At 42.9% G+C, this 561,953-nt stretch overlaps 12 protein-coding genes, 2 long non-coding RNA genes, 2 other non-coding genes and 1 pseudogene across 37 annotated transcripts; 5 read left to right on the forward strand and 12 right to left on the reverse strand.

Moving 5' to 3' along the window:
• The first annotated feature begins 1,813 nt into the window (after nucleotides 1-1,813).
• LOC117401702 (UDP-glucuronosyltransferase 1-2-like) lies at nucleotides 1,814-14,648 on the forward strand. The gene is made up of 5 exons (XM_034002505.3): nucleotides 1,814-2,813; nucleotides 3,657-3,788; nucleotides 9,012-9,099; nucleotides 9,912-10,131; nucleotides 13,746-14,648. Exons 1-5 carry the CDS (start codon nucleotides 1,959-1,961, stop codon nucleotides 14,026-14,028), a joined length of 1,578 nt encoding a protein of 525 aa, XP_033858396.2. The 5' UTR covers nucleotides 1,814-1,958; the 3' UTR covers nucleotides 14,029-14,648.
• Nucleotides 14,649-16,013: 1,365 nt separating this feature from the next.
• LOC117400935 (zinc finger protein 501-like) lies at nucleotides 16,014-23,788 on the reverse strand. Its single transcript, XM_034001299.3, has 2 exons — nucleotides 23,493-23,788; nucleotides 16,014-20,605 (listed from the first exon to the last, which is right to left on the reverse strand). The coding sequence occupies exon 2, from the start codon at nucleotides 20,359-20,361 to the stop codon at nucleotides 19,159-19,161; it is 1,203 nt and encodes a 400-aa protein (XP_033857190.2). The 5' UTR covers nucleotides 20,362-20,605; nucleotides 23,493-23,788; the 3' UTR covers nucleotides 16,014-19,158.
• A 17,195-nt stretch (nucleotides 23,789-40,983) lies between these two features.
• Nucleotides 40,984-41,090, forward strand: LOC117414822 (U6 spliceosomal RNA). The gene has a single exon (XR_004546300.1). It is a non-coding gene; the product is annotated as a U6 spliceosomal RNA (small nuclear RNA).
• An 8,932-nt stretch (nucleotides 41,091-50,022) lies between these two features.
• Nucleotides 50,023-56,395, reverse strand: LOC117405910 (uncharacterized). The gene is made up of 12 exons (XM_034924537.2): nucleotides 56,168-56,395; nucleotides 55,982-56,071; nucleotides 55,846-55,875; nucleotides 55,410-55,501; nucleotides 54,818-55,272; nucleotides 54,380-54,704; nucleotides 53,457-54,261; nucleotides 53,132-53,341; nucleotides 52,645-53,036; nucleotides 52,280-52,533; nucleotides 51,892-52,140; nucleotides 50,023-51,675 (listed from the first exon to the last, which is right to left on the reverse strand). Exons 5-12 carry the CDS (start codon nucleotides 55,063-55,065, stop codon nucleotides 51,129-51,131), a joined length of 3,030 nt encoding a protein of 1,009 aa, XP_034780428.2. The 5' UTR covers nucleotides 55,066-55,272; nucleotides 55,410-55,501; nucleotides 55,846-55,875; nucleotides 55,982-56,071; nucleotides 56,168-56,395; the 3' UTR covers nucleotides 50,023-51,128.
• A 13,976-nt stretch (nucleotides 56,396-70,371) lies between these two features.
• Nucleotides 70,372-70,478, reverse strand: LOC117414826 (U6 spliceosomal RNA). Its single transcript, XR_004546301.2, has one exon. It is a non-coding gene; the product is annotated as a U6 spliceosomal RNA (small nuclear RNA).
• Nucleotides 70,479-92,673: 22,195 nt separating this feature from the next.
• On the reverse strand, nucleotides 92,674-225,917 carry LOC117406140 (disco-interacting protein 2 homolog A-like). Of its 8 annotated transcripts, none has more exons than XM_034009995.3 (39): nucleotides 225,199-225,856; nucleotides 163,044-163,115; nucleotides 156,870-156,989; nucleotides 156,066-156,185; nucleotides 143,978-144,190; nucleotides 142,808-142,942; nucleotides 141,566-141,610; nucleotides 138,898-139,017; nucleotides 138,028-138,225; nucleotides 136,670-136,761; nucleotides 135,066-135,176; nucleotides 133,356-133,479; nucleotides 132,266-132,375; nucleotides 127,611-127,713; nucleotides 126,865-126,929; nucleotides 126,299-126,392; nucleotides 125,807-125,926; nucleotides 125,229-125,343; nucleotides 124,488-124,627; nucleotides 121,935-122,071; nucleotides 121,273-121,353; nucleotides 120,766-120,893; nucleotides 110,959-111,073; nucleotides 110,499-110,700; nucleotides 109,639-109,748; nucleotides 108,936-109,016; nucleotides 108,228-108,351; nucleotides 105,634-105,755; nucleotides 104,881-104,992; nucleotides 104,414-104,523; nucleotides 103,821-103,951; nucleotides 103,293-103,461; nucleotides 102,925-103,095; nucleotides 100,305-100,366; nucleotides 99,522-99,579; nucleotides 99,018-99,092; nucleotides 98,600-98,774; nucleotides 95,589-95,712; nucleotides 92,674-93,949 (listed from the first exon to the last, which is right to left on the reverse strand). In XM_034009995.3, exons 1-39 carry the CDS (start codon nucleotides 225,314-225,316, stop codon nucleotides 93,697-93,699), a joined length of 4,755 nt encoding a protein of 1,584 aa, XP_033865886.3. In that variant the 5' UTR covers nucleotides 225,317-225,856; the 3' UTR covers nucleotides 92,674-93,696. The 8 variants fall into 8 exon arrangements, with proteins under 8 accessions (XP_033865886.3, XP_058888015.1, XP_058888018.1 ...); XM_059032032.1 differs by lacking the exon at nucleotides 225,199-225,856 and adding an exon at nucleotides 195,149-195,302; XM_059032035.1 differs by lacking the exon at nucleotides 225,199-225,856 and adding an exon at nucleotides 185,584-185,865.
• Nucleotides 225,918-230,496: 4,579 nt separating this feature from the next.
• Nucleotides 230,497-258,395, reverse strand: usp40 (ubiquitin specific peptidase 40). 4 transcript variants are annotated; one of them, XM_034017355.3, is made up of 32 exons: nucleotides 257,985-258,395; nucleotides 257,145-257,346; nucleotides 256,808-256,875; nucleotides 255,718-255,831; nucleotides 254,673-254,837; nucleotides 253,746-253,892; nucleotides 253,079-253,222; nucleotides 250,973-251,104; nucleotides 248,307-248,411; nucleotides 247,881-247,988; nucleotides 246,347-246,641; nucleotides 245,478-245,559; nucleotides 244,289-244,460; nucleotides 244,056-244,140; nucleotides 243,836-243,906; nucleotides 243,144-243,472; nucleotides 242,438-242,567; nucleotides 242,172-242,229; nucleotides 241,406-241,459; nucleotides 240,908-240,996; nucleotides 239,648-239,734; nucleotides 239,255-239,291; nucleotides 238,971-239,035; nucleotides 238,523-238,597; nucleotides 236,946-237,084; nucleotides 236,612-236,691; nucleotides 236,167-236,285; nucleotides 235,462-235,527; nucleotides 234,795-235,005; nucleotides 234,197-234,295; nucleotides 233,291-233,385; nucleotides 230,497-232,578 (listed from the first exon to the last, which is right to left on the reverse strand). In XM_034017355.3, the coding sequence occupies exons 1-32, from the start codon at nucleotides 258,009-258,011 to the stop codon at nucleotides 232,467-232,469; spliced, it is 3,762 nt and encodes a 1,253-aa protein (XP_033873246.1). In that variant the 5' UTR covers nucleotides 258,012-258,395; the 3' UTR covers nucleotides 230,497-232,466. The 4 variants fall into 4 exon arrangements, with proteins under 4 accessions (XP_033873246.1, XP_033873238.1, XP_033873262.1 ...); XM_034017347.3 differs by having other exon boundaries at nucleotides 230,497-232,581; nucleotides 257,985-258,394; XM_034017371.3 differs by having other exon boundaries at nucleotides 230,497-232,581; nucleotides 257,899-258,394.
• Nucleotides 258,396-263,954: 5,559 nt separating this feature from the next.
• si:dkey-230p4.1 (centrosome-associated protein CEP250) lies at nucleotides 263,955-297,945 on the reverse strand. 4 transcript variants are annotated; one of them, XM_059032030.1, is made up of 23 exons: nucleotides 297,707-297,943; nucleotides 296,117-296,258; nucleotides 295,345-295,473; nucleotides 294,055-294,132; nucleotides 293,712-293,782; nucleotides 293,145-293,310; nucleotides 292,645-292,751; nucleotides 291,784-291,993; nucleotides 291,245-291,416; nucleotides 290,623-290,769; nucleotides 288,379-288,539; nucleotides 287,375-287,545; nucleotides 286,885-287,029; nucleotides 286,512-286,658; nucleotides 285,086-285,316; nucleotides 284,023-284,216; nucleotides 282,779-282,906; nucleotides 279,059-282,072; nucleotides 276,596-278,974; nucleotides 275,494-275,682; nucleotides 273,689-273,775; nucleotides 265,159-265,239; nucleotides 263,955-264,760 (listed from the first exon to the last, which is right to left on the reverse strand). In XM_059032030.1, the coding sequence occupies exons 2-23, from the start codon at nucleotides 296,255-296,257 to the stop codon at nucleotides 264,503-264,505; spliced, it is 8,406 nt and encodes a 2,801-aa protein (XP_058888013.1). In that variant the 5' UTR covers nucleotide 296,258; nucleotides 297,707-297,943; the 3' UTR covers nucleotides 263,955-264,502. The 4 variants fall into 4 exon arrangements, with proteins under 4 accessions (XP_058888013.1, XP_058888012.1, XP_058888010.1 ...); XM_059032029.1 differs by having other exon boundaries at nucleotides 265,159-265,236; nucleotides 276,596-282,072; nucleotides 297,707-297,945; XM_059032027.1 differs by having other exon boundaries at nucleotides 276,596-282,072; nucleotides 297,707-297,944.
• A 720-nt stretch (nucleotides 297,946-298,665) lies between these two features.
• Nucleotides 298,666-308,430, reverse strand: LOC117414233 (transcriptional repressor CTCF-like). Of its 4 annotated transcripts, XM_034924100.2 has the most exons (5): nucleotides 307,751-308,430; nucleotides 305,856-305,904; nucleotides 305,138-305,336; nucleotides 304,760-304,792; nucleotides 298,666-300,758 (listed from the first exon to the last, which is right to left on the reverse strand). In XM_034924100.2, the coding sequence occupies exons 2-5, from the start codon at nucleotides 305,878-305,880 to the stop codon at nucleotides 300,527-300,529; spliced, it is 489 nt and encodes a 162-aa protein (XP_034779991.2). In that variant the 5' UTR covers nucleotides 305,881-305,904; nucleotides 307,751-308,430; the 3' UTR covers nucleotides 298,666-300,526. The 4 variants fall into 4 exon arrangements, 2 of the variants coding, with proteins under 2 accessions (XP_034779991.2, XP_034779992.2); XM_034924101.2 differs by lacking the exon at nucleotides 307,751-308,430 and having other exon boundaries at nucleotides 305,856-307,683; XR_009329705.1 differs by lacking the exons at nucleotides 305,856-305,904; nucleotides 307,751-308,430 and adding an exon at nucleotides 303,454-303,606 and having other exon boundaries at nucleotides 300,619-300,758; nucleotides 304,623-304,792; nucleotides 305,138-305,253.
• Nucleotides 308,431-311,391: 2,961 nt separating this feature from the next.
• On the reverse strand, nucleotides 311,392-321,099 carry zgc:162816 (uncharacterized protein LOC571260 homolog). Its single transcript, XM_034024039.3, has 8 exons — nucleotides 320,459-321,099; nucleotides 319,573-319,762; nucleotides 318,218-318,498; nucleotides 316,112-316,292; nucleotides 315,083-315,204; nucleotides 313,415-313,604; nucleotides 312,417-312,522; nucleotides 311,392-311,788 (listed from the first exon to the last, which is right to left on the reverse strand). Exons 2-8 carry the CDS (start codon nucleotides 319,725-319,727, stop codon nucleotides 311,699-311,701), a joined length of 1,125 nt encoding a protein of 374 aa, XP_033879930.2. The 5' UTR covers nucleotides 319,728-319,762; nucleotides 320,459-321,099; the 3' UTR covers nucleotides 311,392-311,698.
• A 1,376-nt stretch (nucleotides 321,100-322,475) lies between these two features.
• LOC117412703 (uncharacterized) lies at nucleotides 322,476-337,621 on the reverse strand. Of its 5 annotated transcripts, none has more exons than XM_034021253.3 (14): nucleotides 337,499-337,587; nucleotides 335,268-335,286; nucleotides 334,888-334,981; nucleotides 334,115-334,324; nucleotides 331,919-331,996; nucleotides 329,446-329,613; nucleotides 329,012-329,092; nucleotides 328,010-328,171; nucleotides 327,444-327,677; nucleotides 327,281-327,358; nucleotides 325,899-326,204; nucleotides 323,846-324,064; nucleotides 323,209-323,286; nucleotides 322,476-323,109 (listed from the first exon to the last, which is right to left on the reverse strand). In XM_034021253.3, the coding sequence occupies exons 3-14, from the start codon at nucleotides 334,898-334,900 to the stop codon at nucleotides 322,940-322,942; spliced, it is 1,797 nt and encodes a 598-aa protein (XP_033877144.3). In that variant the 5' UTR covers nucleotides 334,901-334,981; nucleotides 335,268-335,286; nucleotides 337,499-337,587; the 3' UTR covers nucleotides 322,476-322,939. The 5 variants fall into 5 exon arrangements, with proteins under 5 accessions (XP_033877144.3, XP_033877142.3, XP_058888021.1 ...); XM_034021251.3 differs by having other exon boundaries at nucleotides 328,010-328,174; XM_059032038.1 differs by lacking the exon at nucleotides 337,499-337,587 and adding an exon at nucleotides 336,443-336,556 and having other exon boundaries at nucleotides 328,010-328,174.
• On the forward strand, nucleotides 330,249-340,085 carry LOC131738167 (uncharacterized). Its single transcript, XR_009329706.1, has 3 exons — nucleotides 330,249-330,493; nucleotides 339,475-339,594; nucleotides 339,846-340,085. It is a non-coding gene; the product is annotated as an uncharacterized LOC131738167 (long non-coding RNA).
• An 8,553-nt stretch (nucleotides 340,086-348,638) lies between these two features.
• LOC117410099 (collagen alpha-2(VI) chain-like) lies at nucleotides 348,639-379,490 on the reverse strand. 2 transcript variants are annotated; one of them, XM_034016502.3, is made up of 29 exons: nucleotides 379,284-379,486; nucleotides 376,229-376,330; nucleotides 374,866-375,467; nucleotides 373,818-373,838; nucleotides 373,257-373,322; nucleotides 372,796-372,849; nucleotides 371,031-371,075; nucleotides 370,517-370,543; nucleotides 370,225-370,251; nucleotides 369,571-369,615; nucleotides 369,045-369,098; nucleotides 367,949-368,011; nucleotides 367,220-367,282; nucleotides 367,034-367,087; nucleotides 366,426-366,461; nucleotides 365,748-365,810; nucleotides 365,454-365,516; nucleotides 364,912-364,974; nucleotides 362,703-362,765; nucleotides 361,882-361,932; nucleotides 361,498-361,533; nucleotides 361,131-361,193; nucleotides 360,803-360,865; nucleotides 360,165-360,200; nucleotides 359,216-359,261; nucleotides 358,012-358,164; nucleotides 357,446-357,898; nucleotides 357,021-357,059; nucleotides 348,639-350,638 (listed from the first exon to the last, which is right to left on the reverse strand). In XM_034016502.3, the coding sequence occupies exons 2-29, from the start codon at nucleotides 376,308-376,310 to the stop codon at nucleotides 350,031-350,033; spliced, it is 3,039 nt and encodes a 1,012-aa protein (XP_033872393.2). In that variant the 5' UTR covers nucleotides 376,311-376,330; nucleotides 379,284-379,486; the 3' UTR covers nucleotides 348,639-350,030. The 2 variants fall into 2 exon arrangements, with proteins under 2 accessions (XP_033872393.2, XP_058888019.1); XM_059032036.1 differs by lacking the exon at nucleotides 348,639-350,638 and adding an exon at nucleotides 350,672-353,281 and having other exon boundaries at nucleotides 379,284-379,490.
• A 65,384-nt stretch (nucleotides 379,491-444,874) lies between these two features.
• LOC117410999 (collagen alpha-1(VI) chain-like) lies at nucleotides 444,875-491,362 on the reverse strand. Its single transcript, XM_034017998.3, has 35 exons — nucleotides 491,094-491,362; nucleotides 489,285-489,414; nucleotides 485,273-485,473; nucleotides 480,631-480,790; nucleotides 480,018-480,131; nucleotides 479,172-479,192; nucleotides 479,051-479,071; nucleotides 478,020-478,064; nucleotides 477,718-477,771; nucleotides 476,922-476,966; nucleotides 476,469-476,495; nucleotides 476,072-476,098; nucleotides 475,909-475,953; nucleotides 475,482-475,535; nucleotides 474,661-474,723; nucleotides 473,874-473,936; nucleotides 472,190-472,243; nucleotides 471,886-471,921; nucleotides 471,432-471,494; nucleotides 469,330-469,392; nucleotides 462,803-462,865; nucleotides 462,210-462,272; nucleotides 461,782-461,832; nucleotides 461,639-461,674; nucleotides 461,321-461,383; nucleotides 453,924-453,989; nucleotides 452,449-452,484; nucleotides 451,456-451,492; nucleotides 450,456-450,464; nucleotides 449,869-450,002; nucleotides 449,368-449,477; nucleotides 448,200-448,386; nucleotides 447,831-447,990; nucleotides 447,473-447,502; nucleotides 444,875-447,211 (listed from the first exon to the last, which is right to left on the reverse strand). The coding sequence occupies exons 1-35, from the start codon at nucleotides 491,188-491,190 to the stop codon at nucleotides 446,601-446,603; spliced, it is 3,039 nt and encodes a 1,012-aa protein (XP_033873889.1). The 5' UTR covers nucleotides 491,191-491,362; the 3' UTR covers nucleotides 444,875-446,600.
• Nucleotides 491,363-512,299: 20,937 nt separating this feature from the next.
• On the forward strand, nucleotides 512,300-513,336 carry LOC117407128 (epidermal differentiation-specific protein-like; annotated as a pseudogene).
• A 925-nt stretch (nucleotides 513,337-514,261) lies between these two features.
• LOC117400925 (villin-1-like) lies at nucleotides 514,262-549,102 on the reverse strand. The gene is made up of 21 exons (XM_034001288.3): nucleotides 548,958-549,102; nucleotides 544,368-544,540; nucleotides 538,771-538,867; nucleotides 537,380-537,454; nucleotides 534,966-535,162; nucleotides 533,972-534,080; nucleotides 533,630-533,740; nucleotides 532,908-533,110; nucleotides 531,640-531,718; nucleotides 531,157-531,255; nucleotides 530,379-530,532; nucleotides 529,868-529,968; nucleotides 528,417-528,554; nucleotides 527,422-527,580; nucleotides 522,748-522,927; nucleotides 522,218-522,363; nucleotides 521,179-521,323; nucleotides 519,143-519,331; nucleotides 518,179-518,247; nucleotides 517,223-517,357; nucleotides 514,262-515,452 (listed from the first exon to the last, which is right to left on the reverse strand). Exons 3-21 carry the CDS (start codon nucleotides 538,843-538,845, stop codon nucleotides 515,339-515,341), a joined length of 2,478 nt encoding a protein of 825 aa, XP_033857179.3. The 5' UTR covers nucleotides 538,846-538,867; nucleotides 544,368-544,540; nucleotides 548,958-549,102; the 3' UTR covers nucleotides 514,262-515,338.
• Nucleotides 522,902-526,895, forward strand: LOC131738168 (uncharacterized). Its single transcript, XR_009329707.1, has 2 exons — nucleotides 522,902-523,750; nucleotides 524,353-526,895. It is a non-coding gene; the product is annotated as an uncharacterized LOC131738168 (long non-coding RNA).
• Nucleotides 549,103-561,953: the final 12,851 nt, after the last annotated feature.

Raw genomic sequence — 561,953 nt, forward strand, 5'->3', positions numbered from 1 at the left:
AAGAGAAGAACTACACAACAACAGGTCATCAACAAATCATCGTCTTCTTCACCCCCCTTTGCTCCAATCGAGGCCACCGCATGTCACTCCCCTATCTTATGCATTCACTATAATCTCCTTCCGGTTCTTCCGCTGTTTCAGACTTTCCTGTAGTCTACTGCCACTTCACCAACAAGTTATCTTTAAATATCAATACGACTACAAGCATTGCTTCAAATTTTATTAATTCAAAAACTCATTCTGAGTTGTGTCGTGACCTTACAGCTGTGAGATGTGCCTCCAATATCTACTATTAACATTTCTCTGCTGCTGGACAACTGCCCAGGCATCTTATCTACATATTTGCCTGTCCTCTGGCAACACGCCCAGAATCTTATCTTTTGCTGCTTCTTTGAGCTAAACTTCTAGCTCCCAGTCCTATTGCATCGCCATTGCGATCCATATTTTATTTTAATCCACTCCATTATATCAATTCCTGAACTGAAGCTGGTTTCTGTTCTCAAACTGTGACAGATCTCGTGAACACAGTTAACGTACTCCACTCTTACTTATGTAAAGTCTAAAATGTTGCTTTAACTTTTTGCTTAAGCAAAACCCTAACCCTGACCCAAGAAATTATTAATAAAATTACCATTCTAAACTGCCTTTTTACCAATATAATTCTCCAATATAACACAAAGAAAATGGAACGTAACTCTACTTTGTGGGTTTTATTAATGGTTTGTTTTCCTTTGCACCTTAAATGTACATGTTTGTTGGTGCACTAATGGACTTTAACTCGGGTGTTATGCCAACACCCTCATCCGTCCTACTTTTGTGACAGTTTGTGTAACAGGTTTTACCTGTTAATAGGTTATCCTAACTCACAAATAGGTCAACATGTAATAGTCAACAGACAAACATATATTACATACATATGTAACACCCACTTCAGAGACTCTGTATTACGCTCAACTGTTGTTACCTAAACTATAGTCTTACGTGTATGGTATAATCATCACAACCATACAGCTTGTTAACACGGCCGGCCACAAACACAACACAATATAAACACAATACAACTGTCCTTTACAAGACACACACAAGTATCTCAGTCACAAAAATATTTTTAATATTCTCATCTAGATGCCTTAGTTTGTTTCAGATTTAGTCTGTCTCACCACACCCTGACTTATCCTACAGTTGCAATATCTGCAGTTCACCACTGCACCATCGATAATCACGTGTCATTTACGATTTATTACTGTTTCAGTTACTATATTCATCTAGTTATCATCACCAAATATGCTCAGCTTTGGCAAAACAATTACTATCCCTGTGTCCCAGCTTGCTGCAATTTAAACACTTACACTTACTTTCTTCACATCCACTTACTTTCTTCACATAACCTTTTCCTTCTTTATTCTCCTTTCTCCAATTCTCATCCATTCCTCCCCAGGCCATTCACTTCTCTAATCAGTACTTTCTGTTTTCTACATGTTAATCACGCCCTAATCCATGTGCATGCATTTCCTTGAATCCCTACTGCGTTCAGTTTGAGAATTAATCTTTTATGCTGGACTTTGTCACTTTTTCTAAATTTCTGTTATTTAAAGAAAAAAAAAACACCAAAAGTACTTAAGTCTCAGTTCCTGGTTAAAATATGTTTGCACTCTACTTGATCTAAACTGCAAAACTTTCTTTGAAACAAATCATCCACGAGGCCTTCCCCTCTAACCCAGTAATTTCGTCAATCATCATGAGGCCTTTTTACCCAATTACCTTTAATCTTGGTAAAAGGTTACCCCTTTATTGCAGTGTGCAGCCTTTGTACTCTGGTAAGATAACCGTCTCACTCAGTTACACACATACATATATCAGACAAGCAGTGGTGGAAAAGGCAGTACTCGCACTCCTGTGCTTTCCTGTGCTTTCATGCTCCAAGAGTTTTCAAATCCTTCAGCACATTCCCCTGCAGCATGGGGCGAGCAGTCTGCTATCCAGCACGGGGGTTGCTGCTGTTACTCGCTGTGCTGTGGTCTGCCGAAGGAGGCAAGCTTCTAGTAGTGCCCGCGGATGGCAGTCACTGGCTCAGCATGAAGATCCTAGCAGAGGAATTGGGCCAGAGGGGGCACGAGGTGGTGGTCCTCGTGCCAGAAGCCAGCATTCTGATCAAGGGCTCAGATTTGTACAAGACTGTGATGTTTGCAGTGCCATACAGCAAGGAAGAGGTAGCGGGCAATATCGGAATGCTGAGGGACAGCGTCTTTCACAATGGATCACACCAGGAAGGGCTCCTGATTAACATGGAGAGGATTCAAATGTTCCAGGTCTTCCAGGCCAGGGGCTGCGAGAGTCTCCTGTATAACGCAAAGCTGATGGCGCAGCTGGAGCGGGAGGAGTTTGATGCCTTACTGACGGACCCCTTCCTGCCTTGCGGGGTGATCATCGCAGAGAAGCTGGCTGTCCCGGCTGTGTTCTTCCTGCGAGGGGTGCCATGCGGGATGGACAAAATGGCAGCTCAGTGCCCCTCACCCCCATCGTTTGTCCCCAGGGACTTCACCGATAACACGGACCACATGACGTTTCCCCAGAGGGTGCAGAACCTCCTCTCAGCCTTGTTGCAGCCGATGCTCTGCAGAATAATCTACTCCAGCTTCGACGAGTTGGCCAGCCGCTACCTGCAGAGAGACATCTCCTTCCAAGAGCTCATGAGCCACGGCGCAGTTTGGCTGCTGAGATATGACTTCACCTTTGAGTACCCCAGGCCGCTGATGCCCAACATGGTCCTCATCGGCGGCATCAACTGTGGAGTCAAGAAGGGCTTACCTGTGGTGAGTCTTTGCGGTGCCAGTGGAGACCAACAGCCATCCAACAGCCGTCCTATTTGGCATTGTATTTAGTAATGTGCAAATCACATAGAAGGGTGTGCCACTCTTCAGAGTAATGCGGCTATCTAATGAACCACTTGGCTAATTGTGATGAAAAAAAAATCATTTAGCACAAGTTATTGATAGTATCAGAATATAGGTGTATGTCTGTCTGACTGCCTGTTTAAATGCCACACTTTTGTTATATATATTATAAAGCACTTGTCCAATTTTTATTAACTTGCTAAGGACATTCTCTAGCATAGGTTATTGATAGTATCGGAATCTGGGGGTAAATGGAAGCGCTCCGTCTGTCTGTCTGTCTGAAACTTGGTATGAACAATCTTTATCACAAACTATTGAGGGTATTGTTTAATGACTTCTATTTTTTAATGAACGAAAAGATAAAGCCATTTTGCAGGGCTGAACATTGGTACAAATGATTTAGGAATCAATGAAAGTCTTTGAAGAATGGTCTTCTTACACCCTATTGGTACTGTTAGGGCATGCATTTATAATTTCATACATTTCTAACTATCCACATTCTTTAGCATGTGCAGTAAACAGGTAGAAGCAAGGAGCCCTGTGTAAGGCAATTGTTATGCTAAGAGAGCTGTAACAAGGCTTATCTAATGTGCTTCCCTGTCTCAAGCTCAACACTGTGAATTGTTTACTGCTCCACAAAACTCAACAGGACTCTTACTTGTATTCTAGTCTGTTTAGTATTTTTTAGATTTTAGATCAGCTTGGTCCCAGTGGCAAATGGAAACATTGCATCACTAATCTGGGTTGTGTTCCGGTCCACAGGAGCTGGAGGAGTTTGTGAACAGCTCCGGAGAGCACGGCTTTGTGGTCTTCACCCTGGGTTCCCTGATTTCAGAGATGCCGCTGGAGAAGGTCAAACAGTTTGCAGAGGCCCTGGGCAAGATCCCACAGAAGGTAGGAAAGTTCAATGTTCAACTGTCCCTTGTAAAGGATTATCACTGTATTTTTTGCACTAGTGCCATGCTTTTCCCATTGTTATACTATGCATTTACCATAATTTACCTGGTTTGCTATGTTTGTTAATGTTTACCCAACCTCACTGGTCTTCAGAACCAATATTAGAGGGGAGTGGAGCCAAGGCAACAAGTTCAGGTTAATAAGCTCTGACAATGAATTATATTACCTAGAATACCTTATTAAACCATGTTAAATGAAGAACAAAACATATTTGGTGTGTCATGCTTAAGATTATTCACTGTGCAAAATTGTATATGAACTTTTGCTCAACATTCCAGTTACAACAAAATAATGTATTGAGAGTTTAAAAAAAAACAAACAAACAAAAAAAAAAAAAAAAACAGGAAACTCCCTGATTAACTTAAAGGTGCCTACAGACTTTATGAGTGTTGAGTGACAAGACTTAATTTAAAAACGATTGGGTGTGGGCTCTTGTAACAGGGCTGGCTGAGTGGTGACACGTCAGACCCGGAAGAAACAGACAGACAGAGACAGCGAGGTTGGTGAAGCTGAGCACTTGGTTGTGCTCAGCATTTAATAAACAAAACAAGAGAACACAAAAACACAGGACACGGCACTTGAGCCAAAACAAAAAAGACAAACAAAACGGACTAGACAGACAAACACGATGAGCAGAAACTTTATCTATTCTTTTTAACTTTAACTTTACCTTCGTCTCCAATCCCGTTCTCCACTCACCGAACACCCAACCCCGAGTGAGTGCTACGTGTCTCTATATATACTGTTGTGCTGGGATTCAATTACTAATTAATTATTCACTTGAATCCCAGCGTGTGAATTCATTACGTGCAACCCCGTGCTCACATATTATACTTTAAATGCACATGCAGTGATGTGCAATCCCATGCCTAAATATAATTATACAATTTAAATCCTCGTGCTGCACACACCCATTTATATCCCGTGTACCAACTACAATACACCAACATTTACACACAACACGCAACATACAACACAGAAACGCACACAAGGGCAGGGCACATTGCCACATATACCCCCCCTTGTGCGCAGCACACATGGCCTCAACAGCTACCTCCCCCCTTAAAATCCCAAAAGTCTTGCTTAAAGTCCCGAGCCAAAAACAGGGACTTCAAGGGGTTCACAGGCGGCAATGCTGCCAGTAGCCAGGCTGCTGCTACTGGCAGGGCTGTCAGCGTAACTGCTGACAGCTCCCAGGCTGACTCCTTCAGCTGGGGCAGTCCTGGCAGCGGAAAAGCTGCAGGGGCAGGTGGTCCCCCGACCTCCCCCTTCTTCGTAACCGGCAGCTCCCCATGGTGGGGCTCCGGCCACAGTACTTCCTGCAGCGAAAGTGCAGCAGTGGGAGCAGGTCTCCTGACCTCCCCCATGAGCTCCGGCAGCGAAACTGCTGCTGGGGTTGGTGGTCTCCAGACCTCCTCCCCCTTCTTCGTGGCTGGCAGCTCCCCCTTGGTGGGGTTCTGGCCACCGTACTCCCTGCGGTGGAGGTGCGGGAAGCAGAGACAGCTCCTGCTGTTCTGCTCCTGGCAGTGGCGGAGGCAGAGGCAGCTCCTGCTCCTCTGCTCCTGGCAGTGGTGGAGGCAGAGGCAGCTCCTGCTCCTCTGCTCCTGGTGGAGGCGGAGGCAGAGGAAGCTCCTGCTCCTCTGCTCCTGGAGGTGGTGGAGGCAGAGGCAGCTCCTGCTGCTCTGCTCCTAGTGGTGGAAGCGGTGGAGGTGGCGGAGGCAGAGGCAGCTCCGGCTGCTCTGCTCCTGCCGGTGAAGGCAGAGGCAGCTCCTGCTGCTCTGCTCCTGCCGGTGGAGGTGGCGGAGGCAGAGGCAGCTCCTGCTGCTCTGCTCCTGCCAGTGAAGGTGGGAGCAGCGTGTAGTCTCCTGGCGACGAAGGTGGGAGCAGCGTGTAGTCTCCTGGCGACGGAGGTGGGAGCAGCGTGTAGTCTCCCCCTTTTGCAGGGGACTGGTGCTGCTCTGCCTCTCTTGCAGGGGACTGGTGCGGCTCTGCCTTTCTTGCAGGGCACTGGTGCGGCTCTGCCTCAGAAGGGGAAACCAGCAGGCATTCTTCCTCTGCTGGTGGAGATGGGGACAGCAGGCATTTTCCCTCTGCTGGTGGAGATGGGGACAGCAGGCATTCTCCCTCTGCTGGTGGACATGGGGACAGCAGGCATTCTACCTCTTCTGGTGGAGGTGGGACCAGCAGGCATTCTCCCTCTGCTGGCAGCTTGGGTCCTAGGGCTATGGAAGCCCCGACTTCCCTCTCTTTGGGCTGTGGACGCACCGACTCCTCCCTTTTGGGCTGTGGACGCACCAACTCCCCCCGCTCAGGCATAGGACGTTCGGGCTCCTCCCACTCAGGCGTAGGACGTTCGGGCTCCTCCCACTCAGACGTAGGACGTTCGAGCTCCTCCCCCATCTCTAGGAAGGTGCAGCTGGCCATGAATCCTCCTGCTGGAGACCCTGCTACCTGGGCTGCTGTTCCACTTATAGCTGCCTCCAGGTAGCTGAGGACCAACTCCACACCTTCCTCCCAGGTGCTTAGGGTGTGTTCCCTCCCATAGGCCTCCCATCGCTCCCTGTCTATCAGCCACAGGATCTTCCTGGCGTCTTCTGCCATTGTCATTTTTTTTTTCAAAGTCTGGGGGGCGCTGTTATCCCACTACTGACACCATATGTCACAAGGCTGGCTGAGTGGTGACACGTCAGACCCGGAAGAAACAGACAGACAGAGACAGCGAGGTTGGTGAAGCTGAGCACTTGGTTGTGCTCAGCATTTAATAAACAAGAGAACACAAAAACACAGGACACGGCACTTGAGCCAAAACAAAAAAGACAAACAAAACGGACTAGACAGACAAACACAGTGAGCAGATACTTTATCTATTCTTTTTAACTTTAACTTTACCTCCGTCTCCAATCCCGTTCTCCACTCACCGAACACCCAACCCCGAGTGAGAGCTACGTGTCTCTATATATACTGTTGTGCTGGGATTCAATTACTAATTAATTATTCACTTGAATCCCAGCACGTGAATTCATTACGTGCAACCCCGTGCTCACATATTATACTTTAAATGCATGTGCAGTGATGTGCAATCCCGTGCCTAAATATAATTATACAATTTAAATCCTCGTGCTGCACACACCCATTTATATCCTGTGTACCAACTACAATACACCAACATTTACACACAACACGCAACATACAACACAGAAACACACACAAGGGCAGGGCACATTGCCACAGCTCTGCAGAACATTAATAAGCTTTGGGTAAAGCTATCATATATCACATCCATACTAATGATCAGTTTTCAGAACATGAATCATACTGCAGTAAATGTCCACTAATACTGCCAAAAACGAGTTACTCAACCCTAGGATAATGAAATAACCAGTTTCCATATAGAAAAAAAAAACCCCATAGATATACACATTAGTAAATGAGATCAGTTTACTGCTATGTTGTTTTGAATACTGTAGTTATTTTTCCTACATCTGTATACAAGTCTGCAGTGTTGAAATAGTTCAAACAAAATAATGCACTGCCTACACATCTAGAAACTGCTTGAGCAACTGTTACCTCTGCCTTAGGCTCTTATCTACATAGTTCAAAAACATCTATCTGCCACAGTTACACAATGTAAATTAAAAAGTGGTTCAATAACTAACCATATGTATGCTACTGCTGCTTAAAAAATGTATATTCATAACAAAATACCTGTCTAAAATTGTCCTTTGTATTCAGTATCCAACAAATATCATTAGTACAATGCATTGCACTGTACATTTAAACAAAATGTAAATGAATACCCACCTCAGGATGTGGATCAACACACTTTGACCCGGGGTGAGCGAGACAAAATGCATGACAGCCGTTCCTGAGCCAACACACTAACAAACAGCCACGCCTGCGTGAAGGTTTCACTTCCGCAAGGAACATTTCTGTTTATTCTGTTTAGCCATATTTTTGTTGATTGAGACACAGCATGAGATGTAGAAACATTTGCTTTAATCAACATTGGATGGAAGCATCAGTAACAAGCTGCTTCCGGGGGCATTGATACGCGCATTGTGTGTTTGAGTCAAAAGCAGTGTGAAATCACGTACCCGACCTGCATGGCACCAGGTCCTGACCTGGGTAGGTTCTGACCTGGGTAGAGCCTGCCAGTGTGAAAGGGGCTTAGGATGACATCAGAACATTTACCATTGTTACAAATTACCAGAGAGAAAAAAAAGACTGGTCCCTCTTGCTAGGCTGTAAACTGCAACTAAAAATAAATCTGTGTGCAAAAACGAGTTGATTATACGATTGTCACATGGATTGTGCCAATGTATTTGCAAGATCCCCACGATGGGCTTAAAAAAACTAATGCCAAGCCTTATGTCAGACCCATCCCTGCTGTTCTTTACAATGCTTACCTATGCTTGCTTTCATCAGTCTTTATTACACATTGCTATGCTACGGGACAATTGTACATTAATACATTGTTAATCCTCTGTAACATGATCCACAACTATTAAACATGCAATAGTGCTAGATTTTGAAATACTAAAATAAACTTTCGACAGCAATCTCTCCAGTGTCACAATTAAGGTGATTAACAAAGATTTTGTTACGATGCCCGGAACTGGTGGGGAGATATTTTCTATATGTATTAACTAAAAAGGGTATTGGGGGCGACGTTCAAATGAAAATCAAAAGAAGATGATAACCCAACAGCAGCAATGCTCTGGGTCGCCCCAGCTTAGCCCTTCATATTTCCCTGGGTCAGAGTTCAGAGCCTTTTGTTTCGACCTCCGGCAAAACTGTCAGACAAAGTTAAGAAAACTCTCTCCTGCACAACAAAGTTAATTTATAATGAGTTTTAATCTAATTTTGGGAACAAACACTTCAATGGCAATGTTTCAATGTCATTTTTTAAATCAGTTTGGGTGCACTCTATGGTTTCACAAGTTGCGCTGGTGTCTGATACAGTTATGAACGTAGGGACCGAAGGGGTCGCTGTTTTTTTCTTTTTACTCATGGACCCCTCTGATCTGCACACTCCAAGGTGCAGCCCAATCAACGGGGTCAGGAGCTTGGTTAGCACTTCTCTTCAGGGGGCAGTAAAGAGGGACCGGATTTTCAACCTGTAATCGGGGTGCTTGCCTGCCTGTCTGTTTGTTCCTGCAGGTTATATGGCGCTTCACTGGACCCACACCTGAAAACCTCTCTGCAAACATCAAACTCATGAAGTGGATGCCACAGAATGATCTTCTGGGTAAGTGTCCTGTCAGCCTTCCCACTCTGTAACACAGCGCTGAAAGAGATGCAGATCAGGGAAGATTTACTGGAATTATTTTGCTAGCTCTGTGTACTCTATTAACTCCAGTACTGAAATCTATTCAGCAAAACGTAAAAAGTTAAATGGGCAGACATACAGAATATCATAAGTATCTTATATGCAGATGTTTACCATATATGTGTCCTTACATATCCTTGCAATGTTTTATAATAGTCAGTCAAAATCTTATATGAAACATATAGATTTTTTCCATATGGGTTTCTCCTCATCACGCTACAGCAAACCCTACCAGCCAGGCGCCTAGTGAGCTCAGAGCGGACACCTGCAGGGCTGGCCCTTGCTCTCTAGAGGTCGGTAGCTCGCTGACATCCGCTCCTGGGTGTAAAAAAGGAAACAGGCTTGGTTGTGGGATCAGGAACCTTCAGTTCTCCTGAGCTGTGTGGGGAATTGCTACGGCAAAGGAACATCATTGGACATTCTAAATTGGGAAGGAAATCAGGGGTGAAATAACTGACCACTCTAAACGTGTAAGGGAATTTACACCTCTGCCTTTCTAGAAAGTTGCTGCCCATTTCAAGACCGCTTCAGTTGTGGTTAATATTACTATTGCAAAATGCACAAGTCAAATATGACCATCATTCAACATTAGAAGCAAACTTTTAATAAAAGTGGTTTAACCTTGGTGCCTCAACCCCACTTAATGACAACAAAGAAAGAAGTTGAAAATTTTAGCCCCGACCCTTCTCTCTGGTATCCTCACACCCCTCCTTGTGCTCCCCCGTCTCCAGCACACCCCAAGGCTCGTGTCTTCATGACACACGGTGGGACACACGGAATCTACGAAGGAATTTGCAACAGCGTTCCCATGGTGATGCTGCCTCTGTTTGGAGACCAGGCTGATAATGTGCAGCGCGTAGCGTCCCGGGGAGTGGGTGTGGTCCTCAACATCCACGACATGACATCACAGAGCCTGCTAGACGCACTTAACACTGTCATCAACGACAAGAGGTAAGACACCTTTGGAAAACCAGTGCTAAAAAAGAAGCACTAAAGTACTACATGCAATGACAAAATAGAAGTCTTGAAAACACTGAGAAAGACTTCTACTCAAAATGTTTGTGTCACAAAGACGGCCGGAGTGGGTGGCGTCAGACCAGAAGCAGGAAGGAATACAGAGAGACTTGGGGTTTGGTATAAGCTGGGCGCGTGATCGCGCTCAGCATTTAATAAACAGAACAGAAAATAAAAGGTTTGAACAGACAAAAACACGGGACACGGCACTACACGCCAAAATAAACAGACGAACAAAACGGACTAGACAGTGCACAGACAGACGAACAAAACACGGTGAGCAGATAACACTAATATTTACGTTCTTTTATATTTCCTTTACTCCTTCTCTCTCTCCCGTTCCCCACTCACCGAACACCTAACCACGAGTGACTAAAAATGTGCCTATTTATACTGTTGTGCTGGGATTCAATTACTAATTAATTATTCACTTGAATCCCAGCACGTGAATTAATTCTGTGCAACCCCGTGCTCACATATTACATTTAACCAGCACGTGAAGTGATTTGTGCCCTCCTCGTGCCTAAATACAAATCTACACTTTTTAAATACACGTGAAACACAGACCCGTTTATATCCCGTGTACCAATCTATACACCAACATTAACATACGCACGCATATATACAACACAGAACACACAAATGCACACAGGGGCGGGGCACTTTGCCACATATACCCCCCCTTGTGCGCAGCACACATGGCCTCAACGGCCACCTCCCCCCTTAAAAACCCAGCAGTCCAGGACAAAGTCTCGGGCTGGGAAGGGAGGCTTCCGTGGGCCCATGGCTGGAAATGCTGTCAGCTCCCCTGCCGGTAGTGGCACGGCTGACAGCATGCTGGTCCCGTCTTGCAGCGAAAAAGCTGCGGGGGCAGGTGGTCCCCCGACCCCCTTCTTCGTAGCCGGCAGCTCCCTCCTGTGGGGCTCCGGCCACAAGAACTCCTGCAGCGAAACTGCTGCTGGGGAAAGTGGTCTCCAGACCTCGTCCCCCTTCTCCGTGGCCGGCAGCTCCCCTTTCTGGGGCTCTGGCCACCGTACTCCCTGTGGAGGTACGGGCAGCAGAGGCAGCTCCTGCTCCTCTGCTCCGGGTGGTGGCGGAAGCAGAGGCAGCTCCAGCTCCTCTGCTCCTGGTGGTGGCGGAAGCAGAGGCAGCTCCAGCTCCTCTGCTCCTGGCGGTGGTGGAGGCAGAGGCAGCTCCAGCTCCTCTGCTCCTAGTGGAGGAAGCGGTGGAGGTGGCGGAGGCAGCTCCTCTGCTCCTGGCGGCTGGGCTGGTGCGCGCCGTGCTGCCTTCAGCAGCATGAATAGAGGCTGCTGGGGGACACCAGCCTCCTGCCCCTCTCCCCCCCAAAAATTTTCAGGGGGTTGGGCCTGTAACTCCTCCCCTTCCGGCTCTTGGGGCTGAACCAGCAGGCATTTTCCCTCTGCTGGTGGCTTGGGTCCCAGAGCTGTGGAAGCCCCGACTTGCCTCCCTTTGGGCTGTGGACGCACCGACTCCTCCCTTTTGGGCTGTGGACGCACCGACTCCTCCCTTTTGGGCTGCGGACGCACCGACTCCCCCCTCTTGGGCTGTGGACGTTCGGGCTCCCCCCACTCAGGCATAGGACGTTCGGGCTCCTCCCACTCAGGCGTAGGACGTTCGCGCTCCTCCCACTCAGACGTAGGACGTTCGGGCTCCTCCCACTCAGGCGTAGGATGTTCGGGCTCCTCCCACTCAGGCGTAGGATGTTCGGGCTCCTTCCACTCAGGCGTAGGACGTTCAGGCTCCTTCCGCTTGGGCTGTGGACGCTCAGGCTCCTCCCGTTTGGGCTGTGGACGCTCAGGCTCCTCCCATTTGGGCTGTGGACGCTCAGGCTCCTCCCATTTGGGCTGTGGACGCTCAGGCTCCTCCCATTTGGGCTGTGGACGCTCAGGCTCCTCCCGCTCGAGCTGTGGACGCTCAGGCTCCTCCCCATAACTGCGGAAGGGACAGTGGGCGAACAGGTGATCCTGGTCGCAGAGGAGGCACCCCGGCGATGGCTTGTTACATCGCCGTGGATGCCTGGCCCTTAGGCGGCACTCCTCCTCCCTGTCCTTCACCTCTTTATCTGTCTCTGCCTCCCGCTTGGGCTGTGGAGGCAAAATCAGCAGGCATTCACCCTCTGCTGGTGGAGATGGGGACAGCAGGTACTCACCCTCTGCTGGTGGAGATGGGGACAGCAGGTACTCCTCTGCTGGTGGTCCTGCTACCTGGGCTGCTGTTCCGTTTATGATTGCCTCCAGGTAGCTGAGGACCAACCCCACACCTTCCTCCCAGGTGCTTACGGTCTGTTCCCTTGTATAAGCCTCCCATCGTTCCCTATCCATAAACTGCAGGAACTGGACGACTACTGGTATAGACTGGGCCTCCAGCCCAGCATTTTCCAGCATCCAGTCCCGCACTTTGATGGCGTCTTCTGCCATTTTTTTTTTTTATTTATATATTTTTTTAAATCCAAAACTGCGGTTCCTGCTCTGGCCTGAGTCCTGGAGGCGCTGTCGATCCCACGCAGGACACCACGTGTCACAAAGACGGCCGGAGTGGGTGGCGTCAGACCAGAAGCAGGAAGGAATACAGAGAGACTTGGGGTTTGGTATAAGCTGGGCGCGTGATCGCGCTCAGCATTTAATAAACAGAACAGAAAATAAAAGGTTTGAACAGACAAAAACACGGGACACGGCACTACACGCCAAAATAAACAGACGAACAAAACGGACTAGACAGTGCACAGACAGACGAACAAAACACGGTGAGCAGATAACACTAATATTTACGTTCTTTTATATTTCCTTTACTCCTTCTCTCTCTCCCGTTCCCCACTCACCGAACACCTAACCACGAGTGACTAAAAATGTGCCTATTTATACTGTTGTGCTGGGATTCAATTACTAATTAATTATTCACTTGAATCCCAGCACGTGAATTAATTCTGTGCAACCCCGTGCTCACATATTACATTTAACCAGCACGTGAAGTGATTTGTGCCCTCCTCGTGCCTAAATACAAATCTACACTTTTTAAATACACGTGAAACACAGACCCGTTTATATCCCGTGTACCAATCTATACACCAACATTAACATACGCACGCATATATACAACACAGAACACACAAATGCACACAGGGGCGGGGCACTTTGCCACAGTTTGTCATTTATTTATTTATTTATTTGTATGTATATATCAATCTACATAGATAAAGTACTCCCATTTTTTACCGTTTTTGTCACCTTGTGAGATTTCCATGTGTTACGGAATAAAAGTATTTGCTTTCATGAATACATTAATTTTATTGATTTCTCCAAGTCATTCATGGAATATAGAGATTAATAATAATTTAAAAAAAACATATGGCCCCCTTTTTGCTTTTTTTTGATGAAATATATGAAATACCATAAACAATGAAGGTTCATGACTGGTTTGAAAAAATCCCACTGATTCTGTGTGAAATATCCATGGTCTGATGGTTAACCATGGTACAGTACATGAGGGCCAAGTCAAGACTGACCGCGTTGATAATTTTTCTCCTCTTGTAGCTACAAAGAGAACACGATGAGACTGTCTACAGTGCACAAGGACCGCCCCATAGAACCCATCGACCTGGCAGTTCATTGGACAGAGTTTGTGATGAGACACAAGGGGGCGGAGCATCTGAGACCGGCGGCTCATGACCTCAACTGGATCCAGTACCACTGCCTGGACGTGATCTGCCTTTTGGTTGTCATAGTGATTGCTGTTACCTTAGTTACGGTTAAAAGTTGCGTATTTTGCTTTAGAAAATGCTGCAGAAGATCCGAGAAGAAGAGGAAGTCTGACTAAGTAATAACAAGGGACAGGGGTTGATTAACATGAGATAATCACACCCCTAAAGGTGTTCAGGGTGTAAAGATCTGTGGCAATGCGCCCCGCCCCTGTGTGCATTTGTGTGTTGTGTGTTGCGTGCGTGTGTTAATGTTGGTGTATAGATTGGTACACGGGATATAAACGGGTCTGTGTTTCACGTGTATTTAAAAAGTGTAGATTTGTATTTAGGCACGAGGAGAGCACAAATCACTTCACGTGCTGGTTAAATGTAATATGTGAGCACGGGGTTGCACAGAATTAATTCACGTGCTGGGATTCAAGTGAATAATTAATTAGTAATTGAATCCCAGCACAACAGTATATATAGATGCACGTTTCTTTCACTCAGGGTTAGGTGTTCAGAGAGTGGAGAACGGGTGAGAGAGGAGTAAATCATTAAGAGCGTAAATATAGTAAGTGTTTTGTTTGTACTCACCGCGTTTGTTCGTCTGTCCTGCACCGTCTATTTAGTGTTTAGTCCGTTTTGTCTGTCTGTTTATTTTGGCTATAGTGCCGTGTCCTGTTTTTGTGCTGTTTGAAACCTTTTATTTTGTTAATAAACGCTGAGTGCAGCCATTGCACTCAGCTCATCACAACCACTGTCTGTGTATTCCTTTCTGGTCTGACGCCACCCACTCTGGCCGTCTTTGTGACAGATCTCATCTTAATCACAGCCCTGGAGTTGCTGGTTTTAATCCCAAAGCATCATTTTATAATGTTATTGTCTCAATGTGCAAATGGGCCTCAATTCCATCAATGCTGTTTACCTTTCATTGCTAGCACAGTGGTGGAGAAACTCGAGCTGCTACCAAGAACAGATATTTTTGTGTGTCTGTGTTTTGTTTTTTTTAATTTAGTGGTCACTAATTATTTTTATTGTTTTCTGCCCAATTTAGTAATGTCCAATTATTTTTAGGTTCAGCCCACCGCTTCCACCCCTGCGCTGACTCGGGAGGAGCGAAGACCAACACACGCATCAGTGCTGTCAGCCGCCCGCTTCTTTACACGCTGCAGACTTACCATGCAGCCACCCAGAGCTACAGCGTCGGAGGACAACGCAGCCCTGGGTGACATTTCAAAATCTAACATGAAATACTGTACTACTATTATGGTTTCCGGTAGACGTTTGTAATATCATTTTATAGTTTCTTTGAAGATGTTTCTTTAGATGTTAAATAAAACATCTAAATTGTCTTCATATATATATATATATATATATATATATATATATATATATATATATAGTGTATATATATTTTTTTTAATTATGTCTCAATCCTAAAATTCTAGGTGATGCAAAACTGTTGGCTATAGCTGTACAATAAATAGGTGTCAGTACTCATCATCCAAAACTTGAACTATCAGAAAGCAATGTCATCTAAGGCTGGTTTCAAAAACAGTCAGGGTCTGTGAAACCAGTCGTATAAGAAGTATTTCATTAACTTGTAACATAATGTCAATTGATCCAAAAACACATTGTGTTTATACTAACAGACACAATATGAAGACAAGCCATATCTGCCACTGTATTAAAAAGAAAAAAAGTTTTTCTGCATTGGTTGTAAGTAGATTATTTGGGGTGCCATTGCACTTTGGGGGTCTTGCTTATTGAAATCCTTTGTCTATTTTCAAATAGGGGATGGTTATCTACTCAAGATACATTACAGTCTGGGTTAACTGCTCGTAAAGCAATTTGCTCATTAATATCACCATGTACTTGAAGAGTGGGTTGATTTATCAAGTCAGGGAGACCAAGATGTTCAATAAGCAAGCCATCTGTGCTAAAACAGGCAACACATTCTTGAGTAACGTAGGGTCCAGTTTTGGTCTGGTTGGTAACTGCTATCCTGCGGGATTTCAGTTGTACAGTATATGCAGGTATGTTTGGTTTCAGCGATATGAGATTTGGGGAGAGTGCTGACAGTAAGCAATACCTTTAAAAAATGTACACAATACAGAAATCCTTTATTATCATAGCATTTATTATACATGTGTTTGTTTCTGAAACTGACAAGTGCTACTGGTTCCATCTGAGATCTGTTTTTCTCCAGGGTAGCGATTCTTTTATTGACCAATATATGATATTGATATTTGAACGTTATTTGAATAGAATGTAAAGTTTCAATTTTTAATTGCGCAAAAGGGGTATAGTTTTCACTGACCGAGACTGTAAAAAATGATTATTTCTTATATATTGTTATTCGATAACGACCCCATAGATTAACATTTATTGTGAAGCCCTCAATGTTCCAGTGATACCTCCAGTCACACTGTGGTCAGTGAGATGACATTTAGGTTGTGTCAAGCATTGATATCGTCTAACAAGGTGATCGATCAATGGCTTATCATTTTACAATGTAGCAATGGATAAAAAAAACAAAAAAACAATGTGGGAGACTTGGCAGTTTTTGTTGTTGTTGTTGTTGTTGAAAACCCCTTAAAATAATACAAAGAAAACAACAATCATCAAAGTGGGCATTTCAATGACACATTTTCACCACGTGGGTACACAAGCTCCCCAGATCTTCCCCAGCATGCACTCTCCTACCCTGGGTACTGTTTCTCAAGGACTCTGGTGGTGAAATGCCATTTACAATCCTTTACAAGTTAGCAAAGTTTCTCCATGGAGTCATTATCCATGTTTTATCAGTCGTCTCTGGAGGTTCCCCTTATGTATTAGTGTTCACAGAATGGAGAGGAAACGAACTATTTCCATATAGCTGAATTTGATTTTTACATGATTGAGGTAAATGCTTATGACCTGTTTAAGTCATTTTACTCTCTCAGCATCCTCCCTTATAATTCAGAACAGTGCTGAAAACCATTCATTAATTACGTCCCAGGTTTACCATACAGTAGATTTGAGCATTAACAGTTTAAACTACAGATTGCTTTTCAAATTTAAGTCATAAACTCAGCATGGTAATATTTAAGAGTACACATGAGGGTTATCCTTGTTGTTCTGGTAACAGGTGATCACAGAAACCAACCTCCAGTGTGTATCTGTTTCCCACTTTTTCAGTTTGAGTTTCATGTTGAGATAAGTGTTGTGATTGGTTGATTTGGTGACTCTTCTTTGCAAACTAGTCACATTTGGTTAGATTCTCAAAGCTACAGTATTTACTCCAAATCATTATCAGTGCACTTTTTTAAAATGGAAACACGCCAATTAAACATCTTAAACAAGTAAGAAACAACTTAATACTCAAGTATTACAAGTATATTTCTGGTTTGGTTACTTTATTGGGCGCGTTTCTCCCTTCTGAAAAAAAAAATGTCCTAATGATGAATTGGAGTAAAATGCTTTGAGAATTTAGCCCATTGTTTTTTACACAGAAAAAATGAATTTCTCACATATGAGGTAACAATATTCATAAATACACAGTACAAGGTATACAATCAGAACATTGATCCACCCCTAACAGGATTATTTCCAGACAGTTGCTTGCTGTTTTATGGAAGTTCTCAGCACTGTTGTTAGAAAATCTAACCCATTTCATACAGCTAATTTTACAATAAGATAGATAGATAGATAGATAGATAGATAGATTGATCCCACAATTGCGAGTTGGTTATTGGCTTCTGATTCTGCAGCAGGATCAGACTTCCCTAGGGTTATACAAGGCAGTTTTTTTTTTTGAGACTCCATCGTTGGTTTCTGGTGCAGCAATAATTGTATAAACTTAAAAAAAACGGTGTGTATTACTCATACTTTGTTGTTGTTGTTCAAGTACATTCACAGCAAAAGCCTTTTAATACCATTTAGTCATTTAAGATGATTAATTGCATTAAGCAATCAATTTTACGTTATTAGTTTTGAAGAGTTCCAATATGAAGTGGTAACATAACCTATTTTTTGTTTTATAGAGAGAGAGAGAGAGAGAGAGAGAGAGAGAGAGAGAGAGAGAGAGAGAGAGAGAGAGAGAGAGCGAGCGAGCGAGAGTGCATCCTGGTCCTACAATATTTTAAAAGTCTGACACTTGTTTTTTCTTGTGTGTGTGTGTGTGCCTGCGTGTCTGTGTCAGCATCTTCAGGTCTATTATCATACCTGATTTAAGAGCAGTTCTGCACAAACTAGCAGCACAACTGGGTTATTTAGTTTTTTTTTTTTTTAAAGTTGCAAGAAATTAAAACAGACTGAATGTAGGAAACATACAATAAAATAACAAAAAAACTAGATGCACTACCAGGCACATCACACAAAAAGGTCACTTTACTAACTCTGATCATTTCATGGATATATAGAATAACACCACCATTTATTTACTGCATCTTCCATTATTGTGAGGACTGATCACCAACTTCCAAGATAGGAATTGGTTCCAAGCTGTGGAAAGATCAGTCTCTTCACAGCCCTTCTCACTTCACAGACATTGGAGCTGTGTGTAGTTAATTAATTTTGATAAATATTTTGCAAATAGATTGTCTAGCTCTAAGCTATATTTAAAACAAATTAACCTTAAAAACATTCATGTTCTCAATAGCCCTTATCTGTATTACACTACAATGTTGGGGCATGTAAAATCTGGGTTGGGAGAGATAGACATTTTGGGGGGGGGGGGGGGGGGGGGTACGACGAACCTTCCTAGTGCAGCTTTCAACACTGCAGACCTATAGAGGTCTAGGAAACTGCAGACCATTACTGTAGTATAGGAAATACAACTTATTTTGCAGTACATGAAACTAAAACATGTTAGTTATCCTAGGGTTGTCTATCTGTAAGGTGCTGAAACCTTTGAAAACTAGGGAAAATTCTGAAATGAATCACATACATACGTATTTTTAAAGGAGTCTTTTTAGATCATCTGTAAGCTCAGATCAGTCATGTATGGAATGTAAAATTCAAAGTGCTAAGGAATGGGAGATCGGTTTCATTTCAATCTCTGCAAGGTTATGTGCACCTGAACACTTTCTGTCCCCCTGGATACCACTGCAGCTGTGCTATAGCAGCTGCCGTTATCTGAGAAACTACTCCATTCCTGCTGTGATTCCTCTCTTGTGGTGGCCCCAACTCTAATAAAGATGAGTCTGGTGTTCTCTATCAGGTATACAATGATTTTGTATTAAGGATATTGCCCCTGCTGCCGTCAGGGTATGTAGCCGTGTTCACTTGCCCTTCTTGCCTTTCCCCTTGGCCCTGGCCCTGGTCTTGGCCCTGGTCTTGACAGACTGGGGTGGTGAGGGCAGTGGTGGTGGCTTCACATCCTCCTCCTCCTCCTCCTCCTCCTCATCCTCATCCTCTTCCTGGTCCTGCTGCTGATGCCTCTTGCAGTGGCGCTCGAAGGTGGCCATCTTGGCGTAAGTCTTGTTGCAGACCATGCAGTGGTAGGGCCGCTCGCCACTGTGGGTGCGCATGTGGAGCTGCAGGTAGGAGGAGCGCGCGAAGGAGCGCTGGCACACCCCGCAGCGGAACGGCTCACGGCTCTCGTGGGTCTTCAGGTGCTGCTTGAGGGAGGAGGCCGACTTGAAGGCCTTCTCGCACTGGGCGCACTTGAAGTTGCGCTCGCTGGACTCCAGGACCTGGTGGGAAAGCAGGTGGCCGGATGAGCGGAAGGTCTTGCCACACCTGTCGCACTTGAAGGGCCTCTCGCCCGTGTGCAGGCGCTGGTGCATGATGAGACCCGCCTTCTGCGTGAAGGCCTTGTCGCACTGCGTGCACCGGAAGGGCTTCTCACCCGTGTGCAGGCGCCGGTGCGTCTTGAGGTGGGACGCCCGGCCAAAGCTCTTCCCGCACTCCGGGCACCGGAAAGGCTTCTCCCCTGTGTGGATGGCCCGGTGCCGCACCAGGTGGGAGGACTGCAGGAAGAGCTTGCCGCACACGCTGCACTTGTACTTGCGCTCGCCGGTGTGGGAGCGCAGGTGCAGGGCCAGGTGGGAGGAGGAGATGAAGGTCTTGCTGCAGACGGGGCAGGTGTGGGGCCGCTCACCTGTGTGGATCCTTTTGTGCAGCACCAGCCCTGAGGACAGGGCGAAGCACTTGCCACACACGGGGCAGCGGTAGGGCTTCTCGCCGGTGTGCACGCGCTGGTGCTTGGTGAGCGCCGAGGTCTGGGCAAAGGTCTTGCCGCACAGCTCGCAAGGGTATGGCCGCTCCGCCGCGTGTGACATCTCGTGCAGCTCCAGCCCGGTCAGCTGGGTGAAGGAGCGGCCGCACTCAGAGCACTTGAAGGGCTTGCTGATCAGCAGCGCCTTCCCGTCACCCCCGCTGCTGCTCCCCCCTGCGCTGTGAGAGACTGACATGCTGTCCAGCAACGAGCTGTTGGGCACCATCGTGGGGAGGGAGTAGCTGCTGCTGCTGCTGCTGTTCATTTTGATTGTGTCTAAAGAGTGTTTACTGGGTGTTTAAAGTCATACAGCCATCCAGTTTCACTTTCATCCGCTGTGGGATTTTAGCATGTAATCGAGAGAATCGCTTGTCCAATTGTTACAAAACTTGCTCATTGAGAATCTTCAACACAAGTGGACGCTGCTCTTATTTTACAGGATTTAGATTTTTTTTTAACCCTTCCACGCAGTAAGGTTTCCTTTCCATTGAAAACTTCTTTTTCTGTATCTACAAGAAACCAAATGAAGAATTTAGGGACCTGCAGATAGAAAGAGGGTTACAGGTGGCAATGGTGTGATATGGTGTAGTGTGCATTAATGCAGCCACAACACAGAGCTGTTCTCTCTAAACTGTGAACCCTTTAAAGACTCTATTGTGTGTACACCATGTAACACAAGCAAGACCCTATGTGGACATGTTTGTGTGCATTTCGATTTAACAATTAAAGGGTACATAAGGACCTTTTTATTTTATTGTGTTACATGTTCCCATGTGTTCCTACAACTTTTTATGTAAGGTGTGTGCATTGTTTTAATTTTTTTTTTTTTTTTTTTTACATTTTGACCACTCAGAACTACATTTCCCATCATCCTCCTGCTCACTCATAAATCCATCTGTTACATGTAAGCAGGAGGATGATGGGAAATGTAGTTCTGGGAGGCCCATGATGGTACATGGGAAGCCATCTTGAGGCAAGTTTAAAAAAGTGGTCAAAAGTAAAAAAATAAATAATTAAAACAACACACACATCTTATCTAAACAGTTGTAGCAACACATGGGAACATGTAACACAATAAAATAAAAAGGTCCTTATATACCCTTTAAGTACATAACATAACAGTTTATGTGTTTATATCCTCTACAATGGAAATGCTATTTCAAATCGTTCTTGCAAAGCCAGGTGAAGGTTATTGTCACTGCCCACTGTGATATACATGCATGAGAAATAAAAGGTTTGTTGTTGTTGTTGTTACGAACACACAGAGCACCATTTTCAAAACCTGACAAGTTACTCAGGGTAAGGGTTATGTTGAAATGTGGTCTTTTCTATGCAGTGTTCCTAAGACTTCACACCTGGGTAGCAGAACTTGCATTTGATTATGGACTGCTTCTTTAATAAAAACCTGTACCCAAACCCCAATTAATATGTACTCTATAATTAAACTTGAATTTAGAGTGAATTTACTCCCCAAAAAAAAAAAAAAACCACAATAATTTATGTATAGAAAATGTATTCAGATTAGAATAGTGGTGTTATACATTTACCAAAAAACTAGGATTAATAGTTTAGAGTGTAAACATTGAAACTGTATTATGTGCAGTGTGAGGTTATAGATTTAATATTTATTCAGTCTTTTCCAAAAACATGTGTTAAACACAAGTAGTCTCATCCACTTTAATGTTTTAGTGCATCATACAAAAGTATCATAATCTGGATTTACTTTAGCACCCAAGCTAGTGAAAGCATGGGAACGTCTTGTTTATCTGCCTGTATGTCACACTTACATTTTGCCAAGTGCACACAGTGAATGCAGGATGTGGTGATCTACTTTTTCGTATTTCTGATGGCTCTAATTTGTCATATACCGCTGTGGCAATAGGGGATGAATGTCACTTGTTTGTTTTTTGGGTTTTTTTTGTGGCCAATTTACACTGAATGTACCTCATTTCCCAAGTCTACGTTTCCTAATAATTACATCCAATACTACATAAAAACTAAACTTAGCTCATCTACTTTCAGTTCAGCTAAATATACAAAAGTTAACAGTGCCCCAGCTGTGGCTTCTGCGCAGTCTACTTTATCAGACAAGATCTCTTTTGACAGACCAGTTGGTTTACAATGCACAAAAGCCCTCAGCCCCACAATCATGGTCAAATGTATAGTGATTCCTGAGTGCCTGTTCACTGCTTTTGTGTTACAGTTCACCCTTCAATTCGCCATACTGCATCCGAAGACGAGCTGTGTTGGGTGTCCAGTTTGTTTGCATGCTCTAAAGGTAGTTTGCAAGAACACAAGCAAATTCCTCCCTCCTTGAAGCCTCTCTGCCACTCTTAACTGAAAGGGGGTGCTACTACCTGCAGCAGCGGGAGGTTATGAATGCACATGCTGTAACACAGAAACATGCAATGCTGAGTCTTTTAATATTTACATGAAACAGCCCTGGAGATGATATTTTCAACACAGGCTTAGAAGTTTTAATAATAATAATAATAATAATTTTAATATATATATATATATATATATATATATATATATATATATATATATATATATATATATAACAATTATCTGCCACACACCTTTTAAATGCAAAAAAACTGAAAACTGTATTATTTTATAATGGCCTATACTCGTTGCGAGTTAATTTTACAGATTCCACTGCCTGTTTTCTCTACGAGCCGCACAAACAGCGAAGTGTGCTCACAAACTCTTAAAACTGCATTTTGATTTTTCACAATGCAAACAAGTAACTGTGGTGTGCTAAAGACACGCAAAGCACTTCGGTTTGTTTTGTGGTACAAATAAAACGAGGAATAGTACATTTCCGCTGTACAGTCAGAGTGCGGCTGCTTCTGGCGCTTGGTTAAAACAACAAACCTCTTCCAAAGTAAACCACAAGACGTCGTTTAATAGCGAAACTTCAACGGCTAACAAGCAAAATAAAATACAAGAATTAGAACGTTTATTTTCCTTTTACAGTACTTAAATGAAACATATTGTGCGTGTGCGATACAGACTGTACACAGTATGAGCTGTCTTTGGAGGAAGATGGTAGCCATTGCCGCATTCCCTTTTTCGTAATAATAGTATTTACTCCCGGCCGGAGATACTTTTCCGATTCCTTAATCACAACAACTGTTTAAAACTCGGTGCATGTCAAAATGCAGTCTAGAATAAACATGAACACCGTGTTTCCGACTGTGTTAATAGCCGGGATTATGAGTCTAGATAAGAGTGCATGGTTTAGGTATAACTATAAGGAGAGACTGCATCTTATGAAATGGCTGCCCTGTTCCTTTTAAAAAAAAGAATCTCCTTTTAAAGAAAGGCGTTTCGGCCATACAGCGTTTAAACGTGTTAAAACACCTTGTGAACATTGAAAGAGCCACTTACTTTGATGCGTTTTCGTTTTAACGAATGCAGAAAGTAACCAGGAGTTTTGTATAGATCGTACGGGAGACTGAGGCAAAAGCGAACAAGGTGTTCTCTAGAAAAGGGAGATGGCAATGAAATGGCTGCTGCACGATGCTAGCTTGCCTCACACTCGTGGACTTGAACTACAGGTACCGGCGCGGTATTCTCTTCTCGATAAAGGTTTCATTTTCATTTTGGGACGTCGCTAAATCACCACCAAGTACTTCAGGAATCTTATAGTTAACAGTTTATCTCAGTTTTATTTAGTTTATATTTGCATAGATTACGGCACCGTCTCCGCCTACCCGTCAACACATTCAACATGAAAAGCAGTTTTGCGACAAATTGATTTCCGCCATCTTAGTTGCAGTACATAGTGTTTATATTTTACTGTACTGGTGGCTTGCGTTTTATGTGTTTGTCTTGCAATGGTTTTGCACGCAAATAAATAATCCTTTGATGGCTGTTTCCTAAATGTGTTCACTGTTTCACAGTGCTATGTACTTAAAATAAATAAATAAATAAATAAATAAATAATTATGCTGACCTTGTTGATAGTCCAGTTTGTGTGTTTACATAAACTCATGACCCTCCAAATAGGCAGGATGCTATCTTAGTTGCCCAGGAAGGAAAATTGAAATCAAGGCAGATTGTCTTTTATTCCATATGATTTTTTTTTAAAGACTGCTGTTTTTTATATAACATACAACAATCAGACTGACCTTTGTAAACTATTATAGATTATCGTATAGGGTACAGTGCGATACAAGCTGACATCCACTCCACGACAGGCCAGAGCAGCTACCAACCACTCAGTGGCCACTCTGATCTTGAGCATCTCACACAACACCCTGGACCATATTACAATATACTGTTAAATAACTATAGAATAATAATAAAACAGTATAGTTAATTTTATTGTGATGTTGTTGCTATCTGATACAAACTGATAAAAAATAAATTTCAGACAGCTGTATCACATCAGTATCAGGGTGTACTATATATTATAAAGAAATGTCAGATGGCTGTATCACATCATTATCAGGGTGTATTATATATGCTAACTTTATATGAAATACCTTTACAAGCTGTCAGTGTCATTTGGAGGAGGGTTATTTCATTTGAAAACATATCCTACAAAAATATAACGTTGGTGTTTAGTCATTATACAACCTTAGGCAGATGCTATATAAACAAGCTGTAGGTCGGGTCAGTGCAACATTGATTATTGTCATTAGGAAACTGGCACACAGTTGATCTTTTTTTAATTAATATTTTATTGATTCTAATAAAGAATTATATTTCATATTTGAAATTAGTTACAATAATTTTGTATGGGCTTTATGAATGTATTTTAAGTACACTTTTTATATACAGTACTCAATTCTCCCCGTTGATTTTCTTTTATTCTTATTTCTCATTGTTTTGACAATGAATATCAATATAAACAGCAGCATTTGCTTGAAATAGAAAATAGCATGCAATTTAAACAAGATGTACAGGAAGACACAGATATAGTACTGTGTTATACAATGAAACATGTACATTAACTGTACAGTACTTAAAATGTAATCAATCTGCAAATGCTACTAATGTTGTGTTAGTACATTTTGAGTACCCAGGGCTGATTCAAGCGCTCAAGTGAATGAAGTCGTTGCTTAAATTGCCATAACCTGAAATCATTGAATTGTTGCTCTGTTGAAAGCTGATTGTAATGCCTTATTTACAATAACTGAAATCAGACTGTTTGCTTTATAGTATAATTTTAGGTATAACGTCTTTAAAGTAAAGATAGTGATACTGTAGCCTAACTAGAAAAGTAATCATTGATTTTATTATTTTAAAAGCATCGTTGTTTACAAGAACTTGAATATACTTTCTCCATCTACAGAAATACTATTGTGAAAATGTGATGATTGCTTTAATAACCAATATAAATAGGTCCAAGAATGTCCAAGACTCCAGTCTTTATACTTATTTGTATTTAATGCTAAATATTTAATACTAATGAGTTTTCCTTGCTTTATGAATAGAATGAATCACTTGATGGCACGTAAAGAGAAAGCTGATGATAGTAGTATGTAGTGACAAAATATATTTTTGTAACGTAGTGTGTAGTTACATACTTATAATAATTATTATTATTATTAATCCAGCTGCATGTACAGTTTCTTTGGGAAATATCTTGACACAATCATCAGCTGAAATTATTATTATTATTGTTATTTATTTCTTAACAGACGCCCTTATCCAGGGCGACTTACAATCAAAAGAATGCAGCACTGACTTTGTCCCACCCACTACTGTACAGAGTAAAGGTCACAGAAAAGCTAGTACAGACGCACTGATAGGCTGATTAAACATCGGTCATTTGAAAAGTAAACAAGAACGTTAACCGCTTTGGAGTATGTTATTTGTCTAAGGACGTTTTTTTGTTTGTTTGTTTTTTTGTTTTTTGCTTAAGTGCAATGCACACAGGACGGCGAAGGAATAAAAAAAAAAAAGCCTATCTACAGAAGGAAGATACGTAGTTTGCGTCGCTTGCATTGTGCAGTTCATTTAAATGGTTTATTTTTTTTTCTCTCCGTATTTGTCTGGTATGCATTGGCCCCTAAAAGAGGTGAATTTCGTGGTGACCCCTCAATTTCACGATATCCGCGAAATCGCGATTAAGGTAGACCCCAATATATAGTTTATGGGCAATGTGAATGGGTGTGGGGGTGCAGAAACAAATACAGAGTCCAACATTTTGGTGAATTACACGTGAAGTGTATACAATGATGTGAGAAAGCATGGTGAAGGCTGGTGCTGGTTCTGGTGCTCTCATAATGAAAAGACACCCTTAAGAAGTATGGTCCTGTCCTTTACTGTCCAACAGGCTTCTTCTTTCAGTCTGTAAAACACAAGTCTGTTTGCACACACAGTTCACAGTAATTACAGCACTTTTTTACCATCTCCCCCTTCAGTCCATCACAGGGTAAATTTTGTGTGAAAAATACATTCAAGAAGTAAAACAACTTACCTCAACTGACTCTCTGAGGGGTGAGACTTGTGCCTTACAAGCTGCTGATGAATGTGGGTCTTTGAAAAAAGTTGAAAAAGTTTTGTATTTTCATATTTTGATAAAGCTAGCAACAGATGTAACATGAGAAGTAAAGACTTTGCAGCTTCCCTTTTCCTCTCTGCAAAAGCTAGACATATGCAGCTTCCCGAACCCTGATGTCTGGGCAGACAGCCAAAGTCAATGCAAGCCTATGTCTGCAGCATAAGTGTAAAAACTGATTACTGCAAAAAACAAACCAGTTTAAACTAGCTTTTTCAGCTACAGAATGAGTGCATTAGGTTATCTTAAGTTCATAAATGTATAATTGTGATGTGTTCGAACATTCTAGAAGTTTTGGGCAGAATCCCCCCCTGAACAGAAGGTGTGCTGAAGGTGTGTGTTAACAGGGTGGTTCAATACTTACTGGAAAAGAGTAAGGGTATTTAACATAACGCTTCTGTTTGAATCACCAGTCACTTCCTTGAATTGATTCCACATGACATATGTGTTGTAATGCAAAAATATCAATCAATCAATTTATTTAATATAGCGCTTTTCATAGTGGACCACCATCAAAAAGCGCTTTACAAGATGCAGTAACAAGAAAATCTATAATACTTTAAAATACAGAAACAATGAATAATACATGCCATACAGAAAAAAAACAGTGCATAATACATGATAGTAGCATAATACATGAAATAGTAACAGCAACACAGCAAGTAACAGCAGATATCAGGCTTAAAGAGCATGGAAAGCAAGAGAGAACAGGTGGGGCTTGAGAGTTGATTTAAAGCGAGCGACGGTGGGAGCATCACGCACCAAAGCTGGGAGAGCGTTCCAAAGAGTCGGAGCCATGAAGCTAAACCGATCACAGAATAGAATGTGAAACTTGAGGTACGCAGGTACGGCATGGTACTGTAAGTGGGTTTTCATTTGACGTACGTGCGTACGTCATGGTGTTGAAGTGGTTAAAAATATATAAACATACATAAAATAATAGAAACTATGCAGTGAAATAACCCAATATACAGTGCCTATAGAAAGTCTACACCCCCTTTCAAAATGTTCACCTTTTGTTGCCTTATAGCCTGAAATTAAAATGCATTCAAATATTTTTTTTTTCATTGATCTACACATCCTACCCCACAACTTCCAAGTGAAAAAAATATTCTAGAAATTTGTAGAAAATTATAAAAAAGAAAAACTGAAATAGCTTTGTTAGATAAGTGTCCACCCCCCTTGTAAAAGCAATCCTAAATTAGCTCAGGTGTAACCAATCGCCTTCAAAATCACACACCAAGTTAAGCGGCCTCCACCGGTGTTAAATTGTAGTGATTCACATGATTGCAGGATAAATTCAGCAGTTCCTGTAGGTTCCCTGTGCTGGGTAGTGCATTTCAAAGCAAAGACTCAACCATGAGCGCCAAGGAGCTTTCAAAAGAACTCTGGGACAAAGTTGTTGAAAGGCACAGATCAGGGGATGGGTATAAAAAAAAATATCAAAGGCCTTGAATATCCCTTGGAGCACAGTTAAGATGATTATTAAGAAGTGGAAGGTGTATAGCACCACCAAGACCCTGCCTAGATCAGGCCGTCCCTCCAGACTGGATGACCAAGCAAGAAGGAGATTGATCAGAGAGGTTACCAAGAATTCAATGGCAACTTTTCAAGAGCTACAGCCTTTTATGGCCAAGACTGGTCAAAGTGTGCATGTGACAACAATATCCCAAGCACTCCACAAATATGGCCTGTATTTTACTCAAGAAAGACCACCTTAAACAAACACAGCGCATCACCCAAAGAACACCATCCCTACTGTGAAGCATGGTGGTGGCAGCATCATGTTATGGGGATGTTTCTCATCGGCAGGCACTTGTCAGGATAGAAGGGAAAAATGAATGGAGCAAAGTGCAGTGAAGTCCTTGAGGAAAACCTGCTGCCCTCTGCAAGAAAGCTGAAACTGGGATGGAAGTTCACATTTCAGCATGACAACAACCCAAAGCACACAGCCAAATCTACACTGGAGTGGCTAAGGAACAAGAAGGTAAATGTCCTTGAGTGGCCAAGTCAGAGCCCCAATCTAATTTGTGGCATTACTTGAAGATTGCTGTCCATCAACACTCCCCAAGGAACTTGACAGAGCTTTAACAGTTTTGTAAAGAAGAATGGTCAAATATTGCCAAATCTAGATGTGCAAGTTATGAGAGCTATCCCAACAGACTCACAGCTGTAATTGCTGCCAAAGGTGCTTCCACCAAGTGTTAACTCAGGGGGGTGGAGACTTATCCAATTATGATCTTTCAGTTTTGTATTTAATATATAGTCTTTTTTCCCCCTTAACCCTTTGCGGTCCTATGTCGGACCTGGTCCGACATTGCAATTATTCCTATCCGGTCCAATGTCGGACCCTGTCCAACATCATCAAAAAGACGCAAAAACGGGTTTCTAGTCCTTTTTTTCTCTGGAAAAAGCCTAGAAAACCATTCAGTGGCCGAGTGGGAGCGACAGGAGCCGAGACAAGCCGAAAAAAAAGGGCGTATCTCATGAATAGTCATACTTGCCCCTGGCATCAGATAATGGCGGCCATAAGGAAACAAGCTGGCTGCTGCTGCATCAGCGCTCAGAGAATATCACAGACATTTGCAGAGCTTTTTTGAGATGTTATAGTAATAAAATAATAAACTTGGATCGCATTATTGAGGCGTTTGGTGATAAAACGAGTGATCAGGAGATGATTGATCGGTATGTACGACTATTATTATTATTATTCTTAGCATATGTGAAAGCTATAGCGAACGAAAGGGTGGGGTGGGGCTGGAGATGCTAAAATTGTGTGAAAATAAATTGGACCTGACGCGCCTGACACGCACATAATAAATGGACTGCAGAGGGTTACACAGGTGGAGGCCACTTAACTTGGTGTGTGATTTTGAAGGCGATTGGTTACACCTGAGACAATTTAGGATTGCTATTACAAGGGGGGTGTACACTTATCCAACCAAGCTATTTCAGTTTTTATTTTTAATTAATTTTCTACAAATTTCTAGAATATTTTTTTCATTTGGAAGTTGTGGGGTAGGATGCGTAGATAAATGAAAAAAATATATATTTTAATGCATTTTAATTCCAGGCTATAAGGCAACAAAAGGTGAGAATTTTAAAAGGGGGTGCAGACTTTCTATACGCACTGTACTTGTAAAAGATGAATGGCTTCCTGCAATATATCTCCGCCTTCTAAATGACCACAGCTAGATTGGAATCGCTACATGACACACAATTGGATACAAATGTCACCTGACCCTCCCCCGACTTTCATTGCACATGCCACAGTACTGGCACTGCCTTAGAGAATGAAACCTGAAATGCTAGACTGAGAAACCGATCACAGAATAGAATGGGAAACTTCACGTATGCAGGTACGGCATGGTACTGTAAGTGGGTTTTCATCTGACTTACGTGTGAACGTCATGGTGTTGAAGTAGTTAAAATACATAAACATACATAAAATAGAAACTATGCAGTGCAGTAACCCAATATATATACACTGAACAAAAATATAAACGCAACATTTAAATTGTTGGTCCCATGTAAAAGATCCCAGAAATTTTCCATACGCACAAAAAGCTTATTTCTCTCAAATTTTGTGCACACATTTGTTTACATCCCTGTTAGTGAGCATTTCTCCTTTGCCAAGATAATCCATCCACCTGACAGGTGTAGCATATCAAGAAGCTGATTAAACAGCATGATCATTACACAGGTGCACCTTGTGCTGGGGACAATAAAAGGCCACTAAAAAATGTGCAGTTTTGTCACACAACACAATGCCACAGATGTCTCAAGTTTTGAGGGAGCGTGCAATTGGCATGCTGACTGCTGCAATGTCCACCAGAGCTGTTGCCAGAGAATTGAATGTTCATTTCTCTACCATAAGCTGCCTCCAACATCGTTTTAGAGAATTTGGCAATGCGTCAAACCGGCCTCACAACCGCAGACCACGTGTAACCACGCCAGCCCAGGACCTCCTCATCCGGCTTCTTCACCTGCAGGATCGTCCGAGACCAGCCACTCCGAAAGCTGATGAAACTGTGGGTTTGCACAACCAAAGAATTTCTGCACAAACTGTCAGAAACCGTCTCAGGGAAGCTCATCTGCGTGCTCGTCGTCCTCACCAGGGTCTTGACCTGTGCAGTTCAGCCTCGTAACCGACTTCAGTGGGCAAATGCTCACCTTCGATGGCCACTGGCACACTGGAGAAGTGTGCTCTTCACGGATGAATCCCGGTTTCAACTGTACCGGGCAGATGGCAGACAGCGTGTATGGCTTCGTGTGGGCGAGCGCTTTGCTGATGTCAACGTTGTGAACAGAGTGCCCCATGGTGGCGGTGGGGTTATGGTATGGGCAGGCATAAGCTACGGACAACGAACACAATTGCATTTTGTCAGGCCTCTAGGTGGCGTCTGATGGAATAGAAGAATGAAAAGGGAGCTCCTTACTATTATAGAATAATCTCTTGCAATCCTCCATATTTAGCTGAAAACTAATTTCCAGTCCAAATCAATATAGATCAGTTTATATTTTATTTGATAGTTTTGACATATTTGTTTGTTTGCTTTATCGTTTTCATAGTTTTTTTTTTCTTTTTTTTTACGCATGATGCCGAGGCCTCCGAGTAAGAAGCCAGTCACAGAAGGTGAGTCTGATGATAGGGATAGTGCCTCCCCACGCCCTGACCAGTGTGATGCGAATCCTGTAACATTGGAGAGCATTCGACTAGTTTTCAGAGGGAAGATTGCGATATTGCGAGCTGAAATTAAATCGGACATTGCTCCATTGCAATCTGCATTGTCATCCTACTGCGAGAGAGTAGACGAGGTTGAGGCAGCAGTTACAAACATAGACACCCGTCTTAACGCCATGGAAACAAACTACGCAAATCTACTGGCTATGAATGAGAAAATGCAAGCGAAAATTGATGATCTGGAAAATCGTTCAAGACGTGACAACCTTCGTGTCGTCGGGATCCCAGAGGGCGTGGAAAAGGGCAATCCAACCGAGTTCATGTCCAATTTCTTCTTCGAGGTCCTTGGCCCGCTGGGCCTGGAATCCCCGCCCTCTTTGGAAAGGGCCCACCACGCAGCTGGAGCGAAGCCCGGGGCGGATGAGCGTCCGAGAGCCATGATTTTAAAAGTCCACAGGTTCCAGGTAAAGGAGCGGATACTCCGTCTGGCAAAGGCAGCAAGACAAACTCATCTTTCATGGGAGCAGAGTTCACATCTTTCCAGATTTCAGCGTGGACATCATGAAACGGAGAGCCTCATACAACACCATGAAAAATCAACTGAGGGCCGCCGGGGTTCGGTATGGCCTGCTCTACCCTGCCCGACTGCGTGTATCTTTCAATGGAACAGACCAGGTATTCCTCACGCCGCAAGCCGCGGAGAACTTTTTCTCGAACGTGATCCAGCCAAGGCTTAATAAATAGCTAAATGTTGTTATTTAATGGGGCCGAAAGTTCGCAATAAGGTACTGTGAATTATCGGTGGATGTGTGTTTGATTTAAAGCAGACGTTTTATGCTTTTGAGGGAGTGGGAGATAAGGAAAGATAATAATAATAATAAATCACCGGTTTATTCTCTGGGGTTTCTGTTCCACCCCCCTCCCCTCTGATTACTACACCTTAAAATGTTTGTATATTATTCACGTACTATGTTGTGAATTGCTATATAGATAGAGGCGAAGGAACAGACTACAGTTCCCAGTAGCACTTGCTTACTTAGCCAGAGCTGCATCACGTGCTGAGAGACTGGCGTGGTCTTGAGAACAGTGCTTGCAGCTCGGGTTATTTTGCGGTGCCTGGTCCACTTTGCTGGGCATTGTTCACATATTCCTTAACCTATCTGTCAAAATTGAATACGTATTTACATATAATAACATGTTTGCAAATCGTGTTATAGATGGTGAGGCTCATTCATTCACATTCATGATTGCTCTATAGTACGTATGTGATAGACAAGGTGCGTTTTTTTTTTTTTTTTTTTTTAACATGCAAAATTGAGTGGGTTTCATACATTGCAAGTTATTATTATTATTATTATTATTATTTAACATGCAAAATTGAGTGGGTTTCATACATTGCAAATTATTATTTATTATTTTTTATTTTTTTATTTTTAACATGCAAAATTGAGTGGGTTTCATACATTGCAATTTATTTACTTGTTTTATTAATGTTTGAAGGGATGGCAATACATTCTTATGGATTCATTACTAATAAGGATTGCATTTGTTCATAGATATAGTTCAGCTAGGGTTCTCCTACTAGATTGTCCACAGAAGACTAAGTGTATCTTAGGTTAACCTAGTACTCTTACAATGTGGGTAAGCTGCCACCTTGTTTTAGGTGGTATTGGGGGGTGGGGGGTTAGGGTTCTGTTCTTTGTGTCTTTCTACTTATCTCTGTTTTCTTTTTCCTCTTTTCTGTCTCTTCTCTTTTCAGAATGCTTGCCAGCTGCTGTAGTGCAGAGGCATTCTGAATATGGGACTCTACATGGGAGGTTAATTAATATTTCGCCACTGATAATTACAGTGTACAATTTATGGCTGCCACTAAGACTTTAAACACCAATGGTTCTCCTATCAATTTCATTAGTTGGAATGTTAAAGGGCTCAATCATCCTGTGAAGCGCAAGAGAGTAATGGCCCACCTCCAGAAACTTAATGTGGGTATTGTATTTCTCCAGGAGTCTCATCTTAGACCCTCAGATCATTTTCGGATGCGCAGGGGGTTGGTAGGGCAGCTTTTTCATTCCACTTTCACTGCCAAGGCTAGAGGTGCAGCAATTTTGATACATAAATCTATCCCTCTAATCGTTTCTGAGGTGATGGCAGACCCGAGAGGCCGCTTTGTAGTAGTCAAGGGCAAGCTCTTTGATGCACCTTTAATCCTGGCTAATGTCTATGCGCCCAACTTCGATGACAGTCAATTTTTTAAGAATTTCCTATCCTCTCTCCCTGACATGCATTCCCATCACTTAATTCTCGGGGGCGACTTTAATTGCACTCAAGGCGAACCCCCCCCCCCCCTCAAAATCAGTTCAAGTAATTCGTAACTTCCTTGATACGTACAAAGTTTCAGATGTTTGGCGCTTCTTGTTCCCTACTGGTAGGCAGTATTCATTCTTTTCGCCTGTACATCAGTCATACTCACGTATTGACTATTTTTTTCTAGATAGCAGACTGCTTCCTTCTGTTTGTTCATGCTCTTATCAGAGCATCGTGATATCTGATCATGCACCCCTAGTCCTGGAGCTCTTTTTTCCCAATAAGCCAATTTCACTGCGATCTTGGCGCTTTAACACCCTGTTGCTCTCAGACCAAGAGTTTGTTCAGTTCATATCCTCGGAAATAGATTTTTTCCTTGAAACTAATGCCACCCCAAACGTCTCCCCATCCACCCTATGGGAAACACTGAAAGCCTATCTGAGGGGCCAAATTATATCTTACTCTGCTCAATCTAATAAACGCCACAATAAGAGAATTGCTGAGCTAACTGACCAAATTTTACAAACAGACCAGCAATATGCCAGCTCCGCCACTCCTGCTCTTTATAAACAGCGATTAATGCTTCAAAGTGAATTTGATCTTCTCTCTTCGAGGCAGGCTGAACAGCTTTTGGTTAAATCCCGACATGCAGTGTATGAATATGGAGATAAAGCCAGTAAACTACTAGCACACCAACTTCGCCAATCAGCAGCCTCTCACCTTATTACGCAAATTAATACCATAACAGGAATCCCCACTGTAGATCAGGTGGAGATAAATGACCAGTTTGAATCATTCTATTCCTCGCTATACACATCAGAGTCACCTGCCGACTCCCCTCTAATAGATTCCTTCTTTGAAAATCTCAGTATTCCCACGGTAGATCCAGTTTCCAAGGCTGGTTTAGAGGAACCTCTAACATTGGAAGAAATAACTCTAGCAGTTCTCTGCAGAGTGGCAAATCGCCCGGCCCAGATGGTTTCCCCATAGAGTTTTTTAAAAGATTTAGCACCAAACTGTCTCCACTTCTGAACTCTATGTTCTCAAACTCCCTGTCGTGCAATTTTGCCTCCGACACTACGTGAAGCATGTATTACACTACTGTTAAAAAAGAACAAGGACCCTCTGGACTGTGGCTCATACCGTCCTATCTCCCTCCTAAATGTGGATGTCAAGATCCTTGCCAAGGCTCTTGCCCGTCGCCTCGAGACTGTTCTCCCCTCTGTAATATCATCTGATCAGACAGGGTTTATAAAAGGAAGACACTCATTTTTTAACATTCAGAGACTTTTCAATGTTATTTACACATATTCTCCTTCTCCACTCCCGGCAGTCTTAGTCTCTCTCAATGCTGAGAAGGCATTTGACCGTGTTGAGTGGGACTACCTGTTTGCTACACTCCACAGATTTGGCTTTGGTCCAAATTTTATTTCATGGATTAAACTGCTATATTCCTCCCCCCTGGCCTCTGTAAGAACAAACAGTACTCTCTCAAATATGGTTATATCTAGAAGAAGCCTCGTGTAAAGCATCCTCAGTGTCTGCACTATTGTGTTCTTCTATCCCATTTTCTCCATCTCAGTATAGCACTAACCCACTTGTTATTCACTGTCTCCGAACCTGGATTCAATTCCGAAGGCGCTTTGGTCTGTCATCACTCTCAACATTTACTCCAACTAAAGCCAATCACTGATTTCCTCCCTCACTTGTAGATAAGGCCTTTAATATTTGGCATCGCAATGGGATTTGCTGTCTTAAGGACCTTTACATTGAAGGCAGCTTTGCTTCATTTGAACAACTCCGGCAAAAATGTAATTTACCACTGTGATGGGGTGCAGCCTATTTTGTGGTGGTTTTGTGTTTTTTGTATTGTTTAGAGTGAGTTTGGGGTGTGGTTCAGTGAGATTGTGTGAGGAATGTGTGGAATGTGCCTGGGCTAATGAGGCACCTGTATAAACGGGAGTGGTTGGGTATGTTAGTTGGTGAGTGTTTGTGAGAGTGAGAAGACCTGTATGAGAGAGTGAGTGGTTATTTTTGGTATAGTTTGTTTAGAGCCTGTTTTTGTGTTTGTCTTTTTGGTTGGCCATTGTGCCTTTTGTTTTGTGTATTTTGTTTAATTAAAAGTCTTTTATTTTCCCTGCATATCCTGACTCTGAGTCTCCTTACCTTGGTCAACCTGTCACAACCACAAACACATTTTTTCCGCTACCTTCAAATCCGTGACTTCGCGCAAAATAAGACCTCCACTTTTCCTCACCTTCCACCTGAATCCCATATTGATTCTATATTTAATCACAATCCCGTAGTAGAATCATGTCAAAAATTTATGGCACTATCCTCTCCTTGCATTGCCCGTCTCTATCATCAATAAAAAACGCATGGGAACAGGATCTGGATCTTGAGCTTCCAGATGAAGTGTGGGAGTCCGTCCTGGGGACAATACATTCCTCATCAATCTGTGCCCATCATGGGCTAATACAATTCAAAATTGTACACCGGTTACATCTGTCAAAAACCAAATTAGCTAAAATTTACCCGGACATGGACCCCATCTGTGACCAGTGCAATCGAGAACCTGCTTCTCTGATACATCTGTTGTGGGCCTGTGACAGATTGGTTCCATTTTGGTCTTCTATTTTTGAGACGCTTTCCACAATTTTGGAAATACCATGTGTGCCTTCCCCAATAACAGCTCTTTTTGGAGTTGTGCCCAGTGACAGCCTCTTAACGAAACTACAAGCTGACACCCTAGCCTTTGCCACCTTGTTGGCAAGATGCCTGATTTTACTATCTTGGAGGCAGGTTGCCCCGCCCTCTCATGCACACTGGATTAAGGATCTTCTATATTATTTAAAATTAGAAAAACTGAAATACACTCTTAGGGGTTCCAGGGAGAAGTTCTTCCAGGCTTGGCAGCCTTTTCTACTATATGTTGATCAGCTTAAGCTGACTCCAGGCTCATAGCTATGCAAGGTATTGTAACCTGAAGTGCTGTGGTTGGAAAGCATGCCTCTCTCTCTCTTCCTTCTCTCTCTATCCTTTTCTCTGTTTATTTCTTTTTTCTTTTTTTTTTTTATTATTTTCTCTCCTGGTTTGTGCTCTGATCTTGTTCTTGTTTTTTGCAGTCTGTGTTTAAAACGAAAAAAAAGGAAAATGAATATGTATTTGAGAATTACTTGAGTAGTCACAGGTACGAGCTGTGTTGTTCACATGTACTTCTGCTTGTGTCTCTGTAAACCAATATTTTTTCCAATAAACAAAATTGTTAAAAAAAACAAACAATTGCATTTTATCAATGGCAATTTGAATGCACACAGATACCGTGACGAGATCCTGAGGCCCATTGTCGTGCCATTCATCCGCCGCCATCACCTCATGTTTCAGCATGATAATGCACGGCCCCATGTCGCAAGGATCTGTACACAATTCCTGGAAGCTGAAAATGTCCCAGTTCTTCCATGGCCTGCATACTCACCAGACATGTCACCCATTGAGCATGTTTGGGATGCTCTGGATCGACGTGTACGACAGCGTTCCAGTTCCCGCCAATATCCACCAACTTCGCACAGCCATTGAAGAGGAGTGGGACATTCCACAGGCCACAATCAACAGCCTGATCAACTCTATGCGAAGGAGATGTGTCGCGCTGCATGAGGCAAATGGTGGTCTGTCACAAAGACGGCTACAGTGGGTGACGTCAGACCAGAAACAGGAAGTAACACAGACAGACAGTAGTGGTGAGTGAAACTGAAATGCAATGGTAGCATTCAGAAGGTTTATTGCAAAATAAAAAGGGTTTAAACACAAAACAGGACACAGCACTTACGCCAAAATAAATAGACAAACAAAACAAACAGACACTGACACACAGGGACGAACACTAAACAAACACGTACCACATAGCAATTGCTTCACTATTGATTATCTCCTCACTCTCTCCCGTTCCTTCGCCCTGAACACACAACCCCGAGTGAAAGAAATGTGCATCTATATATACTGTTGTGCTGGGATTCAATTACTAATTAATTATTCACTTGAATCCCAGCACGTGAATTAATTATGTGCAACCCCGTGCTCACATACTATACTTTAAATGCACGTGAAATCCCGTGCCTAAATATAATTATACAATTTAAATACTCGTGTTGCACACACCCATTTATATCCCGTGTACCAATGACTATACACCAACATTAACACACGCGACATACAACACATAACACACAAATGCACACAGGGGCGGGGCACATTGCCACATGGTCACACCAGATACTGACTGGTTTTCTGATCCATACCCCTACCTATTTTTTTTTTAAAGTATCTGTGACCAACAGATGCATATCTGTATTCCCAGTCATGTGAAATCCATAGATTAGGGCCTAATGAATTTATTTCAATTGACTGATTTCCTTATATGAACTGTAAATCAGTAAAATCTTTGAAATTGTTGCATGTTGCGTTTATATTTTTGTTCAGTGTATATATAAATGAGTCTTGAGGCGCAATTTAAACAGACACAGACTCTGAGTCCCTGATAGACCTTAGAAGGGAGTTCTAGAGATGAGGGGCCAAAGAGCAAAAGGCACGATCTCCCATAGTTCGTAATCTTGTTCTTGGCACGGAAAGGAGATCATTTTTAGCTGACCGCAAGTTGCGTTGGGGAATGTAGCAGCAAAGCAGATCCTTGATGCAAGATGGACCTAGGCTATTCAAGGCCTTGAAGGTCAGCAGAAAGATAAAGTCAATTCTATATTTAACTGGTAACCAGTGGAGAGATGCTAAAACTGCTGTTTCATGGTCATGCTTTCGTTTTTTTTGGTAAAACTCGAGCAGCAGAATTTTGAATGCATTGCAACCTATTAAGAACATTAGTGGAAACACCCGCAAACAAGGCATAACAGTAGTCAATTCTCGATGAAATAAAAGCATGTATCAGTTTTACCACAAGTATTGCTCCAAATCTTTGACTCGCCTTCCATGTGGGATAGACCCAATGCCAGATCCACTGGTAGCCTAGGAATGAAGAAAACCCTGTTGACTCATGCCTGGTGCAGTTGTATGCGTTGGTCATTGGTTCCACATACTCCTTCCAGTTCAGCTTCTAGGCTGGCTTCAAGGTACAGAGCCTGTATATCAGGGTTCTATTGAATCTTAGTTGTTCTATTTCCCTGTGGATGATACGGGGTGGTCCAACTCTTAGATATGTCAATTCACTTCCAAAGATGCCGCAACAAGTTACTCTCCATGATGGCAGATGACCCTCTTTCATATCACCGTGGTGATAGTAGATGCCTTCTTATCTGCTGTTGGGTAGGACTGGGCAAACTGTCTTCACCCAGTGGTGTCGGGAGCACGCCTGAGAACACAGGTAGGCATTTGTATCGACTCCCATCCACTGTGGGTTGATCCACTTGGGCCATGGCCTCGCCAATCGCCTGGATCATACAGAATATATGGGCTGCAGTGCATTACGAGACAAGATTTCATCCAGGGGTCATGCAACATTGGGACCAATGCCAGCCTCTTTGGACAGCTGGCACAGTTGTGTAAGGCGCAGAAGCCCAAGACGATCAGCTTTTGTGTATAAAATTGTCCAATTCCTAAGGAAAAGAAAATTATTCATAATGATAGTGACGGCTCATCACAATATATTGCTCAAAAGAGTCAATTTCCCAACGTTTAGGAATGTTTAACATCTAAAAAAGTAAGTTTTCAATTTTGACTCAACGTCATCAACTGATGTAGCACTCCGATATGAGGTGGCAGTGTATTCCTCAATCTGGGAGTATAGTGACTAAAAGCTCTCTCTCCCCTCCCTTTTTGTGTACACTTGTGGGAGGCACAAAAGGCCTGCATCAGCTGATCTTCAATCACAAGAAGGTATATATGTGGCTAGAAGCTTTGTTATATAATCTGGTGCCATACCTTTAAGTGCTTTATAAGTCAGAGGTGCAATTTTAAAATCAACTCAGTCTCTTTTTTTTCCATTCTGCTGAAAAGACTAGCAGCTGCATTCTGTATAAGCTGCAGGCAATTTATGGCATGACCCAGAAGCCCAGCGAATAGAGCATTGCAATAGTCAAGTCAGGAAGACACAAAAACATGATTTTGTTTCTCAGCATCAGACAAAGCGAGAAATTACCTAATTTTAGCAGTGTTTTGCAAATGGTAAAATGACACTTTGGTGACATCAAAAGATAAATGAGAGTCAAATAAGACCCCTAGATTTTTCACTTCTTTTTTATGTTTGATCAAATTGCCCAGATCTATTTTTAGAGATTTTGCTGCTTCTAGTTGCTGCTGAGAACCTAATAAAAGAACCCCTATCTTATTAGATTTTAACTGTACAAAATGTTGGAATCTCCAGCTCTTCAGTAAAGCATTCAACTAAGGCTGATACAGCCAGGGTATCATCAGGTTTTACAGAGATGTACAGCTGTGTGTCATCGGCAGAGCAGTGAAAGTTAACACCATGCTCCACTGTGCTCGTCAGCTACCTCAGCTTGGACGTGTTCACGCCACCTCAAACTCAACCACTCTAAATCTGAACTCCTACTTTCCTTTTGCTTCCTCTCCCTTCTCTAACCTCTCCACCTCAGTCTCCCTTGACTATCACTCTCTTTCTGCTAAAAACATACTGCAACTATGTAGTGCCACCTGGCGGTCATTGGTGGAAGGTTCTCATCAACTTTTAAAATGCAAGTCAGTCATTCTCAGGAAGTGTGTTGTGCCCGTAGGAAAGCTAACAGTTTCCTGGGGTCTCAGGCTGAGACTCTGCTCTTTGCTGTGGGTTAATATTGTGTTCAGAAGTGAAGAGTGGGTTAGCATGCAACAGTTGATAGGTTTACATATTGAAGACGAGCTGCGAGCCAGAAATTCAGCCCTCCTGATAAAGTAAAGCTCATTGCCCTGTTTGATAAGTACTGGAACAGGTGATCTACAGATAAAAACAGAAGGACCTGCTGCTGCTTGCAATGCAAGGGCATGTCTGGTGTACTTAGTGATACGACACAGTATTAGGAAAGCTGGCACTTCATGGTCCTGTTTTCAGCATTGCGACTCTCTAGTGCCACCTTTGGTCATTGGTGGAACATCATCTCATTGTTCAAAATCAGCATAACTCCCAGCAGCCATCTGTGTACAAGGGGCCATTTTTGTTCTTTTAAGAAAAATAAAATGTAGGCACATTTTAAGCAAACTTAAAAATTAAAGAAGATGTATTTTTTTGTATTTATCTATTTAAAAATATGACACATTCAGAACAAATCTGGCCTCCTACCTTCCTTTTGCTTTTTTAATAAAACAAAATTCCTCCACCACTTCCTTAGGCAATCACAGTACTTGAACATGTATAACACTGTTGATCGCAGAGTATAATCGTGCTCGCTTCGGCAGCACATATACTAAAATTGGAACGATACAGAGAAGATTAGCATGGCCCCTGCGCAAGGATGACACGCAAATTCGTGAAGCGTTCCATATTTTTACTTACGTTATTCAATAAAACGAATTATACATATATATTTTTTTAAAAAAACATACTTTAAAGTCGTCACTGGTCAATTTTCTGGGTCTAAAAGGCCCATCTGAAGACGCTTTGTCCACTCAGTGCTGGACAGCCCAGTCTTCGGCATGAGGACATCTCTGCAGAAGGGTGACTTTTTATCGCTCATTTATTTGAAATGAACACAAAGGGTGAGTATGTGTTAATTCTAAATAAATGAGTGATACAAATACAAAACAAAAACCACTGCACAATGAGGGCTAGAAACCCATACTAAAGAGAAAAGGTAGACTTTAGGACCCAGGGGAAGCCAAAACTGAGAAATCACTGCCCTCAACAATATGGGGAATTGTCACAGCAGGGCAGCCATTTTGATAAGGTCAGAGAGCTTAATTGGAAGACAAAGACCAACACCTGTCGGCCCTTGTCTACCAAGCCAGGACTTGGGAGTGTGATTGAACAACTAAGCAAGAAGCTTGGAGAAGAGAAAACAAAAGAAAGCAACTGCACCCGTCACTGTAGTGTCTTGAACAGTCAAGAGATGCTGACTGCTTAGCAAAAAAACTTCAGATTGACAACTGCTTCGTCATATTGTCAGACACTGGTCCGGCGCCAGAAACGTCTAAAAGTAAATATCCTTCTTAATATTGCTGCGTAAGCCAAATACGAGGCTTACTGCTGCCACCTACAGGACTGGAGTGCACCTTAATCAAGGCTGTTATATTCCAGAACAGGTTTTTTAAACAAGCAAGTATGTTACAGTCATTTTGCTGCAGTGCAATAGATTACCACAAATATGCATGTCTGCTTCCCTTTCCCATTCTGTGCGTCATGTGAACGCAAGACAAAATATTTTTCCGTCCAATGGATATTTTATTATAAATTTTGCGTTAAATGCAACCTCTGTGTGTATGTATATAATTCTCCAATAATACTGACTACAAAAATATTCTCTTTGATAAAACCAGAGATTGAGAGTGGTAAGCCATTATTCAAACAGCAGTAACATCATAACCCTTGTGCACGAGATAAAGCAAACCTTGCTTTAATGAATAATGCATTAACAATCATAGCCATACATTCCCCAACCAGAAAAGTCCATAGATTGCCCCACAATTCAAGTTAATAAATTAAAACCCCAGCTCACTCACCGTTCCCTTTCTGATCCCAAGCCGTTTCCCATTCATGTTCATAAAAGATTCCAATCAGAAGGCTGACACAAAAGTTCTCTAGAACCGCTTTCCACAGCAATTGTAATCCACAGGTGTATCTTCACTCACTGCATGCAGCAGGACAAAACTCAGCAGAACAGCTAGGTGATTCTGAAATGCAACTTTTCATGAATGGGAATATCTCTATAAATGACTGCTAAAAAAATAACCAATTATTTTAAAAGCAGAGATAGTGACAATGAATTCAGGGGGTCAAAATAAGCCGGCGATCGACGCAATCCCCCGCCTAATACTATATTTGCGTCGGCTACTTTATTCAAAATATTAAGATTGTTTTCGGGTATTATCATTCAGTCCATTTTTTTTCATTATTGTACTGCAAGGCGATATATAGTACATAACAGCTATACATACACATAAAAAGAGCGTATTCCTTTTGTTGTGATATCGTAACAATATGTACCTAGTTGCTTGAAAGATATTGGGGGTTCATATATAGAGGCTGTACGCCTTTAAGAAGAAAGTCGTGATGGGATATCAGCTGAACATTGTCTGCTGACACACAAATGCTTAAGTGCAGCGGTGCTGGATTATTACACTCTATATATATTAGACACACAAACACATTTAAATGCAAAGTGCACTACAATATTAAACATAAACTTTAATGTAATAGTAAAGGTGCACAAAGTACAACAGTCAAAAGTATTTAGGACGTTTCGGAAATACAAGTCCTTCATCAGCTAAAATGCCATATCCAGTGAGTTGTTTGTTTTTAAGAATGAATTTCAAATAAAGCGAAGTGGGGCTTCATAGTAAAATGTTTCTCCCAATATATATTATCATATTGTAATATTTGTGCAAAATAAACATCTACTTAATGCATCTAACATTTTGAGTACCTTTGCAAATAATGTAACAGGAAACAGGAATATGCTTACCTTAACACGTATTGCTTGTCAGATGTAAAAAATAATCTGAACACAATAAATGCTCTGGTTGTAAATCGACAATTTTACATCAGTATTATTTTCGTTAATGTCTAGTTAAACACGGCTGTGGTTTTAGTATTGCAAGATGTACTTTAACGGTTAACTTTTGATGCGACGTGTGTCACCCCTGAGCACACTGCTAAGATTAGAAAGATCACACTGTACTCTAGTGTCGGTACTGTTGTTAAGCACCGCACAATGCAACTGCTAACCCGGGTTTCGTGCATCTCAAACTGTAAACCGTCCTCCCTTTTTTAGGTTTTGCAAATATTAAGGGTATGTAGAGGAACGCGTTCTGCACAAAAAAGCCTTCGGTTTGAAAAGTTTGTTTCCCTTAGCTGCCCCCTCCCTTTCGCTTGTTTGGTATATTGTTCTGCTTAACATCATTTCAACACTTTACTTTTTTGTAGTTCTGTGCAAGTATTAATTGCTTGACGTTTGCTAACCGCTTTAAATGTGCACAACACAACACAGCGTGATCGTGTTCATTTCCTATGGGAAGGACTGTGTCCTGCAGCAGTTTTGAAATCGATGTAAAATTCTCAGTAATCAATCGAAAAACATACATACATTAATATAACTTTTTGACCATTACACGTCTGTTTAAGTAGTTTTACGTTTACATAGCTCTAAAGTCACTACATAACACAACAGACAATGAAACCTGTCGTCTTAATCGGAATAATAATTTCTGAAAATATTATATAAAGCTCACAAAATATAGTTCTTAGAATTTTACAATTCACCTAGATTACATTCGGTACAAAAGCATACTTTTCTAAATGGGTTTTTATTGTATAACAGTTTGTTTTTAAGACAAGCGGCAATAGCATTTCCAGACATAGCCGCGGCGCCAAAAAAAAAAAAAAAAAAAAAAAAAAGCATTTTAAAACGTTTTAAAACTTTTTGTAATTTGATATGTTTAAGTTAAGTAAAAACTATTAATAATAACCGATTTGGTGTTTTGTTTGTTGCCCAGCCTACGAGTGGAAACAAAAACGCAACATTCACGTTCCATGAAAGCGCTGATCACCGCGTGATATCATCGTATGTATCCTTAGGCATGACTCAGCAAAGTCGAAGTGTAAATGGCGTCGCAAACTCGCCTTTTTAATAGGATTGAACACTGTCCCCATCCTCAGTTTTTCAATTTTAATATTCACAATGACATATCGTATAGTATTTATGAATACAGTTTACACTTACGAGTCTGAGCCCGAATATGTCGGGTCCCACGTCCTCCCCGTTTCAGAGCGCAGGCTAAACTGTTTTTCACGGGCACTGTTTAAAATGGCGATGTGTGTACGGAGAGCAGTCACGTGGATGATACTGTAGACAGCGCATTTTGTGAGGAGAGAAGTGATCGCTGTGACGGGTTTTACCGACCCAAGCAAGTAACCTTTATTATTACCAGCATTATTATTTAGGGTACATAGTCGTGACCACCCACGCCACTGGAGCTGTCTTGTCCCATAAATAGTTAACCGATACCTCTAAATTACTTTTTTTTTTTTTTTTTAGTTTACATATAAAAAAAAAATTTTATTATTAATTTAGTCTGTATAAAATGTATACACTGCACTTAATGTATCCATTTGAAGGACATATTGATTGTCACACACACACACACACACACACACACACACACACACACACACACACACACACACACACACACACACACACACGGTGATTTTCAATACTAGGTGAAGAAAGGGTTAGCATGCAACAGCTGATAGGTTTACATATTGAAGAACACTGTGATGAGTTAAGAGCCAGAAATTCATCCCTCCTGATACAGAAGTAAAGCTCATTGCCCTGTTTGCTAAATATCGGAAAAAAGATCGCTGGTCGAGCGCAAAACCCTTGTATCTCTGCTTCTTGAGAAAAAAATAGTTAATGGTTTATGTTGATGTTTAAACCTCATCTACATATATATGACCTTTTCATCTCATTGGAGGGGAAGTATCTCTGCTTCACCTTTTAGGGAAGCATTTACGAGTTTTCTGTGCTGCCATTCGGCCTCTCCCTGGCTCCTCGTACGTTCTCAAAGTGCGTGGACGCTATCCTGGTCCCCCTGCGGCTGCCGGGGAGCAGAGTAATAAACTACCTCGACAACTGGTTGATCTGTTCCCAGTCGCAAGAGGGAGCAGTAGCCCACACGGCAGTTGTGACAAAGCATCTGGCAAGGCTGGGCCTCGCCATCAATGATGCAAAGAGTCAGCTTACACCGATGCAGTGCACAACGTAATTGGGGCTCCGGCTGGACTCCAGTACAATGCGTGCATACCTGTCGGATGACAGAGTAGCAGCTATACAAGGTCTCCTCTCCCTGTTTCAGCAGGGATCGAAGGTCATCCTCATATTGTGCCAGAAACGGTTGGGTCTGATGGCCGCAGACATATCAGCCATTCAACTGGGTCTACTTCGCATGCGCCCGCTACAAGCGTGGCTCAATGCGTTCCACCTACATCCCAAGCGTGACAGACACCGTCGGCTGATGGTGTCTCATACGTGCTCGGAAGCCCTAAATTGGTGGGGGACGACCTCTCACCTGCGCTAGGGTGTGAGCATGGGAGTGGTGTTGAACCGCCAAGTGGTGATGACAAACGCCTCCAACTTGGGTTGGGGGGCGGTCTGGGAAGGCCGAGGAGTCTGCGGATCCTGGTTGGACTGCTGGATGTCCCTGCATATAAACATGCTGAAGCTGCAGGCGGTCTCCCTTGCTCTCCACCATTTCCACCCAGTGTTAAGAGGTACACATGTGCTGGTCCGGAGGGACAACACAACAGTGGTGGTGTATGTCAACCACCAGGGTGGCCTATGGTCCCGGGGTTGCATTGCATTGCCATCAGGCTTTTGCTGTGGGCTCAGAGGAACTTGCTGTCCCTGCGGGTGACACACATTCCTGGAGCGGTGAAATGGGCAGCAGACCTCCTCTCGAGGGAGGGTCCCCTTCCGTCAGAGTGGTGACTCCACCCTCAGGTAGTGGAGCACATTTGGGAATGATTCGGAAGGGCGCAGGTCTATCTCTTCGCCTCAGCGGAGACGACACACTGCCCCCTGTGTTACTCCCTCCACAGCATTGTCGGTGAACTCGGCGTCGATGCCCTAGCTTATGAATGGCCCAAATCGCGCTTTCTTGCCTATACCGCTGCTCCTGGCCTTTCTCAAAAGGGTCCGGTTGAAGAAGGCATCTCTTCTCCTAGTGGCCCCCAGGTGGCCCAGGAGAATCTGGTTCTCGACCATGTGCCAGCTGTTACAAGGCCAGCCCTGGGAGATTCCACTTTGCATGGATCTTCTCAGTCAGTCGAGAGGTACTCTTTGGCACCCGGAACCAGGCAGGTTCCAGCTATGGGTCTGTCAGATGCGGTTGTGGGTACCTTGCAGAATGCTAGGGCAGACTCCACTAGGTCTTTGTACGCCTACAAGTGGAATTATCTCCAAGCTTGGTGTCAGGCTAGAAGCCCCATGCCACTTATGTTACAGTTTCTGCAAGAACTGCTTGATTCTGGAAGGTCACCTTTCACTTTGAAAGTGTATTTAACGGCTATTTCTGCATGCCATGCCCCCGGTAGATTCGGTGTCTCTGGGTGCGCATTTTTTGGCTACCCAGTTTCTTTAAGACGCTCTGCAATTATGCCCTCCCAGGAGGGCTGTTCTCCCCGAATGGAGCCTTAATATTGTACTGGAGGCTCTCACAAAGGCCCCGTTTGAGCCCATAAACTCCATAGAGTTGAAGTACTTGTCCATGAAGAGGGTTATCTACATCTTGGGCCCTCTTTAGAGGGGCCTCACTGTCTGAGATCTGCACTGCGGCTAGCTGGGCTACGCTGCATACTTTCTCCTGGTTCTACCGCCTCAATGTGGTAGATCCTTCGTTGCCTTCAATAGGCACAAGTGTCTTAGAGGTTGCACGCTCACACTGCTAACCTTCGGTTATTACCTTCGGTTATTACCCTCGGTTAGGCGATTTATGAAGTATCCCTCATATGCTGCCATTCCTTCTCCCTCACGACGGCTCTGGTATACTATCCCATAGTCATGTTGGTGGTCGTCTTCAAATTGAAAGGGAACGTTAGGTTACTTACCGTAACCCTGGTTCCCTGAAAGAGAAGACGACCACCAACCACAAGGTTGCATCGATTGCCCTCACGGGTTTAATAGAAAAAGAGAAATGGCTTCCCCAGGATGACGGTTTTAACCCCTCGGTGGGCGGGACCAAGTGCGTCATCCCAGGAAGGGGCCTATCGGCAGCTCTGATATAGAGAGCTCAGAATACGTACCCAATGAGCAGGGATATCCCATAGTCATGTTGGTGGCCGTCTTCTATTTCAGGGAACCAGGGTTACAGTAGGTAACCTAACGATCTATGCAGAGGCGTGTATTCACATCTTTATTGGCGCAGAAATCATCAGCTCTATGTAGAAGCGTGTATTCGCAGGCTTTATTAGTGCAGAAATCAGCGTATCTGTGTGGAAGCAGGAGATCATCATTTAATTTAATTCAATTAATTTGAGTACAGTATAGTGCAAGCCAATGGAGAGTGCTGTATTGTAGTTACTGAAACCAGTTACAAGCAAGCAGAAAGCAGACTTAAGATGCTCTCAGACTGGCAGTCTGTGTATAAAGAGCAGTTATAACAATTCAAGACTCAGAGCAAGATCAGTGACTTTTTTAAACCAGCTCTCTCTGCTTCTGATTCATGCTGATTATGTTATAGTATATATTTTTTTGACCATTGTTGGGACATTATATTTAATTTGTATTATTGCATTTTTTGATTAATAGTGCAGGGATTTCCCAAACAGTAAACTCAATTTCCGCATTGCAACTATATAGTGCCACCTGGCGGTCATTGGATAGTTAGAAGAGAGAGACAAATGGTGAGTAGTTCATATATAGCATAACTCCCAGCAGCCTTTAGTGTACAAGCGTTCCTTTTTGTGTGTTATTTAAAAAAAACTAAACTATTTAGGTTTTACGCAAACTGTGTAGCTACAGGGACATGTCATTATTATTTACCTTGATTTAAAAGATGACACATCAAGAGCATGCATTATTATTTTTCTTCACCACATTTAGTATTTCGTTGTATATAAACATCAATTTGTGTCAATAGGATATATAGTGTAGTAAAGCAGGGGCCCGCAAAGCACACATTTCACCACAAGAGGAGAAAAAGTGGAAAGAAATACCAATTGCAAAATTATATATATATATATATATATATATATATATATATATATATATATATATATATATATATATATATATATATATATATATATATATATATAACGAAATAGAGCAATTATGTAAATATGTCGTGGAGAAAAATAATAATCCTTGCTCTTGAGTTGTCATATTTTAAACCAAGATACACAATAATTACCTGCAGCTACACAGTAAAACCTAAATAGTTTTTTATGTTATATTTGAACGACTCACCATTTGTCTTTCTCTTGCTGATCCATCCAATAACCGCCAGGTGGCACTAGATAGTTGCAATGCGAAAATTGTAGCATGAAGGCTTGACTTTCCTAACACCGTGTACGATGTTTTATACACATGCATTTACATATCCTTCGTTTTTATCTGTCGTTGTCTGAGCGCAAAAAAAACTAGTAACTCCCATTCAACCTACTTTTGAGATATGAAACATCAACGATTTGAATGTTTCCATAAAATCACTAATTTCCAGAATGTTGAACTAATATGTCATAGGAAATAGCTTTTAAAAGACCACAAGTTTCCTACAATGGTTCCTACAATGTTTTTGCACTAAAAGACATCACACTCTGATACACAACATTTCTCACATAGTTATGTGTCTATAAACAACTGAATGAAGATGTAGAACTATTTTATGTGACATATCTGTGAGTAAAATAATAGGCCACAATGCACCTTTACTAATTCACTTTTCCAATTGGAAAGATTATTCTTAATGTAATGCTGTTATTCTTTTAACTTGATACATGTACAACTGTGACATTCAGGGCAGTGGCAAAGCTGGGCCCCCCAGGAGTCAGCTGTGAAGGAATCGGCTGATGCTGTCATTGGCTGGGGGGTGGCTACGGGGTGAATGGCTAAATAAAAAAGCACTGTTTTGTATCCTCTCTGACTCATACAGGAATCCTCATCTACAGCGCGCGGGCGCCCCGTCTCGATTGCTTTCAATTTTTTTTTAAAAAAAAAGCAGCAGCATCGACAGTGTCTGCCTTGCAAAAAACAAAACAAAAAAATCCACATGAATCAGTGTGTCACGTGACCCGGTGCGCAAATGCGCTCTTAATACAATAATAATAATAATAATAATAAAAAGTATCGGCGCTCCAAATAAGCAAACGTCCAGGTCACATCCAAACCTTCTCTTTCCTACAGCCCCTGTACTCTTTTTAAATGCATTTACTTTTAATGCAGATTGTGTAATGTTTTGTTTTTATTCTAGTATGTTCTAGTTTCTTTTTTTTATTCTACTATGTAGTGTTCATGCTATATAATATAAAATTGATAGAATAATGTACTATGCATACTACTATGACTACTACTACTAATAATAATGATGATGATGATATATTAATGATGTCAACAGTAAGGAAAACCCCCAGAGAAGATTTTTTTAAAATCAAATACTATGTATTGCTAATTATTTTCTATTACAGGCATTTTAAAATGAAATGAAGCAATACAATGTACTTAAAAATAAGAATGTATTTTATTTATAAATATTAACATGTGTACAAAAAAAAAAAAAAAAAAAGATAAAACCACAGATGAAAAATGCATTAAATCCACACCAGGCAATTACATACAATTTACTACAGGACATTGTTCTGTTACATTGCATGAATTTAAAGGCATATCTCGTGCAATAGGTATACAACTTTTATTTCAATGTTCAGTGCAGGTGTTTATGAGAAAAGTGATGTCCAGAGATACCGATACTTTTTAAACAGTGGAGCAGGTAGTATGAAATATGAATACCACACTTGTTGTAAACTAGAAATATTTAATTGCATTGAAACACAATATAGTTTTCAACATAGTAAACAAAACAGGTACATCTGGAACAAAACTGATTAGAATATATGCATTTCAGTGTTTAAATCCACACCAAACAATTACATATATATGTATTAGAGGAAATTATTCTGTTACATTGAATGCATACAAATTATTACATACATGTATATTACAGGAAATTATTTTGTTACATTGAATGAATAGAAATTAAAGGCATCTCTCATGCAACCAGCAAGATGATCTTTTGTTTCAGTGTTCAGTGTTTCACCCCCACCTGTCTGGCTGTCTTGATTACATCAGGCTAACATCCAAGGACATAGTGGTAAACCCAACGTGTTTATGAGAAAAGTGATGTCCACAGATACTGATACTTTTTAAACAGTGGACCAGGTAGTGCAATATATGAATAACATACTAGAAATATTTAATTGCATTGAAAGACAAATTCAACAATACAGCTTTCAACATAGCAAACAAAACAGATTATAATATATGCATTTTAGCGTTTACATTAACTTGTGGTTCAATATTGCAATCAGCTTTACACGTAGGAGCTTTGACCAGAGGAAAGTCCAACTTGTGCTGAATGAAATGCTATATAGGTTTGATGGGGTACATTAGAACACAAAACAGAAAAAAAACAATGAACCACCATAAAAAATATTTTTAAAAAAAGGGAGTGCTTGCCTTCATCTCTCCTGAGTCAATATGGGCAAGTTGCAGTTGTGAGACAAAAAAAATAATTCTTAAAATAATTATGAATAATTTACAATAATGAGAAACTGTAAAAACTGGGAGAAAATAAAAAAGGGGGGGGGGGGGAGGACTTATTTCTTCTTGGCACGCATTTCAGCCAACCACTGCTCCACAGTTTTGCCCGAGGAAGCAGAGCAGAAGGCAACGTTGCCAAAGCGGCTGTGGCCGAACTCCTTCCGCTTTGGCTGTCCGCACAGAGAACACAAGTTCTCTGCTCTCTTCCGCTCATACTTTCTCTTCCTGGTGTTGGAGCACCCCTCCTCCTCCTCTGCCCTCTTCTTGTGTCGCCAGCTGGTGGTCCTGGGCACGGGAGGAGCAGCAGCAGCAGCACCAGCAGCTGAAGAGGTGCAAGGAGATGAAGTGGGATGTGGTGCAGGGGTGGCCGAGTGGCCCAGGACTGCGGTCTGCGCCGTGGCCCCAGGGCGTTTCCGCTGCTTTGCCTGACCCGCAGTGTTTGGGGGGCATGGAAAGACATACGGCTGGTGTCCGTATGTCATGCCCTCCTGTAGCAGCGGGCGCGGCTGCGGTTGAGGCTCTGGGTCCACTGCGCTGGCGCTAGGAGGTACCACCCCCTGTTGAAGAACAGCCTGCTCCTGCCCCTTCTGCCGTTTGTTGTGCCTAAAACACAGCAAATGCATGACATTGTCAGTTTAACGTTTCAACAAAAACACAGTCACTTGTTTGTGGTAGTTGTGTAGATTATGTGCGTTTTTCTTTCAGCCTTTAACCTCAAACTGTATAGCGATTGAGATGTTGTCATTCTTAAAGGACATCTCAACACTATGCTTTTTGAGGTGTAATGTCATCAGTGTCCAGTCAAGAGACGAAACTTACCATTGAGAAAGGGTGTGCTGATTCAACTCGAACAGCTGGAGGGTGGTCTTCTCCATGAGCCTCGGGCTGCCCAGCACCAGCTCTCGGACTTTGGAGTAGTCATCGAGGATAGCCGCCCACCGGGAAGTCCTCACACCTTTGGACTTGGTGGGAGATGGGTGGAGGCGGCAGAGCTGGATGCAGATGGCCTTGACGAGTCTGCTCGTCTGTGGCCACTGGGACGGTCCCGAGCCCTGTCCAAACAGGCACCTGCAACCAAGCAACAGGAGTAAAAGTTTTAGTATCAATGGGTACATGTTTATTTTAGGGTTTTGTGTGTGTGTGCACATTTTTTTTTCTTTCTTTATTTTTGTACTACTGTAATGACATTACACATGAACTAACTCACCGTTTCAGGCTGTCCGTGCCCGGGGTGACAGAGGTGGCCTTCGTTGCCTTGAATCGCCCCTGAATCAGCCTGTCCTGGTGACGGGCAGGGTAGGTGAGACGCTGCTTATCTCCCTCGGGGAGGAGACTCCACAGCTGAATCAGCTCATCTACCTTCTGCTCCGTCAGACAGGCCAAGCCACGCAGGCTCACCAGACTGCTGGCCAGGCGCTGGACGTGCTGGTAACCGGGGGCACCATCAGGTCCATATGACTCCTGGAAACAGAGAAATAAATTTGTACTTAGATGTGTATTAGCGTAAATTATGGTTTTTGTGTAACAGCATGCAAAAAACAAATATGTTTAACATCCATGCATTAGTCTCACCTCAGGATCTCTCACAGGTGAACCAGCAGGAGTGAGAGCTCGAGGAGACGCCTGAGGAGACGTCCGGGGAGACGCCCGAGGAGACGTCCGGGGAGACGCCTGGCGCTGGCGTTTCCGGGGCAACGAAGGCCACAAAACGTCGACTTGACCGGACCGGACTGCCGACAGGACCGGAACGACTGAGACTTGGGGCGCGGATGGCACTGCCAGCGGGTGAACGAGGCCAGGGATGGTGGGGTCCTCGACCTCGTCGTCCACGTCATCCTCAAACTCCTCATCCTCAACGTCTAGATCCTCATCTGCAGCCTCGTCCGGAGCGTCCGGGTCCAAGTCGACGGCCTGCAGCACGCTGCCTGTCTGCGAGTACAGGTACTCAACTCCAATGAGCTCGCCTGGAAAGAAAAAAAAAAAAAAAAAAAAGTGTAACAGCTTTATTGTTTTCGTAGTCACAGTTACAAGCAGTTGACAAGTAAATGCTGGTACATACCTGTGTACTCGCCAGGCTTGGTGAAATCCTCAACCAGACAGCAGCCAAGAAGTTTCTGGCTCAATCTGTTGAGGGCGTGCTGCAGGGAGCCACTGTAGCTGTGCAGGATCTGTCTTGGTCCCTCCACTGCAGCTGCGGCGCGGTCCTCATTCCACCTCACCAGCCCCTCCAGCAGGTACGTCTGAAAGTGCATGGCACTTGCACTGGTACCTGAAAAACACAAGAGAAACGCCCACTGTAATACTGAAAACTCACATAATGACGGAAATTTGCTCTCACGACACAGCTTCCCAAAACACAGTACGCGTCAATATTGTTTATTTACCTGGGATGAAGTGGTTGAGGTGGAGATGGAAAGACTTCAAGGAAGTCGACCCGCGCGCGCAGCGATAGACCGGCAGCGTCACGCCTCCCTTCTTGAGCTGCCCAATCTTGGTGTACAGCTGTACACCTGGGGGGTCCTGGATGCAGTGGAGGTGACGTCTCTGCACCAGCCAGATGGCCTGGATGCGGTCGTGGTCCAGCAGCGGGATGCCCATCGTGTCCAGACCCTTTTCGTCGTCGAAGGTCTCAATCAGCTCCTCCAAGAGCCGTGCAGTCTCCTCCGCTCCCCGAGTCCGGCGGCGACAGTGGAGAGCCAGCTCCTTCTTGGAGATGCGGCTCGAGACCTCGGCGTCCGTCAGGCCGAACACCCGCTGCTTCCCCTCGAGCTCCGACCGCTTGGCCTCCATCAGCAGGGCAACGTCCTCCTCGGCCCACTGAAAGATGGAGGCAGACAGCCGCCCCATGAAGGTGCCGTACAGCTGGTGGCTCTCCGTGGTGCAGCCTGCTGCGAACCGGCGCATCAGGTGCCACACGTCGAGCCGGACGACCAGCTGGTCCCACTCCGGGAACATGGCAGCAGCCTTCGACACCCCGCCGAGGGAGCAGCAGTCGCGGTCCACGTAGAGGAGCTTAGGGGGAGCCTCGTCGGCTTTCTGGTACCGCTGCATCAGCCCGCTAGCCATGGGGAGCAGGCCCTCACCCTTGTGCGAGGTCAGCACGGACATGAGGACCTGCCCAAACTCGTTCCCCACGTTGGTGGACCAGGCAGCCGTGCCGGCAGCAGCACCCGCGAGCTTCTTTGTCACCTGAAAACGCATACAAAATCAACAGAATTTAGTTTTTTTTTTAGTTTTTTTTTTAAAACAATAATTTGGTGTGCAAATGTTCTGTATAAATATGATGGGGTTAACAAATCATTTTTACCTTCTTGGTCGAGTCCATTTTCAGGATGGACCCGAACGTGGAGGTGACCCTGGCCTTGACCTCTTCAAGCCGCGAGAGGACATCGTAGCCGTACACTCTCAGCAGCCATCGGGGTCTGGGCACCGGCAGCATGGGAGGGGGTGCGATGATGTTGGGCTGCACAATGCCCTGGGCCAGGAAGGGCTCGAACTCGGCGAGGTACTGCAGGGACCGCTGCATCCAGGCCTCGCTGTGCTGTTCGCACAGCGTATTGTACAGCTGGGTGGCACTATTTCCCAGAGTGCGCTCCCGCATCAGCCTCAGCACCCTCATGTCGCAAGACAGCCTGCAAGACACGGTTATTAAATGTGCATCATTTAACAGAAGTAACTAAATGTTTTCTTTTTTTTTTAATGAAAAAATAAAAAATAAAAAATAAAAAAAACACTTTACACTTACCGGTACGTGAGAATCGCCGGGAAGAGGCTCCGATGAGCTGGATCCAGCTGATTCAGCACATGACCGGACCAGCCAGCCACCTTCTTCTTGCACTGACGGCACTCCAGGTACTCCGTGGCCATGTCGTACCAACCGTCAATGCTCAAGACCCTCCGGACGGTCTTGTACAGCCCGGCGCCAGTCAGCTTGTGGCCGAGGCACTCGGGCTGGGTGCACGTCAGCTTGAATGCCCACATGCTGTCGGGCATCCAGAGAAACAGAGGACGGCAGAAGAAGGGGCCTGGCGATGCTGGAGGCTGATTGTGGATCAGCCGGGGCTGGGGAGGGAACCACCACAGACGCAGGTCCGAGGTCAGCTCCAGCTTCCCAATCCTGTTCCTGATGAACAGTGCCCTGGCGATCCACTCGTGCTGCTCCTTGGGCAGCGACTGCTTCCATGCTTCAAGAAGAAGCACCTGCAGGAAAAATAAAAACAAACATATATGCACATTATAACTGCACACATTTACAATGCAATATAGGGCACAAAGTTTGCGTTTACTTTTTCACACTTAGTTTGTGTAAAGAGAAGAAAAAAAAAACGACATCTCACCTCAGCACTCTGTGCTGGTTGCGAAGGCTGCTTTGCCGGTTCAGCCGTCGGTTGGGAGCGCTGTTGGACATGAGGGAACTGTACAGGACCGGCTTGTAGAGCACACACACAAACACACACACACACATAGATTTGACATGTTACTAATGATATACATGCACTATACACTAAAATGATCGAAGCAAGCAAGCAAGCAAGCAAGCAAGCATGCTGTAGTGATTTGCATTAAAATCTACTGTGCCACAAACTACAACACCACTAAAAACATGCAAGCAATCCACGAGTGCGTAATGTGAGAAAGGATGGAGGGGCAATCCGAGGTGGGAGAGGAGTCATTCGCATTGTGCAGGGCAGTCAGCCAGGAGAGTGAAAAAGGGCAGAGAGTGATGCGATTTTAATGTACAGTGAAGACACAGGGTCTGTCACCAAGACCTACCTTACCACGTTCAAGGAACTCAGTCGTTAGCTAATAAACACAGCAACACAAAACAGTCATAAAATCATCTAAAAAATGAGAGTCTCAATACTGTACAATATGTGATTCTGACATTAAAATTGAGTATTATACTTACTGGGAGGGGCTACGTCGCAGATGGCAACCAGCTCCGTATCTGTGACCTCCTCCCAGAAGGCAGGCGAAGCTGGCTGGCGCTTGGACACCCCTGGAAAGTAGAAAAAAATAAATAATAATAATAATAATAATAAGCCATGTACATGATGAATGAGGAAATAATAGTGAAATTAAGTACAACACCTACCTTGAGCTGAAGGTGCACGAGGCACGACCTTCGGCGTCCTCGGACGCAAATGGAGGCTGCTCGCCAGTGGCGACCGCGCAGGGGTCGGGGACGGCTGCGAGGTCCCAGGCCGAGGGGAAGCAGGCCGAGAGGGCGCAAGTTGCGTGGGGACAGCCTGCGAAGACCCAGCCTGTGACGACGCTGGGGACCGGGACTCCTGGTCTCGCCGCAGGATGTATTTCTGCAACGCCTCCATTAATAATAATGATGGCTGTAAACAGACACACACACACACACACACATTAGCTACAATTCCTTTTACACCGAGATAGGCTTAGAGACGAGGCACTTATCTTTACCGTTGACTGTTAGATTTAAATTTGAAAGTACATTGGCCGCTGCGTGGCAGGGAATGACAGTAGTTAATATTATCATACCCTTGAGCAGTGTGAGTTTCACTTGGGATACCTGGATAGATACATACAACAATACACATAGCCCAATACACACTTTAATACTAGCACAACAAAAGCTATACATTAATGAATGATGAATATTTTAATAGACACAATAATAGTATGCATAACTAAACACACTAAGCCAAATACACACACTCATAACACTGAGTGTATGCAGCATTAATAATAATAATAATAATAATAATAATAATAATAATAATAAACACATGCAGTAGAATTAATTTTACATGGAGATATAAAGAGATAGCACTTTACCTTTCAAATAGTTAACAATCACTCTGTGAAGGCAAGAACAAATAAGTAGTTAATATTATAAAACGTTGCAATAGATCAAAAGCAAAAACTTACAAATACTAAACACTTGATCTCCACGAAATAGTATGCATAGCTAAATATGCAAAGCCCAATACACACGGTAATACTAGTACAACAAAAGCAATACATTAATGAATGATAAACGCTTGATCTCGACGAAATGCTAATAGCGCATAGCTAAACACAAAGCCGAATACTCGTGTTTTGCTGATGTTGTTGTTTACTTTTTAAAATATTAACAATAATAATAATAATAATACAAGCTGTCATGGAAAAAATATGAATAAAATACAAAAAACAAACGCACAAAAGTCTACAGACCAGCGAAAACAATACAGCGTTATCATTCGGCGAAAAAAACCACACGACTAAATTAAAAGATTATACGGTCGACATACGTCGTGACAGTTTTTTAAAAAAAAATAGAAAAACAGCATTTAAATATGAATAAAAGACTCCAAACTGACCTCTCTCCGTCTGCAGGCAGCTGAGAATTAGTTGGGTTTTTTTTAAACGCCGCCCTTCCAAAGTTGGAACAAGCTCCGCGCGATTCGATTGGCCGCCCAATGTTGGAACAGCCCGTTCCCATTGGCCCAATGTTGGAACAGCCCGTTTCTATTGGCCAAATGTTGAAAAAGACCGTTTCTATTGGCCGAATGTTGGAACGGCCCGCTCCGATTGGCCGAAAGTCGGAACGGGCCGCTCCGATTGGCCGCCAAAGTCGGCGCACTCCGGCTCCCTCCGCTCCGATTGGCCCAGAATGTTGGAACGCTCTGTTCCAACATTGCCCCGAAGATCGCGAGTCGGAGGGCGCCAGGGTGGCCATGCTAAGATTAGAAAGATCACACTGTACCCTAGTGTCGGTACTGTTGTTAAGCACCGCACAATGCAACTGCTAACCCGGGTTTCGTGCATCTCAAACTGTAAACCGTCCTCCCTTTTTTAGGTTTTGCAAATATTAAGGGTATGTAGAGGAACGCGTTCTGCACAAAAAAGCCTTCGGTTTGAAAAGTTTGTTTCCCTTAGCTGCCCCCTCCCTTTCGCTTGTTTGGTATATTGTTCTGCTAGAACGTCATTTCAACACTTTACTTTTTTGTAGTTCTGTGCAAGTATTAATTGCTTGACGTTTGCTAACCGCTTTAAATGTGCACAACACAACACAGCGTGATCGTGTTCATTTCCTATGGGAAGGACTGTGTCCTGCAGCAGTTTTGAAATCGATGTAAAATTCTCAGTAATCAATCGAAAAACATACATACATTAATATAACTTTTTGACCATTACACGTCTGTTTAAGTAGTTTTACGTTTACATAGCTCTAAAGTCACTACATACCGCAACAGACAATGAAACCTGTCGTCTTAATCGGAATAATAATTTCTGAAAATATTATATAAAGCTCACAAAATATAGTTCTTAGAATTTTACAATTCACCTAGATTACATTCGGTACAAAAGCATACTTTTCTAAATGGGTTTTATTGTATAACAGTTTGTTTTTAAGACAAGCGGCAATAGCATTTCCAGACTTAGCCACGGCGCCAAAATAAAAAAAAAAAAAAAAAGCATTTTAAAACTTTTTGTAATTTGATATGTTTAAGTTAAGTAAAAACTATTAATAATAACCGATTTGGTGTTTTGTTTGTTGCCCAGCCTACGAGTGGAAACAAAAACGCAACATTCACGTTCCATGAAAGCGCTGATCACCGCGTGATATCATCGTATGTATCCTTAGGCATGACTCAGCAAAGTCGAAGTGTAAATGGCGCCGCAAACTCGCCTTTTTAATAGGATTGAACACTGTCCCCATCCTCAGTTTTTCAATTTTAATATTCACAATGACATATCGTATAGTATTTATGAATACAGTTTACACTTACGAGTCTGAGCCCGAATATGTCGGGTCCCAAGTCCTCCCCGTTTCAGAGCGCAGGCTAAACTGTTTTTCACGGGCACTGTTTAAAATGGCGATGTGTGTACGGAGAGCAGTCACGTGGATGATTCTGTAGACAGCGCATTTTGTGAGGAGAGAAGTGGTCGCTGTGACGGGTTTTACCGACCCAAGCAAGTAACCTTTATTATTACCAGCATTATTATTTAGGGTACATAGTCGTGACCACCCACGCCACTGGAGCTGTCTTGTCCCATAAATAGTTAACCGATACCTCTAAATTACTTTTTTTTTTTTTTTTTAGTTTACATATAAAATATTTTTCTTTTTATTAATTTAGTCTGTATTAAATGTATACACTGCACTTAATGTATCCATTTGAAGGACATATTGATTGTCACACACACACACACACACACACACACACACACACACACACACACACACACACACACACACACACACACGGTGATTCCGTGGTTTTCAATACTAGGTGAAGAAAGGGTTAGCATGCAACAGCTGATAGGTTTACATATTGAAGAACACTGTGATGAGTTCCGAGCCAGAAATTCATCCCTCCTGATACAGAAGTAAAGCTCATTGCCCTGTTTGCTAAATATCGGAAAAAAGATCGCTGGTCGAGCGCAAAACCCTTGTATCTCTGCTTCTTGAGAAAAAAATAGTTAATGGTTTATGTTGATGTTTAAACCTCATCTACATATATATGACCTTTTCATCTCATTGGAGGGGAAGTATCTCTGCTTCACCTTTTAGGGAAGCATTTACGAGTTTGCTGTGCTGCCATTCGGCCTCTCCCTGGCTGCGGCTGCCGGGGAGCAGAGTAATAAACTACCTCGACAACTGGTTGATCTGTTCCCAGTCGCAAGAGGGAGCAGTAGCCCACACGGCAGTTGTGACAAAGCATCTGGCAAGGCTGGGCCTCGCCATCAATGATGCAAAGAGTCAGCTTACACCGATGCAGTGCACAACGTAATTGGGGCTCCGGCTGGACTCCAGTACAATGCGTGCATACCTGTCGGATGACAGAGTAGCAGCTATACAAGGTCTCCTCTCCCTGTTTCAACAGGGATCGCAGGTCATCCTCATATTGTGCCAGAAACGGTTGGGTCTGATGGCCGCAGCCATATCAGCCATTCAACTGGGTCTACTTCGCATGCGCCGCTACAAGCGTGGCTCAATGCGTTCCACCTACATCCCAAGCGTGACAGACACCGTCGGCTGATGGTGTCTCATACGTGCTCGGAAGCCCTAAGTTGGTGGGGGACGACCTCTCACCTGCGCTAGGGTGTAAGCATGGGAGTGGTGTTGAACCGCCAAGTGGTGATGACAAACGCCTCCAACTTGGGTTGGGGGGCGGTCTGGGAAGGCCGAGGAGTCTGCGGATCCTGGTTGGACTGCTGGACGTCCCTGCATATAAACATGCTGAAGCTGCAGGCGGTCTCCCTTGCTCTCCACCATTTCCACCCAGTGTTAAGAGGTACACATGTGCTGGTCCGGAGGGACAACACAACAGTGGTGGTGTATGTCAACCACCAGGGTGGCCTATGGTCCCGGGGTTGCATTGCATTGCCATCAGGCTTTTGTTGTGGGCTCAGAGGAACTTGCTGTCCCTGCAGTCCTGCGGGAAACGATGTGGCAGTCGCAAATTGGAGGGGCGGCTGCACTCGTTTACCAAGGGGTCATGTGTGATGGCATAAAAGGGGATGGAGAGACGCAATCTGTTCCTTCACTTTGGTTTAAGAATAGAACCCGGAAGGACCTGTGAGAGTACCTGAGATAACGTATCGTGAGAGTTTGTTTGTTTGTTTTGTCTTTAATTGTTATCGTTTGTGATTATTAGACGGCTAACACATTCCAGAGCTGTCGCCAAGGGCCAGCACAAACCCGGAACAACACTGCACTATTGTCACGTATGAACCTGTATCACCCACCACGAGCACTACTGCATGCAGCCAGGACTGGTGACCATGTTAGTACATTGTGGGAAGGATATGCAACCCCGTTATTATTTACCCCGTGCACTACACATTGTTGTGTATTGCCGGGGATTATTATTTGGTTACCAGACCTGGATTAAAAATAAACGTTTGTTCCAACTGGATTATAACCTCTCTGTCTGTTGATTACACACCACATCACTCTTGCACCTGTACATAGTAAACCACTTTGCCACAGTCAGTTAACCCAAATGCATTGAAATTTGTTTATTAACATATATGGCTTTATTATATCATTGTGGAAGGGTGAGGGAAAACACAAGGCAGACAAAAAGTTTGAATATAAAATGCCAGCACACACTCCCAGATTTATTTTTCCATGCTCAGTTGGCAGGTGCTTCTGTTACAGTTCGGTAATAAATAACACACGCAGGTGTGTAAACAAAAAAGAATAAGCAAAAGGCAAAAGAAAAAAGGAAAACAAAACAATTGAAGGAAAAACTACAAAATTAAGTGTGCAGGTTTTTTACCGTGGCTCGTTGCTTCTTCTAGTGGTGGAAGCCCCAAGAAACAGGCACTGCTCTGTATCCTCTTTATATACTGTGGGATGGCTCAGTCTGGCTAAGCTAACTATCCAAGATAGTGATAAGAAAATAACCGGTGCGTGGCTTTGCTTGCATCACCGGGCCCTGTCTCACGCTGGAGTTGCCGCACTGCCTCCCCGACTCGCTGCTCCAGAGTTTCCAGTTTCCCTTCAGAGTATCAGGATTCCACCGTGAAGTCACGCTCCACTATACTTCCTGTATGAGTCAGAGAGGATACAAAACAGTACCTTTTTATTTAGCCATTCACCCCATAGCCACCCCCCAGCCAATGACAGAGCGTCAGCTGATTCCTTCACAGCTGACTCCTGGGGGGCCCAGCTTTGCCACTGCCCTGAATGTCACAGTTGTACATGTATCAAGTTAAAAGAATAACAGCATTACATTAAGAATAATCTTTCCAATTGGAAAAGTGAATTAGTAAAGGTGCATTGTGGCCTATTATTTTACTCACAGATATGTCACATAAAATAGAACAGCTGGCACCTAATACAAGGCAGTCAGTGTCAAAAATGGTGTTCAGAATATATTAATTCAATAGATTGTATTTAGCAACTGCTGCTTGATTCTTAACAGACACCCTTATCCAGGGCGACTTACAATTATTACATACAATTACCCATTTATACAGTTGGGTTTTTACTGGAGCAATCTAGTTAAAGTACCTTGCTCAAGGGTACAGCAGCAGTATCCCCAACCTGGGATTGAACCCACAACCCTCCAGTCAAGAGTCCAGAGCCCTAACCACTACTCCACACTGCTGCCCTAATGAAGGTTGATACAGGTTACCAACATTGTATTAACTTCAGGTCTGTTGAACTAATTCTATTAACATGTTTGTGTTCTTGGTCCTTAAAGGGTTAAAGACTGCATGTGTAAAAATATGACTAATGTTTAATAGTGCAGGTCCACATGACTTCAACCACTGACAGTGAGATATATATAGAAAATCAAAGTTCTACATCTTCATTCAGTTGTTTATAGACACATAACTATGTGAGAAATGTTGTGTATCAGAGTGTGATGTCTTTTAGTGCAAAAACATTGTAGGAACCATTGTAGGAAACTTGTGGTCTTTTAAAAGCTATTTCCTATGACATATTAGTTTAACATTCTGGAAATTAGTGATTTTATGGAAACATTCAAATCGTTGATGTTTCATATCTCAAAAGTAGGTTGAATGGGAGTTACTAGTTTTTTTGCGCTCAGACAACGACAGATAAAAACGAAGGATATGTAAATGCATGTGTATAAAACATCGTACACGGTGTTAGGAAAGTCAAGCCTTCATGCTACAATTTTCGCATTGCAACTATCTAGTGCCACCTGGCGGTTATTGGATGGACCAGCAAGAGAAAGACAAATGGTGAGTCGTTCAAATATAACATAAAAAACTATTTAGGTTTTACTGTGTAGCTGCAGGTAATTATTGTGTATCTTGGTTTAAAATATGACAACTCAAGAGCAAGGATTATTATTTTTTCTCCACGACATATTTACATAATTGCTCTATTTCGTTATATATATATATATATATATATATATATATATATATATATATATATATATATATATATATATATATATATAATTTTGCAATTGGTATTTCTTTCCACTTTTTCTCCTCTTGTGGTGAAATGTGTGCTTTGCGGGCCCCTGCTTTACTACACTATATATCCTATTGACACAAATTGATGTTTATATACAACGAAATACTAAATGTGGTGAAGAAAAATAATAATGCATGCTCTTGATGTGTCATCTTTTAAATCAAGGTAAATAATAATGACATGTCCCTGTAGCTACACAGTTTGCGTAAAACCTAAATAGTTTTGTTTTTTTAAATAACACACAAAAAGGAACGCTTGTACACTAAAGGCTGCTGGGAGTTATGCTATATATGAACTACTCACCATTTGTAACTCTCTTCTAATCTATCCAATGACCGCCAGGTGGCACTATATAGTTGCAATGCGGAAATTGAGTTTACTGTTTGGGAAATCCCTGCACTATTAATCAAAAAATGCAATAATACAAATTAAATATAATGTCCCAACAATGGTCAAAAAAATATATACTATAACATAATCAGCATGAATCAGAAGCAGAGAGAGCTGGTTTAAAAAAGTCACTGATCTTGCTCTGAGTCTTGAATTGTTATAACTGCTCTTTATACACAGACTGCCAGGCTAAGAGCGTCTTAAGTCTGCTTTCTGCTTGCTTGTAACTGGTTTCAGTAACTACAATACTCTCCATTGGCTTGCACTATACTGTACTCAAATTAATTGAATTAAATTAAATGATGATCGCCTGCTTCCACACAGATACGCTGATTTCTGCACTAATAAAGCCTGCGAATACACGCTTCTACATAGAGCTGATGATTTCTGCGCCAATAAAGATGTGAATACACGCCTCTGCATAGATCGTTAGGTTACCTACTGTAACCCTGGTTCCCTGAAATAGAAGACGGCCACCAACATGACTATGGGATATCCCTGCTCATTGGGTACGTATTCTGAGCTCTCTATATCAGAGCTGCCGATAGGCCCCTTCCTGGGATGACGCACTTGGTCCCGCCCACCGAGGGGTTAAAACCGTCATCCTGGGGAAGCCATTTCTCTTTTTCTATTAAACCCGTGAGGGCAATCGATGCAACCTTGTGGTTGGTGGTCGTCTTCTCTTTCAGGGAACCAGGGTTACGGTAAGTAACCTAACGTTCCCTTTCAATTTGAAGACGACCACCAACATGACTATGGGATAGTATACCAGAGCCGTCGTGAGGGAGAAGGAATGGCAGCATATGAGGGACACTTCATAAATCGCCTAACCGAGGGTAATAACCGAAGGTTAGCAGTGTGAGCGTGCAACCTCTAAGACACTTGTGCCTATTGAAGGCAACGAAGGATCTACCACATTGAGGCGGTAGAACCAGGAGAAAGTATGCAGCGTAGCCCAGCTAGCCGCAGTGCAGATCTCAGACAGTGAGGCCCCTCTAAAGAGGGCCCAAGATGTAGATAACCCTCTTCATGGACAAGTACTTCAACTCTATGGAGTTTATGGGCTCAAACGGGGCCTTCGTGAGAGCCTCCAGTACAATATTAAGGCTCCATTCGGGGAGAACAGCCCTCCTGGGAGGGCATAATTGCAGAGCGTCTTAAAGAAACTGGGTAGCCAAAAAATGCGCACCCAGAGACACCGAATCTACCGGGGGCATGGCATGCAGAAATAGCCGTTAAATACACTTTCAAAGTGAAAGGTGACCTTCCAGAATCAAGCAGTTCTTGCAGAAACTGTAACATAAGTGGCATGGGGCTTCTAGCCTGACACCAAGCTTGGAGATAATTCCACTTGTAGGCGTACAAAGACTTAGTGGAGTCTGCCCTAGCATTCTGCAAGGTACCCACAACCGCATCTGACAGACCCATAGCTGGAACCTGCCTGGTTCCGGGTGCCAAAGAGTACCTCTCGACTGACTGAGAAGATCCATGCAAAGTGGAATCTCCCAGGGCTGGCCTTGTAACAGCTGGCACATGGTCGAGAACCAGATTCTCCTGGGCCACCTGGGGGCCACTAGGAGAAGAGATGCCTTCTTCAACCGGACCCTTTTGAGAAAGGCCAGGAGCAGCGGTATAGGCAAGAAAGCACGATTTGGGCCATTCATAAGCTAGGGCATCGACGCAGAGTTCACCGACAATGCTGTGGAGGGAGTAACACAGGGGGCAGTGTGTCGTCTCCGCTGAGGCGAAGAGATAGACCTGCGCCCTTCCGAATCATTCCCAAATGTGCTCCACTACCTGAGGGTGGAGTCACCACTCTGACGGAAGGGGACCCTCCCTCGAGAGGAGGTCTGCTGCCCATTTCACCGCTCCAGGAATGTGTGTCACCCGCAGGGACAGCAAGTTCCTCTGAGCCCACAGCAAAAGCCTGATGGCAATGCAATGCAACCCCGGGACCATAGGCCACCCTGGTGGTTGACATACACCACCACTGTTGTGTTGTCCCTCCGGACCAGCACATGTGTACCTCTTAACACTGGGTGGAAATGGTGGAGAGCAAGGGAGACCGCTTGCAGCTTCAGCATGTTTATATGCAGGGATGTCCAGCAGTCCAACCAGGATCCGCAGACTCCTCGGCCTTCCCAGACCGCCCCCCAACCCAAGTTGGAGGCGTTTGTCATCACCACTTGGCGGTTCAACACCACTCCCATGCTCACACCCTAGCACAGGTGAGAGGTCATCCCCCACCAATTTAGGGCTTCCGAGCACGTATGAGACACCATCAGCCGACGGTGTCTGTCACGCTTGGGATGTAGGTGGAACGCATTGAGCCACGCTTGTAGCGGGCGCATGCGAAGTAGACCCAGTTGAATGGCTGATATGGCTGCGGCCATCAGACCCAACCGTTTCTGGCACAATATGAGGATGACCTGCGATCCCTGTTGAAACAGGGAGAGGAGACCTTGTATAGCTGCTACTCTGTTATCCGACAGGTATGCACGCATTGTACTGGAGTCCAGCCGGAGCCCCAATTACGTTGTGCACTGCATCGGTGTAAGCTGACACTTTGCATCATTGATGGCGAGGCCCAGCCTTGCCAGATGCTTTGTCACAACTGCCGTGTGGGCTACTGCTCCCTCTTGCGACTGGGAACAGATCAACCAGTCGTCGAGGTAGTTTATTACTCTGCTCCCCGGCAGCCGCAGGGGGACCAGGATAGCGTCCACGCACTTTGAGAATGTACGAGGAGCCAGGGAGAGGCCGAATGGCAGCACAGCAAACTCGTAAATGCTTCCCTAAAAGGTGAAGCAGAGATACTTCCCCTCCAATGAGATGAAAAGGTCATATATATGTAGATGAGGTTTAAACATCAACATAAACCATTAACTATTTTTTTCTCAAGAAGCGGAGATACAAGGGTTTTGCGCTCGACCAGCGATCTTTTTTCCGATATTTAGCAAACAGGGCAATGAGCTTTACTTCTGTATCAGGAGGGATGAATTTCTGGCTCGGAACTCATCACAGTGTTCTTCAATATGTAAACCTATCAGCTGTTGCATGCTAACCCTTTCTTCACCTAGTATTGAAAACCACGGAATCACCCTGTGTGTGTGTGTGTGTGTGTGTGTGTGTGTGTGTGTGTGTGTGTGTGTGTGTGTGTGTGTGTGTGTGTGTGTGTGTGTGTGTGTGTGTGTGTGTGTGTGTGTGTGACAATCAATATGTCCTTCAAATGGATACATTAAGTGCAGTGTATACATTTTATACAGACTAAATTAATAAAAAGAAAAATATTTTATATGTAAACTAAAAAAAAAAAAAAAAGTAATTTAGAGGTATCGGTTAACTATTTATGGGACAAGACAGCTCCAGTGGCGTGGGTGGTCACGACTATGTACCCTAAATAATAATGCTGGTAATAATAAAGGTTACTTGCTTGGGTCGGCGTCACAGCGATCACTTCTCTCCTCACAAAATGCGCTGTCTACAGTATCATCCACGTGACTGCTCTACACACATCGCCATTTTAAACAGTGCCCGTGAAAAACAGTTTAGCCTGCGCTCTGAAACGGGGAGGACGTGGGACCCGACATATTCGGGCTCAGACTCGTAAGTGTAAACTGTATTCATAAATACTATACGATATGTCATTGTGAATATTAAAATTGAAAAACTGAGGATGGGGACAGTGTTCAATCCTATTAAAAAGGCGAGTTTGCGGCGCCATTTACACTTCGACTTTGCTGAGTCATGCCTAAGGATACATACGATGATATCACGCGGTGATCAGCGCTTTCATGGAACGTGAATGTTGCGTTTTTGTTTCCACTCGTAGGCTGGGCATCAAACAAAACACCAAATCGGTTATTATTAATAGTTTTTACTTAACTTAAACATATCAAATTACAAAAAGTTTTAAAACGTTTTGAAATGCTTTTTATTTGGCGCCGTGGGTAAGTCTGGAAATGCTATTGCCGCTTGTCTTAAAAACAAACTGTTATACAATAAAACCCATTTAGAAAAGTATGCTTTTGTACCGAATGTAATCTAGGTGAATTGTAAAATTCTAAGAACTATATTTTGTGAGCTTTATATAATATTTTCAGAAATTATTATTCCGATTAAGACGACAGGTTTCATTGTCTCTTGCGGTATGTAGTGACTTTAGAGCTATGTAAACGTAAAACTACTTAAACAGACGTGTAATGGTCAAAAAGTTATATTAATGTATGTATGTTTTTCGATTGATTACTGAGAATTTTACATCGATTTCAAAACTGCTGCAGGACACAGTCCTTCCCATAGGAAATGAACACGATCACGCTGTGTTGTGTTGTGCACATTTAAAGCGGTTAGCAAACGTCAAGCAATTAATACTTGCACAGAACTACAAAAAAGTAAAGTGTTGAAATGACGTTCTAAGCAGAACAATATACCAAACAAGCGAAAGGGAGGGGGGCAGCTAAGGGAAACAAACTTTTCAAACCGAAGCCTTTTTTGTGCAGAACGCGTTCCTCTACATACCCTTAATATTTGCAAAACCTAAAAAAGGGAGGACGGTTTACAGTTTGAGATGCACGAAACCCGGGTTAGCAGTTGCATTGTGCGGTGCTTAACAACAGTACCGACACTAGGGTACAGTGTGATCTTTCTAATCTTAGCAGTGTGCTCAGGGGTGACACACGTCGCATCAGAAGTTAACCGTTAAAGTACATCTTGCAATACTAAAACCACAGCCGTGTTTAACTAGACATTAACGAAAATAATACTGATGTAAAATTGTCGATTTACAACCAGAGCATTTATTGTGTTCAGATTATTTTTTACATCTGACAAGCAATACGTGTTAAGGTAAGCATATTCCTATTTCCTTTTACATTATTTGCAAAGGTACTCAAAATGTTAGATGCATTAAATAGATGTTTATTTTGCACAAATATTACAATATGATAATATATATTGGGAGAAACATTTTACTATGAAGCCCCAGTTTGCTTTATTTGAAATTCATTCTTAAAAACAAACAACTCACTGGACTTTATGGCATTTTAGCTGATGAAGGACTTGTATTTCCGAAACGTCCTAAATACTTCTGAATGTTGTACTTTGTGCACCTTTACTATTACATTAAAGTTTATGTTTAATATTGTAGTGCACTTTGCATTTAAATGTGTTTGTGTGTCTAATATATATAGAGTGTAATAATCCAGCACCGCTGCACTTAAGCATTTGTGTGTCAGCAGACAATGTTCAGCTGATATCCCATCACGACTTTCTTCTTAAAGGCGTACAGCCTCTATATATGAACCCCAATATCTTTCAAGCAACTAGGTACATATTGTTACGATATCACAACAAAAGGAATACGCTCTTTTTATGTGTATGTATAGCTGTTATGTACTATATATCGCCTTACAGTACAATAATGAAAAAAATGGACTGAATGATAATACCCGAAAATAATCTTAATATTTTGAATAAAGTAGCCGACGCAAATATAGTATTAGGCGGGGGATTGCGTCGATCGCCGGCTTATTTTGACCCCCTGAATTCATTGTCACTATCTCTGCTTTTAAAATAATTGGTTATTTTTTTAGCAGTCATTTATAGAGATATTCCCATTCATGAAAAGTTGCATTTCAGAATCACCTAGCTGTTCTGCTGAGTTTTGTCCTGCTGCATGCAGTGAGTGAAGATACACCTGTGGATTACAATTGCTGTGGAAAGCGGTTCTAGAGAACTTTTGTGTCAGCCTTCTGATTGGAATCTTTTATGAACACGAATGGGAAACGGCTTGGGATCAGAAAGGGAACGGTGAGTGAGCTGGGGTTTTAATTTATTAACTTGAATTGTGGGGCAATCTATGGACTTTGCTGGTTGGGGAATGTATGGCTATGATTGTTAATGCATTATTCATTAAAGCAAGGTTTGCTTTATCTCGTGCACAAGGGTTATGATGTTACTGCTGTTTGAATAACGGCTTACCACTCTCAATCTCTGGTTTTATCAAAGAGAATATTTTTGTAGTCAGTATTATTGGAGAATTATATACATACACACAGAGGTTGCATTTAACGCAAAATTTATAATAAAATATCCATTGGACGGAAGAATATTTTGTCTTGCGTTGACATGACGCACAGAATGGGAAAGGGAAGCAGACATGCATATTTGTGGTAATCTATTGCACTGCAGCAAAATGCCTGTAACATACTTGCTTGTTTAAAAAACTTGTTCTGGAATATAACAGCCTTGATTAAGGTGCACTCCAGTCCTGTAGGTGGCAGCAGTAAGCCTCATATTTGGCTTACGCAGCAATATTAAGAAGGATATTTACTTTTAGACGTTTCTGGCGCCGGACCAGTGTCTGACAATATGACGAAGCAGTTGTCAATCTGAAGTTTTTTTGCTAAGCAGTCAGCATCTTCTGACTGTACAAGACACTACAGTGACGGGTGCAGTTGCTTTCTTTTGTTTTCTCTTCTCCAAGCTTCTTGCTTAGTTGTTCAATCACACTCCCAAGTCCTGGCTTGGTAGACAAGGGCCGACAGGTGTTGGTCTTTGTCTTCCAATTAAGCTCTCTGACCTTATCAAAATGGCTGCCCTGCTGTGACAATTCCCCATATTGTTGAGGGCAGTGATTTCTCAGTTTTGGCTTCCCCTGGGTCCTAAAGTCTACCTTTTCTCTTTAGTATGGGTTTCTAGCCCTCATTGTGCAGTGGTTTTTGTTTTGTATTTGTATCACTCATTTATTTAGAATTAACACATACTCACCCTTTGTGTTCATTTCAAATAAATGAGCGATAAAAAGTCACCCTTCTGCAGAGATGTCCTCATGCCGAAGACTGGGCTGTCCAGCACTGAGTGGACAAAGCGTCTTCAGATGGGCCTTTTAGACCCAGAAAATTGACCAGTGACGACTTTAAAGTATGTTTTTTTAAAAAAATATATATGTATAATTGGTTTTATTGAATAACGTAAGTAAAAATATGGAACGCTTCACGAATTTGCGTGTCATCCTTGCGCAGGGGCCATGCTAATCTTCTCTGTATCGTTCCAATTTTAGTATATGTGCTGCCGAAGCGAGCACGATTATACTCTGCGATCAACAGCGTTATACATGTTCAAGTACTGTGATTGCCTAAGGAAGTGGTGGAGGAATTTTGTTTTATTAAAAAAGCAAAAGGAAGGTAGGAGGCCAGATTTGTTCTGAATGTGTCATATTTTTAAATATATAAATACAAAAAAATACATCTTCTTTAATTTTTAAGTTTGCTTAAAATGTGCCTACATTTTATTTTTCTTAAAAGAACAAAAATGGCCCCTTGTACACAGATGGCTGCTGGGAGTTATGCTGATTTTGAACAATGAGATGATGTTCCACCAATGACCAAAGGTGGCACTAGAGAGTCGCAATGCTGAAAACAGGACCATGAAGTGCCAGCTTTCCTAATACTGTGTCGTATCACTAAGTACACCAGACATGCCCTTGCATTGCAAGCAGCAGCAGGTCCTTCTGTTTTTATCTGTAGACCACCTGTTCCAGTACTTAGCAAACAGGGCAATGAGCTTTACTTTATCAGGAGGGCTGAATTTCTGGCTCGCAGCTCGTCTTTAATATGTAAACCTATCAACTGTTGCATGCTAACCCACTCTTCACCTCTGAACACAATATTAACCCACAGCAAAGAGCAGAGTCTCAGCCTGAGACCCCAGGAAACTGTTAGCTTTCCTACGGGCACAACACACTTCCTGAGAATGACTGACTTGCATTTTAAAAGTTGATGAGAACCTTCCACCAATGACCGCCAGGTGGCACTACATAGTTGCAGTATGTTTTTAGCAGAAAGAGAGTGATAGTCAAAGGAGACTGAGGTGGAGAGGTCAGAGAAGGGAGAGGAAGCAAAAGGAAAGTAGGAGTTCAGATTTAGAGTGATTGAGTTTGAGGTGGCGTGAACACGTCCAAGCTGAGGTAGCTGACAGGCATTCTGAGATGTGGGAGTCGAAGGATGTAAAGGAGAGGAAGATCTGGGCATCATCAGCGTAGAGGTGGTAGGAGAAGTCGTAAGAGATGAGAAGAGTAGAGTGAGAACAAGAGCTGTCCCAGGACAGATCCCTGTGGTACACCTGTAGAGAGGGGGGCGAGGAGAAGAGAGAGCCATGCCAGGAAACCTGGAAGGAACGGTTCGAGAGATAAGAGGAAAACCAGGTAAGAGGAGTGCCTGATATCCCCAGGTCAGAGAGAGAGGGAAAAGCATGATCGGCAGTGTCAAAGGCAGAGGAGAGGTCAAGGAGAATTAGAATGGAGGAGAGGGAGGCAGTCCGAGCAGAGAGGAGAGTCCATCACAGACAGGAGTGCAGGATGGAACCTGGATTGAAATGGGTCAGTCACAGAGTGCTTGGTGAGGAGGGATGCTAGCTGGCTGTGGACAGCTCACTCAGGAGTTTCAGAGAGGAACGGGAGGAGAGAGACAGGGCGATAGCTCTGGGTGGAAAAAGGGTCAAGACAAGGTTTCTTAAAAATGGGGGGGAAGGTGATCGGTTTTGAAGGCTGAGGGGAAAATGGCCACAGAAAAGAGGTGTTAACTAGCGTGGAAGTTTCTGGAGAAACTTCATCTGCGTTGTAAAATGCGAGAGGTCAAGGTCATTTTTAGATCGGGCATATTTGGTTTCCTATATGTGTTCTAAAGTAAGAATGAGTCTATCAGCATTCTGTAAGGAGATATAAGCTGTCAAACATTACCAAAGGTCAATGTCCAATATATTTTTGGAAAAGGCATAGTTGGTTTCCTAAATAGGTTCAATAGTAAATATGAGTCCATCTGCAGTCTTAAGAGATATAGGCTGTCAAAACAGGGAATTGTCCAGTTTGACCATGAACAAGCGGTCAAAGGTCAAGGTGCAGTACATTTTTGGAAAGGGATTAGTTGGTTTCCTATAGGTGTTCAATAGTAAACATGAGTCTATAAGGAGATATAAGCTGTCAAACATTTCCAGTGGTCAATAGTCAAGGTCCAGGACATTTTTGGAAAGCTCTTAGTTGGTTTCCTATACGTGTTCAGTATCTGCAGTCTGTAAGGAGATATACGCAGTCGAACATTTTGTGACCCCCCCCCCCACACAAAAGAGGTCAAAGTTCAAAATAAAGGTTTTACATGAAATATACACAGTATTTCACTTAGTCATTTGACACGTGGGAAGAAAGGAGAGAGCTGAGGAAGTAGAGATGTTTGGAAAGGGAGCAGAGATTTGCAGCAAAGAGAGGGGGGTAGAAATGGATGGGAGAGATGGTAGAAGAAGTGAGAAGGAGATGAGGAAGTGGTTCGAGAAGGAGAGCGGGTGATAGTAGAGGAAGGAGGAGAGCAGTTTCTGGAGAAAATCCGGTCCAGTTGGCGGCCAGCTTTGTGAGTAGGACGGGAGGGGCAGAGTTGGGGAGGGAGGATGCACTAACCGACCTCGGTCCTATATTTCAGACCACTCTGCCTAAAGAAATCCCCAAATCACGACAACACGATACAGCTGGAATCAGGGCAGCAGAGAAAAATACCAACAAGCCCTAAGCACCCCAGAAATAAGACATGATTAATAATTGCCTCAGCAAAAACTACAATCCAACCCAAACTTATACCAATTTTACAGTTACTGATGTAGACACCATTTTTAAAGCAACTGCAGAAAAACATCGAACATAAAAACATCAGAAAAGCCTAAGAAAAATGAAAAGCCAAACAAGTGGATGGGTGTAAAATTAAGGGCAGATCTGTGGAACTTGTATCATCAGACACTGAAAAAGTACAAAGTCACTGTGACACCAACAGGCCTGCTACATACAACACACACTGGCCCAGATCAAAGAGGCCATAGAGAACAACTCATTCTGGCAAATGTGGAACAAACTGAACACCAACAAACAGAATGCCCTCCCAGCAATCCAGAATAGTCAGATCTGGACAGAACATTGCCAGTGCCTGTATAAAGGAATCCAAACTGACACCCTTCCATCCCAACAAATGAATGTTCTAAACAAACAAAGCTCCCTGGAGGCGGCGATTAAACAATACCAATCCCCCTAGACACCCCCCCCCCATTACCATTGATGAGATCAGAGAAAACATTTCCAAATTGAAACCCAGAAAAGCAAGTAGCCCCGATCAGATCCTCAATGAGGTGCTGAAGCACAGTGACTCTGACCTGCAGGCTGCTCTGCTGAGGCTGTTTAACCTCGCCCTGCTCTCTGCACACTTCCCTAAGCAGTGGGCAGAGGGGCTCATCACTCCCATCTATAAGAGTGGAGACTCTCTCAAACCGCACAACTACAGAGGGATCTGTGTGGAGAGTAAGCTCTGCAAACTATTCTGTAGCATCCTAAATCACAGAATATCCCAATTCCTAATGAGTCAAGATATAAATTAGAGCCAGATTGGATTCCTTCCAAAACACTGCACTACTGACCACATCTTTACTCTAAACGCACTGATCAACAAACACGTACACAACACAGGCAAGATATCTGCCTGTTTGACAGCAAAATACAGCCATTCCTGCTCTATGAGAGTGAAGTCTGAGGTACAACCATGAGCACAGATTCCTCAAAGTGGGATCAAACTCCCACAGAAATCACACACCTTCTGTTCTGTGTGCACACAGAGACAAAAAAAATCAATTAAAAATAAAAACCTGAAAAGTCTTCATTAGATAAGTATTCACCCCCTATGACACTCCTAAATAAGGTCAGGTGCAACCAATTGCCTTCAGAATTCACACAATAAGTTAAATGGAGTCCATCTGTGTGCAATAAAAGTGGTTCACATGATTTCAGATTAAATACACCTGTCTCTGTAAGGTGCATTAAAAGCAAAGATACTACCATGAAGACCAAGGAGCTTTCAAAACAACTCCTTGATAAAGTTGTGGAAAGGCACAGATCAGGGGAGGGGTATAAAAAAAGATTTCAAAAGCATGGAATAACCCTTGGAGCACAGTCAAGTTGATTATTAAGAAGTGGAAGGTATACAGCAGGCCGTCCTCCCAAACTGAGCAGCCGGGTAAGAAGGGCATTGGTCAGAGAAGCCAGCAAGAGGCCAATGACAACTCTGAAAGACCTACAGCGTTCCATGGCTGAGATGGAAGAAACTGTCCACATGTCAACAATAGCTCAGGTACTCCACAAATCTGGCCTGTAGGGAAGAGTGGCAAGAAGGAAGCCATTTCTGAAAAAATCCCATGTAAAATCCCACATGGAATTTGCAAAAAGGCATGTGGGAGACTCTGAAAAGATTGAAAAGATTCTGTGGTCTGATGAAACAAAAATTGAACTATTTGGCCTAAATGCAAAGCGTTATGTCTGGTGCAAACCCAACACAGCACATCACCCAGGTAACACCATCCCTACTGTGAAGCATGTTGGTGGCAGCATCATGCTACGGGGATGCTTTTCATCGGCAGGGACTGGGAAGCTTGTCAGGGTAGAGGGCAAAATGGATGGAGCTATATACAGGCAAATCCTTGAGGAAAACCTGCTTCAGTCTGCAAAAGACCTAAGACTGGGACGGAGATTCACCTTTCAGCAGGACAATGACCCCAAGCACACAGCCAAAGTGACACTGGAGTGGCTTAAAAACAAGAAAGTGAGTGTCCTAGAGTGGCCCAGTCAAAGCCCGGACTTGAATCTGATTGAGAATCTGTGGCAAGACTTGAAACTTGCTGTCCACCAACGATCCTCATCCAACTTGACAGAGCTTGAACAATTTTGCCAAGAAGAATGGGCGAATATTGCACGATCCAGATGTGCAAACCTGGTAGAGACTTACCCCAAAAGACTCACAGTTGTAATTGCTGCCAAAGGTGGTTCTACCAAGTATTGACTCAGGGGGGTGAGTACTTACCTAACCAAGACATTTCAGTTTTTTTTATTTTTCATAAACTGTTGTTTCACAATAAAAATTCTCTTGCCTCTTCAAAGTGTTGAGTAGGTTGTGTAAATCAAAGGAAAAAAAATCTAAATGTAAATTTAAATGCATCAAGATTTCAGGTTGTAACACAACAAACTGAAAATGTCAGTGACCACAAATTGGCTATCTAAACGGGCAGCACAGAGCACAGTGGAGCATGGTGTTAACGTTCACTGCTCTGCCGATGACACACAGCTGTACATCTCTGTAAAACCTGATGATACACTGGCTGTATCAGCCTTAGTTGAATGCTTTACTGAAGAGCTGGAGATTCCAACATTTTGTACAGTTAAAATCTAATAAGATAGGGGTTCTTTTATTAGGTTCTCAGCAGCAACTAGAAGCAGCAAAATCTCTAAAAATAGATCTGGGCAATTTGATCAAACATAAAAAAGAAGTGAAAAATCTAGGGGTCTTATTTGACTCAGATTTATCTTTTGAGTCACATATCCTCAATGTCACCAAAGTGTCATTTTACCATTTGCAAAACACTGCTAAAATTAGGTCATTTCTTGCTTTGTCTGATGCTGAGAAACAAACTCATGTTTTTGTGTCTTCCTGACTTGACTATTGCAATGCTTTATTCGCTGGGTCTGGGTCATGCCATAAATTGCCTGCAGCTTATACAGAATGCAGCTGCTAGTCTTCTCAGCAGAATGGAAAAAAAAGAGACTGTATAACACCTGTGCTGGCTTCACTGCACTGGATCCCAGTGAAGTTTAGAGTTGATTTTAAAATTGCACCTCTGACTTATAAAGCACTTAAAGGTATGGCACCAGATTATATAACAAATATACATTCTCGTGATTGAAGATCAGCTGATGCAGGCATTTTGTGCCTCCCACAAGTGTACACAAAAAGGGAGGGGAGAGAGAGCCTTGTAGTCACTATGCTCCCAGATTGTGGAATACACTGCCACCTCATATCGGAGTGCTACATCAGTTGATGACGTTAAGTCAAAATTGAAAACTTACTTTTTTAGATGTTTAACATTCCTAAACATTGGGAAGTTGACTCTTTTGAGCAATATATTGTGATGAGCCATCACTATCATTATGAATAATTTTCTTTTCCTTAGGAATTGGACAATTTTATACCCAAAAGCTGATCGTCTTGGGCTTCTGCGCCTTACACAACTGCGCCAACTGTCCAAAGAGGCTGGCATTGGTCCCAATGTTGCATGACCCCTGGATGAAATCTTCTCTCGTAATGCACTGCAGCCCATGTATTCTATATGATCCAGGCGATTGGCGAGGCCATGGCCCAAGTGGATCAACCCACAGTGGATGGGAGTCGATACAAATGCCTACCTGTGTTCTCAGGCGTGCTCCCGACACCACTGGGTGAAGACAGTTTGCCCAGTCCTACCCAACAGCAGATCAGAAGGCATCAACTGTCACCACGGTGATATGAAAGAGGTTCATCTGCCATCATGGAGAGTAACTTGTTGCGGCATCTTTGGAAGTTAATTGACATATCTAAGAGTTGGACCACCCCGTATCATCCACAGGGAAATAGAACAACTAAGATTCAATAGAACCCTGATATACAGGCTTTGTACCTTGAAGCCAGCCTAGAAGCTGAACTGGAAGGAGTATGTGGAACCAATGAGCCACGCATACAACTGCACCAGGCATGTCAACAGGCTTTTCTTCATTCCTAGGCTACCACTAATGTTCTTAATAGGTTGCAATGCATTCAAAATTCTGCTGCTCGAGTTTTAACAAGAAAAAGAAAGCATGACCATGTGTGGAAGGGTGTGGGTATTCACTGACACGGGAGACAGAAGTTGTAATTGAAACACCACACAGGTGCTCGGTTTTATTTTGTTTTACTCTTGTGAGTTGCACTGATTTGTTTTAGCCCGCAGAGGGCGCTGTGGTCCGTGGTCTGGCTACCACCTATGGTATCCAGAACCTACGGGCATACCATGTCAGGGTACACAGTTCAGTTGCAGGGGCACTCGCAGGTGCTCGAAAATAATGAAAACGAGAAGGCAAAAAGAAAAAGGGAAAGTAAAACACAATAATCAAAACTACAAAGTAAAGGTGCTGCACTTTGCAGCGTGAACTTCCCCAGTCGCCGCTACCCGTACGACTCGGGTCTCCGTCCTACTCTCCGTTGTTCCTCAGCCATGTTTCTTTTAAAACACACTAAGGGGGTCTGCCCACAGATTCCCCACTCTCTCTCTATCTCTCCAGATTCTCTGTGGATGGTTTTTCTCCCGTCCGTCAGCTGGTCTGGCCGAGCAGCGTAACCGCTTGCTCGTTGTACAGGTCTAAAGGGGCAGATCTGAGGAAACAGCAGAGTATTTATTTATAGGATCAGCAATCCCACTAAAACCTGCCCAATTGCCACTCAGAGAGGGGGAAAGTGCACACACCCTCTTCCCCACCTCTCTGTGTCACCGTTATGACTGGCAGGCAGATCCCACGGGACTGCCGCCCCCCTTCCTGCAGCATCGTGCATGCGTCAGACGGCCAGGCCAGATCTCTCCCTGTTACACTATGAAACACCAGTTTTAGCATCTCTCCACTAGTTACCAGTTAAATATAGAATTGACTTTAAGGTCTTTCTTAATAGCCTAGGTCCATCTTGCATCAAGGATCTGCTTTGCTGCTACATTCCCCAACGCAACTTGCGGTCAGCTAAAAATGATCTCCTTTCCGTGCCAAGAACAAGATTACGAACTATCTGGGAGATCGTGCCTTTTGCTCTTTGGCCCCTCATCTCTAGAACTCCCTTCTAAGGTCTATCAGGGACTCAGAGTCTGTGTCTGTTTAAATTGCGCCTCAAGACTCATTTATATATACACTGAACAAAAATATAAACGCAACATGTAACAATTTCAAAGATTTACTGATTTACAGTTCATATAAGGAAATCAGTCAATTGAAATAAATTCATTAGGCCCTAATCTATGGATTTCACATGACTGGGAATACAGATATGCATCTGTTGGTCACAGATACAGAAAAAATAGGTAGGGGCATGGATCAGAAAACCAGTCAGTACCTGGTGTGACCACCATTTGCCTCATGCAGCGCGACACATCTCCTTCGCATAGAGTTGATCAGGCTGTTGATTGTGGCCTGTGGAATGTTGTCCCACTCCTCTTCAATGGCTGTGCGAAGTTGCTGGATATTGGCGGGAACTGGGACGCTGTCGTACACGTTGATCCAGAGCATCCCAAACATGCTCAATGGGTGACATGTCTGGTGAGTATGCAGGCCATGGCATTTTCAGCTTCCAGGAATTGTGTACAGATCCTTGCGACATGGGGCCGTGCATTATCATGCTGAAACATGAGGTGATGGCGGCGGATGAATGGCACGACAATGGGCCTCAGGATCTCGTCACGGTATCTGTGTGCATTCAAATTGCCATTGATAAAATGTAATTGTGTTTGTTGTCCGTAGCTTATGCCTGCCCATACCATAACCCCACCACCACCATGGGGCACTCTGTTCACAACGTTGACATCAGCAAAGCGCTCGCCCACACGACGCCATACACGCTGTCTGCCATCTGCCCGGTACAGTTGAAACCGGGATTCATGCGTGAAGAGCACACTTGTTCAGCGTGCCAGTGGCCATCGAAGGTGAGCTTTTGCCCACTGAAGTTGGTTACGAGGCTGAACTGCACAGGTCAAGACCCTGGTGAGGACGACGAGCACGCAGATGAGCTTCCCTGAGACGGTTTCTGACAGTTTGTGCAGAAATTCTTCGGTTGTGCAAACCCACAGTTTCATCAGCTTTTGGAGTGTCTGGTCTTGGACGATCCCGCAGGTGAAGAAGCCGGATGAGGAGGTCCTGGGCTGGCGTGGTTACACGTGGTCTGCGGTTGTGAGGCCGGTTTGACGTATTGCCAAATTCTCTAAAACGATGTTGGAGGCAGCTTATGGTAGAGAAATGAACATTCAATTCTCTGGCAACAGCTCTGGTGGACATTGCAGCAGTCAGCATGCCAATTGCACGCTCCCTCAAAACTTGAGACATCTGTGGCATTGTGTTGTGTGACAAAACTGCACATTTTTTAGTGGCCTTTTATTGTCCCCAGCACAAGGTGCACCTGTGTAATGATCATGCTGTTTAATCAGCTTCTTGATATGCTACACCTGTCGGGTGGATGGATTATCTTGGCAAAGGAGAAATGCTCACTAACAGGGATGTAAACAAATGTGTGCACAAAATTTGAGAGAAATAAGCTTTTTGTGCGTATGGAACATTTCTGGGATCTTTTATTTCAGCTCACGAAACATGGGACCAACAATTTAAATGTTGCGTTTATATTTTTACATATTGGGTTACTGCACTGCATAGTTTCTATTTTATTTTCTATTTTCCCATTCTATTCTGTGATCGGTTTCTCAGTCTAGCATTTCAGGTTTCATTCTCTAAGGCAGTGCCAGTACTGTGGCATGTACAATGAAAGTCGGGGGAGGGTCAGGTGACATTTGTATCCAATTGTGTGTCATGTAGCGATTCCAATCTAGCTGTGGTCATTTAGAAGGCGGAGATATATTGCAGGAAGCCATTCAGCTTTTACAAGTACAGTGCCTATAGAAAGTCTACACCCCCTTTCAAAATTCTCACCTTTTGTTGCCTTATAGCCTGGAATTAAAATGCATTAAAATATATATTTTTTTCATTTATCTACGCATCCTACCCCACAACTTCCAAGTGAAAAAAATATTCTAGAAATTTGTAGAAAATTAATTAAAAATAAAAACTGAAATAGCGTGGTTGGATAAGTGTACACCCCCCTTGTAATAGCAATCCTAAATTAGCTCAGGTGTAACCAATCGCCTTCAAAATCACACACCAAGTGGCCTCCACCTGTGTAACCCTCTGCAGTCCATTTATTAAGTGCGTGTCAGGCGAGTCAGGTTCAATTTATTTTCACACACGCAGTTAATTATAGACGCGCTGTTTAAAAGTATTTTTTTTCCACAGTCAAACGGGTTTAAAAGGCCCTGCATATCAACAAAGCACTCACTAGGCATCTCCAGCTCCGCCCCACCCTTTCGTTCGCAATAGCTTTCACATATGCTAATAAATAAATAATAATAATAATAATAATAATAGTCGTACATACCGATCAGTCATCTTCTGATCACTCGTTTTATCACCAAATGCCTCAATAATGCGATCCAAGTGATTATTTTATTACTATAACATCTGAAAAAAGCTCTGCAAATGTCCGTGATATTCTCTGAGCGCTGATGCAGTCACATGCAACTTGTTGCCTTATGGCCGCCCCTATCTGATCCCAGGGGCAAGTATGACTATTCATGAGATACGCCCTTATTTTTTTTTTTTTCGGCTTGTCTCGGCTCCTGTTGCTCCCACTCGGCCATTGAATGGTTTTCTCAGCTTTTTCCGTAGAAAAAACGACTAGAAACCCGTTTTTGGTGTCTTTTTGATGATGTTGGACAGGGTCCGACATTGGACCGGATAGGAATAATTGCAATGTCAGACCAGGTCCGACATAGGACCGCAAAGGGTTAAATTGTAGTGATTCACATGATTTCAGGATAAATACAGCAGTTTGTGTAGGTTTCCTCTGCTGGGTAGTGCATTTCAAAGCAAAGAGTCAACCATGAGCACCAAGGCGCTTTCAAAAGAACTCTGGGACAAAGTTGTTGAAAGGTACAGATCAGGAGATGGGTATAAAAAAATATCAAAGGCCTTGAATATCCCTTGGAGCATGGTCAAGATGATTATTAAGAAGTGGAAGGTGTATGGCACCACCAAGAGCCTGCCTAGATCGGGCCGTCCTTCCAAACTGGATGACCGAGCAAGAAGGAGACTGATCAGAGAGGCTACCAAGAGGCCAATGTCAACTTTGGAAGAACTACAAGCTTTTATGGCCAAGACTGGCCAAAGTGTGCATGTGACAGCAATATTATTATTATTATTATTTGTTTATTTAGCAGACACCTTTATCCAAGGTGACTTACAGAGACTAGGGTGTGTGAAGTATGCATCACCTGCAGAGTCACTTACAACTATGTGTCACCTGAAAGACGGCGCACGAGAAGGTTAAGTGACTTGCTCAGGGTCACACAATGAGTCAGTGCCTGAGGTGAGATTTGAACCGGGGACCTCCTGGTTACAAGCCCTTTTCTTTAACCACTGGATCACACAGCCTCCTATATCCCACAATATCCCAAGCACTCCACATATCTGGCCTGTATGGTAGGGTGGCAAGATGGAAGCCATTACTCAAGAAAGCCCACCTTGAATCCCATTTTGAAGTATGCAAAAAAGGTAAGGAACAAAAAGGTACTTACCCAATTATGATCTTTCAGTTTTGTATTTTTAATATATAATTTTTTTCTCAATGAAACCTTTTTTTCTCTTAACAGTGTGGCGTATGGTGTGTAGATAAGTGGAAAAAAAGCCTTATTTAAATGCATGAAACTCAGGTACTGACACAACAAAATGTGAAAAAAGTTCAAGGGGGTGTAGACCTTCTATAGGCACTGTATGGGTTACTCTATGTGTTCTATAGTAACCATGACCCTATCTGCATTCTATAAGGAATTATTAGCCAGTTTTGTATGTTGATAATGTCACCCAATTTGGCCACCATGTTTTTTTTATTGTAGCAACTTCCCTTGAAATCCCTTTAAAGACAACCACACATACACTACTGGTCAAAAGTTTTAGAACACCCCCATTTTTCCAGTTTTTATTGAAATTTAAGCAGTTCAAGTCCAGTGAATAACCTGAAATGGTACAAAGGTAAGCGGTAAACTGCCAGAGGTTTTAAAAAAAAAAGTTTAGGTTACCAAAAACTGAAAAATAATGTAAATTTCGAGTTATACAAAAATGCCTTTTTCAGGGAACAAGTAATGGGTTAACAACTTACAGCTGTTCTGCAGCAATGGAAGTAAATTAAGCCTTGAAAGTTGATGCTAACAATTCGTACAGGTGTCCCAACTTTTGTTGATTACTTACAAACCCTCTGTCTGTATAAAAAGCAGTGTTGGAACAGACTGTGTTACTACACCCTCTTAAGCATTATTTGGACAGTATGGTACTGCAGGAAGTAGTATATTGCTCTCATAATGGCGAGAAAAAGGCAATTAACAAAGGAAGACAGACAGACCATTATAACCCTTAAAAGTGTAGGTCTTTCCTTTAGAGACATTGCAAAGAAAGCCAAGGTGTCAGTGAGTACGGTTTCCTACACCATCAAAAGGCAATTGGAAACTGGAGGAAACTCTGACAGGAAGAGGTCTGGCAGACCCAAAGCCACAACAGAATCAGAAGACAAGTTTCTGAGAGTCAACAGCTTGCGTGATAGGCGGCTCACAGGACAACAGCTTCAAGCACAGCTTAACACTGGTCGAAGTAAGCAAGTCTCAGTTTCAACTGTGAAGAGAAGACTTCGAGCTGCAGGTTTGACAGGTCGAGTGGCAGTAAGAAAGCCATTGCTAAGATGGCAAAATAAGAAAAAGAGGCTTGCCTGGGCCATGAAGCACCACCAGTGAACTACTGAAGACTGGAAGAAGATCTTATGGACCGATGAATCAAAATTTGAAATCTTCGGTTCATCACGCAGGGTTTTTGTACGCTGCCGAGTAGGCGAAAGGATGGTTCCTCGGTGTGTGACACCAACTGTTAAACATGGAGGAGGAAGCGTGATGGTCTGGGGCTCTTTTGCTGGATCCAGAGTTGGCGACTTGCACAGAGTGAGTGGCACCCTGAACCAAAACTGCTACCACAGCATTTTGCAGCGCCATGCAATACCCTCTGGTAATCGCCTAGTTGGTCAGGGGTTCATCCTACAGCAAGATAATGACCCAAAACATACCTCTAGGCTTTGTCAGAACTACCTTAGAAGAAAAGAACAAGACGGTAGGCTTCAAATCATGGAATGGCCAGCACAGTCTCCAGACTTAAACCCATCGAGCTGGTTTGGGATGAACTGGACAGAAGGGTGAAAGCAAAGCAACCTACAAGTGCAATACATTTGTGGGAACTTCTGCAACAGTGTTGGGAAGAACTTTCCGAATATTTGATTTCCATTGTAGAAAGAATGCCACAAGTGTGTTCGGCTGTTATATCTGCAAAAGGTGGCTACTTTGATGAGTCAAAAATTTAGATTAAATTTTGTTAAACAAAACGATTCCATGACTTCATTGAGACATTAAACTGCGTAAATTTCAATAAAAACTGGAAAAATGGAGGTGTTCTAAAACTTTTGACCGGTAGTGTATGTTTTTTCTTCCTCGACACTTTCCCATAGGCATCTACCAACCTTACGATTTTCATGAGTTTTCAAGCAACTCTGGTAGAAAGTAAAATAATAAGAATAACCCCAGCAATAGCAATAGGCTTCCCAGCCTAGGGCCTGGAAGCCTAATAAATGAGTGTAGTTATCGTGGCATCAGAAGCCTACAAGTACCTCCACTGCTTGTTATCAAACACACTTTTCCTTGACAAAGGTATGTTAAACATTCCGAAACACTGGTAAGTTGGCTCTTTTGAGCAATAAAACCCTCGAGCGGGTAGTACACCGCCAGCTCTCTGCTTTCCTGTCCAACCACTCTGTCTTCAACCCTCTCCAATCTGGCTTCTGCTCTGCTCACTCCACTGAAACCGCCCTCCTGTCTGTCACTAACTCACTAAACTCTGCCCGAGCTGCCTCTCTCCCCTCTGTCCTAATTCTCCTCGACCTCACTGCTGCCTTTGACACTGTCGATCACTCTATTCTACTATCCTCTCTTGCTGACCTGGAAATCTCTGACACTGCTCTGGCCTGGTTCTCCTCCGACCTCTCCAACCACACTTACAAGGTAACCTGACGTGGAGCAACCTCCACACCTTGTCCTCTCTCAACAGGAGTCCCCCAAGGGGCAGTCTTGTCTGTCTGTTCTCTCTCTACACCCACTCCCTGGGCCCCCTCATCGCATCTTATGGTTTCTCATACCATTTCTATGCTGATGATGCTCAGATTTTCCTCTCCTTCCCCACCTCTGACTCCACCATCACCTCCCGTATCTTTACCTGTCTGTCAGTTATCTCCTCCTGGATGCACTCGCATCACCTCAAACTCAATCTCTCTAAATCTGACCTCCTTTTCTTTCCCTCCTTCCCCCTCCTCTGATCTCTCTATCTCCATTCCTCTGGAATCTACCACACTCCCTCCTCCTCAGCTAAGAACCTCGGAGTCACCCTGGACCCCTGCCACTCGTATTCCCAGCACATCTCCACTCTGGCACGCGCTTACCGATTCTCCCTGAGCAACATACGAAGAATCCGACCCTTCCTCACCAACTACGCCACCCAGCTCCTTGTCCAGGTCCTGGTACTTTCCCACTTAGACTACTGCAACTCCCTCCTGGTTGGCCTCCCTGCGTCCGCCACCCGTCCGCTCCAGATCTTCCAGAACTCCGCTGCTCGCCTGGTGTTCTCTCTGCCTCGCTTCTCCCACGCAACTCCACTGTTCTGCTCACTCCACTGGCTCCTGATCACCGCTCGCATCCAGTTAAAGACTCTTTTACTCGTCTACAGATGCCTTGACCAAACAGCACCCAGCTACCTCCAGACCCTCATCTCTCCCTACACACCCACTCGACCTCTCAGCTCCTCCTGCACTAGAAGACTGGCTGTACCTCCTTTACGCTCACCTGCCTCCAGAGCCCGCTCCTTCTCCACCTGCGCCCCGCAGTGGTGGAATGACCTTCGTACAGATGTCAGGACTGCCCAGTCCCTGACCACCTTCTTGCTCCTCAAGACTCACCTCTTAAGACAGCACCTGTAGAACTCCTCTTTTCCCTCTGGACACTTTATCACTCTTCCTTAAAGCGCTTGCACTTATCTGCTCCATGTTTTTCTGCATTTAATCCTGTACTTTACAGAGTACTGTAATCTGCCACAAGTGTTATTCAATCTCTAGTATTTTGCATTTAATCGTATCCTGATGTAACTATCACCGACACTGTTATCTGCTCCAATATTGAATCATATTTTGTCATATACTTGTACTTACTAGAACTGAAGTCATTGTATTTTATCTTGCTCTTAATTGTATTAATACTTGTACTGTGATTCTTGAAATGTATTTTTTGTTTACGACTGTAAGTCGCCCTGGGTAAGGGCGTCTGCTAAAAAATAAATAATAATAATAATAATAATAATATTGTAATGATGAGCCGTCACTATCATTATGGATAATTTTCTTTTCCTTATGAGTTGAACAATTTTATACACAAAAGCTGATCGTCTTGGGGTTCTGCACCTTACACAACTGAGCCAACTGTCAGAAGAGGCTGACATTGGTCCCAATGTTGCATAACCCCTGGATGAAATCTTTTCTCTTAATGCACTGCAGCCCATGTATTCTATACGATTCAGGCGATTGGCGAGGCCATGGCCCAAGTGGATCAACCTACGGGATGGGAGTCGACACAAATGCCTACCTGTATTCTCTGGCATGCTCCTACCGGGTGAAGACAGTTTTGTCCAGGCCACGCAGATGGTCAATGAATATGATTGTTCGGACAGTGAAAAATGGAAATGCATAGGGGAAAGTCTAAAAGGCCCTGCCCTGGAGAATAAACAGGCCGTTTTAGAGGCTTGCCTATTTGATTATTTACGCACGCTAGACGTGCCCGTCCGACTCGTACATCCCGCTCATACAACTACTTCTGATCTGCAGACACGTCGTTGGATACTGCCCTTGGTTCATCAAGGGCTACTCAAGATTGGCAGTACCACCGTTGTGGCTAACTGGGGGGTTTCCAAAAAGGGAGTTAAGCTACCACCTTTCACATGGACAGGTGAGTGTAATCAGGCCTTCAACACCTTAGAAGGAAAATTGACCACAGCACTTGTACTGGTATATGCTGATTTATAGCTTAGCATTTCTCCTACAGACTGACACTTCCACTGAAGGTTTGGGGGCAGTTCTGGCTCAGGTTCAATCCGGAGTGGAACAGGTAATAGCATGTGCCAGTCGAGGTCTGTCCCCAACTGAGAAAAGATACCCCACGCACAAGTTTGAGTTCCTGGCTTTAAAGTGGGCTTTTCATAGTGTGATGGTGGTCCACTATGAAAGGCGATATATAAAATAAAGATTGATTGATTTAAATTAACACAAAGTCACCCTTCTGCAGAGTTGTCATCATGCTGAAGACTGGGCTGTCCAGTACTGAGTGGATAAAGGGTCTTCAGATGGCCTTTGGAGACCCAGAAGATTGACCAGTGACGACTTCAAAGTATGTTTTTAAAATAATATATAATTTGTTTTATTTAATAACGTCAGTAAAAATATGGAACGTTTCCCGAATTTGTGTGTCATCCTTGTCGCACGGATGACACTTGTTTCTAAGAAGCTGATTGTTCAGGTTGTGTGATATGGCAGCCATGCTGCATGACATCAAAGTTGCACGGTACAGACTTCATAATCACAAACCCAATGCACATATGATTGTAGTGTGGTTGTCTTTAAAGGAAAGTTGCTACAATAAAAAACAGGGCTTACATAAACTGTGAAACCGGTAGTCCAATTTAACCACAAATTGGCACACATGATCCTAGTGTGGTTGTCTTTTATTTATTTTTTATTTATTTATTTTTTTATTTTTTTATTTTTTATAAATTTAGTCGTCGCCAATTATTTTTACCCCGGTTTTCACCCCAATTTAGCAAACGGAGGCTGAAACACGCGTCCTCCGAAACGTGCTCCTTCCAAGCCGTCATTTTTCGCATTGCAGATCCACAGCAATGCTACCAGACCTATAGTGCCGGAGGACAACACAGATCTGGCGGCTCCGCTGCAGAGCCACAGGCGCCCTATCGGCCACAGGGGTCGCTGATGCGCGGTGAGCCGTGGATTCCCCTGCCGACCTAAGCCCTCCCTACCCGGGCAGCGCTCAGCCAATTGTGCACCGCCCCCTAGGAACTCTCGGTCACGGTCAGCTGTGACATAGCCTGGATTCGAACCAGCGATCTCCAGGCTATAGGGCACATCCTGCGAGGAGCGCCTTTACTGGATGCGCCACTCGGGAGCCCCTGTGTGGTTGTCTTTTAAAGGTTGTTCAAGGGAAGTTGCTACAATAAAAAACACAGTGGCCATGTTTGATGACATCATCAACTTACAAAACTGTCTAATAACTCCTTGTAGAGTGCAGATCGGGCCATGGTTACTACGGAACACATATAGTAACCGATGTATGCATTCTGCACTATTTGCTAAAGTGTTTGGTACTGGTACTGCTACTGGAAGCCGTAAAATTGCTGGCAACTCTAGTTATTATTATTATTATTATTATTATTATTATTATTATTATTATTATTTTTCCTTTTTACAGCTTATCAGTGTCAAACGGTGTGTTATTCACACATTTATTTCTAAATCGCAGAGAGAACGGTAGATCTCCCCATTGCAATGTGTACTCGACTTTTTATTGAATTGATAAACTTAATTTATAAAAATTAGTTGAGAGAAAATGTTTATTCATGAGTTTGCTTCTGTTGTATTGCATTGTGCATTTATTTACTACTTCGTCGAGAGGCTTATCTTTCATTAATATGCTTTTGTTGTATTGCAATGTTTAGCATTAATTAACGTATTGTTTCTGTAGTATTGTAATGTGTACTTGACTTTTGAATTAGCAATAATTTTTTTAAAAAGCATTGATGTAGCTACCAAATAGCTAAGAGATAAGCTTAATCATCTTCTATTATGTGCATTGCAAGCTGCCAGACTCTGCTATAGCACCATTCAAAGTTTTTCTTTCTTCTGTCATTGCTGTTTTGATACACATACTTATTGTAGTTAAACATACTTTTAAATCCTGCAAAACTTCTCTTCTGCCATTTTTACTGTCATTTCTGTATTGTCCTATTTAATCTATTATTTATTTACTCTGTAATTTAATGTTCACTGTTGTCTCACTGAATCTGTTATATTGAAGTTACACTGTAATGTTGTTTTTATAGTAGATTGTATTTTTTGCTTGATAAACCTTAAGTCGCCTTGGATAAAGGTGTCTGCAATAATAATAATAATAATATACGCGTTACTCATACCTAAATTCCAGTTATCCACCCTTGAAGCAACCTTAAAGTTCCAATGTGTCCCAGAGTCCAAGATCCTGCTCCTCCAGGCCTCGCCCGAAGCCACTAGTGTCTCCGCCACCATAAAGGGGTCCACTGAGCACTTTGTGGTGAAGAGACCGGAGGAGGTGTGGAGGGATGCCGTGGCCCGTGTCGTTTCAAAGGGAGGTGACCCTGGGAACGCCATGCTGGTACTCAGCCAGAGTACCATGCAGTTTGGCAAGTACCGGGGTCAGACATTCCGATGGCTCCTGATGAACGACGTGGGCTACGCTGTGTCGCTGGTGGCCAGTCACCAGAGGACTTGTGAGGGTGACAGCTCTGACATGTCCAACAAGGACGCGCTGACTAACTACGCCTGTGCATTCCCTGACTTTGCTACTGCTGTCAAGGACTGCTGAGCACAGGACGCAGTGCGGGTCCGGTCCTCCCAGCCTGGCCTGAAGGACTTGCGCCTTGTTGCATTTGGGGCACACAAGGACGTCACCTGGAGGGATCTGTGCGACACAAACATGTTAAGTAATAGATTTAAACAGTCCAACAGACCTGAAGTTAATACAATGTTGGTAACCTGTATCAAACTTCATTAGACTAGAACATACACACCCACTGGTCAACCTTAAATCACTGGAATTCAAATATCACCATACAACTAATCAAGCATCACTGCAGCAGTTGCTAAATACAATCTATTTAATTAATATATTTTGAACACCATCTTTGACACTGACTGCATTGTATTAGGTGCCAGTTGTTCTGTTTTATGTGACATATCTGAACATGTGAGTAAAATGATAGGCCACAATGCACCTTTACTAATTCACTTTTCCACTTGGAAAGATTATTCTTAATATAACGCTGTTATTCTTTTAACTTAATACATGTACAACTGTAACATCCCGAAATTCATTATTCAGCGACATGGGAGCGAAAAGAATGTCTAGCCGCCTGGGACAGTGTAAACCTCCGTCCCAATCAATGTAAGCTGCACATGTCAAAAAAAAAATATGTCAAACACATTGTCCTGTCATTTTTACACACGATCCAGCCTTCAACTGATTGGACAATGTGCATGTACTGTTCAAAATCAGGTGCTTCAGAGGGAAGAGAGCGGAGCTAGCCCCTGAAATTTAGAGAAAGGGGAGGAGATATAAACGGTGTTTGGATAAAAATATCTTTCTCATCTTAGTTCATTACAGTTAGTTATTTATATTGTTATAGTTAGTGGTGCTGATATTACTACTATTGTTGTTGTTATGATTTTATTTGGCTGTCGCTTTTAACCAAACCAACTTACAAGGGTTACAATTACTTAAGAAGAAAGATCGCACAGTCTCAGTCTCTTTATATTCTACTTTTTAAATGGAACCACACACGTATTACTCAGAAAACCAACAATTTTATTGAACACACAAATAAATAATGATATTTTATATAAACAAATAAAACAGTATATACATATTTACAAAGCAGGTTGGTCTTTGCCAGTCTGACCGCATGTCAACCAGCCACTGCTGAGCAGGTTTTGTGGAGAATGCAGCGCACAATGTTTCTTTGCCAAAGCGGCTGTGCCCAAAATCCTTCCGCTTCGGCTGTTCACATTTGGAGCACTTGTTCTCCTGACACGTTCGCTGGTACTTCCTCCTCGAAATGTGAACTATCCTCCTTGGCCCTATTCTTGCAGTTACAAGCAGTGGTTCTGGGCACGGGGCCAGCAGGAGAAGGCGTGGGAGGAAGCGGAGGGGCAGGAAGCAGAGGGGGAGGAAGCGGAGAGGGAGGCAGAGATGCCAACTTATGAAAGTAGAAAGTGTTAGCATAGTAGCAGAAATATAGTAGCCTCAAAACCCATTTGCAGTGTCAGATTTTGCTTATTGCTGGTGTTTCTTCTTACCTACGTGAGTGATACAGTCTTGATGTCCACCATGTTTCACAGAAGTCTGTCTGACAATATTCACAGCAGATGTGAAATTCAGACACTCGACGACTTTTAATGAATGACCATTCTGTGGTAAATTCCTCTCGATCTTTTAGATGGAATACAGTGACATGGTGTGTGAAGTCACAGGGATGAAAATTCAATTATTTTATTTTTTTTAATACAATATACAGTTCCTGCATTTTGGTACACCGCATTTACTGTGATCTTGCTGTAAAACTGACCATCTTTACTGTTATGTAGAAATGTCAAAGTACCTATCAATGGAAATATAAATGGTCTGTATTGGTTTGACGTGTAATGTTATGTCTGGAACTTATAAAGGATTACATGAGGAATTTATTACCAGGAGTATACTGTGTCAATCAATATCAAACAAGAAGATTGAAAATAAAAATAAAATAAACATCATACAAAAGTCCAGTTCATATTTGTTATAAAATGTGCTCATGTAAGGTCTGTGTACATTCCGGCCAATTGTTTTTGCATTTTATGGGTATCCAAACCCAATTTGTTTCACTTGGTGGGGTGGGGTGGGGTGGGGTGGGGGTGGGTGGGGCATCGGGGGGCATCCATGGATATAGATATCAATGTATTGATGCAGAAAACGTCTTTATTGTTTATTTCTTAGCAGACGCTCCTATCCAGGGCGACTTACAATTGTTACAAGATATCACATTATTTTACATACAATTAACCATTTATACATTTGGGTTTTTACTGGAGCAATCTAGGTAAAGTACCTTGCTCAAGGGTACAGCAGCAGTGTCCCCCACCTGGGAATGAACCCACAACCCTCTGGTCAAGAGTCCAGAGCCCTAACCACTACTCCACACTACTGTGATAACAAGACACATTCGATAGGAGTAGAGCATGCATCAGTACTTTTCCGATTTCCGATTTAGAATGCAAAAACGATTGGCCAGAATGTACACAAAACACTGTTTTTAAAATACTAATGAAAATCAGTTCTATGGTGAAGAGCTGGTTGAGGCTTCCAGCTCTGCAAAGAGGAATGATGTGTCTAACATGCTCTTTGATGCTTCTGTTCAGACACTCAATGTGAATCCTCAATCGGGCTCAAATGACTGGGTCTCCAGGACTTCCAGCTCTGGCATTGTGTGGATCACTGGCTGTGTCAAAATATGGTCTCCAGTAGCAGCATTGACACAATGCCTTTCATTTCCTTTTTAAAAGGCGTTACTGAAGAACGCACAGTATGTACTCTATATAAATCTCTGATCCCCACTTCTATAGTAAAATCCCCATTCCCCAGTATTGAAAATTACCATTTCGGAGCTTCTAAAAAATTCCCTTTCTGATTTCCATGTGGTGTGGACACATGACGAGGGCTCAGTGTGCAGCTGAAATACGGTGGCTCATGAAGACAATTTTGTTAGCGGTTCACTTTCCAACAGCGGATGGCTGGAAGATGCATCATTTTCTACAGCCTTGGAGGAGTGCATGACCTAATCCACAGCATGGGCAATGTTTTTATGGCCTTGGTTTGGATGCTATCACTGGTTCTCTACAAGTTTAAATGCAATTGAAATGTTTCAAGATCTAAACCACTCAGGATGTTAATCTGGGAGCTCAGTTACACTCTCACCCGCAACTCCAGCTTCACACTGTGTCACAGACTCAGACGTTGGGACATCCCAGCCAGTTGATCAACAGCCCCCACCTCACCTCATCGGAGGCTCCCTGGTATTTTAATTAGAAACCTTATTAACAGATCACTTTTAGTCACAGGCTCACAGATGATAGAGTGCTTATGACAATGTGTGTTTGTATTTTTGCTGTGTGCTGTATGCATATTGCTGTGTGGTCCAGTGGTTAAAGAAAAGGGCTTGTAACCAGGAGGTCCCCGGTTCAAATCCCACCTCAGCCACTGACTCACTGTGTGACCCTGAGCAAGTCACTTCACCTCCTTGTGCTCCGTCTTTCGGGTGAGACGTAATTGTAAGTGACTCTGCAGCTGATGCATAGTTCACACACACTTGTCTCTGTAAGTCACCTTGGATAAAGGCGTCTGCTAAATAAACAAATAATAATAATAATAATAATATCGACGAGTCATGTTTTGTTTTTATGAATAAAAATAAGCATCCCTGTGTAAGGGGAACGGCATCTCTGATACAACGGTTTGTTAACGTGAAGAAATGGTGGCTGTAGTATTTATTTTTTAAATTTTTTTACTGGACAATGACCATTATGAAATGTCCAGAAAATAGAAAGTAAGCAGCGTTTGTTTACTACAACAGGAATCAGATATTTTCAGGGAATACTTACAGGAAAGTAAATAGTTTACAGGAAACCAAGTTTTCATTTTAAAATGCTTTAATGTGCTTTCTGTTTTACAAGGCAACCAGTCCAGTCTCACTGTCACCAATTTCTTAATACAAAATCTTACAAGGCTTTTTTTGTCTTTTTTTGTTTGTTTTAAGCTATAAAACAAAAACTACAACATTTAAACTGTAGGTGAGTCAGAATGTCTGTCAGTCCAGCGGCTGCCACGCCCACTTCCACAATCACAGTCATAAGTTACGCAAGGTCTGTACATAATTACAAGACGAGTCCAAGACTGGTCTACAAGCACACAAGCTAACAGCACAGCTACAGCATGGAGTCAGGGAGCCAGCGGGTTGTATTGTGTGTGTTGCTTCCACAGTCCATCTTAAACTCGAACAGTTTCTGAAATCTTTTTATCGTTCGTCCGGCTTAGCTTAATATTAAAAAAAAAAAAAAAAAGCAGTAAATTAATTAAAATATAGAACTATAGCATCTCGTGGGAGATGGGCAATGTTAAATAAAATGCATCATGGATAAACTATTCTCGTTCATAAAAAGCGAACACTTTTTTGTGCAAAAAAAAGAATAAAATTCACATTCTTCATATTGTTGCAAGCTGTTTTTAAAACAAAGTTCTGATTTGGCCCTCATTCACTGTGTTGATCTTGGTACCAATCTTGAAAAAATCCTGGTCAGCAGAGGTCCCAGGGCTGACAAATGAAATTGTGCCAAAAAATACCCACGATTGTTGAGGGGAGAGGGGGGATCCTCTTGTCTGGAAAAACAACTCATGGAACGCAAGGGGAGCGAAGCGGGGAAGTGACTTAGTCTGGAGTCTGACTCCACTGGGCTCCAAATGGAGGGCAGTGCATCTGGGAAACAATACTGACATTCAAAATAAAATGTTAAAAAAAAAGGTCTGTCCACAGTCTAAAATGGAAATTCTGTACACCAAAGCAAAAGCTGCACATCCTAAGGTGTGGGTGAAGAAGCAGGGAGACTCCTTTGCTGTCAGTAGTCCTGGTGTGTGTCTCGGTGCTGCTTTCTGCTCCCTCACATGTTGTAAGCCACGTAGATGGGGTCGAGCTGGTCCGCGAGGAAGCCGTCCCGCAGGTGCATGCGCTGCTTCTCCCCCCGCGAGTTAATGGGGATCACGCCGGGGTCCACCACCACCACCACACCCACGATGAGGTAGTGCTCCTCCAGGACCACGTTGGTGACCAGCGGCACCAGGTCCAGAGCCTCCTGCTCCGAGCCGTCCAGCTCCACCACCACCACAAGCAGGTTCGTCCATGTGAACACCGCGCTGAGAGGGGGAGAGAGATGCAGAGAAAGAAAAACACTTAGAGCACTCATTCTGTCAAAGCATTTTTAGAAGCATGCAACGTCTGGATTTTAAACCCACTTCCATTAAACCCAGCAGGCTACAAGATCTGTACTAGATCAATGCAGGAGCCCATGCGGCCAGATGGAGGCAGTGTGTTTTTAAAGAGACCACACTGTTGAAACCTTTAAATTTAACTTTTTTGTGCCTTTTAACCCTTAGCGGTCCATTTATTCAGCGCGTGTCAGGTCCAATTTATTTTCACACAGCAGGTTATTTTAGATGCGCCGTTTAAAAGTTTTTTTTTTCACAGTAAAACAGGTTTAAAAGGCACTGCATATGAACAGGACACAGTTCTGTTCATATGAACAGTACTGCATCTCCAGCCCCGCCCCACCCCTTGTTCGCTATATTTTTCAAATGCCTTTTAATAATAGTACATACCGATAAATCATCTCTTGATCACTCGTTTTATCACCAAACTCCTCAATAATGCGATCCAAGTCGTTATTTTATTGCTAAAACATCTAAAAAAAGCTCTGCAAGTGTCTGTGATGAGCGCTGGATGCGGAAGCAGCTATCTTAGAACATAAGAAGAACATAAGAAAGTTTACAAACGAGAGGAGGTCATTCAGCCCACCTTGCTCGTTTGGTTGTTAGTAGCTTATTGATCCCAGAATCTCATCAAGCAGCTTCTTGAAGGATCCCAGGGTGTCAGCTTCAACAACATTACTGGGGAGTTGGTTCCAGACCCTCACAATTCTCTGTGTAAAAAAGTGCCTCCTATTTTCTGTTCTGAATGCCCCTTTATCTAATCTCCATTTGTGACCCCTGGTCCTTGTTTCTTTTTTCAGGTCAAAAAAGTCCTCTGGGTTGACATTGTCTATACCTTTTAGGATTTTGAATGTTTGAATCAGATCGCCGCGTAGTCTTCTTTGTTCAAGACTGAATAGATTCAGTTCTTTAGGCCTGTCTGCATACGACATGCCTTTTAAACCCGGGATAATTCTGGTTGCTCTTCTTTGCACTCTTTCTAGAGCAGCAATATCCTTTTTGTAACGAGGTGACCAGAACTGAACACAGTATTCTAGGTGAGGTCTTACTAATGCATTGTAGAGTTTTAACATTACTTCCCTTGATTTAAATTCAACACTTCTCACAATATATCCGAGCATCTTGTTGGCCTTTTTTATAGCTTCCCCACATTGTCTAGATCAGGGGTGCACAATTCCGGTCCTGGAGGGCCAGTGTCCCTCCTGGCTTTTGTTCCAACCTTGCCCTAAATTACTTAATTGGACCAATTATTACCAATTATTGGTCTAATTAAGTAATTTAGAACACAGTTATCAGTATTCACGAGATACGCCTTTTTTTTTTTTTTTTGGCTTCTCTCGTCTCCTATCGGTCTCACTCGGCCATTGAATGGTTCTCGGCTTTTGGACCGGACATTGGACCGGAAAGGGAAAATTGCGATGTCGGACCTGGTCCGACATAGGACCGCAAGGGGTTAATATTCTTTTTTTAAACATTTACTCTGTTATACACAACCTTTTAGCGTCAAGCTGCTCTTAGTGAGCGTGTGTGCCCACGTGTGCCTGTCTTGAGTGTCTGCAGCCCTTACCACTCTGCGATGCTCTTGTGTGCTCTGATCACGGATGTCTCTATGTCGATGGGGTGGTACCTCATCCCCCGCAACTCCAGCGTCTCATTCAGGGAGCCCACCACGTACAGGGCATCGTGCCTCTCTGCAGAACAAAAAAGAACCAGACGAATCAGCACCAGCTCCCAGCGCCATAACAACACAACACCACAGCACCCAGCGCCACAGCAACACAGCCCCCAGGCACCACAGCAACACAATACTACAGCACCCAGCGCCATAACAACACAACACGCAGCGCCATAGCAACACAACAGCACCAGCACCCATGCATCACAGCAACACAACAGCACCAGCACCCAGGCGCCATAGCAACACAACACCAGCATCACAGCACCCAGGCGCCATAGCAACACAACACCACAGCACAGCACCATAGCAACACAACACCACAGCACCCAGGCGCCATGGCAACACCACACAAGAGCAAAACACCACCACAGTACACAGGCGCCACATTGATTGAACCTTGTTATCTTTAAAAGGGCTATTAAGATAATTGATAGCTGTTTAAAAGGAAGTTTGTCTTTGTGATTCTTTGAGGGTGCAGAGGAGAAGCGGAAGCGTGTTCATTGCTGAAGCCAACTGTGTGAGTTATCAATTACAACGTTACAACGTTTACTATCTCCGTTCTAAAACCAGTATTTATTGTGTGTTGTTCCATCTGTTATGGTTACTGTGTGTGCGCCACAACATTTATCTGTGTGTTTATTTCCTGTGTGGAATTAAAAACAACTATTACAGCATGTTTTCTTATCAGGGAAACAGCGTAGACATCCTGACCTCAGTCAGGGACAAGAAGATATTGTGTAGTTAACGCTCGAGTACAAGCTAGGGCTATTTTGGTTATTTTTTTGTGTTTGTAATTGCCAATTATCCCTTTGTGGGAAATTAATAAAATAATTACCTGTGTTGCAACTGCATATCCTGTCTCCAGCCTGTTTATACGGTATACCTCGGTCACACTGCCACAGTATGTAATTCTATATACACACACACACACACACACATATATATATATATATATATATATATATATATATATATATATATATATATATATATATATATATACAGTACTGTGAAAGTTTTAGGCAGGTGTGAAAAAATGCTGTAAAGTAAGAATGCTTTCAAAAATAGACATGGTAATAGATTATATTTAACAATTAACTAAATGCAAAGTGAGTGAACAGAAGAAAAATCTAAATCAAATCCATATTTGGTGTGACCACCCTTTGCCTTCAAAATAGCATCAATTCTTCTAGGTACACTTGCACAAAGTCAGGGATCTTGTAGGCATATAGTCAGGTGTATGATTAAACAATTATACCAAACAGGTGCTAATGATCATCAATTCAATATGTAGGTTGAAACACAATCATTAACTGAAACAGAAACAGCTGTGTAGGAGGAATAAAACTGGGTGAGGAACAGCCAAACTCAGCTAACAAGGTGAGGTTGCTGAAGACAGTTTACTGTCAAAAGTCATATACCATGGCAAGACTGAGCACAGCAACAAGACACAAGGTAGTTATACTGCATCAGCAAGGTCTCTCCCAGGCAGAAATTTCAAGGCAGACAGGGGTTTCCAGATGTGCTGTCCAAGCTCTTTTGAAGAAGCACAAAGAAACGGGCAACGTTGAGGACCGTAGACGCAGTGGTCGGCCAAGGAAACTTACTGCAGCAGATGAAAGACACATCATGCTTACTTCCCTTCGCAATCGGAAGATGTCCAGCAGTGCCATCAGCTCAGAATTGGCAGAAAACAGTGGGACCCTGGTACACCCATCTACTGGCCGGAGAAGTCTGGTCAGAAGTGGCCTTCATGGAAGACTTGCGGCCAAAAAGCCATACCTCCGACGTGGAAACAAGGCCAAGCGACTCAACTATGCACGAAAACACAGGAACTGGGGTGCAGAAAAATGGCAGCAGGTGCTCTGGACTGATGAGTCAAAATTTGAAATATTTGGCTGTAGCAGAAGGCAGTTTGTTCGCCGAAGGGCTGGAGAGCGATACACAAATGAGTGTCTGCGGGCAACAGTGAAGCAAGGTGGAGGTTCCTTGCAAGTTTGGGGCTGCATTTCTGCAAATGGAGTTGGGGATTTGGACAGAATTAATGGTCTCCTCAATACTGAGAAGTACAGGCAGATACTTATCCATCATGCAATACCATCAGGGAGGCATCTGATTGGCCCCAAATTTATTCTGCAGCGTGACAACAACCCCAAACATACAGAGAAAGTCATTAAGAACTATCTTCAGCGTAAAGAAGAACAAGGAGTCCTGGAAGTGATGGTATGTCCCCCACAGAGCCCTGATCTCAACATCATCGAGTCTGTCTGGGATTACATGAAGAGAGAGAAGCAACTGAGGCTGCCTAAATCCACAGAAGAACTGTGGTTAGTTCTCCAAGATGTTTGGGCCAACCTACCTGCCGAGTTCCTTCAAAAACTGTGTGCAAGTGTACCTAGAAGAATTGATGCTGTTTTGAAGGCAAAGGGTGGTCACACCAAATATTGATTTGATGTAGATTTTTCTTCTGTTCACTCACTTTGCATTTTGTTAATTGATAAATATAAACTATTAACATGTCTATTTTCGAAAGCACTCTTACTTTACAGCATTTTTTCACACCTGCCTAAAACCTTTGCACAGTACTGTATATATATATATATATATATATATATATATATATATATATATATATATATATATATATATATATATATATATATATATATATATATATATATAAATTGTCTTGAACTATACACATACCTTAATAATTGACTGAAGTTACATTTAAGTTGAGTAACATTTACGAACACATTTGCCTCATTTGTTCACTATCACTCATCACTATCACGATCAGCAGTTTTTTTTATCAACAAACTATCACTCAGTTTGGGAAGTGTGCTCTGCTGCATGGAAACCCTCGCTGTGCTGGCCGTATTTCCAGGGGGTGCTCTTACCCCCGCTGGCGTCGGTGAGGTCGGTGCGGCGCAGGAAGCCCAGGTAGCCGCTGCGTGCCCACACTGTGGCCGTGTCTCCGAAGCTCAGCTTGGTGCTGAAGTGATCGGCGTGCAGAGCCTCCTCCCCGTACACGGTGTAGTAGCCGGTGGCGTTGTGAGGGCTGCTCACCCAGATCTACACACAGAGGAGACAGCGTGAGGAGCACAACACCTGCAGAGTACTGGAGCTCCCGTTGCAGAGCAGTTTAATCCATTACTGTGAGCTGGAATGTGGAATAAGGAATCTGGAATGAACAGACTCAGATGGTTCAGAATAGAAAACGCTCCGTCGTTGATATACAGGGAGAGGACGTTTGGTCTGGATAAGCACGGTGTGGTACATACAGCACAGTCACGCTGCCTGCAGTTTCGCTCTTACCTCTCCTAAGTGCGAGTCTCCCAGCGGTCCTTTAGTCTCTGTGTTCGCAATGATAACCCTCACACCGGGCAGGATCTGCATTACAGGGGTGGAACAGACAGGCTTCATTTAACAACATCATAAAACAAAAGAGGCAGGAGAAAACAAAAGACGATCACCATGCACACAGGGGTGTGACACACACAGATCTGTGCTAAGGAATGTCCTCACCAATTTCCATCACAATGTGACTTCTATACAGACACAGGGATGGAAATAAGGCTCTCATTGCAAAGCAGTTTGATAAGACACACTGTGGCTAATCAAGTTCATATTAAAACCTGGAATGGGTGAAACTGCAATGCACTAGGAGACTTATTTCAATCCTTGCAGACAGACACCAGATTACTAAATAAAAGAATGTCCGGATCAAGTTCTCCCACTAAGACGAGCAGTTCTCTAGATAGAAGTGTAATGCTCAGTGTGAACAGGTCTGCAAGAGGAAGGTGCCGTCGCTGTGCTTACCTTTCCTGACTCCATCAGTGGCAGGCTGTGTGGGGAGCCTCTCTCAACCAATCGAACCCTAAACACAAACACACATACCAACATTACTCTATCTGCAGAATAAGTGAATACAGTGCAGAGTTACTGTACACACAAGAGGCTGAGATCACAGTGCTGGATAACCACATTTTTCTCTTTATTCAATTCGATTTCACATGCCCAGCTACCTCAGCTTTATACAGCAACCGGTTATGCATATGAACACCACCTGGGCTGGAGCATGCTCTAGCATAAGACTTTGGGAGAGTCTAGCCGATGAAAAAACATGGTGCTTAGTTTTTTTTTTTTAGCATTCAAATGAACAAGGATGATTTCTTATGGAAAAGTTTTTTTTTGTTTTGTTTTTTATCAGTGCTATCAAAGATCATGGCATTAAACATGATGATGTAATTACTGTCGCATTTAATGTATCACACAGGGCTGCTCTGCCCTTATAAAAGTTCACCACTGTATTTTTGCAGTTTCACCCCCATGTTTTTCCTATGGTTATACTATGCATTTACTATAATTCATCTTGGCTTGACATGTTAATTAACATGCTTTACCATACCTCTCTGTGCTTCACACTGCTTATCAATGCTTTACCATGTGTGCACTGTGCTCTGTTACACTTTGCTGTAGCTTTACTGTGGTAAACATTTACAAGGGGGCAGAGACGTCTCAAATGTTCAGATTTCTAGAACCTGTTTTCCATCAGCTATTAATAGCGATGCCCGTGTCTGAACTTCAGGTGGGGCGCAGTACCTGTCGTGGCGCAGAGCTCTCATGTCCAGGTACACTGTGGTGGGGTCCGGACCCGCTGTACCCTGGAAAACACACAGAGAAGACAAACTGCTCAGAGACGGGCAGCTAGGGTGTCTCCATTCACACATGAAGAGTGCTGAATGAGATGCAGGGACAGCATTAGTGGGCTAGGGAGGCAAACTCTCAGCACTCACAATAGGAGCTTGACCTCCTTTTCCAAAGCGGTCTAGAACAAGGAACCTAGCCAAAAACATACTACCCAAAGACCAAACGGGACTGCAGTCAAACTAAACACTCCTTACCGACAGCAAATAAAATATCTAAACCATCTAACAGATATAATATGGGGGGATTATACGATATATAATAGATTTCCTAGATGAGACCTCATATAACACACTGTTTCTATCTGCCACTGGGACCAGTTGAAAGGCATTTCAAATCAGAACTCTTCAGCTGAACCTCGTGTCTTTGAGGCGTACTAAAACAAACAGGATAGGAGGGTCGTCTGAATGCTCTGGTTTGTGGCGAGTTTCTAGAACCTCGTGTTCAGTTTCTCTCCACACCCGATTAATGACCCAGGATCCAGTGTGTGGGTAATAATGAAGCTGCTTTCTTTTGATGGATCCCTTTCAACTCAACACTTGTCATAAAAAAAAATAAATAATAGCAGACAAGACTGTAAGGCACTGTAAACCCCCTTGTATTCGAGTGATGCTCAGCTCATCTAATTCTGCAACGTACCTGTTCCTCATATTGTACTTATGTTTTTGGATAATTTGCAAACTTCTAGATAGTCAGAAAGTTAACAGCAGTACTTTAGCAGTGGATGTTTTGCATGTTGTTTTTCAGAATTCCCTTATTTCTCATGATGCAAAGATAAATCTTAAAATCAGTTGCCCAAGGCACTCCCCAGGGGTGAATTCAACGAAGACGACCATGCAGGATTAAAGAGAGGAGATGAGCGTGCTGTTAAGGTGTCAGCTGTGAAATGTACATCACAATAAGGAGCAGGGAGTTTAAAAGAGCTGCTAGTATTCTAAGCAATACTCCAGTATAACTGCTTGCCTGTTCAGTCGTGAATATTTATTTCATTTTAGTTTGGGGTTGCTTGACAAATCACTGAAAGAGCGCGCAGGTTGTAAGGGGGTTACAGCACCGCTGATTGACTGCGTCAGTGAAAGGGGGAACAAGGAGATGGAAGCTGTGCATATCAGAGCAGAGCGGTATAGTACAGGGCTCCCTCTGTTTCACTGTCTGACTTCACTAATAACCTGTGATTAACAGTGAATAAGTAAAGGGGCACTTATACAGTACAATGTGGTGCATGTTCAATTCACCGTCCACACGGCCTAACCCGTGAAGTCTCGAGGGAACGCTGTACTTCAAAACAGCAGGCGCAGTCAAACATGCGGCACTCTACCTGCTCTGCCAGCTTGCTCAGCCTGTTCGGCTGACAAAAGGAGCAGACCCCGAGGTGAGGCAGGCCAGCCGTGACAGAGAGAGAGAGGGGGGGGGGGGGGGGCAGGGAAAAAGAGGGGGTGGAGGCAGGAAGAAAGAGAGGGAAGGGGAGGATGAGGGGGAGAGAGAGAGAGGAGGTGGGGATAGAGAGGGAGGGGAAGGAGGCAGGGAGAGACAGACATGGAGACAGGAGGACACAAAGAGAAAAAAATACAATAAAAGAAAGGAGTGTGAGAGAAAACCAACAGGAGGAGGAGGAGAGAAATAGAACAGTTACTATATTGCCTTCTCATCCAGACATTTCCACATCGACATACTGGACTGGGACCCAGTTCACTGGGCTCTTTGGTAAGAGACTGAAGTTCATGTACTAGAAATTGAGTAAATGTGGGATGATATTTGCACAGCATGGGCTCTGTTCACAAACCATTAAGGACTGTTTTCAGGAATTTTGCATCACTGCATCACCAGCGGAGTGCTCATTCAGTCAAGATGATGTTACGAATATTGCACAACTTACACAATGTATTTGATGACAGAAAGCGGGCATGTTTGATAAGTAACTTTGCAATAAATAAAACTAATTTGCCAAGGGCGGGGGTGGAGGCATATTTAATTAGACTTGTGTTTATTATATATTGCAACACCACCATTGTCAGGGTCTGTATATTGTAATACAGATAACAAAATGTACTCTGCTTATTATGCAGCTCGCTAAACATTAATTCACAGATGACCTGCATTGTACTATTTACAAAACTCTGCAGCAGTGAAATACAGTGCCGTAAGAAACGCAACACACTGAATCTACAGTAAAAACGTCTGTCCCGATGTGCAACAGTACATGGTCTGATGCAGCAACCAACAGCAACAAGCACTTTGTATTAATTCCTTAATTCCATTTTGAATGATGATGTAACAAAACACAGACGGTGTGGGTGAATTACATTCTAGGTGAGAATACAGCAGCAGGATCCAGGGGAGGGAAGTGAGAACAGAGCAGCAGGATCCAGGGGAGGGAGGTGAGAACAGAGCAGCAGGCTTTTCTAAATGTTACACATACGTTTAGTCCATATTTAGGGACCCAGGGCCTGAAGGGAGCAGTGTTATGACCCTGTATGTGTATTTGGATATGAGACTGGCTCGCTGGCCTACTCACCTGCAGACACACAGCCACGTTGATCCGGCAGCCGAAGGTGGTGCTGACCGCTCGGGCGGACAGGCCCAGGTCTTTGAAGAGCTTGGAGAAGGACTGAGTGAGAGCGATGCGGGGCCTCTCCTCTGCTACCACCATGCAGGTGCGCACACAGGAGAGGTTCACCCCCTTCACCTGGAGAGAGACAGAGAGGGGGGGGTCAGTACTGAACACAGGGCTGGGTCAGCCCCTTCACCTGGAGAGAGACAGACACACACAATCAATAAAACACTGACTTCAACAATAAACAAAACAATGAATTCCTGAGAATATACACTTTCTTGAAATGAAGTAGCGGTAAAAAAGAAAGCAGCCCAGTAAGTGTGACTCACCCGCAGCGCGTCGGTCTGCGTGCCCAGCCCCTTGGTGCACATCTCCATGACAGAGTAGGAGCAGAACGTGACGCGCACCTTGAACTGACTGACTGCAGACAGCCACAGAGACACGTTACTCTCCAACTCAAGAGGGGGCACCAGGATAGACTGGTGACCAGAGTACACGCTGTGAGTGAGAGGGGGAGAGAGAGAGAGAGTCAGTGAGGAGAACATGCGGAGAGAGACGGAGAGATTGAGAGACAGTCAGTGAGAAGTAAGAGAGACAGACTGTGAATGGAATATGCTGAGAGAGAGAGAGAAAGAAAGAAAGAAAGAAAGAGACATTCAGTGTAGAGTACACAGAATAAGAAAGGGAGAGATTGAGAGATAGTATCACAGAGTACACACTGCAACAGAAACATAACCAGAGCACATTCACTCCACAGCAAACAAATTAAACAGAGCTTTCATCAGAGGGTACCAAGGATTCAGATTTGCTCATAACACACACATTGTAGAGCAGGCAGCTCCTGCACCGCATCGTACCTGCAGAGGCACCAGAGAGCAAAGCCTAGGCCGCAGTAGGGGTCCAGGCAGATAGCGATCTGTCGAGAGGGGTACAGCTCACATTGTAGCTTGATGGAGCGACACAAGGCACTGGTGGCAGCGTGGGACATCTGGAGAGGAGAGAGGGAGAGGAAGGAAAAGGATGAGTGGGGGGAGAGTGTCAGTCCACTACCATTATAAATGATCATGAGCACAGGAGATCACTGTGTCCACATCCACTGCACAGTCTATAAGGCAATGCCAATAACACACATTCACCTCACCAAACCAAGTTCATCTCTGTATAAGAATAAAACCAGAAACTACTGTATGGTGTAAGAAAACATCCACTACCTCATTGTGAATAGGAGCTTTTAAAAACTCAGTGGAGCTATATTCCATATTATTTTGAAAGCTATGTAGTCATTGTGTTATAGATTGAAGCTGAATAACAAAGAATCCACTTTGTATGGTTTCCATTTGCAGTAGAACCCTCACTAGTGCCACCTGCGGGTCTAAACGGGTACTGCACCTTCCCCTGCTCCGTGCTGCACAGAGGGAGTGTGCAGCACTCACTCTCTCTCACTCCATACCTTCACTCCTGCAAGGATCCCTGTTGTGGAGACACTGAAGTCCAAGTACGCCAGCATCTCCGGAGTCGGTGGCTTGTAAATCTGAAGGGGCTTCTTTCTTGGCAAGTCATCTGAACGTTTAAAAAAAAAAAAAAAACAACAAAAACAAATGCATGAAACACAAACAAAAAATGTTACAGACAGGCAGCAAATGACTTCACTAGCCTCTTGTCTGCCTTTCACCTCTGGGGGCCTGGGTTCCAATCTGGAGGGGCTAGGTGGTGCAGAGAGTTAAGGTTAAAGAACTAGACCAGCCTTTCACCTTTCTCTGGAGGCCTGGGTTCCACAATGGCTGCTCAGATCCCTAGTGAAATGAGTTTGGTCAGTGGTCTCAACTGCTCAGCCTCCAGACCGCGGTCTCAGTGTAATGCAGATGACAATACAACCCCCCCCCACCCCACCCCTCCCTCAGTGAGCGGCAGGGTCACCTGTGTCCAGTATAATCGGCCAGCTCTTCACATCGACGGCTGCAGATGCCTCTTTGGATTTCAGCAGCTTCATTATTGCCTGTGTGGTGAGGATGCATACGGATTTGCTGACCTGAGAGGGAGAGGGGAGGCAAGATGAGCATACTGATCCACAAGGCAAGCCCTCTGCACATAAAAAAGTGGAAACAAAACTTCTTCACTGTCATAGTTTGAGCAACCCCTGTGAGACATATTATTCCTTCCCTTATCGCTGCATTAGCTCCTAACAGTCAACCTAGAGGCAGGCAAGACTCATTCAAGTCTGATCTGTTCAGAGCAGATTTAGCAGGGGCCTGATTGTTCAAACTCCTGGCACCTTTTGATTTCAATAATATACCTGATCAAGGGAAGTTCAGAAACCCAAGACTGGGTGCATGGCTAGTGGAAGTTTCTGCCTCCTTGATTCACACAAACACAGCTTCTTCTAAAAACTCCTGTCTAATTTTAGAACCGAGTTTCTGTTTAGAATTATGGAATATCTCTTGAATTATTTTTTTTAGTTAGGTTTAAAACAATTACTGAAAAAGGTGGACCTCAGCTTCATTCAGCCCACCTGTACAGGGATAAAAATAAGACTCCCATTGCATAGCAGTTTAATCCTTTACTGGTTTTACTATGAGGTTAAGACACACTTGAGCTTGTTACCTATACACTGTGGCTAATCGAGCTTGTAGTAAAACCTGGAATGGGTGACACTGCTCTAAATGCACCCACCTCTACAATCATCCGGACAGTGGGCAGGGTGGTGGCCAGGTTTTGAGGGTGGGGGGGGCGTACAGTGACTGGCACGCAGCCCGCATACAGACACCCGTAGAACGTGGCTATAAGGTCCACACCTAGAGAGGGGGAGAGGGAGGGAGGGAGGGAGGGTGAGGAAGAAGAGAAAGGCAGGAGAGGAGAGAAGGAAGCGAAATAAATCAGGGGGCTGAATTAAGCAGTCATAACCAAGGCTTTCAGATCCATTTTCTTATCTCCCCCAATTAGGTATCAGAAAGGTCAGTCATTCGTGCAGGTATTCGTGCACGTTAAGGGAGGCATATGAATAGCATTTTTGAGGGACAGTTAGTTTATATATTTCAATTACATCAGGCTCTAACAGAACAGTGTTCAGAACAGCAGTGCTGTGTCAGTGTCCCTGGTTCAGTACAGCAGTGTGTGTCAGTGTCCCTGGTTCAGTACAGCTGGGCTGTGTCAGTGTCCCTGGTTCAGTACAGCTGGGCTGTGTCAGTGTCCCTGGTTCAGTACAGCAGTGTGTGTCAGTGTCCCTGGTTCAGTACAGCTGGGCTGTGTCAGTGTCCCTGGTTCAGTACAGCTGAGCTGTGTCAGTGTCCCTGGTTCAGTACAGCAGGGCTGTGTCAGTGTCCCTGGTTCAGTACAGTAGGGCTGTGTCAGTGTCCCTGGTTCAGTAGAGCAGTGTGTGTCAGTGTCCCTAGTTCAGTACAGCTGGGCTGTGTCAGTGTCCCTGGTTCAGTACAGCTGAGCTGTGTCAGTGTCCCTGGTTCAGTACAGCAGGGCTGTGTCAGTGTCCCTGGTTCAGTACAGTAGGGCTGTGTCAGTGTCCCTGGTTCAGTAGAGCAGTGTGTGTCAGTGTCCCTAGTTCAGTACAGCTGGGCTGTGTCACTGTCCCTGGTTCAGAACAGCAGTGCTGTGTCAGTGTCCCTGGTTCAGTACAGCAGTGTGTGTCAGTGTCCCTGGTTCAGTACAGCTGGGCTGTGTCAGTGTCCCTGGTTCAGTACAGCTGGGCTGTGTCAGTGTCCCTGGTTCAGTACAGCAGTGTGTGTCAGGGTCCCTGGTTCAGTACAGCTGGGCTGTGTCAGTGTCCCTGGTTCAGTACAGCTGAGCTGTGTCAGTGTCCCTGGTTCAGTACAGCAGGGCTGTGTCAGTGTCCCTGGTTCAGTACAGTAGGGCTGTGTCAGTGTCCCTGGTTCAGTAGAGCAGTGTGTGTCAGTGTCCCTAGTTCAGTACAGCAGGGCTGTGTCAGTGTCCCTGGTTCAGTACAGCTGGGCTGTGTCAGTGTCCCTGGTTCAGTACAGCTGGGCTGTGTCACTGTCCCTGGTTCAGTACAGCTGGGCTGTGTCAGTGTCCCTGGTTCAGTACAGCTGGGCTGTGTCACTGTCCCTGGTTCAGTACAGCTGGGCTGTGTCACTGTCCCTGGTTCAGTACAGCAGGGCTGTGTCAGTGTCCCTGGTTCAGTACAGCTGGGCTGTGTCAGTGTCCCTGGTTCAGTACAGCTGGGCTGTGTCAGTGTCCCTGGTTCAGTACAGCTGGGCTGTGTCACTGTCCCTGGTTCAGTACAGCTGGGCTGTGTCACTGTCCCTGGTTCAGTACAGCAGGGCTGTGTTACTGTCCCTGGTTCAGTACAGCAGGGCTGTGTCAGTGTCCCTGGTTCAGTACAGTAGGGCTGTGTCAGTGTCCCTGGTTCAGTAGAGCAGTGTGTGTCAGTGTCCCTGGTTCAGTACAGCTGGGCTGTGTCAGTGTCCCTGGTTGAGTACAGCAGTGTGTGTCAGTGTCCCTGGTTGAGTACAGCAGTGTGTGTCAGTGTCCCTGGTTGAGTACAGCTGGGCTGTGTCAGTGTCTCTGGTTGAGTACAGCTGGGCTGTGTCAGTGTCCCTGGTTCAGTACAGCTGGGCTGTGTCAGTGTCCCTGGTTCAGTACAGTAGTGTGTGTCAGTGTCCCTGGTTCAGTACAGCAGTGTGTGTCAGTGTCCCTGGTTCAGTACAGCTGGGCTGTGTCAGTGTTTCTGGTTCAGTACAGCTGGGCTGTGTCAGTGTCCCTGGTTCAGTACAGCTGGGCTGTGTCAGTGTCCCTGGTTCAGTACAGCTGAGCTGTGTCAGTGTCCCTGGTTCAGTACAGCAGTGTGTGTCAGTGTCCCTGGTTCAGTACAGCTGGGCTGTGTCAGTGTTTCTGGTTCAGTACAGCTGGGCTGTGTCAGTGTCCCTGGTTCAGTACAGCAGGGCTGTGTCAGTGTCCCTGGTTCAGTACAGCAGGGCTGTGTCAGTGTCCCTGGTTCAGTACAGCAGGGCTGTGTCAGTGTCCCTGGTTCAGTACAGCTGGGCTGTGTCAGTGTCCCTGGTTCAGTACAGCAGTGTGTGTCAGTGTCCCTGGTTCAGTACAGCTGGGCTGTGTCAGTGTCCCTGGTTCAGTACAGCTGGGCTGTGTCAATGTCCCTGGTTCAGTACAGCTGGGCTGTGTCAGTGTCCCTGGTTCAGTACAGCAGGGCTGTGTCAGTGTCCCTGGTTCAGTACAGCAGTGTGTGTCAGAGTCCATTTATCTTGGTGAGCGGGGAGGCAGGCTGTGCTGCTGCTTACCTGGCGGGTACACTAGAGCCACGTGGTCCCCCGTATTGAGACGCCCCTTCTCCATCAGCCCCAAGGCTACCCTCTCTGCTCGCTTGTGAAGCTGCAGGCAGGTGGCTGTGCTGGCGACTGTGCCCTGTACCAAACACGAGACAAGACACAGGACAGGGCTTCAAATCACACAGGAGGCAGGGCCTTTCACAAGGACCGAAACACATCATCCAAAACTGGTTAAGAAATTCTAAAAGAAACGTAACAAGTTCAATGACTCGACAGAAGTCATTTAGAAATAAACAAATTACGTTTCTTTTAGGATTTCAGATCTGAAATAAAGAGAGAGGGGACATGATCACTGAGTGAAGGATGAGGCCAGAGGAGTTTATCTCTCTACTCACGAATTGATTATTTTTTTAGTCACCCACTTAGAAGAATCATTGTGTAACTAACCAGTCACTCATTATGATAGATTAAATTAAGGCAAAGAGTAGGTTCTCCAGCCCTGCAGCGCAGGCGGGGCTCCAAATACCTGCTGCACAGGAAGGAAGTAGATCTGTAGTGTGGGGCTGAGAGAACTGAACATCTACAGCACAATGATGGGTTCCTCTGACGAGAGAGAAGTCTTGGCCTTGACCCTAGAAGTGCTATTAGCTACTCATGCACACGGCTGCGGTTCTTTATTGCAGTGCCATTTGAAGCCGACAGGGCGGCGCTCTCAGTTACCTTGGCGTTGAGTAGGAGGAAGAGAGGGTGGTCCGGCGTAGCCTGGGCCCTCCACTGCAGCACGTCCTGCATGTACAGGAACTGAGGACAAGAGAAGAGAAACCCGTCACCATACCGCAGTCTTCATGCTTGGAAAGAACTCCAGAGGGTGCTCACCAAGGCTCTGAACATCTTACTGCCTCCTGATTAGAACCAGCAACACAATCACAGCTCCCACTGACAAGCTGGGCATCTTCTGGGTCTTTGCTTGTTTTTTTATTTTTGTGTTCTTCATATACAACAGATTTGGCAATTCTAAACTGCGGCTTCCTGGCCTTTTTAAAACGCACAAGAAAGTCCTGAGAGGAGGAAAACAAGCTTGTACAGCTAGCAACAACTTTGATGCAGGAGGCTGCAGTTCAGATATCGCTGTTGGTGTGATTCTGTTCAAATATTGTTATCCCATGACAACAAAATCTCCCTAGAAAAACTGTGGGGGAAAAAAAAAAGTTTCAGTGGATTTCACCTGGTTTGTATATAAAATAAACAATGACAATAACTGTCAGTGCCACAGTATGAGGCAGCGTTGCAGGAGGACTGCCAGGTACACAGCAGTGCTGTGAGAGTACAGTGCAGTGCAGTGAGAGTACAGTGCAGGTACAGTAATTAGTGGAGTGCAGTGGTGTAGGGACAGTGTGGAGTGCAGGTACAGTACAGTCAGTACCTTGCGTGCCTGGTCATTGTCCTCCAGCGCGGCCACATCCCTCCCACAGGCCTGAGCGATCCTCTTCCCAGCCACCAGGTTCCCCACCACCACCGACGCAGGGCCCACTTCTATAGACACAGACACACAGACAGACAGGATCAGAGCTGAATCATTCAACTGACTTTCAGGTGGAAAAAAGTGTCAGCATATTCAGTGTTTTCACAGATATAAAATGGCAATACAAACCTCAACAGAGAATCAGAAAAGTATTCAATCACCCTGCTGGGACAGGTGATGTTTCACCTCACTATTCAAACACCTGCTTACTGTCTTTTAGTATCTTTGAATAGATAATTGTCTGCTCCAGAAGAGTAGTCAAAAGTGTTTAATAAGCACAAGTGCTGTGGTACCCAAAATATAATTTATTAAAAAATAGCAATAGGGGGAGCAATCTCATTGGCTAACAAGCGTTCCAGCCTGTGCAGACATGTCACCATTGCAGCACAGCTTGGAACTTTCAGAACTTTCTGCCTGATTCACTTGACAACCGATTCACTGGTTCGGGGGTAGGGAGGAGGGTAGACATTCTCCAAGTGCAGTAACACACTCCAGAGTGTTCAAAGGCCAGGGCTGTTTAACTCGGCTTCACTTTGTGCCCAACAACATCCCTTTAGGTGTGCGGATATTGGACCATATTTGATCAAAATATATTTGTTTAACAATGCATTTCAGTTTTTTATTTTATTTATTTCATGTACAGCACTTCGAGGTGCTTCAAGGAGGGCACTTTATAAATTCCAATTGTATTGTACTGTACTGTACTGTACTGTCTTGTGTAAAGTCACTATGATGTCTGCCTGTGACCTGCGCTCTCGTACCGGGCTGTTTCTGCCTGGGCTTGGGCAGGTTCGTGACGCAGGTGTGGGGGCACATAAGCACGTTGCAGGGGTGCAGCGCCCCCTCCAGGAAGCGCTGCTTGGTCTCCGAGATGTGGATCCCCCCCAGCGGGGCTTTGGGCAGCGTGTTGGCAGGAACCAGCGCCAGGCAGTATACCCCCACCTGGTGGATACTGTCAATGGCCTGAAATACAGAGACAGAGGGTACAGGTCAGAACAGTGATCACAGCACACACAGAGACAGACAGACAGGGTACAGGTCAGAATACAGCGTTCACAGCACACACAGAGACAGACAGACAGGGTACAGGTCAGAATACAGTGATCACAGCACACACAGAGACAGACAGACAGACAGGGACAGGTCAGAACAAACATAAACACATGCTCTAAACCAAATGCAGACAGGACAAAACTGGCCTCGTGTTCAGGATAGCTGTACCTGCAAGATTCGGCTCATCCACTGGAAACTGTCCTCCTCCGAGGCGTCGGGACGCTGCTCTGCAACCACCACAACCCTCTCATCATGGAGCACTGCCAGCGAGAACACTGCAATCCTGAGACAGAGAGACAGAGACAGAGTGTGAACAAGAACACTGTGATCCTGAGAGAGAGACAGTGAACAAGAACACTGTGATCCTGAGAGAGAGACAGAGTGTGAACAAGAACACTGTGATCCTGAGAGAGACAGAGTGTAACAAGAACACTGTGATCCTGAGAGAGACAGAGTGTGAACAAGAACACTGTGATCCTGAGAGAGAGACCGTGAACAAGAACACTGTGATCCTGAGAGAGAGACTGTGAACAAGAACACGGTGATCCTGAGAGAGAGACTGAACAAGAACCTGTGATCCTGAGAGAGAGACAGTATGAACAAGGACACTGTGATCCTGAGAGAGAGAGAGAGACTGTGAACAACACTGTGATCCTGACAGAGAGACTGTGAACAAGAACACTGTGATCCTGAGAGAGACTGTGAACAAGAACACTGTGATCCTGAGAGACAGAGTGTGAACAAGAACACTGTGATCCTGAGAGAGAGAGAGACTGTGAACAAGAACACTGTGATCCTGAGAGAGACAGAGTGTGAACAGGAACACTGTGATCCTGAGAGAGAGACAGAGTGTGAACAAGAACACTGTGATCCTGACAGAGACTGTGAACAAGAACACTGTGATCCTGAGAGAGAGTCTGTGAACAAGAACACGGTGATCCTGAGAGAGAGACTGAACAAGAACACTGTGATCCTGAGAGAGAGAGACAGTATGAACAAGGACACTGTGATCCTGAGAGAGAGAGAGACTGTGAACAACACTGTGATCCTGACAGAGAGACTGTGAACAAGAACACTGTGATCCTGAGAGAGATTGTGAACAAGAACACTGTGATCCTGAGAGACAGAGTGTGAACAAGAACACTGTGATCCTGAGAGAGAGAGACTGTGAACAAGAACACTGTGATCCTGAGAGAGAGAGACTGTGAACAAGAACACTGTGATCCTGAGAGAGACAGAGTGTGAACAAGAACACTGTGATCCTGAGAGAGACAGCGTGTGAACAAGAACACTGTGATCCTGAGAGAGACAGAGTGTGAACAAGAACACTGTGATCCTGAGAGAGAGTCTGTGAACAAGAACACGGTGATCCTGAGAGAGAGACTGAACAAGAACACTGTGATCCTGAGAGAGAGAGACAGTATGAACAAGGACACTGTGATCCTGAGAGAGAGAGAGACTGTGAACAACACTGTGATCCTGACAGAGAGACTGTGAACAAGAACACTGTGATCCTGAGAGAGATTGTGAACAAGAACACTGTGATCCTGAGAGAGATTGTGAACAAGAACACTGTGATCCTGAGAGACAGAGTGTGAACAAGAACACTGTGATCCTGAGAGAGAGAGACTGTGAACAAGAACACTGTGATCCTGAGAGAGAGAGACTGTGAACAAGAACACTGTGATCCTGAGAGAGACAGAGTGTGAACAAGAACACTGTGATCCTGAGAGAGACAGCGTGTGAACAAGAACACTGTGATCCTGAGAGAGACAGAGTGTGAACAAGAACACTGTGATCCTGAGAGAGACAGAGTGTAAACAAGAACACTGTGATCCTAAGAGAGACAGAGTGTGAACAAGAACGCTGTGATCCTGAGAGAGACAGAGTGTGAACAAGAACACTGTGATCCTGAGAGAGACAGAGTGTGAACAAGAACACTGTGATCCTGAGAGAGAGAATTTTAGAGTGAGCAGTCACAGAAAATATAAGCGCCTGAAAATTTAAAAATGTATATGTTTGTTAGTGAAATAAAATGCCAATTTAATAACATAAACATATGTAAAGTAGTACTTAAAGTAGTATTTAACGTAATATGAAAAAATAAGGGAAAACATTTGGTTAAATATTATAAAAACACCAAAAGAAGATCAAGACCAAAAGAAACAAGAACACAGAGAGGAAAGGGAAGGAAGGAAAGAATAGAGAATTAAAGGAAGAGAAGACAAATTAAAAGAAAAGGAAAGAAAGGGAAAAAAGAAAGAAAGAGAAAGAAAAGATAGAAGTAAATAAGAGGAAAATTAAGAAAGGAAGAAAATTACAGCGGTAGAGGTAAGCGTTTTACACTACCATCATTTTATTTTATAATTTTATAGTAATACAAAAAATACTACAACAATTAAAAGTTCAGTTTACTTTCAAAAAAGCAGCCGTTGGCAGAGACAGTTGGAAATTGCAACAAAGTGTAGCAGATTCTCCCAGTTGCCATGGAGACGAGTCAGAGTGCAGAGAGCAGGGAGTTCCAGTACCCGGCTGAACTGCGCAGTGCACAGGCCAGGAAGCATCATAAACTGAGCGTGCTGAGAGAGAACCCGGAGTGTGTCTGTACACAGACTACTCTGGGACAGGAGACAAGAAGATGAGAAGCAACCTCATCTTCTACACTCAACACCTCAATGCCTGGCACACTGCTGTGTGTAAGACGTACAGCAACGTCACAAAAAGAGGGATCTGCCAAGGTAGACAGATCCTGTTAAGAGAAGACTCTGACCCGGACAGCACAGTCTTGAGTATTAATGTCTACCACAGCGGAACTGGGCAGTGAGGCTAGCCTGACCTCCTTTGAAAAAACATATAAACAACTAAAAGAGGCAGCAGAGATTGAAAAAACACACACTACAGCCAACGACCCCGAGAACACCGACCCTGAAGACCCTGAAGATCCTACCTCAGACAGCACAACACCCAACACCAACCTGCCCACCCCCATGACCCCCAGCGACACCCAGCACATGCGGGAGCCAGCATCACCCAGCAGCTCAGAGATGAGGTGAGCCAGCTCAAGAGAGAGAACAGGGTGGCCATCACCGAGCTGACCAGTGAGATGAAGGACCTGCAGCAGGAGAACGCGAACTTAAGGACCCAGCTGACCAGCGTCAAGGAGGAAATGCAGCGCAGAGAGAAAACCACCAACAAGGAGCTGCAGGGATTGAGGGAGCAGCTCCACAGATACACAGCCCCCCCACCCCTGCTCCCCGTGCTACCACCCCCGCTACACTCCTCCCCCCGCTGCCCCCCACACTCCCACCCCGGTCCCATCCCCCCCCCCCGGTCCCCCTCCCACCCCGCTCCCATCCCCACCCCCGCTCCCCCTCCCACCCCGCTCCCATCCCCACCCCCGCTTCCCCCCCGCTCCCACTCCCATCCTGCTCCCACCCCCATCCCCACCCTTGCTGCCACCCACACCCACAGCATGCTGGCCAAAAAGAAGACGAACGCAGAAGTGGCCCTCCTCATTGACAGCAACGGGAAATACCTGGACATGAGGAGACTGTTTCCCAGCCGGCGTGTCAACAACATCCGCTGCACAAACACGGAGCGAGCCCTGCAGCTGCTGAATCGGGACACACTGGGGAGCCCGAGCTGCATCGTCATCCACACCGGCACCAACGACCTGGGCTCCCTGCGCCACGACACCGCCAAGGCCGTGAGGAGGGTGGCTGAGAGAGCCACGCAGGAGTTCCCCGACTCCAGAGTGGTCATCTCCACGCTGCTGCCCCGAGCCGACACCCACCCACACACCATCAACGCTATGAACGCAGAGATCACCAGAGGCTGCGCTGCGCTGCCTAACGTGCACCTGGCACACCACCCCACAGTGGGCCCCTGGCACCTCTACGACAAGGTGCACCTCAACCAGGAGGGGGTCAAAGTCTTTGCCAAGACCCTGAAGGATGCAGCCATGGGCCGTAGCCCAGCCAGCCCCCCCCCCCCCGCAGCAGTGCCAGCATAGCATGCAGCCCCCCCGCACTGCAGCGCACACATCCCGCCCACGCAGCACCGTACAGCCGCCCGCCATCCGGCCCCCCACTCGTCCCACTACCGCCAGGCTCAGCGACCACCAGCAGCAACTCAGCTATGCTGCAACTCTGTCCCAGCCCCTACTATATATATATAGTAGTACTACTAAATTAATTACTATATTTGTACTTTACTGTTTAAAGGAAACTTAAAATGATAAAAGGTAGTGTTATTGTTAGACATTTTATTTCATTAAGAATAATATTGGTTGGATTACATGAGTTCATGTACTGTTAGCTGTTGGAACATTCAGGGCCTGTATTCCTCTGCTTTTGGGCTGAAGAGCATAGACCCTGAATTTTAAATACAAAAGATGTAGATGTGATAGTTCTGTTGGAGACATGGTGCCGTGCAGACGCACTCACACACTGCCCCTCAGGCTACAGGGAGGCGATAGTGCCCTCTATTAAACTGAGCACAGTCCGGCGCGGCAGGGACTCAGGGGGGATTATAGTGTGGTACAGAGAGGAGCTGGCCAGCTACATCAGCCCAGTCAAACAGGGCCAAACACACACATGGATCAAAATTAACAAGGGAATAGCCCAATGTCAAAATGACATATACCTGTGTGCAGCATACACCCCCCCTTCTGAATCCCCCTATTACAACGAAGAGTATTTTAACACCCTCCACACAGAGATCGGCCATTTCCAGGCCCAGGGGAATGTGCTGCTCTGTGGGGATTTCAATGCCAGGACAGGCTCAGAGCCTGACTGTATAAACACCCAGGGAAACAGCCATGTATTTGGACAGACCCCTCTGTACCTCACACCCACCACAATCCAGAGAAACAACCCTGACTGTGCCGTGAACAAAAATGGGAGAGAATTAGTGCATCTCTGTCAAGCCCTAGGTCTGTACATCATTAATGGCAGGATCAGAGGGGACTCTTTAGGGAGGTTCACATATTGCTCAGCTCTTGGGACTAGTGTAGTTGACTATGCCATCACTGACATGGACCCCTCCTTTCTAAGTGCATTCACTGTCAGGCAACAAACTCCCCTGTCGGACCACAATCAAATCACTGTGTTCCTGAAAAGAGGAAGTCAGGCAAGCAACACACAGACACAGACCAGTAAGCTGTACAATCTGAATCAAACATACAGATGGGCTCCAAACAGCACAGAGGAATATATCAAAGCAATCAGTTCCACTGAAATAACTAACACCATTAACACTTTCCTCAACACTCTGTACCAACCTAATATGACAGGACTAAATCTGTCTGTTAATGACATCAATCAGATATTTGAAAAAGCAGCCATAATGGCAGATATTAAAAAGACCAAAAAGAAGATCAATCGGAAACAAAAACACACACAGTCATGGTTTGATGATGAATGTAAATCAATACGAACAAATCTAAGAAAATTATCTAATCAAAAACACCATCAACCACAAGACACAGACTTACGTCTGAGGTACTGTGAGACTCTAAAACACTACAAACACACCCTCAAACAGAAAAAACAAAAACACACAAACAAAACCCTCACAGACATTGAAAAATCTGTTGACCAAAATCAGTTCTGGGAAATGTGGAACAATTAAACCCAACATAACAACAAGAATTGACGATACAAAATGGAACAGTTTGGAAAAATTATTTTGAAAACCTTTATAAAGATATTCAACAAAAAGATCTAACAGATAAACAAAATGAAACTAGAGAAAAACTGAAATTACTTGAACAATCAATTAAAGATAACCAAAACACAACTGATGTTCCAATCACCCTACAAGAATTAACTAAGAAGCTGCAGGCACTGAAAACCAGAAAAGCCTGCGGCCCTGACAGCATCAGCACTGAGATGCTCAAACACAGCAGCCCTAAATTACAGGAGGCAATGCTTAAATTGTTCAACATGGTACTAAGTACTGGTTACTTCCCTGACATCTGGAACCAAGGGCTTATATCCCCAATTCACAAGAGTGGAGACAAATTCGACCCCAACAACTACCGAGGCATCTGTGTGAGCAGTAACCTGGGGAAGGTATTCTGCAGTATCTGGCCTTCCTTAACGAACACAATGTCAAATTGGATTCCTACCAAATCACCGCACAACAGATCATATTTACACCCTACACACCCTAATAAACAAACACGTACACCAAAAAAATAAAGGAAAATTTTCGCCTGCTTCATTGACTTTAAAAAAGCATTTGATTCTATTTGGCATGAAGGTTTATATTACAGAATTCTTCAAAGTGGTGTAGGGGGTAAAATCTATGATATAATAAAATCAATGTACACAGAAAACAAATGTGCAGTCAAAATTGGCAACAAAAGAACTGATTTCTTCACTCAGGGGCGGGGGGTGAGGCAGGGCTGCAGTCTGAGTCCAACACAGTTCAATATTTATATTAACGAGTTGGCTACGATGTTGGAGCAGTCTGCAGACCCCGGCCTTACTCTACACGACACAGAAGTCAAGTTCCTGCTCTGTGCAGATGACCTGGTCCTGCTGTCACCCACAGAGCAGGGGCTGCAGCGGAACCTGGCACTGCTGGAGCAGTACTGTCAGACCTGGGCCCTGGCAGTAAACTTTAAAAAGACCAAAATAATGATTTTTCAAAAAAAGGCCAGAACTCAGGGAAACAGATACCACTTCACCCTAAACAACACTACACTAGAACACACCTCAGACTACACTTACCTGGGCCTGACTATCAGTGCGTAAGGGCGCTTTAACCTAGCAGTGAATGCACTAAAGGAAAAAGCCAGAAGATTCTATAAAATAAATGTTCCTATCAAAATATGGCTAAAATTAATTGACAGTGTCATCCAGCCCATTGCGCTGTATGGTAGTGAGTTATGGGGTCCACTCAGTCAACAGGACTACACTAAATGGGACAAACACCCAATCGAAACCCTGCATGCTGAACTCTACAAAAACATCCTACAGGTGCAAAGAAAAACACCAAATCATGCATGAAGCCCTGAAAAGAGTCCTCTAAGCCAGCTGGCCCTGAAGCTCACTGCACTGAACCCAACTAATAATACTAAAACAAACCAGCTTCAGGTCAGCACTGCTTACCAGCCCCCAATCAGAGTCAACCAAATTATAAAACTAACCAAAAACTGCTATTTGAAACATTGGGACACAGAAACAAAATCTCAAAATAAACTGGATTGTTATCGGGCCCTAAAAAGAGATTACACTCTGGCAGAGTATCTCTCTACTGTCAGAAATACAAAGCAGAGACAGATCCTGACCAAGTACAGGCTCAGTGACCACAGCCTGGCCATTGAGAAAGGCCATCACCGGCAGACCTGGCTTCCTAAAGAAGAAAGGCTCTGTGGTCACTGTGAAACAGGAGAGGTCGAGACAGAGATGCACTTCCTTCTTCAATGTAAGAAATACTCAGAAAATAGACAAACTTATTTTAAAAAAAATTGCAAATTCCCTCCCAAATTTCCCAAACATGACCAACCCTGAAAAAGTCCCAATCCTCCTGGGAGAGGAGGGAAGCACAGCCCAACTAGCAGCCCAGTATGTGTCTGCATGTCACAGACTGAGGGACACACAATGAGAGCTCTGCACAGGAGACACACACACTTATGTATATACAGTATGTATGTTGTTGTGTATGTAGGCATGTATGTATTATGTAAATACTTATTGTCCTGATACATGTTTATTGTTAGTAGTGATATGTGTTTTTTTTTTTTTTTTTTTTTTACTGTATTTTATAAATCAGTTTAAACACGGTGATCCTGAGAGAGAGATTGTGAACAAGAACACAGTGATCCTGAGAGAGAGTGATAATGTTTTGTGATAATTTTCATTGTTGAATTGCTTTGTCAAAACTCAATTTCATTTTGTCATGCCAATAAAGCATTTTTTGAACTTGAATTTGAGAGACAGACTGTGAACAAGAACACTGTGATCCTGAGAGAGACAGACTGTGAACAAGAACACTGTGATCCTGAGAGTCTGTGAACAAAAACACTGTGATCCTAAGAGAGAGAGATAATGTTTTGTGATAATTTTGATTGTTGAATTGCTTTGTCAAAACTCAATTTCATTTTGTCATGCCAATAAAGCATTTTTTTAATTTGAATTTGAGAGACAGCATGTGAACAAGAACACAGTGATCCTGAGAGAGAGAGAGTGAGAACAAGAACACTGTGATCCTGAGAGAGAGAGAGTGTGAACAAGAACACTGTGATCCTGAGAGAGAGAGAGTGTGAACAAGAACACTGTGATCCTGAGAGAGAGAGAGTATGAACAAGAACACTGTGATCCTGAGAGAGAGACAGAGTGTGAACAAGAACACTGTGATCCTGAGAGAGAGAGAGTGTGAACAAGAACACTGTGATCCTGAGAGAGAGACAGAGTGTGAACAAGAACACTGTGATCCTGAGAGAGAGAGTGTGAACAAGAACACTGTGATCCTGAGAGAGAGAGAGTGTGAACAAGAACACTGTGATCCTGAGAGAGAGAGAGTGTGAACAAGAACACTGTGATCCTGAGAGAGAGACAGAGTGTGAACAAGAACACTGTGATCCTGAGAGAGAGAGAGTGTGAACAAGAACACTGTGATCCTGAGAGAGAGAGAGTGTGAACAAGAACACTGTGATCCTGAGAGAGAGAGAGTGTGAACAAGAACACTGTGATCCTGAGAGAGAGAGTGTGAACAAGAACACTGTGATCCTGAGAGAGAGAGAGTGTGAACAAGAACACTGTGATCCTGAGAGAGAGACAGAGTGTGAACAAGAACACTGTGATCCTGAGAGAGAGAGAGTGTGAACAAGAACACTGTGATCCTGAGAGAGAGAGAGTGTGAACAAGAACACTGTGATCCTGAGAGAGAGAGAGTGAACAAGAACACTGTGATCCTGAGAGAGAGAGAGTGTGAACAAGAACACTGTGATCCTGAGAGAGAGACAGAGTGTGAACAAGAACACTGTGATCCTGAGAGAGAGAGAGTGTGAACAAGAACACTGTGATCCTGAGAGAGACAGAGTGTGAACAAGAACACTGTGATCCTGAGAGAGAGAGAGTGTGAACAAGAACACTGTGATCCTGAGAGAGAGACAGAGTGTGAACAAGAACACTGTCATCCTGAGAGAGACAGAGTGAGAACAAGAACACTGTGATCCTGAGAGAGAGACAGAGTGTGAACAAGAACACTGTGATCCTGAGAGAGAGAGAGTGTGAACAAGAACACTGTGATCCTGAGAGAGAGAGAGAGTGTGAACAAGAACACTGTGATCCTGAGAGAGAGACAGAGTGTGAACAAGAACACTGTGATCCTGAGAGAGAGACAGAGTGTGAACAAGAACACTGTGATCCTGAGAGAGACAGAGTGTGAACAAGAACACTGTGATCCTGAGAGAGAGACAGAGTGTGAACAAGAACACAGAGAGAGAGAGAGAGAGAGAGAGAGAGAGAGAGAGAGAGAGAGAGAGAGAGAGAGAGAGAGAGAGAGAGAACAACAGCAACAACATCCACAGCACAAAGTAGTTTCATGTTGGATTGTGGTAAAGCTATGCCCCTATATCCTATAACCAGTGATATGTTGCTAGTGCTAACCAGGTATATGGGAAAATGTAAGTGTGACATGCAGACAGATAGATGTACAGACAGATAAACACTCCCTATATGCCCAGAACCTGATTCTAAATAATGTCAAAATCAAGTTTCATGACAATTGGATAAATGGTTCTCTAGATGTATGGAAAATGTGTGTCATATATATGGACAGCTGAACAGACACCCCATATACCCCCTGGATCTGATATTATCAATAACTTTCCCTACATTCAATGTTACTGTTGACCGCCTCCACTATATCACCTTTGGGTTAATAAAGGTTTTGAGATTGATTTTTAAAACTCGATTAGCGCCCCTGCAGGACCAAGTGGGATTAATAAAACCGGTCGCTCACCTTCCTCTGTAAACAAATTTCATTGGCTCCACTGCCAGCGCTGTGGCGACGATGTCATCAGCGTTGTGTCTCCGCCCACTAACCACCATCAAACCATCCATCTTCCCCACCACAAAAACCAGCTTATCCTTCAGATGGGGAGGGAGAGAGGGACAGAGAGAGAGAAAGAAAGGAAGAGGGACAAAAAGAGAGGGGAGTAAAGAAAGAGTGAGGAGGAAGATTTTAAAGACAAGAGCATCTCTGTCATGCCAAAGCTTATTTCAATTGAATTGAAACATAATTCGTCAATACATTTGTCCAAGAATTTTCTTTTAAATTTATTTTCTTTCAGTATTACTAAATTGTTTTGCTAATAGAACAGACATAGCAAGACATAACTAAGGGCCACGTACAGTAGGAGCTCTTTCATTAAAAAAAATAAATAAATAAAAAAAGACAGATTTAAACTTGGGGTACATGTTTTGTTAATGTCCCTTGACTCTGTGGTCACTCTAGTTACTTACTCACCGGCCCCACGAAGCCTAGCAGGCCAGTCCTGGTGAAGTGCCGGTCAGTGAGGGGAACCCCTGCAGCGGTCAGAGGAATGGTCTGGAGGACAAAATAACAAGCAGGTCACCCAAGAGCACAGAGGTTTCACAATGCAAGGAGGCTGGGGGGGGGGGGGGGGGGGGCGGGGACAAATCTGAACTGTAGCATCTACTCAATATGTTTTTATTCCCCTCTTCTGCATATTTAAGTGCTTCACTGCACAGCGCTAGAATCTCCGAGGCTGGTTTCAATACTCTTGGACAATTAAGGCAACATTAAACAAGATTAGTGCTAATCCGGGTCTGTGAAACTAATTAAGCATAATTGTTATTTATTTATTTAACACATTTATAGTGTCAAATTCACAGTTTAGAGTGTCCAATTCCGTTCCCTCCCTCACTGCAGAAACTCCCTACAATCTCACGACCAAGCCAGTCCTTACAGGGATGGGAATAAGACTCCCACTGCACAGCAGTTTGATCCATTCCTGGTTTTACGTAGTTTAATAAGCCCCAGCTTATTACCGATACACTGTGACTAATCAAGCTTGTAGTAAAACCTGGAATGGGTGAAACTGCTATGCAATCGGAGTCTGCCTGCCATCCCTGCATTTCCTCCTGCCCTGGGGTTCCTGCTCTCACCTCGAAGATGTTCTTGGTGATGCCCGGCAGCCCATAGTAGGCGATGCCAGTGGTGTTGGAGCCGACGCAGATCTCTCCTACCTCGTCCGTCTTGCACAGGTATGGGGTGCCCTCCACCCTCACCACGCACACCAGAGCTAGGGGGCAACAGGGCACAGTGAGAAACCACTCCCCTAACGGAGCACAGGGAGACAGTAAGAAACCACTCCCCTAACGGAGCACGGGGGCAGTGAGAAACCACGCCCCTAACGGAGCACAGGGAGGCAGTAAGAAACCACTCCCCTAACGGAGCACAGGGAGGCAGTAAGAAACCACTCCCCTAACGGAGCACAGGGAGGCAGTAAGAAACCACTCCCCTAACGGAGCACAGGGAGGCAGTAAGAAACCACTCCCCTAACGGAGCACGGGGGCAGTGAGAAACCACTCCCCTAACGGAGCACGGGGGCAGTGAGAAACCACGCCCCTAACGGAGCACAGGGAGGCAGTAAGAAACCACTCCCCTAACGGAGCACGGGGGCAGTGAGAAACCACGCCCCTAACGGAGCACGGGGGCAGTGAGAAACCACGCCCCTAACGGAGCACGGGGGCAGTGAGAAACCACGCCCCTAACGGAGCATTGGCGAGGGCCGGGGCACTGGGAACACTTTGTTATTCAAGCAAGGAGCCCAAAAACAAACAAACACCTCTTCACAACAAACAGCAGGAATGGAAATAAGATTTCCATTGCATAGAAGTTTGATCCATTTCTGGTTTTACCATGTCTAATAAGACACACCTAAGCTTGTTACCTAGCTAATCATGCTCGTTGCAAAATCTGCAATGGGTGAAACTGCAATGGTATGGGTCTTATTTCCATCCCTGTATAATGCAATATGCACCGAGAAAAAAAAAAAGCTATTAATTATAGGATTAAAAGAAGACATCTGTGTTTATCATTATATGGGGTCAATTGCAACTGCAAATAATAATTCATAATTAATTGCAATATATACATAATTGATTGATTACAGTTCAATTTATTTGTCATGCAATCACTATTCTTGTATTTTCAAATACTTTTAGTGACTCCATTTGTTGGAAAAAAATAAGAGTTATTTAGAATAAAAACATGTTAATGTGTCTAGTTGTTTTTGTTACTTTTTAGTGTAATTGTAATTTTAATTGTAATTACTGCAGCAGAGCATGTAACCAGGAGGACCCCGGTTTAAATCCTGGCTCACTCACTGACTCACTGACTCATTGTGTGACCTTGAGCAAGTCACTTAACCTCCTTGTGCTCCAACTTTCTGGTGAGACATAGTTGTAAGTGACTCTGCAGCTGATGCATAGTTCACACACCCTAGTCTCTGTAAGTTGCCTTGGATAAAGGCGTCTGCTAAATTAACAAATAATAATAAATAATTATAATAATAATTGAGCCCATGTCTGCTAGCAATGCGCAAGGATGGCACCTGTTACTGTGTAGCTAACTCTGTGAGGCTCTGAACTTGACCACGTAGACTAATCAATGAAATCATGTTGAACTGAATCAAGATTAAGCACTCCTGAATTGTCTGTTTACGTCTTTATTGAAGACTGGAGTAAATCCATCGGGCTTATATAGCTTCTGATTGAGCTGTACCCAGTCAACACAGTACAGCTACAGCAGTGTTCCAGTAGTGTTGTCCGATCAGTTATTCTACAACAACGCTCCTTCCTTGTGGCTCCAGGACCCTGATCCAGCCATTTCAGCTCACCGTACAATTAAAAACAGTCCAGAGCCCTCCTGCTAGCACGTCTTTTTAATTAAATCCACTTGAGAGACACAGCTTTAAACACTACAATGAGAAGATAAAGAAGTACTAAAAACTAGGTGTGTAACAAGTCATTGCGTATCGATGAATCGGGATACTTTCTTTACATGATATATCATCTCATAATAGAGGTATGTATTGTTTGTAAGACCTAAAGTACACAACATAACTCACTGGATAAAGAATAAGTGGGTTTTACAATTGATAGATATGAATACATACTCTCCCTATCTCATTTAATTAGTGTCTTAACAAAATGGTCCATCCTTAAATGACCATTTGATCTTATTATCCATCATATAAGTAGCCAGAGAGGACAATGTCTCGTGATACACATTGTGTCGTGACAGGACAACCACATGTCTCGTGACAGTCAGGACAATCACATGTCTCGTGATACACATCGTGTCGTGACAGTCAGGACAATCACATGTCTCGTGATGCACATCGTGTCGTGACAGTCAGGACAATCACATGTCTCGTGATACACATCGTGTTGCGACAGTCAGGACAATCACGTCTCGTGATACACATCGTGTCGTGACAGTCAGGACAATCACGTCTCGTGATACACATCGTGTCGTGACAGTCAGGACAATCACATGTCTCGTGATACACATCGTGTTGCGACAGTCAGGACAATCACGTCTCGTGATACACATCGTGTCGTGACAGTCAGGACAACCACATGTCTCGTGATATACATTGTGTCGTGACAGGTGTTGTATTGTTAGTGTTGTGCAAAGAGTGGCTCACTGACCCCCTGGCATGACCTGACCCACGTCCTGCACGGTCAGCACGGAGAGCTTCTCCTCACTGTCCACACGGATCACGCTGTGACTCAGCCCAGTCATCGAGAGCACTGCCTTCCCAGGGGGGGGTACGCCCATCTCCGGGGGTCTGCGTGACACAGAGAGGCAGTGTTACAAAACTATCAACCAGCAACTGAAGCACATCTTTACTTTATTTTCCTTTCACAGAAATGCAACCTCAATGTGGAATAAAGACAAATCTGACCCTTAACTAGTGCTGCACAAAACGATTATTCGGATCAGCTCTCCACAATCAGATGAGGGTCATTGGTGTTGATTGGACTAATTTACCATTCCAAATGAAACATGTGAAGGAACACCAATCCAAGAAGCTGCCTCTTCACTTTGGATGGTAAAATTAGCCCGATCAACACCAATTACCCTCACCTGTAGAGAGAATAAATTGGTTTGTGCAACACGACCCTTAACATAAAAAAAAAAAGAATTACATAACCACGTGGACGGAAATACGATGAGAAACGGTTTAGAAATGACATTTATTTGCATAACCAGAATTTTGTTTTTGCATCTAGGAAAGCTGCCCAAGTACAGTAATAAACTGCTCAGGTGCACCTTTCCTGTCCTGGTCCTCTAGACTGAACCTCTCTGTGGAGCTACAGTGTGTCTCTGCTGGCCTGCATCTCCAGCGTGGCTCTGGTAACGTTGGAACCTGCAGTGTGGCACCGTACCTGCGGATGGCGACAGTGAGGGCCTCGGAGGAGGTGGCGCAGGGGCAGATGACCTCGGGGCGCAGCCCGCGCGCCTGGAAGACGTTCAGGAAGGCGTCACACGACGAGATCGACCCTGCGGACGAGAGGGCACAAGACAGAGGGCAGTTAGACATGACACACAAGACAAGTTCTTTCATTTTCTTCTGAAAAGGACAAAAACACCTGCTTATTTAACCCTTTCATGTATTGCTTTTTCAATAAGTATTTGGGGTATAAAGCATATAAAGCAGATCCATAATGCATAGATTCAAAAAAATAAATGAAAACAAATGGTGTGACCGATTGCCAAGAAGCAACAATCATTTTTAACCTGAAGGGACCCAGCCTTGGTCAGCACTCCATTAAAAAGGACGTTGTCAATGTTGCATGCAATCATGCTATACAGGGTGCTGACAGCTAACTTTTCTAAATGAAGAAATGTTTTAAAGTATATAGTGACACGCTGACCCCAATGCGTGTGGTTTTATGCAGTAAGCATTTCTACATTGCTGTCTCTGAACGAGTGCGAGTGGAGACTCAGTCAGAGTGGCACTCACAGGGGTTGGCCCCGTCGGCTACGATCAGCATGCGCAGGGAGCTGAGGCTGATGTCCCGCTGGTCTCTCTGTGACAGGAGGGACCAGTGCATGTCCCGTGACTTCACCACCGCCACGCGCGCTGAGGAAGAAACACAGTCAGCAGGGGGCACACTCTCACAGCTCACACAGATCATTTCGCAGTTTTCCCCCCATTGCTTTTCCCAATGCATTTACCATAGAAGTTCAAACAGATAACTTGAGAATAAGGCATAGAAACAGAGCTTCCTTTAACCTAAAGCAGAACCAGACGTCATGTTTTAAAATAAAAGTGCTAGAACATGTGTTTCTTTAAAAACTGCACAATTTAGCCCCTTATAAGTTTCCCATTGCACAGATGGGAAATGTTTAAGCATGCTTTACCAAGATAGGTATGGCAAACTGTGATAAATGCAAGGTAAAACTACAGAGAGAATAACTTTTCAAGGTAAGTAGTGCATGTGAGGAGGCTTACCTTTGTAGGAGTGCACTTTCTGTATCCAGGACAAGGGATTGACCTTCATCAGGGAGTAGGGGATACTGATCACATGCATCCTGTTCATAACACTCTGTCACAGCGAGAGAACGACAAGAGACTGAGACACCCTGTACTATCAACCAGTACTGTACAAACTGAGATAACAGCTGCATTTATTTATCATTTATTAAATGCAATCGGATATGCCTATAGGAGGGTAGAAGTGGATAATAAACTTGGTGCAAATTCAAAGCAGTCATGTTCCTCATGTAGAGTGCGACAGACAGGTCCGAGCAGTGCAAACAAATCCCCCTTTTATTGAATAAAGACCCTAAAAACCGAAGAACAAAATTAGAAAACTTATTTAAAAATGTGGAATACGCAAGCCAGATATTTGAAAATGAAAATGCTGCAACATGTGCTTCTTTCAAAACTACATGTTTCTGACCCACAGTATAGAGTGAATGGAAGAATAATGGAACCACTGCATTAGCTCGGACCCCTTTAACAAATCCAAACCCATTCCCAGAGCTGCATATCCCCGGTGAAGCCCCCCTGCTCACCGTCAGAACCCCGTGCCACAAACCCGCATCCCTCTTGAAGTCCAGCACGTTGGTGATGGTTTCAGCTGAAATCGGGGGAACAAGAGAAAGACTCTGGTTACAGAGGCAGTGTGTGCTCAAATTGTGCAGACTCAGCTCTCCAAAGAAATCAGGTGAGGGTTCACACAAACCCAAGCAGCTGTTTCTTACCTTGTTTCACTTGGAATGGTAATTTAGCCCAATCAATACCAGTGACCCACCTGATTTCTGTGGAGAACTCCATCTGAATAATTGGTTCGTGCAGTTCTACTTCAAGCATTCTTAAAAAGGGCAGCTGTATACCATCTATATTTTTACTTAATATTTAATTTCTCTGGCAAATCTGAGTTAGCAAATGGAAAATCTCTTTATAAAAAACAGTTTCAGAGAGGACAGAAATGCACAGCCCTGGTGTTTTTTTTTTTTCTAGATCAAACCTCAGAAATTCATCTTTTCCTCTCTTCCTGAAAAGGGACATTATAGAGTAAGACTAGTAAACAGGATCCAAGCCTAAACAGCAACAGAGAACTAGAAACAAAAACAAAAGCCACCCTGGCAGCTAAGGGGTACATCATCATATCAGATAGCATGTGTACCAAACATTAAGACTAACATATATTAAAATTGTCAAAGTGTACAGTCTCTATACAGAAGAAACTTAAAGTCACGTGACCTCGGCCATGTCAGGTGACCGGTGAACGGAATGGACTTGTTTGCGAGTGACTCACCCTCTGCATAGCCGCAGGCCTGCGTCAGGGCGTGGCAGTGTGCCAGCATGGCGGAGTGAGACACGGCGATGCCCATGGTACTGTCCTCCTTGCTGGTCTTGTACTGAACGAGCAAAAACAAAATCACGCTGTCAGGAACATTCACCCCACTTCCACACCACCTCGAAACCCACAACTAGCCAGCAGCATTCACTGAGAGTCACATCTCCATTGGAACCTACTGGCTGCAACTACACTTAGAATTTCACCGGGAGTGTAGATCTCTCACTCAGAATGTAAATGACAAAGCATTCAAAATGTTTAAAACACAATAGGTTCTATAAAAAAACAGATTAAGAATGCTAATATATCGGGGTTTTGTCTGTTTTTTATTTCGATTTAACAACTTATAATATGTGTCTAAGTATTTGGTGGCTACCACTAATCAAATAAAGAGTGTATCTTTGTATGACACACCCCCCGACACAGCAAAGAATGTGTGAGAAATACACTCTGAACTTGATTAGAGGCAGCCACCGAACACTTTGAAACATACATGAGAACACAGGAAGATCACAATGACCTACAACAAAACCAATATATTCATTTTATATATAGCGCATTTCAATCCTTTCCGCCAACAACGCTGTACAAACATGAAACAGACCAAGGCTTTCTTTCTAGTGGAGGTTTGCCAAATGAATAAAATACGCTTTTAAACAAGTTTTTAAAAACACCAATCATTTCAGAATAATTTTTTGTAACAAACTCAATGAGTGCAAAGCCTTGCCCTGGGGACTTGCAGCAGGCCCGCGTTGAAAATACGTAAATGTGATTTGGAGTCCACTCCAATGAAGGGTAACTCAAGACTGTTGGTTTTACGGACGTTCGGAAGGTGTGCTCTGAATAAAGACTTCCTCAGCAAAGCGGCGCCTGCCCAGCTGCTGCTGCAGATTCCCCAGCACATCTGCCAGAGCAATGCAGTTCATCATCATCCACAACCCCAAACACTGACCCGGGGGGCGTTCACCCCAGTCTTTAATTAACTCGTATTCTTTTGAAGAGAAAAAAAAGAAGGAAAAAAAAAAAACGCTTTGTAATTTGGCAAAACCAGACAGCGAAGTGATATATCCCAAGGTCTCACTGGCACTCGCAAGGTGTTTGTTTCTGTTTTGTAATGTTATACAGCGCCATTTTAACTGTTCTTTCACATTCCTCCACTTATTATTTGATGGCCTCTGCAATCCTTCGGAGCTATTCTGGGTTACGGACATGTTGGAAATCCACCCCCCGCCGCCTCACAGCCGGGTCTCAGCTCTACCTCTAAGTAGTGATGTCAGTCTCAGCTCTACCTCTATGCAGTGATGCCAGTCCCAGCTCTACCTCTATGTAGTGATGCCAGTCCTACCTCTATGTAGTGATGTCAGTCTCAGCTCTACCTCTAAGTAGTGATGTCAGTCCCAGCTCTACCTCTATGCAGTGATGCCAGTCCCAGCTCTACCTCTATGTAGTGATGCCAGTCCTACCTCTATGTAATGATGTCAGTCCCAGCTCTACCTCTATGTAGTGATGCCAGTCCTACCTCTATGTAGTGATGTCAGTCTCAGCTCTACGTCTATGTAGTGATGCCAGTCCCAGCTCTACCTCTATGTAGTGATGCCAGTCCTACCTCTATGTAGTGATGCCAGTCTCAGCTCTACCTCTATGTAGTGATGCCAGTCCCAGCTCTACCTCTATGTAGTGATGCCAGTCCTACCTCTATGTAATGATGTCAGTCCCAGCTCTACCTCTATGTAGTGATGCCAGTCCTACCTCATGTAATGATGTCAGTCTCAGCTCTACCTCTATGTAGTTGATGTCAGTCCCAGCTCTACCTCTATGTAGTGATTCCAGTCCTACCTCTATGTAGTGATGTCTGTCTCAGCTCTACCTCTATGTAGTGATGTCAGTCTCAGCTCTACCTCTATGTAGTGATGTCAGTCTCAGCTCTACCTCTATGTAGTTGATGTCAGTCCCAGCTCTACCTCTATGTAGTGATTCCAGTCCTACCTCTATGTAGTGATGTCTGTCCCAGCTCTACCTCTATGTAGTTGATGTCAGTCCTAGCTCTACCTCTATGTAGTGATTCCAGTCCTACCTCTATGTAGTGATGTCAGTCTCAGCTCTACCTCTATGTAGTGATGTCAGTCTCAGCTCTACCTCTATGTAGTGATGTCTGTCCCAGCTCTACCTCTATGTAGTTGATGTCAGTCCCAGCTCTACCTCTATGTAGTGATTCCAGTCCTACCTATAGACATTGTCATCTCAAATATATTGCAAATGCCATGGACTTTCTTATGTTATGTTCTTATGATACTGTATCAGGAATCTACATTGAATGAACTCTAATCTAATTTGTCTAGCTTTGCCTAGAGATAACGATCAACCTAACACCTTGAATGCACCAGGCACTCAGGAAACAAAAGGCTAATCAAACCCGTCTCTGTGATTTAATTAACCCGTCTAGTGAGAGAGAGGTGGTTTAGCAGAGGAGTCTGAAAGAGAGAAAAGTAGCTTAAAGATTTAGAGATTTAAGACAAATTTCACATCATATTGATTTAATACCACCATGAGTACAAGATGGAAGCGTTTTTATTCTTAAAAATTGCCTAACAAGTATAGATTAACCCAGGTAATAAATCCCTAAGAAAATTAAACTGTTGGCAATGTCCAACCAAAGTCGCAACCAGACATGTTTGGTGTCTAAAGAAATGTAATTTCTTATGGTAAAAATAACGGGAATTCAGAATAAAATCTGAATTATTTAGCAAAAGTTATGCATGTTTTAAAAGTTTCCCCTTTCAAGATTATGATAAAGAACTAATCAGACAGAGGAAGGGGGGGAGCAATCAATCAAGATTGCAAGCCCATTCGCTACAAAATAGCCAATCGGAGCATGCAGCGGGAAATTCAAATAATCTTTGTTTGAAAAGTATAAAACCCCCTGCTTTAGCCCCAGCTCCTTGTCCCCAGCTCTACCCCCCTACGCTTGCCCTCTAATCTGAGTCCCCAGCTCTACCCCCCTACGCTAGCCTCTGCGTTAGTCCCCAGCTCTACCCCCCTACTCTAGCCTCTGCGTTAGTCCCCAGCTCTACCCCGCTATGCTTGCCCCAGACCTGCGTTGGCCCTCTAATCTGAGTCCCCAGCGCTATCCAGACCTGCTTTAGCCCCAGACTGGCTGCTGATCCCTGCTTGCTCAGACTCTAAGAAACTACAAGACTGCACCTGGAGCCCTCAGCTCTCAGTATTTATCCAACAAGGTTGGGGGCCCTGACACTCGGAGAAACACAAGGTAACAGAAAGCTGAAAGTGACTGCTTGGCAGGCTAGGTAACAATACAATACTAAAATATCTATTCAGGTATTGTGCGATCCCTTGTTGTTGTGTCAGTATGTACTAATATTTCTTTGGTAAATTGTTGTTTTAAACCTTAGTTCTCATTGTAATGCTTTTAATGTGACATTAATTGTGTAACTGTTTTGTGTGATTTTCAAACTTATTTTGTTGCATGCTTAATAAATACCATCTATTCGAAGAAGAGATTCCCAGTATTGAGTCATTCGCTCATGTTGAACAAACACGATTTATGAACTTTGAACAGTCTGGAATGTGGTCTATTTTTGGCTTGTTGTAACGTGTAAATCCGCCATCGTTTTCAGAGAGCGATATTAAAAACGGGTTTGTACATTATAATAGGACACCGTTTATTGTAGAGGTCCCACCAAGATCTTGACAATCGAAGGTATCTCTTTATCCCCTACAGTTTTTGGAGGTCCTTTAATTTATTGCTATTAAGAATATATTAACTGCCTACAATAGTACCCCCAAGCTCTACCTCTATGTAGTGATTCCACTCCCAGCTCTACCTCTATGTAGTGATGTCAGTCCCAGCTCTACCTCTATGTAATGATGTCAGTCCCAGCTCTACCTCTATGTAGTGATTCCACTCCCAGCTCTACCTCGAAGTAGTGATGTCAGTCCCAGCTCTACCTCTATGTAGTGATGTCAATCTCAGCTCTACCTCTATGTAGTGATGCCAGTCCCAGCTCTACCTCTATGTAGTGATGCCAGTCCTACCTCTATGTAATGATGTCAGTCTCAGCTCTACCTCTATGTAGTGATGCCAGTCCCAGCTCTACCTATATGTAGTGATGCCAGTCCTACCTCTATGTAGTGTGTCAGTCTCAGCTCTACCTCTATGTAGTGATGCCAGTCCCAGCTCTACCTATATGTAGTGATGCCAGTCCTACCTCTATGTAGTGTGTCAGTCTCAGCTCTACCTCTATGTAGTTGATGTCAGTCCCAGCTCTACCTCTATGTAGTGATTCCAGTCCTACCTCTATGTAGTGTGTCAGTCTCAGCTCTACCTCTATGTAGTTGATGTCAGTCTCAGCTCTACCTCTATGTAGTGATGCCAGTCCCAGCTCTACCTATATGTAGTGATGCCAGTCCTACCTCTATGTAGTGTGTCAGTCTCAGCTCTACCTCTATGTAGTTGATGTCAGTCTCAGCTCTACCTCTATGTAGTGATGTCTGTCCCAGCTCTACCTCTATGTAGTTGATGTCAGTCCCAGCTCTACCTCTATGTAGTTGATGTCAGTCCTACCTCTATGTAATGATGCCGGTTCCAGCCCTACCTCTATGTAGGCGATGTCGTTGCTGGCATCTCGAACTAGGGGGTGCCAGTCTTTTGGGGGCTTCGCCAAGTGCTTCCCATCCGTCACAAACCAGAGCAAACGAGGCCAACCTGGAATCAAACAAGCAGGAGCAGAGTGAGGGACTCTCCTCTCCATTCCTAATTCAGGGGAGGAAACAAGCAGGAGCAGAGTGAGGGACTCTCCTCTCCATTCCTAATGCAGGGGAGGAAACAAGCAGGAGCAGAGTGAGGGACTCTCCTCTCCATTCCTAATGCAGGGGAGGAAACAAGCAGGAGCAGAGTGAGGGACTCTCCTCTCCATTCCTAATGCAGGGGAGGAAACAAGCAGGAGCAGAGTGAGGGACTCTCCTCTCCATTCCTAATTCAGGGGAGGAAACAAGCAGGAGCAGAGTGAGGGACTCTCCTCTCCATTCCTAATGCAGGGGAGGAAACAAGCATGAGCAGAGTGAGGGACTCTCCTCTCCATTCCTAATTCAGGGGAGGAAACAAGCAGGAGCAGAGTGAGGGACTCTCCTCTCCATTCCTAATGCAGGGGAGGAAACAAGCAGGAGCAGAGTGAGGGACTCTCCTCTCCATTCCTAATGCAGGGGAGGAAACAAGCAGGAGCAGAGTGAGGGACTCTCCTCTCCATTCCTAATGCAGGGGTGGAAACAAGCAGGAGCAGAGTGAGGGACTCTCCTCTCCATTCCTAATTCAGGGGAGGAAACAAGCAGGAGCAGAGTGAGGGACTCTCCTCTCCATTCCTAATGCAGGGGAGGAAACAAGCAGGAGCAGAGTGAGGGACTCTCCTCTCCATTCCTAATGCAGGGGAGGAAACAAGCAGGAGCAGAGTGAGGGACTCTCCTCTCCATTCCTAATGCAGGGGAGGAAACAAGCAGGAGCAGAGTGAGGGACTCTCCTCTCCATTCCTAATGCAGGGGTGGAAATGAAACTCCCATTGCCGTTTGATCCATTTCTGGTTTTACAAGGAGTTTAATAAGACATACGCAAGCTTGTTACCTATACACTGCCTATTAGTCTGTGTTTACCTTACCTCTCTCCAGTCTCCTGTTAGTCTGTGATTCTCTCACCTTTGAACGTCACCACCTCCCCAGTCTGTGCTTTGGGCAGGCCCTTCTGGCAGGCGTCAGTGGTGAGAGCCAGGGTGACCCCGCAGCTGCCCAGCAGGAATCCGATCTGCTGGCTCCCCGCGTCCTGCAAACAAACACACTGCAGGTAACACCTCGCGATACAGCTCAGTAACAAGTCTCTCGACAGTCTGTACCCTTCCTTTTCACAGAGGAACTTGTGAACATCATGAAAACATGTTACCTAACGTATTATTAGGCTTTCTACATTTTCAACGTTTATTTCTCAGGGAGTCACAACATACTGCAATAAATCACTCACTTTTAAGAATACATATTTGACTGGGGTTCTTCATTGGAGCACCATGAAACCTGTTAATTATACAACAGGTTTTGCCACTTTCTGTTTCTGACCAGCTGGGCAGAGGAAAACGCTGTGATTGAGTGGAGCAGAAAGATCCATAGTCAACAATCATCAGGTATGATTGACAGCCATTTACAGTATCTCCGACCCAGCCGCATTTGGTCAGTTGCTGGTTAGAAGCAAAGAATGAATTGAAAATGATCACACTGAGTAGCAAAGACCCTGCAACAACTTTTTCACTATTAACATGTTTCATGATGTTTCAGTAAAGGACAGTGAAATGGTATCTGATTTACCATGGTACTGTATTTCATTACCCCTGTAAAACATGCAGCAGAGCTAGAGATAGTTTCTAACCCTGCTCAAACTCCTGGCTCCTGATCATTTCAATAATGGACTTCATTGAGGGGGAGTTCTGAAACCCAGGACTGGGTGCAGCAGGGCTAGTGTGAGCTTCAAAACGCTCTTTTTGGTTTCTTTTCAATCAGTTGCACAACTCAAGCTTGATACTTCACAAAAGCATTTCTGTCATGAACTTACAAACATGCAAAGTGAGCCTGACAGTAATTCAGGAAGGTTACTGTAGCTGGGCTGAGCTGCAGTGGAGGACAGGGAGAGGTTTTTCAGACTGTGAGGCTGCTGCGATTTCTCAGAGCACTCCCTGCTGCAGGGTCGATAGCTGAAACGCGTTCCACACCGCTCAGCTGTGCTGCAACGATGATGAAACACAATACTGTGTACACACCAGCGCAGTACAGCACTGAGCAGGGACTGCAGGACTGTGATAAGTCAGTAGAGCAAGAGCACAACTGACAATGATGCACACGTGGCAGATCACTTCCTTCCAGTGCAGCAGGTATTATTATCCCACTTTCTACGTGGAGCAGACAGAAAATGTGAGGGACAGATGGGCTCCTAATATCTGCTGCACAGGAAGGGAACTTACAGAACTATAGTCCATGAGGCAGGCATTGAGTCTTTAAAAGCCTTTAGTTTCTGAGTTTTGAGGTGAAAGTTTTATATTTTTTTTTTTTGGGGGGGGGGGGGGGGGGGGGGGGGGGGGGTAGGGTAGATCGTATAGAAAGAAAATATGATTGAACTCCCTATGTCTCACTCAAAATGTTTAGGTGGTAAGGGAGGGTGAAGTCATACCACGGCTGTTACTGCCACTTTCAGACACTTTTACGCTTCGAAACTTGAAATTGCGGACTACTAATAATGTACTATAAAAGGTAGCACCAATCCAATGTATTATAGGTTCAATTCAAAAAGGTCATCAATTGAAACTCTCTCTGCCCTGCCGAACTGTGTATGAAACAGTGTAGAACACAGAAAGAGAGGCGGATTACCTTCCGAGTCAGCGGCACTTCAATGGGAACTGGGACCAGCTCCACCAGCAGACAGCCATAGAACGCAACCATGAACATGACTGGGTCATTGTTTGGGAACACGAGCGCAACCTGGAGAGAGAAACACATATAGCACAATCAGGCAGACCGGCCCATGGGCTCCACTTGTGTGCTCGCTGTTACTGCTCTTCATAGAGAAGCCTGTGCACCCATCTCCGAGTATAAGCATCCCTCTGGTTGAACAGGAGTGCAAAGTTAAGGAGTGGGGGCTCAGGTTAAGATGTTGTTCATTACTATCCACCAGCATGGTATCCAGTGAAAGAAACACTGATAAAAAAAGACACGTCGTCTGGTAATTGGATTTAAAATAGATTCTCTTCAACTCTTTCCTGAAACAGTGGCTCTGAATTCATTCATCAATCCAAATGCTTCGGTTTGAATATAGCCAAAATAATACATTGCCCCTATATCTGCGTTCCAATCAAATGCTTTTCAACCTAATTTCTGTCATGTGTGTGACTTGCTAGCCTTTGAAGAGATTTCAGGACATTACCTGAACAAGGCTTTCTTTGAATTGCACCCCACTTGAGTTGAAAACCTGTCTTAATAATAAATACAGACCTGTGAGGTGAGGAAATTGATTTTTAAAAGCTTGTACTAAACAAGCAGCCTGGGATGACAGCCTAACTGCATCACTGTCTCGTCTGCGCTTGCCGCCTTCTGCTTTCTGTGAGATGGTGTGAATCAGTTGTCAAGTAGAGAATGCAGATTTGCTGTTTTCTGATTAGAGATTTTGGGTGCCTAATGGCTTCAAATGACACTTCAACAGGCTTTTTATTTTGGCTGTCTCCTTCCCTGTTTATGAAGTGTGCAATCATTCGGTCCCTGTTTTCTCAAATGCTGAGTTAATTTGGTCTATTCAATTGATCTAAAGTGTGGACCTAACTACTACTGTCATTAAAACTACTAAATCTTCCCCAGTTTTTTTATTTTTTTATTTAACATTTTACAGAGAAATAAAGAGCCTAATGTGTTCTGCTGATGTCTGCTTTTGAAACAGCTGATGTATGTACTGTAGATTCATCATCTTCAGCTGTACCCGCATAAAAGTTTACCGCAGTATTTTTGCAGTTTTCCCATGCTTTTCCCCATTATTATTCTATGCATTTACCAGTTTACTAATATGCTTTACCACGCTTTTACTATTACACTTTGCTATGCTGTTATAAGGTCAATAGACCCCAGTGTGGAGTAGTGGTTAGGGCTCTGGACTCTTGACTGGAGGGTCGTGGGTTCAATCCCCAGTGGGGGACACTGCTGCTGTACCCTTGAGCAAGGTACTTTACCTAGATTGCTCCAGTAAAAACCCAACTGTATAAATGGGTAATTGTATGTAAAAAAAAATAATGTGATATCTTGTGTAACAACTGTAAGTCGCCCTGGATAAGGGCGTCTGCTAAGAAATAAATAATAATAATAATAATAATAATAATAATAATAATAATAATAATAATATTTTCTAGGTAGGGCTCTCCTCCTGTATCACGATACACACCTCAATACTATATATACTGTGAGAGGGGGCAGAGCTGCCCTGTACCTACCCGGTCTCCTGGCCTCAGGAGGGGCTCATTCTTGGTGCTCAGCTTGTTCAGTAGAGTGTACGCCAGCTTCACACTGCGGCTCCACAGCTTACCTGCGCAGAGACAGAGAGAGAGAGAGAGAGAGAGACAGAGAGAGAGAGAGAGAGACAGAGAGCGCGAGAGAGTGAGATACAGGGAGAGACGGAGAGAGACGGAGAGAGACGGAGAGAGACAGAGCGCGCGAGAGAGAGATACAGGGAGAGAGACAGACAGACACAGAGAGAGAGAGAGAGAGACACGGAGAGAGACAGACACAGAGAGAGCAAGAGAGAAAGAGAGAGAGAGAGAGAGAGAGAGAGAGAGAGAGACACGGAGAGAGACAGACACAGAGAGAGCAAGAGAGAAAGAGAGAGAGAGAGAGAGAGATACAGGGAGAGAGCCAGAGACAGACAGAGAAAGAGAGAGATATAAGGAGAGGCAGAGAGAGACAGAGAAAGAGAGACACACACATACAAAGAGAGACCGAGAGAGTTACAAGGAATGCTTCTAATGTTGATTATAAAATCAAGAATGCCAATCAAACGCTGCATTCACAAGCATTTTAGCCCATATTATACAAGTCATCTCCGTTCAAACAGAAAAAAATAAAGACTGAACCACAGACTGGAAAAAATGCTTCAAAAATGTATTTTTTATTAATAAAAAAGATCAAGACTCTTCTTGTGGAGACGTTTCTCTAATTCTCTCACTAAGTTTCTATTAGTGCTGCTGTATTTCTCTAAGCCTGGGTGTTGGGGCTCCCGAGTGGCACATCCAGTGAAGGCGCTCCGCGTAGAGTGCAGGATGCACCCTATAGCCTGGAGATTGCAGGTTCGAATCCAGGTTATGTCATTGCTGACCGTGACCGGGGGTTCCCAGGGGGTGGTGCACAATTGGCCGAGCACCACCTGGGTAGAGAGGGCTTAAGTCGGCAGGGCAATCCACGGTTCACCATGCACCAGCGACCCCTGTGACTGATAGGGTGCCTGCGGGTCTGCAGTGGAGCCATTCAGATCTATTTTGTCCTCCGGCACTATAGGTCTGATGGCTTCGCTGTGGATCTGCAGTGCGAAAAATGACGGCTTGGCAGGAACACGTTTCAGAGGACGCATGTTTCAGCCTCCGTTTCCCAAGTCGTCTGGGGGTTGCAGCGGTGAACCGGGATTAATAATAGCACAATTGGCGATTCCAAATTGGGAAGAAAACTGGGATAAAACCATTGGCAACGACTATATATATATATATATATATATATATATATATATATATATATATATAAAACAAAACAAAACAAAAAAGCCTGTGTGTTTACAGTGACAGCTCTGCTGTAGTCTGCTCACCATATGTGAGGGTGTAGACTGGTTTCCCAGAGTTGTCCAGTGCGGTGAGACAGGGAGTTTTGGGCTGAGTGGTTCCCCAACGCTGCATGGCAGCCAGGAGGGAGGGGGGCCAGTTCGTCACGACCCCGGGGGGCTCCCCTGTCAGCGGGGACATCGCCGGCCCCTCAGGCTTGGGCTGGTTCGGGTCTGGCTGCTGGACTGCAACACAGACAGACACACAGAACGTGAACCCTTTCTCCAGAAACACACATATCAGGATTATCGTACCATGAAAAAGAAATGAGGACACTTCCACCCAGATGCACTGCTTAGTTACAGAGCCCTACTTAAAACCCCAGATTTCCAGACCTAGTTTCATTGCAATTGGATAAGTTGTTCTCTATTTGATCAAAACAGATCTAAATGCAGCAGAAACACTGTTTAAATATTACATTAGGACCAAGCCAGTGTAGATGTGCTACAGAGACTTTGTTCTCAAAGTCCCCTTTATTTTAATAATTCAAACAGCAGCTGGGTTTAGATCCACCAAAGTTTAGATCAATTGAACAGATGGCAAAAAATATCTGGGGAACATCTTTTGTCAAGAGTCTTAACTGTTGATTACTTGAAGACTCTTCTTGTCCCCATCCTCTCCATCTCAGTCCAGCAACGCTCAACAGGAAACATGGACAAATAGACGATGAACCTTTCTGTTTACACCCAGATGAAAATCTGAAATGGACAGAGGGCTCAATGCTAATGGGTACCTCCCTGTACTGTACCGTATGTATTGAGCCCTGTGCAAGCACACTGATCTGTACTGGGGTGTATCATACAGAGTCCTGTGCACGCACACTGATCTGTACTGGGGTGCATCATACAGAGTCCTACCGTCCAGCAGCTCCTCGAAGTCGTCCAGGAAGAACTCTCTCAGCGGGGGTCGCTTGGGTCTCTTCAGGGTGTTGAGCAGCTGCTGGATCTTGGAGGAGACACGGCTGTTCACTGGGACACCTTGAGACAAGGAGGAGGAGCAGGAGCCTTAATCAGTCCAATTCAACAGCATTTCATTCAATTTCAATTCAATTCGTTTCAACTCAATTCATGTCAGCTATATCAGAATCACAGCCTGAGAGTTTAATGCACTGTTTCATTATTATTATTATTATTTACTGTTATAAGAGATGTGATGTGCAGTATTGTTGTTTAGTGACAAAACTTGAACAATCTTCTTGTCTCAATGTGGGACTCCAGCTAATCCTCTGTTCCACTGCTGATAATTTCAGCATTGCGTTTCTGTAATCAACTTCTTACTTACCATTATGGCACATTGTGCTTTTGGCGTTTCATTCTAATATCAAACTGCCCTTGGTTGTTATTTCTAGACTAGAGTTCGTAGCGATGGCCAGGGCACATACTGAATTTTTGGGAGCAGCCCTTGTAAAGGAGCCTGTATGTACAGTACACACACACACACACACACACACACACACACACACAGACTGTTAGGAGGAAGACACACTGCACACAGTAGAGAAACACTGCACACAGTACTAACATGAAGCGCTAGTAATCCACAGAGAAGCACTGTACTGGAGCTACACAACCCTGTTGCTTTGTTTCAGGTTTTATATGTGGACGGTTGAGTGCTCATGTGCTGACTTGGTGTTAAAACACAAGTTTCCAATACCTGTGTGCAAGGCCAATTAAGGCTGAAAAGCCTGCTTAAACATTTAAATGGAGTAGTATTTTACTAAACGTCTAACTGGAAATGTCCCATTTAATGAGGGTCAAAACATTTCATCACTAGTATATATTATCTCATTGCTTTCATATGGTGATGGACAGATCAGCACGGGGCGGTCCAGCTAGTCCTGCGGTGACGCTGAGCGGTACTGCTCAAATTGAATCCAGAGCGATTTTTTTTGGCTGCCGCCACAGCGAAGTGCTGACAACACATCTTGCCAGGAAAAATCATGAATGAAACTGTTGTCTATGGAGGTGTCCAAGCACCCTTTAGTGTTTGATCTCTCCCATATCTCATACAAGGACAGGCAAGTCCGTATTCTATATATCACCCCTGATAAGCATCCTTTCTCTAGCCAATTTGATACTTTTATCATGTTTTGCCTTTTTTTTTATTATTTCTGTAGTTCACTGCTATTTTTACGAAATAACTGGCTGTAAATGGATATATTTTCTAACACTTCATGAAATACTGTAGTTTCCGATAGACCTTTGAGATACCATTTGGAGTTTCTTAGATGATGTTAGATAAAATATCAAAATTATGTTCATATAGGTTTTTTTTTTTTTTGTTTTTTTTTTTTTTTAATTATGTCTGCATCCTAATATTCTACCAGGTGATGCAAAAACTTTTGGCCATAATGTAAATTATATTCGAGTACATAGCCTACGGTGTGGTACTGACAGCTACTGTACAGTACCATTCAATTTTTCTATATTGTAAGAAAAGTCAGTGCATACCGCTCCTGTGTGTCCAGGTGCAGACTAGCGGTATCGCACTGTGAAAATGCCCAGCGGTACTGCGCCTGTCTGTCTGTCTCGGGCTTAAGGGGGCTAATGTTGGTTAATCTACAGCGATTTTACACTGTGTGATTCAGTGCCTGGAATATTAACAGCTGGTTTATCAGACAGACAGACAGACCAGTCCAATCCCTCGCCTCATTTCACCAATGCAGATTATAAAAGCCCTCCCGTGAGATCCAGGCGCAGCAGCAGGTAATCAGGGGGGGAGGTCACCTTGCTCTGAAGGACACTCAGCCTGAGCAGCAAGGCTGAAGAAGCACTCAATGAAAGCACTCTCAATTCCAGGCAGTCTGCAGGCACACAACCTCAGACAGCCCACAGAGCACCTGATGTGTGATCAACAATGGTACCAGGTGGTTCCACACTGTGTGCTATTATATCAAACTAAACCATTTATGATTTAGGTCTACATTTAAATTACTTTATTTCATGTCAGAAGCAGAGGTGTGGCAGGGCAATAACAGATGTAGCCATTCCCTATTCAGTTAATTGACACTAACTGGGGAGTGGCCACATGCATAAAAAAGGAGCTCAATCCTTTGGTTGTTAGAGGAGTTTGGGGCGAGTGTGTGTGCTGTGAGTCTTTGTACTGTTTTGTAACTCTGTAGTGAAGTCGAATGCCCAGCCTGCATGTAGGTACTCTGTTGTTGAAACCTTTTATTTTGGCCCTCGTGCCCCGTTGGATTTTTGTTAATAAAGCATGCGCACCAGCGCTTAAAAAGGCCACTTTCTGTCTCTGGGTTTCTTTCCTGCCGGTAACCAGCTCGGGCCGAGACGCTATCCTGTCACAAGAGTGTTTTTAGACAGGTGTTGCTTCAGTGCTATGAGTGGGAGCTGAACAGCTTGTGAGAATACAAACACAACACTAGCCAGCACACAGAGTTTGCACCCATCGGGTCACTATTATTGCAGTGCACATCCAGAACGATCACGTACAGTATGCTCTACATGTATATAACATAGCACACAGTGAGCGCTGCAGAGGCATACTGTAGGAAGGGTTCATATATACCGTCTTGCAGCAGAGAGGAAGTCCCTTGTATTGGAGGAAGGAAGCCTATGAAAAAGACCATTGAAAGAAGCGGTCAGTCCAGGCACTATAAAATACAAGGATACCACTGATTTATGCCAGTTTCATATCTGTTATGAGGCTTCTAAAGTTGGCAGACGCTACTGACCTCTGCATTGCAATGAAGGCTCTATAACTACCACCAAAAAATGATCAGATCAATTTGAAAGATTAGTTATAGAGCAGATACAAAGGAAAGATGGCTCTGTCAGGCCAGGTTCTTTGAAATGGCATGCAGGAGCGAATTTAAAGTATTCACTTGCTGCAGGTATAAAATATCAGCTCTCTTAACTAATGTACTCATCTTGTTTAGAATCACTTTGTATCATTTGTATTGCTCACATCCTGGTGACTTTTTATAACTCAGATATTTAAAAACAAGCTCTCTGCCCCACAATGATATTTTTTACATCCACCAGGGAGTGTTGCAGGGGGACAGGTTAATGGTTACACTCTGGTGTACCAGATGTACTTAGAGATAAGGTGTTTGAGAGCTCTATAGAGGCCACAGGGTGGCTTAGCTTAAACTTCTAAAGTGGTTCTAAAGAACAAGAATACATTTGTTAGGCTAATTGTAATGTTCCAGAGCTGTGCCAAGCTTCTTTTTAAAAATCCAGAGCTGTGGCAAGTTTTTTTAAAAAATTTATTTATTTATTTATTTATTTTAAATGACCCTCTAACAATAATATCTTTTGTGGAAGGCTTAAGGTTCTTTTTGCTTGGTCGTTTAATATGTACAGGTCCACAGACAACATATTGACTAAGGACTTGCAAAGAGGAGCTTTTGTTTTAAAGCTACTTAACTATCGATGTGGAATTTGATTTTTACAAATTGGTGCACTAATTGAATGTCATTGAATCACTCTGGTACCAAAACAAAAATAAGCACAGATAGATTGGTACTGACTCAATATATGAAGTGAGTCGGTGCCACAGCCCCCAGAGCTGTGGAAGGATCCAAGTCTTCATTATTTAAAGCATCTCAAAATGTCAGTGTTTTTTTTTTTTTTTTTTTTTTTTAATTAGTTCAATTACAGGCTCAGATGAGCTGCTCCATTGTTACTGCAGATCATCTCAGGCAAGAACCAGCCAGAAATTCATGGGATGACAATATGAACAGAGTTCTTTGTTAAACAATGTAGTATTAAAACCTGTTGATTAGAAAAATGACTGTCGGTCACTCACCGTCCGCAGTCTCAAGGATGGTGGTGTTGTGGAGGCCTCGCGGGACCCCTCGCACAGACGCCACCTGGGGCCGCTCAATATGCACAGAGCGCTGGGACAGGCCGGTGGTCACATCTGGGGGGGCAGAGTGGTTTTCTGTGGGAGGAGAAGGAAGAGAGCTGTCAAACAGCAGCAATCTAAGTAAGCATTACCCTGAAACCCATGCAAGGTTATACCAAAAGAGAATTCACAGAGTTTATTACATACATATTATCATTCTTATTATTAAAGTGACCAAGCACCGTATCTTGCAATAGTATACCATATATACTACCATGTAGATGTTCTTTATTTTGAGCCTGGCACCAGCAAGAACTTCGAGGCGGAATAACATTTCAATGGTTCTCAAACTTCTTCACTCCAAACTGGCATATAACCACAAATAAACACACATCGTTACATTGAAGTTGTTTCTTATTAGTTTTAGAAATGTAACCGACATTTCTTTTTCCATTATGCCAATAACAATTTGGAGTAAAAGCTTTAAAGTAAAAGCTGAAATCCATGTAACTGCTCCTGGCATAGTAACCAGAACTGTTTTCGCCACACAACTATGGCATCACAATGGCTGGCCTTCAGCAGATGTCTCAAAGCTAAACCGCCCGGCTCTGCTGCACATATTGTGCCATTGTATTGTTGCTTAAGTGATAACTACACGTAGTATCTAGTAGCTGTGACCAAGTTAGTCACTTATGTGCTGGTTAGGTCTGACTTCACCTGAATTCAACTCAGCGACAGGCTGCTGTCACTATGCTGTGACGTTTATTGATTGAAATCACAGTGTGGCGTTATTACAGGATGACTGGATTTGGATTTGCAGTGACAGAGAATAGCAGGAGAATTTACATGACATATAACATCTTGCGCCCCCCCAACTGTACTGTACTGACTAAAATGCAGTGCAATATGGGTCGTGCTGTACTGGGTGCACTGGTCATGCTGTACTGTGCTGGGTGCGCTGTGCTGTGCTGTGCTGTACTGGGTGCCCTTGTCATGCTGTACTGTGCTGGGTGCGCTGTGCTGTGCTGTGCTGTACTGGGTGCCTTGTGCTGTGCTGTGCTGTTCTGTACTGGGTACCCTGTGTTGGGTGTCCTGTGCTGTGGTGTGGTGTACTGGGCGTGCTGTACCGACCTATCTGGGACTGAGCCATGAGGTCTGCCAGCACAGTGGCGGTGGTTGCAGCGCTGCTGGCCGGGCCGAGAGGCCACCCTCCTGGGTGTGATGAGGTTGAGGAGGCGGAGGAGGAGGTGGAGGAGCCCTGGATCACTCTGTTAAACCAGCGCTCCACGCTTGGGGGGCCGGACCGGCGCAGGGAGCCCTCGTCCTCCGAGGCCGACGAAGTGTCTGTGTGCCAAAATAACAAACACAGCGAGTGGATGGGAGGCAGGCAGGCGCGAGAACCTCAGCACGGACACCAACTCTTACTGGCAGGACTTAACTCAGCTAAAGAGCAAGCCGCACCAACCTTCACTTATACAAGGATGGAAATAGGATTCCTGTTGCATAGCAGTTTCACCCATTCCAGGTTCTAGTACAAACTTGATTAACCACAGTGTACAAGAACAAGCTCAGGTGTGTTTTATTAAACTCCTAGTAAAACCCGGAATGGACCAAACTGCTATGCAATGGCAGTCTTATTCCAATCAATCAATCAATCAATCAATCAATCAATCTTTATTTTATATAGCGCCTTTCATAGTGGACCACCATCACAAAGCGCTTTACAAGATGCAGTAACAACAAGAAAATGCATAATACATTAAATACAGTGGAAAGTGCATAATACATGATAGTAGCATAAATACATGAACTAGTAGCAGCAACACAGCAGGTAATAGCAGATATCAGACTTAAAGAGCATGGAAAGCAAGAGAGAACAGGCGGCTCTTGAGAGTTGATTTAAAGCGAGCGACGGTGGGAGCATCACGCACCAAAGCTGGGGGAGAGTTCCAAAGAGTCGGAGCCATGAAGCTAAACGAGCGTTCTCCAAGAGTGGTGAACTTTTGCTTGGGGATAACAAGCAGGCCAGTCTCGAAGGACCTCAGCTTGTGGGCAGGGACACAGTGGGTCAGCAGGTTGAGGAGGTACTCAGGACCTGTGTGATGAAGGGCATTGTAGGTGAGCAGGAGAGTTTTGAAAATAATCCTGAACTTGACAGGTAGCCAGTGCAGCTGGGCAAGATGGGGGGTGATGTGATCACGTTGTTTACATCTTGTAAGGATCCTGGCAGTGGCATTCTGAACTAGCTGCAGTCTGTTTATGGTGCGTGCCAGGAGACCACCATATGGAGAGTTGCAGTAGTCGAGAGGAGACAAATGCATGACAAAGTATCTCCACATCCAGGAGGGAAAGGTAGGGACGGACTTTGGAGATGTTTCGAAGATGGTAGAAGGAAGATTTGACCACAGAGGAGATGTGGGCATCAAAGGAGAGGTTGCTGTCAAGAAGTACACCAAGGCTTCGTACGGGAAGGCAGCAGCAGACAGTTTCCGAGGTTCAGGGCAGCTACATTGAGATTCTTAAGTTGAGTTTTAGATCCTACTAGTTGTTCAGATTTGCTAGTGTTCAGCTGAAGAAAATTGGCAGATATCCAAGCCTTGATGTCTTGAATGCAAGCCGAGAGCCGGACCATGGCAGAGGGGCTACCAGGGTCGAGTTTTAAGTAGAGCTGGGTGTTGTCAGCACAGGAGTGTAATATGAGGCTGTGTTGGCGGATAAGGTGACCCAAGGGAAGCATGTAGATATTGAAGAGAAGGGGCACAAGAACAGATCCTTGGTGGACATCACAAGTGACCGGGTTTGCAATGCCACTGCGTCCAGCATAGAAAACAGACTGCATGCATCCGGATAGGTAAGAGGACATCCAGGAGAGACAGGTTCAGGAGATTCCAACATACTTCTTTTTGAAAGAGTTTTTGAGAGAAAAGGGAGATTGGAGATGGGACGGAAATTAGATAGGTCAGCCGGGTCAAGGGACGGTTTTTTGAGTACCGGTGTAACTCGGGCAAGCTTAAGGGCAGCAGGAACCGAGCCAGAGTCCAGGGACAGGTTGAGAGTGTGCATAATGGAGGGAGCAAGATCAGAAGCACAGAGACGGACAAAGTTAGTCGGCCAGGGGGCACGTGGCAGTAGTTGAGTTCAACAGTAGGCCGGAAACATCAGCAATGAAGAGAGGAGAGAAGGAGGAGAGGGCAGGAGGGGCAACCGGAGGAGCGTCAAGGTAGTCAAGTAGCAAACTGGGTTTGTGGCGGGAGAGTGTAGAATAGATATATAGAATAGATTGTCGATTTTGTTCCGAAAGAAAGTGGAGAAATCATGACAGGTAAGAGAGGAGGATGAACGGGAGTTGGATCTGTCGGTGGCTGGATGTAAGATTTGGTCAATGGTCTTAAAGAGAACATTGGGTTTACCGTGTCCCATAGTTATGATTTCAGAGGAGTAGTTCACCCTGGCAGCGGCGATCGCACACCTGTAGCTCGCGAGATGGTTGGTCCAGATCTCTCTGTGAACCGTTAGTCCAGACAACCTCCACTTGCACTCAAGCTTGCGGCAGACAGACTTAAGCAATCGAAGTTCGAGGGTGTACCATGGGCAGCTTCGATCTTCCTTGACCGTTCTAATTGTAAGCAGGCCAATATACATATATATTTTATTTTTATTACTTTATTTATTTATTTTTAACTGTCCCCTGAACTCTATGATGTTTGCAATTCATTTGAAGCTGCTTACTCTTTAAAGATTTTTATAATTGCAGTTTTGTTTTCTGGACTGCTGTCAAAGAAACATAACAACCATCTAGAAGTTTTATAAATATCAAAATTTGGATTCATCAATACAGACTTTAGATGAGTGAAATTATGTTATCAGTATTCCAAATACCTGAAATCAGTATTCTTGATATCAAAACTAGAAGGTCATTTTTAAAATCAGTGTGCAGGAATAGATATCAGAGTAAACCTGGTTTAGATCAGTAATCAGACAGTCATCTTTAATATCAATAGCGATTTAAATTTGTGTTAAAACAAAAGATTTAAAAAAATATTATTTTGTAATATTTACAAATACAGTGGCTCTCAAAAGTATTCTCCCCCTTGGACTTTTCCACATTTTATTGTGTTACAACATGGAATCAAAATGGATTTAATTAGGAGTTTTTGCCACTGATCAACACAAAAAAAGTCCATAATATCAAAGTGAAAAATAAAATCTACAAATTGTTCTAAATTAATTACAAATACAAAACAGAAAATAATTGATTGCATAAGTATTCACCCCCTTGAGTCAATATTTGGTAGAGGCACCTTTGGCAGCAATTACAGCCATGAGTCTATTTGCACATCTGGACAGCTCCGTCAAGCTCCGTCAAGTTGGATGGGGACCTTTGGTGAACAGCAATTTTCAACTCTGTCCACATATTCTCAATTGGATTGAGGTCCGGCTTTGACTGGGCCACTCCAGGACATTGACCTTTTTGTTTTTAAGCCACTCCAGTGTGGCTTTGGCTGTATGTTTGGGGTCATTGTCCTGCTGGAAGATGAATCTTCTCCCAAGTCCCAGGTCTCTTGCAGACTTCAGCAGGTTTTCCTCCAGGATTTCTCTGTACTTTGCTGCATCCATTTTGCCTATCTTCACAAGCTTTCCAGGCCCTGACGCAGAGAAGCATCCCCATAGCATGATGCTGCCACCACCATGCTTCACGGTAGGGATGGTGTTCTCAGGATGATGTGCGGTGTTAGGCTTGCGCCAAACATAGCGCTTAGCGTTGAGGCCAAAAAGCTCTATTTTGGTCTCACCTGACCATAGAATCTTCTTCCACTTGGTCTCAGAGTCTCCCACATGCCTTCTGGCAAACTCTAGCCGAGATTTGATGCGAGTTTTTTTCAAATGGCTTTCTTTTTGCCACTCTCCCGTAAAGGCCAGTTTTGTGAAGCACCCGGGCTATTGTTGCCATATGCACAGTGTCTCCCAGCTCAGCCGTGGAAGACTGTAACTCCTTTCGAGTTGACATAGGCCTCTTGGTGGCCTCCCTGACTAGTGCTCTTCTCGCCCGGATACTCAGTTTTTGAGGACGGCCTGTTCTAGACCGATTCACAGTTGTGCCATATTCTCCATTTCTTAATAATGGACTTTACTGTGCTCCGGGGGATATTCAATGCCTTGGAAATGTTCTTACATCCTACCCGATTGGTGCTTTTGAAGAACCTTATTCCGGATTTGCTTTGAATGTTCCTTCGTCTTCATGATGTAGTTTTTGTTAGGAAATGTACTAACCAACTGTGGGCCCTCCCAGAGACAGGTGTATTTAACCTGAAATCATGTGGAACACCTTAATTGCACACAGGTGGACTCCATTCAACTAATTATGTGACTTCTAAAGACAATTGGTTGCACCAGAGCTTATTTAGGTGTGTCATAGCAAAGGGGGTGAATACTTATGCAATCAATTATTTTCTGTTTTATATTTGTAATTAATTTAGAACAATTTGTAGATTTTATTTTTCACTTTGACATTATGGACTTTTTTTTGTGTTGATCAGTGGCAAAAACTCCTAATTTTAAATCCATTTTGATTCCATGTTGTAACACAATAAAATGTGGAAAAGTCCAAGAGGGTGAATACTTTTGAGAGCCACTGTATCTGTACATTCACTTCTCAATTTCATTAATACAATAGGAGGCTGTGTGGTCCGGTGATTAAAAAAAGGGCTTGTAACCAGGAGGTCCCCGGTTTAAATCCCGGCTCACTCACGGAGTCACTGTGTGACCCTGAGCAAGTCGCATAACCTCCTTGTGCTCAGTCTTCAGGTGAGACTTTGCTGTAAGTGACTCTGCAGCTGATGCACAGTTCACACACCCTAGTCTCTAGAAGTCGCCTTGGATAAAGGCGTCTTCTAAAATAAACAAAGAATAATAAATCATTTCTGACGTAAAGGAATGCAAGATTTTTTTTAGATTCCAAATAAAATATTGATATCAACATTTAAATTACCGATATCAGAAACTGGAGAGATAATTCCCAGTTTTGGAAATGTAACCGCCCATTCAAAAACTCTTGTTTGTGGGTTAAATGTCAAAATGGTTTGCCATAACTGCAATGTGATGTAGAGTGTAGACGCTGTGTACTGGGCAATGCTGGGGATATAGATACTGTGTACTGGGCAATGCTGGGGATGCAGAGTGTAGACACTGTGTACAGGGCAATGCTGGGGATGCAGAGTGTAGACACTGTGTACAGGGCAATGCTGGGGATGCAGAGTGTAGACGCTGTGTACAGGGCAATGCTGGGGATGTAGATGCTGTGTACAGGGCAATGCTGGGGATGCAGAGTGTAGACGCTGTGTAGAGGGCAATGCTGGGGATGCAGAGTGTAGACGCTGTGTACAGGGCAATGCTGGAGATGTAGATGCTGTGTACATGGCAATGCTGGGGATGCAGAGTGTAGACGCTGTGTACGGGGCAATGCTGGGGATGCAGAGTGTAGATGCTGTGTACAGGGCAATGCTGCGGATGCAGAGTGTAGACGCGGTGTACAGGGCAATGCTGCGGATGCAGAGTGTAGACGCGGTGTACAGGGCAATGCTGGGGATGCAGAGTGTAGTCGCTGTGTACAGGGCAATGCTGTAATGGACCCGAGTGGCACTCAGTCAGTGAGTCATTGCAATAGAGTAATCAACTGGGATACAGGACTGACAGCTGCTGACAGTGAGTGAGCAGATCAGAGCGCTTCAGTGAAGAAGAGGTATCACTGGGGAGAGGTCTTTTGCACCACCGAGATTCAATATGAACATGTTTGTGTATGTATATATGTATGAATCTAATTGTGTGTTGGTACGTATATGTGTGTGTGTTCATGTGAACAAATCCATGTGTGTGCGTATGCATGCATGTACTATTTCTAATTACTGATATCACATTTTTCTTGTCTTTTTGTATATGACATCCTAATCTCTCCAGTATTTCACGTGGGCACATGGACAATGGGCTGAAAGTCACTTTTTGCTAAAATAATCATACAGCTTGTGTAACATTGCTTGGTGTATTCTGTTCACCCTGAGATCTACAGTATCTGTATTACTGAGCTACAGGGACTCACTGGAAATAAGCTGGTAACACCTTGTTATCTCTTTCTTGACATATAACTTGTGTATTCTCTTTTTCACTACATAAACAGAATTAAATTCAATCGAATTGTAGTGCTATAGTGTCCACACTTCCACCGTGGCCCAGAAGAGGCGCTGTTTCCCAACATTCAGAAGTTTCAATTCACATGCTGTTCAATAGGATTTAATTTGCTTCAGTTACTGTCCAGTGCTGGCAGTGTTAGAAAGATCTGGTCAGAGCTTCAGCACTGGCAGAGCATTTCTAATGTGTTGCTCAGCTCTAATACAGGGCATGACTACTGCCAGCAGGACACAGTGTTTGCTTGATTATAACATCCCAGTCTCTCTTACTTTCAGTGTGTTTTCTGAATGAATAAATCAGAGCTTCAGTGATTTTTTGACCATTCAAGTGCTTGCAAAGGCTCCCAGGGTCATTTCAATTATCCCACACTCTCTAAAAGCTAATTAATGATTAAGTAACTTCAACCAATAAAAATAAATAAAATTGATCAAATACAGAAGAAATAAAATAAACAATTAAATACAGTTTACACAGGCCATACTTGGAGAAACTGAAACTCATTTTACTGAGAAATGATCCCTGCAGTTTAGGTGTCTGGTGTTAAATTGACACATCGTGCTAATTCAGCTAAGTGAATTATCTGCTTAGCCATACTGTTGTATTGGGCAAGTTATACAAGGGGCTCTGAGGCTGTGGCAGAATTTAATAAAAACAAATATTGGTCAATTGCTTTGGGATGGTGAAATGTCGTTATTGAGAGCAGGAATGTTAGGAAATGTGATCACATCAGCCTGGTTTTGACCTCGTTACACTGGCTTCTGGTACGATTTAGAGCTGAATTTAAGATCGTACTCCTTACCTATAAGGCGTTACATGTTCTTGCTCTGTTACATCTCACTGAATTATTATCTCCATACATCCCTTCCCGTACATGACACTCACAGGATGCCAGTTTGCTGTGACTTCCACGGTTTACAATGCGTGCCAGGGGTGAAAGGACATTCTCTCACCGTGCCACGAGCCTTAGGAATTCCTCACTTTTGGTCAAACAAGGTTTTTAAATCTCTTTGAAAAGGCATACCTAGTACATTGCCTTAAGACTGTGAATACATTTTAAACACTAAAAAATGTTTCTTATTCGTTTTAAACCATAGGTGTTGAATCATATTTGCTAAAATGTGATCAGTGCTTTGAGAGAACCTGGTCTTGAAAGGTGTTATATAAAGTACAATGTTGTCATTCCCAGGGTGTATTAGTAACAGCCAAAAAGAGTACAGTACACTGCAGCAAAGAGCCTTGCAGCCTGTCAGAGGAGCGCTTGTTTATCCCCTAACCAACCCCGGCTCTCACTGTCAGTCTGCCTGTGCCTCCCGCAGCTGTGGAATGTCAAGTTCTCCAGCTATTTCCTGACCCTCCGCAGTGGTGGGTTTAGAGGGAGTGGCTCTGCTGCAGAGCATGCACCCCCCGACAGACAGGCAGGCAGGCAGGCAGGCAGGCAGAGACGGATGCTGTGCACTCTGAAATGATCCTTCTCAACAGCAGTGTGATACAGTCTCAATCACACTTATTCTTCAAATGAATATAAGCAGAGTAAGGATCATTTACTAACTGGTTCCTTTACCTTGAAGTAAGTTACACAGTTCTTTAGTGCCACCTACTTGGTTGTACTTTGTGGAGTGTCTCTCAGTAGCGAGGAAGGAAGGTGGAGAGCTGTGTAGACGTGCCTTGGATGTATCCAGAGTGACGTGGGTTAACTAGCGGGCTGAACAGAAGTACCCGACTCTGTCATATGTATTTTATACAATGGAACTAGTCTATGTATGGTCTGAAGCATTTCATTACTAAAATAAATGTGCTCTGTGCTTGTACCTGCAATCCGTGTCTGCACTCCCTATACTGCCTTCTGGCCTGGATTAACATTAAAAGCAGCCTGCCCAGCGTTACAGCAGACGAGGTGCATGGTTAGACACTCAAACATTCATACTGAGGTATAGAGACAGAGCTCCATGTCAGACCTGCCATCTGTGTGGCAAAATGAAGAAGATCTACCCAACCCAGTCATTCTGCACTGGATAACATCTGGGGTGCCACTGCTGAATTTGGGAGAGGGCTTGTTTATTGAAATACAATCTTCTGCCTAGTTTGGTATTATTAGCTATTCAGGGTTCCCAAGATATTTTCCTGGATTTTTAAAGCCTTGGTTAGCACTCTTTTAAAAGTTAAATACAGTGAGTAAACCTCACGTGCAGTATGAACGGGCTAATGTCATAATAAAAACACTACTAATAATACCACGATGCAGTACTTCTGTGTCTGATTTGTATTGTTACAGTGTATTTAATCTGAATATTCAGGAAGAGCCAGGAAAACCCTATATGGTGTAACATCTGCTGAAGAACATGGAGTCTGGTGGCAGAGTTAACAAAGGACTAAGATTCTGGGTGAGCTTGATAACTCCCATTGCAGAGCACTAGGAGTCAGTCCAGGTTTTACAGTACTTCTGTGAGTTTAATAATAATAATAATAATTCCCATTGCAGATCAGTGTGAGGCAGATCAGTGTGAGCAGGCACTATATCTTTCTGATCCCCAAAAGAGCTCTCAGAATCATGTCTGACCTCTAGATACATCCGGCTCGCCACAGTGTAACTAATACCCTGTCCCCTGCAACGCCAGTAAGAAATACCACGTAAAACAAATGTGCTATTACTTACATCCAATAAGGGCAGCAGATTGCAAGGGGACAGGTTAATGGTGTACCAGCTGAACTTAGAAGACAGGTTTTAGAGCCTGTTTGAAGCCACTGGGGTGAGTTCTCTTTCTGAGTTTTAAAAACGTCACCAAGATGTTCTGACAAAAAACAGAAACTGATCTACACATCTAAAGAATGCATTAATTAAGAAGTTAAGATTACCAAGCTGCTCCTCAATGCCCCCTCCCTGGCATTGAACTGCTCCATACCTTGCCACACTCAACTACTGCTCCTAACTAAGTTACTGTGTCTTGTATTTGATTTTACTCTTATAGGTAACCGTACTCACGTTTTTGTAATTGCTCTTACTTGAATCTGATCTTATTGTACTTTCATAACTGCTCTTACCTGTATTATGATATTCAGTAATGTGATATTTTATAATGCGATACTTTGTACTGTGATATTTTGTAACAATTGTAAGTTGCCCTGGATAAGGGTGTCTGCTAAAAAATAAATAATAATAATAATAATAATAATAATAATAATAATAATAATAATAATAATAATAATACAGCCACATTGAAAAGCACTGACAGCTTACAGTTCCGCTGCTGTTGAGAGTTCTTGAGCAGCACTGGATTGTTCTGGTTCAAGTATAGAACTCTGCAGTGTCTCGATTACAGCTTTGTGGTGTTTATCAAGTACAATGTGTTGTACATGTGCAGCAGATTTTATTGTATTGGTATCTAAATACAAAGGAATTCTAAAATGAGCAGCGTTGTAGTGTCAAAAATCAATGTACGGCATTGTGCTACAGTTTTATATACAGCAAATGAAACTGACTGATTATATCTCTGCTTCTTTCTGGTGTGTTTTGTTTTATTACTGGTTTATTGCTTAACAGATAAAGCCAGCTTGTTACTCTATGCTATATATTTAGCTGACCCTTTTATAAAGTGATCACCAAAAACATGAAACTCCTGTTGCAAAATGCTTTGTCGTGCTGAAAATGAGTGTGTCGGATTGAAGTAAGCAGCACATTAACTGACTACAGGATCCAACACCCACTCAGTGCAGTGCGCAGCACCCTCTTCATAAGCAGCGGATCAGCCTGGGCTTGAGAACCAGGCTGTAAAGAGGTCTGTGCTGTCATCACTGTACAATTAACCAGCCCCCAGATTCCTAATCGTCGTCCAGACAGATTAGCCTCCTGGAGCTCTTTACAATTCAAGGTTAGGTTCCAAACTAGGGCTTGTTTCGTTTAGTTTTCTTTTTGTTTTTTTTAATTACTTTATGTTGTTTACAGTTTGAGAGTACGAACAAAAACAAAGCATCCTATATCCCACTTAAAAACATGACATTAAATTGCTATCCGCAATGATCTGCACCATTGAAATTATTAGGAGGTTAAAACAATGTGGCAGTGGAACAGCTAATGCTGACTGGACAAAACATTGTAAAAATCATGGTAAAGCACAGGAAACTGTGCACTAATTATAACAACATTATGTCAAAGTGTGTGATCTGGTTAACTTATACGGCTAAAAGTTGAAATAATGTTGAGGTGAAACAGTTAAACCAGTAATGGAGCCTAATATTAGGATAATAGACCCCCAGTGTACTGTCTCTATACCCAAGAGTCACATTAGATCAGATGGCACTGTCGTGATCACCAGTGAATTCAGCTTGCAGTGTTTTAATGTAAAGCTGAAAATATAAAGTCGCTATTTCCAGTGGTCTGTGAGATGTGAGGTTTTGACGCTGGCATCAGCAGCTTCGCAAAATTCCTGACAAAAAAAAGGGTTAATTGTTCTTGCAAGACCGAGATAAATCACAGAATACAGCTGTGTGCCGAGTATGAAGACACTATCTCAAATCTTTAAGAAAACAAAAGTGTCATGACCGTAAGGAGGCTGTGTGGTCTTGTGGTTAAAGAAAAGGGCCTGTAACCAGGAGGTCATCGGTTCAAATCCCGGCTCAGCCACTCACTCACTGTGTAACCCTTGAGCAAGTCACTTAACCTCCTTGTGCTCCGTCTTTCAGGTGAGACGTTGTTGTAAGTGATTCTGCCGCTGATGCATAGTTCACACACCCTAGTCTCTGTAAGTCGCCTTGGAGAAAGGCGTCTGCTAATAATAATAATAATAATAATAATAATAATAATAATAATAATAATAATAACTAGAGTTGCTAGCAACTATAAAGGCTTCCAAGCAGTTATCGTGAAATTTAAGCGCAAATATGAGAATACTTTTGAAAATTCCCTGAAATTGTCATTAAATCTAATATGGCTGCCACGCCATGTGACCAAAGGCCGCCATATTGACCACGCCACAACATCCCATAGTCCTCTACATCCATGTCAAATTTCGTGCATTTTGGTGCAGCCAATCAGAAGTTATAGGCAGTTTTATAGCCAGGTGCGTATGTTGATGATGTCATACATCACCGTTTGACCTTAAGGAGAGGTCAGAGATCACGGGCGATGACATTTTTTCATAGAGCACATATGACTTCCTATACGTGTTCCATTATAACTTTGACCCTGTCGGCACGCCTAGGAGTTAAAATTTCAACGTAAATTCCAATATGGCCACCGCTCCGTGTGAGCAATCGGTTTCAATCTTCAGCAGTTATTACTTTCCAAAGGTCTGCGCAATTGTGTTGACACTGAAGAGCATAAGTGCAACGGTGTTCTTGTTACGGGTTGCAAAAGTTTTTTTACAATTATCAATATGGCCGCCAAACCATGTTACCAAAATGTGTCATTTTCATATCACCAGTACTTTACGTGAGTCTCTATGGTCATCTAAAGTTTCATGACTGTAGTGTATTGTACCTTGGATTTATGCACGATTGTATGAAAATAGAGCCGTCGTGAAACGGTTATTTGCGCGCCACGGCCTTGTTTTTGTGTTTCCTGTGCTTTACCATGTTTTTACAATGCTCTGCCACACTTCCAGAGGTACTACAGTCATTCACAGTGTAATCCACCTCACAACCACCCCCACCATACAGTTCAGCATGCCTTTGCAAAGGGACAGTGTCTCATAAAGAAGTGCACAGCAAGAGTTTAATATCCATTGTGTTACCTCTTACACTGGCAACAGTATTACTGATGCTTCTGTTGTGCTGAAGTGCGACACAGATACAGACAAGTGTCTCTTTATATACGCAGATTGTAAAGAATATTCTTAAGTGTCACTGCAAGTGGATAAGCGACTCAAGATTTATGTAAAAATGTATGACACGGGATGGGTTGGCGGACTGGCACCTCCATACGGTACACCTCCAGAGTCTTACACCTGTGCAGAAGAATGTCCTCACCAAGTTCCATCACAGCTGGTTCTCATGGATGCTAGTAAGAATGTGCTTTAATCTGGGGCTCTCCTGCATTTCTTACCTGGGGGGGTGCATGCTTCCATGGAGGACTGCACTAGAACGGAGCGTCTCTTGGAGGGCATTGGCATTTTCCTCTCTTTGTATTTGGCCAGGGCTGCTTGAACTGCTTCAGTGTGCACATCTGTGAAGAGACACAGGAGTTTGCAGAAGATTTCACATGCTGCAGTACATCACGCCTGCCCCCTCTCCAGAGGCCAACACACAGCACCTTATCATCTGGCTCCAATGATTTTTTTTTCATTTTACCCCCAATTTTCTCCCAGTTTGCAATGCCCAATTATAGGCTCCAATGATTTTAATAACAAATTACAGTTTAGTGTGGCGTACATACTAGTGCTGCATGAACGGGTTATTCGGATGGAGCTCCACAGAAGTCAGGTGCAGACAATCAGGTCAGGTCATTGGTGTTAATTAGGCTAATTTACCATTCAAACTGAATCATGTGAACAAGCAGCTGCTTGGGTTTGTGAGGACTGCTGCTTTTCTTTGACTCTGTGGAGCACAGCAATCCAAGCAGCTGTTTCTTCAGATGTTTCACATGGAAAATTAGTCCGATCAGCACCACTGATCCTCACCCGATTGTCAGCGCCTGGTTTATGTGGAGAGCTCAATCCGAATAATCAGTTCGTGCAGCACTAGTACAGACAGACAGACGGAAGGACAGACAGACCGTCTCCTACATACAGGACAAACTCTGATACGCTCAACTGCTTGTGCTAAGTGTCCTTATTAGGTTTCACCACTATGGGACAAATGGTTCTCTAGATGTTGAATTGAGGTGTGATACTTTATTTTGTTTCCTTACCAGATCGAAAGCGCTCATCCCGTGAATTGGACGCGCGGGACTTCTGCTGCTTGCTCACAGCCGGGGCGGGCTGGGAGGAGCCTTGGATCCTGTTCTCAATCTGCAGAGAGGGGTCTACACCTGCAAACACAGACAGCTTCAATCAGGACAGCACACGCCACAGGGGAACCAACGCACCATCACTCGCTGCACGAAACGGGGAGAGAAAGTGAAACGCATTACTGTACATGACCAGACTGCTACTGGGTTGAGGCAGGAGGGATTGAATGACAGGTAATGAATCACACACACAAATGAAAATTTAATAAAGAGGAGCTTCTCACTTTCACTCCTTCCCATGTATACTGAGAGGTAATAAATTCACTGACTTCTCAGAACAGTGACGGTGGAGAGGGTGAGAGAGATATAGTAAGAGAAAGAGGGAAGTGGGCTAGAGAGATAGACAGAGGGGGAGACAGGGATAGAAGGAGGGAGAGAGGGATAGAGCACTGGAATATAGTTGGTAGTGTTGCAACAGGATATGCTCTGCGAATATAAACCAATTAAACAGTACATTCACAGTGGTAGTAAGCTGCTTTGCAAGTGTGCACCTGTTATCTTAATTCAGATACAGCCCAGAGAAACACATGGCTAATTTGAATTGCACAGGGTTTCACCCACACTGCGGAACCATGCAAATCACCTGACATTCTGGAACATACAGGCAGAGCACAGTAACTGGCAAAAGCAAATTAACCAGCAATAATGTGTATAAAAAAAAATTAATTAATTTCTAATCTGTTCAATACCGTGGTGCGTGTGTTCTGTGTGATTCCCTATTCATGTTTTTGCTTAGATCATTTTTTCTTGTGCTTACCAACTAATCCTGAAAGCACTCCTCAAGGCTGATTGTGGGGAGGCACATCACTGTCGCACAGTGCACAGTGCAACGCCAATATGCTTCCCCACACAGCCTTTAGGAGCCATTTCAGAAGCCATTTTTTGCAGGCATAGTTAGTAAGCCAGGGAACTATTGATCTGAGCACAAACAACAATAGAGAATCACACAGAACACACACATAATATAACATGAAACAGGTATGGAATTCAATATTCGGAAAATGTACAGCAGATGGTACAGAACAGCCCAGATCACAGTGGCAAGTATGTAGAGAGAAAGAATCTCAAGTCCTCGATAGCGACACCGCCTTTCTTGCCTGTGAGCGCTATCGTCACATTTGTAGGGAAGGCAGCAGACCCTGGTTTTGCAATTAGCAGCACTTCTCTCAGTTTTAATTACTACCAGTTAATATTGAAGAGGATTAGGAGCAAATCCAGATAACTGGCAGCCCGCTGTAGTATTGCACAGCAGGGTGAGCTAATCCAGCCCTCAATACAGCCACGCTGTGCCTGAACCTTCTACAGTGTTCCACCCTGTAAAGATCCAGATCCAGATGCCAGTCTGGTTTATCCCCTGCGCGAGGGCAGCAGCGTCAGCTGAGCCTGGCAGACCGCTGCCCAGACTTGCATTGTCAAGAGGCAGGGAATGAGGTAGTGCTGCCCTCATAGCAAATCTAGCACCCTGATACACTATAACCTCTCACATCACAGACAACGCTAACCTGCATTCCCTTCCATAGTAGCTCAATGCAGTGCAAACAGGCACAGCTTCTGGACCTTCACGTGAAAGACCTGATCTGGATTCTGAAGGGAGTGACTTTTATTATCAGTTAGTGGCTGCATTCAAACTTACAGGACACCTTTTACAGTTTGGACACACATTTGATTGGCTATCTGAACAATCAATAATAAATCAACAGATTTGATATCTGCACTCAAGTACAAAGATAATACCAATACACCACATTCCCAATATAATACATTCTGCATCGTGATATGCATGGCATACTATGAATAGATATGAATCACCATACAGTATCATTGTTGATAAAAAAAAGTGATAAAAATGGCAAAGCTTTTATTTAAAATGGGTTGCAAACAGTAGCAAGGCAATAGACCAACCCCTATATTATTTTTATTTGAGAAAAGACTGGCTGAACTACAAAAGGTCAGGTATGAACCTCTACATCACCATTCATCAATACAACACACTGTCCGTCTGTCCGTCCTCTAACTAACATTAACACCTGGTCCATCACGTGTTGGCTCTCAGCCCCTGTGGAATACAGCCATGCTTCTAATGCAGCCGAGAAACTTCTGCTTCAGCACAATCAATACACTCACTCACCCAACCCAGCCACTGCTCTGCAGGGAGACCAGGGCACCATCAGCAAGTCCCAGCAGCCAGGCATGCACTTTATTAGAGCCATCAGCAAATCAGGGCTACAGCATCACCATGACCCACAGCAGCCACAGAACAGCGAGACACACGCAGCTGATTTTAATAACAAGCCGTCTTCCCAATGCAGGAGAAGCAATACTGTACACAACAGATGCTTTCAATCAGAAATTATAAAAGCTTACCACTGTGTGTTTGTAGTTTATCATGCTTTTCATTTACTGTAGTTTGTCACTTTTATTAATACACTTTACCATACCTCGCTATTCTTTCCAATGCTTACCCAGGCTTTACCATGCTCTCACTATGCTTTACTACACTTTGCTATGCTTTTATTATGGGAAACTTTTAAAAGGGGTTCTCCATTACATAAATCACTGCAACATGTATTTGTGTGCTAGACTGAGTGTGTGCAGCATAAAGAAATAGGGAATATGAAATAAACTGGCCCACAACAACTAGGCAACATCTTTTAGTAACAAAGATTCTCACAGAAACAGTACCCCAATTGTATCAACTTACCAGGATTAAAGAACGACCGGGAGGGGAAACCCTGAATAGTTAATAAACCTTTCTTCTAAAACAGGCAAAACGATTTAATAAGCATGTCTCACGAGGGCTCCCCAAATGAAGAATGACCGTTCTTCAGTTTACCATGACAAACAGGTTTGTGGAGTGGAGAGGCTGTGTATGAGGCGGAGCCTCCTTCAGGTCTACCAGCTCAGCACTAGGAGCTAGTAAAGGGCACAGTTCTTTCTGAATGTTTTATTCATGAGGAAAGCATTCCCATAACAGTTTTTATTTGAGCTGGAACACGATGTCGATTTGCAGGGTTACTGAAAGGGTTAGCATAGAGATGCAACTTTTACCTGATTATTGATCGCCATGCCTTCAATTGAACACTCATCGATCAATTAAATCGCCCCGGTGCCCTATTTGTCTGTTACTAGCACTTGCATGTTTTCAGTTGTATTCGAATTCTCTCTCAAAGGCACTTCTTGTCTCTTGTTTTCTCCATGCATGTTTTATATTATTGTGTAATAAGCACATGCATGTTTTATATTACTGTGTAATAATCACGTTTTGGGTGGTATTTGAAGGCTTTTGTGAAGAGTCTATATAGTTTTATTGCTTCGTGCCTTGGAATAATAAAGTGCTCTCAATGCATTGGTTATTGCCCATTATTACCAGTCAGACGTTACCTACGTGTATTACACAGATCCCTATTCTGAAGAGAGGCAGGCCAGTGGTGGAATACAATTAAGTAACTTTCATCTTGAGCATTTTATTTTAAATGAGTGTATAAAAACAGAAGAAAAAAAAAAACTTGGCTAATACTCCTTTGTCAGTAAAAGTTCAAAATAATTAAATAAAAAAATACCTGCTTAAAACACAATGCTATTGCTGCCTGTACTGGTACCTCATAGCTGGTCCTGTGTTGGTTACACAGCTACATCCTTTGTTTCTAGTGATGTACATTTTGTGAGTCTGTATGAGGAGGCAGCTCTGCTTCTGGGCACTGAAACGGATGAATGATCAGTAACATACCAGGAGACTTGTTCAAGCTTCTTCAGTTCTTCAGTTCCTACCGTGTCTATATCAGTCCCCTGGACCACAGCACTGACGTTTAATATCCTCACAGCCAGCTAATAACCACATACAGCCCTCATTAAACGATCTCCCGAGACATTCCTGGTTCATTTCTCTTGATGTTTAAGGAGCGTGCTGCTCTCGGGTGCCATTCTCCTCAATTAAAACGTACCAAGCTGTATTCCCTTTCCTTTAATTTATAGAGAAGCGCTGCCCCAGGATTCACACATGCAGAGGACAATGCAGTGTGAAGTATGAAGTGAAAACCCATCATTAAGAACCACTTGATGAACTGTAATGAGCTGTGCGGTGCTTTTGGTCTTGTATCACAAAACAAACCACACTTACCTTTAGTACAATACAATATATAATGTAAGAAAGTACCCCGATGCATCAATACGTGATGAATCGATACAACTCTAATCAGTTTTGCAGGCTTCATTATTAATGCTCCCCCGTGATGAACAGGAGCTACTGTCCAGTCACTGTTCACCCTGTAGAGGCTTTCAAATCCATTTCCTTATCTCTTTTTCCAGACATTCAGTAACCCACAGGGCCATTGCTGATTTCCTGGTCACCCCTGATACAACAATGACTGCTTGTGAGCTCCGTGGTCTGGCAGTGACATTGTGTGTGAGTGGAACAGGGTCTGGCAGTGGTGCCAAGCGTGGTCTGGTAATGCTGTGGAAATGAGGACCACACAAAGGCTGATAAACATTGCAATAGCTGGCATTCACTAGCTTCTCTTGCGTCTTGAGTGGAGGCCTGGGCTGCTATCTTGTGTCAAAGTAAAATTAGTTTGTAAGCAGTCTCGAGGAGGTTCACCATCGCTCTATCTGAAAGATTTTCTTAGAATAACAAACCCATTTTAAACACAAGAATCAACTAACTGAACTGCTCTCCCTGCAGTGGTTTGGCTGTCCTGTTGGAAATGTTCTCAGCAATGTGCCTTCCCTTGCTTTTTCTTTTCTTGCTACGGTGTGCACCGCAAGACATGAAACATTTATACTTCCTAAAGCAAGCTCAACAAACAAGCAGTCCCCTGGGGCCTGTTTCCAGACTAAGTAATACAGCACACAGTACCAGCAGTAAGGGACTGGCTGCAACACCGCGCAACTCAAGGAACCAGAGAAGTCTATTAAAACATGTTGCAGAAAACAGCTGAACATAAAATTAGAAGCAGATGCTATATGTAGCACATACTTTACAGACGGGCTGTCCCTTAACATGGAGAATTATTACAAATGCAGATGGAATCCTGACAATTGCACTTTTCAGAACATTCCAACACATATTATTTTGGATAATGATATTAGCTATTCTTTTAATCAAAACTTGATTTACAATAAGAGGATATGTACAGATGACCCTGTCTCTCATGGTATAACATCTATTCTACTTTCACACACTGGGTGACAGAACTGCTTAGTACAATTAGCATCCTCTGTCACTGATTTAGGGACAGGAGAATCTTTTTTTAGTTCCAATAATTCTCAAATTCTCTGTATTTATTACATTTAACCTCTTCAATATTGGGATGTGTTGTGTGGATTGATGGATACTGAGATTTAGTTTGTCAGAATAGTTTTCTGTCCTACTGTATGTTTGAATTGATAGAAGAAGGCTGCATCTCCCTGCAGGACAGCAGCTTCAGTGAGATGTGATAGTACAGGGCTGTTAGCTACATGGACATCTGCTTTGTGTGCATGACTGATCATATTCCTGCTGTTTGAAGAACAGTCTTAAAACTCAATGCAATACCCTGGAGGAATCAGAGGCTGTAATCATGACGGAATGGTCACTTGTCCATCAGTTTAAACTAGTGCCGGGCCGTTTGTTTGAATATTCGTATATTTGTCCCAGTACTAATTTAAATACCCTGCAGACTCGAAGCAGCGTAACTTTTCGTTGTCTCCCCGTTCGTGAGCATCTGTCTCAGCCAAGTATAACACAGGAGTTTTACATCATCGACACAGACTCACAAGTCTCTTATTTGGGGTTGATCCTTCATGTTCACGTTGAGGTGTACTGTGAAATGTGTATCGGTGTAGAATAAGGTTCATTTGCAGGTAAGGACCAGCGTCCATGAAGTAGCACATTTTTTATTCCATATTCCTACATCTAAGGGGTGTCCAATCACAGTCCTGAATGGGCATTCTACTCCAGGTTTAATAGGTAACATTATATCATTAACTCCACTACTTACAGTAGGGTTTGGATCAAGGTTTAATGAGTTCAATTATACAATTTAGAACAAGGCTGGAACAAAGACCAGGAGTGCCCTGATAATATATATATATATTTACCTTGAATCTGGGGGATGTAGGGCGCCAGCAGCTTGGCTCTTTTCTTTTCGTAGCCCTTCTGTGTGATGTCCCCTGAAAGGAAGCAGAGAGACTGCTTATTCACTGTGCGCAGGGCAGGCAGGAGACGGTGAGGGCCAGGCTGTGCGAGGTTTGCTCACAACACTGCAGTGCACTTCTGTTCCAGGCAGTGGCACAGACAGGGGCTCCAGTGTTCACAACAAACCAATTAGCACAGCGAGACAGAGAGATCAGACCATGGGTGACAGAACACAGAGCGGCCCTGTCACTGACTGACCGGCTCCTCTCTGCTCCTCACTTCCCAGAGCCCTTCCCATAACCTACAGGAGGAGCAAAAACAGCGACTGCTATACACACACCTTACCAGCTTATAAAAATGAGAACGGTATTTCAGCCTTCACTGCCAATACACTATAGCTGCATTTCTGGTGCAGCAGGTATTGGAACTCCTGGATACTGAACAGACTGACCCATTAGATAAAATTACCACATCAGAAATGAGCACTTCAGGCATTTAAACGGAGGGGCTTGCAGATAAAGAACTATGTGCTGATAACGCTGAGCTCTGAGAATCTTACCCACAAGTCTGAGAGCCCTACGCTGTTTGGAAGCTACTGTAGTGCAGGCAGCTTTTCTGAGAGAAATAAAGCAATTTATTAAGAAACAAACTGTGGTTGCAGGAAGTTCAAGTACATATTGGAAGCGTGGCTTCTTGCTAGTTTAATGCATGTACAATTTTTTTTTTTTTTCAATTCTGTGACGTACTCAGATCCAGAGTTTTAATGCATTTTTCAGTTGATTTTTTATACAGAGATTTAAACAAATACCGTATTGTAATGTACACTCCAGTTCAAACCATGTATTAACAAACGATTATTCCTGCAAATCCAGTGTAGCATATCTAAATCCAAGGCATGTGCGCCACCCCCTCCCCTCACAGTGATAGGGATCGAGGGCTACATGCTCGCCTCACTCACACCGCACAAGCGGTAACAATAATCCTGATCATTAATACTGTGCATGGTAATGGCAGCAATTATGGATTAGTGCAAGTGATTTATTTCCCAGCGTCTGGTAATTGCTGCCAGGAGAAATCTAATTTCGTTACATAGAACATTACAGCGAGCATAATTACAGCAAGTCAGGATGAAAAATATCGAATTATACAGTACAAAATACTGACGGATAAGTTTTTGTTTTTGTGTTTTTTTTTTTCTCCTGTTTGTTTATTAAGCAGACAGCATTGTTTCATGCGTGACATCTACTTCAGGCTAATTTGATGAAAACAAGTCATTTAAATCGACTGCTTTCTAAAAACGGATTCAAGTACAACTGTGCCTAAAGTGGAGGAGAGAATGGGAGATGTTCATTTCAAGACAGACATAGAAAGGTACAGTACATGCAGATAGACAGACAGATAGTATACATCAGTAACTTTAAAAAACTACTAACTCAGGACTCTAGAAATTAGACTCCGCTAACGCTAGGGACTGAGTAGGAAATGGAGGTCAAAGGTCACACAGAGTTCAGTAAACTTGTCTTCCCAGCGTGGATGAACATTGAACCAGGAGACAGACTGTGGGTTTGAACACACAGGAAGGTTTGAGTGTGAGGGTCTGACAAGTATTAGTCCCTGTGTACTGTACCCGCCACTGCGCCCCACAGCCCTCCTACAGCAGCTTCTCAATCTTTATAATTCTCCTAAAAGGAACCAATGACCCAGCAATGGCGCTTATTCTTTAATGCAGAACAACCAAGGCCTTCAAAAAATAAACAGCTCTCTCACACATCACATTTTTTTTTTTTTTTTTTTATAAATTTAGTAGTCGCCAATTAGTTTTTTTTTGTTGTTTTCTCCCCAATTTAATAGTGTCCAATTATTTTTTATTTTTTTTGTTTAGCTCAGCTTACCGCTACCACCCCCGCGCTGACTCGGGGGCGGCAAAGATGAGCACACGCTGTCCTCTGAAGCGTGTGCCATCGGCCGACCACTATTTTTTCACACTGCAGGCTCACCATGCAGCCACCCAGAGCTACAGCGTCGGAGGACAGAGCAGCTCTGGGCAGCTTACAGGCAATCCCACAGGCGCTCGGCCAGACTACAGGGGTCGCTGGTGCGCGGTGAGCCGAGGACACCCTGGCCGACCTAACCCTCCCTCCCCCGGGCGGTGCACGGCCAATTGTGCGCCGCCCCCTGGGAGCTCCCGTCTTCAGGTCGGCAAAGGAATAGCCTGGACTCAAACTCGCGATGTCCAGACTATAGGGTATATCCTGCACTCTAAGCGAGTGCTTTTAATGGACACGCCACTCGGGAGCCTCATACAACACATTTTGATTTCATTTTCACTCAGATGAAGCCCATTTTTCTGCCACAAGTTAATTTCCTTCCTGTTTGACAGGAATTAGGTCCCCACCTGCCTTACGGTCACTGTTGTATTGCTGCTCATTGGACACCGTGGGGTCCTTTTTACCTGTAACACAGGAAGGAAGTGAAGAGGGGAGAAGAAACCAAGTACCATACTCATATCAACATGCTGTGTAAGCCTGACACCACATACTGTAGACTCCTACATGCAGAACTCCAAGCTCAGGTTAGGGTTCAAAATAAAAATAGTGCAGAAAACAGAAAACAACAAGGGACTTGTGAAAATGCTACTAATGTATGCAAATGAGAGAGAAGAGACTTTGAAAAGCATTACATCTTTAATTTAGTATCTCTATCTATTCGTTTTATATAAAAATAAAAACTGTATATTTAGATGGTCCTGCAGAAAATAGCTTCAGAATCGTTTAGTGATATAAATGAATTTCAAAGTTCTTCTGTCCACAGGGAACAAAGCAGGAGAGGACGGGACTCCAAATTGCAAGGCTGACAAAAATCTAATCGATCATTTAGGAGCTTGAAATTGGCAGGCACCCTTACACTCAAGCATGCAGGTTCTTATGATTTTGCAAAAAAAGATGCAAGTTCAGCAACCTTCAGCCAGGAAGCCATTTGTCAACGTTGGCAGGACCCGACCCCCTCTCTTAATCAATACCCAATCAGGTTAGGATAGGAGTCTCCGGGGAGCAGGGCAAGCCAGAGAGAGCGTCACACTTAACCTCCTCCTGTGTGTGTGTGATGGTCCCAATTGGCTATGTGGATTATGCATAATAAGATCAAATGGTAATTTAATGATGGACCATTTTGTTAAAAGACAAATAATTCAATAAGTATCCATACCAACTATAAAACACACATATTCTTCATTCAAGAACCATTTGGTGACCTACAAATAAGCTATGTTGTGCTTTTGGTATCACAGTACAGCCGATACATACCTCTATTACGAGACGATGGATCATGTCAAGAAAGCATTCCCATTCCAGGGCACATGATGAATCATTACACCCCTATTTCCTACGAGACCCACTCAGGGTGTCTGATGCTTTCCTTGTGTGTTCACAGTAAAGCATGAGACAACAGAATGCAATTCGAATCACAACAAACTTACTGAGATTGAATCCAGTATCACTGAAATGAATTGAAATGGCAACTTCACCAGTACAGTTGTAACGCTTACCTTTCCAAAGTCTTCAATGAGGAATACATGAGCATCATTCTGATGTGTGGTGCAGTTACTGCAGGTCAACCGATTTAACAGAGAGCATCCTAACTGGCAGAATACAGTAAATGATATTGCCTGTGATTCCTGACTTACGAGTCGGTACAAATCTAATAGCAACTGTAACGCCCTTCTGTAAAGTGAAGTGAAAGGCATGGGGGCTGTGCTGTTCAGTCATTAGCTTGACTATACAACAAGGATTCTGGCTCCTTACAGGTACAGTGAGCTCCTAAATTTGGGAACCCTTTGACCTTTCTCCGGCCTGTACAAAGCCACTTGTCTGCTTGACTCAGTTTCTTCTACTGTAGTTTCAGCTCAATTACACTGGTAAAGGCTCTTGCCAAAACGTGTGTCTGCTTGGCTCCGTGTCTTCTAGTTTCAATAACACGGATGCACTAGCTGAGATGCTTGTCTCTACCAACACATAGAGTACTGCAGGTTTCTCCCTATATCCCAAGGTTCTCCAGAGGCCAGTGTTTGGTACAGTAGGCGGTATTTCAGTAGACACTTGACCCCTGCTTTCTCTCAGTCTGGAGCAGTGTTAGCTCTTGTGATATCTGAGAGAGTGTGGCTCGCATTCCTGCAAGCAGAGCCGAGTATGGCAGCCAGGAGGGACCCGAGCAGATAAAAGTGAGTCTGGGGTGAAAGGTTGTGCTGCCTTTTCCTGCTCCCCCTCTTTCTCTGTCTCTGTGTCTGTATCACTGTATCCCTGAGCCAAACACTGCTCCATTCTTCAGCAGGAAATCTGGCAGAGGTTACTGCGAGGACACAATGAGAAACAGCAGCAAATGCAAAGGAGCCTGGAGCAGTTACAGAAATGAAGCTCACACTAGGGAGGAATGGTTATCAAGGCTGGGGTAGACATTCATCTGGGTGCTTTGTTTTTTTCTTTAGTAAAGGATAGAGATTTTTCAACACTACATATTTAGTAAAAAAAAGCTGCTTCTTTGGTACTGTACCTAATCCCTTTTGTGTGCCGTGAGCACGTGTCCCGATTGCAGCGAGACCATGGATTTGACAAGAGCACAAGAAATGATTAGGCACCAGCAAACGGCAGCAATTTTTAATCTCTAGCGTTGTATCGGAAATCTCGGCATATAAAAAGTATTAAAAAAGAAGCATATAAACAAAATTGATTTTTCAACACAAGAAAAGGATGATGTTGATATAAAAGATAAGAAAATAGCCTTGATTAGTGCTTCCTTTAAAAGGGAGGGGGACGGCAGTGCAAATATCCTTGAATAGTGCTTCTTTTAAAAGAGAGGGGGACGGCAGTGCAAATAGCCTTGAATAGTGCTTCTTTAAAAGGGAGGGGGACGGCAGTGATGAGGTTGCTTGACGAGCTAAGGAAATGTCCTATAAAGGGGATCAGTGATAATGTTGCAAGTGCTAGTAAGAAAATGGATTTTAAACCATGGTTCGTACAGCTCTAAATCAGCACCAGTCTCACGGAGAGACACAGCCCTGTTCTAGGAAGCGGACAGCCAGGCTAGCACCTCAGGGTGTCTGTATAATTTAACACAAGCCTCAGACTGGAAGACAGCCTGTCAACACTGCAGTAGATACAGCCGTTAGTCAAGGTGAAGGCAGAGCTCTCAACAGAGACAACAAAAAGAAACTGAAACCCTGCCCAACACGGGGGTCTAGTTCAAGAACTGTGTGGTGAGAGCGTGTGTGCATGTCATCATGATACATTAAGCACCGCACACTGTAGCTACTTATACTGTAATCCACCAGCAGTACATTACTTGACATGAATAAATGTGATCTAGTTTTGAATACATGCTTTTTCGTCTGGCTAGCTTGAATTCTGCTATCAAACATTCTGAATCCTCAACATCGTGTACATCAGGAGAGACTGGACCTGCCTGCGTTTCTCCCTGCTTTCCATCATTAGAAGACTGTGTCTTAACACCACTGTACAGTGCCAGCTCATTACAGCTGCCAGTCCCTCCCTCCCTGCCTCTCACCACATGGATTCAGACGCAAAGCCCTTTCAGGATGGCACATGCTCATTAGTGGATGTCAGACTCCAGCCTGCCATCCTTTTTAAAACTGTCAGCACATTTGCAACTAGAAGATATTTCAAATTCCTCATCAAAAGGGAAGAGAAACACACTTCAGCTCTCCAGATGGAGAGCTGGATCTTTTATGCAGTCATTCCTATTCAAAACACAGCTCTCTTTCTTTAGGAAAGTGACATACTGTATTTTCAATTTTAAAAACAAGGAAACGTATTCTATATATTTATCATAAACACTGACGAAGCATATCTCAAACATCTGTTTGAAGTGACCGAGGAGTAGCATTTGCAGGGAACATGCGATTTTAAAGGGAAAGCAGCAAGGCATGTTCTAGCTGAAAGGTTATCTAATTGACTGTTTTTTTCGTTTTTTTTAAATAGTTTTACCTTACAAATGCACAATAAAAATATCAACCCCAATCATTAACATTTTTTTTCAAAACGTTCTTGTTCTTTTCGATTTGACTTGTTTTAAATATCCTACCTTGTTAAACAACAGAAATAAAATCTTACTAAGATCTGGTGCCTTACAGTATTTTGCAGATGAAAAACTAGACTATACAATATATTGACACTTTAAAACACAAAGATTTGTATCCGACAAGGCAGTTATAGCACATATTTAATGTAACACTTTTGCCCCAGCTCTGGTTATTAGCAGAAGTACTGAATCTTTCTTTTCAGTCGCTGCCTCATTGTCTTAACACATGATGTGCAGTCTGAGTGCTCTCCCTACAGCACAGTTTAAAGGTTCGTCCCTGTACACTACCTTACATTCCTGCCCAGACCTTTCGCAGGTTCCTCCAAGCCTGGTATTGCAGAGCTGCTAGTCCAGCAGGACGACACACTCACTCCGGCTGTAATCAGATGAGACTCACAACAGGGTGCTTGAAGCACAGTCACAGAGGCAGGCTGGCAGCACCTCTATAGTTTAAAATGAAATAAATATTTTCTCTCCCTTGCTCAAATGCTGAAATCCTTGGAGTTGTGAAGGAACCAGAAGGATGCTGGCTGGCTGGCTGGCTGGCTGGCTCCCTACTGTAGATGTGTCTGTTTGTCAGTGTGGGAGAGCTGAATTAAAAGTCAGGCAGTGCTGCTTTGCAGATTTCTTTGTTCCCTTTTATAAAAGCTTGCAAACCCTCCCCCCCAGCTTCCCTGGCTCTTCACACAAAGCCATGCTGGGATCAAGCTGTCAAAGCGATCCCCCCCCCCCCACACACACCCATACACTGACACTGACACACATACACACTCACCCCCACCCACTGACCCACACACACACACACACACACACACACACAAACTCAACCCCACACACATTCACAAACACACACACCCTCACATTCACAAACACTGACACATACTAGGTGGACCCACCCACTGTCCCAGACCTACACAGTCACATCTGGCTTAGGCTGTGAAGTCCTCAGCTGCTGTCCCTCTCCTCTCCTCTCTCTCCCTCTCCCTTTCCTGACAAAGGGGGGCTGAGGGTCTGACTAGCAGAGAGAAAGATCTTCTCCAATGTTCAAGACCAGCCCATTGGAAGACCATTCAGGTCTAGGGCTGCATCTGTAATCAGTTACCAGGATAATTAATTTCACTTCAAAGGGGGTTTATTGTAACCATCTTGCTGAAACGGTTACATACTGAACTAAACATTAAAATTAAATCAACACAAAACATTACAGACTTAAAAAAAAATGCAGGGTCAATTGAGTGCTACCAAAAGAACAAAATGAAAACTGCTGTGTAATAGGAGTGTTACTTCCATGCCTGCAAACTGGTGACCAGCTCTACTGATGCTTTTCGTTGTGCACATAGCAGCTGTCTGCAATGCATTTCTAACTAAGGCTGTAAAGGTTTGAACAATAATTGGTTTTCCATTTTTTTCAAAAAAAAGTTTCACCATTTACTGTATTCTGATGTATTTTAAAATGCTGGAATTGGACACCTGAACACTACATTCAAGAATTAAAAAAAAAATTCAACAGGAAAATGTCAAAGTACTAAATCGATGAAAAATAAAAATTCAAATGATGTTTATTTACAGTGTTACATTTTTCATCTGTCATTATTTGTGCCAACAGTGGGCTGCAATGCCTAATGCAGCTGAACAGGTGGGCCTCAGGTAAAAAAAAACGCCTTGTTTATGTGATATTAGCAGTTGGAAGTAGAGGCGACGGCTTAACAATACCATTATAAATCTGCCCTGACTGGGATTCTGGAGGATACAGAGAGAACACACAGTGCTGGTGGTCTAAGCAGAAGCAACGGAGAGTCAGACAGAAGACACGTGTTATAAACTATCCCTTCTGCAGAGAACAAACACTCGACCGGGAATTCATTACAAAAACTAAAAAATAAACAGTTAAGATTTCAAAGCAAAACTAGACAAACAAAGGAGATGTGTTACCTTTTATTGGACTAACTAAACAATAATTATGTAGGAAAGAGAGATTGATGTTTACATTGCTTTCACCTGAAGAAGACACCTTTGAAGTCTTGAAAGCATTGTGATTAATTATTGTTTAGCTAGTCCAATAAAAAGGGATCACATCTCCTTCTCTTTGTCTATCATCTGCAGACTGACACATCTCCCATTTCATCTATCAAAAGCAAAACTTGAACTTTCAATTCCAGAACGACCCTGAATGAGATCCACCTGCCACAAGGACACTCTATTGTATTGTACTGTACATGTATCAATGCAACTGTGTACCTGCAGTTGACAAGGCACAAAATGCACATCCGTGAGAGTCTGTAACACAGACGGCAGCAAAGCATTTCGCAGGGCTGGAGTCTCACACGTGCCCCACAGAGATCTGTGTCAAAACCACGAGGAATGCAGATCTCTGCATGAGCAGAGTAATAAAACACAGCAAAGCAAAATCAGTATATGTCTGATATTGAGCCAACATGGGAAACATCTTTTTCACAGGCCGATTGAGGGGGGCGCGCCTGCAATGTGGAGAGATGCTGATCGCAGTGCAGGAGTGCCTCTTCCACCCCGAAGTCATCACACACATACACACTGACAGACACCAACTCACTCGCACGCACACACTCTCAGACACTCATAGACACACACACACACACACACACACACACACACACTCTCACAGACATCAACTCACTCGCACGCAGACTGTCACAGACACACACACACACACTCACAGACTCTCACAGACCCCACACATTGAACTGTGCCAGGCACACAATGAGATCTGCCAGGTTCTGCAATAATGTTCAGTTAGATAAAATGCCCCTCAATGGTGTTTCACTCTCGAACAGAACTTCTTGTTTACTATGACATTCTTCCACAGTTTAGTTATTTTCATTAAGGCTGCAGACTGTTCCTCACAGTCCGATTTTACAATAAAACAGAATTCCTTGCTGCCTGTTGGACTAAATTCTCCCTTACATGTAGTAATAAAGGAAACTTACAAAATGTAATTTCCTTCAACCTGTTTTAAGCAGGCAAGTATAAATTAAAAACAGAAAGAACCCTAATTGATGTGAAAAATTAAATTATGCTTTGGCCATCATTTGCAATCTATTACGTTTTACACAAACGTATGTTTTCCCTTTCTAAGAGCGAGTTGTGAGAAGCCTCACTGTGAGTGTGCTCTGGTTGTTCTAATTACTGGCCATTGCGAATGCAGCCCTGCAACTTGCCTTATAAATAGTGCAACAGATCACTCAATTGAGAGTCATTAGTTTATTATTAGTAACCGTTAGCGCAATGAAAGCGGTTTAGGTAAGTCACCTAAACTGACAGAATCCTTTTTAGTTAAAATAGATCTTAAATGTGTAAATTCTAGTTCATTATTTAGTTAAATTACAACACACTACTTTTTTTGAAACAGATCCGGCTACCGAAACTTACAGTTAACCTTCTGAATACAATGTGATTAAAAAAAAAAAAAAACTATATTTTCAGGCAATATTGAAATAAATTAGTAAATACAATTTTGACAGGACCTGGAAGAACTAAAATGAGTGCGGAATGCAATACAACAGAAAGTGAGGCTCACCCTTACAGCACTGCATTCAGTCAGTCAGGAAACAGAGGCAGCTTCCGCCATTCTGTGCATCCTGAACTGTGGAATTAAGGAGCCAGCCTGCATCCTCTTCACTCACTGCTTTCCAATTCCCATTTCCACGTCCAGGGCTGCTCAACTCATCGGCTGTGAGCGCCGCGACGGGTGACACACAATCCTCGGGATGCAAACTCTTTAGCAAAGGCAGCTGATCTACTTACAGGAGCTTAGCAGCCCGATCGCTGCCAGCCCTCTCCCACCTGCCTAGACTGCCTGCCTGCTTAGACTGCCTGACTGCCTGCCTACACTGCTAGCCTAGAATGCCTGCCTGGAATGCTTAGACTGCCTGCCTGCCAGCCAGCCTAGACTGCCTGAATTTAAAATACATGGACCGCAGCATTCACTGTGTATTATTGTATTATGTTCATGCTTTATAGTGAGTTCATATGTACAGCTGACCCAGTCTCTTCTGGTACGAGATCTGGGTGACAGAACCGTTCAGCCTCACCTTGCAGTCCACTTGCCCACCCAAAGTGCTCATGAGTAGACACTCTTATACATTCAGGGTCACCTGGACATGTAAACTTATATAAGAGACAGGGTCAACTAGACATGTTAACTTAAAACTAGAATTCTGTATTGCGGGATCTGCAGAGGCAACACCATCATGGCATCTAAACTGTGCATTGCAAATAATGGCATCACCATGACCAACTTCCTTTGAATGAATATCCTGGAAAGCGTATAGAAATCAGGTTTGTACCTAACTGAGTGCTACCTGAATCAGATCAGTTCAAGGTGAAAATAGAGGACGGCGGTTTGCATTTCACAGGTTTGCTTCACTCGCGCATAGAAAACAAGTTTGTACCAGACGGACTGTCCAGTTTCTCCATTTTGAATCACTGGCTGTACAGAGGGTTGACCTGCTGTTGTGTGAGAGTACAAGCTGAGTGCCGCACTGAGAGTTATGGATGGGCTGAAAAGGGGTAGGGTGTGAATTAAGGCAGGTCATTCGTTTGCTTTTAAACAGTCTTGTTGGTCACAGTAGACAGTCAATGACGTATTCATGTAGTGCACTATGTGAAAATCCCATTAATGGAACATTGTGCTTCCCAGTCTGGGCTCCACACGGAGTTAAATCAATGTAATTACACTATAATGCAGCTCATCACTCACAGGATTGTTGAAGAATCACAACCAGATTTGTTTTCCCTACAGTTTATTCTAGGTTTTGTTTTTGCAGTGTGTAGATGAGCCAATGTGCACCAGGCTTCACAGTTCAATTTACAGCTAACCGTAGACACTGAAGGAAGGTGTCCTCCAATCCTATGACTAAATCCAATTTCCTAGGAACTCAATAACGGATGTAAGCGAGCTACCAGCCTCTGGAGGAGAAAAGCCAGCCCTGCAGGTGTCTGCTTGAGCTCACCAGACGACTGGCCGGTAGCATCCTCTTTAGTGCGATGAGGAGAAACAGTCCCTGCCAGTTTTGTCTCCCAAACCCGCAAGAGCACCAGAGCCAATTCGACACTCCCTTTTTGAAATCCCCAGAGAAGCCTGGAGATTTCGCAGGACACGATTTTTGTCAGGACACGAACCTGCACTCCCTTGACTGTATGACTCACCCTGCACACCACGCAGTCATGCCTTTACCAGGGATGACAGTCAAAGTGACCCCCCAATTACTTCAGGAGTGAAGGGGACATTGTCTGGGAATTCTGATATGCAGTATTGCTCATTCTGTGTGGTTTTGTAATAATGCTGGCACATCAGAGAGCCAGACAGCTTCGCTTCATGGTCCCCTCGCCCAAACTGCACAAGATGACATCTCTTATACAAGACACTACCTGCACACCACTGATGAACTTCTATTATAAATCGCATATCAAAAACAAACCAATCACAGTGAAGTATTTGCCAAAATTCCAGTACCTTATCCTGTGTACAGATGTCATCCAGTGCATAGAACGCACCGTTAACAAAATAATTCATGCCTGGAGTTAAGAAAATATTATCGACATAACATATCTTATAAAGAGACACCCTGCACATGACATATTAGCTTATAATGTAATAATGTATAATGTAGCAGGAGCCTGGATAACATTAAGCTGTACATTCGAAATCTAAATTCTAAATCTACTCCCAAATAACTGACATTAAGCAGGCGAGTTGCAGTGTGAAAACATGAAGCGAGCAGAGTCTCGCATCTATGTACACAGTTTCCTTTCCTGTTAATTCTGCTGATAAGAAACGCAGACTGACATAAAGCAAAGCTCCTGACAGCTGGCCCCCAATATTCATCTTGTACAAATTCAAGTGTGTAACAACAACAACAACAACAACAACAACAAACCTACAACTGCTATTTCCAAGAACAGACTTGAATGTTTGGTTTGACTGGAATCTGTGGGATGTCCCAACTATGGGATGTCACTTTTCTCTTATTGCTGTAAGTTCATTAGTACAGAAGCAGCATGTCTGTCTGGATCGCTGTGAACCTAGAGGCAAACAGATTTCAAAAAAGCTCTAGGGAGATAGAACCCGCCACGTCTTTCTTCCTTCACTGCACTTCTCTTTCTTTATATTTCAATACACAGTGAGGCAGAAGTGGCTAAACTCCAGATTAATTAACTGTTTTGGTGTGAAGCTGTAGGACTGGTGGAAAGACAGTGTGACACTGCAGGCTTAACACAGCAGGCCACCTGCAGGGGGCAGTAGAACCTCACAATGCCTGTGCAGTAGCAGCATCCCTCCTCTCCCCTCACCTCCCCTTGTCCTCACCTCCCCTGCAGTCCATTCACAAATCCACCTGAATGAAAATCTGTGCCTTTGCAGTGTGTGCTGAATACACCGTGTAACAATTTTTTTTTTTTTTTTTGGTTCCTGGGTAGAAAGTGTTATTTCCTAATTGTTTATGCCTCAAAAGTATAGAAAATGGCTATTATTCCCCACAAACTTTGCTTTTGTGACCTTTTGTGATATTTTGAAATTTACCTATTTTCCAGAACATTCCAGATAGATTCAGTGCTGAGTAAACTTGGAGTAACTTCTAGAACTTTCTAGAACTTTCCAGTAATATAAATAGTAGTATAAATACAGGGGCCTTAAGCCCACCAGTTCAGTTTAGTTCCAGCTGCCTAAGTGGATACATATCTGCATTTTTCTGAGATGGCATCAAGGTCATAGGAGACTTCAAAATGGTGGCATTCCTGATGGGTCTCCAAGGCGGTTTTACCAAGTTTCCCTGCTATCTTTGCCTTTAGGACAGCAGGGACACCAAGGCGCACTACCACAGGCGGGACTGGCCACAGAGGACCGAGTTCTCTGTGGGGAGGAACAGCGTCAAGTGGGAACCACTGGTGGACCCCCGGAAGGTGCTGATGCCACCACTGCACATCAAATTGGGCCTTATGAAACAATTTGTCAGAGCTCTAGATAAGGAGTCGGCAGCCTTCAAGTACCTTCAAGACTTCTTCCCTAAGAAGTCTGAGGCAAAGGTCAAAGCTGGTGTCTTCGTCGGACCACAGATAAAGAAGATTCTGGAGTGCAATGAATTCCCCAAGAAGCTCACTAGTAAGGAGAAAGCGGCTTGGAACAGCTTTGTCGCAGTGGTTCGGGGCTTCCTGGGCAATCACAAGGCCGAAAACTATGTGGAGCTGGTTGAGACTCTGGTGAAGAACTACGGCACAATGGGCTGTAGGATGTCCCTCAAAGTCCATATCCTTGATGCTCATCTTGATAAATTCAAGGAGAACGTGGGAGTGTACTCGGAGGAGCAAGGCGAGCGCTTCCACCAAGGACAGTATAACGAGAACATGATGGGAGACTACATTTGGGGACTGATTCGTGAAAGTGATTTACAGTATAATCGTAAATCTCAAAAAACTACTCACTTCTAAATCTTTTGTAGTCATTTTTGTATTACTTTAGTATAAATACATGTTAATTTGGATTCATATGTTGTTTTTTTCTGACTTTGTGAACGAAGAGACACAAATTTGTCCGTTTTCTCATTGGAAATAGGTAAATTTCAAAATATCACTGTCCTGGTCACAAAAGCAAAGTTTGTGGGGAATAGCCATTTTCTATACTTTTGAGGCATAAGCAATTAGGAAATAACACTTACTACCCAGGAACAAAAATTGTGTTACATAGTGATATCAGTGAGGAGAAACAACAGTCCCGAGGCAGAGGGGAGAGGGGGAGAGAGAGAGAGAGAGAGAGAGAGAGAGAGAGAGAGAGAGAGAGAGAGAGAGAGAGAGAGAGAGAGAGGGCAGAGAGGAGAGGAGAGGGAGGAGGGGGAAAGTGAGGATAGAGGAGAGAGGGAACAGGAGAGGAAAAGAGTGAGGATAGGAGAGAGGAGAGGAGGGGTAAAGAGTGAGGATAGAGAGAGGACAGAGAGGAGTGGAGAGAGGAGAGGGGAAAGAGTGAGGGCAGAGGAGAGGACAGGGGAAAGAGTGAGGACAGAGGAGAGGAGAAAGAGTGAGGATAGAGGAGAGGAGAGGGGGAAGAGTGAGGATAGAAGAGAGAGGCCAGATTGGAGAGGAGAGAGGAGAGGGAGGAGGGGAAAGTGAGGAGAGGGAGGAGGGGAAAGTGAGGAGAGGGGAGAGAGGAGAGGGAAAGAGTGAGGATAGAGGAGAGGGCAGAAAGGAGAGGAGAGAGGATGGAGAAATAGTGAGGATAAAGGAGAAAGGAGAGGAAAGAGTGAGGATAGAGGAGAGGGCACAGAGGAGAAGAGAGAGGGGAGGAGAGGGAGGAGGGGAAAGAGTGAGGATAGAGGAGAGAGAGGAGAGGAGAGGGAGGAGGGGAAAGCGTGAGGATAGAGGAGAGGGCAGAGAGGAGAATGAACAGGAGACGACCCGGTAGTAGTCATCCACATCAGTACAAACAACATTGGAAGAGACAAACCAAGAACCCTGCAAAACAAATTCAGAGAGCTAGGAAGAAAATTAAAAAGACAAGACCAAAACTGTGGTATTTTCTGGGATACTGCCGGCACCTTGCAAAGGACCATATGGACAGCTGGAAATACAAAATCAAAATGCATGGCTGAAATTGAGGTGCACACAGGAAGGCTTCACCTTTCTTGAACATTGGAGCACATTCTACAACAAGGACTATCTATACAGGTGGGACGGACTGCACTTAAACAGAAAGAGAACCAATCTGCTAGGAGAAAGGATCCTCGAGGAGGTCCAGAAGCATTTAAACTAGAAAGGAAGGGGGGAGAAAACAAAAAAAAACAGAAGGGAGACCACATCAAAACAAGGGCAACAACTCAGGTAAGACAACTATTAAATGAATTTATCTTAATGCTAGAAGTCTCAGAAACAAAATGTTAGAACTTGAAGCTACTGCACTAACAATAACTACGATGTGATAGGTGTTACAGAAACTTGGTTGTCTGAGAGTGATGGAGATGAATATAATATTAGTGGGTACACACTATATAGGAATGACAGACAGGACAGAAGACGGACGAAAATTGAAATGGTGGAAATGACAAATGACTGCTTCCTAACGCAATTTGTCAAGGCACCGACTAGAGGGGAGGCATGCCTTGATTTAGTCTTTTCAAATAACGAAGACAGAATAACTAAAACAGAGGTCAGAGAGCCATTGGCAAACTCAGACCACAACATGGTCTCATTTGAAGTATTTTTTAAAACCCCAAAAGTAATGACTAAGGCTAAGGTTTACAATTTTAGAAAAGCAAACTATGAAGGTATGAAACAGAGACTAACAGAAGTAGATTGGAGTAAAATAGGGAAAACATCCACAGAAAAAGGATGGCTATTTTTTAAAAATGTAGTACTAGAGGCGCAAAACAATTACATCCCAAAAGTAGACAAATCTAAATCTAAAACAAAATGGCCAAAATGGTTTATAGATCAATTAAAAAAAAAAAAATTCAGCAAAAAAAGGCACTTTACAGAGCGTTTAAAAGGGACCAAAAACAAAGCACACAGAAAGAGTACTTGGAACTGCAAACACAAGTCAAAAAGGAAGTTAGAAAGGCCAAGAGAGAGAGAAATCAATATTGCTAAGGGGGCTAAAACCAATTCTAAAATGTTTTTCCAATATTATAACAGCAAGAGAACATTCAAAGAGGAGGTTAAATGTCTAAGAGACAAAAATAGCAAATATATTAAATGATTACTTTTCACAGGTTTTAACAAAGGAGGACATGACAACATGCCCCACATGACGACCTGTTCCTATCCAGTTTTAAATAACTTTAGCATAACAGAGGCAGAAGTGTTAAAGGGACTAGGAGCTCTTAAAATAAACAAATCCCCTGGGCCAGGTGAGATCCTCCCAATAGTACTCAAAGAAATGAAAGAAGTTATTTACAAACCGCTAACCAAGATCATGCAACAGTCTCTTGACACAGGGGTTGTACCGACAGACTGGAAAATAGCAAACGTAATACCGATCCACAAAAAGGGAGACAAAACCGAACCAGGTAACTACAGACCAATAAGCCTGACTTCTATTATATGTAAACTTATGGAAACTATAAGATCCAAAATGGAAAATTACCTATATGGTAACAATATCCTGGGAGATAGCCAGCATGGTTTTAGGAAAGGGAGATCGTGTCTAACTAACCTACTTGACTTTTTTGAGGATGCAACATTGAAAATGGATAACTGCAAAGCATACGACATGGTTTATTTAGATTTCCAGAAAGCTTTTGACAAAGTCCCGCATAAAAGATTAATTCTCAAACTGAACGCAGTAGGGATTCAAGGAAATGCATGCACATGGATTAAGGAGTGGTTAACATGTAGAAAACAGAAAGTACTGATTAGAGGAGAAACCTCAAAATGGAGTAACTAGTGGTGTACCACAGGGATCAGTATTAGGTCCTCTGCTATTCCTAATCTACATTAATGATTTAGATTCTGGTATAGTAAGCAAACTCGTTAAATTTGCAGACGACACAAAAATAGGAGGAGTGGCAAACACTGTTGCAGCAGCAAAGGTCATTCAAAATGATCTAGACAGCATTCAGAACTGGGCAGACACATGGCAACTGCAGGAAATAAAAATGTGCATTACAAATATCATATGGGAGATAATGAAATTGAAGAAGGGAACTATGAAAAAGACCTAGGAGTTTATGTTGACTCAGAAATGTCTTCATCTAGACAATGTGGGGAAGCTATAAAAAAAGGCCAACAAGATGCTCGGATATATTGTGAGAAGTGTTGAATTTAAATCAAGGGAAGTAATGTTAAAACTTTATAATATATTAGTAAGACCTCACCTAGAATATTGAGTTCTGGTCACCTCGTTACAAAAAGGATATTGCTGCTCTAGAAAGAGTGCAAAGAAGAGCAACCAGAATTATTCCAGGTTTAAAAGGCATGTCGTATGCAGACAGGCTAAAAGAATTGAATCTATTCAGTCTTGAACAAAGAAGACTACGCAGCGATCTGATTCAAACATTCAAAATCCTAAAAGGTATAGACAATGTCGACCCAGGGGACTTCTTTGACCTGAAAAAAGAAACAAGGACCAGGGGTCACAAATGGAGTTTAGATAAAGGGGCATTCAGAACAGAAAATAGGAGGCACTTTTTTAAACAGAGAATTGTGAGGATCTGGAACCAACTCCCCAGTAATGTTGTTGAAGCCGACACCCTGGGATCCTTCAAGAAGCTGCTTGATGAGATTCTGGGATCAATAAGCTACTAACAACCAAACGAGCAAGATGGGCTGAATGGCCTCCTCTCGTTTGTAAACTTTCTTATGTTCTTATGTTCTTATGAGAGGAGAGGGTGGAGGGGGAAAGAGTGAGGATAGAGAGAGGGCAGAGAGGAGAGAGGAGAGGGAGGAGGGGGAAAGAGTGACAGAGGTAAAGGAGACAGAGGGCAGAGAGGAGAGGAGAGAGGAGATGGAGGAGAGTGAGGATAGAGAAGTGAGAGAGAAAGATAAATAAAGCAAGCTTGTCATGAGCCAATATGATACCTACTGCAATGGTGAACAGTAATACTGGTAAAATGAAGAACACTATAACATATGCGCTAAAGATTCTAATGTGTAAGCCATCATAAAAATTGTATTGCAAATATCCATTTGCTACCAGTTCAGGCGGCCTGATGGATCCAAGGTGGCTCTGTGATAAAGCCGGATACCTCCTCCAAGGGTCACTTCAACACACTCGCAGGTTTCCATTACTCCTAATCTGTTTTTTTGTTTGAATAACTCCAAATGTCAGATTTCTGCTCCATTGGGCCTGTGCTTTACAAGCTGTGGAGTGGAATGCAAATCTGTTGTGGGTGTAACTATGGACAGGAAAGAAAAAGCACAAAATCCTCAATTACTGGTTGAACTTCTTGTAAGTGCATTGCTGAAGTCTTCCGGAAGCTAATTGGCAGTAACAAGCTGCCCTGATCCCAGCACCAGAGGAGGCAGCTGTTTCAATAGAGCTAGTCTGGGGTATTGCTCTTCACTTTACTGACTCGACTAGTCTGTCATGTACACTGTGTAACTGTGCAGCCATGCGGCCACAGGGAAAATCAACAGAGCTTCTCAAAGAGCAGGGAGGAAGAGCGGTCTGCGGGATAGAGTGAGTGGCAGGAGGTCAGAGGAGAGGAACTAAGAACCCACAGTGACAGGGAAGAAGTGAGGCTACAGCACAGCACTCTCCAGACACACACACACACACACACACAACCCACAGTGACAGGGAGGGAGTGAGGCTACAGCACAGCACTGCCCAGACACAGACACAGACACACACACACACACACAGATACACTGATACACAACCCACAGTGACAGGGAGGGAGAGAGGCTACAGCACAGCACTGCCCAGACACAGACACACACATACGCACACACACACAGTGACAGGGAGGGAGTGAAGCTACAGCCCCCACTCACCCACGCACCCACCCACACACACAAAACACACAGATAAGTTACCAGACACTACCAGCATGCAGTACTACTAGAAAGTTGAGGACACAAATCCTTAATCTTTCCATTTTTTTTTCCCTATGGGGGTCAAAGCCCAGCCTCGTAGCACACCTAGCCAGGAAGAATTTCTGAAGGGCAACGATGAGGTGACATAGCCCCAGGGGAGCGCAGAGACCAACACAGCACCCCAACCCCACATCCAAACCTCCGGCGCCCGCGGGACACACCCGCTTAAGTCAGCGGTACTGGAAAGAAACATTTCATCAAGCTATCTTCGCAACATGTCATGTTGATTGCAACATACAGGGTTGACTTGACTTTTGAAGGGAATGTCAAATAAAATCTGGATCAGAGGCTCCTGGGCTTTGGGTTTTCTCGCCTCCCCCTAGAGGACTCTGTGAATCAGGAGCCACATTCAAACTCCTCCAGCATTGCAGAGCTGTGACGAGACACAGGAAGAACAGCTCCACTCAAAATAGCAGTGCTGCAGCTCTATAGAAAAAATACCTCAACAGCAAACCAGTTAACCAATACAGGTCTTGGGTATGCCCGTCACTGACTTGCTCTCATACTGAAACTATTTAACTATAGAAGTCCTTTTCTAAAGGGTCACAGCCCATACTACAAGTCAACCCATGGTGCGTCTGGTGTCACTTATCATAAGGGATGTCTTCTCATGGAGTTTGGGTTCTGTCTGCTGAAACTGTGCAAAGTGGTTCCTGTTAGAATAAGAGACACACAACACCAAATACTACTACTGCAACTTATTATGAATCACAGTCACGAAGACTGTCCTCATGGACTGCTGTTAAACATTTAAAAGGGTTGTTTGTTACTATTAGCTTGCTAGCTTGTTTTATCCGCATTCTACCGCAAATGAAACATTCCTGCTAACACTGAAGGCAGTGGAACCTCCTGTCTCTTTCTCTGTGTGCAGCAGGCTCTCTCTATTCTCTCTGCCTCGCACCCCAAAGGGCTCAGACCTGCCAGGCACTTCCTTCTCCATTGTTCGCAGACTTGGCCGGCTCGCCAGGAAGTGGGCTCTTTGTTTCCTTTCTCCTTCCTGCCGGCCAAGGAGAGCAGAGTGTTTCTGTTGCAGTGGGAGGAGAGCACGTCTGAGGTCAGAGGCACAGTAAAGCTGGACTCTCTCAGTGCAGTATCACAGTATAATGTAAATACAATGTCATACCACTGTGACTAAAGCTACCATCTACAGTACCACAACAATCTTAATTTACCCTAAAACACCTGGCACCAAAAACAATTCAAACAGTTTAGTATCCTTCGTCTATACAGTAACAAATTAGCGTAAAACACACGCTCTCTCAAGCTGTATGAAGAGGTGATTCCACCCCTTGCCTGCCTGCTGCAGTGCACTACAGTCTACATGTGTTTAATGCGATTATGTGGCTGTGTCATTTGTTTCCCATAATTTACATACGCATGTCTGCATAACTAGCATCAACTGGTTAAAAAAAAAAACCAAAAAAAAAAAACCTTGGACTCACAGTAATTGTAACATTATTAGGGTTGGAAATAAGACTCCTATTGCAGACTCCGGGCAGCAGTGTGGAGTAGTGGTTAGGGCTCTGGACTCTTGACCGGAGGGTCGTGGGTTCAATCCCAGGTAGGGGACACTGCTGCTGTACCCTTGAGCAAGGTACTTTACCTAGATTGCTCCAGTAAAAACCCAACTATATAAATGGGTAATTGTATGTAAAAAATAATGTGAAACAATTGTAAGTCGCCCTGGATAAGGGCGTCTAAGAAATAAATAAAAATAATAATAATAATAATAATAATAATAATAATAATAATAATAATAATGTTGCATAGCACGTTCCCACATTCCTGATTTTACTATGAGCTTCATTAGCCCCAGTGTATAGATAACAAGCTCAGGTGTGTCTGATTAAACTCACAGTAAAAACAGGAATGGATCAAACTGCTAAGCAATGGGAGTCTATTTTCATCCCTGCATTTTAAAAAACACCATGTTCTTTTACACCTTCAAATAAGTGCCACTAGTAATACAACACTTTCACTTCCAAATAATAAGTCATGGTTTGATGCATTTCCAGTGGACAGACACACTAAAAACAGAGGCTTTCTCTCCTTCCGACAGTGGTGAGAAGCTACAGTAGGAGGCGACATGTATTTCCTTTGCAGGAAACATGCAGTTCCCAACAATGGGATGTAAGACTTGATGTACTTTAAGACTGCACTGTTTGTATCAGGAAACAGCCTTCGAAATGCCAGGAGGTCTCAGGTGCTGGGATGGAAGCAGCCTGTCATTGAGCCTACACCAGCAGGGAGGACTGGAGAGAGACATAGACACTGGAGCACACAGCCAGCTCTATATGTGCAAGAACGGGGTCTGAATCTCTCTTACACAGACACACACACACACACGCACACACGCTCAGACACAGACAGACATGCTGTGTATTTCCACACCCTTTTGCGATGTGCGTTACATTTTTATTTTCAATCTGATACCAGCTCGTTCACAATGGTGTCCCAGAGGACACAGACAGGCATCACACACACTCACCGACCATATTACATTTGGGATTGGAGCATTCTCAACCCTGACCTCTAGAGGTGAAAGGCAGGAATGAGAGGCTAGTGAATTAGACTATCTGTCTGTCTGCGCCACCTGGCCCCCCAGTCAGATTACATTTTCTGGATGATCTTGAAAGCCTGCAGGTTCAGAGCTCTATAACAGATGTAGCTGGTTTTTCAGGATTGGCAGCATGTTCTGCAGTCATGCCCAAACGCATGACTCTCTCATTTCAAAGAAACGAAACCTGTCACAGGCTTCTCAGAAACACAACCATCAGAACTTCCAATGGGTTTATAAATCAATAATACACGTTTTCAGTGTTTAAAATGTGTGTTAATATTAGCTAGCTAGCTTGTTTTTATCAGCGGTCCATTGCAAATGAAACATTCCTATGAGTTGTAACAGCCAGGCTGATTTACCACATTGCTCCCAGGCGAAGTACTGTTCTTATTTACTATAGAACAATCGCTGTAGTGTTTATACTTCATACTTTGAAATTCAAGCAGTTTCTTCCATTCACTTCACAGAACTTAATACAAGAATCAGAAACTGCAGGTAGTAAATCTGCTTTCAGCAAACTCTCAAAACATGAATCCCCTTCTCTGTACTGTACGTGCCAAAAACAAACACCTTCCAAAGTGACAGCTTAACTGTTCTGAATCATTTCAATTAAGATTAGGTATATTTTCAATCATGCTTGAGAAATCTGGGCTCGCCCCCAAACCTCACAGTTACAGTTTGTAGAGAGGAGCGGTTCACAGTGCTTCCCTTCTGTAGTCTAGGAGTTTACTGTCTGTAACAGAACTTGAGAGATTTATTCACCTTGCCTTACAAGCCCAATCTACACCAATACTTGTCAGCACCTGACTTCTGTGGAGAACTGAACGAAATAATCAATTCCTGCAGTACTAAAGTCTAATGTTTACTTTATTGTTACATGTTCTGAAAGTTTCTTGAATAGATTTTTTTTAGTTTTATTGCTTATTTTGTTCCCTGGGGATTATTATGTACCAGTACCAAATTTCAGCGCTCTACCTCGGCTAGATAAGCCACAGCCTAAGCCAAGTCCAAGATATAGCCCACCACAGGACAAGCTACTTTATGCAGCACTGCATAACCACTGCATTTAATGTTATGGTCAGAAGGACACTAAAACAAACATAATGAATTCAATGACAAGCGTTTCAATTAGAAGTCTTCAGTGCTGAAAGATACTGCAAAAAAAACTTGATCCGCAGGACTTTATATCCCGATTGTCTCCATGCTAAAGCTCAGTAATCACAGACATGTCAAACGAAGCAAAGCTCTTGTCAAATGTATATTTTGAAAGTAGCTTAACTGTCTACTTGACTCACCGCTTCATTGAAATCCGTCGTTTTACTGCATGTGATCAAAATGAAGGTAATGTACTGTCTTTAAAAATAGTCCTCTACCATTTTCACACCAGCCCTTAAACGATATCAAATAGTCCTCTGATCTGACTGCTTAGCAAGAGAGACTGTGAAAGAGTTCAGACTTTTGCAGCCTCATTTACCGAAAATTAGTCTTGGGTGTGAATCAGCCGATCGCTTTAAACAGATTAGCTGTTCCCAGGGGCCCAGGCGCATTCCTGACGCAATAATCTGTGCCATCTCCAACACAGACACAGTGCTCAGCTTTCAAAACCAACAGCAAGAAATAACACACCCGGGATTGCCAGCAGCGTCACATAGCTGTTTCTCCAGCCTGAACTCCAAATCCTGGTACCACTGGGTTTCACACCAGCAGCCCAGGGATTCCAGGGGGATTCTGGTAGGATTCCAGGGGGATTCTGGTAGGATTCCAGGGGGATTTGGGAAGGATTCCCAGTGTTAGAGTGCTCTGTAGGTTCAGAGGAAGCCGGTGTGAACTGCAGCCAGCTGCAAAGGCAAACACTGGACTCTCAGGCGTGACCACAAACCCAGGCAGGCTGGGGGAGCTGGGAGGAAGCCAGGGATCGGCCCTCACAAACACACAGCTCTTAATAACAGAAAGGGTCCTGCACTCCGAATGGGCGACCATGTGGAGGGGCAGCAGTGTGGAGTAGTGGTTAGGGCTCTGGTCTCTTGACCGGAGGGTCGTGGGTTCAATCCCAGGTGGGGGACATTACTGCTGTACCCTTGAGTAAGGTACTTTACCTAGATTGCTCCAAAAAATAGTGTAAAAAATAGTGCAAAAATATAATGTAATTGTATGTAAATATAATGTGATATCTTGTAACAATTGTAAGTCGCCCTGGATAAGGGCGTCTGCTAAGAAATAAATAATAATAATAATAATAATAATAATAATAATAATAATAATAATAATAATAATAATAATAATGTCCTGCTGTCTAGCCAATTGCCTCTATTAACATGAACAACTGATGTTAGTGAGTTACTGAAGCCTGGAGGAGAGGCAGGCTGGGAATCACAGGGCTTGGCAGCACCTTCCAACAAAATGATCTAAATGATAACCAGGTCCAGTGTGAACGGGACAATTTTAATGAGCTGTTGTAAATGGAGCTGGATCAAAATACTACCCTTTAACTATAAGAAACACTAAGAGAAACGTACAATTCTGTGACAAACACTTTGACTAGGAAGTCTTTAATGCTGAAAGACTGAATGAAAAATACTTCCTAGTCGAAACGTTTGTCAATGAATTTATCTTTCTGCTCTAGTTTCTTTTAGAATTTAGTAATTTAGCATTACCTTATACAAGCCCAGAGCGTGCCAGCACACAATGGCTGGGATCTCTTTGAATCGAACTGGCTCACCTTTCAGGGTGATTTTGAAAGCAGTGAAATTCTCCTCTCACAGTCTCTCAGGACAGCAGGACCCAGCTCAGTGGTAAGGAGGCTGGCTCCAGGCTGTGCTCACTCACAGCATCTCAGGACAGCAGGACCCAGCTCGGTGGTAAGGAAGCTGGCTGCAGGCTGCGCGCAGTGCTCTGTATGATATGATTTGATGGCAGTCAGGTGCTCTCTCTCGGGTTACTGCTGCGTTTCTAAAGCACTGCCGGCCTGACATCAACATTGTGCTGTGCATTGCATCCTGCATCTGTGCGCGATGCTGTGAGGACTGAAGCAGGAATGAGGATGCAGAGCTGCGGATTGTGTTGAAAACCTTATATATTTACCCATGCGGTTTCCGATTACATTTTTCCCCCAACCCAATTCAAAATACTCAATTCAGATGTCACCTCACTTATTGGTCAGAATGACTGAGGATCAATGGCCGGCCTTTCATTCTCGCTGTCAATGCAAATGCCTCTTTGAACTCAAAGCAACTCATGTACAGCCGTCACCAAGACAATGAACCCTGGAGGCGAGGGCCAGACAGGGAGTTCTCCTCCTAGAATCCTGTGTGGGTGCCTGGCCAGCAGGGGTCGCTGATGAGGTGAACTATCCCCAGTATCTCTAACCCTGCGGGATCCAGATCACAGTATAATCCCCCCAAACCCATCACCTGAATCCTCCCTGTACATGCACACTAGCCTTGCTGCACCCAGTTTTGGGTTTAGAACTCCCCTCAGTATGCTGATATACTGTAATATTGAAATGATCAGGAGCTAAGAGTTTGAGCAATCAGTCAGGACCACACCGCTGTTATTAGGCTATTAAACACACCGCTCTCCCCTACAGCTGAAATTAAGTGGAGGCAGACTTAGGAAAGAAGGTAGGAGACACTTTAACAGAGAATATATTTGAGATCAATTACAGGAGAATAGATCAAAAGGAGGGCCTCTGGTAAAACAGTTTATTGGACAGAAAATACTTTCTAATCCGCAAGGCTATTCTTGAAATGCAGATGTATAAGCTGAACCTGTTGATGTAATGTAGGAATGCCTTTGAACCCATTGGAAATATTTTTAATAAACAAAGAAAGCTGTCTCTTTCTCTTCCTGTAGGTTGGCGCTCTGGTTTGAAGCCTCTTTTCTAACCCTGTCCCTGGATCCCTGAAACAGAGAAGCCTGCACTCCATCCACTTCTCTGTACCCCCTGCCAGCCCTGACTGACTCCCTGTGAGAACACAGAGCCAGCTCAGAGCAGAAGGTCAAGCACGGCCCCTTCAGATCACACTGCAATGTCAAGACTTCAGCACAAGCCTCGCACTGATCTTCAGTGTGTCACTCCACAACCAGTGACTCAGAGGGACCCAGAGTTTTAATGTGTGTTTCAAAGTGTTTGGTAGCTACCTCAATTCAGAGGGTAGTTCTCATGGTTTATTAACTTGCTTAATTTGTTTTTATAGTTGTGGTTTAAACATTTTGAATGCTTTGTCACTGACACTCCGAGTGACAGATTTACACGCACAGCAATATCATAACTGCAGTTGCTGCAAAAAGATTCCAATGTGGATGTGCCTTATACGGTATAATAAAACACAAGTGTGTAAAGAAACAAAGTTCTACATTAAGAGTTCCTGCTTCTTGTCTCTTTGCAGCAGTGTACACTAGGGGTGAAACGATACACTAACGACACAATACGTATCAAAATAGGCAAGGCACACTAGCAGAGGTATTGTGATACAGGTTTGCATGAGGTGTAATAGCATCACATAATTATTGAGGATTAACTACTTTGTTTTAAAAGAAAATACATGAGAGGAAGAGTACCAATTATAAATCCCAGTTACTGTATTTTACAAGGGCGTTAAGAACCAAAAACAACCTGCAATCTGGTTCACTGCAACACTGATGTGCTTATAACTAAAACCATTACAGTTACAACCGACTACTGCCATCACTCTCTTACAGTACATGCCTGAAATGATCTTAATGCATTTGATACATTCCTACTTTATGAAATATTCCGTAGTTGCTTACATAGTTATCAAGCAGGTATTCAATACCCAGCAAGGAATTCTCTCTCAATTACTTACAGTATCAAAAAAAACAAGCACTTTGAAATCCTCTGAAATGATCTGGCACATTTTTTGATGAATCTGTATTTAGATGTCATTTTCTGTTTTTTTGGAATATTGTAGTTCGTTAATGTTGAGTGTGAACGAAACCCCTGGCTGTGACATTGTGACCGGGAGCAAGAGCCTACAATAGTTTGGAGTAAGTACATAAAGTGCTTGAAGTTTTAACACATAAAAATTCCAGTGGAATATTGTTTATATTGAGTTTATACATACAACGCGAACAGGAAGCTCGCCATGGCTTGGTAAGCGACCAGTGGCAGCAAGAATCCAATACCAATCATCTGAAGTTGCCTTCTGTCAACATTACAAATCAGATACATTCTCTCGTCACTTTTTGTTCCACTTGTAAAACCGTAGCCATTTTATTGTAGATTGTATGAGCCACACAATCAGAGGGGGTAGTTATTCATAAAGAAGGCCCCTTCCCCTTCCCCTTCCCCTTCCATCATTGGACAGCACTCCGTTGCCGTGACAGCAGTAGGAAGCACTCTGTGTTTGTTTCCCATGAACAGGAAACAGTGTTGCTCACATTTCAAGGCTCTTGTCTCAATCTCTCGCTTTCAAACAGACTAAACATTTCAGAGACAGCCTTGGACGCTGTAGGAGCGAAGAGCCTTTTCTTGTGTTTTTCTGTTTTTTAAATACCCTGGCCCTACGAACAGTGGACCATGGTCAGTTCCAGTAACACACTACCGTCTAAGTGTGGGAAATTATTTCAGAGTATTTATTCGAATGGCAATTCAAGCCAGACTTGCTATAAAAACATGTTTATTCAAAAGTGAAGACTGCAGTAGAAGGATGGTAGGATGTGAGCTCTTAACTCGACCACAGTGACTTATAAATCTGAATTAATTTAGCCAAGAACAAAGGGGAATTACAGTAGTGGGGGACTTGATTGCCGTATTGATTAAAAACTTAAAAAGGAAGAAAACCCTGACCAATACTTCAAGTGCAGGACATTAACCAGGACCAGAGGACACAGTAGGAAATGAAGTGGAGACTTAAGACAGAGGGAAGGAGACACTTTTTCACACAGAGTGGTGAGGGGATGGAATGGGTTTCCTAGCCATATTGTTGAGGCAGAATCACTGGGATCCTTTAGGAGCAAATCAGCTGCTAGGAACCAGACGAGCTCTGATGTGTCCGACTCATTTCTTCATTTTAACCAGCACACTGGATCAGTGCTCTCATTTCTTCATTTTAACCAGCACACTGGATCAGTGCTCTCATTTCTTCATTTTAACCAGCACACTGGATCAGTGCTCTCATTTCTTCATTTTAACCAGCACACTGGATCAGTGCTCTCATTTCTTCATTTTAACCAGCACACTGGATCAGTGCTCTCATTTCTTCATTTTAACCAGCACACTGGATCAGTTCTCTCATTTCTTCATTTTAACCAGCACACTGGAGCAATGCTCTCATTTCTTCATTTTAACCAGCACACTGGAGCAGTGCTCTCATTTCTTCATTTTAACCAGCACACTGGATCAGTGCTCTCAATTCTTCATTTTAACCAGCACACTGGATCAGTTCTCTCATTTCTTCATTTTAACCAGCACACTGGAGCAATGCTCTCATTTCTTCATTTTAACCAGCACACTGGAGCAGTGCTCTCATTTCTTCATTTTAACCAGCACACTGGATCAGTGCTCTCAATTCTTCATTTTAACCAGCACACTGGATCAGTTCTCTCATTTCTTCATTTTAACCAGCACACTGGAGCAATGCTCTCATTTCTTCATTTTAACCAGCACACTGGAGCAGTGCTCTCAATTCTTCATTTTAACCAGCACACTGGAGCAGTGCTCTCATTTCTTCATTTTAACCAACACACTGGAGCAGTGCTCTCATTTCTTCATTTTAACCAGCACACTGGAGCAGTGCTCTCATTTCTTCATTTTAACCAGCACACTGGATCAGTGCTCTACAAATCTCACAAAGGACTCCCTATCAAACATGTATTACCCAGCAAGGAATTCTTTCTCAATTACATGCAGTATCAAATGAAACATTTGCTTTGAATTCCACTGAAATGATCATGATAAATTCCACATTTATTTATGGACTGGGCACTTCTTGTGCCAAAATCAGACAGACAGGAGGAGCTTTTGAGCAGTGATGTAATCGCCACCTCTATTGGCTGCTGTTACAATTGAGTGGATTGGACTCTCATTGGCTTGCATTCTAGAGTCTGCTCATATTGGCTATAAATCAAAAGATAGACCAAGGCTACCTGTGTTCATTTATCTTTTTCTATTTACTCACTACTGTATAAATGCTAAGGCTATGAGTCACATGCCTATTTCTGATGGCGTTCAAGATGAAATGCAAAACTACAGTATTTGGACAATGTTTAAACAGCTAAACTCTATATTACTGACTTCCCTATTCTGCAGTGCTGGATAGTATGACTGTCTTGTTTTTAAATAAATGCGACACATCGGTGACCTTTCCCATTGCTGCGATACACACACACTTACAATGTTTTATATATTATAATAAAACAGTATCTAAAATGAGTATACTCTCAATAACTGATGAAAGTCTTCTCACAATTGTAAATTAGTGCACACACACATACACAGTCTCATAATGTCATAGTACCTGGAAGGTTATATTTGCATTTAAATCATGAGTTTATCGGACAGGAGGCTAGGCGTGTATGATAAAAGCATGGTGAAGATTGGTGCAAAATCAAGGCCGTTATCGTGTTCAACACGTAGTGTGACTAACGGACAGGGTCAGTGTATAAGGGTCTGAATGAGATGGAAACATGAAGACAGATAGGAACCTTCAGACTACATATCCCCAGATGCCTGTTTGATCATCCTGTTTTTTTTCTGAATGAGTTCTCAGTGATTTCCGGTGTCCACGCTGTGCTGTATCTCAGTGAGACAACAGTGTGATCTGAGACACAGAGGTTTTTCCCTCCAGATCTAGAGGTTTCACGTTTCAGCTCATGCTAATCTGGAGTTAACAAAAGGGCAGAGTTTTTTTGTTTTTCAAAAGGTACATTATTAATTTTAGAGGATTTTCTGTCTGAAAACATTTTGTTCATAATGTGCACGTCCTTCCTTTACTATGGTGGTGGATGCGCTGTGGCCAGTGGTGTAGTCGAGGGTATACACAGGTAAATGGCGTTTACCCACTTCTCATATAAGGGATACAGATTTTACTCACTTCTTCTCTCCTGTGATATGCAAATCCTGGGTTAAAGACACAATATTTTAACGGTGAGCATCTGTGTTGCGTTGCTGGGTGCAAGACTGACACAGCTGAGTGCTCTCAGTCAGAATTGTGTTGCGAGCAGGGGGGTGTGGCCACTGGACTGCGTGTTCTATGTCTGTGTGTGTGTGTGTGTGTGTGTGTGTGTGTGTATGAGTGAGTGAGTGAGTGAGTGAGTGAGTGAGTATGATTGGTTGTTTATGTTCTGTTAATGTTATGTTGTTAGGCACACTGGACCTGCAGGGCGGTGCTAGTAGCCTTCATCCTAGCCTGTGAAAGCACACTCACAGAACTGTTCAGTGAAGCGCACGGGCGGCTCTGTGACTGTTCACGTGAACAGCACCTAAAAGCGTAAAGGACTATATGGGGGCTCTGGTTGGCTGAGGGCCAATAACAATGTATCTGCCCATGTTTATCTGTTCAACTCTACCAAACAGGGCAGTTCACCCACTTTTTTATTTACCGCTACACCACTAGCTGCAAGATCATGCCTGCTGGCAGCTGCATCCTCTGATTTCTATAGAATTTCTCCAGACGTTCGATTTACTTCGACTGCCCAGTATAAGTTCACTTCATGTGCAGCACGTATTAGGGCTGCTAGGCACAGTAGAGACTATGCTGCATAGAATTTGAGTGAGAGGCACAGGTGGAGGACTAATTCTTGTTGCAGATTAAGTTAATTTAGTTGTAGGAGCAGTGTTTAAGTGTTGTGCCAGTCAGTGAATATATATTCTGGATAATAAAAAAAAAAAAATTTTTTACAATGTAGCCATGGTGTGCCAATATAATATTACTGGAGGGTTAAGGTTTAAGAATTTTACAAGTACAGTGCATTCCAATGAATTGCATACATGATAACACTATGTAACACAATTTTTGTTCCTGGATGGTAAGTGTTATTGCTTATGCCTCAAAAGTATAGAAAATGGCTATTATTCCCCACAAACTTTGCTTTTGTGACCAGGACAGTGATATTTTGAAATTTACATATTTCCAATGAGAAAACGGGCGAATTTGTGTCTTTTCGTTCACATAAAGTCAGAAAAAACAACATATGAATCCAAATTAACATGTACTTATACTAAAGTAATACAAAAATGACTACAAAAGATTTAGAAGTGAGTAGTTTTTTGAGATTTACGATTATACTGTAAATCACTTTCACGAATCAGCCCCCAAATGTAGTCTCCCATCATGTTCTCGTTATACTGTCCTTGGTAGCGGCGTTCAAAGTCCAGTATATCCTGGTGGAAGCGCTCGCCTTGCTCCTCCGAGTACACTCCCATGTTCTCCTTGAATTTATCAAGATGAGCATCAAGGATATGGACTTTGAGGGACATATGTATTTAACCAGAATAAGGAACATACATTTTCAAAAGAAATTTACTTCATAGCAATTATATGGTATACAATTAAATGTATTCCACTGTATATGTTACTGATAATTGCAAATGCTGGTTAATTGCATAAAACTGGTAAGCACCTGGGCTATGCAATTAACAAGAATCTACTGTAATAGGACTTAATATGATGTGCTTCTGGAATTATTTAAAGTTGGATTTCAGTGTCTCTTAATAAATTCAGTACGTATTGACCATTTCACCAGCCTAATTCTTTCAGTTTACAATTAGAAAAACAGGAACTTGAGCCTTCATACTAAATTTTTTTTTCCTAGAGGTATTAGGGGTAATTCTAAAGGTTTTCGTGCATTCATCTAGAGGTTATTTTGGGGAGGATCTAGCAACTCTGACGCACACCCAAACTGTGTGATCTGAGACAGAGTCCTGCGCGGGTCCAATTTGTATGACCCGCTTCTGACCTGGACCCACTACTACAGGACCCGAACCGAATCCGCAGCCCACTCCATCTTCTTACCCGCGATCCGACCCGCTTTAATAAGACCTGCAACCCGATCCAAACCCGCAAGTGTTTGTACTTTACCTACTGCCTGCGTCGACTGGCTCCCTCATGCTCTCACATTCACACACAGACATCTCTACCATTTTCCACAGAGTTTATACAATAGGCTACACAGCGTGGTAGCTTTCTCAAGTGGTCTGCATATATTTTAACATTGTAACATATTAACTATCTCTACTTACTTCACTATAAAATACCTGTCTATTCCTTTTGTGCCATCAGTTGAAAGGGAGCTACACCTGTGCTTTCTCAGAGGTACCAGTTTTGTGGCTGTCGTTCACAAAAACATAATGACAGGTTTTACAAGCAACAAGTCACATGTTCATTATTTTCATTCGCTATGATTCCAAAAGAATTCCACACTTCTGATTTACTTTTCAAACTATTATCCACTACATGACATACACCCTGCGCTATCTTTTGTTTCACCTCGTCCACATACATTTTTAACAGCAGTGATAAAAGGATCTTGCGACGTATCAAACAAGTGGCAATGCAAACCGAGAACAATGCTTAGTCAGCTGACTCCTCCCTAAACGCCTCCTGCTTTAGTGCAGGAAATACCGGTACATTTACCTTCTAATACATTATTTGGGAAAGGGTTACAGACAAGTACGCTGAAAGGACAGAAAACGTTTTTTGGCGATTCAAATTCAGACCCGAGCCTGACCCAAAAATAAAAAATTTTGACCCGCACCCGAACCGCACCGAGACCCACACCGTGTGCTCCGAGACCCACACCGACACCAAGGAACAACAAAGCTTTCACTAAACAAGAACACAAGTATCGACAAACAGACAGCAAGAAACAGAGCGAAGTCTCACCCGGGCAAGCACTTACCACACAACATGGGCTTGGATTGTTTTCATAGGAGCCGCACTCAACCCGCTGCAGCACGCACAGCTCACCAAGACACTGGGACAACCAGGAATACCAAAAAAAAAAACTGATGCAAGCACAGACACGGGGAATACAATGAAAACATAAAAACTGATCCAAGCACACAGACACACCCCCACCCCGAAGCTGTCACTACAGAATCAGAGCTAACCGTATCACAGTAAAATCTGTTGCCAATGTAAACACACAAGTGTGAGACGCGTAGGGATGTACAGCCACCTCCACATTTCCCATCATTCGAAACACTAGTGTGTCCTTAACGAGTTTCATCACACTTGCATAATCAGTTCTCTAAATGTAAGTGTACAGAAAAGTTGCCTACTCTCCTTACAGCCATAACTTGAAATACTCACAGCACAGTAAGTTTAGTAAAAGTAAAAAAAAATATGACAACTGCTTCAATGAGACGTCAGCAATGCTTTTGCTAATGAGAATTAAAAAAGTACAAATACCTATTGGAACCAAAGAGCAACAATAACACCTTAAATGGGAAGCAATTTTAGTTTTATTTTACTATCATTGAATAAGTTGGGTGTCAGGTGTCTCTAATTGTTCTAAGATGTCATCTCGTGCAGTCTGGGTTCTGTCTGCTCAAACTGTGTGAAATGATCCCTGCTATACTAAGAGATTCCTACACACAATGTATGAAGATCACGCTCCCTAAGAGGCTGTGCCCATAAGGTAAAAACAGCTAGTGTGCCTTTATTAAAACAGGCGGAGTGCAGAAACAGCACAAAATGGGATACTAAGAAATATATATATATATATATATGGAATTACCAGAGAGAGAGAGGGGGGGGCGTACAGGGTCCAGTGATTCAGCCCTGATTGGAAAGGGCGTTCACAACATGGTCAGTGTGCGATCAGTGAGCATGCTGACTGCACTGAGTGCATTACAGGAAACCAAGCAATCCCAGCAGTGCCTTGACATTCCTGAAACAGGCTCACATACACTGTTACACATTGTTAAGTAATGATGCAACGCTTCAGCAAACACAATTTTACGAAAAAACATTCCGGCCACGACTGCATGTACAAAATTACAGCCATAGGTATTTAGAAACATGAAAAGAAACGTAAGAAATGAAAACGACAAAGGCTTCGACTAGAAGTCTTTGAAGACATTGCGAAAGACTCTTAGTCGAAACGTTTGTCATGTTATTTATTAAAGTATATTAATAGTTATAGATGACATGAAAATGCGATCCCCGCTGTACTGCAAGCACATATGAAAAAGTGACCTGCACACAGACGTCACTAACCTGACGCTTCTCAATAACGTGCTAAGAATGTCCTGAGGTTTCCTTACTACTGTACCCATGTGTTCCAGAGACGACAGAGAAATGAAGAAAGAAATAATACAGGAGAGAATCGAGACAGACAAACAGAAAAACAAGAAATAAAGAAAAGCTGACATGCAAAAGAAAGGCAGTGAGCGAGATAGGGCAAAGAGCGGAGACAAACATGAAAAACAATGCCTGATTGTGTGGGCGTGGTGCTGAGCTCATGGTTACACAGACAGACAGACAGACAGACATGGAAAACAATCCCTGATTGTGTGGGTGTAGTGATGAGCTCATGGTCACACATACAGACAGACAGACAGACACACAGAGCTGTGCAGCAGGCTTGTCCCTGGCAGCCCTCCTCTGTGCTGTACTGCGGTGCAGTGCAGGAGTTTGAATCAGGAGGGTGTGGAAACTGCTCTTGGCATTAGAATAGGGTGGAAGGCGGGCAGCCTCCCTCAGGACCTGGTAATTAATAGCCGGTTCCATTAATAACTAGTTTTCCGCTGCTGATTTAAACCAGCCTGCTGCCACTGCCGTACTGCACAGCAATACAATCTGCATCCTGCAGGCATGGTCTGCCCAGACTTGCACTGGATCATTTTATCTGCAAGTTACACTGATGCTACTGTATGTGATGAAGAAATGCACGTGCACTGTCGTGATATAGACATTATATCAGGTTTCAGGCAGTCACGCAATTTCCCACAAAACTGGAATCTGTGCAGTCCTGTTCATAACACTGACAGGTTCAAACGACCCTAGACTAGGAACAATACTGTGCTTCCATACCTATAAAACATTCAAAGATAGAACAGCATGTATGGTACTAACAGTGGTATAAGTCTCTGACTACGTCTTTGTGACTGAAGACAATGAGAGACCCTTCGAGTCAGGCAGTATTGTCTCTGATCTTGTGCTGCTGCTGTACTGTTCTGTACATCCCACGTCGGCTCAAGGTCAATTCAATTCTTTAATAATCCGGAATGAAACAAGCCTGTGGTCTGCTTTATCATTGACATTACCACCTGTCAGAGCTGCAAACTCCATTGTGTTAGAGAACAGCCTCACCAAACTGGACAAGATATGTTGAAATATAAGTGTTGCAAATATTCCTACAGTCAGAAAGACAGACAGCCTCCATCATATACCCCGAGATAAACATACACTCAGTAATCTGAGCTAAAGCTTCATCACAATTAGACAAGCTCTTCTCTAGATATGTGCAAAACTCCAGAAAACCAGTCAGATGGACAGCCAAACAAACAGCTGTTGCTCAGTATACTGTGAGATTAGGATGTTAAGTACCTTGTGCCAAAGAAAGTTCCTAAAAAGTTTTGCGACAATTTTGTGACGAGCTGTTCCCTAGATATGCAGAACTCTGAAGTGTGATCCTTACTCCACTGCGGTACAATTCTCTGACGAGAAGTCTGACTGAAGACATTAAAACCTTAATTTAAATCTTTAAGGAATCATTTATTTTGATTAACAAATTACTGAAGTATCATTGGGAAATCAATATTGTATGTTGAACCATCCCTCTGCCACATCACATATCTATGGTATATCTACAGAACTGCTTGTCCGATTGTGAGGAAACTTGCTAAGGACATTCTTTAGTTATAGGGATCAGAATCTGGTGGGTGCTGGGCCGTCGTAACCATATAGGCAGAACAGACGGCCGCCTAGGGCTGCAAATTGAAGGGGGCAGCAAAAACGGTACACAATTACATTTTACACTTCACATTTCTTTAGTTGTAAAATGTTCAACATCTTAGATCACTGTTTCTTCTTCTGCAAAACGTATTGCTGATGTTACGGAACCATATCATGAGCAGTGGTGTAGTCCTAAATCTGGAAGTACGGGAATGTTGGGGGGGTGGGGTGATCATGCCGGTGTGGTGTCACGCGAAATCTGGTCTCCCCTGGGAACAGGCTTGTGGTTGTTGAGCCCGTTGCTAAGCAAAGGACACACTGAAGTTCCTTGCGTATTCAAATGAGGTGGGGCATTATTGGATTCCATTTAAATTACCCTGACAATGATTCTTATAAAAAGGATGTTGCTAATACAGGATAATCGAAACATTTCACCGATTTTTATATCTCTGAAATTCTTCGATGACTGTCCTGGAAATCGCTAGATTTGTAGGTAGTTGCTTTTGACAACAAATCAACAAATTAAGTCAGCCCTTAAAGTCACTGGATTTGGCGAGAAATTTGCTAAACTGGCAACACTGCTTGAAGGAGCAGAAATAGATATTTGATGATTCCCACAAGGTTTATTATTGTCTTGACACAACAAGGAAAAAAGATCGCTTCATCAGTGCCCAGGCACTGAAATTAGAGCGGTTGTGTGCCATTTAAGCATTTTCATAACACATCAGTAAAGATTCTTTAAAGTTAAGTCAAAGATCTGCCTATAGAAAAAGGTACCAGAGGATTTGCTGTGCATGATTATATAATCACTAACCTACACGTTAGTACCAGTTTTATAGTAGTTAAGGAACGCAATACTGTACAAATAAGGTACAATGAAAATATGATGTGTTTGAAGTAACCTGCGTATCCTGTATCAATTGTTATTTATAACTCTAAGCTCATGCATGGTGGTAGAATCCATTGATCATAAATATTGTCACTGTAGAGCTGACAGTAGATGTCACTACCGTTTGTAACCAGAGTGATGATTGTATATAGTTGTATATGGTGAAAGTAACTTTAAATTTCTTACCGGTAGTGTATTATTGTTCAGTCCTATCCTCCATCTCCCCCTTCCTGATTTAAATATAGATCAGCTATTAACGTTACCATTTTAATGTGATAAACACAATCAAAATTATCAAACAAATAATCCAGAAGATTGTTTTTATTTTTGAATGGCGCTAACACAGCCTAAACAATTACTCTGCTATTATTATCTTGCTGAGCATACCGATGCAGTTGTACTTTAAAAAAAGATAATACAAATAGCAAAACAGGGATGATTTAACAATTTTAATGTTTCTGACCAGGACAATAGTTTTTGCTCTACTTGTTTCCTCAGAATATGAACCAAACTAAGGGCGAAATGCTTACTTCTGATTGCTGTTACCTTGTATAGTTAGTTTTGATTGCGAATCATCTCATGGTTGTTTTTCTGTTTATATTTTCATTTTTAAAAGCAATTAGAAGGAGCCGTGTATCACGGTCTATCATTCTACCAAGTAATACAGTGGAATAGTTGTATGCTTTTGTCTTATGTAGGTATTCACTTCAATTCAGGCCACTAAGATTTCAGTTTACAAAAGCTGCAAGAATTTCCACTGCGAGGAATATTTGTTTTTAGTTTTTCAGGAATGCTTCTTCCTGCACCGAACAGCTAAATGTCATGATCTACCATGTGACGGTTACCATGGCGATCACACGCTTTGTCATTCTTAATCACGTGAACATTCTTTTGCTTCAATACAAAGATAAAATAATGTAGCCTAAACAATCGTTTTGATAAGTCGAACTATAACATGACCTTGACAAAATGGTTTTGCCGGTACATGGTAAATGGTTTGCCTAGGGTGGCAAAAATCCTTGCGCTGGCCCTGGGTGGGTGCATTCAGTGGCAATCTATTGTTTCATGACACGGATGACACGGATGAATTTATAGCCTTAACGGAATATAATGGACTAACTTGCTTCTGAAGCAAATTAGCAAGACTAGCCTGCTAAATGAATGAACTGTCATCGGCAGGCAAACCCAACTGCTTAAGAGCACTTAAAAGCTTTGTTAATTACTGGAGAAAGACTTCTAAAGACACATACAGGAAGGCAGTGCCTTCTCTCTGAAACCCAGAGGCAGATACAGTAATGAATACAAACAAAGCTGCTGACAGGGCGATTCCAAGCCTGTGCAGATCCTTACTGGCAAAGCTCCAGCACTGTACCAGGAAGAATAAAGAGTTCCTAATGCCTTCTGCAGCAACTCGATCACACAGAGCATAGCAGAGCAGGAAGAAGTGGTATGAGGTACAACGCGAGGCCACGGAGAGGGGAAAGGACAATGCAAGGACAAGAGTGCTTTATTATCTGGGAAGATGGAAAGACACAGCAGTGAGGCGATACAAAGGGTTTTTACTGTCTCAGTAACTACATGGTGTTTGCAGTCATTAGGCTATACAGAACCCAGGCTAGTTCGACCAAGGCGACAGCGCCATCTAGTGAACAGGTACTAAGGATCACGCTCCTGTTAGTGCTGCTGGCATTACACATCTGTGCACAAGATTAGGTTGGAATCACAATTAGTTGACATGATTTTTTTTCTCTTTCTCCAAGCCATGTATAAATTAAATTGAATTATTTATTTAACTTCTTTACTATAGGTCAAATGGTTAACACAGAATGAATCAAACTGCCCTGCAATGGGAGTCTTATGAAGTTCACAGAATGAATGTAAAACCTGGATTGGCTCAAACTGCTCTGCAATTGGAGTCGTATTAAGCTCACGGAATGTAGTGTAAACATTTAGAAAATTAAATGCAATCTAACATTTCCTTTTTTCACTGCCATCTTTCTGTTATTTATTTTAAAGGCGCTGGACTGTTGTGTTTCTCCTCCTGCGGAATCCTGGAACTCATCACCTCCAGTACAGGCCTCTCTCTCAGTTTGTAAAACTGTTACACCTCATTTTGAAGACCTGCTGCACATTCCCGCTGGTCCACTCCTGAAATCACGAATGTCAGAGACTGCCCACACAGCACCGGGACAACGGGCAAGATTCCAAAGGGGTTTCCATGGAAACACTAGACTTTCTCAGTCATTCACTCCACAAGATTCATACTCAAAACTGAAATTAAATACAACAATACCAAGTTCTGATGTGTTTTTCTACAGGGAGAGTTCTGAAAGTTGCAACTGTGGCTGCAGACCTGGGCACAATCTGAAGGGAGTGACCTTGATTTCGCCATTTGGAATGGGGGTCTTGACTTTCACCAAGAGTCAGATTAACCAACTCCAACTGCGGTCACATCCCTCATAAGAAGTAGTTAGGTTAACCTTTTCCAGTTTGGTAGCTAAACTACAAAGACTGTTTCTCCAGCAAGTCCTGCATGGTTCTTTTCTCTGGTAATTATAATGTTATATGTCATGCTTAGAGTGATTAAAGTGTGTTTTTTATAACGAGATGAAGGCGACTTGCATCCAGGGTCTTATTTTGGTATTTGAATTGGGGGTGCAACTTATATTCAGGGGTGACTTATTTCTTTACACAAAGTCTCCGTCCCTCTGTCCAGTCCAGTAGTACTGTCCCAGCGGACTGGCTGCCTCCAGTCACACATCTCTACACTATAGCAAGCCCCTGAAATGCACTGGGCAGCACTGACTGTGAATCCATTCCACACCGCAGTACACAAACTCAGCTATCCACGCACACACATTCCAGCAGCCCCGTCCCGAGAGGGATGAGGGGGAGGAGAGAGACAGAGGGAGGGAGGGAGGGAGGGAGAGAGAAAGTGAGACAAGGGGGGGATGAGAAAGCCAGCAGGAAAGGGAAAAAGAGAGACAGAAGAGAAGATAGGGAGGAGACAGAGAGGGAGAGGGATTAAAAAAAGCATTGCAATGTTTTTTTTGAGAGGTTCTTGATTACTTGTGTTGAATGTAATTATCTTGTAATGCCAATAAACAGAGACAGAGAGAGAGAGATTTTGTCTGTTGCTTTCTCTAACGCATTGTATCTTTAGCAAAACGAGTTCAACTTGTCATGCCAACAAAGTATTTGAACTTGAGAGAGAGAGAGAGAGAGAGTGAGCGAGCGAGAGAGAGAGCGTGCAAGGGGGAGGCAGAGAGAGAGAGAGAGTGGGAGGGAGGAAGGGAAATGGGAAAAAAGGTAGAGAGAGCAAGAAAAATTCTCTTTAGTACAATGTATAAAATGTGTGTGTGTTTGTGGTTTTTTTTTTAATAGAATTTGAAGATTTGTCCCAGCTGTTATTTTCCACATGGGCTTACAGTGCAATGCAACGTCCTTCTGAAATGTTTTAGACTCAATGGGGGCTACAGTACAGAAAGCAAACCACACTCTCTCCTCTGGGGGGCAATCCCGGCAATAGCAGCTTGTATCCTGATTGTAAAGAGACGGCAGGGTAATGGATAGTCTACTGATCAGACTGGGTTTAACAGTCTATTAGCCCCTGGAGAGGTGAGGGCAGAGGGAGGAAGCGAGGAGCAGGGGGGGGGGGGGGGGCTGGGGGTTAGTAGACTGGTAATGGGACTGGGGAGAGCTGCAGTGTCATTTCCATTGGAACAGATCCTGAGGAGTTGTACTGTGCAGTGACCTCAAGACCTCAAGTTGGGTCTTAGAGGAAAGTGCTTCTGCCTCAACAACATGACTAGGTAGCTCATTCCATACCACCACTCTCTACTTCATTTTCAAGTGTGTCCTCTGGTCCTAGACACGGTTCAGCAGAAGCCACCTCTCGTATGCTTCTCATTGGACTCTCAGTCACTCCCTCCCTTAGAAACTAGTTGGAGGGACCTCTAACTGGGGCTTTCCCAATTCTCATCTCAGTCTGACTGCCAATGGAAACGAATGGAAACATGCTTTGAAATACCAGACAGAGGTACAGTGGCTGGAATCAAGACACCAGTGAAACACAAGATGCAGAAACATGAGCCTGCGGTACAGAAAGAGAGCAGCCAATGATGATTTTAAAGGATTCTTTACTTTCCCTTTAAAACCTGACACACATTAACACAGGGAGAGACACAGAGACGTACACACACACACACAGACAGTATGAGACACACCCCTCACAACAGAGACAATTGAAGGATTCAAATCAGCATCAGCACCAAGAAACTTCAGACTGTAGCAAGTTTCCTATAGTTAAAGCATAGCAAAGTAAAATAAAAGCACAGTGAAAGTGTGGTAAAACATAGGCAAACCATGGTAATTTATAGTAAATGCATAGTATAGCCAAGGGAAAAGCAGGGGGGAAAACTGCAAAAACACCATGCAAATTTACTGTGGTCAATGTTTTCAAGTCTTGAGTTGTTTATTTCTGGTTTGCCAATTTTATTGAGTGCACTTAGTGAAACAGACTGCTGTTCATCGTGTAATCCTGCATGTTACTCATCACAGCGATCCACAGACACTTCTGACAGCCCTGAAACACAGGCTGCGGAGGTACAGCCTTCTGTCAACAAGGACATTTTAATTAAATTGATCATAACCATTAAACACTGAATACTGCTATAGCAAGTTTCTTCAGAATCGGATAAGCTCTTCTCCAAGAAAACAGCAAGTGTGCTTTAGTTCTTAACAAAGGGTCTACAGTCAGGCAGCACCTTTGTGTTACTTGAGCTAACAGTTATAGTAGTGTATTGTTGCCAGTACTGCATCTGATAAAGTAAAAGCAAGTGCAATGCGACAATACTGCTTATATCATTAGTGCACGGCAACTTTACATTGCAAGTATAATAGTCTTATGTTTATTTTTTTTCATTAGAGTAAGTTTCAGTGTTGCAAGCTGCAGGCTTGCTGTTTTCCAGTACTGTAACCTAAGTTGCAGAAACACTATAAACTGTATGCATGTTATTTATAATTGTGATGTTATTTGGAAAATGTATTTTTATACTAAAATGTACAGTATGTGCATTTAGTGATGACTTCTGGTATAATGGGGTTATTGATATTTGGTTTTGTTGTTCTGGTGCAGCATCGTAATCTAGTGGACATTTCAAACCCGTCCCTCTTGTTTAGCCATTAGGGGAACCTGTGACGGGAGGGGTTGGGTAAAGGCAGGCCGGGAGGTTTATATTCTCTTCAGTGTTACTTTGTTGGCAACCTGTGGTCTGGAGAGCACTTGTGGTTTGCGAGTTGATTCCAATGCTATAAACTTGATTAACAAGCCACTGCATCACCAGAGGTACAGAGAGTCAGAGAGCTTTATCCCAAGTAACCCCAAATACTCTCAGTAAGGAATTACTTATTACTATGGGGCTGAACTAATTAATCTGGGAGAAGCCCGCCTTCCCGGCCCCTCTCTCCTGGATCAGAGCCAGCTGTGACCCTTACAGCTCCCCATCATGTTTCAAAGCAAACCTGCAGAAAAGGAAACACAACCCAGAGATGCAGGCAAGATGGAACAAAGTAGAGCTTCATCTGACAACACGGCCTGAGAATGTCGAGGGAATCAGCGCTGAGAGACAAAAGAGTCATCCAGGGGCTGCAAAACCTGGAAATGACTTCCCGAAAATGCAGGACGAGAAAATCCTGGAAAACTGTCAATTGTTTTTTTGTTTTTTCATGTGGGAAAGTCATGTTCTACTGTATGCTGTTTTTAATTTTAAAAAAAAGGGTTCTTACAGTAGATCAGTTCTGCTGTTCAGAAATACCAAAATAAGTTCAATGTCATTGAAAAAAAACATCTAGTCGAAACATTTCCCATTGAATTCCTCAAGTTGCTTTTAGTGCGTCTAAATCCAGCCCTGTTGAGTGGTTAATAGTTATGGATGTCAGTTCTGTTGTTTGGCAAGTGTTTTGTTTGACAAACTGAATGAAGAGAGTGACAAACGCCGCTGCAGAGCGGCATAGAAACGAGACACTAAGTGAACTAACTTGGTAAGTAACTTAAAATAATAACTTAAGTGGTAATCACAACACACATTCATCATTGTTGAAATAGAAGGCCATCATTTTTTTATTAGAACTGTAAGCTAATTATATAATTATACCTTATAATTAGTAAATGATGTTGTACCCATTAAGCCCATTTAGGTGATAATCAACTAAACCAATTTTAAACCATGCATTTAAAAGGCAAGTGGTTTATAAAGGTAGTAAAACTAACCAAAATCATCTGCAACATTATTTTATTTTAATTTCTAAATTTACAAAGGATGAGTAAAAAACGTCAGAACTACAGTTCATGCCCTCGCATAGTGGAAGCATATTGCCTCTACCAAGAAAGCACCATCATCAAATTAGCTAGCCAGGAAGTTTAGATAGAGTCACCGAAAAGCTCAAGGTTGAGGGACATCAGGGACCTGAGGTTCATCCACGACAGCAGTAGTGTGAAATTTCAAGCTGTCTCCAGGTAGCATAACCTGCAAACCTTAACAGTAATTCATAGGCTGAGCTCATCTTTGATATTACAGCAGGCTATAGCCTGTAGCTCAACATTAGCCATAAGTAGTGCTTTTTAGGCTAAATATCAGTGTAGGTCAAGTGCTTGATTGAAATATCTAGCTTGTTTGCTAATTCATATTTATAGAAATATTTCTTTAGTTTATAGCACTTATTTTAGATCATGCAGGTCCTACAGTAGCTCAGTGGGGTTGGGGGTTTACTAAATATGATCTTCTAGATCTTACAGAAGAATATATCAAGTCCAACCACATTGAAACTCTGTTTACCAACCAGAGACCTGGAAGGAAGTAGTATGCCAGGTTCACGAGAGATCACCCAGAGTGGTGTGCCAGGTTCACGAGAGATCACCCAGGGTGGTGTGCCAGGTTCACGAGAGATCACCCAGGGTGGTGTGCCAGGTTCACGAGAGATCACCCAGGGTGGTGTGCCAGGTTCACGAGAGATCATCCAGAGCTCAGAGTCAGAAAATCTGAACAGTTTTTGCGTGCAAGAGCCAAGGCAACGTCAGATCCTACTACACTGGAGCACTGGTTTAATGAAATCCTTACAAATGCACTGAATGAAAACAATGTCAAACCACAAAACATATTTAATGTAGATGAAACTGGCTTCATCACAGACCCTGTATCTGACAAAATCCTGGCTCCAAGGAAGATCAAAAAATGTCTAACAAATTCCTGGAGGTAGTGGAAGAGAACAAATAGCTATATGCATGACCGGCAGCTGGGATAAATCTGCTTCCATACAGAATATACAAAGGTAAACGCCTCGACAGCACATGGGGTCAAAATGGTCCACAATTAGCAAGGTATGCTGAGTCTGATCATGGCTGGATGGAGAGGTCACTGAAGATTATTTTGAAAATTTGTTCCTCCAAGGTATCAGATATGAAGTTTCCTAGTTTCCTAGTCCTTATTTTTGATGGGACATGCTTCAGATGTCTCTCTGAAACTAGCTCTAAAAGCAAAGCAAAAAAATGTGCTCCTCTTGAGGCTCCCATCTCATCTAATTCATCTTTTACAACTCCTGGACAAAGCTGTGTTTGGAGAGGTAAAACAACAGTGCAGGACGATGCTACGATGTCATGCAAAAATCATATTAGTTTATATAAAGTCATGAAACAGCAAATTAAAAGAGTAATCTTTCATTTACACCACTCTTAACTGGCAGAGAACCTGAGTTAAATATCTAAAAAAAGGTTCAAAATAGATTTGGTGGGCTTAAAAAGGTACACTTGCCCTAACCAAGGGGAAAGCATGGGGGGAAACTGTAAGGCTGTAAGGGGTGCTTCCGTACTGTAGATGATAAAGCCCCATTGAAATCCTCACACTGAGCTATAACAAGGACGGCAGTCTCAGTACTGCAGGACTGCAAACAAAAAGCCTGCTTGTTTTCAGCAGTAAACCTTGACCCAGAGTAATTCCCTCTAAATCCAAAGAGCATTACTGCAGCTCTGCTTTGAACAAGTCCGTGGAGGAAGATTACTGAGACCACAGCTATCCAGAGCGGATTTCCTACTGCACTAAACCTCACACACACCCATACTGTACACTGATACAGACACAGTGACATACACACACACACAGTCATTGGTAGTGGGGCAGTGATAATGGATATTACATCTTGGTTAGAACTCACTTAAGGGGAAGCAGTGATAGTGTTGCTCGTGCTTGTAAGGGATTTGCTTTGAAAATCTTGGTTAGCACTCCTTTAATGTAAAGTAACTAAGGCAGGGGCAATACCTAATTTTTCACTATCGATATATCGTTCTCCAAAAAAGCAGATGCATCGATTCATCGACGTTATGAAAGGGTAAAAAAAAAAAAAGCTGTAGTAATAATGTGGAGCTGTGGATTACTGTGTAACATTGCAAGTAACGCTTTAAAAACTATTATGCATATCAAATTGATTACATCAGTTTATGCATCTACAATAGTAATTAAATATATTATTATTATTTTTTTTTTTTTACCTTATTCATGTTGACTTGTACCAGTTGGGGGTCAAAGCAAAATCAAAAAAAAAAAGTTGTTTAAATCCATAACCAGTCAGAGTAACGACCACTCAAGAGAAAAAAAAAAGAATTTCAAAAAAGTTATCACTGTCCACAGCAGTTTATTAACAAGAGTGCTGTCCGTGGCTTATATCTGATTTGTGTTAAGGAACATGATAGTGTTCACATTTTGTTTTAATTAAGCAATGACTGGCACTTGGTTACAATCTGCCCAGCATTACAGAATATCTTGGTACTGACGTGGCCTGGATGCTTAATACTTCCGAACAAAGATATAACTTTTGGAACGTTCTTGGTTGTTTTTTTTAATTCTTACTCCGGGGTAGTTCAAATGAATAAATGTAGATTTTGTTTGAAGTTTTGTAGGGTGCCATCTACAGAGGTCGCTTTTACGCAGAATTCTGCGCACGTCCCTGGTATTAGAGCGACTCAGTAATCTGTATCAGAGCATCTTACCTGTTGACTCTCAGGCAATAATTTGGACAAGTAAAACACATGCTCAAAAATCATGGTTTTAAGACCATGGATGAGGCCTGCAGGGTTTTTATTGAGAACTATTCTGACATCTTTGCTGCTTTCGCAAAACTTGCAGCAATTGCAATTATGATACCTGTATCTTGTGTATCAGCAGAACGGGGTTTTATCTGTCAGAACAGAGTGCAGAGCAGCAAACACTCTTGTTTATGTGAGGATCATCTAAAACATATGGCAATTTCAATAGAAGCTCCTGAGAATTATTAAGACATTGATTTGGAAAGAGCACAAATCATTTTGGACTTTAAAGAACCTTGAAACAGCAAAACTATAAAAAGTTCTGATGTTGACAGACCTGAGGGGAGCAGAGAAGCTCTGCGTGGAATGCAAAAAATAACTGCCGATTCTAAATTTAATAAAAAATAAAAGCTTTCCTTTGCTTAAACCCTTTACACAAAAACGATGCACAGGCTTGACCATCGATAGTTGTCAAGCCTGTGCACAGCTGCATCGCCTCAGCCTTAAAAGTAACTACTAATGTCTCGATTACAGGGCACTCCTGTGTTGCTGGGCTATAAATACACCAATTGACTCAAAGTCAAGTGCAGTGGTTTGATTCTGTATCGTTTGGCAGACCAACCCTTTTAAAATCAACCCTGCAGGGAAATTGCAATAGAATCAAACCCATGCTGTCAAAAGCTGTCAGACTGGCATGTGGTGTTTATATTGACTCATGACTCAGATCCAGCAACACTGGAATTAAAAGAGAAAGATGCAAAAATACTGTGTACAAATACCATGGTAAACTTCTAAAGGGAAACAGGACACTGAAGACACTGCAATCTGTACAAGGGGCTAACAATCCACTGTAGCAGAGGCTTCCTTACAAAAGAGACCTGTGTGCAGATTAGTGAAACCATACCAGAAAGCACACTCCTAACATGAAACCAGTCTGGACACAGCGGCGGCGGCAGCATTCTATGAAATATTGATTCATCGAGTTACATTAAAGATTTAAAACATGAACTAACTGAAGATACAAGGATGCCAGACTGCATCAGCAACAAGTAATAACTCTACTGGGCTGCGCGGCAGGTTTCTATTCCATTAAAAGGGAAGCTTTAAATAAATATAGGGGCTGAATTCACAAAGCGTGACATACAGTATTATTTTAGACTGTGTAAAAAGTGGTCATATTCGTAGTGCATGTGTTCTTTTCACGCGTTCAAATTTAGATGCGGTTAACAACAACGCCATTGAATTTGTTCAGCATGAGCCAGGTTTGTTTCCACCTTCATCTCGTTCAGTCATGTGCAGGCAGTGAGCTGTGCGGTGTGTGGATTAAACAGAGCTGTATCAGGACTCTCTTTCACATTCAGGGGGGTGGGTTTTTGGTTCTGTTAGCTGTAACTAACTCACATTTCTACTTGTGTAACTCTTAGCCACTTCAAAATCACTAGGAATGTTAAACTCTTTCTCCTCATCCTTTAACAGTTATCAATGATGTGCATAAGACCCCTATTGCATAGCAGTTTCACCCATTCCAGGCCGGGTTTGACTAGCCCCAGGGAATACAGTAAGTAATAAGCTGAGGTGTGCCTTATTAAACTCACAGTGGAACCAGAAATGGATTAAACTGCTATGCAATGGGAGCCTTACTGTGTTTCCATCCCGGAATAGACAGTAGAGGTAGGCTGTAGCAGGATGTGTGAAGTGCAAGGTTCTTTGTTCGATACTAATCCAAAGTCTGTTCTACACATGCTGTAGACGTTCTTCATTTTACCCCTGACCTGGGTTTGTGCAACAGTGACTGTCAAGGTAGCCCGCTGAATTTAATAGTGTTACAGTACAATGGAGTACAATGTATCAAGACAATAAGACACTGTAAATTAGTCCTGAAACCTTGCCAAGCTCCCTTTGAAGTGTCTTGTGTATTGCAACCCCCCCCCCCCCCCGCCCCCCTCCAAAAACATTACTGACATATTATAGATATATCAGTTACCTGTAGAATTTCACAGCACAACAAAATTATTGACAACACTCTGTATTATTCTTAATCTGTCTTTCATAACACAACTCGACAAAAAATGCACTGCAATTTGCCAGTAAAAACCATAAAGAACTGAGTTCGACTGAGGTTGTTTTTTTTTTTTTTACTGGCTCAGGACATGACTCTCAGTCTTTCAACTTCCATTAGACTTTGTATTAATCTCAGTAAAGTGCACTGCTCAGATCACAGCTTCTCTCCACCCCCAGCCTGGACACTATACTTCTGCACTGGCACATACTAGAACTTGCCCTTCTTGTTTTAAGAAATGTTAGCAGGGTTACAAACTCACACTATCTGCTGCACCCAGTCCTCGGTTCATTCCCTTATACAGCAGCTGCACGAACAACTCCTAACAGTCAACCCGATCAGCTGAGACTTATTCAAGTGTGAAACAACTTGCATAGGATTCTAAAAAATTGTTTTTCCATATTTAACTCTTACCCTGCCCTGCAGGTTTCTATAATCGCCTCGCTCACTGTTCAATTCTGCATTGTGAATATTCCAGAATCTGTGCACATCCTACAGTACCTACAAAGCTGACGAATGGAATATTTGGAGGTAATCCTTTCAGCTACAACAGAGCCCTGGCTCAACTGAACATTACTCCTGCATTTTCTGGCTATAACTGCATAACTTAAAAAAAACAAGCATTTTTGTTTTATCTTGTACTGTACAGTAGTTGTTCCTACAGACTGAATTAAACTAAGGACAAAATAAATACCAGCTTGCAAAACAGATCATTAAAACCTGATGATCGGTCACTAATGACTCCCAAAAAATGAGCCCTTTCATTGCCCAAAACTTTCAAAACACATCTGCAAAACAATGTTTGACCTTGTGATACGAATCAGCAATGTGCACAGTCTCCGTTTTTCAACCTGTTCTCAAGACACAATGAAACATGTTTATTTAACGCAACTTCTATCTGGAAACTGATTCTTCAGACTTCCTGTTTCCTGCGCAATGTTATCGGAACAAAAACAGAAGAGATCCCTTTTTCCTTTGTTCCATTTTTGTTTTTCCTCCCCGAGCTAGAGCAGAGCTTGCAGTTGACATTCATAACCTCCCCCTGCTGCAGGTTGAAGCAGGCCTGTTATTCAGAATGACTCGGCAACCTGTGTGTCTGTGTGAAAATGATGGTTCCACAGCTTGTCTGTGTAACCATTGCGTGATATTTGTGATTTGCTTATTGTAGCATATGAACCGATAATACATTGATACACTGTGGCTAATCAAGCTCGTAGTAAAACCTGGAATGGGAGAAACTGCTGTGCAATAGAAGTCTTATTTCCGTCGCTGAAGCTGTATGATAACAGCGCATATGTTGCAGATGGCACACGTTATAAACCATTTCTAAGTCCAGAGATTCAAACTCACATGAAGGTATTTATAAACACATTATGAAAAGCACAGAACTACAAAACAAACAACCGTATCAGTGGAAGGTTATTTATTCAAAGTCTTTTCCATATATAAAAAGTAACAGCACTCAAATGGGGGGCTTCTCCTGATGGCTTTTTTGTTGGTTACAAAAATACTCAATATGTTGAAACGCGTTGAAATGTTTTGAAAATCCATAGTTATCAGCTCAAGTACTGAAACTTCACAGGTCCATTCAAACTGGAATGAAATGTTCATCACCAGACTGCAATACAACAGGAAAAACTGACTGAAACAAAACCCCAGGCAAAGGGGGAGCAGGGTGAAGCTGTTCAAAGGCTGCTCTGAGTTGTTTCTACCTAGTTTTCTACAAGATGATCTCATTCCTCTCAGAAGATGCCACGTCTCCTATGTAGCCACAAGCTAATATTGTCCTGCTTATCTCTCACAAACATCCACCGACAAGCACATACTGCACCAAGTCCTATTATAGCAAAGCGTGCTTTTCCCGTGATTATACAATGTATTTACCATAGTTTACCCTGGTTTGCCATGTTTATTAACACTGCTTTCCCATGCTTCCACTGTGCTTTATTTCATTGTGCTTTATTACCCTGTGCCCAACTGTATATATATATTTTTTACTTACTGCACCACCAGGGTATTAATAGTTTAGAGTCTAAACAACCGTTGTCAAAAGTATGTAGGTCAAATGTGCACAGTGTAAGCCAATTAATTTCATTTTCAGTAGTCCTTCACAGTCTTTTCCATAGAGAACTAAATGCTGTAAACCTGACTCAGGAAGATTATTTTATTATTTCTAAAAAAAAAAAAAAAAAAAAAATACCAGCAAACTTTTACTGTAGGTTAAATTACAAATAAATAAATCAAATCAATCCATAAAAATGATCCTTATTACAGAGTTATTTGCTGTCCCAATCAAACCAATTAGCCGGATTTTATATTAAGAAATTCCAAAAGAAACGTAATAGCTTGAATGACAAACTACTCCTGCTGTCCGGTCCCAGCAAGAAACAAATTGTGCTTTACATAGAATACATTCGATTCTTTAGAGAAAACGAATAAAACGCTGCGTGGCAGAAATGGGTCACTGCCTGAAATGAAGGTGATTGAACCCAGTGCTTCAGACAGCCTTCCTCCACTATGCTGTACAGCAGCTGCCAGACCAGGTTACAGCACAGAGCAAACCATGCTGTACTCCAGTATAGACATGATACAGCTCTCAACTGCAACCGCAAATTGAGTGTCTTACTTCAGACAACAAAGCCAAAATTGTCATGGTAGGCAAATTAGTGATGGTCTAATTTAATTGATGACTTTAATAGGCCATGCATGCAATTCATTTAAAATAGTAAGAGAAAAGAAACACAGAGCCACACATGATAAAATGAATGAGACTTTTTAGAAGTTGTTTAAGATGACTAATTAAAGCACAATGTGGTCTAATATCATTTTCACATGAGTGTCTATTGCTTCTGTATCGCTGGTTACTGACCGAAGATTGAAATTCTCATGCAGGTAGGTATATAAAAGGATATAATGTGCACTTAGCACACCGTTGGAACTCCACACATTAACAACATGTATTTCATATGTCAGGATGGAAACAAGACTCCCATTGGATAGCAGTTTGATCCATTCCTGATTTTACTAGAAGTTTAGTAAGACACACCTCTACTCTACACCTCTACTCACACCTCTATGTCAGCTGAGATTATTCAAATCTGAGAATCAAGGTTATGAAAAGATAATTTTAATATTACTTTAAATTCTCATCTTTGCAGGCGATTTACCAAAAATTCCATACCTTCCTGAGCCCTTAAACCCTGCAGCAAATTGTTATTCATTGTTAAACAGGAGCGATGCCCCTTCATCTTGGTCAGGTTAAGTGTTGCAGTGCAGTGTGAATAAAAAGGGACACTGGGACTTCACTCTGGCAGTCCCGTCACTGCTGAGGTTCTGGCACCACAGTGCTGTGGGGTTTTTACTATTTGTAAATAATGTCATTTTAATGGTGAGCCATTCAAATTAGCCCTCCAGTCAGTTCTAAAGAGAGCAGACCCAGCCGATTCTACCCGAACTTCAAGACCAGTTTTACAAAACTGTAGTCAAGCATGTTTTAACATCCTTGACAGGTACACCCTGCCCGTGTGTATTTTGTATTACTATTATTTAAAAATGTATGGTTTAGTGTATAAAAACACAATGTTTTTTATTTTATTTTATTTTATTGTTTTCACACACACATGAAGTGTGAAAAGCAGTGTGGGTGACAACACGAAAACATAGTATTAAAAAGCAGGCACTATCCATCAGCAAATCAGATGTTTAATAACCATTTACGTCAAACACGATGCCACGTGGATTCTTTCTCGTGAAACTTTTCTCTGCTCATGTAAACAGTATTCTGGGGACTTTCACAGTTAACAGCACGAGAATCTAACTGGGCCGTCATAATGGCTAGTTTAAATTTGACCCCCCCCCCTGTTTTCAGTGAAGTGTATATTGCTATCTCTCTGTTATTCTCTTATTTAGACATAATAGAGAATGTATTTAAATTTATAGAGCTGTTTGTTATAAATTGACAGTCAATAGTTTCTAAAATGGAGTATGCATTGTTGTTAATTTAAATCTGTATAGTTGATTCTTTTAAATATTGAATACATTTTGTTGAATAAAGCAACAAAGTATTCTAAAATATACAGGGTTGCTTATTTTAGTTTTACCTCCAATATATTATAGTAGTTGTATTTACGATGGTTTCAACATTGCCCGGTCAATGTTGTTATTTAGATCTTTATGATACTCACAACAGTGCCCGGTCACTGATGCCTGACACAATCACTGCATCTCAATTCATTTCTAACAATCTGGAGCTCGGGCACCTGGGACTGCTAAACTAGGACTCTGCCCCTCTGTGGCACCTCGACTCATTATTGGAGATAGATATAGGTCTACCAGCCACCACACAGGAGCTCTGCGCTGAAAAGAGAGCTGCGCTCAGTCTCCGGGGTCAGGAATATTTAGGTAAAAATCAGTAGAATAAAAGGGCCTTAAATATAGATCCGAGTTCTTTTCATTATAATAGAGCACTACAACCTAAAACCGCACTTTCCAGGGCACTGACTGTAAATTCAACGTTGTATAATCCTAGTTTCCAATACTCAATCGTAGAGACCAGGTTTTATCATAACTGAATTAAAGTTCTCTATATTTATACAGTATGTACTTTGTCACGTACAGACCGAGACACAGGCAAACAGGTTCCTCCACAGACCCCCAGATTCTGATACAGTCAGTTTGCTAATGACACTTCTTAGTAAATTTCATCGGTACTCTAGATAGACTACATGTAAAACTGTAAAAAAAAAAAACAGTCAGTCAGAGAGACCAACAAACCCCATATAGCCAAGATTATGATACAATCAATAACTTACTGTATATGCAGAACTATAAAGTTGGTCACACATACACACAGGAATAGCAATCTGCTATTGAAAGTGTACAGTTCACACTAAGCATAGCTTCAGGGAACACCGTTTTAAATTAAAAACAAGCAGCTCTTTCATTAACAGGTACTGAACCCTGCAGCTACAGTAACTCTCTAGTGCAGCAAAACAAGTCCTAAAACAAAGGCAATTCTGAAAACATGAGGGGTCTGTGAGTCTGGAGTGAGAATTAATGTGCTGGAGCTTTGTACTGTACTGTACTCCCCTCCCCCTAAGAGAATAGATGCTTCATGCCTCCAGCCTGCCCTGGACTGGAGGAGGGAGACTAAACCACACTATTTTTGGTGTCTTTGATGACACGCTTGAAAAGGCAATAGAGCTCTCTGCACCCTTTCAAACACGAGGATTACAAGTCAGTTATAAAGCAACACATAAAAAGCAGCACGTGCAGGAGTTTAAAACGGTCCTTTTATTCTGAGATTCCCACGGCGCGCACACAGTGCTTAATCTGTCTATCGCGGGAGCCACACGCAGTGAATTAAGAATAGACACTCTCATCACTCTCTTCACTGAACATTGCCCTTATACAGTAAAGATGTTCTCATGCAGTTTCCTTTCTTTGGTGAAAACCTTCTGAAAGTCCTTTTCTATTTGAGAATGCAGCCCTCTGGGCTCAAAACCCGAGCAGTCAGCTTCTCTTGAATTTATACTGAATGCACTGTAGAGATGAAATTAACAGAACAATATGTAACACACACTTATGTGTGTATGCGCTCATGACTGATAACATGCAAACAGAGCCCCTGACATATAAAAGCAGCATCTCCCTGATGCAAGTTGCTATGGAGCAGACTTTGAAAGGGGGTGGCACGGCGATATTAGGGGTTCGGTTGGCAGATGCTTCTGTTTTCCAAGACCACACATACATTGCTTCTAGAGGTTCAGCCTCCAAAGTGATGACACTCTCTTTGTGCAGCTCTTCACAGACATGGCTTCTTATTTCAAACTCCCCTGTTGAAAAAGTGCCATCCTGGTTGCTTGTGGTAACCCTAAATCCTGTTGACACTGCTATGGAAGACGGTTCTATTATTTTGTCAAACCCCTGTATACACCACCACACAGTCAGAGACCTTGAGCACTGCAGGGGCATACAGAAAGGAAGAGAGTCAATACCTCTACTTTAAAGCTTGCATGAATTCTGACAGGACAGATCGATTCGGATTTCAAAGCAGGCAATGTTTACAGCAAAATTCAACTGTCATCGTTCTGTGTGCAACAATAACGTGCTGATAGGGACTGGTGCATAAAGCTGCTCATCACAAGCACCAGTAGCATTAACAAGCGATACCCAATACTCCTGGCCAGTACGAGGCATGAGTCACGAAGAGCATGAGTCACAGAAACCAGGGCCAGAGTACACAGCTAACACTAACCAATACTTTATCACAGCACAGAAACCAGGGCCAGAGGACACAGCTAACACTATGGAAGGAGACACTTCTTTACAAAGAGTGGTGAGGGTATGGAATGGGTTACCTAGTCATGTTGTTGATGCTGAATCACTTGGATCCTTTAAGACCAACGTCGCAAAGTTTTGAGATCAGTCAGCCACTAGGAACTGGGCTGAACAGCCTCCTCTCGTTTGTGAGTTTTCTTATGTGCTTATGTTTTTTTTTGTGCAATTATTTTTCATTGATTTTCTGCTTTCAAACATAATACAAAAACAAAAGAGGGAAAAAACAAACAAAAAACAAAACAAAACAAAAAAAACAACACACAACTGCATTAGTGTATGGTGACAATAAAATAAGTAAATAAAAATATATATCGGCTAAATCATCTTATCAGCCATACAGCACACAGTCAATAAACTAAAGTACCTGCATTGGATACACAAAAAAAAAGAGAAAAAAAGGGAAGCTGGGTCTCAGACGATTGCAAAAACATACAGCCAAAAATAATAACAGGAATTAAGCAGAAGGAGCCGTAAGTTGTAAGGTGTCAAAATATGAGAGAAAGGACTGCCATGCATTGTAGAATTTAGTGCTAGATCCATTAAGAGTGAATCTAATTTTTTTTCAAGTTTGAGAAATTGCATGATGTCTCTAACCAATTCTAATCCAATTCATCAAAATAAGGCGGCGAGCCAGAAGAGATGCAAAAGCCAGTGTGCTGGATTGGAGTTTGGACAAAAGTAGACCATCCGATGCAACTCCAAATAACGCTATAAGTGGTATAGGGTCAATAGGCAAACTAAAAATTTTGGAGAAGGTTTCAAAAACAAAGTTCCTAAAATGTGGTTAGTCTAGGACAGGTCCAAAACATATGGATCAATGAGGCTGGTGCCTGCTTACATCTATCACATGTAGGATCAATATTAGGATAGATATTTGCCAATTTAGTTTTGGACATATGGATGCGATGGAGGACTTTGAATTGAATCAGAGCATGACGTGCACAAATAGAAGAGGAATGTACTCTTAAAACAATAGAATCCCAAATGTCGTCTGTAAAACTAAAGCCAAGGTCCTGCTCCCAGGCAGCCCTTATAGTAGCTATTGAAGGGCAATTTAAAGAGAAAATAGAATTGTAAATTTTAGAAATCATGCCACTACATTGAGGATTAAGTTTAAGTAGAGAGTCAATGGGGGATTCAGCAGGTGCACTGGGGAAATGAGTCACCTTACCACGCACAAAGTGTTCAATCTGCAAGTACCGAAAGAAATGTTTATTTGGAATATTAAATTTTTGAGAAAGTTGCTCAAAAGAAGAAAAATTATCATCAATATACAGATCTTTCACAAATTTCAGACCCTTATCATGCCACACCTGGAAGGAAACATCACTCAAAGAGGGTGCAAAATTATGATTCATAGCAATGGGTGAAAACACTGATTGAGATTGAAAACCAAAATTCTGTCTGAACTGGGCCCATATCCTAAGGGAATGCCTTACTACAGGGTTGGAACTAAACTGTGTGAGAGAAAGAGGCAGAGAAGAACACATCAATGCTGCTAAAGATGTGGGTTGGCAAGAGGCAGCTTCAATCAGTAACCAGGCAGGCCCTGTCTGCTGTAGATGTTGGTGAAGCCAGAATGTGAAACAACGAATGTTAGCTGACCAATAATAGAATTGAAAATTGGGCAAGGCCAAACCTCCCAACCTTTTAGGCCGCTGTAAGAGGGACCTGCAAATACGTGGGATTTTCTTATTCCATATAAAAGATGAAATTAGTGTATCCAGCGTCTTGAAAAAAGATTTAGGAATAAAAATAGGAATACACTGGAAAACATATAAGAATTTAGGTAGCACATTCATTTTAACTGAGTTAATGCGGCCAGCAAGTGAGAGAGGCAAAGTGGACCAGTGGATAAAATCTTGTTTAATATGTTCCACTAAGGGGGTAAAATTAGATTTAAAGAGATCTACATAGGACCTTGTTACAGAAATTCCTAGATAAGTAAATTTATCATAAGTAATTTTGAAAGGTAGATCAACAAATTGACAACGTACTGCCGCAGGATTGATTGGAAATAATTCACTCTTATGTAAATTGAGTTTGTATCCAGAAAATTTACCAAATTGATCTAGGGTAGATAAAATATGAGGGAGGGATGTAGAAGGGTCAGATACATAAAGAAGGAGATCATCAGCATAAAGGGATACCTTTTGCTCCAGGCCACCACGGACCACCCCACTAATAAGATGATTACAGCGAAGGGAAGCGGCAAGGGGCTCAATTGCAATGGCAAATAATAGAGGAGATAAGGGGCATCCCTGACGGGTTCCACACTGCAGAGAAAAGTATCCAGAGTTCATACTGTTAGTACAAACTGAGGCAACAGGAGACGTATAGAGTAATTTTATCCAAGAAATAAAGTTCTGACCAAATCCAAATTTTTGAAGGGTAGCAAAGAGGTAATCCCATTCCACGCGATCGAAAGCTTTCTCAGCATCTAATGAAATAACCACTTCAGGGTTCGGATGAGGCGAAGATGTATAGATAATATTAAACAAACATCTTAGGTTAAAAAAAGAGTGGCGGTTCTGGATGAAACCTGTCTGATCTGAACAGACAATAGAGGGAATAATTGATTCGAGCCTGCGAGCTAAAGCTTTAGCTAGAATCTTGACATCTGCATTAAGTAATGAAACTGGGCGATATGAGCTGCAATCGAGAGGGTCCTTATTCTTTTTTAACAGTAAGGATATTGAGGCTTGATAAAGTGTAGGGGGGAGAGATTGCGACTTAAATGATTCAGTGAACATAGACATAAAAAATGGGGAAAGTTGGGATGAAAATGTTTTATAGAATTCGACTGAAAAACCATCGGGTCCAGGAGATTTGCCACTTTGCATTGATTTAATGGCCTCTGTTATTTCCTCAATAGAAAAGGGCTCCTCTAAGCTAGCCTTTGATTGGGGGTTGATAGAAGGCAGGTCGAGGTTCTGAAAAAAAGAGTCAATTAAAGAATGATCCATAACAGATTCAGAAGTATATAAATTTGAGTAAAACCATTTAAATTGTTCATTGATAGCTTTTTGCTCAGTTGTAACAGAGCCTGATTGTGTTCGAATTTCAGTAATCAAGTGAGAGGCACTAGATTGACGCAGTTGGTGAGCTAAAAGCTTGCTCGCTTTATCACCATGTTCATACAAAACATGACGTGATCTGAGTATTTGTTTTTCTACACGTTGAGAGGCAAGTAAATCAAATTCCGTTTGTAGTCTTAGTCGATCCTTATACAAATCAGGGGTACAACAGCATACTGCTGATCCAGCTGGAGAATAAGATCAGTTAGCTCCGACAGTCTTTTCTTACAACACTTGTTCTTTTGAGCCGTGAAAGAGATGATCTGACCACGCAGGTAAGCTTTCATTGCCTCCCATACCGTAGTAATAGGGACTCCTGAGGAGTTATTCGTATCAAAAAATAAGTAATCTGTTCAGACATAAATTTGACAAAATTTTCATCCGAAAGCAGCAAACTACTAAAACGCCAAGGAGTTCTGGGTATAACCTGATTTGGAAAATTCAGTTCTAATATAACAGGGGCATGATCAGATATAACTATGCTGTGATACGTACAAGAACTAACAGCCGACAGCAGTTTATTATCCAGAAATAAATAATTAATTTATGAGAATGTATGGTGAACAGGAGAAAAAAAAGAGTACTCTCTACCTGTAGGAAATAAAAATCGCCACGGATCAGAAACACTGTAGTCTGATAGAAAGGATCGGATGGTTAATGCAGTTTTAGAAAGTGAGGTAGATTTCGAGCAACAGTTAAAGTCCCCACCCAAAAGCAAGTGATGTGTATATAAATCAGGAAGTGAGGCTAAAAAATTTGTAATAAAATCCCTGTCATCCCAGTTTGGGGCATAGACATTGGCCAAAATCATAGGAGTAACATAAAGTCTGCCTACAACAACAACATAACGACCATTCTTATCAGCGATAACTTCAGAGGCAACAAACGGTATGTTCTTATGTACTAAGATTGCAGCACCTCTGGCCTTAGCATGAAATGCTGAATGATAGAGCTGCCCCACCCAATCCCTGCGCACGCGGAACTGATCTGACATTCGAAAATGGGTTTCCTGCAAGAATGCAATGCCAGCATTTAAATGCTGCAGATGTGCTAGAACCTTATTTTGTTTCACTGGATGATTTAGCCCTTTTACATTCCAACTTACAAACTTGACACCAGTTCCTCTATTAGCAGACATCATAATAGCAAAAATACAAGATAAAACTATAGGCTGTAAAAAATAAGATCAGGGAAAAAAGATCCATTGTCACTTTTAAATAACATACTATAGATAGTACAGTTGTCTGAGACCCAATAAAAAAAAAAGAGAACGAAGGCAAAATAACTTGGATTAAACCACCCCCCCCCCCCCCCACCCTGGCAGCAACTCCCCAAACGAGAAGCAAGCCCACCCAAACATTAAAGAATTCCAACCCACTCATCAGGAGAACTCCCGTTCACACGTGTGTTATACAAACCTAAACCCACAAGTACAAGTGAAAAATTGTAAACCATGAAATACATTAATATATTATATATATATATATATATATATATATATACACACACACACACACACACACATATACTTATATATATATATATATACATATATATATACACACACATACATTCTTACACATACATACATATACACACACATATATACATACAAATACACACACACATATATCTTCTCTTTAAGAAACTAAAAAAGATTGAATAATTGGAGTAATTCTATTAAAAAAATAAAATTGAAAAAAAACACTATTTGACACTAGCAATACAGGTATCACGACCAGTATAAAGCAACCCAACTCTGCCCACTCAAGGTTTTCAGGCTTAATTAAACTACCAAATTAGGTTTCAATAAAAAAATATATAAATAAATAAAAAAAAGTCTATACAAATATCTTGATACCCCCTGTAACCGTCAGAAAAAAGAAAAAAGAAAAAATATAAAAATAGCCTACACGCACACACACACACACACACACACACACACACACAGTATAAACTGGCACACTGACAGAAAAAAAAAGGTATTTAGCACAAAAACACAAAAATGCTAAAATGACTCAAAATAAACAATCAATATGTGAAATTAACCAGTGACAGTTTAAAACACCCGCAATGGTTCTAATAACGATTTAGAAATAAGTACATTCTAAGAAGAAAAGTATACAAATTCACTTAAACAAAGATGTCCGTAGATCTAATCAACTATTTTCACTGACCAAATAAGTAATTGTACAGTGTATATAAAGACGCTTAAGTAACAAAGCTCAGTAAACCGTATGTTAGACACTGAAACCAGGGCTTAAAACCCTAATGAACAGTTCAGCATAGTCTACAAAACGTCATAACATATCGCTACTTATCTGTGCTGACTTCCAGGCAAGGGAGAATGTCATTATCATAGAAAGCTTCAGCCTCCTGTACCGAAGTAAAAATCAGATTCCGACCCTTGAAGACAATACGGAGCCTGGCTGGATAGAGTAAGCTGAACTTAATTCCCTTTTTAAACAGCCTTGTCTTTATGTCCCTAAAAGCTGCACGGTTTAGGGCGACATCTGAGCTAAGGTCTGGAAAAATAAAGATCTTTTGCTCCCGAAAGGTGAGGGTACCCCGCTCCCTCGCCAGCCGGAGGACAAGCTCCTTGGTCTGATAGCGATGAAAGCGGACGATCACAGGTCTGAGCCTTAGGTGAGGGTCCGGCCTCGGCACCAGAGAGCGATGTGCCCGATCCAGCTCCGGAGCCGATCCCAGCGCCCCACTCCCAAATAACTCAACAAAGAAATCAGACATAAACTTAGTAGGGTGCGAACCCTCCAACCCCTCTGGCAGGCCGATGATTCGGAGATTCTGACGCCTACTGCGATTTTCTAGATCCGACAACTTTTCCTTAATCGCCTTGTTGACAGCAGCAAGTGAAACACAAGAGGCCTCCAACTCACGAACTCGATCCCCGGTGTCGTCAGCCGAACGCTCGAGGCTATCGATGCAGTGTCCATGGGAGGCAACGGTGGTCTGGATGGCATCGATGGAAGCTTTAAAAGACGCAAACGAGTTTTGAAACTCTGCCGTAAGATCAGCGGTAAGGGCTGCGCGGAGCTTTTCTAGCTCGGAAACTACAGCAGACATCGAAACCAGCGCAGGCTCGACCGGGTCAGCAGGCCCCTTGGTAGTGGAATCCAGAGGTAAAGGGTCTGGCGTCCCTCGTTTAGGTTTATTTAGCTTTGACATCATATGGCAGGTGTACAGATATGTTACAAAAAATCGACACAGTGAAAATATATATTAAAGAATGGGTTTGATAACTAAATGTATAATAGTTTGTGGGAGCGAGCCTCACACGTGTCTAGCGTTCGACCGGAAGTCTATGTTCTTATGTTTTAATTAGCATTAGCCACATTCACCCTTGTGCCCTTCTCGATAGGTGTGGGATATACAGATTGACGCATCCTGTAAAGAAAGCAACCCGATTCCTCAATGCACAGTGAATGGTAACACCCCTTGTGTTTGCTTCTTGCACTTGACTGTATAATGAGTATATTTAATGGCATGTACCTGCCGGACAGGGATCTCTGAAAGGCTGCTGTTCTGTGACCCCCAGTCAGGACCCGCAGGGCCATTCTGTATTGAATCAGTACACCAGGCCGGGGGAAATTATTTCAGCCCCCCTGAATCAAGCTGTTCACTCTGAACTTGTAAGCTTTGTCAAAATGATCACACTGTGACGTTGAATGCTTCACTTTTTATTCAATTTCACACAAGAGCATAAGAAAATGTACGAACAAGAGCAGACTCTTCTATGCTCGCCTGGTCCCTAGTAGCGGACTGATCCCAGAACGCTGGCTCAAAAAGACTGCATAAGACCTGGATATGGTGGCTCATAAAACGGTGGACCACAAGTCCCATTCCCCTCAGTGGTTTACAGAAACCAACAAAAGTGCAACTCCTTACACCCCTGGTAGTGTAACGAATCTCCTGCCAGCGGTTGAATTGTTAATAATGCTGTCATCAGCTTAAGACTCACACTTCCCTCGACTACAGAGCTTGCTCTGGAGTTGAATGGTAAGACGTTCCTCTTTGAACCGTGTGGTTTGGTTGGTGTCCAGCCCTTACCTTTCTATTTAATGGGCTGAGATGCCAACTCATTACATTAGACCAAAAGAAACACCCCCATAGCACTCTAACCCACACCAGTTACAGTGTGCAGCATAAACCTTCATCAGACATTAGGAGACCAGAGTACCTGTATGATTCAAGTCCTTAAGTTCAAAACTAATGGTGCTCGATCATTTAGAATTGAACTACCCCAATGGACAACATCATTCAAGCATTCTCACAATCATAAGAACAAGTGGAATTTCTGCCTTGAAAGGTAAATATGCGAAGAATTACTGGAGTGCAGCACACAATGAGAAGCAATATTCACAGGGTGTCTATAATAGCTGGCTTTTAATAGCTTCTCCTCTCAGACTCCCAGAGATTTGTGTGAGGTCAAAAGACCATCTTCTACTTCACACACCCACACCATCCATGACTGGAGTGAAAACAAGATTAGAGAAGATATTTTGCCCACACTACCTAGCTGGCTGAATTACTTAATTCATCCTCCAGTCAAAGAGGGTGGGGGTTAATAATTTGTTATCGATTTGAAAGCTTTTTTTAATAACCATTGTACTCGCTCAAGGTTTCAAACAAGGCGCAAGTGTTAAACTGAATGGTGAAATGAATGCGGGGTAAAAAGGTATGTGATATAGCCATAAATAAGTATACGCTAGCTACTTGTGTACCACCAGTCAAGGGTGTGACACTAATTGCATTGGCTGCTATTTATTGTGAAAGGTGGCCGGTCACAATAATTACTCACAAAATAATCACACCGTTGAAGAGCGGTTACATAATGCACGCATTGGCATTTCATTAACAAGACCGGTTTACTGATTTGACGATTGTGAGACAAGATCGGCACAGGCTGGTTAATGACACATACCTGGCATTTTTAAAACCAACTTCCTCTTTTTAAAACCCATACAGAATGCTTGATTATTAATCAACCAAATAGTGACGTACAGTAGCCTGCATATCACATATCTCCTACTTATTAAAGACACCGAATAAAATACTAATTTCGGTTTTGCACTCGTATAAACCCAGAAATCAAAATCTACACCGTTTAAAATAATTAAGTAAAAGGTATTTAGACACATCCTATAATGACCTCACTATGGTCTAACACAACAATTATAACTCTGGTGATTACAGTTCCACACAGACCTCATGCATACCGGCATTTACTAAATCATTCTGTATATCGGAGATACAGTTAGATTAGTATGCAAGTCAGAATAAATTCGATTTTCTAAGGGATGCATATTGTAATAAAAATAGGAACATGGGAATATACTATATCCGTTTTATATTGGTATGCATTGCCATTGATTGAGTCACACAGGAGACCAAATCTGGACAAGATACCCGCTGGTTATGCAAAAGCATACTTATTCTCAATGCATTTGATACTTTTGCAAACAATTGCAATTATACTAACAATCACAATATCTGAATAACAGAATCGAACAACATGCAAATACATTGACAATAACCAAGCGATAAACCGGCACAACCACATCATCCCCACACTTGCCAGATCATTTACCTTCCGACAGCTCCAGTTCAAGCTCCGCCAGCTTCTCCCGCACCTCCGCGGGGAGAGTCATCGCCATCGCCGCTGTCGGCTCCATCAGCAAGAAACCGGCGGAACAGCGCTCAGCCATGCCGGTCTCTCTGGTAGATCCCTGGGTATCTATCTTCCTGGCCAGTGGCAGTGGGTGGTGGTTTATGCACACCGATACACTCCGCGGTTAGTAGAAAGCAATGCAAATCGGGGTGCTAAAAATAAAGGACCATTCAGCCCCGAGACTCGTCCTTTTCCGCTGACTTGCTCGGGGTGCTTTGTCTTTTTTTCCACTCCCCCTTTGGTTAACTCGCTCTTGCAAAGAAAACCAAACTAATTGAAGTCCAGCAGCTTTCTTCCACCGTCTTCCCTGTCACAGCGCCGCCATTGCAGCAGCAGCAGCAGCGCCCAGAACGCGGCGCGTGCACAACAAGACAGAGCTCGCCGGGCGCCGCTGTACAGTGATGCTACCGGCGCTATCGAATAAGAATAAATAGTTATGTGGTTTTTTTTGTTTGTTTTTTGTACTATCACAATACCCATGCGGTTCATTGTCTTAGTATTTTGCAAGTCGTATGACATCCTTATAGGTATCGTATACTTTAAGAAATGGATACCGGTACATTGTGTAACAACAAAAAAGTAACCCTTTATAAATGCACACTGCATACACCCTCTCAAGGTTAGCGAGCTTTTTGATGTACGAACTCGTACTTTAAAACATGCGATGTGGTGTCCCGTTGTCACTGATGTAGGATCCTTAGTTTTTGAGTAATAGGTTATACCACACCCTCTAAACAAACACTCCTAGCAGTGTTTCTAGGGTTTATGAATATAACATGTATGAATATAAGTCCTTTATGGACGTGTGCCCTGTCAATAAATCGAGCGTACATATATAATTACAATCCTACACTGTCATCGTTTTGTGAAAACAAATTGGACTGCATTCTTGTAGTACACGAATACAGCGTGTGTTAAATCTCTCATCGACACATCAGAGATTTTACAGAAATTCGATTCGGGGGGTTTACAGAATAGCAGTTTAAACTACCTCCTGGCCCAGTATGCCCAGCTTAAAAAAAACAGCGAACCAGCATCTCATAATCACCACTGCTCTAATAAAGCCTGCATTGGCTGTCACTTGAACTAATCTGTTCTTACTAGCAGGATAACAACTAGAGCAGAACACCTAAAGCCGATACAGGTATTAGGGAAGAAAAAAAAATCACATTGACTTTTTTGCCCTTCTTGTGAACGCGCCCAGTGAAACTCCTTGGACACGCCTATAAAAACCCCTGATTGCCTTCAACAACGCACCAAATTCGACCGGTATCTGCTGATTGGATAGTCCGTGCGACGCGTGCCCAATCCCGTTTTGTTCTCCACGGGCGCACGTGCTCGGAATTTTTGAAAAATAATGTGCACTGCAGGTGTTCGTGTGTGCGTGTATCCCATCTGTATTCTGTGTGTGCGGAGCTTCATTCATGTCACTCGAGGAGTGTGTGTGCGTGTCTCATCATTGATGCATGTGCAGGGGGACTCGGAGCCACGTGATCGTACAGTAGAACAGCTGACATGTGAGGCCCCATTGCAGGAATGTAGCTCCTCTCTCTGCACACCTCCGGAGAATCATATGAGCGCGTCATGTTGTGCCTGACTCTAGGATGCATCCGTTCCGCATCATCAGTGCTTTATATAGAGCATCCCTGGCGTTCACAGGCTCTGCATATTAAAAGAGCACCCATGCCCTTTGATCATCTGAAATGCAAATCCTCCATTCAAAGAAAATAGATTTTAAACTAAGCCTGGTTTAGAAACCCTTTAAAGTGGACCAGTGATAATGTTGCCTGTGCTAATAAGAGGTTAGAGAATGAACTGTAAAGCCTTGCTTACACACTGCCATAATCACAGCTAAAACACAAATATTATGTTACAAAAATGTTTGTTTTAAATATTTTCGTCTGCACATACCAGTATCGTATCTAACAGATGTTCAAAGAGAAACATGCCAGTTCACACACCTCTCCTTCCCCCTTAATAAAGCAAATGTTTCCATGCCTTCATTGCATTAGCATTTTCCCAATCCCTGGTGTGCATAATTGTAGCCTGCAGCACACAGACCGTGAGCACCACCTGCTGGCCACAGGCAGCATTATTATTATTTATTTATTTATTAGCAGACACCTTTATCCTGGGCGACTTACAATTGTTACAAAGTATCGCATTATAAAATATCACATTATAGAATATCATAATACAGATAAGAGCAGTTATGAAGTACAATAAGATCAAATTCAAGTAAGAGCAAAATAAAGAATACAGTAAATTATAAGAGCGAGTTGACTTAGTGCAGTTAAACCGTATAGTAACTATTTGCTTATATGAGTAAAGTCCAGTAAGAAAAGGTAGTAAGTATGATAAATGGATGAGAATGATTTAAAATCAGAACAATTACAAAAAACGTGAGTACAGTTACCTATAAGACTAAAATCAAATACAAGGTAAGTAGTTATAGTTATGAGCAGTAGTAGAATGCAGCAAGGTATGGAGCAGTTCATTGCAGGTACAAGCTGATGCAAGCACTGGTACAATTGGGTGCCATATAGTCCAGTATAGTCGAGAGTTGTGAGGTTTACAGATGCGGTCTGAACAGGTGTGTCTTGAGGAGGCGCCAGAAGATGGTCAGGGAGTGAGCAGTCCTGATATCCGTGGGTAGGTCGGTCCACCACTGAGGGGCAAGGGTGGAGAAGGAGTGGGCTCTGGAGTCAGGGGAGTGGAGGGGGGGGGAGTACAGCTAGTCTGGTGGAGGTGAAGGAGTGGAGGGGGCGAGCAGGGGTGTAGAGAGAAATGATAGTCTGGAGACATGACCTCCATCCTCCATGACCCAAAAAAACAAAAACTGTAGATGAATGCAAGGAAACCTTTAGAAAGTAGAATTGTCCCCAATACCTGTAGCAAATAATTTGCCGAGTGAAGCGAGGCAATTATTATTTTTTTTAGTATAACGGCTCAATCCTGTTTTTCTAATTGTAAACACAAACAATTTTGCTGGTGAAATTTTCAGTACATACTGAATTTATTAAGAGACCATTCATGGAAGTAGCACTGAAACCCAACTTTAAATAATAACAGAAGCATATCATATTAAGTCACTATTACAGAAGATTCTTGTTAATTGCATAGCCCAGGTGCCTATTGGTTTTATGTAAGAAGCGTTTGCAATTATCAGTAACATACAGTGTAACACATTTAAGTGTAGACCTGATAATTGCATACAACTGTAAAGTACATTTCTTTTGAAAATGTATGTTCCTTATTCTGGTTAAATGCATAAAAGTATTAGGCACACAGCATATGCGGGGCTGGGGTGGATTGGGCTGGGAGGTGCCAATGTGAAAATTGTTTTTTTTTTATGTTTTAGTATTTCCTATGGTGCCTGTACTACACTGATGCATCTACTGCAACTGAAGCAACACAAAGTGTGAAGCTTTTCCTGCTACAGCCTGCAGCAGAGGAAGGTTCTGGAGGTCATCTGTGAACTCTGCTGTAGTTTAGGGGAAACAGGAAAGATGTGTCTGACTTTATTCACCAGTTTCTTTTTCGTACTGCTGTGTATTTCAGGGAAGAAAAACGCTAATATACGGGAAACAGCACTCCCTATGGGCTGCTGGGAGCACATCCTGTGGCAATTCTAGCTGTCACATTTATGTACACTCTCTCTCCATCATTGTGTAGTGCTCCCAATTCATCCACCCTGTATAATTCTGCATACTTAAGATTATCCAACATTGTCTAAGTTAACGCAAGAACCATCCCGGGATGCTGGGGAGGATTCAGACAGTATGATGAGCATTAACTCTGCTGCTGAAATAACTCCCAAGAGTGAAAGTATAAGGTAATGTAGGTCAAACTATTAGCAGAGGGAGAAGGGAGAAAGATTTGTTTGTACAGCACAGTGCATGAGAGAGGGTGCGTCATTCACAGGCCTGAGCAAATCTAGGCGATTTATTTTTGGAAAAGTAAGTTGACAGTCTGTTAGCATTTGAATTTGATACTTGGGGTATCCAAGAGGTTTTTTTTATTATTTATTTATTTGGTTTACTTATTTAATTTACAGTTGTTTTGCAGCTTGTCAATTCAATTCCCATGAAAAATAAGGGAGACTGACAGCTTCCCCTCACAGCTTTGCAAGCAAGACAGAGAGAATGAGAGAGGAGACCTTTAACAAAAACAGCTACAAATTCAAAAAATAGATTCCTGTCACACTTGGGAAAGTGACAAAGACTAGAATGGTTGGGTCCTAAAGAGAAAATGGATGCTGGCAGAATACCTTGTGAAGAACTAAACAGTAAGGGCAGACCCTGCGCAAACACAGGCTTGGTGAACACAGCCTGAGGACCAACACAGACCAGCACACAAACTGGAAACCAGTGCGAGATGAGAGATGCATGTTGCACAAAAGCATCACATAAGTATTTCATACTGATAACTGACAATTGACATACAAATTGAGTTTTCCAGGTATTTCACTTTGCAGTATTGCATTTTTTTTACACTGGAATACCTTTGATCCTACATTATGGGTTTACTGGCCCAGAAGGTCATGTTTGGATAAAAATATTAAAAAGCCTTTGATTTTATTTATTTAATGTTTTTCACATTCTCTTTTATATAGCAAGAGTACCACTTTTCCAGTTGTGATGAAACATGAAAACAAATTTCTTCACCACAAATTGTTAACCTGAGAATACTAAATTGGTCTACCTGTAATACTTACATTTTAACACTTCTCTAGAGAACTGCTTTTCCAATTGTGATGACACATGCGTTGTTGGGAGCATCACAATTTGGGGGCGTTTGGAGTCTGTGTGCCTGTCACACTTTATAATAAAGCACGGCACTTTACCAGAAGGGTCTGAATGGATTGTTCTGGGGTCCGTTCACAGTGGCTGTGTTCAAGTTCTTGTCCAGGATCCAGTTCTATGCAGGTACTGAAGTTCTGTATAGTTGCACTCCCCTGCAGGCCAGGTTGCAGATTTCCTTTAATTTATTATTTTTTTTTTTTTTACAGATGCCTCAATCTGTACTTGAGAATCGACTGCACGGTTGTGGTGTTTCGAACAGTAAATCTTTGTGCTTTTTTTGTAAACGGACGCCAGATCAGTTCTGCGAAGTGCGATCACTGCAGAGCTGACACTGGGCTCCTGTTTAAACTGCAGAGGCCGTGGATACAGCGATGGAGATGCCTTGATGAATGATTAAAGAATGTATCAAACACATTTTATAAACCGTCTTTATTACAATATCATTTGTTACATACTTATTTGGAAGTGATCAGGGTTTGACAGCAGTGTTTCTGAAACTGAAGATTTAATGCAAACTGAAAAGGAGACACTACGCTACCATCTTGATTATCACCAAACTAGAAATCGTCTTCATTGTAGTGTGTTCATTTAGATTAAATCAATATGTAATGCCATTTGGTTGTACAAAAATCTCAAGCAACGTGAAGCAATTTTTACTGTGAAAATGTTAAATTAAAAATACACCCACTTTTTAGTATTCTATGGCAATATTCAACTTAACTTTCAGTGTGTATGTGACAAAGTTTTGGCAGGTTCATTAACTTCCGTTACCAAATCCTGAAATAAAATAATTGATCCATAATGTTGAAGTTGTAACTGAGTCTTTAAACTGCAGTAGACATGTGGGTGAGGCTTACAGAGGACCTAGCGACAACAGTGGCAACTCACGAAAGACCTAGTGTAGCACTAGGAAAGTTATAAAAAACAAAACAAAAAAAAAAAACATTAGAATTGGATTTCAGTGGGGTTTTAAAGACTTGGTTAGCACTTGTTTAATACACATTTTTTTATTTTTGAAAATTAAATTAAAATCTTTTTTTTATTTTTTAAATATAGAAGCTTTTTTCCCTGCCCTTTTTAAAAAAAACACACCTCTCCCATTTTTCCTATTTGTCATATTTCTTGGGTTTACAAGCTTCTCCTCTTGGCGTTGCTTTCATTTTCAGTCTGCAGAGCGAGGAATCCTGGACTCCATGATGATTATCAGCTGCACCTTATACATTACTGCTGCCGCTGGTAGCCCTAACCCTGCATGGCTGTGGTTCTCACCCTCTACACCCCCCCAGCATGGCTGTTAAAAGAGTACAGCGTAACTTACAAAAAAAATAAAGACATCAAGCAGACCGACATTTTGGCTAGAGAAGTCTACTTGACTTGGTTTCTTGTAAGTTCAGCCTGTTTGTGACTGAGTGCATTCGAAGTTAACTAAATAGTTCTCTGGTTTGAGTTTGGACAAAGCGGTTGGACAATGGTGATTCTGTAGACAATGAAATGGCAGGAAATAGCGATTGTCAGTAACGATTCAGGAAGCCACACAACACCTCTCACCCTTCAGTCTGGTTAGGAGTGTGTTCTCCTCAGTAGCAGCCCTGGTATATTAATGTGGAACTCAATACTAGAGCTGCAGTCCTTTCTGTCTGGCACAATAAAGCTTTGTCAGAATTCCCTTGTACTGTATTAAAGCAAATATAAGCACATGCTTTCCCCCTGCTGACTTGTTTCTGCCCGTTTCAGTTTGCACAGAGGCACACCCAGCAGACTGTGGTAAACTATCAGTCAATCAATTTAGTATTTAATCTGGTCTGCCAATATAGTTTAACGGTTTCACCCAGGCATCACTGACCACAGCATTGTAACCTAGAAATAAACAACGCTCCTTCTCATTCTGATCTCGTTAGGAAGGAGGGTACGGATGTAGAGCGGAATTGCAATGCCGGATCTGTCTGAATTCATTGATTGCAGTGTAACCCTCAACAAAACTCTTATTTGACAAATCATCTTTGTTATGCACTTATTTGTAGGCGCTGTTACTTGTGTTTCAACTGGATTGGATCAGTAGTTTCATTATGTGGTTGGGAATTGCTTAAACAAAGATCTTAAACAAACCAATATAAAGTTGTTATTGTGATTGTGGCACAGCAGAAAAGGTAGCATTCCAATTAGCTTTGGCTGTGGGGAAGTGCGTCAGTGTTTAGCCGTTTGCTCTAATCGGGGTTCATGTGATCATATTCGCTAAGTACAATACCTGCAGCAGCAGCAGCAGCAAAGACTTAAAGCGTGGTGAAGGTGTGGGGCTGAGCTGCGACCAGCTTCTGAAATCCAGCTGCAGGTCTGAGTTCTCTCTACTGAGGGGGGTTGCACTGCTGCGGGCGAGGGGCTGTGTTATCTGAAGACCCCCACATTGATGGAGAGCGGGACCTCCGGTCTTCTGTTACGTGCAGGAGGCTTCTTATCAGCGACAGCTTCCTCGCTCTGAAAGCGCACACCCTGCCCCCTGCTGGAGAGAGAAGGGACACACTCAGTAAACTTAGTTACCACAGACCAGACTGCAGGTGTCCGCCTGAGCTCACCGAGTGCCTGGCCGGTAGGGTCCGCTGTAGCGCGACGAGAAACAATCTCCGCCGGTCTTGCCCCCCTAACCAGCAGGAGCACCAGCCAATACTACCTCCGGAAACCCCAGCAAAGACCGACGATGGAAACCTGCACTCCCTCGACTGTTCGACTCACCCTGCACAGCATGCAGCCGTGATTTTACCAGGGGAGACACTTGGGGATCCTGAACAGGATACCCTTGACTAACTTTTGCTTCATCAAAAGCTTGAAACAATTGCAAGCAGATGCTGTCAGTTTTGAAAAGGGTCAGATGATGGTGACTGGCACCACACTGACAGTGAGACAGGTTTCTGAGTGCAGAACACTGGCACCACACTGACAGTGAGGCAGGTTTCTGAGTGCAGAAGACTGGCACCACACTGACAGTGAGGCAGGTTTCTGAGTGCAGAAGACTGGCACCACACTGACAGTGAGACAGGTTTCTGAGTGCAGAACACTGGCACCACACTGACAGTGAGGCAGGTTTCTGAGTGCAGAACACTGGCACCACACTGACAGTGAGGCAGGTTTCTGAGTGCAGAACACTGGCACCACACTGACAGTGAGGCAGGTTTTTGAGTGTGGAGAGTAAGAGAGTGCAATTCCTGCAGCACCTTTTCTTTTTGTCCTCAGCCTCCCGTCTCAGCTTCTCTTTCTCAGCGTTGTCTCTCTCCGTGCTGAAGTCTCGGTTGCTGTCAATCAAGAGGTTCTGACCGAAAAGAGAGGAGAAAGAAACACCTGCCATAACATTGTCAATAGTCTGGCTCGTTTCCTTAAACAGTGACAGACAGATTGTGCAGCGAGTATTTCTAGAGACTGTAGAACTAACATGATCTCTTTAAAAATCACACAAGAGCCAGTGAGTTGATCCTAAAAAAAAATAAAACAAAAATAAAAAAAGAGAAGTCCCCAGCCCTGGCGTTTGTTGAAGTATGAGCTGCAGACCACACTGCACAAACATTAAATATACCTCAGTGATTGAGCGTTTCAAGTTCGAGACAGTAGCTTTCACTTCAAATTCTTGTGTGGCAATATTTAATGTGTCATTGATTAACCAAAATAAAAAAATCAAGGCTGTCAATGGTGACCAATGGTGTAATCATTCTCAGTGGTTCTGTCGCTCCAATATTATTAAAATTTTTCTCTAAATCATCCTTTACCTGGCTTTGACCTGCTTTGAGCTTGTCTGGAGAATCCTAAGTGCTGGGTACAGCCTTCCTCGTTTTATTTCGATCCTAAGACAATGTCATATCTGTCTAGATAAAATGTAGCGCAGGAATAGAATGAGGAAGGTTGTTCAGTGCCTGGCACTTCAGATAATCCAGACAGGCTCAAACCAGCTCAAAGAATTTAGAGAAAAATGATTAGCAACTCACTTGAGCAACAGAACTGGGAACCACTCAGAATAGTGATGGAAATGTAAAAAAGAAATAAAATGACATTTGAAGCTGCTGGCTGCTCGTAAGGTGTTCCCCAGCTCGAGTCTGTTGGATAAGCACTGAGCAGGCAGCCCTGCTCACCTTGACCCCGATCAGGTCTCCGTCCCGGAGGTGAAAGGGCGCCCCCTGCAGGCTCTCAGGCTGCTGCTTTTTCTTCTTTTTCCTTGACACTTGCTGGCTCTAAACAAAACATTATACAGAAAAGCACACCCTTAATAAGTTATGAAAACCAAAGAAAAAAACACACCCTTACTAAGTTATGAAAATCAAAGAAAAAAAAAACATACCCTTACTAAATTATGAAAATCAAAAAATAAAAAACAACCTTACTGGGCTTAAACATGAAGCTAAATACGAGACTTTCAGTTCTGTAATCAACAGGACTTTAAAAGGTTCACTTTTACCCAGAAACATTGATGTGCACATTCTGAACTCTGTTTAGTGTGTAATACAGATTGGGGCTGACTTTCAAAGCCTTTTACTTCATAGAATAAATTACTCCTGAAAATGAGGTATATAAAACTAAGTTAGGTTGTTTAGTTCTCATTTTGTAACTTGAAACAGGTTGTTTTTTCACTCCAAAGGGGTAAAAGCTTTTAAAACCAGTCCCTGTCTCTGATCTGAGCGGGCAGTGGCTGCCTGGCTGGCTGGCTAGCTAGCTGGTTCCTAGCACACTCACCCAGCTAGAGATGGGCATCCAATGGCTCTTGTCTGGGCAGTACTTGGCGATGAGAGTCTTGTCGGGGGGCAGGGAGTAGTGGCTGGCGATGGCCTGGCGCAGGGCCCGGGAGCTGCTGTCTCTGCTGGTGTCCCAGACCAGCTCCTCCGCTGGGTAGTACTGCCGCTCCCCAGGAACACCCACCTGTAGGTACAGCAGCAGCTCCTGGAGCCTGGGAGAGGAGACAGGGCTTAACAGGAGGGCACTAGCTGCCTGGATCCTGGGGCTTAGGAAGAGACCCAGGCAGGCAGGACTTAACATGTGTCTACCCTATAAGGGATGGAAATCGGACTCTTATTGTATAGCAGTTTCACACATTCCAGGTTTTTCTACAATCTTGATTAGCCACAGTGTGTAGGTAGCAAGCTTGGGTGTGTCTTATTAAACTCCTAGTAAAACCAGGAATGGATCACACTGTGAGATCTCATGCACAGAGCAGTGCAGACACACCTTTATAACAGCTCACTACACTTGTGGGATCTATTCAAATGTTCACAACTATAAATGATTAAAATTGATTAAAAAAAACAACATCTAACAGTGCCTTATACAAACTATAAGAAACTTTTTCGGTTAGCACCTTCTTCAGCGCACCAGTGAGAGCAGCTGCAAAATGTTCGATACTCACCCCAAGTTCTCCTCCTTTGCCAGGGGCTGGATGGCAATCTCAGTCCCGCTGCCCAGCTTTAAACTGCTGCAGAGGGAGAAGAGAGGGACAGAGGGAGAGAGAAGAGAAAGCGGAAGTTTAATCCGATATCATGTTTGTAATTCTGATTGGAGCGTCAGCAGACAAGGGAGGGTTGCACACTTTAAAAAGCAGTTTGGCTCCCAGAAGAGGACTCTATTGGAGATCTTTGCACGTGTGAACATTAGAGGCTGTGCCGCCCTGTTGCCATGGACAAGGCTTCATTCTGAAATATATGAATATGAAACGGAATGCAGAGGCATTGAAAAAACAAATTACTCGTGTCTTCAGCAGGTTGTTGTGTATTGGGCCACCATGCACTCACTGCGGTGAAAGCAGGGATTCAAACGAGTGGTGCGCAGATCCAAAAGAGGACCAGCATTTAGACATGCAGACTTTAGAACAAGGATCATGACTGCAAAAGAAACAACAACAAAAACCCCTCCTGGCACACTAAGAGAACACAAATATTTAAATTATTATTACTTAACTGATATTATTATTGACTTCAATGCAGATCAAAAAATATCTGATAGTCCTCGTATGCAAACTGCCCAATTACTGTTATCTGAAGCCCTGGGTATTCCAGCTATTCAAGTAGAGGTAATGTTGAAGTGCTGCAGGCAGGACTGGTTGCTGGTCACCTACTTGATGTGCAGCTGGTTTCCTCTCAGGATCCTGCAGGGGCGCTTGCTCTCCAGCACCCAGACTCGCAGGAACCCTGGTGACGGGACCCACAGATCAGGGAGGCCGGGCAGCGTCAGGACCTGAGACACAGAGAGGGAGGGGCAGTGAACAAGAACTGCTGACAGCAGGGGCTATTCTTAACCCACAGCGTGCAGCTTGATCACCAGACTCAAACCTGCCCTGAAGTGGAGGGGGTGATGGAGGGAGCAATTCAGTCTCCATGCCTCAAGTCTGCTCTAAACTGGAGGGAGCCTCATTTCTCTTAGAGGGGTGAGGGAGGGAGCAGTTCAGTCTCCGTGCCTCAAGCCTGTGCTAATCAGGGTCATTTGAAGACAGAGGCAAGTTTTTAGCTTTTCATTAGTAACTGAACCCGAAGTGTGCAGACATTTCAACTGGACCCCCCTACCTGTGTCTTGAGATCTTCCAGTGTGGCCTCCCCTGAGATCTCCACGCCCCCCACGTACTGCAAAGCTGCTTCTGAGGACTCTACAGAGACAGAGACAGACAGAGCAGCGATGAGGAACAAAACTCCACACTGCCAAACACACAGGGGCTCCCTCAATCAGCACACAGTCAAACAGCAACAAAACTCTGGGTATTTGTTTTGTTCCAATTGCATTTTTTTATGTCACAATTCCTTTGTGCGATTTTATTATTTAAAAAACACACAGTGCCAACACTGTAGAGAGTCTCATCTGTACATGGCAGTGCGAGGTCCCCCTCTCTCTTCCCGTGCTCACCTACAGTGGAGATGCTGTGCTCACAGATCTGCTCAGTGATGTTGTTCAGTTCTGTCTCTTTCTCCCTGTCTCTCCCTGTCTCCGAGTGAACTCCGTTTCTCAGAGATGCAAAGAGCCAGACTGGCAGCTTCAGGAAACCCTGCAAGAGAGAAGAGAGTCAGACAGCAGGGGGGGAGGTGAAGCGAAGCTAGCCATGTGGCCAATATTAAAGACAAATCCTTTAAAATAAATAGTAAAAAGTTATATAATTGAAACATGTCTAGCTATTTATAAAGCAAATAGTATCAATAAAAAGTAGTACCCTGCAGCAAGAAGACAAGCGGCAGCAACACTTAATACAGAAGTAATGCTATCTATCTTGAGAGGAAATTTAAACACTGCGTATGAAAGACTAAGTAGCGGGGTTACGAAAAATACAGTTACACGTCCCCACGTGTTGTACAACTGTTTAAATAACGTACGTAATTTTTTTATTTTTTTGTTAACATCCTGACAACTTTTTACACTTATAACTTTAAAGTCTGTTTTAAAGCTCTTTTGAAAATGACCACTCTAGTGCACGGATAGCGTAAGGATTATTTCCCACGTTGTCAAACAGGTAACACAGCAATAACGATCCATGAGGTACGGAAAAGAAAAGCCAGAGAACTTGTTATGTTTTTTTTTTTTTTAAATCACACTTCCTGCAGTGATTTAGAGGAGAGATCTCAACCTCCAGTGCACTAGAGAAGACATTTTGAAAAGGAGCTTTGAAACAGACTTTAAAAAGTTATGTGTAAAAAGTTGTCAGGATGTTAACAATGAAAAGAAAAATTACAGGTACGTTACTTACAGTTTTAGCAACAAGTGGGGACATGTACACTATATTTTTGGAACCCTGCTACTCACTGTCTTTCACACTGGCATGCTCTACTCAGGTGCTCGACCCGGTGTCATGCAGGTTAGCTGTGCAATTTCACACTGCTTTTTGAAGAAGCAGGGTTGACCTGGGTGACAGAAGCAAATACACAATGCGCATACGCAATGCTCCGGAAGCAGCAACATTCACTTGATCACCCTTTCATCTGTTCAGGCTTTCAAGATGGCGTGCTTGTTACGGACGCTTCCATCCAAGCTTCTTTGGATTGAATTGTCAGCCCAATTGTTGATTAGAGAAAATGTTTCTTTATCCCTGCTGCAATCTGGCTCATGCTGTGTCTCAATCAACAGAAATGTGGCTAAACAGTATAAGCAGAAATGTTCTTTGCTGCAGTGAAACCTTAATGCAGACGTGGCGGTTTGTTACTTTGTCTGCTTACGAATGCCCATCATGCATATTTGTCTCGCTCGACCCGGGTCAAAGTGTGTCGACCTACATCCTGAGGTGGGCCGCTACCGGCCTGGGTTCGAACCAGGTATGTGGGATTGTGATCCAGGTAGTCAGAACCCAGGTCGGAACTCGGGTAGGAGTGCCAGTGTGAAAGGGGCTTTGATAATGTAATAGACTGCATATTAAATAATGTAATACACTGCACATCCTGTATAAAACTCGATACGAAGTGAGGGTCTGGGGGTACATGTGGTTGTGTTTGCTGTACCTTGGGGGGCAGTCGTCCCTCTGTCAGCACCAGGGTGTCTCCACTGCTGACCTGCAGCTCTGCCAGCGAGGCGTCCTGTCGAGAAACACACAGCACACAGTCACCAACCCTGCGATACCCCGGACAGGCTGGTCTAGTGCACTAAACCACTGCACCACCGCGCCCCAGACTGGAAGCTAGAACTCCAGAGAAAGGTAATGGCTGGTCTAGTGCTTTAACCTTAATCCACTAGCACCACCTAGCCCACCAGATTGGAACCTAGAACTCCAGAGAAATGTGAAAGGCAGGAGAGGCTGGTGAATTAGTCCACCTGGCCCCTTCTGTGTTATTTTTAGCTTTACCCTTTACAAATCTAATAAAACAGGGAAGGGAGCAGTAAACCCCCCATTATAATGGAACTGCAAGCTGTATCCTTTCAGATGTGATTATACACTGACTTTCTGCTCACCTCCTCACTCAGTGGGTCCCCTAGTTCATAGCACCAGTCCACTTTCCTTAAGTGCCAGCACTCTCCTGCACAAAGCAAACAGCATGAGGTTAGGTTACTGACACAGACAGACAGACAGACAACACTCTCCTGCAAGAGGCAAAGAGCTTGGGCTGGAACACAGAGTTTGCAGCCATGTACACCGATACAGACACACACACACACACACCGACACATACACAAAGACAGACACACACAGACACACCATTGACAAAGATACGGACAGACAAATGCTAAACACCTACCTTCTAGACCAGCGACTTCCAGCATCTGCTTCAGACACTGAATAGGAAAAGCAATCAATGAATCAGGTGTTTGTGATGCTTTGTAATGGTTATCAATAGCCACTGCATTCCCTGTGCAACAGGAATTCCACTGAGCCAGCAAGAGCTAAATCTTGGTATAGACATCATTGATTTACTTTACAGAGGAAATGGAACACACACATATATCAGATTGCCACATGACACTTTTTTTAATGAAAATGCATGTTTACTTTAACATGCGTTTCTTTTAAAACTGCACATGTCCGATTTGCAAGAAGCCTGCCAGTGCATAACAGGTGTGACTTCTGGAACCATTTCCTTAGCTATGCCAGTCCCTGACCCTATGCCTGGTTCTCTGTTCCCCTGGTTCACCTCTCTCACGGTGGTGCTCTCCTCCACCACCAGCTCCATCTCAGGACCAGCCTGGGGGTCGGACCCCATGGTGTAGTAGAGGAACAGCTGAAATACACAAGAGACAGGCGGGGAATGAAATTGCCTTCAAACGCACGCACGCATGCACGCACGCACGCACGCACGCACGCACAGACAGAAAGAAACACACAGATTCCACACAGCAGGCGAGATTTCCAGGGCCCAAACAAGGGTTAAAGGGGTTTTGTATTTGGCACAGTTCATTAGGAAGTGCAGTGAGACTCTAGTTTTGAAGGGAGGTGGGTCACCAGTTATCATCATGTAGGTTTTTAAACGGGTGTCAGTTGATAAAGGCTTTCTATTACTAAGCTTACAACTGTTCACTTTTACCCTGATCATAGTTTCCCATTGTAATAACATAGCAAAGTGTAATAAAAGGACAGTGAAAGAATGGTAAAGAATAGGTAAGCATTGTAAAGCACAGAGATTCATGATAAAGAGTATATATAAAAAAAGAAAACACATGGTAAACTATGGTAAATGCATAGCATAACCATGGGGGGAACCTGCAAAAATACCATGCAAATGTACTGCAGTAAAAACTTGAAAGGTATTTTTGACTCAAAGTAATGAAGTGAATATTTCATATGAAGGGAAAGGATTAAAGTAGCTTCACATTTCTGTTTGTGATGTTTGCAATCATTCTGAGTGGCTCATTATACAAATATCCGGCTAGATGAGCCAGTGTCTTTGTAAAGGGAAGAGCCAGCTCCACCTAGTGATCAGCCTCTTTAGTGCTTTTATTCACTATGTGCATGCAGGGCCAGGACAGGTACATCTCAATAGTGTGAGCACTGATACAAAAGATAGACCTAAATAGCCTATGCTCAATAAAATATAAAAACAATACAGCAATTAAATAATTCCAAAAACAGTTACATCAAAAGAAATACAAAATATAAACACATAACTACACTTAATTTACAATTTAGTGTTACAGAACACCTTGTAATGTTTACAAGAAACACATTACTTTACCTTTGCTGTGTCCCATGTGGTCTGAATTGCAGCGTTATATCATGGATCATAAATCAACGAGGGCGAGCCTCGTACTGCAACTGTGTGAGTGAGGGAACATGTGTGGATCTGTCTGTCCGTGGTGAGCTGGATACCTGTGGCTTTCAGCATGTGTGAGTGTGTGTGTTGAGGTGCGTACCTGTGGGAGTGTGTGTGTCACTGTGTATGCGGTGAGCTACATACCTGTGTGTTTGTGAGGGGCGGGCTGGGACACAGAAACAAGGTGCTGGTGAGCTTCACTCCCCCCTCTCTTACACTGACATCCTCCCGCACTGCAGAGACAAGACAGGGAGTCAATACAGCTGGGCTGGTCTAGTGCACTAACATTTTAGGAGCTGAATATGAGTCTTACTTCAATACTGCTTTGTGAATTCGGCCTAAATCAATAGAAGTCCAAGTTTAAATGGAGACTGGTTCATTCTAAGACCACTGCAGCTTTAGTTTAGAATTAACTCGCTCCTGTGCTGGACAGCGACTCAGAGAAGTATTCAACCACCCATGCTGGTTTGTGGTGCAGGGGATGGGGTATTTAATGCCCTGAATGTCTCACTAGTCTTGGCAGAAACCATCCTCTGGGGGGTGAAGTCCTCTGCATATATTTAAGGAGCAGACGTTTATCTATTCAGGCATATGTAGTGAGCGCGAGGTCTGAGTGGGTTAAAATGGAGGGGGGGCAAGTACCTGGGGGGAGGAGCTTCCAGTTTCTGTCCATCGGTCTGAGACAGCAGTCACTTCCTGCATATGAGAGAGAGAGAGAGAGAGAGAGAGAGAGAGAGAGAGAAAAAGGAAGGAAGAGGCTGAGACATTATCCAGCTGCAATGATCAAACTCAAGAGTGAAAACACGCTGAAATTATAACTCAAAATAAATTAGACACTTACAATTCCCTGAACAGGAAATTCACCCTAGCAGATTACCACACCATGATTAAAAAACCAAAACACATGCAGATCCTATCCCCAATCCAAAATTAGTGACCACAAACCGCTGATTGAAACAGGACTGTGAAAGTGTAGAGTCCAAGGCACATTTCATCCTCCACTGTGCAAAACACAGTGAAATTAGACAAATATTCTATCAAGCAGCTGGCAGAACAAGAAATAGATTTCTTGATAAAAGAGGATGAAGGAAAACTAAAAATCTTTTTTGGGGAAAAGGGGCAGCAGAAATCTCTGCACAGTATTATAGTGTAGCTTGCAGCCTCCTTATCTGAAGTAGCTTTTCCATACATCTACTAGTATTGATATTTTTAATAGAGAGATAGACAGACATAACTTTGGCAACTTTGGAAGCTACTGTACATCAAGTTCATTACGATGGATCTAAAAACTAAAATACTACCCCTTCCTTAATTATGAGATCCGGGTACAACTTGTCATGCCAATAAAGACCATTTGAATGTGCGTCATGTTACCCCCAGGCCGGCTGCCCTCTACCTCCCTGCCTACCTGCCAGGTCTAGAAGCTGCAGCTCTTCAATGGCCTTCTGCTTGATCTCAGACAGCAACTGCAAGTGAAAAGGCATGGCAGCAACACCACCAAAGATATGCTTGTACATAAATTTATTAAATAGGGACACATAAGCACACACTACTTCCGAGGAAGTAATATTAACTGTAAATATAGCAATGTGAAGAATTGCTGGTTTGTTTTTTGGTGTTAGGAATTAGTAAAGTGTGATCTTTAAGGAAGTTGGAAAGACAGCCTGCACTCACGGTGTCTCCTTCAGCAGGCACTGTAGCCACTCTGCTGCCCTCTTGTGGATGGGAGGAGTATTCCACCTGCAGCCAGCTGCAGTCCGAGGGCGTTCCCACAGTAACCATGTCTCCGCTCCGGGTGAACAGGCTGTGGGGCAGGACCAGCGTTATAACCAAGGCTGTACAGATACTCAGATTTTCAGAGTTATTCCCTTCAATGTGTTAATTTCACATCAAGAAAAGCTGCCTTTCTCTCATTTGCCCTCATCTATACAATAGAGTGCCAACTGATTCAACAGCAAAAGTGAATATTCCTTTCATCCAGGACTGCCACATTTTTACTGCCGACAATGAAAATATGTTGCCAAACTAGCAAATGCAACTAATTTGTCATGTACGTGTTCCTTAGCTGTACCTTAACAGCTAATCTCTCTGTATTCTCTACCGCTGTGCATACTGGGAGATGTATTTGTTTGTCAAGAGGTCTTGCCTGTGACTCTAATCCCACAATTCACTGCAGAGATTTTGCTCACATTGGCAGATGCATTTCTACGGAATATCTGGAAGTGAAATCAGTGTGATCTGATATCAAACAGACAAAAGGAAAGAAATAATGGCCAATGAAATCACACTGTTGCTAATTATTTCCTTTCCTCTGCATGGTATCTTTTTGACAGTGGTTTATACATTCTGTTGTCTGAACGAACACGAACATGCGTCTCACCTGCAGTCCAGCGCCTGTGAGTGCAACACTAGCAGAGCGTCCCCGTCGCACAGTGTCAGCTGGCTTAGTGTCTTGTGCAGGTCTGCAGGGGGATAGACTCTCCAGCGTGGGCTCTGTTTCTCCTCCCAGCGACACAGCAGCAGCTCCCCCAGCTCAGAGCCTGTCTGCCGGGCCAGCTCCACGCACACCTCCCCCAGCCTGCAGTCTGCAGGGAACCCCTGCGGAGTTTCTGAGAGGAGCGCCTCGCTCCCAACGCCCCCTGCAGGACACACGATGCTCAGCAGCACCGGCTGGGACTCTGCCCCCACTCGCACCGGCTCTCCGCACACCTGGGAGGTAAAGGATGGGACATCCGGTTCGTGATTATCAGCTAAAAACAATTAGAGTCATCAAAGGGATCTTATATCAAGCTTCAGCTACCTCTCTCCAGTTACTACTGCTTTTCACGTGCCGTCATTATAAGATTAAGGTCACACCCTTGCTCTCTCTCCCACAGTGAAGGAGAGTTAAATGACATGGAACTTACTGAACACTTCTGGCTGTTCCAGTGCACAGCTACACATCTGGGTTTGTGGTTAGCAATGACTTCTTAACTGTTATTGGACTATTTTAATCTTTATTGATCAGATTTATTAACTCAAATTTGAAATACCAAAGGTGACTGCAGTGTGACTGTAAAGGAGTGTCCATACCTCTCTGCCGTTCCATACAAAGAGGTCTGACCCGTCCACAAGGCCCGAGCTGTGCAGGGACTGCTGGTCATCTGTGGGACACAAGCAGACAGAGATAACTCTTACTGTCTTGTAGATATGAAGTGCTGTTGGAAACAGACTATAGATATTGAGTGCTAGTGGATATTGAGTGGGTTAGATGGTTTAACACAGACAGACAGAGTGCAGCAGGTCTCCTTACCGGTGAGAGTGTCATATAGGTGCAGTCCAGCAGGTAAACTCTTAGCAACTGTGAGCGCCATGTCCCCCTCCCACGAGTCCTGGAGCTGAAACACACACAGTTTAAACACACACACACACACACACAGGCAGACATACAGAGATGGTTTTATTCAATCCTGAATAAATGCCACTGCATACAGGTGCAGTATTACCACTGTCCCTGACTCTGACCCTCTGCCTGCCCTTGCTCACCTGGTATACAGCCTGCCTCAGGTCCCCCACACTCTTCCTGCGGTCGAAGGCCAGTCTTAGCAGGCTGTCCTGGGGTGGGGAGGCTGGGTGCAGCGCCCCGTGTTGAAGGCGATAATGGGGTCCCAGGTGCAGTCGCAGCTCCACTGTGTTGCTGACGGAATCAAACTCGGCCCTGCAGGGAGGGGAGAGGGGGGGTTCAATGGAGAGGTGCGATGGGAACCGAGCAAACAGAACGAACACAAAACAACCGGGAAAATGTGTGGGTATTACATGTGCTCTTCCATTCATCATACAAGTCTCAAATGTGCAGTTTTGAAAGAAACACATGGTATAGCAAACATGTATTTTCATTTTTAAAACAAGATATCTGGCACCACACCAAGTTCAACTCACGCTTACTACAGGAGTAAGGATTCATAGTGCAGCAATGATTTGTGATACTTTCTTTACATGATACAGTATATCACATCATAAGAGGGATGTATCCTTTGCATCGTGATACAAGACCAAAAGCACAAATGGTTGTTTAATAAAGAATATGTGGGTTTTGTAGTTGGTATGGATACATACTTTCCCTCTCATTAAATGTTAGTCTTTTAACAAAAAGGTCCATCATTAAATGATCATTTGACCCTATTACACATCATACAAGTAGCCAATCAGGACAATCACATGTATTCTTGAAATGTATGTTTGCGTCTGCTAAGAAATAAATAATAAAAATAATAATAATAAATCGGGATACAGATGGTATCGCAACCTTAAAATCGCGATACGTATCGTATCGTAATATTAGTGCGACACCCTTCATGTTTACAGGTAGTGCTGCACTGCTAAGGTGAAACGACTTAGCAAGTGAAACAGTAAGAGACTTCCTGAAATGAACATCCATGTTTGCTATAACACGTTTCTTTCAAAACTGCACACCTAAGACCTATGTAGCTAATGGAAGCGCAAAACAGGTGAGATTTAGGGAATTTCTGGTTAGCTACAAATCGGATATACACGTCCTTTTTGTCACCTGGTAAATCTTTTGATGCATGTTTTTTAAATCGTTTTCTGCCGAGATCATTATTTACAAGGCTATTATTTTTCAACCACGGGCTGCTTCTGAAAAGACTCCTGCAAGCTGCATTTCTGCGGTGCGATGGTTGTAAGAATGCAGCTGCGATGCAGTCTGAGCTCCTACCTCTTTCTCTGGAGCTCTCTGCTCTCTGCCTCAGCCTCTTCCAGCAAGTGCTCCGGGACTTTGTACCGTGGGTTCCCTCTGGCTGAAACCACACACAGGGAAGAGCTTTAAACTTTACAGCATGGTTAGAAACTTCCACGAGTCCAGCACCCAGTCCCGGGTTTCAAAAACTCTCCTTGTTCAGGTATGTTATTGAAATCAACACATGCCAGGAGTTTGAACAATCAGGCTCCTGCTAAATCTGCTCTGAACTGATCACATTTCAATAAGTCTGCCCTGTGTCTGTAGGTTGACTGTTAGGAGTTGTTCACGCAGCTATAAGGAAAGGAACACTATGTTTCACAGGGCTTGCTCAAACTCCTGGCTACTGAATCATTTAAACAATATACTTAACTGATGTAGTTCAGAAAGCCAGGACTGGGTACAGGATTAGTGTGATTTTCTAACCCTGTTTACAGCATCACAAATTTTACAATTTCACAGCTTGTACAGGTGAATGTTTGATCTACTTCCATTCCACTTAAGGTAGAAACACATTTTCTCACCCATCATTAGCATAACATAATTTTGCTATAGAGCACGGCGTTTTCATAGTTTGAAGATTTTTTAAAATTTAGAAATAATAAAAGAAACAACTTCACTGACGAAAAAGACTAGAATATTTGTCAATGATTCTTCCTATTTCTAAATTTGGCACTAATGAGTGTTTAATAAGTACAGAGGAAGTGTATTTCCACCACACTGTAAGTAACTGAATGCACTTCTTGTGCAGCAGGTATTAGGAAGAAACATTTAGCAATGTAGGGTAGAACTATAAACACGGAGTGCGGTGAGGAAGCAGGTCTTTCTCAGCTCACAGCGTCCCCTACCTTCCTCCGGCCTCTGCAGGCCTGCTCTCCTGTAGAACAGCATGTAGGCACTCTCCTTCCCCTGGAACTGCTTCTCCATGTCCCGTTCCGTGATGGGCTGCACGCTCGAGTCGTTGAAATCAAACCAGGGGTGCGGAGGGGTGCTGTGTGACCCAGCAGGCTCCTCTGGGGTCCCATCCCCCTGGCCCCCCCTCTCCTGGGGACCCTGCTCGGGACTCGGGGCCCTGCTCTGTTTGAGATGAACCCGAGAGCCGTCTGAGTCCAAGAGAAAGACATTGGGGTGCTGCTGCAAGAACTGCAGAGAGACAGAGAGAGTGCGAGCGTGTCAACCACACATCAGAACCACTGCTTTCAAACACCCTGCAAGGGACACCATAAACACGTGGCACCATAAACTCTGCTGTACCCCATGTTGTCTGTATATTTTTCAAAAAACGAAGCCTGCTTGTATTTATTTATTTTAATTTAGAGTGCTCGATTATTTTACCCCCTGATTTTAGACTCCAATTTAGACTGTGCAATCATGTTCCCTCACTGCAGCAACTCCCCACAAGGACAGCTGAAGGTCAGTGGGTGTCCTCTTAAGTCCACAGCGGATGTCAGCAAGCTACTGGCTTCTGGAGGACAAAAGCCAGCCCTGCAGTAGTAGCCAGTAAGGGCTGCTGTAACGTGATGAGGAGAGACAGTCCCTGCCGATTTTGTCTTCCTAACCTACCAGAGCCAAAACAACACTCCCTCTGGAATCTACAGCAAAGACAGCCAGGACACAACTCACCCTGCACACCACACGGTTGTGCCTTTACTAGGGGAGACCATCGGGGTCCCCCTAATTCTGTTTGTTTTGATATTTTATTCACACCTGCTGGGTATTCTAGCAACTGGAGAATAAAACCAAAAGCACTTCAACTCAGGAGCTTTCGTCAGGAGAAATAGAATTAGTCGCATGAACGTCATCATCTGTGTATCCAGGCTGATGTTCCCCCTGCAAGAATGCTGCTGGTTTTCTGTTCCTCCTGTAGTCACCGATTTCAAACACAGCACAGTGATGTTGCAGGAACTAGCCTGATTGGGATAAGCTTATTCCCAGGCTGATTTTTCACCCACTTTCCTGTATTTTACTGAAGCATTGTTTTTCCTTTGTCAGAGATGACACAGCAGAATAAAGTGAAACCCCTTTCTAGATCTCTTCACAGACACGAAGAATAACCTGACAGACAACAAATACAACATTGTTCCTTATCATCATTCCATTCACTAGAAATAAGACTCCTGTTGCATAGCAGTTTCACCCATTCCAGGTTTTACGATGAGCTTGATTAGCCCCAGTGTACAGGTAACAAGCTCAGGTGTGTCTGCTTTAACTTCTAGTAAAACATGGAATGGATGAAACTGCTATACAATAAGGGCTTCTCTGAAGAAGTCTCCAGGATGCGATGACTGAAACGGACGACATTCAATGTGATTCTAAACAAGAAGCAGAAGAGGAGTTCATGAGTTAGGAGAGCTGTGATGCTGCAGAGCTGTTCTCACCAACCTTGTAGACTGGTCCGTGGCTCTTACGGAATCTCTTGTTCCACGAAACCCCCACAGTCTCCATCACCTTCTGACCGAGCTGGTCCACACGCACACTGAGAGAGGCCTCCTGACAGGGGGAGGGAGTGAGGGGAATCAGGGAGAGACACAGAGAGATGAAGGAGGAGTAGGGAGACAGAGAGCAAGATTATTCATCATACAACCCAGACCAGGGAAATACCTGTAAAAAATAACTTCATAATGGCAACCTTAGAGCTAACAGCATTGTAAAAAAGAAAGTAAATCATTATGACCTGCACCACAGAATTGTGTGTGCCAGACAGATGGCTGCCTCCAATTCATGCAGATCTGATACACTCAACAACTTGTCTTAAGGAACTGGTTTCATCACAACTGGACACAGCACCACTGCTCGCAAGGTTCATACCTGGGCCAGTATGGCTTTGAGCACAGACAGGGGGTCCCCCATCTCCAGGATGGGATCAGGAGCTCTCACCCCGCTGACAGGCACTTTTGACTTGATCTCTTCCTCCTAAACACCAGCCAAGAGGAGAATCACAGGAGTCACGTTAAATTATATAATTATTTATATTTATTTATATATATATATATATATATATATATATATATATATATATATATATATACACACACACACACTACCGGTCAAAAGTTTTAGAACACCTCAATTTTTCCATTTTTTATTGACATTTACGCAGTTTAATGTCTCAATGTACTCTGAAATTAAAGCATAGAACAAATAAACAATTGGAGATAAAAAAGAAACCATGGAATCGTTTTGTTTAACAAAATTTAATCTAAATTTTTGGCTCAAACTAGCCACCTTTTGCAGATATAACAGCCGAACACACTCGTGGCATTCTTTCTACAATGGAAATCAAATATTGTTCGGAAAGTTCTTCCCAACACTGTTGCAGAAGTTCCCACAAATGTGTTGCACTTGTAGGTTGCTTTGCTTTCACCCTTCTATCCAGTTCATCCCAAACCAGCTCGATGGGGTTTAAGTCTGGAGACTGTGCTGGCCATTCCATGATTTGAAGCCTACCGTCTTGTTCTTTTCTTCTAAGGTAGTTCTGACATAGCCTGGAGGTATGTTTTGGGTCATTATCTTGCTGTAGGATGAACCCCTGACCAACTAGGCGTATACCAGAGGGTATTGCATGGCGCTGCAAAATGCTGTGGTAGCAGTTTTGGTTCAGGGTGCAACTCACTCTGTGCAAGTCGCCGACTCTGGATCCAGCAAAAGAGCCCCAGACCATCACGCTTCCTCCTCCATGTTTGACAGTTGGTGTCACACACCGAGGAACCATCCTTTCGCCTACTCCACAGCGTACAAAAACCCTGCGTGATGAACCGAAGAAGATTTCAAATTTTGATTCATCGGTCCATAAGACCTTTCTTCCAGTCTTCATGGCCCAGGCAAGCCTCTTTTTCTTATTTTGCCATCTTAGCAATGGCTTTCTTACTGCCACTCGACCTGTCAAACTTGCAGCTAGAAGTCTTCTCTTCACAGTTAAAACTGAGACTTGCTTACTTCGACCAGTGTTAAGATGTGCTTGAAGCTGTTGTCCTGTGAGCCGCCTATCACGCAAGCTGTTGACTCTCAGAAACTTGTCTTCTGATTCTGTTGTGGCTTTGGGTCTGCCAGACCTCTTCCTGTCACAGTTTCCTCCAGTTTCCAAGTTTCTTTTGATGGTATAGGAAACTGTACTCACTGACACCTTGGATTTCTTTGCAATTTCTCTAAAGGAAAGACCTACACTTTTAAGGATTATAATGGTCTGTCTGTCTTCCTTTGTTAATTGCCTTTTTCTCGCCATTATGAGAGCAATATACTACTTCCTGCAGTACAATACTGTCCAAATAATGCTTAAGAGGGTGTAGTAACACAGCCTGTTCCAACACTGCTTTTATACAGAGGGTTTGTAAGTAATCAACAAAAGTTGGAACACCTGTAGGAATTGTTAGCATCAACTTTCAAGGCTTAATTTACTTCCATTGCTGCAAAACAGCTGTAAGTTGTTAACCCATTACTTGTTCCCTGAAAAAGGCCTTTTTGTATAACTCTGAAATGTACATTATTTTTCAGTTTTTGGTAACCTAAACTTTTTTTTTTAACCTCTGGCAGTTTACCGCTTACCTTTGTACCATTTCAGGTTATTCACTGGACTTGAACTGCTTAAATTTCAATAAAAACTGGAAAAATGGGGGTGTTCTAAAACTATATATATATATATATATATATCTTTATTTTTATGTAGCGCCTTTTATAGTGGACCACCATCAGAAAGCGCTTTACAGAGGTAGGCTGTGAACTGTGCATTATATGCAGAGTCACTTACAATAAGACATGGATTTAACATCTCATCTGCAGTTAAGTGACTCGCTCAGGGTCACACAGCGAGTCAGTCAGTGGCAGCAGTGGGATTTGAACCGGTGACCTTCTGGTTACAAGCCCTGGACTAACCACTGGACCACACTGCCTCCTGTAAACAATACACAGGCACGACCGGCCGGGAGTCCCTAGGGGGGCTACTGACCAAGGCTTCTTTAAACCACTGTCTAACCTCTTATTAGCTTTATATATCCTGACAGTGAAAGATCAGCTATAAAGTTGCTTCGCTGATAAGGAAGAAGAGTAGAGCAGCACTAACATAGTAATTGTGAGAGCTTCAGAGTACGGATGCTTATTTCCGTTTCCTATTCCTCAACTTTGAACCTTTAGGATAGAATACGTTTAAACTTTAACATACTGGGAATGTTTGTAACCAAACAGAAACATCATGAGAAGCCATGTTTTATTAATGACCCCAACATGCATCTGTGCATAAGACTGTAGGAGTTCAACATTTAACTGTATATGGAAAAAATGCTGAATATGAAACAAATCAACTTGCACTTACTATTATGCAAACACTGCATATTGGCGGTTAACCTTTTCAAAATCTTAAACATTTCAACTCTAAGCTCTCAGACTGTAATCTTTACCCCCTCCCCCCATACACATGCAATGCACATATCAGTCAGTCAGTCCGTCCGTCCGTCTGTCTGCCCTTCCCTCTCTGTACTCACAGGAGCCTGCCAGCGCCCCAGCCGGTCGAGGTCTTTGATATACACGTGGTAGTGCCCCCCGTAACAGCCACCTTTGTGTATAATAACAGAAAAGAGTTCATATTCATAGTCTGAGTCAGCTGCCCCCGCGACCTGCACAGGGAGAACAAGAGAGGGTTAGACACAGCCCAGATCAAACACTTCAATTGTGAAAGAAAATAAAGCTGATAACTCCAATCAGCATCTATTGTAGGAGACATTTATTTATTGATTTATTATATTTTATTTATTTTTCCCTCAATTTGGAATGTCCAATTGTGTTTTTTCTCCTCACTGCAGCGAGTCCCCACACAGCACAGACGTTCTGAGGGCGTGTGAGTGTCCTCCGATCTCACAAGCTTAAAGCCAGAATCGCTTTTACGCCGAGCAATCCAGAGCAGAGGTGGGCGGGCTACCAGTCCTGGAGAACAGAGACCAGCCCTGCCTCTTATCCACTCTGAATGTGTTCGGTGTCTGGTCAGTAGGGTTCGCTGTTGCACATTGAGGAGATGCAATCCCTGCCAGTTTCCCATCCCCCACCCCGGGAGTGTCAGAGCCAATGTGACGCCCCCCTCGGAGTCCCCAGGAAAGTTCGGCCTCTTTGCACAGCCTGGACGTGAATTAGCGCCGTCCAAGCTGTATGACTCATCCTGTGCTCCCAGCGGCAACTATAACTGGATGAGCCACTCGGGGACCCCATAGGACACACCAGAGAAAGTACTTCCCATTTTGATTTGGTGCTTTGACCGAGTTCTAGTTGCCTGTCACAGATATACAGTATGTGACAAAGTCTAGATCAGCCAAAGAGTCTCAAGTAAGAGTGATCTTGTGATCTGCCACTTTGCAACAAAGTATCCTTTTGTTTTGCTGGCAATACACTAGCTGTACACTAGATGGCTCTGGGGCTTACTAATATAAAGCCACTTTGGCTGATCAAGCCTGCATTGCAGAGGTCTGTGGCAGGAAAGTAGAACTGAAGAGCAGCTTCTGACCACAAAATCAAATCAACTTAATACAGACTTATAAAATAGAAAAAAGCAATATTTTAGTAATTGCCATTAAAACACCCAATGATTGCAAACATCATACAAATCTATAATAATAATAATAATAATAATAATTATTATTATAATAACAATAACAATAATAATAACTATTATAACAACAACAACAATAATAATGTAATTGAAGGCTATTTGTCCTTAAAGCCTGTATTCTGGTTGTGTTGCCTTTTCAGTTTGGAAGGAACTAGATTACTAGATTGCAGATCTCCTGTCCTCCTCCTGTCACTGATTGGCTACACAATGTAGCAGAACTTTCTTACTGGCTTGTTCTCACACAGGTGAAGAGATCCACCACAATACTGTGCTGTCTCCCAGAACACAAATGAAATCTTCGTAAACAGGAATAAAAAGTGCTGTCTGTGTACTTGATGAAAAAGGGCAGTTTATCTGTCCGAGTTTCTGGTAACTACAGTAGCATGATGACAGTAACAGTTTGATTTTTTGCACCTTGCTAAATCTGGATGCATGCTTGCTGCAGGTAATGTATGTCTTCCTAGCTCACACATTACACATCTCTCATCTTTAGCCTGTTCAGTGCCGTGGGTCCAGTCTTACATCTCCACATGGGACCTAAGGATGGGGGGGGGGATTTTAAAACTAGAAAGCATCTCTGGGGCCAGAGCATATGTGGAATGGCATTAGCAAGGTTATTAAAATCTAATGCATCTCAAAGTTCCTGAGGTGACGTTATTTTTATTGGACAATATCCATTAAAAAAAAGGGTGTCACAGAACACAGCTGTCTGCTCAAGTGTGGGGTCTTTATCATGTATAGGCCTATAAGTCACATGACCTCACAAGGTAGCCATATCTGAAATGTGACAGGATGGTTGATTAAACCAAACCAGCTCTCCTCACAGGGATGGTGAATAAACTAATTCTGATGTGTGGAAATGGAAGACTGAACCTGTGACACTGAGCGAGTTAGAGGAGGGGACGAGACAGACTGTGCGCTGGGAATCGACAGTGGAGTTTCCAGGCTCTTTCATGTCTGTAAGGGGTTCAGGGTGGTGACATTCTCATACCTGCTCGCAGAAAGGCCTGAGGTCTATTCTTATTGGGAACGCGTAGCTGCCCATCTCCTTGTAGCGCTCACACCTGGCAAAGTCGAAGTTAAACCTGAGCAGAGATACCGTCAGGAAGGGGGGCAGCTTCCGCAGCTTGGCAGACTGGACAGAGAAAGAAAGAAAACTAAATGACAGGCTGAACTGGAACACCAAAAGGGCCACGAGAAAACATGTGATTGATTGGACTGAAATAACTCCACTTCCATGGTCCATGTTATAAAAGATACACAACTTATATGCACTTAAAATAAAATGATATCTGGATCGAGGTTAATGAAAGTTCTCTGTTTGTTTGCCCTGCTTTCCGGTAGTCTGTTACTTTTTTTGTTTTTACTTACCAGGTAATTTCATTGTCTTTGGGGTTGGAGCATGTGTCTGCAAAACGTACTCTCAAATGAGCAAGGAAGCATGAGGCAACCAGTAAGCTAGGATTGCAAACAGAGATTTATTTAACTCACTATAGTACCAGATACCATGTTTTACGACGTGTGAGAATAGGTTTCCTTGAACATTTCTTTCAAAACCGCACGCGAGACCCAACAAAGACCTACCTAGAGAATGGAGTACATAACCGTAAGACAGGTCCCACTCCTCCCTCACATTCTCCATCCCCTCTCCTCCTCACCTTGGCTGCAGTGACCAGCTTGCTGCAGGCTCCACAGCGGTACAGATTGTTTCCCTCAAAGAGCTCCTCCTCCACAAACATGCTCCACAGCGCCTCCTCCAGGCCGCTCACCCCCTTCACAGCCACCGTCAGGTCCAGAAAGTCCTCCTGCACTTTCCCAAATCAAACACAGAGTGAGCAGAGAGTGGTGACTTTAACCGACACAGCAGGGCAGGGATGTCATTAACTGCAGCCCTATTCATAGACAAGGTCCCAATGAAGCAAAACCTTCAGGTGTCTTTAGTTCCCATAGAAACACAGGCAATAAAGATGATTAAAAATGTGATAGTCTGCTATACAAATGTTTGGACTCCTGCCTTCATCCGTGTGTAACACATGGATGGGAAACAAGACTCCCATTGCATAGCAGTTTGATCCATTCCTGGAACTTGCTGCCTATACACTGTGACTAATCAGGCTCATAGTAAAACCTGGAATGGGTAAAACTGCTGTGCAACAGGAGTCTTATTTCCATCCCTGTAACATGCAAGTGATTTTGTAAGAGCTGTTTCTTCTTGTGTTGAGTGGATGCTGAAGGTAGTTGATCCAGAACTACAAACACTCTATATTAGACATCATATATTAATGTCTCTAGAGTTAAATAGTTAACAACGACAAATCAACCATGTATACTTTGCTCGATGCCGCTCATAGAGATGAAGTTGGTTGCACACTCAAAAATCTCTTCTTTAAGACTTGACCGCTAATATTATACATCAGATTCCTCTTACATTTTGTTTAAAAAACATCTTACTATTATTGAAACAAAACAAACAACAAACACAATGTGTTTCAACACATAGTGGGTCTTCAACAGGTGTCAATCTCTGACCATTTCCATGTCTAAAGTTGTGCAGCCCACACTCTCCCCTCTCGCAGGTTGTGTACCTGTCTCTCGCTGGTGTTGCCACACTCCCTGCACACGATCTGGTTGACCACAGTCCCGTGGTACAAGCGGTTGATGAGGTCACTGCCCGAGGTGCCCACCAGGGAGCTCTCCAGAGCACTGAAGAGGATTCTGTTGAGCTCCTGAACGTCATGCTGGCTCATCTCCTGCAGTCAGAGAGCAAGCAATCTCCCAATCAGTATGGGACAGTAACAATCCACCATAATCACCGCATTTAGAACACTTTAGTATTAAAAAGCAAGAGAAGACACACATGTGCTGGTACTGTCAATTCCAATTACTTTTTAATATCAATTCCCATTTCCTTTTAATCAATTCCAATCCTTAAGTGCAATTCTCCAAATTCTTACGGTCTTCTTAAGAAGAAAAAATTATTCTTAAGATTTTCAGGAATACAGCCGCAGTTCTTAACTTTTTTTTCTTAATGTTTCAAGGATACGGACCCTGCCTATGACCTACAAAGCCACCAGGGGTCAGGCTTCTGCCTACAGTTGTATATTTCCATATAAATCAGAGATGTTCAGTAATTCACAGTATGAATGCTGATGTGGTCTTCTTGTGCTGGGTTTTCTGACTTGTTGCAAACATTGCCGATACATATGTTATAGTTCAAGCAATCAATGAAACTCTCTCTCCACTAACCACTCAACCCCACCTTGTTTAAAACAGATTGAAAATAGACCAAAGTCTGCAAATGAACTACAACTTTATAGCAGTTCCATATTATACAGGTGGTATATGTGATATATTTAAACTTAGCTAAACCGATACATTTTAGTAATATTTGTTGCATCACCCTGATTGACATTAACTTTAGACTTTTACTTTGTAAAGTATGAGTTTCAATGTTTTAAATGTAAATGCATGTTTACTGTGTCTTTCTTCTAGAGCACATGCATGTTTTGTTAAGGGTCAAGATTCTGCCTACATCTCCTTATTATCAGAGACGTCTGGTTCTATCTTACAGCCTCGGCTAGTTTTGTGCCCCTAGACTCTGGAACAATGACACAGGCAGTGTTGTAGTACCTCGTTGCTGCTCCAGCCGAAACTGTCGGTCAGGTCAGAGGTGGATGCAGCCTGCTGATCCACCAGCAAGAGGCGAGCAAACAGCCTCTGCAGCTCCAAGGGGATGACTCGCACCTGAAACACAGAAAGCCTGAAATTAAGAAATTCAGCAAACACACACGCACTCAGACAGCCTGAAACACAGACAGTCAGTGCAGTGCACACACCATCCATTTCACCTTACAGGCAGCCTGGTCCTCCAAACAGAAACATGGCTGCGCTAAGCCATGCTTCGAGTTGGAATTACTATTCTTTCACTTTTGTTCTTAATAAACAATTCTATATAACAAGAACAAGATACAGAAGAGCAAACCTAACCTAAAACTAGAAACAGAAGAACATGAACACATTAGGACAGTGCCAGTATAATAGTCCTGGCTGGGTGCTTTTATAGCTGGTCCAGATTCAAGACATTTTGACAATCGTTTCCAGCTTTCTTGTTCTCTCTTTGTTTTAAAATGTGTCACCTCATCACACATCTTGAAATTAAAAGATTTCCCGCTGTCACCCAATTGCTGACACAGAATGATAGGGGTTGTTGTAGCATGGTGAGGTGAATTAAACCCAGCTCCTTTCCCTCTAACCTTGCGGGGATCAAAGGCCAATTCAGTGCTTCCTGTAAACTCCCAGCCAAGCAACTTGGCGAGACCGGGATTCAAACCAATGCTCTCCTGATTGAACGACTCGCCCTGCACTCACACGGTAGTGCCTCTACTAGGGGAGATGATGAGCAGTATCTTCATTTCCCTGATAGATAATCACCCCCTCTTCAAATGTATTCAACAGATTAAAGCTATCTGTACCACAAATATACATTTTAAAGCACTGCAAAGCAGTGAAAACAGGGTAAACTTTGGCAAGTCATCCATAACTTCAATCAGAATTCGAATAGTATAAGACACCATGCCTACAGACAAAGGTTTCACCACTGAGTTTCTAATAGTTTTGCCTTAACCATGACAAAGCCCAGCAAATACCCAACACACACATGAGAAACTCTACCCTACAAGCACTAGAATGTGTAACAAGATTCTCAGGATTTTGTTCTCACCGTGGTCTCTGGTTTGTCCCGGTCGCTTAGAGTTCCCAACTCCTCTGGGCCCAGACTGAACAGCGCCTCTGAAACACAGACAACAAGCACATCAGAAACATACACATAGCCATTTGTGGCGCAAAGACAGCGTGTGCTATACATGGCAGGTGTTTCTCCCCACCCACCTACACATTTATAGTACTTTCACTGCAGTACTGTTTTTCTTTCTTGATTGAGATTATCCTTCTGTTCTCAGTTGGGGATTCCTATTCCACATTATTTTTAAAAAGGGGTTCCCTTTGACAACCCCTGCTCTAGTACCGACTACTTAGATATAACTGTCCGAACTGCTGACCTCTGAACTCTGGGGTGAACAGCAGCGTCTGGAGCAGCGAGTTGAGGTAACAGGTGCCACCCTGGTTCTTGATTCCGCTCAGGGTGACGGCTCCTCTCGGCGGCGGGGGCTCGGCGTCCTTCACTCGGGATTTCTTACCATTGGAGCCCTTACAGTCCCCCACAAAGGCCACTGCGTCCTCCTCGAACAAATCGCCGAACATCTTTACAGAAGGCAGTTTCGGAGAGCCACCAAGCCAAAAAAAAAAAAGGTTAAGTCACTGGATCTTCTGCTAAATGCTATCTCATGCTCCGGCGTGTTCAGAAGAGACGGACTTTGTAATTAATTATATTTTTAAATCTCAAGCGTGGAAAAGAACCGGGTTTAAAAGCAAATCACGACACAAGGTCAAATGTGCATTTTGATGAAGCTGTTCTGAAATAAAGGGCTCATTATTAATAAAACGGCAATGGAAATTATGTATTGTCACTTGTTAGCTAAACTTATATTATAATTATCAATAGCTTTATTAATTTGCACTTATGTAATGCTGCTTATATGCTTCAACAAAAATATATTCAAATTATATTACAAGTTAACATTTGGCATAACTGAAATATATTTTGTATGGCTTTATATTCATACGAGTTTGATGTGCAAAAAACCTAACAATAATTTAATTGTATATTACAGTCTAACCCCAAACAATTTAATGTTACTGTATAAATCGGTTCACTCGTTACATTTCCGGCTTAATAATACAGCGATACTATACCTTGTGTTAGAAAAATACAGCGAAGAAAAAATATAAACACTCTTGCAATCTGTTCAATATGTTATTAATCATAAAAAAGATTTAACCTTCATAATATTTACAAAATCACTCATTCAGCACTATGGAGGTGTTTCGTGTTGTCTTGCTCTCTGTGCAGTGCCAGTGCACGCCTAAACGAAACGAACAGGCTCCTACGCTTTTTACAGCGGGTTTTATTGTATATGACATACACCATTCGGCTATAAACACACTACCAGTACCTCTCTAGTTAACTAAACTTGTCTTTTTCAATTCGCAAAGCAAAAAAAATAGGAGTAACCAAAAACAAAAGCACAGCTTAACAAAATATCAATCTTCCGTTGTCAGCAAAAATCTGAACTACTTTCGTTTTCCAACAAAAAGTAAATAAGAAATGTAAACAGAAACACAAATAACGCGAGCAGCCATGTTTCTGTAAGTTAGGCTATGGCGGGGTGCAATATGGTACTTGTAGTTTTGATGTTGTACAGGTCCTTTTGAGCAGCAGTATTTTCTCTGAACTACAATTCCCTTCCCGCTTCAGTTATACTTCCTGGGTTTGCGGTGCATGCTGGTGATTGTAGTCTTCTAACAGTATAGTCGTCTGCCGTGTAAATAACTCGTGTTAGTTCAAGACTTAAAACTTACAGCTACGTCCAAAAATGGAACAGAGATTGTGGGTGGAATTAGCCATGTAGTTAGTAAACTAATTGTATTTGACTTTATGAAGGTTTATTTAACCGCTAGTTAATTTCAAGGTTGTCATATAAGGAAAGGGTGTGTGTTGGAACGCGATTTCAATTTACAGAATGCATGTACAACAAATTTGAAACACATATGCTATGTAGCACACACTTTGTTGTATTTGGACTGTCCTGCTGTAACAGACCCTATTATAAATTGCTGTTACCCCTTTAAGAGTTACTTAACTGTATATTACTGTTGCCCTTTTAAGTGCATGTTTTGCAAATTCTGATGAAGGTGCAAAGCAAATGCTGATTTGACTTGTTCACTTTTTAATCCTGATGTTGCAAAAATAAAAGTTACAAATATTTTGGTCAACAAATCCTGAATGTGGATTCTAGCAAGTGGGGCAAGGTACCTTGACTTTACTGCCCAGTGACTGTAAAAGATTTATGGGAGCTCTGTACAGTTGGCAGATAATCCTGTACCTTTGCCTCCTGCCTACGCACTGTTTGAGAATGACTGTTTACTGAGCCAGAGGCAGAAGCGAGAGTTTACCCCAGAAGCCCCTACCCTGGATGTGACTGAATAATTTGTTATGGAAATTGTATCTCTTGCATGCTTTATGTAATACACTATATAAAGGATGCACATCCCTATCGCAAGTTGGTTTTAGTCAGTGAGTGCTTGGTTGGTCAGGATTACAGTCCTAATATTTCACAGAGCACAACTTCCCTGAAGGAGTAAGTCTGGTGATCATTTAAACACCTGGCAAACTGCGCTGTCCATGTTGGTCCTGCACTGTGTTGACAGTGATATGGCAGGTGTTTCTGTACAGTATATACAGAAGGATCTACAAGGGGATCTGGGGACCTGTAAACTTGACTTTGACTCACTAAATGATAAACACTATACTGTGACATACCAGAACAGTTCAAACCCTGCTCTGCTTTGTGGCACATTTCTATACATCTGTTATCCCTGAAATCGTTATCCTCTGCCCCGCTAATACATTATGCAAACGGTTTCAATGAGAAACCCACCTTGCCAATATGCTGCTTCCATGGTATTCGTCCTCCCGCTGAAATAAGGATTTTAAATGATTCGCCAATCCTAAAACAAGCGTTCGGACACTTCAGATTGATTCAGTATTACCACTGAAATCTAACCTTCAATGTTAAGCCCTGATTTGTATTTTTTTTTTTTTTTTTGCCACATTGTAGAACTGTCTGCAGTTGGGTTTTTATAAGATGCCCGAGGGATGTTGATATGAAAACAGCGAGCACGGCCACTCTCTACTTGCCTTTGGAGAATCAGTGGAATTGACAAGGTTATGGCAGGTGTTTCTAATATGCTGTCCAACCCTGTGTAAGGAGGCCACAGTTGTCCAACCTTGTCCTTTTCCAAGGAATCCAATAGCACTTGCTTCTACCTAAGACTACAGCTTTTTTTAAACCCATTAAAAACCTTCTGGAATACTTAAAAAAGAGCTGTATTAGAGGACACATGTGTCAGTCTTCGTCTCTCCCAAGTCAGAGCAGGGGTGGCAGCGGTGAGCCGGGTTGAAATAAAAAAAGAATTGGGCTTTCCAAATTGGGGAGAAAACGAGAAAATAATTGCCGATTCCAAATTTATTAAAAAAAAAAAAAAAAAAAAAAAAGAGCCGTACTTCAATGAGCCCTCTTTTGCCAAGCAGGGGTAACAACATTTATTCAAGCAGCTTATTTTAGCGCCAGCACGAAGCGCCAGCCAACAGAAGAGCCTCAACAAAAGAGCCGAGAGTCTAGCTGTGGGAGTCCAGCGAGGGGAGGCCTGCGCTGAGACGCTGTTCGACTAGATCCGAACCTAACAGCGCTCTGGAAGAAGCCATCTACTAGTCAGGTCTGTATCCTCCACCCCACTGCTCCTACTGTGCCTTTTGTCTTGCTTGTCCTGCTATGACTGTCTCTCACATCCCTGTTTTGTCCTCCCGTCCTCGTCCTCTGCCCTCCCTCTGCTGTTGCTCCTCCAACCCCTCTAACCTAATTTCTCTGCCTCTCCCCCCCTCCCGCACACTCTCTGGTGCACTCTGGAACTGTCACTCTTCTGCTAACAAAGCTGATTTCATCTCTGCCTTTGCCTCCCACCTCTCGCTCGATTTCCTTGCTCTCACTGAAACCTGGCTGTCCCCTGATAACACTGTTACTCCTGCTGCCCTGTCCTCTCTCTACGTCCTGTCCCATACCCCGCGTCTCACCGGACGGGGAGGTGGGACGGGTCTTCTCCTCTCTCCCTCCTTACTCTTTTCTGTCCCCTCCGATCTCACCTCCCTCTCTGTCACTACCTTTGAATTTCATGCAGTCCAACTAACCTCTCCCTGTCAACTCCTGCTCATTGTTTTGTACCGCCCCCCTGGGCCTCTCACTCACTTTCTGGATGAACTCGACTATCTACTCTCCTCCCTCCCCTCTCTGTCTACCCCGACTGTCCTGTTGGGTGACTTCAACATCCATCTCTCCAACCCCAGCCACTCTGCTGGATTCCTCCCTCTCCTTCACTCCTTCGACTTCTGTCTCTCTCCGTCCCCTCCTACCCACAAAGCTGGCCGTCAACTGGACCTCACCTTCTCCAGGGCCTGCTGCCCCTCCAACCTCTCTGTCACCCCCCTGGACCTCTCTGATCACTATTTCATCTCTTTTTCTCTGTCTCTCCCCCCTCTCCCTGCTCCTACTACCCCCACTGTCACCTCTCGCCGTAACCTCCGCTCTCTCTCCCCCTCTGTCCTTGCCTCCACTGCTCTCTCTCACCTCCCTCCTATCGACTCAACTCACAACTCTCCGTAGACTCTGCTACCTCCACCCTCTTCTCACTCACCTCCTCCCTCGACTCCCTCTGTCCCCTCACCTCCCGACCTGCTCGCCCCTCCCCTCCCCATCCCTGGCTCTCCTCTGTGCTCCGCTCGGCAAGAATCACACTGCGATCTGCTGAAAAGAAATGGAAGAGAACCAAACTCCCTGCTGCCCTAGACCTTTACCGCACTCTTCTCTCCTCCTTCTCCTCTACTCTCTCCTCTGCTAAATGTGCTTATTTCCAATCTGTAATCCAAGCCTCCACTAACAACCCACGTAAACTATTCTCTACCTTCTCCTCCCTCCTAAACCCTCCCCCCCCTCCTCCTCCCTCCTCTATCTCCCCTGACGACTTTGCCTCCTTCTTCTCTTCTAAAATCTCAGATATCCGCAAACTCTTTAACACCTCTCCCTCCCCCGCACCCCCTCCTGCTCCAACCCCTACACCCACTACATCCCCTACTAACTCGCCCTCCCTCTCCACCTTCTTGCCCCTCTCAGACTCTGACCTCTCCTCCCTGCTCCAGGGTCACAAACCCACCACGTGTGCCATGGACCCCCTCCCCACTCACCTCTTTCAAGCTGCTGCTCCTGCTCTACTCCCCTTCATCTCCTCCCTCCTCAACACCTCTCTACTTTCTGGCATCTTCCCCTCTGCCTTCAAAAAAGCCTCTATCACTCCCCTCCTCAAAAAACCTACCCTCGACCCCACCTCCCTCCAGAGCTACCGTCCTGTCTCCCTCCTACCCTTCCTCTCCAAAACCCTCGAGCGGACTGTACACCGCCAGCTCTCTGCTTTCCTGTCCAACCACTCTCTGCTTAACCCTCTCCAATCTGGCTTCCGCTCTGCTCACTCCACTGAAACCGCCCTTCTGTCTGTCACCAACTCCCTTAAGTGTGCCCGAGCTGCCTCTCTCTCCTCTGTCCTAATTCTCCTCGACCTCTCTGCTGCCTTTGACACTGTTGATCACTCTATTCTACTATCATCTCTTGCTGACCTGGGGATCTCTGGCACTGCTCTGACCTGGTTCTCCTCCTACCTCTCCAACCGCACTTACCAGGTAACCTGGCGTGGAGCAACCTCCACACCTCACCCTCTCTTGACTGGAGTCCCCCAAGGGTCAGTCTTGGGTCCTCTCCTGTTCTCTCTCTACACCCGCTCCCTGGGCCCCCTCATCGCATCCTATGGTTTCTCATACCATTTCTATGCTGATGATGCTCAGATTTTCCTCTCCTTCCCCACCTCTGACTCCACCATCTTCTCCCGTATCTCTACCTGTCTGTCTGCTATTTCCTCCTGGATGCACTCGCATCACCTCAAACTCAACCTCTCTAAATCTGACCTCCTTTTCTTTCCCTCCTCCTCCCCCTCCTCTGATCTCTCTATCTCTGTTCCTCTGGAATCTACCACACTCTCTCCCTCTTCCTCAGCTAAGAACCTTGGAGTCACCCTGGACCCCTGCCTCTCTTATTCCCAGCACATCTCCACTCTGGCACGCACTTGCCGATTCTTCCTGAGCAACATCCGAAGAATCCGACCCTTCCTCGCCAACTATGCTACCCAGCTCCTGGTCCAGGCCCTGGTACTCTCCCGCCTAGACTACTGCAACTCCCTCCTGGCTGGCCTCCCTGCGTCCGCCACCCGTCCGCTCCAGCTCATCCAGAACTCTGCTGCTCGCCTGGTGTTCTCTCTACCTCGCTTCGCCCACGCTACTCCACTACTCCGCTCGCTCCACTGGCTCCCGATCACCGCTCGCATCCAGTTCAAGACTCTTGTACTAGCCTACAGATGCCTTGATCAGACTGCACCCAGCTACCTCCAGACCCTCATCTCTCCCTACACCCCCACTCGACCTCTCCGCTCCGCCTGCACTAGAAGACTGGCTCTACCTCCGCTACGCTCCCCTGCCTCCCGAGCCCGCTCCTTCTCCACCCTTGCTCCGCAGTGGTGGAACGACCTTCCTACAGATGTCAGGACTGCCCAGTCCCTGACCACATTCCGGCGCCTCCTTAAGACTCACCTCTTCAAACAGCACCTGTAGAACTCCTCTGTTGTATCCTGGGACACTATCACCCTTCATTTAAATATGCTTTATTTTGCTCTTATCTGCCCCCTATTTTACTGCATTTAATCCTGTACCTCAGAATATTGTAATCTGCCAAGTGTTTAATCTGTAGTATTTTGTACTTAATCATATCCTGATGTAACTATCACTACTTAATCATATCCTGATGTAACTTTCACTATTATCTGCTGTATTATTGAATTGTGGTTTGTCACACTTGAGAATTATTGTATTTCTTGTTCTTATTGTATGACTTATATTGTAACACTTGAATGTATTTGTATTTGCTTGCGATTGTAAGTCGCCCTGGATAAGGGCGTCTGCTAAGAAATAAATAATAATAATAATAATGTTGAACAGCCCTGATGTGGGCTATACTGAGACAATAAGGACATTTGTTATACAAACCTTATATACATTTGTTTTTATCTCGATGAGAAGCAAAACTCGAAGACAGCTGCAATTTTTAAATATAAAAATGTAATAAGTTAAAATGTTACAGAAAGCTAAAAGGCAATATTACAAAGTGTTACTAACAGTGCAGAGTCAAATCTGTATAAAACAATGTAACAGAGTTTTGGAAAGGGACCTGGGGACTATACTGCACTGCAGGAGTAAAGCCGAGTCCCACTCAGAGCTCTGCAGTTTGACAGGAAGAGTTCATAAACAACTCCCCCTGCAGCCCATAGAGTGAGCCCTAGCCCATCAGAGGTTTCAATCCATGTGCTGTTCAATGGGGTTTCCACTGGCTTCAGGTGATCCATTCCTGGCAGGATGTTGTAAACAGCTGATCACTGCAAGGGCCTTGTGGAATTCTTGATTCCCATTGAGAAGCTCTTAAAGCTGCAGCAGCATTGCTCTTGTTGGTTTAATAAAGGCATTGAAGGCTTATTTGCTGTTCCAAGATCTAGCCTATTAGTGCCATCTGATGTACAGAGCTCCCCCTATTGGTCACATTTTCTCTTGCATCTATGTTTAGTCTGTAATATGCCAAGAGTATAGATCAAGTCATCCAATTTTAGAAGCGTCTCCTGAGCCTCGGAATTGGCTGAGTGATAATTTAAGCTCCTCCTCCCTGAGGCTCCTGTCCAATCGCTGCGTCTCGGACTCCAACACAGAGGGAAGGGGCTCCCGTGAGACCAGGGCCAGCGATTGGCTGAGGTCCTGCCGCAGGGAGAGTAGCCATTGGTTGTTCCTGGAGGAGCGCTCGATAAAGTCCGCCCTCTCCTGGGAGTCGAGAGCCAACGACCTCCGGAGAACGTGTACCTGCAGAAGGCAAAGGTCCGTCACAAACCGGCACACCACAAACCCTGTCTGTTTGTCTACTGCATCTTTCTATTTTTTCTGTGTATTGGCATGATAACATTTGTCCTAACAGCTTATTTTCAACCATGACACACAAGGCAACTGCTTGAATATGAATCTAGAACCAGAGGGATGTTTGTGTTACATAGCAGTTCAGGCCAGTGTGCAAACCACTGAGCTCATAGTTCTGTTCACCACTGTTCTGAAACTGTGTCTCGTTCCCCATCCAGTAAACACATTTCAAACCAATCCAACAACTCAGCACAAGCTTTCACAGGAACAAACAAACAAGAAAACATAAAAAGCAGCTTGCACACATAATTATACTATAACCGGTACACTCCCGGCTCCTCCCTCACCTGCTCCTCCAGCTCTCGAACCCTCTCTCTCAGCCTCTCTCTCTCCTCCCCTTCTGGAAGTTGGGACCCTCTGGAGAACTGCTGAAGACAGAGACACACAAGGATTTGATTTGCATTGCTGATTTTTAATCTCAAAGGGGGGCAATGGAGCTAGCTAGTGACAGGCAGGCCGGTGTTGAGACAGCTTCCCTTCACAGCTCTCCACAGCACCTCAACCCTGTCCTGAACACCCCTGCCTGCCTGCCTGCCTGCCTGCCAGCCATTCAAACCTGGGCCTCTCTCAAGCAGAGACTGACATTATTGTGCTGGTGTTAGTTTTGTGATGTTCACAAGCCAAAGGTAAAAACAATGCAGCAGCGAAACGTGTTCATTGCTACATGGCACTTTATTGAGAGAATCACAGAATATAGCTGTGTATCAAAGTTGAAGACACTATCTCAAAGTATCACCAAACTATTAACCCTTTGCGGTCCTATGTCGGACCTGCTCCAACATTGCAATTTTCCCTTTCTGGTCATCAAAAAGACGTAAAAAACAGGTCTAGTCGTTTTTTCTCAGGAAAAAGCCGAGAAAACCATTCAATGGCCGAGTGAGACCGATAGAAGCCGAGAGAAGCCGAAAAAAAAGGGGCGTATCTCATGAATACACATAGCCCCGACACCACATAGATAACACGGACATAAACAAACAAGATAGCTGCTTCTGCATCCAGCGCTCAAAGAATATCACAGACATTTGCAGAGCTTTTTTTAGATGTTATAGTAATAAAATAATGACTTGGATCACATCATTGAGGAGTTTGGTGATAAAACGATCAGGAGATGATTTATCGGTATGTACTACTATTACGAGGTATGTAAAAAATATAGAGAACGAGGGGTGGGGCGGGGCTGGAGATGCAGTACTGAGTGACCTGTTGATATGCAGTGCCTTTTAAACCTGTTTTACTGTGAAATAAATACTTTTAAACAGCGCGTCTAAAATAAACTGCGCGTGTGAAAATAAATTGGACCTGACGCGCCTGAGACGCACTGAATAAATGGATCGCAAAGGGTTAAGACAATATGTAAAAGTGAGCTGTCACTATCATGCAGAATCACATAACCTCAGTCTACAGGTAACCAGGGACAGTGGCAGATAGATAAGTTCCTGCTTCAAGTAATTAACTAACTACATTTAGTGACATTGTAAGGTGGTGTTTGAATTGGCTGAGTTAGTGTGTGATTAGTACCAGGTGAGTGGCTAAATTGATTAGCAGTTGATTTTGCTATTTGATTGGTTTCCACACAGTTTAGTTGGTTCTTTTGCCAAGCAGGTGTAACATTTAATCAAGCAGCTTATCTTGGCGCCAGCAAGACGCGCCAGCAAACCGAAGCGCCTCAACAAAAGAGCCGGGAGTCTAGCTGTGGGAGTCCAGCAAGGGGAGGCCTGCGCTGAGACGCTGTTCGACTAGATCCGAACCTAACGGGGCTCTAGAAGAAGCTATCTACTAGTCAGGTCTGTACCCTCCACCCCACTGCTCCTACTGTGCCTTTTGTCCTGCCTGTCCTGCTATGACTGTCTCTCACATCCCTGTTCTGTCCTCCAGTCCTCGTCCTCTGCCCTCCCTCCACTGCTGCTCCTCCAACCCCTCTAACCTCATTTCTCTGCCTCTTCCCCCCCTCCCGCACACTCTCTGGTGCACTCTGAAACTGTCACTCTTCTGCTAACAAAGCTGATTTCATATCTGCCTTTGCCTCCCACCTCTCGCTCGATTTCCTTGCTCTCACTGAAACCTGGCTGTCCCCTGATAAAACTGTTACTCCTGCTGCCCTGTCCTCTCTCTACGTCCTGTTCCATACCCCGCGTCTCACTGGACGGGGAGGTGGGACGGGTCTTCTCCTCTCTCCCTCCTTACTCTTTTCTGTCCCCTCCGATCTCTCCACACTCTCTGTCAATACCTTTGAATTTCATGCAGTCCAACTAACCTCTCCCTGTCAACTCCTGCTCATTGTTCTGTATAGCCCCCCTGGGCCTCTCACTCACTTTCTGGATGAACTCGACTATCTACTCTCCTCCCTCCCCTCTCTGTCTACCCCGACTGTCCTGTTGGGTGACTTCAACATCCATCTCTCCAACCCCAGCCACTCTGCTGGATTCCTCCCTCTCCTCCACTCCTTTGACTTCTGTCTCTCTCCATCCCCTCCTACCCACAAAGCTGGCCGTCAACTGGACCTCACCTTCTCCAGGGCCTGCTGCCCCTCCACCCTCTCTGTCAACCCCTGGACCTCTCTGATCACTATTTCATCTCTTTTTCTCTGTCTCTCCCCCCTCTCCCTGCTCCTCCTACCCCCACTGTCACCTCTCGCCGTAACCTCCGCTCTCTCTCCCCCTCTGTCCTTGCCACCACAGCTCTCTCTCACCTCCCTCCTATCGACTCCTTTTCACAACTCTCCGTAGACTCTGCTACCTCCACCCTCTTCTCCTCACTCACCTCCTCCCTTGACTCCCTCTGTCCCCTCACCTCCCGACCTGCTTGCCCCTCCCCTCCCCATCCCTGGCTCTCCTCGGCGCTCCGCTCGGCAAGAATCGCACTGCGATCTGCTGAAAAGAAATGGAAGAGAACCAAACTCCCTGCTGCCCTAGACCTTTACCGCACTCTCCTCTCCTCCTTCTCCTCTACTCTCTCCTCTGCTAAATGTGCTTATTTCCAATCTGTAATCCAAGCCTCCACTACCAACCCACGTAAACTATTCTCTACCTTCTCCTCCCTCCTAAACCCTCCCCCCCTCCTCCTCCCTCCTCTATCTCCCCTGATGACTTCGCCTCCTTCTTCTCTTCTAAAATCTCACATATCCGCAAACTCTTTAACATCTCTCCCTCCCCCGCACCCCCTCCTGCTCCAACCCCTACACCCACTACATCCCCTACTAACTCGCCCTCCTCCTCCACCTTCTTGCCCCTCTCAGACTCTGACCTCTCCTCCCTGCTCCAGGGTCACAAACCCACCACGTGTGCCTTGGACCCCCTCCCCACTCACCTCTTTCAAGCTGCTGCTCCTGCTCTACTCCCCTTCATCTCCTCCCTCCTCAACACCTCTCTACTTTCTGGTATCTTTCCCTCTGCCTTCAAAAAAGCCTCCATCACTCCCCTCCTCAAAAAACCTACCCTCGACCCCACCTCCCTCCAGAGCTACCGTCCTGTCTCCCTCCTACCCTTCCTCTCCAAAACCCTCGAGCGGACTGTACACCGCCAGCTCTCTGCTTTCCTGTCCAACCACTCTCTGCTTGACCCTCTGCAATCTGGCTTCCGCTCTGCTCACTCCACTGAAACCGCCCTCCTGTCTGTCACCAACTCACTAAAGTGTGCCCGAGCTGCCTCTCTCTCCTCTGTCCTAATTCTCCTCGACCTCTCTGCTGCCTTTGACACTGTTGATCACTCTATTCTACTATCATCTCTCGCTGACCTGGGGATCTCTGGCACTGCTCTGGCCTGGTTCTCCTCCTACCTCTCCAACTGCACTTACCAGGTAACCTGGCGTGGAGCAACCTCCACACCTCACCCTCTCTTAACTGGAGTCCCCCAAGGTCTTGGGTCCTCTCCTATTCTCTCTCTACACCCGCTCCCTGGGCCCCCTCATCGCATCCTATGGTTTCTCATACCATTTCTATGCTGATGATGCTCAGATTTTCCTCTCCTTCCCCACCTCTGACTCCACCATCTCCTCCCGTATCTCTACCTGTCTGTCTGCTATTTCCTCCTGGATGCACTCGCATCACCTCAAACTCAACCTCTCTAAATCTGACCTCCTTTTCTTTCCCTCCTCCTCCCCCTCCTCTGATCTCTCTATCTCTGTTCCTCTGGAATCTACCACACTCTCTCCCTCTTCCTCCGCTAAGAACCTCGGAGTCACCCTGGACCCCTGCCTCTCTTATTCCCAGCACATCTCCACTCTGGCACGCACTTGCCGATTCTTCCTGAGCAACATCCGAAGAATCCGACCCTTCCTTACCAACTATGCTACCCAGCTCCTGGTCCAGGCCCTGGTACTCTCCCGCCTAGACTACTGCAACTCCCTCCTGGCTGGCCTCCCTGCGTCCGCCACCCGTCCGCTCCAGCTCATCCAGAACTCTGCTGCCCGCCTGGTGTTCTCTCTGCCTCGCTTCGCCCACGCTACTCCACTACTCCGCTCGCTCCACTGGCTCCCGATCACCGCTCGCATCCAGTTCAAGACTCTTGTACTAGCCTACAGATGCCTTGACCAGACTGCACCCAGCTACCTCCAGACCCTCATCTCTCCCTACACCCCCACTCGACCTCTCTGCTCCGCCTGCACTAGAAGACTAGCTCTACCTCCGCTACGCTCCCCTGTCTCCAGAGCCCGCTCCTTCTCCACCCTTGCTCCGCAGTGGTGGAATGACCTTCCTACAGATGTCAGGACTGCCCAGTCCCTGACCACATTCCGGCACCTCCTAAAGACTCACCTCTTCAAACAGCACCTGTAGAACTCCTCTGTTTGTATCCTGGGACACTATCACCCTTCATTTAAATGTGCTTTATTTTGCTCTTATCTGCCCCCTATTTTACTGCATTTAATCCTGTACTTCAGAATACTGTAATCTGCCAAGTGTTTAACCTGTAGTATTTTGTATTTAATCATATCCTGATATAACTATCACTATTATCTGCTGTATTATTGAATTGTGGTTTGTCACACTTGTACTTTGCTTGAACAAAAGTTATTGTATTTCTTGCTCTTATTGTATTACTTGTATTGTAACACTTAATGTATTTGCTTACGATTGTAAGTCGCCCTGGATAAGGGCGTCTGCTAAGAAATAAATAATAATAATAATAATAATAATACCATGTGACTTCATTAAGTCACGATTAGCAACAGATTTAGCATGAAAACCCTGCAAATACATAGCCACTACCTCAAATAAACAATGTGGCAGTGAAAGGGTTAATTTTTACTAGAAGACACTAAGAAAATCAAACAATACAGCTGTGTACCAAACATTAAGACAATAACTTTGGTCTCTATGAAGCTGGAACTTCAAAAGTCACATGACCTCAATATGGCAGTGTGACAAGAATGGCTGAGTGGGTGACGTCAGACCAGAAGACAGGAACACAAACGACAGAGAGATGTGGAGTTTGGTGGAGCTGAGCGAATGCTTTCGCTCAGCATTTAATGAATAAACAGACAGAAAATAAACGTTTGTAACAAAACACAAAAACAGGACACGGCACTTGCGCCAAAATAAACAGACATACAAAACGACTAACCACTAAACAGACGGTGCAGGACAGACGAACAAACACGGTGAGTGAAAACACTTATCTTTACGATTTTACTTTACTTTTACTTTATAATACCCTCCGTCTCCTAACCCGTTCTCCACTCACCGAACACCAACCCCCAGTGAGTGAAAACATGCAGCTTTTATGCAGTTGTACCGAGATTCGATTGCTAGTCAATCATTCAATTGGAATCTCGGTACAACTGCACGTGAATTAATTAAAGTGCAATTCCCCGTGCTCACATATTACTTTTTACTTGCACGTGATGTGATGTGCCATCCCCGTGCCTAAATACAAATATACAATTTACACACACGTGAAACACAGACCGCTTATATCCCGTGTACCAATGCCTATACACCAACATTTACACACAACACGTAACATATAACACACACAGGGGGGGCACTTTGCCACATATACCCCCCCTTGTGCAACGCACACATGGCCTCAACGGCCACCTCCCCCTTTAAATACCCAGCAGTCCAGGCAAAAGTCTCGGGCTGGGAAGGGAGGCTTCAGTGGGCCCATGGCTGGAAATGCTGTCAGCTCCCCTGCCGGTAGTGGCACGGCTGACAGCATGCTGGTCCCGTCCTGCAGCGAAAAAGCTGCGGGGGCAGGTGGTCCCCCGACCTCCCCCTTCTTCATAGCCGGCAGCTCCCTCCTGTGGGGCTCCGGCCACAAGAACTCCTGCAGCGAAACTGCTGCTGGGGAAAGTGGTCTCCAGACCTCCTCCCCCTTCTTCGTGGCCGGCAGCTCCCCTTTCTGGGGCTCCGGCCACCGTACTCCCTGCGGAGGTACGGGCAGCAGAGGCAGCTCCAGCTCCTCTGCTCCTGGCGGTGGTGGAGGCAGAGGCAGCTCCAGCTCCTCTGCTCCTGGCGGTGGTGGAGGCAGAGGCAGCTCCAGCTCCTCTGCTCCTTGCGGTGGTGGTGGCGGAGGCAGAGGCAGCTCCTGCTCCTCTGCTCCTGGAGATGGTGGAGGCAGAGGCAGCTCCTGCTCCTCTGCTCCTTGCGGTGGTGGTGGCGGAGGCAGCGGCAGCTCCTGCTCCTCTGCTCCTTGCGGTGGTGGTGGTGGAGGCAGAGGCAGCTCCAGCTCCTCTGCTCCTGGCGGTGGTGGAGGCAGAGGCAGCTCCAGCTCCTCTGCTCCTGGCGGTGGTGGAGGCAGAGGCAGCTCCTGCTCCTCTGCTCCTTGCAGTGGTGGTGGCGGAGGCAGAGGCAGCTCCTGCTCCTCTGCTCCTGGAGATGGTGGAGGCAGAGGCAGCTCCTGCTCCTCTGCTCCTTGCGGTGGTGGTGGCGGAGGCAGCGGCAGCTCCTGCTCCTCTGCTCCTTGCGGTGGTGGTGGCGGAGGCAGAGGCAGCTCCTGCTCCTCCCCCTCGGGTGGTGGTGGAGGCAGAGGCAGCTCCTGCTCCTCTCCCTCGGGTGGTGGTGGAGGCGCTGCCGGCTCCTCCGACAGCGGGGGTAGGGCTGGTGGCGCTGCCGGCTCCTCCGACAGCGGGGGTAGAGCTGGTGGCGGGCGTCTCCGCTGGGCTCCCTTCAGCAGCAAAAACAGCGGCTGCTGTGGAGCCTGAGCTTCACGCCCTCGTCCCTCCCAAAAAAAAATAGGGGTTTGGGCCTTCAGCTCCTCCCCTCCGGACACAGGACGCACCGACTCCTCCCTCTCGGGCCGTGGACGCACCGACTCCTCCCTCTCGGGCCGTGGACGCACCGACTCCTCCCTTTTGGGCCGTGGACGCACCGACTCCTCCCTTTTGGGCCGTGGACGCACCGACTCCTCCCTTTTGGGACGTGGACGCACCGACTCCTCCCTCTTGGGACGTGGACGCACCGACTCCTCCCTCTTGGGACGTGGACGCACCGACTCCTCCCTCTTGGGCTGTGGACGTTCGGGCTCCTCCCACTCGGGCTGTGGACGTTCGGGCTCCTCCCACTCGGGCTGTGGACGTTCGGGCTCCTCCCACTTAGGCGCAGGACGTTCGGGCTCCTCCCACTCAGGCGCAGGACGTTCGGGCTCCTCCCACTCAGGCGCAGGACGTTCGGGCTCCTCCCACTCAGGCGCAGGACGTTCGGGCTCCTCCTCCCCTGGCTCCTGCTCTGGGCAGTCCTCGTCCTCATGCCCATATGCAATGCACATGGTGCACCACCTTGGCTCCCTCTGCTTCCTCCTCATTTTTCCCCCTCTCTGCCTCCTTCTGCTCACCTTCCTCCTTTGGGCTGGTTCCTCCTCCTCTTCCTGGAAGGGGCAGACAGCCACCGTGTGCCCATACACCCCGCAGGCAAGGCACCAACCTTGGTCCTCCAACCTGCCGAGGAGATCCTCCAGCTCACTGCAGCCGTCTCTCCAGTTCCAGCCTTCCATTTTTTTTATTTATTTATTTATTTTTTTTATTTACTTTTCCACAAAAAAAAAACTGCGGTTCCCGCTCTGGCCTGAGCCCTGGAGGCGCTGTTGTCCCGGTTCTGACACCACGTGTGACAAGAATGGCTGAGTGGGTGACGTCAGACCAGAAGACAGGAACACAAACGACAGAGAGATGTGGAGTTTGGTGGAGCTGAGCGAATGCTTTCGCTCAGCATTTAATGAATAAACAGACAGAAAATAAACGTTTGTAACAAAACACAAAAACAGGACACGGCACTTGCGCCAAAATAAACAGACATACAAAACGACTAACCACTAAACAGACGGTGCAGGACAGACGAACAAACACGGTGAGTGAAAACACTTATCTTTACGATTTTACTTTACTTTTACTTTATAATACCCTCCGTCTCCTAACCCGTTCTCCACTCACCGAACACCAACCCCCAGTGAGTGAAAACATGCAGCTTTTATGCAGTTGTACCGAGATTCGATTGCTAGTCAATCATTCAATTGGAATCTCGGTACAACTGCACGTGAATTAATTAAAGTGCAATTCCCCGTGCTCACATATTACTTTTTACTTGCACGTGATGTGATGTGCCATCCCCGTGCCTAAATACAAATATACAATTTACACACACGTGAAACACAGACCGCTTATATCCCGTGTACCAATGCCTATACACCAACATTTACACACAACACGTAACATATAACACACACAGGGGGGGCACTTTGCCACAGGCAGCCACAGCCAAGTGAATGAACATAGCATCTGAATTGTGATATGGGTCTTTCGTTTCAGTTAATAGTTTAGCAGCAGTAAACTGAAGTGACATGTGTGTGCGTGCCTGCTGAATGACCACCCCCCTCCCTTGCTGACCTTTGAACTGTTGGGTGTCCTGTGCTCCCGCTGTGATGAGGAAAGGGCCGACAGCTCGTCACGAAGACGAACACGCTCCAGCTCCACCTGAGAGGGATAGAGGAAGGGGAGAGTGAGAAAGGAAGAGAGGGAGAGTCAGGGAGGCAGAGAGAAGAGAGAGGGAGTCTGAGTATTTACCAGTTCCCCCCCCGTGTCTCAGTATTTATCAGCTTCCCCTTGTGTCTCAGTATTTACCAGCTCCCCCGTGTCTCAGTATTTACCAGCTCCCCCGTGTCTCAGTATTTACCAGCTCCCCCGTGTCTCAGTATTTACCAGCTCCCCTGTGTCTCAGTATTTACCAGCTTCCCCGTGTCTCAGTATTTACCAGCTCCTCTCCCTGTGTCTCAGTATTTACCAGCTCCTCTCCCCGTGTCTCAGTATTTACCAGCTCCCCCGTGTCTCAGTATTTACCAGCTCCCCCGTGTCTCAGTATTTCCCAGCTCCTCTCCGTGTCTCAGTATTTCCCAGCTCCTCTCCGTGTCTCAGTATTTACCAGCTCCTCTCCCCGTGTCTCAGTATTTTCCAGCTCCCCGTGTCTCAGTATTTACCAGCTCCTCGTGTCTCAGTATTTCCCAGCTTCCCCTTGTGTCTCAGTATTTACCAGCTTCCCCTTGTGTCTCAGTATTTACCAGCTCCCCCAGTGTCTCAGTATTTACCAGCTCCTCCCAGTGTCTCAGTATTTACCAGCTCCGTGTCTCAGTATTTACCAGCTCCCCACGTGTCTCAGTATTTACCAACTCTTCCCTGAGTCAGTCTTTACCAGCTCCCCTCTGTGTCTCAGTATTTACCAGCTCCCCCTTGTGTCTCAGAGTCAGGGAGGCAGAGAGAAGAGAGAGGGAGTCTGAGTATTTACCAGTTCCCCCCCCGTGTCTCAGTATTTATCAGCTTCCCCTTGTGTCTCAGTATTTACCAGCTCCCCCGTGTCTCAGTATTTTCCAGCTCCCCCGTGTCTCAGTATTTACCAGCTCCCCCTTGTCTCAGTATTTACCAGCTCCCCCGTGTCTCAGTATTTACCAGCTCCCCCGTGTCTCAGTATTTACCAGCTCCCCCGTGTCTCAGTATTTACCAGCTCCCCCGTGTCTCAGTATTTCCCAGCTCCTCTCCGTGTCTCAGTATTTACCAGCTCCTCTCCCCGTGTCTCAGTATTTTCCAGCTCCCCGTGTCTCAGTATTTACCAGCTCCTCGTGTCTCAGTATTTACCAGCTCCTCGTGTCTCAGTATTTACCAGCTCCTCGTGTCTCAGTATTTACCAGCTCCTCTCCCCGTGTCTCAGTATTTACCAGCTCCCCGTGTCTCAGTATTTCCCAGCTCCCCCAGTGTCTCAGTATTTACCAGCTCCCCCAGTGTCTAAGTATTTACCAGCTCCTCTCCGTGTCTCAGTATTTATCAGCTCCCCCATGTCTCAGTATTTACAAGCTCCTCTCCCTGTGCCTCAGTATTTCCCAGCTCCCCCTTGTCTCAGTATTTCCCAGCTTCCCCTTGTGTCTCAGTATTTACCAGCTTCCCCTTGTGTCTCAGTATTTACCAGCTCCCCCAGTGTCTCAGTATTTACCAGCTCCTCCCAGTGTCTCAGTATTTACCAGCTCCGTGTCTCAGTATTTACCAGCTCCCCTCTGTGTCTCAGTATTTACCAGCTCCCCCTTGTGTCTCAGTATTTACCAGCTCCCCCTTGTGTCTCAGTATTTACCAGCTCCCCACATCTCAGTATTTACCAACTCTTCCCTGTATCTCAGTATTTACCAGCTCCCCCCAGTCTCAGTATTTACCCGGCTCAGTGTCTCTCTCAGCTGCCCTCTCTCTCTCCTCAGTCTCTCCGCTCGCCGCTCCAGATGTTTTCTCTCCTCTTCCAGCTGTTGCTTCTCGTGCTCCAGCTGTGCCACCGCCCTCTGCATGGATGAGAGTCTCTCCTGGAATATATTTCCCCCCAGCAGGACTGGAGGACCAGCTGGCTCAGCCTGAGAGAGACATAGGGGACAGAGATGGAGAGAGGAACAAGGATGAGGAGGAGAAAGAGAGCTTTCAATGGAGTCAACTGTATTGTACTCCCTCGACACTCAATAATGTGATAAATCATAAATTTGGTTCATTCACTGCTGGGCCATGTTGACAGTAAATTGTACAAATCCTATATTTTCTTGTATCAGGGCCCTTTACTTATTTACTGTTTTGAATATTTCGCTATTTTTGTGTAAGTCAGGCAGGGAAATAAAGAGAGGTGCTGTACATGAGAATGCATTGCCCACTGAGAAAACACTATTGCTGGAAGGCAGGTTGCAAATGCAAAATGATTGCAGCTGCAGATTATAAATCAGGAATGATTGCAGTGGAGGACACTAACGCTGACTGCAAACTTTCAAGAGAAGTTAGAAAAAGAATGATAGAAAGTGACAGAAAAGAGCAACACATCTGCAGCTGATACTGCAGAGTCATATAGTTGAGTAGATCGTATTGCAATCTGATATTGCACAGTCATGGAGTTAATCAACTAATTTTGCTTTGAGAGGTACTTTTTTAAAATCTAAAATAAGAAATCTTACTTTATTCCACTGGCTGTGTATGACAACCCTTTGAAAGGTCTCTAATGGGGTTGTGCAGATACACAGATTAACATGTTTTTTGTCGGCAGGTATTAAATTAAATTAAATCACATCAAACAAAAGTGTTAATTTCACAAGAAAATCTGCCATTCTCTCATCTACAAAACCAATCAATGGGAGTTAAGTTCCACACTGAGTCATTCAGGAAGTTAATTAATACCTAACAACTTGAAACATAGCACAGGGATCTGCTCAGATTGTCCGACTAGCTGCACGGCCCTTGTTCCCAAGGTATTTCCTGATTATTCAGAAAGAACGACCTTGTACTAACCTGCAGGGGGTGTGTCGACAATGAAGCCACCCCTTCCTGCAGTGGTCTGACTTCCTGCTCCAGGTTCCCAGTTCTCTGTCTCCACTCCACCTCTCCCTCCCTCCCTCTCTCTCTCTCCAGCTTCCTCACCCGTTCCCGGAGTCTCTCCATCTCCTTGTTCCTATTCTCTACTCCCTCTCTCAGTCTCTCCACTTCTCCCTCCCTCTCCCTCACTGCAGCTCTCAGTCTTACCCCTTCCATCTGCATCTCCCTCATCTCTTGGTTTTTCACCTCCACCCTCACTCTCAGCCTCTCTACCTTTTCCTCCCTGTCTCTCAGCCCCTCTCTTTCTCTCTCCAGCTCCTTCAGTCTCTCTACCTGTCCCTCCCTCTCTCTCTCCAGCTCATTCACTCTCACTCTCTCCGTCTCCTTCTCTCTCTTCCTCAGTTTCTCTCCTTCTTTCTGAAGCTCCTCCACTCTGTCACTCAGCTTCATGACCTCTCTGCTCTTCTTATCCAATCTCTCCTTAAGTCTCTCAATGTCTCTCTCCCTCTCTCCTCCTCTCTCCAGCTCCTTCAGCCTCTCTATCAGTCTCTCCGCCTCTCTCTTCCTCTCCCTCACCATGGCTCTTAGTTTCTCCTCCTCTTGTTCGAGTCCCTCCACCCTTTTGTTCAGAGTGTCGGTCTCTCTTTGCTTCATTTCTTCTCGTTCTTTCCAACTCACAATGTCTGTCTCCAGCTCCTCCACTCTCTCTCTCAGCCTCTCTGTCTCTCCCTCCCTCTCTCTCCAGCTCTCTTCCACACTCTCCCTCAACCTCTCTATCTCTCTGTTCTTCTGTTTCTGTAGTTCTACCACCTTCTCTCTCAGCTTCTCCACCTCTCCCTCCCTCTCCTTCAGTTCTGAGGTCTGTCGTTCCTCTCTTTCTCTCAGTACAGTCTTTACCCTCTCTGCCTCTCCCTCTCTTTCTATGAGTAACTTGGCAATCTCTTCTCTTCCTTCATGCAAGGTCTTCACTCTCTCCCTCAGCCTCTCTACCTCTCCCTCCCTCTCTCTCACCTCCACCATCACCTTCCTTCCCTCTCTCTCCAGTTCCTCCACTCTTTCTCTCAGCCTCTCCACTTCTCCCTCCCTCTCTCTCAGTTGCGAGATCTGTTGTACCTCTCTTTCTCTGTGTAGGATCTTTGTTCTTTCCATCTCTTCTAGTTTCAAGCCTAGCCCTGCTCTCTCTTCTTCTAGCTCCTCCACCCTCTCTCTCAGCCTCTCCACCTCTCTCTCCCTCTCTCTCAGTTCTGAGATCTGACGTTCCACTCTTTCTCTCTGTAAATTCTTTGCTCTCTCTGTCTCTGCTTCCCTCTCTCTGAGCTCCGTGGTTAGCCCTGTTCTCTCTCTCTCCAGCTCTCTCACTCTCTCCCTCAGTGTCTCCACCTCTCCCTCCCTTTCCCTCAGTTCTGAGATCTGTTGTACCTCTCTTTCCCTCAGTACGGTCTTTGCTCTCTCCATCTCTTTTTCCTGCTCTGTGAGTAAATTTGCAATCTCTTCTCTTCCTCCCTCCAAAGTCTTCACTCTCTCCCTCAGTGTCTCCAGCTCTCCCTCCCTCTCTCTCAGCTCCTCACTCACCCCCTCTCTCTCTCTCTGTAGGGTCAACACTCTCATTCGTTCTTTCTCTATCTCTTCATCCTTCTCCTTCAGGGTGGCTCTCTGTCTCTCCTTCCCTTCTCTCCTGATCTCCTCTATTTGCTCTCTCAGTCTCTTTCTCTCTGCCTCCCTCTCTCTCACCTCCATCGTCACCTTCCCCCCCTCTCTCTTCAGCTCCTCCACTCTCTCTCTCAGTCTCTCCATCTCTCCCTCCCTCTCTCTCAATTGTGAGATCTGTCGTTCCTCTCTTTCTCTGTGTAGGATCTTTGCTCTCTCCATTTCTTCCAGCTTCAATCCCAGCCCGGCTCTCTCTCCTTCCAGCTCCCTCACTCTCTCCCTCAGTGTCTCCACCTCTCCCTTCCTCTCTCTTAGTTCTGAGATCTGTCGTTCCTCTCTTTCTCTCAGTAAGGTCTTTGCTCTCTCCATCTCTTTTTCCCTCTCTCTGAGTAACTTTGCAATCTCTTCTCTTCCTCCTTCCAAAGTCTTCACTCTCTCCCTCAGTGTCTCCAGCTCTCCCTCCCTCTCTCTCAGCTCCTCACTCATCCCCCCTCTCTCTCTTTGTAGGGTCAACACTCTCACTCGTTCTTTCTCTATCTCTCCATCCTTCTCCTTCAGGGTGGCTCTCTGTCTCTCCTCCCCTTCTCTCCTGATATCCTCCATTCGCTCTCTCAGTCTCTCTCTCTCTGCCTCCCTCTCTCTCACCTCCATCATCACCTTCCCCCTCTCTCTCTCTAGCTCATTCACTCTCTCTCTCAGTCTCTCCACCTCTCCCTCCCTCTCTCCAAGTATCTTGGAAATCTCTTCTCTTCCTCCTTCCAAAGTCTTTACCCTCTCCCTCAGTCTCTCTGCCTCTCCCTCCCTCTCTCTCAGGTCTGAGATCTGTTGTTCCTCTCTTTCTCTTTGCATGGTTTTCACTCTCTCTATCTCTGCTTCCCTCCCGCCTAGCTCCATGGTTAGCCCTGCTCTCTCTCTCTCCAGCTCCTCCACTCTCTCTCTCAGTCTATCCACCTCTCCCTCCCTATCTCTCAGTTGTGAGATCTGTCGTTCCTCTCTTTCTCTGTGTAGGATCTTTGCCTTCTCCATTTCTTCCAGCTTCAAGCCTAGCCCTGCTCTCTCTTCTTCTAGCTCTTCCACTCTCTCTCTCAGCCTCTCCACCTCTCCCTCCCTTTCTCTCAGTTCTGAGATCTGTTGTTCCTCTCTTTCTCTCTGTAAATTCTTTGCTCTCTCTATCTCTGCTTGCCTCTCTCTGAGCTCCGTGGTTAGCCATGATCTCTCTCTCTCCAGCTCCATCACTCTCTCCCTCAGTGTCTCCACCTCTTCCTCCCTCTCTCTCAGTTCTGAGATCTGCTGTACCTCTCTTTCTCTCAGTAAGGTCTTTGCTTTCTCCATCTCTTTTTCCTGCTGTCTGAGTAACTTTGCAATCTCTTCTCTTCCTCCCTCCAAAGTCTTCACTCTCTCCCTCAGTGTCTCCAGCTCTCCCTCCCTCTCTCTCAGCTCCTCACTCATCCCCCCTCTCTCTCTTTGTAGGGTCAACACTCTCACTCGTTCTTTCTCTATCTCTCCATCCTTCTCCTTCAGGGTGGCTCTCTGTCTCTCCTCCCCTTCTCTCCTGATCTCCTCCATTCGCTCTCTCAGTCTCTTTCTCTCTGCCTCCCTCTCTCTCACCTCCATCGTCACCTTCCCCCTCTCTCTCTCTAGCTCATTCACTCTCTCTCTCAGTCTCGCCACCTCTCCCTCCCTCTCTCCAAGTATCTTGGAAATCTCTTCTCTTCCTCCTTCCAAAGTCTTTACCTTCTCTCTCAGTCTCTCTGCCTCTCCCTCCCTCTCTCTCAGGTCTGAGATCTGTTGTTCATCTCTTTCTCTTTGCATGGTTTTCACTCTCTCTATCTCTGCTTCCCTCTCTCCTAGCTCCATGGTTAGCCCTGCTCTCTCTCTCTCCAGTTCCTCCACTCTCTCTCTCAGTCTATCCACCTCTCCCTCCCTATCTCTCAATTGTGAGATCTGTCGTTCCTCTCTTTCTCTGTGCAGGATCTTTGCTCTCTCCATTTCTTCCAGCTTCAAACCTAGCCCTGCTCTCTCTTCTTCTAGCTCTTCCACACTCTCTCTCAGCCTCTCCACCTCTCCCTCCCTTTCTCTCAGTTCTGAGATCTGTCGTTCCTCTCTTTCTCTCTGTAAATTCTTTGCTCTCTCTGTCTCTGCTTGACTCTCTCTGAGCTCCGTGGTTAGCCATGATCTCTCTCTCTCCAGCTCCATCACTCTCTCCCTCAGTGTCTCCACCTCTTCCTCCCTCTCTCTCAGTTCTGAGATCTGCTGTACCTCTCTTTCTCTCAGTAAGGTCTTTGCTTTCTCCATCTCTTTTTCCTGCTGTCTGAGTAACTTTGCAATCTCTTCTCTTCCTCCTTCCAAAGTCTTCACTCTCTCCCTCAGTGACTCCAGCTCTCCCTCCCTCTCTCTCAGCTCCTCACTCATCCCCTCTCTCTCGCTCTGTAGGGTCAACACTCTCACTCGTTCTTTCTCAATCTCTTCATCCTTCTCCTTCAGGGTGGCTCTCTGTCTCTCCTCCCCTTCTCTCCTGATCTCCTCCATTCGCTCTCTCAGTCTCTTTCTCTCTGCCTCCCTCTCTCTCACCTCCATCGTCACCTTCCCCCTCTCTCTCTCCAGCTCATTCACACTCTCTCTCAGTCTCTCCACCTCTCCCTCCCTCTCTCCAAGTATCTTGGCAATCTCTTCTCTTCCTCCTTCCAAAGTCTTCACCCTCTCTATCAGTCTCTCCACCTCTCCCTCCCTCTCTATCAGTTGTGATATCAGTTGTTCCTCTCTTTCTCTGTGTAGGATCTTTGCTCTCTCCATCTCTTCCAGCTTTAAGTGTAGCCCTGCTCTCTCTTCTTCTAGCTCTTCCACTCTCTCTCTCAGCCTCTCCACCTCTCCCTCCCTCTCACTCAGTTCTGAGGTCTGCTGTTCCTCTCTTTCTCTTTGTATGGTTTTCACTCTCTCGATCTCTACTTCCCTCTCTCCTAGCTCTGTGCTTAAACTTTCACTTACTCTCTCCAGTTCTTCCTCCCTCTCTCTCAGCCTCTCCACCTCTCTCTCTTTCCTCCTCAGCTCAGCGGTGTGCTCCACCTCTCTTTCTCTCCTTAGCCTCTGCAGGGTCTCAATCTCTCCGTCCCTCACTCTCACTTTCTCATCCTCCTCTGTCCTGGCTGCCTCCAGCCTCTCCTTCAGCGCCTCTGCTCTTTCCCTGCTTTCCTCTCCTTTTCTCACCAGCTCCCTCGCTTGTTCTCTTAGTCGCTGGATCTCCTCGTCCCTCTCTCTCATGGTTCCTTCCTTCTCTTTCTCCAGCGCCTGCACTCGTTCTCTTAGCTCTTGGTTCTCTCTGTCCTGTTGTTCTTCTCTCTCTGTCTCTAACTCATCCAGCTTCTCTCTCAGTCTGTGTGTCTCTGCACACCTCTCCCTGAGTTTCTCTTCCCCTGCTCGGCGATCTCTCTCCAGCCTCTCCACCTCTGCCTCCCTCTCTCTCAGCTCTTTCCTCAGCTCCTCTCTTTCCCTCTCCAGTGCTTTGACTCTCTCCTCCAGTCGGTCCACCTCTCCATCCCTCTCTCCCAGCTCTGAGCTCAGAGCCTCCCTCTCCTTCTGCCAGCTCTCCCTCTCCGTGTTGCCCCTCTCCCTCTCCTCCCTCTCCCTCCCCTCTCTCTCCCGGGAGAGGCTCAGCTCCTGGCTCAGCCTCTCCCTCTCTCCCTCCAACCTCTCCTTCGCCCTCTCCCCCTCCTCCCTCAGCTCCTCTATGTCTTGCAGCAGCCCATCCTTCTCTCTCTGCAGGCGGGTGGTCTCAGTCTGCAGTTCTGTGCGGAGGCATTCAATCTCCCCTGAAACACACAGAGAGGACACTAACAGACCCACAGGTGAAGGGATACAGTAAGACATCTCCTTCAGACAGACAGAATGGAAGACAACCACAAAGGCTAACAGAAAAACAAGACACACAGACAGATAGGCGTGCACACAGACAGACAGACTGACAAGCAGGCAGACACGCAGACAGACAGATACACAGACAGAATAGAAGACAAACACACAGACCGACAGACAAACAGGTTGACACACATTCAGACAGGCAAATATACACAGACACAGACAGACAGACACCATCCTCAGCTCATACATACACCACAATGGCTACTTCAAGTTAGTTTGAACTGAAACTAAACAGCCTCACTAAAACTGAATATGATTTGTGACTGTGCTATACAGGTGAAATGAGGCTGGCTACTGTTGATTGAAATACTCACTATGCAGTCTCATCCCTCAATCCACCAGCCTAGCCGAGGAGAGTACTCGCACTTGTACATTTATTATTAGAAGGTCACCTTTGTCATTTTAAAAGCTGGTGCAGCATACTAGTGTACACTAATAACTGCAACATGACTAATAACTCTGCAGATACTTAGAAACTCACATAGCATACAGCCAAAGGCTTTAAAACACACTGGCCTCCCATTAGCACACTACACTTCCCACATTGACTTCACACTTCCACTGACAATGAGCATTATGCACTCCCTACTGACCTACCCTGCAGCACCTCCTTCGCCTGCAAGAGGGTTTGAACTTTGACCTCCAGTTGACCCTGCAGGATCTGAAGGTTGGAGTTCTTGTGATTGGCTGCAGAGAGGTCGCAGTGCAGGGTCTCCTGGAGTGACCTGCGGAGAGAGGAGGTGAAACATGAACCCCAACCATCACTCGGTATCAGACCTGGGGTCAATTAGGGTAATGATTACAATTACAATGATATTCTGTTCAATTACAATTATGCTGAATAATCACAGTTATGCTGTCACTATGCTGCACTTTGCTGTACTGTGCTGGACTATGCTGCACTATGCTGTGCTATGCTGCACAATGCAGTCACACTGCAATAATATTTCAACTCCTCTGTGTGGAAAATCAATTTCTAGAGCTGCTACCAGAATGTTGAGTACATCTCTGCAAATAAATCTCTGGGGCTAAAAAAGCACTGAGCAAAACAGAACATGAGGTTCAGTAAGTTTAAATATATAATGCAGATTCAAGGTTCAAAAGGTTTCAATGTTAAAACAGAATATGGAACTAAAAAAAGTTTTTTTACTTAATGGTTTACTGAAAATGTATAGTATCTCAAACATTGAAAACCACTGGGTGTGAAAATCAATGTAAAGTTTGAAAGGTGAAATACAAAGATATGTATGAAGACTAAATCGTCTATTTTTCTTGAAAATGTGTCTCATGGTATGAACTATAAGGCTTAAATGTTTTTTTTTGGTTTTTTTTTTTTAATAAATTTAGTAGTCGCCAATTATTTTTTGTATTTTCAACCAATTTAGAATATCCAATTATTTTTATGCTCAGCACACCGCTACCACCCTTGCGCTGACTCGGGAGCGGTGAAGACGAACACACGCCGTCCTCCGAAGCGCGTGCCGTCAGCCGACCGCTTCTTTTCTCACTGCAGACTCACCATGCAGCCACCTCAGAGCTACAGCGTCGGAGGACAACGCAGCTCTGGGCAGCTTACAGGCAAGCCCACAGGCGCCCGGCCAGACTACAGGGGTCGCTGGTGCGCGGTGAGCCGAGGACACCCTGGCTGACCTAAGCTCCCCCGCCCCCCTGTGCAGTGCCTCCTGGGAGCTCGCGTCCACAGTCGGCAGTGGAAGAGCCTGGACTCGAACCGACGACGTCTAGGCTATAGGGCGCATCCTTCACTCCATGCGGAGCACCTTTACAGCCTTAATTTACACTTTTGAGAACGGATGGTTTTAGCGCTCCTGGTTGTCCGATACCTCAATTCCTCTCTCTCTCGCTCCAGCCCCTCCTTCTCTTTCTCCAGCGCTCTCAGCTCGCTCTGCAGCTTCTCTCTCTCTCTCAGCAGCGTCTCATTGTCGCGCTCCGCACGGCTCTGACTCTCTGCGACCCGGCTCATCTCCTCCCGCAATGCCTGCAGCTCCGAGCAGGCGTCGCCATGGAGACGGGTCAGCTGGGGGGGGGGGCGTAATTATTAAATAGTTTCTCCTGGCCTTGCCCCTCACCTGCCTATCTCTCACTCACAATGACAGAGACACTGGACTAACCCAGCATTCTGCATTGTACAGGCCCTGTCTGCTGCACAAGGCTGTGAGACTGGGAGGCAGGATTACTGTGTATTTCTGGGGGCTCCCTGGGCACAGATAAAAGTGCCATGTCCCGCACCAAATCCAGTTGTGATTCCATAATTCATACTGCACATAATTCATATTGCACTTCCTATCGCTCTAATGTGTAATTTAAAAACAAAAATTAAAATTCTCTCCTTTCTCCCTCAGTCTCCCTCTCTTTCACCTTCTCTCCCCCTACTCTGAATCAGCACCAGTCACAAGATGTTGTATCCAGGTTTATGCTGGTAATGGCTAGAATTTAGCTAGATTTTAGTTACTACAAAATGATGCAGAATATAGATTAAAGAGATCTGGTGCACTGAGAATGCAATCTGTGAAATTGAAACTGATGAATTGGTTCTTAATCTGCCGTATATTTTCTTGTTATAATGACTTTTTAATGTATCTACAGTAAATTGGTTGTATTAATAAAGTACTGTTTAAACAGGTTTTAAGTCTGACTGATATTGTGCTGATGCGCTTTGGAGTTCTGGATTGAGCCAGCACAATTTTTGGTGTGTTTTATTGTGTTGTATTGTTTGTAATGTGGTTAATAATGTCAATTTTTTTTTATTTTTGTAATAAAGTGCTTTTTAAAAGTCAAAGTCCCCCTAGCCACTCATTCTCTCTCTCACTTCCTTCAGTGTCTCCTCTTTTCTCCTCCTCTCCTTGTGCCTCTCTCTCCCTCATTCTCTTTCTCGCTCTCTCTCACCTCCTCTAGTCTCTCCTCTCTCCTCTGCATCTCCTCTCTACTTTCGCTCTCCTCTCTCTCCCTCTCGCTCTCTCTCTCGCTGGCTCGTTGGAGTGTGCTCCAGGCCCGGTCTCTCTCCGATTCCAGTTCCTTTCTCTCTCGTTCCGCTGTCCTCAGCTCCCTCTGCAGCGAGGCTCTCTCCGAGACCAGTGACTCCAGTCTGGATTGTAAACTGGACAACTCTGTCTCCAACTGGGCAAGAACAAACACAGGAGTGAGTCAGTGCTACTGTTACTGGTTTACAATAAACACAGATTGAAGACTCTGCTTTAAAACACAGTCACTCCTGTGCGGGACACAAGACTGCTTCTAAATGCTGTGATTCTGAATCACTACTGCCACGAACATGACCTACCCTAGCCTCTACTGTTCTCAATGGCTCAGGACGCATATACTAAAAGACCTTACCTGTGCAACATACTGTATACAGAACAGTGTCTTTAGGGAATTTCCACACAGCAGGTGAGCCTCAGGCTTCTAGGTTTTTAAAAGGAGTAGTTGGTCTGATCCTTTAAAATCACAGCGTTCACGAGAAGACAGTGTTCTGCCAGACTCAGCTGGACACAGTGCTAACCCTAAGCATCAGCGCCTTTAACTCTGGTACATTTTGATGTTTAATAGCAGTTTCTCAGTACAATCTTTGTTTTTTGGATTTATAATATTAAAAAAAAAAACATAACAAATTCGGTGACAAGCGCTTCAACAATGAAGACAGTGAGAAAGTCTTCTGGTCAAAACATTTGCCATTTAACTTATTAAGTTTCTTTCAGTATTTCTAAATTTCGCACTATTGAGGCGTTATTAGAAGATTAGATAGATGATGAATAATATAGTTAATATGTGGTGTGCCGTCAACTGGCCGCTTCTTTTCATTCTGCGGGCCCACCATGCAGCCACCTCAGAGCTACAGCGTTGGAGGACCATGCAGCTCTGGGTAGCTTACAGGCAGGCCTGCAGACGCCCAGCCAGACTACAGGGGTCGCTGGTGCGCGGTGAGCCGAGGAAACCCTGGCCGACCTAGGCCCTCCCCACCTGGGCGGTGCTCGGCCAGTTGTGCGCCACCCCCTGGGAACTCCCCTCCACGGTCGGCAGTGAAATAACCTGGACCCGAACTGGCGACCGCCAGGCTATAGGATGCATCCTGCACTCCATGCAGGATGCATCCTATGCCTTTACCAGATGCGCCACTCAGGAGCCCCGACTTTTGTTTTTAATAAATAATCTCAGCACCTGTAAGCCTATATGCATTATTCAGGTTCTGGGGCAGTTGATTCCTGACCGGGGGAAGGGGGGATAAAAGTAATGCTGAGATCGCCCATGAAGCCCTTCTATTTCCATCCCTGTTACAGCCCCTAAGCAGGCTGGCTTGTGGTCTCCTGACCCCTACCTGCAGGCTCTGGGAGTGCAGCTCTCTCTTATCTATCGCCAGAGCCTCGTTCAGAGCACCCATCTTCTCCAGTGAGTCCCTCAGATCAGCACAGTCCTTCTGCAGGAGAGTCTGAGAGAGGGAGAGGCTGGAGACAGAGTCCTGGGCCTGCGGAGAGAGAGGGAAGAACCATTACTGTACAGACAGGGAGAGAGTGTGTGAGAGACAGTGTAGTTAGTGTACAGTGAGAGACAGCGCGTGTAGCTACCATGTGCAGTGAGAGACAGAGCGTGTAGCTACCATGTGCTGTGAGAGACAGAGTGAGTAGCTACCATGTGCTGTGAGAGACAGAGCATGTAGCTACCATGTTCAGTGAGAGACAGTGTGTTGTTACCGTGTGCAGCGCTTCCTGCAGCTCGTCCCTCTCTCTCTCTGCCAGCTCCTTCTTCAGCTCCACTTTCTCTAATGCCCCCCGCAGGCTGGACAGCTCCTGCTTCCTCTCACTGCTCTGAGTGCTGGCCAGGGACTGAGCGGTGAGTCTGCAGTAAACAAAAGACACTGACAATCTACACAAGCACACACTGAAATCTAGAATCAACACACGGACATCTAGAATCAACATATTGACATCAAGAATCAACATACTGTTCTGATACTACACAGAACAATATTATTGGTCCTGTTTTTCCATTTCTTTTCCATTTTGTAGTAATTTACACTAAAACCAGACCCTTTATTCAGTGATGTTTGTTCAGATTTTGGATCACACAGTTGGAAACTGTATTGAACTGTATGACTGTATGTTGATTTTGCCTTGTCAATACTAACTGCATACTAGTATTTATTTGTCATCTCACTCTGCAGCTCTCCTCTTCCCCTCTTACCGTTCCTTTCTCTCACTCTCCAGCTGTCTTCTCTCCTCCTCCGCTTGCTCCCTCCTTTCTCTCTCCATCTCTCTCTCACTCTGCAGGCGCACGTTTTCTCTCCTCTGTTCTTCGTTCTCTCGCTCCATCTCTCTCAGTCGCTCCCTCAGTGGCGGCAGGGTCGCATTTTCACTGCAACGCAAAAACAAGAAAGGAAAGTCCACTAGGGAGACGCAACTGTGATCTAGTAACTGAGAATGTATAAACAAAAGCACACTCTTCAGAGCTGAGTGAAGTCAGCAAGCCTGGTAAGTAATGAAAAGCAAATAGAGAATGAACAATAATGTAGACAGTATGTAGTAGTGTCCCTTAAAAACGGATGGAAACCAAATCAATGTTAATACGTAGTATGTGTAGGACGGGGTTTCCCAGAGTTTCTTAGCTCATGAGATTAGGCATCCTGACTGAGGACCTCCAGCTGAAATTTTGACTTTGATAACCTTAGTAAGAGAGGTTGTTCGTTTGTACCAGTAAAAGTACTGCTGCTTTCAGTATGTTCATATCACAAACTTCTACCAGAAAACACACTGGCAGAAATCCTGCATTTATTTATTTATTTAGTTATTTAGTTATTTAGTTAATTAAATGTGAGGTATAATTATGAAATGGATTCATTAGTTGCCAGTTTTATTCTCCTACAATCACCCCCTTTTGTTGTATAACGGTACAAACTGTTAGCGCAGGCGCAAGCTCTTAAATCTAATTTACTATGAATCACAAAAAAAGATTTACTCATGAACTGCTACAAGTGTTGTTGTTTTTGAGATGAACCGGAATTCTAAGAATCCTTAAAGATCATTGGTTAATTTCTCAAACGTGAATTATAACCAGAATGATAGATGAGGAGATGGTGCCCAAGGCATTTGGATAATTAGCTGGGAGGGTGGTGTTAGTGGGAGTCAAATTGACCGATTCTGTCTGTGCTCACTTCTCTCTTTTTCTCTCCCCGCCCTCAGCCCTGTTACCTCTTCAGTGATTCGTTGGCAGCTCTCAGTGCCCGCTCCTCTCGGCTCGCCCTCTCCCGTAGCTCCGCCCCCTCCAGTTCCAGCTGTCTGATTCGCTGCTCTAGTGACTCCCTCTTTCTCGCTTGCTCGAACTCTGCTTTCCTCAAGAACAGAGAGGCCTCCTGAGGGAGAGGGAGAGGCAGGAATGATTACTGTCTGTCCAAAATCATTTCACATGTACGTTAGAATAAAGGGACCAGCATTACAAACAGGCCATATAAGGTTATTACATATGTAAATTAATTTAATAAAAAAAAAAAAAAATTAAAGTGCTATAGAGTTCAGCCACTGCATTAACTGGTTTACCTCAATCCCTAAAACCATGCAGAGTTTCCTGAAGATCCGTCTTCATTTGCTGAAGAACATTTTTTCCATTGTGACTGCCGAGCTCTCTCCTAATATAGCCACAGATAGACTGTTTTGTATGTGATGGTAGAGTGTTTAGAGCTGTCCAGAGAAATTATATGAATGGCGCCGACACAACTAGGATAGCTGTGGCAATACCCTAGATTTCCCATAAAGTTCGGTCCTGTGTCGGGAGTCACTGTGGTTTTCCTCCATCCTTGATTCTAACTGCCATGACTCCCAATTGTTATTATCGTAATCAAAAGAAATGCAGACAATGACCATGTTTTAACACTTTGTCAATGTAATCTTTTCTCAAGTTTGCTGTACGCACAGAATTATTTGCTACTTCTGCTTATGATTCATGTATGAAGCATTGTAAAACCACTGGTATTTGTTCACTGTTGTAATTGTAATTGATAATCCCCCCGGGTGGCTTGGCATGAAGAGTGCTATATAAGAGTACACTTGCACTGTATTGTATGAAGTCTGTGGTTAGAAATCAACCCTCGAACACTTTCAAAATAAAGCACGCAGACATTTCTTAAATATACTTCTACAGTACCAGGCTATCGTGTATTCCAGAGGGTTGAAGCTCCCAAAAAGGTTTATCGAAATACTGGGGCTGTACAGATACTCTGACTTTGAGTTATTCCCTTTAATATGTTTTTTTTTGTAGGAAACCGAAGCAAACCTGTTAAAAATGTATTAATTTCACATCAAGAAAAGCTGCTTTTCTCTCATTCACCCTCATCTATACAAGCCAGTACTGATCAATAGCAATGAACTCCAGAGCCCGCTCCTTCTCCACCCTTGCTCCGCAGTGGTGGAATGACCTTCCTACAGATGTCAGGACTGCCCAGTCCCTGACCACATTCCGGCGCCTCCTTAAGACTCACCTCTTCAAACAGCCCCTGTAGAACTCCTCTGTTTGTATCCTGGGACACTATCACCCTTCATTTAAATGTGCTTTATTTTGCTCTTATCTGCCCCCTATTTTACTGCATTTAATCCTGTACTTCAGAATACTGTAATCTGCCAAGTGTTTAACCTGTAGTATTTTGTATTTAATCAAATCCTGATGTAACTATCACTATTTAATCATATCCTGATGTAACTATCACTATTAGCTGCTGTATTATTGAATTGTGGTTTGTCACACTTGAACAAAAGTTATTGTATTTCTTGCTCTTATTGTATTACTTGTATTGTAACACTTGAAATGTATTTGCTTACGATTGTAAGTCGCCCTGGATAAGGGCGTCTGCTAAGAAATAAATAATAATAATAATAATAATAATAATAATAATGAACTTCTGCACTGAGTGATTTAAGAGACGACCACTCTGACTGAATTATCTACCGCTGTGTGTAGTGGGAGATGTAGTTGTCTATCGAGTTTAATTAGAGGTTAAATCTTGGCCCAGGACTACAATCCCACAATTCACTGCAGAGATGCTGCACATATTGGGAGATGATAACAAGAAAAGTTCAATCAAAATTATAAAAGGCAAGACAAATAATAGCAGAGAAAATAGGAGTTTGATCACAACAGGTTATGTATTAAATAACACAGCCAGACTGTTACTGATCGGTACTCAATACTTGTGTAGACAAGGGCAACCGAGGGAAAGCTTTGTTCTGTGTTGTGTAATCGACACGTTTTTAAGATTCCATTTAAAATAATACCTCACTATTTAAAACATGCTAAATGGCAATCCTTGTGAATTCCGAGAATCTGCACAGTCCTACGAAATACAAATCAGTGTGGAAGCTGTCATTTGGAACTTCATGATAGTACTGGTGCACCTGCTCTAAGGCTTATGAACACCCTGCGAAGGCTCTGGGAGTGTGCGTTACCTGCAGTTCACTGTCTCTTCTGCGGAGGGCGCTCTCTACCTGTGCGATGGTGTTCTGGAGAGCAGGCAGCCCCAACCCCGCTGTGTGAGCAGGGAGAGGGAGACACACCCCCTGCCCATCACCCCTCTGCCCGCAGGCCACTCCTGCCTGCACAGAGAAGACACTGTTCATGTGGAATACATTGAGGGCAGGTCAGAGACATCCCTGATACAGGGCACTGCGATCATCATTCCACCGTATTGCGCCCATAACAGAGAATTTCTTTTATATACTGTTTTTTCCACAAATACATTTGCTATAAATAAGATATCATTAAGAATAAACTGTAGTTTCCCGAACCGATTTGAAGGTACTGTACGGTAACCTATTACTTTTTACATGGCAGCACGGCGCTTGACCCTTCAGACAGGTGAGCTGGGTGTAAAGAAATGCAATCTTCACACCCGCTGTTTTGTGAAGCCTTTTTGAAATTACTCTATTAAACTATCCTATTTTTGTGAATACCAGTGCTTTGTAAATACAGTTTGTTTTAAATGATACGCAGCATAATCTATTTGCGTTGCAGTATGTTACAGTGAAAATAAAAAAAATAAAGCATTTCACTGGGTTTGGTTTCTCTTACCAGCCTCTCGACAGCCTCCCGCATGGAGTCCAGCTCCCTCTCTCGCTCCTTTTCTCTCTCCCTCTCCTTTTCCCTCTCCATCTCTCTCTCCTGCTCCTCCTCCCTCTCCAGCTCTCTCTCTTTTTCTCTCTCCATTTTGAGGGAGAGCAGAGAGGCAGAGAGATCAGCGATCCTGAGGCGGGAAACAGCAGGGACAAACTAATTCCCCAAAGGGGAGCCGTAGCAGTTTCAGCCCAGGTAAGTTGCACTCAGTCCAATTCTACAAGGTAAGCACGTTTCTCTAAAAATTATGCTGACAGTGTGATGCAAAAGTGTTGTTGGGTTATTTTACGGTCAAAGCTTATTAGCCCTACAGTACAGCATATTTTAAAGGTATGCAGTATGATCTTTTTATTAATTATCTAAATGATCACATTTAAAACCAGCATTAAACCTGTTTTTTTAAATTAAAGTTTTAACCTGATTCTGTAACATGAAAAACAGTTCAAGAAATGAAACCCAGAAGCTGGAATAGCTCACGACAAGCAACAGTTTCTCACCTCTCTCTCAGCTCCTCTGTCTCTGCTTCAGCTCGAACCCTCAGCTCTGCCAGCTCCTGCTCCTTGTGCTGCAGGGACTCTGTGAGCTCCTGGAGAGCAGGGGAGGGATCTGGGGGAGGGGGAGAGGAGGGCAGGGCGCACACAGCCCCACAGCTGGACTGCAGGCAGGTGGAGAGACGAGAGAAATCCGCTTGCAGCTCAGACAGATCCCTGCAGACAACAAACAATACTCCAGTCAGTTGAAGTCCTGTGTATTGCACATTTCAACAAAGGAAGTGCAAGTGGAACAGACTAAAGCAAGGTATGCAATCTGAGATCTTTAAATGACTTTGTAGCTCAGAACTGGACCCAGTACTCACAGTTCAGTCTCAGTAGTAGAGATGTAACGATACACTCATGTCACACTGCGATACGTATCACGATATGCAGGTCGCAATACACAGTACATGTGATGGTGCTGACTGGCTGCTTGTATGATGCATAATAAGATCCTTTAACATTAAAAAAATCAAATGAAACGAGATAGGGAGAGTATGTATTCATACCAGCTATAAAACACACTAATTCTTCATTCAAGAACCACTTGGTGAAGTACATTGAGTTATCTTGTGCTTTGGTTCTTGTATCACGATACACACCTCTATTACGACATATCATGTAAAGAAAGTTTGTCGATACACAGTGAATCGTCACACCCCATACTCAGCAGTGTATTATACAACCTCATCATAGCCTCCTTTGATTAGGACTCAGAGCTCAATGCTGTCAAGCCTGGTTTTCACCCAGCTCTGTGTCTGTCACTTTGACTGGACTCACGAAGTCCTGGGAATCTGTTTAACGAGCTGCCATTTCAACTCTGACCTGTCGGTGGCGCTCTTCATGGTCAGAAAGTGGCGTCGGAAGGTCACGACCGCTCTCCAGAGAGCAAGCAGGCGTTTGTGTTCATTGGAGATGTGAGAGCTCAGGATCTGAGAGGGAGGGGAGAGAGAGAAAGAGAGGGAGAGGGAGAGGGACAGTCAGTTGACTAGTTTACTTTACATTAGTTTGGTCATGAGAATTTTGGCAGTACCACTGAAGAACATGTGGATCCGTCGTGTGTTTCTTATTGTTCTATGAGATGTCATCTCGTGCAGTTAGGGTTCTGTCTGCTCAAACTGTGTGAAATGATTCCTGTAGACACCTACACACAATGTATAAACTTCTAATATGAACAAAAAAATGAAGATTTTACAATTGAATGATATTAAACATAAGCGAGTGAAATGTACACTAAGTATAAGATGTACTAGGATTTTGAATCCTTAACTGTGATTAGTGGATTTATAATTTTGTGATTTCTAATGGAAAAGCAGGTCATTCACCTCCCTCTCTCTTTGCCACTCTCCTTCCTTGAGCCCCGCTTCCTCCACAGCTCTGGTCCAATCAGCCGTCAGCTTTCCGAGATCCTCCCTCAAAGCCTGATTCACCTCTCCTGATTGGTCCAGCTGGTTCTGCAGGAGGGAGTTCAGTTCTACCAGCCCAAAGCACCTGCAGGCGGGATGAGAGTGAACGGGAGAGGGGAGGAGAAAGAGAACACATTACTGAAAGAACAAAGAAAGGCCTCACTCTAACCAGTGCGATAGTGGAGGCTGAACCAGAGACATTTCATACCGAGTCGTATGAGAAAAATACCGAGCAGAAATGTATACCCTGTGTATTGCAGCCTGCAGCCTACTGACTGGAAATGCAGAGTCAAAGCCTTTCAATACATCTGCTCTGTTAAGAATATTACATATTTTATATTTGCTTCTTTGCCTTTGGAAATACCTGTATGTCAGTGGGTCCAGAGAGAACTATGTGCGGCGAAACAGGAAGAAGGTGAATTTACAGTGTGTGTGTGTGTGTGTGTGTGTCTGTATGTCTTAGTGTGTCTGTGCCTCTCTGCTCACCTCTGCTGTTCCTCTTCCATCCTGATAAGGGCGCTCTCCAGACTGTCACTGTGCTCCCCACGGATACGCAGCTGAAAGGGAGGGGAGAGAGAGATATAATCAGATGTTTTCAGCCCTAGTGGATTTACCAGTAACATCACAGGGGAATACAGGGGACTGTATTCTATTGTCTATGCACATGCACCACACTGATACCCATCTCTAAATCCACTCTAAGGGGACTCAGGTCAGACTTGAGCCTGAATGGCCAATCCTGCGTACCATGTGACTTGTCATGTGAGAATGACAGCATGTCACAGTCAGTACTGGCTCTCTCACGTTGTCTGGTCTGTGTCTCACTCACCTCCTCCCGGCACAGCTCACTCTCTCTACCCAGCAGTTGTTGCTCCAACTGAAGGCATCGAGACCGGTACTGACACACCTGAGAGAGGGGAGGAGGGGAGGGAGAGGCGAGAGGAGAGGGACAAGAGAGAGACAAGAGGGTTAAGCAAATAAATCCCTTAGAAAATCAAATTTACAGGGGCTCCCGAGTGGCACATCCGGTAAAGGCACCGTGTGGAGTGCAGGATGTGCCCTATAGCCTGGACGTTGCCGGTTCGAGTCCAGGCTATTCCACTGCCGATCGTGGACGGGGGCTCCCAGGGGGCAGCGCACAGTTGGCCGAGCGCCGCCCAGGGGGGGAGGACTTAGGTCGGCCAGGGTGTCCTCGGCTCACCATGCACCAGCGACCCCTGTAGTCTGGCCGGACGCCTGTGGGCTTGCCTGCAAGCTGCCCAGAGCTGCGTTGTCCTCCGACGCTGTAGCTCTGAGGTGGCTGCATGGTTGGTCTGTAGTGTGAAAAGAAGCAGAGCACAGCGGTAGTGGTGGTAGTGGTGAGCTGAGCCTAAAAATAATGGCTATTCTAAAATTGGGAGAAAATGATAAAAAAAAACAACATGTGACTACTAAATAAAAAATTTTAAAAAATCAAGTATGTGTTTACCATAATGTGTGCATCTTTCAGACCTAAGAAATAGTTCTGGAATTAAGATTTACTGGAATTACTGGATTTATTGTGATTTTACTACCTACTGTGCTTTCAGAGTCTACTAGGATGTATTAAAAATCAACACAGCAGCACTGGCCAGCTCTTTGGGTCATTGATAGGGCTGTGCAGACACCCTGATTCTCTGAGTAATTCTCTTTAACATGTTTTAAATTGGAATGCTTTAGAATGGAATAAAAACATGTTAATTACACAAAACAAAGCTTTCCCTCATCTACACAATGAGTTCCAATAACCAACTAAAACCACTCCTAATTTAATCTGAGATTATTTGTATTTTCTTTCTTCTAATCGTTAAATAAAATCATTTTGATTTCACTTCCTCATTTCCACTTTGCTTGCTTCCACAGAAATGTGTAATCTCTGCAGCGAACTGTGGCATTGTAGTCCTGGGCAAGATAGAAGCTCAGAATACATCTCCCACTGAAACAGTGGTAGACAATTCAGTCAGAGTGATTAGCAATTAAGGTAGAGCTAAGGAAAGCTTTTCTTCTTGTGAAATGAAGACATCTTTAAAAGATTTGTTTGGGTTTCATGTAAAGCGTGTTAAAGGGAGTTGCTTGTATTCAGCCACAGTGCTAAGCTCACCTTGCCTTGCAGTTTCTGCACCAGCAGTGCCTGCCTCCCCTCCCGCTCACGACAAGCTCTCAGCTTGCTCCGAAACTCCCTCTGCTCTGAGAGAGACAGAGCGAGAGAGGGGTTTGCGGAGAGAGGGGTCTGCAGAGAGAGGGAGAAACAGAGATTAACACAGGACAAGCTCTCAGCCTGCTCTGAAACTCCCTCTGCTCTGAGAGAGACAGAGCGAGAGAGGGATCTGCGGAGAGAGGGAGAGACATATAGACAGAGAGATTAACACAGGACAAGCTCTCTGAGAGAGACAGAGCGAGAGAGGGGTCTGCAGAGAGAGGAGTCTGCAGAGAGAGGGAGAGACATAGAGAGATTATCACAGGACAAGCTCTCAGAGAGAGACAGAGTGAGAGAGGGAGCTGAGGAGAGTGGGAGAGACAGAGAGATTAACACAGGACAAGCTCTCTGAGAGAGACAGAACGAGAGAGGGAGTTGAGGAGAGAGGGAGAGTGAGATAAACACAGGATAAGACAGACAGACACCTGTCCTGCAGCACTCAGTATTACACAGACAAAAAGGTCCTTGCGAACTCTCATGCTTTCCACCTCAAATACTCTCTCACTCACTGCCCCCACGGTTAATAATAATAATAATAATAATAATAATAATTTTTTTTACCCGAGATACTACGACAACAACAACAATAATAACACGATTTCACAATGTGGTCATTTATTAAGCTCATCTCTCTCTCAGAGCTCGGTTCTTCCCCTCTCTCTCCCCTCCCTCTCACCCTGTCTCTCAGAGCTCGATTCTCCCCCTCGAGCTCATCTCTCTCTGCTCGGCTGTCTGCCAGAAGAGTCTGCAGCTTTGATAGCTCCGCCCTCAGCTCCTCCTTTTCGTCCCTCCAGGCAATCACATCTCCAGACTCCATCCTAGTGAGGGAAGGGGGAAGGGACTTTCAGAACAACAGCGTCCAGAACCACACCGCCCCCTGGACAACAGACAGAGTGTTTCCACAGTCGAGCTGGCGATTCTGAACCTGCATGTGATGGAGATAGGGTTCCAGGGAAGGAGTCAGTGTGAGCTGTGGATCTCATGCAGTCACCCAAGCACACCTATTCACTGTGCAGTTTTGAAAGAAACACGTCTTTCAGCAAAACATATTTTCATTTTAAAAACTGATCTCTGGTGCTACACTAGGTTAAAGAAATCTCTGTTGCAGGCCTTGCTTTCAGATAGACTTGCACTTCCTTGATCATTTCACCTGGAGAGTGAAACTGTCTCCACTCCTTTACTGGCTTCTTACTGTCAGAAACCAACCAGCTGCTTCCCCTAATGACTGACACGCTTTGCAGCCAGTCAGATGTTTGACCCAGAGGACCCAGGAAGTGTAACAAATTTCCTGGAAGGCAAGGCAAGCAAACCAAGCACTTTCTTTAACCCAGTGTAGTACCAGACAAGTTCTATAACATGTTCACACGGTCAACCGTGACATTTTTCTAGATAATATGATTATCGAGACAGTGGCCCCTGTATTGGTACACTGCATGACTTTTTTGTTTGTTTGTTTTACAATGCCAAGTCTGCTGGTGGCATGATGGCCTTTGTCAACCAGTAGGCTCTAAATGGCGTGCTCTGTACGGTTTATTTTGGTTCCCTTTTTCTGAACATTTAATTATACAGCATTTTTTGGGGGTTAAAATTAGTTAATCACTCGTCTTTGTTAGCACCTTCCTTTTTGAACAGAATTTTTTTCTCCAGCTGTCACTCCACATGTAGTAATCCCCCTACTCGTGATAAAGAGGACTACGACTACGACTAATAATAATACAAAAAAGCTTTCTAATTGTGGTAATGTATTAATAATATATGAATTGAATAATAAGGAAAATATTGTTAATGGAGAGTAATACCATTATACATTATTATATCACTATGTGGGTATTGTTGCGCGAACTTTGAATACTAAATTGTGCAGTTTTTGCAGTTCTGGGATCGCTTTGAAAAAAAAAAAATCATACCAGGGATAATAGCTAATTAATTAGCACCTGTCAATATGATGAACGTTAATACCAATATGAGACATGCAAGATTAATGAGGAAATTCGTTCCATTCCTTTCCTAAAAAAAACTGTCAACATGAGAAGAGCATGCAATTGTCAATAACCGCGACCACTTGCGAGGGATACCGTTATATAAAACGTAAGTGTAAATAAAGCACCGTCACAGCATGGTAAAGCAGAGGTAACATTGAATAGCGATGTATGGTAAAGCATATTAATACATATTGTAAATGTATTATATAACCATGGGAAAAATGCACACATTTTGTGGTAAACGTGTATAAGGGATGGTAAAGAAAGTACTGAACGATTCCTACCTCTCTAACTAGACTCTGACAATGAAAACGTTCCAAAACTGTGCTTCTTCTCAACCCATCTTCTCTAGTTTCAGTTTATTTATAATGAAGTGCCCCTGACTTCACGTCAAGGCGATATACACCACGTTCTTTACTTTCTGTATGTATTGTATTATTGGTAATATTTTCCACCGGATTCAAATCCCTCCACCCGACCCCCAACACCCAATCAAGGAGAAAGGAAGGACTACGTTGTGCAGCCCAATCGAGGGGAACAGCGGCGTCTTGTGGTCTGGAGGACAACAGAAACGCAACACAGTACAAATTACTAGAACAAGTTTTAACAAATGCAGTGAATTCTTAATGAAAATATCGCAGCTGTAGACGTCATCGTGAGACAAAACAGCGTGGAACAAGTGTAAAATAATCCCTTTTTTTTGGTTTATCTTTTGTTTTGGTTTCCCTGCCTGAGCTAACATCAATAACCTCCCGCTGGGGCACGTTGTACCAAGCCCTTTCGAGACGACGTCAGGATGGAGGAAGCTTGTGTCTGCAGCTGAAACTTGCTGCGGAAAATGCAAACAAACTGGAGCGGCAGCAGGGTGTGGTGTGCACTGCAGCGAATTTCACAGTATGGTCAACTCTGTGGGTCAATTGCAATGTACTCAGTTATGTTCTAACTGGAGGTCTTCTCGTCGTTAGTAGAGAGGACAGGGCTAACAATAGTCTGCAAGATAGAACCAATTGCAATGAACTAAACGTCTCCAGATAGTCTGCAGGTGGGTGTTAAATTTGATCTCAATTGCAATGAACACAATGTAACAGCTGTGTGCCCCCTAGAGGTGTGTGAAACAGGTATAAAGTTAGTCCAGCAATTCTTTAGACTAAATCATGAGCAACAGCACTACATTTATTCCCCAACTATGGGCAATTGAATTAAATGTAATGAATATAACTGTATACAAAGTCAATGAGTGAAATATTCTTTTATTAATCTAGACCAGAAATGTAAGTCTGACATACAAATAGGGCACCTTGATACACTACCATTGGGCTTAAAGATAATGTAATACATGTCCTGCAGTCTTTGGTTATCCTTGTATTACAGAATCCCATTGTGTAGCTTCTGAACTAGAGGAATGTGGAGCAGAGTCTGGAAACGTCTATTCAGAGCACAGCAGGATCATAGAAAGGGTTTGTTACAGCAATAGCGCCTGCTCTACCCCCTATGCTATCATTCTTGAAGTAATCACTGATAAATTATGTTTGCTGTTTTAAAGATGTTTGTCAGGCTTTAGATTTTTAATGTTCTGTAAACACGACTACTGGAGGCAACAGTGCACCAGCTTGTATCCCACGACACCCTATCTCAGTATAACAACCATCAGATATATCCTTATTAGTGTAGACCCTGATATGCATGGGATACAGCCATCTGAGAATTCTTTGTAATATATATTAGACATATTAACATGAGACAGCTGTCTGAAATGGTGTTGTGGCAGATAGTTTTTTTTTTTTTTTTTTTAATTTAGTCGTCGCCAATTATTTTTACCCCGGTTTTCACCCCAATTTAGCATGCCCAATTATTATCTGTATCCCCGGCTCACCGCTCGCAACCCCCCCGCCGACTCGGGAAACGGAGGCTGGAACACGCGTCCTCCGAAACGTGCTCCTTCCAAGCCGTCATTTTTCGCACTGCAGATCCACAGCAATGCCACCAGACCTATCGTGCCGGAGGACAACACAGATCTGGCGGCTCCGCTGCAGAGCCACAGGCGCCCTATCGGCCACAGGGGTCGCTGATGCGCGGTGAGCCGTGGATTCCCCTGCCGACCTAAGCCCTCCCTACCCGGGCAGCGCTCAGCCAATTGTGCGCCGCCCCCTAGGAACTCTCGGTCACGGTCAGCTGTGACATAGCCTGGATTCGAACCTGCGATCTCCAGGCTATAGGGCACATCCTGCGAGGAGCGCCTTTACTGGATGCGCCACTCGGGAGTCCCTTGTGGCAGATAGTTTATATCAGATGGAAATGACATGATATTAAAATGATATTGTTATTTAACTATATATTCTAAAATCAAGTCCAGGATGCTGTTTAAGATACAAGCTGATTTTTCACCCACTCAGGGTTAGAGTGGCCAGTAAGCTCTTACTTATGGGAGTCGCTATCAGGTGGCTGCACGGTGAGTCTGCAGTGTGAAAAAAGCGGTCGGCTGACGGCACACACTTCGGAGGACAGCGTGTGCTCTTCTTTGCCGGTCCCGAGTCAGCGCGGGGGTGGCAGTGGTGAGTTGGGCCTAAAAAATAATTGGATATGCCCAATTGGGAGAAAATAATACAAAATAATTGCCGATTACTAAATAAAAAAAAAAAAAAGTAACACATGTTGAACAACCATTTTAAACTTTAAAATACAATAGGCATTGCACACACACAGCAGTTTAGCAATCTACACATTATATATATATATATATATATAATATATTTTCACTTCCTCCATGAGAAAGGCGACCGGATTCTGAGAGCTGAGTCACGGACTGACAGAGTTGCAGTTCAGCCAGTTTCCTCTGTCTGTCTGTCTGTGTGTCGGTCGACAGAAAGGGATGGAGACAGCCTCTGGGTTTTCTCTCTGTCTGTCTCTGTCTTTGTGTCCGTCGATGGTCTCAAGGCTCTTCAGACGGGAGTGGAGACAGCCTCAGGGTTTCCTATCTGTTTGTCTCGTCTGTGTGTCTGTCGATGGTCCTGAAGCTCTTCAGGTGGGGGTGGAGACAGCCTCTGGGTTTCCTGTCTGTCTGTCTGTCTATCTGTCTGTCTGTCTGTCTGTCTGTCTGTCGCTCTTCAGTCGGGGTGGAGACGGTCTCTGGGTTTCCTCTCTGTTTGTCTGTCTTTCTGTCGATGGCTCTTCAGTCGGGGGTGGCTCTTGCCCTTGTGGAAGTGCAGGTTCAGTTTGCTCTTAAACCACTTGCCGCAGAGCTCACAGCAGAAGCTGTAGGACAACTCCACATCGTTCTTCTTCATGTGCCAGTTCAGAGAGACCTTCTGTCGACAGGTGTATCCACAGAACTCACACCTGGAGGGGGGAGGGGAGCGAGCAGGGTGGAGAGGGAGAGAGGAAGGACAGAAGAGCATGACTGTGTTAGGGTATGATAGTTGATCATCAGGACATCATTAGTTAACTTTATCATGATTATTTACATCTTTAGTTAATGGTGTCCAGTTGACACAGTGTGTTGTCGTAAGTTGAACACAATTTAAATGGTGTGATGAGTGACTGGACAATAAGTTCATAGATATTTGTAGTAAGACTGTAACGCAAGATCTCCATTGAATCAAGGTATTTTTTACTAAACATTAAGTAACATACTACAGTATTTAGGCTTTTCCTTTTCATTTACTGTTTAAAAGCATGTTTTTGTAAATAACAGTTCATTAACAGGCATGCCTCAAAAAACTTTGAAGCATTGAGGTAAATACTACTAGTTTAAAACATCTTAGATGCCAACATGTTTCCTGTATTAGTGGCCACACTGCCTATACTAGAGCCGTGTGTCTGGATACTCCCCTCCCCTCCTCACGCTCAATGCTGTGCCTGGTCAGTCCCCCCTCCCCCTCCTCACACTCACTGCTGTGCCTGGTCAGCCCCCTCCCCTCCCCTCCTCTCCCCTCCTCACACTCACTGCTGTGCCTGGTCAGCCCCCTCCCCTCCCCTCCCCTCCTCACACTCACTGCTGTGCCTGGTCAGCCCCCTCCCCTCCCCTCCTCACACTCACTGCTGTGCCTGGTCAGCCCCCTCCCCTCCCCTCCCCTCCTCACACTCACTGCTGTGCCTCGTCAGTCCCCCCTCCCCTCCCCTCCTCACACTCACTGCTGTGCCTCGTCAGTCCCCCACCCTTCCCCTCCCCTCCCCTCCTCACACTCACTGCTGTGCCTGGCCAGTCCCCCTCCCCTCCCCTCCCCTCCCCTCCTCACACTCACTGCTGTGCCTGGTCAGCCCCCTCCCCTCCCCTCCTCACACTCACTGCTGTGCCTGGTCAGTCCTCCCTCCCCTCCCCTCCTCACACTCACTGCTGTGCCTGGTCAGCCCCCTCCCCTCCCCTCCTCACACTCACTGCTGTGCCTGGTCAGTCCACCCTCCCCTCCCCTCCTCACACTCACTGCTGTGTCTGGTCAGTCCTCCCTCCCCTCCCCTCCTCACACTCACTGCTGTGCCTCGTCAGTCCCCCACCCCTCCCCTCCTCACACTCACTGCTGTGCCTAGTCAGTCCCCCCTCCCCTCCCCTCCCCTCCTCACACTCACTGCTGTGCCTGGTCAGCCCCCTCCCCTCCCCTCCTCACACTCACTGCTGTGCCTGGTCAGCCCCCTCCCTTCCCCTCCCCTCCCCTCCTCACACTCACTGCTGTGCCTCGTCAGTCCCCCCTCCCCTCCCCTCCTCACACTCACTGCTGTGCCTGGTCAGCCCCCTCCCCTCCCCTCCCCTCCTCACACTCACTGCTGTGCCTGGTCAGCCCCCTCCCCTCCCCTCCCCTCCTCACACTCACTGCTGTGCCTCGTCAGTCCCCCCTCCCCTCCCCTCCTCACACTCACTGCTGTGCCTGGTCAGCCCCCTCCCCTCCCCTCCTCACACTCACTGCTGTGCCTGGTCAGCGCCCTCCCCTCCCCTCCCCTCCTCACACTCACTGCTGTGCCTGGTCAGCCCCCTCCCCTCCTCACACTCACTGCTGTGCCTGGTCAGTCCTCCCTCCCATCCCCTCCTCATGCTCACTGCTGTGCCTGGTCAGTCCTCCCTCCCATCCCCTCCTCATGCTCAATGCTGTGCCTGGTCAGCCCCCTCCCCTCCCCTCCCCTCCCCTCCTCACACTCACTGCTGTGCCTGGTCAGCCCCCTCCCCTCCCCTCCCCTCCTCACACTCACTGCTGTGCCTGGTCAGCCCCCTCCCCTCCTCACACTCACTGCTGTGCCTGGTCAGTCCTCCCTCCCATCCCCTCCTCATGCTCACTGCTGTGCCTGGTCAGTCCTCCCTCCCATCCCCTCCTCATGCTCAATGCTGTGCCTGGTCAGCCCCCTCCCCTCCCCTCCCCTCCTCACACTCACTGCTGTGCCTGGTCAGCCCCCTCCTCTCCTCTCCCCTCCTCACACTCACTGCTGTGCCTGGTCAGTCCCCCACCCCTCCCCTCCTCACACTCACTGCTGTGCCTGGTCAGTCCCCCACCCCTCCCCTCCTCACGCTCACTGCTGTGCCTGGTCAGTCCCCCTCCTCTCCTCTCCCCTCCCCTCCTCACGCTCACTGCTGTGCCTGGTCAGTCCCCCACCCCTCCCCTCCTCACACTCACTGCTGTGCCTGGTCAGTCCTCCCTCCCATCCCCTCCTCATGCTCACTGCTGTGCCTGGTCAGTCCTCCCTCCCATCCCCTCCTCATGCTCAATGCTGTGCCTGGTCAGCCCCCTCCCCTCCCCTCCCCTCCTCACACTCACTGCTGTGCCTGGTCAGCCCCCTCCTCTCCTCTCCCCTCCTCACACTCACTGCTGTGCCTGGTCAGTCCCCCACCCCTCCCCTCCTCACACTCACTGCTGTGCCTGGTCAGTCCCCCACCCCTCCCCTCCTCACGCTCACTGCTGTGCCTGGTCAGTCCCCCACCCCTCCCCTCCTCACACTCACTGCTGTGCCTGGTCAGTCCCCCTCCTCTCCTCTCCCCTCCATGTTGTGCACAGACAGACAGACACACACAATTCCATTGTGACGAGAGGGGAGAGGAGATGAGACTCACCCTGACACCGTTCTGCGACATGATAATTTTCCCACAATCCCTGTAGGAGCAGGAGACACACCCCTTCTGCTTGAAAGGAAATGTCACAGAGAGGTCACTCTCCAAACTCAAGACCATGACACACTGTGAGCCGGACAGGGAAGCTGGAAGTGACTTATAAAAGCACAGTGACAGCATGGTAAGGCATAGGCAAGCATTGTAAAGAATAGCAAAGGATGGCAAAGCATATTAATAAACATGGCAAACCAGCGTAAACTATGGTAAATGAATAGTACAGCCATGGGAGAACTGCACAAATACTGTGGTGACCTTTTACCAGAAAAACAACTCTCACAAAAATGACTAAAATTCACATGAAAGACAAATCTCCACCATGATATTCACTACTATTAAAACAAATACAAAGCTGCCTTTCTTACACCATGATAAAGTGCAACTACACGCAGAGCTTCAATTCAAGAGAACAAGGCATTTTTTTTCAATATTAACATCAATGTGAAAACTCACTGACAAGGGTTCCCAACATTGTGAAAAATAATAAAGCCGTACCACAGACCAGGCTTGGTGTTTTTTGCTGTAGAGAGTTCTGAAGTGATCCCTCTAAAAATACAGCTGAAAACATGTTTCCCCTTGTTCTGTGTTTTATACAGTGCTTTTTAAAGTAAGCACACTTTGACTGTGGACTATACTGAGGTCTGGCTCCTGTAGTTAAGACCAAATATAAAGCTAACTTCAGACTGGAAATCAGTGGTCTTTTCAAAAAGGCAAATATTTGATTGATTCTGAATTGTTTTACTATCATTGTGTTGCTGGATCAATGCATATTAAATGATTGATTATTATTTCAATCAGGCACACACAATAGCCTCCTCATAAGCACTGTAGCCTCATGCTGGACTCATGCAACCCTCTTCATTTATTGCACTAATTAAAAGGCTAAGAAGGAAACAGTAGCGTTACATGTAAAACTGGGAAACAGGACTAAGCAGGCTTGTGCATGGATCACTGTGCTTTACTACACTTTGCTGTGCTTTTACTATGGGAAACTTGTATAAAGGAGGAACCATAAATCCCCACAGTCAGATAATCTAAATAAATGTAGCTAAATAATGTATTTTCTAAGTTTCACCATAATTGAATAAGTGCTTCTTTTACATAAATATACATACCTACATGGAGATGCACAGGGGTCTCCACTACATGCCCATCCAGGGAGAACCAGCTGTCCCCCAGTCTGTGAGAGTGACAGTTCCTATTGAAAGAGAGCCAGCAACTGACAGATTGGAGCTGTGTGGCTGTCACCTACCTCACTGAACGCACATGCTTTCCTTCGCCAGAGCTGCAGAGAGCAAGGACAGAAAGAGAGACATGCAATTCATATTTTTACAGATTCCATTGTCGTCAGTATTAATAGACCTTCAATATTAAGTCAGCCACACTGTTAAGGCCACATTGTGTTGGTCCCTTGAATTGTTTAATAGAAACATTTTCCTGTAGTCTATTACTAACCATTTGCACATACTGTATAGTAACATTAGATTGGTAGTTGACTGCATTTGGCAATCGTTACAAAACAGTCACTATGTTTGGTCTGTGATGTGGATCACACTGATGTCCACTGACCCAGAGAAAAATCGTGCGATGACTCCCGACACAATCCCCATGAACCGTCTCTCTGAGTTACCTGTCTGAGGGCCGGTACTCAGAGTCGTTTGGGTCCATCCTGTCCCTGTCCTCTGAAGACTGCTGGTACTCCGAATCCCTGCGGTCAATCTCACTCTCTTCACCAGACTCCTCTCCTTCTCCTCCGCTCTCCACACTTTCATCATCTCCTTCATCCTCTTCCTCTGCCTCTTTCTTAACTATGTGTATAGGCATGATTGCTGGGGGAGACAAAGCATTGGATAAAATGAAGATGTAAACAGACTAGCCTCTCATTCTGGCTGCCTTTCACCTTTTCCTGGAGCCCTTGGTTCCAATCTGGGGGGGCAAGGAGTGACAGACATACAGACAGACAGCAGACTAATTCACCAGTCTCTCATTTCTGCCTTTAACCTTTCTCTGGGTCAGTGGACATCAGTGTGATCCACATCACAGACCAAACATAGTGACTGTTTTGTAACGATTGCCAAATGCAGTCAACTACCAATCTAATGTTACTATACAGTATGTGCAAATGGTTAGTAATAGACTACAGGAAAATGTTTCTATTAAACAATTCAAGGGACCAACACAATGTGGCCTTAACAGTGTGGCTGACTTAATATTGAAGGTCTATTAATACTGACGACAATGGAATCTGTAAAAATATGGCTTTAATTGTGGGGTGGCCTTTGCACCGAGGTGTCCTTTAAGCAATGTTGCACTAATGGTTGGAAATTCATCTTCTTTTCATCCCTTACCTTTGCAAATCCTCCGGCTCCACATTCATTGCTGTGTGATCCAGGAACTCTGGAATAAGAGAGACACAATAAATTGAACTGATGTGGTAGCTTTGGTTTTCCAAATCTCATTTATTTCTCCAATTTAAATGACCAGCTTGTAGCAGTGTGACATCACTGTAACGGCTTTGTGAAGCTCTGAATTTCAGAGCTCCCCACAGCAATGGCGATGTTTAATCCGGAAAACAAAAATGAATGACTTCATTTAATCTAGCATCACGAGTAAATGGTTCATTATGCGTGGTATAAAGAGAAAAAACTTGAAACACACAAACATAAATAACCTCTTTCTTTATGTCTTCGAAGCATTGTGTATCCTCTTTATTATGTATTCTGGGAGCATGAGCATACAAACAAGACTGGCTCTAATTGTGCTGTGAGGCTGTGTCTGCTCGACACCCGAGCCAGCCTCTCTCTCCTCATCGTCCCCCTGCGCCTCCCTCCTGGGATTCACCCTCCCTCCACTGACCAGCATGGGGCGCCCCTCTGGCCTCGGGTGCTCCTCTGGATCCACCAATAGGCTGAGCTCCCAGGAGTAGCTGTGCCCACCTCCGCAGGCCCAGCGGGTCACCTTCGGGGGGCGCTTTGCTGCTTTCTCTGCCCGGGAGGGGTTGTGGCAGGGCTGCAGGGGGCAGTGGCGACCGTGAGTGTGAACCCACGAGAGGAGCTGCTGGAGGGCAGCCAGGGTTGTGCGCAGGGGGGGACCCTGAAGAGACCAGACTGGGAGCGCAGAGACAACAACATCAATCAACACTGTAAAATCTGTCAAAAGTTTTTGTCCAAGACATTTTTGTGCTAGAGTATTTCATAGTGCTGGACGAACAAGTATTTTAATTTTGAAATCTTACAGAAGAGTAAATAAATATCCAGCTAACATTTTAGGATGGGGACATCATAAAAAATAGCTGCACACAGACAGACACACTCTTCCCTCTTCTGCACAGTAAACTAGGGGTCATTATTATACTTAGCGAATACTTTACAGATAAAACGTGGTGGCAGCGAGCGTTATGGGGTTTAGGGGTATACCAACGCATCGTGTAGTTTACTGTATGTACATTCGGTTTGAAACCCCTGATCAAAACTCACACGCCAAATTCAAGCTGTATTTGTTGGAATATGAGCAGGGTTGGACGGGGAATCATGTTTTTCAATTCCTTTTTAAAATCAATTCCCAATTCTAATTTATTTAAAGGAATTAGAATTGGAATTTTAGAGACCTAATAATTGTTGAGATTGTTCAACTGCTTTCATTTGAAGCCAATCTAATTTTGACTAACAGTGACTTCAACTGAAGTAATTTGCTGCCACAGTGAGAAGCTCATTTTAACAGAATACTGCTAACTGTAATTTTGATCAGTGATGTGTTGGAATTGATTAAAAGGGAAATGGAATTGACCCTTCTATTATAAACCAGACATGGATAGCTGTCTAGCTTGTTTACATTCCCTAAAGGTAGGTTCATCTACGTGTACACGTTATCATTTAACCTGCTTCTACCTGCAGCAGCAGGAGGTTATTATTATTATTAATAATAATAATAATAATAATGATAATAATAATAATAATAATAATAATAATAATAATAATAATAATAATAATAATAATGCCATCAAACGTTGCTGTTGCCCAAGGAATCGTAAATCAGGGAAAAGGGATTTCATTGCATTCTGCTGCATTTATTTTAATGCATTGAAGGATACCTGTACACAGGATAAGAGGGACGTGGTAAATGGCGTCAGAAATACTGTGAGCTTTAAGAAATTCTGACTGCAATATACCATAGAGATGCAGTGATTGAGATACCTGTCCCAGACCTGGCTACAGTAACAATGATTCTGATAAGGAATACTCACCCACACAAACTGTCATGCTGTCACACATCCTCGCTGTCTGTGGACGCTGGCTGGTGCACTGGTGAGATTGTTGCGTCTGTCTGGTGGTGGAAACTAAAACGCAAAGTACAACGCAATTTAGTCAAGTGTAGATTGTAATCACGTCTCACACAAGTTATATTTGAAGTTATTAAGTTAGTTACTTATTGAAAGCTACTGTAGATTTGACAATTTCACACACACATATATATATAAAATATCTAACATGTTGTTACTGTAATCAAATAAGCGGCAGAAACATTGGGTGCGGTCACGAGAGGCAGACTTTGTTAAGTCTGCGCAGATTCTGCAAAGATTCTGAAAATTCATTGCCTACTTGCTCCGATTCTGTGCATATTCTGCGCAGGAGGGAGGAGGGAGGGTTAGGTCGGCCAGGGTGTCCTCGGCTCACCGCGCACCAGCGACCCCTGTAGTCTGGCCGGGCGCCTGCGGGCTTGCCTGTAAGCTGCCCAGAGCTGCGTTGTCCTCCGACGCTGTAACTCTGAGGCGGCTGCAGGGTGAGTTCGCAGTGTGTAAAGAAGCGGGCGGCTGACGGCACACGCTTCGGAAGACAGCGTGTGTTCATCTTCGCCCCTCCCGAGTCAGCGCAGGGGTAATAGCGGTGAGCTGAGCCTAAAAAATAATTGGGCATTTCAAATATTGGGGAGAAAATAATAAAACAAAAAAAAACTAATTGGCAACGACTAAATTTATAAAAAAAAAAAAAAAAAAAAAAAAAGAATAGCTTCCCTACGCAGCTCGACAGAGAGAGGCGGTGGCACAGCAGTGGATAGGATGTAAACAGACCCCGGACTGTCCAGTGCCTACACAATATTCTAATGATTATAATCCTTACCTAATGTTTAAACATATACTGTACATATTAACATGCTATCTGTGTATTCTGACATTTTAACACATATAAATGATGAGTGTTTAGGGCATATGGTATTGGGTAGCTGTCATTGTGCCTCAGGAGACAGAAAATTAAACCTGGTTTAACTCAAATTCATGTCCCCCTGGCATCACAGCTACGCATTTCACTGAGCTCGGATTAACAACCCTGACAGTAATACAGTCAATATCTCTTTCTTAACTCCACGGTTCCGATGTGTTTTCAATGTTACTTGCAAATTCTGATTCCTGTGGTTTACTTCAGAACTCCCTCTGCGGTTGTATTTATAAACCCTACGGAGTATTGAAAAGGACAAACTAAATCAACAGAACACCAGCCGTTTATGTATTTATTTATTTATTTAAAAATGACCAACAATTAACAACGCAGGTCCTAAACAAGCAACGTCCCCTTGAAATGTCTTGCCCCTGTGCTACGCAGTGGAAGAGGCGGGGTCCACTGACCCCTGTTCTGTTGGGAAGCAACACGTCTGCAGAGGGTGGCATCTTTGGCCGAACGGACAGTGGAATGAATGGGAGGTTAGTAAGTGCATGTTGATTTATATTACTGAGGTGACCATATGGCTCCGTGTTCAACGGGACAGTTTGGGATAGTTCAGGCTTTTCAACTCACAACCCAGTGCTCCGACACCTCATCTGTGTGGTCAGGTTTTACAGCCTGGGTCTAATATATTTACAACGCAGTGACCTGGCTGTGCTAACCTTGTCTCCCCTCTCTCACACTAGACTCCTGGTTGTGCTAATCCTCTCCCTCTCCCCTCTCAAACACTAGACTCCTGGCTCTGCTAACCCTGTCTCTCGCTCACATCGTGGCTTGTCACGAGCGGCTGCGTATTAAGAAGTGCCCGTTTCCCGGCTGCATGCACGCATTCTCCTACTGCACACAAGGTAAAGTGAAGGTTCTCTATTGAAGGCATCTTTTGATCTGTGTTCTGGATGCTGTCTGCACCTGATCTAGAGAATGAATGCCCATTGAGGCGTTGCTGGAGGGTAGTGTGCATTGTGGCTAGGGAAGGTCGTGGTTTGCACAGTATGATGTTTTTACTGATCTTACTCTTCCACCTAGTTGTCTTGTTTTAGGAGACAGGAGCTTTATGGCTTGGTTCACCAGCAAATTCACCCTGGGGAAAAGCCACTGCAGTGAGTATATCTCTCACCCTCCCGCCTATAACCTCACTCACTCTCCTTTCATTCTACATCATACTCCTTGATATTAGAACTGTAGATTCATTAATTCATTGAGTGTTTATAGTGAGGGGTAAACTGCCCAATTGACAAAAGTACCACTTCTATAAGGTAATTAGTACTGGAATAGGTATTGCTAGCTTTAATAAGGAATTTGGAGGAGAAGTAATATCCCCTCCCCTCTCTCCAGGTGTGTGTTCTGCAGGTACACCTGTCGACAGAAGGCAGCTCTGAACTGGCACATGAAGAAGAGGCCTCCTATCGGTTTCCCTGCAAGCTCTGTGGGAAGAGGTTTGAGAAACGGGACAACTTGTACTTTCAAGGGATTCACCCCAAAGACATCACCAGACGGATCAGAAGAGGGGGACCCCACCCTGCACCCCAGGGCAGACTTTGGGAAACCAGTTTCTTGATAAGATACCATTTCTATGTTGTAAATTTGTAACTCCTGCATCTTCTTTCTGGAGTGGGGATGGGTGTGGGGTGGGTCTAATATGAATTATTGAAAGTATCAATATCTGGGTCTACATGGAGGCAACCTTTCATAGGTACTGCAGATAACTTCATGTCTGAGAGATTCTGTATTGGCAATTACTTCCATGCCGAGGACTTTGCACATTGTCAAGTGCTGAAAGGTGGTATGAAGACACTGCTGCACTGTCCGCTCTATATACTGTCCCCACTACAGACTAATCCCAGGGCTTAAAGGCCTGAGCTACGAAGAAACGCTGAAAGAACTGAATCTATTGGACTGGGAAGAAAGAAGAATGAGGGGGGAAATGGTCGGTCTTTAAAATCTTAAAAGGAGTTGACACAAATAGTTACTTTAAGCACAGTATATAAGTTGGAAATGGAGACAGACTTAGGACAGAGGGAAGGAGACACTTCTTCACACAGAGTGGTGAGGGTATGTAATGGGTTACCTAGTCATGTTGTTGAGGCAGAAACCCTTGGCTCCTTTAAGAGCCAACTTGACTACATTTTGAGATGAATCGGCTACTTGGAACCGGACAAGCTTACATGGACTGAATGGCCTCTCATTTGTCAATTGTATATTCTTATTTCCTTCCAGCTGGTCACCTGAGCAAACTCTAAAGGTGTATTTGTTTCCATTTCACTACCCTTAAGCTTCAATACCATTTTAGCTGCCCCATGTCATTATTTAGTTTAAATTATAGCTTCGAATAGGTTTTCCTCATTCTGAAGCATCACTAGCGAGCAGCCCTCTCCTCAACGCAGGTATTAGTCCCCCTGTGCTCTCGGCCCCCTCCTTTCTTGGTCTTACAGAAAGAATGCTGAACTCAGTCACCTGCCCTGCAGTTTCAGTATGGAAGCAGCAGGATCTATACTACCGGACCCTTTCATGTTTTCCAGCACAGTGTTTCAAACAGTTCAGTCGCAGAACAAAAGCAGAGAAAATATCTCGACTACCTTGTCCAGTTATATGAAGTGCATTAGATGTGCAACACACCACACCAACACTGGAATTTCAGTGTTAAAAGAAAAAAAAAATACAAATGTGATTGGTTAAAGCCAGCCATAAGGAGTTTAATAGCAGCCAGGTTCCTAGCAAAAAGAAGAACTAGAAGCACCTTGTAATGGTCTTGAACCTTGCTGAGCTCATACGTGTTAAAAATAAGTTTCAAGGATAAAAGACAGAAACAAGAACTGGAAACCAAATACCATGAATTCCAGGTCAGTGAAAGAATGATTTAATTGTGTGCACCCTATTCATTCTACCTGTAAGATCTGCTACTGTTTAGATCACTACAATACTGCTGGTGCTCTTTTCGTGGTGGTGTCCCCGGCCTGGCTGTGTTCTGAGCTGGTTTACCAGCCTCGAGTGGGTTTCCAAGTGGCCTCAATTTCTCCATTCGAGTGCACGAAGTAGACTGGGTGCATGGCCGCTGTAGCACAGGACTGAAAGACACAGCACAAAACCACAGCGTTTAAAAAAAGCTGCCAGTCTCATGAAAAATAAAAGCAGTGAAACCCAGATAGATCTAACAGACCCTCGACCACCGAGTGACTAGTGGCTGTCAAAGTTATAGTTTCATAAATCTTACCAACTGTGCATTTCCGTTCAATATATACAGCAGGTCTCAAATGTAATGCATCTCTCTCAGCAAGCCAAGCTTCAGGAAGGGCTGCACTTCCTTGGTCACCTGGACTGTGAAATTGGCCCTGTGCCTTCAACAGCTTCTTCCATGTCATGAACCAACCAGCTGCTTCTCCTACTGGCTAACATGTTTTTTGCCAGTAGCAAGCTTTGACACTGCTGAGGTGAAATAGCCCAGGGAGTACAAGTGTAACAGATTTCCTGAGAATAAGGCATAGAAACTAAGAACTTCCTTTAACCTCAATGTAGTATCAAAAAACATGTTTTAAAAATGAAAATACATTTAAAAACATGTATTTTTTCAGGACTGCACAGACCTATGTCGCTATTGGAAGTGCAAAACGGGTAGAATTTGTGGAATTCTTTTCACACTTTCTAGTGATCCGGACTGGGAGGCTGTGTCTTGTGCATGTTCTCCTCGTTACTCACGTGGTAGGGAATGATCGCCAGCATGGAACCCAGAGGGAACTTCTCAAATTCCAGTTGTCCCGAGACTGGCTCGATCCGGCCGTGCTCCTGGGTCATCCCGATCAGCCTGGTCCGGGGGAATGAAACAAGCCACACTCACTCAGAGCAAAACAAAACACAACACAACACAACAACACAGGGCAGTGCTGGAATATCCAGCATGTGCATTTTGTGTTTTTGTTATTTATTTATTTATTTTATAAGAGGGATGTCCTAGAACAACTTGATCCACCTTTCTCCCTGATTCTTCTTAAAAGCCAAATACATTTTTAGTTCGATTTTTTTTATTCCTGATTGATTTAGTTTCCTATAGTTTTGCAGTACAGTTTATGACTGGTGTTTGAATTTCTGGATGAGTTCCAGGGAGGAATTGGCAAGTGTCTGTCCTGGTTGCTGTGCTGTGTTCCTCTGTGTTTTGTGTGCTGTGTTGAAGCTGCTCAATGAAGTGAATCATCACCAGCACAGGCCTTGAATTTCAAGTGAGGTCTGCTGCAAAACACAGCCAACACAAGCCACTTTAAAATCCAAAAACCAGGGTGCTTGCAGGGAATACAAGGCCCTGGCTGAGATTCTTAAAAATCTGTTATAAAAAAACAAAGAACTGAGATTCAAAAAAAATGTTAAAAACAAAAACAAGGAGCAAAAAACAGCACTGAAAGTCGTAAAAAAAATTTAAAAAAATTACAAAAACAAAACATTGAGAGTCACACCGCATATATAATAATGTTAACAGCACACCACACTTCCCTCAACAGACCCCCCTAGCCTTCTCCCTTGTAGAGGGGGGTGGGTATCTTTTCAGAACTCTCCTGAAGCAACTGTTTGATATCCTGTCTGAAATGTAAAGTTTCATTTTCACTGTACCAGTGTGTTTATTGTGTCGGTACTTGAGCGTAACATGCTTAAACACAGATATAAGGTTTCAGTTTTGAGTCCTGTGTTGACAGCAGGGTACTCGCCTGAGTTCTGGGTGCCCGTCGATCACTGCATACCCAGTGTCCAGGCGCCCCAGACTGTGCAAGCTGAGCCCGGTCCAGCCGCAGTCCACCAGGAGTTGGTTCCGGTGAGGGTAGTGACCAATCACCCGGGTCAGCACTCGGACTGCCACGTCCTCCAGCCTGCAGGAACCGATCAGAGACTGCTGGACATCTAGAGGAACACAGTGACCAGCGAACTGTTTAACACACAGACACACTGGCAGATAGCACTGGAGATACCAGTCCATTACAACTGTAAGATATACCTGTACAGAACATGGCACTTATACAGACTTAGGTTTTGACCCACCATAGAATACCTTTAAACACTCACACAAGAACCAGAACCATTGTTTTCTATGGAGGTCGGCTGTATGATGACACCGTCGCCATGAACACTTGAGCCCTGCTCTCAAAGCATTAACTCTTTCAGTGACTACAATGGTTATTTCAGACAAAGGTAAACAAACAACTTTAAAAAGTTGTACATTAGTGACAGTGACATTGCTGTGTCTCTGAGTTCCATTATTACCTTGTAACACACCACAGCAATGCCATGTAACATATAGCAGTACTAAAAAGAAACCTAGTAACACAATAATACCACGTCTGCACCATGAAACTAGACTGTTAAACCATCTCTATTCACTCAAGTATCAAACTGGGACTACCGGCTTAGTGCTGGTTCCATCCCCAACTAGGCTTTACACAGAGACCAAACACACCCTCTCCCCCCCACCCCCCCCCATTTATAATTTATTTACCTCATTATTTCCCTATGATTGTTCTGTGTTATTGTGTGGTTACTCAATATACTATTTTTATTACTAAATTGGGGTACTGATAATCGGGATTGCTGCTAAAATGGGATACAACTCTGGGAGATGGTTCTTCCCAATGCTATTTATGTAGTTTAATTGGGACGTCACTTCGTTTAATTGGGATACAGTATTTTCAAATGTTGAATGGAGACCGCTTTTCAGAGCAAGATAGGTCGCGTAGCACAGTGCAGTGAGTATGTGATTACACTGTGACTTGCGTAAACCACGTTGAACTCTTGAAGGAGCTGGAGTCTCCTGTGGTTTCTCAGGCTGCTGTTGCAAAGAAAGTGGGCGTGTCAAGATTGCAGATGCGATTAATTTTGTTGAGGAATAAAAAACATTGACTTGTATTTTAAATTATGTATTTAACATTTTTTCATAATGTGATGTGATTTAATTATTTTTCTTTTCATTAAGAATCAAAAAGGTCGTCTCAACTGCCTCTCATTTAATTAAGACAGCCGCTTATTCAGGATATTTCTCCTTCTCCTGAGGCGTCCCGATAAAGCGGCGCTGACTGTATTATAGTAATCATATTTAATGTCAAACAGTCAAGGGAGGCGCAGGTTTGAGTCCTGGCCATGCGAAGTTGCCGGCCTTCACTGGGGATTCCAGAGGGAGCGTCATATTGGCTCTGGCTCTGACACGGGTTAGGGAGGAAAAACCGTCAGGGACTGTTTCTCATCATCGCACCAGGTGTCTGGTGAGCTTAAAGCACAGACCTGCAGGGCACGGGAGGACACTCATTGACCTTCATGTCTCCTGGGCTATTATAAAATACACAATAAAAAACAAAAAAACAAACAGGCCATTCTGAACTGACACCCACCGTAGAAGACATAGTTCCCAGGATGCACCTCACTCAGCAAGGCCATGTCTGTGACGGGGTGACTGCAGGAGGGAGTGGAACCAATACTGGACACAGGACAAGAAATACCAGCCGCTTTCAACCTGGAACAAGAGGAGCTTTAGGAGGCTGGGGATGGGACAGGCAATACCAGGGAGGAGTGTTAGGAGGCTGGGGACGGGACAGGCAATACCAGGGAGGAGTGTTAGGAGGCTAGGGACAGGACAGGCAATACCAGGGTGGAGTGTAAGGAGGCTGGGGACGGGACAGGCAAAACCAGGGAGGAGTGTTAGGAGGCTGGGGACGGGACAGGCAATACCATGGTGGAGTGTTAGGAGGCTGAGTACAGGACAGGCAATACCAGAGTGGAGTATTAGGAGGCTGGGGACAGGACAGGCAATACCAGGGAGTAGAGGAGTGTTAGGAGGCTGGGTACGGGACAGGTGATACCAGGGTGGAGTGTTAGGAGGCTGAGTACAGGACAGGCAATACCAGAGTGTTAGGACTATATAAACTATTATAAAGAAAAAAAGTATAACTTATTTTAAACAGTCTGATCTCGCTTGCAAAACGTTCCTACAATAACGTCTTTAATGCTTTTTAACATATTTTCACAATATGAAAGTTTTACATACGTGTGACAAACACAATCACTGCTGTACCATAACAGAGTGGCCTACTAACTTTAGAATGACCCTGTACTACACATGCCTTAGTCTGATCGGGACTCCTGGAATTAGCAGTAACAGCACGTCAGTATCATAGCAGTGCAGCCTGACACCTGGCAGTAACAGCAGATCAGTATCATAGCTGTACAGTCTGACTCCTGACAGTAGCAGTATTGACAGTATCATAGCTGTACAGAATGACTTCTGGCAGTAACATCAGATCAGTATCACAACTGTACAGCCTGACTCTTGGCACTACCAGTATTGACAGTATCACAGCAGTGCAGCCTGACTCCTGGCACCAGCTGTATTGAGAGTATCACAGCAGTACAGTCTGGCTTACTTGTCCATGAAGCGCAGAGTAGCTGTAGTTGTGGCCTGTGCCACGGCGTGGATCTCCTCCAGTCCTGTGCAGTCATAGCTGTTCCCGCAGTGTGCGTACACCCCAGTCAGCTCCACGCCCGGGCTCTCAGATATGGCCTTCGCTAGATCAAGAGCTGCGGGGTCATCGTGAGGAACTCCAGCTATGCAAACACAACAGTACCCAGAACCTTCAGAAACACAGTGACAGTGGCACCAGCAATCAGAACAGCCGACTAAACCCAATTTAAACGGGTGTAGACACAAGTAGGTTCCGTTGTGTAAAACAGTTTGTTCTCTCGAGAAGCAGCCTTGTTCTTGCTGCAATGTTCTGTAGGCTGTCTCATTATCATTTTTTATTAAAGATTTCATGAAGATTGCACTCATGAACTCCTGACATAAAAAGGGTTATTCATTTTTTTAACTTTAGAATTGTGTCTTATGTTCTCTGTCCGGGATGACATCTACACACTAGAGAAGATGGGCAGCAGTTTTGACAAATCCTTACCAGAGGCTTCTCATGCATGACTGCTGATACTGTAAAACCTGCTTAACATCACTCCTGTTAATGTCACCCTCCGGTGATTATCACCACATTGAAATGACCCGGCCAGGATAGTGGGAGTCAATGGAGACAGGCTCCTGATAATAGCACTGCTCTTACTATCACACTCTACTTCATACCAATCACATTGATTTCTACCTCTCCTTTGTCACTTTGGGAAATAAAATAGTAAGATTAGAAAGTTACTGTATGCTACTGAAATCATCTGACGCATAATGTAGTCCAATACAGAACACGTGTATGTTTACAGCTTTCTATTCATTTGATCTGGTGCAACGTGTTGTACATGTATGGTAAACTGTACTGACTGATAATAAAACTGTACTTTGATCTTGACCGGAGGGTCGTGGGTTCAATCCCAGGTGGGGGACACTGCTGCTGTACCCTTGAGCAAGGTACTTTACCTAGATTGCTCCAGTAAAAACCCAACTGTATAAATGGGTAATTGTATGTAAAAATAATGTGTACAAAAATAATGTAATTGTATGTAAAAATAATGTGTTAAAAAATAATGCAATTGTATGTAAAAATAATGTGATATCTTGTAACAATTGTAAGTCGCCCTGGATAAGAGCGTCTGCTAAGAAATAAATAAGAATAATATAATACCTAATACTATCTTGATCCACATCAAAATATGCATGTTTGTTAAATCAACATTTAAGACTTTTCCAGGTTACTGGTGAACTCCTGATGAAGTCAACTCTATTCATTCTCTGTATATTCCTGCTGTCTGCTACTTAGTGTCCTTTATCAGCGTCGATGAAGGTTTCAGAACAACAGACTCTCTAATCCGGACCCTGGGATTCTGAGCTGACCTATAATCCTGAACCATACTGCTGGGAGTTTCCACACAGAAGAATTGAAATTTTACTGTAAACAGTGAGACAGCATAGAAGAAGCGCAGGTCAAAGGTGTGAAGAGCACATTATCTCTGTATTGTTAAGTAATAAAAACATAAAACAATGACAATTATTAATATGGTACAGATTCCAAGCAACTCACTACTGATGTGAACAGGGTTTGGCCCCAGCTGGTTGGGAGTAATGAGACTCAGAGTCAAGTTTTATATTTTCCACTGCGAGTGTTGTGAAAGTAATTTTAACAGTGCAGTGTTGCAGAAGTCCAGCTCTCTCTTGCTCAGATTTAAGCAATCACTTAAATAAGCAAGCGGAGATCACAGCTTTCTGACTGGATACAAACTGAGACGGACCACTGCTGCTGCTTGGCTGTCAATGGGACCCTCTGATGTTAGTTATCAAGTGTTAGGATTGGAACATGCCTGATAATAATAATAATAATAATAATAATAATAATAATTATTATTATTATTATTATTATTATTATTATTATTATTATTATTATTATTATTATTGTCTTTCTTGATTAGCTATTGCACTGAAAGATTCTTATCGATAATCGTGTTTTTCACGATTATCAATAGTGAAAGCTAACCAGGATCGTTGCCTCTAGGACCGAGATGTCGTGGTGTGGGTATGAGAGACAGCTCACTAGGCAGCTCACCGCGTTTGTTCTCGCAGTCCAGTTTCAGCCAGACGCTCCACAGCTTGCCTCCGGTCAGGGGTGTGTTGCGGAGCTCCTGCAGGGCGGCGACACTGTCCACCAGCACGTGGAAGAGAGCGAGTCTCTGTGCCAGCTCCGCGCAACGCGCCAGCTTATCGACGGGCAGTGGGTACGCGTACAGGATGTCATCGAAGCCGTGCTCCGCATAGAAGAACGCTTCAGCCAGCGTGGACACGACAATGCAGCGGCGAGAGCCCCCCGTCATGATGTCAGCACATTCCCTACAACGCAAACACGCAGGACACAGTGTGACCATGCACATCCATCCATAACCAAGGCTGGGGGAAATTTATTTTAATTTCCGATTCCTTTTTAAAATCAATTCCCAATTCCAATACCGTTGAAGGAATAATTGCCAACTGCTTTCATTTGAAGCCAAATAAATTGACTAACAGTGACTTCAATTGAAGTAATATGCTGCCACTGTGAGAAGCTCATTTTAACAGACTACTGCTAATTGCAATTTTGATCAATGGTGTGTTAAAATTGATAAAAAGGGAATTGATTTTAAAAAGGAATTGGAATTGAAAAACAGGAATTGACCCCAACCCTGCTCATAACAAGAATTACATTTCTGATATCAGAAATTGAATCAGTTACCAAGTGAGTTATTGGTTTCCTTTGCTATAGATTTGTTGATTTCAAAAATGGCCTATGCTTGCAACCTTGCTAACCCTTTCAGTGCTGGAGGCTGTCGAGTGTTGTACCCAGGATACAACTTGAGTCAAGCTTCTGTGTGCCAAGTACGTTATTAAAGAAGTGATATTACCAAACCTCACTCGTAGGTGCCTGCAGGATATTTGTATGGGGGTGAGTTGTTGCAGTGTGCCAATAAATACACTGTCTATAGTGTACAGTCTACTGCAGGGATCTCCAACCCTGGTCCTGGAGAGCTACTGGGGCTTCTGGTTTTTGTTTCAACCAATCTCTCAGTTACTTAAGAACCAATTATTGGCTTAGTCAAGATTAACAGGTGTTCCAGATCTTTAGCCACTGATGATGTAAAGACACCTATAAAACCTGCAGGATAGGGGCTTTCCACAACCAGGGCTGGAGACTCCTGTTCTACTGTAGACGAGCTCGTCATGCGAGTCTGGTTCTGTGTAAGTCTCGTTCAGTGTATCTCGCACAGTTTTGTGAGTCTCATTCTTTTTTATCTCGCACAGTTTTGTAAGTCTCGTTCAGTGTATCTCGCACAGTTTTGCGAGTCTCGTTCAGTGTATCTCACACAGTTTTGTGAGTCTCATTCTTTTTTATCTCGCACAGTTTTGTAAGTCTCGTTCAGTGTATCTTACACAGTTTTGTGAGTTTTCATGTGGGGGCGCAGTCGGACCCCCGTGTTCCTGAAGCGCTCGATCATCGCGGCAGCATTGTTCTGCACCTTCGGCAGGTCCACCACGAAGGCTGGGGTCTGCAGCTCCTCGATGCGCCTGGCCATCATCTCAGCCATCTCTCCCGCTGTCAGAGGACGTTTCTCACACTGCACTGTTAAAGGACACATTTAAAAGCTTCTGTCACTTATTAAATAACGTTCTAATCTGCTGTATGTGTATTTTTTCATAATGAGTTGGCATCTCAGCACAATGAATTGAATAGAAAGGCAAGGGCTGGACGCAAACAGCAAACCATAAGGTTCAAAGGCTGTATCATTCAACTAAAGAGCAAGCTCTGTAGTCAAGAGGGAAGTAGGTCTTATGCTGATGTCAGCAACTGATCAGCAGCTGCGAGGGGAGGTTTTATCTCTCAGCATGGCAAATTCTCAATTTACAATTAGTAAGGTCACAACAATTAAAAAAAAAAAAACTTTCATAAAAAACATCGTGACGGCAGATTAAATAAACAAGTAACAGAACAGTTTTATAAATATCCAACTTTTTCTTCCATCAAAACAGCCTTGAAGACTTACACAAATGCAAAATAAATCAAACTGTTCTAAATTGTTAAAGTAACAACAAATGTCGAAATGTATTTTATTAATCAAAACAGAACGACTGTTTAAACTCTTTAAATATAAAATGTTAGCCTAGTTGTCCTGTACACACCGAATACTCACAGTAAACGTAGCCAATCTTAGGCGATACTTACTGAATGTTTATTTCGCAACTTTTTTTTTTGTTTTAAGATATTATACATGCAAATTAAACGTGCATTCCTATGAGTAATGTATTCAGTTTTACTTACCCTGTTCTTCACAATCGTTACTGTTTCGATCGATTGCACTGCAGTATAAGGAATCCGCTTCTCGCTTTGTTTCTGTCGGTCTGACTGGCCAAGGACCCGCTCCCGTGGACTATGATCCGGGAATTATGTAACACTTTGCAGTCGCTTCAGATGTTGCTCTTGAACCTAGTAGATGATTCCCAGTCAACCTCGCTCAGTCTGCATGTTCGATGTTGTGTCGCTTACTCGCTTTTGTGATTTTTTTTTTGTTATGAAAGACTTATTGTGCTTCATGCAACATTCGTCCAACGCTGCAGTTCCACACACACGCACTTACATACAAATAACTATAGTATAATTTCGGTGGGAGAGGTTTGAATGGTTTACCGGTTACAGGCATACATTATTAACACGATAGACATATTAACGTTTGATATAAAGTGTATAATATTTCTAACTCCATATTAATTAAAACAACATTTAAAATACATTCTTTTTTGACAGTTTTACCTAAATTATGTAATATAACACGAATTAACTAACCTACCACCACTATAAACAACCATTAACCACAGCAGTGTTCACGCATGCTTTAGTATAGTTCTGCTTATTGCGCAGCACTACAGAGCCCTCTAATTGCTGTAGTGAAAACACACACTGTAGCTGTAATTGTTGTAAACCGGTTGCTTTACGGCAGTGTTCTTCGGTTGTTGACGTCTGTGTTATGCTTGTTTCTATTTGAACGGGATTCCAATTTGTTTTATAACTAGCCTTTGTATTGAATTACAACTCGGAGCATATCCAAATGCCCTAATAATATTACAGGCTATTTAAAAGATGCACGGGTTATGGCTCCCCCCAACTATTCAAGAAACACAAAGTATTGAAACTTGCTGCAAATGTATTTTATTTTATTTTCTTACTATGTACTGTAACAACTCGAATATAGCTGTATCGTCTACTCGGGAACACGTATTAATGAAAACTACACAATTCTACTTTTCTAGATAAAAACAAGTTATTCACGTGACTGACTGTTAAAGGTGTTCGCCTTTCAGTCGGTCCTCCGTTTGCTGTCACCGCCTTAAGAAAAATGTGTTGCGCCCAAAGCCCAGAAATAGAGGATCATTCATGCCAGGCCCTGGATAAATATATTATTACACTATATGTGATTCTCTGGCAAGTTTCCCTCCCATGAGAACAAACTTTGCTACCTGTATCATTGAATTAGTGGCTGGCCTATTGACAGTGCTATGGCAGGTGAATCAGCCATGGTATACACACTGTTGACAGTGCTATGACGGGTGAATCAGTCCCATGGTGTACACACTGTTGACAGTGCTATGGCAGGTGAATCAGTCCTGCGATGGTCCTATACCTTGTTGACAGTGCTATGGCAGGTGAATCAGTCCTATGGTGTACACACTGTTGACAGTGCTATGACGGGTGAATCAGTCCCATGGTGTACAAACTGTTGACAGTGCTATGGCAGGTGAATCAGTCCCATGGTGTACACACTGTTGACAGTGCTATGGCTGGTGAATCAGTCCCATGGTGTACACACTGTTGACAGTGCTATGGCAGGTGAATCAGTCCCATGGTGTACACACTGTTGACAGTGCTATGACGGGTGAATCAGTCCCGCGGTGTACACACTGTTGACAGTGCTATGACGGGTGAATCAGTCCCATGGTGTACACACTGTTGGCAGTGCTATGGCAGGTGAATCAGTCCCGCGGTATACACAATGTTGGCAGTGCTATGGCAGGTGAATCAGTCCCATGGTGTACACACTGTTGACAGTGCTATGGCAGGTGAATCAGTCCCATGGTGTACACACTGTTGACAGTGCTATGGCAGGTGAATCAGTCCCATGGTGTACACACTGTTGACAGTGCTATGACGGGTGAATCAGTCCCGCGGTGTACACACTGTTGACAGTGCTATGACAGGTGAATCAGTCCTGCGGTGGTCTTATACCCTGTTGACTGTGTTGCTTCAGTGAGGAGGCAGGAGGCAGCACACATGCACAATGGGGTGTCTCTTTTTGTATTTATTCATTTATACAGGCAAGGGTAATGCTTACCACAAGTTACTCACAAATTCCACACAATACAGTCACATATTATAATAAAACCGAATTTAAAACATCAGCTATGGTATAAAAAACATTCACATATTATTTAAACTCAATAAGAATTATATAAAACAATGTATTAAACAGTCAGAGCTGTGCACTGAAAGACACAGACAACAAATTTAATCAATCCATGTTAGCTAAATTACAAGACGAACAAAATGTAAAAACTGCATACACAGCAATCCAGAACACATACAACTGTCCATCTAAAAAACACGACTGCTTATCCATTAAAAAACATTCCACACAGTGGGCTCTGTTTACAAAGCCTTATGGGCTGTTTTAAAGACTGCTTTATGGACTGTTTTAAAGACTGCTTTAAGGAACTCCACAGTGAAGGACTCTACAAAAGACCTGTGAAGCTAGCTCTTTCGAGAGCCCCTGGGCAGGACGTTGTCTCTGAAGTAGCTCCGGTTGTCAATGTTTCCGGGGGGATCATAGAGCGCGACGGCAATGAACATTCCGCGGCGGTCCGTCGCCAATCCGATTCCCACCTCTGACGAGCACCTCCACACCATCTGAGAGAAGTTCCCTGCAGAGAAGCACGGTTCCATTAGGAGAGACAGACAGGGACCCTTTACACTGCTTCACTCTACACTGTGGTGTATTGAGTTGTGCTGGGGGGACTTACCGGCTCCTCTCTGAAATCCAGGGGAGCTGAAATCATATTTACTGTATTCTGAATACCAGGACTCTGCCACTTCACATCCTGCAAGAAAAATAAAAGCAAAATAAGAACAGCATGATAGAAGGTATTGCATGTTAAGTACAGTAGCTATAGACAGCAGGGGCACCTAGTGTATCATCTACATTCTCGTAATATTTGATTTCTTACCTGTTTAATATCTCTATGAGTGCTCCAATAATTCTGTATTGTTGTTTCTGCTCAATATTTACCAGGCTTTAGGCTAGGGGCACTCTTCTGGAACTGTATTGCACACGCATGCTATAACCTCTAGGGGGCACGTTGCTGGACTTGTCCTGCACATGCATGCTATTACCAATAGTGGGCACTTAGCTGCCCTGTCCTTCACATGCATGCTATATGCTATAACCCCCAGTTGGCACTGTGCTGGTCTTGATTTACACATGCATGATATTATCACTAGTGGGCACTGTGCTGGTACTGAATTGCACATGATGCTATTACCACAAGTGGGCACGGTGCTGGTACTGCATTGCACATGCATGCTATTACCACATGTGGGCACTGTGCTGGTCCTTTCATGTATGCTGCTACCACTAGGGTCACTTTGCTGCTGTATTACCTGAAGGATTTTCAGTGCTGGTGCCGGTCTGGTACCACAGGCTCTGTCCATGGTCTCCAGGGCGGTTCTGAATGACTCTCTTCCGGATCAGATGTTCTGCCCATTCCTTTGCCTCATTCGAGAGGGCGGGGCTGATCCTGAGAGGCCCTGCCCCATGCTGCTGCCTCTTGTCATTCAGCTTCTTGAGCAGGTCGCGTGAGAACTGCTCTGACTCCCTGTCTGCAGAACACAACAAGCAATAATGGACAGCAGAGCACTGCTTTACAGTGGACATTACAAATACACCTTGTATAGTAATGTAAAAAAGACTTATCTTAAGGAAGTGATAGAGTCAGCACTCACATATCCGACCCTATAAAGGTTTGACTTCAGTGACGGTTAAACGAGTGTAAAGCATATCTGATTATTTCATTTTGGCCCGTTCCAACCGCTGTCCGTTTTTTCACGGAACACAAAAAATATACAATGTCAAAAATAGATAACTAAAAGCACTGTGTTTTAAAATATTATTTGTTTATTTAGCAGATGCCTTTATCCAAGGCGACTTACAGAGACTGGGGTGTGTGAACTATGCATCAGCGATTGGGCCGGGTCTTAAAACGTGGGCGGAGTCGGAAATTGTGTGTGACGGGTAAATGCATTCATTTGTTACATATATATAATGGGGACTGATTTTATTCTTAATACTAGGGCAGTAAAACGCGACTGACGCATATCTGGATAACGGATATCCGAGTGCTGATTTAAACCAAGGTTTTAAAAATACTGCTGGGTTGATGCTTTAGGGTTTTGTAATTATCGAGTCGACTTTCAGTTTTCCAAATGATTTGCCCAGACCTGTCTTTACATGGCTACACATCTCTCATTAAAAGCCATAAACAATGAGAGATGCATAGCCAAAGCAGGAAAAATCTGCAATACAGTAATACTGGGATGCAGTAAATGGCAGTGAATTGTATTTAATACATTTGGAATCATACAGATGTACAAAACTACATAGAGAAGAAGCAGAGCTTGCACAAAATGAAAACATAAATAAAAAATAAAAGAGGAAATGATATAAACCAGTATAGCCAGGGCAGCAGAGAGTGAACTCCACGGCTGTACCCTCGCTGGTCTCGCCCATTCAGAGAGTGAATTCCATGCCTCTACCCTCGCTTGTCTCGCCCATTCAGAGAGTGAACTCCATGCCTCTACCCTCGCTTGTCTCGCCCATTCAGACAGTGAACTCCATGCCTCTACCCTCACTGGTCTCGCCCATTCAGAGAGTGAACTCCATGCCTCTACCCTCGCTGGTCTCGCCCATTCAGAGAGTGAACTCCATGCCTCTACCCTCGCTGGTCTCGCCCATTCAGAGAGTGAACTCCATGCCTCTACCCTCGCTGGTCTCGCCCATTCAGAGAGTGAACTCCATGCCTCTACCCTCGCTGGTCTCGCCTATTCAGAGACTGAACTCCATGCCTCTACCCTTGCTGGTCTCGCCCATTCAGCCTGGCTGTGTTCCACCGTAAATTAACAATATCTCTGAACACGCAACACCAAGAGTGGGCCAGGGTTGTATCGGGTGATTTCCAAAGCTGAAAAATTGACTTTTTAGTGGCATTTAGGCCATGAATTGTATTGTATTGTATAAAATAGCACTATCTATTTGTTAAAACAAGTGTGACATAAATTCCCCGCCACTGCTGTAAATTCAAAATTAGAGCTATCAGGATGATGACAAAATTACCATGACACATAGCAACAGTATTACATACTAGTATAGAATACGAATTAGCAATTCAGTATTTAATCACAATTTGATAAGCGATTTTCCAGATGTGTGAGATACAGATGGACGGATGTACAGACAGACTGACACCCCCCTATGTCCCCAGGATCTCACTTGTGCTAAATAATGATACAAAATAGTCATGTAAATGCTTACTTATGAAAATGGAATTGAAAAGGAAGACAGGTTTTCATGAAATGGAAAATGGCAAATATTGAAATGAAAAATGAAGGGCTTTTACGAGAATTTCTACCGACCCTAAATATAATGTGCGTCGCTCACCTTGGACACTGGAAGAGCTGCAGGCTCCTGTCACTCTCACAGTCTCTGGCTTGTTCACCATCACTCTTACAGTCTCTGGCTTGTTCACCATCACTCTCACAGTCTGTGTCTGAATCTTGCACTGGAGGTCTGGATCCCTCCCTGGTGGCAGTGCCCCCTTGGGCAGCACGTTCTTCTGAAAGTACCCGGGGTTGGTGATGTTACCACCGGGTTCGTATCGCGCCACCGCAATCGCCAGCCCGGAGTCTGTCGCCAAGGCAATGCCCAGCTCCCGGGAGTCTCTCCATACCACCTGAGAGAAGTGACCTGGAGAGGAAAGGTGAGGAGAGGAGAGGAAAGGAAAGGAGAGGAGAGAGGAGGAGGGGAGAGGAGAGGAGAGTAGTGGAGAGAAGAGAAGAAGAAAGAGGAGGGAGGAGGAGGGGAGAGGAGAGAGGAGGAGGGGAGAGGAGAGGAGAGAAGAGAGGAGGAGAGAAGAGGAGAGGAGAGAGGAGGGAGGAGGAGGGGAGAGGAGAGAGAGGAGTGGAGAAGAGAGGAGAGGAGGAGAGGAGAGGAGAGGAGAGGAGAGGTCCGGGATGTTAGGAGTACATTTCTCTTAGTTATTTCACACTGAACGTTTAAAAAAACAATTATAGGAGAGAAAATTAATAAATTCAATCTGAAGTTCTCAGGGGCATACCTAAGACTGGTTAACTATAGTCAGACTAGTAAATGATCTAAGAAGAACTAGATTAGAGGGAGATTTATCAAACACACATAGGGTAATGAAACAGGTAAGAAATGAAAGATTCTGAAAATATAGGTGTTGTAAAGTTACTGGCACGCCTTCAAAAGGTTATTAAAAACAGAACTTGGTGAAAACCTGGTCACTGGTCCTTGAACTACAGAGGAGTAAACTGATGAACAGTAATTCTAGAACCCTTAGACCCTCCAAGAAGTACCTGTGTTGTTCTGGAACTCTGGTCTGTACAGTAAGTCTTAGATCCTCCTAGAAGTAACTGGGTGTGTTAAGTAACTGAGTAGTGTGGAACTGAGCATGCCGTTAAGTTGGTTCTTTCACTGAGCTTCTTTCACTTAACGCACCCACTATGTTGTTTTGGAACCCTGGTCTGTACAGTCATTCTAGAACCCTTAGACCTTCCTAGAACAACCTGTGGGTGCAATAAGTAAGTGAACCGCTCAGAGCAGCTCAGTGAAAGAACCCACATAACGACATGCTCAGTCCCGCTCCCCCCTAAAAAGTTCGGAGCGCTGCAGAGCAGATTTCATCAGTGATCCGAGTGAGCGGAATAATTTGCACTGAGCCTCTCAGTTATGCACCCTATGTTCTTCTGGAACCCTGGTCTGTACAACAATTGTAGAACCCTTGGAACCCCTAGAAGTACCTGTGTTCTTCTGGAACCCTGGTCTGTTGAAATCGTAGTCCTTGATCTCTTTGTACCATGCCTCCACCACCTCCTTTCCTGAACATAAAATAAACACATTAAAAAGCCTGAACTCTCATGTGAACTAGACCGTGCTGTGAAGAGCAAAGAGTGCAGTGCTGACCCGAGACCGGCATTATCACAGAGCTGGTCCGGCACCAGATGTTCTCCCCGTGGTCGGTGTCGCTGTGTTGCAGGGCGCGCATGGACAGCAGCTGACTGGCCCATTTCTGTGCCTCTCGAGAGAGTTGAGCGCTGAGACGCAGTGGGGGGGCTCCGTGCTGCTGCCGGTACATGTTGTGAGCTTCCAGGGCCTCTGCCTCGAACCCAGCTCCGCCTGAGGGTGAGCAGGCTCTTCCTGCAATAAGAGGAACATTAAAGCCAGACTGCGTTCTCCTTTTAACTGAGTGACTGGAGTCATTGGAGAAGACACAGCTACTGAGGGCATTACTGGCTGTTATCTTAGGCAGACCGCCCGGTGAGCTGAACTGGTCCCATCACAGCTCAGTTACCTTGGGGGATGGTGTGCTCTAGTATTGTGACAGGTGTGCTACAGTGAGACCTTCAACCCCGACATCAACAATACGGCTGCAGCTACATGGTCCATCCCTCTAATGAGACTATTCTCTCATTTATTACCCACTCAGCGTATGACCCTAAACCTCCCATAATGCAGTGTGGGATGGTTACCTGAGGCTCCAGGCCACTGCAGGGTGGGGTTCAGGGGGTATCCACAGCTGGTCGGGTTCTTGGCTGGGCTCTCCTGCCCCACAGTGTAGATCACACCCCCAGCAGAGGGCTTCCCCACAGACAGCTCCTTCAGACACTTCCACAAGCCCTCCGTGACATCACCTGCTGAAGCACAACAGCACACCAGGTATGGATCTGTTTTCTCCCTTTACCTGATAACCCATTTCTACCCCGTACAGAATTTTGCAGATTCCAGTTAAATATGACTATTAACCTGCAGGTCCCTTCATTAATGTTGTGTTGTCATTTTAATCCTTTTCGTAAGTATTTCCTTTTTTAACAAGCAGGTCATTGATATTCATCCCCTACCACGACTGTAGTTTCAAAGCGAGAGCTACAGTACATGAAAACGTAGAACTACTAACAGTGTAAGCAGAAAGATTATTCCCATGTTTACCAAGGAATTTCATACTGCATAGCATACTTATCAGTTTAGGAAACGCAACTTGTATTGTGTTTTAGGCAATGAAAACTGAACATCATTTCTGACAATAGTCATACCGAGTGCTTCCGTCATTCTCCTACACCACCTAGGTGGTGGTAGCAGTTTACACATCACTACATTGTTTGTATATGCTTCTCTGGATTTTTTCAGACACTGGCAGTCGTCAAGAATCTGTGTAACTACAATGCCACCCATGGACACCTAACGGACAATGTCTTACCAGTAACTAAACTGACATCGGCTAGATAAGCCATCGCATTCATGGATCTATTCGAGTGAATGTATGCCAGTCCTGTGTATTAAAATTTAAAGTTTCTGATGTTTTATAATAGTAACAGGAGGACACGGGTTTTCAATAGGTGCAGCAACACATGGGCACCTTGAACACGTTACAGTGTTAAAGTTCAGAAGTGTAGGGTTTACACCCACTAAGCAATCCAAAGACGTTTTGGACTGAAGACTCATTAGAATAGACCAGCACTGCACCTGCTTCTCACCTGTAGCGCCTCTCTGTGGAGGGCAGCTAAATCTGGGGTCTTCACCACGCTTACTGCTCGAAGAGTCCACAGTCTTCCTCCCTGCAAGCAGAGCAGAGGGGAGCTGGAGGAGTCATGAGACAGCTCACACAGACTACACACAGTCTACAGTCTCCCTCCCTGCAAGCACAGCAGAGGGGACCTGGAGGAGTCATGAGACAGCTCACACAGACTACACACAGTCTACAGTCTCCCTCCCTGCAAGCACAGCAGAGGGGACCTGGAGGAGTCATGAGACAGCTCACACAGATGACACACAGTCTACAGTCTCCCTCCCTGCAAGCACAGCAGAGGGGACCTGGAGGAGTCATGAGACAGCTCACACAGACTACACACAGTCTACAGTCTCCCTCCCTGCAAGCACAGCAGAGGGGACCTGGAGGAGTCAGAGTTACCTAGGTTACCGGAAGCCCCAGGAGGCAGGACATTGCTCTGGAAGTACCCCGGGTTGGTTATGTTCCCTGCAGGGCTGTAGTGCCCCACCACGTACACTGTATTCCCATCAGTGGCCTTCCCCACTCCCAGTTCTGTTGAGCTCTTCCACACCACTTGGGTGAAGTGACCTGTGGCAAACAGAGGGGGCACTGTCACAAAGACGGCCAGAGTGGGTGGCGTCAGACCAGAAAAGGAATACACAGAGAGATGTGGTTTGGTATAAGATGGGCGCGTGATCGCGCTCAGCATTTAATAAACAGAAAATAAAAGGTTTGAAACACAAAAAACACTGGACACGGCACTTGCGCCAAAATAAAGAGACAAACAAAAAACGAACACACACTAACAAACAGGGACGAACAGACACGGTGAGTAAAGCAGTATTTACGTTCTTTCTTTCTTTCACTTTTTAGTTTCTCCTCTCTCTCCCGTTCTCCACTCACCGAACACCAACCACGACTGAGTGAAACTGTGCATCTATATATACTGTTGTGCTGGGATTCAATTACTAATTAATTACTCACTTGAATCCCAGCACGTGAATTCATTACGTGCAACCCCGTGCCACACATTATACACATTTTATCTGCACGTGAAGTGATGTGCCATCCTCGTGCCTAAATATAATTATACACTTTAAACACACGTGAAACACAGACCCGTTTATATCCCGTGTACCAATCTATACACCAACATTTACACACGCAACATACAACACAGAACACAAATGCACACAGGGGCGGGGCGCTTTGCCACAGGCACCCAACTCTTAGTAAGTTGAGAAACACACTGTAGTTAGGTTATAATGCATTGAATGCATAAACACGCCCTCAATTAGCACTAGTCTTGGACTACCTAACGTGAAGGTGAGAATTAATTTATGTATGCTGGATTCGACTTAAAACTTGTTTGCAAAGCAATCCCCAGCTGACCGTTTACACCCATGTTGCATCACGTCACTGCGTTAGCGGCGAGCACATCCATACTGTGATACAACAGAAAAGCAAGGTAAGGTTTCTCTGTAAAAACGCTCCCTTTTCATCAATGTTGTAATGTTGCAGTAAACACAAATAGAGATTTGTAAACAGAGAAGAACACTAGAAACAGGTGGGGTATTTCTAGTGTTGCTGTCTGTAAGTGTAGTAAAATAATTTGCCACTGTTAAGAAATGGTATTATATACTGTATATATATAAGAAACAGTATTATATATAAACAAATGCAGACATTGGTGTTTGGCATAAAAAAATGTTGCTTCAAGTGGGGAGAAAAGACTACATCTCCCACAAGTGTTAGCGCAGACAGGAGAACTGATAGCTGGGAAAGCTGGAGGTAAATTTAAATGGAGCTGCGTTAGTCTGAGGAAGAGAACCAGGAAGTCAGTTCCAAGAGTACTACATGTAGTAGATACTGAAAACAAAAAACAATGGAACCTGGAAAAGGAAGAAGCCAGTTAACCTTAAGCAAGGCTACAAACAGTGAACTAAAACAACAATAACTTTACTTACCTTTGTGGTGATCCATGGGTCGAGCTCCCAGTGGCAAGTCTAGGAAGTACAGTCTCAGCTACACAGTTGTGTTATTATTTGATGAACTTTTAGTTTCTTTGATTTCTGAGACTGCAAGCCGGGTAGCCCAACATTAGGGTCCGACCGTTGTGTTTTGTTAATTTTGATTTGCTGCTTAATAAATATTCCCTTGTGACATCTGTAGTCCGACCTTCTTTAACCTCACACTATACTTCTTCGGCCATCCTACACTCAGTGAATACCACAACACTTACCACAGAAGTCAAAATCATCCCAATTTATATTCAGTCAGTGGATTATAACTCCGGTACAACACAGACAGCACATCACTGTAAAATTCTGACACGGCAGCTGACCAAATGAGTTTGTGGAGACGTCGCAAAATACCCATCTCCAGCCAACAGGGTTTCCCATTCTAATCCCTTGTATCGCGGGGTCATTTAAATGTACACAAATATTTATATTAAATGACAAGTACTAGATAAAAGTCAGCTTGTTCAAATGAGTTAAAATATGAATTTGAAAAATCTCGAAAACCTTGTATCTACAAAAACCTTCACCAGTCAAAAATAGAGGACAAACATTTCTAATACCATGGCCACATGCTCAGATTTAACTAACATTACTTACTAAACATCTAATGCACACGAGAATGAATCATATATATATATATATATATATATGACATGTTTGAAGAACTGTTGGGGTGCAATAATATATGCTATAACCACCAGATTTTGTGCAAAATTTACAGAGGTAAAGTTTTATCAGGGGCGTCCATTTCTCTTCTACGTCATTAAAGTGAGGAATCTAACACACTGCTGCCTTGAAAAGTGAGTTGGGTTTTTAGCTCCATTCCAGTATGCAGATGGAAGCGAGTGGCTCTTTCTTATTTTCCCCCTTACCTGTGTTGCTTCCAAAGCCAGGGTTGCTGAAGCTGTAGTCTTTAATCTCACTGTACCAGGAGTCCACAGCCTTACTCCCTGCAAACAGAGCCACAGTGAGCTGGAGAAGTCAGCAGACAAAGACACAGTGCCAAAGAGACCCCAAACACACAGCGTGAGCTTTGCCAATGTGGGGGCAATCTTGGTGTTTAAAGATGTTTTTTTTCATGGAACACTGCCAGCATTTATTGTAATTGTAGCTAACAAAATAATTCCATAAATCATACCTGTTTTGCACAATAGCTGATGCTAATTGATGCTGCTGTATGCATAGTGTTTAAATGATGATATGGTGTGTAGTGTTTTAATTGATGCTGCTGTATGCATAGCGTTTAATTGATGATATGGTGTGTAGTGTTTTAATTGATGCTGTTGTGTGCATAGTGTTTAAATGATGATATGGTGTGCATAGTGTTTTAATTGATGCTGCTGTATGCATAGCGTTTAATTGATGATATGGTGTGTAGTGTTTTAATTGATGATGTTGTGTGCATAGTGTTTTAATTGATGATACAGTGTGCATAGTGTTTAATTGATGATATGGTGTGTAGTGTTTTAATTGATGATACAGTGTGCATAGTGTTTAAATGATGCTGCTGTATGCATAGCGTTTAATTGATGATACTGTGTGCAGTGTTTTAATTGATGATATGGTGTGTAGTGTTTTAATTGATGATGTTGTGTGCATAGTGTTTAAATGATGATATGGTGTGTAGTGTTTTAATTGATGATATGGTGTGCATAGTGTTTTAATTGATGATACAGTGTGCATAGTGTTTAAATGATGATATGGTGTGTAGTGTTTTAATTGATGCTGCTGTATGCATAGCGTTTAATTGATGATATGGTGTGTAGTGTTTTAATTGATGCTGTTGTGTGCATAGTGTTTTAATTGATGATACAGTGTGCATAGTGTTTAATTGATGATATGGTGTGCATAGTGTTTTAATTGATGATATGGTGTGCATAGTGTTTTAATTGATGATACAGTGTGCATAGTGTTTAATTGATGATACAGTGTGCATAGTGTTTAATTGATGATATGGTGTGCATAGTGTTTTAATTGATGATATGGTGTGCATAGTGTTTAATTGATGATATGGTGTGTAGTGTTTTAATTGATGATGTTGTGTGCATAGTGTTTAAATGATGATATGGTGTGTAGTGTTTTAATTGATGATATGGTGTGCATAGTGTTTTAATTGATGATACAGTGTGCATAGTGTTTAATTGATGATATGGTGTGCATAGTGTTTTAATTGATGATATGGTGTGCATAGTGTTTTAATTGATGCTGCTGTATGCATAGCGTTTAATTGATGATATGGTGTGTAGTGTTTTAATTGATGCTGTTGTGTGCATAGTGTTTAATTGATGATACAGTGTGCATAGTGTTTAATTGATGATATGGTGTGCATAGTGTTTTAATTGATGATATGGTGTGCATAGTGTTTTAATTGATGCTGCTGTATGCATAGCGTTTAATTGATGATATGGTGTGTAGTGTTTTAATTGATGCTGTTGTGTGCATAGTGTTTAATTGATGATATGGTGTGCATAGTGTTTTAATTGATGATATGGTGTGCATAGTGTTTTAATTGATGCTGTTGTGTGCATAGTGTTTAAATGATGATATGGTGTGTAGTGTTTTAATTGATGCTGCTGTATGCATAGCGTTTAATTGATGATATGGTGTGTAGTGTTTTAATTGATGATATGGTGTGTAGTGTTTTAATTGATGATATGGTGTGCATAGTGTTTTAATTGATGATACTGTGTGCAGTGTTTTAATTGATGATACTGTGTGCAGTGTTTTAATTGATGATACGGTGTGTAGTGTTTTAATTGATGATACTGTGTGCAGTGTTTTAATTGATGATACTGTGTGTAGTGTTTTAATTGATGATACTGTGTGCAGTGTTTTAATTGATGATACGGTGTGTAGTGTTTTAATTGATGATACTGTGTGCAGTGTTTTAATTGATGATACGGTGTGTAGTGTTTTAATTGATGATACGGTGTGCAGTGTTTTAATTGATCATACTGTGTGCATAGTGTTTTAATTGATGATACAATGTGTATAACATGTGGTGGTAGCATGGCTGTCTGAATGCTGGGTGAATAACACAATGCTCCTAGCTCTGAAGGGTTTAATACCAGCAATGTTGTTGGAGGCGGAGCTCCATGCGTAGTACAGGTTCTCCCCGTTGCTGGTGGAGCTGTGCTTCATAGTCTTAATTGCCAACATGTGTTCTGCCCAGCTCTGAGCAGACTTGCACAGTGCCCGGTTGAGTCTCAGAGGCTCGGCTCCGTGCAGCTGCCTGTAGGTGTTGTGGGCAGCCAGGAACTCGCAGTCGAAGTTTTTGCCTGGGAAGCACACACAGCGTCACGCATTGCTGACAAGGATGTTAGATTCTGTTCAATTTCATAAACGTTTCAACTTTTGGAGTAAACGTGTTTAAAAAAATATTGGGGATTTTTTTTAACCAATGAAAAATGAGAATCCCTCCATGTGTGCTGTTATTACAACATTAATATGGAGGAGGCTACATGTATGCAACATTTATATGTATATGGAAAAAATATTGGATAAATAACCTTACACTGCACACATCTTACTGTATAAACACTACAGCATTTATACATAAAGCTACCAACCGTCCCGATTTTCCCGGGACAGTCCCCTTTTTAGGGAGTACGTCCTGGTGTCCCCACAGGTTTAGTAAAAACGTACTTTTGTCCAGCTTTTGGGTAGTTGTCCCATCTATGTCCCATTTTTCATGAACATCTGTGTTTGGCCATAGGCTCAACGGTAATAAGGAACCACCATGATGAACTGAGGTAAATCAAAGAGTAACCAAGCTGGTTCTTTCTGAGCTGCTCTGACTGGGGGGTTGAGTTATTTAACACACCCACTGTTGCTTAATTACCGCTTGTCACCATGACGATCCTAGTTGCAACTTCCGCCCTGCATTCTGTTTCCTGACAGACAGTGTCAGTCAGCTCGCAGGCAGTGGCTGTTGTCTAGAAAATTATTAAGGAGGTGAGCGGAAATAATTTTTTTTATCGAAAGAACAGCCAGAAAAATGGTTTGTAAATTATAGTAAGAAGAAAAAGGCTAATTTTATATATAAAATGTGTGATACAGATACAGGATTAATAAAAAGAATAATGTTTGCCACTGCTATGAAACACAAAACTGAATGAAACTCTTAATCACTGGCTCAGCATTCAATTGAATCAATTTCAGAGTTTTAGCAAAAGTGGTAATTCATGCAAATCATATCAATCATATTATTGAGATTCTTACCTGCCATGTCTCTGTGATTCTGCAAATTAAACACAAGACAAATGTTGGTTAATATGTGTGTACATATTACGTGTGTGTGCGTGCATGTTCAATAATTATTCCAAGTCCCTAGAAGTAGCCTACAGGTAAACTCTGTTTCAGATTAATAGCTATTAACTTGTAGAATGGATCTGGCAAGTATTTTATTACGGTTACAAACTTGTTTTAGTTCTGCATGCAAAAACCTTTTAGTGCATGTTACAGATTTGTGAAAGATATAAACTAGAGAATACATTGATATCACATTTTAAGTCTATATTTGAAATTGTTTTTAACTGTTCATTTACACATACAGTTTCCAAAGATTTCTAATAATCTATAATCTGTAGTCCTGAAACTAAAAAAGAAAATTGCATATCTAGATACACAAGCAATTTTTTCTTGGCAACTCAAATTGACAATAAAAATCGACCGTGTGTCACTAATCGAATTTCTGATTGGCAGTCAAGTTGCTAAATTAGACCACTGCTCTATTTTCAGCAACTAAATTGACAATTTTCTGTCGTCAACTAGAACTGACAATAAAAATAGCTTGTGTATCTCCGGCCCTAGGGAAACAACGGTGGACCAGGACCCCTTTGTAATGTCATAAGTCTGTGTGCTGTGTGTGTTTTTTAAGAATTCTGCCTCATGACCGAATTGATCCACAAAAAATTCTATGTGCAGGTTTTACGTCCTGGTTGTAATCTTTTTTTAATTTGGCTGTTTTTTGTATTGCATCTTAATATGGCTTGTCCTTTTTATACCCCACATTTGAGTTGTGCATATATCTACGAAACAGCATGTTGAGTTGTGATGAAACCTGTCAAGAGCATTCTTTAGTGAGAGTGTCAGAGCCTGGGGGAGGAGACCTGTCAGAATGACACACTTGCATTCATCGGTATGTGCCAAATCAGTTGTGAAATAGGAAACAGGATGAAGAAATTCTTTACCATGAGTTATTGAATGTATCGTAAACTAGGGGGCTGTAGAGGCATCGGCCTGTTTGTTAAACTTACATTTTCCACGTGCACATGGTGGGCGTTATTTCTTTATTGTTTAAAAAATTTAAAATGTCCAATTATTTGTTCCCCATCACCGCAGCAATTCCCCACACAGCTTAGGAAAACAAGAGCGGAAGTCAGCGAGCTACCGACCTCGAGAGAGCAAGGGCCAGCCCTGCAGGTGTCCGCTCTGAGCTCACTAGGCGCCTGGCCGGTAGGGTGCGCTGTAGTGTGATGAGGAGAAACAGTCCCTTCTGGTTTTGCCTCCCTAACCTTTAGGAGTACCAGAGCCAAAGCGCCACATCCTCCAGAATCGCCAGCGAAGACCGGCAACTTTGCACACCCAGGACACGAACCTGCGCTCCCTTGACTGTATGACTCCCCCTGCACACCACACAGCCATGCTTTTACCAGGGGAGACACTCGGGAACCCAATTTATTTATTTTTCTAAACACATTTTAAAAGGTCTAGTGTTATTCCTGAACAAACAACTTCAACTTTTACATAAACTTCTCTGCATTTCTTTTTTCATGGCAAAACTATATTCACATTTTTTATATTCAACATTTACATCTCAATTTATAGTTTGTAAATCAAAGGGTTGATAGCTGATCTTTTCTTAGTTCAAATGCGGAAATGTGGTGTTTTATTTCTGTTGGCACTCCTCCTCTGATTAGTTGTGTAAATGTGTCACTGTATGGAAATACATACAGCTGTGAATTCTGGTTTTGCACTGTTCAGTAGTCATTACTGTTATAGGGATGCATAATCGACAAGTGCAAATGCGACCCAAAGCAAAGTGGCAGTAAAAAAGATTCCCCTCCCAAGCACAAATGACAAAAGAGCAGTGAAAAGGGAAGTACATCTTAAAAACAACGCCACAGTCATTTTTGTGGAGCATTAAAAAAACATGTTTTTTGTTTGAAAGCAAGTTGTTAACAATCAAGTGCCCCTTAAAAACACTTTGTAGGCATTCACACACTTTGAGATACAAACTCCCACCCAATCACACCCAGAGATGCTTGAATACTGAAATGCTGTGTACTGAATAAGGCTAGGCTAGATCAACACTGAAATTAGATTCTTGCACAGTAAATTTACGGCTGTGTTTTTCAGTAATCCCAGTCAGTCCTGCCTGCCAGTTAGCCCCCAGCTAGTTTCCTAGTAGTGAGACCATTATAAATGTTAATAGTACAACTCCCTCTCACCTTCTCCACTCGCACCTCACAGCTGCTGTTTGCGTCTCCCCTCAGTAACAGTTTCCTCTGCAGCAGTTGCTTCCTATGAGCAGTGCAGGTTTTTATACTATGCCCTGCTGACTCGCCTCCCAGCCTGGGGAGGGGACTCTGAGTAATAACGAAGATACACTGTGATGGTTCCTCATTCCCAGGTAAAAGGATGTGTGCATTGTTATGATGCCAGAAATTACCAGGAACATGGGATTATCCAGGGACGACCAGACCTCCAATCCAAACTTTATATTACAGAAAAAGATTAGTAAACCCATACAGAACTCCAACAAGGATTATTACACACTTCAGAGATTTTTAAAGTGCCCTCATACACAGATGTTCACCGCCCTAGAACTCAATTTTCATTGTCCTATAAAGCATTTAAATTGTGCAGGACATTAGTTCCACAAAAGGTGGACAACTACACCATCTGTAGGGGGTGTTATCTCTCGAATGAGCTGTGCTGCCAATGTCAACCTACACCATTAATAAACATAATCATACGATTTCCCCATAAATTACATTTGTGATCTAATCACGGTTGATAAACGAATACATTATTAATGCATTTGTAGTTTGATACAACCGCCAAAACTGACAATAAATAAAATATAGTGAGTGCCGGTAACTGCAGGGAGTGACAGCAAGGATGGAAATAAGACTCTGTTGCATAGCAGTTTGATCCATTCCTGATTTTACTATGAGTTAATAAGACTCACCTGAGCTTTTTACCTATACATTGTGGCTAATCAAGCTTGTAGTGAAACTCGGAATGGGTGAAACTTCTATGCTGCTAGAGCATCCAGCTGGAATCACCTTCCGCTAGTACTTTTGATTTTTTGGTCACTTCCACTGCACAAGTATGGCCAACACTTTTGCATCATCCTATAAAATTAACTCATTTTGCTTCAGAAAGTCGAATGAAACCTGCTGAATAATGTTATGTTAACATATTGAATTACATACCGCTTGGTAGTTTTCCCATATACTTAACGAAAAAAAACCCACAGAAAATAAAAAATTTTAAAAAGTGATATTTCAAAATCTAACATGAAATGCTGTACTGCTACTATGGCTTCTGGTAGACTTTTGTGCTTATTCATTGTGTAGTTTTGTTGATTATATGATGTTAAATAAAAGATCTACATTATGCTCATATTGTTTTTGAAAAACCTTAAATCCTAAAATTCTAGGTGCTGCAAATATTTTGGCCGCAGCTGTACATTGGAATATGGTCTGCGAGACAAAACATTGCCTCCTGCTAGCAGCATCTGTAATTATAATATAAAAAACTTGGTAGTATTCTTCCAGTAGGATGCTCAGCCCTATATCTGTATCTATATCTGTAGCTATATCAATTAATATATAATATAGCACCCCCTCATATATGCGTTTATTGTTAAAGAAATGTAAAAAAAATTCTGAAATAAAGAAGCAATTAAACAGTGACCTAGCTTCTTCAACAGCATATTTGAAGGGTTAATAAAGTCCTACTCAGAAACCTCATCTCTGTACTTGTGTGTGTGTTAACCACAGTGCTGTTCAAACTCACAGACTACATAGGGAGGGGGGAGGGGTTGTACGCAATTAACAGGAACTGTGTGGTTTCACTAAGCCCAGGAAACTGTTCAACACAAAAACACTTCAGTGTACTTTTGCACGTAGAATTGATCTCTTAGTTTATGAACTTCTGAACCGGATGCCCTTAGATACAGCCACTTCTCCACTGGTAGTTGTAGAGATACCCAACAACTGTTGCCTGCCCTTATGTTTGCAGTTTCACCCCCATGCTTTTGCCATGGTTACACTATGCATTTACCATCATTTATCCTGGTTTGCCATGTTTGTGAATATGCTTTACCATACCTTGTTATTCTGTACAATGCTTACCTATTCTTTACCATGGTTTAACTGTGCTTTATTACATGTGTATCATGGGGAACCTTTAAAAGGATGCCTGCAGTGCTGGCATCTTGTCACTTCACCCACCGAACCCCTGCAGCAGCTGTGCTGAGCTCCTGAACCCCAACACCTGTCAAATAAACTGCTTTGCAATAAATGACTTCACTCAGGTATATGGCATGATTTTACAGAAACATTTGAGTTTGTTTGCAACCAGAGCAGCATTGAAGTGTGTCAAGAAAGAGCAGTGCCTGTACAGTACTGCAGGTAAGGTGTGCATCCCACAAGCTGTGTTGCAGACATGCTTTATACATTCAGTGTAGCAATACTGGGGACATGTAAGAAACTCCAGGTCATTGTGCTAAAACCTAAAAAATGATCACAGTGATATATTTTCAAAACATTTATTTTGTTATTACAGTATGTCACAGGCATTTTCCATCATAGTAAGAAAACTTTGGTCCCATCGGCAGCAGTGGTACATTGGGCAAATCAACCTGCTAAATAAACTGCTGAATAGCAATTGAGGAAGACAATGCTTACAACTGGTCAGGGTCCTGAACCAATTTATATTACAAATACTGTAGTCACTTAAATAAGCAACTTGTTTTTATTTTTCTGTGCTTACTCTCCACATGCATGGTATTAAACTATTTGATAAACTGGCTTTTTTGTTATACCTGTAATTAACACTGTTTTTGGCAGGCTTTTTTTAAATTAAAACAAATAATAAATTGTTTTACCTTGAGTTTCTTGTTAGTTGTTTCTCTGTTGTCTCCTCTTGTATCCTTCACAAGTTTCTGTTTTATACTGTGTTCAATACCTTGGGCCAGCGATTGCTCTTTAATAAGATCTGCTCAGAGGAGGTTAGTTTGAAACACAAAGGCAAACCTTTGTGTTTCAAAATAACTCACATCAACATGTTAATGAGGCCACACCCTGAATGAGGCTGACATCTGGCAGTAGCTCAAGCATTAAAAACATGGTCCTACAATCACTTCGCAGGCACAGTCATCAGGCACTAACAACTTTTATATCTGTGTTAGTGCCTTTCTCTGTGATCAAAACTGGGCCCTTATTCTTTCAACATCTGATGTCTCTAATGTGGCTGCAAATGTCTCACCAGGCTTGCAGAGCTTCGGTGGAAGGAGCTATTGAGGTCCAGTGAAGGCTCAGTGATCTGGAGGACAGACAAACTACAAATTATTAAATAGACTGCTAAATTGAAAACCTTCAAAACTGTGGGAAATGCAAACATGCAGGCACAGCTATGGCCAATGGTTTTGCATCACCCTATAGAAATAACTCATTGTGCTTCATAAAGTCAAATGAAACCTGCTGAATAATTTTAAGTTATACATACTGAATTACATAATGCTTTGTAGTTTTCCATATACTAACGAAAAACTGAAAAGATAAAACAAAATGTGACATACCAAGCTCGACTCGAGTCGAGTCACCAATCTGGCTCGAGTCACTTCGAGTCATTAGTTCTGACCAGTTCTTAATTTGTAAAGAAAGCCGGGGCGCAAGCAATGACAATAATACCGTCCTTGAGAACCGCACATTCAAAATCATAACACGTTTATTTGAAATAGTATTGTACGTACATTACATTCACGTATTCTACATCATATACAAAGTAGTACGGTAGTACGTGCAGAAAAATTAATTAAAGGCAACCGCAGAACAAATAATAAATAAATAAAAACCTATATACATATTTTGTTACGATTTTGCATTTAAATGTTATTTAAAAAAATAAAAATAAAAGGGGAGGACACCAGAAGGACGAAATTGATTAAAAAAAATAATATAATAATAAATAAAAATACGCACACCAACTAGAACATTGGTTTTACCCACGGTCTGCACTATTATCTACGATGTGTATGCAACATAAGCCGCTGGTAGATTACAAAAACGATTAATTAAACTTAGACTAGGTAGTTGTTGTTCTTTGTTGAAATGAATGTTCAGCTTTCATATTTTGTTGTGTACTACTCATTTAATCAAACCAAGTAGTGTAAGAAGTTGCTTGTATGGTTCATGATGTTTTTCAAATCAAGTAACTATTTGTGTATAAAAAAAACAACAACAGAGCTGCAGCCAATGTCATCTTACTTAAAGGCAGTCAAGCTGAAATCGTAAAGTAATTTAAAGTAGGCTACAAACGTGGCAGCGGACTGACTCTATTTAAAGCGCACGCAAGAACTTGCAGACTTGATACAACTGTGTTGATAATTTAAAAATAAAGCATTTTATGAGATTTTTAACCAGAGTCAGATGGAGACTTTTTTGCATGACAAGTCGAGTCACGTCTTTTGAGCTGGGAGTCGAGTCGAGTCACGTCTTTTGAGCAGGGAGTCGAGTCGAGTCTTTGCTTGCAGGGACTCGAGTCAAGTCGAGTCATTTGAGCGCAATGACTCGAGTCGTGTCGAGTCATGAAAATTGCGACTTGATTCTGAGTCGAGTCATTACAACTCTGAGTGATGCACATCGATCATATCCAGTCTCATTGGAGAAGTGCAATGCGTCACCTTGCAGGGTCAATGTGAAGTGCAGCATGGAAATGTGAGGGAGCCAATAGGAAGCGAAGGACTGCAGTAGTGAATGACAGGCACAGCATGGTATATGCACAGAGACGAGAAAGCTGGTGGAAACCCTTCTGAATTAAGTCAGATTGCGCAGGGCTTCTTTGGAGTTAAACGGATGAGAAAAAAAGAATTCAGAAATATGATTGATGAAAACAATACTCCTTGCTCCTTTGAGTAGTTCAGTAAAAAGAAAACACAAAGTGAGTTGCCCAGATATGTTGTCAGGATCCAGTAATGAGGACGGCTGATTGAGGATGGAGATATAAAGGTAATCTCTAATCGTCTTTGTGGCGGAGTGTCCCGACCCTATATTTATATGTGCACTGTGTTTTAATGATTTGTATTATTGTTTGCGACGCGGATAAAAGAGCCGCATATTTGTTATTGTTTTTATATTTTAAAAACCTTGTGAGGTGCGTGACTGATCAGCTAGTGATTTATTTAACTAGCTGACAGTCACGCATCCTTATTAAACTCGTGCAGACGGTGACCATCTCCCGAGTTAATTCATTGATTAATTGTTGCTAATCGGGAGATGGTCACTGTATATAAACCTGCAGCTCTACCCTCGGAGAGGGTGTATTAGGAGAGAAGAAAAAAAAAAAAAAAAAAAAAAAAAAAAAACCCCACTAAACTTAAAAATAACTGCTAATTGATACTTATTTGTTTATTCCTATTTGTTTGGCCAACATGCCCTTTTGTTTCTGTCTTGTTTGTTTAAATCTTTTCGTTTATCATTTAATAAATCCGCTGAGCGCCGTAGCGTTCAGCTTCACCATCGTCACTCATGGTTTTGTTTCTGTTACTTCCTGGTCCGTGACGTCACCTCACACGCCACTCAACGACAGCTCGGCCACAGTCTTGCATCGGCAGTCCAATTTATTAAAGTGTCAGAGAATGAAAGGTAAAATCAAATGATACCGCATCAGTTGGCATCAGGTCAGCCTAACCCTGCCATCTTGTGAGGTATGACACAGGCCCGGTTTTTGGGATGGAACCGCATAACAGTCTCGCGTTTTGATTGGTCCATGTCTGTCACATGAATATGTCGTCACACAAGTGGAAAAGCTTGCAGGCATTTTTAACATTGTGATCAGAGAGAGAGAGAGAGAGAGTGATCTGTTTTCCACAACCTTACCATTAAAATATAATGTGGTATTACGCGGTACTGATATAACAAACTATGGGGTAATTACTTTATATGAATTATCATGTTGTGCACGAATGTAAGAATTGGCTTTCTGTAATGGCGTACTTTTTAGCATATATCTATAATCGTTTACGCGATATATTTTAATATCAGATATATGTCTTCCACACTATTACAGTTTTGTTAGAGGATGTATTAGTTTAGATCTAATGTAATCACAGTTGTACATATAGACTGCCCATGTTTTCATTCACGTCCCAAATTCTGGCCGCTTTGGTTTTTAGATAACGTCCCAAATTCTGGGCCGATTTGGTTTGCAGATAACGTCCCAAATTCTGGGCCGCTCTGATAACATCCCAATTTCTGGTCTGCTCTGGCTTTTAGATAACGTCCCAAATTCTGCATTTTCGAATTCAAGACAGTTTTTAAGATATTCTGCTTAGCTGACAGCCGAGTTTCTAAGTCATGCATGCACAGTTTACCATAAACTGGACCGCTAATTCATTTAAGAGTAACCCTTAGTACATGAATCAAAGTTAATGTATTTTTTACTCTCCCCAGAAATCTTTTTTTTTTTTTTATGAAAAAACAGGAATAAAATGTAAGTAAATAAATAAAAAAAAAAAACGTATTTATTACATGAAGAAACTACATTGCACTGAAATAGATACATGACAATTAATTAAAGCAGTCGTTTTCTTTTATTAAAGGCTAATATTAAAACACATTTTTGGGAAGGAACATGGTATTCCAAAAAAAGGACATCTCATTTTCTTATGTAACGTCCATCAATATATTGAAGTGTTTCAGGTTCTTTTTGAACAGAAATAAGACTGCAACTGTGAGTAGATGAAGGCCGTTTATTTTGACAATAATTAAATAATCACAAAATAAAATCATAAAGTGAGGGAAAGGAGACTGGGAGTCGACAGTGAAAATAAATGATTGTAGTAATTTTTCTTTTACCCTACCCTTCCCAGTCTTTTCCCCGCCCCTCTTTTGCGCAAAACCTGAACTCCAATTTCCCTCCACACACGTGTACCACCATGCAACCCCTGCACGCATACACCCACCATGCAACCCCTGCACGCATACACCCACCATGCAACCCCTGCACACATACACCCACCATGCAACCCCTGCACGCATACACCCACCATGCAACCCCTGCACACATACACCCACCATGCAACCCCTGCACACATACACCCACCATGCAACCCCTGCACACATACACCCACCATGCAACCCCTGCACGCATACACCCACCATGCAACCCCTGCACGCATACACCCACCATGCAACCCCTGCACACATACACCCACCATGCAACCCCTGCACACATACACCCACCATGCAACCCCTGCACGCATACACCCACCATGCAACCCCTGCACGCATACACCCACCATGCAACCCCTGCACGCATACACCCACCATGCAACCCCTGCACGCATACACCCACCATGCAACCCCTGCACACATACACCCACCATGCAACCCCTGCACACATACACCCACCATGCAACCCCTGCACACATACACCCACCATGCAACCCCTGCACACATACACCCACCATGCAACCCCTGCACACATACACCCACCATGCAACCCCTGCACACATACACCCACCATGCAACCCCTGCACACATACACCCACCATGCAACCCCGGCACGTAACCACCATGCAACCCCTGCACCCAGTGGGGGACACTGCTGCTGTACCCTTGAGCAAGGTACTTTACCTAGATTGCTCCAGTAAAAACCCAACTGTATAAATGGGTAATTGTATGTAAAAATAATGTGATATCTTGTAACAATTGTAAGTCGCCCTGGATAAGGGCGTCTGCTAAGAAATAAATAATAATAATAATAATAATACACCCACCATGCAACCCCTGCATGCATGCACACACCACCATGCAACCCCTGCACGCACACACCACCATGCAACCCCTACACGCACACACCACCATGCAACCCCTACATGCACACACCACCATGCAACCCCTGCACGCACCAATATGCAACCCCTACATGCACACACCACCATGCAACCCCTACACGCACACACCAATATGCAACCCCTGCACACACACACCACCATGCAACCTCTGCACGCACACACCACCATGCAACCCCTGCACGCACACACCACCATGTAATCCCTGCACGCACACACCACCATGCAACCCCTGCACGCATTTACCCACCGTAGCAATTCTTTGCAAAATATATTTTCGGGTATTCAGCCCAATTCATGTCTATGGCAGTGTTAAAAAACACATTTTCAGTCATATCTCTCGAACCAGACCACCTACAACCACCGTTCGAAGGGTTCTAGACCAGCCTGAATGTAATATGCCAAGTTTCGTAGCAATTCTTTGCAAAAAAATATTTTCAGGGTGTTCAGCCTCACTCATGTCTATGGCAGGGTTGAAAAACACATTTCAGGCATATCTCTCGAACCCGAGCACGTAGAACCACCATTCAAAGTGATATAGACTCAGGGGAGCACCCCAAACCACCCCCTAAAACGGTGTGGTGGTTCACCAAAAAACTCATGTCATGACGAAAAAATTCACTTTGCTAAGCCGTCCTGGCATCTGAACCATGAAAATGGTGACTCCTTGTGTGGGGCCCCGCCGCAAAAAAAAAAATCAAGTTCCTAACCCCCACAGAACCCGAGATACGCCCTGTCAAAAATGTCCAAAAACTAGCCTTTTCGGGGTCATATCTCCATGAGCCCGGGGCCTAGAAACTGGGTTGAACTTCCTAGGGTCATGTCTGGGGGCCCTCTTTCACAACAAATTTACACATTTTCAGCATGATGGCATGGCAAGGTTGCATTTCCAATAGCTTTTGAGCTCCAGGTTGGCAAAAAAAGTCTAAACTGGTGTCCTTTCTAGCTGGGGACACGTCACTTGGAGGGATCGACAGGGGACCTGAGGTGGATCTCCGTACCGATTTTCAAGTCTCGGGGACCCCCGGAACCCGAGATATAGCACCCTAAAAAATGTCTATGGGAAATCCCATTATAAAACCCCTTTGGGGCAACGCCCACCATCTGGCGGTGGGGTGGCGTATGAACCGTGGCCGATGTCTTTCTTTAGCTAAGACCCTTGTGCACGCAAAGAGTGCCCTTCAGAGTTCGATGGCCCAGGGGTCGTGGAGATACGGGTATGATAAGAGACCACCCCCTTCCCTATGGCAAATCCCATTATAAAAACACCATCGGGGTAAGGCTCGGCCAATGGCGGTCGTGGGTCGTACGAACTCGAAGGAGCCCATTTTCTTTAGCTAAGACTGTTGTGCATCTAAAGAGAGTACTTGTTGGCCCAGGATTTGTAGACCCATGGGGTACGACAGGAGGACACCCCCCCCCCCGACCGCGTTTTCCTATAGCAAAATACATTAAAAAAGACGCGAAAAAAAGCACTATATACCCTATTCTTTAAAATATCACTTTGCAGTGCAAATTTGAGGAACGCAAAATGGTACTGCAATTTAAAGGCCTGTAGTGTCAGACTGGCAGTCCCTAACTGATTCAAGTGTTTTTGGAATGATTCCTACAAAGACTGATTTATAAGAAAAAAGAGAGATTGACAAACAGCATTTTGCTTTATATGCAGAAACTACAAGAGGGTGTCAAACAAGCTGTGAATGTCCTAGGAGGCTACAGAGTACCTCTGGATAAGAATCCAAATGCTTGCAGTAACTGTTCTTAGATGTACGAAACCACTGTATCGCTGTATAACTGTATACCCTATAAATATCACTTTTTATTGTGTATTTGAGGAACACAACCAATTATAAACTTAATTTGAATTGCTGTGCTATCAGAATATCAGTGTATAACTTTGCTGGGTATTGCAGTGTATGCTGGGTTTCAAAAGGCCTTCACTTTTACAAAAGGCTGTCAAAATTAAAAAAAGGCCGTCAAAGTTACAAAAAAATAGGTGTGCTCCTAACCCAATACTTGTCTTTTTAATTCTGTGCATCCAAATACTTGTAGTTAAAAGTTTTAAGAATTAAGCCTACTGTATGTTGTTAAGTCCTAAACAAGCAGTTTGTCACCCAAATTTATTAAATAAACAGGGGGGGTGGTCATCAGATTATTCTCCATTTTATTGTAACTGAGATACCGTTCAGTTGAGCGAAAATTGTAAAGGGGTACTCGAGCTGAAACCTCCAGATAGAAGGGGTACAGTTTCAAAAAAAGGTTGCAAACCCCTGACCTACAGTATAAACTATCGGGAATAGATAAGGGAAATGTTGACTAATACAATACAATAGGATTTATTTGAAGTTGTTGAAGGGCACTGGTCTCTTAAACCCAGAAGTTCTGATAAACCCCTACACCTCACTATATATTGATGGACATTACATAAGCAAATGAGATGTCCTTTTGTTTTTTTTTTTGGTATACCATGTTCCTAAATGTTTTCTGGGAGAGTAAAAAATACATTAACTTTGATTCATGTACTAAGGGTTACTCTTAAATGAATTAGCAGTCCAGTTTATGGTAAACTGTGCATGCATGACTTAGAAACTCGGCTGTCAGCTAAGCAGAATATCTTAAAAACTGTCTTGAATTTGAAAATGCAGAATTTGGGACGTTATCTAAAAGACAGAGCAGCCCAGAAATTGGGATGTTATCAGAGCGGCCCAGAATTTGGGACGTTATCTGCAAACCAAATCGGCCCAGAATTTGGGACGTTATCTGCAAACCAAATCGGCCAAGAATTTGCGACGTTATCTAAAAACCAAAGCAGCCCAGAATTTGGGACGTGAATGAAAACATGGGCAGTCTATATGTACAACTGTGATTACATTAGAGATAAACTAATACATCCTCTAACAAAACTGTAATAGTGTGGAAGACATATTTGATATTAAAATATATCGCGTAAACGATTATAGATATATGCTAAAAAGTACGCCATTACAGAAAGCCAATTCTTACATTTGTGCATAACATGATAATTCATATAAAGTAATTACCCATAGTTTGTTATATCAGTACAGCGTAATACCACATTATATTTTAATGGTAAGGTTGTGGAAAGCAGATCACTCTCTCTCTCTGATTACAATGTTAAGAATGCCTGCAAGCTTTTCCACTTGTGTGACGACATATTCATGTGACAGACATGGACCAATCAAAACGCAAGACTGTTATGCGGTTCCATCCCAAAAACCGGGCCTGTGTCATACCTCCATCTTGTGGATGCTTAGTGTACATTGGAACTTGAAAAGCTGAAAACTAGACCAATTGTTTAAAACTCATTATCTTACTGCGACCTGCTGAGGTAGTTTGCTAGGCTTTTTAGGATTTCTTTTTAAGCAACCTTGTCTGGGCTTCCACTGCGTGGTAGTGGTGTGGAAGTTGAGAATGAAAGGGAAAGAAAATGACAATGAATTAACACACAAGGCGCAGAGTCATAACAACAACACAGGACACAATCAGTGGGAAAAACTTGTATTTTTTATTTTACTAAAAAAAAAAATGCACAAAACAGAAAGCTGACTGTGTACATCCTCTTGAACACCTAGGTAGTAAGATGACATTTTACAGACAAACCCCCCCTTTTTTTTTTTTTTAAAGGAATGTTCAACAGACGCTGTTGTATGTAAGATCAGGCATCATTTACTAGAAAAATAAACTGCTTGTCAGCAGCCTGCAGAAACTCTGATGCTGCCACTAGCTTTCCTTTGGTAATTGCCATTCATAAACAAAGTTACAATAAGATGATAACTGTTTACTGTTAAAAGGGTTTTTAATAATATTGGATAGCTGAATAAAGTGAATCCTACTTAGAGTTAAAGTTGCTATATAGAAAACACCCTCATATTTAAAATGTAATGCCAGGATAGGTTGAAAAAATAGTTTCAGATAGGAATCATGGGAGACACCACTTTCAACTGAAGATGTACTGAATAAATGTATTTTCTTCATGTCCTACACATTCTGCATTAATATTAATGAGTTTAAGGATTGCAGTTGTAACTTCATAGACAGGAAACAGGCAATATTCATACCTGCTTGTGCTTGTATTTTATTAAATTTAATTCACTTTATACTGTAATGAACTTTATAGCACCTCTTGCTACTAAACCAATTCTCGAGTTTACAGAATTTAAAACCTCAACATGTTTTTTACATTTCTTAGCAAGGTTACCTATCTGTGTAGTTGTTTTAATTCGTTTTGGGATAAGCACTTTCCTTTCCCTTCCCCCTTTTCTCACCTTGGTGTGCAGATCTCCCACCAGTCACCATCGCGTCTACAGGACTTGACATAGTTTTGTATAGTTTCATCTCAAAATGTTTTAACTCAGAATTTGCAAGTGCATTGTACAGTAATCTGTTTCATGGTATAATTTACTAACATATATTTTATATCTGTATACATGGTTTGCTTTTAAAGACATGAAATTGAAAGATAGTTTACTTAGGAAAACCACACAGAGAGATGGACAACTCCGGAGCTGGACGGCCGTTCTGCGCTGTGTGATGAGATCATTAACTGGAGGGAGGTTTAATGGTTCAATTAAACAATGAACACATTGGACTAAAGCTGTGGCCTGGAGGAAACAAAAACTAAAAGCAATCCACAGACCTCCAGATTACAGGCAAGTGATAGAAGCATACAAGTAAATTCAGTGAGAAACACAAACACATTCTCCAAAACTTCTCTAACAATAGCACCGTAATGTAAAAAAAAAATGGTGTGATTCTTTTTTCTGTTTAAAATTCTTACCCAAGAATCAACAGCTCATAAAAAAGTTACTGGTATGTGAAGAAAGGATTCTGTGTTTATTTCCAATAATATCCCCCCCCACCCCGTAAGAGCACTACTAACAAATCCACCTGATGAAGCGATCGAAGAAGCTGGACCTGGAGAGCTGGGAGAAGGATTTCTCTCGGAAGATGGCCGCCCGATCTCCCAGTCCGATCTGCAGCAGGATGTCCATGTCTACATCGTCGCCCACGGCAATCACCGTGGGAACGGCGTCGACCTTGCGCATGGAGGTGACGGCCTCAGAGAGGCTCTTGCTGCCGGTGATGCCGTCCGTGATGAAGACGAAGGCGAGCTCTGCGTTGCGCCGGGCGACTCTTTGGCGCCCCCCCTGGTCGTTGACGATATTGTTGATGGCGTGGATGATGGCGGAGCCCACGTTGGAGGAGGAGTCGAGGTATTTCATTTGTGCCAGTCTGTCTGCGATGACGGTCAGGTTGTGCGACAGGGAGAAGGCTACTCTCTGCTCGGCCTCGCTGCCGTACTGCAGCAGGGCCATGCGTGCGTTCAGCTCGTCGTCCGCACTGCGGGCCAGGGTCAGCCTCTGCGCCACGTCCTCCACGAAGGTGCGGGCGTAGCGGAAGTTCTCCAAGCCGATCCGCTCTGAGCCGTCCAGCAGGAAGACGATGTCGACCGGGCGCTGAGTGCAGTGCGCTACGGCAAGCTCTGAGGGACAAAAGCACAGTTAGTTTCCCTGCTCGGAAGCATATAGTTGTCTTTAATCACATTTACAGGCTTCATGAAATCAGTCCCTATTCAGAAACCAACAGCCCCGGTCATTGTCTAGCATGTGTTCATTGGTGGGAGCAGCTTTTGTGAAGGACAGCCAAAGCGTGGAGGAGTTTGGAGAGTTGGAATCCTTGCGCTTGGCTCTCCTGCTGTAACCAATCACTGTTTTCCAATCAGTTACATGTTTTTAACTTCTCTGTATTCATCATATGACTTCTATGAAGTGCAGGACTGAAAAATCTACAAGAGCATGGGGACATTTTTTGCTTATTAGTTGAGAAAACTTTGGAAAATCAAAAACACACAAAACATGCAATTGTAACTTAACATTTAGTAGTTTTAACTGTTTGCTCTATGTCCTGCTAAGACATTGTCATTCAACACTTTTCAAGAAGTCAAGCAAAAGAACACTCCAATCACAAAAAACTTTGACCATACAAAGCAGCATTTTTTAACAAACAATGTAGCAACTACATATAAATGAAGCCCATAGAGGAAGCACTGTCCAGTACCCAGGATTTTGCAGATAAATCAGCTAAATCGGCTAACTCAGACCCCTGGTCTGAGATTAGTTATGCCTTAAAAATGAACTGCTTTCTTAAACAGCAATGAATGAAGGGTTAAGAAATTTAAAAAAACAAAATAAAATACAAAACAAAATAAACCACAGGGTACATTCTGAATTGCATTCAATACATGTATTTAATTTGCAGAAGCATGTCTCTTTCTTTTCTGTATTTATTTACAAAGACCATCTACATATAAATGCTTCTTACAGTCACCTTGGACAATTTAACAGATCTGATATGTGCCAGACACTTAGACATTCACAGGGTTACAGCATGCCTTCAATACATTGAAACATTGTAAAATATCAGAGATTATATAGAGATTTTGAATGGAATAGCACTTTGAAACAACGGCTGCAAATCCATATGGATTTCAATGGAATATCTGATGGTCTTGTGATATTTCATTGGATTCCTATAATATTCCATTGGATTCCTACACTATTCCACTGGATTCCTAAGATAGCCCATTGCATTCCTACCATATTCCATTGCAATTCATTACGGATCACTGGCCACGATAGTGTTACGTTTCACACTGAAGTATAAGAGCAACTGTGCAAGTTTTCTGTTTGGTCAAAAATACCTGGAGATATTCCATTGTATTCCTACAATATGAACAATGTGAAGAATAGGTAAGCATTGTAAAGCCCAGAGAGGTAGAGTGAATGAATTATACAAACATGGAAAAAGCTTAGGAAAACTGCAAAATTACACTACAAAACTACACCTCCTAGTAAGTAAACTTTTCTTAGGGAATATTCCATTGCAATGCATTATTGGTACTAGAATCATCATATATAGATAGTGTTTTGTTCTTCATTACTGAATCCTGGGAACAGCCTGAAGAAGACAGACAGGTACTGTATCCAAAGGATTATTTTAAACGAACTTCAACACATTAAAAACAATAGTATACCACAGAATCAACCAAACATTATCATTTCACAGTCAAGGCCACACATTTCCGTCTCTTGTTTAAAACTTACAATCTAACATTATCTGAGCATATGTTTTTTGATCAGTTTAACACACTGCCAGCACTGTGTCTGACTGTAAACCATGCCATTGTCAAACTTTCATAAAATGAAAAAAAAAAGAGTTCTTGTGCATTCCTATGTGATGGCACCTGAATTGACTTTACCTTTATAGCTCAATACAGAGGCAGGTATCTGATTCTCATTCCACACAAGGGGTTGGACAATAATAACATTTTCATTGATTATTGGCTAAAATATAAATTAGGAGTGCAAGCCACTTTCAATTGGTTCAGTATTTTGTCATTTCTTTTTTCCAACGTCCATTTTTTGGTAATACCGAAATTAAGGCTAAAAACCAGAATGATTTAGAGGAATGGGAAATACCATTCAAATGACTAAAAAGACTGCCCTGCTGCCCGCAAAGAGGAGTGGCTGTATTTACCCTTCGATACCTCCAATAAAGTACAGAGGAAGTGGAAGTTGAGGTCTGTATCTTACATTAAATGGCAGGAAAGAAGCAAGAAAAGGGATCAGTAAGTTCTTGGTGACGTATAGCAGTAATACTGACTTGCTTTAGGGTAGCATACCCTTGTTTTTTCAACCAAAAACCATTAGAAAATGTAACTGCTTCAGCAAACAAGACAGGAATACCACAACTATGATTCTGAATGACTGGACTGCATTATAAAGACAGTGAGTATGAAGTTCTGGCTGCCATTGCTGACTAGTTTAGCACATCCCTAGTGCTATATCTGGGTCCCCCATGATGTCCCCGTACACCATTTTGAAGGTGTCAATGAACAGATTGGTCCATTGCTCCCTGTCTTCTCCCATGGTGAGCTTGGCTCTTTGGGCAGTGTACGCCAGGGTGGCCACCACTTTGGGGTAGGAATCGGGGTCCTGGCTCGCCTTCAGGGAGCTTAACAAGTGCCGGACCTCAGAGATGGAGGTGGGGATGGAGTTGGGGTTTGAGGGGTCCTTCCCCTCCTCTGCAGGGGCTGGGTACAACTCATTCCAAGGCTCTGTCCCATCTGCAAGGCAGCGTTAAAACAAGAGTTTAAAGGGGGGGCTAGGTGGAGCCGCTCCTGCTTTTCATCTCTGGAGGCCTGGGTTCTAATATGGTGGCACAGACAGACGGTGGGCTAATTCACTAGCCTCTCATTCCTTCCTTTCACCTCTGGAGGCCTGGGCTCCAATCTGGTGATGAAAACGGTGGGCTAATTCACTAGCCTCTCATTCCTGCCTTCCACCTGAGGAGGCTTGGGCTCCAATCTGGTGGTGAAGACCGACAGTGGGCTAATTCACTAGCCTCTCATCCCTGCCTTTCATCTCTGGAGGTCTGGGTTCCAATATGGTGGCACAGACAGACAGTGGGTTAATTCACTAGCCTCTCATTCCTGCCTTTCACCTGATGTGTATGTGTTGTAGATAGACAATGGGTTTATTCCAGGCCTGGGCTCAGATCTGGAGGGCTAGGTGGTGCAGAAAGACAGAGGTCCATAAAACTGATGTTGTGTATTTCCACTTCCAGGTTTTCTTTGGCTTTACAAGAAGACAAGGTGTTAGAGATGAAACATCAAAACAGGCATGAAGCAGGTTGCTCACACTGAGATGCACTGGTAATGAGACAGCAAGCAGCAAGAGGAATTAAGTTACTATGGGTGTCGTGGTGACATGCTCACAAAACAAAACATAAAAATACGAGGGAATTTCATTCAATCCAACAACTTGCAGGAGAAAAGGGAAGCACCCCTTGCCGCTTGACTACAGCAGACAACACGGTAACACCAGCCCCAGTGGGCTACAGCACAGTCAGTATCTATCTGTAACAAACGCCATTCAAATTTCAGGCAAGCAGTTTCCAGGATGTAGCGTAGCCAGACTTCATGCATAATGATGGTCACCTTGAGTTTTGACTGACATACGGATGTATGGACAGATGGACAAAGACCACCACAATAAACCTGAATGTTTGTCTCCGATAGGATTAGAAGCTGACTACAGAACTCGCTTAACAAATGAACAGCTCTCATTTACTGAGAATGAGACAGCAGGCCTCATTTTTTGACTTATTCACAAAGCAAATGGAAACTCACAGATTAACATAAATTAAGTTCAAAAACAAAGTTCTGCCCCAAATTCTTGGAAAAATCCAAACTTAGTTTGGTGGAGTTCCCAACCACAGTCCTCCAAAACAGTTCCTATTGTATTTTACCTTCTAAACCCCATCTGAAAGTGTAGCACTCACTGGTTATGAAGTCACCTAAGGACTACACAGCAATAGGCAGAGTTGACCCAGCTTCAGGTACGGCCCACAGGGAGCACTCTGTATCCCTAATTTACATAAAGTCGCATTAAATGACATGTGTGCCGTATAAAACTGCTGTGTCTTATTGTTCAGCAATTAATACACAACTACACCAATTACAATTCCCTCCCTGCACTGAAACCAACGTCAATTTAGGGTATCACACTGTGGTGAACCCTTACCCAGTCCCGTGGTGTCGCTTTCTGTTGACTAATTGAACAACCCTCAACATCTTTTAAGGATACATTGGGGTCAAGTAGGTAGCAGTGGTGCTTATCCTCTTACACTTTAGGTAGCTGTTGTAGTCTGTCTATCTGCTCGGCTGGTGGAGCATGCCTTTTTTTTGTTTTTGTTTTAGCACAGCAACAAAGAAATGCACTGCTGGTATTTCAGAGGAGAAAATGCAAAATAAATGAAAATGTCCCATCATGCAAATCAGCCAGTTTACCTCCTAAAGGGCAAACATTAGCAGACATGCTTATATTGTAGACATGTGCCAGTTAAGAGTTCATACATACAGTAACTACTGTGGTGTCAGCCACATTTACAAAATACCATTCAGTACCATACCTATATCTACATGGAATGATATACAAAATAAATGTGATATAAATACCCACATACTGTAGATAAAATGACAATAGATGCCATTACTACAAGGTATATAGGTAAAACCTGTCATTAAGTAAAGTATGCTACTACTGATTCAGGTATAACAATGATTGGTTGTGATGTACGACCATGTTCTGAAACCCCATGGTCTGACAGTGTGTGTGAGCTGAACATGGTTTGGCTGAGGTACCATATACCAAAGCATGGTCTGGCAGTGGTGTAACAAAGTTTAAACAGGACACAAACCCCTGGGTTAGATTACTGGATTTCAACCACAAAGACATTCAAAACATTTACGGAAAAAAAAAACACCTTCTTTTCACAATTATCCATTTAATTGTTAACTGAAATGGCTGCTTATTGTGCCCTGTAGGATTATGCAATAGACATGCAAGGTGTGGCACTATTGGGATCCGCTGCTGTTTAGATTGTCATGGAAAGTAAAAACCCTTCACGGAAATCCCTGAGCTGCATTGAAAATATTTCAATAGAAAGACACTGGGATGTGGGGTAGATGTACTGAAGTGTTGCGGCTGTCGTAATAGTCACAAACCAGTTGCAAATGAGTCAGAAGTCTAGGGTAAAATGTACTAAACAAGCGCAATGCTGTTAGTGACTTTTTATGGAATGCTTTGCGACAGCAATTTTTGTTTGCGGTTCAGACTTTGATGAATATGTAATTATGGGTGTTCCTGCATAAATGGGGTGGAAATGAGGGTTCTCAGATATTATAATGAGATGTACAGGCCAAACTATTGTACTGGTCAAACTATTGTCCACCCTGCATTATCTTGGACCTTTCAGGGGACTGTGGCAGCTGTTGCACTGGCATTTCCTAGTCCACTTTTTCTCATGCGTTGCCAGTAGTGCTCAACGTATTTTTGAGGCGACACTCAAATACCTATTTTTCCCTAAAAGCAGGTTGTACTTACAAGCCTTGAAAACTAATTTCTGTGACATTTCTGGTTTCCCCAACATGTTGGAACTGCACACATGTGGTGCTAACCCCTCCAGCTCATTCTGAGCATCTGTATAGGAATAGCAAAATTTAGCACTGCACCCCTGACTAACTTCAATAACAACTAACAGTATACATTTGGCTTATAGGCTACTCATGATAATATAAATTAGTGGTATAATGCAAAATTTGTTGCTGGTCCCTTTAAATTCGTATTAACTAGAATGAACTATCCTTGTTTAAGTATCATAACTTGTCATGCTCTAGCATGATCATTTGGTTTAAATTTAAAATAATCTTTTATTTGCATTGTACACCTATGTGTACAGTGCAGCAGCATGACTTATTTTGTGTTACCGGTAGCCTACAGGCTAAAGTAAAAAGAAAGTGTGCGAGATAATTATTTCCTTTTACTACTGTACTGTATACTGTATAGGTTTACTGTACAGATTTACATTTTTTACATAATGTAATGTGTAGCCTACCCAAAACACATTAGTGCAATTTCAGCGCAATGATTTATACATTTAAAATATACTGAGCACTATAAATGTATGTGTGTGCGATTTTATTGTATTTTTTTTAAACCTGACACCTCCTTATGGCCGGTTTAGCAAGGGACTACTGTATGATTATGATGGGATTAAACTGCCTTTCATTATTTATTCGAAAAAATGTTGCACGACTCTCGCAATGCTAGAGATCTCGGTAAGAGGATGCAACAAATATTTAAATTAGTATATTGTGGCTCTCTATATAAACATATTTCCTCTTAGTACATACGACAAAATGCATCCCTTGCGAATTGTCGCAACGAAAATGCACATTGCAGGATGATTGCACTGCGACTGGCCCATCTTAATACATCTATGTCTCGTTTGAATTTCCATACCTGTTTTGCAGGGAAGGTCTGGGCAAACAACAAATGGATCTGAAAGAAAAAAGATGAGCCAATGAGATTCACTGAACCCCAAGGCACATGTCACCACACCTGGCAGAGACAATGCGAAGGAGTCTCTGTATGTATATACTTTATATATTTATATACAATCAAGGTAGTGGAGAATAGGTAGAAATACTCTGCATCAAAAGTATAAAGTGAACAAAGGTCTATCGTGAGGCAGTGATTAAGCACATAGTGTAATAAGAAGTAGGAAAATTGATTTTAAACCCTCAGTTAGATCTCCTTTTAAAGGGAGGACCTGATGAAGTTGTTAGTGCTAACAGGAAGTATAATGTATTGAAAAGCCTTGGTTAGCTCGATACTGTTGATGTTGCTAAGAGGAGGTAAAAGGACAGATGCTAAAACTTCTCTACCTGGGCACAGCACCTCCTCCATTTTGTCGATGAACTCCTCAGCCACCAGGTCTGCAAACAGATTCATCCCGGTCACGCGGCTCTGATCATTGCACGCAATGGATTTCAGGCTCTCATCCTCCTGGTGGCGGCTGAACATGTCCCCGATGCCGATGGCGTTGACGATGACGTCCCCGCTGCACAGGGACTGAAGGAGCGTCTCGTCGTCGCGTGGGTCGTAGCGCCCGTCTGTGATGACCACAGCGAAGACCTTGGCCTTGTCACGCTTGCTGCCTTTGATCAGCTGGTCGTAGGCGAAGCGCAGGGCGGAGGGGGTGTAGGTGCCCCCCGCGATCCACTGCAGCCTCTTCACAGCGTCCTTGAAGGTGGCCAGCGAGTCGATGCGCGAGTCGTTCAGCTGGATGGCCTCAAAGGTGTTGTCATGGCTGTACTGGACGATGCCAACGCGAGTGCCTGAGGAAACAAAGAGCCCACGGGTCAACCACAATGTTCCACTTGCTACTCCCAGCTGTAACGGGAGGCTCAGAGTAAGTCCTATAATTAAAGCTGCGTGTCAGTGTCCTGACCTGTATCCGATTTGGGGTCCTTGGCAATGGAGCCCAGCCTGCTCACCACGTTGATCACAAAGTTCTTCTCCAGGGTGAAGTTGGTGAGCCCCACACTCTCAGAGCTGTCAATCACAAAGACGATATCCAGAGCTCCACACCGCTTCTCGCAGTCTGGAAGACACACAGCATTGAAACTGCTCTTTTAAGATCTCCCTTCGAAGCAACTTGTAGTGGCACCAAACATCCTTCACACAGTTCTGACCCTGGTATAAATAGCTTCATACAGTATGGTATAAACCTCTTCCCGTCCTGCTGCAGTATTTTGTATTTTTATTGGTATCTAGAAAGATGCAGCTGAGGTGAGCAAAGGAAACATAAGAACATAAACGGCTCTTCCCTTCCTAGCACACCATTTGCCACTACTAAGGAGATCTAATTTAAAAGGACAGAATCTATTTTTTTTTTTTATATATAAATGTAGTCGTTGCCAATGATTTTACCCCAGTTATCTCCCCAATTTGGAATCGGCATTTGTTTTATTAATCCTGATTCCCCGCTGCAACCCCCTGGTGACTCGGGAAACGGCGGCTGACACACGCGTCCTCCGAAACATGTCCCTGCCTAGCCGTCTTTTTTCGCACTGTTGATCCACAACGAAGCCATCAGACCTATAGTGCCGGAGGACAACATAGATCTGAACGGCTCCACAGCAGACCTGCAGGCGCCCTATCAGCCACAGGAGTCGCTGGTGCATGGTGAACCGCGGATTGCCCTGCCGACCTAAACCCTCCTTATCCGGATGGCGCTTGGCCAATTGTGTGCTGCCCCCTGGGAACTCCCGGTCAAGGTCGGCAATGACATAGCCTGGATTTGAACCTGGGCTGTAGGCTATAGGGCGCATCCTGCACTCCACGCGGAGCGCCTTTACTGGATGCGCCACTCAGGAGCCCCCTAATTGTTTTTTTTAATGTTCAAAGTGTTTTCGATTCTATTACTTCACCTGTGTAGGCTACACCTGCTGAAGCATGGTCTCTTCAATTTTGCAGTACCTTTTAAGTTAATGTATTTTGATCATACAGTATATGGTACCATGACACTTTAACTGGGTTTCTAGTCTGGCTAACGTTGTACACCCTCTTGCCCTGTGTACGTCCTGGCATGTTTTGTGTTAGTCTGACTGCAGAGAGCTGACCCAGAACTCAAGGACCACACAGAAACACACCACAGCATCCACAGGTCTCTCTGACGTAGGTCATGACATCACAGTCCTGAAAGATAACAAGGACAACTCTTCGTTAACTCTAAACTCACTAGATTGCATTGTACTGCATTTCAAAACATTCCTATGCAAAATAGTTTGTAGTGCATTACAGGAATCTTAACTTTAAAACACACACTGTAGACACCTAACTGACATTTTACCTGCTGGACAGTGCTCGATACAACCATCTGACATGTCTTGATATAGTAAGGCCTGAGTCACATAGCAATAACATTACAATGGCAGAAAAGCCAGAAGCCATTACAAATAGAATATAGGCTGGAGTAAAAGCTGGTCTGCACCACTTAAGGACAGAGTGGGAAAGCCCTTCCATGGTGCTGTAGCACTTTGTATTGTACAGCACCTATTTATATGTATGCTACTCTTGTATTATCTGTTTGTATAGTATGCACTGTACAGCACCCTATCCTGTACTCTGTCTGTATAGTATGCACTGTACAGTACAGCACCCTATCCTGTACTCTGTCTGTATAGTATGCACTGTACTGTACAGCACCCTATCCTGTACTCTGTCTGTATAGTATACACTGTACTGTACAGCACCCTATCCTGTACTCTGTCTGTATAGTATACACTGTACTGTACAGCACCCTATCCTGTACTCTGTCTGTATTGTATGCACTGTACAGTACAGCACCCTATCCTGTACTCTGTCTGTATAGTATGCACTGTACTGTACAGCACCCTATCCTGTACTCTGTCTGTATAGTATGCACTGTACTGTACAGCACCCTGTCCTGTACTCTGTCTGTATAGTATCCACTGTACTGTACAGCACCCTATCCTGTACTCTGTCTGTATAGTATGCACTGTAGTGTACAGCACCCTATCCTGTACTCTGTCTGTATAGTATGTTCTGTGTTGCAGGAATCCACCCAAATTCACTTACTGTCAGGCCGGGATCTCCTTCAGGGCCGGGATCTCCCTGTAAAACAAGAGCGAGAGCGAGAGCAAGAGAGAGAGAGAGAGAGAGAGAGAGAGAGAGAGAGAGAGAGAGAGAGAGAGAGAGAGAGAGAGAGAGAGAGAGAGAGAGAGAGAGAGAGAGAGAGAGAGAGAGAGAGAGAGAGAGAGAGGAGAGAGAGAGAGAGAGAGAGAGAGAGAGAGAGAGAGAGAGTTTCAGCTACAGAATGTTAACCACACCCAACAACCCAATTTATAATCAATATATATTCACAACATGCAGTATCATACTTATCAGTGTATCCAGTAATCTATTACTATAGCATAGCTTCATTCTGATATGAAAAGTACTTTATTTTAAAATAAAAGTGTTTTAATGAATTAAATCAAAGCATGTGAACAATCAAGGTTACAGGTCTAGTATAATATGGGATGTGTTGTACCAGTCTACCCCAAAACATTGTCTACTCCCAAAAGCCCCATATCAGGCAGATAAAGACAGATGGTTAATTTTAAACTAATTTTAGGTGTTTACAATGTGACAGGGTTGTTGTACTATATTTAAATGAAGGCAGTTTCAATTAATGTGATCAATAGATTAGATTAATCTGTATAGTTTAAACCCACCGGCTCTCCTGGTTCTCCTTGGGGTGCTCGCGGTCCGGGCTCTCCAGTAGGTCCTGGATCACCCTGCAGGCAACGAGAAACAAGGCAATAAGACATCAAGAAACCAGGCAACAAGATATCAAGAAACCAGCCAATGAGACGTCAAGAAATGAGCCAACGAGAGGTCAAGAAACCAGGAAACGAAACATCAAGAAATGAGCCAAGGAGATGTCAAGAAACCAGGAAACGAAACATCAAGAAATGAGCCAAGGAGATGTCAAGAAACCAGGAAACGAGACGTCAAGAAACCAGACAATGAGACGACAAGAAACAAGCCATTCAGACTCACCGGGTCTCCACTAGTGCCCTTAACACCTGGGGCTCCCTTCTGTCCGTATTCACCCCGAGCTCCCTAGAACGCAAGAGGACAAGAGGAATAGTCAATAAAAAAAGTATCACCTTCATGAATCAGGCTGCTTTCAACAGAATAATTCACACACTTGAGCACTGCTTGTCATAAAAACTAGTATGGTTAAAAGGGTTCATTTTATTTGTTATTTTAAGCAAATTAAGTCAAACTGAATCCAGTGAATCCAGTACTGATTGATTTTAGAAAAAATACCAGTTAACATAATGTGTGCCTCTTTCATACGTGTCAGATCTATGAAGGTAGGTAAGATTTACTGGAATTGTTTTGTAAGCTCCGCTGATCATACCTGAGGTCCTGGGTTGCCTTTATCACCACGATCACCCTGCACACAGAGGGGGGGACATTAACAATGAGGAGCAAGTGCATCTCTGCATTGAAAAACATGAGCTGGATGGAACTGACATTGTACAATGGGACATAGTTAGTGTAGACAGTAAAACAAGTAACCATCGTACCCCTTGCATAGCATAAAAATTACAATTACTGGTGCCAGTACCATGAAAAACAAGATCCCTGCAATCCACATTTGCAGAATGCAGAATAGCAACTTTTACAAAAATGATCATAATGAAAAACAATAGAAAAGCATTTACAAATGTTGCTATTACAAACTCCACTGATATTTGAACCCATAGATGGTAAACATGGCAAGGCGAGTGCCTGACTGTACCGTGGGTCCGCGTGGGCCAGGGTAGCTGAATCCCGTTCTTCCCCTGTCACCCTGCAGAGCACACAGACATCCCTCAGTGTTAGTGAGAGGCAGACAGAGTCAACAGCACAATCTGTCAGCTAGGGGGTATTGATGAATTGGGATACTGCACTTTCTTTGCATGATATATTGGGCCATGTTTTTAAAGTGCTTGCTCTAGTCTTTAATTAACTCATTAATTAATTTTTTGAAAAATGAAAATTCACATTAATGTACAAAATTGAGAAAAATAACTATTTTAGAGTGACTAGGAGACATACAGTTACATTACATTAGATGTTTGATACAAGTTTTATAAAGTCAATTGGTGTATTATAATTGAGGTACTGGTATGTATCTTGACTAGATACTTCCATATATAGTAAAGATATAGTACACCAAATGGTTCTTGACTGACAAATAAAAGTAATTTACTGTATAGCTGGTGTGAATACATCCATGTGCCTATCTCATTTAACCAAACAATCCATCATTAATGATCTTTTGATCTTGTTACTCATCATCAGTCTTGTCTGAAGAATAATGGTACTTGTCAATATTTCCTTTAAGTCTGGTCTTCTATAGCGAGTTATGACCGTGTTCTTTATTTATGACTAACTTGGCCCCCAAGAGCCTCTAGATACCATGATGTTTGTGGTTATTTATTTGGTTTTCTTCTAAAATGCTACACCCTGGAATGGAGTTGAATAAACCCAACTTATACATTAGATCGATGAATTGTTTAATACATTAACCCCCTTGTATAGCTGTAGTCTTATCGGCCCCTCTCTGAATATTTTTACCTTTGGTCCTGGAGCTCCAGGTTCCCCTCTCTGTCCCACATCACCAGAATCTCCACGGGAGCCCTGAAAAACAATTACAATTCAATCATTGCTGCTGCTGTGCTGAATTGTGTGTCTGAATACAAACATCAGCATTCGTGTGGGTCAAGACTGGTCACTTACAGCAAAATACAAAGATACTTCATGAAAATGATTAGTATTTCTAAATCAAACATGAAGAAAAGCTGGTGGTGGAGGATTTGTCGTGTAACATGACATGTTGTAAGAATGGGTTTGTGCACTGGGAGGGGTGATAGCTCTTCATTGTAGTGTAAGAATGGGTTTGTGCACTGGGAGGGGTGATAGCTCTTCATTGTGTGTAAGAATGGGTTTGTGCACTGGGAGGGGTGATAGCTCTTCATTGTAGTGTAAGAATAGGTTTGTGCACTGGGAGGGGTGATAGCTCTTCATTACTGTAAGAATGGGTTTGTGCACTGGGAGGGGTGATAGCTCTTCATTGTGTGTAAGAATGGGTTTGTGCACTGGGAGGGGTGACAGCTCTTCATTACTGTAAGAATGGGTTTGTGCACTGGGAGGGGTGATAGCTCTTTATTGTAGTGTAAGAATGGGTTTGTGCACTGGGAGGGGGTGATAGCTCTTCATTGTGTGTAAGAATGGGTTTGTGCCCTGGGAGGGGTGATAGCTCTTCATTGTGTGTAAGAATGGGTTTGTGCACTGGGAGGGGTGATAGCTCTTCATTGTAGTGTAAGAATGGGTTTGTGCACTGGGAGGGGTGATAGCTCTTCATTGTGTGTAAGAATGGGTTTGTGCACTGGGAGGGGTGATAGCTCTTCATTGTGTGTAAGAATGGGTTTGTGCACTGGGAGGGGTGATAGCTCTTCATTGTAGTGTAAGAATGGGTTTGTGCACTGGGAGGGGTGATAGTTCTTCATTGTGTGTAAGAATGGGTTTGTGCACTGGGAGGGGTGACAGCTCTTCATTGTGTGTAAGAATGGGTTTGTGCACTGGGAGGGGTGATAGCTCTTCATTGTAGTGTAAGAATGGGTTTGTGCACTGGGAGGGGTGATAGCTCTTCATTGTAGTGTAAGAATGGGTTTGTGCACTGGGAGGGGTGATAGCTCTTCATTGTAGTGTAAGAATGGGTTTGTGCACTGGGAGGGGTGATAGCTCTTCATTGTGTGTAAGAATGGGTTTGTGCACTGGGAGGGGTGATAGCTCTTCATTGTGTGTAAGAATGGGTTTGTGCACTGGGAGGGGTGATAGCTCTTCATTGTAGTGTAAGAATGGGTTTGTGCACTGGGAGGGGTGATAGCTCTTCATTGTGTGTAAGAATGGGTTTGTGCACTGGGAGGGGTGATAGCTCTTCATTGTAGTGTAAGAATGGGTTTGTGCACTGGGAGGGGTGATAGCTCTTCATTGTGTGTAAGAATGGGTTTGTGCACTGGGAGGGGTGATAGCTCTTCATTGTGTGTAAGAATGGGTTTGTGCACTGGGAGGGGTGATAGCTCTTCATTGTAGTGTAAGAATGGGTTTGTGCACTGGGAGGGGTGATAGCTCTTCATTGTGTGTAAGAATGGGTTTGTGCACTGGGAGGGGTGATAGCTCTTCATTGTAGTGTAAGAATGGGTTTGTGCACTGGGAGGGGTGATAGCTCTTCATTGTAGTGTAAGAATGGGTTTGTGCAGTGGGAGGGGTGATAGCTCTTCATTGTGTGTAAGAATGGGTTTGTGCACTGGAAGGGGTGATAGCTCTTCATTGTGTGTAAGAATGGGTTTGTGCACTGGGAAGGGTGATAGCTCTTCATTGTAGTGTAAGAATGGGTTTGTGCACTGGGAGGGGTGATAGCTCTTCATTGTAGTGTAAGAAAGGGTTTGTGCACTGGGAGGGGTGATAGCTCTTCATTGTGTGTAAAAATGGGTTTGTGCACTGGGAGGGGTGGTAGCTCTTCATTGTAGTGTAAGAATGGGTTTGTGCACTGGGAGGGGTGATAGCTCTTCATTGTGTGTAAGAATGGGTTTGTGCACTGGGAGGGGTGATAGCTCTTCATTACTGTAAGAATGGGTTTGTGCACTGGGAGGGGTGATAGCTCTTCATTGTAGTGTAAGAATGGGTTTGTGCACTGGGAGGAGGAGTTGCTGACTGTAGTGATGCCGTGGTGTGCACAGTAAGGCTGAGCTGGTTTGTCTGGATTTAAAAAGCTTCTACTCACATTTCTTCCTAAATTGCCGATTTCTCCGGAAGAGCCTCTGGGTCCTGGGAGTCCCAAGTCTCCCTGGAGAATGAGAAGGGAAGGACAGCAAGGAGAGGAAGGGTGAGACTCTCCTTACATGCAGCCAGAGGATCCATCACAAAGTCACACATAGGACCAGGCTTCATTGAGAACTCCCTGACACAACTAACACAAGTGGAAGCTGCCTTATGAAAAACAAGATTCCATTAATTAAAGGGGTAGGTTTTAATCATATAAACAGCACCGGATCATAATACCACTGGTGTAAATCTAGCAACCCAGCTCAATGGCAAGATTCATACAGAGATAAAGGAAAGCCCACTGAAATACATGTCACAGTGCTAGCCCAACAGTTATATAGAGAACAACAGACGGGCTACAGTGAATTACAAGACAATAATGACAAGACCTGATAAATCACAAGATCCTACAGACTGATGCTGAAGCTGTATTGTGAACTGAGCAAAGGCAGGATGAAGAATGCAAGCAGCTGATAGAAAGTGTATATAACCGTGACATACCTTGGCTCCTTTGTTTCCTACTTCTCCAGGAAGTCCCCTCTGACCCTCAGGGCCGACATCTCCCTGTGAAGAGAAGAGGAATCAGTTCCCTTCTCAACTCTCTGGACCCCAAGCCAAGGAGGCTGGTGAGCAGCTCACTGATGGATCCTGAACTGCAGTGTTTGACTTTCTCATGCTGTGTGGGTACAGAAGACCCTCTCTAGGGCCACTTGGCTCCCTAATACAGTGCAGTAAGAAGTCCTCTTCAACACAAAATGACAAACACTTCAAAGAGCAGAGATGGGAATCCTTTACCTTCTCTCCACTTGGGCCAATTGGTCCGGCACCGCCCTTGGTTCCAGGGTCTCCTCTCCGCCCCTGTGAAACAATGCAAGCTGTGACTCTCTTTCACCCTGTAGAGATGGGGCTGCATTTGTTATGCTGCAGCAGTATAGTGCTATGCTCTTAGTAACAAGAAGATACATAGACTACAGTACGCTGATCTACTGGTGATTTAAAGGAGCTCAACTGAGGCATAGGTGGGCTTTTAGTTGCTATCCCCCCTGTGGAATTCAATCCCATTTGATATCAGGAAAGCCAGCACAATCAAATCTTTCAGATCTGGATTGAAGATTTATCTGTTCAATTGTGGTTTTTCATAGCTGGAACCACAAGCTCATTAGGGATTTTTTAAATCTGAATCATGAAGCACACAGGAATGCCTTTGCATGAAGGATGCTACAGTATGTAAGAGGAATTTTGTATTGTACTGCATTGATACATTTGAAAAGAAACTGTCAGACAGGTAAAGTAGTCGTTCTGAAAAGTCTCGTTTTGTGTTGTGATCCTCAGGAGTTACTTATAGCAGGTCTATTGAAAGTCACTGTTCTAGATTAAACTGTTGGTTACTTCGTGAAGTGTCTTCTAGTGCTAATGCACAGAAGATGTATGACAGGTTTGTCAAGCCCTTGCAGAGGTCAAAGGTCACCCTACCGGTTCTCCTTTAGGTCCACCTCCGCCTCTTTCTCCCTGAAAAAACAAAAACAAAGAATAATGAATGTCATGTATTTTTCAAACAAACACATTCATAAACCATTAAATCAAGTCATTAGTGAGAATTCTGGAAGTTGTTTGGATTATTACAATAAAGCCCTGCTTTGTGTGCCAAGCTAATGAAAACTAAGCCTACTCCAGTACATGAGATTTTAGAACATTTGAATGGTAAAAATATGTAAAACAGCTTTGTACTTTCTTTTTAATATAATGCACTGCATTGCACTGTACTGTACTACACTGTGCTGAACTGAATTGTACTGTATTGCACTGTACTGTATTCTATTGCACTGTACTGCACTGGTACTGAATGGCATTGCATTGTACTGTAATACACTGGATTGTACTGTAATACACTGCATTGTACTGTAATACACTGCATTGTATTGTATTGCACTGCATTGTACTGTAATACACTGCATTGTACTGTATTGCACTGTATTGTACTGTACAGAACTGTATTGTACTGTAATACACTGCATTGTACTGTATTGCACTGCACTGTACTGTATTGCACTGCATTGTACTGCACTGCACACTGTACTCACCTGTCTTCCTTTCTGCCCAGGAAGGCCAGGGGATCCTGGACTTCCTTGCTCTCCCTAAAAGGTAGAACAAGGAAGAAAAACAAAAGTGATGGTATATTAAGAATTAGATTTACAATAGCTACACCACATTGATGAAGGGATCTATCACAATTGCATTTACAATAGCTACACCGCATTCTCACTTACCTTCTGTCCTAGCTCTCCGGGGGGCCCAGGGGGACCGTCTCTGCCTGGCCGGCCGTGGTCTCCCTGAAATCACACAAGCAGCTGTTATACCACACCTGACACCTGCAGTGTCTCTCAGTCACGGTCAGTCTCACATAGTCAATGTCATACTTAAATTAAATGTTCACTACACTCTTCCATAGCTTACTCTGACTGAGACCGGATCCTTAAGAGGTGAGGGAAATGAAGGCCATCTTGAAATACTGAGCAGTTAAAATAAATTCTGTAAACGTACATAAGACTGATACAAGCTGAGAGAAGTGGTCTGCAAGCTGAGGAATCCAAAGGGGACCCTGACAACATTCAGTAAAGAGGAGGCGGTGTCTATACTTAGGACCAACACCTTTCTTTACTGAATGGAATTCAACTGAACTGTATTGAATGTTAATGATGTATGCATTTCGTGTATTTATTGAGTCATTTGTTTTCTTACAGTCATTTGTTTTCTTACATCTCTGTATGATGTTTAACACTTTTTTTAAAAATATACTCTATGATTGAGGAGCAGCTCTCCTTTCAGCATACAGATATTAATCCCAGGCTAGATCAGCAAAGTGTCTGTTTAGTTGTAAGAGCCATCGCTATCTAGTGAATAAGTACTGCATACAGGTACTGACAGCTACAAAATCCACTGGGCGTCCAAAACCACTGGGAGTGTCTTGGAAGTGACAGTAGTGACAAGATACAGACCTTAGAACCGGGGTCTCCTTCTTGTCCCCTCTCTCCAACATCACCAGGATACCCAAGAGGGCCCTTGAGAAAAGAAAATACACTGAACAAGGACAGAATCCCAACCATCTATTAGAATGTGATGCTAGTCATGTATTAGAATAGGTTGCTAGTCGTGTATTAGAATGGGTTGCTAGTCATGTATTGGAATGGGGTGCTAGTCATGTATTAGAATGGGTTGCTAGTCATGTATTGGAATGGGGTGCTAGTCATGTATTAGAATGGGTTGCTAGTCATGCATTACAATGGGTTGCAATTCATGTATTAGAATGGGGTGCTAGTCATTAGACTGGGATATAGTCATGTATTAGAATGGGTTGTTAGTCATGTATCAGAATGGAATCCCAATCAACTACTAGAATGGGCTGTTAGTCATTAGAATGGGTTGCTAGTCATTAGAATGAGATGATAGTCCTGTATTAGAATGGGGTGCTAGTCATGTATTAGAATGAGATGCTAGTCATGTATTACAATGAGATGCTAGTCATGTATTAGAATGGGTTGCTAGTCATGTATTAGAATGGGTTGCTAGTCATGTATTAGAATGGGTTGCTAGTCATGTATTAGGATGGATTGCTAGTCATGTATTAGGATGGGGTGCTAGTCATGTATTAGAATGGGTTGCTAGTCATGTATTAGAATGGGTTGCTAGTCATGTATTAGGATGGATTGCTAGTCATGTATTAGGATGGGGTGCTAGTCATGTATTAGGATGGATTGCTAGTCATGTATTAGAATGGGATGCTAGTCATCTATTAGAATGGGTTGCTAGTCATGTATTAGAATGGGTTGCTAGTCATGTATTAGAATGGGTTGCTAGTCATGTATTAGAATGGGGTGCTAGTCATGTATTAGAATGGGTTGCTAGTCATGTATTAGAATGGATTGCTAGTCATGTATTAGGATGGACTGCTAGTCATGTATTAGAATGGGATGCTAGTCATGTATTTGAGGATGGATTGCTAGTCATGTATTAGAATGGGATGCTAGTCATGTATTATAATTCCTCAAGGTATTTGATCACAGCTTAATGAGTGAGTGGGTGTGAGAAACATACCTTGTCACCAGGATCCCCTTTGCAACCTGGAGCTCCGATACGTCCAAGTTTGCCCTGCAGTCAAAGAAAATGATACATTAAAACAACCTTGTCTCAACTCAATCCTATCATTCAACTTTCTAAACTATGTTGTTTTTTTTACTCTGCTTTTGGTCAACTGCAGATTAAGCTGCCATTAAGAAATAGGTCCAGAGGTGGCACATCATACCTTTGTGTTTAAATTGCTCCCATCTTGCTGACTATAACTGAGGCTATTGCTGGGAAAGATCATTGGGAGCTCGGCTGTTACTAGCTTTAAATCAAGCCCTCTTTAAAGTAGTAAATCATAACTGTAACACAGTTCTATATGCTATGCCTGCGTCATTTCATGGATCCCTGTACTTGATTTTTTAAACTAGACTTAAAATAGATAGGCAATCACATGAATCACCTCGCTCACATGCGACAAAGCGATTGGAAGTTCTTGGGAACTAGTACCAAGTGAGACACTACAATAGATTCCTTACACTTTTAAACAAAGCCTTACCTTCTGTCCATCTGTTCCATTCCGCCCAGCCAGCCCTGCAACACCCTGGTATTACAAGAAAAGAACATGTGAGGAATAAAGACAGGCATGGAAGAAAAGCAACCCAGGCTTTTAATACTGATACTCTTAAAATATGACCGCTAGCACTTTCTAATGCATGCTTCTAAAACAAACTTGTCAAATTGCCTAGGTTTACATGTAGAGTGAGAATTTCTCAAGCTATTTTCATGCAAAGAGCTCCTTTCTTAAAAGAAAACAGGTTCACAAGTAGCTCCCCTTTCTCATGGGAGGCCTGTCTTGTCATGATGATATGCACATTTAAATGTATACCTAAATCTGTACAATAAATACAGAATCATTTTATTTTTTAAAAATTTGATTTTGAATGTCAGATTTGTTTTTTGTTGTCTTCCGTCTGCATAAAATGACACTAAATTATAAAAAATGAAAGGAGAAATCAAGGTAGCAAAATCTGACTGGAATGCACATTTTAACAACTACCTAAATGTCTATGGTAAGACACATGTAATTCTGGTTGTTTAATCCAGGATGCCCTTACATTTAGCTAGGGTTTTGCATTGAGCCCCGGATTATATCATATGTTCAGATAATCGTATTGATCATATTTAGGTTTTATTATTTATATTGTCTTACCTTCTTTCCTTCAGATCCCAATTCCCCCTTGAAAAGAACAATGGCATTGTTTATGAGTTCATATCAACACATTTCAAGCAATTCCTGTGTATTATACTCAGCTAAACATTTACAAAAATGATTCTTTTTTAAATCATTATATAGATATGTTACAGCGTTACAGTAAAATGTAAAAACAAAAAGCTACAATAAACTTCCAGTATTAAACTGTATAAGGTGAATGAATACACTCCAACTTCACTGTCATTTCCACAATATTTGGAGGCAAACAAACAAAATATTGTGGGCTTACCTTTTCACCTTTCATACCATGAAACCCCTAACACAAAACAGGGAAAAGAAGAATACAAATTCAAACATTTAACATATGATTTCAAAGTATTATTAGCAAATTATTTCTGTTGAAATTACTACTTCAACAAAAACACTTTACAAAAGAGCTGATATCGTCCCTTCTAGTGCAGTACCTGATTAACTCAGCAGGGGTCAGTGTTGCACCGGCTCTTGCTGCATCTCTTTCCCTGGACCCCACTGCCTTATGTTCATTGGTCAATACTAACACTCCCGATACCAACTTTAAACATTCAGTAGCTTGACAGAATATGCAATATCCACAAATCAGGTTAAAGAGGGTCAATTTACACTGCTTTTGATATGTAAACTGGCAAATCTTTGTTTTTTAATTACAACATTTTCAAGTGTATACTATACTGTATAGTATACTGAAGCCCACAAGTCTGTTCTGATCCCATTGTATCAACACCCTACAAATGTTTTATTCTCCTGTTCTGGTGAGCCACACTTACCTTGGGGCCAGGGTAACCAATAGGACCTTCAATACCTGGATCCCCCTAAAAACATAAAGAGACATTTATTTACTGCACAGTCCTGGAATTGTCATGTTTCTGAATCATACTGAAGTGACCTGCTTTGAAACGCAGGGTCTGTGTCTTGTACTTTTGGGTTTGAGGGTAGCTATCAACACTGTGGATCACACAGTCTGTTGGAGTTACTGGTTCTGCTGGTTATTTATTATCCCTCTCTTTCATGCACTTCTCCCTTGCAGATGTAGTGGAGATGGGCCTGTGCCTGTGTGTGTGTACAGAATGCTTTGCAACTAGACAGAGGCCATGTGTCGGAGTTTCCAGTGAAAGTTTCTCAGCCAGGTTATCTGTATCATTTGAAACAGAAACAGAAACAAGAAATCGTGGTCCATATAGATCAAAAATCAAAAAAGTGTCAACGATGTATTTTTCCCATCTGTGTGATATTGCAAGGCTCGGGCTATGTGGACTATTGTTTGGTACAAAGACTCGCCTGTTCAGCACCAACACACTGAATCCTGGAACCTTTTTATTGCTTCCATTTGAGTGAAGAATTGATTTTTAAACAAGGCAACGAGGGGGCAGACAGGCTCTACACAAACACTATCAGCCCAATCAATCCCTCTGCTCTTCATTTGATGTGCTGTGCCCCTGCACTCTAGAATACCTGGGCGCAGTACAGTACAGATTCTGAAATTGTACCTGTTTTTTTTATTTCACTTCTAGACTTTCCTGTTTGATTTCTTTTTTAAACCATACTGAATGGAAACAATAATGTGTGTGCAAAGATTTATAATTTTCTGCTTACTTGCTGTTCGCAGACATAAAATAAAGTCTTGTTGAAAACGTTAGCATAATAAACTGCAGACCGAAAACTTGTGTTGAGCCTAACAGCCAAACAGACCTGACACATACTTAGACCATAGAGGTGACAGGCACTGCTGGATATAAATGCTGTTTGCAATGTTGTTGTTGTGTTTGATTGAAGTGTGTGATTGGCGAGATCCAGTCTGAAGTGGCACAGTGTTTTCAGTGGAGTCCACCTCTTAGTGTAGAAGAATGCAGCTGATAATTTAAATCAAAGCTGGCTAAAAGAGCCACAGAGGTTACTGTTGAGCTCTCAAAGAGTCAAACAACTCAAGAGAACATAAAGGTCCAGTGGGAGTCCTCATATCCCATGATCAAGCCAGTTTCTTTTACATCCAGGAACTCAAGAGTGGATGTCGGCGAGCTATGTGCTGTAGGACAAAGACCAACCCTACAGTGTCCGCATGAGCTCACCAGGCGCCTGGCCATTTGGGTCCAGTGAAGGAGTAAGTGTGCTGGAGCATGGGAGGGGACAGTATGTTGGATCAGTGGAGGGGACAGTGTGTTGGATCAGTGGAGGGGACAGTGTGTTGGATCAGTGGAGGGGACAGTGTGCTGGAGCAGGGGAGAGGACAGTGTGTTGGATCAGTGGAGGGGACAGTGTGTTGGATCAGTGGAGGGGACAGTGTGCTAGAGCAGGGGAGAGGACAGTGTGTTGGATCAGTGGAGGGGACAGTGTGTTCGATCAGCGGAGGGGACAGTGTGTTGGATCAGTGGAGGGGAAAGTGTGTTGGATCAGTGGAGGGGACAGTGTGTTGGATCAGTGGAGGGGACAGTGTGTTCGATCAGCGGAGGGGACAGTGTGTTCGATCAGTGGAGGGGACAGTGTGTTGGAGCAGGGGACAGGACAGTGTGTTGGAACAGGGGAGGGGACACTTACTTGTCTTCCTTTTTCCCCAGGAGGTCCTGCGCCCCCGATGTCTCCTTTTGCACCCTGGAACAAACAAAATGGTGAGTTAAGAGCTATGCGGGATGAGAAGGAGCTCAGCACTGCAAGTCAATCCTGCGAGGTGCACACAGACTGTTCTGATACAGCAGCCTCTTCACATTTAATAGAACCACTGAAACACATTGTTCTATCCTTTTAGAAGTGTCAATAGAGATCAAGCTGAATAACATAAAGACTCTCCTGGAAGAAAACCTCTCCTGTGCTATGTGGCTACATTATTATTGATCTTCTTTCTTACCCTCACCTGCCACAAAACCTGAATATAAAATGTGTGAACTTCAGCCTTGTGGAAAATCTTTAACAACACAGTCTTGTAATAGACTAAAGGCCCTCTATTTTTCTTTATCATCATTATTACTTGAAAGACCTGTCTTTGCAGAGGCTCGACTCACCTTCTGTCCTCTGTAGCCCTTTGGACCAGGGGTCCCCGGCTTCTCCAAGCAAGTCAGTTTGTAACACTGCAGAGACCAGAGAGAGGCACACGATTAAATTTGCAATAAAACACATGGGGAACAGCAGTGTGGTGATGCTAAAATCAAAATTTGAAATCTAAATAGAAAATGAACAATAAAACAAGTAAGCAGAAATCTTTATATATCTACTAGACTGTATACAATAAACTTGTCCATGACGTGGGACATTTGACAGTAGTGATGCTTGCCTTGCCAGAGCTTCCCAGTTTGCAATATGACGAAACTGCACCATTTCCTACTCATATTCATTGGGATGCGTCACCCTTGGATTTCATTACAGCATACTGAAGCACTGGGGAACACCCCTGGACTGCATCAACGACCTATTTTTAGGATAGGTAAAAGCACCAATAAAATCCAGCCAAGGTGCGACCTTGACCACGGTTAGAGGCCAACCAACACAGGGGATGGGTACCATCGCACCCCAGAAGGGAGACGTAAGGGAGACTTGCAAAGAGACAGAAAAAGATGGAAGCTTACCTCAGAATAGGCTTCTTGTTTCTGAAAGAAGCGAAAGAGAATGTCAGTGACATCATCGATACAGACCAAATGAAAGGGAAATGTCATAAAGGAACCACAGCCAACAAGTCCACAGTAGACATTCCACCTGTTTCTCAAACAGAAACAGACCATTTAAGGCACCATCCAGGTCATGTCATCTTCAGCAACCTTGTCTTATTAAGATTCTGTTCATAAAGGTACTTTCAGATTGTCCTGTTAACTCACATTTTAAAAAGCTGTTATTCATTTTGCTAGCTGTCAGAAAGCTAAATGATTAGCTCTTAAGCACCCACTGCAACTTGATCACTGGCTTTCAGTTGATTATATATTGATTGAATTTGCTATTTTCTATGATCATTCAACAGCACTGAAATACTGTATCTGGCATTACAAACAACAGGTAGATATAGGTAGGTATATTCAATTAATACAATGTATGTTGTTGCATAACCCTGACAAATAATTAAACATGAAATCAATGTAACTATGCAATTTGAGAAAGATGATTTTCTGAAGTGTGGCGGGGAAGCATATTAGTGTTGCACAGACTTCAATGCACAGTTCTTCACCTACGAGCGTCAGTGCACAGTGCAACACCAATATACTTCCCCACCTCACTTCACAAAATTAGCTTTGAGGAGAAACATGTTTTTTGCTGGATTAGTTAGTAAGCACGGCAAATAATGAGAAACACACACAACAGGATGTGAAACAGATGTGAAATATTGTGTTAAGCACTCTCTTTTAAAATGGCTGTAGCTAACAAAAATACTTTCATAACCCTCCCGACTTGCAATTCCATTCACTATATATAGATCTCCAGTGTGCAGTGCAGGTTATTTGTCTTTCCTTCCAGGAAATCAGTTGCAACTAGTTGGTTACTACCAGATGACATGTTTTAAAATGAAAATACATATTTTGTCAAAACATGTTTCTTTCAAAACTATACAGCAAATGCATGTGCGCTGGGTGGAGAAGGTCTGGATGCACTGTGTTAGCTCCACTCGCCCCGGCGCCTGACACTCACCATGACTTTGATAATGCGGTCGATGGTTTCCACGTGGATCTCTCCTGTGGTCCCGGTGGCCTGGTAGTTGTTGCGGTACAGCTCGACAGGGCTGTTGGCGATCTCCCTCAGCCCCGACTCGTACTTGTTAGTGCTGGGGGACACGGCGAAGAGCTTGATCCCCGCGTCCCGGGCACTCTCTGCCCTGGACTTCATGCCCCCGCAGGGGCTGCCCGTCACGTGCCCGTCGGTGATCACCACGGCAAAGCGCACACGATTTTCCGGGGAGGCCTGGGCCACCACCTGGGAGGTCATGTTGGACAGGGCACAGTCCGTGAAGGTGCCTCGGCCCAGGTAATTGATACTGCGCAGGCGCTGGATGTATTCATTGGAGTTGCTGGTGATCTGGCTGTAGATCTTCACTTCATCGGAGAAGTGCAGCCCCCCGAACTCCCAGGTGATCGTGATGTGGTCCTTGTACAGCTCCTCCTGCAGCTTCTTCACAAAGAGCTCTGAGAAAGACTTGATTCGCTCCACCAGGCCCCCCGGAGGAAGCACCTGCAGGGCGATGCTCTCCGACGTGTCGATGGTGAAATACACGTTGATCGGACATTTGATCTGGGCTGCAGGAGGAGCAGGGAAAGAGCAGTGAGACATATTTTCAAGTCACGTTTTCAAATCCTATCAGGTTACATCGACACTTGTAGCGCTTAAACTCGTTCCCTTCTACTCGTGACAATATTCTGGCACACCGTCCGATAACCCTTTAATACTTCACTGAACCAATTAAACCTCTCATCAGGTATGAATCTGGTAACCGTTTAACTGATAACCTCTAAAACCTGATGTGGAATGGGGTTGTGTACCTAGCTCTTAAATGTAAGAATCAGGGAGAAGCTAGGAATTCTTGGTTGATGCCTCGGTAACTTAACCTGGAGGGTGAAATTGTCCTCACCTCTTCAACACCTTCCTTCCTGTCAATAACACCAGCTTTCCTAATGATTACATGCTTTGCAGTGGCCCCAGAGTGCTGAGGTGAGGTGAAATGACCTAGGAAATGAAACTGCAAGCTTTGATTAACCTCATAGTATCTGCTTACTGTCATGCTCCTGTTGACTGCACAAGGAGGTAATTGCACAGCAACACACACCTTCCTGTGTCTTATTGCTTAGTCCACAAGCAATATAATCAGATTGGTGTATTGCTTGTGGAGCACAGTGACAGGGTACGAAAGGAGAAATCTGATTGTTGCTGTGGTACAGTAGTAGCCATGACACAGTACTGACTGCGGCAGTACGATCTTATCTATACTAAGGGCAGTTATCTCCTGGTAGACTCGACTGCCCTGCAGTTGTAGCAGGTAACAAAGCTGCTAGGTTCATACCTGAGCAATCCATCGCGGGTTCCTGCTGAGCCTGGCTCAAAGCTCCGAACAGCAGGCAAGGGAGGAGAAGCTTCAACAGCATGGTGGCCAGGGTCCCCTCTACTGCAGGGGAAGGAAAGGAAGGAACACAAAACAAATCAGTGGAAGGAGGAATCTAATCTCTGGCCTGTCCTGCCATGCAATTGCTGTCAATGTTTCAATTGATTTTAGGTTAACAAAGTACTGTAGTATTACAGAAAAGATTTTTAAAAAAGCTTTGTTTGTATTATCCCTGGCCCGTCTGTTGAATATATTGTGGTTATTTACTTGTATTTTAGTCATTTGGAATCTGCAGACATTTCAAAGACAATGCTGTTGATGAAGTCGCTGCTACTTCCTAGCACAGAGTTGCATTCAGATCATGTGACCTGTCCTCTGTGCTGTCTGTCTAAATGCTGCATCTCATCAGAAAGCTGGGAGCTAAGTTCAAACAGAAACATCACTCCCCTGTAATTAAATCGCTACCGCATAGGGACAGTAAAAACACATTTACATTCTCCATCTTAAACCGGAACTCTGCTTTTTGGATTAACACACAAGTGATAATGGTACTGTAATGTGGCACTATATTAAAAATAAAGCTTGCTCATTATTGAAGAGCTCCATGTCACTGACACAGTTAGCAGTGTTTGTATAACACTCCCTGCATACATGAAGTCAGCTCCTCAAATAAACTTTGAGCTTGGAGGCTTGTGCAGTGGTGGCAGTTTTGAGAAAGGGTTCATCAAACATGCTCTAGATAATCATAGAATACAGTTGTGTACTGAGTACTGAATGTGAAGCCAATATCTCAAAGTGTGTGTTTTTATCACCCGGAAACTGGAAAGTAACCACAATATGACATCCATATGAGGTCAAAGGGGAAACTTAAGGGTAAGGGTGGAGCCTCCAGTGGCCCCTCCCCAACACAGAAACAGTGCAGGTGATCTGTCAACTAGGGCAGTCCTACTAGCTTTCATTTCTCAGTCTTATATAATGTATTAATTACACCAGTCTCATATTTTCTTTTTACTCTTAAATTACCTTTATTTTCATATTGTGTGTTGTTTCAACTTAACCCTTTTCTGCCCTGTGTATGTTCCCATATCTATTTAATGCCTATTTTCTCAATGTCAAATATATTGGACACTGGGCAGCAGAGGCTTAAATGAAGAGATATTATTAACAAAACTTAATAAAGCATGTTGTTATTATTATTTATTTCTTAGCAGATGCCCTTATCCAGGGCGACAAGATAGCACATTATACATAATTTCACATTATACAGATATCACATTATTTTTTACATACAATTACCCATTTATACAGTTGGGTTTTCACTGGAGCAATCTAGGTAAAGTACCTTGCTCAAGGGTACAACAGCAGTGTCCCCCACTGGGGATTGAACCCACAACCCTCTGGTCAAGAATCCAGAGCCTTAACCACTACTCCACACCGCTGCCTTAATAAGGGAAAGCGTGGAAATCCAGGTCAGTATGCTTCACCTTGTGAGGGTTTTGAATATTGACCAAAACGGTTTTTAAATGTTATTCAAGAAAACAAGTCTGATGCTGCTGCTACATAATCACTTCCTGTACTGTAGGTCACATTCACTCCAACAGTCTAACTCAGGGGTCTCCAATCCTGGTCCTGGAGGGCCAGTGTCCCTCCTGTTTTTGTTCCAACTGTACCCTAAATTACTTAATTGGACCAATTAAGTGCTTATTAGAAGCTTAATTGGTCCAATTAAGTAATTTAGGGTACAGTTGGAACAAGAACCAGGAGGGACACCGGCCCTCCAGGACCAGGATTGGAGACCCCTGGTCTAACTGCATTCAGACATTGTGGCCTACAGCACAGGAAGTGGTTAGGTACCAGGAAGTAGAAGATTAAAATTGAAATGTATAATGTTGTGTTGTAATATCCAGAAAATGCAGGCAAATAACTTGAAGATACCCAGCAGTTACCAATGCTACAGATCAGAACCACTACCCAAGAAAGACAACATCAGACACAGGCAGGAATTCAGGCTTTTCACAGGGACAAAATGTACTGGGGGCTAGGCTCAGGCCGCTGACCAAAGTCATTACGCTTGTGATAAAAGCCAGATTTGAACCCAGGCATCCAGAGGTGATGCATTAACCCACTGCGCCACCCAGCCTCTTTCCAACAACAACAAAAAAAAACATTTTACATGGCAAGCAAGCACACAAAGTCTACTTGCATCTCTACAATATGAAATAAAGCGTCTGGTCACAAGAACTGCACTTGTTTCTGAATAAACAGACCCATTAACAATTCTTTACAAAATATTGAATTTGTTCGGGTCGGGACTATTATTTTGTAACGGAAAGATGAAACGGGTTTTACGAGTTTGCTCTTTCTCTGCTTCAGCAATTCGTTTTGAAAATGATCGTTACAGTCCGGAGATCACAAGTACAGGGCGATCTGCTATTTTAATTGTATTAAATATTCTATTTAGCTGGTATGCCTGTTTGCTTATTCAAGACACCACATATTAAAAGTGTATGCTCACATACATATCAGCTAATTATTAAATTAACTTTTATAGTTCATAGACAAGACCACTGTAAGCTACTAAACTCAAATGGTTTTGAAAAGTTAATCTTCTATAGTATGATGTGTCTATACTTCTTGGATTAATTATCACATCATGCAAGTTGCAATCGTGCTAAAATGCAATGGAAATGTAGACATAATTAAATTATAAGTACAGCCATAATTAAATACACGTTGCGCTCTCATCTGCAAACACGGACAGCCAGTATGTTAATTATTTACCAACATTTTCTACAGCATTAATATACAACAATTTGCAGACTGTAGACTTATGAACATATTTTACTAAAATGCGCATCCAACCAAAAACATACCAAAACATTTTCAAAATAACAGAGAATTCAAACTTAGGACAGCATATAAAATGGTGCTGGTTAGATATGTAATTAATTACAGTACTACAAAGACGTTTATAAACTAGATTGAAAAGCGGCACTTTCACAGAAGTTAGCCATACCTGCATGAAAGAAATACAAAATGTTCTCTTCCTCCTATAGGAATCTTGTTAATTCGCGTCCAATGGCTTCTTTTCACTTCTTCATTGATTAAAATAGTTGAGAAGTTTGAAGAGAAATGAAAAAGCGTATAGCGTATTGATTGGGAGTGGAGGAGAGAGAACAGGTTTACTGCGATAGCATCAGCCTTCTTAAAGACGATCCCTCCTCTTTCGAACGGGCTCCGGGCTTTTTACCATAATGATGCTTGTTACAGCAATGTCTTACAAATCCACCAGAAGGCGCTGTGGATCCACACCCACCCAGGAGCGCTCCTGCTAATTATGAGCGAGTTCAGAAACAATGATTTACTAGGCAAAAGAGCAGCAACTTTCACAAATACAACAATGGCCTGCGCTATTCCTAAAACGAAAACTGAAAAGTTTAAACTTTGAATAGCTCTGCTTCATAACTTGGTGAAACGCTTAAATTGTATTTTTTTCTTTTATATATTTTGACTGATGTTATTTTAGGTGATTTAACTTAGTTGTACACACCAAACATAGTTACTGTAAAAATGCAACCAATCGTTTTAAAAAGAAGAGGCTTTCGTCCGATCATGTAACTGCATACCAAGGACATGCAGTGCAAATACTATAATGAACTTCAGTGTAGCTAATGTTCAGGAATTCTGTGTAGTCCCTAGAGAGCATCTGTGATACAGCCATTATCCAGCAGTGTTTAATTATGTAGATTAATACTCAAACGTGTGTAATACATTATGTATACATTTTGTTTAAAAGTTTATATGTACTAAACACATAAGTATTTACCTAATGCATCGCAAATGTTTCTTTCTTCGGAAAAATAATGGCGTATATTTTGCACTGAAGCAAAATCTATCTGCCTATTAGTTTAGATTAGTGCACTGCCTAAGGCAAAGAGTGTTTGAAATCGAGTCAATTTTCTGTGTGGAATTAGCGAGACTAAACAGTTCTACTTTAAACAGCAGGCCCTTGATTTATGTATGACTCAGAACCCAGTCGTTCTTTTGCAGCAGAAGACAGTAATGGAACACACATGCAAAACTTTACTGTCTCCATATTGCGGTCAGCTGTTAATATAATCCCATCAAAAAAGCTGAAAATTGGTTAAATATTAAAAATGGTGCTCTGGCATCTGGTGGAAATCAGGATCATGAAAGGGAAATGATGGTCCACCATACTGAATATATCAACCTATGTCCTCTAGTCTCCACATTTCCCTCTCTGTTTGTAAAGTACACTATGACCATAGTTCAAATCAGAGCCACTTTAATGCATCCAGCACAGAATGCATGATCAGTGACAGCGGTGTCCAACACACTAACAAACAAACCCATTCAGCTATTATTTACTCATCTATATCATCATTTGTACTTTTGATTGGTCCTAACTCCAGCACCAATATTTTCTAAGCACTAACTCCAGGACCAGTGCTGTGCTGTGACTAAGAGTCTTTGTGATGTTTGTTTATTCAATCACATGACTTGGAATCACAATGGAAATGAATTGCAGAGACATTCCTCTTGTTATATACTATCTAATAACTTTGTGATGTTGTGTCTGATTATGATCCTTCCTGTCTTTGGACTCTTCCTGAATTGTGTCTGGAGACTGGGTGGCAGACAGGCCCTTCTGCTGCAGAGCCACTTTCTTATCCTCACACTGTCAGGGATGACTTTGTGCCACTGTCAGGCCTCAGAGCTCCATTAGAGACATGATAATACAATTGAGGACACACTAGAAGAAGTCCAACACGCAGACAGAAAGGAATATCGGCACAAGTAGAAGGGAATGGACCAAGGCTGACAAGCTCAGCAGTCTATAAGAGGTTTTAATAGGTAATTCAACCATAACTTCAAAAACTCAGTGATAAAACTACTGAAAGCAGAAGGGGCATCAAAAGTCGAGCGGCACAAATCTGTTTACCACAAACTGCCTGTGTCCCTGCCCTTGGTTTGGTTGTAAAGTTTATTGTTGAAATGGATAAACACGCAGCTCTCCAGTTGACTTGATTCACCTGAGGGTGTTCTCTGTCGGCGTGAGAAAATAATTTCAATAATCTTACCCGTTTTGCTTTTCTATTAGCTAAACAGGTCTCAAGTGTGCAGTTTAAAAGGCACACATGCTACAGCACACGCGTGTGTTCATTTTGAAACACATCTGGCACTACTTTAGATTAAAGGAAGCTCTCCTTTTCTATGCCATATTCTCAGGTTATCTGTTTGCACTTGCACTTCCTGGCTGAAAGCATGTCAGTCAATAAGGAAAGCAGCTGATTGGTTATTCACAGGAAAGAAGCCAGCGAAGGGGTGGGTGCAATTTCAACCTTCAGGTGTGCAAGACAGTCTAAAAGCATGGTTTGCAAACAGAGATTTATTTAACCTAAAGTAATACCAGATATCATGTTTTAAAATAAAAATACATGTTTGCTAAAACATGTATATTTTTTAAAACTGCACCTATGAATAGATGTGCATGCCGAATAAAATGTATGGAACTATTTTGTCTGTTACAATTACTTTAAAAGCAGAACTGGTACCCTTGTACAGCTATGGCCAACATTTTTGCAACATAATTTAGATATTTTATTTAACATCATGTAATCAAAGAACCTACTAAATGATATCGCAAAAGTCTACCAGAAGCCATAATAGTAGGACAGTATTGCTTGTTAGATTTCGAAATGTCTCATTTTTCAATTTTTCGAACTTTCTAAACTACAAAGCGGTATGTAATTCAACATGTTAACAACATTATTCAGCAGGTTTCATTCAACTTCATGAAGCAACATTAGTTCATTCTAAAACCTTTGGCCAGAGCTGTACTTGCACTAATAAAGTATTCAAATGGAAAATCTGCTGCCGAAGAGCAACAAGGAGAAACTGCTTTTTTTGTTTCTTGAATAAAAACTGTTAATTTCAAACCTTCTCTACTTTTAAATGAGCCATCTGCCATGACATCTGTGTCTAACACAGCGAAGAAGCACATTCAGTTTTTCCTCAGAGAACTTAAATTCCCGGTTTGAGAACGCCAGTATTCAAGCCAGTCAGCTCCCATGGGAATATTCCACTGAGTTCTGTGCTCCAGGTGCTGGTTAGTGCAGCTTTACAGTAAGTACTTGTGTTAGGGCCATAATTAAGTTATTCAGGGATTCAAGTAACTCACTATCACACAGTTTAGAAAAGTAGTGCAACTATTATCCACCCAATACAAACCAACTTGATCTAGCATCAAATTCTGGACACCTTTGTGGTGTAAATACATAAGAGTATCAAATAAGCCTGTATTAACAGATAATAACCCCTCTAAATAAGACATTTGTATTAATAGATGCAAAATATTTAGCTGTGATACAGACCATATGGGAATCAGTCAAGGTAAAGGAATGAGTTAACACTGGCATGTATTTCAATGTAATAGATGCAACACCTACAAATCGTAGTGCTCACAATTACAATGGAGTTCATTGTTAATTATCTTAACACAGCACAGTCAACAATTGCTAAGTATTACCTTCTATGAGGTCATTAGGGTATGAACTCAAAACAAACCGGGGTGAATGTGGAGTCAGGAATAGAAATGGAATCTTCATTGTATTTATGGCGTGGACTCTTGTGTGTGTAATCAGTAACATCCTAAAAGTAGCATGGTAATTAAATATACTGTAGGGCTGCCACCTCTGTGGTATAGAAAAACGGGACCTCTGAAAGGAAAGGGGGCTTGTGAGGCGTGTGATTAATGGAATGTCCAGACAGCAATTTACGTGCAACCAAATTTTTTAATTTTTTTTATTTTTAGTTACACGATAAAAAAACAAAAAGAATGGTGTGAGGGAAGGGGTGCTGGAATAAATAACAAAAGAATGGAGGGTTTGTATTTTCCTCAGTCCTCTCCACGATATCCCGGACATGGAAGGGATAAAAACGAAAAGAGACGTTATTACGTATTCCAAACACTGTGATCAAACAAACAAACCAAAACAAACTATACAGTGTCTCCCTCAAGCCCAGTAACACCGCCTATGCTTTCAAGGACCAACCCCAAACACAGTACCACGTTCCCTTTAGTATGCAAAGCCCCGCCCTTGTAGTCAGTGGAACACCAATCCCAAACTGACAAGTGTCCTTACAACTCACTTGACTCAAATGGCCGGAATTTACATACTCGCACTTCCGCCCCTCACCAAGGTGACGCCCCTCATAAAGATGACTTTCTCATGGTCACGTGACCTTGGTAAGAGAAGTTCCGAGTTGGCTTGATGCCTTCTACTGTCGGGAGGCTGAATTACAGACTGAAACCCCTTTGACTCATCACAGGGCTGTTGAAATTTTAAACAACTCTCTTTAGAAACATAGAAAATAATTTAAAACTTTATTTCCACTGGTCCTGGTTTCTGTGCTGTGTTTAAACCCTTCTGGGTTTTTTTTTTGTTTTGTTTTTTAAATTTAGTCCTCGCCAATGATTTTTACCCGGGTTTTCTCCCTAATTTGGAATGCCCAATTATTGTGTTTGTTCCGGTTCACCGCTGCAACTCCTGTGCCGACTTGGGAAACGGCGGCAGACACACGTGTCCATCTGAGGATTACCCTGCCGACCTGAACCCTCCCCACCCGGGCGGCCCTCGGCCAATTGTGCGCTGCCCCCTGGGAACTCCCGGCCACGATCGGCGATGGCATATCCTGGACTCGAACCAGCGATCTCCAGGCTATAGGGTGCATCCTGCACTACACGCGGAGCGCCTTTACTGGATGTGCCACTTGGGAGCCCCTAACCTACAAGTTTTTAAAATACACCCGTTGGTGTGCAAAAAGACATGTTAACACTTTACATTAAGTGTCTGTGTATTTACATAGTAGTTACTTGGTAAATGCATGTGTACAATGTACAATGTACTTAATGTGTAAATCGTTTTGCATGTTACATGGAAGTACACACTTGTATCAGAAAAGGATTAGGGCTACATTTAGGGTTAGGGTTATATCATGTAAAAAGATTTACACATGAAGTACACTGTCGCTATGTATAATAACATTGTAATTATATGTAAGTACTAAGTAACTACTATGTAAATACACAGTAATTACAGGGACTTAATGTAAAGTGTTCCCAAAGACACTTTTGTTAAATTAATATTCATACTTTAAATTTGGATAAATCAAACAGACTCAGTGGGCAATGGCCTTCTCAGTGTCTTATTATTTTACTGCAGAATATGTCATTGAAGCTTTAAATGATTATCCAAAAAAAAAGCAAGAAAGAGAGAGAGGAATGCATCTGGTCAACAAACATTCCTGTGAGACTACATTTAAACATCCATGGTTTACCGCACTTTGAAAGGCTACATTTGTTTTCATCTAATTTCAAAATGAAGGTCAGATTGAAAAAGTGCATCCAGACCAACAAAAGACCTGAGAACTACACTAACTGAACTGAGATGCTTAATCTCAATCAGTATACATGATAATGTTGTTTTTTTATCAGTTATCTAGGGCCTTGACATGAAAACAGAACTGAACAGGAAGTGGCTCACATTCCTTTCCTTTTGGAAGTCTGGGACTGTTTCAAATTATGAACTCTACTCCGAGCTGATGACTTCTCGCAAAGGGATTCATTGCAATGCAACTGCAACAAAGCTATTGTTTTTAGGATACTTTAAATATAGAACAGCCTTTATTGGATCCACATTGAATTGAACTTGCATTTTATCTGAGCTGTGCGGTCAGCCAATCCAAGCTCCTTTTAAAAGAGAGATAACCAAAGCTTTACATTTTGCACGTGACACCTCACCCTCCCCTTGTCATTGCAAGGAAAATATTGAGTTTCTTACATTTTTTTTCTTTAATGGTAAATACTGAAAACACGTCTCACAAATTCAACATTTAAGGTCAGACAGAGATCCTCTATTAGGCCTACAGTGGTTCTCAAACTTTTTTGTTCGCGGACGATTTTAATTTTTTTTTATCTTGGTAGACCACACAATAAACAGTATGCTTACAGAAAAATAAGCATGTTAAAAAAATGACTATAATACTAAGAATCGCCATAGACTTACCTTTCTTTGTTTTAATGTGATGGGTGGGCCTGTTTCTGTGAGCAAAGTTATTTAAAAAATTGAGTTTTAAAGAATGGTTCTAATTTACTTTTCATAACAAATTTACAGAGAGGAAAAAAAAAACGGATTATATGCTTCAGTGCGTAATTTGGCTGGTCAAGGGTATTCAATTTTGATATGTTAGCCTCTGTGCTGGTCTCAGTCACTCTGTAAACAGTGCTGAATAAACTGCAATAATAGCCTGTTTAAAAATGCCAATAATTTATTTTTCTATTAGCTTGTCCAGGTCAGCGGTAGTAATGCATGGATAGTGAACTTTCTGTATATTTTCATTATCAAGAAAAATACATGATTGGCATTTTTAAATGCTTGGTCACTAGCAAGGCAAACAATGCAGGTTATGTCAGCTCTGTTTACGGCGCGATTGAGACCAGCACAGAGGCGTCATTCATTTTAATTAATTACAATAAATGGAAACATTTGCAACAAACAGAACCTTGTTTGAGGGACTATTTTTTCGCCAATGTGGAAGGATATATAATATATATTGTAACAGAGCAGGGAGGGGGTTAAAATCCTCCCTGTCAAACACACGTGCAAATGTGTGAATGATTTAATTTGTTAATTGTTTTATTTTTTTGGCAGCTGGCCTCATTATTGTAAATTAGAGACAGCTGTCTATACCTGTTTCTCTGGGACATATAAACCCCAGAGTTAGTTCATTCAGGGCTGTGCTGTGTGAAGAAGCCCGATTGATAGTGCGCACAATCGTATTCAAAGGTACTGTGTGAATGTGTTTTTGTTATTTGTCAGGTAAATGGCTTAGCTGTCCTGCGAGTTAGTCAGGGAACCTGCAAATGTTTAGTTAGCGCTCCAAAGGAGCTAGGTGTTTGGTTTGGTTTTGTTTATTTTTATTAAAAGTGCGCGTAAGCGCTGAACCTCCAATTTTGTGTGGGGTCTGTGTTTTAAAGGGGCAAAACGAACCTTGTGAGTGTGGCCATGTTACATATGGTGGCAGCATGTGTGGGCGCCACTAAAGACCCCGAAATTTTAAAAAATTGAGTTAGAAGAATTGATCGCAAGGATCAATAAAAATACGGCGGAGCAAGAAGAAAGCACCACCGCCGACATTAGGAGGAGGTGGAGGGGCTGAGATGGGAGCTGGGGTTGCCCTCGTTGGAACAAAAGGAGCCGGAGCCAACAGAGCTGGAGCTGCTCCAGAAGTGGAAGCTTGGCAGGAAAAGCCCTGCTGTCTCCAGCACCAGAGGGAGTCGAGCCGTTGTCATCTCCGGAGCCACGGGGAAGAGGTGAGACACCCACCTCCATCACAGCCCCAGACATCGCCCGTGCAAGACAGTCTGACGCTGATGGGTACGGTCCGGTACCATGTCCCGTCAGCATGGACACCTGTCTGGAATGCCTGGATCTCCCGCCGCTCAACCTTGTGCCCAAGTTGCAGCACTGCCAGGCACAGTTCCTTGCCTGGTCCCTTGCTCCACTCCCCCATGAAAACTAGACGTCACTGCCCAGAAGGAAGACGTTATTGCACAAGAGGCTGATGTCACTGGCGTTCCCCCTGCTGGTTGTTGAGTTCCCCATACCTACTGCTCCGCTCCCTCTGGTCTCCAAGACGTCGCTGCGCCGGTGCACAGCCATGCACCTCTGTTTGTCACTGCTCGCTCCCCGTCACCAGCCTGCTCTACAGTCGCCCAGGGCAAGCCGCCTGGGTACTTCCTCACCGGGTTGTGGTCCCTTTCCATGGGCACCGGAAGAAGGACCGACCCACGCTCAAGCCTGCCTGTGCAAGAGAGCAAAGAGTAAAGAAATTGGACTTGGGGGCGGGTGGTCCTTTAAGGGTGGTGGTAGTTGGCATTGGTATGGCCTATGTCTTGTTAAGACAAAGAGGAGGATGTGTAACAGAGCAGGGAGGGGGTTAAAATCCTCCCTGTCAAACACATGTGCAAATGTGAGTATGAATTTGTTAATTGTTTTATTGTTTTGGCAGCTGGCCTCATTATTGTAAATTAGAGCCAGCTGCCTATACCTGTTTCTCTGGGACATATAAACCCCAGAGTTAGTTCATTCAGGGCTCTGCTGTGTGAAGAAGCCCGATTGATAGTGTGCACAATCGTATTCAAAGGTACTGTGTGAAGCCTTTTGTTTTTCTTGTTTTGAAAACCTGTGTTTTTGTTATTTGTCAGGTAAACGGCTTAGCCATCCTGCAAGTTAGTCAGGGAACCTGCAAATGGAGCTACGTTAAAAGTGTGTGCAAGCGCTAAACCTCCAATTTTGTGTCAGGTCTGTGTTCTAAAGGGGCAAAATTAACCTAGGTGAGTGTGGCCGTGTTACAATATATATATATATATATATATATATATATATATATATATATATAAATTTTATCCGTTTTATTCGCTTTGTGCCTCCAACCCAGCTACAGCCATATGTTAATGCAACACAACGCCCGCCATCACATGTTATCTCTTACTTTACAAGTTGCTGTGTTGCGTGCATGTGAGCGCAATGCACAAAAACTCAGTAAAGAATACATTTTAGACACTCCAAAACTATATATGACGGAGACTGTAGACTTTTTTTTTTAACTTGGAGATATTCTCCATATATGCATTTTCTTCCTGCTTCTATAGCTGAGTTTTTAAGGTCTAAAAGTTTGGATTTACAATGGGATTTATAAACTGCCTCTTCCTTTCCATGGACCACCTGAAGGGAGACCGCAGTGTTTTGCTAAAACCCACCCAAAAATAGACAACCCACCTACCATCACTCTCCCACAAAATGGAAAGAAAAGCTGCCCATTGTCAGCACTGCGCTGCTCTCCACATGGAATGCTTACATCAAACGCTTAAATGGGAGGCGAATTTGCATGTTCAGAGTTAATCATTTCCAGATTTTTCCAGATTTATTTTTTCAGATGTAATTGCTAATGACAAAGATTTGACTTACTTTAAATCATACCAATTATGTTTCATTACATTGATATGGAAAAATGTAGATCTCTGTGTAACTGGTGGGACTGTGGATAACAAATGAACTTGTGTATTCAGCCTATTTGACAGCATATCTATTCATGTTGCAAATGTAAGTAAGCCGAACACAGAAGGCAATATAGAATTGTCTTTAAGTAAAAATGCTCTGCTGTTGAAAGCAAGTAATACATAGTTTATTCAGTCGAGTTTCCATATGTTTGATTAGCAGTATAGTACAACAAATCAGTTGCACATTTTTTGCTCTAGTACAAAATGTGAAAAAAATGTATTTCTCTTTTCCATACTGTGGGCAAAGGCAAAAAGAAAAAGGGAAAATACAACACAGTAATCAAAACTCCAAAATAAAGGAGCTGCACTTTGCAGCGTGAATTTCCCCAGTCGCTGCTACCAATATGACTTGGGTCTCCGTCCTACTCTCCGCTGTTCCTCAGCTAGATTTCTAAAAACACTATCGGGGTCTGCCCAAGGATTCCCCACTTTCTCTCTATCTCTTTAAATTCTTTCCTTCAAGATTCTTTGTGGAAGTTTTTCTCCCGTCCGTCCGCTGGTCTTGCCGAGCAGCGTAACCGGTTGCTCGTTGTACAGGTCTAAAGGGGCAGATCTGAGGAAACAGCAAAGTATTAATTTATAGGACCAGCAATCCCACTAAAACCCGCCTCCCAGCCACTCAGAGAGGGGGAAAGCGCACACACCCTCTTCCCCACGTCTCTGTGTCACCGTTATGACTGGCAGGCAGATCCCACGGGACTGCCGCCCTCTTCCTGCAGCATCGTGCATACGTCAGACGGCCAGTCCAGATCTCTCCCTGTTACACATCCTCCCCCTCAGAATGGCACCACCGGTCCATTTGAAATCCTACACCCCCATGCCTTCCCGAGAGGAAAAATCAGCATTTTGATGCAGCTTTCCTGCTCGGTGGACAACCCTGAAGGCATAGGGCTGCAGGGCCAAGTACCACTGGGTGATTCTGGCATTGTTATTTTTCATCCGGTGAAGCCACGCTAAGGGGGCATGATCTGTCACCAGGGTGAAGTGTCGCCCCAGGAGGTAGTACCGGAGTGACTCGACTGCCCATTTTACTGCGAGACACTCCTTCTCGATGGTACTATAGTTCTTTTCACGGGGAAGGAGCTTCCTGCTGATATACAGGACCGGGTGCTCGCTTCCCCACACCTCCTGAGACAACACTGCCCCGAGACCTGTTTCTGACGCATCCGTCTGCAGGGTGAACCTCTTGCTGAAATCAGGACTGCATAGCACGGTCTTGCTACACAACCTTTGCTTCAGAGCGAGAAAGGCCCTCTGGCACGACTCCGTCCACTGAACTGTATTTGGGGCAGCCTTCCGGGTGAGGTCTGTCAAAGGCGTAGCGAGCGTGGTGAAGTTCGGAATGAACTTCCTATATTAGCCCGCTAGACTCAAGAAAGAGCGCACCTGGGTTTTTGGGTGTCAGTCAGCGGTCTGATCTGGCAGCTTCCTACTCGATACCCCAAATACTCCGACTCACTCTTCCCAATGGCACATTTCCTTGGGTTAACAGTGAGCCCAGCCTCCCACAAGGATTGCAGCACCGCTGCTGCCTTACACAGATGACTCGGCCAATCCTCACTGTGGATAACCACGTCATCTATGTAAGCAGCGGAGTACTGCTGATGGGGCCGCAAATTGCGATCCATCATCTGCTGGAACGTGGCTGGTGCTCCGTGCAACCCAAAAGGCATGGTCCAAAATTGGTATAACCCGAAGGGAGTCGAAAACGCCGTCCTCTCTCTGGATTCTGGGGTCAGGGGTATCTGCCAGTACCCCTTCGTTAAATCCAGTGTCGTCATAAAATTCGCTTTGCCCAGACGCTCCAGCAACTCATCTACCCGGGGCATGGGATAAGCATCGAACTTCGATTTTTCATTAACTCGTCTGAAGTCAATGCAAAACCGAGTTGACCCGTCTGGCTTATCCACCAAAACAATAGGACTGTTCCAGTCACTTTGGGACTCTTCTATTACCCCCAGTCTCAGCATCTGATCAATCTCAGTTTTTATTACCTGTCTTTTACGTTCAGGTATACGGTATGGCCTCTGGCGAACTGGCGCCCCCGGCTCAACTTCAATGTGATGATGGGCTACTTGAGTCTGCCCCGGGATGGGAGAAAACACATCAGGAAATTCTGTCACCAGCGCCCGAGCCTGACATTTCTGTATTGGTGTCAGAGTGTCTGCTATCTGTACCGACCCTGTTTTCACCAACACAGAAAGATCAGGTCCCTGGTCGGTGACGTAATTTGCCTGCGCCACTACCAATGCCACTTGTTTCAACCACGGCTTCAAGAGGTTAACATGATAAATGTGTTTTTCTCTCCGTCGCTCCGGCTGGCAGATCTCATAACACTGTGTAACAATTTTATTTATTTTTGTTCCTGGGTAGTAAGTGTTATTTCCTAATTGCTTATGCCTCAAAAGTATAGAAAATGGCTATTATTCCCCACAAACTTTGCTTTTGTGACCAGGACAGTGATATTTTGAAATGTACCTATTTTCCAGAACATTCCAGATAGATTCAGTGCTGAGTAAACTTGGAGTAACTTCTAGAACTTTCTAGAACTTTCCAGTAATATAAATAGTAGTATAAATACAGGGGCCTTAAGCCCACCAGTTCAGTTTAGTTCCAGCTGCCTAAGTGGATACATATCTGCATTTTTCTGAGATGGCATCAAGGTCATAGGAGACTTCAAAATGGTGGCATTCCTGATGGGTCTCCAAGGCGGTTTTACCAAGTTTCCCTGCTATCTTTGCCTTTGGGACAGCAGGGACACCAAGGCGCACTACCACAGGCGGGACTGGAACAGCGGACCGAGTTCTCTGTGGCGAGGAACCATGTCAAGTTGGAGCCACTGGTGGACCCCCGGAAGGTGCTGATGCCACCACTGCACATCAAATTGGGCCTTATGAAACAATTTGTCAGAGCTCTAGATAAGGAGTCGGCAGCCTTCAAGTACCTTCAAGACTTCTTCCCTAAGCTGTCTGAGGCAAAGGTCAAAGCCGGTGTCTTCGTCGGACCACAGATAAAGAAGATCCTGGAGTGCAATGAATTCCCCAAGAAGCTCACTAGTAAGGAGAAAGCGGCTTGGAACAGCTTTGTCGCAGTGGTTCAGGGCTTCCTGGGCAATCACAATGCCGAAAACTATGTGGAGCTGGTGGAGACTCTGGTGAAGAACTACGGCACAATGGGCTGTAGGATGTCCCTCAAAGTCCATATCCTTGATGCTCATCTTGATAAATTCAAGGAGAACATGGGAGCGTACTCGGAGGAGCAAGGCGAGCGCTTCCACCAGGATATACTGGACTTTGAACGCCGCTACCAAGGACAGTATAACGAGAACATGATGGGAGACTACATTTGGGGGCTGATTCGTGAAAGTGATTTACAGTATAATCGTAAATCTCGAAAAACTACTCACTTCTAAATCTTCTGTAGTCATTTTTGTATTACTTTAGTATAAATACATGTTAATTTGGATTCATATGTTGTTTTTTTCTGACTTTATGTGAACGAAAAGACACAAATTTGCCCGTTTTCTCATTGGAAATAGGTAAATTTCAAAATATCACTGTCCTGATCACAAACGCAAAGTTTGTGGGGAATAATAGCCATTTTCTATACTTTTGAGGCATAAGCAATTAGGAAATAATACTTACTACCCAGGAACAAAAATTGTGTTACATAGTGTAATCCACCATCCCAATCCGGCGTGTAACCTCAATAGGTCCTTGCCACTTAGCCAGAAGTTTCGTCTCAGAACTGGGTAATAATAGAAGTACTTTATCCCCCGGCTGGAATGTGCGTAACCGTGCTCCTCGGTGGTACTGTGTCTCCTGTCTGTGCTGAGCCTGCAGCAAATTGTCATGCACCCATTTTCCAACAGACTCAAGACGTTTGCACAGGTCCACCACATCATACCGGACTGTATCAGTTGAATTATCCTGCTGTTCCTCCCACATCTCTCTGACCAGATCGAGCACACCCGGGGGTCTTCGCTCGAATGGCGAAAAGTCTGTGGAAGCCTAGGGTACCTCTCTGATAGCAAAGAGAAGGGGAGGAATCAGCTGGTCCCAGTAACGCACATCACTATCAATAAATCTACGCAACATGTTCTTAAGGGTCTTGTTAAAACGCTCCACCAGACCATCGGTTTGAGGATGAAACACCGATGTCCTAATGGTCTTAATTCCCAAAAGCTTCCATGTTCCACGGATTAGTTGGGACATAAAGTTGGTGCCTTGGTCGGTTAGTATTTCTTTGGGAATCCCGACTCGGGAAAAGACCTTCACAAGCTCGTTGGCAACAGATTTGGCTGAGGCGGAGCGAAGGGAAATGGCCTCGGGATAACACATGGCGTAATCCAGAATGACCAATAGGTGTGTGTATCCCGCCACACTCCTCTCCAGCGGCCCAACCAAATCCATTCCAATACGCTCAAACTGAGCTTCCACTAGGGGCAACGGCACCAGTGGGGCCCGTGGGATGGCTCTAGGACTGGCCTTCTGACACTCCCCACAACGTTCGCAAAAACGTCTGACGTCAGCATCCAGCCCCATCCAGTAGAACTGTGACACAAGCCTTGCTTTAGTCTTATCCCTTCCCAAATGACCAGACAAAGGAATAGCATGAGCCAGCTGCAGCAAATCCTCCTTAAAAGGTTGAGGAATTAGCAACTGGTGACGCACTTCCCCTGTCTGGGGCAATTTGTCAACACGGTACAGGAGGTCTTGAGCGATTTCAAAGTGAGGGTACATGGCGGTGTGTCTTGGCTCGACCACCCGACCATTAACCACCGCTGCTTGGTCAAAGAGCCTGCCCAGCATGTCATCACGCCCTTGCTCGAGTCGGAAGTCACGGGAGCGAGCTAAAAAATCAGCTCCCATGGCTTCCAGCTCAGGATCAGGTCGGTCCTGAGCGGAGGCAGCCGAACCAGACCCCTGCGCTGGCTCCGCGGCCTCCCCCCCAGACTCTTCAACAATCGCCCCCACCTGAAACTTCTCAGACCCCCTCCACTGCCAGCCCTCATTCTTAGCAGCCTGGCGCTCCCGTTTAGTTTTATGGGGTTTAAATTTTTGACAGAACCACTCCGGATCACGAAAGGGAAAGATCTCTCCAATTACTTCCTCTTTCTTAGCCAATAGGGAGGATGGGGCCGTCAGGGCAGACAACCAATCCTTGAACTGCCCACAGTCCCGTCCCAGAACTACTGGTACTGGCAATCGAGGACAAAACCCCACCTGCACCTGCGTCACCTGCTGGACAATTTTCACCGTTATGCTAACCTTGGGATAAGAACGAACATCCCTATGAATACATTTAATATACACCCGTCCCAATATTTGCTTATGCCCCGGTGAGATTAGGCTCTCCTGTACTAGGGACTGACCACACCAAGAGAGTCTGGGTTTTTGTACCATCCACTGTCACAGGAATAACAAAACCCGTTTGCTGAAGTGACTGAGGTAATTGAACATGCTTACCTGGTCGGCTGAGGTCACAATCCATCACGGGGCAATCCCGAGCGATGTGGCCCACCTCCCTGCATGTCCAACACCTTGGTGGGCTGGTTTCTCGCCCCGACGCTTCAACAAGAGGTGGAAATACTGGAGCCATCAAAGTGGCTCGACGGTGAGGTGGCCGTGCGAGACCCCAGTCCGACACCGCAGTAGCCCGTGGGTAACCCCACTCTGCCCCAGTTCCTGGGCCGGGAGATCCCGCCTACACCCCCCGTCCAAATACCTGTCTACCCTTTCCCCCCAGTCCCTTCACCCTCTCCGGGGCTGGTGGAGGGGGTGATACAGTAATTGCGCTCCTTCCAGGCAGTCTTGCTGGCGTTGGCTCTGCTGCCTGATACTGCTCTGCCAACTCGACCGCCCGTTCCAAAGTGGCAGGTGCCTGCTGTTGCACCCATAGCCGAGGTGCCAGGGCCAAGCACTCCAAAAAGCTCTCCACCACGATCACCTCCACCAACCTGGCTTTGGTGCTCGCGTCCGGATTCAGCCAGCCCATGGCGTAATCCTTTAGACGGTGGGCGATGGTTCTGGGATGCTCCTCCGCCGAGAAACGCTCCTCTTAGAACTTTCGCCGATATCCCTCTGGTGTGGCCCCCGATTAAGGATGGCCGCTTTCAGCGTGGGGTAATCCATCATCCTCTCAGGGGATAGCGTTCTCGCTGCTGCCTGTGCCTCCCCTGTCAGCTGTGGCAAGAGGTAGCTAGCCCACTGTGCCTGAGCCCACCCGGCAGAGGTCGCCATGGACTCAAACACCTCCAGGTAGGCATTGGGTCTATCATCGGCCGTCGTCTTTGTGTGTTTCTGTAACCGGGGATCAGGACCTGCCAGTCTAGCAGCCCCCTGCACAGCAGCAGTTAGGGTCTGGCGCAGGTGGTCCATCATGGCCACAAACTGGACGGCATCCATTTCTGCTCCGCTTGTGGGTGCACTGCTTTGTATCGGCAATGCCAGTGAATCCCACCTCAAACACCGCGTGTGGAAGGGTGTGGGTATTCACTGACACAGGAGACAGAAGTTGTAGTCGAAACACCGCACAGGTGCTCAGTTTTATTTTGTTCAATCTTATGATTTGTACTGATTTTTTTAAGCCCGCAGAGGGCGCTGTTGTCTGTGGTCTGGCTACCAACTATGGTATCCAGAACCTACGGGAATACCACGTCAGGGTACACAGGACAGTTCAGGTGCACTTGCAGGTGCTCAAAAATAATGAAAATGAAAAGGCAAAAAGAAAAAGGGAAAATAAAACACAGTAATCAAAACTCCAAAATAAAGGAGCTGCACTTTGCAGCGTGAATTTCCCCAGTTGCCGCTACCCGTATGACTCGGGTTTCCGTCCTACTCTCCGCTGTTCCTCAGCTAGATTTTTAAAAACACTATTGGGGTCTGCCCAAGGATTCCCCACTTTCTCTCTATCTCTTTAAATTCTTTCCTTCAAGATTCTTTGTGGAAGTTTTTCTCCCGTCCGTCCGCTGGTCTTGCCGAGCAGCGTAACCGGTTGCTCGTTGTACAGGTCTAAAGGGGCAGATCTGAGGAAACAGCAAAGTATTAATTTATAGGACCAGCAATCCCACTAAAACCCGCCTCCCAGCCACTCAGAGAGGGGGAAAGCGCACACACCCTCTTCCCCACGTCTCTGTGTCACTGCCATGACTGGCAGGCAGATCCCATGGGACTGCCGCCCTCTTTCTGTAGCATCGTGCATACGTCAGACGGCCAGTCCAGATCTCTCCCTGTTACACATACTTACGTCGCCACTTGCTAGATTTGCACCGTTAAACATAAAATCAGGTGCTCTGCAAAATCACCCTGTTACTGTATTAGCTAAATTAATTTATTATTATTTATTATTTATTTCTTAGCAGACACCCTTATCCAGGGTGACTGACAATTGTTATGAGATATCACATTATTTTTACATACAATTACATTATTTTTTACACATTATTTTTACATACAATTACCCATTTATACAGTTGTTTTTTTTCACAATTGATAGGTTTATCAATGATTTGATTATAAAACTGAACAGTGAAAAAGTGTGTGGGGGGGCAAAAAATATTGTCGCTTAGGGCCCCCAATCAGCTAGCACCGCTACTGACGATCTGTCTACTAAGGGAATAGTTTTTTTTACTGCTGGTAATGCACACCTGCCATTGATTAGGACTCTGGCTTTGAGTGTTTTTGCTTTGCTGTTTTAGCATCTGGTCGTTAATTGTATATTCTTACATGTCGGCTAGTCTGAAAAGCTATGGAAAGCACACAGACAGCTTGATAAGACAGACAAAGCAATAAAGCAGGGTTATGGGGGCCTGAAGCTACAAGAAGAAAAGGTTTTCTTGGACAGATGGACAAAAATACCTTTCTATCTTCTTAAAGTGCTTTAGCTCGGCTGCTGGCTGTGTTCAGTGTTGTTTGGTTTGGCACATCAGTATATTAAACACAGATGTTTGATGTGTTTTTTTGTTTTTGGTTTAGCCCTGTGTATTATACATCCCTAACCCATTAATGACTACTGCCTTAAAGGGATCCCTGACTATTTAATAAGCACAGGGTCAGACTGAAACAGAAAAACACACACATACACTAACACACACACTCAAACACGCACTGAGAACACTATGTAACACAATTTTTGTTCCTGGGTAGTAAGTGTTATTTCCTAATTGCTTATGCCTCAAAAGTATAGAAAATGGCTATTATTCCCCACAAACTTTGCTTTTGTGACCAGGACAGTGATATTTTGAAATGTACCTATTTCCAATGAGAAAACGGGCGAATTTGTGTCTTTTCGTTCACATAAAGTCAGAAAAAAACAACATATGAATCCAAATTAACATGTATTTATACTAAAGTAATACAAAAATGACTACAAAAGATTTAGAAGTGAGTAGTCTTTTTGGTTGGGGTAGTATGGGTTTCTCTCCTCAGCTCCACCTCTGAAATTGTCATCTGGATCTACAACGTCTTCCTCGCTCTCTGACTTGCTGCTCTCTTCTAAAGACGGCTGCTCTCTCTCCGGAGGAGTGGGTACGGAGAGCTCATGGCAGTGTGGCACCGGGGCAATGGATGAAGGAAGGTCCGGATACGTGATAGCAGGTGCATTCTTGCCAGTCCGACGTTTGGAAGGGTCCACCATGCAGAAGTAGCAGTTGCTTGAGTGGTCAGTGGGTTCCCGCCAAATTCTTGGGATAGCAAACTTCATGGCTCTCTTTTCCCCTCTGTACCATCCTACAAAAATACATTTATTTCACCCATGACTAATGTGTAAGAGATTCTCGCAACATTTTTCATATATGATATATTTTTTCAATAACATTGAACATTGTAAAACATTTTAAAATTAAAAACTTTTACAATTTAAAATTTTTTTAACAAATTGTATAACATAAAATTCCGAGCAACAATTGTCCATCTTACCTTCCAGAGTTTTTTTGCAGTGCTCGCAGGTGAAATGAGGTGCCCAGGGTTTGTCTTGATCCCCGACAGGCATGCCGAAATATGCCTTGTAGGCCTCACACATCTTAGCAGATGCTTCCACGGAGTACTTTTTCGCTCTTGTCTTGATAAATTGGCCGCAGACACAGCAAAATGCGTCTGCTAGATGCTTGCAGCCTCTTGATGCCATCTCAGAAAAATGCAGATATGTATCCACTTAGGCAGCTGGAACTAAACTGAACTGGTGGGCTTAAGGCCCCTGTATTTATACTACTATTTATATTACTGGAAAGTTCTAGAAAGTTCTAGAAGTTACTCCAAGTTTACTCAGCACTGAATCTATCTGGAATGTTCTGGAAAATAGGTAAATTTCAAAATATCACTGTCCTGGTCACAAAAGCAAAGTTTGTGGGGAATAATAGCCATTTTCTATACTTTTGAGGCATAAGCAATTAGGAAATAACACTTACTACCCAGGAACAAAACAAAAAAAAAAATTGTTACACGGTGAAATCACACACACACATACATATACACTAACAATAACACACACACTGAGAATCACACACACACACACACACACACACTAACAATAACACACACACTGAGAATCACACACACACACACACACACACACTAACAATAACACACACACTGAGAATCACACACACACACACACACATATACACTAACAATAACACACACACTGAGAATCACACACACACTAACAATAACACACACACTGAGAATCACACACACACACACATATACACTAACACACCGAGACGCACAAACACATACTGAGAATCACAGACACACACTGGCACACACACTGATACACAAACACGCTAACACTAATACACACAGAGACACACACATTGACGCACGAGCATACTAATACACACACTCGGGTTCTGTCCCCATTGTCTGTGTGCCTTATTGATTAAGGAGTCCAATGAAATAATATAGGAAATTGCAAAGCATGAAAATAACTGTGGTATGGATGAATGCCTGTGCACAACCGAGGATTTCTATTGCCAGGACTTAAAAACAAGTACAAAATGTCCTCTTAAAAATCTTTTTTGGCACAGCCGTCTTCCCAGGCCCTTCCAAAGAGCATTTCTTTTATTTGCAGCAAAAGTGATCTGCCTCCAGTTAAAGTGAAACTAAATTAAGACTATCTTTCGGTTCCTGTCTTGTACACTGTTACAGTATTGTTACAGTATTGTTCTCCTTGTCCATCAGCCGGAGACACATTTCTATATGATGTGCAGTAGAGGTGTATAACCAGCACTCCAGATAAGGTTTTGGGGTCATTGAGTAATTTACTCTCCAATTTAGACACTATGGGCCTGTGTCAAAGTGGCTGAGTGGCAACAGGTGCAGGAGTGATGAATGAAACAGACAGAGATGATTGTAATCTGGTTTGGAACGGATTTTATTAATTGTTTCCAGGTCTGGCGACCAAACAATAATCCCCCGGCAATACACAGCAACGTGTATTGCATGAGGTAAATAACAATAGGACTGCAGTCCCAAATAATAAACAATAATATCCACCCCACAAAAATACTAACACTGTCGCCAGTCCTGGGTGCGTGCAGTAATGCTCGTGGTGGGTGATACAGTTTATTTCGTGACAGTGGTGAAGTGTTGTTCTGGTTTTGTGCTCGCCCAAGGCGACAGCTCCGGAAACATGTTAGCCATCTGGTAATTCACAAACAAGACAATTACTAACAGACACAAACACAAACAAAACACTCACAAAACTGTTATTTTCTCTGGGGTCTCTCACGGTCCTTCTAGGTTATAATACAAAACCAAAATTCTCCATCCCCTTTTATGCTGTCACACATGACCCCTTGGTAAATGAGTGTAACCGCCTCTCCAATCTGCAGCTGCCACATCATTTCCCTTCTGGGTCAATGCGTTATTGCAACAGAGTCTCGCACCCTTCCTGGTTTACAACCAAGAATCATTGCATTTCTGTCACAGGGCCTCATTCACAAAACTTGTGTTAACATCCCCCTTATTAAAGTCTGAGTTATAGAAGACATTAGCATATCATTACAATACCATAGCGTCTTAATATAAGGTGTGCCTTAAGGACATGACATCATACAGAGTAGGGCTGTTTTAAGCCCATATGTATCACTTTAAACAAAAAGCAACTTGTTCATAACTTGCTAATTGTAAGATGAAATTTCAATTATTTTTCAATTATTGGCAATCCACGCATTTATTTCAGTACCAATCAATAATAATGAGGAAGCATCTTCTGGCAATCTGAATTAGATAACATCCTTGTGTATTTCAGGAAACTGTATTTGTTTAGACATGAATTATGCAATGTGTGGCTATAAGGACGATTAAATCATATTTGTTTTGTGATCAAATTAAATGCTGTCACTGACTTAGAGTAAACGTAACTGCATATGCATTTGTGAAATTTTACCAGTGGCGCTGTATGGATTCAAAACTACAGTCCCTTTAAAAACCATAAAGAACAAAAATGCACGACCGTGATCTAATTCTGATTGTGAGAATCTTCTCGTTATCAAATAATAATAATGTGTGTGTATTGAAAATAATTGAAAAGGCAGGAGATCTAATTTTACAATTAGTAAGTTAGGAAGTTGAATATCTGCACGAGGGCTCCCGTCCTATAATTAGGTGCTGAAATAGACGAAGTGTTGGGAGGTAAAAGAGAGAGAACTGTGCAAGTCTGCAGAGGGTAAAACCAGAAGGAGAAGCCTGAAACTGAGGGATACAGAAGAGGAGCTATCGGTAGACATGGTGATTACCACAGTGATGTGTTGTTTGGCAGCTCCTCCACTCAAACAAGTACGGGAAGAAAGATGGAGCTATGGACGGACATACAAAACAACATAAATACATTGGGGGTTGCGCAGTGTTCTGTGGAAATGCTCAAGAAAAGGTGGACTGACGCACAGGCGTAATTTACGTGGGGGACGGGGGGGTCACGCCAACCAAAGCAACCCGGTAACTTAGAGGGAGAATAAATACAATTTACTGGACATAATGGACAGTACTACCCTGCCTGAAGGGGTTTTCATTTTTTTTTTACCACTACGCACCCAAGCACCGCTCGGGTCCGCAACGTTTATTTATTGTTGTCTGTATGTGTTATTTTAGTTATGTGTTTACCCGGGTGTTAAATGTAACTCCCCTACGGAGATTAATTCTACTGGCCAGTGGTAATTGTAAAGAAAAAAAAAAAAGTCCTGTCACCAAGTGTTTATTGTCTGCCCTGTATATAGTCTATATATACTCTAATCTGCTACGGGGTTGTTTTATTAGGGTTGCCTGTCCACCACTTTATTTTGTATACATTTTAATTTAAGTAGTATTATATATAGAGAGAGAGATATTATTTTATCTGCCTTTTTTTACCGGAATATAGTCCTGCTGTGCTATTGTCCCGAGACTCCCTACTGTTTAATATTTCACCTGGTAGCTTTATTTATCTATTTTTGTGACACAACCGTTATAATTATTATAATAATATTTATATTTGAGTTTTTCCCCCCCCACCCCCCCTTAAACATTGAGTAAACATTGTTTATTTCAGAACACAGCATTTTAGTATACTGTATATTTTATGTTCCTGGGGTTGTGAACGACGATATACTATCACACACAACCATCAGGTGGAGTCACCGTGCATTTTATCAGGTTGTTAACTTTCGCTAGCTGGCAGCATTATAGTTAGCTAGCTAACGTTAACCGACTTAACGATACGTCTGTTCGCTAAATGCATGAGTTGACATGAAGCTATGCTACAATCTGCTGGCTAGGTACCGTTAGCTAACGTTATCAAGTTCAAATTCTGTGTTTTTAAATAGAATACTGTAATGTTAACGTTAGCCAACGGCATGCCTCTTTCAACCTGTTTAGCTAGCAGGCATGAATGTTAGCTAGCTAACGTTAATGTAAACGCTAAGTTAACGTTAGCTGTCTGGCTAATAGACGTTTATAGCGAGCTAGCTATGTTCTCATAATCATAATTTCCCCGGTCTTTATTAGAGCGACTGCAATACAATGTCCACGTCTGCCAAGCGGGAAAACTCGGACATAAGGAATTTCTTTCATGGAGTGCTTATATTGGCAGCCACCAGTTCCTTACATACACCTGATTTGGTGTTTCATACATCATTTACAAGTTCACTTGGACAAAAGTAATGTTTTGAAACACATCCATAACATATCAATTTATCACTTTTGACACCTTACTTTTGGGGTTTCAGAACACTGAAATGGTGTATTGAAACATGTTCTTTTAATAGTATAGAAGAAGTATGATTTTATGTTTGCTTGACTATATTTTGTTAGTAGAGTTCCTATATGGGTTTTGCTCATAAGTCATAGCACCTGGCATCTGCATATGATTTAACCTTTTTCATTACGTAATATTAATTCTATTCTATAATACTAATTTCTTTATTACATAACTCTAGTAATAATACTAGTAATACTATTCCAGAGGCATCTTTCCCTCACAAGGACGGCTAGCTGGTTTCAAGAATTGTCCCCCCCAATCAGGGCCGGATTAACAAATTCTGGGCCCTTGGGCACAAAGGCATCATGGGCCCCTCCCACCCCTCCTCCTATCAACTCAACCTCAGCTAGTTATATGTGTAAAACTATGTCGGTTACAAAATGTAATTGATTGTTCAGTAGGCTACAGCAGCCAATGAAAAATTAACAGTACACCATCTATAAATGTAATTAAATCATACCTACCAGCAGCGAGCATAATAGCATGTAATAATAAATAAACATGCCTCTTACCTTAGAAGATCGGCCTCTTTCTTGATTTCTTCCTTGAGAATTCAGTCACCACGTCATCAAAGTCCAGCTCTTTGATAAGTTCGGACTCAATAGCCATCAATGAAAGCGCACTAAGGCGTTTCTGACACATACTTGTTCTGAGTTCGTTTTTTATTCTTGCCATTTGCGAAAACGATTGTTCACCCTCACAATTAGTTACAGGTAGAGTCAAGAAAAGTCTGAGGGCAACAAACACGTTTGGAAAGGTTGATTGTAAACCATTTCTCAGCACAATCTGCAGCAGTTTTGAGGGTGATTTATCCTGCTCACCTCTTACAAAGAATTTAAATTGAATGAGCTTGTCTGCAAAGCTCTGATCTAAATCAGTTGGGTAAGCAGAGGAAAGTGTATTGGCCCACTTACAAATATCACTGGTGTCAGACTCCTTGCCATCAAACAGAACTCCAAAGCAATCATTCAGAGGCCTGTATGCATCCAGTCGTTGATTGAGACAGCTGAGTAACTGATCAATCATCACGTTGAAAGTCTCAACTTGAAATTTGTGGCTTCCCTCAATTGTGACTTCATGCTCCCTGGTTTCATCTGCAAATGCTTTCCGTTTCCTTATTCGATGAAGGTTGTGCTGATAGGTCTGGCACACACCTCTAACACCCATGGCAGTCTTTTCAAAGTCTGAAAACTGATCCCGAAGTGATGCCACAAATGACAGCAAAGACTCCAGTAGTCGCACAGCAGTCTTTAAATCAATGTCGCTTTTCTGCAACAGCTCACTTGTCATCTTGAACCTGTGTAGGACGGCATCCCAGAAATGGGCCATGAAGGCTGTTTCCAAGCGTTCCATTTTGCCACACAACAAAGCTGCCTCACGTCGTGTATCAAGAGTTTCATGCATGTCACCTGACAAATTCCCCAAAGCATCCCTTACTGAGCTGTAGTTCTTCCAAAGTGCTGATGTTGAGTCAGCGCGACAGCTCCATCGTGTGCTTGATAGGGATTTCAGAGTCATATTTACTTTGATGTCAGCATTGTGAAAAACTTTATTCCACCGGTGAGTTGACGCAGCGCAAAAACTGTACATGGACTGCAGTATCCCAAAAAAATTACTAGCCTCTTGGCAGCTGTTCTCAATGGTATTGACACCAACCAAATTCAAAGAATGTGCAGCGCACGGTATGTAATGAATTAGTGGGTTTTGTTTGTTTAAATGGGCCTGAAGACCATTGTATCGGCCGGACATGTTACTGGCGTTGTCATATGATTGGCCGCGACAATTAGACAGATCCAAGCCCAGGTCACTGATCATTGCAAGTACACTGTCAGCCAGGCTCATCCCAGTATGGCTTTCAATAGGCTCGAATCCAATAAATCGTTCAACAACTTTCCCCTCATTATTGACGAACCTGAAAATAAAAGTAAGCTGGTCCACATGAGATAGGTCCGGTGTTGAATCCACGATCACTGAAAAATATTTGGCATGCTGTAGCTCGGCTGCAATGACCCGCTTAGTTTTCTCCCCCATTAGCACAATTAATTCCTCGCATATTGTAGAAGACAAATAGGATGTACTGCCTCTACCCTTCTGACCATATTTCTGAATGTGATCAGCCAAAAAGGGATCAAACTGAGAAATCAGCTCTAAAATTAGCAAGTAGTTTCCATTGTGCGCTGACCCTAGAAGCTCATCGTCGCCACGGAATGGGAGGCCTCTCTCACTTAAAAACTTGATCACGGCAACAACGCACCTCAGCACCTCTATCCAATACTTGCTCTCTCCCTTCAGTTGCCACACAAGGGATGCATCAACAATTGCATTACTTCGCTGTGATAACGCAAGCATATTAGTTCTGTGCTGTAAGCTCTTCTCGTGTTCAGTTATACGATCAGAGTGCTTCCAGTCGCTGAATCCTATTATAAACGCATTTGTTTTTGTGGACAAAACCTTACAGGCAAAGCAGAACACATGTCCTGTACTAGGTGAGTAAATTAGCCAATCTCTTGAAACTATTTCTCCGTTCTGTAAGCGGCAAGAAAATAAATAATTTATTAGGGAACGTGTCCTACCCCCAGCAATGTCCCATGTTGACGCTGGATATTTGGCCGCTCGGTTTTGGAAGGCAGACACCCCGCTTTCAATTAACGCTGTCCGGAGTCGCTCGTCTATCATGCCCCACAAAGACGGGTCATTCGTATTTCCATGGGTTGTGCTTGAGCTGGTGGCACTAACCTCTGGGACCGTGTCGCATGTAGCACTGCTGGCTCCAGGTGGTGGCGAGAGAATCTCCGGCGGCTCGGGCTTGCAAGCGGGACTGGTGGTCTCACAATCAGCCTCATTGCTAACATTAGCAGACGAGCTAGCACTAGCAACAGGTGCCTCCTCTGACGAGCAACTAGCAACCTCCTTTTTAAAAAAGCTGTCGATAGAAGGCACACTTTGTAAAAGAGCTGCTCCTCTCGCTTCTTTCTCCTTTTTTTGCTTTCGCTTAACGTACCCGCTAGGAGTGCGTCGATCCATTCTTTTTTCTGGTTTTGCTCTTCGCTGTCTAGCTACGTTTTTTTCTTAATTTTGTCAGCCTTTACATTAAACCCACCCTCCCTTACCATTGTACCAATCGTAAAGGGTATGTCTTCTGGTAGAAAATAGTCACACGATTTAATTGGTCAATTTGTCGCGCTTAAACAGTGAGTGTGTAAACATTGGACAGTTGACTTGCTCGTTTTAATTTATTTCAGTGGCATAAATGCACATTACATGACATGTCGTCGGGGGCCCCCTGGTGGTCGGAGGCCCCTGGGCAACTGCCCCAGTTGCCCGTTTGGTAATCCGGCCATGCCCCCAATGTTCAAAAGAAAGTTACGCCCTGACCAAAAACAGAGTTTCTGCCACAGCCACTGGTGGGGGTCCTTCTAAGGAGGAGTCTCTGATCCCCCATCCCTTACGGAATTTTTTTTAATTTTTTTTTTACATATATTAAGAAATATAATGTAATATATTGATTAATGTATTTCAATATATTGAAGGTTACAAAATGTATTCTACAATATATACCAATATTTTATTCATCATATTGCACAATATATACCACATTGGTACAAACAACATTGGAAGAGACAGATCAAGATCCCTGCAAAACAAATTCAGAGAGCCAGGAAGGAAATTAAAAGACAAGACCAAAACTGTGGTATTTTCTGGGATACTGCCGGCACCTTGCAAAGGAGCATACGGACAGCTGGAAATAAATAATCTAAATGCAAGGCTGAAATCGTGGTGCACACAGGAAGGCTTCACCTTCAATCTGTATAGGCGGGGCAGACTGCACTTAAATAAAAAGGGAACCAATAGGAGAAAGGATCATCGAAGAGGTTCAGAAGTATTTAAACTAGAAAGGAAGGGAGGAGAAATCAACAAAAAAACAGAAGGGAGACTACATCAAAACAAGGGCAACAACTCAGGTAAGATAGCCATTAAATGTATTTATCTAAACGCTAGAAGTCTCAAAAACAAAATGTTAGAACTTGAAGCTACTGCACTAACATGTAACTACAATGTGAAACTTTTTACAGAAACTTGGTTATCCGAGAGTGATGGAGACGAATATAATATTAGTGGTTATACACAGTGTAGGAAAGACAGGCAGGACAGAATAGGTGGAGGGGTAGCACTATACATCAAAAATAGTCTTGAAGCCCAGGTGCTAAATCTGGAAGAAAAAAACAATGCAGAATCAATATGGGTCAAAATAATGGACAAAAACTCAAAGGGCACAATAATAGGGGTATGCTATAGACTGCCAAATTCAGACACTGAGCAAAACAATCTGTTATACAATGAATAGAAATACGTGTAGCAAAAGAGAAGCCATACTAATGGGGGATTTCAACTTCCCCCATATAAAATGGGAAAAACCTGTGGGGAGCACAACAGACAAAATTGAAATGGTAGAAATGACAAATGACTGCTTCCTAATGCAATTTGTCAATGCACCGACTAGAGGGGGGGCATGCCTCAATTTAGTCTTTTCAAATAACGAAGACAGAATAACTAAAACAGTGGTTGAGAACCACTGGCAAACGCAGATCACAACATGGTCTCATTTGAAGTGCTAGCTAAAGCCCCTAAAGTAACAACTAAAGCTAAGGTTTACAATTTTAAAAAGGCAAACTGAAGGAATGAAACAGAGACTAACAGAAGTAGATTGGAGTAAAATAGAAAACATCCACAGAAAAAGGATGGCTATTTTAAAAAAATGTAGTACTAGAGGCACAAAACAATTACATCCCAAAAGTAGACAAATCTAAATCTAAAACAAAATGGCTAAAATGGTTTGTGACAGTCTGACTCGCAGTGGTGATGTGTGATGATGTCACGGACCAGGAAGTACAGAAACCAAAACAATGGATGGGCGGGTGAAGCTGAATGCAACTGCATTCAGCGTATTTAATAACAAACAAAACAAAACAAAAGATTTCAACAAACAACAAAACAAAGGGCACGAGGGCCAAACTAATCAGACAGACAAACAAGTAAGTGTCGTGCTGGCTAATCCAGCACGTTTTAGCAATTATTTCTAACTGTCGTTGTTTCTACTCGCTCTCTCTCTCTCTCGCTCTCTCCGCTCCCCGTACTCTCCTCTGTACACTCCAACTCCAGAACGGACAGCTGCAGGTTCTTATACTCTGGCCGAGGGGTTAACTAGTTGTTAATTATCTTATTACCCCTCGGCCAGTCTGCACACATTTGGTAAGGATGCATGACTGTCAGCTAGTTAAATAATCAGTAGCTGATCAGTCATGCATCCTCACGGGGTTTTAAATATAACTATAAAAGACGCGGCGCATTTATCCGCGCCGCAAACAAAAATACAAATAATAATACATAGGGACGGGACACTCCGCCACATGGTTTAATAGATCAATTAAAAATATATTCAGAGAAAAAAGGCACTTTACAAAGCGTTTAAAAGGGACCAAGAACAAAGTACACAGAAAGAGTACTTGGAACTGCAAACGCAAGTCAAAAAGGAAGTTAGAAAGGCCAAGAGAGAAATCAAAATGAGCATTGCCAAGGGGGCTAAAACCAATTCCAAAAAGTTTTTCCAATATTATAACAGCAAAAGAACATTCAACAGACATAGAATGTCTAAGAGATACAAATGGCAAAATCATAGATTAAGAGAAAAAATAGCAAATATATTAAATTATTACTTTTCACAAGTCTTTACAAAGGAGGATACAGACAACATGCCCCACATGTCGACCTGTTCCAGTCCAGTTTTAAATTACTTTAGCATAACAGAGGCAGAAGTGTTAAAGGGACAAGGAGCTCTTAAAATAAACAAACCCCCCGGGCCGGATGAGATCCTCCCAAGATCCTCTCTTGAGACAGGGGTTGTACCGACAGACTGGAAAATTGCATATGTAATACCGATCCACAAAAAGGGAGACAAAACCGAACCAGGTAACTACAGACCAATAAGCCTGACTTCTATTATATGTAAACTTATAGAAACTATAATAAGATCCAAAAATGAAAAATTACCTATATGGTAACAGTATCCTGGGAGACAGTCAGCATGGTTTTAGGAAAGGGAAATCATGTCTAACTAACCTGCTTGATTTTTTTGAGGATGCAACATTGACAATGGATAATTGCAAAGCACATGACATGGTTTATTTAGATTTCCAGAAAGCTTTTGACAAAGTCCCTTATAAAAGATTAATTCTCAAACTGAACACAGTAGGGATTCAAGGAAATGCATGCACATGGATTACATGCGCATGAGTGGTTAACATGTAGAAAACAGAAAGTACTGATTAGAGGAGAAGCCTCAGTATTAGGCCTCAGTATTAGGCCCTCTGCTCTTCCTAATCTACATTAATGATTTAGATTCTGGTATAGTAAGCAAACTTGTTAAATTTGCAGTCGACACAAAAATAGGAGGAGTGGCAAACACCGTTGCAGCAGCAAAGGTCATTCAAAATGATCTAGACAGCATTCAGAACTGGGCAGACACATAGCAAATTACATTTAATATAGAAAAGTGTAAGGTACTGTACGCAGGCAATAAAAATGTACATTATAAATACCATATGGGAGTGTGACAGAGTGTGACGAAGTGCCCGCCCCTGTGTGTATTTTGTGTGTTATGTGTTGTATGTTGCGTGCGTGTGTTAATGTTGGTGTATAGTCATTGGTACACGGGATATAAATGGGTGTGTGCAGCACGAGTATTTAAAATGTAGATTTGTATTTAGGCACGAGGAGGGCACAAATCACTTCACATGCTGGTTAAATGTAATATGTGAGCACGGGGTTGCACGTAATTCATTCACGTGCTGGGATTCAAGTGAATAATTAATTAGTAATTGAATCCCAGCACAACAGTATATATAGACACATTTTCTTTCACTCAGGGTTGTTGTGTGTTCGGTGAGTGGAGAACGGGATTGGAGACGGAGGTAATAATAATAATAATAATAATAATAATAATAGTTAAAATCTGCTCACCGTGTTTGTCTGTGTAGTTCGTTTTGTTTGTCTATTTATTTTGGCGCAAGTGCCGTGTCCCGTGTTTTGTGTTAAAACCTTTTATTTTCTGTGCTGTTTATTAAATGCTGAGCGAAAGCATTCGCTCAGCTCCACCAAACTCCACCTCTCGTTGTTTTATTTCCTGGCTCTGGTCTGACGCCACCCACTCCGGCCGTCTTTGTGACACAGAGACAGAATGATTCTTGGTGATAAATCTCCCTCTCCACCTGTGAGGGCACTGTGTAAATGGAACAGAGTGGACTGGATGGCCAGACAATTCATTCCCAGGGTTAGGCGGAAGTCGGCCATCTAGAAAGGGGGTGGAGCTACGGTACACTAAATCATCGACCCGGAAGGGAAATGATGTAGCAGCCGCGGATTGGAGAAGCGGTTGCAATCGTTAACCAAGGGGTCATGATTGACGGTATATAAGGGGACGTAGCGAGGTGTTCCTTTGTTATGGTAAACTCTAAACTGGAAGGAGACCCGGATTGTAATCGTGAGTATTTTGTTTGTTTTGTCGTGTCTAAATATATACTTGTTTGTTGTTATTAGATGGCTAACATGATGCGAAGCTGTCTCTAAAGGCCAGCACCAAACCCAGACAACATTGCACTTGTGTCATGATTAACTGTATTTGCACCACAAGCACTATAGCACTCACTGTGGACTTGTGATCATGTTTGTGTTACGTGTGGGTATTTAAATATCAGGACTATTATTTCGGGACCAAACCATTGTGTATTGTCTGTTATCATTGTTGCTTACTGTTTTGTCATCAGACTTTGGATTATAAAAATAAACCTCCATTTCAGCAGTACTTTGTTGTCTGTCATTGAGCACTGCATCACCCCTACACCTGCACACTACAAACCACTTTGCCACAGGGAGATACTGAAATTGAAGAAGGAATCTCTGAAAAAGACCAAGGAGTTTATGTTGACTCAGAAATGTCTTCATCTAGACAATGTGGGGAAGCTATGAAAATGGCCAACAAAATGCTCGGATATATTGTGAAAAGTGTTGAATTTAAATCAAGGGAAGTAATGTTAAAACTGTACAATTAGTAAGTTAGTTAGTAAGTTACATTAGTAAGACCTCACCTAGAATATTGTGTTCAGTTCTGGTCCCCTTGTTACAAAAAGGATATTGCTACTCTAGAAAAAGTGCAAAGAAGAACGACCAGAATTATCCCGGGTTTAAAAGGCATGTCGTATGCAGACAGGCTAAAAAAATGTAATTTATTCAGTCTTGAACAAAGAAGACTATGCGGCGATCTGATTCAAGCATTCAGAATTCTAAAAGGTATATTTATATGAAGCATTATGTTATATTACTTTTTTTTTATTTGAATATGTTTGGTAAGTGCTTGGTAGTCATACAAGTGCATAAAACAACAGCAAATAGACATTTAAGAGAAGAAAAAAACCTCATGACTAAAATGACGATATATTGTATGCTAGTATATTTTGACATATATATTTTTTTCCGTAAGGGTGGAGGAGAAAATAGCCGCTATCTTCCGCAGAGAACAAGTGGAGGGACTTCCAGGGCTGAAGGACACAGACAGAGACCCCGAGGAATCACTGCAAAGTTGTACGTGTACATAAACGTGTGCACACAATTGAATTAAGTAAAGGCTGTTCATATAACAGAAAATAGTAAAACCCCTAGTAATATATACATTTGATCCATGAATTCAATCTGTCATCATTCAATCTTGTATTTAGTAGTTTATATATATATATATATATATATATATATATATATATATATATATATATATATATATATATTGTAACGTAGCGGGTTGTGAGAGACAGCAGGGAGGGGGTTAAGACCTCCCTGCGAAAGAAATACACCTTTTTGTTTGATTGCTCTGTTTTTTCAGTTAATTAGTTTAGTTTATTGTCTTATTGTTGGTTTAATTGTTTAATTGTTTTATTATTAATTATCATCCGCACCTGGGCGTTATTGGAAATTAGGCCCAGGTGCGGGGTTTAAAAGGAGAGCAGGCAGTCTGCTCGGGGCTGCTAAGGAGAAGGAGGCAGAAGGGAGTGCTCTGCTTCCTGGCAGTCACAAGGTAAAAGGTATAGTGCAAACCTGTGTGGTTAAGTTTTGTGAAGACGGGAAAACAGCTTACCTGTCCCGTGTTAGGAAGGGTCCTGAAAGTTGAGTTAACGCTCCAAGAGGAGCTAGGTGTTTGTTTTGTTTTGTGTTTGTTTATTTTGTGTTATTAAAAAAATAGCGCGTGAGCGCTGAAAATCCAATTTCTGTGTGCTGGGTCAAGTTCTTAAAGGGGCAACGAACGAAAGTGAGTGCAATCTTTTTACAATATATATATATATATATATATATATATATATATATATATATATATATATAATACTAAATACAAGCTGTATTCCTCATTGTCAATGACTAATGTACAATATAGTTATACAATTAATATCTATATATCTTGATCTATATAAAATATAACGGCACGGCTTGTGACAGTTTTAATTGCTTATAAATAATTGTGGGGATTGTTGGTGCAAATAAATGAGAAGCCTCTTGTAACATACATTCTAAAAAACTAAAATTAACGCAATTTTATTCCATTTGCAATTGTAGAATTTTACAAAGTACATGTGATGTTGACATTATATTGTAGGTACAGCAAAATGTTGTTGAAGGCATTTACAAACAGTCCTGTGTGACTACATCTTCCTTACAGTGAGTGTAAAGCGATCAGATTTGTTCAAGGAATGTATAGCTAGAAACATGTTTCAGCTTGTTTCATCATCGTCAGATATCTGCGATGTAATTAAGAAATTATGTTGGTTTAACAATGTTAATTACAGCTTTAAAGGCAGGTAGAGAGTAGCAAGCCTAATTATAAACAACCTGTCTTGCATTTTGTGTTTAACCACAGCTGTGTTTGAGATAAGAATGTGCTAAATAAAAAAAAAAAAAAAAAAAAAAAAAAAAAACTTGCTGTGCCCTCTACCACTATCCCAAAGTGGGCACTGATAAGCAATGGAATGTGCATTTTTTCACACAAATGGAGGGTTCTGAAACTCCAGGAGCAATTAGAGAGCTGCTTTTGCTGCCAGCATACCACATTGTAAGACCCTGGGTGGTTTAGAACCCCCTTTATCATACCAGACAGATTGACCTTTCTCACCCTTTTGAGGGTGATTGACACAGAGTCTTCAAACACTTCGAACTTCCAAAATTACCGTACCCCTAGTTTTAAAAAGCAGTTTATTTAAATTAAAGATAATACTTTGGGTTTATATAACACCTTTCATCCCTGAGGATACCAAAGTGGGAGAAGTGAGCAATTGCTTAGCCAATTGAACTACAGGAGGACAGTTAGGTAGGCCAGATTGTAAGTGCCTGAATTGGAATTTAGCCATTATATTTGCATAGTCCAACTGTTTGAACATTATCTATAGCCTACAGTTTAAATGATCAGGAACAGATAAGGAATATTTTACCAATACAATACAATAGTATTTATGCTAAGTTGTTGAAGGGCATTGGTCTTTTAAACCCATAAGTTAAAGAGCTGATATAGGCCTTTATTGTATTTTTTGTTTTTGCATGTGATAGGTGAATAAAATATTTCATTCTGAGGACTGATAAACCTCTAGGCATGACTATATTGTAGCGATCCGGGGGTGGAAAGAATCAGGATAGTGCAGATGGTTTGTGTGCATGCAGGGGTTGCATGGTGGTGTGTGCATGCAGGGGTTGCATGGAGGTGTGTGGATGCAGGGGTTGCATGGAGGTGTGAGCATGTCAGGGTTGCATGGAGGTGTGAGCATGCAGGGGTTGAATGGTGGTGTGTATGTGCAGGGGTTGCATGGTGGTGTGTGCGTGCAGGGGTTGCATGGTGGTGTGTGCGTGCCGGGGTTGCGTGTTGTGTGTGGATGTGTGTGGAGGGGAATTGGAGTGCAGATTTTGTGCGAAAGAATTTGGGACGTTATCTGAAAACCAAAGCGACCCAGTACCCTGAGAATGAGCAGTCTATATACAAAACTGTAATAGTGGGCAGGATATATATTGAAAGGTTCTGGAAAGCAGATCTCTCTCTCTCTCTATCTCCCTCTCCGATCACAATGCCACCAAGCTTTCCCACTCGTTTTGACATCATATTTCTGTGACAGACAAGGACCAATCAAAACATGAGACTGTTATGTGGTTCCATCCTAAAAACCAGGCCTGTGTCATACCTCACTCCAGTCTGTCATTTACTCCTGTTTTTTGAAACGAGAAAATGATTCCACATTAATGTTACAAAGTGAGAAACATGCAACTGGAGAGACCTGTGCAATAGATCTGCCCGTAGTGGCTGAAGAGTTAATACTACTGACATCAGTAGTAGACCCAACTCTGAGGTTCGTGGTTCGTGTCCAAACCTTGCCTCTCCATTCAGTTCAAAGGGCTGAGATGCCAAGCTATTACAGCTTGAATTAAACTACCAGTTTGGTTCTAGTTCTGTAAAATGAACAGGTTAGCAGGTCTTTTCAAAAGATAGGTGCAAAACTGCTTTGGAGGGGAAGAGTCTTCACAATCCAGTGGTGATGGGGTATGGGGAGGCTCCAGGATGGATAAGTTTTGCGCTAGAGAGTGACGAAGAGTGGGTGGGGTGGGTAGAGTTTCACTGACATGCACAGAAACAGTAATTCCCTTATGTAACTCACAGGTTTTTTTTAGAGAGAGCTTCAAACCCTAAACCCTGCAGTACCAAAGCAGATTGAAACCACAGTGTTTCTCCTCTCTCCTGTTTTGTGGAGCTTCCCCCCAGCTCTATCAGTCCAGCATTCCTGTCTGAAGTGAAACGAGGTTCAGCTGCTCACTGGGCCTCTGTGTTTGTGTCTGGAAGAGCTCAAATGGTTTGTGTTAGTGCCTGACCTATTTGTTGATGGAAGGGTTTACGTTCAAACAATTTAAAGGTCAGAAAACAGACCATATATGTCTGTAACATACTGTGCTGATCCCCTATGATGGATATAATTCAAGATATAAGAACCAATCCTGTAAGATATAAAATTTCACCTCAGCATAACAAGCTGCTTACTGACTAGCTGTTGATCTTTTTCTTAGGACTTGCCTTGGCACTAAAGCATAAGGGAAAGGCACTTGTCTTAGCACTATAATACTGTATATTAAAGGAGAAGGCTCAGTCAGATTATATGAACCTTTGCTATTTCTATTTTTTTGTCTATTTAGTGCCTTCTTGTTTTCGGTTTGTGTAAACATATGTACTTTCCAACTGCTTTTGGTTGGCACTCCTTTGAATTCTTGCTACAATTAAGGTTGAAATTCATGACCTTTCTGGTCCTAAATTGGACTCCTCACTCATTGATGTCTGTCACTGTTCATTCTGAACTTATTTGCTTACTGTGTGTGTGTTTCAGTGTCTGTTAGTATTGCTTTTGTCTGATGCCTGCGCTTGTGATTTTTGCAGCTATTGTAGGAGCCTCTTGGCCACGTCGCCATTGTAAATGAGAATCGGTTCTCAATTGACGTGCTAAATAAATGACTGATTAATAGATTGACTTGTGCAATGCAAAAGTTACATTTCAGCTACAGTAAGTTGAACTTTTTTGTGATTCTGATCTTGTTTTGCTGTCTTACTCTAAATATTTTTTTAAGTGCATTTACATCATTTCAAATCCGGAACTAACAAACACTTTGCTTAATTATCTAAACAACATAAACTTTACTGAGCAAAACAGAATCAGATTTAATTTGAAATGCAAGAGGTACACTACTAAAAACCATAAAAGTGTAGAAATGTACCCAAGCCTTCCATTTACAGTGCCCATAAGAAACTACAGGGTTTTAGGTGGGGCCCTATTATTTGTAACACAGTAAGCGAGAGAGGAATTTCTGCACTTCCATCAATGTTATAGTGTTGCTGGACACACCAGATACACCAGAGTCAAAGTGAAAATAAAGACATGCTTTTATAGTGTGGTGTACATGGTCAGCATTCTGCAGCTGCCCTTCTCTTTGAAGGAGTGCAATCGACACAAACAAGTTGGGGGTTCTAGTTCTTCATGGAAAAACATCTGGAAATATCTGTAAAGAGTTTCTACCACAACAATTTGATAAATGTTTGTCCAGATAAATATAGGAATATGTGAAGTGTGACATAAGTGCGTACAAACGCCTCCACTATATATCCCCTTTGCAGGAGATTTCATCCACAGGTCTTAGATCCCTGTTGAAAACTCCAGCAATGACTGGCACTGGTCTATCCTGGTCAGAGCTGGCAGTTTAACTGTGTTTCAGCTACTCTAACTAGGTATTATAAAACTCCTTGAAGTGGTTTGACTCAGTTCTGTGCCGGCCATTAAAGACACTTACCGACAACACAAGAAACCATTAGATGACTCTATCAATTCAACGTCCCTTTACTGTCACATTTTAAAGTTACACTCCCAACATACTGGCTATCCAGTAAGAAACCAGAAAGTGTGCTCCAGTTCCCCACTCGTGCTGGTTTCCATCGCACCCGCAGCGGCAGGAATATTCAGCAGATGAATCTGAATGAGTGGAGCAGTTGGGTTGGGAAGGAATGGATTAATAAATATTAATGGTGGCATTCTTATATTTCCATGAATCAGCTAGGGAATGAAGCCGAACACTATTTTCATATCGGATCAGCCAAACACTAAAACGTGGACATTTTAGACAAGGAAAAGAAAAGGAAAAGAAAGGAAAGAGAAAGAAAAAGACGAGAGAGCAGGGGAGAATTGTAGATTAGGTGATATCTTAAGAAGGAATAAAACATTCCTATTATAACTGTCCATGTTTTTTCCTTGCCTACATGACCTGCTGTAACTAGTACCATTCACACCTCTGCAAGGGTAATATGAAACCAGTCAGTGTGCACACATTCCTCTTAATGGGACCATTTAGAGATCTTCACACTTTATCAATCGGGTGGAGTCCCCAACATACAGCGATCATTTCAGCACTGAAGACACCATCAAAGACTTAGTCAAAATGTTTGTCATTGAATTAAGTTTCTTTCGGTATTTTTATATTCTATTTGTATGCAAATAAAGAACCATACCTTAAGAATAAGAACTGAAAGGTCAGGTAAGTTGGCCTCAACCTGTTTGTGATTAAAGACAGCGATGCAGACGTCCCTCTGAGGTAGCCCTGGGAGTCAGGATGCAGTTACTGTGCGATTAGAACTCTAAACAGAGCCTGGGACACAATGGACCTGGACTCATGTATACAGACTAAAGAGGAATAGGAGGGCTGGGGAGTGTTTCCGTCAGCCAGTGAAACTTTCTACCCTGGTTAATGTTTCTGAAACCCTTTTCATGTGAGGGAGAGGTGATCCATTACATTAGATATCACAAATGTGGTTGAACACACTTGACTCCTTTAACCCTGCTGTGATGGCTAGCTGCCTATACAGTATGCTAATATGAACCAGCTTCAAAGAGGACACTCCACATGCCAGGATCACCCGATACCTCAAAGAGAGAACAACTAGGACAAGAGGGAGGGTTACTGCGGAAGCTGCATGCAGTTCACATCTGACCAATCATAACACAGGGTCTGTTTAAAAAGTCTCCATTAGAAGTGGTGTTGTGAGAGTTCTATAGGGAGTCACAGCCACAGTGATTGTTGCTACCCAGTTGTAAACAAATCTATATTTCCATATAAACACACATTATAAATTCTGCAATTCACAGAATATTATGCAAACCCTTTTAGAAGCATTGCAGCATGCTATACACAGGATGTGCAGTATAGTGTATGAGGCACACAATGTACTAGAGCAGTTTACATGTGTATCTAGGGTTACCATATGACTCCATGCTCACTGGGACAGATCCAAGTTTTTAACTCACACCTCAATGCATCCTGGTAAGTGTAATCCTGCTTCTCTTAAAGAAAAGAAACAAGTGAAAGGTACGTGAGACAGGTAAAACATACCAGAATGCATTGCGATGTGAGATGAAAAGCCTGAACTGGAGTATGAACATGGAGTCATGGTAACCCAATGTGTATCATAAGCTACAGCCAACATGAATACCAGCCTTGCAGCTGCCAGCAAAATATATTGTTAGGGTTAGTGCAGCACACACTGATTATTCGATCATACAGATTGAGCTCTCTACAGAAATCAGTTGCTGACAGTCAGATGAGGAGCATTGGTGTTGATTGAGCAGCAATTCACACAAACCCAAGCAGCTGTTTCTTCACTTGTTTCACTTGGAATGGTAAATATGTCTGAGAAAAATAAAGCTCTTTCTAACAAGTGTGCTGCATGATTGATACACCCATCTGCGTGATTTTCAAAGGACTGTTAAACAAAACAGCTCAGTCATGCACACAATGCACGGGTGAGAGATATAATCCTGAAATTGAAGTACATGAAAATCATTTACAACAGGCTTACTGTACTGTAGTGGGGAGTGCATTTAATTGTAAGTTGGGAAGGCATTCATACAGAATGAAGAGGTAATGCTGTTTACATTCTAAACACTGGAGACATGTCGGCACCACCCTGAAACTCTCCTTCCTGCACTCCACTCTCCACTCCCAGGGAGAGCTCCACCACACCAATACACCATGGGCAGCAGTGTGGAGTAGTGGTTAGGGCTCTGGACTCTTGATCAGAGGTGGGGGACACTGCTGCTGTACCCTTGAGCAAGGTACTTTACCTAGATTGCTCCACTAAAAACCCAACTGTATAATGGGTAATTGTATATAAAAAATAATGTAATTGTATGTAAAAATAATGTGATATCTTGTAACAATTGTAAGTCGTCCTGGATAAGGGCGTCTGCTAAGAAATAAATAATAATAATAAATACACCTACAGTACAGACAGGAGCTGGTCGGGGAAGCAGGTTAGACTGCGCCTGTGTGGCTGAATGTTTAAGATAGATTCACATCACACCATGCCCATGTTTGTAGCTTTCATCTCACTCATCAAAACACAAGAAGTCACAATAACTTTGTATTTGAATAATGTACCCATACATGCCAACAGTCCCTATGTGGTTGGGACAGTCCTGATTTCCTAGTAAATGTCCTGCATCCCGATCCATAGGAAAAACAAAAAATTATTCTGCACAGTAGAGTTAGTGAGAACCACACGTGCACACCTGTGCTCTTCGTGCAGCTGACACATCTGTTGATCACTAACTTATACAAAGCTAAGAACACTTCATCATGTCTATTTTTACTGCAATGATGGTCGTGTGGTGTTGAGTTGGGGGGGGATACGTCTATTATATGATAATGAGTGTTTTTTTACGTATGACCGCTCCCTTGTGTATGATTACATTATTTTCTTTCTCATCTGGCTAGATTATTACCAACAGAGTCTGGGATTATCTTGTCTTGATTTTCTCTCTCTCTCTCTCTCTCTCTCTCTCTCTCTCTCTCTCTCTCTCTCTCTCTCTCTCTCTCTCTCTCTCTCTCTCTCACCCCCACTCTCTCTCTTGCTGTCATTCTCTTCCCCTCCTCGTGCTTGCTCTCTCTCTCCCTCTACTTCTGCGTTCTTCCTCTCCTTCTCTCTCTTTCTCTCTCTCTCTCTCTCTACAATGCTTGCATGTAACCTATTTATCTTCCCCCAACTCTTAAAATCCAGACAGTGGCCATAATCCAGGCCAGCCTTGGCCTCAAAACCTTGGCATGGATTCAACATAAATAAATGGCAGGATTACACAGATTTTCCATATTAAAATATTAGATTTTCTTGTTACTGAGCCAATTGGGTGAAATCAGAGTCTCCAGTTAGATCGTTGGGCTTTTCTTGGCAGCACATTGTGTGAGCGATGAAAGGGTTAACTGGGCCAAGGAGTCCCCAGTGAACTACAAAACATAGTGAGCAATAAGAGCCATGCTGGGGCGCTCTACAGCACGTTACTTTGTATGGGTACTGTCACTGCTGCATAAGGTCATGATATTTCTTCGATAACTAGAAAACACTGGACAACTGGTTTTCTAGATACATGCAGACTAGTGCTACACAAATTGATTGTTCGGATCATGCTCTCATCAGGTGAGCTACATTGGTGTTGACTGAGCTAATTCACCAATCCAAGTGAAACATCTGGACGCAGGTGATTTTTAAGTGCTGCTGCTTAGTATAAATTCTGGTCTCCAAACAGCTCAAAGATTCCATGAGGTTCTTGGGAAAGGGGAGGTGCTTTTCTTGGCAGAGTTGATCTTTGCTGTGATACAGCTCCCTAGCAACGCTGAGCACAGCACAGCCAAGCCAGTAGGTGGACAACGACACTTCGAGAGGAACGCTTACTACACTGGAAAGTATGAGTGTGGGTGTACTGTATGGTATAATGCAGTGTGTGTGTGTGTGTGTACTGTACACTGCAATGTGTGTGTGGGTGTCTGTGTACTATACAGTTTACTGCAGTATGTTTTTGCACATGCTGTACACTGCAGTGTGCGTGTGTGTGTGTGTGTGTGTGTGTGCGTGTGCTGCACACTGCGTGTTTGTGTGTTGGCGGGTGGCTGCTGTTCCTCTCAGTTCTACAGCATTCCCAGAAATTACCACCGACACACTTTATCATAAACCTTCCGTCCGAGAAAAAAAAAGAAAAACCTACACTACTCAATGTGAAGCTGACACAATTTACTTATACTGTCTTTTACATTGATGTTTGGCTGCTTAAATTATTTCATGTCAGTCTTTCAAAGGAACAAGAGACACCCTTACTATATCTCTGTCATACCTTGAAGTGCTTTGAGATAAAGGACGCTGCAGGTTATGGACGAATGATTTTAAACCCTTGCCATATGTAGTCCTATTAAATATAATTAGGCTGTACCACATGGGACACTTTCATTTGTTAAATGTTTTATTAATACAGTGATTCAAGAGTAAAGTGAAAAACTTGTGTATCAGGGCAGACAAAACTCAGACGGCCATTGCTGATTGGGTGTGAAGGTAGCCTAAGCATGCATACATCCCGGCAAGCTAGGTTCTCAATGTAGGGGGCAACAGAGTCTCAACTTGTCTAACAGACAAACAGCATCAAATTACCCCGAGATTGTAATACATAAAACAACTTCAAGAAGGTCCTCAGTGATCCTTGGATAAGCGGTCCTGTTTATAAGTCTGCCTTCACTAAATTCCCCAGAAAATGCATAGAGATAAGAAAATGTGTATGATAGTCTTGGTTAGCACTTCTTTACAGGCAGTCCAATGATTATGTTTCTAGTGCTGATAACATGTTTTATTGTTTTATTTTTTATTAAACTTAGTTTGGCTAAAAACCCATTTCAGGCTGGCCTCTCTTACACGGACTGCAGGCTGTGTCAGGTTTACACACAATGACCTTATCAGCTTTTCATCTAGATGATTAAACCCTTCCGACCTCTTTGTGGCAGCAGTTGGATTTCCTCCAGGGCACAGACCCAACCTCAGACTCTTTCTAACACAGTTTTTCCTGCTCTGAAGTCGTTTGATCCATGTTTCAATTTTTCCGGGTCCTTGTAACAGAATTATGATGTCTTCATTCATTTCTAATTTTAGATATTCAAGTTATAACAGAGCATGCAGACGATACCCACAACTCAAGCGAGGGAATTTGTAATTTATTTAAATCCTTCTGATGCCCCACAATGTTCTCTCAGCTCACTAAAAATCAAAGCAGTGTGAGCTAGATCTTTTCCAGCCAGGGTATTTATTCCATACAGCTCCTAAATGAGTTGATTGATGCGGTTAAGACTTGATTGGAAAGACCCAGGGACTGGAATGGATTTTGACAGGACCACTGCATTAAAGAAGCAGAATAATTTCATTTTGAGTGTACCAATCAGGAGTGCTTACCAAGGCTTTGAAATCAAATTTCTTTACTCTTGTTAGGATTAGCTACATTGTTATGGCAACATATAAATAACACTATGTAACACAATTTTTGTTCCTGGGTAGTAAGTGTTATTTCCTAATTGCTTATGCCTCAAAAGTATAGAAATGGCTATTATTCCCCACAAACTTTGCTTTTGTGACCAGGACAGTGATATTTTTAAATTTACCTATTTCCAATGGGAAAACAGGCGAATTTGTGTCTTTTCGTTCACATAAAGTCAGGAAAAAACAACATATGAATCCAAATTAACATGTATTTATACTAAAGTAATACAAAAATGACTACAAAAGATTTAGAAGTGAGTACCCAACACCCCTTAGTTGCTAAATTCAATGCACTGAAGACCATTCACGCTGTAGCTTGATCATTGTACAGACTATGCAACGTTTCCATCAGCTCTAGTTAATCTGCACATTAGCTGGATAATTCCAGAAATGATTTGAAAATGTTTGTAGTTTAGCTGGGATGTATGTTTAAAAAAAAAAAAAAAACTACACGAGACACATGTGCTACAGTTATAAATATTTATATAAAGAATTTAGGGACACCCCACCCAACAATGCATTTAAAACAGAATCTACATTTTGAAAATCTGTAAAAATATTGTTTTATTTCAAAACTCAGAAGATACACTTAGGGTCACAAAAAAACTAAAACATTGTTGAAATATGGTAGCCTTCCAATAATATGGTTTACAGTAGCCTTGTGTAGGTACCAGCTCTTTAAATATGCATGTATTTAAGAAATATTCAACATCCCTGTGCCTTTAAACTAAGTGATTTTAAATGCTTCCTGTTTAGTGATGTGTTTGCAAATTCCTTGCTTGTATATCTGAATATTTATTTGCAGTAACATGTCCTGCTGTGCTCCCCTCAGGAAGTCCCAGTGAATGGAGTCCTGCTTCTCCATTGACTAACCCTTTCACTTCTAATGAACAAACAACTATATAAACTTTCCAGAAGAGTCTTTGAAGTTCTTTGCGCTTGATATTGGGATTAGGGGGATCATGGGAGATGTATGGCAGATTCTGCCTGGAGAATCAAATCTGCAGACAGGATGTCTATCACCCCTTGGAAGTCTGTCATTCCTCCTGCTCCTCCATCTTGGCGTGTCACAAGATACCCTGCAACAGGTCAGATTACCAGCGTTTCATCCACAGGGTCCCATCTGAAGGGTGCTGGGTGTTCATCACCATGACAACTACACCTTTAACGTCTTTGTGTTTCTGTTTCAGGGGTTTCAAAAATCAGTATTATAAATGTAAAAGCATAATAATAATAATAATAATAATAATAATAATAATAATAATAATAATAATAATAATAATAAACGCACCTCCTCACCCAATCAGGGGCGCTGTAACTAGGGGTGCTGGGTGAGCACCCCCAGGCTTTGCATAGCTTCCATCATATACAGGGGTTACAGTTTTGTTCAATGGCTTTCAGCACCCCCACTTTAAAAATGGTTCCAGTGCCACTGCACCCAATCCATAGTGGGGGTGTTTTCACTGGACTTCCAATACCCCAGAACAGGGGTGTCTAATCGCGGTCTTGGAGGGCCGTTCCATCCAGGTTTAGCAGGTCAAATTAGATAATTAACTACCTCAGGGTTTGGAGGCAGGTTTAATTGGTTCAATTTAGAATAGGGGTGGAAGGGCCAACTTTGGCCATCCCTGCCCTAGATATATTCCATGATTTATATATGTTTTAAAAATGTTTTAATTTAAACTTAATCTCATATTTAAAAAAACAAACAATTGCCCCTTATACTAACCAACAAAAATTAATATACTATATTAATATACTGTTAATTATTAATTAATTAATTAAGGTTGGCTGCTACAGCAGTGCTGCAGTTCTATGCTTAGCGGGTCATCAATTAAACACTCAACAGTGCTTAATTTAGTAATACTAAAAAAACTTTTGAAAATGAAGACACTGAAAAAGGCTGCCAGTCGAAACATTTGTCATTGAATATAGGTTTTCTTTTAGTATTTCTAAATACTAGATCATAAACCACATGCACTGTCTCCTGAGGTACAAATCATTGTAACAGTTCTCCCCACTTTCACTTTGCAGAAGTGTGGCAATGTGCCCCGCCCCTGTGTTTATTTCTGTGTTGTATGTTGTGTGCGTGTGTTAATGTTGGTGTATAGATGTGGCTGCACGGGATATAAATGGGTGTGTGCAGCACAAGTATTTAAAATGTATAATTGTATTTAGGCACAGGATTGCACTTCACGTGCATTTAAAGTATATAATATGTGAGCACAAGGTTGCACATAATTAATTCACGTGCTGGGATTCAAGTGAATACTTAATTAGTAATTGAATCCCGGCACGATAGTATATATAGCTGCACATTTCATTCACTCGGGGTTGTGTGTTCGAGAGTGGAGAACGGGAGAGAAAGAGGAGAAACAAAAATAACAAAAACAACAAAAACAACAAATGCTACTCGTGCATTGTTGTTTGTCTGTCTGTCTGTCTCTCTGTCTATTTACTTTGGCCAATGCGCCATTTTTGTTTGTGCAGTCAGTCTTCTCTGTTTTGTTCAACCTTTTTATTTGCAATAAACCGGCGCAAGCAAGCGCCTTCATCATTTCACCGTCCTGTGTGTGTTTCCTTTCCTGGGTCTGACGTAATCACTCAGCCAGCCGTGTGACATATGGTGTCAGGAACAGGATGACAGCGGCCCCTAGCGTCAGACCAGGGAAAGTGCATTCTTTTTTTTGAGTGTCCTTTTGGAAAAAATAAATAAATAAAAAAAGAGAAAATAATAAAAAAGCGGCACCCAGACAGGAGGGACCGCGGGAATCCAAAGCCCGAGAGGCAGCTGTTCCCACCTTCACCAGCAGAGCAAGAATGCCAGCTGTCTCCACTTCCACCAGCAGAGGGAAAATGCCTGCTGTCTCCACTTCCACCAGCAAAGGCAAAATGCCTGCTGTCCCCACTTCCACCAGCAGAGGGAAAATGCCTGTTGTCCCCACTTCCACCAGCAGAGGGTGAATGCCTGCTGGTATCACTTCCCCCACCGTCACCATCACGAGGAGAGGAGCCGGAGCTGCCTCTGCCTCCACCCTCACCACCAGCAGAGGGAGCATGCCTGCTGTCCCCATCACAACCAGCAGAGGAAGAATGCCTGCTGTCCCCATCACAACCAGCAGAGGAAGAATGCCTGCTGGTTTCCCCATCACAACCAGCAGAGGAGGAATGCCTGCTGTCCCCATCACAACCAACAGAGGAAGAATGCCTGCTGGTTTCCCCATCACAACCAGCAGAGGAAGAATGCCTGCTGGTTTCCCCTTCTGCAAGAGAGGGAGAGCCGCACCAGTCCCCTGCAAGTGAGGTAGAGCTGCACCAGTCCCCTGCAAGTGAGGTAGAGATGCACCAGTCCCCTGCAAGAGAGGGAGAGTCGCACCAGTCCCCTGCAAGAGCAGGAGACTACACGCTGCTCCCACCTCCGTCGCCAGGAGACTACACGCTGCCTCCGTCACCTCCACCAGGAGCAGAGCAGCAGGAGCTGCCTCTGTTTCCATCACCTCCACTGGCAGGAGCAGAGCAGCAGGAGCTGCCTTTGCCTCCTCCACCAGCAGATTGTGAATACCTGCTGGTTTCGCCTCCACCGTCGTGGGAGGACTGCTTGCCCCTCCCACCTCCACCAGCAGAGGGTGAATACCTGCTGGTTCCGCCTTCACCGCTGTGGGAAGACTGCTTGCCGCTCCCACTTCCACCACCAGAGGAGCTGCAGCTGAGTTTCGCACCGCCCAAGGATGCCTGCCTCGCACCACCCAAGAATGCCTGCCTTGCATCGCCCAAGGATGCCTGCTCCGCATCGCCTGGGGCTGCCTGGTGCTCCGCATCACCTGGGGCTGCCTGGTGCTCCGCATCGCCTGGGGCTGCCTGGTGCTCTGCATCGCCTGGGGCTGCCTGTTGCTCCGCATCACAGCAGGAAGTACTGTGGCCGGAACCCCACCAAGTGGAGCTGCTGGCTTTGAAGAAGGGGGAGGAGGTCCGGAGACCACTAACCCCAGCAGCAGTTTCACTGCCGGAGATCGTGAGGGAGGTCAGGAGACCTGCTCCCACTGCAGCACTTGCGCTGCAGGAGACACTGTGGCCAGAGCCCCGGAAGAGGGAGCTGCCGGCTACGAAGAAGGGGGCGGTCAGGAGACCACCCCCCAAGCAGCCTTTCCGCTGCCAGGACTACCCCGGCTGGAGGAGCCAGACTGGGGACTATTAATGTCTCTGCTGACAGCATTTTTGCTGTCAGCTGGGAAGCTGCCGGCATTGCCACCAGCAGCAGAAGAGTGGCAGGAGTGTGCCACCCCGCTGTCGGCATTGCTGCTGACAGCCTTACGACCCGTGGGCCCCTTGAAGCCTCCGGTTCTGGCCCAGGACGTTGTGCTGGATTTTTGGGCTTTTAAGGGGGGAGGTGGCCATTGAGGCCATGTGTGCTGCACACAATGGGGGATATATGTGGCAATATGCCCCGCCCCTGTGTGCATTTCTATGTTGTATGTTGCGTGTGGTGTGTTAATGTTGGTGTATAGATGTGGCTGCACGGGGAATAAATGGGTGTGTGCAGCACAAGTATTTAAAATGTATAATTGTATTTAGGCATGGGATTGCATTTCACGTGCATTTAAAGTATATAATATGTGAGCATGAGGTTGCACATAATTAATTCACGTGCTGGGATTCAAGTGAATGATTAATTAGTTATTGAATCCCGGCACAACAGTATATATAGCAGCACATTTCATTCACTCGGGGTTGTGTGTTCGAGAGTGGAGAACGGGAGAGAAAGAGGAGAAACAAAAATAACAAAAACAACAAAAACAACGATAAGAATTGCTAAACAACTCAACCCACGCTAAGTGTTTACAAGATTGTTTCTCAATTACAGCATGTGCCAGAGTCCTATTCCAGGGAAATGCACGGTAATGCTGGTAATTTATATTCCCAGGAGGTTAATTAAAAACAAACAAATACCAATTCCCAACCCCTCCACTTTGTTATAAAAGAGGCAGGCTAACCTCTTCCAGTGGGCTGCCTCCCCAGTGTACAGCAGTCTCTGAAAAGCCTGCATTATAAAGGCTGCCACCCTGCTGGCAATGTCAACCAATCCTTGCCCTCCCTCATCATGGGGCAGGTAGATAATAGCTGGCCTCAACCAGTGCTTCCCTCCCCAGAAAAACTCCAATCTGTATTCTATCTATTAAGTTTCATGGGGGGGCCAGACACACTAACTTGTGCCACAGCATTGATGCAGCTAGGTTGTTTATGACCAGGACCCTCCCTCTATATAACAGCTCCTTTCCACATGGCAGCTGGACACAGTGCAGCCGCTTACTGTTGGCTCTCTTCTTCTCCAATCCAAAACATAAACTAGTAGGGGCATCCATGTCTCTTAACACGATAAACCTGGATCTAACTTGCTCCCCCCGTACTTTCTCCTCCAGCAGGCTGCTCAAGGCTTCTCTCGGCTCCCCCAGGCTCTCTTGAGCTGCTGTGCTCTGCTCAGTTTCTAACTGGAGGATGTCCCTCTCTAGCTCTTTCGTAACTGTATTCAATGACCTATTTGCGTCTGCAGTATTGATTTGTGTCTTCCCAATATCCCACCACTGCCTTAAGTTTTTAATGGATTTTTTGTTCTTTCCATTTTTTCCAAAAAATCATGAACTTGTTTTGTGAATTGAACATTTTGTAATAATTTAATATTTATGATGCATTATGTATTTCCCTATTTTTAATTACTGTGATTAATAAACAATGATGATCAGAAAAACTATTTGGTATTATTGTTGCTTAAATACATTTATTTAAATGACACTGTGGTATATATATATATATATATATATATATATATATATATATATATATCCTATCTAACCTAGCTCTCACTACATGCTTCGAGATATTATGTGACCATGTGTACTGACGAGTGGTGGGATGCAGACACCTCCAGGCATCAACCAAGTCATTGGATATTAAAATAGCAGCCAACTCTGTCGGTGAAGGGGGATGAGGCTCAAAACTATTCTGATCAATATTACAATGAACTGCACAATTAAAATAACCCCCTACTATTAGAATATCCCCATCAATTGTTAGATGATTTTCCCTTAAAAGGTTCAAGAACAAAATCCTATCTCTTCCAATATTAGGAACATAAACGCTAATAAAAACATAAATACTCCCACCTATTTCAGCTCTTACTTTTATCATTCACTCTCTAATTATCTCTTTAACTTCTAAAATATTAATGTCCATTCCAGGTCGAAAGAGCACCACTACCCCCACACTATTATAAGAGCCATGGCTCATCACACACCTCCCTCTCCATTCAGCCAGCCATCCTGCCTCATTATCTGAATCTGTGTGCGTTTCTTGCAACAAAGCCACTCCACACGCTTCTGTTCTAAAAAATCAAAAACTTGTACCCTTTTAAAGTTCTGTCTACAACCATTTATATTAAAAGAAATGAAATTAATTCATTCCATGACGGATAAAAAGTTTAAAACCACCAAGAAAAAAGAAACAATAAATAATATACAGTTTCTATATAGCTTATCCATTAGAGAAAAATTATACATGAATTATTTTGATTTAAGCATTTTCCTTACATTTTGCATTATATATTTTTTTATCCAACCTGTTTCTGTTCATCTATTTCTTTTAATGTAGCTTTTCTAAGAGCTACGTTTGCTGAATTCAAAAACTATTTTAAATCCGGAAACGTTTGTTCTAAATTATTTCCTCTCCTACCTTTAGTGACATCCAGAAACTCACTTATCTGATTTGCAGAGTACAATTTTTTCTTGGTAGTTTGGCTGTCAGGAATGTCGACATAAAGCGAGGAGTCTGAGACATTGCCTTCTTCCACTCCTTCTGCCTCGTCCATCATCTCTTCATTCTCCTCTTCACCATCCCTCTCCACCGCTTTTCCAGAATGTTTACCTCTTATTCCACTGTTACTGATCTCAGTGAGCCAGGCAGAGATGGATTCACAACAGCGCCAAGTAGAGACTCAGGGCTGTGCTCCTCTCCCTCCGAACTAGGGTGCACCTCAGCCCCAGGTTGAGACCCTGAGCTTTCGTCATTCCCCCCGGGTCCATGTCAGGAGCCCCTGCACCACCGGTTTCAACTCCCACAGCGCCGAGCCCCCCCCCCCCCCCGACTCGGACCTCCAGTATCTCCGTCATGGTTTTCTGCTGCCTCAACAGCTGGCCTGGTCTGCTCACCTGCTTCAGGCAGCTCTAGCTGCGGTGGCTCTTCCTCCTGCTCTCCCCGATCACTCTTGACAGCCTCCCCACCAATCTCACCGTGTTCCTCCTGCCCTCCTCTAGCTTCGGTTACTGGGCAGTTTTTTCTTTGATGCCCACTAACTCCACATTTAAAGCACTTCATTGTATTCGTACTCACAAACACATTGAATGTCCAAGCCACATCAGTCTCATAATTCAGGTTATTTAACACAAAGACGTGTCTTCTAAAAGATAATACATGTTTTAATTTGGGATCCTTAAACCAACAAAAACCAGTATAAACAATAAAAACAGTATAAAAGACAATAAATAAAAAGTAAATTTGTTAAATATGCTAAACTATAAAAATGTGTCTTCAGCCTAGTTTTAAAGATTGCTACAGTAGGAGCTTTCCTAAAAGGAACCGGCAATTCGTTCCATAGCTTTTGGGCCATATAAGCAAATGCTCTACCACCTGTGCTTGTTTTTAAAATGTTTGGAACGGGGAGATAACCAGCATCCTGGGATCGAGCGGCTGCCCTAGAACATATGGGAGCAGTAAGGCACTCAGGTAGGATGGAGCCAAGCCTTGTAAGGCTTTATATGCGAGGAGTAGAACTTTAACATCAATCCTGTATTGAATTGAGAGCCAGTGCAGGGCTGCCAAAACCAGCTCATGCAAGTCTAATATTTTTAGATGTATTACATTCGTTTCATCCTTACCAATACCACTTTACATATTTACACAGAACAATTCTAGCACTATAAAGCAGGACTAAGGAACCCTTTAAGTTCATAGATGCTCTTATACAATCACATAATGCAATCCTCCCTGATTCGAAATTTTATCAAATGTCGCCAAGAGATAAATACTAGTCAGTAATGGTCTTAAGCACGTTAGAAATATTTGCAATATTTATTTTTGTCAAACTCAAATGTCACACTGTATTTACTATGCAGCTTGTTCTAACAAAATGTAAATTACCTCAGATGAATATTAAGACATTATTCTGAATTTGTAGCAAACAAAGTTTATTTAACGTTTCAAAAACCTTTGTTCTTTAGTCTAATAAAGCTTTGTATGGAAAGAGGGTTGTCACAAATAACGTACATTGTCCCATCTCATCCTCTTTATCCAAAAGCTTAAGTCCAGAAACCATTAAGAAACTAGGAAGGACTATTTAAAAAAAGTTTATCCTGCAGGTATGCCCATTTCATAGTTTGCTACTAGACTTTATCTTTTTCCTGGATTTTCAAAGCCTCTCTGGTCAACCTTCTTACTTGAAGATTTAGTAGAACTACTCAAGCAAGACATGGCCTTCCGAAAGGGGGGAGAAGTAGGATAAGAAATCGTTGCGTCCTCTTTTATACATGTGCTTTCACCACAGAACAGTTTGAATCATGTTCTACAAACTCCCATGTTTAGACATAGGGTGCTCCAGTTTTCGACAGCACCTTTTTAGACAACCAATCAGAGAGAAGTAATTTGCCCTCTGACCTTAAATTTAGATTTGTTTACAAACCTGTGTGATACAATGTTCTAGAAACGTACTCAAACTCATAAAAAAGTATGACAATACCAAAATATTTGTAACCTAGTTACTCTTTGAGGTGCAAAGATCACAGTTATTGGGGACCAATATACCTTACACAGAGGTACTGCAAGAACAGAAGTATATGCTGAACAGTAACTGATTGGAAATTCTAGTTTCCATCCATCTAAATTGTAATACTTTGTTTATACCTATATTAGTATATAAAATTGACCCGCCAACAACACTGGTCGTGCTAGAGCTGATTGAGGTAGACACTAATGCATACATACATACATACTGTACATACACATGTAAGACTGGAAAAACTCCTTGAAGAGTAATGATAACTTTTTTCCCTTGATGTAAAAAGTGCATGTCTATTAAGAATTGCTAAGCAACTCAACCCACGCTAAATGTTTACAGGATTGTGTCTCAATTACAGCATGTGCCAGAGTCCTGTTCCAGGGAAATGCATGGTAATGCTGGTAATTTATAATCCCATGGAATATCTTGTTCTGTTAATTCATATTCCTAAGAAACTGCTTGTAATGATTATCCATATTCCAAAGAAGCTTGGAAGGTTAACATGACTCCCCAAGGACATGCGCAGCTCAAGGACATAAAACATCACCAACTGATCAAACAGGAGCAGAATATCCACACAGAAAGGACATGTAATAAATTGTAATAAACAACATAAATAAAGAAATACATGAATATTGTGTGAAATGGTCTGCCCCGCCTCCCTGTAAAACTCTATTTATTGTTTTCAATCAGATGTGCGCCAGATGTTTTGTTAAGTTTCCTGCACTTCTCAAAATACTAAAAACTGGCACAAAACAGGCATTCCTGAAGTCTTACCAGCTGGCGTTTCCCATAACAGCCTCTCTTCGGAGAGAAGTGTACTGTACCAGAGAAACGCACCGCCATTTTTGTTTAGAATTCATCACACTTGTTAACAAAGCAGAAGGGAAATGCCTTTTCTTACAGTAATAGTAATAGTATTTTTTTTTTAGTTCTACTGAATACATTTTGATGGGTGGAATATATTAGTTTAGAGTTGTTAGGTATAATGAAGGTTTAATAGAACACTGTATAGTTACTTAACTATAGGCCTGCTGTATAGCAAGATGGCCACTTTATTTCCAATGCACTGCAATGTGGTGTAATATGACAATCATTGTAAAATGTTGCACAGAAGGGAGAACAACAAAGAAAAACAAACAAAACAAAAAAACGCACGAGAATAGTGCATATTAAATAAGAACTTAAAAGTTATCAGCCTCCTTTTGACTGCTGAGGGACAGATTCCAGGAGGAAGTGCCACAATCTTGAGCAGAATGAAAGAAGGCTTCTCTGCCACACTCCATCCTCAACTTTACTGAATTGGGCTATGTGAAAGGGCAGCGTTGTGGTTCAGCCTTTAATGGCTGAAAAATAGCAGGCAGAGGTAAAATAAGTCAGGTTAAGCACTCCTGTGCGTGTTTAGTTACAATGGTGCACTGTCTCTTTAAATATTTCACAACTCTAAACAATAAAGTCCAGGCAGAGCAAGTATATAAACAAGTGGTATACTTGTTAACAGGCACAGCTGTGGATGCTGGGCTGGCAGGTAATCATCTCTGGGTGTTCTGGAGGTAGTTACCTGCTTTCAGTCCGGGAAGATATAAAGGAGAATTGTAGTCCTTCTTTTTAGTTTGGCTGCTGTGCTCTGCTGCCTGCCCTGGGTTCATCAACCTCACAAATGGAGCCACAGCTCTACAATCCACAACACAGACAGACAATTGTAATCCAGGTGAAAAGGTTTGCTTTTATTTGTTTTGCCCAGTGTCTGATGGCGAAAACAAACAGTAAATAATAATGCTGGTAAGTAATACAGTGGTGTGTATTACTTATGTTTATAATCCCTAAGCTGGTCCGGAAATAATAGTCCTGTTATTGTATCCCCACATTAAACACAAAACACATACACAAGTCCCTTTAGTGTGTGAATTAGTGATTGTGGTGCAATACAAGTTACTGTGAGACAAGTGAAGTGCTATTCCGGGTTTGTGCTGGCCTCTGGTGACAGCTCCAGAACGTGTTAACTGTCTACTGATACAAGTAACAAATAGACAGTACAAAACAAACACTCACAGTTATCTCCACAGCAAACACAGGTCCTTCCGGATCACTTTATAATAACCAAAACGATGGAACAGATAACATTGCTTCAACACCTACTTATACCGTCACTCAAGACCCCTTGGTAAACGATTGCAGCTGCTTTTTATGATCTGCAGCTGTCACATCATTTCCCCTCTGGGTCAATGAGTTAATGTACTGAAGCTCCGTCTCTTTTCTACATGACCGACTTCCTTTTAACCCTCGGAACGAAGTGTCAGGCCAAGCAGTTCAGAGTACTCTGTTCCCGTTACTTAGTACCCTCACAGGTCGAGATTGAGATTTACCACCAAGAATCACTGTCTTTCTGGGGTCCTCTAGGTGGCGTCTGATGGAGCAGAAGAATAAAAAGGGAGCTCCTTACTATTATAGAATAATCTCTTGCAATCCTCCATATTTAGCTGAAAACTAATTTCCAGTCCAAATCAATATAGATCAGTTTATATTTTATTTGATAGTTTTGACATATTTGTTTGTTTGCTTTATCGTTTTCATAGTTTTTTTTTTTCTTTTTTTTACGCATGATGCCGAGGCCTCCGAGTAAGAAGCCAGTCACAGAATGCATTCCCATCACTTAATTCTCTGGGGCGACTTTAATTGCACTCTGAACCCCAGCCTAGACTATTCATCTACAAGGCGAACCCCCCCCCCCCCTTCCCCCCCCCCTCAAAATCAGTTCAAGTAATTCGTAACTTCCTCGATACGTACAAAGTTTCAGATGTTTGGCGCTTCTTGTTCCCTACTGGTAGGCAGTATTCATTCTTTTCGCCTGTACATCAGTCATACTCACGTATTGACTATTTTTTCTAGATAGCAGACTGCTTCCTTCTGTTTGTTCATGCTCTTATCAGAGCTTCGTGATATCTGATCATGCACCCCTAGTCCTGGAGCTCTTTTTTCCCAATAAGCCAATTTCACTGCGATCTTGGTGCTTTAACACCCTGTTGCTCTCAGACCAAGAGTTTGTTCAGTTCATATCCTCGGAAATAGATTTTTTCCTTGAAACTAATGCCACCCCAAACATCTCCCCATCCACCCTATGAGAAACTCTGAAAGCCTATCTGAGGGGCCAAATTATATCTTACTCTGCTCAATCTAATAAATGCCACAATAAGAGAATTGCTGAGCTAACTGACCAAATTTTACAAACAGACCAGCAATATGCCAGCTCCCCCACTCCTGCTATTTATAAACAGCGATTAATGCTTCAAAGTGAATTTGATCTTCTCTCTTCGAGGCAGGCTGAACAGCTTTTGGTTAAATCCCGACATGCAGTGTATGAATATGGAGATAAAGCCAGTAAACTACTAGCACACCAACTTCGCCAATCAGCAGCCTCTCACCTTATTACGCAAATTAATACCATAACAGGAATCCCCACTGTAGATCAGGTGGAGATAAATGACCAGTTTAAATCATTCTATTCCTCGCTATACACATCAGAGTCACCTGCCAACCCCCCTCTAATAGATTCCTTCTTTGAAAATCTCAGTATTCCCACGGTAGAGCCAGTTTCCAAGGCTGGTTTAGAGGAACCTCTAACATTGGAAGAAATAACTCTAGCAGTTCTCTGCAGAGTGGCAAATCGCCCGGCCCAGATGGTTTCCCCATAGAGTTTTTTAAAAGATTTAGCACCAAACTGTCTCCACTTCTGAACTCTATGTTCTCAAACTCCCTGTCGTGCAATTTTGCCTCCGACACTATGTGAAGCATGTATTACACTACTGTTAAAAAAGAACAAGGACCCTCTGGACTGTGGCTCATACCGTCCTATCTCCCTCCTAAATGTGGATGTCAAGATCCTTGCCAAGGCTCTTGCCCGTCGCCTCGAGACTGTTCTCCCCTCTGTAATATCATCTGATCAGACAGGGTTTATAAAAGGAAGACACTAATTTTTTAACATTCAGAGACTTTTCAATGTTATTTACACATATTCTCCTTCTCCACTCCCGGCAGTCTTAGTCTCTCTCAATGCTGAGAAGGCATTTGACCATGTTGAGTGGGACTACCTGTTTGCTACACTCCACAGATTTGGCTTTGGTCCAAATTTTATTTCATGGATTAAATTGCTATATTCCTCCCCCCTGGCCTCTGTAAGAACAAACAGTACTCTCAGTACTCTCTTTCCGCTTGGTCGTGGCACCAGGCAGGGTTGCCCACTGTCTCCCCTTCTGTTCGCTCTTGCGATTGAACCCTTCGCCATCTCCCTCCGTTGCAACAGTAATATTCCGGGTATAGTTCGTGCAGGGCGGGAACAAAAGGTCTCCCTATATGCAGATGACCTTCTGTTATATCTCTCTGACCCAGCATCCTCCCTCCTGCATGTCCTCTCAACTTTAGAACAGTTTGGTAAATTTTCAGGCTACAAATTAAACTTACACAAAAGTGAACTGTTTCCAATCAATTCTGCGGCAGTTAGTATGACTTTTAACGACTTTACGTTCAAACTGTCCCGTGAAAGCTTCACTTATTTGGGTGTCTCAGTTAATCGATCCTTTAAAAAACTATTTAAGACTAACTTTATTTCTTTGTTGGAACGTATTAAGCTTGACCTGTCACGCTGGTCTATGCTACCCCTCTCGCTGATAGGCCGGGTCAACTCTGTCAAAATGAACGTGCTTCCCAAATTCCTTTATCTTTTTCAGTGCATCCCAGTCTTCATTTCTAAAGCTTTCTTCCTTTCTTTAGATCGCATTACTACGTCATTTATTTGGAATGGAAAGAGCCCTAGAATTCGGAGAGACTATCTTCAGAGACTGAGACCAGACGGAGGTCTAGGTCTTCCGAACTTCCAATCTTACTATTGGGCCACCAACATCCGTAATATGCTGTATTGGTTACAGGTCCACCCCCAGCATGAACAGCCTGAATGGTTATATCTAGAAGAAGCCTTGTGTAAAGCATCCTCAGTGTCTGCACTATTGTGTTCTTCTATCCCATTTTCTCCATCTCAGTATAGCACTAACCCACTTGTTATTCACTGTCTCCGAACCTGGATTCAATTCCGAAGGCGCTTTGGTCTGTCATCACTCTCAACATTTACTCCAACTAAAGACAATCACTTATTTCCTCCCTCACTTGTAGATAAGGCCTTTAATATTTGGCATCGCAATGGGATTTGCCGTCTTAAGGACGTTTACATTGAAGGCAGCTTTGCTTCATTTGAACAACTCCGGCAAAAATGTAATTTACCACAAACACATTTTTTCCGCTACCTTCAAATCCGTGACTTCGCGCGAAATAAGACCTCCACTTTTTCTCCCCTTCCACCTGAATCCCATATTGATTTTATATTTAATCGCAATCCCGGCTGTAGTAGAATCATGTCAAAAATTTATGGCACTATCCTCTCCTTGCATTGCCCGTCTCTATCATCAATAAAAAACGCATGGGAACAGGATCTGGATCTTGAGCTTCCAGATGAAGTGTGGGAGTCCGTCCTGGGGAGAATACATTCCTCATCAATCTGCGCCTGTCATGGGCTAATACAATTCAAAATTGTACACCGGTTACATCTGTCAAAAACCAAATTAGCTAAAATTTACCCGGACGTGGACTCCATCTGTGACCGGTGCAATCGAGAACCTGCTTCTCTGATACTGATAGATCTGTTTTGGGCCTGTGACAGATTGGTTCCATTTTGGTCTTCTATTTTTGAGACGCTTTCCACAATTTTGGAAATACCATGTGTGCCTTCCCCAATAACAGCTCTTTTTGGAGTTGTGCCCAGTGACAGCCTCTTATCAAAACTACAAGCTGACACCCTAGCCTTTGCCACCTTGTTGGCAAGACGCCTGATTTTACTATCTTGGAGGCAGGCTGCCCCGCCCTCTCATGCACACTGGATTAAGGATCTTCTATATTATTTAAAATTAGAAAAACTGAAATACACTCTTAGGGGTTCCAGGGAGAAGTTCTTCCAGGCTTTGCAGCCTTTTCTACTATATGTTGATCAGCTTAAGCTGACTCCAGTCTCATAGCTATGTAAGGTATTGTAACCTGAAGTGCTGTGGTTGGAAAGCGTGCCTCTCTCTCTCTTCCTTCTCTCTCTATCCTTTTCTCTGTTTATTTCTTTTTTTTTTTTTACTATTTTCTCTCCTGGTTTGTGCTCTGATCTTGTTCTTGTTTTTTGTAGTCTGTGTTTAAAACAAAAAAAAGGAAAATGAATATGTATTTGAGAATTACTTGAGTAGTCACAGGTACTCTGGACTGTGTTGTTCACATGTACTTCTGCTTGTGTCTCTGTAAACCAATATTTTTTCCAATAAACAAAATTGTTAAAAAAAAAAAAAAAAGAATCACTGTCTTTCTGTCACACTGCCCACCCATGCATTGCATTAAGTTTATACATGCTACATCATATTGCTTTCATGGTTAACTCCTCAATACAAAAATTAACCATTGCCTGACCATACTTGTTATGCAGCACCACAGCCAAACCATGTTCAGGTCAAGCACATTGTCAGCGCATGGGGCTTCAGAAAATGGCTGCACATCACAACCAGTCATTACCAGGACACATCAGGAGATAATCATAGTCAACAGTTCTAGGTGGTTCAGAATCTAGATCTGCAAGGTAACGCCTAATTCAGACATCCTAGGCAATGTCATATATTCATGGTTCAATCTGGTGGCCACACCCTGTTGACTGCCTGCACCACACATCATAAAGGCTTGAATTTGTTCCTCTTTGTTTACTTGATAGGAAAGGTCAGTCACTTCTTACTCAATTTATTGTTAAATTATCAATACAGTAAAGATGCATTTTTACAGAGAGGTACAGTGTTCTTCATTCTAGAACTTGGAAGGGGGATTTTTTATTTTTTATAAATATAGTCGTTGCCAATTATTTTTATTATTTTCTCCCAATTTGGAATTGCCAATTATTTTATTATGCTCAGCTCACCGCTACCACCCCTGCGCTGACTCGGGAGGGCGAAGACGAACACACGCTGTCCTCCGAAGCGTGTGCCGTCAGCCGACCGCTTTTTTTCACACTGCAGACTCACCATGCAGCCACCCAAGAGCTACAGTGTCGGAGGACAACGTAGCTCTCGGGCAGCTTACAGGCAAGCCCGCAGGCGTCCGGCCAGACTACAGGGGTCGCTGGTGCGCGGTGGGCCAATTGGGCCCTGGAAGCTCCCATCCTCGGTCGGCAAAGGAATAGCCTGGACTCGAACTCGCGACGTCCAGACTATGGAGCGCATTCTGCACTCCATACGGAGCACCTTTACTAAATGCGCCACTCGGGAGCCCGGATTCTTTTTTTTTTTTTTTTTTTTTACAGTTCTTGAGCAGCTTTTCTTTTTTCTCTTTTCTAAAGAACTCTCTTATTTTTTAGGTGGGCTGGAAAAGAGACACAATAATCCTTATTATAGGATCTAACTCTGTTAGACAGGAGTTTTGTGTTTGTGGGAGGGAGGCAGAATGGTTTATAAATAAGTATATATCTGTGCTTTCCTGAGTGTGCCAGCCTCTGCATAGTCCTAGATATGGTGCAGTGTGTTGAAGGCTTGTATTGATATTCACAGATAATGTACAATGTATGGGCTTTCCCATTTCCATTGGCTACCCTCCCTTGCTTAATGGAGACTGGAGGAGAAAATCTTGTATAGCTTAATGTACAATCCACTCTATTAACTCTGAACAGGGGTGATTATGCCTTGAAGCTCATCTATAAATACCAGAGGATGAAGCATCATTGCTTGGGGTGCTCTAGTAAACGGAGAGGGCCTTTGATCGCTCCTAAGCTTTTTATTTCGGCTACTAATTTCCTAAACAGATGAATGAACAATTACCAAAGCTAAAGCTACATCCAATATGTTGCCATAATAAGTGTTTATGTAAACAGGGGGCATTTCCAGCAGGATCTGTTCTTCAGACACAGGGGTCTGCTCAATTGATCCGTGCAGCCGTGGATCTGAATACCACAAATGGGGCTCTGCCACTTTGTGAACCAGCAGTCCATGCACTTATGTAACAGGGGGCGTTCTGTTACTGTGTGGGTGTCCGCTGAGAGATGAGAGACACACAGTGGGTTTGCAGTTGAAACGCAGCATAGGCATCCAGGTTTTATTTAAATCACAGGTATTGCAGGCAGTTCTTTTGGTTGGCTGCCACCACTAGAGTAGTAGCAATAGTAACCCTAGTGCAGATGGACATACATACAGGTGTATATAATAATACAAAAATACAAAACAAAACATGGGTTGAGCGCTGCTCCCACTAAAAGGAGGTTCCACTGCAGGAGCCTTCTCCCAAACGCGAACTAATTGAACCCTTAATTGAACTACAGTGCACTCCATTTATAAGAATTACTGATATAAGAATCAACTACATATAGTGATCAAAACCACTGGGACAAAATCATTCCTATACTAACCATGCCAAAATACCTTGCTTGTAAGAATCAAGCAATCCGCTTATAAGAATCATTTCAGGGTAAACTGACTGCATGTAATAATATACTGTATCAAGTGGAATTTTAACTTGATAACATCTCACATGATTAGGCACGTACACAGTGTGTGCAGTATAATCCCTGGTCCGCAGCGACTCCCAGTAGAAAAAAAGCAAGTCGTGCAGTTTATGTGTGTCGACATGGCAGGAAAAAGAAAGACAAGTACAAGTATTTTTTGTGCTTTCTGTTAGTGAATTTTTTTTTTAATAAAGTGAATACACATTCATTGAATACATACTGAGTACAGCACTGTTACTGTGTGACATGCATGTAGAAGGAAGGGGATTACGTAGTTGTGTGGTGAGGGGAGGGGGGTTGCGGAGCTGCATTTAGTCAGATTCGTAAATGCAGTGGTAGTCCTGACAGTGAAATACTGTACTGTAATGTCATTTTAATTCAAAGGCCATTACATGTAACACTACACGACAGTTAAACTAGGCACCCTCACGCGATGATCACTTCTCAAATATACTGCAGTAAAATAGGATACTGCAGCCTTCAGTAAACATAATCGTGATCATATAATAAGTTGCTTACCCACGAGGACTTTTTTATTGTTTTGATGTATTGTACTTTTGCTAACTGTAATCATATCGCTCCGCTTTTAAGAGTCAACCGCTTATAAGAATCAAATCATCCGGGACGGATGTGATTCTTATAAACGGAGTGCACTGTATTCATTAACTTAACTAGACCTTTTTAGTTGTTTTCAGCTTTTAAACAGTTGCAGATTTCAAGTTAACTATACAATTTTATAAGTAACTTGAAATCTGCAACTTTTTAGGATCGGAGAACAATTAAAAAGGTCTAATTAAGCACATTATTAATTCAATTAAGGGTTTGATTAAGTCATTGAGAACTCATTTGGAATGAAAACCAGCAGACAAGAGGGGTCCCCCAGGACCAGGATTGGGAAATCCTGCTCAGATATAAGCAAAACTCTAAAGGATATACAGAAAGACTGTCAGGCAGAGAGACAAACATGAAACTTTTTTTTTTTTTATTGGCACAGGCCCCCTGGAGTGTTAGTGTGACAGACTCCCTGCTGATTTCCCCTAGTTTCAGCCCAGAGGAGCTCTGCTATAAAGTGTTTTATTTTATTTGTTTATTTATCTTTTACTTATAGAGACTAGGGTGTGTGAACTATGCATCAGCTGCAGAGTCACCTACAACTACGTCTCACCCGAAAGACGGAGCACAAGGAGGTTAAGTGACTTGCTCAGGGTCACACAATGAGTCAGTGACTGAGCTGGGGTTTGAACCGGGGATCTCCTGGTTACAAGCCCTTTTCTTTAACCACTGGACCACACAGCTTCCTTAAAGGTTGAAGTGAAAGGACTTTACAATAAATTGAAAGCTGATTCTGTGCAAAATCAAAACAGCAGCCCTCACAGAGTCAACAAGAATAAAGAACAGCAAACAGGAAAGAGCAATTTCCTCTACAAAACAATAAAAAGTCTGGAATGCAGTGATGTATTCGAGGGAAGGCTAGTTGGGGTAAAGTACCATAAGGATCGTATTTCAAAGAACTGAATGTATTATTGAATGAGGTTATATCCATGGCCCCTGGTTGTGGAGACACTGTACTAGAATCAAAGTGAATTACACAGTAGAGAGCTGAGTATACATACTGCATAATTTCCAGCCTCATGTATTATTGAATGAGGCTCTATCTGGGGCCCCTGCACTGACACATTCCTCTGACCCAGAGACAGACGTGATGTCACAGTGTCATACTGTCTAGAAACACTGAGGTGCCGTTGTCTGTAGACACATGCACTTTCCATTAACGTTCTGTGTAACCCACTATTATTATCTGAAACAAAAACACACTGAAAATGTGAAAAAATGCCAATTTATCAAAAGTGCCCAGTCATTTAAAGTGGAGATATCAAAAACACAAACCAAGTTTAAAGAAACCATTGGGGCAACCTTGCCCAGCACAAAGCAAATAGGCACAACTGTAAAAGTGGTGGGGGTCAAGGTTGCCCCAATTGTTTCTGATAACTTGACTTGTGTTTTTGATGCAAGTGCGATCTGCTTTTATTGTGTCAGATATCAGATATCACTTCTTCTTTCACACATTACGGGAATAGCAAAATTGTTCAACCTATATTGAGGCAATGCATTGCTGTTTGGATTGGGTAAATGTAAATAGTAGCCTAGTGTTTTGAAAGGGTTAAGATGTGAATCTGTGTAGTTGGAGTAAAAGTATGACTAGTTAGGGTTCAGATCCTGCCTTTTATATATATGATTTCCATTACATGAGAGTAGGTGTTAAAATGTCATGCTGATATTGGACTCAGCTCTCGCCAAGATAAGCACCAAGTAAGACATAGCTTTTACTGTAAACTAATGTGATCCATCTGCATTTCCTTCCCATCTGATTATGTAGATATCTTTCTGCCTGGTGTTGATGTCTGAAGTGTAATGCTGGCTCCAGGGATCAGCCTATTTTACCTCCCTGGCGCATCAGCACACACAATGGCTGCAATGCTGGCTCCAGGGATCAACCACAGTGCGGCCTGTCTGGACTGAGCTGAGTAGGGTACTTCTCTGGGGTCTTCAAGTGGGCACCTTCCACCCTTGGTGCTTCGTCGAATAGCCCATGACACATTAAGAGGGCTCGACAGTGATTCTGGCATTCCAGCATCAGCCCCCTCCGTCCCCCACTCAGCTGAGCCCAGCTTACTTACCTTCCTTTACATCAACTTTTTTTTATTTCTATGTGCTTCAGGTCCCGAAACAGAATCTTTTGGTCTCTCCTCTCTGCTGCTTCAGATAAGTTCTTCACTATGCGTCGCAAAACTTTTGACCACTGAATCCGATATCTCTGAGAAACTGGGTTGTGGAGTGTGCCACAAATCCTCGACAACCCACCCCCACTGGATAAACCTGGGCTCTCCATCCTCGCTGTTCCGCTTCAGCAGCTAGTTGAGCGTGCCGAAGTTTCTTCCTTTCGTACACCTCATCCACAGCAACCTCCCATGGCACTGTTAACTCTAACAGGTGAACAAGACGTGCTGATCCAGACCACAAGACAATATCAGGTCGAAGGTTAGTGGTGGCAATCTCAGGTGAGAAAATAAGCCATTGTCCAACATCTGCCAGCATTTTCAATTCTCTAGCAGCTTCCAGTTGTCCTAGACGAGTTTTGGTTTCAATACCTTTTCTTGGAGGTTGCTCCCATGGACGGAGGAATGTTTTTCTTCGTGTGTCATATATTGCTGGAATTGGTGGCAACATGTTAGTCATGCTGCGCATGTCTTCCAATGCCAACGCCAAACATCGCAGCACCTGGTCATGATGCCAAGTAAACCATCCTTGGCTAAGAGCCACCTTACATCCTGTCAAAATGTGTCAATGTAGCTGGCGATGGACACAAAGGACACCATGGATCCACTCCTACCCATAGATGACAGTTCTGTGGTGATGGCAGAACATCATATGTTGACCTGATGAGGAAACTGATCCTGCTCTGTTCCATTGTCCATAGATCTCACCAACCGATTGTGTGTTGTTCCCTTTACAATAGATTGAGCGCCTCCTTCTGACTTTGTTCTGCTCTCCTCCATTGCTTTCTCAGCTGCCTCCTTTCTCTAACAGATCAATCTCCTGCTGCCCTCTAGACTATAATAGGAATAGTTTGTACTTTCTCCTTTTTCTTTTCAACTCCAAACCTCTTGCTTCCATATGCGTAGATGGTATCCCCAAATGTATCCAGCTTCTTTTCGACTGTTACACCTAACCTTTCCAACGCAAAACAGAGATCCGTGTTTACTGTGTCTCACTCTGTTTTCTCAGAAGCTCTTGACTGTTTAACTCCAGGCTTGTGCCCATTGAGGTTCTTTTCTCTCTTATGCTTTTTCATCTGACCGGGTTCACAAGGATCATTAGGTTCATCGCTACTTGTGTTTATGCAAGTCTTCCTCTCATCTATGACAGGGGTGCTGAGATCCTGCAAACTGTGGTTTGCTTCCTGTCGCTGGATTTCATTCGACTGACTTTGTACTGATCAAATCCCTAACCATTGTCACTTTGGTCCAGCCACAGACACAAACCTGGAGCTCCATGTCTTTGCTAACTATATATATATATATATATATATATATATATATATATATATATATATATATATATATATATATGCATGTTAAAGTTATGTGTGCAAAAGTATGTATGTTCAAGGAAAGTGTCTTTCATATCAACTACATTTTATTCACAATAAAAATGTATTTGTTACATACATTTCATTTTTTTAAGTTTGCAATTGTGTGGAAATCAAACCCAAGACAGGCTTCCAATGCTGCTTGTAATGTAGACATCCCAGCTTTCATGCCACAAAGTTTGTCCTTCCATTTCACAACATTTGCAAGTACTATAGCAGTAAAGCTACAGTTTTTAACAAGTAACGACATTAACAAGATTTTGTAAATAATGATGATGTATTACCGCGATTGTATTGAAAGCTTTCATCTGATTTTGCAAACTATCAAAATAAGCTTGATCCATTCATTTAGTATATTGTAACGTTTTCATGTTTAGGAAGTAGTATTCAGGGAGACAGTGTTAAATTTTCAAAATGTTTGTTTTATTTTAAACTACAGATAATTCCTGTCAGGGGCCAGAATTCACAGCACCAAGATAGGGCAGCAGTGTGGAGTAGTGGTTAGGGCTCTGGACTCTTGACTGGAGGGTTGTGGGTTCAATCCCCAGTGGGGGACACTGCTGTTGTACCCTTGAGGAAGGTACTTTACCTAGATTGCTCCAGTAAAAACCCAACTGTATAAATGGGTAATTGTATGTAAAAATAATGTGATATCTGTATAATGTGAAATAATGTATAATGTGATATCTTGTAACAATTGTAAGTTGCCCTGGATAAGGGCGTCTGCTAAGAAATAAATAATAATAATAAAAGATAATAACCGTTTTACTCTTAGCTCTTTCTCAGCTGTCTGACTTAATCTTTCACAATACTGCTGGTTTTATCAACTAATCATGTAGCACTGACACAAACACAACATGCTTGCAAACTAAAGGTTATAGTTTCAAAGCCCATGCATGTCTGACCCCTTTCATATTTAAAGAAAATATTTTTTTGAAGGCAAATGTTCAATTTTAAAACAGAAATGAATAATTTAATATAAATGGAGAGAAACGGTAGTTCCTCACACCAAGTTATCAGCGAAGTGCCAGAACTGCCAGACTCTCTATACAGCAAGGATAGTTTATGTGTTTTCAGGGTACTGGTGCAGCAAAAGTAAATTAGCCAAAAGCACCATTTCACTTTTAATTTGTAGGTTCCAACACTCTTAGGAGAAATGTAGAATAAAAAGTCAATACCTGTCATAAAGTAAGAGAAATAAGTCGCCAAAGTAAGGTAAAAATATCCTTCTCCTTTTTCTCCCAATGTATTTTTTTGCAGACCCCAGGCATATTTCCATGTTGACAAAACAAGTTAATTGTCATTAAACTCAGATGTCCTGTAATTTACATATGCATGGATAAAAGTCCCTGGGGTCTGCAAAAATCTGCAAATCTGAAATAAATAATTTTTCCTCATCCACAAGTTTCCAGAAACTTTTTCCTCATCCACAAAAGCAAAACTTTTGCTACAAAAGATTTTTCCTATAATTATTTGTTTTCAATAAATTATACATTTCTATTGGGGGTATGTAAAGTTTTGACTACAACTGTATATTCAGATAATTGTTAATAATAGCTGCTTATTGCCAATTCTGTTCATTCTACTTTATTATCAGCATTGCCAAAAGTTCTCCACACTGCTGGTAAAAGTTTATACTGTTTCATTTTCAGCCTTCTCCAGTAATTGTCGACAGTTCCCTAAACTAGAAGTTGCAATGATAGCATTCTGTTTAAAGCTCTGTATTAATTTTTGTTAACAGTAACTGGTTATTGTTAATGATCCCCAGTACTGCCTTTAAAGATACAATACTCCTGGATACAATACTCTTGGTGAAAACTTTATTAATTAAGAGGTTACATCTGCCTGATTATATTAACTGAAATATGTTGCTTTACAACTAACAGGAGCCTGGATGTACAGTACTTACTCATAAGTCACAGCAGTAAGCTACAGTTGCCTAACTGCATGAATTCAAACATGAAAGATGTAATAAGGGAAATTGCAATGTTTTGTTAAGAAACAAAATGTAACTCCAACAGCAGACCTTATGCTGCATTCAATGATTGTTCTTTTCTTTGAGTGCATTCATCCTGAGGAAGCATGCAATGCAACAGTTTAATGGAGAAATCTTAAAACAAAATGGAAAAATAAGTTTAACTTTCACCAGCGTGTGTTGGTTATTGTCAACAATGAAAAACATGGTCATTATTCAGCTGTAGAATGTGTTCCTACTGCCCAGAACCCTAGACCCTGCCCCACCTCCCCCCAAATTAAAAAGTGACATTTAAATTAAATGAACCAGACTTTCTGAAATGACACCTGATTCATACTTTCCTCTTACTGTTGAATCATAATCATTTTTATATTACACGCCCCTGAAACCAGGGAGTATAACTCAATGAAAGAGTACTTTTAACATGACTCAATAATGGGAAAATTCAACTTTTATGAGCTCTAGATTATTGAAAAAACACACTATAAAAGTCTTGCATGGAAATACAGAAGTCAGTCATCAGAAAGTCTCCAGTATTCAGCATAGGTCATCAAAATCCTAACATTAAGCATACCCAAAACTTTAACTTAGCTCTAACTTTTAAGTCAGTATTGGTTTACAGGATAATTCTCTACATAGCAGACACTGTTCAAAGTGTGGATGTCCCTGAATCATTTAGTGTCAGAATAATGGAGAGCCTGTCAGTATGCCCTCTCATTGTGAAACATAGACAAACATAATGCACTTTGAACCTCAATAACCACACACCAGAGCTTTAGTGAAATTACTTTTATTTAATTGGTTTGTGGACTTTCATCTTTACAAAATGAGAAAGGAGATGCAAATGGCAATGGTTACAAGGCAGATGGAATGCATATTTTTTAATTCTTTTTTTAAAACTCTTAATTATTAAAAGCTAATAAAATAATAAAACACAAGTCAATTTGCTAATAGCACCAAGGAAGTATTTACACTTGATATGTCCGACAAGCTTCAAGGGTATTCTTTTTTTTTCAGTGTAACTGAACCTGTAGTTAAACAGTAAAGTCTTGGTAAGTGGTAAGTGTCTTCGCACAAGACCAGTTACAGAAACATACAGGCAACACTTCAGAAAGCATGGACTGTTGCTCGTTTCTTTGACAATAATCCAGAACTGTTTCATGCATGCAAACTTATATTTAATGAATAAACAGACTAAAAATACATTGTATTGTAAATCATGTATTATTATAAAGACACAGCACTTAAAGGGTCTTCTATACTTGTTACCCTTGTTAACAGTATCAATCTTCCTACATTGAAACTTCAGCCAGTTATTTGTTATCTTACTGGTCGATTTGATCAACCTATACCCAGGGGATAAGCTACAGCAATAGAACATTTTACAGCACTGGACTGCATCAATCACCTATCCATGGTTACCCAGGATTACCCCTAAAATGCAGTAGGTTGTTGATGTAATCCAGGGCGATTTCCCTAGTGATGTAAGATTCTCTAGTGCTCTACAGGTGGATTAAACACAGTTTGATATTTAATAAACCATTTTAGAATGTAGTTCTCTTATCTAGATTGAATGATTTTTAGTCTGACATGGAAAAGGCGCATTTGTCCACCAGTGTCGTTTATTTAATTTTACTTTGAAAATTCACTCCATCCCAAATTTTTCTCTTCTTGTTTTCACATTTGCATTTAAAAGACTGTGAATCTCAGCAAGGGGGCTGTGTGACCGAACAAGTACAGATGTGGAATTGGACTTTGACTTCTTTTAACAAAACACTTAATTCAAAATAGACCATAAAAAAAAAAAAAAAAAAAAAACTAGGAGAAAAAGAAAAAAAACAATGTAAAGCAGTGGTTATTTTGTCTATGGAGCATTACAGATGTAAAGGCTTGGTAGACAAAATGTCTCTTTATACTGTGTACTAAGCTACGTGAATATATGTTTTTTGAATATGCAAAAGTGTACATGTCTCCATGTCTTGGGCAGGCAGGAAGTGTGTGTATTGGAGATAGGGATACAGAGTTTATATACTGAGGCCTGAATTGTATCAATTACAGCGCCTTCCCTGCCATGGTAATGCTGTACATCATTGCTGCACAGAACATTGACAGCACATCTGATCTTGGTTCTTGTCCCTTGCCAAAAGTCACAAGAAGCAGAAAAGGTATTAGCTGCTCTGCAATCATTATGAGTTTACAGGAGGCACCCACTTTCACCAGCACAGATGGCGACTGTATCTGAATGGGTTTACTAATACAACTACTTTCAGTTTCTGAAAGGATGCATCGAGTCCCTAGATGACAATTCGCCATGGTAATTCATACAAACCATTTGCTTTAAGCCTGCAGTAATATGAACATTATTTAGAGAATAAAATAAAATAAAAAACCTACAGGTTCTAATTACTCCATCTACACCAAATACAGGTTAAAATGCATATCTGTTAAAAATCCTGTGGCCTCTCTACCTACCTCCCCCCGCCAGCAATGGATCCCCATCTCAGCTGATCAGAGAGATTTTTCTGGATACTGTTTGATAGAAGACCCCTCTCAACAGAGAGGGGTAGTCGGACACTCTGAACAGGTGGCGTGCCCCGTAGGCCACGTTGTAGGCGCCCTTCCTATCTGAGACCAGGAGACGCAGGTTGGCCTCATTCACCTGACTGCCCACAGCCAGCGCGTAGATCTCGATGCCTGCTGCCCTAGCCTCTGCCACGGTCTTCTGGATCACCTCCTCGGAGATACCCTGAGAGCGCCCATCAGAGAAGATCAGGACCTTCTTATTGGTGTTGGCCCGAGCACCCCGGTACTGCGAGGTCACGTAGTCCAGCGCTGCCGTCACATCCGTGCCACTGTTGAGGAACTGGATCTGCTCGATCCCAGAGGCCAGCTCGGTGTAGTTCCGAGAGAAGGGCACCTCCACACTCTGCTGCTGGCTGCCACTGTACTGCACCACTGACACACGCACCGTCGCCTGGGAGGGCTTCTTTGCCATGAGGAAGCGCTCCGCTAGCCGCTTTACAAACTGCTTCTTGGTTTCGAAGTTGCGGTGCCCAACGCTGGTGGAGCTGTCCATCAGGATGGTGATGTCAGCTGAAGACGTGAAGGAGACTGCGGAGGAGAGGAAGTCAGCCACTCAACTCCATTCAACATGTGGAGGTGAACACACAAATACAGCACCAACGTCATGCCATGCAAATCAATTCAAATCACGAAAGCAAACGTTTTAGGCTTTGATAATATCAGTCCACAGTTTTGAATGGGGTTAAGAGGCATCACCAGTCTTGCTGTTGGGTTTTTATTGTAATATTATAATATTTTGCAAAACAAATATATATATACACTGATCTAAAAATATGTTGCTGTACTTACTTGGACACGTGTAGTCTGGGCACTTCTTTTCTGTAAAAAAACAAGTAAATTATTAATAAAATATATATTTAACTTCTGTATACAGGGTCCTGGGTTCAATTTTAATGATCATCATGTAGCATCTGTAGCAGATTTGTGGTTGTTTATATTATTACAGTAGGGCCTCTTCTCTGAGTGTTACATTCACCCACCGCTCTGTGTTTTACATTCACACACCGCTCTGTGTGTTACATTCACCCACCGCTCTGTGTGTTACATTCACCCACCGCTCTGTGTGTTACATGAATCCACCGCTCTGTGTGTTACATGAATCCACCGCTCTGTGTGTCCCACAGGCGAGAGCCTGCTCTGTGGATACCTTTGCAGAGGTGTGCGGTTAAGTTCTGCAGGAAGGAGTCATCCAGCAGCTCTGCGTAGTTGTCCCTCTGTAGGATGATCCCACGCGAGCAGGCGATCTGTCCAAGCTGCTCCGTGTTGGGTTGCTTCTTGAAAATGTCCCCGACGCCAACGGCAACCACCTGTAAACAACAAGATCTATTAGGACAGACAGACAAGAAGGCCTCCAGAGAGGAAAGATATGTGAGGCTAGTGAATTGTCCACAGTCTTTCTGTCTGTCTGTCTGTCCCACCAAGCCCCCTAGACTGGAACCCAGGGCTCCAGAGGTGAAAGGCAGGAATGAGAGACCAGTGAATGAGCCCATTCTGTCTGCACCACGCTGCACTGTACCTGGGTGTTGACCGCACACAACTCATTCAAGGGGGTGGAGTCCCGCAATGTGTCTGAGCGTCCGTCTGTCAGAACCAGGGCAAATCGATTCTCCAGCCTGAACCGATCCAGAAGATTGGTCCTGGAGAAGCTCAGTGCTGACCCAGTGAAGGTTCCCCCAGCAATCCACTTCAGATTCTTCACAGCCCTGAGACAGAAGATGAAGCTCTGAGAAACTCAACCAGATAAACAACTTGATAAAGCCAACTCCAGGATAGTGTTTGATAAAGACTGGAAATAAATTGCAATTAGAGTACTGCTATCATTCTAGCAAACAGTGGCGGCAGAAACTGAACTAGTCTTTAGAGCAATAAGCATGATGCTTGTGACCTGAAAATGTAGCTTTCTGCTGAATGAATGGAATAAAAATTCAACATTTAATAGAAAAGAGTTTTCTGTAGTTTTGACAAACCAGAGTGATAAAAAAAATCTCCTTTGAAAAATTACAGGTATTTTAAGAAAATGCGTAAGAACTATTTTGTTTCTGTTATGGATGGACACTGACAGCACTGGAAGGTCTGTAGCAATTCTAACAGTGTAAGGCAGAAAAGGTGGTAATTGCCGTTCAGAGTGGTGCACAAGAACACGATTGAATACAAGAGCCAAACACTTTAGTTGAGCCCTTGAGTTTTAAAAACTCTGCTGTTGGTTTTTCGAATTCAGTATCTTACATCATTATAGCACTTCCCTTAAAGTTTTTCACCATAATTCGCTTGTCAATGTTGCAGTTTTCCCATGCCTTTTCCATTCTTTTCCCATGATTTCCCATGATTGCACTGTGCTTTATTACACTTTGCTGTGCTTTTACTATAGGGAACATTAGTTAACTCTTTCAACACTGCAGACCTGTCAGACACAGGTCTAGGAAAGACAAGCCTAGCTAGAGAACACTACTGCAGTGTAGGACAGGAAGAAAACAGAAGATTTGGGTAAGACCACATACTGTATATATATATATATATATATGCTTATTTATTCTTCAGTGTACACAATTGAATTGGTTATCTACCTTTCTGTTAGTGCTGTAAGTTAGTGCTGTAAAACAAGGACATAATGCGTGGCAGTTTGAGGGTGAATTAAAGAGACGCTGAATTGAACAATAATATTCAGTAATATTCAACTAACTTACTCTTTCAAATCTTGGATGGACTTGATGTCTGCGCTGCCCATGGCAACAAGTTCCTCTGTCTGCTTGTGGCTGTACTGAACCACTCCGACGCGGGACTCATTTTCATCAAACTGGAAAAGAAAACAGTGAGGTTAAAGAAAGGCTACCTCAGCTGTAACCCTGAGGCCTGGTATACCAGTACAGGATCTCTACCTGCAACTCCGCACCGCCAAGTACTCTGACAGTGAATCTGGACATGACTCGGTGTAGGATGTGTGATGAATTACATGACCACCAAGGGGTGAAATTTAAACCTGTTTTATTTCCTCACTAATTTATCATTTTTCTGTTACACACAGATCTGTGTTTTCTGTTTATCCTACCGGAAAATTAAAACAGATGGTTTTCTGTATATAGCAAATCACATTGATTCCACCCCCCACAGTGTGGATTCCCAGGACTGGAGTGTGTCTTGGCTCACTCCTGCGCAAACCAGCCTGTACGCTCAGACAATGTCCTTACCTTGACTCGCTCGTCTCTGCCTAGTCGGTCAATCACTTTGATTATGAAGTCTTTGGACAGCTGGAAGTTCTGCATGCCGATACTCTCTGAACTGTCCAGGACAAACATGAGGTCCAGGGGGCCACACTTACATTCTGAGGAAAAGCAAGATTGTTTCTTCATTCAGTTCAGTTTGAAGAACACCCAGGTGGAGAAGCATGAATCTACACGGATAGAGCAGCAATACATATCCCTGCCTCCTCTTTGCTCTGGCAATATTACCTCAGGTCTCTCTTTTCTTCTGTTGAATCTGTTGATCTTTTGGTTCTTTGCTTGTATTTTATGCAGATATTCTAAAGTTTGCTTTATAAAAGTGAAAGTTGCTGGAACTAAATCACTTCCTGTGCTACAGCTTTGTACTTGAAAATCAAATAACTTAAATATCTCCTGAAAAGGACCAAGTAACAGTAGCAGGTTATCAGAGAGTTTAAACTGCTTTCATAAAGTGGGGTTTCAATTGTTATTTCATCAGAACACTTCTGAGAATTGACTTCTCTACTGAAAAATATATCAAAGGGAAACTAGCAGTGAAATAAGACTGTACTCACCACAGCACGCTGTTGAAAGGGAAATAAAGAAAAGTAGCAATGTTATAAACAAAGACTTGAATGTCTGATTCAAGGTGTAGACACATAGGCAGGGCTTCTGTTTTTCAGTGTTTATTCATTACATTTTTCGGTGCATATTTTGAGCTATTTTCGAGTTTTATGTAAATGTTATTTTTTTGGTGGGGGGGGGGGGGGATTGCAAATTGCGCCACAATTTGCAATTCTGTTTTAAATCATCCATATTTTAACTGTAATCCTGCAAACAAGCCTGACTATAATCTTGTTTTAAATCTCACAAGCGGAGTCGCCAATAGAAATATCGGAATGTACTGTCACTCAGTAGATGGGGTGGGTTTAAAGTTTTCAGAACAAATCAATGATAGATAGAAGTCAGGAAGGCGGGACATTGCCCAGCTTCACTGGGTTTTTTTTGTAGTAGTCGTAGTAGTTTTTTTTTTTAATGGGAAAGTGATAGTCAGCATGAATTAATTAACCATTGGCTATAAACTAATTTTATTATTTTTGTATAGGGTGGGGGTTTATCGTTTTTTGTTGGTTAAAACCCCAAATCAGAAGTCCTATTCATAGGCCATTGATAAAGCCCTCTTGTCAAAACGTTTCCCTTTAGTTCTTCTAAATATCTTATGAGTGGGTGTTTAAAGGTTTCAAGTGATGTATTGTATTCTGTATTTAAATATGCATTCATTTATTTGTGTGCCTTTTAAATATGAGGGACAGTGACCAGAGAACGATGGTTGTGCCGATTTGTTTTCTGGTTTTGTGATGGGGATTACACATCTGTCTGGAGGCAGAGCACCCGTATTCAAACCCTTGTTCTGCTATCATTGCTGGCAAACATGAAAGTGCTGATTTCCTAGGTACACGACAAGTCTAAAATACATGAACTGTTATTTATCAAATTAGCAAATACAAATATCAACCTCCCGCCACTAAAGCATTTCAAGCGACAAACGATATCAATATAAAATCCAATACTTACAGCACATCCGCATGATTATATCCAGGATTTCACACTCCTAGACAAAAGAGGCATTCAGTCGAGTTAAACAAATAAGTGATTTCTATTTCTCTCGTGTGTATTACGCTGAGAACAGTGCAAAAACAGGATTGCTTACGAACAAAACCATGAGTATTGTTCAGTTGCATAGGGTACGAGTTAGAGTCAAGCATTTGAGCTGTTTGAACTTATTTATCTTGTTAACAAGCTGGACAGGTAAGTTAATGCAGAATTACTACATTAACTGCATTTGGACCCCATGGAGCTCATGGAACCCCACTCAGAACCTTGCTTGCTCATTAATATTCCATGGTACCACTCCCTTCAAATACAGCAGTGTGGAGTAGTGGTTAGGGGTCTGGACTCTTGACCGGAGGGTCGTGGGTTCAATCCCTGGTGAAGGACACTGCTGTTGTACTCTTGAGCAAGGTACTTTGCCTAGATTGCTCCAGTAAAAACACAACTGTATAAATGGGTAATTGTATGTAAAAAAATAACGTGATATCTATATAATGTGATATCTTGTAACAATTGTAAGTCGCCCTGGATAAGGGCGTCTGCTAAGAAATAAATAATAACAGTGTTAATGAGCAAGCACTCTTGGAACCGCTGTAGTCCCACAATATTACAGATTGATGACTGCTAAAAATGGGTTTTAGAAACAAAGGCTGCCCAGGCTGGTGTATAATTTACCCATGTTATTCAAAAGGAGAAAACATGAACCATTCTCAAGTTGTTTCTTTCTCATTTTATAACATTACAGGGGATTGTATTCTTCCTTCAGAGAAATAGGAGTTTTATTATAAACTGGAGCAAATGCTTTGGAAAATCTCCCGCTGAATGTCATACCAGTCTTGGCAGTTATTGCAGAAAACAATGAACCCTGACCCTGGCCCTAAGCCTAGCCTTTAAATAATTTACATTAAAACCAAAGAACTAATAAGAACAGTTTAGAAATCTAAATAATATACTTACATCAGCGCCTGGCGGGCCTGGAGGTCCAACTGGTCCCTGTAATCAGAAGATGCCAATAAAGTAGCGTGACCCAGTATCAAACCAGTTAAACCATGGTTATAAAATTACATTGGCTATTATTATAATAAATATCACGGCCAACTACACACAAGTCTAATGTTGAGTTAAACTGGGGTCAAGTCGCAAAAATCCTTGTGATATTATTTGTTCATTATCCACAGGAAACACACTGAGTTCAGTGCAGTACGTGCTCACAGTGCTGCACTCATTCAGCAGGGTTTATTCTGTTGAGTTTAATAACTCTAAAGGAAATTAACTCCTTTCTTCTTTCCGATTCTTCTTTCAAGTTTAGGATTTTACACTAACAGATTGGATGCAATGACGCAGGCAGATATTGTAATAGGCAATGCTATTCATTTGAAGTAGGCAATGCTATTCATTTGAAGTAGGCAATGCTATTCATTTGAACTCTGCAGCACTTTGGATTGTTTTAGCACTGTGTTGGTCAACAGGGCAGTAAAATCATGTACCGTATTAGAGCATATAGCACGCAGCATACCGTATTAGAGCATATAGCACGCAGCATACCGTATTAGAGCATACAGCACACAGCATACCGTATTAGAGCATACAGCACACAGCATACCGTATTAGAGCATACAGCACGCAGCATACCGTATTAGAGCATACAGCACACAGCATACCGTATTAGAGCACACAGCACGCAGCATACCGTATTAGAGCATACAGCACACAGCATACCGTATTAGAGCATACAGCACGCAGCATACCGTATTAGAGCATACAGCACACAGCATACCGTATTAGAGCATACAGCACGCAGCATACCGTATTAGATCACACATTGCACTTGACAGTTTGAATATGGCCACAGAACACAGAAATTATGCAGTCGTACTTGAAATGGACACTATGTAGGATTCACAACATCTTCATAGAGGCTACATAACACTAACTATGTGCACAATCCTGAAGAATCACTTTGAAAATCAACATAATGTAACTATCATAACATTTGCCGCACTGATGAATAAAGATCCTCTGATATACTGAACAATTCTGTCCCCTGCTACATGAATTCTTAATATTACAATCAATTGTTTTGGTGTTATTTTGTGTGGCTTACCTTTCTATTTTGAACGGACCACCATGTTTGTGTCCCAAATGCAAGGACATATTTACATGTTGTGTGAACTGTGACATGTGGCAAAACAAATGCTCAGTTCTCAACACCCCAGCAAAAATCGACAACATTGGCATTCAGTCAATTTAGCATAAACTTCCGTAACTTCCTGGGAAACAGTTAGAGAATCAAGCCTATAATGCTGTAGTTCCACATAGGAGTTTGCTCTCTTGGTTTATCTTGTCATCAGAACCCCTTAATAGAATTATAACCTAATTACATACTGTTTAGTCTCTATAATAAGCTATTGACTCTGAACCCCAATACTTACGCCAGGTCCTTCCTTCCCTCGGTGTCCCTTGGCACCCTTTGGTCCGGGAGGCCCAGAAACCTCATTCTGAAAAGACAACAGGAAGGAGGTCAGCTGACAGTACATGACATCATACTGCAAGAGTACTAACCATTTTCAGCCATGCCTTGAGCAAAACACACCCACTGCTGAACTGTTATGAGAGAAGAATAACACTCACAGAATTCCCTTTCCCTATTAGATCATACAGCACACATTGCACTTTGGACAGTTTGAATATGGCCACAGAACACAGAAATGATGCAGTCGTATTTGAAATGGACACTATGTAGGATTCACAACATCTTCTTAGAGGCTACATAACATTATAACTATGTGCACAATCCTGCAGAATCAATTTGAAAATCAACATAATGCAACTATCATAATATTTGTCACACACCAATATTGTTTCTATGAAATATATGTTTTGCAGCATTGTATACACGTTATGTTTAACATGTTTAACAGCATGTCATGCATACTTATGACTACGACTATGAAGGATAGTGCACATAGCTTTACAGTGTTGTGTTGTCTTTGTGAAGGTGTTATGAATTCTGCAGTTTCCAATCCAATAAGAATAGACAGGTATTTGAGGGTTGTTCAAGCTGTTTTGTATCTGTTTGGACAAACATGTTCAAAGCCCTTTATTTTTTTACAGTTTTGTACGAAACTCCCAATCATTCAAAATTCATTTAAACTTGGAACACATTGAAAAATAACTTTGAGTTGAAACATTTGTCATTGAATGTCTTTTAGTATTTCTAAACAGAAATAAAAATGTACATCTTTTTAAACTGAAATGTGTTGACATCTGTGCTGTGAATAATGTTTTGCAATAAGCCTGGTACTTGCACTGCTGTCTTCAACTAGCTACTCAACTCCTTAGTGACGAGATGGGGATAGCTGTACAACGACATTGACTGCTGAAAGACTTTAACCCTTTGCGGTCCCATGTCGGACCTGGTCCGACATTGCAATTTTCCCTTTCCGGTCCAATGTCGGACCCTGTCCGACATCATCAAAAAGACGTAAAAAACAGGTCTCTAGTCGTTTTTTCTCCAGAAAAAGCCGAGAAAACAATTCAATGGCCGAGTGAGACCAATAGGAGCCGAGAGAAGCCGAAAAAAAAGGGGGGCGTATCTCATGAATACAGATAGCCCCGGCACCACATAGATAACACGGACATAAACAAACAAGATAGCTGCTTCTGCATCCAGCGCTCAAAGAATATCACTGACATTTGCAAAGCTTTTTTTAGATGTTATAGTAATAAAATAATGACTTGGATCGCATTATTGAGGAGTTTGGTAATAAAACTAGTGATCAGGAGATGATTTATCGGTATGCACTACTATGAAGAGGCATGTGAAAAATGCAGCAAACAAGGGGTGGGGCGGGGCTGGAGGCAGTACTTAGTGTCCTGTTGATATGCAGTGCCTTTTAAACCTGTTTTACTGTGAAAAAAAATACTTTGAAATGGACCGCTAAGGGTTAAACGTGATTCCGTCTATGTCTATTGCATGGTTATAACCCATATATAATGCTTCATTATCACTCAATAACATAGTTGAAGCATATATAATATATTTATAAAACATTAATAAGCAGCACCTTAATATAAAGTGTTACCAATTAGGTAACACTTTATATTAAATAACAACCAATTCATCCATTAACTCAAAATTGCACAGGATGCTATAAGATACATCAAGTTGGCCTACAATTGCACCAAGCTACCTTTGTAAGAAGATAAAGTATTAGAACTGCATTCACCAAGGGCTATCCCTAATGAGGACCACATGATTGCACATCACTGCTGGACAAACGTTATCAATTAATGAACCTTCGTAAGAAGATAAAGTATTAGAACTGCATTCACCAAGGGCCATCCCTAATGAGGACCACATGATTGCACATCACTGCTGGATAAAACATTATCAATTAATGAACCAGGTTTTCCACTTGCCCCAATTAGTCTCCTTGCCCTGTCTTTCTCTACACGTGTGGCTGAATTGCTTTAGGCTCTGGTAAAATAACACAAACCACATGTCTTCCTGAGCCTGAGAAAGAGAGTGTACGGTGAAGAAGTAGGAGGGTGGGAGCTAACCCTGCCCCGCTCACAGCATGTGGATCCACTTACAGTCTCCACAGCCTGATGCACTTCAAAGGCTCTGTCTGCCATTAACTGTGTCACAGATAATTGGAACCTTCTTACAAACTGTGTTTGTCATTAACTGTGTCACAGATAATTACCACCCTCTGGGGGGGTTTGTTAGGTGGAACAAATTACTGATCTCAAGTACAGCCATGAGAATAATATACAAACATATTGATTCAGTGAATGAATATAAAACAAAAAACATCCAATATTATACATCATGAAGCCACTCTCAGCCAATCAAAACAGATTCCTGTACACCTTACTTTGCCATAAGTGTCATCTTGTGCCCAGTACACCACGGACCAAAAAAAAAAAATAATAAAAAAGGACAACAGCATTGACTTTTTTTATAAGAAGTATTTTAAGATTGAACTTCAGGTGACAGAGCCTTGCAGTTCTCTGGCCCACAGAGAGACCCAGATTCATCTATACATATTAACTAACAATACATTTCCACAAGTTTCTTTACAATACTCAGGTAAACAGCCTTTTCCTATTTTTTCACATTAACCGTGCTTTTGATATGGCTGATGGCAGGCATGCTATTTATTGTATTACTCCTCTCAAATGGCTCTGTTCCTCTTCCCAGAGTAACAAACTGTGGCAGCCAGCACTGGGCTACAGTGCCATGCTCAATAGAAAGTGAGCCAATCTTCACAGTGCCTGGGTACCACACTACCTTTATCTTTTTGGGCCAGTTCCTCTGCTTTACCAAGTCCCTCTAATAAAACAAGACATGTTAGTCCTCAGAAAATATTGCACTTTAGCCTTTTATTGGCTTTGGTAAGCTTCCCTTTGCTCTCTCTGATGGCACAGGCAGTTCAAAGCCAGAGGCTGCTTCCAGTCCAGTTCCTTTCACCAGCACATCATTTTCTGTTAACCCTTTAATTCACAGCAACTGCAAAAGCTTGATATAATCTCCTCTGCATTTCTGTTCTCAAAGCAAAACTTTGTACAAACCTCCTTGAGACCATTTTAGTCTTTATAAAAGTTGACATAAACCTGCCTTAGGAATTAGTCAACTTTTACATGTGGGTTATCTGCCCTTTCAAGTAATACTGAAGTACATAAAGCTAGCAAAGTAATATCAGTAAATCTTATCTAATACAGTATCTATTACCATCACTTTGTAGAGCTCACATTTTCCAATATGAAAGAAGCCCAAATTGTGTTAACTGTGTATTTTAAATAGTATTTGTTTCATAGCATTTACTACAACAATACAATTGGTGAATGTATCTTGCACTCTTTTCCATGCAGTACTCGACACATATGAGGTGCTTCTGGGAGTCTGAGTCCTTCTTGGAAGAACTCAATCTCCAAAGGAGCATTTGTTAAATATTCACTAACCACTTCAAATAAATTACCATTAAAAAATTGAATTCTCCTTTACCATAATGTGTGCATTTTTCATAAAACCTGAGACCAGAGAAATTATAGAAATAAACATTACAGGTCAGTAAGATTTACAAGAATTGCTTTAAAGAACTACAGCTTCCATGTATTTAAAACATTTTGAATCTTAATTTCCTAAACCTTTTGGGGTTCGAGCAGTTTGTCTTGGTTTGTGATAGCCCTCATTCCCAGGCACATCTACACTGTTTGGGTTACACTGCTCATCTACACTGTCTGAGTGTGAGGCTGAGAAGGAACCATTTTACACAGGTATATTCTGGGGATAAGACTTGTGGCTTCCATGTTTCCTGTTTTTTTGTTTTGCTTTAACCATGCCAGTGATAATTGAAAACACATTTTTGTAAAAGACTAGGAGGAATACATCTTTGGAAAAGGTTTTGAAAAACAGTGTGAAAAATACATTTCAGTTGGCAATAATCTTTAACCTAATGTTTCCTATGCTCCTGTAGCTGTTGAACACCAACCCTTTCTAAAAGTTTACTATGCTAAAACTGCACTGCAGTTTTCAATGTTTATTCCATGCATACTCACAGCACCCACTCACACTGTTTTTACCGTGCTTTCACTACATCTAGCTGTGCAATTACCAAATACAACAAGAAAATTAATCAAATAAATTAGTGTTTGGGCGTCTAGTGACTTTGATGGCTTATAAACAGGATACACAAGTTTCCACGCGTATCCTAAACAAATGCACTTTATTTACTGAAGTCCTTCAGTACAAGAAAAAACACATGGAATTAAATTAAAAGAAAGAAAGACAAAAAAGAAAGAAAGGACAAAAAAGAAAGAGCAAAAAAGAAAGACAGAAAGACAGAAAGAAAGAAAGAAAGATTCTAAGCTAAGCTGAACTCAAGCCAATGAGTAAAATCAGGAGCAGATTGGGATCTTGTTTTGTTGCTTGCTTTGGAAATTGGCTGAAAGTTCCCTTTTCCATTAACTAATTATCAAGGAAATACTGTTCCTACAGCCAGCAAAAGGGTCTCATACAGTCAATATTCCACACTGAACGAGATTAGACTACCACACACTGGAGTGAAACTTTTCTTGGACTTAGGTACCAGCATTACCTATTATATGTGTTACTAGAAGTTCAGTAGACAAATAAAATGTGAATTCGTATTATAATAATTCTTGTTTAAGAAAATCAATATTTTAGTGGCGGAAACTTTCAGATTTAGGACTATACTACTGTTGCGGATATGGCGATAGACTATATGTTTACTGCAGGATTCAGAGGAATTCAATCAGGTACACAAATCTTAACTCCATCAGCAGCCTGAGAGGTCAGCCCTGGGTTACAGTCAGCATCATTTATCCCGAATCTTAAACTATCCTCTCTCTCAGACACTGGAACAACACGAAGAGCTCACTGAAAGCCTGCATCTCACTTTGAGATACTCCCTGTAGTTTAAACAGGAGAGTGCCGAGGGTCTAGAATGGGTGCAGACCCAACTTGACAAGGTTTTGAGATCAATCAGCTTCTAGGAATCGGATGAGCTTAGACAGACCGAATGGCTTCCTCTCATTTGTTAATTTTTTTAGGAATACCTGACCATTCCTTATTGAGAACCACCCTGGATTACTTCAGGGAGTTACTATGGAGTGATGAAACACCCATAACAAGTGTAGTCTTAAGGAAGATAAGGAAGGAAGCATCTGCCAAGACAGGTCCAAAAGACACAACACTAAACAACCTGGGCTACTGTAAAGGTCACAGATAGGAAAATAACACAGTTTGGAACCATTTCTGTGCCCCTTGCCCTTTAAACTATTCACCTGAAAGGGTCAGGAGGTGTGAGGTTAATGGGTTTACAGGTCAGGATAGGAAAAACACAACAAAGTGCAATGGGTGATATGGAGTCTGAGCTAGCAGTGACACACTATGTTGACCAGCTAGCAGCTAGTCTAAGATTCAGTGACACACCATATTGACCAGCTAGTTTAAGATTCAGTGGTACACCACGTTGAACAGCTAGCAGCTAGTTAACTGTTTCACTGTTTCCTAGATCACCACGGGCACACCGGTACAGCCTACCGCCACCTCATAACACATGTAACCTGATGTCCTTCCACACATTTGCCTTTTGGATAAATTTGTGGATCTCAAACATCATCCTTATAAATCATGAATAAAAGACCTCCATAATTCTCTGTTGGAACATAAACACAGGATGATCCAGTGGTGTGGAATGTGATAGGACAGAAACATATGGTAGCCATTCCAAACCACATGAAAGACCAGAATAACTGAGGATTTGGGACTTATTTATGCTAAACAGACTTTTGGTTTCTAAATCGTCTTGTGTTAAATCTTAGAAATGGTAAAAAAAAATATATATATATATATATTTCGTGCAAAAAACCCCCACAAGGCAGTGGTCGCCATCCTATGCACGGCTACTGCAGTCAGGATTTAGTGTAATCATGAGAGCACAATGCTGTGTAACGCACAGCATTTCTGTTTACACAGCTGGCAATACATGCATAGGAAACTATAACTACACACTGGACGTGATGCGATCTGTCCTGCAATAAAATGGTACTTTCGCTGCGCCACTACCTTTCACACCAGTGGCGACATGCGCACGTGATGTGATAGGTGACTCTCCTCTGATTGTATCATCAGATGGATGATAGTCCTGTTATACAGATAATACAAATGTAGAACACATAATGGCTTGTCAGAATACTTATTTCAGTAAAGGTAAACGAATCATACACACCAGCTATATCCAGTTCCCTGGAAATGTACTGCCAGATGTTCTCCCTAATTGCTTGTCTTTATAATTTTTGTGTCCTTTATTGTTCAGCTCCGGGTATTTTCTTCTGCTATTGTTTACTGAAGGCGCGCAATGAAAGCTGTTCCTCATTAGTCAGTTCCCTAACTGCCGCGTGACAAAACTGCAAAAATAGACACAAATCCTTTTTTGTTGTGGTGTGTCATACGACACATTGGCTTGTCGCAACGCGTTCGGTGTGTAGAGGCCTTAAGACTGCAGAAACTGTAAGAGAAGAACAGCAGGGGAGCTAGACAGAGCTCATAGTGGCTGTTCCTGTATAGATTTGGTGGACAGCCAGATACATTTCTCAACTAGCAACCATTTCAAAATATAAATTCTTTTGACAGAATTATTTTCCAAAAGGAATGTCCCATTTTCCTCTGCTTTTCTCTGTATTTTGACAGTCCTGTAATTTCTGGTACACTTTTATTTTAGGATATTCTATATAGTATAGTATAAGGAATACAAATTATTAGACAATGCAAACTAATGATTTATTGATTAATCCCACCTATGGGCTTTGATCGATTAATCTTGTATACCTGAGTGCGGTATCAAAAAACGATGCACGAAAAAGAAATCTTGAAGAAATTGTTCACAGTACTTCTAAAGACGGTAGGGCAACTGGAAGGTATACCCAATATTTCACAATATCTCAGAATGATAGAAAAAAGACTGCAACTTGCAACATTTGCTCATCAGTGCTTTCCTTTCACAGCAGTACTACACGTTTATTGTATCCTCTTCATCGCAAGTTGATTTTTCTTTTTATTACTTGTCTTTCAATACAATTTCATATCCCTAGCAAACAGGTGTGATTAATCGATCGTGGATTGGATTATTAATCGATCAATACAAAATGTCAAGATTAAAACCTCTACAAAGAATACCATGATACACCGATATTAACCCTTTGTGGTTTTGTTTATTTCTTCCTCATAAGGAAATCTGATTCTGTAAAATTCCAACACTCATCCAGTCAAAGCTAACAAACGAAACCGTGTGTGACTCACATCTGCACCGGGGTCCCCAGGCTCCCCATCATCTCCCTTTGGTCCTGGGTATCCTTTGGTGCCCTGCAGGAACACAACACACACGCCGAGTCACACATCTGAACACCTTTCTCTGACTCCATTTCTTTATTAGGGCAGCGATAGGTTGCTACAATTCTGTAATTATAGTCTGCTGTGAGATGGACCAGATATTCTGGACGTTAGCACAGCCGTGTTACTATAGCAACTGTCTTCTCCTCTATACCAGTTCATGCAATGCTAATGACAATGGTTATTTTGCTTGAATATCAATATAGTAATTCAAGCATAATGACTTACATTAGTGCCTGGATCGCCTCTTGCCCCTGGGTAACCCTGAAAAGAAAAAAAGATTTACTAGCTGTATTTCCTGTTTGCTATTGTGACAAGAAAAAGGAAGTACCTTAATTGAAACTTGAAAATAAAAAAGTAATAAACTTTACTTGGAAGCCGGGGAATCCTTCAGTTCCATTTCCTGGAGCCCCGTCTTCCCCCTGGCAAGGTAAAGAACCAGATTTTCACTGTGCCTTTACTGATGAATTCTGCTGCCTCTGTTGTATTGCATCTACTGTATTGTACTGGGTTGCAGAGCAGCTGTCATGCAATTTCAGACTTCATCTCCCAGTCCTGGTTGGTAAATTCTCAAATGGCTCTACAATCAGGGGACTGTACAGTGTTGTGACAAAGTGGACACACAAACAGAAATCCTCTCACACAAGAATGCTCTGTCAACACTGTACTGTATCTTCCACCTCGGGAGGCCCATTCCCTCTGCTTGGAGGCTCCACTCAAGATTCATCTGCTGCTCCAGCCCAAACCCAAACCCATGATCATTCCAATGGAAGAATAACTGAAGGAAGCCAACACTCACCCTCTCGCCCATCAAACCAGGATCTCCAGGCGCCCCTTTCGTTCCTTTTGGTCCTTTAGCCCCCTAAAATAAAGCAGACCCTCACACAGGGGGGGAAAGGTATCAATAAAGCAGTGTAGGAGGCAGCACCATGAAGCAGGACAGCAGGACATCAACTGTTTCCTATTTAAAGTTTCCTATTGTCAAAGGAAATTGTAATTGGTAATTGTCTAGGAACAAGCTGGTGCATTGGGAGAGGCTCCCTGAGTCTATTATTATTATTATTATTATTATTTGTTTATTTAGCAGACGCCTTTATACAAGGCGACTTACAGAGACTAGTAATAGTAATGCAATGCTATGCTGAATGTATTAGCTGGTACATTGGTGAATACTTTAGTGTGAAGCCACTGTATTGATCATTATGGAAATTAAATTATTTTGTCTGCTCACTGCCTTCACTTCTCTCCAGGCTGTTGCACATTGTAGTGTTGAGGTATGTACTGTAGTGTAGATCTATGCACTGTAGTATAGATGTATGTACTGCAGTGCTGATGTATGTACAGATAGACACAGGGCACAATGACAATATGATGTACTGTGATGAACCCCACCTCCGGTCCAGGAGGTCCTTCATCTCCCTTGTAGCCTTTTGGTCCTGGAGGTCCCGCATCACCCTAAAGAAGAAAAAAAATATTAAAACATGAGAAATAAAAAATATATGAGAAACATGAAAAATATATAGGAGCCTATTCTCAAAGCTTACTTTTAATGTCTGTTTTGATTCTATAAATCATGTCTGTTACTCATGAAACTGCTGATTTCATTACGAGCAGTCAACTCATTTATGGTTCATGTATAATATAGGGGCATGATATACCACCAAATTCAGACACGAGCAAAATAATCTGTTGTGCAATGACATTAGAAATACGTGTAGCAAAGGAGAAGCCATACTAATGGGGAGCACGACAGACGAAATTAAATTGGTAAAAACAACAAATGACTGCTTCCTAATGCAATTTGTCAAGGCACCGACTAAAGGGGAGGCATGCCTTGATTTAGTCTTTTCAAATAACAAAGACAGAATAACTTAAACAGAGGTCAAAGAACCATTGGCAAACTCAGATCACAACATGGTCTCATGTGAAGTGCTTTTTAAAACCACAAATGTAACGACTAAAGCTAAGGTTTAGAATTTTAAAATAGGCAAACTATGAAAGAAATGAAACAGTGACTAACAGAAGTAGACTGGAGCAAAATAGAGAACACATCCACAGAAAAAGCATGGCTAGCTTTAGAGAATGCAGTACTAACGGTGCAAAACAATTACCTCCCAAAAGTAGAAAAATCGAAATCTAAAACTAAAACTAAATTATTATTATTTATTTCTTAGGAGACGCCCTTATCCAGGGTGACTTACAATTGTTACAAGATATCATATTATTTGTACATACAATTAGCCATTCACTTGAGCAATGGAGGTAAAGTACCTTGCTCAAGGGTACAGCAGCAGTGTCCCCCACCTGGGATTGAACCCACAAGCCTCCAGTCAAGAGTCCAGAGCCCTAACCACTACTCCACACTGATTGAAGAAGGTTGTTCCAAAGTTTGGGCGTATAGCGGCAAAAAGCCCTATTGCCCATGGAGCGAAGCTTAGTTTTGGGTATTGCCAATAAACCCGAGGATGAAGAACGTAGATTACATATGGGTGTGTAACGTGTAAGAAATTCATCAATGTAACATGGAGCTAAACCGTTCAGAGCCTTATAGGTTAACAACAGTATTTTAAAATCATCCAGCGTAGAGAAGCAAGCCAAAATGGTTTAATAGATCAATTAATTATCCAGAGAAAAAAGGCACTTTACAGAAAGTTTAAAAGGGACCAAGAACAAAATACACAGAAAGAGTACTTGGAACTGCCAATGCAAGTCAAAAAGGAAGTTAGACAGGCCAAGAGAGAGATAAAAATTAATATTGCCAAGGGGGCTAAAACCAATTCCAAAAAGTTTTTTCCAATATTACAGCAGCAAAAGAACATTCAAGGAGGAAGTAAAATGTCTAAGAGATACAAATGGCAAAATCATGGATGAAGAGAAAAAATAGCAAGTATATTAAATGATTACTTTTCACAAGTTTTTACAAAGGTTTTTATGCTAAAGTTATTTAAAACCGTTCCTATCCAGTTTTAAATAACTTTAGCATAACAGAGGCAGAAGTGTTTACCAAAACACAAAATAAAAAGGCACAAAGGCCAAACAAAAGGTACAAACACAAAAACAAAGGTTTCCAAACAAAACACCGGAACAAATAAATCAAATTAAACAAGCACGCACGCACGCACACACGCGCACACACACACACACACACACACACACACACACAATTACACAATTACACAATTACACAATTACAGGTAACACTTACTCTCCACCCAGACAAAAGATTCCTCCTGGCTTTTGTAGCTTGTGGCTGGAGCCCAATTAATCAATAATTAACAATTAGCTAATTAAGGCTCCAGCCACATTCTCACATGTATTTTGCAGGGAGGAATTTAACCCCCTCCCTGCCGATCCAAAACAAACAATAGTACAATCACAAATAATGAGAACCACAATAATTATAATGAAAACAGTAACAATGATAATAACACAAATTATAGGGGGCGGGCGGGCACCCCATCACATTCGCCCCCATTACATGGCCGCAATTGGCCACCTCCCCCCTTATAAAGATAAAGAAAATATAGGAAAATTACCTAACACTATGCTGGGATACAGTCAGCATGGTTTTAGGAAAGGGAGATCGTGTCTAACTAACCCGCTTGATTTTTTTGAGGATGCAACATCGACAATGGATAATTGCAAAGCATACTACATGGTTTATTTAGATTTCCATAAAGCTTTTAACAAAGTCCTGCATAAAAGATTAATTCTCAAACTGGACGCAGTAGGGATTCAAGGAAATGCATGCACATGGATTAGGGAGTGGTTAACATGTAGAAAACAGAAAGTACTGATTAGAGGAGAAACCTCAAAATGGAGCAAGGTAACCAGTGGAGTACCACAGGGATCAGTAGTAGGTCCTCTGCTCTTCCTAATCTACATTAATGATTTCGATTCTGGTATAGTAAGCATACTTGTTAAATTTGCAGACGACACAAAAATAGGAGGAGTGGCAAACACTGTTGCAGCAGCAAAGGTCATTCAAAACGATCTAGACAGCATTCAGAACTGGGCAGACACATGGCAAATTACATTTAAAAGAGAAAAGTGTAAGGTACTGCATGCAGGCAATAAAAATGTGCATTATAAATACCATATAGGCGATACTGAAATTGAAGAAGGAATCTATGAAAAAGATCTAGGAGTTTATGTTGACTCAGAAATGTCTTTATCTAGGCAATGAGGGGAAGCTATAAAAAAGGCCAACAAAATGCTCAGCTACATAGTGAAAAGTGTTGAATTCAAATCAAGGGAAGTAATGTTAAAACTTTACAATGCATTAGTAAGACCTCATCTGGAATATTGTGTTCAGTTCTGGTCACCTCGCTACAAAAAGGATATTGCTGCTCTAGAAAAAGTGCAAGGAAGAGCGACCAGAATTATTCCGGGTTTAAAAGGCATGTCATATGCAGACAGCCTAACATAATTGAATCTGTTCAGTCTTGAACAAAAAAGACTACGCGGCGATCTGATTCAAGTTTTCAAAATTCTAAAAGGTATTGACAATGTCGACCCAGGGGACTTTTTCAACCTGAAAAAAGAAACAAGGACCAGGGGTCACAAATGGAGATTAGAGTCTGGAACCAACTCCCCCGTAATGTTGTTGAAGCTGACACCTTGGGATCCTTCAAGAAGCTGCTTGATGAGATTCTGGGAACAATAAGCTACTAACGACTAAATGAGCTAGATGGGCTGAATGACCTCCTCTCGTTTGTAAACTTTCTTATGTTCTTATATATGTTCTATACATATAACTGATAAAATTGTGTAGTGAATGGTGTGCTCAAAACTGTCATTTAATTAGTTTTTCTGTATTTCAAGGTGTAGTGAATTACATTGAAAAATGCCTTTGTCGTGGAATTATTAGGTTTTTTTCAGTATTTCTACATGTTGTGAATTAGACAAATTATTAGGGAAAGAGAGAGAGAGGGAGAGCGAGGGACAGAGCGAGAGAGAGAGAGGGAGAGAGCGAGAGAGAGAGGGAGAGAGCGAGAGAGAGAGAGAGAGAGAGAGAGAGAGAGAGAGAGAGAGAGAGAGAGAGAGAGAGAGAGAGATCCTTTGTTTCTTCACGCGCCCCCCTGACACCCCCCTTTGCTATCACGGTTACATAGTTAGTTGTTGGTATATGCACTCTTTCAGGCAGAGAAAACATTGAAACAACCTTTGGGCTCCCCAGTGGGAGAGAAGAAGCTGACCCCCCTCAGAACTGTGAGATACAAGGGGGCTGAGATCAAATGCTCTGCAGGGATCAACTGACATCTCCCATTTAGCAGGGCACACGCACAGCTGTTTACTTATTTGTTCTTCAGCGTGTAGCTGATGGAGGAGCAACAGGTCTAGCAGCTCTAACAAGTGCCCAATGTGGCTGATTAGAGACAGGCAGTGTACACTGAGCCTCATTATTAAGTACTGTATGACCTGAGTATGACCTAATAAGGGACTGCCTTACTGCTGAAGGTACAGTTATTGTTTTATCTAGTACACACACACACATATATAGATACACTGTATAAGTTTCTAATGTGCAATATTTTCATATTAAATATTTCTTGAGTTTCTTCCATATACAGTGCACTCCGTTTATAATAATTACTGATATAAGAATCAACCGCATATAGTGATCAGAACCACTGGGACAAAATCATTCCTATACTAACCATGCTAAACTACTCCACTTGTAAGAATAAAGCAATCCGCTTATAAGGGGCAAACTGACTGCATGTAATACGATACTGTATCAAGTGCAATGACGTGTACAGCCAATAAAGCTGTGTGCGAATTAGAATTTGATCACATTTTGGTGATTAGGCACGTACACAGCTTGAGCAGTATAATCCCTGGTCCGCAGCGACTACCAGTGGGAAAAAAAGCAGTTTACAGTGTGAGTCGACATGGCAGGTATTTCTTTTGTTCTGTGTTAGTGAAAATGTGTTTTAACCATTTGCGGTCCATTGTCGGACTGGGTCCGACATTGCAATTATTCCTCACAGGTCCTTTGTCGGACTGGGTCCGACATCATTATAGCAATGCAATAAACGGGTGTCTTGTCGTTTTTTCTCCAGAAAAAGAAAGAAAACCATTCAATTGCTGAGTGGGAGCGACAGGAGCTGAGACAAGTCGAAAAAAAAAAAAAAAGGCGTATCTCATGAATAGTCATACATGGTATCAGGTATCAGATAACGGGGCGGTCGTAAGTAAACAAGTTGGCTGACTGAATCAGCGCACAGAAAACACGGACATTTGCAGAGCTTTTTTGAGATGTTATAGTAATAAAATAATGACTTGGATCGCATTATTGAGGAGTTTGGTGATAAAACAAGTCATCCGGAGATGATCGATCGGTATGTACGACTATTATTATTATTATTATTATTTATTTCTTACATAGGTGAACGCTATAGCAAACGAAAGGGTGGGGTGGGGCTGGAGATGCCTAGTGAGTGCTTTGTTGATATGAAAATTAATTAGACCTGGCGTGCCTGATGCGCAATTAATAAATGGACCACAAAGGGTTAATAAAGTGAATACACATGCATCGAGTACAGCACTGTTATTGTGTGATATGCATGTAGAGGAAGGAGGATTGCATTGCGACGTGGTAAGGGGGGGGTGGATTTTAAGAATCAACCTCATATAAGAATCAAATCATCTGGAACGGATGCGATTCTTATAAACGGAGTGCACTATAATGAAATGCTGTGCACACACAATCTTGTACATAAATGTTGCCGTAATATATAAAGAGGGATTTTCTTTAGATGGTGTTTCTGATTGGTTGCAATATGTTAAAATGGAATGCAACAATTAAAAGTCTAGAAAGTGAGCTGACACTCCTTATAGAATTTGCCACATTATCTAACCTTTAAGAGTGCTGAAGTTCTGTCTCTCCTACTCTTATCAGCATGATCAACATTATCACGGACCCTCCTTTTTAATGAAGGTCTTTCGGTTGGTTGTTTTGTTTTTATATACACAAATAAAGAAGGACCAATTAATGGTGCTAGGTGCCAATAAGATGTAAGTTAATACATTTTAAAGACGTGTTGCTACAGATAGGAAAGAGACACTAATAGGAAATAATAGGAAAGAGATTGGATTGGTGCCACGTTTTAATGAAGGGCCACTGTTAATGTTGCTTGTGTTAATAAGATGTAAGAGAATGTTTTTTAAAACCTTGATTAATACTCAGTCATAGGGGTGGCAGTGGTAATGGTGCAAACAACTGTGGCTTCTGCTTGATTTTTCCCTGGTGTTCTGAATCACATAAACAGGAAACTGCTTTTGAGTCAAGTTTTCCTTATAAGGGAAAAATCAGGAATGCCAAAATATTCTCTTTCTGTGGATAAAGAAACAACTGTTTCATACTGTAGTTTCTATAAGGAATCGAATGTCCCAGCCCAGCAGACTATTCCATCTGTTGAGCAGTTTCTATGGTTACTATTTCTGCAGTCAATTAGCCAGTGATGTCATCTAGTAATACATTACCCCAGTCTCTTAAGATGGCCTTGAATGCACAACTGTAAGTGACTGTTAAACCAAGGCTTTAAAATCCATGTTCTACCTCCTATTAACACTGGCAACACTGTTGCATTAATGCAAAGACCGGGTTCCTGTCATTGTTGCCTTAACGCAACCAGATATCAATGGCTCAAGACTCCTGACTGGCTAAAAAAAGGGTGTCTGGGTCTTTCCATGTTTATTTTATTAAGAACTCATGCACTAACAATATTCAAGGTCTCACCCTAACCCTAAGCCCAACCCCAGCCACCCACAAGCTGTTTGTTTCTCAGTTTTGAAGTGTATATATACACTACCTGAATTAAACTTTATAAGATATAATTATAGTGTATATAGCTTGTTTACTGAAGACTCTTTGCACGTTACTTTGCGGTACAACCCAGAGAAGCTTGTCTTACCGGATCTCCATTCAGTCCGAAGGACCCTTCTCGTCCAGGTTCCCCTGGTGGTCCTGGCTCGCCCTAATGAATAGAAACACGATCAATGTCAGCAATCCGAGGGGTAGGAATGAGCAATGCAATACTGTTTTCCACTGGAACAAGGGTCGTTATTTTAGGCCCACATGTTACAGAAAACTTAATCGATGGTATCCAATGATTAATGACCACAACACTTATGCTATGTTGCTATGTTACAGCTTTTGCATTTCTTGGTGGGCCTAAGCATTTACAGACAGGCAAATGCTTTAAGTTTACAATAATGCCTATAAAACTTTAAAGCTCAGCTGTAATTGGATTTGATTTTATCTCACTTAATAACTGCTTTTAAAACCAAATCAACATCAACAACAAACAAGTCGTCCACACAATGATTAGGACTGCATGGCATACAGGGAGTCTGTAGGTTTACAAACCAGAGATAGACAAATTAAAATGCTTTGTTACTGCAGTACTTTCTGCATTCTGACAGATACACTCCCAGCACACATCTGTGCATGTGGGCAGACAGCTCCGCTCAGCTCAGCTAAGAATCCAGGTGGGAGAAACGGAAATCCACAGAGATCAAGTTACACACAGTGATCTTGGGAGAAGAAAGCTTTTAAAACCAGATGTATTCTTAACTTTTTTGCTAGTAAGAATATTTACAATATTGAAGTATTTCCTTCACCTAAGAAAAGATCCTCTATATACATTTACTGTTCAAATGTAGCTCTGTTTTTACATATAGACTCTCATCTGGCCCTCAATTCCCCTGGTTAAGCATGGCCAGACCCTGCTCCACTCACACATAGTGCCACTGTCAGACCATGTGATTCACATGCAGTCACTGTTACACCAGGAGTGACCAAGAAACAATGCGACCTGTGGTACCACGGTTTACAGAGTTTACAAAGTGCTACTCTTCTTTACTAACTGTGCTTTTCTGCCCATATTTATTACTTTAGTAGCTGTGCTACCCTGTCCTTCTTTACCTCTGTAGTAGCGGTGCTACCCTGTCCTTCTTTACCTCTGTAGTAGCAGTGCTACCCTGTCCTTCTTTACCTCTGTAGTAGCTGTGCTACCCTGTCCTTCTTTACCTCTGTAGTAGCGGTGCTACCCTGTCCTTCTTTACCTCTGTAGTAGCGGTGCTACCCTGTCCTTCTTTACCTCTGTAGTAGCGGTGCTACCCTGTCCTTCTTTACCTCTGTAGTAGCTGTGCTACCCTGTCCTTCTTTACCTCCGTAGTAGCGGTGCTACCCTGTCCTTCTTTACCTCTGTAGTAGCTGTGCTACCCTGTCCTTCTTTACCTCCGTAGTAGCGGTGCTACCCTGTCCTTCTTTACCTCTGTAGTAGCGGTGCTACCCTGTCCTTCTTTACCTCTGTAGTAGCTGTGCTACCCTGTCCTTCTTTACCTCTGTAGTAGCTGTGCTACCCTGTCCTTCTTTACCTCTGTAGTAGCTGTATTACCCTGACCTTCTTTACCTTTGTAGTAGCTGTATTACCCTGACCTTCTTTACCTCTGTAGTAGCGGTGCTACCCTGTCCTTCTTTACCTCTGTAGTAGCGGTGCTACCCTGTCCTTCTTTACCTCTGTAGTAGCGGTGCTACCCTGTCCTTCTTTACCTCTGTAGTAGCGGTGCTACCCTGTCCTTCTTTACCTCTGTAGTAGCTGTGCTACCCTGTCCTTCTTTACCTCTGTAGTAGCGGTGCTACCCTGTCCTTCTTTACCTCTGTAGTAGCTGTGCTACCCTGTCCTTCTTTACCTCTGTAGTAGCGGTGCTACCCTGTCCTTCTTTACCTCTGTAGTAGCGGTGCTACCCTGTCCTTCTTTACCTCTGTAGTAGCTGTGCTACCCTGTCCTTCTTTACCTCTGTAGTAGCGGTGCTACCCTGTCCTTCTTTACCTCTGTAGTAGCGGTGCTACCCTGTCCTTCTTTACCTCTGTAGTAGCGGTGCTACCCTGTCCTTCTTTACCTCTGTAGTAGCTGTGCTACCCTGTCCTGCTTTAACTCAGTAGTAGAAGTGCTACAGTATTCAGTTCCATCCTGCTCTTGGCTCCTGCTTTAGTTTCGTTTTTACTCACCAAGTCTCCTCGCAGCCCTCTTGCTCCTGGTGTTCCCGGTGCTCCTCTTTCTCCTAGACTGCCCTGATCAGTAACAAACATCCCAATTAATATGACAGGCATTTGCGATGGCTTCTGGTACACTTTTGCAATATCATTTTGTAATTTATTTGGTTACATGGTGTTAAATAAATGATTTAAATTATGTATATATCATTTTTTCTCAATCCTAAAATTCTAGGTGATGCAAAACATTTGCCCATAGCTGTAGAACTGTTTAACTGCCTGACTTTGTGAATGGAGCCCTAAAGACCTAGGACATAATGTTATTGCATTTGATGTTACTACTTACCTGGTAAATCTGGTCTTTTTTTAATTTTTTTTAATTCTTTTACAGCAGCAAATGTAGTATGTCCGTCATGCCAATAAAGTTTCAAAAATCATAATTGAAAGAGAATAATTGAAAGAGAATTACCTTTTCACCTTTGGGTCCATCAGGGCCTGGCTCACCCTACACAATGAATAAATCAATCAATGAGATCATAAAAGACACACAGACACAAGGATTTTTGAAACAATAAGTACAAACAGATTACACAGTGTATACATACATCTTGACACTCAAAAGCTTCCAAAATGTACAGTAGAAGTATGATGTCTAACAATCATGAATTGAAATGTTAACGCAAGCATATTTATAGAATATATTACAAAAGTACACAATACCCTCTCTTGCTTATATATGCTGTATGTGGAAATATCTTCCAAATCAAACTTACCTCGTCACCTCTTTCTCCTTTGTCTCCGTTCACTCCTCTCACCCCCGGCTCCCCCTGCAAATCAGAAAGATAGAAGTTCAGGTCTGCAGCTGACAGTAACCCTGGCAGAGGATAAAAGCACTCCCTTCCTACCTGTGTCTATTACCTCATAAAACTGCTTTCATGATTCTGCGTTTCCACGTTCATTTGGCTGCCAATCCGAGCTGCCCCTTTCCAAAAATGGGCCAAATCAGAAAGGGTGAAAGTACGTCCCAACACTAACCAATCAAGTGACGGGTGTGTGTAAACATTTAATCCACATAAGTGGTAAGCAGGTTTCTCATAGCTTCAATATTCTCTGATGTTTTTTTTAGTAACAAAAGCTCTAAAGAATTGTTATGATTGTCAGAAGCAAAGCAATAGTGTCCATCTTTTCGGTTTTTTAAATACATGAATATGTCCTTAGCCGCAAGGCTTGTTGGGAAAGAACTGCCAACATCTGAAAACCTCTCATTGCATGGAAACTGAGTTTTTCACTCAACTGGGGTAGACTATCAATGGGGGTTCAGGAGGAATGTGGGGGAACCAGTGGATCAGCTCGGATTGGTTGTCAATCCGTGCTCATGAAAACAAGGTATATGAGGGATTCTGCATGAGGCAGAACGATTAGGACATTTTACTTTCTGTAGATGATGCTTTAGGGAAACCCTTTTTTTAATTGATATAAATGTTAGTGGACACTGTTAAAACAGATAAACAGGCAATATTCAGACAGCTCATTACTACAGCAGTTCCTAGCTCCCACTTTAGGGGTTCATTTTTCAAAGATAACTCAGAAATTCCAATCCATTTGTGTTCATGATGATGACGTCAGAGTCTGGTGATTGAGGAGTTTCTATAACACTGACAATATGGCGTCTCAAACACTTTATGAGACATGAGCTGGGATTCTTACCGACTGTTGTCCTTAGACATGTTTGCATTTACAAGTTATCAGGGTTTCCTGGAACAATCATGTCTAAACTACAGTAACTGTAAGGCTGGACAGCTGGTGCCCAAACACACAGCCGATCCAGGCAGCGTACTGCACTGCCCTGGCCTCTCTGACTGGATACCAGAGGCGCAGTGACCTCACTGGAGACCAGGCTCCAGACACTGCTGCCCCGGTCACTCCCTGGACAGCTCCCTCTCACTACAGTTCAGCTCAAGATGGGGTGGCGTTTAGCACATTCATTCTACAGTCAGACCATGGATCTCACTGAATAAAGATTTCCATGAGTCCCAATAACCCTGGCTTATCCAAACTGATCTAGAGATCCTTGTGTTGGACTCTTTTATTTCTGTTCATTATCTTGACATGCTTGTTGAAAGTCACTATGCAAGTCCACAGTATATGGTTTTGTACTGCTGTGTTGATGGTTAACATCCTCTTATCACTCCTTCTTTCTTTTTTACCAGGATTAAGATCCAAGCCAGGTTAGAATAACCTTCCAGGCAGATAGGTAGCCTGTCCAATTGAGTACCTATTTGATACACCTGATGCTGGATTCATAAGCATCCAAACAGACATATGTGCACACATTCAGTGCAGACAAACTAGCTTCATAATACAGTCTTGAAACGCAGAGCTACATTCCCTACAATACCACCTGGTTGGCGTCTCAAGAATCAGATTTCCAAGCCTTGGAAAGCCTTCTTCTCTTACCTTGGATCCGAGATTTCCGCTGTTTCCTGGCCTTCCTCTTTCTCCATCACGCCCTTTCTCACCCTAGTTGGAGATGAGAAGAAGAGTGAGTGTGGTGTCTGTATTTCACATCTGGACACATCTTTCTGTCTGCACACTGCAGTCACTGTACTGTACTAAGTGTCAGGAATTCAAAGTTGTAATGACATCTCTACAATAAAGAGTTGTCTACATATACAGCATATGTAAGTGTTATCACTGTATAAACTTTAAGAGAATGGATCCTGACATTAGACTCTCTACTAAAAATATGTTAATTGTGTCAGTTCAATTGGGTCTATTAGTCTTGGTCTGTAAAGCCGTTATCTAAAGTTGATATTTTTTATGCAGTAGGTGATCACTGGTTTTTGATGTCATGATAGATATTTCAGGCTACATTGTCAAAACGTTTACTCCAATTCACTTGGTAGCACAGGCAATATATGTGAGTGTTCTTAGTTGTTTTAAAAATGTGCCACTGACAATTTGGATAATCGACTTGAGAATCCGGTCCTTTGAGGTTAAACTGGGTTGTTTTGTAGATGTCATTACAAAACATCTGTACACAGAAAAAGCAATCCTCCTGCCTAGGAAAAGCAGCTCTGATATCAACTTCAGTTATAATGCACATTGATAGGACCCTCTCTGCTGTGAATGGGGTTACAATACCTGTCCTGTCTTTTTCTGTATTGTGAACTTGTTTTCCATGTGCTCCATGCTTCAAGTGCAGACAGTGTAATTGAAGGCAATGTAACACGCATAATCTTACCCGGCTTCCTTTGATACCATAGGGACCAGGGTCTCCCTTGGGTCCGGAGCCTCCCGACACACCCTGTAGGTCAACGAGAGGAGAATGTTTTTATTTCGAAACAGAGACTGACTCACGCAACTCTCCTTGTGTTCAGTTATGACAGAAGTTGTCTTTTTCTAAGTGAAGCAAAATAAAAATTGATGTGAAAAGACCTCATTGGTTTATGAACTGGTTTACAAACAGGTGTCCTAAAACTGGGGTTGCCATGGTGACTGAGTTCAGATAAGTTTGGATAGGAAAGCTGCCTTACTCCATTATCAGCGGATTTGTAGTTTACTCCCGTGTAACTGAGAATATACTCAGCATGGGCTACATGTGACAAAGAATAAATACACTGCTTCCCTATCTAAACAGACATCAAAGTTGGGGTGTACGCTCAACTGTACCTGTATACTTCCAAGGACTAGGTGAGTAACGTCAGGTACCACACAATGCAACCAATCTTGATGGTCTTTTAATATGATTATCCTGTGAACGTTTTCCACAGTAAAACCATAAAGCAGAACAGTTCTTAGAAGTCCACACAGTGCTAACCAATGGTTTTCATGCAGCTTTTTCAAATGCAATGTACTGTATAAGTTATGTGATTGGCTGCTTCATAATACCCAATACCTGTGGTAGTGATTGGATACCAGGAAGCAGCAGTTTATAATTAATTCATTCTATATTATAGCGACAGTGATGAACAAGAGGAAGAGGGCAGGGGCTTTATTAAAATAACAGCTTCTTCTTTACATACAAGGAGAGTCTATCGCAGCAAAGTCAATACACTGACTCACATCAAGTCCTGGGGATCCTTTGCAGCCAGGAAGTCCAGGAAACCCAGCTTCACCCTGTTGACAAATAAACCCGTTAGAGCTCAGAATAACAATGTCTTCATCTAATTACTGAATGTACCGTGCCGCTAGAATAATTCATACATTTCAAGTCATTGTTTACAGTTCTATATATTTATTACAATTCGGTTCTACTAGATAAGGGTGTTAGGTGGTGAAAGGGGTTAATTGACTAGCTTTTTAAAATGTGCCTCTGCTAGTTTGCAGGGAAGCTGGCTCTTTGAGACGATCTGGTTAAAATATCGCTGGTTTATTTTCGAGAAGGTGGTCCTGGGCAAAGCCCTCTTTCTCTCCTTCCTAGCTCAGCTGTTTCCTCTTTACTTCCTACTTCCACTTTAATATAGAAGAAAAAGTCAAGGAGAAAACAAACCTTTTTACCATCGATTCCATCAATTCCGTGCTGTCCCTTCTCACCCTGTAAAAATGAGAGCAGGGGGTTACCCACAATACTTAATCTGTAAATATAAAGACATGTACAGTCAAAGATGACATGCAGAATTCGGGCAGACTTAAAAGACTACTGAGCTACTGACCTTGTAACCTTTGTTGCCTCTGTCCCCCTGGAAGGAAATACAGACAATATGTGTTCAGTTAATACAATTCCTAAAAATGTAGGCATCACAATTCTACTGACAAGTACCAATATATGCCCAGGTGATAGCTAGACTTTTCTGATTTTCTTTGTTGGGTCAAGGCTTAGAGTCTAAAACATGGAGTAATATTTTGTCTGATTACAATAATCAGTGATGTTTTGGTTCAATTCAAACAATCCAACTCTGTCCAGTTTTGCAGAAATCCATATTGGGAGATCTGTAAATACTCTGTTGTAGTCTGACTTATGTAAGCATTGCTTGTATTTTCATGTGTGTGTTTATTTTCCATGACCAATATTTTCAAATATTTGCATTCCAATATGTATAGAAAACCTACCTTTTCGCCTCTTCCTCCTTTGTCACCCTGTGATAGAAAATAGAAAAGTTGTTATTGTTAATCTTCATAATCTTCTCACTTCTTGCATCAGTGAAGAGAAGAGCTGTGTTTCTATCTTTCTTTCAACATATCAGACTACTGAACAAATATATCTACCTGTATCTGTTCTGTTTAATAAACAGATGAAATCACCTAGCAAGGAAGTACATAGTAGCAGAATAACTGGTTGTAAGATCTTTAGTAGATTAAATCCAGTTTTGTTACATTTATTTTTGAAAAGTATTCCATTGGTAAAGTCTAACACATTTTGCAGTGGAGCAAAGCATTTAAAAAGCTCCCTGAAATTTAAAAAAAAAAACAAATCTCTCCTGCCACTCTCTAAGCATTCTGCCACAGAGGTCTGCAGATCAATGCGTTGTTTCTAATTTATAATGCTCTCTAAAAGGCACATACCTTCATGCCTTGATAACCGATAGGTCCAATGTCACCCAGTCTTCCCTGTTAAGACAGAAACAAAATCATTTGATATACAGACTTATACAGTATGTTTATCAATATATTCAAATGTATAGAAAATATTATTGACACAAGATAAATCAAAGCTTTCAAAGACAATCAGAAGGCCATTAACCAAATCCCATATGTCATCTTTCTGTCTGATAATGCTTTAAATGCAAATACAGCAACATTAAGAATACTGTGGAAGCAAACAGGAACTAACAGTAGAAAACGTGTTAATAGTAGAATTGAAGGTATCTGTCAGCATGAATTTGAGTATTTTATTTTCCACGACCATGACTTCATGGTATAGCAAGCTGCATGTTGATTGGACTTCTTTTCATATTTGATTTTTAAAGCAGTGCTTATTTCACCACTCCATTTAGCAGATCTCTGCTTTTTAGATTTGGTGGACAGACTGCAAACTGGTAAGCTACAAACAGCTTACTGTAATTCTAGATATATCGCAAATGCAATAGATTAGAAGATTGCATTTGCCCCATAGCACTATATATTGTTTCATATACATATTGTCCAATATATACCCTTCGGTCATGATTTTCTATTTGCATTTTTTTAAATTTTAAAACAGTTTTGCTGAACTCTATGCGAGTTTGAGAAGTTGCCCTGCCAAAATTTTGAAAAAACATATGTGCATTATAAAATAGATACAGAGATAGGAAACTTAACGTGGTACAATTATGCACGCAGGGACTGAAGGGGATATATAAGTTTGCGGATGAGCACTTACAGGGTCTCCTGCTTCTCCCTTCCCCCCGGGCAGGCCCGGTCTGCCTGATTCACCCTGTTCAGGGAGAAAAGTTCAGCATCAGTGTATCTGAGTCAGTCACCAAACCACTACCAACATGTTTCTGTGCTGATGAAATCCCTAGTACAGCAGCAAAACAATACAATATGGCAGTTTATTATACATTCTTGAGGGAAACTGAATCTGTGCAAACTCCTTTCATGCAATTCTCTTCAGTCGTCACTTAGGCATAACCAGATGTTTGGGAGGATGTCATGCTAATATTTGGAGGTCTTGGTTCTCACCCCAAATCCTGATGTTCCAGGGTCTCCTGGTGGACCTCTTGGTGGCTGAAAATATAATGATATCCATTGAGTGCTCCACTATCATACATTAAATTCAATGACAAACATTTCAATGGCCTTTTCAATGTCTCCAAAAATCTTTTTCTAGTCAAAATGTATGTCATTGAATGTATTAAGTTTCTTTTTGCATTTCTAAATTCAGCACTATTGTTTAACAGTTATGGATAATTGACCAGACTGTGACAGAGTGTACTGGCCATACAGTAACTTCAGGACTTTAGGACCATGGGAAACCTGAGGGTACTGTGGAAAGAATTCTGGCTTCAACGCCAACTTGGTTGAGGGCAAAAGGTTAGTCTGGCAGAAATAGTTAGCTAAATAATTTCAGGTACGGTTGTTAGCTCTGCTAATTGTTTTAGCCTGTCCTCAACAAGTTGATTAAAGCAGGTTTATAAAACAGCCCTAGATTATGCCTGCAGAGAACATAAGGGAAATGCAAGCTCCAGGGCAAATAATGATGTGAGTAAATCAGAGTCTGGAAAGTAGTTACTTGTGGGGGTAAATGGAAGCAGACTCCCCACGGTTTAGAGTAGGATGGCGCTGAGGAGAACATACCTCATTAAAAGTTTTGTTTATTTCTTCCTAAAGACAAATGAGGCGCTATATCACACAGACTTTTAACAATGAAATATGCTTGGTCTCACTGTAAATGAAACAGTGAGATTTACAGTCCTCATATCTTGATAAAGACATTTGGATCTTCCTATCTTTTTACTGGATGGGACTGGTTCTTCTCTTATTTTCATAAAGATATTTTGGCTGATCTAGCCTTCTATGTCAGGCAAATAGAACAAAAGAGCTGCTCCTGAACCAAGCTTAAAACACCTTATATATATATTGTATATGAAAGGGTTAACAGGGATAAATAACCCAGATGGTCGCCTGATAAAAGGCTGCTGTTTCTGGCTGTGTGCAGCATCTTCTTGTCCTGACAACAATTACAGAAGAAGAGTTATATTGAGGAGTCCTACCTGGCAGTCAAAGGAACAGCACTGCAAAGGGAAAAAAAAGAATTATTTATCATAACTCAATGAAAAATAGTTTCAAATAAAAATATATAAATTCAAGGAATGACAAAAAAAATAACCATACCACTTGCTCTGATTCTTTGACCTAAAATAAAAGGAAAAGCAGAATGTTAGCATTTGTAATCAGTTTTTAAAAAGTTTCATTTTGTCAGCCTTTCAAACTTGGATATGTTCCAGTTCTTCCAAAATGTGCTGCCTTCATCAGCTAAACCACATACCAGAACTCATGAATAAGCTGGTCATCCTGTCCTAGAATCTGATACTAAATCAAAGTGTTGTCGGAGCTACATAAAGACTGAAAATAGACAGATAAACAGTTCTTAAAATTAGTGGTTTTATTGTTACTGGTTTATTTTAATCGAATAAAGCAGGTTAGCAATGGGTTAATCTCAGCTTTTATGGAATCAAATAGTGTTTATGGGAAATGCATTAAAAATGCATCCAATGCTTATTGTTTATCTTACCCATTTCCCAGGAATAAGGCGCTTATATTTTAAAGTTTAGATGCCAAGCTTGTAAACATTAGCTTTGACACATTAGGAGGTGTTGCAGCTCAGAATGGTTTGATCTTGGCGTTTTAAACTGTCCAGATTTCCAAATTGTTGCTTTTTATAAAACCACGCCTATTAATATGAACAATTGAGAACACTGAGAACAGCATTTTCCACGGAGGAAACAAATGCAACTGCTAGAGGTACCCTTCAAACACAAATGAGAATAATGGAAAAGTGGGGAACGAGATTCCTACTGAATGGAATGCTTCAAATCTGTCTGAGATTGCTCTATAGTCAAACCCCTGCATCCCTGTCACCAGCTTTATGCATTCAACAAGTTTAGAAAGAACTCAGAAAGAAATGAAAAGTAAACTGAAAGGGAGGTATAAGAAATTCAGAGAGACGAGAAAACTCACGATGACGTCGATAATGTTGCGGATGGTCTCGTCTTTCTGTTGCTGGATATTCCCAGTCGCAGTGAAATTCTGCCTGTAGCTGTTGTCAGTTGCAATTACATTCAGCCTGGTTTCCTAAATGTATAAAACAATGTTATGAGATGATAGTCCCTATACGTCATCATTCACAACTCCCTTTTTGTTTGCTGTAGATTTGCCAGACTTCTTTATTTTCACTTGAACACAGGTGCAACCCATTTTTGATAGCACCACATTATAGTTCACTTTCACAGTTACAGGTTTTAGGATTTATTTAGTATGAAGGTTCAGGTTGGGTCCTACTTTTACACAGTCAACTGAAGTACTGGGGCAGGAAATGTGCTTCAACTAAATTAAAAATAAAAGAGACCCATAAGAAACAGCTTGCTTGGTCAACAACTTCAAAGGGAGGAAATGAATGCCTCCAATTTAAATATCAAAATTAAACTACTGTACAGTAGGCAGGGCTTAGTGGAAAGGTATTAATAAGGACAGGAGCTGTTACTGAGTGTGAAAGATCATTCTGAAGCAGGTTTTGATACCTCTGCTGGATTTTCAAATATTGCATTGATTCCCTGATAGCTGCAGTACCTACCAAGTGACTGGGAGAGATGGCGACGGCGAAGACCTTGATGCCGTGGTGTTTGGCTTCGTTGGCAGCATCTTCCAGGCCTCCACAGGGCTCTTTGTAACCCTCCAGAGGGTACCCGTCTGTCACTACAATCATGTACTTGTTCTCCCGGCGATGGGAACCACTGCAACAGGAGGCAGACTGGCATATTACTGCCCTGTTCTGTGCTTTACTGTGCAGAGCTGAGCTTTAATGGGCTGTGCTGTGCTGAGCTGAGCTTTACTGGGCTGTGCTATGCTTCATTGTGCTGAGCTGGGCTTTACTGGGCTGTGCTGTGCTTTACTGTGCAGAGCTGAGCTTTAATGGGCTGTGCTGTGCTGAGCTGAGCTTTACTGGGCTGTGCTGTGCTTTACTGTGCAGAGCTGAGCTTTACTGGGCTATGCTGTGCTTCACTGTGCTGTGCTGTGCTTAACTGTGCTGAGCTGAGCTTTACTGTGCTGAGCTGTTCTGTGCTTCAGTGATCTGTGCTGTGCTGTGTTTTACTGGTGTGTACTGTGCTGTATTTGCTGAGCTGTGCTGTGCTTTATTGATATGTGCTGTACTGTGCTTTACTCTGTTGAGCTATTCTTTACTGATCTATGCTGTTCTGTTCTTTACTGATCTGTGCTGTGCTGTGCTGTGCTGGGCTGAGCCGTGCTGTTTTTTGTAGAACTGAACCATGTGTGCAGCCTCTCTCTCGAAAGCAGACTCAATCTGCTGGCTTCCTAAAAGAAATCCCTTCCCATGTGCTGTTGAGTATCAAAAGGATAATACAGTACGTTTATGTAAAGAAGAGTTTACAAACTAGACGACCACTGTACATACCACTCCAACCCTCCCACATGCTGCCAATGGCAATTATGATGCTATTTCTCCAAAGCTCATAGCTGTTATGTTATCACTGTTATGTGAGTGTTTAAATGCAATGTGTAAGGCACGCTTAGTTTAAACAGGGCTATATAGGTGTGTTTTTGGTCTTGGTTTGATTTTGGAATCACTAATTTAAATCAATACATTCTTAATTGATGTAACAGTCAAAACAGTGGGAGGATATTTTCAATAGTTTTACAGCAAGCGATAAAATAATTTCTGCTCCTCTTTAAATGACTAGAACCCACTGCAGTGTTATGGTTTTGTATTTGCAGTATTCTGCAATATATTTTAAAACACAATCCTGCTTCTTTTGATATTTTATTCACACATCCTGCGTCATAAATCAGCTGCAGGCTAAAGCCAAAAACATTTCTCAACTCTCACTCACTTCGCCAGCAAGAGCAGCTTTGTCTTAAGCAGCACAGTGTATCCAGACCCTGCTCCCCTAACCATGGTAGTTATACTTCAGCCTGTGTATTAGGCGTCTTTCCGAACTATGGTAGTTATTCTTTAAAGTGGATATTTATAGATATCGAAGTTTAATAAAACAGAGCTCACCTTTTGTTTTGTTTAACATTCCTATTACTTTGCAATTTTAGCATGACAATTATTTGAAGCATCTCTCCTCAGACATTGTAAACAAAATATCCCCATCAAGCATGGCTGCACAATGTTTGTTACTCTGACGTGATGTTTCCCTGACCCCAAGCAGAGCCACGGTGGTCACCTGCAAATTGACCCCTCATGAGCAGGTGGGTGTGCATAAAACTCAAGAACCATAGAGATTATTGACAGACAGATAGGCACGGAAAGGCCTTCTGCAGCGCCTGTGCTAAAAATAGCCATTATTCAAATACTAAATCTGTATATTATATTATGTATTTTAACTTTTACTGTTTGACGGTGTCGCTTGAATAAATGTTACGTTTAGCAACTTGCCAGTGTAATACTATATAATATTATTACTTGCTTGTGTAATACTACAATATGATACTTGACCGCCTCTTTTTGATTACATCATTATTAATGTTCCCTGGTTGCCGTCGATAGCTGTTGCAAAAAGAAAAACGGAATCCACCGACAGTACTACCGAAACCCGAGTCTGCAGCTGCCAGTCACGGGCCGTTTGCAAAACCTGATTCCGATGCCCCAACCACGTCTGCCAAAAATTCAGGACATGTCATAACTTAGAAAAAAAAAGCATTTAAATAAATGGTTTGTATTTTCGTTTTGTTTGGCAACGCTGGTAAACACATTTCCATACGTACACATAAGATTTCCATTCTTAACTGCAGGACCAATAAATAAATAAATAAACAAAAAGCACTGTAGGAGGACGTTTGAATAATACTGTAATTCTAGCAATAATAATAATAATAATAATAATAATAATAATAATAATAATAATAATAATAATAATAATTTTGAAAACTTTAAATGTTAATCTTACAAAGATACAAATTATCTATTATAATAAAATAAAAAATGATTACATAATGTGCATAAATGAAAAATGCAAAACGAATTTCATACTTTGACAAAAGTACTTTGCTTCCTTTACAGCTTGCAGGCTTCTTTTTTGTATTTTGGAACCAGTTCCTGGCATCTTTGTGGAGATATTTCTGCCCATTCTTCAACACATACAGCAATCAACTTTGGTTTCCTTTTTGCAACAGCAGCCTTCAAGTCAATCTGGAATATCTCGATGGGATTCAAGTCTGGGGACTGAGATGGCCAATCCATAACTGTTATCTTCCTTTTTTTCAGAAATTCCTTTGTAGACTTTGCAGAATGCTTAGGGTCATTATCCTGCTGGAATACAAACTTCCGTCCAATATGCCTTCTAGCACTGGGTAACAAATGAGAGTGCAAAATGTCTTGATATTTTGCAGCATGCAATGATCCTTCTACAATACAAAGGTCACCAGTGCCTGAGTAAGGAAAGAAGCCCATACGATCACACAACCTCCACCATGTTTAACACTGGGCATGATGAACTTTTCTTTAAATTCTTCTCCTCTTCCTCCATACATATTGTTGTTTTCTTGGTTAAGGAAGTTATATTTTGGATTTGTCTGACCATAAAATTTGGTTGAAGAAATCATCAGGCTTCTTCAAGTATTCAATGGAAAACTCCAATCGCTTTCTTTTGTGTATTGTTTTTAACAAAGGTTTACATCTTGGTTTTCGCCCATGGACATTCATCTTAAGGTATCATTGAATTTTTCACTTTTGAATTTCTTGACCATCTTCTCTCAATTCTTGTGTCCAATCTTTTGCAGTAATCCGAGGATTTTGCCAGGCTGCTCAAACGATTCTTCTTCCACATTTTGCAGAAATCTTTCTTGGTGTTTGACACCTGCAGCTAGTTGTAATTGTTCCTGTTCTCCTATGTTTGTCAATAATAGCCCACACAGTGCTTTTTGGTAAACCAAGTCTTTCTGCTATTTTTCTGGTAGTTTCTCCTTTTTCGCTTAGTTGTATCTTTGCCATTTTGAGATCGTTGCTGTATTCTTTAGTTTTAACCATTTTTGTTGCTTTTTTTAATCACAAATTTCCAATTTATTTTTCAGCACTTGATGGTTATGTATTTATTTATTCTATAATTATCATCAGGTGTTGGTTTTCAATCATGATCATTGTCAATAATTATGGATTTCATACGTAATATGTTGACTGCACAAATACTTTGTCAAAGTGTGAAATTAATTTGTGCATGTTATTTTTCATTTTATGCATGTTATGTAATAATTTGTTGTTTTATTATAAAGCTGAATCTCTGCTTTAATTGATATTTTCCAATAGAGCAATTAGAAATTATAGAACTCACTTTCTTTGTGGTTTTTCTCATTGTTTTACTTTTTTAATACTTTTGTCTGCAGCTGTATGTATATATATATATATATATGCTTTGTTGTAGATTCTCTCCATTTCTCAGACTAGAACACACTCATTCTCTGTAACCCTTTTTTCAAAAAAGCTTTATATACAGTATATTGTTTGTTTTAATAATACATCTTAACATTTGAGTCATGACTCTGCAACAAAACATTTACAAAATACCATTTAAATGTTATATGACTGGTCTGTACATGTATAGGCCTACAAATTAATGAAGAAAATGGATGGTACCTGGTATCAGTACCACAAGGCATTCCTTCTGTTGAAAGGCTTGCAGCAAGATTCAGATTAAAGCTTCACGGAAAGCTTCTTCCCATATTTGTAATATTCAGTTCATTTGTTGTTGACTTACTGTGTGAACTATGCATCAGCTGCAGAGTCACTTACAATTACGTCTCACCCGAAAGACGGAGCACAAGGAGGTTAAGTGACTTGCTCAGGGTCACACAATGAATCAGTGGCTGAGGTGGGATTTGAATCGGGGAACCTCCTGGTTACAAGGATGTTTCTTTAACCACTGGACCACACAGCCTCCTGAGTTAGACTTATGAAAATACAAATAATTAGGTATAGTTCCTATATTTTTGCATTTTTAAATGTACTTTACTATATACCAAACAATTTGATGCAAGTGTTGTAGGCTAGAGACTAAGTACAGTAAAAAATGACATGATTTTATAATCATGAAACATCACATCAGAGTAAGGAGAGACGCTTAAAATTATTTTCATGCTAAAATTGCATATACAAGCCTAAATAATGAGAATATTAAACAAAATGAAGGATTTGTTAAACTTCCACACTTATAAATATTCACTTTAACCTGTGTATTAGGCTTCCTGAAGATTCCTACCCGATCAGCAGTTCCTCTGTGCCCCTCTTGATGGCGCAGTCAGTGTAGGTGCCCTTGCCAATGTACTGCACATCTCTCACTCTCTTGTTCAGGTCTGCTTTCTGGTCTGGCAGTGAGCTCAGCTCTTTGATCATCTTGACTTCATCACTGTAGTGCAAGGCGCCTGCATTCCACTTGAGACTGCGATCGCAGCGGTAATAGCTGCAAAACAAAGAGGATAGACATCAAACCCCAGGTGGACACCATGCACAGTGTTAGGTATTTAAACCCAAGGTGGACAACATGCACAGTGTTAGGTATTTAAACCCAAGGTGGATACCATGCACAGTGTTAGGTATTTAAACCCAAGGTGGACACCATGCACAGTGTTAGGTATTTAAACCCAAGGTGGACAACATGCACAGTGTTAGGTATTTAAACCCAAGGTGGACACCATGCACAGTGTTAGGTATTTAAACCCAAGGTGGACAACATGCACAGTGTTAGGTATTTAAACCCCAGGTGGACACCATGCACAGTGTTAGGTATTTAAACCCAAGGTGGACACCATTCACAACGTTAGGTGTCCAGTCGGTAGCTAATTAGTTTCCAATAGGTGCTGACTGAATTGAATGATAATAATTAGGGCCAGGAGTTAATTTGTAAACATAAAGGTACCGGATCTTATTATTAAGGAAGAGAGAATATCATTTTTATTTCTAGACCTAATGTACTGACTTTGATTTACAGTAGCTCCCATATGTGCCCATATATAGTTCTCATCTGCTTCTTGGTTTCGTGCCTTATTGTTGGTAACTGCACGTCGACCTTTGCTGAGCCATGTTTTAACATAAACCTCGGTGTAGACTAATCTAATGCACAGGAGCGACTACACTGTTTGAGCCATACATTTTTGGCGTTTCGCCATTTGGGGTGTAAAAAAATCTAGAAATGTTCTTACTCAAAGACATTGGGAGAGGTCGAGATGCACTTCCTGTTACACTGCCCCAAATACTCAAAAATAAGGGAATCATATTTTCCAAAATGTATAAGTCAGGTAAAAGAGTTTCCGCACCTTCCTGACTGAAAGAAACTGCCAACCCTGCTAGGAGAGGGAGAGCAGACAGCAGAGCTAGCAGCTCAATATGTGTCTGCCTGCCACAGCCTGAGGAACATTTTGTAGACACTTGGCACTAGGAGGAGAGAGTGGTGGGGGGGGGGGATGGGGGTATATTAGTTTAGGGAAGGAGGGGTTTTCCAGTTTTTTTTGTTATTCTGGTTTATTTATTTTATTTGCCTTGGGGTATCTGTATGTATTTTGTCTTTGTTGCTGTTCGTTGTGTAAGTGCTTTGGCAAAACTTAATTTTAATTTTGTCATGCCAGTAAAGCCTTTTTTGAATTGAATTGAAAAACTGAAATTGAACTGAACTGACATTGCATCCTAAAATATATTGGTACTGTACACATTTGTCATTCAATTCATGGAACAGGAAAGCATTTTTTTGTATTGTACATGTTATGTACATAGAGTTCTTTTTTGAATCTGAAAACTGTTTAATTCTCACCTATCAGACATAAAAGGTAGCTCCTGATGATGGCTTTTCTGACTGGTAACAAACATTCCCAGTGTGTTCAAGTGTTAAATGTTTAAAAACTAAGGCAATGAAGAGAAACTACCACCTTTCCTGGTAACATCTCCCAGTCTCCTGGACTGGGTTGCGGAGTACAGAGAGCGCTCAGGACCAGCGATGCAGGAGCGGGAGAGCAGAGAGCGCTCAGGACCAGCAATGCAGGAGCGGGAGAGCAGAGAGCGCTCAGGACCAGCGATGCAGGAGTGGGAGAGCAGAGAGCGCTCAGGACCAGCGATGCAGGAGCGGGACAGCAGAGAGCGCTCAGGACCAGCGATGCTGGAGCGGGAAAGCAGAGAGCGCTCAGGACCAGCGATGCTGGAGTTGGAAAGCAGAGAGCGCTCAGGACCGGCGATGCCAGAGCAGGAGAGCAGAGAGCGCTCAGGACCAGCAATGCTGGAGCAAGAGAGCAGAGAGCGCTCAGGACCAGCGATGCTGGAGTTGGAGAGCAGAGAGCACTCAGGACCAGCGATGCTGGAGTTGGAGAGCAGAGAGCGCTCAGGACCAGCGATGCAGGAGCGGGAGAGCAGAGAGCGCTCAGGACCAGCGATGCAGGAGCGGGACAGCAGAGAGCGCTCAGGACCAGCGATGCAGGAGCGGGAGAGCAGAGAGCGCTCAGGACCAGCGATGCAGGAGTTGGAGAGCAGAGAGCGCTCAGGACCAGCGATGCAGGAGCAGGACAGCAGAGAGCGCTCAGGACCAGCGATGCAGGAGCGGGAGAGCAGAGAGCGCTCAGGACCAGCGATGCAGGAGCGGGAGAGCAGAGAGCGCTCAGGACCAGCGATGCAGGAGCGGGAGAGCAGAGAGCGCTCAGGACCAGCAATGCAGGAGCAGGACAGCAGAGAGCGCTCAGGACCAGCGATGCAGGAGCGGGACAGCAGAGAGCGCTCAGGACCAGCGATGCAGGAGCGGGACAGCAGAGAGCGCTCAGGACCAGCGATGCAGGAGCGGGAGAGCAGAGAGCGCTCAGGACCAGCGATGCAGGAGCGGGAGAGCAGAGAGCGCTCAGGACCAGCGATGCAGGAGCGGGACAGCAGAGAGCGCTCAGGACCAGCGATGCAGGAGCGGGAGAGCAGAGAGCGCTCAGGACCAGCGATGCAGGAGCGGGACAGCAGAGAGCGCTCAGGACCGGCGATGCTGGAGTGGGAGAGCAGAGAGCGCTCAGGACCAGCAATGCTGGAGTTGGAGAGCAGAGAGCGCTCAGGACCAGCAATGCTGGAGCGGGAGAGCAGAGAGCACTCAGGACCGGCGATGCAGGAGCAGGACAGCAGAGAGTGCTCAGGACCAGCGATGCTGGAGCGGGAAAGCAGAGAGTGCTCAGGACCAGCGATGCTGGAGTTGGAGAGCAGGGAGCGCTCAGGACCAGCGATGCAGGAGTTGGAGAGCAGAGGGCGCTCAGGACCAGCAATGCAGGAGCGGGACAGCAGAGAGCGCTCAGGACCAGCGATGCTGGAGTTGGAGAGCAGAGAGCGCTCAGGACCAGCAATGCTGGAGTTGGAGAGCAGAGAGCGCTCAGGACCAGCGATGCTGGAGTTGGAAAGCAGAGAGCGCTCAGGACCAGAGATGCAGGAGCGGGACAGCAGAGAGCGCTCAGGACCAGCGATGCTGGAGTTGGAGAGCAGAGAGCGCTCAGGACCAGCAATGCTGGAGTTGGAGAGCAGAGAGTGCTCAGGACCAGCGATGCTGGAGTTGGAGAGCAGAGAGCGCTCAGGAACAGCGATGCTGGAGTGGGAGAGTATGTGATGAACTCTCTGGAAGTTAAAATACAGCTGTTTCTGTCTGCTCTGCAAGTGGAATCCAGCTCTTCTGGCACTGCAGACAGAGCATCAGTCTCTGAACCTGAAGACTGAGGTTTGTGTTTAAAATATAGGACTCCTTTTTCGGCAGTACCTTGCATGATGTAAATCTTATTTTCATGTTAAAGCATAATATCAGGTACTACTGTAGGTTAAAGAAGGTTCTCAGTTCCTATGTCTTACTCTGAGGGTATCTGTTACACTTCCACTTCCGGTGTCTTTTCACCTCAGCAGTGTTAGTTACCCTGAAAGCATGTCAGAAAAGAATCCACAGAGGGTGTGAAATGGCCAAGCAATTGCAACACTGCTGTATCTGAAAGCATGGTTTGCAAACAGGGATATATTTAACCAAGTGTAGTACCATACATCATGTTTTAAAATACAAATAGATGTTCAGTATACCTGAACATTTAAGACCTATTTAGTAAATGGAAGTGCATAACAGCTGAGGTTTATTGAATTATTTTGTTCGCTACACTCTGTTGTGTGGATGTTGCGTGAAGCTCTGATGGCGGAGATGCACATTCTCAACACTGCACACCTCTTGTTTGTTCACAGAAGTATCAGTGTAAAATGACCCAGTCCCTTGCTGACAGCACAGTACCCACCTGGCTTTGAGCTGCTCGATGAAAGAGACAGTGAAGTCCTTCACCTCATCCACATAGGAGCCGAAAGGTTTCACCCGCAGAGCCACACTCTCCGATGTGTCCAGGACAAAAAACAGATCCACAGGGCAGTCTGGGAAAGACACACCAATTCAACCCGGGTATTCATTAATACAGACCTTTTATTGGTAAGGGGTAGACATTTCAGTTATCTTCACTCATGTATTCTTGTGGCATGGTAACTACATAAAGCCTGAAGCTTCTAGCACCCCTGTTGCCTCAATAGAGCTCCCAGAATCATGTCTAAATCCAAATACATCTGGTGGATTAACCTGACCCTATCCAACACTGCCTTAAGTGGGGGTAAGAAGCACATCTGTAAAAATATCCCCATCAAAAATATCGAAACAAATGTGGTGTTTATTACATCCACAGGGGGCAGAGTTGCTGCACTATTGTGCTGGGGGGTGCTCAATAGGGGGCGCTGTTAGAGCTCTATTAGAGCTCTGTTGTGGACATTACATATTCCAAGTGAATTCCCTACATGCAAAATAGAAAAAAGGAAAAGAAAAAAAAACAGGAAGGATTGGTCATCCGTTTATGTAACCCCCCCCCCCCCCCCACCCACACACACACATTCACACTCACACACACTATAGACTTCTCAGCTATACAGTAAAAAGCAGTCCTGCACGGGTGTAGGTACAGGTCTGTGTTTGAAGGTTGTGTTCTAAATCCACCAATTTAGATCATGCAATTGATAGAGTGCTCCTTCTCTGGGATGAGGGGACAACACTTTCTAATATACAGTTTGAATTACTTGAAATTAGCAAAGTTCTTAGACATAACTCCTGTGGACCCTATTTCATTAATAAAGCATAAATAAATCTTAACAAAGCCACACACCATGAACAGTAGTAATCTAGACCAGATACAATAATGATGGAATGCATTAATCCTGGAGATTGCCACGTTAATGATATAACAACATTTACAAACCTCTTGCACTGGTGTATTGTTATTATATACTGAATAATACCAATTATAAACACATTGCATTTATATACTGAACAGTATAAAACCATTGTATTTATTTATTTTCTGTGCTTTGATCCACAGCTTATGGGGACATGAGCAAATATAAATGTCTTATGCTTCCACGTCGTGTTTTCCATAGTTGTATTTTATTGCAATGGCAAATATATTTTGAAATACGGTAGCTGTACTTACACCACAAACTTAAAAATTCACCTTTTCTCCAACATAAAAAAAAATCATCACAATATAACGGAGCCGCGGTAATTATGTTGCTTTTACTTTACAACATGTTGTGCACCGCATTGTTGAACAAACACATAAAAGTCGATTGCACACACAGTCGCAGGTTATATGCTAGGATGATAAACTGCCCCTTTCATATGTGATGCATTCATCCTGGTAGCCTAGGGGCAGTTTTGTGTCCATTCTTCTAAAGGTTTATTTCAGAACCTACTGTAGGCGGTCCGTTGATAGTTAAAAGTTACATTGTGTTACGAGTTGTGTCACAAAGGCTGCGATTATTGTTTAAACAAATGTAACACAGAGACCAAATAACCGATGTCCTACACTAATTAATTAACCAGTAATGCTTTGGAAAGTCCCACTTGAAATCCTACATTTCAATTAATAACACATTAATGAGTCTGGTTATGCATTAGAAAACATGCGGTACCCATCTGCAAAAGTATTTATTTAGTGTACTAAATGATGCAGCAATAATAATAATAATAATAATAATAATAATAATAATAATAATAATAATAATAATCTCACCTTTATAGTACAAAGCCTTGGTTGGCGTCTGAGATTGCGATCCAGTCCATGTTAAACAGAATTGTAAAAAAGTTAGAACAATTGCTTTGTGCGTCATGTTTCTTTAGTGGCGATCATGCAGTATGCACGCACCATAAGAATGTAAAGAAAAAACACAGAGAAGTGAATAAAGACACTGTAATGGTAAAAAGTTCGTAGGTTCCAGTTCTCCCTGTGTGTGCAGAGCCGAGAGAGGGAGACACACAGTCTGGGATGGGAAGGGCTGGCTCTGAACTTCTCAGAGAGGGTAGAGGGCGGAGGCTCCGAGACGGTCGGAGCCTAATTCTGTTTAAAATTGCCCTCTGCTTTCATGAGAGCAAACATTTTAAGAAGACCCCATTCAAACTGGATGTCCATGTCTTAATATATTGCCATACTCATAATGTAACACTGTTTTGATAAATGAAACAAAGTTTGCTACTCACAAAACTGTTCTAGACTTATAAAAGACTATAACAATTTGATGAGAAGAATTTTGAAAAAAAAAAAAATACTGAAAACGTACAGAAATATAAAATATGAAATAGCAGCTTTTTTCATAAACAACTCTGAAAAAAGATCATCTGTGTTCTGGGATTGAATCCAGCACAGATACTATTTAAGGGTTTGGTCAGTGGTCTTAGCCCCTAATCAGAACACAAAACAGCCTCCACATACTGGCAGTGTTCAGGTCAGTCACTGTCATTGTCCAGCACTTTTTATCAGCACTGTTTTAAATATCATTTAAAAATAATTAAATAAAAAAAACAAATTAACATCAAGCGCATTATCTGGAAGGATCTCAGCCAGTTGCTAAATAAGCCCTGCCATCAGAGACACAGAAAGACGTACATAGATCATAGCTCCTTCATACTCCCCCAGATAAAAAATTCATGCTAAAAAAGGTCCTTAGTAAGATTAATCACAATTGGACAAGCAGTTCTCTCAATATATAAATACAGCTATGTCCAAAGGTTTTGCATCACCCTATGAAATCCTTCACAAAGTTGAATGAAACCTTCTGAATGATGTTATGTTAACATGTTCAATTACATACCGCTTTGTAGTTTTCCATATACAGTGCCTATATTAAGTATTCACCCCCCTTCGATGTTTTCACCCCCCTGAGTCAATACTTGGTAGAACCACCTTTGGCAGCAATTACAGCTGTGAGTCTTTTGGGGTAAGTCTCTACCAGGTTTGCACATCTGGATCGTGCAATATTCGCCCATTCTTCTTGGCAAAATTGTTCAAATTCTGTCAAGTTGGATGAGGATCGTTGGTGAACAGCAATCAAGTCTTGCCAGAGATTCACTATCGGATTCAAGTCCAGGCTTTGACTGGGCCACTCTAGCACATTCACTTTCTTGTTTTTAAGCCACTCCAGTGTCGCTTTGGCTGTGTGCTTGGGGTCATTGTCCTGCTGAAAGGTGAATTTCTGCAGACTGAAGCAGATTTTCCACAAGGATTTGCTTGTATTTAGCTCCATCCATTTTGCCCTCTACCCTGACAAGCTTCTCAGTGCCTGCCGATGAAAAGCATCCCCATAGCATGATGCTGCCACCACTATGCTTCACAGTAGGGATGGTGTTACCTGGATGATGTGCTGTGTTGGGTTTGAGCCAGACATAAAGCTTTGCATTTAGGCCAAATAGTTCAATTTTTGTTTCATTGGACCACAGAATCTTTTGCCACATCTTTTCAGAGTCTCCCACATGCCTTTTTGCAAATTCCAAGCAGGATTTTACATGGGCTTTTTTCAGAAATGGCTTCCTTCTTGCCACTCTTCCATACAGGCCAGATTTGTGGAGTACCTGAGCTATTATTGACACATGGACAGTTTCTTCCATCTCAGCCATGGAACGCTGTAGGTCTTTCAGAGCTGTCATTGGCCTCTTGCTGGCTTCTCTGCTCAGTTAGGGAGGACGACCTGCTCTAAGCAGATAATGGGTGGTGTCGTATACCTTCCACTTCTTAATGATCGACTTGACTGTGCTCCAGGGGATATTCAATGCCTTTGAAATCTTTTTATACCCCTCCCCTCATCTGTGTCTTTCCACAACTTTATCCCTGAGTTGTTTTGAAAGCTCCTTGGTCTTCATGGTAGTATCTTTGCTTTAAATGCACTACCCAACTGTGGGACCTTACAGAGACAGATGTATTTATTCTGAAATCATGTGAACCACTTTTATTACACACAGATGTACTCCATTTAACTTATTGTGTGAATTCTGAAGGCAATTGGTTTCACCTGACCTTATTTAGGAGTGTCATAGCAAAGGGGGTGAATACTTATCTAATGAAGACTTTTCAGGTTTTTATTTTTAATTGATTTGTTTTTTCACCCCCCCCCCCCCCATTTTTTCACACATTGAAAGTGTTGAGTAGGTTGTGTAAATCAAAGAAAAAAAAATCCCATTTAAATGCATCAAGATTTCAGGTTGTAACACAACAAACAGTGAAAACGTCCAAGGGGGGTGAATACATACTATAGGCACTATACATAACGAAAAACTAACACAAATTTTAAAAAAAGTGTGACATTATAAAATTTAACATGAAATACTGTACTATTATTATGGCTTCCGGTAGATTTTTGCTTTATCATTTTGTCGTTTCTTTGATTACATGATGTTTTTTTTTAAATTATGTCTCAATCCTAAAATACTAGTTGATGCAAAACCTTTGGCCATAGCTGTAAGAATGCAAAACTGACATATAATGATGTATCTTTTCAGAAAGATAGCTGGACAGATTGTGACACAGCGATTCTCTAGATAACCCCTGGCTGAGTTTACACCCCCCAGCAGGGGCTAACTGGGGTCTGGGTGAGCAATGCTTGGACAGACCAAGCCCACACTGTGTGGGGGCCCATTCGTTCTTTTAGCCTTTCTTTGAGTTAATGATGCTGGTGAATCTTTGTGTTTGCACTGAATTTTTCTGAATCTGTTTATTATTGACTCCCCAAGAGTATCTGAATGTTTGCTTGACAACTTGATATTGTAATCGCCATCATAAAGGCATTCCATAGTTCAGAGCAAAGTGGGCACCTATCTGGTATATAAAACCCCAGCACAGGTCTACAGCAATACCATTCATTTAGGAGGATGGACAACTTTCTGGACAACTGGACAAGTGACTTTCAGATTTTACAGTCAATTAATTACTTTATTAATGCCTTATAAATCTGTCCACAACCTGGCCTTCTTAACCAATTGAGCTTCACACCTTTTAAGAACTTCTTGTTTGCTTCTTGTTAGCTGGATTAAAACATAGTGTAGCTTCCAGTAGTATGTAGTTTTAATGAGGGACTGTTTTAAACAGCTCCGTGCTGGCTGGGAAAGGTGCTTCACATGTGTACTGCTGTTGTTGCTCTTGCGGGGAGTGTAATCTCAGTCTATTTTCTGTTTGAAGTATGAGCTGCTTGTGCAGGGGAGCAAATTGTTTTGAAAATTGTTGCTAAACTGTTTTGAAAGTTTAGCACCAGAGAGACTACTGGTGCCAAATGATCAAACCCCACCCTAATCCATCCCCCCTCCCCTTCCCACATGCCATGAACCTTCTCTCCTGTGTATGTGGATGAGAGTGGGTGGGTCATGTGAGTAGTCCAGGCCCAGTGAGAAACTATCATCATCTATGGCTGCTAAAAAGTTATATATATATATATTATATATATATATATATATATATATATATATATATATATATATATATATATATAATTTATTTATTTCTTAGCAGACACCCTTATCCAGGACGACTTACAATTGTTACAAGATATCACATTATTTTTACATACAATTAACCATTTATACAGTTGGGTTACTGGAGCAATCTAGGTAAAGTACCTTGCTCAAGGTACCTTACCCACGACCCTCCGGTCAAGAGTCCAGAGCCCTAACCACTACTACTACTATATCTTTTTTTTTTTACAATTTTATTGGTGCCAAATTTGCATCTCTGTTGTGTTACGATAAATGTCAGTTGGTCAATTACCAGACAGCGGATTTGAGCCAAAAGATGCAGCTGGATGTATTTTTATATCTGCTCTGGTCCCTTTCCAAAAATTAAGATTTTGTTCAGAACCCCTTTTGTTCCAAACTGACAAGAATAGAAGCTCTTACAAGATGGTCTCCCTAAACAAACAAGGGCACATCTGGACACGTTGTGGCATGTTGAAAAATGTAATTATTTTAAAATAAAACATTAGAATATTAATAATTGTGTAATATAAAATTACATAACACTTCCCAAAAAGTAGAATAAATAAAGCACATAAATCAAGATGTTTGAACATGTACAATTTGATAAGACTGTTATTTTATTGTGTGGAAATGTCTGTGAGTACAGTAAAAAATATTATGTTCATGCTACTCTATGTTAACCTAATGTTCCTGTATTTATTCAGAAAGCTCAAGATATGCAGTAGTACATAACATGTCATTTATAGGAGGGTAGCAACATGCTGTTAGGGCTATGTTATAATAAATTGTGATTGGCCTGCACTATATTTTAATGAATTGTGATTGGCCTGGACTATATTCTAATGAATTGTGATTGGCCTGGACTATATTCTAATGAATTGTGGTTGGCCTGCACTATGTTCTAATGAATTGTGATTGGCCTGGACTATATTCTAATTAATTGTGGTTGGACTGCACTATGTTCTAATGAATTGAGATTGGTCGGCACTATGCACTAATAAATTGTCATTCATCTGTTTACACCCAACACACAGTGATTTTAGTGCTTATTTCATTTGTCTCTGTTTGTGTTTTTATGTAGGCTTTAGTACAATGGTTCAGTTTTGGTGACAAGTTCTTTATAGCGTGTGTTTTTGTGTTTCAGTACTGGTACTGTTGTGGTACAGAACTGGAGAGCTCTGAATAAACTGAAGACCACGGACCTAACTCCTTTGACTGGTGTCACAGGTCCAGCAACCTCCAGCACTCAGTCCTAAACCAACCCGCATGGGCTCCACTCATACGTGACACCAAAGCCACCCAATAAGCAATGTAATCCCCAGGGATTCAATTCAGAAAGAGTCCAACATATAACTGTTCAACGGATACCTTCAGAAGAGTGACTACAGCTCTCACAGGCTGGTAACTAGCACCCAAAATATGGGCTCCAGTGCAGCTAACTCTCCTAAAATTGGACAAGCAGTTTCAGAGTGGACAACCCCCCAGGACTCTTACAATCCCATGCCAAGGTTTAATAACAAATACAATAGAAAAGAAAAGGTTCAGTGCAGGTTAGGGAAAGCAACACCAGTCTACCCCCTAACTCCTCTATAGCACAGACATTACTGTATATGCTACCTCATCTAACTGTCACATTGCCATTTACACAACCAGAAATACAATGCACATGCATATGCTTTATACAGCACATTACCATTGATATATGCTTACCTAAATCCCCCCCCCAAAATTCAGACAACATGGCAAATACACTTAAAGTGGAGCTGTAAAAATGCATACAGTTTTGGAAATTTTTAAAGTCATAGCTTTTTAGTAATTTTCATTTTTCATTTGAGGGAATCTCTATAGCAGAGAAAGTTAACTGGTACAAGCCTGTGTGATTCTTACTCTTTGCTTTTGAAAAGACGCAGTAAAGTTATCCGTGTTCTGGCAATTTGAATCTGGGCGCTGCATCTTCAAAGTGAAAGGAAATGAAAGGAAAGACTGAAGAAAAGAAGGATCAACAGTCCCAATAAAACAACTGATGATACCCGCATGTTTTTCCATCATACATCTTTCCTACATATGGGGTGGGGGGTGGGGGTGGGAGGTCTGCACATCTGTAACATCTCAAGCAGCACATGCCAAACTGACAGCATGACCCGAGCTTTACCAGAAAAATAAAACAACAAAAAACAAGCTTTGAGGTCTCTGATCTTCCAAAGAGAAACAGTGCCACAGTGCCCTCTAGACTGACTTCACTGGAGCTGTGCTGTGGTAATGGGGATGACTGGCTTAACATGTGTGCATTCTTATCCTATTAAATCATCGGTTTAACCAACAAATACAAAATTAACCTTTAGTGAGTCATGTACTGTCTGTAGCGTTACAGATTAAAGAATATAAACTGCTGTGGTCCTCAAATATGCAGACATGGGGCCATATTTACCACTGTGTAAACACTGACAATGACTAGTATATAAGTAGTAATTTAAGAAGTCATTAATGCACCTTAAGTTTTTTTTTGCTAGTTCCTAGAAGATTTAAATATACAGGAAAAAAAAGTTTCTCTATACTGTAACTGTTCTGTTACATGTTTTGTAACTGTGAATCTGATTTGCAACCTTATTCAAAGATACTGTAATGAAAGTTTCTGGTATTAAAGACGAATTTGTGCAGTGCAGTCTATAGAGTTGCAATACACATCCCTATATACAGGGGCAGCTGTGCAGTGCGGGGGAGGCCAGTAAAACTCAATTCAGTCATGCTGCTTCAGGCTGCTTTTATGGGGAAAAGCTCGGTAAGTTCCAACACTGTTTCGGTAAACACGTTGGGTGTTGTTTAATGTTGACATCAGGGGACTAGCTGCGGTCGAGTGGTAGCACAGCTGGTTCTAAACAGAGCCCCAGAGGGGAAATGAAAAGATCGAGTCCACTGAGCCACTCATCTGCACTTATAAAGCAGACGTGTGTTACTAACAGAAGGATATTGCACCGGGGAGCATTGTAACGTCTTTTCAAATTGGACTGAAGGTTTGTTGAGGATTGAGGCTTCCTAGGGCTGCATTATATCAATAAGATAGATAACAGTCTGGAATGAGGGGAGATAACCATACTCTAAATCAAAAGGAACTGGCAGATCCTGAAAGGCCAAAATGGATCCTTTGCAAGTCCATTTGTGGAAATAACTTTTGGATAGGCTTGCTGCCTTTTTTCCAGTGACCTCATTCTGGCATTATATATATATATATAACATCTGGTAATAGTCTTATAGTCTTTAATAGCACAGTCACACTGTAAATCTAGGACATGGATTGGCTGGGTTTGAGCTAAATGGAAATATATTCAGCTGCAGAGCTTGCGAGAATGTGTGTTAAAGTGAAAGAACGCCTTCAGATACGCTTGACCTGTGCACTGCTTATGGAATTGGGTAGGGGAGGCCTTGCCTCGCCCGTATGAAACAGCATGAGCTGCAGTCCTACCAGCAGAACGGTTAATACAGGATTTTAATTAACTCATATAGCTTCTGATAATACTACTACTACTACTACTAATAATAATAATAATAATAAATCATAAACCATATCAGTGGGCAATAATAGCAGACCTATTAACAGTGCACTCATATTGATCTATGTTCCTGTTTTCTCAGCCTGTCCTCGGGGTATCAGGTGTTTAGATTATGCACCCAACACGCTGCTGCTGCCGCTGGATCCAATGGCCTTGTGGAAAGAGGCCCAGCGCTTGGGTTTTCAGAAGAAGGTTTTAATGGCCCAAACCAGCCAAAGTTCATTTCTAACAAGCAGGTTTTATGAAGGGCAACAAAAAAGGAGGGAAGAACTGCTTTCTGACATCTTTGTGCCACATTCGTTTTAAAAACATTCTTATCAGTTTTAAATACTGTAGCACTCCAGTGTTGAATGATATGTGTGTAAGGGTGTCTGTTTGGGTGTCTATGTCTGTGTCTGTGTGTGTGGTTTAGGTAAGCAGTAATACATCAAATGTGTCACTTCACCAACAGTTTTATTATGTAAATTCCAACTCCACAAGGTGGCGATAAAAAGCAACTGAAGCATTTGCAACAGTGAATTTATGTGCAACTCCCTTATTAAGTCATCTACAAACTTTTTTGAACCTGTTTTATGTTTTACCCTGTTTCATGTTTTAGCTGTCCAATCAAAAGCAAGTGAACCACTCAAGTATCAGAGTTTTAGATCAATAAGTGTTGTTATGTTTCACATATGTTGATTTTAGTTAGACAAGAGCAGGACATTTGTTTCACACTAGTCTCTGCCAGATGATGTTTGTTTGCTTTCCTCTTCCTGTACTTTTAAGTCTTGCACGAAAGCTTAACCCAAGCTTCCTTCTATAACTCAAAGACATTCATTACGGTACCCTTCAAACAATTATTATTATTATTATTATTATTTATTTCTTAGCAGACACCCTTATCCAGGGCGACTTACAATCGTAAGCAAAAACATTTCAAGCGTTACAATACAAGTAATACAATAAGAGCAAGAAATACAATAACTTTTGTTCAAGTAAAGTACAAGTTTGACAAACCACAATTCAATAATACAGCCGGTAATAGTGATAGTTACATCAGGATGTGATTAAATACAAAGTACTACAGGTTAAAAATTTGTCAGATTACAGTATTCTGAAGTACATGATTAAATGCAGTAAAATAGGGGCTGATAAGAGCAAAATAAAGCACATTTACATGAAGGGTGATAGTGTCCCAGGATACAAACAGAGGAGTTCTACAGGTGCTCTTTGAAGAGGTGAGTCTTAAGGAGGCGCCGGAATGTGGTCAGGGACTGGGCAGTCCTGACATCTGTAGGAAGGTCATTCCACCACTGCGGAGCAAGGGTGGAGAAGGAGCGGGCTTTGGAGGCAGGGGAGCGTAGCGGTGGTAGAGCTAGTCTTCTAGTGCAGGCGGAGCGGAGAGGTCGAGTGGGGGTGTAGGGAGAGATGAGGGTCTGGAGGTAGCTGGGTGCAGACTGGTCAAGGCATCTGTAGGCTAGTACAAGAGTCTTGAACTGGATGCGAGCGGTGATCGGGAGCCAGTGGAGCGAGCGGAGTAGTGGAGTAGCGTGGGCGAAGCGAGGCAGAGAGAACACCAGGCGGGCAGCAGAGTTCTGGATGAGCTGGAGCGGACGGGTGGCGGACGCAGGGAGGCCAGCCAGGAGGGAGTTGCAGTAGTCTAGGCGGGAGAGTACCAGGGCCTGGACCAGGAGCTGGGTAGCATAGTTGGTGAGGAAGGGTCGGATTCTTCGGATGTTGCTCAGGAAGAAACGGCAAGTGCGTGCCAGAGTGGAGATGTGCTGGGAATAAGAGAGGCAGGGGTCCAGGGTGACTCCAAGGTTCTTAGCTGAGGAAGAGGGAGAGAGTGTGGTAGATTCCAGAGGAACAGAGATGGAGAGATCAGAGGAGGGGGAGGAGGAGGGAAAGAAAAGGAGGTCAGATTTAGAGAGGTTGAGTTTGAGGTGATGCGAGTGCATCCAGGAGGAAATAGCAGACAGACAGGTAGAGATACGGGAGGAGATGGTGGAGTCAGAGGTGGGGAAGGAGAGGAAAATCTGAGCATCATCAGCATAGAAATGGTATGAGAAACCATAGGATGTGATGAGGAGCCCAGGGAGCGGGTGTAGAGAGAGAACAGGAGAGGACCCAAGACTGACCCTTGGGGGACTCCAGTTAAGAGAGGGTGAGGTGTGGAGGTTGCTCCACGCCAGGTTACCTGGTAAGTGCGGTTGGAGAGGTAGGAGGAGAACCAGGCCAGAGCAGTGCCAGAGATCCCCAGGTCAGCAAGAGATGATAGTAGAATAGAGTGATCAACAGTGTCAAAGGCAGCAGAGAGGTCGAGGAGAATTAGGACAGAGGAGAGAGAGGCAGCTCGGGCACATTTAAGTGAGTTGGTGACAGACAGGAGGGCGGTTTCAGTAGAGTGAGCAGAGCGGAAGCCAGATTGGAGAGGGTCAAGCAGAGAGTGGTTGGACAGGAAAGCAGAGAGGAAGGGTAGGAGGGAGACAGGACGGTAGCTCTGGAGGGAGGTGGGGTCGAGGGTAGGTTTTTTGAGGAGGGGAGTGATAGAGGCTTTTTTGAAGGCAGAGGGGAAGATACCAGAAAGTAGAGAGGTGTTGAGGAGGGAGGAGATGAAGGGGAGTAGAGCAGGAGCAGCAGCTTGAAAAAGGTGAGTGGGGAGGGGGTCCAAGGCACACGTGGTGGGTTTGTGACCCTGGAGCAGGGAGGAGAGGTCAGAGTCTGAGAGGGGCAAGAAGGTGGAGAAGGAGGGTGAGTTAGTAGGGGTTGCAGTGGGTGTAGGAGTTGGAGCGGGAGGGGGTGCGGGGGAGGGAGAGGTGTTGAAGAGTTTGCGGATATCTGAAATTTTAGAAGAGAAGAAGGAGGCAAAGTCATCAGGGGAGATAGAGGAGGGAGGAGGAGGGGGGGAGGGTTTAGGAGGGAGGAGAAGGTAGAGAATAGTTTACGTGGGTTGTTAGTGGAGGCTTGGATTACAGATTGGAAATAAGCACATTTAGCAGAGGAGAGAGTAGAGGAGAAGGAGGAGAGGAGAGTGCGGTAAAGGTCTAGGGCAGCAGGGAGTTTGGTTCTCTTCCATTTCTTTTCAGCAGATCACAGTGTGATTCTTGCCGAGCGGAGCGCAGAGGAGAGCCAGGGATGGGGAGGAGAGGGGCGAGCAGGACGGGAGGTGAGGGGACAGAGGGAGTCGAGGGAGGAGGTGAGTGAGGAGAAGAGGGTGGAGGTAGCAGAGTCTACGGAGAGTTGTGAGAAGGAGTCGATAGGAGGGAGGTGAGAGACAGCAGTGGAGGCAAGGACAGAGGGGGAGAGAGAGCGGAGGTTACGGCGAGAGGTGACAGTGGGGGTAGGAGGAGCAGGGAGAGGGGGGAGAGACAGAGAAAAAGAGATGAAATAGTGATCAGAGAGGTCCAGGGGGGTGACAGAGAGGGTGGAGGGGCAGCAGGCCCTGGAGAAGGTGAGGTCCAGTTGACGGCCAGCTTTGTGGGTAGGAGGGGACGGAGAGAGACAGAAGTCGAAGGAGTGCAGGAGAGGGAGGAATCCAGCAGAGTGGCTGGGGTTGGAGAGATGGATGTTGATGGATGTTACAGTCCTTCTTTGAATTTGATTGTAACATGTCTTTATTTAAGTAATTTTTATTCAACAAACCAAGAATAAACAAACAATCACAGTGATGTCTTGACACTCAAGCATCATCTGTCAATAAAAACACCTTTAGAAAGTGTAACACAAGAGCTGTCATCATTCACAATCTGAGCTACTTCAATGACCTGACCAAGGAGAGACAGCAGGGTCTCCATCTCATTGTGACTAGGAGAGACAGCAGGGTCCCCATCTCATTGTGACTAGGAGAGACAGCAGGGTCCCCATCTCATTGTGACTTGGAGAGACAGCAGGATTCTCATCTCATTGTGACTAGGAGAGACAGCAGGATTCTCATCTCATTGTGACTAGGAGAGATAGCAGGGTCCCCATGTCAAGGGTTGTCATCCAGGATCCCCTAAGGGGCCATTTTTAATTCCTGTGACAAACTGTTCTTGTTTCAACATGAAATTAACATGATAAAAATCAATTAAAAAAAATATCTAAATCAATAAAAGACCACTTGTCTCAATAGGTCAATTTTCTACCAAATGAATTCCTATTTCATGTCTGAATACTGCATAGATGACAACTGTGACTAACTTAAAAAAATACTCCACCTCTCCCTCCCAGCCAACAGTTATTGTAAGAAGAGAATGTTTCTTTGAATAACTACAAACCCCTTCTATTCGCCATCCTGCTTTGTACTGCTGACATCATCCTTGGCACCTCAAGTCTTCTAATTTGTGAGGACCTCAGAGGGATACTGTAACAGTGGGTCCTGTCACGGTGTGGGTATTTGCTGAGATATTAGAGAGACATGGAGGTTTTGCAGTTGAAATGCCACTCAGAAGTCCAGGTTTTATTTACAAACAGGCAGTTGCAGTGGTTGGTGGCTGCCACTAAGGTACCAGCAATGGCATCCCCAGTGCGGAAGAATATACACAAACGTGTACATAATTACTAAAATACAAAACAAAACACTGTACAAAAACAAAGCTAGTAAACAAAAGGTGGTCAAGCTCGGACCAAGTGCTACTCCCACTAAAAGGGAGGTTCAGAAACCTTCTCCCTACCTAAACTAAATAAACGTGTGAGAGAATTAATCCCTACCCTGAAGTTGCTGGTATCCCGGTCTACACGCGGTGATAACCCGCCACTCATCCTGGTTAAGCATGTAGTTGTGAGGGTTCTCCTCCTTCACCTCCAGGCTTGCAAAAGACAGAACACACCAAACACAAGAACAAACAAAGAAGAACAAAGGGCTTTGCTTTTTAAAGGTTCATTTAAAATTGATCAGTTGAAAAGTGTTAACTGATCATGAATTCTGCAATTGACACCTGGCCACCTGCTGCACATTCCTTTTCAATTAGGCAGGGAGTTGAAGTTTAATCTCCCTGCCCTGTCATATCTAGCACTCACTATTTAAAAAAAAATGAATACACATGCTTTTATTTTAAAACCACCAAACCAATATAAACCACCACCAAATATACATTATTTACAGGGGCAGGCCTCAGCCCTGCTACAGATACCCTGCACTGTGACTGCTAGCAGAGCATCCTGGCTACACACAAAAAAACAAGTGAAGAAACATGCAAAGCAAAGTGCTGATAATTAAAGACATTTAAAAACCAGGATAACAATACTTTAAAAATGCGCCCCACTAGTTTTATGTAAACGCACATGGCTACTTCTTAATGCCCCTCTTTTTATTTTGTGAAACTTAAGCCCCTTTCACTCTGGCACTTCTACCTCGCTTTTACCACTTGACTCGAGTCCTAGTCTTTATGATAAAATAAATTATACGATCAGTTTCATTTTCAATAACCCCAGCCCTTCTTCTGATGCGTACAAGCCCTGCCTCTTTATGAGTGAGAGGAACACGTGACAACATAGAGACAGAGAGAAGAGCATCAGCAGCAAGGCAGGTAAATCAAGAGTACCTGCGCTCACCGAGTTCACAAGAACTATGGAGAGACAGGGACAGAAATAAGCAGTCTGCACCTGCCAGCACTGAGAAAATAACTTAAATCGTTTTTGGTTTTTTTTTTTGTATTATTTCTTACCAATCAATTCTTATTTGGTGGATCAAGCAATAGATTTTTATTTACGTAAGCTTAAAACTTAAATGCGGTAGAAAAGGGCCTAGTGTTTGTTGTTAATGTATATTGATCTAATGTTATACTATGTTTAAAAATGCTTTAGAAAACAAAAAAGAACTGACAAAAAAGCCATATTTTGCTAAAATTTTAAGTTGTTTTTAAAATCCAAACTACCACTTGCAAATCCAAACTTATGTATAAGCTTATAAACTTAAAAAAAAAAAAGTTTTGTACACGAAATTTAACGTAATAATGCACTGTACCAGAAATGAACACAAACAACCCACCTGTAGCCTACAGCCACTGGCACTATAGCACAGCAATTTTGTAGTAGCGATTTTTTTTGTGCAAAATATATTGTGATTATCTGTACTTTAGAGAAAATTGCTGAGTTTGACTACAATGCAGAAACATTTCTGTATTCCATTTCCAAGTGTAACTTCCTTGTCAGTCTGGTATGTGCAAAGTCAATCCTGCAACTCACAAAGCCTCTTCATTTGTTCCTGCAACGTGAGGATGTCAACCTGATTCAAGCATGACAGCTGCAGAAACTAAACTTAAACCTACAAAAAAAATAATAAATAACATGGCCGTCAAGCCAGTAATCTGTGACACCTGCATGATGTGGGAAATCCGAGAAAACCCAGCAGAGCTAAACTAAGTGTGTGTAAAGTTCTGCAAGATCCAGGACTTGGTAGAAATGGAGCAGCACAAAATGACAGAGCAACAGGAGTTTTGAGGAGCTAGCACACCCGAAATTCTTAGAAGTTTGCACCCCTAAAAGACAGAAAGCCACCAGGGAGATAGAAGAGGGTCGGAACAGCTGGGTTCAGATGAGCAGGGAAAAAAAGAAACATAGTCAAACACAACCACCAGAAATCAAAACATCCCACTTCAAAATTTAGATGCTCAAAACCAGCATCAACAGAACGAAAGGAACAACTTCCAGGACCCCATAAACAGTGCTGGCCAGGCAGCAAAAAAAAGGGAGGTCATGGTTGTTGGGGAGTCCATATTGAGAAACACAGTAAGTTCAGTGTGCAGTCTGGACCCCCTTACTACAACAGTGTGCTGCTTTCCAGGAGCCTCTGTCACGCACTGAGAACGTGGACAGGCTCCTAGAACGAACAGGTGACGACCTGGTAGTAGTCGTACACATCGGTACAAACAACATTGGAAGAGACAGACCAAGATCCCTGCAAAACAAATTCAGAGAGCTAGGAAGGAGATTAAAAGACAAGGCCAAAACTGTGGTATTTTCTGGGATACTGCCGGCATCTTGCAAAGGAGCATACGGACAGCTGGAAATAAATAATCTAAATGCATGGCTGAAATCATGGCTTCACCTTCCTTGAACATTGGAGCACATTCTACAACAAGGACTATATATATATAGGCGAGGCAGACTGCACTTAAATAAAAAGGGAACCAATCTACTCGGAGAAAGGATCCTCGAGGAGGTTCAGAAGCATTTAAACTAGAAAGGAAGGTGGGAGAAATCAACAAAAAAACAGAAGGGAGACTACATCAAAACTACATCAAAACAAGGGCAACAACTCAGGTAACCATTAAATGTATTTATCTAAATGCTAGAAGTCTCAAAAAATGTTAGAACTTGAAGCTACTACACTAACAAGTAACTACAATGTGAAACTTTTAACAGAAACTTGTTTACCCGAGAGTGATGGAGACAAATATAATATTAGTGGGTATACACTGTATAGGAAAGACAGGCAGGACAGAAGAGGTGCAATTTGTCAAGGCACCAACTAGAGGGTGGAGCATGCCTTGATTTAGTCTTTTCAAATAACGAAGACAGAATAACTAAAACAGAGGTCAGAGAACCATTGGCAAACTCAGATAATAACATGGTGTACAGGTACAGGTAGTGGACAAAAAAATGGAAACACCTGGGTAAATGAGGGACACCAAGTATATTGAAAGCAAGGGCTTCCACACAGGTGTGGCTCATGCGTTAATTAAGCAAATAACATCCCAGCATGCTTAGTGTCATGTATAAAAATGCTGGAAAGGCCTGGTTGCCTATAATTATGGCTAGCATGGCTGCAAGAGGAAACCTCAGTGACTTTGAAAGAGTGGTGATTGTTGGGGTGCGTTTGGCAGGAGCTTCAGTGACTAAGACAGCTCAACTTGCTGATGTTTCACGAGCAACGGTGTCTAAGGTGATGTCGGCATGGAACTCCGAGGGAAAGACATCATCAGCAAAGGGCAACAGTGGGCGGAAGTGCATACTCCAGGATCGTGATTTCCGTGCATTAATTCGAAGTGGAAGGCAAAACATACGAGCAACTGCAGATCAATTGACTGCAAATTTCAACCTGGGGAGTAAAGCACTGATACAGGATCCCTAATACACATGATATGGATTTGCTCCAAATTAAAATCTTACTGGGAAAACATTGTATTCCATTTATCTAAAATAATAGATTATGATATTCCATTTGCAGCTAGTCTTGTAATTCTTGGGGACACCTCATTAATTTCACTGACAAAACCACTTCAGAAGTGTATCCTTCTGTAACAGGGCGAGCAGCCCTGTACATTGTTTTGTTTATTTTAGTTTAGAACGGGGGTTCCCCCTCCGCCCCTGTGTTATTTTGTATTTGTATTATGATTTATTATTTACATGACGGCGAGCGCCGTATGTTTTATTGTTTTGTATTTTGACGGCGTAGCCGATTTGTTTTGTAGCGTGGATGGGTAGTCCCATCCACAGAAGTAATTTAATAAACTCGTGCAGATTGTGGCCGAGGGGTAATAGAATAATTAATTGCAAGCTAGTTAAACCCCTCGGCCACGATATAAAAAGGCTGCAGCTCTCCAGCTCCGGGTGGGTGTTAGTGAGGAGCGAGAGTGGAGAGAAACAAAACGTGATTTAAAAAGATTCCAGGAACAGTGACAGCAACTGCCCAGCCTGACCTGGGATCGTATTATTTATTATTTTGTGTCAGAGATTTGTTTTCGTTTACCCTTTTATTTTGCTCTGTGAGCAAGTGTTTTTGTTTAAACTTGATTTATCTTTCTTTTGCTGAATAAAAGCGGCACAGCCGTTAACTGCAGTACTTGCCTTGGTGTCAGTTTTTGTTCCTGCTTCTGCCGTGACGTCAGACCATCGGTCACCCTGTCACACATGGTGTCGGAAGTGGGATCACCAGCGCCTCCTTGACGCAGGCAGAAGTGGGTACTGCAGTTTTTCGTGAGAAGAGGAAGGATGAGAGGAAAGAGGAGGAAGAGCTCCCAGAAGCAGGAGAGTGGTGTGAGGAGATGGTGGTCACGGGACCCCACCCAGCTGGGACCCCCATACTGGGACACAGAGCAGGAGCAGTGGAGAGCTGAAGGGGCCCCCCTGTGTGTCATCTGCAGGGAGTTTGGGCATGATCAGGAGGACTGCCCTTATGAAGATCTCTGCTTCTGGAAGGCCTACTCAATGGGGAGGGTGTCCTGTGCGTCTGGGTGGTTTTGGCTGCTGGAGCAGCAGACCCCATCACCTCCACAGGCCAAGGGAGAAAAGGTGAGAAGGAGGCAGAGAGGGGACACGGATCTGGAGAAGGAGTCGGTGCGTCCATAGCCCAAGAGGGAGGAGACTGAGCGTCCACAGCCCAAGAGGGAGGAGTCGGTGCGTCCACAGCCCAAGAGGGAGGAGGCCGAGCATCCACAGCCCAAGAGGGAGGAGCCGGTGCATCCACAGCCCAAGAGGGGGGAGGCCGAACGTCCACAGCCCAAGAGGGAGGAGTCGGTGCGTCCACAGCCCAAGAGGGAGGAGGCCGAGCATCCACAGCCCAAGAGGGAGGAGCCGGTGCATCCACAGCCCAAGAGGGGGGAGGCCGAACGTCCACAGCCCAAGAGGGAGGAGCCAGTGCGTCCACAGCCCAAAAGGGGGAAGGCCGAACATCCACAGCCCAGGTACCTGCCAGCAGAGGGAGAATACCTGCTGGTTCCGCCTCCACCTCTGTGGGAGGACTGGATGTCGTTCCCGCCTCCGCCAGCAGAGGGAGAGTTCCTGCTGGTTCCACCTCCACCGCCCTGGGAGGACTGTGTGTCGCTCCCGTCTCCGCCAGCAGAGGGAGAATGCCTGCTGGTTCCACCTCCATCTCCGTGGGAGGACTGTGTGTCGCTCCCGCCTCCGCCAGCAGAGGGGGAATGCCTGCTGGTTCCACCTCCATCTCCGTGGGAGGACTGGGTGTCACTCCCACCTCCGCCAGCAGAGGGAGAGTTCCTGCTGGTTCCACCTCCATCACCGTGGAAGGACTGTGTGTCGCTCCCACCTCCGCCAGCAGAGGGTGAGTTCCTGCTGGTGCCACCTCCACCTCCATGGGAGGACGACGTGTCGTTCCCACCACCACCAGCAGAGGGAGCATGCCTGCTGGTTCAGTCTCCATCGCCGCCACCAGCAGAGGGAGCATGCCTGCTGGTTCCGCCTCCATCGCCGCCACCAGCAGAGGGAGCATACCTGCTGGTTCCGCCTCCATCGCCACCACCAGCAGAGGGAGCATGCCTGCTGGTTTCACGGCTGCAGCCAGAAGGGGAGGAGCCCCTGCCGCCTTCGCAGCCAGAAGGGGAGGAGCCCCTGCCGCCTTCGCAGCCAGAAGGGGAGGAGCCCCTGCCGCCTTCGCAGCCAGAAGGGGAGGAGCCCCTGCTGCCTTCGCCAGAAGCAGAGCAGCAGGAGCTGCCTCTGCCTCCACCATCACCACCTGAGGGAGAGCAGCAGGAGCTGCCTCTGCCTCCACCATCACCACCTGAGGGAGAGCAACAGGAGCTGCCTCTGCCTCCACCATCAACACCCGAGGGAGAGGAGCAGGAGCTGCCTCTCCCTTCACGACAGGACAGACCGAAACAGAAGGCTGGCAGTCCGCAGCTGCCCTTGCACAGGCTGCTAAAAAGGGCAAGGGGGAAAATGGCCGGGTCACCGCGGCTGAGAAGAGTGCCAAACCTAGCCCCACCGCTGGTCCTGGCTCCCCTCCTGCAATCGCCTCCTGAGGGTCCGCTGCCGCCGTCGCCTCCTGAGGGTCCGCTGCCGCTGTCGCCTCCTGAGGGACCGCTGCCGCCCTGTCGTGCATTGCCCGGGGATGCCAGTTCGCCATCGCCAGGGGATGCCAGCCTCGCACCGCCCAGGGATGCCACGCCCGCTCCACTCAGGGATGCCACACCTGGATCGCCTGGGGCTGCCTGTTGCTCCGCATCGCCTGGGGCTGCCTGTTGCTCCGCATCACCTGGGGCTGCCTTTTGCTCCAGACAGGGTACAGGGTACGAGGGAGAAGTGGAGTTCCCGCTGCCACCTCCATGGCCAGGGGCTCCCCTCCCGAGTTCGCCTCCCGTGGGTCCGCTGCTGCTGCTGCTGCTGCTGCCGTCGCCTCCCGAGGGTCCGCTGCTGCTGCCGTCGCCTCCGGAAGGTCCGCTGCTGCTGCCGTCGCCTGGGGTCGTCGAGGATCCTGCTTCGCCTGGGGTCGTTGAGGATCCTGCTTCGCCTGGGGTCGTCGAGGATCCTGCTTCGCCTGGGGTCGTCGAGGATCCTGCTTCGCCTGGGGTCGTCGAGGGTCCTGCTTCGCCTGGGGTCGTCGGGCGCTCTGCTTCGCCTGGAGTCACCGGGGATCCTGCTTCGCCTGGGGTTGCTACACTGTGGCCGGAGCCCCATGAAGGGGAGCTGCCGGCCATGAAGAAAGGGGGGGAGGTCAGGAGACCAGCTCCCACAGCCGCATTTTCGTGGCCGGAGATCGTGTGGTCGGAGCCCCACGGAGGGGAGCTGCAGGCCACGAAGAAGGGGGGGAAGGTCAGGAGACCAGCTCCCCTCGCAGCAGTTTCGCTGCCGGAGATCGTGTGGTCGGAGCCCCATGGAGGGGAAATGTCGGCCACAAAGAAGGGGGGGGAGGTCAGGAGACCAGCTCCCCCAGCCGCACTTTCGCGGCAGGATAGTGTGTGGCGGGAGCACCGGAAGAGGGAGCTGCCGGCCACGAAGAATTGGGTGGTGCCGGACGTCCCACCATGGCCACCCCCATGGACACTGTGCTTCCCCCTCTTCCGGGACTTTGAGACTGAGGAGGGAGGTGGCCGTTGGGGTCATGTGTGCGTTGCACAAGGGGGGGATATGTAACAGGGCGAGCAGCCCTGTACATTGTTTTGTTTATTTTAGTTTAGAACGGGGGTTCCCCCTCCGCCCCTGTGTTATTTTGTATTTGTATTATGATTTATTATTTACATGACGGCGAGCGCCGTATGTTTTATTGTTTTGTATTTTGATGGCGTAGCCGATTTGTTTTGTAGCGTGGATGGGTAGTCCCATCCACAGAAGTAATTTAATAAACTCGTGCAGATTGTGGCCGAGGGGTAATAGAATAATTAGTTACAAGCTAGTTAAACGCCTCGGCCACGATATAAAAAGGCTGCAGCTCTCCAGCTCCGGGTGGGTGTTAGTGAGGAGCGAGAGTGGAGAGAAACGAAACATGATTTAAAAAGATTCCAGGAACAGTGACAGCAACTGCCCAGCCTGACCTGGGATCGTATTATTTATTATTTTGTGTCAGAGATTTGTTTTTGTTTACCCTTTTATTTTGCTCTGTGAGCAAGTGTTTTTGTTTAAACTTTTGATTTATCTTTCTTTTGCTGAATAAATATGGCACAGCCGTTAACTGCAGTACTTGCCTTGGTGTCAGTTTTTGTTCCTGCTTCTGCCGTGACGTCAGACCATCGGTCACCCTGTCACACCTTCTTTTTTAGTTGTAAAAAAGCTACATTACTTTCCTGGAAAGTCTCCAAGCCACCTGCTTTACAACTATGGAAGAATTTATTGTTAGATAACATAAACCTAGAAAAAATCTCCTATTCTTTAAATCAGTGGTTCTCAACCTTTCAGACTACTGTACCGCTTTCAATCATCTGTTTTGTCTTGTGTACCCCCAATATTATCTTACCGATAAAGTACTTATTTTCAAAATCAGCCATAACATTACAAAAGTGATACAACCCACTTTACTGAAAAATGACTTACTTTTAAAGTTTTACCATACAATTACAAAATAAAAACCTTAGAAAAAAAGTCACAATTAATGTTAGAAATACTGTATTTACATTTCAGTGTGATATTTGAACCTGTTTTTCACTTATTGTGTTACATGTTCCCATGTGTTGCTACAACTGTTTATGTAAGGTGTATTGTTTAAATTTTTTTAAACATTTTTTTTACTTTTTTAAACTTTTAAATTGCATTCCCCGACTCAAGATGGCTTCCCATGTACCCGCATGGACCTCTCAGAACTACATTTCCCATTATCCTCCTGCTTACATATGTAACTGAGATGGATTTCCCAGTGAGCAGGAGGATGATGGGGAATGTAGTTCTGAGAGGTCCAACTTACAAAATGCAGTCCATTCATCATGGAACTGCTGGAAGGAATGCTGCTTAACAAGAGATCCCTTATCTAAGTACTGTATTGTTTTAAACCCTGTGGCTGTACTTTGCACTCGTTATGAAACGAAAGGATTCATATTAGAACTCATCTGAGGACTATTGACACGACCAGTAGTTTGAAAGTGTTCCAAATTAAAAAAAATAAATTAAATAAATAAATAAATAAATAAATAACACAATCTAGACTTCCTCTACAATTACTAAATCACAATCAGTCCACAGTGCTAAAAGAGGGATCTCAGAGGGCAGTCGACTGTGTTTATTCAATACACCCTGTTATTGAAATGCTACAAAGTCCAGCCTTCAGATTTTATTGTTTGACTACAGTACATGAATGCTGTGAAACCAGGAATTCCCAATAACATAGCAAACCAGATGGAATTAAAATGAAGGGTTGGGAGCATAATGATTAAATATTTTAGGAGGCTACATTTCAGTGGTGGTCTGCATTTTTTGACACATGCTATGTTTTGCTACATGACACCCTATATCTATAGCCTCAACTGTAATCATAACTAAATGGAATACAAAGGTGTCCTTACAGAAATATCCTATACTATCTTATATGCTATTAAATAGGTCTGTGTCGTATTTCCATGCATAACTCCCTGTACATTAGTTGTGAATCATGCAGCAACACCTTGTTTGAATGCAGTATTATAAGTTAAATGCTAGATGGTGTTAGTTTAGTAATAATGGGTTCCAACAAGGAGGGGTAGAGGGGTGGGGCATTGCAAACCCTCTGAACTGTGTGCCTATATAAACTGTCCACACAGTCCAGTCTCTATACTACCACCTGCTGGTGCTGAAGAAAAACCTGACTGTGTTCCGACAGAACCTGAAAACGCTCACTATGAGCAAGATTGTTGTGTACCAGCATGCCAATTTCCAGGGTCTCAGCAAAGAATTCCACAGCGATGTTCCCAATCTGGTACATGAACACTTTAACGACTGCATTTGATCCTTGAAGGTAATCGACCAGGCATGGGTAGCTTATGAGCACATCGACTATAAGGGACAACAGAACGTATATGAGGAAGGGGAGTATGTCAGCATCGACAGAAATTATTCATTCTCCGCTCTGAAGATCATCACAGAGGATCTTGAGAATCCTGAAATCGTATTGTTTCAGCATGCCAATTTTCAAGGACGCCAAGTGGGTTTAAACACTGAAACCATCCTCAAATTTGCGCACTTCAATGATGAGACTTCTTCCCACATTGTGAACAGCGATGCCTGAGTGCTGTAGCAGCACACATAATGTAAGGGTATTCAGATTGTGGCCAGTAAGGGAGAAAGTGTTGTCAATTACAAAAATATCGGATTCAATGACAGGGCGAGTCATGTTCGTCTTTTGAAGTCTGGCAGACCTGTGGTTAAAGCCAAGATCCTGTGGGGGCAGATGGTGAAAGAGAATGAGAGAAACCTCAAGATTGATGAGATTACTGGAGTGAACCGAACAAACACTGAGCAATCCTTTTCTACAAGTGCCACCAAAGAGTATGAATCAACCATCACCCAGAGCGTGAAATTCAGCAATGCCACCAGCATCATTAAAGGGACCAAGTTCACCATCCCCATTGCACCCGGGGTTTCCATGAAGGCCAGCATGTCGGTTTCCAACACCTTTGCTGTTGAAAAGGGGACAACTGAGTCGACAACTCAAAAGAAAACAAGTGTCCTCAATATGCCAGTAACAATCCCACTACATACAAAGCTAATTGTGAATTGTGAGAAAAGAAGTGTCAGTGAGGGTCCCTGTACTTTACTGTTACCCTGGGCAAGAGTGTCAAGACAGAGTATGGAGAGTATAGCTGTTCTTCTGGTAAAACAGTGAATGCTGAGTTCAACTCAGAGAAAGCATAGAGCAGATTTTTACCACAAGGGTGCCAAAACAGAGGACAGCCCTTTGACAATATGTGGGTTTGATTAATGGGATGTTAATGGAGTAGAAATACAATCTTAATCTGAATGTTGTTTTCAAATGTAAAATAAAACTACTATGAACTTTACATGGTTTTAATGGATGTGCAAAACAATATGCAATAACATTGGACATTTATGCTCATTGAATTCCTGTTTATATGACTATCTTTCTTCATTAAAATCATTACACGTTACCTAAACATAAATAATGTTTGTTTTTGTTGTATACTGTCAACAGGCACATCAAGAAAAATGATTCACAATACCATGAGAGATACAACACACAAACACACATGTACGTGTCACAAGTCGGGCGGAGGGCTCCACAAGCTAAATCTCTGAGTCTGGGCCCACGCTATCACTAAACACAGTGGTTGATATGCCAATTTGTAGTGCCAACTACGCCAGCACAAGTATTACCTTGTACAAAAAAAAAAAAAAAAAGAGGTTAACATAATCGGTTCTTGAGTATTTCTGAATGTCAAAATTTCTAATCAGAATATAAGATACACAGGTTCGCTAATTATCATGCAAGGGAGTCCACCCTCCAACCCACCATACACCCAGGACAAGCACAGACCAGATTTTATATTTTATAGTTTTTATTTAAAAAGCCCTTCCTCTCCACATTTGGTTTCAGGCACACTATACCATAAAATATATTCGAGTCCCAGTGCTTCAATGGTTTGTCTTGGTGGGGACTATTATACTGTATATTCAGGCAATAAATATTCCAGGCTCAGTCCCTAACTTATACCTAATGGTGGATCCCTAAAATAAAGTGGTATTTCTAGCTAATGAGAAGGAGAGCAATTGGATTTAGAAGGCTTTCAAATATAGTTTTAATAAAACTAGTTGAAATGTCAAAACAGACCCAGGAAACACATACTGTAGTAAATGATTTAATCTGTTGCACATTTACTTCTGTTATCAGCAGCAAAGACAATACATCCAATATAATAGATTAACCAGTACTTCTTACGGTTGTTATCACTAATACCAAAAACAGAACCATCATGTCTTACAGTACTTTAATAAAAAAAAAGCCCCTAGTACAATTATCATGACTATATTACATTGTCTCAAACTGAGGCTGTATTTTTCTAATGATTAAAAACCACAGGCACTTCGGACTGGTATTTGCAATTCATTACTAATAAAGAGTAAATTTGCACATGGTTTGCTATGTTTTTAAATATTCATGTCCATACCTCTCTGGGCTTTACAGTGCTAACCTCTGCTTTACCATGCTTTCACTGTGTTTTACTACACATTGCTATGCTTTTGCTGTGGGAAACTGTTAGGAGATTATTCAACCAAACTGAAAACTTTGAAGTTCAGTGGCACTTTAATTATTCTATTGTACATGCCAGACCTAGGTTCCAATCACTGCTTTATACTGTACATTTCATTCAACCTATGGGTAGCATTCGAATGGACTGAAAACCACAGTTTCAGTTGGTGAGTATCCCCTTTTTAATCAGTTTCGGTTGAATTTAAACATGTTTGCCACTACTTTCTTATTTCATAAATCTATTACTTTAAATCAACATCAACTGAAACAGCAAGCAAACTTATAAATACGAATCAGATAAACTTTTTTATTCTGGAACTCATTTCTCATTGAATTGAGAGCTGTAGGGACAGAACTAATTCGTAACAAAAAAAAAAAAAAAAAAAAAAGGAGTGTTTGATTCAGCTGGCTGCGTTTAAAATGATTGTGATTGCAACAGGTTAGCCTTTTTTGTTTTGAGACTTCTGGTTCTTTCCCGGTTGGTTCTACTTTAATTCAGGATAGTTCAAATAAAAATTAAAAGTTAGTTTCGGGTCTATAGTCCAATGGTCGAGCTGCAATTAGATGCAACACACAGGACATAATCGAGTACCAGGAAACACATTTTTTTTTATCTATCTGTAAAACAAAGAGGCACTCCCTACGGAGAACATATCTATTTATATATATTTTCTAGAAAAGGCCCTTTTCTTTCTTCAGGTTCTGCTGTTTCCAGCGAGGCAGGGCGGAGAACAAAGAACGGGACATTCCGAAAATTTCAGTAAAGTCTTCATTTGAAAGATGCTCCTGCAAAATAAAGAGAAACACACTAGTCATCCTTGTGAGATGTGTAAAAATGTGTTGACTGTTTCCTCAGTGTGTGGCAGTAAAACAGACAATCACAAATAATGGGCAACAGTGTGGAGTAGTGGTTAGGGCTCTGGACTCTTGACCAGCTGGTTGTGGGTTCAATCCCAGGTGGGGGCCACTGCTGCTGTACCCTTGAGCAAGGTACTTTACCTAGATTGCTCCAATAAAAACCCAACTGTATAAATGGGTAATTGTATGTAAAAAATAATGTGATATCTTGTAACAATTGTAAGTTGCCCTGGATAAGGGCGTCTGCTAAGAAATATGAAAAAACGATAATAATAATTGGTTTAGTTTAATAATAAAGCTAACTTATGCCCCCTGGTGGTCAATGAACAGAACTTCCTAGTAACCAGGATTAATAAGAATCCCATTGAACAGCAGTTGTAGCCACTTCAAGCTTTACCGTGATGTAATTAACCACAAGTTCAGTGTTGGAAGTTACTTTTAAAAAGTAATCCGTTGCAGTTACAAGTTACTTTGAACAAAATGTAACTAGTTACAGTGACAAATAGTTATTTCTCAGGCGGTTTACATTTTACAGAGATCCTTCTTTTCAGTTTGGTCAGGCTGTACTAACCCATTTGTTCCTTCCTCTGACACCACTTTCTAGCAAGATGATAGAAAAAGCGCATTCGTGTGACATGTGATGTTTGACTTGCACCGTTGAAGTGCTTTCTCATTTGCATTTTAAGCATTAGCCATAGTCCTTATTACAAAATGTAACTAAAAGTAATGTATTTTTTCACAAAAATTGTAATGCGTTACCACATTCAGTTAACTGTCTGAAAAAGGCATTTAAAAAAAAGAAAGTTTAATTAGACAAGCCTAGTGGCCACAGGCTACTGCATAACCAATTAAGCTCATAGTAAATTTCAATGGGCATATTCAGTTACAAACTACACTAACCGATTTACCCTCACGTTCCACACCCCACAGTAATATAACAAAGTCAGTGACTATTGATCTTCTATAGTTTTATAGGAACAAAATATTATTTTTGTAATTATAGCCTGTTTGTGAGAAAGCCTGTTCACTAATGTTAAAGCCCATGTTATTAAGTATTATAACCTTTTTAAAAAAGGAATTAATGCGTTGTTTTGTTCAATTATGTTTTCATGATTTTCACAATGAATATCCACTTTGACCTTTAAGCCAGTGCTTTTCAACCTTTTCATCTCAAGAACCAGTGTTTTTAGCAGTGACCATCAGGTGTACCAGTAGCTATGAGTAATCTTAAATGGCTATTGTAAAACAGAGACCTACTCCATTACAACCGTTTCTCTCGCAAATGTCCCTGAAGATGTGACAGTTTCATTTAATTATTTCACCACAAATAACAGTGGCTGCGTTGGTTCCCCGTCAGTAACTGTGAAACTGTACAATAAATCATGACCCCCCGTTTACTCAGACTAAGTCCTTTCCTTTATCGGTGGTTTGGTGGTACAAACAGATCGATAGATTACTATAGCGGGATTAGCAGAGTACTGTGATTTGGGAATCACATTGTCATAAAACACAACTGCTGCTGTGTACCAGTTGCAAGCCTGTCACAGGTTGACAACTACTGGTTTAATCCAGAAGGGTCGATGTCCGGCTGACACCAACCACTACCTGTATTTGATAGCCAGTGTAGAAAATGAAATATTCCCCTACATTGTCTGGCAGTGCTATCCAGATAGCACTGCTTATCACAGAGTTCTTTACCTCCTTCCTGGATGGGTCTGTTCCTTCAGGAAGCTCCTCGGTCTGGCGGTTGACCAGCTGCTCAGCGGGGAAGATTGGCAGGGGGCCCAGTGGCACTGCTAGGTTTCCCGTTTTAGAATTTATCAGAGTCAGGTTCTGAGAACAAAAGAGATTTAAAGTATTACACAACACCATGCTGTTTCAAGCTCTGTACTTACCTTGTGCAGTTCTGTTTTTTTTGGTAGTTTTGTATTTTTTAGTGTTGTTGCAATGCCTGTGGCAAAGAAAAATATGTCTTGGAAACTACACACTGACAATTACTTTACAAGATTCTCTGTTTGTAGTATTAGAAACTTTTTTTTCTAAAAATCTGCCAGAGTTCTTCTATAGAGACCTATAAATTAATTGTAGCTAACAACATAGTTCTGTACATTTTCGCCAGAATGAACAGCCATTCATTATGTATGTCTCAAATAGGTCCCACACATTTTAGGAAACATGTATTTTCATTTTAAAATATCTGGTACTGCTCTATGATAAAGAAATCTCTGTTTGTAAGCCATGCTTTTAGACTGGCTTACACTTCCTGGGCCACTGTCCCCACCCCTTCACTGGCTTCTCTCCTGTCAATAAAAGCAGGAACAGAATTCCTGGAAGGACAGGCAAGAAAAGTGGGAATTTTCATTAACTTTGTGTAGTACAAGATGTTTTAAAATGAAAATATATGTTTGCTATAACATGTGTTTCTTTCAAAACTGCACACCTATGTCGCCAACGTAAGTGCAAAATGGGTAAGATATATGGAATAATTTTGTTAGCTATAATGACTTTAACTTCTGCTACACTCTAATAGCCAGTAATGAGAACAGCAGAAGACAAGCAGGAGACACCTTGTAGAAATAACGTTTAACATCCCCCTCTTTTCCAGTGGCAGAGGAATTCTTGCAAGTTAGAAACAGCTACTGAGGCTCACATACCGCTGTGTTTACCACAATGGCACTGGCATCCCCCAGCTCCGCCTTCAACTCCTCATAGGATTTCCCATCCTGAAACAAAATATTAACAGGGGTTCAGATTGTCTGGGTATAGCTTGATAGATTTATGTTCTGTTTCTCAGTATCAGACTGGATGGAAGGGAGCCCTGTAGACAAGCGGATCTATTTCATTAATCTAAACAGAACTGCTATCATTAAAATATGAACCTACCTCTGTTTACATACATAAATAACCTAATTTGACAGGCAGTGTTGTGTGTTGCACTGTGGTTATGATTCTGTGCCCTGTCGATGAGATGATGTTAAAAGCTGTATAACCATTGAATGCAGATGAGCCCAACTCTTTTCCATAGTGCTGAGACCCTTGCGGTGTGCAGGGTCGCCGATTCATGCCCAGTCTCTGTCTTGTTACATTGGCTGCGCCGATCGCTGAGGTTAAAGGAGGAGGAGTATAACGGGCAGTGTTTTGTGATGTATGCCAGTACGGATTCTGTCCTGTCCCCATGAGCAAAAAGCTCTATAGGAGGCTGTGTGGTCTAGTGGTTAAAGAAAAGGACCTGTAACCAGGAGGTCCCCGTTTAAAATCCAAACCTCAGCCACTGACTCATTGTGTGACCCTAAGCAAGTCACTTAACCTCCTTGTGCGTCGTCTTTCGGGTGAGATGCATTTGTAAATGCCTCTGCAGCTGATGCATAGTTCACACTCCCTAGTCTCTGTAAGTCGCCTTGGGTAAAAGGCGTCTGCTAAATAAACAAATAATAATAATAATGCAGTCCAGCCAGGCTCTTTTACATCAATTGAGTAGACCCCAAGGCTTTAATACAAAAAGTGACTGAACTTAATAAGTGCAAAGTTCAAAGGCTGATATGAGGTTTTAACAAAGTACTGTCTTATTGACCATGAACAGTGCTAAACCGATACTTGTATTATTTCAGTGTTACTTACACTCCACCTGTGGGGATCCCAGGCCAGGAACCAGCCAGTGAAGGTAGGGGGCTCAAAGCCCTGCTTGACCAGGATGATGGGGGTTCTGGAGTCCCTGTCTCCTGGGTGAGTTATCAGGTACTCCTGTGCTGTAGTCACAGCTTCCTTCCTCTCTGTCTCATTGGCCCCTTTGCCCAACCACAGGAACACCTGGATGAGGTACAGCACAGGAAGACATTTGCATAGTTTATTCAGAAACGCCAGTACATTCTCATTTTTTCACAATCAAACTATTACTGTAGGTTATTTTAAAATATATTTTCCAAGTGATTCACAATGTCTCTGTGGTGCTTTACTGTCCTTTTTCTTACCTCTTTCCTCTTACAGCCAGCCCGGTCCTCCATCCGAAACATGGCTGCGCTAAACCATGTTTCTAGTCAGAATTATTATATTATTACACATATATAATAACAAGTAGTTGTCATGCCGTCAAAAACCTATAAATACCTCCAATGTTTTGATTCAAACACAGGTTCCCTTGAGAAAGATATGTACAACATATTGAAACGTTGGGCAGCTGGCTCTTTGAGCTAAAATATATATATCTTTTTTTACATTTCTATATAACAGGAACCAGGCATACAGAACATATAGTGAGTCCACCCACCCCTCTTTGGCTGCAAATATAGCTTAAAACTTGAGAAGATTAAAAAAATAATACTGTGTAAGAAAGTGCAGTGCAAGTATGTCACAGGTCATATTATAGTGTTATATCAAGATATTTTGGACAACTGGTTCCATGTTTCCTTGTTCTTTGATTCTTGGTTATTGGTAAGAGCACTGAGAGGAGTTAATTGTGTAATATGAGTGATAGTAATATGACTACATTGATTAATAGTTATATTGGGAAGACTTGGATTTTTCCAGTTTAACAAAAGCAAACAATCACTCTCCTTCCCTACTATCAGACCGTTTCTTAAACATCAGGAACATTAATTGCAAATTGGCAATAAGGCTGAGAAGTTTGGAAAGTCCTATGACATATTCTCAATTTTTCATATAGTTAAGCATGCCATCAGTAATATTGTAGGAGTGATGGAAAATGCGGGACAGGAGGCTAGTTATATATTCTGATAGATCACTAGAGTGCAAAATAAAAAAGCAAGTTAAAAAAAGAGAAACTTTGTTTGGGTCTGATGTTTGACAGTTATCTTAACTAATGTATTTTTCTTGTGGTTTAGAATCACTTTGTATGTCATTTTAATTCATCACATCCTGGTGTATTTTTAAAACCTTGTGGCCTCAATACAGCTCTCAAACATACGTTCAGCTCTTACATTAAGGTGCAACCATGAACAGTCCCCAGCAAACCTCCAGTTGATGTAAGAAATACCACATGTTTCTGACATTCACTTTACAGGCAATGCTTACACTGGTGTACCAGCTGTGCTTAGAGAGGAGACGTGTTTGAGAGCTTGTGACAGAGATCGAATGATTCTTGGGGTTAGAACTGCCTCCCGACCTGGGAGGCAGCTGCATAAAGGGAACAGAATACCCTGCACTAAATGGTACGACAGTTTATTCCCAGGGTTAGGTGGAAGTCGGCCATCTAGAAAGGGGGCAGAGCTACGGTACACAAAACCAATGACCCGGACGGGAAACGGCGTGGCATCCGCGGATTGGAAGCGCGGATGCGCTCGTTGACCAAGGGGTCATGGATGACGTTATAAAAAGGGGACATAGTGATGTGATCTGTTGCTTTGTGAATGGTTACGTTAAATGACCAGAAGGAAAACCTGTGCTGTGTTTTGTTTGTCGTTAATAATACTGTTTAATTATTTGGACGGCTAACACGATCCGGAGCTGTTGCCAATGGCCAGCACTAAATCCGGATCAACAGCACTGCATTTTTGTTGTTACTTAAAAACTGTATTCACCACGAGCACAAGAGCACGCACTGTGGACTGGTGTTTGTGTTACGTGTGGGTGAACCCCATGTTGCTTTTTGAATTTCCCAATATGCTGTTCTCTTGAGATGCTATTTGTTCTTTGCTGACCTGGTCCCACGTGTCAAGCAGCATCACGTCATCTTCATCCAGGTCGTCCTGATTAAAGCTTGTTATCTCCGTGGCAACAAACTTCCCCGTCTGATTGGAGCACTCAAAGAGGCGGGGAGTGATGTCAAGCTGCTCCTCTTGAAGCCTTGACAGAGGAGGTTATGAATGACAGACTTTAAAACCATGTGTTCAGTACGGTACATTTAATTAGATTTGATATCTGTGCAGATGCTAGATTTTGTTGAACTAAACTAAAGGATATGCAATATGAAAAAAAAGAGTTCATATATATTTTAAATGTTTGTTTTTTTTTAATTATTGTTTTAACTATTTTTCTCCCCCAATTTAGCAACAACAGCAGCAACAACAGCTCAGGAGAACTGAATGTTAGTGGGTGTCCTTCAAACCCACAGCCAAGCCAATCCCCTGCCTTCCACCCAGGAGCTGTAGAGCAGATGTCGGACCGCTACTGGCCTCTAGAGGAAAGGAGCAGACCTGTAGTTGTCCCCCTGATCTCACTGGGCTCCTGGTCAATAGGTATGTTTTGCCTGCCTAACCCTTGGAAGTGCCCGAGCCAATTCGACACTCCCTATTGAATCCCCAGCGAGGATCAGCATCTTCCCACAGCCAGGACGGGAACCTGCACTCCCCTGACTGTATGACTCACCCTGCATACCACCTGGCCGTGGTTTTACCTGGTGAGCCCTCGAACAAATGTAACTGAAGTGTAAAATGAAAATAAGGAGCAGTTGTAATCACAGAAACTGTTATTTGTTAGCTAAATTTAGTAAATCATTTCTTAGGATTACAGCACAATAGAAAATAGGAAACATTTCCAATTTTAACAAAGTGCACTTGTTTCAGCACACCACCTTTATTAATAACATTTAATGAATATATAAATCAATATTGCAGCTGTTACAATCCACCATGGATTACATCACCAGTCACAGTTCCCAGTTTGATGTTCCCAGTATGATGTTATATATTTTTTAGAATTAAGAATTAATTAATATATGTATGTATTTTAAATAAATACCTTTTATTGTTGGCGTACTGGGATTTTCCACCCAAGGTTACCCAGAAATCTGCAGGCTCCTGGCCTTCAGCAATAACCAGCTTCTCTCTCTTGGAGATGATGTCAGCCACAGTTTTTGCAATCTCTCTCTCATCCCCACTGCAGCCCTACAAAACAATAAGGTAACAAGTCCAAATGATTTGTGGACTACATCCAGTGAAAGATTTAAAATTGGTCCATAGAACATTGCCATATAGGTATGCACATGGGGTGCACATTTATATTGCTTTAAAACATATCTCATGTGATAAACTACTGACTTAACATTATGTTGGAGGCGTTCTGCCAGATCCCTCCAGATTTTTTCATTACCAGATATAAAATATAATGTTTTAGATAATTTATTTTCCATTATCTGTTTGCTTTTCTACCAAGAACCACACAGAAAATAAACATGCTCATGGAAATCACTGCATTGCTGGTAGAATGGGGCGCGTAGTAACCAACGGCGCTCTCATCGTTGAGTGTTGATGTGTTGATCTGTTACTTACCTTCCCATACCAGAGGTAGCAGCAGGAGTCTGATTTGAGCACAAAGACATCATTGGAGTTGAGAGAGGAGGCGCGGGCGAGCACCTCGATAGAGCGAGTGTTGTGCTCATTGGTTCCATGGACATGGAAGAGCCTCACAGCTGGCTCCGGTTCTGTGGCTCCACTCCGGGAGGTACCACCCTGGGGGGGGGAGGGCGGATATACATGGTAAGGGAGTCTGGACATCTCCTTTTAAATTCCCAATTCTACATAAAGCCAAGGAAATCCATTTCAGTATTCTACACAGGATTTACCCAACCAATCTAAAGAGAAGCCTGTACCTTCTGAATATTTCCACTGTGTGCAGTTGTTACAGCAGTTCTGAGGACTCTATTGTTTTATCAATGTGAGGTAACTTGTTGCTTTTCGAAAGACCTTTCAAGTTATCTGTCCGACAAGCTTTCCACTAAACTAAACATTCATATTCATGGTGTGATCTTCCACTTCTTCTTTACAAACATTTGATTAATGATTAACTTTCTTATATTACAGGCTAAGCATCATATCCACAAATGTAAACATATAAAAACAAAACCTAATACTGTGTCTTTTATTAAAGAAGTGGAATATCATGCTTTATATACCTGTAAAAACAAGAACATCTGTAAAACTGTTGAACTGTATTACTGTTTTGTAATATCCTGGTGCCCGAAGTGGTTTATATCGCTTATAACACAGCTACCTGTCACTTGTGGGAAGAAAAATAATTAAAACACAATTAAATTAAGACAAAACCAGAAACTTTTATTGTGTATACATCCCCAGTGTAATATAACCCCAAATTTAATTGAATTTAATTGATTCGCTTATTAAAAATAAATTGCACATGTTCGTTTATTGTGAATTTCTGCATCGAAAGTGCCATCTCAGGACTGACCACAAGCTGTAATGATGGGCGGAGTTTCAAATGACACTAAGGAAGTAAGTAGAGCAGCTGCGATGGAGACTGAAGCCGGATCTTGAAGTGAGTTTGTTAACTCGTTATATGCGAGGCACACATATTCTAGTACTCTAGTTTTCATCCTTTTGGATCTCAAAATATGTTTTTGTTAGTTGTCGGACACCCTCGTGTCCAAGTTGTGCCAGACTAAGTTAACGATCGAACCAGACTTTATGCACCAATCCGACCACGGTGTCAGGGGACAGTACCTCAGTTTCCCGCAGACTCTTCAAATCCAGGCCGGTAATTCGGGGGGTGGTGTCTGGCCTTGTCTTTACCTGCTTTTCCTGACTGACAGGAATACATTATTGCTGGTTTTAAACTCGCTGTCAGCAGAGATGTTAAAACTTCTACTGTTAAAATGTATTTAGTCCAGCTCAGCGCTATAAAACTAGAGACTGAATACTTGTCCCCAGTTGAACTTCTTGCACTGGCATAAAATTCCCTTAATATTGTTGAGATTTTTTGGACTTATTTCCATAAAATGAATGTCCACATTTTTTCTTTAAGTACATTAACCAGCCCATGCTGTAGTTTTTTTTCAGTCTTTGTTTTTTTCTATTTCATTTAGCAGTTCCTCATCTACTCTTGCTGGTGCACTTATTTTATTTATTTGTTTTTTTCAGATGGACTGCTGTCTTCACTCAGAAAGTTGGTGTTGTACCAGTTATGTGGAGTTTCATCCCCAAATATATTAAAGGAAATAGGTCAAATGCCACTCATTTTTGGCTGTGGTTTTGTAACTAATAACAAATAAAATGGCAGTTTGTCATGGAATTTCGAATGTAGTGGTGCGTAGTAATTTATTCAGTGTGAAGCGGCTCATTATTATGCAAGCCGTGCTATACGCTATATATACGCACAGTCATGTGATGCTGTTTAACCAATCAGAGGTTGTTATTTTTCCAATAGTAGCCTGTCCCTCTCTAAACAACCCGTGTTAACCACTTTACATTCATTCATTAACTCTCTGATTTTACTTTTAAACATGTTACATTATTTCCACACTTTGTTTACCATCCAATTGGTTTATGTTGTCTTTTCACACTTTATTACTTGTTTGTATTATTTTAAACATCTCCTCAAAATTCCTATAATCCTTTACCCAGAGGAGTGTGCATTCTTTACATCCACGTGGACAGGGCCTAAAGACGACTGCCTCAGCGACTGCTGCATTTTAAACTTGCGCTCTTTGACAACATAATTCTGACTGCTTTCGTCCCTTTAAGATTTCTCCAATAATGTAACTTTGTCCTTAAGTGAAATTGACGATCGTTTAGCGCTCGCCATGATAATACTGCATACATTACAGTAACAGAGAGCAAAGTCAAGTTCAAACAGCAAGAAGTAGGCCTTATGCACAGCACAGACCACTGCGTGCCATCGCGGTGAGTGCGTAATAACAGAAAGTATGCACTATCAGAGTACGTACTAAAAGGAGAATTTAAACAGGATTTAATACAATTTTATTCGGTTCCACGATACTGGTTCTTTACATCAGTGTGTACAATATACTATATATACAGTTAAACCCATCTTCAGCCTTTTTCAATCCACTGCTGGATGAAGGCTTCCCCAAGATTCTTCAACAAAAGCCTGTCTGCTGCGTCTCTCATCCATGTTGCTCCGGTGTGTTTCCTAATTTCATCTTGTCATCTTCCTGGAGGTCGTCTTCTTGGTCGCTTTATATCTCTTGGGATCCAGTCTAGTATCTCATTGGTCCAATGATGGTCTGTTCTTGCTACATGTCTGGCCCACTACCATTTCAGTTTAGTCGCTCTTATAATAACATTGCAAACTTTTGTTTGCGCACTTATCCATTCCTTCCTTTTCTTGTCTCTTCTTGTTATTTCCAGCATGCATCTGTCCATACGCCGTTGGGTCGTTTGTAATTTGAGTCATTTTTGCATGAGGGTCCAGGTTTCGCATCCGTAGGTTAGCACTGGCAGCGCAAATACTTTTCTCTTGAGGCATAAGGGTAGTTTCCCTTTCAGAACCATGCTTAATCTTCCAAAGGCACTCCAGCCTATTTTTGCTCTTCTATTGATTTCACACATTTGGTTCTCTGTTGCCGAAACTGTCCTAAGTATATGTAGTTATTGACTTCTTCAAGCTTGATCCCATTGACTTCAATTGCCTGTGGAGTGGTATATTTATTGAACATGACTTGAGTCTTCTTCAGGTTCATTTTTAAACCCGCTTTGATGCTAGCCTTGTGTAGTTCTTGTATTCTTGTTTGTAATTCTTCTGGGCACGTTGTAAATATGAGGATGTCGTCAGAAAATCGTAGGTGATTCAAGTAGGCTCCATTGATCTTCAGCCCTTTATTTTCCCAATCCAGTGTTTTGAAAATGTCTTCTAGGGTTGCCGTGAAGAGCTTTGGGTAAATTGTATCTCCTTGACAAACTCGTTTTTCAATCTTGATTTTGTCGCTGATTGTCTTGTTTGAATATACAGTATATATACAGTATTGTAACAGGGGGAGACCTGTACTGACTCTTCTGATGTGTCCGAAGTGCTGCAGGAAGAGGGCAGCAGCCCGTCAATATTCGCCTGTCAGTCATGGCAGTGACACGGAGAGGTGGGAGAGTGGGTGTGCGGGCTTTCCTTCTCTCTGAATGGCTGAGAGGCGGGTCATGGGGGGAATTGCTGGCCCTATAAAATTAACATTCTGCTGTTCCCTCAGGTCTGCCCCTTTGAGAGAGAACAGACATACGGACGCACTGGTCCCGATCCAGAACACGGCCAGGGAGGAAAACCCCCAAAGAAATAAGAGAACAGAAAGAAAACAGGGTTAGCGGGGAAAACCGTGGGCAGACCCCATCAGTATTTGTTTAGCAGTCTGAGGGAGCGGCGAGGGTAGGACGGAGACCTGGACCGTGCGGGAAGCGACGGTCGGGGTGAAGCTGCCGAGTGCAGCACCTTTTATTTGTAGTTTTTTGATTACTGTGTTTTATTTTCCTTGTTCTTTTCTCCTTTTGCTTATTTTTGGTTTGATCACCTGCGAGTGCGCCTATACTGTATAACGGTACCGCCTCTGGTATCTCTGTGGCTCTGTTTTATCATCGCTGACAGGCAGACCACAGACAACAGCGCCCTCTGCGGGCCAAAACGTGGAACTGCCCCACTAATAATAAAACTGGGCACCTGTGCGGTGTTGTCAAGATCACCCGTGTCTCCCGTGTGTCAGTGAATTACCCACCACCCTTCCACAAGTATATATATATATATACACACACACACACACACACACACAGAAGAGTCAATTATGCTAACTAATTAGGACCTACACTGGTTTGGATAATCGAACATATTAATAACAATTACTCTACCTTTAATAATGTAAAGAATAAAGTTAACATACACAAGTACCTACTGCTAATATATAGCCAGTAGCCTATTCTATTACATTAAGCACACAAAATTACAAAGCTTTACAAATCATTAAATTTATGCAAGTCAGTAAAAGTTTAACATCTACTGTTAAGGTAATTAAATTACTGTATTTTCAAACTTTGAAAATCAAAGAATACAATTCAGTACAACTTTGACACATTACACATGTCCACACAATCACTCCTATTAGTTATATACATAGGGGGAATTTAAAAAACAAAAACAGTATAATCCAAAGGTAAAAGCGCAGACAGATTGGCAAAGAGAGGCACAAATGATGACAATAAAAGAAAACTTACCTCATAAACCACCATCTTTCCCCTGAAGACAGCCATGAGATGAGGGGGCTCCTTGCCCATTGGTACTCTGACCTGAACAGGCTGCCCATTGTATTTCTGATCAAGTATCACAGCCTGGAAGGCTGAGGCAGCGATCTCGTCCTGACTGGCACTGCGACCCTGAAATTCACAGTCACAGTCAGGAATCACTGGGGTATAAGGGGTGGAAACTAGGTGATCTAACTGATCTACATACACTCTGCTCCACTTCCTAATAATATATTATAATTAATAGTACATTTTTACACATGTTAAATAACGTACAGATTTCAAACTCATGAAAAAGGTATCTGACAAAAGGAAAATACTGAAACAATCAATAAAACTTTGAGTGGCAAAAGAAAATGTGTGATGCACTGCGGTTACAGATTCTGTACCCTGTCAGTAAGATGAGATGAGGTTAAAAACTCTGTACCGCGAATGCAGAACAGCCTGTTACTTTCACATATTGTGCTAGGTTTCCAGTTCACGTCTCGCCACCACCCTGATACGCCAGCTTTATAGTATCACCAGAAACCACTGATAAAATGACAGCTTTATTACGCACTGTTGGTTGTACTTTACTCCTTACTGTATATGATTAGCAACACCAGAGCACCACCCTTGGGGAATGTTTAATAACTTGGGAGATTATCTGAACATAATTGCATGGCAATTTAAAAAAAGAGTAAAGTTCAAAAATGATAATTGTGAGTAACAGAATCAGACTAGGTCTATAAATGTGTTCTCCCGTGCTCTTGTCATGCCCTGCTGAGTGACTAAAAAATAATCTGTATTTGTGGCACATGCTCAGGGTTCTAAAAATGTTCCCTTAACCCTTTCAAACTATAGGGGCATATTCAATATGCATACGATTTAGTGCGATGTCTGGAAACTGAGAAAGCATTACCAAATAAAGTAAGCATAATTATTACTCCGCAGACCCTTTGAGTTTATATGGTGAATATGATGCTGACCTGCCAGACGTAGATAATGTAGTGCTCTTTGTTGTTGACCAGGTATTTGTATAGAATGAGGTAGCAGTCCCCTCCGTAGAAGTGGCCCAGCCATTTTTTCTCCACAGGGACGGGCTCCAAGTTCTCTATCCTCCACACCTGAAACAGATCCATTAAAACACAGTGTGAAGAGTATCTGTGTTGCTACCGGTCTTCACTTTTATTGGTGCAAATAACTCCAAACCAGACCGTATTGTAAAATAAGCAGTCCCGTAAGTACTGCATGTACGTGACACTTTACATGTAATCATATACAGGATCTGGAAAACCGCGTATTCAGTTGTGATGAAACCTGGGGTATTAGATTATGGGGATACATGGGAGGGGCTATCTGTCCATTTGTATGTCACACTTACAATTTCACACGCATCTTGAAAACACCTTAATCCACATATTATTATTATTGTTATTTATTTCTTAGCAGACGCCCTTATCCAGGGCGACTTACAATTGTTACAAGATATCACATTATTTTTACATACAATTACCCATTTATACAGTTGGGTTTTTACTGGAGCAATCTAGGTAAAGTACCTTGCTTAAGGGTACAGCAGCAGTGTCCCCTACCAGGGATTGAACCCACGACCCTCCGGTCAAGAGTCCAAAGCCCTAACCACTACTCCACACTGCTGCAAATATACTGTTAATCAGTCATTTTAATTTACCATGACACAAACGTCTCATTTGCTTACCTAATAACATTTCAAATGACACTTATCCAATTTCCATTAAACTATTTATTGTCATATGTACTATTAATGCCATTCTCTAGATACTGTGATAGACGTCACAGTCATCAGCCTCTTCGTAATACTGAAAGCTCTACTTTTGAATTTGTCTGGGGACTTGTTTATTTAGCAGTTGCATGCAGTAGCATGTTAGCTTCAATTCACTGAAAGAGGTCCAGTAATCAGTAGCACAAGTAACTCTGAATACATTCAGTCGTCAAATACAAAATAATTCATTTTTGTATCACCTGGTGCACATTCTGAAAGACGTCCAGCAGTGGATAAAGCAACCAGTAGTCACTAGCAGATTTTGTATTTTAATAATAAAAAAGAAAATACATCTTTCAGCTAATTAACCTCTTGCTAGATGGTCAAAATCCCAATTAATGCACTCCGATATTGAGAATAAAGTGTGGTAAAAACACAATATGATATGGTTGATGTCATGAATTTGGTTTCTATGCGATGTGTTGTGACATATAGCAGGTGAAGCATGTACTCTGGTTGGCTGAAAGATCATCAGCCGCCTATAACAGATTATAATACGCATACACAGTCTGAGATGTCATACATGTCCACACAAGCACTCCTATTGGTTATTCAGCTCTCATACACAAGGCTGTCAACATATACATCCTTCAAGATCCTTCCATAAGTGAGGAATATCACCCAAACATAATTTACCTCCACTTCTCCTGTTCCATCATCCACCATCCTCTGTTGCGCTGCCACCTCTGGCTTCACATGCATGGACGTTGCATCAAACTTGACCTGCTCCACTTTAGCTATAATGGATATCAAAATCAAAAGAATTAAAGAAATATGTCACAGTGAAACAGTGCAGTGATTCTGCCTCTTCAAAACCGTGTTCAGTGGCAGAGGGGAGTCAGAAACAGGAGGCGTGATTTAAGAACCATGGTCAGTGACCAACAGTAAAACAGAGATGTGTCCATGCTGGCCAAGACCAGCAGGCACTGCTTCCAGGAGGGAGGCCTCGACTGACACACTGCAGCAAACACTTAGAATGTTAATCTAGACAATCATCACCAATCAAGTTCCTGCTCTTTCAGACAAACCATGGCTTATTATCACCAAACAAGGCCTGTCCCATGGCGGTGGCACTTTAACTGGAATAAATGAAATCCATCTGCATCGTTTATTACATATCTCGGAAAGAAAAAGCTGTGATTCTCACCAATCTTTCCCACACTATGTGTACTTCCAGTGCCCACTGTTAGTCCCTTCACTGTCCACTTTTTGAAGAGCTGTTTAAAGACAGCAGACTCTGAGCCATCATTCACAATTTCCACATTGGTGGAAGATGGATATCCTTTGGCTTTTTTATAACCCTGTAGTATAAAGAGAAAGAAAGCAATAATACAAATGCTTTACCAAAATACACTATAAAGGTTTTCAAATAAACATATACAGTATATATTAATTTCCAATAACCCTAATCTAGTCTTTACCCAGTTTACCAGGACTTGCACTCTAAAGTAAATATATGCACCCACAGCCAGATCTATGTCTCTCAATCTCTCACTTATTAATAACAATAAACATTTTGTGTAAATAATAGTTTTAGGGGAGAATGTGTTGATGAATGCCATTTATTAGTTCCAATAAAAGTTTTAGGAACATGCAATATGAAGTAAAAGAAATATCAAAAAAGCATTGCAGAAAGTGGGATGAAAGCATCATTTATGACCTTACTACTGTAATGAACTCAGTGGAAAATAGGGCTTATGATCACTTTTCAGGTACTGTGTTGCATAAATACGCACAGGTATGGTACATCTGCAGTTAAATTCCTGCTTAAATAATGAAGAAAGTACTTTAAAATGAATGGAAACCTTCAACTCCAGGTATACCTGGACAAATACCTGTTAGATTTTGCAATACCGCATCAGACAGTTAAGTGCTGTGATGATTCAGTGTCCACTGATTTGAGTCTCTAGCTTCACCTCACTCACCTCTGCCCTATTCAAGGATTCTGACCTCTCCTTCTTGGAAGCATTCTTCCCTTTCCACACGAAGATCTTGATCCCGCCCTGGTCTAAAAGGTAGCAGTCCTTTAAAGAGAGTGAACAGCACACTCAAACTGTACTCATGGATACCACAATGATTGGAACTTTATCTTACTGGAACAAAAATGAATTGTCTAAATCATTATTGTAATGTTGCATTTGTATTTCAGAAAAGATATCATAATGAAAAAAAGCAGACTACGACACCAACTGGATGTGGAAAAACATGAGTAAATATAATATTAATGACATCTTTAAGTATATGATTTATCATTGCCATTCAATGAATTACAACACTTTGAGCTTCTGTACTTTCCCTTAGTTGGGAAGTTTGAGGCTTCACTTTCCAGTCAGCAAATCTATCAAAACCTCCACACTTGTGCAGCTTCTCTGCTGATTCCTGTTCACCGGTATTATTGCACTACTTACGTCATGATTCAGAAGGTCCTGCGTTAGAGGACTCACAGCAACTTCCTGCACCACCAGATTCCCGTCTGTGTCAGAAACACTAGAGAATGGTGGAGGTGGAATTAACATCACACAACTAATGCTATGACTAAAACAATGGTATTTGCGGGATGGGAGTACAGTAATGAGAGCATAGAATGTGCTTAAGTGCTTAAAAATGCTTCAGGAATTAAAACAGGATAAACACTTTTTATTTAATAGGTCATTCATTTGCTCACATTATCCAGATAGTCTTATAATGCGCCTGCCAACCATACCCTAGGAGCTTATTGCAGCTGCCAGTGAACAATCTGTTCTGTGTCTTCATTTGTAACCAGACTGCTCATTCTGATGCTGTGCATCCTGATTCAATTAACATCAGGCTTTGTCTCACGTGTACAAATCAGGAACAAGCCTCAAAAGGACAAACAACCAGATATAACGGGCAATAATACCGAAGGTTTTTAACAAATTCAAATTTCTGAATACAAATTTGTAAAAAAAACAAAAAAAAAACGGGTATCATATTGGTAGGGCTTTTTGTTTTCAGTTTTTATTTTTGGTCACTTGATGTCCCTTTAAAGTTATATTGATCCGTCTCCGTTTCTTAATTAAACTCTTGGAAAAGCGTTGATTGGGAAATAAGATCACTTTTGTTTTTTCTTCTGTACCTTGAATGAGACGATGATTCTGTTTCAATGATAATGTAAAATAAAGGCAGTTCCTTATTTTTAAACCAAACACAAAAAAGCAAGTTCAGTTAAATTACTTTTCCCGCATTTAAAATCTTAATGACTCGTTGAAAAAATGTTATAACCTGTTTTGCAAATACTAGTTTCCTCTTAATTATGATTTCATTAAATCAATTTAACTTCAATCGCTGTTTGCATTTGGTTTGAAAAAAAAATAAGCTGCCTTTTTTTTGCATTATCAATGAAACAGAATCAGTCTCAATCAAGTTTGGGGAGAAAAAAATAAAGTGAACTTGTTTCACAATCAACACTTTTCCCAGAGTTAACTGAACGAAGCTAGCAAAAAAAAAAAAAAGTGAAATCACGTGATCAAAAATAAAAGCTGAAAATGAAGAGCCCTGCATATTGGGTATCAGAAAACATAGTTTTTTCTTTCCCTTTCCTATATTTGACCTTTATGTGACAGCACTATAAGGCGTGGCAAGATTGTTTGCCACTGGCACATCACAGGTTCAAGTCATTTATAGTTATTCTTCTCTCTGTGATGCAGGTACTCACTGGAAGAGCTTGACAGCTGTTTTCAGCTTGTGATCGACCACCTCATCGGGGATGGCTGCCTTAATGTTGTTCCTCACCCCGAGAACTTCATTCAGGAGTTTCATCAGCTGCGGGGAGTCTCTCTCATTCTCCCCATCCACCACTGCCACCTTCGCCCGCCCGCCTCGCTCCCGATCCCGGATATCCTTAGCCAGGTTCATCCCCTGCACACACAGGAACAGTGTGTGGATGGACACACCCACAGACAGATCATGAAGGATGATCATATGTATAAATAGACAGGCACATTGATAGACATAACTATATATGTTGTAAACTGGCGTACACAGATAGACAGGCAGTTATGAACAGGCAGGTAGACAGAAAGGTGTTGTGGGGGTTAGAGACAATAAACTGACAGATGAACCTAAAAATATTTTATGGACTGATGTTTTTTGAAATTTTTTTTTATTCCTCTTTGAAAAACTTTTTGCCTTACAATAGGGTGCTCCACAGTCAAACTTAAAGACCACCTGCATATAATTGACCCCTGGAGTCCCTTGACTGGACAAAAAACTTAAAAAACACTGATATTTCACAAGGAACCAACTCAAAACCTCTATGGATCCTGGAGAACAAAGTATCTTCTCACTGTGCTTTACTGCGTGTTTACCACGGGGCAGTTCTGCAATGCTAGGAAGTTGATTGGAGTTGAAGTTGGTACATGGGGAGAGCTGGGTTACCTTGATTCTCTCCATGCGGTTGCTTTCAGGTCCGTTCCACTGAATGATCCCTTTCCCCAGGTCGAGCAGGAACACATCGCCCTTATTGAAGCTGTTCCAGCTCACCTCAACCTGCACAGGGAACAGGCCGAGACAGTGAGCAATGTTAGACATTTCAATGGACATTTTGCTCATATGGCTTATCTTGCCATCTGACAACAGTAAATCAAATTATAAGAATCTTTTAATACAATCCAGTTTAAGGTGGCTCAGTTGTAAGTATAAACACACTATAAAAGATCAGTTTCCAATGTTAACTATAGGCAGTAATGAAAACAAACTGAACGCAATGATCCTGCTCACCTCTCCTGCAACCACGTGTTTTTTGCCTTTGACGTGCAGCAGACGCTTGATATTATAGACGTTGGTTTCCACATGCTTCATTCCAGAGGCTACCCCACCCTGTTTGTAGCTGCAGAAAGGAAGGAAGACTCATCACGCACTGAATGAGTTTGCATGGTCTCAGAAGAGATCAGGTAAAGGAAATTAAAATATCAAATGGCAAAGTAGATACCAAATGTACCAAGCAAGATGATACACCTCAACGGATAATAACATAGTCAAATATTAAAATTAAATAAGTACATGCTTTGATTTAAAATTATTGAAATAAGGTATCTACATATAATTGGTTGAAGTTAAAACAAATGCTTTTCATTAGAAAAATGCTTTATAATTACAAGGGATAATTTATATTTAAGCATTACCAACTAAGTAATGATAATATTTTATTGCACAGACACAACTTACTAATGTGTATCGGCATTATCAAAGTGCACATTGGATCATGTGTTAATGAAACTGGTCTATAGTGCACTCCAGTAATAACTGCCCCCACAGAGACAGACAATTACATTGATCCGTACAGGAAGGCATTCTATTTAATTGACATGCTCCATTGTTAATAAGTTTGGAACACTGTGTGAGAATGCATATAATCTATTCTTGCATGAAAGCGTTGACATGCGTTCTTTTATAAGTCCATAGATATCTTTGGTTTTGTAAAACCAAATGCATTCCACCGGCTAATTCAAAGTTAAGAAGTCTTTTATAGAAAGGGGGTAAACTACATTATTATAGAAAAGTCCCTAGTTTGAGACTAGAAGGGGCAATAAAAAAGTAAAATCATATACAGATGATATAGAGAACTGGAATTGTATGACTTGATCCCACTTGTTCAAGTTTACTCGTCATTCTGATTGTTTCTGTTCTATATCCAGGTCGGCTGTGACTCTGTCTTGTGATTACATTACATACAGCAGGAGTGTGTTTCTACCCCCCCCCCCCCCCTTCTCACATGATGCCTTGTTTGAAGTACCCCCTGAAGGTCTCGCTCTCACTGCCCTGCTCCTCTCGGTGCTGTACAGCCACCCCTCCCAGGTGATCGTCTATCTGGGTGGTGTAGATGGCAGCCGCTCCCTGCTCGTCCTGAGAGGAGACTTTGCCCAGCCAGTAGTGAATATCATATGTGAAATTATTGCCAGTTTTGTGAGTCTGTGAGGAGAGAACATGTTCAAACCCAACTGGAGAAGAGTCAAGAAAATTGTTACATTAATAACACTGAAAAGAAGGAAAGCAACCTGCACTACAGATTTGCTATCTGTCTTACTCCTGTGTAGTATGAATATATGTACACTCAATCCCAATGTTTATCTGGGGGTGGGACATTCGTAGCCCTTATTACCTACACAGACCGCTCGCCTAATAATTATTTGGGTATCTCCAGGTGGTGACTGCCAAAGCAAGTGTCTCATCTTGTACCAGTCTTGGCCGTCCCCATTGTAGAAAACAAGGAGGTAAAATTAAGAAAAAAATCCCACCAGGTTATTCTTGGTAAATGGATAACCCATTGGACATACAGACATGCTCAAATTTGTTGGTACCCTTACAGCTCATTGAAATAATGCTTCATTCCTCCTGAAAAGTGATGACATTAAAAGCTATTTTATCATGTATACTTGCATGCCTTTGGTATGTCATAGAATAAAGCAAAGAAGCTGTGAAAAGAGATGAATTATTGCTTATTCTACAAAGATATTCTAAAATGGCCTGGACACATTTGTTGGTACCCCTTAGAAAAGATAATAAATAATTGGATTATAGTGATATTTCAAACTAATTAGTTTCTTTAATTAGTATCACACATGTCTCCAATCTTGTAATCAGTCATTCAGCCTATTTAAATGGAGAAAAGTAGTCACTGTGCTGTTTGGTATCATTGTGTGCACCACACTGAACATGGACCAGAGAAAGCAAAGGAGAGAGTTGTCTGAGGAGATCAGAAAAAAAATAATAGACAAGCATGGTAAAGGTAAAGGCTACAAGACCATCTCCAAGCAGCTTGATGTTCCTGTGACAACAGTTGCAAATATTATTAAGAAGTTTAAGGTCCATGGAACTGTAGCTAACCTCCCTGGGCGTGGCCGCAAGAGGAAAATCGACCCCAGATTGAACAGAAGGATAGTGCGAATGGTAGAAAAAGAGCCAAGGATAACTGCCAAAGAGATACAAGCTGAACTCCAAGGTGAAGGTACGTCAGTTTCTGATCGCACCATCCGTCGCTTTTTGAGCGAAAGTGGGCTCCATGGAAGAAGACCCAGGAGGACTCCACTTTTGAAAGAAAAACATAAAAAAGCCAGACTGGAATTTGCTAAAATGCATATTGACAAGCCACAATCCTTCTGGGAGAATGTCCTTTGGACAGATGAGTCAAAACTGGAGCTTTTTGGCAAGTCACATCAGCTCTATGTTCACAGACGAAAAAATGAAGCTTTCAAAGAAAATAACACCATACCTACAGTGAAACATGGAGGAGGCTTGGTTATGTTTTGGGGCTGCTTTGCTGCGCCTGGCACAGGGTGCCTTGAATCTGTGCAGGGCACAATGAAATCTCAAGACTATCAAGGCATTCTGGAGTGAAACGTACTGCCCAGTGTCAGAAAGCTCTGTCTTAGTCGCAGGTCATGGGTCCTCCAACAGGATAATGACCCAAAACACACAGCTAAAAGCACCCAAGAATGGATAAGAACAAAACATTGGACTATTCTGAAGTGGCCTTCTATGAGTCCTGATCTGAATCCTATCGAACATCTATGGAAAGAGCTGAAACTTGCAGTCTGGAGAAGGCACCCATCAAACCTGAGACAGCTGGAGCAGTTTGCTCAGGAAGAGTGGGCCAAACTACCTGTTAACAGGTACAGAAGTCTCATTGACAGCTACAGAAAAATTTTTATTGCAGTGATTGTCTCTAAAGGTTGTGCAACAAAATATTAGGTTAGCGGTCCCATCATTTTTGTCCATGCCATTTTCATTTGTTTTCTTATTTACAATATTATGTTGAATAAAAAATCAAAAGCAAAGTCTGATTTCTATTAAATATGGAATAAACAATGGTGGATGCCAATTACTTTTGACAGTTTCAAGTTATTTCAGAGAAAATTGTGCATTCTTCGTTTTTTGTGGAGGGGTACCAACAAATTTGAGCACGTCTGTATATCTGAAGATGGGAAAATTACCTTGTGGTCTGAGTGGGATAAAACCTTTATCCCATAGAACACATTATAAGGCGGTATGGTCATGCCTCCCATTTACCCCATAACCCATTAAACTAGCACGTGTTCTTGTTATAGGGCGGAACGCAAATTGATCTATGGCTCCAGACTACAGCCATATGAAGGGGGAGCACTGAATAATGTTTTACGAAATACCTACTGATAAAATGATGTAGCTGTCTCCTTCAAAGAAATTCCCATAGGATTTTGGAGGGACAGGGACCATTGCCATGCCCTGGAACATAAAAAGACCAGCTGGGATTATATGATTAACACCTGAATGTACCAGGTTACATTTTATTTAAAAGCAGAGAAATACAATATGTATTAAAGTTCTGTGCAATGACTCAATTCTCCTTTGTGGCCTGGAAAATTATAAAAGTTTACCATTGTTGCGTGCAGGTTACTCTGTTGCATTGCATTCCTGTTTGGCTGCAGTTTGAACATTAATGATACTGCACCACCATGCTCTTGCAAAGTAACAGTTACTCAGACGACCTCTGACAAACACCATAGAGTAAAAAAAAACAAACAAGTTGTAAGGTAACCTCTAGCAATTGCTGCTAAGGGTTTGAAAACAACCAGAGATCAGCGCAGAAAGAAGCATGGATTTTATGACTGTTCACGACCGTGATTTAAAAAAATGAAATAAATAAAAGTAAACGCTAATTTCATGTTGTTTAAAATGAATAACTCTGGGTGCAAGGAGTTGGATGATATGACTGAAATTGCTTAACACATGTTTTTACAAATCATATGCATGGTCCTGGGGTAAACATGTTACATCACATACACCCCTACTTACATACTGTACAGAAATAGCTGCCACTGTTAAATGACAGAGTCTACCAGGACATTTCTTCAGAGGTAAAAAACACAGTTTTTAACAGATAAACAAAGCTAGCAGTAAGAATACTAGTATGGTTGGATTGCTAGGGAGAATAATTATTTTAATGTTCAAACGGCCAAAAAGAAAGTAAACAGTACATCCAAGAAAAGTTGTAACTTGTGCAAAACAAAAGTAAGCAAAACATTAGTAAACTTTCATATCTGTCAACATTTATTTTAAGAATTGTATTATTTATATATGTAGTGCTGTAGTTGTTGAATACCATTTTAGTATTCCTTTTAGGAGTAACAAATATACACATATTTGTATTATTATTATTTGGATGCGCTGTTGAGCTCTCAGCCCCTGTACATTTCTGGGTTCTGAAATATCCCTTGCATTGTCAATCTAGTCCACAAAACCTGCAGCTCAGGACCCACAACTACAACCCCACAGTCCACACAGTACAGGCCTCTCTGGTATGAACACTTAAATGGGAACCTCAATTAATAATTTCATAACAGAGTAATATTACAAACCATGAAACTGTTGAAATGTAGGTGCTTTACACTTTTGTTACAAATACATACCTAAATATATATATATATATGTAACTGGTTTTATTAATAGCAGGCCTTATGTATTGTTTACTAAAGGTCTAACTTAATCCATTTAAGAGGGCCTTGCAGTAATTATGCCACCTTCTCAAAACTACCTCTTACCTCTATCCTCCATATCTGTAAGCCAGGGGTGGTCTTGTTGAGTACTTTTGAAACCTTGGTTTTGACTTCCGGCATGTTGTCCCTTTCTGTAATGAACCTGGAAAACAAAAAATAGATCATTAGGTAATTACTCAGAAATTGGAACTATTGAGTTTGTCTAAATGAGTTTTCCTGAACAAATCTGCATTTTTAAATGTGTAAATGTAGTTATTATAATGACATGGCTTAAAATAACCACCGTTAAGTTACTGCAGTTGATTATTTACAGGTCACTTAATGGTGACCCTTTCCAATGCCTCTTTGTCTCCTTTGTTCAGTCACCCAATACACTTTTCTGGTTTGAGTCTAGCTGAAGACCAGAACATATTCAAATACTAGTCTGTAAAGCATTCTGGGTTTGGGCTTCGTGATCACTTTGTGCAAGACTTAGATGGCTTTAGACATCCGCTGTAACACTACAAATGTACCTTTTTGTCTAGTCTATTTTTTTATTGTTTAGGTTAGGACATATGCTACAAATCAAAAAGAATAACAAAGTGTAGTACAGTAAAATGAAAGCACAAACACACAACAGTGTGGAGTAGTGGTTAGGGCTCTGGACTCTTGACCGGAGGGTCGTGGGTTCAATCCCAGGTGGGGACACTGCTGCTGTACCCTTGAGCAAGGTACTTTACCTAGATTGCTCCAGTAAAAACCCAACTGTATAAATGGGTAATTGTATGGAGAAATAATGTGATATCTTGTAACAATTGTAAGTTGCCCTGGATAAGGGCGTCTGCTAAGAAATAAATAATAATAAGCCTGGGATACAGAGCCATTCAGTCTTTAAACACAGAATAGAGCATGTGTATTTGATATTGCTGTTTGTACATATTTGAATGTGTTAAGCTGTGAGCCTGCAGTACTCTGTTTCTGAGACACTAATATTCCACTCGCTGGTGATGCATAACCATTCCCAGGGAGGTTGTCGGCTTGTCTGACTCCCTATCTTTATGCCATTCTGTAATTGAACAGTAAGAGTATTGGAACAGATACATGTACCTTGGCTAGATCACCCCCAAGTGTCTCCAGAGAAATAAGAGCTAATGCAATCTAGTGATCTGCCACTTTGGAGCAAGTTTCCTTTTATTTTGCTGGCAGTGCACAGCAGTTCTTTATGCTGGTTTTAACTGATAAAAATACTTTGGATGATATATAACTGTGGCAAAGGGAACTAGAAATGAAGAGCTGCACCTAAACTCATAGTGAAAGGACCTTTACACAGAATAATTGAGTAATTGTGATAAGGCACTACTCAGAACGATTGCAAACAACATAAAGTGCTAGGGAGCAGTAAGGCAGTAAAAAAGTAAGAATATATCATTTGAAGCTACCAATCCTTATCCCTTATCTTAGGATGGGCTTTTCTTAAAACTGACTGTAAAGGCTCAACTTTGCAAGTCAACTACAGACTCATAACAAAAGGTGTGTACATTTGAAGAGTCTGACTCTTCCAATGCAGAGCTTTTATCAAAGAGTTTATTCACACAGTTCTGCAGGAATGGCGACCGCACCACAATTGAAAGTATTTAAATACCAACATTAAGTTTTCAAATAAACAATAAACAATGTCCAGAAAATATGCAGAGCTTTGTTTAAAGCTAGTGCTTGTTAGGTAGTTTATTGAGATACATCTGGTCTTTAGCTGGAGGTGACAGTGTGTTATTTATTTTGTACATTTATCTAAGACTACTGACGTATGAAACAGAATGAAAGGAAGATGCCCTCTGTTCAAAGTCCACGCTGCAAGCAAGGTGAACCACACCTCCTGGTTATTCACACACTCAGCTGTCACGCTATCAGCTGCATGCAGCGTCAGTGCTGTTAGTTACAATAAGCCCACTCATTCTAATGCATGTATTATTGTTTAGAACATAATGATTCGATTACCACTCAAGAAGAGTTGATGCTCTACTCTGAAAAGGTTAAAATGAAGGATACCGTTAGAGTTTCCACAACACTGATACTATCAAGGCGCCCTCTGAAATGGTTTCTGAAATCAGCTGAAATACCAGCAGTCGATTTATTAAAACATATATACTTCCCTCACAGGCTGGCTATAAATACAAAATTTGAGCTATCAGCATAAGGAAAAAGTAGATCTCAATGACCAAAGGACAGGCTCCACTACATATCCCTAATTTAAGATTGTCCTTTAAATGCACAAAACAAATGTGGTGTTGATTCATATAAAAAAATACCCACAAACAGTCTACAATCATTGTACATGCTTACAATATCCAAATTTAATATACCTATTTTTTAGAAACATGCAACAACTTTGCTCTTGTAGATACAACTCTCACCACTCCACCCCCGCTACACATTATCATTATTGTTGTCTATTTGTTTTCTGCCCTCTTTTGAAAAAGCACCTGCTATACAGCTGTTCCAATACATATTAGTTCACTTCTTGAATAAGAGCCATAACAATAATTACTGCTGTTTGAAAGGGGAATTTCACACACTCTCTACAGCGTGGCCTCCACTCATTCGTACATTTTCTTATTTTCTTGAATGTCATCAGGATGAAAGTTCAATGGCTGTCCTTTGCTTCTGCTGTCTAACCAAGTGCACAGGCTTTGACACTTGAGACCCAACTACAGTATTGCTTTATTTTTCTTTATGTTTCCCTTGAGAAATATAGCCTCTTTCTTCAACTGATGTATACCAAATAATGGTTCATGTTAACAAAATACTTGACTACTGTACTGTAAATTCTGATGAAGTAGCAAATGTTTTAATACATTAATAAGGATAATGAAAAAGCATATTGTTAATCTAGGTTATAGAGGTCAGTAAACGCATTCACTGGCCCACAATGCTTTTTGAATAAGGTCTTAGTTACGATAGTTTTGGCTCTGTTTTCGTTCTGTGAAATACCTTGGTTACCTTGTTTTATGGTTGTCATATTAGTTCTTTCATGGACCTCATTAGTGATGTAATGATGCCTGGAAAATCATGTCATACACGCCACTGTTAATCAGGCCTGCGTTCCTGGCAACCTAAATCCTTTTATCGTTTACTGCTTGTGTCTTAAACAAAGCCTTTCCTGTCTAGGTTGTGGAATGAATATTTAAAATTAAATTTGTGGCTACTTTCATTTTATTTGCAAAAATACCCACCCTTCTCTTCCTAATTGCTCTTAATTATAACTACTTCCTGTATCTTGTACTTGATTTTACTCTTATAGGTATCTGTATTCACATTTTTTGTAACTGCTCTTATTTGAAATCGTTCTTATCCATTTATCATACTTACTACGTGCTCTTAATGGACTTTACTCGTATAAGCAAATATTTTTTACCATAAGCTAACTGCTCTTCATCAAACTTGCTCTTAAATATAATTATTCACTGTATTCTTTATTTTGCTCTTATTTGACTTATCTGCTACTGATTTTTATTGTACTTTATAACTGCTCTTATCTGCAAAGTGATATTCTATAATATGATATTCTGTAATGTGATATTTTAAAATGCAATATTTTGTACTGTGATACTTTGTACAGTGATATTTTGTAACAATTGTAAGTCGCCCTATTAGCTATTGCTAAGGACGCAAAAATGTCATTGTGAAATCTATATATTTTCTGATGAGATAACAGCAGAGCAACAAAGGGGAATTTTTTTCACGCATGGCTGTCAAGATGCTGTTTTACAGCTATCCCAGAGAGACTGGCACAGCTACCTTTGGAGTGTCTTTATCTAATTGGAAGTTACCCTTGAACATGTGACCAACTCCTACCGCCTGAGAATCAAACAATGATTTGCTGGTAATCCATATGCGAGTTGCTTAGTTTGTATTAAAGGACCTGTAGCCATCTACTCTGATCTCTGAAGCATGGTTAAGGCTGCTGGTTTGTGCTTGTATGGGGGGGGGGGGGGGGCTACATGGGAAATCCGTTGCTATAGAAAGTGGTATTTGTGGCTCACTAAGGGCCACTGTTCCCTCTGAGTTCATCCAATGGAGTCTGGTGTTGGAGGACCCTGACCTGCAGTCTACTCAGTTGATACTAAAGATAATCCCAGTGCCAGGGGAACATTCCAATAGGTCAATTAACAAGGTTTAGTTTCCCACTGCTTCTGAGTGCTATCTTAAAGAGTAATAAATGTGTTTATGTATTTTCATTTTTATGATCAACCATAACTATAGAACACTCAATGGTAGGGTATGTATTAATACTGTGGCAAAACTTTTGACTGTAGGTCTTTAAAGCATTCTTTTTCAGAAAAATCATTTTTAAATTATAATTGTTTGCATAATTTTGGTGTTATTGCCAGAAATAATGTTTTGAAATTGCATCACAATTTGGCCCTGAATTTGCTAATAGCCAGGGGAAATACCCCATAAAGCTTATATGTGCTGAAACGCTTAATTCAGTTTGTTCTTTTTTTAGACGACTTGCAACATTTATTTTAAGAAAGAGGAAACACTATTACAGCATATACAACTGTACAGTTTACTTTTGACTTCATTCTTATCTGTGAGAACATTAACTTCAAAGTACTGTGTAAGAAACAACAGGCATTTTCCATTATTGCTCCACTGTTATCTTATCAGCGAAGATATGCATTTAACAATTACAACTTTCTGTCCTTTCAGTGACAACCTAGTACTTAAAAGGGAGTCCTATTGAAATGCATGCTGCTTTGCATTCTCTGCACATTGTGGTTGCTTTATAATTACTAAAAAGCTACATCAAGTGGAGTAGGAGTCACCATTTGATAAGTGTGATTTTATCTGTGGCAGGTAGTACTGCAAATGGGAGTGGAGTCAAGAGGAACTATAGAATACAGACATAGAAACATCTCTCCAAATATGGTCATGAAGTCCAAGGGTTCAAAGTGTACTTCTCCTTACCTGTACAGTATAGATGAGAAACTATCAAGCTGACTTTGTTAATGTGTAATAAATCTGCACTGCTTGATACATTATCTTTTTTTTCCTATCAAGCACAGTAAGAGGTGCTATTCTATTTATACAACTGCGTGCATAACTCAAAATTAAAACATAACTACCATAAGAGCTTTTCTTTAACCAATAACACTAATAGCAATATCTATTTTAAAAGAACTTATTTTGTAGTGCTATTACCATCTCACCAGAGAAGCAGCTTTGAAGTACTGACAGGCCTTGTTCTTTTTAAATGATGAGTTTTGTTGTATATTTAACTCCATTTTCAGTCTCTGAGTTGTATAAAGTATATTTATTGTGTTGGAGTGTGTCCTTCAGTGGTACATAAATACAATAGAAGAATGCAATAATTTGTGCTATCTCAGTGTTTTATTAAAAATAAGTGCATTTTTATCTACATTTTGCTGACATTCAGGATCACTCCATTCACCCAGCTACTGCTAACAGTCTCCAGCACTTTGATCCCCTTAATCACTAAATCATTAACATCTTTTCAAATCAACCCTCCAGCACCATATAGAGCTCAGAATTGCCAAAAGCACAACTACGCTCCCATACAACCCTATCCTTCACTTAGTATAATTAATACTATGTTATATATAACGTTTCTGAATGTTTAAACAAAGAAATGCAACCCTTACCTGGTGTTGATTGGTTAAATGGTGGCCCGTTGATCTGTCTGTGAGAAGGTGCTGCAGGAGTCAAGGACTTTATTTCTCTTTACAGCAGGTGAACTTTGCCTTGTGCCTTGAGCCGCCTCTCCGCTTTCCATATATGGCTGCACAGGAGGGATCTGCATACAGGTGTTTGTCATCTGTACAGGCGACAGAGAGATTGTCACACGTCTCACATTGGGCTATACAAGTTTAATTACAATTCATCAAGGAAATGCAGGGGACACTGGCTGTCTCATTGTTTTATGTACTACATACAGACTTTAACACCGTTTTAAATGTGCATGTTTTTACATTTACAGCTGTATTTTAAAGGTGTAGTGCACCACATATTTTGTATGAAACCCATTCGTTGCTAAAATGTATATATTAAACATTTTTGCAACAAATGGGTTTCATACAAAATATGTTGATTGACCAAATTTTATGTATGAAATTAATTTTTGCATGTTAATTTTCATTTTATGCATGTTATGTACCGGTAATAATTTGTTGTTTTATTATAAAGCTGAATCTCTACTTTAATTTATATCTTTCAATAGAACAATTAGAAATTACAGAAATCACTTTTTTGTGTTTTTTCTCTTTTGTTTTAACTACCCAAATACTTTTGCCTGCGACTGTGTGTGTGTGTGTGTGTGTGTGTGTGTGTGTGTGTGTGTGTGTGTGAAGCATTTAAACTAGAAAGGAAGGGGGGAGAAAACAAAAAAACAGAAGGGAGACCACATCAAAACAAGGGCAACAACTCAGGTAAGACCACTTTAAATGTATTTATCTTAATGCTAGAAGTCTCAGAAACAAAATGTTAGAACTTGAAGCTACTGCACTAACAAGTAACTACGATGTGATAGGTGTTACAGAAACTTGGTTGTCTGAGAGTGATGGAGACGAATATAATATTAGGGGTACACACTGTATAGGAAAGACAGGCAGGACAGAAGAGGCGGAGGGGTAGCGCTATACATAAGAAATAGCCTTGAAGCCCAGGTGTTAAATCAGGACAAAGAAAACAACGCAGAATCAATATGGGTCAGAATAATGGACACAAATTCAAAGGGCATAATAATAGGAGCATGCTATAGACCGCCTGTTAGGAGGTGAGTGGTTGTAACAGAGAGAGAAGACGTGTGTTAGAGAGAGAGTGAGTGGGTTTTTTGGGGTTTGTTTAAAGCCTGTTTTGTGTTTGTCTTTTTGGTTGGCCATCGTGCCTTTTTATTTGTGTTTTGTTAATTAAAATATTTTGGTTTCACTGCACTTTCTGTCTCTGAGTCTTCCCTCTGCCGCTATCCTGCCACAGGTTGGTGTCAGAAGTGGGATAGCGCCCCCTGGAGACTCAGAGCGGAAGTGCCGTTTTTTTTGTTTTGTTTAAAAAAAAAAAAAAAAAAAAAAAGGGGAAGAGAGGATGAGGTGGAGGAAAATGGAGCTGGCCCAGGAGGAGGCAGATGACAGCTGGGAGCTATTTTTAAAAGGGCTTGCGACAGAGTTGTGCCCCGGCTGTGGGGCATATGGACACACAGTGGCCATCTGCCCCACCCAGTATGAGGAGGAGAGTGTTTGTTAGGAGGAGAGTGTTTGTTAGGAGGTGAGTGGTTGTAACAGAGAGAGAAGACGTGTGTTAGAGAGAGAGTGAGTGGGTTTTTTTGGGTTTGTTTAAAGCCTGTTTTGTGTTTGTCTTTTTGGTTGGCCATCATGCCTTTTTATTTGTGTTTTGTTAATTAAAATATTTTGGTTTCACTGCACTTTCTGTCTCTGAGTCTTCCCTCTGCCGCTATCCTGCCACACCGCCAAATTCAGACGCCGAGCAAAATAATCTGTTGTACAATGACATTCGAAATGCGTGTAGAAAAGGAGAAGCCATACTAATGGGGGATTTCAACTTCCCCTGTATAAAATGGGAAAACCCCATGGGGGGCACGACGGACGAAATTGAAATGGTGGAAATGACAAATGACTGCTTCCTAACGCAATTTGTCAAGGCACCGTCTAGAGGGGAGGCATGCCTTGACTTAGTCTTTTCAAATAATGAAGACAGAATAACTAAAACAGAGGTCAGAGAGCCATTGGCAAACTCAGACCACAACATGGTCTCATTTGAAATATTTTTTAAAACCCCAAAAGTAATGACTAAAGCTAAGGTTTACAATTTTAGAAAAGCAAACTACGAAGGTATGAAACAGAGACTAATAGAAGTAGATTAAAATAGAGAAAACATCCACAGAAAAAGGATGGCACAAAACAATTACATCCCAAAAGTAGACAAATCTAAATCTAAAACAAAATGGCCAAAATGGTTTAATAGATCAATTAAAAAAAATATTCAGCAAAAAAAGGCACTTTACAGAGCGTTTAAAAGGGACCAAAAACAAAGCACACAGAAAGAGTACTTGGAACTGCAAACACAAGTCAAAAGGGAAGTTAGAAAGGCCAAGAGAGAGATAGAAATCAATATTGCTAAGGGGGCTAAAACCAATTCCAAAATGTTTTTCCAATATTATAACAGCAAGAGAACATTCAAAGAGGAGGTTAAATGTCTAAGAGACACAAATGGCAAAATCATAGATGAAGAAAAAAAAATAGCAAATATATGAAATGATTACTTTTCACAGGTTTTTACAAAGGAAGACACGGACAACATGCCCCACATGTCGACCTGTTCCTATCCAATTTTAAATAACTTTAGCATAACAGAGGCAGAAGTGTTAAAGGGACTAGGAGCTCTTAAAATAAACAAATCCCCTGGGCCAGATGAGATCCTCCCAATAGTACTCAAAGAAATGAAAGAAGTTATTTACAAACCGCTAACCAAGATCATGCAACAGTCTCTTGACACAGGGGTTGTACCAACAGACTGGAAAATAGCAAACGTAATACCGATCCACAAAAAGGGAGACAAAACTGAACCAGGTAACTACAGACCAAAAAGCCTGACTTCTATTATATGTAAACTTATGGAAACTATAATAAGATCCAAAATGGAAAATTACCTATATGGTAACAATATCCTGGGAGACAGCCAGCATGGTTTTAGGAAAGGGAGATCATGTCTAACTAACCTACTTGACTTTTTTGAGGATGCAACATTGAAAATGGATAACTGCAAAGCATACGACATGGTCTATTTAGATTTCCAGAAAGCTTTTGACAAAGTCCTGCATAAAAGATTAATTCTCAAACTGAATGCAGTAGGGATTCAAGGAAATGCATGCACATGGATTAGGGAGTGGTTAACAGGTAGAAAACAGAAAGTACTGATTAGAGGAGAAACCTCAAAATGTAGTGAGGTAACCAGTGGTGTACCACAGGGATCAGTATTAGGCCCTCTGCTATTCCTAATCTACATTAATGATTTAGATTCTGGTATAGTAAGCAAACTCGTTAAATCTGCAGACGACACAAAAATAGGAGGAGTGGCAAACACTGTTGAAGCAGCAAAGGTCATTCAAAATGATCTAGACAGCATTCAGAATTGGGCAGACACATGGCAAATGAAATTTAATAGAGAAAAGTGTAAAGTATTGCATGCGGGCAATAAAAATGTGCATTATAAATATCATATGGGAGATAGTGAAATTGAAGAAGGGAACTATGAAAAAGACCTAGCAGTTTATGTTGACTCAGAAACGTCTTCATCTAGACAATGTGGGGAAGCTATAAAAAAGGCAAACAAGATGCTCGGATATATTGTGAGAAGTGTTGAATTTAAATCAAGGGAAGTAATGTTAAAACTGTACAATGCATTAGTAAGACCTCACCTAGAATATTATGTTCAGTTCTGGTCACCTCGTTACAAAAAGGATATTGCTGCTCTAGAAAGAGTGCAAAGAAGAGCAACCAGTATTATCCCGGGTTTAAAAGGCATGTCGTATGCAGACAGGCTAAAAGAATTGAATCTATTCAGTCTTGAACAAAGAAGACTACGCAGCGATCTGATTCAAGCATTCAAAATCCTAAAAGTTATGGACAATGTCAACCCAGGGGACTTCTTTGACTTGAAAAAAGAAAAAAGGACCAGGGGTCATAAATGGAGATTAGATAAAGGGGCATTCAGAACAGAAAATAGGAGGCACTTTTTTACACAGAGAATTGTGAGGGTCTGGAACCAACTCCCCAGTAATGTTGTTGAAGCTGACACCCTGGGATCCTTCAAGAAGCTGCTTGATAAGATTCTGGGATCAATAAGCTAACAACCAAACGAGCAAGATGGGCTGAATGGCCTCCTCTCGTTTGTAAACTTTCTTCTTATGAAAATGTAAACACTGCATTAAGGAATGTTTTGTTCAAGACTGTATTTTTAAAAAAAATCTATTATAATCACATTGTCACTTACCTCTGTGGGATCAGCTGAGCTTAGCTTTGCTGTACTGAGAATGTTCACCTCTCATAAATAATTCTGCTTGTCTACCCTTTTGAGTTTGCATGCTTGGGAAATTAAACTTAGGATTCAGTCTATTCCTTTTGTAGTGGTCAGGTGATGCAGGGCACAGAAAAGGAGGGAATGAAGGTAACCAAGCGTAACAAGAACAAAACAAATGGTTGTTTCCTTAAAGTTCACCTTACCTGTTGCAGAAGCAGACGTCCACTGTATAAGCAAACCACCAGCCTCTCCGCCTTGCTCTGAATGAGCTGCAGCCTCCTCACCTCTCGTTCTCGCTCTCAGCAAACATTAGCTAGCAAGGCAGCCGTCGCAACGGATTACACTCGCTCTACTGCCTGCTTGTTGTGCCAGATTAGCCAAAGAAACTCAGTGGAGAGAACTGCTACGTTACATAACGAGAAAGGCATGCATTCGCTGGCTTCTTTATTCTTTATTCATGTTTCTTTTGTGGAAAAGTGGAAGTTGCTAGATAAATGGCAGTGAAGACTAAAGCACTTTGTCTATGCAGCAAGGGTAGGGAATGTTAGTTTGTTTGTTTATTCAAAAAAGGTTTAAAACCCAGATGTTAAAAATAGGATGATAAAATAGTGTGAATGAAAAGTGGTAAATAAATATGTTTAAATACACATTAACTACCATACACTATTTAAAACCATTTTTAACTGAGTTTAAAAACTAGCAGTCGTGAAAGTCGCAGATTTGAATCCAGAACAGTAATAAAAATAAAAATAAATCTGTGACTGTAAATCTTAACCTCTTTCATGGACTGCAAATAGAATATAGCAGGGTAGTATGTGGTATTCCCATTACCTTACCAACAGTATGAAAAGCTAACAAACTGCAATAAACACAATGAAATACCAGCTTGTTTCTTACAGCAGCCAATTCTCCTTCAGATAACATACATTCTGTTTCTTACGACTGTAGGAGCCATGAAGTACATTCTGTTGTTAGAACTGCAGCACTATATTGAGAATGTGCAGGACTGAAACTGAATGGAAAGCGCGCTTCTTCAACTCTTTCTTACTTACTGGCTGCATGTGTCAATCTGTCTGTCCAACAGCAACCTGGTTGGCAAGAAGGCCAACCAGGTTGCTGTTTATATATATATATATATATATATATATATATATATATATATATAAACTGCTTGCAGTAAACTGAGAAGCACTGTTTAACCAATAGACGCGGCATGTTCAAAAATAATACTAATATATTACATTTATATATAAAAACAAAAACATTAGCTTTCAATTGGGCATTAATCAGTATTTCACATTTACTACAGTACTAAGCAGTACACTCTATGAAGGTAGAAACATATATTAGATAAATACATAAGGAGAACTTATTTGCACACTTGTGTTTATGTGTTGGAATACAGAGCATTGTGAAAACCTCATGGCTAATTAATATTAAGCAGGCTCTTAAACACATACCAATGCTAGGCAAGTCTCAGTTTTATCAAATATTCTGCAAATCTACACAAGCAAACTAAGAATAAAAATAAACTTATTTGGGCAATAAAACTGCTTGAAATTTACAAAAATTGACTTACTTTAAATATATATATATTTAGAAAAAGTTTAGAAAAAAGAACATCTGTGCACAGCAATGCTTAACCCCAATGAGGTGCCAACCATATAAGGCAATTGTATATTAAAACAAAAGAATTGTTTTGAATCGTATCACACCTCCCAGTGATCTGCATGTACTGTATACTGGTATATGCAATGTTTTTAACACAGTTACTTCATCAAACACTTTTTTTATCTTTTATATATATTAGTATGTATACTTTTCTTATGTATTATTTGTTAATAAATTACTGTGGCAAAGTGCCCCGCCCCTGTGTGCATTTTGTGTTTTGTGTATGTATGCGTGCGTATGTTAATGTTGGTGTATAGATTGGTACACGGGATATAAACGGGTCTGTGTTTCACGTGTGTTTAAAGTGTATAATTATATTTAGGCACGAGGATGGCACATCACTTCACGTGCAGATAAAATGTGTATAATGTGTAGCACGGGGTTGCACGTAATTAATTCACGTGCTGGGATTCAAGTGAATAATTAATTAGTAATTGAATCCCAGCACAATAGTATATATAGACGCACATTTCTTGCACTCAGGGTTGGTGTTCGGTGAGTGGAGAACGGGAGAGAGAGAAGGAGAAAGTAAAAGAAAGCAAAAGCGTTCACTCACCGTGTTTGTTCGTCTGTCTGTCCTGCACCGTCTGTTTAGTGTTTAGTCGTTTTGTATGTCTGTTTATTTTGGCGCAAGTGCCGTGTCCTGTTTTGTGTTCTGTTTGTTAAACCTTTTTATTTTGTTAATAAACGCTGAGTGCAGCCATTGCACTCAGCTCATCATCACAACCACTGTCTGTGTATTCCTCTCTGGTCTGACGCCACCCACTCTGGCCGTCTTTGTGACACGTGGTGTCATCGTGGGATAGCCGCGCCTCCAAGCGTCAGACCAGGAGGGGTTTTGTTTAAAAAAAAAATATATATATATATATATATAATGGCAGAAGACGCCATCAAACTGCGGGGCTGGTTCCTGGAGAATGCTGGGCTGGAGGCCCAGTCTCTGCCCATGGTCGTCCGGGCCCTGTGGATGATGGACAGTGAGAGATGGGAGGCCTATCAGCAGGAACACACCCCAAACACCTTGGAGGAAGGTGTGGAGTTTGTCCTCAGCTACCTGGAGGCAACCATAAATGGAACAGCAGCCCAGGTAGCAGGACCACCAGCAGAGGAGTACCTGCTGTCCCCATCTCCACCAGCAGAGGGTGAGTACCTGCTGTCCCCATCTCCACCAGCAGAGGGTGAGTACCTGCTGTCCCCATCTCCACCAGCAGAGGGTGAATGCCTGCTGGTTTTGCCTCCACCACCTCCAGGAGCAGAGGAGCTGGAGCTGCCTCTGCCTCCACCACCGCCAGAAGCAGAGGAGCTGGAGCTGCCTCTGCCTCCACCACCGCCCGGAGCAGAGGAGCAGGTGCTGCCTCTGCTGCCCGTACCTCCGCAGGGAGTACGGTGGCCGGAGCCCCAGAAAGGGGAGCTGCCGGCCACGAAGAAGGGGGAGGAGGTCTGGAGACCACTTTCCCCAGCAGCAGTTTCGCTGCAGGAGTTCTTGTGGCCGGAGCCCCACAGGAGGGAGCTGCCGGCTATGAAGAAGGGGGAGGTCGGGGGACCACCTGCCCCCGCAGCTTTTTCGCTGCAGGACGGGACCAACAGGCTGTCAGCCGTGCCACTACCGGCAGGGGTGCTGACAGCATTGCCAGCCAAGGGCCCACTGAAGCCTCCCTTCCCAGCCCGAGACTTTGTTCTGGACTGCTGGGTTTTTAAGGGGGGAGGTGGCCGTTGAGGCCATGTGTGCTGCGCACAAGGGGGGGTATATGTGGCAAAGTGCCCCGCCCCTGTGTGCATTTGTGTGTTTTGTGTATGTATGCGTGCGTATGTTAATGTTGGTGTATAGATTGGTACACGGGATATAAACGGGTCTGTGTTTCACGTGTGTTTAAAGTGTATAATTATATTTAGGCACGAGGATGGCACATCACTTCACGTGCAGATAAAATGTGTATAATGTGTAGCACGGAGTTGCACGTAATTAATTCACGTGCTGGGATTCAAGTGAATAATTAATTAGTAATTGAATCCCAGCACAATAGTATATATAGACGCACATTTCTTGCACTCAGGGTTGGTGTTCGGTGAGTGGAGAACGGGAGAGAGAGAAGGAGAAAGTAAAAGAAAGCAAAAGCGTTCACTCACCGTGTTTGTTCGTCTGTCTGTCCTGCACCGTCTGTTTAGTGTTTAGTCGTTTTGTATGTCTGTTTATTTTGGCGCAAGTGCCGTGTCCTGTTTTGTGTTCTGTTTGTTAAACCTTTTTATTTTGTTAATAAACGCTGAGTGCAGCCATTGCACTCAGCTCATCATCACAACCACTGTCTGTGTATTCCTCTCTGGTCTGACGCCACCCACTCTGGCCGTCTTTGTGACAATTACTTATCTTGTTTTTATTAAACAAATAAAAAATAGAAGGAAGAGATGGCATGCACCAAGTTTCAGTGAACACAGCACAGTCATAAATGTCATTCACTCGCACACTGGACTCACAGTTTTGTTCAGCTGAACCTGCACAGCTACTGTGCTCCTTGTTTTTTTTTTCCTTTCTGTAAATGATAGCAGCATGTCAGACAGATCAGTGTTCATAACATCCATAGCTTAACTAAACTATATACCAGCAATGAAAACCCAGTGTGGGGATATTTAAAAGCAAGTTATTTTGTCCAAATATATGTGTGCTGTTGGCCTTTATGGGGTTGAGCACCTCACAAACATCGCTGTGCCCCCATTCAAGCCACCCAAGTCACAAACATTACATGCTCTTTTCTTATTTATGCCGACAGTGGGATTCCTCTGCCTGCTTAAAAAATTGCTTGCTGCTGGTCAAGACATTGTTAGTAGACTGATCTAAAGTCAGCTCTTGTTGTGAAATCTAGGACAGGACTTCATTTTAGGGCTCATTAAAAAGAAGACGCACAGTGCTGGAGTTGTTTAGCTCTCACTGAACTGCAGGAGCACTGTTCATGAGTGAATGGAGAGTTTATGTCCTCACCGAAGTGCAGGACAATAGAGTCTGCAGCTTGAGAATAAGCCGTGCATTCAACCACATTGTACGAGGACAAGGCTGACAAGATTTTCATGGGTCCTCTTTTGCCTAATTACAGAAATCCATTGGTTTATATAATTCTGCCAGTCAGCCCTGCCACCCAGTTGATTAATATATTAAAAGGCCTCCACCCCATTATTTAATTTGTTTCACAAAAATATTTTGTACTGCTGGTTTTAAGCCTCTGATTAGCACTAAAATACCTGAGTTAACATTGGGTAGTTCAAGACCAAATGGGTAAGCCAGAGCTAATCGTGGGCTGTGAAACCAGTCATAAGTGTTTAGACACTGTGCCCACTTCATAGAGCTAGGCTACTACAGTATGTGTCCATCCATCCGTACCTGAACATAGGGGTCCCCAAACATTTTTACCTGAGGCCCACCTGTTGAGCTGCATTAGGCAATGTGGCCCACTATTAGCACTCCTTAATAAAAATGACAAATTCAAAACATTTTTAAACCTGTAAGACTGTAAATAAACATAATCTACATTTTTTTTCATTTGAATCTTATTTTTTCATCAGCTGTATCTTTATATGGTGTGGCAAAGTGGGTGGTAGGGGGAACAGGTGTAGCAGTGATGCGGTGCAGGAATGACGGGCAGACAACTGTAATCCAGAAAACAAGCTTTTATTTTCCGTCCTGGTCTAGTGACCACAAATAATAAGCCCCGGCAATACACAACGATGTGTAAAGCTCGGGGCTGAAGAACACAGGTTGCAGTCCTGACAAAGGAAACAAAAACACGGTCACCCGTCTCGGGTGCGTGCAGTCGTGATGGTGGTGCGTGAATATACTTTATTCCGTGACAGTTCGTGAAGTGGTGATCCGGCTTGTGCTGGCCCAAAGCGACAGCTCCGGATGTGCGTTTAGCTGTCTAGTGATTTCAAAGACACAGACAGTTAGTTTACAGAGACGAACAAACACAAACCCACACACACACAACTCTTTGCAGAGTAATACAGTGATTACGTCCTTCTTGGTCCTTGGCTTAACCCAAACGAAGGAAAAGAACAGCGTTACCCTGGCCCCTATATGTAATCCCGCATGATATCTAGGTAAACGGTTGCAGCTGCCTTATTACTTGCAGCTGCCCCTCGTTTACCTGTCAAATCAATACGGTCTTACAACAGAGTCTCGCTTCCTTCCAGGCTGACCCACTTTCCGGTCCCGGAAACGAACTGTCAGGCCAGCCCTTCCAGATACTTCTCCTCCCGTTCTTTAGCGCCCTCACAGGTCGGGAGGAAGATTTATCACCAGAACTCATTGTATTTCTGTCACATATGGATAATATGATTTCCGTTTCACGAGAGTAGATGTTAAAACTTCATGCTGATTTGAACTCGGCTCTCGCCAAGATAAGTACCAACTAAGACGTAGCTTTACAGTAAACTAATATGATCCACCTGTGTCTCTGTCCATTTGCGTTTCCTCCCATATGATGATGTAGCTCTCCTTCTGTCTGGTGTTAATGGCTGAAGTGTAATGCTGGCTCCAGGGATCAGCTTATTTGCCTCCCTGGCGCATCAGCACACACAACGGCTGCGATGCTGGCTCCGGGGATCAACCACAGTGCGGTCTCCCCAGCGCATCAGCATGACAACCGTCTGGATTGAGGGTACATCTCAAGTGGGCACCTTCCATCCTCAGTGTTTTGTCTACTAGCCCACGACACCTCAAGAGGGCTCGACGGTGATTCTGGCTTCCCCGCATCACCCCCCTCCGTCCCCCACTCAACTCAGCCCAGCTTACTTACCCGTACATCAGCGTTTCTTTTTCTATTGTGCTTGAGATCCCCAGCCAGAATCTTTCCGTCTCAACCACAGCCAGTTGCTGCTCCTCTGCTGATTCAGATAAGTTCTTCACTGTGTGACGCAACTCATGGCCACTGAATCCGACGTCTCTGAGAAACTGGGTTGTAGAGTGTGCCACAAATCTCTGACAACCCACCTCCACTGGGTAAACCCGGACTCTCCATCCTCGCTGTTCCGCTTCAGTGGCTAGTTGAGCATACAGCAGTTTCTTCCTCTTATACGCCTCATCTACAGCATCCTCCCATGGCACTGTTAACTCTACCAGGTGGACAAGGCGTGCTGATCCAGACCACAAGACAATATCTGGTCAAAGGTTAGTGGTGGCAATCTCAGGTGGAAAAATAAGCCATTGACCAACATCTGCCAGCATTTTCCAGTCTCTAGCAGCTTCCAGTTGTCCTGGGCGAGGACTGGTCTTAACACCTTTTCTTGGTGGTTGCTCTTCTGGGCGGAGGAATGTTGTCTTTTGTGTGTAATGTTTTGATGGACCTGGTGGCAACTTATTGGTCATGTTACACTTGTCTTCCAATGCTAAGGCCAAACATCGCAGCACCTGGTCATGGCGCCAAGTAAACCGTCCTTGGCTAAGAGCCACCTTACATCCTGTCAAAATGTGCCTTAATGTTGCAGGTGATGAACACAAAGGACATGAGGGATCCTCTCCTACCCAGAGGTTTAGGTTCTGTGGTGATGGGAGAACATCATATGTTGACCTGATGAGGAAACTGATCCTGTTCCATTGACCATAGGTCTTGCCAGCCAATCTGCGTTGTTCCACACTCTCCCATCTCATCCATTCTCCCTGCTTGGCCTGGGAAACGGCCTTTACGCACCTCATCCTCTCCTCCTGCTTTTGCACCTTGTTGACTACCAGCTTCCTCCGTTGAGCTGGAGCTGCCTTGTGCCAAGTAACACTTGAAATGTATTTGCTTACGATTGTAAGTCGCCCTGGATAAGGGCGTCTGCTAAGAAATAAATAATAATAATAATAATAATAATAATGTAGGAGGAGCTGAACTAAGACCAAGACCCACTCTTCCATGCTGAACTTGCCCTATGATATCACCAATTCGAAGGGCAGCCTTTGCTTCCTCCACAGCTTTCTTTGCCGCCCACTTTCTTCCAGTTTTCAACACAGGTGCTGCCTCCCTTACACATTTGTCGCGTGACTCTACTAATGTAATTTCCAGTCGGACCTTGGCGCACTTAAACTCCTCGGTTAGAGCGGAGACTTGTAGCTGCAGCATTCCTTTACCATAAAGTCCCACTCTGCTGAGGCAGCGTGGAATTCCCAACCATTTCCTGATGTATGAACTGATTAAAGCTTCAAGCTTCTCTACTGTTGTCAAAGACACCTCCTACACAGTCAGTGGCCACAGCAACCTTGGCAGTAGACCAAACTGAAAGCCCCAGAGTTTTAGTTTGCCTGGTAAAGCACTGCTGCCTATGCTCTTCAACCCTTCCACTGCTTGTTGTCTAACTTCTTCCACACAAACTGCGTCCTTTAGATCCCCGTTGTACCATCTCCCAAGACTTTTCACTGGCTTCTCAGACACTGTTGGTATTGCCACACCATTAATGAAGAATGTTTTATCTACTACTTTACCTTTAATTATAGAGATGCTCCTTGATTTAGTGGGCTTGAATTGCATTCGTGCCCATTCAATGTTATTAGTTAATTTGCCCAATAATCGATTAGTGCAGGCTACTGTTGTAGTCATGGTTGTCATGTCATCCATGTATGCTCAAATTGATGGTAGTCGCATTCCAGAAGCCAAGCGCTCTCCTCCCACTACCCATTTTGATGCCCTAATGATTACTTCCATTGCCATGGTAAAAGACAGTGGAGAAATGCTAGGCATTGCCATGTAGTGCTGAATTCTGAAGTTGAAAAACTAATTTGCAAATCTCCAAAGTAGGCTTTCACTAAATTTGTTATTGTTATCAGTACACTGAAAAAATCAAATGCTGCCCAAAGAAGTTAATGTGGCACTGAACCATATGCATTAGCCAAATCCAGGAATGTCACATGGAGCTCCTTCCTCTCCTTTTTAGCTGATTGAATTTTTGCCAGATCACACTGATGTGTTCTAAGCATCCTGGGAAAGTTGACAACCTCTGAGCAATAATGCTGAAGAAAATCTTGCCCTCTACGTTTAATAGGGAAATAGGGCGAAACTGACTGATGCCTGTAGAATCTTTTTCTTTAGGTATAAAGACTCCACCTGCTTGGCGCCATGCTCTTGGTACAACCTGTTTTTCCCATGCCACTTTCATCAATTTCCATAGGATTCGTAGAACTCCTGAAGCACTCTTGTACACTCTGTACGGAACTCCATTAGGCCCTGGAGATGATGAAGCCCTTGCTTTTTTCACAGCTCGCTCTACTTCTTTCCACATAGGTGCACAGTCCTCCATTTGGTATTCTGGTGGATTGATAGGTGGGATGTCTGAAGGAATTGACATAGGCTCCTGCCTTTTTGAATCGGTATGTGTTTCCTCCAAATATCTCTCCAGCTCAAACTTAGATGCTTTTAGTGTGCCATTCTTCTCACTGGTGAATAACTGTAATCAGTCAGCCCTGGGTGGCAGGGCTCTTAGCCATTTAACTCCAGGCTTATGCTGGTTTGTCTGACTGGGTTCACAAGGATCATTAGGTTCATCACTAACTGTATCCATGCAAGTCCTCCTCACGTCTATGACAGGAGTGCTGATATCCTGCGAACTGTGGTTTGCTTCCTGTCACTGGATTTCATTCGACTGACTTGACTGACTTCGTAAGAAGTGCTGATCAATGCGAGGCCCTTGTCCCTTCTCCCTCAAGCATTTCATTCTCCCTTGATGAATCTTCAAACCTCTGACTGTTGTCGCCTTGCTCCAGCCGCAGACACAAACCTGGAGTTCCATGTCTTTGCTAAATGCAGATCTTGAACTAGTCTTTTGTGAAGTACTCTCCATACTCATATCCGTTTCCGTTCCTAAGTCGTTAACCGTCTTGTCCAACGCCGAGTCATCTTCCGCCCCCGCTCTCGCAGACTCTAGGGGCATTTTTCTCTTTAATTTCTTAGAAGCCTTGGGCGGGTGACTCCAGGATCCTGTAAACACAGAGCTGGATACTGCCGACAAGGGTAGCTAACCCTTGCCAGCCCCAATGGGGTCTCTTTCCTCCTGTCATCTGTCTCTCCAGGCTGTCACAAGGTCTTTCCCTTGTTGCCAGCTGCACTATTCACAGCAGTCACTGGACTTATCCAGATCTTCATGACATTTATCTATAATCAAACTTTAAAGAAATTAAATACACTTTTACTTAATATTAAACATAATTTATGTATTTTATGTTAACTTTTAAAATATGTGCATCACACCAATAACACTCACTATGCAGCTTTTGCAAATTTTAAGACTGCATCAAGCTTTTTTTTTCTTAACAGTTCATTTAGATTTGCCACCTTTTCCACAGACCAAACCCGGACATATTTCTGTCAGCCTAGGTCTATCAAAACTGCCATAGTGGACACTGTAAAGTAATACATGTCACGCAATTCACTATTCATTATTATGTAAATTTACTTTGTAACACCACAGAAAAATAGTAGCTATCTCATGGTAGGCTAATCTTGCCTGAGACAAGTAGCTGTGGTGATGAGTAACACCGTGGTAAATCAATGCAATTTCTGAAGCAACTATGATGTCTACCTCTGTTTTTTTTCACAAATAATTTTTTGAGACAGTCACTGGATTTCTGAACCTGAAAATCCTGTTTGTGACAGTGTCACAAAGACGGCCAGAGTGGGTGGCGTCAGACCAGAAAGGAATTCAAACAAAGAGACGGTGGTGATGATGAGCTGAGTGCAATGGCTGCACTCAGCGTTTAATGACAAAATAAAAGGTTTTAAACGGTACACAAAACAGGACACGGCACTATACGCCAAAGTAAAAAGACAAACAAAACACACTAAACACAAACGGTGCACGGAGACAAACAAACACGGTGAGTACACACACTTATCTTTACTTTTAATGATTTTAACTCTCCTCTCTCTCTCTCCCGTTCTCCTCTTCCGAACACCTAACCCCGAGTGACAGAAACGTGCATCTATATATACTGTTGTGCTGGGATTCAATTACTAATTAATTACTCACTTGAATCCCAGCACGTGAATTCATTACGTGAAACCCCATATTTTAAATGCACGTGCGTGATGTGCAATCCCGTGCCTAAATACAAATATACAATTTAAATACACGTGAAACACAGACCCGTTTATATCCCGTGTACCAATGACTATACACCAACATTAACATACGCACGCATACATACATACACAGAACACACAAATGCACACAGGGGCGGGGCACTTTGCCACATATACCCCCCCCCCTGTGCAAAGCACACATGGCCTCAACGGCCACCTCCCCCCTTAAATACCCAGCAGTCCAGGCCAAAGTCTCGGGCTGGGAAGGGAGGCTTCAGTGGGCCCATGGCTGGAAATGCTGTCAGCTCCCCTGCCGGTAGTGGCACGGCTGACAGCATGCTGGTCCCGTCCTGCAGCGAAAAAGCTGCGGGGGCAGGTGGTCCCCCGACCTCCCCCTTCTTCGTAGCCGGCAGCTCCCTCCTGTGGGTCTCCGGCCACAAGAACTCCTGCAGCGAAACTGCTGCTGGGAAAAGTGGTCTCCAGACCTCCTCCCCCTTCTTCGTGGCCGGCAGCTCCCCTTTCTGGGGCTCCGGCCACCGTACTCCCTGCGGAGGTACGGGCAGCAGAGGCAGCTCCTGCTCCTCTGCTCCGGGCGGTGGCGGAGGCAGAGGCAGCTCCAGCTCCTCTGCTCCTGGCGGTGGTGGAGGCAGAGGCAGCTCCAGCTCCTCTGCTCCTGGCGGTGGTGGAGGCAGAGGCAGCTCCAGCTCCTCTGCTCCTGGCGGTGGTGGTGGGGGAGGCAGAGGCAGCTCCTGCTGCTCTGCTCCTGCCGGTGAAGATGGTGGAGGCAGAGGCAGCTCCTGCTGCTCTGCTCCTGGCGGTGGTGGAGGCAGAGGCAGCTCCTGCTCCTCTGCTCCTAGTGGAGGAAGCGGTGGAGGTGGCGGAGGCAGAGGCAGCTCCTCTGCTCCTGGCGGCGCTGGCTCCCTCCGCTGTGGCGGCTGGGCTGGTGCGCGCCGTGCTGCCTTCAGCAGCATGAATAGAGGCTGCTGGGGAACACCAGCATCCTGCCCCTCTCCCCCCCAAAAATTTTCAGGGGGTTGAGCCTGTAACTCCTTCCCTTCCGGCTCTTGGGGCTGAACCAGCAGGCATTTTCCCTCTGCTGGTGGCTTGGGTCCTAGGGTTGTGGAAGCCCCGACTTGCCTCCCTTTGGGCTGTGGACGCACCGACTCCTCCCTTTTGGGCTGTGGACGCACCGACTCCTGCCTTTTGGGCTGTGGACGCACCGACTCCTCCCTTTTGGGCTGTGGACGCACCGACTCCTCCCTTTTGGGCTGTGGACGCACCGACTCCTCCCCTTTGGGCTGTGGACGCACCGACTCCCCCCTCTTGGGCTGTGGACGTTCGGGCTCCCCCCACTCAGGCGTAGGACGTTCGGGCTCCTCCCACTCAGGCGTAGGACGTTCGGGCTCCTCCCACTCAGGCGTAGGACGTTCGGGCTCCTCCCACTCAGGCGTAGGACGTTCGGGCTCCTCCCACTCAGGCGTAGGACGTTCGGGCTCCTCCCGCTCGGGCCGTGGACGCTCAGGCTCCTCCCATTTGGGCTGTGGACGCTCAGGCTCCTCCCATTTGGGCTGTGGACGCTCAGGCTCCTCCCGCTCGGGCTGTGGACGCTCAGGCTCCTCCCGCTTGGGCTGTGGAGGCAAAACCAGCAGGCATTCACCCTCTGCTGGTGGAGATGGGGACAGCAGGTACTCACCCTCTGCTGGTGGAGATGGGGACAGCAGGTACTCCTCTGCTGGTGGTCCTGCTACCTGGGCTGCTGTTCCGTTTATCGTTGCCTCCAGGTAGCTGAGGAGAAACTCCACACCTTCCTCCAAGGTGTTTGGGGTGTGTTCCTGCTGATCGGCCTCCCATCTCTCACTGTCCATCATCCACAGGGCCCGGACGACTATGGGCAGAGACTGGGCCTCCAGCCCAGCATTCTCTAGGAACCAGCCCCGCAGTTTGATGGCGTCTTCTGCCATTGACTTTTTTTTTCCCCCAAAACAATATTTGTAATCCTTTATATATATATATATTTTTTTTTTTTTTTTTTTTTTTTTTTTTTAATCCAGACCCCTCCTGGTCTGACGCTTGGAGGCGCGGCTATCCCACGAAGACACCACGTGTCACAAAGACGGCCAGAGTGGGTGGCGTCAGACCAGAAGCAGGAAGGAATACAGAGAGACTTGGGGTTTTGGTATAGCTGAGCGCGTGATCGCGCTCAGCATTTAATAAACAGAACAGAAAATAAAAAGGTTGTAACAAAAACACAAAACAGGACACGGCACTATACGCCAAAGTAAAAAGACAAACAAAACACACTAAACACAAACGGTGCACGGAGACAAACAAACACGGTGAGTACACACACTTATCTTTACTTTTAATGATTTTAACTCTCCTCTCTCTCTCTCCCGTTCTCCTCTTCCGAACACCTAACCCCGAGTGACAGAAACGTGCATCTATATATACTGTTGTGCTGGGATTCAATTACTAATTAATTACTCACTT

Source organism: Acipenser ruthenus, chromosome 10, assembly GCF_902713425.1.
Source record: "Acipenser ruthenus chromosome 10, fAciRut3.2 maternal haplotype, whole genome shotgun sequence".
In the NCBI taxonomy this organism is placed as follows: domain Eukaryota; kingdom Metazoa; phylum Chordata; class Actinopteri; order Acipenseriformes; family Acipenseridae; genus Acipenser; species Acipenser ruthenus.

Coding starts and splice junctions, on each gene's coding strand:
- LOC117401702 (XM_034002505.3), top strand. CDS start 1,959: ATGGGGCGAGCAGTCTGCTATCCAGCACGGGGGTTGCTGCTGTTACTC. Junction 3,789..9,011: donor TGGGCAAGATCCCACAGAAG/GTAGGAAAGTTC, acceptor TTGTTCCTGCAG/GTTATATGGCGCTTCACTGG. Junction 9,100..9,911: donor GCCACAGAATGATCTTCTGG/GTAAGTGTCCTG, acceptor CCCCGTCTCCAG/CACACCCCAAGGCTCGTGTC.
- LOC117400935 (XM_034001299.3), bottom strand. CDS start 20,361: ATGAACAGCAGCAGCAGCAGCAGCTACTCCCTCCCCACGATGGTGCCC.
- LOC117405910 (XM_034924537.2), bottom strand. CDS start 55,065: ATGCCCGACAGCATGTGGGCATTCAAGCTGACGTGCACCCAGCCCGAG. Junction 53,037..53,131: donor CAAGCCTGGCGAGTACACAG/GTATGTACCAGC, acceptor TTTTCTTTCCAG/GCGAGCTCATTGGAGTTGAG. Junction 52,534..52,644: donor CACCTGTGAGAGATCCTGAG/GTGAGACTAATG, acceptor CTCTGTTTCCAG/GAGTCATATGGACCTGATGG.
- LOC117406140 (XM_034009995.3), bottom strand. CDS start 225,316: ATGGCTGAGCGCTGTTCCGCCGGTTTCTTGCTGATGGAGCCGACAGCG. Junction 125,927..126,298: donor GAAAGTGCACTCCTACAAAG/GTAAGCCTCCTC, acceptor TTTCTTCCTCAG/CGCGCGTGGCGGTGGTGAAG. Junction 95,713..98,599: donor CCTCACCGACGCCAGCGGGG/GTAAGAGCACCC, acceptor TTTGTTCTGCAG/AGAGGCACGATGCCCTGTAC.
- usp40 (XM_034017347.3), bottom strand. CDS start 258,011: ATGAGTGATTTTGTAAATATTATGAAG. Junction 257,347..257,984: donor ATTTTGTAAATATTATGAAG/GTTAAATCTTTT, acceptor CCTTCTGTAAAG/ATGTTCGGCGATTTGTTCGA. Junction 236,692..236,945: donor GCACAGCATCTCCACTGTAG/GTGAGCACGGGA, acceptor CTGTCTCTGTAG/AGTCCTCAGAAGCAGCTTTG.
- si:dkey-230p4.1 (XM_059032027.1), bottom strand. CDS start 296,257: ATGGAGTCTGGAGATGTGATTGCCTGGAGGGACGAAAAGGAGGAGCTG. Junction 292,752..293,144: donor AGTGGCAAAGAGAGAGGGAG/GTGAATGACCTG, acceptor CCTCCCTCTCAG/ATCCTGAGCTCTCACATCTC. Junction 285,317..286,511: donor TGCACTCCCAGAGCCTGCAG/GTAGGGGTCAGG, acceptor GTTCTTGCCCAG/TTGGAGACAGAGTTGTCCAG.
- LOC117414233 (XM_034924100.2), bottom strand. CDS start 305,880: ATGTGGAGCCGGAGGATTTGCAAAG. Junction 304,793..305,137: donor GAGTACCGGCCCTCAGACAG/GTAACTCAGAGA, acceptor TGCTCTCTGCAG/CTCTGGCGAAGGAAAGCATG. Junction 300,759..304,759: donor AAGCATGTGCGTTCAGTGAG/GTAGGTGACAGC, acceptor TCCCCCCTCCAG/GTGTGAGTTCTGTGGATACA.
- zgc:162816 (XM_034024039.3), bottom strand. CDS start 319,727: ATGGCTGAGATGATGGCCAGGCGCATCGAGGAGCTGCAGACCCCAGCC. Junction 316,293..318,217: donor GGACTGCGAGAACAAACGCG/GTGAGCTGCCTA, acceptor GTGTTTGCATAG/CTGGAGTTCCTCACGATGAC. Junction 315,205..316,111: donor ACTCTGCGCTTCATGGACAA/GTAAGCCAGACT, acceptor CTCTTGTTCCAG/GTTGAAAGCGGCTGGTATTT.
- LOC117412703 (XM_034021251.3), bottom strand. Junction 331,997..334,114: donor CGCCTCCAACAACATTGCTG/GTATTAAACCCT, acceptor CTCTGTTTGCAG/GGAGTAAGGCTGTGGACTCC. Junction 329,093..329,445: donor TGGGGCTTCCGGTAACCTAG/GTAACTCTGACT, acceptor CTCTGCTTGCAG/GGAGGAAGACTGTGGACTCT.
- LOC117410099 (XM_034016502.3), bottom strand. CDS start 376,310: ATGCTGTTGAAGCTTCTCCTCCCTTGCCTGCTGTTCGGAGCTTTGAGC. Junction 361,194..361,497: donor AAGGCAACCCAGGACCTCAG/GTATGATCAGCG, acceptor CTTGCGTTCTAG/GGAGCTCGGGGTGAATACGG. Junction 360,201..360,802: donor AAGGAGAACCAGGAGAGCCG/GTGGGTTTAAAC, acceptor CTTGTTTTACAG/GGAGATCCCGGCCCTGAAGG.
- LOC117410999 (XM_034017998.3), bottom strand. CDS start 491,190: ATGACGCACAAAGCAATTGTTCTAACTTTTTTACAATTCTGTTTAACA. Junction 476,099..476,468: donor AAGGAGGAAGAGGCGAAAAG/GTAGGTTTTCTA, acceptor ATTTCCTTCCAG/GGGGACAGAGGCAACAAAGG. Junction 453,990..461,320: donor CTGGGGACCCCGGTGCAGAT/GTGAGTCACACA, acceptor TTGTCTTTTCAG/AATGAGGTTTCTGGGCCTCC.
- LOC117400925 (XM_034001288.3), bottom strand. CDS start 538,845: ATGCCGGAAGTCAAAACCAAGGTTTCAAAAGTACTCAACAAGACCACC. Junction 533,111..533,629: donor ACCGCATGGAGAGAATCAAG/GTAACCCAGCTC, acceptor CTGTGTGTGCAG/GGGATGAACCTGGCTAAGGA. Junction 518,248..519,142: donor GGGATCCCCACAGGTGGAGT/GTAAGTAACACT, acceptor ATTTTGTTTCAG/GATGGGAAATCCTATGAGGA.